Consider the following 490,436-nt stretch of genomic DNA (forward strand, 5'->3'; position numbering starts at 1 on the left):
CAATTTTACTCTGTCTAGAAATTGGAGTATTGATAAAATACAAGGAACTCTTATTCCAATTAATCAATTGACTAGAAGTAGAAGAATAGAGATTAAGGGCCTTTTTAAGATTCCTAGCTTCCCTAACCTTAGCTTTACCCATAAAAATAGTATCATCCACAAATTTCTCATGGGAAAAAATAAGAGGATGAGAAGAGGGTTGTTAGATTATGGTGATTGATTAGGAAAGTACTGTACATACTTCATAAATTCTTTGGGTAACCCTAAACTGACATATGGCCAACATGTTGTAACCCTAAAATGACATAAAAATTCTTGCATAAAAGGGCTTAGGGTTAGGTATTTTCATTAAGTTGTGATGTGAAATTGGTTCTTGCAGTAGTATTGAGCTATGAGGGATTACGGATTGTAATCAGGTTGTAATCACTGGATCGTAATAATATTGGACTTGTTGTTTGGTGGACATAGCCCAGGGATTGGGTGAACCATGTTAAATCTTGGTGCCTTGTGTTTTTTTTTGTGTTATCTATTATTTTCTGTTATTGGTTATATTTGCATGTAATTGTTATTTTTGTCTATGGTTTAATCCTAACAAGTGGTATCAGAGCTTTACAGAATAAGTGGGTTTACAGGTTAAAAGAAGAGGATCAAGATTTAAAGCCAAGTTAGTTGTAAAAGGATTTACACAAAAAAAGGGAATTGATTTTGATGAGATATTTTCTCTTGTGGATATTGAAGATTTGCATTTAGAGTAGTTGGATGTTAAAACAACCTTCCTTCATGGTGATTTAGATGAAGAGATATATATGGCTCAGCCACAGGGATTTGCAGTCAAAGGTAAGGAGAACTTAGTGTGCAAATTGAAGAAAAATTTATATGGCTTGAAGCAAGCACCTCGGCAATGGTATCTGAAATTTGATAGTTTCATGCATGAGCATGGTTACAGTAGGTGTCATTCAGATCATTGTGTCTACTTTAAGAGGTTGGATGATGATAGCTACATTATTTTATGTTTATATGTTGATGATATGCTTGTAGCTGGGTCTAACATGGATCACATTAAGGGGCTAAAAATCCAATTAGCACATGCATTTTCTATGAAAGATTTCGGGGCAACAAAACAAATGCTTGGTATGAAGATTTGCAGAGATAGGAAGAACATAACATTGGCACTATCTCAGGCTGATTATGTGGGGAAGGTGTTGCAACATTTCTCTATGGAGAATGCTAAAGCTGTCAGCACACCTTTACCTGGTCATTTGAAGTTGACTAAGGAGATGTGTCCTAAGACATAGGAAGAGGAGGATAAGATGTCCAAAGTACCCTATGCTTTAGTTGTAGGAAGCTTGATGTATGCTATGGTATGTACTAGGCTAGATATTGCACATGTAGTGGGAGTTGTTAGTAGGTATATGAGTCATCTAGGAATTAAGCATTCGAACGCAATCAAATGGATTCTCAGATATTTGAGAGGAACATCCAATAAGTGTTTACACTTTGGGGGCTCTACTACTAATTTATAGGGCTATGTTGACTCAGATTTGGCAGGGGATATTGATACCAGGAAGAGTACTACAGGTTATGTATTTACTGTTGGTGGGGCAGTCGTGAGCTGGGTTTCTAGGTTACAGAAGATTGATGCTCTATCCACTACAGAGGCTAAGTATGTTGCTGCTATAGAGGCAGCCAAGGAGATGATATGGCTTCAGTTCTTCTTGGAAGAATTAGGACACCCTTAGAGCGATAATTATTTATTTACAGATAGTCAAAGTGGCATTCATCTTGCAAAGAATTTAGCTTTGCATTCTAAGACCAAACACATACAGTTGCAGTACCATTTCATTGGGTTAGTTTTGGAGGATGGATAGTTAAAGTTGGAGAAGATACATACAAATGACAATCCAACAAATATGTTGACAAAGGTAGTAACAAGGGAGAAGTTGAACTCCTCTTCAGCTTCGATTAGTCTTCTGGACTAAATATGAATAAAAGAACAATAGAGTCCAGGGTGGTTTGATCTAATGGGAGCCCCATGTGATAGTGATATTGCTATAGGATCAGTCTCCAAGTGGGAAATTGTTGTTTAGTGTGGAGCCTGATCAATCCCCAAGTGAGAGATTGTTAGATTGTGGTGACTGATCAGGAAAGTACTGTACATACTTCTAGTCGACGTTGGTTCGTGGTCGACGTTGTAGTGACATATGGTTGACATATGGCCAACATGTTGTAACTCTAAAATGGCATAAAAAATCTTGTATAAAAGGGCTTAGGGTTAGGTATTTTCATTAAGTTGTGATGCGAAATTGGTTCTTGCAATAGTATTAAGCTATGAGGGATTACAGATTGTAATCAGGTTGTAATCACTGGATCGTAATAATATCAGACTTGTTTTTTGGTGGACGTAGCCCAAGGATTGGGTGAACCATGTTAAATCTTGGTACCTTGTGTTCTTTTTTGTGTGATCTATTATTTTCTGTTATTGGTTATATTTGCATGTAATTGTTATTTTTATCTGTGGTTTAATCCTAACAAGGGTTGCAATACTTTGATTTCCCCTAAGGAAACCAATTTCCCAATATATATGCTCAAACAATCAGCCATAATAGTGAAAATGATAGGAGATAAAGGATCTCCCTATCTCAACCCCCTAGAAGGTTTAAAGAACTCTGAGGAACAACCATTAACTAGGACAACTATCGAAGTAGTAGATATCATCTATAAGATAAGCTTCACTACATTGATACTAAAACCAAAAGTTGATAAAATCTTCTGAAGAAAGGCCCATTCAGCTCTATCATAAGCTTTAGCAATATCAACTTTGATAATAAAGCCCTGATTATTAGAAAGAGATAAAGAATGGATATTCTCGTGCATAGAAATAATAGAATTGAGGATTTGTCTACCAAGAAAAAACCCATTTTGTTGCTCAAAAATAAGTGACAGTAGCATAAGAAACAACCTCGAAGTGAAGACTTTTCAAATAATTTTATAAAGAGTTGCATAAACTAATAGGCCTGAATTGATCCAAAGAGTTAGCCCCAACTTTTTTGGGAATAAGGCATAGGAAAGTAGAATTAATTTTCTTCAATATTCTTTTAGCCCCAAAAAATTCTTTAACAGCATCACACACATCTTTCCCAACTAGTTTCCATTCCTTCTAAAAAAAGAACATAGGAAAACCATCCAGTCCTAGAGATTTATCCGATCCTAAAGAGAAAACAACCTTATAAATTTCCTCTTTGTTAGAAATAGAGCACAACATTCTATTTTTCTCTTCAATAACCAAAGAAGGGACAACATCTAACAACTCAGCCTGATGAGTCAAGTCAATGTTAGGATCTGAAGTCATCAAAGAAGAAAAAAAGGAGACCATCTCCTCCATGATATCCTTTTCCTTAGTAATCTTCATACTACCTTTATTAAGATTTGAAATACGAGTTTTAGCTCTATGTTTCAAGGTAGATAAATGAAAAAAATTAGTATTTCTGTCACCTTTAGCCAGCCATACAGATATAGATCTTTGCCTCCAATAAGTTTCTTCTTTAGTAACAATATCATGATACTCCACCATTTTCTCATTTTCTTCCCTTACTAAATTCAAAGAATATCCTTCCCTCTAAATCCTATCTTGGATTAATTGCAGATCCTCTTTGATAATAGATTTGTTGTCAAAAATGTTACCAAAACATCTTTTATTCCAGATTTTAACTTTCTCTTTAACATTTATGAGTTTAGAAGCCACCCAGAAAAGAGCAGTAACATCAATGTTAATGTTCCACCATTCAACCAACTGGTCTTCAAATTGTGGGTGCTACAACCATATTTTTTCAAATCTAAAAGGAAAATTCTTTCTGATATGGATATTCTCAAAAGTGAAAATTAGAGGAAAGTGGTCTGAACCAATCTTCTAAATGTAATCACCTAAAAATGGTCATCTAGACTATTAGCCCCCTTCTCAGCATTTTGGCTAATTTAATTTAATCACTTACTTAGGCCTAATTGCTAATAATCAATTAATTTGACTATAACCTATAGTTTGACTATGCTATCCCAAGTTCATTATTTGATTAAAAGAACATGTCCCCTTTTAATTAAATAAAAGACCCCATTCTTCTAACCCACTTAAAGTACACACATAAAGTCCTTTTTCTATTTTACAATTAAAAGAAAAGGCTTGTGAGACTTTTGTCTTATGTAACAAGTCAACTTATATTCTATTGGTTGACTTGTGTGTGCACATGGATCACTCCTCTTTTCGAATTCCATCGTTGATCATCCACCATCTTCATCTTGATCTCTACCGTCCGTATGACTTTAAAAGGGAGAGAGCTTTCCCCCTCAAAGGATCCATCCTCATTTTGAATATTGTTATGTTGTAGGTTTTCTAATAGGTTTCTTTGGAGCTTTGTGGAGAACTTCTCATTTCTTGTCTCATTCTCTCATTACCATTGCACACTAGTTTAGATTCATACTTACATGCTAGTTTAGTTATTTTCTTGCAATAATCTATCTCACATAGTTTAAATAATGGTATTGTAACACTCTCATTCATATTTTAGTATAGCTGCATCTTGCATCTCCATTCTAGTTTAATCTTCCATCTTGCATTGCATACTTGAGGGATTCCTTGAGATATTTGCACTCTTGCTCTTGTCTCAAAGAACCTCTCGTTGCATGGTTTACTAGTAAGAAGCACATTTCTAAGGCTTAGCTAAGAGCCTTCATGCTTGAATACTAGCCTCTTGCAATCTGTGGATAGGGAGCTCTAAGTCGACATTCGAACATTCCAACTCATGGAATCGTTGGGATAGAATGGTTTAGAGTGTGACACATTTCTAGTGTACACTAAATAGCCTTAAGATTACACACAAAGTCTTTAGTCTAGTCTAGAGAAATAAGAACTCTATCCAAGCGAGCTTGGATACACTCATCACCTATCCTTTTATTACTCCATGTGAACTCAATACCTTGTAGATCTAAATCGATTAAGCCTTCCTTGTTAATAAAATCCATGAAATCCAGCCTCCCATCCAACTAATTGGCATTTCCCCCTTTTTTTCATGCTCATAAAGAGGAACATTAAAATCCCCCAAAAAATCCATCTTCCATAGTAATATTTACTTTTTATGTTAGAAAGAGTCTCCCACACCTTTTTTCTAGCATTCTTGATGTTAGGTGCATACACATTGACAATATACTAATCATTATTCAGGTCAATATTTTTAATTTTAATCACCATAAAATGTTTGTTAGCATTCAACAAGGTATCTAAGAACAAAGATCTCTTCCACAAAATCATTGTTCCCCCTTGAAGCTCCTTCTGAACTACTAGCCATTATATAGTAATTGTTAAAGGACTTGATCTTCTCAGCCTTTTCATTATCCATTTTGGTTTCTTGGAGCAATAAAATATCTAGTTTATGCTCCCTAACAAAATTTTGAACAATATCTAGTTTATGGATACTGTTCAATCCCCTAATATTCCAAGTGATAATATTCATCATAATTTTTTAGGGGTAAATGTTTCATTGATTGTTGGAAATAACCTAGTGCATGATTGTATGGTGGATAGTGTGGCTACTTACTCTACAATGCCTAAGCAAGTGGCTAATCAATTGGGTTTTAAACATGAACTTGTAGAGAAAGGAGTAGTTCAATTAGATGGCTCATCCATTGATTCCATTGGTCTTATTAGGATACTTGTTTGACCTTACATGCTTGTCCCAACTTCTTTATTTCCCAAGATATTTATGTAATTGATTTACCCCCATCTTTTGGTCTATGTTAGTCACAATATTTCACTGTAAAGATAGTGGGATATCTTTCATCTAATTGGTCCCATATGTTGTTATGTACCAAATATGGTACCAAAGTCACTATTAAGTGTGAATTGCTTGCAGAAGATAACATTGAGCCATATGTTACTTGTGCAATCAATGCAAATTGTATTGTTTTAGAAGGTGATATCCTTTCTATCTCTGAAGCTAAAACCCAAACTAAAGATATTCCTGATATCCTATTAGATGAGTGAGTAGCAAAGAATGCCTTAGAAATTGAATGTAATTTTTTCCTAGATGTTGATATGGGAATTTATATGTTTCAAGAAGATGGTTTAATGATGCCTAACTTAGTGAAAAGGACAAATGTTGATTCTAAATAGCAAAGTGTGGCTACTTACTCTATGATGCCTAAGCAAGTGGCTAATCAATTGGGTTTTAAGTATGAACCTATAGAGAAAGGAGTAGTTTAGGTAGATGGCTCATCCGTTGATTCCATTGGTCTTATTAAGGATACTTGTTTGACCTTACATGCTTGTCCCAACTTCTCTATTTCCCAAGATATTTATGTAATTGATTTACCCACATATTTTGGTCTATATCTATCACGATATTTCACTATAAAGATAGTGGGATACCTTTCATCTTATTGGTCCCATATGTTGTTATGTACCCAAAGTCACCATTAAGTGTGAATTGCTTACAAAAGATAACATTGAGCCATATGTTACTTGTGCAATCAATACAAATTGTCTTGTTTTAGAAGGTGATATCCTCTCTACCTTTGAAGCTAAAACCCAAATTAAAGTTATTCCTGATATCCTATTAGATGAGTGAGTAGCAAAGAATGCCTTAGAAACTGAATGTAATTTTTTCCTAGATGTTGGTATGGGAATTTATATGTTTCAAGAAGCTGGTTTAAAGATGCCTAACTTAGTGAAAAGGACAGATGTTGATTCAGAATATCAAAAGGAGGTTTTGGATATATTTTTTGATGGCTCTAAGAGTGAGCATGATGCTGCTAGAGGTGCAATGTTAGTGTCTCCTAATGGAGGTAAGTACTACGTAGCCTTTAGGTTTGGTTTTTCTTGCACTAGAAATACAATAGAGTATGAAGGTCTAGTTAATGGCTAGATTGGGCAAGGAAGATAGGTATTAAGGCTTTGAAGGTGCATGGTCATAGAAAAGTGGTGGTTAATCAGGCAAGGGAATTTATTTCTATCAAGAATGACTCTTTGAAAGCCTACAAACATAGAGTATGGGATCCTACAGAAGATTTTATGCTTTCAATATTTTTGCAATTCCTAAAAAGTTGAATTAGCATATTGATAGGTTGGCTGCAATAGGAGCTCAGTTTGGTATTCCTAACAATGTTAAAAAAGGGTGTGATAAACAAAATATTAAAATCATTGTTAGGCCTTCAATCCCTGATAAAAGTGTGAATTGGCAAGTTTTTGAAATTGACGAACGAATTTTGCAATTTCTACTAGAGGAAGATATTTTTGCAGCTTCTAATCAGTATAAGCTTAAACAAAACTATGAAGATCAAGTAGTGCAACTTATATCTAATAAGTTTCCTAAAGGACTTATAACCTTGGAGAAAATATTGAATGCATATGATTAGGCTAAAAAATGCAAAACTATTCTATTGATCCAACAAGAGCACTATGTAGATTTGGAGGTTGAACTAGGTAAGATTTTAAAGTTTGGAAAGGAAGTTTTAGATTTAAAAAAAAAGGTCCTATGTTGAGTTAATTCATGAGTTTAGTGATATATTTACTTGGAAATATGAATATTTGAAAGGTTTTAACCCAACACATGCACATCATAATATTGAGGTAGAGTCTAGTTCCAAATCAATAAGACAAAAGCAAAGACCAGTAAATCCCAAAATAGAGCCTCTTATGCATACAGAAGTCATGAAACTAATTGAGAGTTGCATTATACACCCTATTAAGTATACAAGTTTGGTGTCTAACCTTGTCCCAATTAGGGATAAGAATGGGGAGTTGAGATTATGTGTGGATTTTAGAGATCTTAATAGGGCCTCTTGGAAGGACTAACGTCCCTTTCCCTCCATGGAGCAAATCCTACAATATGTTTTTGGTTCAAAATGTTATTCATTATTAGATGACTATTCAAGGTATAATCAAATCCTAGTTAAAGAGGACAAACAATTCGAAATTGCCTTTAAAACCAAATGGGGAACCATGGCCTACTAAAAGATGCCTTTCAACCTATCTAATATATAGGTGCACCATTCTTCAGCAACCTTATGTATAATTTTGTCTTAGTATACTTAGATGGCATTATAGTTTATTCAAAGAAGGTAGAAAATCATCTTAGTCATCTAAGGCAGATTCTTTAACGTTGTAAGGAGTTTAAGATATCTTTGAATCCTTAAAAATGTATTTGTAGTGCATGAAGGAAATTTTTTAGGTTATATTGTTTCCAAACAAGGTGTCATAGTGGATCTTAAAAGAGTTGCAACCATTCTAGAGTTGCTTTTACCTCATCACAAAAAAGAGTTGTAGTCTTTCATTGGAAGAATAAACTTTGTGAGGCATTTTTTGCCCAATAGTGTTGATTTATTGAAACCATTAATAACTATGTTGAAGGAAAATATTGTTTTTAGTTGGACTAAGAAAGAAAAAAATAGTTTTCAAATAATTAAAGAAGCCTTAGCCACAACTCCTTCTTTAATGAATCTCGATTTCAACAAGGGCTTCATTTTATATACATATGGTGGAAGTGAATTTATCTCAGCTATGCTAGTTCAAAAAAAATTAGAAGGATTAGAATAGCCAATCACTTTCTTTAGCAAAGGCCTGGAAGGATATGAGCAAATGTACAACTTTGTTGAGAAGCATGTCCTTGTTGTTGTAAAAAGTCTGAAGAAATTTAGGCACTTGTTGTCTAACAATAAAGTACATATCTGAGTAATTCATCCCAGCATCAAGAAATTTCTTCTTAGTAAGACTTAAATGAGAAAAGGGTAGCTTGGATAACAAGAGTCATGGAGTATGATGTGAGTATCAAAAAAGGGACTTGTGAGAATTTGAGTGGTGAAGGAATTTCAAAGGTTGAGGAACAAATAAATACAACTCTAGTGTTATAGATGGTGGAAGACATTGATGGAACAACAAGTTGGCTAAAGGACATGGTTCATTTCCTCAAGTTAATGCCCGTCAGGTTTGGATAAAGCAAAATGAAGGTACTATAGGTTACAATTTGTCTCATATGTGTTAATCAATGATGTCCTCTATTATCATAGTGGTATTCTTCTTAGGTGCATTGATTCAGATTTGATTGAAGAAGTGTTGCATGAGTTCCATGATGGATATTCTAGAGGTCACTTCTAAACTAGGACTATTGCATTTGAGATCGTGAGGGCTAGTTGTTATTGGTCTGATATCTTTAAGGACAACCATGCATATGTTAGAAAGTGTATGAAATGCATTTTTTTTAGGAAAAGAAAGGCCGGCAACTTTACCATTGCAACCTATAAAAATAGAACAACCATTTGTAAAATGGGGAGTTGACTTTATAGGACCTATCAACCCACCATCTAGTGCGGGGCATAAGTGGATGATAGCTACAACAAATTATTTTACTTGTTGGACATAAGAAACAACATGAAAGAATGCTAATGAAACTATTTTACTGAATTTTTCTAATGATATTATTCATAGGTTTGGAATTCATGATTCCATATTCTCTAATGATGCACTTACTTTCATTGGTTTAAGGGTGATTGAGTGGGAAATTAAACACGGTCTTTACCTCAGTAATAGTTCAAACTATTATCCTCAAGGAAACAATTAGTAGAATCCATGAACAAGAATCTAATCAAATTCATAAAAAGGAATCTATAGGAGAATCAACATGATTGGCACTCTAAGTTGAAGGTTTCCCTATGCAGTGATAGGATAACCTCAAAGAAGATCATTAAAAACTCTCCTTACATGATAGCCTATGGAAAAGAGGTTAAGCCATCTATTTCAACAAAGTTGTCAGACCTTGATCTTGCTATTCATTTGGTTTTATTTGAGCAAGGAGATCCTATGCATGTACATTATTCCTAGTTGATGGAGTTGGAGAAAAAAAGATCAAGAGAAATATAGGCTATGGAGTTTCAGTAGATACAAGTAAAGAGAAGATTTGACAGAAAAGAAAGAGCAAGGAATTTTAATGAGGGAGACATTGTTCTTTAGTGGGATGAACTTAAGAGAAGGCTGAATGAAGATACTAAGTTTGATTCTTTTTGGGGAGGCCTATTTTTAATTACAGAATGTAAGGAGCACCATGCATATCAACTGTCAACTATGGAAGGAGATGTGCTACTTATACCAGTCATTGACATTTACCTTAAACATTGTTTTGAGATATGATATGTGAGGCTCTTTGTACATATTATAATATATTGCAAATAAAGTGTTTTTGCACTCTTGTTTTGAAGTTTTTGTTTTCCCTAAGTGTTGCTACACACAATTTTCCTAGGTTTTCCTAGTTTTTTCTAGTTTTCAATAAGAGTTCTCGAGTTATCTACAGAAGTTGAGCAAAATATAATAATATCACAGTATGTACCTACCTTGGCCACCTACTCATACTCATACATATGCTCACAAGATAGTGTTTTCAAGAAAGATCACAGTTTCCTATGCAACATGCATACCAGCATGGTCACCTAACCAAGATACCTACACACATTCAAGACTACTCTATTTTTCCCATGCATGATGTTTATGTGTATCAAATATGCAAAAATTCACCATCATTCTCTTTAGCCCAATGCCATAAACACAACTCATCATTATGAGCGGAAGCTTATCTCATCATCACAAGCTATGCTAATCACATCAATTTGAAAATAATCATCGCATATTCTTGTATACCTAAATTGACTCCTATCCCAATGAACTGTTTAAGGCTACTAGTCTTTTATGTTTAGCAGGCAGACATACAACAGATGTCACCAAAATTGTTACCCATTTTTTACCTACTGGGTCAAAATTGGTTGAGCTAATGATTGCTAGATTGATTGCTGATTTGAATGTTTTATGATCATGCATTTAGTTATGAAAAAACTTATTTGTTTCCATGCATATAAGTTACATTTTACGAGAAAAAGTAAAACCATCACATAGCTTGTCAAAAGACATCTGAAAGAGGAGATTTTGAGGGAAAAAATGTTTCTAAAACCCCAAGCTTGTCATTTCTTTTCTCATTTCTAGAAAATGTGAATGAGAAAATGAAAGATAGATATTTTTGTTTTAGGGTTATCTTCATAGACACTTGGAGCAAAAGTAGCCTTGTTGCTCTTTCCTAGCCAAGTGGTATTTTCTCTTTTTTATTTTTGCCTTGTGATATTTCATTTGAAAAAACATGTGAGAATGTGTTGAGGTTCATGTCTAATGTGATTTTTGTTTTTAGCATCTTACATAGGTTTTGTCACTTGTATTAATATTTATTGTAAACTAATATTACCAAGGTGAGGATATTATAATAATCTTGTTTTAATATTGTTATTGATAAGATACAAATGTAAATAGTCTTTCCTCTTGACTTCTTACATATTATTTCAAGAATGTGACCTTTGTCATAAAGATAGAGCCTTAAGGATAAGGTTGTTATTTTGTTTTGACTAAGATTAGAGTTAGTTGCAAACATGAGGAGGGTATGTAGGGGAATTTTTCAAATCTATTGAGTGTTTCTTAGAGAGATAAGGGTAGATTAAAGGAGTTAATTTTTTGTTTGAAGACTAAGAGCAAATCTAGGAGAATGGAGAAGATTTAGGGTGTAACTTGGATGGAAACTTTTTCTAAGTAATTGAGGAGCTTTTAAGAGTGTTTTGAGTGTTTTGAGGGCATGTTAGGCCAAGTGTCAGGTTCCTTTTGGGATTGGAAGGTGTTTTCCAACCTATTTTCCTTATTTCTTGGCTTCTTGACTTCATTTCTAGGTCCTATTTTTGTGCATCTGACCCAAGTGGTTGTGAGATGGTACTTAGGCAGTTTTGGAGCTTATTATTCTTCAATTTTGATTTTGTAGAGGAGGCTTTTATGGCATTTCATCTCCTTGGTGTATTTTTGCATTTTTTTGTAACTTGACTTCTATACTTAATATACTTTGACTGAATCACTTTAAGTAGGCCTTATCAAGATTTAGCCTTCTTTTCTTTCTACATCTTTGTGTAAATATTTGATTGATAGGGATAATTCATGAATCTTATAATTCATTTTGTCTTGTTTCAACTCTTACCAAAAGTGTATGTTTGTTTGTAGGCTATAGTTTGTGTTTTTAAATTGTTTGGGTTGCTAAGTGATTATTCCTCTTTTCCTTAGTTATCTTATTCAAGACCTTATTGTGAAACATTTATGTTATCCTATACAGAGTGGAAGTGTTTACTCATAAAATAAAATCATGTGAACTAAAATCAGTTGTAGTTTCTATGTCTACATCTTTGGTAAATCAACCATTACTTAGTTTTTAGTTATAAGTTTGTGATTTTTCTACATATATCTTTTATTGTTTTCCCTATCAAGTTTTAGAGTTGTCTTGAAGAACAAAATAGGTGATTATCAAATAGGAACCAACCTAGAATCCAAAGGTCTCAATTTCAAGGTTGTGAATCCCACATATAGGATATGAGTTCCATGTTATGCCAGATTACTAAGCTTTAGAGTCATAGCAGGGTGCATATTTGGTGTATAACAAGTGATTAATGGATAAATGGTGTGAGTGGTAGAAATTGTGAATACCAAACTTTGTTTTGGATTGATGATTTGAGATGTTCTTTGTGACACTTTGTATTAGCATAAGAACCATTTTTACATTTGAATTTAATGTTATGTTTTCACCTTTTTATGAAAATAGGATAATATTTCTATATAAATCAACTATATTAAAAATTATTAAAGTTTTTATTTGTGAATACCTCATGGATATGATTTTATGTTAAGCCTTTTCTTCTTTTTGGTTAAAAATATACCCCTTAGCTGGTAAGATAAATATAAATTGACTTAGATATTCATACAAGGGAGATTTACCTTCCAATTCAAAGAGGAACTAGTATAGTTTATGCAAAGTTTTGTGTAGGAGAGAGGTTTGAAGGGGAATAGTCAAGATCAAATAGGAAGCCAATCTACTAATAAACATGTCAAGGAACATTCACCTTCTTAAAAGTCATTATATCCAACTCCAGATATCATGAGCCAAATAAGAGTTATCCTTTTAGATTAGGGGCCCAAGTAAAAATATTTTCACATTCTTCTTCCTAATATCCTACCATGGTCCTTTCTATCCTTTAATGATCCTCTAGGTTTTCACTCACGTGATTCCTTCCATCTAGATACTTTTCCTTTCTAAAAATTAAGATTAATTTCAAAATAATAAACTCTACTACATCCAAGAGGTAGAAAACTATTTTAATGAGCCTAGAAATGATAAAAAAGAGAAAGAAAAGGAGGAAATCCACCCCATGAACCTTGCCAAAATAGAGCTCCAACACCATTATTGAAAATCCAAAAAAGTCCCCACTTTACTAACTACGCTCCGCACTTAAGAGTATTCTAGATCATGGAACCACTACCTACCAAATTATATCATGGAGCGTCATTTCCATCCTCTTCTCCTAGGTAGTTAAGACTAATAATTCTAGCTCATCCTTGATATTGATTTTTGCACTATCTCTAAAAATACTTAACAACTAGGATATGACCTTTCAAGATTTCTTGATCCAACACAGTAACACCATCATCCATTGGCCTATTAAAGGAATCCCATTTATTCAAACTCCATTTTAGAGAAACTAAATTTGTTATATACAATAATTTCCAAGAATGGGAATCAAATTACTTGACAAATCTTGTAGAGATGTATGTACCAAACATCTGTAAAAAGGAAGAACCATAATCATAACCTTTAGAAGTGTCACTCTACCCATAGTTGAAATCAATCTATTAGTTTAGAGACCAACCTTTTAACAAAGCTTATCCAAAATATTTTTCCAAAGCTCACCAAGAAAATAAAAAGTTGAAATAGAGATCCAAAGATAGAGAAAAGGAAGAGTACCAATATGAAACCTCAAAATCCTAGTGATCCTAACTTGAATAAGGACAAGGGTATTAATGAAGAAAACTAAATATTTCTCTTCATTAATATTTTTTACAAAATATTTCAAATAATTATCTAGAGAATTTTCAAAATTATATGCCTCGTTGATTCTGACAGTACCCAACAAGGCAATGTTATCAACAATTTAGATACAAGGATGAAGATTGTGACCCCAATTCCAACCTTAAATCAATAATGACCTAACTAAAGACTTAATGAATCTACCAAAACCTTTCATTGATAGAATGAAAAGGTATGGAGAGATGAGATCACCTCGATAGAGTCCTCTAGAAGCACTAAACAATTTTGTGGGCTCAAAATTGATAGGCATTACAAAAGAAGAGGAAGCGACACAACTCGTCACCTAAAGGGATTAAACACTTTATACAAGAAGTTCCATTTGACTCTATCATAGGCCTTAGCCATATCCAATTTAATGAAAATAGCCCTCTCCTTATATACCTCCATAGAATGAATGAGTTTTAAACTTATAATAATCCCATATGAAATTTGTCTTCCATCCAAACAAATTATATGGAGATAAATTTATTTAATAATGAATTGAGTCTTTTAGTAGTTCGCTTTGTGATTATTTTATAAACCACATTACACTTGGATATAAGATGAAAGTAATTATATGGATTGGCTCCTTTCTTTGTAGGTATGAGAGAAAGGAATGTAACATTCATAGCCTAGAGCAACCGTTTATTTTTAAAATATTCTTGGTTTACTTCCAAGACACCCAACTTAATTATTTACCAAATTTATTCATAAAATTCTATAGGGAACCTATCTAGGCCAATATCTTTACCCTTCTTTGTACCAAACACACTCTTTCAATATCAAGCAAAGAGATATGTCTATGGAGATATTCATCATTTTCATTTCTAAAAATGACATGAATACTGCCTAGAACAAGCTCTTCCTCTACATTGGTGGGTGTGAAATCCTCAAAAAATAAGTTTTCAAAGAATCTAGTGGCTTCTTAAGTATTCTCACCATAAGAAGCTAGAAAAAATCCCTATGACGATAGCAAGGAAACAATGGAACTCCCATGTTGCATGTCCATAATTGTGTTGTGAGAAAAAGCTAATTATATCAGCCTTCCAAAGAAAAATAACCTTTGACTTTTATTTCCAATAGGTCTCTTAATAGAGCTTCTATTCCTCCAACTCTTTCATCACAAAAAAAAATTCATTACGATAATTCTTAGATAAGCCTAAATATCTAATTTTGCAAGTGGTAGCACCAACTCAAGATTAATCTTTCTTTTCACCAAGAAGATATTACCAAAACACATCCTATTCCATCTCTTAAACTTATACTTTATGTATTACAACTATTTGACAAAAAATACATAATGAAGCCAAGAGAAGGTTTCCGCTCACTCTACCAATCTAAGATAAGATCATGTAGACAAGGAGCATGATGTATTATATTTTTTAATTGAAGGAAGGGTTCTTAGAAACATGGAAAATTGAAGCTAGAAATTTAATTGGACAATCGTCAAATCCTCTATACTCTAAGATCTCCAAGGTTGACTGATAGGACTAGGCCATGGTAATGTAGTTTATGTATAAACCCTACTAGATATCCCTTACTACACAAGGTGTCCTTACTTCACTAGGAACAAGTTTTCTCATATCCTAACCTATCTTTCAAGGCTTTCTCATGAACTTGGCACTTCATTTTGGCCTCCTAACTAGTGAATATGTTCTTGCAAGGGATGGAAGCATTCCCTAGGGTGTTTTGGATTCCTTTCTATCCAAATTCATTCACTAGGTTTCAATACGATCTCTTAGAATTCTTCACAATCTCCTATTAGGACTATTAGCCCTCGATTAGCCCTCCAAACTGACTAAGATGGATTTTGTGCAAAACTTTCTTTAAGAAGTCTCCCAAAGAACTTCAGTTCCTGATACCTTTTTCAATACCTTTAAGATTCCTAAGGCTTCAAACTCCCAACTCCTATTGGATGCCCCAACCCTATTTTTAAGGATTTGCTGGGGTTTAATGGCCTTCTATACCAGTCAAGAAATAAAACACTCTTGCTCCCTTCCCAATGAACTTGGAGACTTTCCCTTCCAAATGTAGTGGCTCCACTCAATGCCTTACCAGATCCTAACACCCATTCATCTCAAAAAGTACTGCCCTTGCAAGATTTACTCTCTTCTTGGCTTAGTTTCTAGCCGAATACCTCATGGTTTCGCCTAGGGATTCCAAGGAATTAGCTTGGCCCTTCGGTGTTGATTCCATTCTTCTTCCCACATATGCTACAAGATGTATACTAGCATTCCTCAAGGTTTCATGAGGTTTCAACCATGGGGAATGCTGGTAGACATCTTTTTGTCCAAACTGCCCAGACAAGCCAACAAGCAACCTGATTACAAAAACATTTCTTTCTCACACAAAATGGATTGAATCAAAGTCCTACCAAAACCAAAAAATTATTAAACACACAGTAGCAAATAAAATGTAACAAAATTCTATACTCCAATCACATAACCATCAAAAATTCAATTTCTCATTCAAATTGTTATGCATTTGTTGATCTACTATAGGATGTTGTACAATATCAAAACCCTCAATCGTACAAAATGCTTCAGAGGACTTCATATACCTATTTCACACATAACTCAACCAAATCCCAAGCATTGATAACCTCCCAATAACCATTTTAACCAATCTTGCAATTTTGCAAGAAAAGTTGCACTTTTTGCAAAATTGTCAATATGCAATTTTTGTAAAATTGACATTTTTTGCATTTTAGCAAATTTTGAATTGGTGAGACCCCACCATATGAATTAAAAACATGTACGAAAGACATATAGGTCATATCTTGGCCATTCCCATTTCTACCTATCCAACTTTTCTTATTTGGCCCTCTAAAGCAACTTTTGCTCTTTTCCCAACTATTTGACCACAAATGCAACATACCTTAAGTATTTCTTGTTTCCATACAAAATCATGACTCCTTATTCCTACCTACTAGGTCCATGTCCCATCTAGGCTCTTAGACCCTTATTTTCTTCTTAGGCTTCTTGGACCTAACCTAGGTGCTATGGCACCATACTCCCCCAATGAGCTGAAAAGTCCTTCTAGGACTTTAAGAGGGAATGAGAGAAAGGTCTATGCCCTTCTTCTTGAAATATCCTTTTACACCCCAAGTAGCGTCACTATCCGGGTTGCCCTGCCACTTGACAAGATGCTTCATATAGGTCTTGTTCCTAGTCACCTTGTGCACTTTGGAACTTAGAATCTTCTTAGCTTGCAACATGTTGGTAGATGGATTGGGCAGAGTTGCTACAATGTTCTACAGGTTTGTATCCTTGGTTGGAGTGGAAGATGGAGTGGGACCCTTGTATGCTACTAGATCTACCACATTGAAAGTAGTAGAGGTCCCCATATCTGCTGGTAGATCAACTTGATTTGCATTTTCCCCATACTTGGCCAGAATTTTGCATGGCCCAACCTTCCTCATTTGATGTTTATGTGATTCACCTTTAGAGAGTTTGTTCTTATTGAGATGGACCATAACATAATCCCCAACTTGAAACTACACATATCTCTTCTTGGCATCTGCCCTTTGTTTCATGGTTGTCGTATTCTACTCCAAACTTTGCTTGACCATGTCATGAACATCTTTCTTTGAAAGAGCGAAGTCCTCAGCTACTCCACTGACCTCTGCACCTACCCTCATATCCCTAAGCTCAAGAATGCCTCTAAGATGCACTCAATACACCACTTCAAAGGGACTCTTCCAAGTGGATATGTTGATAGTATAAGCATTTTCTGCTTGTGCAATGATGTGGTCCCAACTCTAACCATACCCTTTGGTCAAACACCTCAAGAGGTTTCCTAAGCTTTTGTTGACCACTTTTGTCTACCTATCCATTTGAGGATGATATGCAGATCCAAATGATAGATTAGTGCCCAATTTATGCCACAGAGTCTTCCAAAAATCACTCCTAAATTTAGTATCCCTATTAGACACTATGCTCAAAGGAAAGCCATGTATCCTTACTACCTCTCTAAAAAATAGATTAGCAATGACATATGCATCATGTGTGGTCTTGCATGGCACAAAATGAGCCATCTTGTTGAACTTGTCTACAATGACATAGACACTGTCATAACCCTACTTTGTCTTAGGTAACCCCACCACAAAATTCATGCTCAAACATTCCCAAGGCTTTTGAGGAATGGGAAATGGTTGGTAGAACCCTACATTAGTGAAAACTTTGTTAGCTTTTGGACAAACAATGTAGCACTCCACATATTTCTTCACATCCCTGCTCAAGGTAGGCTAGTAATAGAATCTTTGCACCAAATCTATTGTTTTATGAATACTAAAATGTCCACTCGAAGCACCATTATGTTTCTCTTGTATGTGGTTTTCCCTAATAGAGCCCCTAGGCAAGAGGCCCTCTTGAAAAGTAAAATTAGAGTATTCATGATGAAAATGGTTAGCATAATCCATACACACCTTATAAGGTTGAGCAAAGTTTGGATCATCAGGGTACATGTCCTTAAAATTCTCAAATCCCACACTCCTAATCTACACTTCTTGTATAGTCAACAACCTATGGCTAAGTGCATCTACAACCCTATTTGCAATGCCCTTTTTATGTTTAATGGTGAATGTATAGGCTTGAATGCACTCCACCCACTTCATGTGCTTGTGACTTAACTTGTCTTGAGAATTGAGAAAGCTTAAGGCTTGATTATCAGAAAAGACCACAAATTCTTTAGGGAAAAGGTAATGCCTATATTTCCTTAAGACTTGGACCGAGGCATGCAACTCAAGGTCATAGGAAGAATACTTCCTCTTGGCTTCATTCAAATTTTTACTATGAAAAGCAACTGGGTTACCCTCCTAGCCAAGTACTACTCCGATAGCAAGGTTACTGGCATCACATTCAACTATGAACAACTTCTCAAAGCTAGGGAGAACTAAAATAGGTTGGGTTGTAATCTAGTGTTTTAACTCCTCAAAGTTCTAGTAGCTTCATTAGTCCATTTAAACTTAGCTTTAATCCCACCTTTTATAGTCTCTAGCAATGGGGCACAAACATGACTAAAATATTTAATGAACTTCACATAGAATTGGGCCAATCCACGAAAGCTCCTTACCTCTAATGCAGGTTTGGGTGTTGGCCAACTAAGTATAGCCTCCACCTTGCTAGAATCCATCTTGAGATGCCCTTGTGAGATGACAAAGCCCAAGTAGACCAACTCCTCCTTCATGAAATCACACTTTTCCAAGTTGATGGTGAGTTGAGCATCATATAACCTTTTCAAAACTAGACTTAGGTGCCTTAAATGTTCTTCCTTTGTACTACTAAAAATTAAGATATCATCAAGGTAAATTACAACAAATTTACCCAAGTAATCAACAAACACTTCATTCACGAGCCTTGTGAATGTAGAGGGGGCATTTGACAAACCAAAGGGCATCACTAGCCACTCATATAACCCTTCAATAGTCTTAAAAATTTTCTTCCACTCATCTCCCTCCTTAATCCTTATTTGATGATACCCACTCTTTAAGTCAATTTTAGTGAAGTACTTTGCATTGCCCAAACAATCTAATAAGTCTTCAATTCTTGGGATTGGAAATATGTACCTGATAGTTATTTCGTTGATTTCTCTTGAATTTTTACACATCCTCCAAGTACCTCCCTTCTTTGGCACCAAAATAATTGGTACTACACATGGACTTACACTTTTCCTTATTAAGCCATAGTCCAACAACTCTTGTACTTGCTTGGAAATTTCCTCATGTTGGCTAGGTGTCATTTTATAAGCTTCTTTTTTAGGTAACGCTGCTCTAGGGATGAAGTCTATATGATGACTAATGCTTCTCTTAGGTGGCAATGTGTGCTCCCCACTACCTATAATGTCCTCAAACTAATTCAACAATTCTTGCACTTCCCTACGTAATTGTGATCTGATTGTGCTCTTGGAATTGTGGGACTTGACAATAATAGCATACCCTGTGCCTTTCCCTTCTCTCATAGTGTTAAGAAACTCCTTCTCACCTACCATGAGTACATTAAGTTCCAACTTTGTGTTTCTCTCCCCTTCCAACAAGGATTGAATAGTGTGCGATTCTTCCCCTTTCTTAAACTTGTAAATATTCTTCTTGCCACCATATTGTGCACCTTTGTCATATTGTCATGGCCTCCCTAAAAGGAGATGACATGCATCCATGGGAAGTATATCACAAAGCACTCTATCCTTATACCTTCGAATATTAAAGTCTACCCATGCTTGTTCTTTCACCTCTACATGTTGACCCTTAATTAGCCATGTGACCCTATAAGGATTATTAAGAGATAGTTTCTTAAGTTTTAGCTTATCTACTACCTCTTCTGACACTATATTATCGGTAGAACCAGAGTCAATGATAACCTTACATACCTTGTTCTGTACCTTTCATTTGACTCTAAAAAAGTTTTTCCTTTGATTAGGCTCCTCCTTCATGGGCTCTCTAATAAGTGTCCTCCTAAACATCATATTTTCTCCTTTTTTTGAATCCAATGAGACATTTGTTGCCTTCTTACCACCAACATCTTCTTGTGCATAGGCCACCTTCCTTTCCCTTGATGAGGAAGTCTTTGACGGACACCTATAAGAGGTATGTACAAGTTGGTTGTAGTTGTAACATTTCATGGTGGCAAAATATGAAGGTCCCCTACCTTAACTATTAATTTTGCCCCTAAAATTATTACTTCCTCTACCTCTTTAATGAATCCTCCCCTTGGGTTGTTTGAACCACTAGCTTCACTTGTCTTACTATCCCCTTGGGGTCTAGTTGCTTAGCCTTTGCCACCACCAGAGTTCCCCCTTTGGCTACTATGTTACCTGCCTTTACCTCTACTTTTGTTACCGAAGTCTTTCTTCTTCTTTAGTTTTTCCTCAACCTTGAGTGCTAATTGGTAACACTTTTGTACTATATTAGGAGTCCACAATTGAATCTCCTCTTGAATATTCCACCTTAGACCATTGAAATACCTTGCTAATTTGATGCTTTCAGCTTCTTGTACTTTAAATCTAAGGCATAACTCATGGAATTGTTTAGTATAGCTTGCCACATCATTCTCTCTTTGCTTGAGGTTTTGTCTCTTAGTATGCATCTGCACTTTAAAGTCTTCTGGAAGGTAAGTTTGTTGTATTTTGTGGACCATACTCTTCCAATTGTCATAGGGATTTTTACCCTCTTTCTCCCTTTCATCTTGAATAAACTTCCACCATTTGAGAGCTTCTCCTCTCATCCTTTCCTTTGCTACTTTCACTTTTTGGGCTTATGTGACATTCTCACTTTCAGAGTAATTTTCCATGCCCTCCAACCATTCTAGGACATGATTTGTGTCCAACTTTCCACTAAAAAAGTGGCACTCCTTCCAATGCTTTCTAATTCAATGCTTTTATGGCTCTAAGAAATGGTTCCTCTGCTATGGTAAGATTAGGTGTGGGTATCTCTTCTTCATCAGACACCTATTGGTTTTTTTTGTTGTATTCCTCCTTTTTTTGACCTTATTGGTCATTGCTTCAATCTTGAGAGTTTCTCTCTCAAGAGTTGTCTCCAAGGTTGTTATCTTAGCCTTCAACTCTACATTCTCTTCATCATGTTCTTGAACCTTCTTAGCCAACTCGGCATTTGTCATCATGGTGGATCCTATGGAGGTTTCTCCCTCATTGTCAGATGTGCACTGTTATTCCCAAAATCAAATTTACTCTGATACCAGTTGATAGGACTAGGCTAGATTAATGTAGTTGATGGATAAACCCTACTAGATATCCCTTACTAAACAAGCTATCCCTACTTCAGTAGGAACCACTTTTCCCATATCCTAACCTATCTTTCAAGGCTTGCTCATGAACTTGGAACTTCATTTTGGCCTCCTATTTGGTGAATATGTTCTTGCAAGGGATGGAGGCTTTCCCTAGGGTGTTTTGGATTCCTTTCCATCTATTTTCCACAGTTCATTCATGAGGTTTCAATACGATCTCTTAGAATTCTTCACAACCTCCTATTAGGACTATTAGCCCTCAATTAGCCCTCCAAACTGACTAAAATGGATTTTGTGCAAAAATTTATTTAAGAAGTCTCCCAAAGAACTTTGGTTCCCAATACCCCTTTTCAAGAACTTTGAGATTCCTAAGGTTTCAAACTCCCAACTCCTATTGGATGCCCTAACTCTATTTTTAAGGGTTTGCTAGGGTTTAATGGCCTTCTAGACCAATCAACAAACAAAACACTCTTCCTTCCTTCCCAATGAACTTGGAGACTTTCCCTTCCACATGTAGTGGCTCCACTCAATGCCTTACTAGGTCCTAGCACCCATTCATCTCAAAAAGTACTACTACTCTCTCCTTGGCTTAGTTTCTAGCCGAATATCTCATGGTTTCGCCTAGGGCTTCCAAAGAATTGGCTTGGCCCTTCGGTGTTGATTCCATGCTTCTTCCCACATATGCTACAGGATGTCTACTAGCATTCCTCAAGGTTTCATGAGGTTTCAACCATGGGGAATGCTAGTATACATCTTTTTGTCTAGACTACCCAAGATAAGCCAACAAGCAACCTAATTACAAAAACATTTCTTTTTCACACAAAATTGATTGAATGAAACTCCTACCAAAATTAAAAACTTAGTAAACACATAGTAGCAACTAAAATGCAAACAAAATTCTATACTCCAATAACATAGCCATCAAAAAATTCAATTTCTCATTTAAATTGTTATGCATTTGTTGATCTACTACATGATGTTGTACAATATCAAAACCCTTAACCACACAAAATGCTTTAGAGGGCTTCATATACCTATTTCACACCTAACTCAACCAACTCCCAAGCATTGGTAACCTCCCAATAACCTTTTTAATAAATCTTTCAATTTTGCAAGAAAAGTTGCACTTTTTGTAAAGTTGTCAATATGCAATTTTTGCAATATTGACAATGCATTATAGCAATATTGACTTGGATGAGACCCTACCATATGACTCAAAAACATGTATGAAAGACATATATGTCATATCTTGACCATTCCCATGTCTACCTATCCAACTTTTCTTATTTGGCCCTCTAAAGCAACTTTTGCACTTTTCCCACCTATTTGACCACAAATGCAACATACCTTAAGTATTTGTTGTTTCCATACAAACTCATGACTCCTCATTCTTACCTACTAGGTCTATGTCTATAATGTCCCATTTTTGGATGTCCTTCAATCACTCTTGGTTTCCAATTTAAAATCTTATGAATGACTCCAAAATATTTGCTCTATACTTGAATATATATATCATTTGTATTTATTTTCAAAGATCTCCAATTTCTTGAATTGTATATATACAATAACAGTTTGTATATAAGATAGAATATATATTTAAATTTAAGATTCTCCCAATATATTTAAAATTAGAAACCTCTCTTATTATATCCCACTCTTACTTCCCCTCTTTAATTATTACTTATCAACATATTCCTTTCTTAATATTCATAGGCCTATACTTTTACTACATTCCAACTTACAACTTACTTTAATACTCAACTCCTCTTCAAACCTCCATATAATATTGGGCTTTATCCTCAATATTTGTTCCTAAGGAATGTGGCTTGTGAAAACCCCTTAGCAATGTTTGGTTATTCTTGTACAATGTCCGCAACCTTTTTCCACTTTAATTAACCTTGAATATGCTTCGGTATTTAAATTTGACTCCGCTTCCAATGTGGATGTGATACTTATGTGCTCCAACCATGTTTGATACGCTCTTGCTATTGTGATCTTTCTCTCCAAATATTGAAGGAAGGAGAGAAAGATCAATGACTGGAAGATCAGAAGCCATTATCAGTCTTCTTTTTTCTTCTCACTATGTTTGCACATTCAATGACCAGGGAAGCTTGTGCTTAAATAGAGTACATTTTGGAAACTGTCACCAACTTTAGGTGAAGATTGTCAGATAAAATATCATACGGGGCCCTCTCATTTATATTGCCACCGTCTAGTTATCATTAATGACAATTGAAGAAATACTTGTTTATTTAGTTGATCGTGACTGCAATTACAACCGAAGACTTACATTTGTATAAGGGAATTGAATGAATAAGAGATGTTTGAAAGAGAAGTTTGGCACTAGGTATGTTCTGCGGTTTCCTCCACATCCGTCCCAATGTGAAACCCGATGACGTCCTTCGTACCTCGTTCCACACTTGTTTCTTGACTTGAATTCCAATTGTTGTCCTCCTCAGTCCTTTTCACTCCTTAAAAATACTGCTAACCCAACTTGAGTGGACATGTCTCAATGATGTGGGGGTTAAGTTATGTAGTGCTCAACAATTATTAATTATATATGTTAGATTATGTATTGGTTTGTATTATGTTTATTAGTATGTTTTTTACTATGTTTATTAGATTTATATTAAAATATCTATAATATAAATGTCATCGGCTAGGGCTATTAATGTATGTATATTACATAGTCATAATTATTTATTAATGTATGTTACTAATAATAATTATTACTAGGAATAATATAAATTTATAATATTATGAATGATATAAATAATCAGGTAGAATAAATGGACTATAGATATTTATCTATATAGTTGTCAATAATGTTTCTTGTGTGAATAATCAATATATATTTTATTCATATAATAAAACTATTATTATATAATTTTGTTCAGTTATAATTTGTAGGATTCCCTTTTAGGAGGGGTCATGACAGTCTCCCCTTCTCAAAATTGCTTGTCCTTGAGCAATATCATTCGTACACAAGCTCCTTTATGATATGTACAAAAGGTCTAGAAGATTTATGAGATATACATCTTTAATTAATGAAAACATGAAGCTGACAAAAGTAGTCATATGAATGCATGAAGGCACGAAGCATACACAATGTAGATAGAAGAAAATGCGAAGCAAACACGATGCAGACACATCATATACTCTTTATTGATTATTTATAATTTATTTCTCACAATGAAATAGAGAAAAGGGAATGATTTACAAAATATACTTCCCTAGTACGTTTTATTGATCATGAATCCTGCAAGAACAAGTAATCGTTAGCATGTAAATATCTCTGAAGAAAAGAATAGTTCTAAACCAATATCCCACCAAGCCCAAGAGCAAAACTCTAGCCCCCTTGGCCTCAATGGAAGACATCAATCATCCAATGAGGTGGTCTACTTGGCAGATTCTTAATTGAATTAAGTTGACATGATGTCAAATTTTTCTTAACTTGACCAATCTAAGCCCAAGAGTGAAACTTTGGCCCCCTTGGCCCTGATGGAAATATTCTATCATTCCATCAAGGTGGTCTACTTAGATGTCCATATTTAACATTCTTTTCCCAATCTAAGCTCAAGAGCAAAACTTTGACCCTCTTAGCCTTGACGACAACACTTTGGCATCCATCAAGGTGATTTACTTAGATGAAAATTCTTTTCCTTCTTAGATATCCTACCTAAGCCCAAGAGCGAAACTTTGGCCCTCTCGGTCTTGATGGCAACACTTGACCTCCATCAAGGTGGTCTACTTAGGAGGTAATTTGATTCACTAATTATTATAATCCTTTTTATCACACACACACACACTTTTTAAGTTTACTTTTTTTCCATTGAATCACCACTAAAATTTTAGCTCGTCTAGTTCTTTTTGGTCCTTTGCATCTTCATTACTCTCTTGATTATATTTAGGTCTCTTGTTCATCTTTCCCTTTACGTCCTCATCAAGTGCAACATCCATTTTTCGAATTTGGATTCTCTTTCCACATATGTATCTTGGTTCCCAACTTTCCTTGCAATGAAAGTATATTTTTTTTCTTTATAGTTTGTCATGATAGCTTTTGAGCTCTCTTCTGCATTTATGGCCACATTCCCATGGTTCCTTGCAATGGTAACATAACTCATTTTTCTAGAATTCCTTGGAGTGATTTCTTTCTTTTTCATAATGTCTGGAATGTGTGCTCAGTGCATGGTTCTTGGACCTATCCTTCGTTTGGTGCATATCAAATTTTAATGCCTTTTGGATTGCATCTTCTAATTTTTTTGGTTCATGTGCTCGCACTGCGCTCTTGATTGATTCCTTTAGGCCATCTATAAATAAATAAGCGAGTCTCTTTTGTGATATTTCAAGTACCATGGCTGATAACCTTTCAAATTCCCTAGAAAATCCCATCACTGATCCTTCTTGTCTAAATTGAGTTAATCTTTTGAAGTACCATTTTGAGTCTATTCGATCAAATCGCTTTATGAGTTTTTGGGTGAATCCATCATAACGCTTAATTTGTTTATGTTCATGGTTGCTAAGGCCATGTTGCCACCAATCTTGTGCTACTCCTCTTAAATGAAGGAGAACAAATTGAATAACACCTTTTTCTGTCATAGGATTTAAGGAAAGATATGTATCCAAGATTTGTACCCATGAGTGTGTTGTAGTTCTTTCCAATCTATCAAACTTTGGAAGACTCACTTTATTTATCTCTTATGTTAGTCCCTTCTCTTGGTGTATCTGTCTCTTTCTATTAGATAGTGACTTCATTTGAGCATCACAATAATCTTTAAATGGTATCTCCCTTCTAAGTTCAAGATCAATTTTAGAGTACTCATTTATATTATTTACTTCATTTAACTCGTCCTCATCTTCTTGTTCTCCTCTAGGTAGAAAAGGGGGTCTTATGGGTCTACGTTGTGATCCTAGTGTATGCAACTGATTATTATCATTTTCAGATTGGTGGGAATTTTTATCTCTCCCATTTTTATTTTTATTATGAATAGCTTCTAAGAGAAGTTGATTTGTTTCACTTTGGTCAGTTATAGCTCAAACGTTTCTTTCAATTTGTTCCATGAGTGCTTGAGTAGTTCAATTTGTTTTTCCATGAAAGCTTTCACTTCATTACTTATTTGGTTGTTCATGTTGGTGGACTTTTTCCTTCCTCCCCTTTCTAACGCTCTTTGATCTCTTTTGTGTTTTTGCATTAACTACTTTCCATAGGCTGGCAAGAAAGATGCTCTAATACCACTTGTAATGTCTCATTTTTGGATGTCCTTTAATTGCTCTTGGTTTCCAATTTAAAATCTTATGAATGACTCCAAATATTTTTTCTATACTTGGAAATATATATAATTTGTATTTATTTTCAAAGATCTCCAATTTCTTGAATTGTATATATAAAATAACAATTTGTATATAAGATAGAATATATATTTAAATTTAGGATTCTCCCAATATATTTAAAATTAGAAACCTCTCTTATTATGTCCCACTCTTACTTTCGCTCTTTAATTATTACTTATCAAAATATTCCTTTCTTAATATTCATAGACCTATACTTTTACTACATTCCAACTTACAACTTACTTTAATACTCAACTCCTCTTCAAACCTCCTTATAATATTGGGCTTTATCCTCAATATTTGTTCCTAAGGAATGTGGCCCGTGAAAACCCCTTGGCAATGTTTGGTTATTCTTATACAATGTCTGCAACCTTTTTCCACTTTGATTAACCTTGAATATGCTTCAATATTTACATTTGACTCCGCTTCCAATGCAAATGTGATACTTATGTGCTTTGACCATGTTTGATATGCTCTTGTACGTCATTTCGTCCATCCTCGATATGTTCGGCACCAGCTACGGTGCAACATATTTGCATTGGTCGGGCCCCCCCTCCATCCTCTGACTCCATCCTGACTCTGTAGGCGCAGGTGCAAATGGGCAGGCACAAGTACAAACATCTCTTCATTCAGACTATCGTATTCTACACTGCCGTATGTTATCCGACGCTGCCCTCCGCCATCCCCTTCGCCATCCAGCTTGTCCAACAAGCAATATATCCTGCCAGCTTTTTGCAATTAATATCCACCAAACTCATAAATGCTCGTCCCGCCATTTTTCTCGTGGAGTCTGTATCAATGGAGCCGGAGTCATTTTCATATCATATTTGTTGGGTGAATTTTCATCTATCTCACTGTTGCTGAGTTTTGGGGTCATCGTTCTCATCGCTGGGTGAATTTTATCGCTTGTTGCTGGGTTCTTTGCATTCATAGGTAAGTCTTTGTTCATTTAAATTTTCATTCGCCTTTATTCGTCTGAATTTGGTACATGGAAGTTCTACATTTAGTGTGAAAGGTGAAAGAAATTTCAAACTTTTCCTTATTACCAAGTGTTACGACTCGAATTTTTGCAACTACAATTTTAGTTGAAAGTTTTCTAATTCATATAAATTGTTAATATTATTATATACATATATGTTTTGAGACTTTGGATTTCATTGTTTTATAGATAAAAAGTAAAAAGGTCTGCGAATCATTTATCATATACGGTTACCTCGTATTGTGCTGAATGTTGTTTAGGAAATTGGAAAAAAGGGTATTTTTGTATTAAAGAAATGAAGAAAACATTACATTTCAAAGAAAAACATCATAGTTTATTAACATCTATCATGTGAAACAAAAATAAAATAGAAATATTTGTACATAAAAAATACAATAAATTATTATAAAGTAATATTTGTACATAAAAAATACAATACTCATTAAAAAAATTATCAAGTAAAATCAAATTTTTATAGTACATTTATTTAAACTTTTTTCCTCTTCTCTTATTTGTATAAATAATTATAATTATAAACTTTTTTTTTTTTTAAAGGTAAAAAATATTGTGGAGGATTCTTCTATTTAATTTTGTGAGATGTTATTTTAATTTATTTATTTATTTTTAATATATACATTGTAAATAAGATTAAATAGTTTCTATAATTTTAACTTATATAAATATTAAAAAAGAGAAAATTAATTTATATAATTTTATATCTATTTATTTTATAATTTTTATAAGTGAGATTTCTATAATTAGATTTATTTTCTATAATTGTTACAATTTTGATTTTTAGTCTCTCTCGATGAATTAGAATTAAGTTCTAATATAATTTTTAAACTTAACAAGAAGAAGTGTGAAGAGTGAAGAAAAAGAAGACTATTACAAAATTATTACTATACAATATATGTTTGAAATACATTAAATTAGTAAAACCTTCTTTGTTGAATAATTTATAAAGATAATCTGAAAAATAATAGAATTGATAAAATTACAAAAGATAGCATAAACATTAAATAAATTCACTCAAATAAAAATTATTTTAATTTCAAACAATAAATGCTCATTTTAATTAAACAAAGAAATGTGTTGTTTCTAAATTCCTTTAAAAGAAGACTATTACAAGATTATTAATATACAATATATGTCTAAAATACATTAAAATAGTAAAAATATCTTTGTTGAATAATTTATAGAGATAATGTAGAAAATAATAGAATTGATAAAATAATAAAAGATAGCATAAACATTAAATAAATTCATTTAAATAAAAATTATTTTAATTTCAAACAATAAATGCTCATTTTAATTAAACAAAGAAATGTGTTGTTTCTGAATTCATTTAAATTAAATATAAAAAGATAAAATAGTTCTATCAAATTAGTTTTATCAAATTATGTAAATAAAATAATTAAATTTAATCAAATAATTGTTGTGGATACTTTAGGCATCTTAAATAAAAGTGTCACCTGAATAGTAATATCAAGTCAAAACTTTCTTAACATAATACAACAAGGCTTCGGAGGATTGAGTGAAGATTTAGATGTAATTTTATATATTTAATGGTTATTAATAATTTATGATTGTTGATTTTTATAGTTTTTTTTCTATTTTTCAAATAATAAAATAAATGAACTTTATAAATAAAAGTTCAATTTGCATAATAAAACAGAAATAAAATAATCTTATTTAATATTTATAAATTTAATTTAATATATAACATCATTTTAGTCTTATAAGAAATAATAATTGATTTCATTAGTTTTAGTTTAAAAATAAAATTATTAAATAATATAAATAGCCAAAAAAAATTTATTTTTAGTAAATAAGATATTAAAATTTTTTTGATAGAGTTATAAAAAATTAAAATTATTTAGATTAAAAAAATTAATACATTTATCAAAAATTTAAATTACATATAATATTACTTTAGTATAAAAGAAATAATAATTAATTTTATTAGTTTTGATTTAAAAATATAATTGCAAAATAATATGCTTTTAGCTTAGGTGAATTTTTTTTTTTTTAAATTATGGAACAAACAAATCAGAAAAGCATAGAGAAAGAAAGTTTGGAAAAGATATTAAATATAGATTTTAATTTTCTTTTTAGATGATGAGCGAACGAGGCAGTTTGTCAGTACTTGTTGAACGGACTAAGGAGTGCATACAATAAAGACTGACACTAACACTATTCATGCCCATGGGATGGGATGCCATGCAAATGGTGAAGGTTGCCAGTGCAAATAGGTTGCACCGTAGCCGGAGCCAACTAGAAGTTGTCTTGCCCAATGAAAATTTTAGATTTCAACATTTTCAAGAAAATTTAGTCTTTATTTTCTAGCAGACACCACTAGACATTACAATTTGTGCAAAATATTCACTGTTTTTGAGGCAAAAACAATAGTCTCGCCTATAGATAGGCAAGATGAATAATATGACCTTTTACCTAAACAATAAGATGATGTAATATAGGTCCAGAGATTTCCAAGTGTGAATATTCACCTGCCGAATAAAAGAGCTTCAAATAAAAATTTTGCAGTCTCAAAAACAAAAATTTGCAAAAGTACCCTTACTTTTGCAAAACTAGAAGAAATTATTATTATTACATGGGGACCAAAAACTATTAACGTCTCTTGTTTAAAGCTAAAAACATTAGAAGAAAAATGAAATGTCTCTTTCTTCCTCATTCAATAAGAACTTAGTTTTTCTTAGATATTAATCAAACTATTTTAGATATCGTTTTAGATATTTTTATTATACAATAATTAATATATATAAATAAATATAATATATTTTATTATCATTTATAATTTAATAAGAATGCATATGTAATAAAATAAATTTTATAACTAATAGAATATAATAAAGTTAATTTTTTATCTTCAATATTTTACTTTTTAACTTTCTGAAACATTAAAAATATAATATCCTAATTAAGTATAATTATATTAAAATATATATTTATTAAAGCACTTGATGATAATAAATTGAATTATTTTTTCATTCTTTTTCTTGTTGATAATATTTAATTATGTCCATAATCTAAAGTCTTTCAGCTAATAATAAAACAATTTAAAGAACAAATTGTAATTAAACTAGGTGAAGAGTACCAAGAGCTACTATAGTAATTTTGAATCCTAAGCTACTTAATGATGCAATAGATTTTGACCATTTGCTTAGTCTCATATTTAACTCAAGTTGTTGATAAGTGATCTCTGAACTTATCTATCATGAGATTCTAGCTTGATCTCTAATTCAAAAACTTTAATGTAAATTAGAATGACACGTTTCAAAATTTAAAAATTGTAATGATTTTCTTTGCCATACTTATAGGTACATGACATTCTAAACATAATTCTTTTTTGAGTTACTTATATATATATATATATATATATATATATATATATATATATATATATATATATATATATATATATATATGCACATGATGATTGATTAATTACTAATAACTTTTGATTTGACAACTTTGTATATGACTTTCTATTATCCACTTACTTTGAAGCCAAAATAAGTGGTACAATTGATCCAATACTTACATAAATGTCACATGCTTTATTTTATAAGAAAATAGATTATTTTACATTTACATTAAATAAAAAACCCCTCATCTTATAATTTTTATAGAGTTTTACACCAAGAGTGGGTCACACCTTTTCATTTAATTTTCTCTAATTTGGAAATGCCTCTTGGCTTTGGTATATATATTGCATATCTTGTGTTTCCTTGTTTTGCTTGTTGCTTTGTTCGTTGCGAGCGAGCGTTCAAGCATAAACGAAAGGTACAACAGAAAAAAAATGCATTGCAAGGATTACTAGGTATTTTGTTGGATCTCTATAACATTTTGATTTGGAACTAAAATGAACATCTCATGTGTTTGGCTTGAGTGTTTTTACATGCTTTCATAGATTCACACTTCATTTGTTGCTTTAAAATTGGATCTAGATTTGCTTTCACGCATATATGTTTCACATAGTAATTAGGCCCTATGAACACTATTTGGGAGATCTTGAGAGATTGAGCTTCATTCGTTTGCTTTACATGTAAAGCTCCTCTTGACGACGGATCCCCTTGTAGGTAGGGAAGGATATTTGTCATTGTCTCACTATTCTACTTGGGTTTGTCCTCAACATCCATTAGTACTTTCTCTTTTGAGACTAGTGGTGTTTGTTGTTGAATTTTTCAAAAATTTAGTGAGATGATTTCAAATTAGCGTGTCAAAAAATATTGTTTGCTATGTTTGGGTAAGGTGAAGAGGCTAGAGGAGTATGCTCTGTTCCCTTGTGGGCACATCAGAAACTTGGAACCCTTGAATCCAAACCAAGTCTTCATGTGGTACAACTTTGTGAGTCTTCCTTGATTATATAGGGTTAAACCGTAGTGGACATTCTCTTTATTGGGTCAACCACGTGGATGGTACCTCAAGCGGTAATAGCCATTTTTGACGCGGTAGTAGCAACCGCTATATAAATGTCCTTGTGGGGGAAATCTTTACGGGTGTAGTCTTTTGTTGGGTTGTCGGATCTCCTCAGTATCTTCGATTGATTAAATTCTCGGAATATGTCAAAACCTTGGTACGCCAGGATTGGATTTCGCCCACTCTAGATTGCAAAAGCTGCATAGTTGACCATTACTAAGAACCTTAGTGCTGCCAAATTTTCTTTTCTAAGACTATGTGCGTGATTGAAAAATATTTTGAGAACATACACAATAGTGGTTTTAGGGATTAGATTCATACTACGACACTATTTTTGTTCATGTGCAAGGTTGCTTTGTCCCTTACCCATTGCTTGTAGACGTTTGCTTGAAATCCCTAATTGTTGTTCTATGTGCATGATTATTATTTATAAATCTAAAATTGATCTTAGTTGGTTAAAAAAGGACAATTCATCAATCATCATTTGGACTCTAAGGTAACCGTGTTTTTGTTATTCCTGAGTTTATTTAACCATTGTGGACCTAATCTTGAGTGTCTAAAATTGTTGTCACTTACGATCCTTGCATCATAGCTATCTTTGAGTTAGTAAGTGAAGAAAGTTATCTCATATCAATTTATCTCATATTATTACATTTTATTATAGAACATTATAGCTCTTGGATAGTTCCACAATTGTGAGACCAACAATAGCATATTGTGTTAACCAATCATGAGACTTATATTGACACATTATGTTAACAAGAGTGATAGACAATTACATTATTACACTTTATTAATTGGACAAGTGATTACTTTACTACCCAAGAGTGATACCAACGCTTCTTGGAGTCTTCCTATTTACTAGTGTTTTCCCTCTCATGTCGGTTATGACTAGGTTTCAAGGTAGTCATGGTAAACAACCTCAAGTTAACTTTGGTCAGTTACCCTTAGTTCCAACTTGTCAAAGATGTAAAGGAAAAGAACCTATCATGATCAAACACCTAAGGGAAAAATAGAAATTGAGTTTACTCCTAGAAATCTTCATAAATTGAATATACCTAGGCCCTCCTCACTTTTTAAGCAAGACATGTTATTCACTGGAAGCAAAGATAAAAGCATGGATGAGTTGATAATTGATAGATTATTAAGGCAACATTGGGTTGAAACTTTGAGATCTCACATAACTCATGAAGATATTGATGGAACTACTTTAGCAAATGATTTTTTTGGAAGAAATCAATACTGCTCTCCATTTCTTGCTCCTCCTAGATTATCACCTAAATCCTCTCACCCAATGGATGATAAAATCAGAGAAGATGAATTGGAAAAGATAACATACTTGGAGAAGAAAATATTGTGTAAATTATGTGTACTTCAGAGATTTTTATCACATATTTGGAGATGTCTTGTCATTGATGCCAATACAATTCTTTTCTTTTGTCATTATTCTTGCCTCTCTTGGTCATCTAAAAATTATCCCATTGAGATTACATCCCATGTTAGTTGTACTCAAGTTCATTCAAAATTATTATAAGCTTAAATTAATGTACATACATAACATATTTCTAGTGATCAAAGGAGTACGGTTACACCGAGATTGTCAAATGAATATAAATCTTATATTGAGTCATTGCTATTGATGGGTGTGGGGTTTCCACATTATGTGAGCAACATTATTTGGATCTTGGTTATGAAGTTAATGAATAAGAGGGACACATTTTTGTTAAGAAAAGATGCAATGAACACATTGAAAAGGGTGTGTTCCCTTCGATCACAAAACAATGAAATTGATGCCAAAAGTTTAAGTTTATGGCATGTAGAGGAAAAAGACAACTTCTTCTACTATAAAATACCCAATAGTGGAGAAAACTTTTCATTTATTATAGGTTTTCAAACACCATGGATGCGAGAGATGATGGTGAGATATTCACATAACTCTATTATAGCACTAGATTTCACTTTTTCAACAAATAAATATGTTGTGAGTATACCAATGTCAACTATATTAATATATATTGATATCCAACTATACCAATGCTAACTATATTAATATTAATTTCTAACTTTTGGATCCATGCTTGTGCTGAATCTTTTTTTGTACCATCAAATGTTGCTAGTGTCAACCTAGACATCCTATTCTACAGATCCTTGTTGAAAAAATGGTTCGTTTGACTTCCCATTGATCCATTCTTTAAGTTGTGAAACTGGATAAATGGGAGTTTTTGTCTTAGTTTTGGATCAATCTTCATATAAGCCTCCATGTTGGCATCAAGATCTCCTTTCACAAGCCTTAGTTCTTTGCCTCCATTACTAAGGACTTGTTTGGGTATGAATGAAGGTTGTGTAGGGTGTGTGCCTCCTATCCTTGATAAATTCATTGTTGCCTTCTTTCGTTCTCTTTCAAGAGCGCATTGATCTCTTTGAACTAATTAGCCAAATATTGTACAGAATGAGTAGGGAATTGAAATGGAAATTACTCATTCAATTACATGTTCAAGACATTCCAAAAAAAGGAAATCTTTTTTCAATGAATGATCTTGAATGAATACCTATCGGAAATGAAAATATCTAAGAGCTTGACTTATGTGCTGCTATCCCTCTTGGGAGACTTGTTCACTTTATCAAAGGAGAAGGTATATTGTAGGATGGCATCAGGACAACATTTCTACATAAAGCTCATAGAGAGCCCAAATTGGAAAACCCTACTAACCATAGTACCATAATGTATTCAAAGTATGCTTAACATTTTCCATATAATTAAGCATGCCATATATATATATATATATATATATATATATATATATATATATATATATATATAATGTTGATTAATATATTGTTTTCTACATGTCCTTAAATAGATATAATTGTGCTTTTGGGCTCAAGGATAATAAAAAAAATGTAAAGACATTAAAAAGGTGAAAAAGATATGAAAGTTTATACAAAAAAGGGGTTGCCAAATGAAAATAATTAGAGCATAATAAAACATGACATATGAAAATACATACAAAGTTTATTCCAAATTTTTTTTAACTATTTCATTTTGACACATGTTGGTATATTTACATCCATGTAGAATTACTAAGATACTTAAGATGTATATAAATTTTACATTCATTCTACTTTCATAAATTTGTACTTCCTTGAAGTAAGAAATGGAATTGAATACCTATGTTTTCATAAAGTTTTTGTTTGATTTAGAATCATCTTGGTTTTTTTTTTAGATCTTCAAATTACATTTACTTTTGTGTACTTCAAAAAATTCATGTATTATAATATAGATTTAATGGTACCACTATAAAAACTTTTTTACATATTTAAACAATATTAAGGGTCACTAACAATATTAAAAAAATTCAGGATGGGTAGAAAGAATAAGTGGGAATCACTTATCAAGTTAGATGTGCAAGACATCCCAAATGAAGGAAATCATTTCTCAAGTTGTGAACTTGAATGGACACCTATTGGAGATGATAGTAAACAACAAATAGATTGGTGTGCTGCTATCCCTCTTGAGAGGCTCCCTCACTTTGTCAAAGGGAAAGGTTTATTAGATAGTACTGAAACAACATTTGTGCGTAAAAGGATTTTGGAGAGTAATTTGATAGAACCTACTAATCATGCCACAAAGATGTATTCAAGGTTTGTCTGCTTTAATAAATTGATTAAGCATGTCACTTTTTTTTATATCCATTAACTTATATTTTTTCACATGTTTAAACAGTTATCATTGTGCTTTTGGGCCACTAGATAAAAGAAATGCACCAACAAGCGAGGAAAGAAGTCACAATTTTATTCAAAAAAGGGGTTGTCAAACTCATTTTAATGTTAGGGTTATGTATGGTAGACCAAATGTTGCAATAATTACATATAATGAATTTAGTCATCAAGATGCCAATGGTGAATTTTGTCATGGAAAAAATGACCCTTCTGGTGATCCAAGGAGTAGTTTTGCACCAAAGTTATCAACTGAATGTAAATCATATATTGAATCCTTACTATTGATGGGCGTAGGGATTGAAACAATATGTCAACAACATTACCTAGATTCTAGTCTAACAAAGTTGATGAATAAGAGGGATACTTGTTTGCTAAGAAAGGATGTGTTAAATGCATGGAAAAGAGTGCGTTCCCTACATTCACAGAAAAATGAGGATGATGCAAAAAGTGTATGTTTGTGGCATATAGAGGAGAAAGATAACTTCTTTTTTTATAAAACGCCAAAAAATAAAGAAAATATTCCATTTATCATAGGCATCCAAACACCATGGATGCAAGAGATGATGGTGAAACTTTCACATGATTCAATTATTGTGATGGACTCCACATTCTCAACAAACAAATACTGTGTGAGTAGAACAATTTTAATTTTTTTTTATGGATTTTAATTTAGCTATTAGTTTTATTTGTCTAAAAAATTAATATATTGTTGTTTTTTTCATGTGTAGTATCAACTTTATACTTTCCTTGTATTTGATGAATAAGAAGCTGGTGTACTGGTTGCATGGGCCATATCCTCAAGAAATAAAGTTGAGGATATAAATGAATGGCTAATGGAGATTTATAAAAGAGGGAAACAATATAGAGAAGATTGGCATGTCAACGCATTCATGACAGATGATGCTAGCGCCGAGATTGAAGCAATAAGGTTTTCTCCAACCTTAGTTTATAGTTAGAAGAATGCAAATTTTTAATGTTTAGTTTATACAGATATATGTTTTCCAATTTTTAGCATAAACAAGTTTCAATTTAAGAATTTTTTTTTTAGAATACTACTTATGAACTTTGATAATTAATTATCTTGTAGATTATCCTTTAAGTGTTGAGTGTTGTTATGCATCTAGCATGTGTGTAGGGCGTGGCTGAAGAATGTGTACAAGTAAGTTAATATTTTATTAGAATATATGAAAAATCACATACATAACATCATAACTCTATATTGTTGTATATAATTCAGATTTGTTAAAAATAAAGATGTTGGAACAAGAATATTTGATAGACTGGGTGAGATAATGTATGCAATGCATGAAAATGAAGATGCCATTACTGATTTGATAATGAAGTTCATAGAGGAATTCAAAGAAGAGAAGGAATTCATTAATTACTTTCAGAATTATTGGTGCCATGATGAGAGTCGCATTGGTACGACCATCAAGATTATCTTTTATATTTTATTATGAATTTATATAATTTAAATTAATTATTCTATATGCTAAGATGTCATGTTTGTTTTTCTAGCGATGTGGGCAAAAAGCTTTCGGAGCTTCCCTCATGCAAATCAAGAAACTAATGCTTCGATAGAGTCATATCACTCTCACATCAAGAGTCAACATCTAAGTGATTGTTCTAGGAAATGCACAAGAAGAATGGATTCGCTCATCTATACACTTCTTCATAGGGTAGAGCCATTCTGTAAAAATAAAAGATATTTGCAACAATCTGGATTTTTAACCAACTTCAAAAAGGAAAGATATTACATAACTGCATTAGAAAGATCAAAATTAATACCAGATATTGATTGCTATCAAGATGACCAGCTACCAAACACATATAAAGTTAGAAGTCAAACTATTCTAGCAAAATGGTATTTCGTAAGGAAATTTGGACCAAATTTGCATGTGTGTGATTGTGAATGGGCAAAAAAAGGTAACACATGCAAGCATGTGTTGAAGATCTTATATATTATAAAGAGAAACACACACGATAAAGTTGTTGGTAAGTATCATTTAAAATTTAGCATTAATTTATTTACATTTTATTAAAAAAAATCTATGTTAACTATATTAGTCTCATTTAAAATTACAGAAGCTTCTACTCCATTGGTCGTTGATGATGAGGAAGTCATAGGAAGATCGAGTCATGACATTAATGTCATTGGTAATGATCAATATGATCTCTATAGTTAAATATTAAATGATTTTATAATTCTCAACATTAATTACGTAATATTTCAATTGTAGATGATTGTATACTTTCTGGAAATAAGATGTGCTTGAGGTTAACGTTGGTGAAGGTGACAAAACTGGTAAATTTCATAACTATCATTTTCAATGAAATTTCAATATTTATCAGTAATTTTGACTTTGTCATTACATTTGTATTGCAGATAGTTGGAATTTATCTACTACTATCAATGATAAGTTTCAAAAATCTATTGATTATTTAAATTCATTGCTCGAAAATTTACCAACTAGTGATTATGACAAAGACATCTTTAGTCAATCTGTTGACAAATTTAGAGAAATTCATGCATCTCTTGCTTCATCTTCCAAATTTAAACCAATCCCTGGCTCAGATAACATATCTATGAGACAAATAGCACCATGGTTTAGTCCAAGTAAAATGAAAAAAAGTCATTCCATTCACAAAAAGCGTAAATCCCTCTCTAGAAACTTAAATAGTAGAGTTGAGGAGAATGAAAATTTCTAGTTCCCCTCTATAGGATGCAAAAAGAAAAAGAAAAAGAAAAAGGTCATAAATCGCTCAAATATAGCTATTCAAGAAGAAAGAGATATTATCAGGCAACAAGGTGAGTGTATTTTTAAGAAAAAGTATTTTTATAATTACATAACAATAATTCTTATTTTCATTTCATGTATTAATCATATTTCATTGTAGGTTTGGGTGATCGAGAAAGTATTCCACAGCGTCAATTACCTTTCTCCATTGATCTAAACCATACAACAATTGGTGAAGTGAAGTTTCCAAATGGTAAGCTTTAAGCTATTAAGTGTCTTTGTTACTTTTATAATAAAATACTTGGTTCATAGTTCTAACCACTTCTGTATGTACAAGATACAATTATTAGAGATCAATTGTCAATGATCAATACTATCCCTATCCATACCTTTGAACAAGTTATTGTAGGTAGATAGTAATTTTAATATTGTTTAGATTATTTACATAAATTAATTTTATACTTGAACATTTTATATAAGTTAAAATGTTAAATATAAATTTTTTATGTAGATTTGGATGATCAACAAGATGCTCAACAACTTACGTTGCCCTTCTCTATTGATCTTAACCAAACATTAACAACAATGGATGTGATAGATACTAGACAAGGTAATGACATTATATAAATCAATGAATTATGAGTCTTTAGTTTGTAAATTTATTTTGCCAAAGTTTACATACTAAATGTTCATATTATTGCAGGATTAGATGATGAACAGAAAAATCAAGAATACATGCAACCAAATTCCATTGAATCTAATCAGGCATCAACAAAAAATGATGCAATAGAAGCTAGATATGGTAATGAAGTTATGAAATAAACATAATTATGAGTATTAAATTGACAACTATATTTTAAATTTATTGATGATATATATTAAATGTTAATGCTTTTTTTGAATTAGATGATCAACAAAAATTCAAAAAAGCATGCAACCATATTTTATTGATCTTAATCAAACAATAGCAAGAACGAACACAATGCAAAGTAGAGATGGTAAGGAAAATACGAAATGAACTTCAATCAATTGTGTCTTTAGTTTGAAAATGAATTTTATTATTAACACAATATATTTGCAGGTGTTGATGATGTTTATATGGAGGATGGTGATCAACACTTTTTTGTAAATTTATCGAAGTGATAAAATGGTTCCAATTAGAAGAGAGGTCAATTTAAGTCAAGACTAAGAGCTTCACTATGAAAGATTTTCAAAACATATTGTATTATTTTATCATCCAAATATTACATCCTTGATTTTGTGCTTTTACAAGGGATTTGATTTCGTCTCGTAGTGAAAGCATTATGATGCTTTGAGTTATATTTTGGTAAAATAGTTGTTCATCATCTTCATATATTTATGTTGTCTTGAACTTTCCATGTGTTATTTGATTAAAGTTAGCATGTAACGTTTGATCCAACTTTAGTATTGCAATAACACAAATGTTGAAATAAAATATGTGTATGGTTATGAATAACATGGTCAAATTAAGCAATTTTTTTTGTAACATTTTATGTGGTTAAGAATCACGTAATTTTTCTCATTCTTACTTAGAAGAAAATAAGATGACAAGATATAAAATAAATAAAATGAAACGATTAAGTAGGTTAACTATCTAAGAAATTATATTCAACATGGTTGTCTTATGAATTATTTTGTACAAAAAATTGATACTTGATAAGTAGGAGATCATTTCCATGGATGAAACTCCATAATTAAGTGCACTCAAGCTGGAGTAGTACTAGGATGGGTGACCTCTCAGAAAGTCTTGGTGCTTCACCCTTGTGAGCATCACCTAGATCCAATGAGTGCTAAGTGTTACATTTATACTCATGAGAGATGGATTCATGTTGAATCACTACTCATGAAACATGGGTCAATGAGTTTGACTCAAAATCACACACTTAAATCTTGAGAGGAATATCACAAATTGATACTTGCTTAGTTTGTTGTCATTAAATAAGTTTAATAAATAAATGAGGAACTATTAATGTTACATGACAATGGAGACAACACATAAACATCTATGTTAAAAAATAAACAAGTTTGAAAACATATGTATTTTTATGTTGTATTTATAAAAGAAATAAAATATTGTTAAATTTAATTAATTAATTTATTATAATTATTAATTTTAAACTATTTCATTTCAATTTTAAAAATTATTTTCTTTTTCAAAATCAATTAGAAATCTTAAATATGTTAAATATAACTATGCAAAAATATTATTTTATTTTTTAATGTACTAAATTATTAATTGAATTTCATAATATAATTAATATAATAATCAATTGATTTAATCTTATCTTTCAAGCAACTAATTTTTCTTTAAAAAACTTATTACTTCTATAAAATAAACAACATTTATTTTATTTCTATATTACTATATATTTAAAACAAAAAAATTAACAATATAATTATTATAATAAAAATATATAAATTCTATTTACTTATTTAAAATAACTAATATTTATTATGGAATGAGCTCTAAGACTCCACGAGAAAAATGGCAGGACGAGCATTTATGGGTTTGGTTGATATTAATTGCAAAAAGTTTGGCGGGAAATATTGCTTGTTGGACAAGCTGGATGGCGGAGGGGATGGCGAAGGGCAGCATCGGATAACATATGGCACAGTGGAATACGACAGTCAGAATGAAGAGACGCTTGTACTTGCGCCTGCCCATTTGTACCTGCGCCTACAAAGTCAGGATGGAGTCGGATGATGGAGGAGGGGCCCGGCCGGTGCAAATATGTTGCACCGTAGCCGGTGCCGATATGTTCTATAGTTTCCTCCATGTTTGTCCCCACGTGAAACCCGATGACATCCTTCATACCTCATTCCATGCTTGTTTCTTGACTTGAATTCCAATTGTTGTCCTCCTCGGTCCTTTTCACTCCTCATAAATACCACTGACCCAACTTGAGTGGACATGTCTCAATGATGTGGTAGTTAAATTATGTAGTGCTTAGCGGTTATTAATTATATATATTAGATTATGTATTGGTTTGTATTATGTTTATTAGATTTATATTAAAATATCTATAATATAAATGCCATCGGCTAGGTCTATTAATGTATGTATATTACATAATAATAATAATTTATTATTGTATATTACTAATAATAATAATTATTAGGAATAATATAAATTTATAATATTATGAATGATATAAATAATCACGTAGAATAAATGGACTATAGATATTTATCTATACAGTTGTCAATAATGTTTCTTGTGTGAATAATCGATATATATTTTATTCATATAATAGACTATTATTATAATTTTGTTTAGTTATAATTTGTAGGATTCCCTTTTAGGAGGGTTCATGACAATGTCCCATCCATGCTCTTAGACCCTTATTTGCTTCTTAGGCTTCTTGGACCTAACCTAGGTGCTCCTACACCATGGATACCCAATTATTCTTGAACCAATAGAAAGAAACCACAAATGTATCTAATCTCTCAATTATTTGCCTCCTCACCACATCTATTATTCCAAGTAAACACTTGATTAGTGTTTGGTTTAAAATTTACCACCCTCAGAAACTCAAATTATCCCTCATAAGACCTATTGAAGGATTAAGCTTGATGTTACCTCCCCTCTTCTCAAATAAACTTAAGATAACATTAAAACTCCTATCCAAAATCCAAGGGAATAAATGTGAAAATGAGCGAACATATCTTATATGTGATAAAAGTAATTTTTTTATAAGAAGATAAAAAAGAGAAGAAACATTAGTAAAAAAAGACTCTCACAAGGATTCATGACTTGTAGCTAACATAGAGCTATAATATATGCTAGAGATCCACCAAATTGGAACAAGCTTATGCAACTTCCACATACAAGTCATACCTCCTAAATTGTCTTAAGGCCCAATGCATTGACCAAAACATCTAGCCCAATTTTTTGAGGCTTAACTTAGTTTCTTGAATAAAAACCATATTAGGAGAATTAGAAGCAATAAAATCTTGAATTGACTTTTGTATAGGGATTCTATTCAAACCTCTTACATTCTATGAGAGGACAATCACCTTGGAAATTGGCAAAAGTGGTCCAGTCAATGGTCTTATGGAGATAGATTCCACTAAATTCTCACATGCTAGCTTCACCTTTTCTTGATCTCTCTTGTTCCCACCTTAAGACTTTTCTCCAAACTACCCCTTTTTAGGTCTTTTTGTTAACCTCTTAATACAAGTGGAGTACCCTTACCTTTATTATCCTCTTGCAAATCCTTCTTCACATGTATTACGACACAAGTAAGATCAAACTATGTTTCATGCCTTTACATCTACTTGTTCCCATCTCACCCAAAAACACCAAGTGTGTATCTGTGTCCATTTGTACCCCTGCTCCTTACTCCCATGTTCACTTGCTTCCAAAGGATCTTTCTCAATAAGCATATTTGCAATAGATCCATCAAATTGATATAAATCCTCTAAATCATCAAATCTATTAAACACTTCATCCAGTTGCCAATCCTCGAGGGTCCTCTTTAGGCCTCATCCCTTATTTTGGGATCAAATGGGAATGAAGCCCTCCTTATCCTCCACCATATGAATTTTTCTTTTATCATGTTTGGAGGGTGAACTAGCCAACACAACCTAAGAATCCCTCGTAGGTTGGCACACATCCTCTACAAATGCCCATATCCATGAAAAATTTGAGAACAAAAAGGTAAAGTTTCATAATCAAGTTGTTGAATCCATGAGCTTATTCCCAACTAGAATTCCATAAAATTAGGTAAAGACTTACTCAAATCAATTTCAACACAAACATGAGCACAAGTAATTACCTTCTTTCTCGTAATTCTTCATGAAGACCCAACTAGCTTTCCAAGTTGTAGTGCAACTAAATTGAGGATGTCCTCTCTCCAAAATTTCAAGGGAAAATATATAAGCCTCACCCTTATAGCAGCCCTAAGTAAGCTCTTTTGTAGGAATGAGTCTGGAACATGTAGAGGCTTTTGATAAAAATATTGACTTAATTGTAGAAATAGCCCCCTTTCAAATGACTTGTGTTTGTCAAACATGCACAAAAAAATTACCAGAAAAAAAATCACTAATTGTCAAAATCACTTCCATTTCCCCCTTTAGGTTCTGTGTGCATTTATCCCAAGACTCTGAGATGGGAAAAGATACCCAAATACCCATAAATTTGCAATTCTAGATATGGTTACATAGAACATTAATATATTTCTTATAGACTCCAGATGAATTACATGAATAAGCCTATTCTCACTCCTCACAAAGTATCCCAAGTACCACTATACACCAAATATAAGATTCTCATGCACGATCAGAGATGGGTTATTTCCAATCATCACATCCTTGAAATGCATGCTTGACCCTCTAGAAAGGCCTCCTTGCTTAGCCATGCAAGGCCAAGTCTAAAACCAAGAAAAAACCCTTATCCAAATAAAGTCTCAAATGGATCCAAACTCCTAATCTCAAAGTCACTAATTTACAAGAAAACAAAAGGATGATAACTTCCACACAAAAGATAATCTACCTCACACTTTATAAAACAAAGGCTCACACAACTATAGATCTTACTCCCAAACTCCTCAAACAAACCCCAATGACACCACTAACTACCAAGAATCACCTTCAAAATGCCCCTTAGCTCAACCTCACTCACAAACACAACAATCACTCCTATAAATACCTGTCGTTGAATCCTAATCTACATTCGCACACATCAACACATAAGTAAACCACAACTAGGGCCTCACACTTGTAGCGTGCACAAAAATCACCTCGACACATACTTATCTCTCTTTCCATTTTTCTAAACTTGGCAACATTTCTTCCCTCCACACAAAATTAAATCCCTGTCCTATTTTAAAAAAAAAGCTTTTACACATTGCCAAAAGAAAGCTTTTATACATTAGTTAGTATTTAGCTTAATTCCAAAGTTAATTGCTTAGCTTTGAATTATTAGGCATAGACTTATGCTTTTGCCTCTCCTTTTAAGTATTTGTTTGTTGCGTTAAAAATAAAAATATAATAATATGTTTATTTTTATTTTTTATTTTTAACGATTATTTCTTTTTTCTAATTGGCATTTTCTATTATTACGAAAGATTTTTGTATTTTTCTATAATAAAATTTAAAATATTATTTGTCTGGCAAAATAAAAAATAAACATTAATTTTTTTAAAAAATATATAAAAGACCACGAGGCCCAAGATTGTGTTTATATTTAAAAAACCATCTCAATTGGGTACCAAAGATTAGAGATGGATATGTATCCTTGGTGTAGCTTAACATAAATATCTCGCAAAGATTTATCCAATTTTAACACTTTGTTCTTGATTGATAAGTAGGATATATTTTCCAAAGCAAGTCAAATTGTGATATTGCTATTAGGATTTAACTGTGTAGTTTTTCAGTCAAACTCATTGACCCATTTATCATGAGTAGTGATTCACACATGAATCCATCTCTCACGAGAATAGATGGAACACTTAACACTCATTGGATCTAGGTGATGCTCATAGAGGTGAAGCACTGAGACTTCCTGGGAGGTCACCCATCCTAGTACTACTTCAACTCAATTTTGACAAAGTTCCCTCCATGGTTAAACCCACTCTGCTTGCAACCCCATTTGGAAAACTTCCAATGGGGTTGTAAGCATAGTGGGTTTAACCATGGAGGAAACTTCGTAGTTAAGTGCGCTCAAGCTGGAGTAGTACTGGGATGGGTGACCTCCCAAGAAGTCCTGATGCTTCACCTCTACGAGCATCACCTAGATCCAATGAGTCTTAAGTGTTCCATTTATTCTCATGAGAGATGGATTCATGTGTAAATCACTACTCATGATATATGGGTCAATGAGTTTGACTAAAAAATTACACTATTAAATCCTAATAGCAATACCACAACTTGTTTTTGATTTCTGAATTTATAATTTTGTTGTTGATACTTTATTGTGAATACAACCTTGGCTATGGTAAAATTGTTAGAACAAAAAAAAGTAAACTTATCTTCTATTAACTTTAATTTTAATATCAACTAGTATATAAGGAAAAGTTTTCAAAAACCGAAAATTTGTTGCTTATTAATAAAAAATTAGTCATTGCTTCAGGGAAGCCAACGAATTTGTTGATTGCTTAGCCAACTTGGGGATGGGCCTAGAGTTTGGATCCAATGTATTTGACAAAGATAATATCTATGGGTTATTTCAGGGTTGTCACCTTTCAACAAATTTGGCTAAAGAGCTTGCAACCTCAATGGTTTGACATCCCTTTCAGACTGATTTGGCCCATGTGGTATTGTTTGGGGGTGCATATCAATTGTAATTTGGCAAGGAAATGAGGTTCCACTGGTTTTGCCTCCTTGAGCCCTCAAACCAGTTTTACACATTAATAAATTTAGTATGGTGACTTGTCACCTTTACTTTAAAATTATATTTATTAAAAAAAATAAAATAAAAAAATCCCATATTAAACTTCTACGATATCAACTAATTTTAAGCGAAAAAATAAATTTGAAATTTTCCCTCTTTTAAAATATTTTGATAAAATACCTAAATTCTTAAACCATTCGATTATATATAATGTTTCTACTAATAGGCTATTTTATTCGTAATACAAATAGATCATACACCAAACCTTTCTCAAAAGTTTAAAGTTTATTTTTCTTAAAATTACTTTCAAGTCAATGAGTCCTTGATCTACTGGTGAAGTTGAAATGCTCACAAAGAGCCCACCACAATCAAGTCTTGTTGAGTGCAAGATTCCGACACGATTAGGGATGAGGTCGAGATTGTGTTTTGGGTGATTTTGATGGCATGGATGCCCCTCAGTGCTTGGCCCTAAGTCAAAGAGGTTTTAAGCACGAATGAGCCCATATTAGGTTCCAAAATTGTTTCTATGATGGCCTTTGCTGATTGGTAGCTCATAGATCTCGAGTTGGCTCAAAGTAAGAACCCTCCATTCAAAAAAAAATAAAAATAAAAAATTGTATTTTCTATTTATCATTACCTCTTATCTAGGGCAGTGCGTAGCCACACCTTTTAGGATTTATTGGTCAATCTGACCGTTGCTGCTGGGCAAAATTTTGGCGCTATGGTTTCAGCAGGAACGGAAAATTTTCGCTGTAACGGTTGAAGAGAGCACCCGGTCATATTTCAGATAGATTGCCGCATTGGCTCAACGAGCGGCTTTCATCGCTTTCCAGGCGAACAACTGTACGCACTATATTCCTTTCGACTTTAGTTAAACTCACTTTGTAGTGCAAAGCTGTTATTTGTATATTCGTGATTTAATTTTGCTCTGCCCAGATTGCAATAGTAAATATATTTGCGCTGCTTGCCAATTTAAGATTACATACGTTATTGTGTAATCTACAGATTAAGGATGATCATCATCGTTGTTATGAAAAGAAAAGCAGAAACTGGAGAGTAATACAGGCTTCTTTACTTTATAAATCAAATGGCAGTTCATCTTAACGAGATTAATGACAGAGCATATGGTTTTCCATTGGACATCAATCATATCTTGAAACAATGCATTTGATGTTTCGTCATTTCCTTTATACATGGCATTTCCTAAATGTTTTTTACGGTTAGGGTTTGGAAACAAACTTTTGGGATGGAAGAAAACATCCGTTAAGGAAAGTCATTATTGATATGTACTTGGACAGAGTCATCCCGCAGCCATTTCAAATCAGAGTACAGAAGTAATTGAACGAGGGATATTGCTACATTTTTTATGGAATAATCACCAGAACATGTGGGTATGGAGTCAATTATGGTCCACATACTTCAGTTTTGTGTTGAATATGACAATGAGCTATTCTGCTTAATCGATAAATTGGCAAGAACGGGTTTGTTCAGGAGGTAGGTTATGATATCAAAATCTGAGGAGTACAGAAACTGAACAGCATGTAAAATATAAAGTGAAAAAACCATCCTCTTGTAAGGTGAGCTCAAATAGTGTTATATGTCTTAGACTTGTCTTGGACATGGCAAGCTGATTTATAACTTGGACTCGAACTTGGTATCTATAGTCTGTGACTCTGCAGGGACTTGACAAATTTAAAAAAATCATAAATACGGTCTTTTAAGGATTTAAAACTTTTTTTATAAAATCTTGATTTTTGTTACAATAAACTAATTGAATAGAAACTGCCTTGATCACATACAGAAGTATACACTGATCATACAAGTATAAAAGCAGATTTTACCTAAAGGAAACTATATATATATCTTGTGAAACGTTTAAGGTGTACAAAGCTCATAGATTATGGTATCCGTGGCATTAAAAACAAAAATCTCAGTTTGGAATCGTGGACTGTAGCAAAAAGGAGCTTATATCCCTCAGGCAACTGTAATCCCCAATAATTCACCACAAGGAAACCCTTTTTTTGACAAGCAATATAGCATTTGTATCTCCTTAGGTGAGCCCTTCTTTGATTTGCATACAAACTTGACTAGGACTAATGTTGACATGATGGCCATTCATCACAATGTTCCCCATATAGTATGCCAAGAAAATAATACACCTGACGTGGAGTTTATTTATGATTAGTAATACGATTTGATACAATTGCATTTATATTTGTCTATAATAATAAAATGTGAACTGATAGAAACTTTTTAAATGTAAATTTTCAAAACAAATTATTCATGGACCTAAACATGATTATAACAGTTGGGGGGCTAAGGGGCTTCCATATCAACCCAATTACGAGGTGATATTTGGCTTTCCGTTCAATAATCTTATATAATTATTGGTGTGTATGTCATAGGGCATTACACCAGAATTACTAGCTTGTTGTGGAGTCATTTGCTTGTATCTTAGATATGTTTGTAAATGTTGCTATGATTTTAGGAGAACTAGTTAGGATTGGGTTTGAACTAGCAAACTAGAAGTATAAATGCAATTTAATTACTAGGAATTTAATTGGGATAAAGTAAGAAGAAAAAACAATGTTACTCTTTCATCCAACTTGGCCTAGAAGATTTTTATTTTATTAAAATTTTTTGGTCGGTAATCTAAGTATTTTTCTAATATATATAGTAAAAATTACATCAAAAGGCCACATAATTAATAAGGCCCAATCAAACATCTAACCCCTACAATCGACCCCTCTTAACAAATAAACATTACAAAGCAAGGGGTCATTACATCCACCTAAACCACCTAATAGAAACCTTACTATGTTAACCATTGTATTCAAACATTCACCTGCGATACCGCCTTTCAAAACCAGCCTTCCAAAACCATCATTCAACTCCATCCCTGCTTCAATCTCTACAAACAATGCCAAGCTCGAAACATCCCTTTAAAAGCTCTTACAAACATTCTTGCCATTAGCTAAGCTTCTGCATCAGATTAATCTTCCTCTAATCCAAATTTGCTTCAAAAAAACCAACTTCACCTTGCTTTTGGCTATCAACTTCTGTGACACAATCCGCTGTTTCATCTATCAGCCTGCCTTGCTTCCCTCATCCTTCTTCTATGTTCGTTAATCGTCCATAAGCCAAAAAAATTCTGCTTACTTCTTCCATCTCGGGAATCCTTGACCAATTACCAAAAAACAAAATTTCACCCACGACAAATCCACCCAGTCACACCCTTAGAGGAAAAACCACCCTCACCACCATTCTACACATGTGATGGCCAACTATGCGACGACGACGGGGAAGAGTAACATTAAACCCCCTTACCCGTTTGCCATCCCTTTCCTGGAAAGACTGAATTCCATCCACCAATTTGAGCCATTCCTTCATAATTTTCTCTTTGTAAGCCTCTCTATCCACACGACTTGGCCACCATAGGAAACCAAATTTACCAATTTCCCCCCCTTCTACTTCATCTTCAAAACACTTGATATAGTCAAAACTATGCCCAAGTCATGCCCATTTTAGCAATGAATCCAAATCCACAATCATGTCTTTCAGAAACAAAGAGTTCATAACCCACTTCACCTCTTCTTCCGTGAAATCCAACTCTAGACCCCATGCCATGATCATCGCTACAATGTCTACATTGATCTTCCAACGATGGTTGGAGATTTGAAACAAATCCCCTAGAGTTCCTTTCATTGCCGCACTCACCTTTGGCGTTGGACAAAGGAGCAGTAGACAAAGGCGTTGATCTTGCACCGATCTGTAGAGAGTTTTCTGTTGTCTGCCTATCCTAAATGTAAAGGTAACCTCCATCACTTTAACTTGCTATCGCTTTCCTTTCTGACTTTCCTAAACTAGTTTGCATGACAAAATTGAAATCAATATTGTTCTATAGAAAATCTCACCCAACTACTCACACAAAACACCCGCTTGAAACCGACATCATCTCTTGTCAAGCCATCATGATCCTGCCATGCCTTTCCCGAAGCATCCCTCTTTTTTAAAATATAAATCTTTCTCAAGATTCTCTACAACTATTCATCAATGACATTGTCTGACATTCCACATAAGTAACCGTCTCATCAACTTTTCCAAAGGTTGTTATCTATTTTTTAAAAACAAAACTTTAAATATTAAATTAATAAAAAATCTCATCCCAATGCCTACACCATTCAAAAAAACATTTCCCCTGCTCAAGAGAATTGGCCATCCATTTAGAAAGCCGATTTGCCTTTGCATTCGCTTCCTTAAACACATGACAGATTTTAAAATCTAGTAGAATTTTCTAACTCCTTATTTATTGCTATCACAAAATTTTCTAAATACCATGCAAAGATATTATTCCTTTTGATAGCCTCCACCACTAAGAGCGAATCTCCCTCCAGATGCACTATTTGTCCACTAGCTCGCTTAGCACACTGAATAGCCAGTAAAGCTACTTGAAACTCAGCCTCATCATTTGTTCCATCTGGTAAGCGAATACCCCCCAACGCCAAAGTTTCCCCAACATGATTTCTAATAATAAAGCCAACCCTTGACCTCCCAGGATTCCCAATAGCTGCACCATCAAAGTTTGCCTTTGCCCATCCTTCCTCCGATGGTGTCCAATTTGAATTCAATCTCTTGATAACGTTCTTTTAATCCTTAGCCAAAACTCCAACTCTTCTAATCTTAATCCTTGGTCGTACCCTTTGAATAGCTCTATCTTCCTTCTTAAAGAAACCCTACTTCAGCTCTTTCCTAAAAACAACAGCACTTACAGCCTCCTCTATAGAATGATCAATCCTCCATAGCAGTCTATCCAAACGCTCAACTTTCTCCTGAAAAATCCTCCTGTTTCTTTCCTTCCATAACTCGCAAATAACTATTGATGGACAAACCACCCACACACTAGCCAACATGTTCCTCCTCAACCACGACCATGAAGAGAAGAAGTCTTTTAAAGTGTGCCTGCAGGGTCCTTGCCAACCCAATTTTAGCCAACCCAATTTTACTTGCACATGCCTCTAGCAAGTAGAAGCCATCTCACAATTTAGCAGTAGATGATCCACCGATTCTTCCTCCTCAAAATACATCACACATCTCAAGGGGCCTTGAAACCCTAGCCTTTTCCTTCTTTCTCCTGTCATAATATGCCCCTGAACAACCAACCATGCAAATGACCCTTCTTTTGGCAATACATCCTTATGCCAACATAAATCCCCATATTCAAAGACAGTGGCAGCTCTCTAGGATAATAATTCATAACCTAGCTTTACTGAAAACTCCCTCAAAGTAGAAGCACACCACTTTATTTTGTTAGCTTTCTCTATTAAAAAAACTTTCCTCCTAGAGAAAATACCCTTTAAAGTTTGTTGTTGTTGATGAGATAAACCTTCCACTCGCCAGTCCTTCCAAATCCAAACCTTACCCAATGCACCTTTAGACTCTTGCATATAGTCTCTGACCTTATAACCCCATAAACCTCTCAAAACTCGTTTTAGCTCCCCATCTTGACACTCGTTAAGAACCTTATACCCACTCCATGAGTCATCCCAAAAGTTTGCTTGTCTTCCATCTCCAACCCTCCAAGAAACATGATCAGTAATAACACGCCTACTAGAAACTATGAAATTCCAAATTGCCTATCCTTTAATTGGATTTTGAACTGTCAAATCCTCTCTACATTGTTAGAATCCAAATACTTGGCCCGTAAAATTCTAGTCCATAACTGTTCCAAGTCATTAAAAATTTGCCACACTAATTTCGCCCCTAAAGCCAAATTCATTAGGTTCCAGTCTCCCAAACCAACACTTCCAAACCTCTTTGGCTAACATATATTGTCCCATCCCAACAAAGGGATTTTATGATTCTTCATAGGCCCCCTCCAAAATAACCTCCTTATCTGTTGTTCCACAATTTTTACCACCTTTTTAGGAATTTTTAGACACATCATAAAAAATATAGGAACAACACCTTCCTTTCCATCCTTCCATTTTCTTTAAACACTTTTCTACTAAGCTTTTCCAAACATCCCCTTTATTTCTCCCTTGAAAAAGAGGGATTCCAAGATACTGACTAGGTAAAGTCCCTTGATTTGTGTTCAAAATCCTACAAATAGAAAGCTGTTTACTAATAGGAGTGTTAAAAAAGAAAATCTTAGATTTGTGCCAATTAATATTCTGCCCAAACACCATTCCATACAATTGTAAAGTCTGTTTCATTACCCTAGCTTCCCTTTTCGAGGCATCCCTTGCTAGAAAATTGTCAACCGCAAACTGTAAGTGTGCTACAACAACAATCCCCTCTGCCATCTTAACACCTCTCCAGAGCCCTTCTCTCCTTTTCACCTCAATAAGCCTTCCCAAAACCTCAGTCAAGATTATAAAAAGAAACGGGGATAATGGATCCCCTTGTCTTAGACCTTTCTCTAATTCAAAAAAAACCTTGAGGGCTTCCATTTACTAAGACATAGAAGCAGAAGATATACATCTTGGCACCTAACCTATCCATCTAGGCTCAAAGCCAAATTTTGCTAGGACTTTGATTAGAAAATCCCTATTAACTTCATCATATGCTCTCTTGATATCCAATTTAACCATAATTTTACTTAGTTTTTTAACCTAATAGAATGGATCATTTCATGAGCAATAATAGCACCTTCAAAAATGGATCTTCTAGGAGAAAAACTACTCTGTTCCATAGAGATAACCGAATTCAAAACCCCTCTCAACCTGTTTGCAATGACTTTGGAAATTATCTTATATAAAGTATTGCACAATGAGATAGGTCGAAACTCCTCAAAATTCCTACATGAATCTTTTTTTGGCACCAAGGCAATTAAAGTATTGTTTAAGTCTTTCAGCACAAACCCCCCTATCCTTGATTCTTCCACCACTTCCCAAACCTCTGTTTCCAAACAATCCTAGAAAGATCTAAAAAACTGGGCCGTAAACACATCAGGTCCAGGACTTTTGTTCCTTCCTAGCCCCTTTAGTGCAAGCAACACTTCCTCTTTTGACACTTTTGCTAACAACATTCTGTTCTGGTCTTCTGTCACACAATCCATAATGCAATCTAAAACTAGGGTCAAGTTCACAAACACATCTTGTTTGATCGTACCCTTGTTTTGAAAAAAGGAAACAACTTTCTCCTTAATCAGCCCTGGATCCTCCAGTAAAACACCCTCCCTATTCTCAATGGAAAAAATCTTGTTATGAGCCCTTCTCACTGTGATTGAATAATGATTTTTTTTGTGTGTTTCTCTCACTTTTATTCAACCAAGTTTCTCTGGATTTTTGGCGCTAAAAAACCTCCTCTCTAGCCAAGACCTCCTCATATTCTTTCTTTGACCTTTTTTTCATTAAGAAATCTTCCTCCACCATCCCTTGCAAAATCACTTTATCATTTAACTGCTTTAAAGATTCTTCTAACTCCAGTTGTTTCCTGAAAAATATTCTAAAAAGATTCCCGATTCCAAACTTTCAACTTCTCCTTTATGAATTGTAATTTTTGAAGAAAACAAATGCCTTGTTTCCTTTGAAGGGAGGAGCATTTTCCACCAATGCTCTGCTAGCTCTTTACAACCATACACCCTTAACCACATTGCTTCAAATTTATAAGGCAACCTATCCGGAGAGGAATCTTCTTGTAGCCTTAGGACAACAGGGAAGTGATTTGACCCATGAATAGGCAAAATTTCAATCTCCATCCAATTAAACACTATACTAGTCCCCCCCAACATGAATCTATCCAATTTTTCTGCAATATTAACAAACCTTGGTCTCCTATTTATCCATGTAAACTCACCTTGTTTAAAGGGAATGTCCACAAGGCCACTTCTAGTCACAAAGGCAGATAAGTCTTCCTCATTAATCGATTTCCATCCTTTCCCTCCTCGCTTCTCTTTAGAAAAGAGAATAGCATTAAAATTCCCTCCTAATACAACCATCTCATCTTGCAGAGCCTCCATCACTGCTGTCAAAGTTTGCCATAACACTTTCTTATCACTACTCCGTGTTGGGCCTTAGACATTAAACACATAAAATTCCGCATCTAATTGTTTTGATCTTATCTTTATCCATTGCCAGTTACTTCCTTGTTGCATGACAACAACAACAATCAACTCCTCCTTCCATAACACATCAACAATCCTTGATGCTCTTGCAGCCTCAACCCATTCACTACTCCACCTTCCAAACTTTCTTTTTACAACTAGTAAGTCCTCCCCATTGATCTTAGTTTCCTAAAAAAGAACAACATCTAGTCTCCCTTGATCAAGGCCCCCCTTGATCAAGTGCAATTTGTCAGGGGCATAGCAGCCCTTGACATTCCACGAAAGGAGCTTCATCCTCTTCGGGAAGGGGTCTTCCCCCTTCCTGATTTCAATTTGCTTTGACCTTTCGCATTACCAACTATCTGGATTAGAGCATATAAAGTCCTTCAGCCCCTTTTTTTGGCTTTCCCCCACCTGTATTTTATTGTTTTCCCTTTCAGTTTGAGATAAAGTTTTGTTTTCCTTTAAAGCCATAACATCAGAGAGCCCAAAAAAGTCGTCCTCCCCTATTGGTGGATCATCCTTTGCATAGTCCTCCTCCTCCGAGCTAGTCTCCTTATTAAAGGATCCTTCCAAGTTCCTAATCGGGGAAATCTCCATGTCTTTAATTCTTTCCACTTCTAGGTCTACTCCTCCATCCTCTTGTAACACATTGTTATCTAATTCCTTCAAACAAGACAAAGCCCCCAACCCACCCAACCCCCCCCCCCACAACTGGTTTCCCCAATCTTTCTTCAAAACACTCCTCCATCCTCTGATCAAGAGTCCCATTCTTTATTCCTTGCTGGGGATCCCCCCTCCCATGATCATTTCCTTCCCAGCATTCTAACTCTCTCGTTGACATTTTGTGGCCTCTTCCATTGCTTACACTCTTTTTCCAAAATTGAGAGTCGACTCTTTCCTCCAATTTACCATGTTGACGATCCCTATCGCCAAGGGTTTCCACCCCAATTGCCCATCCTTTTGCCTCTTTTAGAATGTCTTCACTACAACTGTGATGCTCCTCATGCAAATTGTTCCATCTTGCTCTCAAACAAATCACTTTCCTTATCAGCCGCACCATATAGGATATTTTTCCCCTTACTTTCTTGCTTCTCCTGCAATAGGTTTGACATCACTATTGCCCTATTCAATTCAATAATCTATCATCTTCCTTCTCCTTCAGATGCCCTTCAAGCATATAGTTCTCCGAATCATGATCTTCGCTAAGACAAAACTCACATGCTTTCTCTTAGTGCTTTATTAAGCTTAGAGTGTTACCAAATTGTATCTATTCTATCAAGTTAGCATTAGACATGTCGACATTAAGCACAATCTCTTTAACATGGGGAGCATGCATGAAGGGACTTGAGCTCAGATCATCATCATGACACCTACTCTACTCAACTAGAAGATCATAGTACACTTGACTTGTTAGGTAAATTGCTTTTTCTTTATGACATATTAGTAAAAATTTGGGGTTTCCACTGTGATTTAAACCTAGGGGAGAATCCAAAATACTTCTTAACATTAATCCTGAAATGATAGCCTAGGATAACAATCTTATCACATAGTGATATCTTGGTTAGGTTGTCATGTCAATGAATGAAATCACATAAAATATGATCGCAACTGCCAAAATTCGGGTGATAACATTAAGACCAACTTAGAAACTAAAAATGAAAATAATAGTGTTTCAATATAAGAGGTCAACTAGGATCAAAGGAAATCAAAATGGCAGCTATTTGGTTAAGTGTTTCAACTGAGATAAATTGGGGCAGTGATTATCAAATATTTTACTAAATAAATCAAACAACACTCAAAGGGTGTAACTCTTGTAACAACAAGGGTCTTATGAAGAAGTGTGATGGTCCACAACTAGAGATTTTAAAGGAAGGAAGATTTAATTTGGAAGGGCATCAATCAGCATTGAGCAATTGGATCATTGGATATAAATCAAGAGTTTGTTCATTAAAAGAGCAGATCAACCGTTAAAATTATTGGTCAATTGATCATTAAACCATCTAGTTCAAAATATAATCAGCAATATACATGTCTATATAATTCTATTAAGTTGCTCAAGAATTAATTGATTAGATTATTCAAAGATTTATTGCCAATCCATTAAGAGGTATTTAATTGAAATTAATATAGAAAATTCTCTTAGTAATTTATTTTGAGTTAATAGTCATGTCTTGCAAATAAGAGGAACGGTCAACCTTACGAGTTCACAAGATATCGAGCATGCCATCTCGAGATGAATGGACCAGAATTCCACCTTTGCTCTCACAATACAAGGACACTATCCTCTTGCAATACAAGGACAACTAGCCATGAGATTGCAGTTTGCAAATATTCTTAATGAGTTCTAGATGGCGATTGACGATAGAAATATGCCATGATCAAAATTGTACTTATGTATATGTTGCATCAATGAATTAATATAAATGTTATTATGGATTCTTAATATTTTATGATTAATGGTGTGTATTCCCTTAACCCAAAATATTTCAAAATGGGGCCTTAAAGTTGGCACTTTTATATAAGTTTATGTTAATAAAGATAATGCGATTCTGTCTTAAGTTGGAATTGCTTGTTTTAGGACTAAATTCAAGTAAATTTCAAAAAGGGACATTACAATTAGTATTAGAGTTTTGATCCTACCAAATCGTGGATCAAAAAGATAATATATTCAATTAAGCCAAAGAGCTCAAAAAACTTTAGAAAGAGAAAGAAGGCAACTTGCAGCAAGCAACGACCGAGTTTTGAATTGATGATGTGGTGGGCAACTAGGAAACAAATAGAGGGCCTTAATGGAACTATACAAGAAGAATACTTGATTACTTCTCTAGACCATATAAAAAATAACACGATCAACACGCTCAAACTCAACCAAACTAATGGGAGGAATGACAATTCTAACCACTAGGAGAATGACAATAGAACACCTCTAGGGTCAATACCTTGGATAACAAGACTCTCATTCCTACCTAGAGAAGGGAGAAGAAGAAACAATCTATAATCAATGGCATCAATTATATGTTGAAGCCTAATAAAAAATTGACCTTGTATTCCATTTAAGGAATGTGATGCGAGGTTGAATTACCTTAAGAAAGGAAAGAGGGCAACATAATAAACACTTTTGTTGAAGGGTGAGTAAAATGACTCCCCAATTTTGAGGGACTAGCATTGCACAATCAACACTCTCAAACCCAACCAAACTAATGGGAGGAATGGCAATTCTAACCACTCTGAGAATAACAATAAAACGTCACTAGGGCCAATACTTAGGATAACAAGACTCTCATTCTTACCTAGAGAAGTGAGAATAAGAAACCAATCTAGTAATTAATGACATTAACGATGTGTTGAAGCCTACTAAAACATCGACTTTGTATTCTACTTAAGGAATGAGATGCTAGGTCAAAAATTATCCGTAGAAAGGAAAGAGGGCAACATAAAACATTTGCATTGAGGGTGAGTAAAATGACTCTCCCCAATTTTGAGGGAGTAGTAGAAGTCATTGCACATTCATGAATCTGAAAAGTGAATGCTTATTTATCACATTAGAAGAAGATGCCATCACGTTTGCCATTTTACACTTGGAAGGGATTGAACATGATTTGTGGCATCACGTTATTGTTACACAAGGCACCAAAATTCTAACAAGCTACACTAAATTTGCACAAAATCTTATGGATTGATTTGATCAAAAGCATCTTGAATGCCATTTTGAATAACTACCTCAATTAAATCAGCAAGAATCAATGGAAGATTGTGGTTGAATTCAAGAAAATCTCAGTCATGGTGCTTGAGATTACCAAGAAAAAGGTTGACATATTGTAATGTAAAAAGTTGGAGGCACCAATATGTGAGATAGGAATTATGATGTGTAAGATAAGAGATATTGAGGTGCCTATTGATTACCCCTAATTTTAAATGTCACATTAGGGATAACAGAAGAGGGACCTTTAAGCATAACCTTTCAAAAGGCCTCAAGTTAGATCAACACTATCCAAGGAAACAAATGCTAGTGCTGAATCTAGTTCCTTTTCCAAGATGTAAACTCAGGGAATGTCTTTCTATAGGATGTTCTTCCCCTTTATTGTTGTGCTTTTGGTTGATTTGATTATGTATGTGTAAAATGCAAGTAGATTGACCAATTGAAATGCAAGAGAGGAAAGAGTATGAATGAAAGCTAATCACATGTACTAATTATATTTGAGACATAAAGATAAATGATATGAAATGACAAATGAAGCACAAAACTCACCTTGAAGGCTGATGAGGGAGGTCAGCTTGGATCTATGACGCAGTGCAAGGCAGGAGAATACCTAAAGGAGATGTCCTAGCCCCTAACACAACAACACATATATATAAATCCAAAACAACATCAATTCGTATAATAGAATCATAAGATTTACATCTAACATGCCCGACTGTAAGGCCTTCCGAGTTACGGCCAAATACATAAGCAATTACAATAGTAATTCTGCAAGACCTCGCAAGATCCAAACTCTAGCTAGCCCAGATCCTCACTCTGGTAGAAAACCTCAAGAAGATTCTAAACTTGTGCTCGCAAGCCACCAAGCAACCTTCTTGTTTCCCAAGCCCACACTTAGCTACTGACTCTACTCAAACTTTGCTCCTCTCAACCACTCCATGCTGAATGAATCCACTCCATGTTGAACTGAATGACTCTAGACATCACAAGACCCTCTACTTATACTAAACCAAGCCACAGGTTGGCCTAGTAGAATACATTAAATAAATACACCCACATTAAATACACCCTCAAGCCACAAGTTGGCTTGGCAACAAACATTAAATACATAAAATTACTAAATACTTAGGACAATGATGCAGGAGTACTTGGGTCTTGGAGCAATTTTGCATCAACCAAAAAGAAATTCTTGTTTATTGTACTAGTTTGATGTTTGTGAAGTAGCCGTTGTTGCTTGTAGTTTCGTGGCATGCAAAGTTGACATTTTGTCGAGGACCTGTTTGGGATCTTCATCCGAAGGGCGCTGGCCCAGATAATTTTATATGGCCGTAACCCAGAAGGCCTCACAACTGGTCGCATTGCTTGATTCCTTCTAATAATTACAACAGTGTGGGGAGCCAGATGCTGAGCCTTATGTTCAATGTGTGACTTACTAATTACACCCAAGTAAAAGTTTGGATTCTTGCCTTATGAACATTGATTTGTATGTTTCTTCCATGTGTAACTCTGAGCAGGGGATGTTTGTAGACCTAATCTGTAATGTCCCCTTTTTTAGCAGGTTCTTGCAATTGGCCAAGTTAGTTCACCATAGCAACCCTCGTGAGCTAGGAGGGCGTTTTGGGGGTTTTAGTTATGGATTTACTATTTTTAGTAAGTCCATTTTTAGTAGTTGCTATTCTTGGCAGTGCAGTGGGTGGCTTGGCAGTTGGTCGTCACCTGCGATTGATCAGGTTAATAATTGCATGAGCTCTTATTTATTTATTATTCATTGAGTTACATTATTATAAAATGCTTATATTATTATAATAATGACTTTTAGAGATTTTTTAAAAAGCAAGTTGGAAAGTTTCTAGTGTTGAGTTCTTTTGGGAAATTTCCACGTTTTCTGAAGTGGAGTTTTATGGAAACTTTTGCCAATGAAAGTTTATAAATGAGAGCTCATTTCATTGGGAAAGACACACTTGATTATATATTTGATTTTGTGCCTTAGTGGCTTTTTCCTGGGTTCTTAACTGTATGCCCTTGTTGATGTATAAGGGTTTGAAAATTCTGAGAATTATACTTGCAATTTAGCTGCTGAGGCATAGCTAAGATTGCCTAACTTCTCTACTGTTCATCATTGTATCTAGAAGTGTTTTCATTCTACTGCTGAAGTATAGTGGATCTGATATTTGCTAGATAAACTCCAGCTATGATTCACTGTGGCTAAGGAGACGAACATCCTGGAGGTTAATCAATTTGCTACTGTTTGGCAATTGAGGAGTGATCGATTTAGTTATTATGACAGCTGAAAGTTTATTCTGGAAGTGTGGAGTTTATCGTTTTTGTTGAGAACTTGTATTGGAGATCGAACTTGATATTAGGAGTTTACATATTCATTAATGCTAGCGGCCAAGTGTGAAACAAAGTTGATTACTCGCAAGAGGTTAGGCGTCAACATTTCTTAGAAACTGTATATCATTCACAGTCCGTGCTTGAAATGAAACAACTGTCAAGCAAGCCGTGAGGCATTACAATTGGAGTTGGCGTCAAAGTTTGCAATCATACCAAGGAATTTGGGAAGGCACGTGGATAATCCAGCTCCCTTGCTTGCCACCTTCTACACAACATTTTGCATTACGGTGAGCAACCCAAGGACAACTATCATCTGTAGTGGGTTGGGCATTATGGAGTCACTGTGGATTATAAGGGAGCTGCTGGGTTTCACGGCTTGACACAATTAATTGTAGTACAGGTGCCATGTTCATTTTATATGATTCACATTTATGTTCTTCAAAGAAACTTGCATAAATAAGAGTTTTTGCATAAATAATAGTTAAGGGAGTTATCCGTTTGTCATTTGTTATCCTTTCAAACTTCTTGAACTTGTTGATTCTAGTTTTCATAGAAGATTAAGCAAATACATTATAAAATTGTTAAAGTTGCAAAAACAAGACGTTGTGATCAATATCCAAGTTGGAAGACAAGTTGGGGTTTTTACATAATCAGAGCTGATTTTGCTTAAGTCTATCTTACTCCTTGTGTCAGGTGGTATTAGAGCGAGTTCTTTCTTGTGGATTGGTTCGTGGAGAACCTGATTAGATTGGTTGTAGTGTGGCAGATCTGAAATTTGACCTATAACTTGCAGAAGGTTACGATCTTGCAGGAACTATTGTCAAAATGGTTCATGGTAGAGAAAATGTAGACAATGCTATAATGGACATGTTGAGGCAGATTGGAACTGGGCTTGAAGTTGTAGAGACAACCCAAAGAAGAGGTGTACATCTTGAAGATGTTAGTGATGAAGAAGAGGCAACACCTAACCCCATTCCTGAACCTAAAGTTGAACAAGATGAGGAAAGGCTTCTGAGAGTTTTGTCTAGAGCAAATGCTAGAACTGCTGTTGAAGTTGCTTGCTATGATGGAAGACTTGAAATTGATGTCGTATTAGATTGGATTTATGAAATGGAAAAACATTTTGAGTATGAAGGTACTCCTGATAATAAAAAGGTTAAGATGGCAGCTACAAAATTGAAAGGTCATGCATCTCTTTAGTGGGATCATTTGCAAACTTATAGACATAAGAAAGGAAAAGAAAAGATCAAGACATGGATGATGATGCTTGGAAAGATGAAAAAGAAGTTTCTCCCTATAGATTACCAAGTTAGCTTGTTGAGGAAGATGCAAAATTTAAGGTAAAAGGACACGAGTGTGAAGGAATATACCAAGGAATTCCACAAATTGGATATCAGATTTGGACATGTGGATGATGAAGTGGAGAAGGTGGCTAGATATCTGAATGACTTGAGGACATCAATTCAAGATGAGATCAGCTATGTTATGATGGATAACGTGGAAGAAGCATATCAATTCACTTTGAAGGATGAAGAAAAATTGGCAAAGAAACTTGATCAAAGGCAAAGAAGAAGAGGTGGCAGATTTCAGAGAAGCAGAGGCAAAGCTTTTGGAGAAAGTAGCAGATCTGACAATACAGTGCAAGATAAAGGATGACCTGCTGGTAAAAGAGTTAACTACTCTAGAGGTAGCCGTACTGGCTACTGTAGGAATAACAATAATGGAAAAAGGGAAGAAAGATCTTGGTTTAAGGGTACTTGTTACAAATGTGGAGAAAAAGGTCACAGAGCTTTTGAATGTACTAACTCTAGAAAGAAGACTGGAGGTAATAGTAGAAATACTTTGGCTTGTGAAGAAGATGAAACATTTAATGAACCTGAGAATGGTGAGAATTTGATGGTGAGAAGGGCCTTGTGGAATGAAAAAACTAATGGGGAACATGTTCTAAGGAGAAGTTTATCAAAACTAGATGTAAGATCGTTGGAAAATGTTGCAAAGTAATCATTCGTAGTGGATGTTCTGATAATTTGGCATTTGAAGAATTAGTTAACAATTTACAGTTGTAGAGATTGAGACATCCTAAGCCTTACCATGTTGGTTGGATCAAGAAGGAGCATAAATTACTTGTAAGTGAATGATGCCTTGTCAAATTTAAAATTGAGAATTATCATGATGAAGTCTTGTGTGATATTATGCCTATGGATTGTTGTTATATTCTTTTGGGTAGACCTTGGCAGTATGATTGTCAAGCTTTGCATGATGGTAGATTGAATTGGTATACTATTTGGGTGAATGGGAAGAAACAAATATTGTTGCCTTCGGTAGAGAAGTTGGATGAAAGTCACTATACTATTGTTAGAATATGCTTGGTTGAGGCTAATAAGTTCGCAAGAGAAATGAACGAAAATAATGTTTGCTATGCTTTAATTCCAAGAAAAATTGAGAAACAAGATGAGTTAGAACATGCACTTGAGATTGAACCTTTGTTTACAAAATTTCATAACATCATTACTGATAATGTACCTGATGATTTGCCTCCTATGAGAAGTATTAGTCATTGTATGGATTTGGTGCCTAGAGCTAGTTTGCCTAATAAAGCACCATATAGGTTAATGTCTGATGAGAAGATTGAGTTGAATCGACAAGTACATGGATTGCTTGAGGAATGTTTGATTAGGGAAAGTTTGAGTCCTTGTGTAGTACCTCCTATGTTGGCACCTAAGAAAAATGGAGAATGGAGAATGTGCACCAATTCTAGAGCTATAAATAAGATAACAGTGAAGTACAAATTTCCTTTGCCTAGGATAGTTTGAGTGGAGCAAAGTATTTACAAAGATTTATGTGAAAAGTGGATATCGTCAGATTAAGATTAGAGAGGGAGATAAATGGAAATCTTCTTTTAAGACTAATGTGAGATTGTATGAGTGGTTGGTTATGCCTTTTGATTTAACTAATGCACCTAGTACTTTTATGAGGCTGATGAATGAAGATTTGAAAAGATTCTTGAGTAAGTTTGTGATTGTATACCTTGATGACATTTTGATATTCAGTAAGAGTAAAGAAGAACACCTTGAACATATCAGACAAGTATTGCAAAGATTGGAGGAGGAAAAGTTGTTGATTAACCTAAATAAATGCTCGTTTATGAAAGAGGAGATTGTGTACTTTGGTTTTGTAATTTCAGGTGATGGTTTCAAGATGGACCTTGAAAAGTTGAGAGTAATTCTTGATTGGTCGACACTTGAAAATGTTGGAGAGGTAAGATCATTTCATGGATTGGCAAATTTTTATAGAAAGTCTATCAGAAATTTCAGTTCTATTTGTAATGCTAGGACTAAGACTATGAGAGGAGATAAAAGGGATTTCAAATGAACACATGGAGCACAAAAGATTACAGAATTACCTACACTGGCCTTGCATGATTTCAGTAAAGTTTTTCAAGTTGAATGTGATGTTAGTGGAAGTGCAGTTGGAGCTGTTTTGAGTCAAGAAGGAAGACCTGTAGCTTTCTTTAGTGAGAAATTGAATTATGCTAAGAGAAAATATTCAGTTTATGATAAGGAATTCTATGCTACCATTTAAGCTTTGACAAAGTGGAGACATTATTTCATGCCTAAGGATTTTGTATTGTACATTGACCATAAAGCTTTTCAGTATTTGAGAAGTTAGAATAAGTTGAATTAGAGACATATGAAGTGGGTTGAGTTCTTACAGAATCTTTCCTTTTTATTGAAGCATAAAAGTGGATAGTTAAACAAAGTTGTTGATGCCTTGAGCCAAAGAAGAAATTTGTTGATAAAGATGAGAGTTGAGGTACTTGGTTTTGATGATTTGAAGTGTTTGTATGAATCTAATTTGGATTTTGTAGAACCTTGGAAAATTTGTAAGGAACAAGCAATGAGTGATAAGTTGACTGATTACTTCATTCAAGAGGACATGTTGTTCAAAGGAATTCAGCTATGCATACCTAGAGGATCTATGAGAGAGAACATAATGAAGGAGAAACATAGTGGTGGACTTGTTGGATATTTTGGGATTGATAAGACTGTGAAACTGATTTTTGAGAGATACTTTTGGCCACAGATTTTCAAAGATGTGTAGAGAATGGTAAGAGATTTCAAAATTTGTCGAGTAGCAAAAGAAACTAGTCAGAATGTGGGACTATATTCACCTTTACCCGCACCTAATAGACCTTGGGAAGATGTGAGTATGGATTTTGTTCTTGGATTGCCTAGAACTCAGAGAGGTAATGATTTTATTTTGGTAGTGGCTGACCGATTTTCAAAGATGGCTCATTTCATACCTTGTAAGAAGACCTATGATTCATTACATGTAGTTGAGCTATTTTTCAAGGAAGTGGTAAGATTGCATGGTTTGCATAAGATTATTGTTTTAGATAGAGATACTAAGTTTACTGGTTACTTTTGGAGAACACTTTGGAAAAAGATGAATACATAGTTAAAGTTTAGTTCTACATTTGACCCTCAAACAGATGGACAAATTGAAGTAGTGAACAAAAGCTTGGGTAATCTATTGAGATGTTTAGTTAGAGATAAGCCTCCTAATTGGGATTTAGTTTTGGCATAGGCAGAGTTTGCATACAATAATTCTGTGAATAGAAGCACTAAGAGAACACCTTTTGAGATTGTTCTTGGATTTCATCCTAAAGGAACCACTGAGTTGAGAGATTTACCTACTGAGACAAGTAGAAGTATCGAAGGTGAAGATTTTGCAATTTTCATGAGGACTTTACATGAGGAAGTTAAAAGGAATTTGGAAGACAGTAATCAAAAGCATAAACAAAGAGCTGATAAAAGAAAGAGACATAAACCTTTTGAAGTTGGTGATGAAGTTATGATTCACTTGAAGAAGAATAGATTTCCAATTGGTACCTACGGTAAGTTAAAAATGAAGAAGTTTGGACCTTGTAAGATTCTGAAGAAATTTGACAATGGAGATGCCTATGAAGTAGAATTACCAGAAGATATGGATATATCACCTATATTCAACATTGCAAATATCTTTGAGTACTATGAGTCTGATGATAAGAATGATAATAACCTAGATTATCCTAGGAAGCTGAAAGACAACATTAAGAAGATTCAAATAGCAGAGTAAACAAGAGTATCAGAGGAAAAGACTACATAGATTGCCTAGTTTAGTGGACAACCATACCAGCTGAAGATAGTTCATGGATTACACAAGCTAAGTTGGATCCTTATGATTCAGGTCAGAATATGAATAGTGCCTGATGTGGACATCAGTTCTCTTTATTAACCCTAGGTGTCTGATGCAGGAGCATCTTGGGTCGTGTTGCAACCTTGCATAAACCAATTTTATTTTTCTTGTTTTCCGTACCAGTTTGCTTTTCATGACGTAGCCATTGCTGCTTGTAGTTTCGTGGCATGCGAGGTTAACATCTTGTCGAGGACCTATTTGGGATCTTCATCCTAAGTGCGAAAGCCTTGATCGTTCGTATGTCTTGAGTTGTGTGCCATTCTTTGTGGTCTATCTTTCCCGTGTTTGTCTTCTAGCGAGGTGTATTATTTCTTTTGGAGCGCGATTTGCTAAGTCAGATTGGCGTGTTGCGAAGTTAGGAGCCAACTCCTTAGACACATGTGGATCCGCCTTCAAGTGCACGTCGCTTCATGTTTATATTTGCTTTGGTTTGGTTTACCCTTCCAAGGTTGGACCTATAATGTAATTAAATGCCTGACTAGCTGACTTGTGGCTTACCTGCTATATATGAAGCTTGGTTAAAGGTAGTTCAAGATGGGTAGAAAGCAGTGGCAATAGGAGAATATTGAAGAAGAAGATAGGAATGCGAGTTTGGATTCTTACTCCATAATTTAATATGGTCGTAACCCGGAAGGCCTCACAACCGGGCATGTTTCTTGATTCCTTCTAATAATTACAGTAGTGTAGTGGCCAGTTGCCGAGCCTTATGTTCAATGTGTGACTTACTAGTTACACCCGAGTAAAAGTCTAGAATCTTGCCTTGTAAACATTGATTTATATGTTTCTTCTGTGTGTAACTCTGAGCAAGGGATGCTTGTAGACTTAATTAGAGCTGATTCTGCTTCAGCCTATCTTACACCTCGCGTCAGACAAGCCCTAGACAAGCCCCGAGTTTACAATGCATAACCAACTCATATGACAACATAAGAGTATGTGCCCTTAGGCATAGGTCCACGTGCCATCCAACAATCCAAATCCAAGAGCGCACACACTGACTCCCTCGAATTGAAGCTCGCAAATATAATCTCCAAAGTCTGCCAGTTAAGCAGGAACACACGACCAACAATCACCAAACGGCTCTAACTTGAAGACAATTACTTCAATCATTATGCATACTTAGGACAAGGTTGCTCAATGTGCCTCAAACACACCCCCAACTACACAAACCATGACTCCACAAATCTGAGCTTGATGCTCCTGCATCAATTTGGAAATACCATCAAAATCTGTCAGAAAAAGAACTATTCCGGATTTGGGACTTGAGAATTGATGTTTTTTAGATCTGAAAATTTGGGAGACATTGAACACAGATGACTTAGAGGTCAAGGATGATGTAAAGAGGTCAAAGACGACCTAAAAGGTCAAGAAGGAGGTCATTCTTGACCTGTTGTACACAAATTTATGAGATTGGAATCTTTGGTTGCACTTGAAGCCCTAGTTACGAGATTCGAACTTCGCTGCTCTGAAAACCTGTAGATCTACACCTATACGCAAGGGAAATAGATTTTGTTGGGCCGGGGGGGGGGGGTAATTGAAATGAAAGTAAAAGAAGGAATGCTAACATGTAGTAGAAGTAAATCGAACAATGGAATCATAACAATGTAGATGTAGTTGTCTTTGATATGTGATCAAATATGTTAATGCGATTGCCTTGACTCAACATAAAAACCAATAGGAAATCATGTAAGACAAAACTTCATGTGTATAGATGCTTACAATATGCCTCAATGATAGATGGAAGAGCTTGAATGCTTGAATGGATGCCTTGATTGCTCACTTCCTTGAGAATTCCTTGAATGCACCTTGAGAGCTTGAGCATGAATAGCTTGCATGTGTGTGATGTAGTGGATATAGAATGAATGCCCAAATGAAGAGAGGACTTCGTTTATAGCGATTTCAGAATAAACCCTACGAAGGGCCGACTCAACAAAGTGAAAAAAGCAATATTTAACATGGGGCCCAAGATTTCTTTAGGAAAATCATCTGGGTAAGGGACAAGGTCATCCCCAATCACCTAGGTAAGGGACCACCTCATCCTTTACCCTAGGTGAGGGATGAGGTTGACCCTAACCTTGAGGTGAAAGGGCCCAAAAATGGCTCTAAATTTGAGAAATGTTGTGGTATGGAGGAAAAATGGTGACATATGCAAAGAAAATATAATGTCCCTTGTTTGGACCGACCTTAGTTTAACTTAAATTTCTCAATTAAACTTTTGTAGACCAATTGTATATATCTAATTTTCCCTTCCACATCTCTTTGGGTGATTTAATATTCCTTTATATACCTTGATATGAGAAAAGGTGTGACTTTTCATTTAATTAACTATTTTATTCATTAACATTAATATTGTTGTCATATTATTATTTATTATTAATATATATATATATATATATATATATATATATATATATATATATATATAATGCATAATCTATATACTTCACTTCATATATTATGATATTAATCTAAATATTATATTTTATCATTTTTACATAATAATATTTAATTCTCATACTTTAATATTAATATATTATGTAATATTATAATATGATTATAAAAAAATATAACTAGACCAATTTGCATTGTACAAGAGGTAAAGAAGGGTTTTGGAGAGTCCACAAATGGACATGTCTCCTACGTGGGAGACATCCATTTGTGGACATGACTCTCCCTACCACTAATCGCAACTAATGGTTGCAGTCTTCCAATACACAGTGTATCACGAGACCAACATTAATCTCGGGTGGTACTTTGTCAGTCAACACATATTTGATATTTAAAGTTGAAAAAGCCTCCAAGGTTGATAAAAGGATTAATATTTGTTATTTATAAAATACATACGTATACATATACATGTACATATTATATATTTGATTTCCACAAATATCAACTTCTTAAACAACATACAAATATACAACCAAGAGTTAATCCTTATTATATCTCATTTGCATTTACACTTAATGTTTATCTAACTGAAGCTATAAATAGCATTAACACTCCCTCTTAGTTAGGGAGGATAGACACATGAACAAATATTACCTCAATGTAATATTAGAAATGGCAATTTTGTGGATATCTTTGATCAGAAGATATCCACCATTTAGATATCATCTCATGATATCAAGAGTAATGACCTCCTGGATGTCAAATCACATAACATTCACCAAGTACTCTTTGAGTAATGGCCTCGTGAATGTCAAGTTGCAAGATATTCACCAAGTACTCTAAGTAATGGCCTCTTGAACATCAAGTCGCATGATATTCACCAAGAGTAATGGCCTCCTCAACATCAAGTTGCATAACATTCGCCAAGTACTCAAAATGTTCATGAGGTATGTGCACATGTATCCTTAATAATACTTACCATATGAACAATCATGGTCTATTTAGGGAACTTAACCCACCATGCAAGATATAATCTGTCATGACCTGCTTGGACATCATATGATATCCATCATAATAGAAGATCAAGTTATTGTAAGATCGTTACCTTCCAATAACTTTAACAAATACAAGTGATAATCATTTGAAAGTCGTCACTTTCTCATGATGTATACTGGGCCCAGGATGCCATTCATGATCAATAATTAGTTTCATTAGCACAATCCACAATTATGCTTAAACTCATTCTCAATAATTATAATCATACCAAGTTTACCTTGGAAGTGATTTACCTTCATTTTGCAAGAGGCTTGTTGTGGATGGTACAGAATCATGAACTCCCCCTTAATCCAAAATTTCACAAAAAATTTAGATATAATTTAGAATACAAGTTTCTTTGAATCAAAATTTGAATTACTAACTTCAATGAAGGAAGCTTGATGTTTGAGTGTGTCTAGACATCTTGTTGCAGTGTGACCATAGTTGTTGCATCTATAACATTGTATTTTAGAATAATCTTTCTGTTTCTTGAACGACTGTTTATCGTTTTTGCCCTTTTTCCTTTTCAAATTAGTGGTGTGAATCTGAATATCTTCATTTGTGGATTCCATGCTGATTTCTCTAGATATTAGATTACACTCTTCTTGGATGCAATCATCTTTTAGTCGACCAAACTTGGGGAGTTTGGAATGAGCACTTATTTCTTGTCTAAAGTTTTCCCATGAGATAGGGAGTCCAATTGACGTTACCATAGTTAACTCTTTACTATCAAATATGTGACCACTTGTTGAGAGTTGGCTGCTTAATTCTGTTATCCTCATAAAGTGTGAGGTGATGGTCTCGCTTTTATTTATTTTAATATTAGAGAGTTGATTTCTAAAAGTAAGAATGCTGCTAGTGTTGATCTCAAACATGTTGTCCAGGGCTTTGAACATATCATATGCAGAGTCTAACTTTGTTATAATAGGCAGAAAATGATCTTTTACTTCGTCTACTAATAATTCCATTGCTCTAGTGTTTTCCTTTTCCCATTGGCCTTTTCATCATTCTCATTATATTTCGGTTTAGGATTTTCTATGATTGTTTTTAACTCATGCTTTCTTAGTATTAGCATCATTCGCAGTTTTCAAGCTTCAAAATTTGAAGCACCTTCAAGTCTGATTCCATTCACCATTTTGATTTTGATAAGTAAATAATTTCAAAAATATGTAAGTATATCTTATCGCAAAACTTGATCTGATTGTCTCTTAAAACTGCTCTGATACCATGTTAAAATATTTTGATCAGATTTGAATTCAAAATTCAGTCTTGTTTATGGAATTATATGATAATGTGATGCATAGGTTCTATATGTATTTATTGCTCTTGAAACAACTTGTATTTAATACACACACACACACACACACACACACATGCATATATGTATACATATGTAGATATACATATATATGTATATATGTATATATACACATATACATATATATGTGTATATATATATATGTATGTATGTATGTATGTATATATATATATATATATACATATATTTGTGCAAACTTATCACAGGGTAGAAAATTGTATTTTGTCGGAGATTGGCAATTTATACTCCACTTAGAAGACTTATATTATTATGTGTTCGTTGGTAGTATTCACTCCACCCAATCTGCATTCTATAGGAGGTAAAGAAGGGTTTTGGAGACATATCCACAAACGAACATGTCTCCTACAAAATGCAGAGTGGGTGGAGTGAATACTACCAATGAACACATAATAATATAAGTCTTCTAAGTGGAGTATAAATTGCCAATCTCTGACAAAATACAATTTTCTACCCTGTGATAAGTTCACACAAATATATGTATATGTACATATGTATACATATATATGTATATGTATACATATATACATATATGTGTGTGTGTGTGTGTGTGTGTATATATATTAAATACAAGTTGTTTCAAGAGCAATAAATACATATAGAACCTATGCATCACATTATCATATAATTCAGTAAACAAGACTGAATTTTGAATTCCTGGACGTGACTCTCCCTACCACTAATCGCAACTAATGATCGCAGTCTTCCACTGCATGGTGTAACACGAGACCAACATTAATCGTGGGTGGTACTTTGTTGGTCACAACATATTTGATATTTAATAATTGAGAAAGCCACCAAGGTTGATAAAAGGATTAATATTTGTTATATATATATACATATATATGCATATATTATATATTTGATTTCTATAAATATCAACTTTTTAAACAACATACAAATATATAACAAAGAGTTCCTTATTATATCTTATTTGCATTTACACTTTATGTTTATTTTGAATCTTTGGTGTAGCTTCAAGAGAGATCTTCTCTCTGTTCATTCCTGTTGTATCAACAGGTAAAGTCACCTGTAGTTATAAGCTTCAAGCATTTTTGGGTCTGCTCTGCTGAAGGCAATTATTGGTTATCAGTTATTCACTGACAGCTATGATGTTTGTCATCCAAGTATTTTTATTTATTTTTATTGTGTGCTGTCTATTGCCAACCACTTTTTGACATTCAACGTGGATGTGTTTTCTGGGAGAAATCATTTTTAGATCGTGCGTTCCTTCTATGACATCTGTTATGTCTATGCAAGCGGCTCCTATGTAACTGACTATTCCTCTTCTTGTGTTTGCATGTCAAAGTTTCAGTTATGTCTTTTATTCTTCCTTGAGACCGTTCGCATTATGAAGGGAATTCGATATCTTTGGTGGTACCATTCATTATAATCATCGTGCGTGTGTTCTTGCATTTTGCGGATGAGTGTTTGGAGGATATTTGTGCTATTAGAAGTGTTTTATTCTTATCAACGTGTTCTTTCTTTCTGAGAGCAGATGTGTTCAGTTTCATTTTTCGTTGCTCGATTCTAGAGTTGAATTCATTCCGTGCAGTTAAGAATTTTTTGCTTCTCTCTGCCTGATATCGGGTGATCTTTCTGAGTATTTCCGTCATTTTTGTAGCATCATATTTTCATACTCTCATTCCTCTGACAGAAGTCGTAAGGAGTTTGTGCTGCTTTTAAATTGAGCAGATTAGTATTTCAGTTTGTGGAGTTTTTGCTAGAGAAATCTAGACTTCCAGTCTTTATTGTTTTTGTCAGTATATTTTCAGTTAATCTCTGTAAAGACTTTATCTTGGATATTTCAGTATTTGACATAAATGTCATTTAGGCTGATTCCGAAATTGTGAAATACTTTGGAGATTCTTCTTTATTCATAATAAAAACATCATTTTGTGGGACTGGGTTGTTTCCCTCGGAGAGGAGGGTTTTTCCCACGATAAAAGGTTCTCTGTGTGTTTTTGTTTTGTTATCTTTTGTTTATCTGGTTCAAATTTAACACGGTATCAGAGTGAGGTTGCTGAAGATCTGATTTGAACCAGGTTGCTCTGCCTTTTTATCCTTATTTCTCTTAGCATTTAAAGATGGTGAACAGACTTAAAGTTGAGGATAGATTGGAAGGTTCCTCAAACTTTGATCTTGGAAACCTAGAATCCTAGTTGTTCTTGAACAAAATGATTAACTGGATTATGTTAACTTTGTTGTTTCCGAACCTTCTGATGAGGCTGCTAAGCCTCAGTGGAATAAAGTAAAGTTTTGGCCAAAAAAATCATGATAGATTCTGTGAAAGATAATCTGATTCCAGTTATCTTCAAATTAGAATCAGCTGGAGAGATGTTTGATACCTTGAAGTAGTTATATGAAATCAACAACACCGACAGGGCACTTGCCTTGAGAAGTCAACTGCTGCATCAAAAGATGTCTAAAGGAGAATCTGCGGTTTCTTACTTCATGAAAATTACAGTTCTAAAAGATCAACTTGCTGCCATAGGTTAATCTTTTAGTGACAAAGATTTGGTAATGGTTGCTATGAATGGACTTCCTCGCTCATGAGAATGATTCGTTCAAGGCATCTGTGGTAGAGGTGAACTTCCTAAGTTTGATCAGTTGAGGGGAGATTGTGTTCAAGAGGAATGCAAGCTGGAAGTAAGAGGTATTAATTGAAAGCCCTTTGCTAAAGACGATCATGTACTCTCTGCTTATACATCCAAAGGAAAACGAAAGTAAGGGAATTTTAAAAAATTCAGAGAGAAAGGTCTTGATTCCTCTCCTGATCTCAAGAAAAAGAAAAAGAATCTCTCTCACATTCAGTGCTTCAGATGTGATAAGTTTGGCCACTATGCTAGAGACTGTCATGTGAAACCAAAACCTTCTCATGGGGCTGCTGTTGCAGATGTGGAGAAAGAAAGAATCTTGCAAAAATTCTGAAGGTTTTTTTTAAAATTTCTGCTCTGTCCAGCGATATTCTCTCTAACAGTAATACTTGGCTGATTGATAGTGGAGCCTCTCATCACATTACTGGTTTTAAAGAACACTTATCAGACTTGAACGTAAAAGACTCATTTGAATGTCATTATTGGTGACAATGCTAGCTATTTTGTTAAAGGTGCTGGTTCTGCTTCTTTTCAATTGGATTCTGGTATTCCTCTTTATCTAAGTGATGTTCTTTATGTTCCAGGTATTAGGAGAATTTTGATTTTCGTTTCTGCATTAGAAGATAAGGGATTCTATATAGCATTTACTGATGGGAACGTTTTGGCTTGGAAAAACTATTCTTATTTTAATACATCTTGTGTGATTGGTGTTCGTTATGATAGTCTTTATCATTTCTCAGCTCATCCTCTTCAAGCTTTTTCTCTGAATTCATGTGATTCCTGTGAATTATGGCACATGAGATCTGGTCACTTGAATTTCAGGACTCTATCTTCCATGAAGAATGCTGTTATTGGTCTTTCTCATCTTAATCAGGATCATGAAGAAGTTTGCAAAGGTTGTGCCTTAGGTAAGAACATCTAGAGTCCTTTTCATAGTAGTGAGCCTAGATCTAAGGAAATTTTAGAAACCATTCATTCAGATTTATGTGGTCCTATGTTTGTTGCTTCTCTTAGTAGATTCTGGTATTATATTTCATTTATTAATGATTTTTCTCGTAAGGGCTGGATCTACTTTCTTAAATCTAAAGAATTAGATGAAGTGCTGTCTCGGTTCAAAGATTTTAAGGCTTTGGTTGAAAACTTGTCTAAGAAAAGTATTAAGACATTGAGATCAGACAATGGTGAAGAATATGTCTCAGGAATCTTTCAGAATGGTGTGGCTGAAAGAAAGAATAGGACTGTTATTAAAGCATCCAAGGCAATGATTCATGATCAAGGCCTTCCTATTTCTTATGGGCTGAGCCTGTAGAACAACAGTTCATATAGAATCATTGTCCCCACCAAATTCTTGGCAACTTGACTCCAGAAGAAGCTTTCTCAGGTATTAAACCAGATATAAGTTATTTCAGAATTTTTGGTTGTTTGGTTTTTTTTCATATTACCAAGGAGAAAAGATCTAAGCTTGAACCTTCAGGTAAGAGAGGCATCTTTGTTGGATATAGTGACTCATCGGAGGCTTATAGGATCTACATCCCAGGTCAAAAACATATTGAAATTAGCAGGAATGTTACCTTTGATGAATTTAAAGCTTGTAAACTTCCAAAAGACTCAAGTTCTGAAAATATTGAAGAAGATATTGATAATTTTGATGTCCCCTTCATATCTGATCCAGTTTCCCCTGTAGAGATTTTAGAGTGAGTCTCCTAAGGCAGATTTAAGTTTTGGTTCTCCTGAACCTGTAGATATTTCAGCAGGTCCTAGCTGTTCTTCATCTAGCAAGAAACGTCCTTTGTGGGCTAGGAATCTCATGGAAGAAAGTGAGCCCTTTGCTGCACCTTGTGGCACATTTAGAGAAAGTAAGAGGCCTCATAAGTTTGCTGGTTATGTTGCTCTAATGAATCACATTATCACTTCAGAACCTTCTAGTGTTGAAGAAGCTTTTAAATGGAAAGTATGGAAAGATGCAATGATGAAAGAATATCAATCTATGCTTAAAAATGACATTTGGGATATTGTTCCAAGACCGAAAGGTAAGTCTGTAGTTTCTTCAAAATGGTTGTTTAAAATTGAGCATTCTGCTGATGGTAGTATAGAGAAGTATATGGCTAGATTTGTTGCTAGAGGTTTCTCTCAAAAGGAGGGCATAGATCATGAGGAAAATTTTGCTCCTGTAGTTCACTATTCCTCTATTAGATCTATCTTTAGTATTGCAGCAATGGAGGGCTGGAAACTTCATCAAATGGATGTTGAAACGACATTTCTAAATGGTGTTATTGAAGAGGAAGTCTTTATTGAACAGCCTGAAGGGTTCATTATTCATGACAAAGATTCCTATGTATGCAAACTGAAAAAAGGCCTTATATGGCCTTAAGCAAGCCTCTCGTGCTTGGTACGAAAGGGTTGATAATTATCTTCTTAGCTTGGGATTTGTTAAAAATGATGCTTATCCAAATTTATATTTTTAAAAGAGTGATAGCAATTTTCTGATTCTTGTGCTTAATGTGGATGATTTATTTCTTACTAGTGATGATGGTTTGATTGTGAAATGTAAAGAGTACCTTGCATCAGAATTTGAAATGAAAGACCTCGGTTACGTGCATTATTTCCTTGGTCTTGAGGTATGACAATCATTTGAAGGTATTCTGCTAAGCCAAGGTAAATATGCAAAGTTGCATGGATACGGATACAGATACAAATACAAATACGGTATTGGGTACAGATACGACCATTTTTTAAGACCCCCAATATGGATATGGCTGGACACGACATTAATAAATAACACATATACATATATTTAGCATAGTTTTCAAAGTTACTGTAGGAGATTTTCATTATTTCAAAAGTAACATTGACACATAAATGCTACATATATATCTATAAGTTAATTTAACGCTTAACAATATGTAAACATAGTAGAGTTGCATTAGAAGATAACCCAAAAATGGGTTGTTGAGATAGAAAAATGTTTAACTTGTCTTTCTCATTCGGTGAGTGTTTTGTTTATACTTTTTGTTTAAATTTTTTTGCTTTAATATAGTTTATTTTACATTAAAGGGAAGATCTATGTCAAATCTTAGGAAAAAAACAAATCCCATAGTATTTGGTATGGTTCAAAAATCAATTTTATCAGGCAGACATGGGTACAATATTCAATGTGTATCTGAGTAGTATTGGATATGTTTCCAAATTGGATACGGGGATACGCGCGCCCAAGGAGGGACAGAGGAGTTTCCGGCAACTCTGTAAATATGTTATAGATATTCTAAAGAGGTTTGGTATGCTGAATTGTGAATTCATGGCCACTCCAATGGAAATAAATCTTAAGAAATTCTATGAGGATCCTGCTGGTTCAGATTTGATTGATCCTACCATGTATACACGGCTCATTGGTTCCCTCATGTACTTAGTTAACACAAGGCTTGATATTTTTTTATGTTGTTAATACTTTGAGTCAATTCATGTGTGAACCAAGGCATATACATTTAGTTGCAGCCAAACATATTTTAAGATATGTTCCTGGTACATTGGGATTTGATTTTTTTTTTTGATTCAAAAGCTGATTTAACATTGACAGGCTTTTCTGATTCAGATTGGGCAGGATGTGCTTCTGATAGAAAGAGTACTTCAGGATATTGTTTCAGCCTAGGTTTGGCCGTGACTTCTTGGTGTAGCAGGAAGTAACCTTGTGTGGCTCAAAGCACTCCTAAAGCAGAGTATCTAGTAGTGTGTATGGCTGCAAAAGAAGTTGCGTGGCTTTGCAAATTACTCACTGGTCTTTTGGCCAAATGGCTGAACCTACTGATTATGTGTGATAATCAAAGCTGTGTAAAGCTTTTTGTTAATCCTGTTTTTATTGACAAATCTAAACATGTAGAAATCAAATATCATTAGCTTAGGGATATGGTTAAAAGGAAAGTTATTAAACTCAAGTATGTTTCTACTGAAGAACAAGTTACTAATATTCTCACCAAGCCTCTTCATAGAACGAAGTTTAACTACTTTGAAAAGAAGCTTGTCCTTGTGGAGAATGATATGGTCGTTGAGAAATATTCTCAGCTTTAGAAACTATTTCATGGTGAGTACTTCTTTGGGAGGGAAGTCATATAATGATGCTCCTTGTTTCATCCTTTACAAGTAGGCATGATGAAGGCACTTCACCCACTGCAAGTAGGCATGGTGAACTTACCCTTTGCAAGTAGGTATAGTGTAAATACAATCTTCTCAGGGAGAAGATTGAGGTGAAAGTCCTCATTCAAATACCCACTGCAAGCACACCCACTGCAAGTAGGCATGGTGTATCCCATCCTCTGCGAGTAGGCATGATGGAAATATGATGCATTAATTACTTATTTTTGTCTTGTAGGAGTAGTTATGATGAAATATGTTTTGATGAGATGACATTAGTTGTTGTGATAACAATTGTTGTAGTTTGATATTGTTGTGATGAGATAACAATAATACTTTGTGATTGCAATTGTTATGTTTTGATTCTGTTATGTTGAGATAACATTAGTCTATTGTTATAATATGATGACAATAGTATAAATTTGTGAACATTGAATTAACCACTTGACTGATTGCAGCCTATTGCTCGTCTCATAAAGATAAATCGAAGATCTCTCTCTTGTTAAGAGGGAGTGTTGGAAATCTGGTGTAGCTTCAAGAGAGGTCTCTATGTTCATTCCTGTTGTATCAACAGGTAAAGTTACCTGTAGTTATAAGCTTCAAGCATTTTTGGGTGTGCTCTGCTGAAGGCAATTATTGGTTATCAGTTATTCACCGACAGCTATGATGTTTGTTGTTTTAAGTATTTATATTTATTCTTATTGTGTGCTTTCTATTGCCAACCACTTTTTGGCATTCAACGTGGATGTGTTTGCTGGGAGAAATCATTTTTGGATCACACATTCCTTCTATGACATCTGTTATGTCTATGCAAGCGGCTCCTACGTAACTGACTATTCCTCTTGCATTCGCATGTCAAAGTTTCAGTTATGTCTTTCATTCTTCCTTCAGACCATTTGCATCATGAAGGGTATTAGATATCTTTGGTCGCAACAATTATTATTATCATCGTGTGTGTGTTCTTGCATTACACGGATGAGTGTGTGGAGGATATTTGTGCTATCAGAAGTGTTTTATTCTTATCAGCATGTTCTTTCTTTTGGAGAGAGGATGTGTTCAGTTTCATTCTTCCTTGTTCGATTCTGGAGTTGAATTCATTTCTTGCAGTTAAGAAGTTTTGCTTATCTCAGCCTGATATTGGGTGATCTTTCTGAGTATTGCCGTCTCTTTTGTAGCATCATATTTTCATACTCTCATTCCTCTGAGAGAAGTCATAAGGAATTTGTGCTGCTTCTAAATCGAGTAGATCACTATTTCAGTTTGTGGAGCATTTGCTAGAGAAATTCAAACTTTCAGTCTTTATTGTTTTTTCTGTAAAGACTTTATCTTGGATATTTCAGTATTTGACATAAATGTCATTTAGGCTGATTCTGAAATTGTGAAAGACTTTGGAGATTCTTCTTTTTTCATAATAAAGATATCATTTTGTGGGGCTGGGTTGTTTCCCTTGAAGAGGAGGGTTTTTCCTAGGATAAAAGGTTCTTTGTGTGTATTTGTTTTGCTATCTTTTGTTTATCTGGTTCAATTTTAGCATGTTTAGCTGATTGAAGCTATAAATAACATTAACAGAGTGAATCAACAATATGTACTCTATTGTAGATATTTTTAAATGTCAGGGTTAGGTATTATCAAATTTATTATATGATCACGCTTGGTAATTCAACAAACTGTGATGAATTACGATTACTGCCTCAAACTGCAATGTTGTTACTTAGTGTGGATTTAACCATATCAAAAGATGTAAAATTTAAATCATAGTTGTTGATTTTATAGCTGGTGATCGATAATTAATAATTGTCATAAGATTCTATAATCATGACAATCTTTGAATCAATATTTCTATCACTATTAGAGTGTGTATTCAATGCTTCTAGCACTGCATAATGTTTTTCCTAAATTATACAATAATTTCATAAGTCTACGACTATGTGGGGTCTGACTCTGATGTTTTCAATAACATGGATGGCTGAATGAGGGATGTTGACGTGTCTTGATCACTGACTGTAAGCAACGGCCTGTATGCTAAGTAGTTTACTGTTTCTATCTTACGCTTATATTAATGTGTCTGTTAGTATTGTTTATTGTGTCTTTTAAAAGGTTTATTTGATATATATATCATCATTGACTTTTTCTTGATGACTTTGCTTTTATATTTCTTGTCATTGATCACTGAAAAATAGTATTCCTAAACTGTATATCTTGGTAAGGATTTGGCACATGTCAGAATGCTTAACACCTATTTGATTGTTAATTTTTGAGTATTTTATAACTTCGTGGATCAATTGCCTTCCTTCATTAATAATATCATACTGATTGCATGTATGATTGCCTCTCATAAGGTCGCCATCAAATGTATATAGTTAGTTATTTTCTGTCACCTTTGCAATCTTGTAAATCTTAGCACTTGTTTTTAAGTAATAGTTCGGAAGGACTCCTAATTATCATTTCTTGATTCCTCGTCTTTTTGTTGATCACTGCCATCACCCTAACGTGGTTTGCTCAGCTTGGCTTATTATTGATCAATTTTCTCTCTGTGTTATGTCACGTTAATTTATCTTTTCCTGGTTGAGAGATTGAGACACTGAATTCCAGTTATAATATATATCTCCTTCCTCATATTCCTGATGATATATCCCATTTGCGCATGTACTCTAACCGCTCTCTAAAACTATCTTTAGAGATTTGAATTTTGACATTTGTATCCTAATGCTGTCAAGAGAAAGCCCTGCAATCTCCTCCTTAAAACTCTTGTAGCTGAAATCCTAAGGTCATTTATATCAGCTTCTACTTGGCTAACTTCATTATAAACTTTTAGATACAAATTTCATAACATTGGGTGTTTCCTCAGGTAGTAATAAATAAATTCAGGTCGAGGATCTAAAATTTTATTGTCTTTATAATCGTTTTCAAAGCCATATTTATCTTTCCATTCTCCTTTGTTTTATTAATGCATGAATTTAGTTGTTTGTTGAATGATCTATTTTGATTGATGAGCGATTTTATTTATGAATGAATCACTTGAATACCTTATATTGTCTTTCACCCTATAGGATGATAGGATCACACTATGATACCATTTGTAATCAGGACCTTACATATTTTAACTTAAATTTCTGAATTAAACTTTTGAAAGACCAATTCTATATATCTGATTTTCTCTTCTATATCGTTTTGGTTGATTTAATATTACCTTATATACGCTGATATGAGAAAAGGTGTACCTTTTCATTTAATTAATTATTTTATTTATTAACATTAGTATTGTTGTTATGTTGTTATATATATAAAACATGTTGTCCCCATTCCAAGCATGCAGCAGGACTGGCACTATTGAAATACTGGTGCTCGGCACATACTGTGTTACTCGGCATCAACCAGGCGACATTATAATATAGTTATTGCATGAAATTTATCTTGAGGAGTAAATAGAATAAGTTGGGCACAAGCATCCAAGTTGTTCTAGTAGTAATTGAGTATCAGAAAATCCTTATTTGATCAGGTTCATTCTCAACCTATTGTGACCTTAACCCTCAATTATTTTAACTTGCTCGCAATGATGCAATGATCGTTGATTTCAAAGTATATATATATAAAATCTATATACTTCACTTTATATATTATGATTATTAATCTAAATATCATATTTTAGTGTTTTATATAATAATGTTTAATTCTCATACTTTAGTATTAATTTATTATGCAACATTATAATATGATTATAATAAATTATAACTAGACCATTATTAATATTATATTATTATTATTGTATTTATTTATTATTTATGAATTCATTTATATTTCAATTATTTTGGCAGGGATGTTATAGAAAGAGGTTAGAAATGCATTTAAAACATGATTTATGTGGTTGGGGGAATAAATGGGAAGTCATGGATAGAGGTTGGTGCCAACATAGAGTTTGAGCAAGGTTGGAAGAAGGGATCATTACAAAAGTAATTGGTAAAATACTTGCTTGTTATTAACAGAGACCGAAAGGTCAATATATACAAAAAAATAAAACAATGTTTCCTTAGGAAACGATCGTAAAGAATCGAAACATTCTATTTTAACAAAGAAAGCTAAAAAAGCAAAAGCTAACTTAAAGCTAACTAGATATCTACAATAGATTACCATTAACTAATAATAGATAGTTATCTATTATCGTAATACCTTCCCTTAATGGTTAATCTATCTAAAACACCAAGCTGTCCTCTGAATTTGACAAACTTATCAAGACCAAGAGGCATGGTGAGAACAAACTTATCAGGACCAAGAGGCATGGCGAGAATGTTTGCAGTCTGATCTATGGTAGGAACATACTACAAATCTATAGTCCCGTCTTCAACCAGCTGTCGTATGTAATGACAGTGAACATCCACATGCTTGGTTCGTTCATGGAAGACTGAATTTCGTGCTAACTTGATAACGCCATCATTATCAACAAATGTAGTAGTCGAACCTACTGGTGACATCTGCATATCCCTAAGCATCCGATGAAGCTAAACAGCTTCACATCCTGCCTTAACAGTTCCTCTGTATTCGGCCTCTGTAGAGGAGATGAAACTGCTTGCCCAATCTGAATCTGTGAACCCATTGAGTTTAGGATTAGAACTTTGAGAGTATAGAAGTCCATAATTTGAAGTGCCTTTAACATAACGAAGCACACACTTTACTACCATCCAATGATCAGCCTTAAGAGCAGTCATAAAGCGTGAAATATAGCTGATTGCGAAGTTGATATCAGGCCTAGTAGTAGAGAGGTAGATGAGGCTGCCTACTAGTTGCCTGTATGTAGTATCATCAACGAAAGGAGAATTAGACTTTGTAGATAACTTGAGACCTTTCTCCATAGGTGTAGATATAAGCTTGCAATCTTGCATACGAAATTTGTCTAATAGGGCCCTGGCATATTTGGACTGAGAGATGAATATACTAAAAGACTGTTGCCAAACTTCAACACCTAGGCAATAATGCATGAGCCCCAAGTTTAGTCATATCAAAAGACTGGCATAAATTTTGTTTGATTCCCTGAATCAAAGATGTCGAATTGCCAGTGACGATCAGATCATCCACATAAATAACTAGAAGGATGATGTCACTATCAGTAGTCTTGATGTACAAATTTGAGTGTGAAGAACTCCTCTTGAAGCTTTGATCATTGAAGTACTTATCAATTTTGATGTACCATGCCCGAGGGGCCTGCTTCAAGTCATAGAGAGCTTTTAACAATTTGAGAACCTGATGGTCTTTATCAACAACCTTGAAACCAGGAGGCTGTGTCATGTAGACCTCTTCATGGAGATCACCATTCAAGAAAGCATTGTTGACGTCCATCTGATGGACCTTCTAGACAAATTGTGCTGCCATGGCTAGGACTAATTTGATGGTGCTCATCTTTGCAATAGGAGCAAAAGTCTCCTCATAATCAATGCGCTGACGCTGAGAAAAGCCCTTTGCCACTAAATGAGCTTTGTACTTATCCAAAGTACCATCCGATTTGTATTTGATTTTGTAGACCCATTTGCAGCCAATGGGTTTTTTCCCTGGTGGAAGATTAGAAAGGACCCAAGTGTTGTTCTTCAGCAGGCTCTAGTGTTCAGATTGCATGGTTTGTTCCCACTCTAGAATTCCTTTAGCCTCGGAGTATGTTTGAGGTTCAAACACACTATGAATGTTGGCCATGAGAGCAAAGTTAATAGAATCTGTATTTTTGCTCTTTTTCCGAGCAATTCTCCCATGAATGAGCTCATCATCACGAAGATCAACAAGTGTCTTAGTCCACCACTTTGGCCAGGTAGGAGAATGACCAACATGAGTATCAGGAGATTCATGATGATCAGGTTCCTCATCAGAAGAATCTGGATCAAACTCAGGTGAAGCATCTACAAAGTGAGGTGATCTTGCAGGAGAAGCCGAAGGTGTCTGTACAGGTATCACTGGTATAATTGGAGTTGAAAGAGCTTTTGGAGCCCTCTCATCAGGTGGACCTAATGGAAGTCGAACTCCCAAATAATGAGCCTTCATAGGCTGGTTTGCTGTATCAAGAACATGAGAAACATGCATGAATCCTCGTTGCTCATCAAAGACTACATCTCGACTGTAGATGAGACGAGATGTCTCAACATTGATTAGGCGATAGGCTTTGTGAAGACTGTTGTATCCAACAAGCATGAGTTTCTAACTCTTTGCATCAAACTTGGTGCGTGCGCAATAGGGATCTAAACAAAAGCAAGGGAGCCAAAAACCTTCAAGTGACTGATTCTGGGCTTGCAACCTGACTAGGCCTCTTCCGGAGTTTTACCTTTGACTGCCACTGTGGGTGACTGGTTCAACAGATAAATTGCAGTGTTAACTGCTTCTGCCCAAAACTTCTTCGGAACATGTTTGTGTTCGAGCATGGATCGAGTCATCTCGGTGATTGTCCTGTTCCGATGTTCAACTACACTATTTTGTTGTGGCGTGTGGGGCGTGGTTAACTGGCATTTGATGCCATGAGTATCCAAGAAGCTAGAGAAAACATTAGAACAAAAGTCCCTCCCATTGTCTGATCTAAGAGTAATAATAGATTTCCCAGACTCTTTTTCAACTAAAGGTTTAAACTTCTGAGATACAGGAAATGCCTCTGATTAGTTTTTAAGGAAATACACCCAAGTTTTTCTACTAAAATCATCAACAAACAACAGAAAACACTTGGACCCAAGAACAGAAGGAGTGGCCATAGGCCCACAAATATTGACATGAACAAGCTGAAGTACCTGAGAAGCTTGCCATGAATCGCCACTGGTGAAAGGTGTGCGATGTTGCTTCTCAGCCTAGCATGCATCACAAACTCCAAGCTGTTGAGTCTAAATCTCTAGCAATCCAAGGACAAGCTCATCCCGAGCAAGCTGTGAGAGATAATGCACATTTAAGTGTCCATGTTGCTGATGCCAAAGTGTGCTGACAGAAGACCGCTGAGCAGCCATAGCTAAGTCCTGAGAATCACCAGAATCAGTAAGTAGACTTAGTCGCTCGATCAGTGCTGGTGCACTGATGTGAACTGAAGGTGACTGCCAAGTGTGGACAATGTCGTAGCAACCGACTGATTGAGAGTAGATTTAGTTCCATCCTGGAACGTAGTACACATCGAGGAATTCGAGATTCCTCCCAGGAGACTGAATCTGAATGTTGCCTTCGCCGACAATCGTGTACTCTTCTCCGCCACCAAAAATAACAGTTTGAATAAGGCTGGTAGTTAGTAAACCAGTCTCTACGGTGAGTGAAATGACGAGAGACACCTGAATCAATGTACCAAGTAGATGACTTCACATGATCTGTAGGTCTTTTAGCCATGAAGGTGTAAAAGGCAGACTCCGCTTGCTCAGTGTGCTCTACACTGTTCGATTTGGCTTGCGAACTTGATTGCTTAGACTATGCAACTAAGCATTTCCGACATTCAACCTTCATGTGTCCAAACTTGTGGCAGTAGTTGCATTGAATGTTCTTCTTTCTGGAACCATCTGATGTTGGAGCAGAAGACTTTTGCTGAGATGGCTGTTGAAACTTGCCTTTATCCTTCTGAAAGAATTTCACTGCAAAGGCTTGCTTTGTGGAGGTGGAACTAGAGTTGCTACCGAACTATTGTTTCCATCGATCTTGCTGAAGTAGTAGGGTGTAGAGATTAGTGAACTTTAAATCAACACTAGAAGATGTGATGTTGAATTAGTAGGGTGTAGAGATTAGTGAACTTTAAATCAACACCAGAAGATGTGATGTTGAGAGTCTCGATAAAATGCTCATAGGACTTTGGTGAACTCCGAAGAGTGATAACCACAATATCCTCTTCCTCCATCTTGCGACCGATGGCAAGTAACTGATCATGGATTTCCTAAATTCGATTCAGGTGTGCCTGGAGCGAGGTGCGCTCATCTGTGACAATAGAAAACATTGTTTTCCAGAAAGAAAGCTCTACTTTTTTCATTTCATGAAGACCTTTGAATGTGTCCAGATCTCGGCAGCTATCTTGCCGGATGGAATCTGAGAAAGCTGATCATCAACCACAGATAATTTGAGAAGCATCACTGTCTCTCGATTATTCAGATCCCATGTATCTTGATTAGAACCAGGAGCAGTCAGACATTTCGTAACACCTAGTACAAGTTGATCAGTGTTCCGATATTCAAAAATTGCGATGATCTGCTGCTTCCAAGTGCCATAATTTTGACCATTGAATTTAGAGTTCTGCTCAAGCAGAATGTTTTGTCAGGGATCCCATGGCACGTTTTTCAATGAAAAATTGTGAAAATCTGTGAAGGCACATTCTTCAAGGAAAAATGGAAGACCCAGAAAAATCAGAGTGGCTTAGAAGAGAGCTCGAAAAATCTAGAAGGAAAATAATGTTGTTTTAAGGATTTGCTGGCTCAAAAATTGAGACATGAAAATCGAGGCACCTAGAAAAATCTGACAATGACCCAATTGAGCTCTCGAAAAACTCACCAAGGATCTAAAATCAAAATATCTTTTCAAGCTTAGAAATTAGGGTTTGGAAAAAATACAGTAGGTAGCCATAAATGGTTGAAATGGCAAAAAAATGGTGTTTACAGGCAAAAAAACTGACGATTTTGAAGGCAAAAATCGTTGGTTTGAGTTCTAGATTGTAGCTACAGAGATGAACGCAAAGAATGGTGCTTCTTTTAGTAGAAAACGTGGCCAAAAGAAAAACGGTAACTTGAAGAAACGAGGGCACCAGTTGTGCCGCGAGTTGCAGTCATGGATTGAGCAGGAAATCGCGTGGGTTATAGTTTGGAAACGAACATGTTCTAGTTGTGATTTGCAAAGGGTAAAACACCAAAAACAAAAAAACACTAAACCCTGTTCTAGTTGTGATTTTGGAGCTCGCGAGTTGCAGAAAAAAAAACCTCTGGATTTGCGATTTTCAGCAGACGTTTTTATTCTGAAATAAGCCCTAAAAAAGATAGTGTACACACGAATTCTTCACAAAAATAGAAAACCCTAGATGGGTTTTTGACAAATCGCAGAAATAATTTTGAAAATTTTGAAGCAAATAATTTCAAAAAGAAATTATAGAATTGTCAAAAAAAATTGAAGTATAAGCTCTGATACCATATTACAAAAGTAATTGGTAAAATACTTGCTTGTTATTAACAGAGACTGAAAGGTCAATATATACAAAAGAATAAAACAATGTTTCCTTAGGAAATGATCGTAAAGAATAGAAACATTCTATTTTAACAGAGAAAGCTAAAAAAGTGAAAGCTAACTTAAAGCTAACTAGATATTTACAATAGATTACCATTAACTAATAATAGACGATTATCTATTATTGTATTAGGGATTGCTTCTAGTTTAAGATGGTACACATATTTATTGATACTTGATACTTGAAAATCATACAACAAACGTGCCAAGGATGTATGAGCAATTCCTCAAAATTGTGCACAAGCATATCTTAAATTAGTAAGAGAACTCTTTAATTTAAGAGATTCACTACTCATAGTCATCGATGTTAATTTTTTATGATTAGAAATGAGACAAAGTAGAAATAATAGATACAACAATGGACACAATGGATTATCTTGGGAAAACCCTCCAACTTGAGGAAGAAAAACTCAATAGCAAATATATTGCTTATATTTAATGAAGGAGCAGAACTATGAATTATAATTTGCTCAAACACTAGGTTGAACTGAAGCTATAATGATAGCATCAAATAAGAATAGATGATAGGGAATTCTCTTTTATGTCAAATCATCCACCACAAAGAATGTCAAATTAGATATATATGAATATGAATTCCTCCCTTATGTATAAACTTGTCTTGATCATGAAGAGTTAGACTCTTCATTGTCTTGACATTACAAATTTAAGAACCTTCATTGTCTTGACTCTTTATAGTCTGGACGTTATGAAGTGAGGATCTTTCCTTGTTTTAACTCTTCATAGTCTTGACATTACAAAGTGTTGTGACTATAAAAGGGAAAGATAACTCCTGCCACTATAACATCAACACTCCCTCTTAGTTAGGGAGGTATCCTTTTAGATATCCATGTCATAAGGTCTCTCAACACGACACCCAAAATGGCTACACCCATTTGTGGAAAAGAGTTTATTACAGAATTTGTCAATGTGAAAAGTTCGTGGAGTCACTCAACATGTTATGCATAATGGGTACAGCCATTATGGAAAAGAGTTTATCACAAAATCTCTCAATGTGCTAATGTCATGGAGTCACTCAACATGACATCCACAGTAGACACACTCATTTGTGGAAAAGAGTTTATCACAAAATCTCCCAACGTGATAATGTCATGGAGTCACTCAATGTGACGTTCCCCATGGCTACCCCATTGCGTGGAAAGAAGCTTGTGTACATGAGCTTATCACATAGTCACTCAACGTGATGTTCACCATGGCTACTCCATTGTGTGGAAAGAAGCTTGTGCACATGAGCTTATCACATAGTCACTCAATGTGATGTCATCATGGAGCCTCTCAACATGACGTTTACCATGGCTACTCCCATGAGTGGAAATAACATCTCTCAAGGGGTTTTCATCTTATACTCCTTTGTCTTAGAGAAATATGCATTTTAGCAAGTAGCAAGGATCACTGATGCTGAGAGTCCCTCTCAACCAGGGTATCAAACTCGAATGGTACATCAAATTCCCTCTAAATGTTAGAGGTATCATTAAGAGATATGTGCATATCCTGAGGATAAATGTCTTCGAGAATCACCAAATTGTTTTCCTTTATTCCACCTGCTACCTCGAGGCTCACCAAAAGAAAACACAAGATTACAAGTATCCATAGCTTCTTTGGTGATTACTTCTCAACAACCCTCCCTCTGGGAATTTCATTTTCAATCAAATTTGCTTTATATGTAACAACGTGAAATGCCTCTTTCGTTGCCCTTCATCATCTTGCACCACTTTTCTCCCTTGGATCACATGCATATCATGTGCCTTCGATATGGAAAAGCCTTTCTCCAACGCAAAATTCTCAACTCGCTGATCCTTTGCAAAGGTCTTGGCACTCTCTATCTGCTGCCCAAGTTCCCTCTTCTTATACCCTTGAATCTTCTTGAGCCTGAAGACATCCTCCCTCTCCAACTCATTAAGCTCTCCCGTTATGTAATTAATAATATTCTTCGATCTTGACTTCACCACATTCTTCAACGCATTGACCCTTTGATTGGTGACGATGATGGCCTCATCTAGCATAATTAACGAAGTATGGAGCGATGCCAATTCCACAATAACCTCAATAGCCTTGATATTATGGGCCAACCCTTCCAAGTCATTCTTCATCGCTTCTTCTCTAAAATACTCGAATTTAGGGAATTTGACACTCGCGACATTTTCTTGACAGGTGCTGACCTTGACAGTTGTGGATTCTACATTTTCTAGGACAACATGTTTGATGTTTTCCCCTACCCTATAATTGGCTTCACTTAGGGGAAAGGCATATGCTTTCATGGTTTCTTTCATTGAAATGATGCACTTCAAGATTTGTTGGAACTGAATGGTAAGGGCATTGCTTTTCTTCTTGAACAAAGGGTACCCTCACGTAGCACCTACCAGTTGGGCTATCATGACGCCCAACTGCCCTTGACCAGACATATTTACTGCTTCTGTTTGATCAGAGTTCAAATTCCTTGGAGTTGCATGTAAATTTTTTGGTGCCCCCTGATGGCTCTAGTTTGAATCGCTTCCTCTACTCTGCACTCAGATATTTCCTAGGCTCTGATACCATGTTAATTTTTTATGATCAGAAATGAGACAAATCAGAAATACCAAATATAACAATGGACACAACGGATTATCCTGGGAAAACCCTCCAACTTGAGGGAGACAAATTTAACTACAAATATTTCTCTTATATTTTATGAAACAGCAGAACACTGAATTACAGTTTGGCCAAACACTAGGCTGAACTGAAGCTATAATGATAGCACCAAATAATAATAGATGATATTGAATTCTCCTTCATGTCAAGTTACCCACCACAAAGAACATTAAATCAGATGCATATAAATATCAACTCCTTCTTGATGTATAAACTTGTCATGATCACGAAGAGTCGGATTCTTCATTGTCTTGACGGTACGAATTGAAGATCCTTCATTGTCTCAACTCTTCATAGTCTTGACATTACAAAATGAGTACTCTTCATCGTCTTGACTCTTCGTAGTCTTGATGTTACAAAGTGAGGTGAATAAAGGAGGGATATATAACTCTTGCTGCTAATGACATCAATGATCAAGGCCAAGGGAGTTATAAACAAACTCACTTCCCAAAAAAAGAATTGCTAGGGATTCTCCATGGTTGGGTGCCCAAAGTAAACTGCATTGCAAAAAATGTAAACAAATAATATAAAAGCATCTAAATTGCAAACTAATGGCAATATCTAGTAAATTAACAAGATTGTTTTGGTTCTAAAGTTTTTCCCTTAGTGCTTCCTTAAGTCTTTGCATGAATCCTCACAATTATTGGTGTTTCTAAGACAACTCTCACTTCAAATTTTCAGGAAGCAGGATAGATTTAGTGCAAAAGAACTAAGAACAAAGCAAATACACAAAATCTCAAAAGGAAGAATGATAATGGAACGTATTAAAGGAAACAGCTGAAAAGTATTGCTTTCTGTTTAGTTCAGTCTCTTTTAGTTTCTTTAGTGTACTTGTTAAAAGTAGGATTTTAAAGGTATTTGTGGTATATCATTGAATTCTACTTAGTTTCATATTTTCAAGGACACACTGTGGTATGTAGTTATGCTGATGAACATATGCTTGTTTCATGCTTCAGAACAACTGTTTTTCAAATTTTCTGAGAGTAGTTATTGTTCTTTTGAAAAGTACCATATTATGTGCAGTGCTATTAGATTGTCTTCAACTCTAACGCACAAGGCGTGCTTTTTGTTCCATTTTTCCATGTTTCTTTTTGTGGCAAAGATGTGATTACAATTTCTGAAATTGCTATTCATCTTTCATATGCTTAATGGAAAACAGACTAATATTAATGTGTCTAAGACATCATGCAGGAACTTCTATTACGTTGTAAAATGTAATGTTGTGAATTGCATTTAACCTTCTTTCTTTTTTACTTATCTTTGTTGTTTTGATGATTAGGTTTCTAGAGCATTGCAAACGCTTGACAGCATGATAAGTTTTTTATCATATCGTTCCCCATGCTCAACTTCTTTGGCCTTTCATTACATGCTTTTAGCCAATGATGGCAGGAAGGCTTCTTCTATTGTTCCTCGTCAATTATCAAGCTCTGCTTCCATATCATATTGCCACTTTTTCCCAACTAAATTCATTTCTGCTACAGTTAGATGTCTGTCAAGGCTATTAAAATTTACTGTAAGGGCTGATGGCAGCAAAACATGTCTTGCTCCTTTGTTCAGGTAAGATACATTTAAGGTTGAGTTTTAGCTTTGAGAATCAATTTTGATTTTTAAGGAGAGTTAAAGTGTTAGTTTTGAGAATATACTTATTGCATCTGAAATTTTCTTAATTGAGGTGCTGTATTTTGCAGTGTGGCTCCAATGATGGACTGGACTGATAATCATTATAGGACCCTTGCACGTCTCATCTCTCAGCATGCTTGGCTTTACACTGAAATGATTGTGGCAGAAACTATTATTTATCAGAAGGACAACTTGGTATTTGTTTGTGTCATGCTTTCTGTCAGACATTTCTAGGAAAAGTGGAAAACTCTATGAAAGCCCAAATATCTTACAATTAATTAGACAACTAGAAAGTATGGTATGTGTTGTAGTTTTTCTGTACCTTTCTGTCCATTTAAAAAACACTATAAAGTACTAAGGAACAGATTATACCCACGGTGGTCACAAGGATACACTTTTCAGTAATCTCGGATGGCTAGTGGATCAACAAAAGTAAGAGCGACACAAAATGACATTAAGGCCTTTATAAAGGACCATCTAAAAAAACACGTCAATTAGACCACCGGATCACACGATAGACCTTTAATGTTTTAAATTAGACACCCTTCAAAAAGGACAATGCTAATGCAGTACTAATTCTAAATTGACAAGCCATGTCAGCAGTCAAATAAACAACCATCTAGATGGCAGATTTTATCTCAAGCCTATGATCATCATTTGTTGGGCCTCTACCACCCGTGGTGCCATCATCATCATGCCCACAATGGCTGTTGCTGCAAAAAGGACCTTTTGCACCTGTAATTTTGTCGAGTCCTAGACGATTTCCTCCGAGCATTTCATCAACCCTGACCAATTCACCAATATACAATGGACCACTGATGTAACCGATATCAGGAGCTGGACCTGATGAGTCAAATTGCAAATACAAGGACCCTAGGTCTCAGTCCACTGAACTAACCAAGCAAACAGGCTCTGCATATAGAAGAGAGTGCTTTGGGAAAATCATTTCCTTCATACTCAGTACATGCCTTCGAGAAGTTATAAATCTAGAGTTGAATGCAAATATTCATCTAAGAAGTGGCAGACATGATTAATTCCTATTGTAAGAAGCTACATGTCAAAGACATGGGAAACATCGTAGGTGAATAGATTAATTGAACTGGTGGTCTGGTGTTGCTGTTCTAGTTCTCTTTGCCATGAAAGAATCATTTTTGCTTAGTTGATAAGGAAAGAGGTGTATTTGAGGTTCAGGAGTGGTCTTCATCCATGCAACAGTTAACTGTGGAGGATCATATGTTTTGTGATATGGACTGGAAAGTGAACTAATTGCAAAAAGAAGCGCTCTGGAAGCTTTTCCTTAACCACGATGAAGGGCTAACCCTATCAACTGATAATTAGCAGCAAACCAAGGAATCGAGTTTTCCTACACGTTGATCACTGAAGAGTTGAAGTTGCATTTGGGTCGAGAGTATAAGTTGAGAACAGAACCAAGAGTAACTTTTGGTACTATCAAAAACATAAGTGGTAAATTTGAAACATTTTTAAAGTGGGCTATACTCGCATTTGTTGGTCGAGAGTCACTATCTGCATGCTGTGAACGCTAGTAGGTTCCTGTGGATCAAACATTGATATTTGTAGTGATAACCATTAAAAATGGCTAAATTTTTGATTGAGGCTTGATAAAGAATTTGGCTTCATTCTGTATGTTGGCGGCCAAGTTGGGAGTGTGTTAACTTTCCTTGTTGTGAACACCATTGGATTTAGTTGCTACAATTATTGTGGTCCTTTATTTGAGCAGTTTGGAATCTTCATTCAGCCATAGCTTATCTAGAAACAGATAGTAGAAACTTGTTGTTTCTATATTGTAAATTTGGTTCTTCTCATAAATGTTTCAATGTTTGCAGTATTTGTTTGATTCAAACTATTAATTCTACCTTTAAAATAAAAGAGCTTGTTAAAATTGGGGCAGAATTGGGGTAGCATCTTCTAATGGCATCAAAAGAAATCCAATGGAAAATCTGGAATGCAAGGTATCCTCAAAAGATCTTAATGAGACATTTAATGGTTAACAGCTATGAGACCTGCAGAAGGAAGAAGAAATCGGGAATGGGCTTTATATAATGGTTTTGCAATTGGAGTCTATGAAATCTTTGAATGGATTTCCTTCTAAACTGGAGGAATTGGATTGGGCTTTGCAGCCCTCCATGGTTACCTTAGTCCAACGCACGTTAATGAAGCATTCATGTGAAGATGCAAGACTAATGGTTGCTTGTTGTCTCAATGAAATAATCAGAATAACAACTCCTATTGCACCTTATACTGGTAGCATCTTGAAGAAGGTTCTACAACTAATCATGGACAGCTTAGATGGATTTCATGATGTCAAAAGCCCTACCTTTGGTAAGAGGGCTAAGACTTTGGAAGTCATGGCAAAGGTCATAATTTTTGTCATCATGTCGGATCTTGGTTGTGAAGGAATGATACTACAAATGTTTCAATGTTTTTAAAGTGGATTTCAGAAGCATCATTCAGAGCAAAGAACCAAAAATCGGAATCAGATCGGAATTGGCAAGGTTTACTCAAATCGTGAATCGCCTATGAATTGCATGAATTGCTGCTATGAATCGATAAAGTGAAAAAACCCTTGAAATTCAAAGATTTTAACGATTTAAAACTTGTTTCATGCATCCTTTACTGAATATAACTAAAAGCCACTATAACATGATCAAATAGAAGTTAACATACATAAACAAGAAGCCTAATTGATAAATCCATCACATATGTAAAATGTAATGTAGCTTAAGTAAATAAAAATCATAGGATCATAATGAGTCATGACATAGATATATAGAATTATAAATGTTGTCAAATCATAAATGTGTGTAAGACGAAGATCCATAATGATAATCATAAAACCAAATCAAAATGACATTAAATCATAATGTATGTAAGATGAAGATCCATGATGATGAATCAGGAAACACATGTCTATCTGTAAAGTCAAAATTTAAACAAAATGAAAAAAAACATCCTCAAGATCAGCTGCAGCCTTAGGGTCAGACTAAGCCTCTGAATGCCTTCTACAAAGGCGTCTAAGGTAGGTCCTAGAGGACCGCTGAGCCATAGCCCCTGCATGTGAGATGGGTGCACAAACATCATTAGGGTCTGTATCTGTGGCGTGCTCTATGCGTGCATGTGTGCGTTTGGCAATGCTTGAACGTGCTCTAGCCTCCTCTGCCATGGCCATAGCCTTCGCCTCTATATCTACCTGGTCAACCCACTCATGGTCTTCCTGATTGAAGATTGTTGCATCAGTAGCCTTAGTGAGCCACTCCGACTTTGGATCAATCTCCTCTAGAATTGTTGATATTTTGTAGCTTCTCTCGGATAAACTGTAGCAAAGATATATATATATATATATATATATATATATATATAACTATAAGATTGTGATTATAATAATGAATAGACATGTCCCATGAAGGGATATGTGTACTCTTTACTCACTCTTATATATAAATACGAGATTGCCGCAAATTGAAAAACACAGACCACAACATGGCAGTGCCATTACATTTGCGGCATCTGTGGAATTTAACATGGTACTAGAGTAGGTCCCCCTCCTAGACCTATGAGACAATGATAAATTTATGTAGACGTCATTGATGTAAGATTTGAAAAAGTCATAGATTATGGAGTGAAACAATGGAGATGTTTTCGACGCTCTTGAAGCTTTTAGAAGCAGATTTTTCTTCTCCTTGCCAACAACAGAGAAAGACATGGAAACCTAGATTTTAATGCGAAGAGTTCAGGTGTAAATTTTGGTCAACCAAACAGAGCATGAGTAATGCCACTGGTGAAGACAATCTGGAATCTATGATTCTTGATTTCATTGAGAGCTATGGTACGGAGCAGGGTACAGGATTTGCACTGTCATGAGCTTGATAATGAAGAACTAAGCTTCGCCGAAAGTAATTTAAAGGTTTTGGTGGCACAAATCTTCGAAGAGAAAAATATCTATCTTGCAACGGATTCCATAATATCCATATTCAATGTCTCCTCTATTGATCTACCTGGCCACAAGAGTGGCGACAACACCTACATATGCATCTGATCATAGTTTGACCCACCAAACTTGTACTTATAATAAACCAGTTTTGGGAGAGCGACGTATATAGTCACACTTAGATTCAGCTAGATCATACCATTTTTTGGATCTAATTCTGGGGTGTCAAGTATACTATGTGGATACATGAATGGGAGGTTTGCCACTTGGGTTAGACAAGAACATATGATAATGTATTCATGACCAGAATTCGTGATCAAGCAATTACTATAATCATCAAATCGTTGAACACTGTGCCGAGAGCAATAAGCTTCTACGTTGATCTCAAGTTGTACATGCACAATATGGACGACAACTTGAGAAACATACTTGGCAATATGAGAACCTAAATATGCAACAATGCATTCATTCTAATTGAGTTGCAGTTTACAATACTCCCACAACAATATGCCTTTAACAATTACATTGGTGATTGCAAATGATAACTCCTAAGAAAAAAGGTGAATCTTTCATTGCGAGCAAGGTAAGTAGAAATAAGGTAAGCATGTATGTTATATTAATACTAGCATGCTTATCTATTAATATTGATCTGTTAACATATTTTATTATTATGAATAGTGAATATTCAAATACCTATGACCTATGGTCATATTGGAGAGTTACGTAAAACATTAATTAATTTCATGTTAATGTGCAAAGTGGGTATAAGGTATTTCTCATTTCTAACATTTATTTCATAAATGTGTTTATATATTTTTATATATACAAATGTATATATTTTTTATATTATGAAATTCTTATTATCATTATTGAAAATATAAAATAAAGAGTTATTTTATAATTATGTCGTTAGTAATAGGCATGACTCAAATTACTAACATTCTGATTAATATTATTAAGTGATTTTATTACTATAAGAGCTATGTGCCTTGATCTTTTCCTTCGAGAATGTTCTTGCAGGAAAAAAGAGGGAGATTGAGATTTAGAGGGAGCTTGACATTTTGTTATAGGCAACCTTGAAAGAAAGGGAGCGAGATAAAGGATATGTCAAACTTTGGTGATTTTGATCATTGATTCAAAGGGAGTAAACCATGATGAGATGGATTCTCCTGCAATCAATAAATTGTCGCAGTCAAGAGGACCATGTTTCATACATAGTGACCATGTGATTTTAATGGGCCTACCCCCTGTGTACATCACGAGGAAGTGAAGACTTCCAAATGATTGCCACTTGTATTTGGAGAAGTTGTTGTAAGGTGACGATCTTACAGTAACTTGTATTATGAGATCAAACAATGAGTATATGGTGAATGTCTTGCATCTCAACATTCTGGGAGGCCATTACTCAAAGAGTATTTGGTGAATATCATTGATGTTCTGGGAGGCCAATACTCTTGATATCAAATGTGATGTCAAACTTTATTTTGAGTACTTGGTGAATATCATTGATATTTTGGGAGGCCAATACTCTTGATATCAGATGTGATATCAAAACCTTCTGAGTACTTGGTGAATATCGAATGTTGATATTCTGGGAGACCAATACTCTTGATATCAAATGTGATATCAAAATGTTGAATATCTTTTGATCAAAGATATCCTTTAAATCTATCATTCCTGATATTACCAATGGCGTAATATATGTCATGTGTTTATCCTCTCTAGCTAAGAGGGAGTGTTGATGTTTTGTAGCTTTTCTTGGATAAACTGTAGCAAAGATATATATGTATATATGAGATGGATATATATATATATAAAACATAACTATAAGATTGTGATTAGAATAATGAATAGACATGTCCCATGAAGGGACATGTGTACTCTTTACTTACTCTTATATATAAATAAAAGATTGCTGCAAATTGAAAAATATATACCACAACATGGCAGTGCCATTACATTTGCAGCATCTATGGAATTTAACGAGAATGATTGGAGAGGAGTCAATGGCCAAAATTTGTCTAGTCCTAAGGCGGAGGTTATAATAAACAAATACAAGATCATTCAACCTATACACAGAGAACCTGTTTCGCCTCTTTGAGTGGATATGCTTGAACATGGACCAACTGCGCTCACATCCAGAAGTGTTGCTAAGCTGACTCAAAATATAGATGGCAATCATATGAAGATTTGGGGTTGATTGCCCAAACATTTGCCACCATCTAGCTGAAATGAGGGAAAAGAAAAACAATTAGTCTCATTTACAAGCATAACTTTAAGGCTAAATTACAAAATCAGAAACTAAAATGCATAAGTTGTAACAATTATGAATTAACTTTAATAATATATTGTTTTTACCTGGCTGTAATGATGTGTGAGCCTCTATGGCCATCCTACTAGAGAAAAGCGACCCCTCATTATTGAATTTGTGCAACTCAATGGTTGCAGTTGTGGCACTACCATCGAGACTCAACTTCTGCATGACTGTGTATAGGCTGGTAAGAACCTCTTCATCCGTCTTGAAGTTAGGAAGGAAATGATATGCTGGATTAAGGCAATAGGCAGCTACATGGATGGGCCTATGGAGCTGATTCTGCCATCTCCTATCAATAATGTCCCAAATGGGGCTATACTTCTTCGACACTCCTGTATACTGGGCGCTAATGGCCTCCTTGGCCCTATCCATGCCCTCATATATGTACCCTATAGAGGGCTTCTCCCCATCGACAGTTCGTAGGAGAGATACAAGGGGCTCACTAATCTGCATATAACGTAAAAAAAACGAGAGTCAAAACTAAATTATAAAGCTAAATCATTTAGTAATTAAAATTATTAAATAATAAATAACAATACTAAATGTTAAATTGTAAAAACTTTACCTTGATTATTTCTTGAGTAGGTGCCCAAAAACCATCCTCATCAAAGACGATATTCCCCACATATATACCCAGAGTGGTCTTAGCATAGGAAGAAGAAACAAACTCCTCCCCAACAATCATGCGCCTCAGTTCTTCTCTTGATGTCATCAAGGATTTCAGTGTGATGAAATTCGAGGCAAACCTTGTGATCCTCGGAGGAGCTAACTCCCTATTTTTCGTGTATTTCCTCATTGTGGCGAGGACAAATGCATGATTGTATATAAACTTGCATATACTTTTTGCCCTTTCGACACATGATTTTACCCACTCAATCTTACCAATGTCCTCCAAAATGAGGTCAAGGCAATGTGCGGCACAAAGAGTCCAAAATATAGTGGGTTGCCTCTCCATCAATAGTTCGCCTGTAGCAATTTTAAAATTAATTAGAATTTTAGTATTTACACATGTTGAGAAAAAAGTTCAAAATTTGATAAGTTAAAACTTAAAGTGTTACACTTAAAACTCAAAAGTTTACCTGCAGCAACATAATTTGCTGCATTATCCGTCACCACCTGCATCACATGTTCTTTCCTCACCTTTGCTATGACTTCCTCAATAACCTCACACAAGTATGGGGTTTTTTTAACTTGAGAGGAAGCATCAATAGATTTGATGAACATTGTGGATCCTACAAAATTGAAATAGAGCGAAACATTTAATTATCATGATTATGATTCATGGAACATCAACAAATTAACAATCAACAAATTAACAATTAACAAATCAAAATTTAAATTACCATGTAGGAAAGTAGAATGATCAATCACCTCCATAGGAAACAAGAAAATTGAGGAGTGTTCTTTTGCTCCTATCTGTCCAACCATTAGTCATGATGGTGCAACCCTTTATGGTCCATTCCTTTTGTGGTCGCTTAGCTCAAACTTCATGTCCTCTACCATTTCATCTAAGAGGTAGCCATTCAACTTAGCCTCTGGGGGGGCTTTAAAGTCCGAACCACAAATAGCTACGGCATCTATCATGCTTTGCCAATAAAGAGTCCTGTCACAAATAGATTATGATTAGAAATTTAGATAACAAATCATTATGTAATATCAAATATGAATCTACGATTACACAAGTAGAAATATTAAACAATTAAAAAAAGAGCAAATAAAAAAGAAATAATTACCTCTTTGTCATAAATGGAATTTTGCAAAAGTACCAAAACTTGCAAATTTGTTTTCTGGCAGCATCATGAATCTCCTTGTTCAAACTACCCATGCTCTCAAGCGAGGGTTGTGAGCCAGGAGTAGTGCGTGGCACAAAGTAACTATCCAATCTGGACTTCCGCACTCTAGGCTGAAATATAATAGGCCCAAGCTTTGTATAAGAATGACTAGCAGTAGGACTAGCAGTAGCACTAGCAGTAGCACTAGGACGAAAGGGAGGCTTAGAAGAACCCTCTCCAACACAACCTATGGATGCGGATGAGGGCGCATGGGAGCCAATAGCACCTAATTGTTCAAGTTGTCTTTTCTTATTTAACTTCTCTTGTTCCAAAGCCTCTAATGCCATATAACATTTTCTTTTTGCCTCAATGGTTTGTTTAGTGCACGGGGTAATACCATGTCTAGGTATGCTTGCAATATGATATTTGAATCTATAGATGCCACTTGAGTTTATTTCTTTAGAAAAGAAACATTTTGTTTTATATTTTGTTCTTCTAGGAAATTCTTTAGTATAGATCCAAGCCTCATCCTTTTTAGGCATTATGGAAAATGAAAGCTAAGGTTGTTGCAACAAGAAAAATCCATTGCAAACTGAAACTACAAAAAAAAACAGCAAATCCTACATTATTTTTGAGCAAATTGTACAATGTAAAATCAAATAAATGTTTGCATTTTGTTAAAAAAACCAATTGTAAGGTTTGCAAGATTGCACCTTGAATTTAGTAAAAAAACATGTAGAAACCAAAAGACATTCATGATTTATGAATGAAAACTTAAAGAGTTTGACAAAAGAATGAAAAATACACTAACATACAAAAAACAATCAATGCTTACCTATTGCAAATGAGTTGAGGAGTGTTGCTATTGGCTCCTTAAAGCTCCCAATGCAATCTTATGGCCTCCCCAAACTAATTCTTGATCTCTTTGATGCTCTTCTTTCTTGTTGTTTGCAACCCTATGGTTTCTCTTTTCTTTTTTTCTCTCTCACTTTTCCTCTCTTCTTCTCATACTAAACAATTAGAAGGCCCTTTAAGGTTAGAGGAAAGACATAATAAAACATTAAAAAGGTGTTTTAATTTTTATGTTTTTAAATGACAAATTCATGCTTGCCGTGGCCGATTTTTTGTGCTGATTCAAGGCAATTTTTGGTGAATCGCCATGAATCGCGATTTTGGTGATTTTTGGGTCAAAACTCGGCGAGCCAATTCACCAAATCAATGTTACTCTGATTCAGACAATGTGAGAGCTTAAATGTGAACTATCATGTCCTTAATCTTTGATGTGGATAATGACATATGTCCTCATTTGTTACTTGGTCCATGTGAGGAAGATTGTATAAATGAAAAATTACTGTTGTAAATTCTGAAATTTGAGAGTAATAGTTGTGTAAAATATGTGATAAAAGTCTATAAAAGGGTTCCTTGTTGTTACTTAGAATACAACTTATTTTGTGATTTCCTCATAGAGTGATGTTATGACTGTTATGTATTAGTGTATGAGAATTGGTGTGTAACTTGTTGGTGTTTATGTGATGGGAAAGAGGAATCGCTATATTCCGTTTTACATTTTGAAGAAAATTGTATTAGTTAAGATTTCTGATTTTGTTCCGCAAATGAATGTAAGGAGTTGCTATATATGTTATGACTGTTATGTATTAGTGTATGAGAATTGGTATGTAACTTGTTGGTCTTTATGTGATGGGAAAGCAGAATTGCTATATTTCGTTTTGCATTTTGAAGTAAATTGTATTAGTTAAGAATTCTGATTTTGTTCCTCAAATGCATGTAAGGAATTGCTATATTCTTTGTTACATTCTAAAAGAAGATGAAGTGAAAAGAATATGTAAATTGTAGGACATGTGACTAATTCTATTTTGCTTTAAGAAAACTTGCAAATAAAATTTATAAGATAACTCTTGGTCAAAAGGGTGAATATAAGACTTATTTAACAACTACCAATAACATGGGCATTACCATGACTTCCTTAGCTCTGTGGTGTCTCTTGTGGTTGCGAGCCTCCATCGAGTCCATCACAGGGCTGATTCCCGTCGGACCTGTCCAAGTTAATCACCTCCACGCTCTCACCTTTCTTTCTCTACTTTCCATTTCTTAGCCTTCTCTTTCTCTTTATCCTTTTCCTCCTCCTCAGTTGATCTTACGTTTGGCACAGAGCTGCCTCCGCAAGTGGGCTGAATTGGAATGTTCTTTTTTGGAGGCTGATCTCCTTCACCAATGGTCTTCGAGGGTCTGAATGCGATAGAAGTGGTGGTGAAAGAGCTTGTAGTCGTAGGAGGGGAAGCCTGTGTTGGATTGGAGGCCAAGGGTGAGGCATTTGTTCTTTTCTGCCTTGCCTTAGTCCATTCCACCCATTTATCTGTCTTCTTTATGATGTCAGCCATCAATTCATCCAAGATCTGCATCATAGGTCCCATAGGTGGCGTGGAATCAATAGGGGTGCCCTTAATCTCCTTCAGATATGTGGATGGTTAAATATGCAAATATCATGCTCGATACTGTCCACATCAATGTTCACATTGTACAACTTGATCTAATGTACACAAAATCTCGAGTAGAATCTCTCTCTAATCTTAATTTCATCGACACAATCCTCCCAATACTTTTCTATCATGGGGACATGCTTCAAGCTCAAACTCAACTGTAGATGATCTTTAATATAGTTCACTGGGTTGAATTTCAACCTTATTACCTATAAGTGTCCAGTTTGCACCTCTTGTCGAACACCTTCAACATATTTTTCCGTTAGCGAAGCACAAAAGTAAGCCCCAAATGTGATGGGGAAAGGGATACCCACCTTTCGTGCATCTGCACACAAAGTGTTTACCTATAGAATTTGGGGATAGAGCTCAATCAAAATTATCTTGTTGTCTAGGTATCTTGGAAGCTTCTTGGGGAAGTGATTAAAGGCAACTATCCTGCTATAGGTAAATGAAGGGAATTGAATAAAATAGTTGCCAAATTGGGTTACAATAGAGACAACTTTTGGAGATAACCTCCTCTCTGGGCATCTTGGAGTTCTCTACACAGCCTCATGGTGAAGGCATCATTCACTTTATTGAACTCCGCATAACTGTGATGCAATTGGAGGTAGGGGTAGCAGTAATAAACCTGAATGTCTTCATCAAACTCTTCTACGTGAGGGAGCCCGAGCCATGGCTAAACAATAGCTAGGGCATAAATCAAATACGAGGACATAAAGAATCGCCTCTGAGTCTTTGTTGTCTGCAACCATCTAGACAATTGCTCATTCAGGATCTGAGTCCAATCTACATATTCTCTTGCACATACTACTTGCATCATAAAATAGTAGTGCTCTATGAAGTTTAGGGCATCCTCATCTCCCTTCAATTTGTGTAGGAGCACCAAAATGTCAACCATTTCCCTTTTTAGGTTCGTGCCAGAGAGCATTTGGGGTAACTTGCTTTCGCTATTCTTGGGCACTTGGAACCATGTAGCTAGTAGGTCACCCTAGTTGACATTCTTCTTCTCATTGCAGCGTGCTGCTGAGTTCCAGAAAGTCATCTCTAGCAGGCAAGTGGAAACAATTCTGCATGGTGTTTCCGTCAATGGTAGGCATCACTTTGTTGTTAGGCATTTTGATCTACTACATGTCAGCATCGCAGTGAGCTACGCACTCTAGGATCAGCTCGGGGGGCTTGAACATCCATTAGAAAACCCATTGCTTCTACTAAGCCACTCTCCTTCAGCTTCTGAGTGACGGAATGAATAGGATTAGACCCTAGTCTTATGTGTAGATCACCCAAATCATAGAACTTGAGTTGGGTGTCCCTAATATTCTTCTACTCATAATCGATCGCGTTCAAATTTACATAACCAGAAAACTTCATTGCTATGGTTGATATCTTATATTAGGTTGTAAGGGCTCTACTTTGCTGCAGAAATAAAAATTGCCTGTTTGGAAATTATGATGAAAACCTTTCTGAAATCCATTTTTGTGGATTTGTTGTGTGATCTTAGGCCTTGGATTTTCATGCCACATGAATGAAGGATGTTGCATTTAATTAAGAATCACCTTCTTTTGCTAATGATCGAATTTGAAATAAATGCCCTATTGTTAACAGTTGGAAATGATGTTATCATGTCCTGTCGCCTTTACTTTATCTTTCGAAACATTAGATTTCCCATTAATCTTCATTTTAAAACTTGGAGCCGTGATTATCACTTTTATAACATGAGTGTGTGATCCCTCTTGTTAGTGGGAAAGCCGAGCATGTGCTGCAATTACCCTTTAAGTGAGCCGTCTAAACTTTGGGTAGGCATTTTTCCATTTTCTGTGAGCTTTTGTTTCATCGTTTTTCTCTTTTGCAGAGATGCAAAGAGGAAGCTTCTCCTCCGAGTAATATATTAGAGGAATCCCCAAGGGAATATTCCCAATCTTTTGTCTTGGCTTTGTTGAAGGTACTATATTGCTCTTATCCACGGAGTAGAAGCCACCTTACTGCTTTCCTAAACGGAATAGTAGCGCAAATGGGGAAACTCCGAAACCACGAGAACTTGTGAGGTTTGCCAGACTTGGACTAGTTTCTCATTAGGGGAACATTCTATGACTTGTCCTTGTAGTCAAGGGAACTACTTGATATCACCTACGTGCACTAGTTTTCCCAAAACCTGCATAAGGCAATTGGGGGAGAAGCATGAGAAGAGAAATCTCGGAAACGCGCATAGCTAGAGGAAAAACTCGATGAGAAGCAACTTGATTCATACTCCAACTTTGGACTTGATTTTTTTAGATTGGACTCGAAATTTAGCATATTATTGTATGGAAGAGGATAGGGGACCAAAATGGGGTCAACAATAATGTAGGATCGATAATATAAATTCTAATTGTAGCACCGTTGATAAATATTAGTTTCTTGTCTGTCATACTATCTATTTCCATCAACAATTGGTTAAGAATTCTCCTTGCATCATAACCGTTTCTCAACTCTTCAAGTTCTTCTGTGGTGCCAAGTTGGCAATTTAGCAGTCCTTTAGAATTGGGCAAAATCCATTGTAGATAACCATCAATTTCCTCAACCCTTCCCTTAGTTTCGTCTCTGTGCAATTATTATTACACTCTCTACAAGCAATGTCCTTTTAGTGGTAAAAATTACTAGATTTTACTTTCAAACTCATTATACATACTCTTGAAAAAATCCCAATAGGACGGAAATGCTCAGTGAGCAAGAAGAACTTTATCTCTGTATTTAATCTCTACTCATTATTTTGCAATCGTCCCATGCGTAATATCCTTCACAAGCAAAGATTTGTGTAAATGTGTCACATGCAAATTGCAATAATGTTTGACAAATACGAGTTTACAAAAATGTACAAGTATTCCTTTCTCCAATTCTGCCTTTTGCTTCATAGGCTTCCTAAATGTTTTGTCTCACTTCTCCATCACACAAAAGAATACTTGTAAATATTATCAAATTCACTCCCCTAGAAAAAAAAATAGAAACGCAAATTTTGAGACCTCACAAAATTCAATTCCATTTTCACTTCCCTTTCTGACTTTGTAGTCTCTTCTTTATTGTCCATCACACCAACACCTTGCTCACAACTTCTTCTAGGGTTATCGACTATGTCAACTCCTCATATTCATCATCGACAAACTCAACTGTGTTTACCTCCAGAAAAGCATGCCAATCTATCATGACCATTTGCATCTTCTCTTGCTCAATTTCATCCTTTGCCTTTTGCCGTCGTTGTTCTTGTGACTGCTCCTACACAAGCCATTGTCAGGGGAAAAACCATCTCCTAAAGCTTCATGTAATGAACCCAAATTGGGGGTCCATCATTTTGTCTACGTCTTTTCTCTTCTATAATTATTCTTGCCATATTTTCCTTCGGATCTTTTTGATAATTTCTATCTGATTCCGTATCATGCTTATATCTGAGACTCGAAACCTATTGATCCAGTCAGTGCTGAATTAGATTTCACCTACTATATCATTCATTGATCTGTGCATGGTCCATTATAGCCAACTATTGATCTTCGTTACCATGAGATTTAGATTCTCAATTAATATTACCACAATTCTTCATTACGGTTGACTGTGTGATATATTTGATAGCCATTCGACCTTTATACATTGTTGTTATGCTTGTGCGATATTCTCATAACGCCTACTCCAACTATTCTCATAACGCCTACTCCCACAATGTCTTTGGATCTGCAATCACCGTCAACCTTGTATTGATCGCTTATCATTAGTTTTTGGTCACTATGCTTCATGACTTTATTGTGAATAGTATATTCCATGTCTTCTCTTACCAAAATAGAACTCCATCATATATACTGCTATATTTTGATTTGAATGGGCGTGTCTCCAAGATGTGATGGGTTGATATAGTACTCATCGGTGCTTAATTATGTATTGTATTATGTTTATTAGATTTATATTAAAATATTTATAATGCCATTGGTTAGGCCTATTAATGTACGTATATTACTAAATATTTATTACTATTATTATTATGAATAATATTAATTTATATTATTATGAATGATATAAATAATTAAGTAGAATAAATAGATTATAAACATTTATCTATATAGTTTATTAATTAAAAGGGGTTCGGTTCTAGACTTGAATAATATCATATATTATAATATATGATAATATTATAATATTAGACTTGATCATGTATCATAATATTAGTAATATCATTATTTCTAATATTGTAGTATATTCACTTTATATAATATTTAAGTAATATGTTATTTGTTTATTTATTTATATTTGTATTATAAATGATATCATAATATTAGTCTTGAGCATGTTCATCTCATTATGAAATTATTATTGTTATTTGATATTACCTATAATTAATAATATATATATTCTTATAGATTATTTTATTATCATATTATATTAAATATATCAAAATATACGTACTTATATAATATATTTATCTATCTTATAATATATATTATAAAATTATTATCTATTTGATATTATTTATAATTAATATCTTTGTAATTATTATATGCTATTATAACATATTAAATATGTGTTATGTAAATATAATATCATATTGTGTTATCACTTGAATTAATTCTTGTATTATTATTTATATATATAATATTATATTGATTAGTTCATTAATCAATTATCAATATTATATTTTCAAATGTGATAATTATAATCTTCATTATAATATTTATTATTATTCTTAATTATTATCATTATATAATATGTTATTCAAATATGCATATATCCTTAAATGTGGGGTCATGACACTTGACCATCATTCTTTCCTTTTGTTCTTTATACTTGGGATCTATCAATGAAATCCACGTGTGCTCAACCATCTCATTGATGGGAACTAGTTCTTTGATAATTGGAGAAACAACAAACTTAGTTGGATCCTTTTCAGCTGATATTCTATCCTCAAGCCTCTTTTAGTTTCTAACAATTTTCATAGGTGGGGTCTATTTCATTTGGAGAGAGGGAGTAAGTGCTTATTTCTGTGCTTTTTCTTGCACTTTGGTGCCGTTTTCTTTAGTGCTATTAGACACGTGCAAGCTCTCTTTGACTAAATGCACTCCCTTGTCATACCTAGTTTTAGCTTGGCTCTCCAACTTCTTACTAGTTTCCATAACTCTCTATTTTGCCGCCACACTTGTTCTTTCTGGATCTTTTGGGGCTCTGATACCAATTGTAAAATTATTAGACAAATTGGATGCCACAAATTAGAGACAAAAAGAGACAATATTTAATGTGGTTCACCAATTTGGCTACATCCACCAGAGTTTAACACGTTATCTTATCCAGTCATTACAGCTTATTACATAAACATGGCTTTGCCCTCATATGTATATAGGAATCTTGAATGGAAGATGAAGAGACAAAAACGAGAACATGAATTAAACAGGTAGGGAAGAAGAAATAAACATCCAAACTTCACATCCAACTTGAGGAAGTTATTTGATATAGTTGGATTTTGTATAATTTCTCTCTAAGAAGCTTGAGAGCTTTCACTTTAATTTTCAAGAAATCTAAAGACGAAAAACCTTGGAGTTTGTTGATTGTATGAATGAAAACCCATTTAGCCTACTAGGTGGATTCATTCAATATTCACATTGAGCCTATTGCAGATATTTGGTATTGAGGAGTTGGAATTATCATTTATTTGCAGGTCTACAATTGCTAGGGTTTGTTATTCGCTGGTCTTGATTTGGATTGAGATTTGGAAGCCATTGGAGGTGGATAAGATAAGATAAGAGAATAATATTAATGTCCACGAGAAACCAACAAGGTTTATGGGACAGAGCATACAAACAGAAGAGCTGGGCAAGCAGAAGCACCAAATGGTGACTGAAAAGAACAAAAGCAAGAAACAAAACAAGAGAGAAGGTAAGGTAAAGACTAAGGGTCTTTCCTTGTCACAAACAAATCAGCAATAGAGGGGTAAACTCTTGAACGATCCATAGTCTTAGAATGCCGTGTAGAGCCACTGTAGGACTGTTGCTGCTTGGAGAGACTGGTGCAGTGTCTAATCGATCTGGAATGAGAAGTATTGGAAGGCCTTTTCAGACCCCGTGGAGGAGACAAGGGAGAGAAAAAGGCAGTAATGAGTTGGTGTGAAGTACGCCCCTAAGGTATAAAAGGCTGTAGGGTAATCTCCCGAAGGTGGGTGGCCTCCTGAAGATAAAGTGCAAGACATCGCTGATCAATATAGTTGAAGAACATCGAAAGAGAAGAACAGTCTTTGAAAAGGTAGTAAAATCTCCCTTTGATCTCATAGTATAGAGGACATCGAAAAATGAAGTGGATCTTAGTCTCAACCTCTACCAAAGCACACAACTGACATATCTGATCAGCCCAATCCATATGGTGATCAGTCCAGGCCCTGAGGTGGTGAGAACTAACTTTGAAAGAGCTGAAAGGAAACTGTAAAGCATGATTCCAGCGCTGATATAGATAAGCAGGGTGAACAATAATACCATCTTGTATCTCAAGAAAATGCTCAGCATAAAAGGCCATCTTAGGTCGCAGACCTCTCGGGGGATTACTCCAAGTAGTGGTAATGTACTGTCTATAAATGTCCTGTCTGACATACTCGTTCAATTCCTGACATGAGGGAAGAAGATAAGCAGGAGCTTCAAGTGAAACCTGGTAAGGAGGAAGACAATCTATCTCAATACCAATCGAACCCAACAAAGAGGTGGTTTGGGCATACCAACAACGAGACCTAGTAGAAGTATCGGATCTCATAATATCAACAGAAGAACAGTATGCCAGATAAGAGTATCTGTGCTAGTCAACACTAGACTTCAGAAAACCACGAAGCCGATGAAGAAACCAAATCAAGTAAAAAATGGTGGCAAGTTTTGAGAGGATGAACTCCAAACTCAACTAAGACAATGCTATGAGGGGTGAGTCTGTGACATCTTATGATACACCATAACATCAACGTCTGAACCTGCTCAATAGATGCCCAATCGGAAGCAATAAGAGAAGGCCCCCAAACAACCGAGCCATAGAGAACTGTCGGACGAAACAAGGAGTCAAAAAGGGACAACTTGGACAAAGTATCTTGGAAATGATGCTTGGAGCATTGTCTTTCTAGCAAAGCCAGGGAATCCATGTCCTTACTAACTCTAGACTGAATAGCTTGTCTGAAGCTGAAACGCGGCCTCGAGAACCTCACACCGAGATACATATAAGAGGGAGTAATCTCAACCTCCTAACCCTGAAAGAAGTGAAGATGAGAGGTCTTTAAATAGTTAAAGAACATAACTCGAGTCTCAGACAAATTGACCACAAGCTGTCGCTGATCACAAAAAGAAGCCAAACCATCTAGGAGTCTTTGCAAGCTGTTGGGAGAAGAGGCCAAGAGAACCACATCATCAACAAACAGGAGAATGGAGATCAAAACTTGATGCAAATATCACCCATCACCCGGTTGAGAGTTCACAAGGAAATCCTCCAACTCATCAATAAAATAAACCAAATAGAGTAGGAGAAAGAGGACAGCCCTGTTTCACCCCAATGGTATTCTGAATCGGAACAGAAAAGCCTTCCTGAGTCTTGAGCCTACCGGTTACCTTCTCATAAAGCCTCATAATAGTAGTCTGCAACATATCTGAGATCCCAATCTCCTGAAGTCTCCGAAATAAGGCCAACCTAGTCACAGAATCGAAAGCCTTATGGAAGTCCACAAAACTATAATAGACCTTCTGAGAGTGGTGCTTAGCCTCCTCGATGATAGCCCGCAGCGTGAATACATGATACATAGTCTAATAGTTTGCTCGAAAACCAGCGTGCCCTTTAGCTCTATAGCCTCTTCTATCAAGCTCACTAGATAACACGGTGTTTAGAGTAGTGGCATAAAGTTTGGCAAAAGTATGTCCGATCATAATAGTCCTATAGTTATCCGTATTGAAAGCTGGCCCAGACTTGTGAATAGGGTAAACCACATGTCTAGACCAGGCCTCAGGAAACCCAATGCAAACTACTCTATTAAAGAGTATAGGAAGGTAACATCCAAGAACCGAAGCACCAAGCTTGAAAAATTCTGCCTAAAAGCCATCTTCATCTACTGCTCTGTTGCATCTCAAAGATCTAATGACCTCAATAATATTGGAGTAGGTGAACAAATGGCAAAATGGAGGTGGAGTAGAGTGAAGAGGTGGCTGCCCAGGAATGTCGTAAAGTGTAATTATATGGGAGGTTAGAGAGTGGTAGTTGAGAGTGGAGGACGGGGGGATCATCGAGGGAAAAGGGTATGCCAAAAGATCTGGGGATCCTAAATAAGCGTGGAGCAAAGGGTTCTGCACTGAAAAGGGGCAAAAGAATGTTTCTTGTGGCGAAGAAAACAGAGGTACGAAAGGCGCAGATGGGTGAAGGCAGGAGACTGAGTCTCAAAGGTGGCGCGAACAGAGCGATGGAAAGATTTATAGTTAGTATCAAACCATTTATTCATAGGACAAGTATTTTAACGCTTAGCTCTGAGAGAGGGAGGGGAATGATGAGGAATAGAAAGAAAAGCATAATCCCAGATGGCAGTGGCAAGTGAATCAAACATGTAAGAGGCCGCAAGCAACTCACTAGCTAGCAAGTGACAAAAGTCTCGTAAGGTGGAAAGTAAAGAGCTCACCATCGCTCTCGGGGTAATGAAAGCGAGTAGGAAAGGAGATGGTATCAAGCGGGCCATGAGAAGATTGGAAAGAGTGTGACGGTTGGGGTGAAACGCAAGTAGAAATGCTAAGAAGAGCATGATCAGCCAAGGGCAAATGCGAAACGGTGAAACTACAGATGGAAGAAATGAAGGAATGAGAGGAAATGACATAGTCAACAACACTCGCACCTCCACAGTGCGGCCAACAGGTAAAGAGGTCCGTTCTAAGAAAGAAGGATAAACCATTCAAGATCAACAACCCAGAAGACTCATAGAGCTGGAGGAGGTGGTGGCCATAACCTGAGAGCGGTCCAAGAATATCCTCCGAGATGCGGTGAAGTCCCATACTGGTTGGGTCTAACTTAGAAGTGCAGTTTGAGAATTATTTTTATTGCAGCTGGAATATTCCATGAGATTTTGGCATAAGGGTTGCATATTTTGGAAGGATTGAATAAGGTACCACTAGGATTTGAAGGACAATAGTTTACATCAGAACTTCTGAAGATATTTGTTGATGTTATCAGCCATTATGGCCATTCTTTGAGGCAACCATGCCATCTGCGTGTTGTTGGGCTTCCATCCTCGCTTTCTCGTATGTGAGGGTTCATAGTGATTTGTAAAAATCCTCAAATTTGAAGTAATCATTTTGCTGTTGTAATTCTATCGGACTTATATCAGAGCTGATTTTAGGCTAATAAAGTGATCTTTTATTGAGAAATTTGTTTTTGTGCATTTCTTGCTATTTCATTTATATTTGTTCTCTCATCCTTAGATATTCAAAACAAACATCAATATAACAAAACAACAACTCAGAAACAAGAAATCAGACCTTGCATACAAAGTGCTTGATAAAATGTCAAACAATCAAAATTGGAAAAGCAAATCAGATTGAGCAGGGGTTCTTACAGTGGTATCAGAGCTTGGATTCTGCATTCTGTTGGGTGAAATTGGTAGATCGTATTTGTGGACAATGAGTTAGTCCATAACAGGAATGATGTCAACTATGGAAAAGATCATGAAGGATCTTGATCAAACACAACAAAGGCTAGCTAAGAATTCAAATTCTAGCAACTCATTCACATCTATCAGTAAGGGTTCCACACAGCAAGATAAAAGGGAAGAAATAGTTAGTATGTTTGAGGAGTTTGATATTCTCCCTAATTATGTCAAGAGATATCTACCTTTTATTGATATCATGGACTCACGCACAAGGTTGCATTAGAAGACTGATTTGCCAAAGCAACAATACCATATGATAGGTCATGATCTGTTTGCACAAGAATTTGCAAATTTTTTTATGGGGAGTTTTGAGCAGTCATTGATCAACGTACAAGTGAACAAAGTTTCAAACCTGTTATTAAAGAAAATCATGTTGAACATGTCATTGAAGCAGGTGAAACAAATATTGAACCGGCACTTGAGAGGGAAATTTGAAAAGGAGGCAGCGACTGTAGAGAAACTAAATTCATTGAGTTTGCAGGTAATAGATTGTTCTGAAAAGAACAAGAATCAAATGAGAAGAGAGAAGATTTGTTTCACATGTCAGAAGACTTGGACACCTCATCACAATTGTTGGGTTAGCGACGAAGATGGTCCAGTTAGGAATGAGAATCAAGAACAAATTACTTCAGGCGAGTACATAATTTTTTTGCTGGTGATCTTGAGATTGGATAAGTCGGAATAAGTTAGACTTACAAGATACTTCTATTGAGGAGCATGCATCTTCCTGTGACAAAGAATTCATTAAAAATGGTGTCATAACAGCAGCTTTAACCTTGCAATCAGACTGATGCAATAAAGATTATGAGGCATACAACGACACTTATAACTCTATTGAAAGGGACGATGAATCATGTAGCAACTGTTCACTAATGCACAATTGCTTTATGGAGACTAAATAGTGAGTTGGATAAGGAAGTGAATGCAAATGATGATGTTTTTGTGTTTGGAACTAATGCTGAACTAGTTCCAAACCAACAAGTGTGTAAGGTAGGTGACATACAAGATAGTCAAGTTCTTCAAGGACAACCAACCACTTCATCATGTGAATCTGTTTTTTTCTCATATATTTATTAGCTCACATATTTTGGAGGCACATGATTATGAAGACAAAGCAGAAATTTTGCATGGAGGAGTTGACTCTCATAAGCTACATTCTTTGGAAGGTCAGATAAGGGTAAATGAAGGTATGGTTGTGGTAGGTCTAAACCATTTCAATCATATTCATAAGATGATTGCAGACTTGTGTTGGCATACTTCAGGGAATTATGATTGTTTTGAGGGAAGTCCATCTCTTGCTGACTTACATGATCTTAAGGAGGCCATTGTAGTAGTAAAATCGAACTACCTAGAGTTCCTTGGACATATTCTTTGATGCATTGAGAAGAAAAGGAGATGGCGTGGGTAAGCGTGGTGAGGAGTTGGGCATAGCACAGCCTTCATTAACAACAGAAAAAGATGCTGACTCTATCGGCGAGTCCCTATGTCAACAGGCATAGACTCCATTGCATTCCATTCTACCTCAGCCCCCATAGGTTGTTTGTCCTTTCAACTCCAAGGTGTCTTACTTAATGAGACCTCAAGCCCAAGGACACTCTGAGCCCCTTCGCACACAAGCATAACATTCATCTTAGAGTAGCACACTGGGGTCTCATGAACTAAGAAAGTTGGTAAACCTTTGTTATTGCAATATGTTTCTCTAAAATCAAAATAGATTATTAAATGAATCACTTATCTCATATTTACAATAAAGATAAGAATTGAAATAATGTAAGAAGCCATGCTCCATCTAATTTGTTTTTTCAATACTGGATGTTTCACATTTTCCACACTAAAATGATTTAACATGGTGATAGTGATGGGTAAGTGCTTCAAGAGTATGAACTCTTGAGATTGGAGGAGAAATGTTCACAGGCTTGTGCAGTTTGCAGATCTGGGGTAAAGGTCTTGATAGGCAATGCATATAATTTTAGCATGTTATACCTCTTTGATTGATACTTGCGAGTATCCAATTGAAATATCCTAAGTACTAAAAACACAAAAATGCAGTGATAAGAAAGGGAATGGAAGCAAAAATCAGAGATCAATTATTGATTCATATGTTATAAAAAACAATACAATCCAATTGCTAGGAGTATGATGAGCCTCCTAACGATGTGCAACTACGTTGGAGTCACATATGTAGCGATATGTTGTTGACGTAGAAATGTGATCCGAATATTGTGTATATCTGATCAAATGTATATGCGTCAAGGTTATGAGTTTGATTGTTGACTATTAATGATAATTCACTGGTTTGAAAAAGCACAATGAGGCCCGAGTGGATATCGTTGTTCATTATTGATGAATACACACACACACACACACACACACAAATCTTCCAATCTATTGCTACCCTATTTGAGATATGCTTGGATTCAATATCTGAGATTGTGTGTTTGGATGTTTTGTTGTGATGTGACATGCAATCTAAATCAGATGTCGTGAGTGGTAGTGTCCCAATGTTTGTGCGCTATTACCTACTTCAAATTTTTTATGATTAAGTATGCACAACATATGAATGATCATATCGATTGGACTCGCTATGGTTAGCTTCTCCTTGAGTCGTCACAGTTAAGTTTATTAACTGAAAACAAATGCTTGCATATGCTGGTTTGTAGCATTCTTGTGTGTTGATAGTTTCTGTCAGATAAACATATATATAATTATATGAGATATAATTGAGATATAAATATATGAGATATAAATATATGGGAAATTAATATTATGTATATATATATATAAATGATTAAATATATTGTTATATTAATTATCTGATCAACAAATAGACATGTCCCATAAAGGGGCATGTCTATTCATGGCTTATACTCAATATAAATGTAAGCGATTGTTGCATTTGGAAAATACATACCTAACAAGGCAGTGCTTAGTACATTTGCAGCAGATCCAAAACTCAACATGGTATCAGAGCTTGGCTGCAAATGTGAGAAAATCAGAGATACAATAATGTGGAATGCACATAATTATTTGTAGAGGAATAAATAAGAAATTATAGAGTTTGAAGTAGAGAAATGACACTCCCAAAACTGGTTTCTTTGTTTCCTTCTACAATCTGATAGACATAGTTACAATATATCGTGGCGTCTTTATACAAAAATCATATGACTCGTCTAGATGAAGTTAATCAAGTCATCCAATTGTTGAACTTCAAACCTGGATTGATCAAATTGCACACATTATGCTTTGTTGTTTTGTCTACAACGTTTTGCAACTCCAATTCATTAGTTTTGTCCAAGTCAATGCTCAACATCACATTTTTGCATATGAACTGAAACTATGGCGCCCAGTTGTGGAAGCCGGTAACTCTTAGCACATCTCCTATCTTGTACCGATACAATCCTGTATCGTAACAAAGAAAATAAATATGTTGATGATTAAGGCACAATGATGACTAGTTATGAATCATTTAGGGCACAGAGCTTGTCTAGAAAGTTATTTCTATTTAGTTTGTTTTTTGATATCATACTTGCGTATGTGGTTACGATTAGTTCATATTCTTCACCCACTTTGGTGTCCACGAGTTTAGGATGTTCAAAAGCATGTGGCTGATTATTAATGTTTTCGTTGTAATTGTTGCAGCGAAGGGGAATAAACTCGAAGTATACCTTGTTGGCTAGGATGGTGTAAGACACTTTTGATCGTTTTTTGTGACTGGATAGAGATTTAGGTTGAAGTAGCACTCGAAGGAGGCATACATTGTACACAACTGAGACACTTCGACACTGTAGTAATCTAGGGTTGGAATATACTGTGCCATGGCGCCTGTCACAATCACTTCCAAGTACTATGTATTAGGCCAGAGCCGTTTGATTATTCCCTCCCATGACTCCTTTGAGCACACATTCTCCATGAGGTTTGCCTTCTCAAGATTGAGAGTCAACATGTTCATCACAACCTCTCTTAATGGAGGATCCCTCACATGTTCCTCTGCTTAGGCTTCCCATTTGAATGTCATGGCAAAGTGATCGCCAATGTTGTTTGAGGAAACAAATTGCTCTGAGCAAGACTGAGGCAAAGACGACTCCTGCTCTTAGAACTTGCTTGTGTTGGGCAAGGCCATAGAGGAGTTAAGCGTACATGCTTTAGTGAGAATCAAGGCACAAGATGACCTCTATAGGGCATGGCAAGAGAAAACTTGAACATACTCCAATCATATTGTATCGCATGTCGAGTACAGTATGAAGAGGGGTGATTAAAAGGAAGGCATCTCTTAAGTTTGGACAAGACTGTACGCTATACTATGTGAAAATTATTACGATAATAGACAAGCTTCTATTATTAGTGAATGGTTTTTTGTTTATTATCTATTTGTAAATATTAGAAAGTTTCTAATATATTGTTAGTTTGTAGATAACTGTAAGTTTGCTTTTAGCTAGAATAAAAAGTTTCTCTTCTTTATGATCGTTTCCTAAGGAAACATCGTTTCATTCATTTGTATATATAGACCTCTTGGTCTTTGTTAATAATAAGCAAGTATTTTACCAATTACTTCGTAATATGGTATAAGAGCCTAGTTGCTTTTTTTCGAAAATAATAATTTCTTAGTGGAATTTTTGGTTTTTTATTTTTGAAATTAATCTTCTCCTAGTTTTACCTGCTTTCTAATTCCTAGTTTTGGCTAGGGTTTTAGAGACGAATATCTGCAAATTTGTTTGCAAAATTTGTGTTTTTCTCTTGGGTGTTCTTTTCTTCTAAAATTTGCGATCTTCATATTCGTCTTTTCTTGGGCATTGATCTCCCTCTCTGAACTTAAGATCTCCATGGTCGTTTCTACCCCAAGCTCTTGTGCTCGTGACCTAATACTCAAGAAAAACAGGTCATTTTTGACATTTTCTCTACAGATGGCTTTGCTATTTTCAAATGCCTGTGACTGTCAAATCTGCCATTGTTTGGAGTTCAACCTCTAATCTTCAAGGCTGTCTCTGCTCGTAGTTGCGCTCTATGACAAAATCAAAATTTTTCTCCAAGAAATCGCCATTTCTTTTGCAAATCTGACCTTACATGGCTATGGGGTAGGGTTTTGCTTCAAACCCTAAATTTTGAGCTCATAATATTTTTTTGATTTTGGATACCTGCCGGGTTTTTCAAGAGCTCAATTGTGTTGTCAGATTTATCTGGGTGCCTTGATTTTCGAGCTAGCGGATCCAAAAATTAGCAACATATTCTTTTTGGGTTTTTCGAGCTCTCTTTTGGGTACCCCTTGAATTTTTTTGGGTCTTCCCTTTTTTTGCCTCGAAGTACGCACCTTCACAATTTTTCATGCCTTTTCATTGAAAAACGTGTTACAAATGTAAATGGCGGAGTACTTGATTTTAAACAGAGATTAAAACGATCAATATATACAAAAGGAGAATCAAATAGAATAGAAACATTTTATTCTAGACTACACCTAAATATTAGAAACATTCTAATATTTACAATAAGCTACAAGAGTGAGCATTAAAGATTATTCTAATACCCCCCCTTAATGCTCAATCTATTTACTACACCAATAGATCCCCTGAATTTAACAAACTTGTCAAGACCAAGGGGTTTTGTGAAAATATCTGCTGGTTGCTCTGAGGTAGGGACATAGAGTAACTGAATAGATCCATCTTCTACTAACTGTCGGATATAATGGCAATGAAGCTCGATGTGCTTGGTTTGTTCATGAAACACCGGGTTTTTGGCAAGTTTGAGTACTGCCTGATTGTCTATAAACAAAGAAGTTGGACCTGCTTGAGAAATATGCATATTTGCAAGCATTTGGCAGAGCCAAAGTGCTTCACAAGCTGCCTTGACAGCTCCTCTATATTCTGCTTCTGTAGAGGAGAGTGCATGTGCCTGTTGGTTCTTATTGGTCCAGGTAATTGCTGTAGATCCGATACTAAACACATAACCAGATGTAGATTTCCTGTCATCAACTGAGCCGGCCCAATCGGAATCGATGAATCCACTGAGCTGAGGAGTAGTACTCCTTGTGTAAAGAAGACCATAATTTGAAGTACCATGTACATAGCGTAACACACATTTCGTTGCAATCCAATGATCAGTCTTGGGGTTTGTCATGAACCGTGATATGTAGCTGACTGCAAAACTGAGATCAGGTCTAGTAGTAGTGAGGTAGATGAGACTACCTATTAGCTGCCTGAAGAGTGTTTCATCTACAGGAGGAGAATCAGATTGTGCGAACAATTTCTGACCAGTCTCCATAGGAGTGGAGGCAGGTTTGCAATCTTGCATTTGAAACCTGTCAAGCAAATTTTTGGCATACTTGGACTGAGACAAAAAAATATTGTTGTCAGTCTGCCAAACCTCAATACCTAAACAATAATGAAGCAATCCAAGATCGATCATATCAAAAGTTCTACATAGATCCTATTTGATATCTGAAATCAAATGTTCTGAACTCCCAATAATGATCAGATCATCCACATAGACAACAAGCAAAAGAATATCATTACCAGAGTGTTTAATATACAGATTACAATCTGACGGGCTGCGTAGAAATCCCTGATTAACCAAGTACTGATCAATCTTTATGTACCAAGCCCTAGGAGCCTGTTTAAGACCATAGATGACCTTTTGGAGTCTACATACTTTTGGTTCTGAACCGGCAACCTTAAAACCTGGGGGTTGCGTCATGTCGACTTCTTCTTGTAATTCACAATTGAGAAAGGCACTCTTCACATCCATCTGATGAACTTTCCAACCATACTGAGCTGCAATGGAAAGAAGAATGCGAATAGTGCTCATCTTGGCTATCGGAGAAAATGTCTCCTCATAGTCAATGCCTTCGCGTTGGGTGAATCCTCGAGCAACAAGTCTGGCTTTTTATTTGTCCAAGGTACCATCTGCATGGTACTTGACCTTATAGACCCATTTATAGCTAAATGGTTTCTTCCCAAGAGGGAGATTTGAAAGAACCCAGGTGTGGTTCTTTTGAAGACTCTGAAGCTCAGCATCCATTGCTTGTTCCCATTCTGGAATTCCTTTGGCCTCTGCATATGTCTGGGGCTTAGGGATAATGTGAATGTTGGCCATAAGAGCTATATTAACTGTGTTGTGCTGAATGCTCTTATTTTTGGAGGTTCTATCCTCAATGAGTTCATTAGGACGAAGATCACTAATCGTTTAAGCCCACCATTTTGGCCGAAGAGTCGAGGAGCCAATATCAGATGTAGTCGGAATAGTTGGATGAGGAGCAGGAGCAGTAGCTGTATTATCTGGAAGTGGCTGAGGTGGTGTATCAGTAGCATCAGATGACTCATATAAAATAGAAGAACCCAAGTCAGAGATTGCTGAAGACTGAATCTCAAAATGCAGTGGGTAGTGAGAGAGCAGAAATGGTTCGAGTTCCTCATCAAACACAACATCACGACTGAAGATTAAACGATCAGTATTTACATCAATTAGTCTGTAGGCCTTATGTGTGTGATTGTATCTTGTAAACATAAGTTTTTGGCTTTTGGAATCCAACTTAGTGCGTTTGGCATCAGGAATCCATACATATGCCAGAGAGCCAAAAACTTTCAAATGGTTGATCCTAGGTTTGCGACCAGAGCAGGCTTCCTCAGGAGTCTTATGATTAATTGCAAGGGTGGGTGATCAATTAAGGAGGTAGATAGTTGTGGATACTGCTTCTGCCCAATATTTTCTGGGAACATTTCTATGTTCTAGCATAGCCCTAGCCATTTCTGTGATGGTACGGTTTCGACGCTCTACAACACCGTTTTGCTGAGGGGTGTGAGGTGTGGTGAACTGACGTCTAATGCCATGAGTAGTACAGAAGGCAGAGAAAGCAGAAGAACAGAATTCCCTCCCATTATCGGTCCTAAGAGTATGGATGGAGGAACCAGACTCTTTTTCTACTAGAGCTTTAAACTGCTGAAATATAGGAAAAGCATTTGATTTTTGCTTAAGAAAATATACCCACATTTTGCGACTGAAATCATCCACAAAGAGTAAAAAATACCTGTTCCCAGTAATAGGAGTATTCATAGGACCACATACATCAGCGTGGACCAGTTGGAGCACTCTAGATGCCCACCATGATTCACCATTCTTAAATGGTGTCCTATGTTGCTTCCTTGCTTGACAAGCTCCGCAAACGCGATGGTTCTGGGTCTGAATATTAGGTAGGCCATGGACTAAATTATCCCGAGCAAGTTGTGCTAGATACTAAATGTTCAGATGACCGTATCGCTGATGCCAGAGACTGCTGAGACTGGATGATTCGGCAATGAAAGCATGCTCAAGGGAATCTCTTGAATCTACAAGCCTATAAATACCATGATCCTCAAGACCGACAGCAAGGGTAGTGCGAGAAGCACGATCAATAATCAAACACTTATTTCCACTGAAAATGACATCCAACTGAGGAGAGTGCTTCATAATCTAACTAACAGATAGAAGATTATGTTTCATGCCAGGAACATAACATACATTGAGGAACATGAGTTTTCTTCCTCTAGACTGAATCTGAATATTTCCCTTGTCGACAATATTGTATTCTTCGCTGCCTCCAAAGATTACTGAGTCAGAATAGGGAGTGAATTCAACAAACCAATCACGCCTATGAGTGAAATGTCGGGAGGCACCAGAATCGATGTACCAGGCAAAAGATTTCACATGATTTGCAGGTATGCTGGCCATAAAGGCATTGTGGATAGATTCTTTCTGCTCTGAGTGTTGGGCAGCATGGGCTTGCTGTTTAATTGAGTTTGACTTTTGATGTTGTTGATACAAATTCTCAAATGGCACAAACTTCGAGGTGAGAAAATGAAAGACCTAGATAAATTGGAGAAGTACCCAGAAAAGAGCTCGAAAAACCCAGAAATAAAATATTGTCAGAATCCAGATCCACTGGCTCAAAAATCGAAGCACAAAAAACGAGGCACCCACAAAAATTTGATGAAGACCCATTTGAGATTTCGAAAAACCCACTAAAATTAATGTGATTAGAAAATTTTTAACCCCAAAAGTTACGGCTTCAGGCAAAACCCTATCTGACAATAAAACGAGCTCCAAATAATGGTAGTTTGGGCATAAAGGTTGCAGAAACTGGGTCAAAAAAATAGCAGTTTTAATAGGAGACCAAAGCTGGAAGGAGATCACGGCAGTATGGAGGTAGCAAAAAAATGCATATAAACTCAGAAAACCGACGCCTAGAGGTCACGTGAACAGAGGAAAAAGAGCATGAAAAATGACTTTTGTTGTTGCGATTTGCAGAGCAGTTATTAGGCGCGCGACCAGGAGGAAAAACGACTGTAAAACCCGTCGCTTGACCCTGTAAAATGGTCCAAAGAATGGCGTACATTTTGTAGTATAAAAAGTCTGAGAAATCGCGATTTGGCGCTTTAAATCACGACTTGCAGGAAAAAATCGTGATTTGGAGCTCCAGAATTTTCAGACGCGATTTGCATAGAGGATTCAAACCCTAGTTCATGATTTTAGGTAGATTCAAATTTCTTTAGGCAGATAATTAATTGAAATAATTTTGAAAAAATTTAAACAGATAATTTCAAAGAAGAAATTATTAATTTTTCCGAAAAAATTTAAGTATTAGCTCTGATACCATTTTACAAATGTAAATGGCAGAGTACTTGATATTAAACAGAGATTAAAATGATCAATATATACAAAAGGAGACTCGAATAGAATAGAAACATTCTATTCTAGACTACACCTAAATATTAGAAACATTCTAATATTTACAATAAGCTACAAGAGTGAGCATTAAAGATTATTCTAATAAAACGTGCTATGGCATCTTTGACTAATATTTTGCTTGAAAGCAATTCCAAATTCAATGGTCGAAGTTATGGGACTTGTAGGAATAATAGCAATTTTTGAATATCAGAATACTGATCTGATTGTTTTGGGTGTTACAAAGCATCCGACTGCCCCTTGTATTGGTAAGGATATGTGGGATCTGAATAATCGAGAGGCGGTGATGTTTCTCAAATTATCCGTAGCTGATGATTAGCTCTCTCAGATTCCATCCGACAAGACAACTACCAAGATATGGGCACATCTCAAGAATCTACATGAGACTTCTGACAAATGTAGAGCTTTCTTTTTGAAGAACACTCTGTGTTCTATTATCATGGATGAGAGAACATTGCTCCAAGCTAAGCTGAATAGGATTTAGGAAATCCGTGATCAATGGCTTGTCATTGATGGCAAGATGAGGAAGAGGACATTGTGGTTATCACTCTCTGAAGCTTACCCAAGTCATATGAGCGTTTTATCGAGACTCAACATCACGTCTTCCAATGTTGATATGAAGTTCAAAGTTTATGCTTCAACAAGACCAGTGAAAACAACAGTTCGGTAGCAGTTCCATCTCCACCTCCACAGAGAAAGCTTTTGCTGCTAAATCCTTTCAGAAAGATAAAGACAAGTCTCAACAATGTTCTTAGCAAAAGTTCTTTGCTCTAGCTTCAAAAGGCTCCCAAAAGAAGAACATTCAATGCAACTATTGCCACAAGTTTGGTCACATGAAGGTTGAATGTCTAAAATGCTTAGTTGCCCAATCTAAGCAATCGGGTTCACAACCCAATGCGAACAATGCAAAGCACTGTAAGCAAATGAAATTTGCCTTTTACGCCTTCATGGCTAAAAGATCTGTGGATCATGTGAAGTCGTCTGCTTGGTATATTGACTCAAGTGTCTCTTGTCATTTCACCCACCACAGAGATTGGTTCACTGACTACTAGCCTTATTCAAATTTTGTTATTTTTGGTCGCGGAGAAGAGTACACCATTGTCAACAAAGACAACATTTAGATTCAATCTGCTTAAAGGAATCTCATTTTCCTTGATTTGTACTACGTTCTAGGGATGGAACTAAATCTACTCTTAGTTAGTTAGTTGTTGCGACATTCTCCATAGTTGGATGTCACCTTCAATTCATATCTGTGTACCTTCACTGATAGGACAACTCAGTCTATTGTTGTAGTGGGTCTTGAGGATCATGGTCTTTTCCAACTTACTAATTCTGGTGATTCTCAGGACCTAGCTATGGCTGCTCCGCAATCTTCTATTAGCACACTTTGACATCAATGATATGGGCACTTAAATGTGCATTATCTCTCTCAGCTTGCTTGAGAAGAGCTTGTCCTTGGTTTGCTAGGGATTGAGACTCAACAATTTCGAGTTTGTGATGCATGCCAGGTTGGGAAGCAACATCACACACCTTTCACTAGTGTCGATTCATGGCGAGCTTCTCTGGTACTTCAGCTTGTTCATGTTGATATTTGCGACCACTCCTTCTGTTCTTGGGTCTAAGTATTTTCTATTGTTTGTTGATGATTTCAGTAGAAAAATGTAGGTATATTTTCTTAAAAAGAAATTAGATGCATTTACTCTATTGCAAAAGTTTAAACCTTTAATTGAAAGAGTCTGAAAAATCTATTATTACTCTTAGATCATACAATTGGGGGGGGGGGAGAATTTGTTCTAATGAATTCTCTAGCTTCTTGGATACTCATGGCATCAAACGCTAGTGAATTACACCCCATACACCACAATAGAACAATGTAGTTGAACATTGGAACAGAACAATCACTGAGATGGCTTGCTCCATTCTCGAACATAGAGATGTTTCGAAAAAGTTTTGGGTAGAAGCAGTTAACACTGTAGTTTATCTTTTGAACCGGTCACTCACAATGGTGGTCAAAGGTAAAACTCCAGAAGAGGCCTGGTCAGGTTGTAAGCCAGAATCAATCACCTAAAGGTTTTGGCTCTTTTGTGTTCGTTTGAATCCCTAATGCGTCATGCATCAAGTTGGATGCCAAGAGTAAGAAACTTATGCTTGCTAGATACAATAGTCTTCACAAAACCTATCACTTGATTTGTTACAAGATTCAAGCATTGGCAGATTAACAAATTTTTGGATAATTGATTGATTAACAGAGGAACAAATGTGTTCCTTATAAAGAATTACAAAGATGTTGTTTCTAAAAGAAACAACGTAGACTAAAGACGGAATTATAAACAAAACTGAAGACAGGATAGGAAACATTCCTATCTGGACTGAAGACAAAAGAGACAGGATAGGAAACTTTCTTATCTAGACTGAAAGACGGACTATAGACAAGTAGTTGACCATTATAGAAAGTATTTAACTAAGGAGATAATATCTTAATAAAGATATTAAAGATATTATCTTAATACCCTCCCTTAATGGTCAACGCACGGATGTCGGAACATTCTGTAATAACTGACACCCTCCCTGGATCTACAAAATGCTGAAACCAAGAAGCTTTGCCAGAAGAGTGCTATGACTCAAAATAGATTGCAGTTACAAAACTTTGTTTTTGTGGAAAAAACAGTAAAACCCAGAATCTCATGTAACCTTGCGTATTAGAGACAACATGAAATGATTTTTAAGGAGAAAATCAACAAAGCTAGAAAAAACCAGAAAGAGATTCAGAAGGCGAAAAATGTAGCTTCGCCTTGATCAGGAAGCTCGACAACTTGTGTTGTTGGTTGGGAAGCATTTTGCCTTGCTTGGGCAGCAAAATGTTTTTGGCACTCGAACTTCATATGGCTAAACTTGTGACAGTTTTTACACTATACATTTTGCTTCCTAGAGCCATCCAGGGATTGAGCAGAAGGTTGATGCTGGAAAGGCTAAGAAGACTGATGGTTGCCGATGTTCTGTTGAAAGGATTTTGTAGCAAATGCCTGCTTTGAGGAGGCTGTAGAAGCACTATTGCCAAACTGTAGCTTCCAACGATCTTGCTGCAGAAGTTTGGTGCATAATTCTGGAAACTTCAGATCAACATTAGTTGACGTAATGTTGAGTGTTTCTATGAAGTGCTCATAGGACGATGGTAGACTTTTCAGAGTGATGACTACCATATCCTCTTCCTCCATTTTCCGACCAATAGCTTCGAGCTAATCGTGGATGTCCTTAATCTTTGTCAGATGCTCTTGCAAGGACATATGTTCATCCATCATAATGGAGAACAGCTGATTCTTCAGAAAGAATGCTTGACTCTTGTCAGATGTTTCATGCAGCTCCTTTAGATATTTCCGGATTTCTGCAGCTAACTTGCCGGAAGGAATCTGTGGTAGTCGATCATCGATAAAGCCTCTCAATTACGATCATCAAACTTGTCTTGTTCTACTTGGTTGGAGGTCAAATGAGTCTTTGTGCCTAGAACAAGCTCATCCAAACGACCATACATGAAGATGGTTAACATGCGCTGCTTCTAGTGGTTATGATTGCGGCCATTGAATCATAGACTGCCCTCCAACATTAGATTAGTCAAAGATGCCATTTTGAAGAATTCAGGTACAAACTTCAAGACTGAAATTCAATAGGCACAAATTTCAAGGAAAATTCTAGAAGACCCAGAAGAATCAGAGAGTGACCTAGAAGAGCTTGAAAATCCTAGATTGAATCTACTGTTAGTTTCTAGATCCGCTAGCATGAATATCGAGGCACAAAAAACGAGGCACCCATGAAAACAGACAACCCAGTTGGTCTCTCAAAAAACCCACCAAGAATTTGCAATCAAAAAAATTTTCCGACCACAAAAAATTAGGGTTTCGAGCTAAAAAACTAGTCGGCGGCCATAGAGATTGAGTTTGCAAGAAATGGCGGATTTTTTGGAAAAATGGTCGAAAAAAGGCAGTATGAACAAACGACCAGTGCTGGAAGGAGGTTATGACAATATGGAGAAGGAAGATTGATGCCCAAAAATCACGTGATCAGAAAAAAATGACATGTTTTCTTCTTAAAAAAATGACCTGCGTGTTTGGTTTCTTCGATTTGCAGAGCAATGATTTGAAGATAACCGCCAAACTCGTTATTGAACCTTGCAAAAAAATGCGTGGGGAAGACGCCGAGTTCCTCAGCCACAAACATGAGTTCATAAACACGGGAGCAGGAAAAAAATGCAAGTGCAAAAAGATCATGATTTTGAGGGCAGAGATGCTTTAATCTTCAGACGAATCTGATGATTTGTTGATGATTCTCCAAAAATCTGAATAGAAATCCTAGCCGGGTTTTTTCAAACACGAAAAGACTCTGAAAAAATTTAAATGTGATTTGCAGATGGAACGAGCACCAAGAAATGCACAGAATAATTTCAAAAAAATTATGCATTGATAATTTCAAAAGAAATTATAAATTTTTGAAATAATAACGTATTAGGCTCTGATACCATATTACAAGATTCAAGAATTGGCAGATTAACGGATTTCCGGATGATTGATTGATTAACAGAGGAACAAATGTGTTCCTTATAAAGAATTACAAGGATGTTGTTTCTAAAAGAAACAACATAAACTAAAGACGAAATTAGAAACAAAATTGAAGACAGGATAGGAAACATTCCTATCTAGACTAAAGACAAAAGACACAGGATAAGAAACATTCCTATCTAGACTAAAAGACAGACTATAGACAAGTAGTTGATCATTATAAAAAGTATTTAACTAAGGAGATAATATCTTAATAAAGATATTATCTTAATATGATTGACATTGAGACATCTTGTCTCCTCTGAAGTCCTGATGTAGTCTTTGATGTAGAGCAGCGCGAGTCGCTATGATTCAGGCGATTTGGCGATCCGACTAAGGCTGAGTGATTCATGATGAGTTGGTGAATCAGCTCGTCGATTTTTGGCACAAAAATCACGAAAATCGCGATTCATGGAGATTCACCAAAAATCACCAAAAAATGCATTGAATCGGCATGAGAAATCAACCACGTCAAGCATGAATTTTTCACTTAAAAACATAAAAATTAAAATACCTTTTTAATGTTTTATTGTGTCTTTTCTCTTTCTTATAACCCTAAAGGGCCTTCTAATTGTTTAGTATGAGAAGAAGAGAGGAAAAGTGAGAGAAGAAGAGAAGAGAAACCATAGGGTTGCAATCAACAAGAAAGAAGAGCATAAGGAGATGAAGAATTAGTTTGGGGAGGCCATAAGATTGCATTGGGAGCTTTAAGGAGCCAATAGAAACACTCCTCAACTCATTTGCAAGAGGTAAGTGTTGATTGTTTTTTGTGTGTTAGTGTATTTTTCATTCTTTTGTCAATTTTTTAAAGTTTTCATTTATAAATCTTGAATGTCTTTTAGTTTTCACATTTTTTTAAACTAAATTGCAAGGTGCAATCTTGCAAACTCTACAATTGTTTTTTATAACAAATTGCAAACATCTATTTGATTTTACATTGTACAATTTGCTCAAAAATAATGTAGGGTTTTCTGTTTTCTATAGTACAAGTTTGTAATAGATTTTTCTTATTGCAACAACCTTAGTTTTCATTTTCCGTAATGCCTAAAAAGGATGAGGCTTGGATCTATACTGAAGAGTTTCCTGGAAGAACAAAATATCAAACAAAATGTTTCTTTTGTTAAGAAATAAACTTGGTTGGCATCTATAGATTCAAATATCATGTTGCAAGCATACCTGGACATGATATTACCCCGTGCACTAAACAAACCGCTGAGGCAAAAAGAAAATGTTATATGGCATTAGAGGCTTTGGAACAAGAGAAGTTAAATAAGAAAAGACAACTTGAACAGTTAGGTGCTATTGGCTCCCATGTGCCCTCATCCGCATCCGCATCCGCATCCGTAGGTTGCGTTGGAGAGGGTTCTTCTATGCCTCCCTCTCGTCCTTGTGCTAGTGTTAGTGCTAGTTCTAGTGCTAGTTGTTCTTATACTGAGCCTGAGCCAGCCTAGAGTGTGGAAGTCGAGATTGGATAGTTACTTTGTGCTGCGCACTACTCCTAGCTCACAACCCTCGCTTGAGAGCAGCATAGGTAGTTTGAACAAGGAGATTCATGATGCTGCCAGAAAACAAATTTGAAAGTTTTGGTACTTTTGCAACATTCCATTTATTGTAGCGAGGTTATTATTTCTTTTTTATTTGCTCTCTTTTTTAATTATTTAATATTTCTACTTGTGTAATCGTAGATTCATATTTGATAGTACATAATGATTTGTTATCTAATTTCTAATCATAATCTATTTGTGAGAGGACTCTTTATTGGCAAGGCATGATAGATGCCGTAACTATTTGTGGTCCGGGCTTTAAAGCCCCTATTAAGGCTGAGTTGAGTGGCTACCTCTTAGATGAAATGCAAGAGGACATGAAGTTTGAGCTAGCCGACCACCGTAAGGAATGGACCATAAAGGGTTCCACCATCATGATTGATGGTTGGACAGATAGGAGGGGAAGAACACTCCTCAATTTCCTTGTTTCTTGTGGAGGTGATTGATCATTCTACTTTCCTGCATGCTAGCTTAAATTTTGATTTATTGATTGTTAATTTGTTGATGGTCCATGTTTCATAATCATGATAATTAAATGTTTCGCTTTATTTCAATTTTGTAGAGGATCCACCATGTTCATCAAATCTATTGATGCTTCCTCTCAAGTCAAAAACACCACATACTTTTGTGAGGTTATTGAGGAAGTCATAACAGAGGTGGGGGAAGAACATGTGATGCAGGTGGTGACGGATAATGCAACAAGTTATGTTGCTGTAGGTAAACTTTTAAATTTTAAGTTTAACAGTTTTAAGTTTTCACTTATCAAATTTTCTAATTCTAAGTTTCTTAGCATGTGTAAATACTAGAATTCTAATTAATTTTAAAATTGCTACAGGCAAACTATTGATGGAGAGACACCCCACTATATTTTGAACTCCTTGTGCCGCACATTGCCTTGACCTCATGCTGGAGGACATTGGTAAGATTGAATGACAAGAATCATGTGTCGAAAGGGTAAAAAGTATATGCAAGTTTATATACAATCATGCATTTGTCCTCGGCACAATGAGGAAATACATGAAAAATAGGGAGTTAGCTCGTCCGAGCATCACGAGGTTTGCCTCGAATTTCATCACACTGAAGTCCTTGATGACATCAAAGGAAGAACTCAGGGGCATGATTGTTGGGGAGGAGTTTGTTTCTTCTTCCTATGCTAAGACCATCGTGGATATAGATGTGGGGAATATCCTCTTTGATGAGGATGGTTTTTGGGTACCTACTGAAGAAATAATCAAGGTAAATTTTTTACAATTTAACATTTAGTATTGTTATATATTATTTAAATTTTTTAATTATTTAATGATTTAGGTTTATAATTTTAGTTTTGACTCATTTTTTTTTACATTATATGCAACTCAATGAGCCCTCTCCTACGAACTGTTGATGGGGAGAAGTCCTTTATAGGCTACATATATGAGGGCATGGATAGGGCCAAGGAGGCCATTAGAGCCCAGTATGCAGGAGTTCTAGAGAAGTATGGCCCCATTTGGGACATTATTGATAGGAGATGGCAGAATCAACTCCATAGGCCCATCTATGCAGCTGCCTATTAACTTAATCCAACATATCGTTTCCTTCCTAACTTCAGGGCGGATGAGGAGGTTCTTACCGACCTATACACAGTCATGTAGAGGTTGAGTCCTGATGGGAGTGCCACAACTACAACCATTGAGCTGGACAAATTCAATAATGAGGGGTTGCTTTTATCTAGTAGGATGGCCATAGAGGCTCACACATCATTACAACCAGGTAAAAACAATTTATTCTTAAAGTTAATTCATAATTGTTATGACTTATGTATTTTAGTTTTTGATTTTGTAATTTAGCCATAAAAATGTGTTTGTAAATGAGATTAATTGTTTTTCTTTTCCCTCATTTCAGATAGGTGGTGGCAAATGTTTGGGCAATCAACCCGAAATCTTTAGAAGATTGCCATTTGTATTTTGAATCAGCCTAGCAACGCTTCTAGATGTGAGCACAGTTGGTCTATGTTCAAGCATATCCACTCGAAGAGGCGAAACAGGTTGTTTGTGTAGAGGTTGGATAATCTTGTATTTTTTCATTACAACCTTCGCCTTTGGACTAAACAGATTTTGGCGATTGACTTTTCTCCGATTATTCTAGAGGATATTGCTCTAGAGTCAAAGTGGCTCATTGAGGCTACAGATGCAGTAGTCTTCACTAAGGAAGACCATGAGTGGGTTGACTAGGTAGATATAGAGGCAGAGGCTATGGCCACGATAGAGGAGGCTAGAGCACGTTCAGGCACTGGCAGACACACACGTACACGCACAGAGCACGCCATAGATACAAGCTCTAGTGATGTTCGTGCACCCATCTCAGATGTGGGTGCTATGACTCAACGGTCCTCTAGGACCTACCTTAGATGCCTTTGTAGAAGGCATCTAGACGCTGATTCTGACCCTAAAGTTGCAGCTGATCTTGAGGATGTTTTTTCATTTTGTTTACACTTTGACTTTACAGATAGACATGTGTTTCGTGATTCATCATCATGGATCTTCATCTTACATACATTATGATTTGATTTCATTTTGATTTGGTTTTATGATTATCATTATGGATCTTCGTCTTACACACATTAATGATTTGACAACATTTATAATTCTATACTCTAGATTCTATATTATCTATGTCATGACTCATTATGATCCTATGATTTTTATTTACTTAAGCGACAATTTACATTTTATATATGTGATGGATTTATCAATTAGGTTTCTTGTTTATGTATGCTAACTTCTATTTGATGATGTTATAGTGTTTGTTAGTTATATTCAGTAAAGGGTGCATGAAATAAGTTTTAAATTGTTAAAATCTTTAAATTTCAAGGGTTTGTTCGGTTTGCCAATTAATAGTGGTGATTTATAGGCAATTCACGATTCGAATAATCCTTGCCGATTTCGGTTTTTGGTTCTTTGCTTTGATGAACAACGAGGACCATTCATGCCTGTTTCTCCTATTCTTGATCTAGTAGACCGACCTATGGATGCTTGTGAATTGTGAGTTAGGATTCCATTAGGTCCACTCGATGGGAGGGCTTTAGTAGCTCTTGGAACTCCACTCATTCCAGTGATCCCTGTGTGGACACCTCCAACTTCTCTTGCATGATCACCCAAATTTGTAGATGCTTCACCTGATTTTGATCCAGATTTTGTAGATAAGGAACCTGATCATAGAGCATGTCCTGATACTGATGTTGGTCATTCTCCTCTCCGGCCTAAGTGGTGGGTTAAGACACTTTTTGATCTTCGTGATGATGAGCTCATTGATGGGAGAATTGCTTGTTAAAAGAGCAAACTACATAGTCTATTAACTTTGCTCTCATGGCCAACATTCACATTGTGTTTGAACCTCAAACATATTCTGAGGCTAAAGGAATTCCTAAGTGGGAACAAACCATGACATCTGAACACCAGAGCCTGTTGAAGAATAACACCTGGGTCCTTTCTAATGTTCCTCCAGGGAAGAAATTGATTGATTACAAATGAGTTTACAAATCAAATGCAAATTTGATGGTACTTTGGATAAGTACAAAGCTCGTTTAGTTGCAAAGGGATTTTCTTAGCATTGGGGCATTGATTATGAGGAGACCCTTGTTCGTACTGCAAAGATGAGCACAATCAGATTAGTCCTAGCCATGGTAGGACAATTTGGCTGGAAGGTCCATCGGATGGACGTCAAGAGTGCTTTTGTGAATGGTAACCTACAAGAAAAGGTCTACATGATGTAGCCTCTTGGTTTCAAGGTTGTTGGTAAAGAACATCGGGTTCTCAGATTGGTGATAACTTTGTATGGCTTGAAGCAGGCCCCTAGGGCATGGTACATGAAAATTTATAAATAGCTCGGTGGTCAAGGTTTCTGGAGCAGTTCTTTAGACTCAAATTTGTACATCAAGACTACTGACAGTGACATCATCCTTCTGGTTATATATGTGGATGATTTGATCAACACTAACAATTTGACATCTTTGATTCAGGGAATCAAACAAAATTTTTGCCAGTCTTTTGATATGACTGACCTTGGGCTCATGCATTATTGCCTAGGTGTTGAGGTTTGGCAACAATCTTCAGGTATATTCATCTCTCAGTCGAAATATGTCAGGGCTCTATTAGACAAATTTCATATGCAGTATTGTAAGCCTACATCTACACCCATAGAGAAAGGTCTCAAGTTATCAGCCAAGTTTGGTTCTCCTCCCGTTGATGATACTACATACAGTCAACTAGTTGGCAACTTCATTAACCTCTCTGCTACTAAGCTTGATATCAACTTTGCAATCAATTATATCTCACGGTTTATGATAGCTCCCAAGGATATTCATTGGATGACAGCAAAGCATGTGCTTCATTATGTGAAGGGCACTTCAGATTATGGACTCTTACTCTTGGTGTTCTAATCCTAGACTCAATAGGTTCATAGATTTAGATTGGGTAGGCTTTGTTGATAATAACAAGTCAACTTCTGGATATGTGTTCAGTTTGGGATCTGGTGCTATCACATGGACCAGTTTGGAGCAGAAGGTACTTTCTTTCTCCTTCACAGAGGCTGAATATAGAGGGACTGTTAAGGTAGGATGTGAAGGTGTTTGGCTTTGTTGGATGCTTGGAGATATGTAGATGTTACTAACAAGACAACTACTTTGTTTGTTGATAATGAAGGTGTTATTAAGTTAGCACACAATCCAGTCTTCCATGGACACATTAAGCATATGGATGTTCACTGTCACTACATATGACAACTGGTTGAAGACGAGACAATAGACTTGCTCTATGCTCTTACGACGGATCAGACTGCAAACATTCTCATGAAGCCTCTTGGTCTTGATAAGTTTGTCAAATTTAGAGGACAACTTGGTGTTGTGGATAGATTAACCACTAATGGAGGGTATTACAATAATAGATAAGCTTCTATCATTAGTTAATAGTTATTTGTTTGTAATCTATTGTAAATATTAAATGTTTCTAATATTTAGTTAGTCTGTAGATAACTGTAAGTTTACTTTTAGCTAGAATATGAAGTTTCTATTTTTTATGTCCATTTCTTAAGGAAACATTGTTTTATTCTTTTGTATATATAGACCTCTTGGTCTCTGTTAATATTAAGCAAGTATTTTACCAATTACTTCGTAATAAAATTAAGATAAAAAAATTATCCTTTTAACAACCAAGACACATTCTAAGCGTCATAAAGAGGCTTTATATTCCTCAATATTGGAAGGAAAAGAGTTAAAGTTCACATGGAAGGATATAAGAGGTAAGCTTATGAATTTTTTCATTTTTGTATGAATTTATGTTCATTGACATATAGTGATATAAATGTTCATACATATTAAAGGTGATTTTTACTATAAGAGTTATGTACCTTGATCATTTCCTCCGAGAATGTTCGTGCAAGAAAATGAGGGAACTTGAGATTGAGAGGGAGGCTGACATTTCAGGCAACCTTGAAAGAGAGGGAGTAGATAGAGGATATGATCCAATCAACCTTCGGTGATCACGTTCATATTGATTCAGAGGGAGTAAAACATGTTGGGATGGATTCTCCCATGATCAATAAATCATAGCAGTCAAGAGGATTGAGATTCATGAATATACCTCGTGACTGTGTGATTTTAATGGGCCTATCTCCCGTGTACATCATGAGGAAGTGACAGCTTCCAAATGATGTCACTTGTATTTGCAAAAGTTATTAAAAGGTGATGGTCTTACAATAACTTAAGTTTCTATTATGATGGATATCTTATGATGTCTATGGAGATCACTATAGATTATTTTTTGCATAGTGGATATTTATATGGTAAGCATTATGAGAATGCTTGTGCACATACCTTATAAATAGTTTTTGACTACATGGTCAATGTTATGCATATTGATATTCTGGAAGGCCATTACTCACAGAGTACTTGGTGAATATCACGTGACTTGATGTTCTAGTAGACCATTACTCACAATATTTGATGAATATCTTGCATCTCAATATTCTAGAAGGCTTGTTATTCAAAGAGTATTTGGTGAATATAATTGATATTTTGGGAGGCCAATACTCATGATATCATATGTGATATCAAACATTTTTGAGTAATTGGTGAATATTATGTATTCTGGGAGACCAATACTCATGATGTCGGATGTGATATCAAACCTTATTGAGTATTTGGTGAATATCATATGCTGATATTCTGGGAGACCAATACTCTTGATATCAAAATGATGGGTATCTTTTGAAGATATCCTTAATCTTGCTAACTTGATATTACTTTGAGGTAATATGTTTGTTTATCCTCCCTAGCTAAGAGGGACTGTTAATGTTTGATAGCTTCTGTTAGATAAACATATATAATTATATGAGATAAATATATAAGAGAAATAAATTATATATATATATATATATATATATGATTAAATATATTATTATATTAATTATTTGATTAATGAATAGATGGCTTATACCTATATAAATGTAAGTGATTGTTGCATTTGGAAAATCCATACCTAACAAGGCAGTGCTCAGTACATTTGCAGGAGACCCAAAACTCAACATTGTGACTTGTTCATTTATACCCAAGCATAAAAAATGATGCATCTATTGGAGGAATGAGGTGCTGCAAAAGAAGAAACAACTGGGGAGACATTTTAATCACCTTATTTGACATTTTGAAATGAACTGAAGGTTCTAAAAATGGGCAAGTAGTGTGGGACGTGCTGCAATCTTAAATGTCCTAATGGCTGTGTTGGAGACTGAGAAAACCAATGCTAGATGTACAGGTGAATATCGCTGTTTTTGAAACTAGCCAACAGGCAACAGTATATGACCCACGATGGTTGAAATCACATATTTTGGAACATTGGTTTTATCTTCTATTGAAGGTCAGATATCTCTATGCTTATTATTTGTAATTTTCTGTTAATGAAAACAGAGCAGTAGTTAGACTTTTTGGTTGAAATAATGCAAGTAATATTGGTTCATTTTTTAGTGCTTGATGAATGTAAGGCTATTCTCAATGTGTACTTTCAATTATGATTTGCCTTAAACATTATCTTGTGGGATCTTTTTCCAAGCATGATATTTGACAAAAATACCCATTAAGAACAAATTAAAAATTTGGGTGGAATCCTTAAGGGTTCTTACAACTCTCTACCAAGTCCAATGTGTTCAAGATGCATGAGGCAAGAAACACTTGATCACAAACTTCCTAAAGCTAAGAGAATTGATACAAGTAAATAACAACAATGACAGTCTTTTAATGGTCTATTTTGCTACCAACAACATATATTTGTTATTTTTACGAACTTTGACATTTCTTTTTAATTTTCCACCGTGCAAAACAAGGATGGATCATATATTTGACTGATGTGAAATTTTGGTGAAAAACTAATGCTCTAAATAATATTTTCTCCTTCACTGTTATATTACTACTTTGTTTTATTGGTACTGATCCATTTACCTCTTTGCTCAGGATAGATTTTTGGAGTTTCCCAAGACACAACATCCTATAGTTCTTCAAATTGGAGGGAGCAATGTGGAAAACTTGGCAAAAGCAGTGGAACTTGCAAATATTTATGGCTATGATGAAATTAATCTAAAGTGGGCTTCTTTAATTCTCTTTATGAGATTACATTGAAACTATTCTTCTAAGGCACCTTATTATTGATTTCTATATCTTAATTGTTACCAGCTGTGGCTGTCCCAGTCAAAAAGTAGCTGGTCATGGATGCTTTGGTGCCCAACTCATGCTAAATCCTAAGGCATGTAATTTAAGATGATTAACTACGTCAGAAAATTATCATTAGTTGATACTACAAATAGTCAATTGACACTCATTTTTTTTTTTGCTTCAAGACAGCTAGTAGGAGAAGCAATGGCAGCAATCTCTAGAAATTCTGATGTCCCTGTTAGTGTAAAATGTCGCATTGGAGTTGATGATCATGATACATATGACAAACTTTGTAAGTTTTTGCAGGAATTTTAAAAAGCTTTGTGATAATTAAATTTTATTATAGCAGCGTGGAATTGGATTATCTTTGCTAAATAACTATTACAGATCAAGAAGTTGCAAATAATATGATTGGAAATGTAAGAACCCTGCTGGTTTAACTTCTGACAAACACTGAATTTGTCTCCATTTTGGATGTTTGACAAATTTGACATTTTGTCAAACACTTTCTATGAAACCTCTAGCTCGCTGTTCTTTATTTTTAGATTGTATTTACTTGCTTGAAATGGTTCAGAATGATGTTCAAATGCTTGTAAATTAGCACTACAATGACTTAGTGAGAGTTAGGTGCAAATACAACTTCTTTTGGTCCTTTCAAATCCATATATAAGAAATTCTACATGTAAAATGTTCACCTACAGCCAAGAGTCATTTTCACAAAGACTTAGCATACAAGCTATCTACTTTATCATTTTTAGCATTACAACAACATGAGGTATGAAACTTATAACTCCATTAAATGAATGCAATAATCACAATGTCAGTATCAAGATGCAACATATATATAAGACTTGGATGATGCAAATGGTGTTGGCTGCCTTAGATATAATGAATGAGCCTCCCTGTGTCAAATGCCATCTTCACAAATAATGGTCACAGCATCTAGAGGAGGAATGCTGCTACTGTAAATCCCTTACAACAGCCTTTTAACTTCAGATGCAGCTTGTTATGTGATTGCTGCCCCTCCTAGACTCCAACGTGACCTTCATAGACATCTGAATCTGCTGTAGAATATGCTAACGCTGCCTCAGTAAATGGCAGCAATTGAGAATGCAAACCCAAACGTCCAGCACTAACAAATTTCAGATTTCTTCCTTGATCGTTTCTCTCAGAAATATTGTTCAATTCTCAGCAACAAATTAAGCACAATTCATTGGCATGATTAAACCAATTCAAAGTGCAAAAATCTGAAAGAATTTTACAATTATCTCAGCATCAAACTTCTCAAAACCCTTGAAGAACTCCAAACTCACGAAATATATAATCAAGTAGGATGAATAAATCAAATCTAGAGGCTTTCTTTTATAACAATCATGGCCAAAATCTTCTTCAACACACCAACAGCTAATAGCTTCTTCCGTACACTTTTCACTTAAATGCAAACTTTTCTTTATGCTTGCATATTTGAAATATAATTAATCCATGGACCTTTTAATTAATACCTTGGCATAGGCATCCATGAATTAATTAATTAAACAACCCCTTCCAATGATGACTCAACCCTCAAATTAAGTATAATTATGAAGTTAAATAATAACTTTATCATAAGCCATTTAATGATTTGATAATAATTTGGCCACTAAATAATAATAACTCCCAAAATACTTAAATTTTTTAACATATCGTTTGAAGTATGAGACACCTATTATTTCCCCATTCGACTAAATGCACTATAAAAAAATACAAAGGGTCCCTTTCAATCATCAGAAAACTTGCCGTAAATGGTAAGTATAAGAAATTGAGCACAAATGAAGCTCAATCTGAGCCAAACAAAGACCAAACCGGAACATCCTAAATTGTGAAGAAGACAAGACCCTCCCTGTAATGTCCCCTTCTCCACACTAGGCTTTCTGGCACCTTGTTGGTCTATCTTTCCATTCGGATAGGCTAACGACATTTATTTTGAGGATGCCAGCCAGTCACAGGATTCTATTTGGTTTCATTGGGGAGATATTTAAGTCGTGGAGCTTTCTATAGTTAAGTCACATTATTTTATAAAGTTACTTGATGACTTAAAGTCATTTTATAACAAAAGTAACTTAAGTGACCAAAGATGAAAATGGCTTTTATCCCACTTTGACTAGTTGTTTGCATTTCACCTCATAACGAGGTTATAAAAGCAAGGAGCTACATTGGGATTTATGCCATGAAATGTGATTATTCAAAATACAAGAAGGTTTGCTTAAATGTGATTGACTCTCTTAAGGACAAAAAGCCCCCTAAGAAGTTTGGAAGGCTGGACATAGCCCCAGTATTCTTCTTGAGATTACACCAGGTTCAGGTATGGAACGTGCAGAATAATAGTGTTCCATCAGTTGCGACATTCAATAATAGTCGATTGGCAGTATTGGTGCATTATTTCTATAGCAGTCGGTTGGCAGTATTTGTGCATTATTTCTATATAATAGCTGGTAGGGCAATATGATCAAGGAAGGCAGTATGTTCAAGGGTCTGCTATAAACAAAGGGAGGGTGAGAAGTTGGGCAGCAACAAGAGTGGTAAACACTACATATTGATACGTGAGTAGGATAGACTTATTTGGGCCATTCCTAAGGTAGACAATGGATTATACGACGGGTCCCATGGCAAGTGTGATAGTAGTGGGAGGCATGTCCAATAACAATCACACAATGGTGGCATTCACAGCCGTGAATAGCAGTCACGCCCAGGCTGGAGGTCTTGACATGAAGGTGACAGGAATTAGCTTAGTGTCTCAATGATGGAAAGGTAAGCTGCAAGCTCTACCAAATACCAGGTGCATATGGTTAGCTACCGCAAGGGTTAGAGGAAGTCACGGGTCAGACACTTCAACTTTTGACATCACTTCTAGTAGTAGAGTCGGGTTCTATAGTGGTCATCACCGTAGGCCATACAAGTTCGACTAACTGGGTTGGCAAGTAAAGCTCGACCATTACCTTGCTCGTGTGAAGGAACAGAATACTCATGGCAATAATCAGGTGCCAGTGTTATTTAACTTGTATTCATTTATGTAAACACCTGGGTTGTGAATTCAGATCAGCATTGACATTTCCTAATTTTTGTTAAAAATCCATTCTGGATTAAATTCTAGAAAACTGAATAATGGATTGAATGTGTTTGAAAACATACTGTAACATGCAAGTTTCTTGAATATCTACGCCATTGCATTATTGTGTGGTCTCTACGAGTTAAATAGAATTTTGAGTTTAATTGTTTGTCTTAACTTCGAATGATAAATTAAGTTGGGTGAGTTCATGCTATTGCTGTCCGGGTGTGGATTATTACAGTGGTATTAGAGCCACAAGATGCCGATTTGTGGGTAAGTTATTAAGTTGCAGGCTAGTTTAAACAAGAAAAATGTTAGATAGGCATGAATAGGAAACCTTATAAATGTAACATCCTATTTTCCTGGTTCTTAATTAACAATTAAGATGCTCAATGAAATACAACTATTACTTCAATTTCATAGTAGGACAAATATATCAGTCATTTTCATGTGAATGAGATTTACCATTAAAATCAGTTAGACAAAATTTTCTTAACTAGAACTTAAAACACCATCAAGAAATTTACTATAGAAAATTAAATCCACATACAAGGGAATTCGAACCGATAAAACATTGTAAGAAGACTTCTGCAATCACCCAGATTAGTCCACAAATACAACTATAACAAAATCATATAACGACTACCATTCAATACTGCTATTTCAAAGTCAAATGGCGATTACTATTAAAAACCACTATATAAAATTAGGGCATCACAAACCACTGATTCAATTAGGGCTTCAATATCACTGTATCATTTAGGGTTCCAGTTACCACTGAATCAATTAGGGCTTCAGATACCACTGTATCTTTCCTTTCCTTCGTTTATTTAACTGTGGCAATAACTCAAGATTAGAAAATATGCTCATATTCAATATTCATATAAATGAAAAAAATCCATAAATCTTTCTCTCGCATCTAGGTTTAAAATATTTGTAATGATGAAATAACTCAATTAATCTTACCTTCATCTTGCATATACATCATAAAAGTAAAAATACCTGTTTCTAGTAACCAATTGAATGTATAGCTTATCTGTGTCTGCTGTACGTTTGACAATTTGGGGAAAGGTGAAACATTGTCAGGGGCTTAACCACCCAACCTCGAACCATAACTTTATCCCCACACAATCTCTAACGAGAAAGGCCCTCCCTACCTAGAATAGACAGGGAACATCTATTATCTATTGAGCATTCTGGTATCACACCATTCGTCTTGATAGCAAGAGGTTACAATTAACAAGATCATGCATGAGCTATTAAGTGTTTCATTATTGAAATCTGATTTCATTGTTGATTCTTGTAGGTTAATTCCACCTCTTCACCCTTCCATGGCTTCTATGCCTAGGTGAATGCTAGGTGTCTGAAAGATTATGATCACCTTGTTATTATATACACCTCTTCACCATTCCATGGGTTCTTTGCCGATGAATTCCTCGGTGTTACAAGTACTTTGAATGTGGTTGGAAAATTGTGATAACATGTGCATTGATGATGATTCATATATTTCAATCAAGCTTTCTATAGCTGTCATTTGAATTCATAAATGTTGATACTTGATGACAATCTGAAAGAATCTAAATATAATACAGGGAACCATCAGCAGGATAAAAATACACCTCTTCACCCTTCCATGGCTTCTACGCCTAGGTGAATCCTAGGTGTCTGAAAGATTATGATCACCTTGTTATTATATACACCTCTTCACCATTCCATGGGTTCTTTGCCGTTGAATTCCTCAGTGTTACAAGTACTCTGAATGTGGTTGGAAAATTGTGATAACATGTGCATTGATGATGATTCATATATTTCAATCAAGCTTTCTATAGCTGTCATTTGAATTCATAAATGTTGATACTTGATGACAATCTGAAAGAATCTAAATATAATACAGGGAACCATCAGTAGGGTAAAGACGACTATGGGTGGATATGGATTTGAAGAGAGTTATGCTCTTGAAAATGCATTTAATCTTAGCCTATTTATTTATGCTGTCTAGCAACAAACATTTAATCAGTGAAATCAAACTATGAACAACATTGCTTCTTTGATATACCATTCAGCATTTAAAAAGGAAAAAGCTGACTATAGTCGGGATTAGACTTAACAAGGATAATAAAAGACACATGACCTGTGATACGACTTCCTCCCGCGGCCTAAACTCCTATACACCAGCTGAAGATATTTTCCTTAGACTTCCTAATGCCGGTGAAGTTAAGGAAAGAGTGGAAAATCGGGATTATGAAATAATGGTTGGTTATTCTCTTGAGAATGTCCAACTCGACCTAGTATAATTCGTAGTAGATAGAAGATGAAAGAAAGAGTGGAGAAAGGATTGCTTCTCCAAATCGATTCATGGCATTTTTAATGGTTGGCCGAGACTCCTCGGCTACCATCAGTTATCAAGAAAACTATTTGAATACATCATAAATTCAAATTTGAAAAGGAGAGAAGTAAAGAAGGAAAGGAAATAAGGAGGAGTTGAAGAGTTTAACTTTATTTTATTATTATAATATGCTCTTATATACGCTCACATAAGTATATCGATGAGGTGACATCATTAAATTATATTATTATAATTTATTGGTGCCATTTCATTTTTATATTTATGTGTTTATTATAATGATAAAATAGGGAAATTCAATAATAAATCTCTAAAGATATGTATTATATTTTAACTCAATTATTTTATGTTTCTCAATTTATTTATTTAAATAGCTCACGTGGGTCCCACAGATGTATCCTGTTTCAAGTCACCAGGTCCTCAACCCATCTGCCCAGTGATGGTGATGCTCCTTGCCTAATTTTTTTTGACAATGCTTCCACCCTTTCGACGTGTTTCCTGTAAGGAAATTCCTCGCAGTTACATTATATTATCATCGTAATTAATCATAACGATTAACCATCTTCTCAATTCCATGAATTCATGACAAATGATCAATTAGCTTGTTATCTTCATTTTGAAATTATAACGACTAACCATCACAAGATTATAACCAAATTAACTGCCAACTAACTTCATGTGAACCTTAACGGCTATATTTTAAATTAGGTCAAAAATTGGGATGTAACAATAAATCTAGTCACATCCGACCTGAACAGGCAAGATCTTCAGATCAGATTGACATTGAGGACAGTTATACAGTTGATGAGGAGTTAACCTTTGGGACAAGCTTACAGGTTGAACAGGTACAAATCATTCAAATGGCACACGAGGGGAATGAATAGGAACGGGAAATGAGGGAAACCTTGCGGGCTATTAGAGATGGATAGAATAATATCGCCACTGCACTTAATCAGCTTACAGGTGCTATGCAACAGCTAGCTCCAACCCACAGGAGACCATCGAGTCATCACAATGGAGGTGGTAGTGTGGCAAGATCACCTCGAGCTACTAGGGCCCCCACACGGAACACTGGCAAGCCACTAATGCCTATTTTTGCTGAAAATAACAGCGAGGAAGAAGAAGCACAACCCACGGCACCATGCTTACTTCCGGATAATGTTATGGCTATGTAAGATGAATGGGATTTGTTCCCTGATAAGATTAAACAGAATTTGATCTTTGTTCAATACATGAATAAAAAAAAGGAGACAAAGACCTTAGCAGGATAGGAGGCCTATTGCATATAATAGGGACTTGAAGCACGCCATGAACAAGTTATCCCTTCCCACTTTTGATGGCAGCAGTAAGACATTTGCTAGAGCTTGGACTCACAAGCTAGACACCTACTTGACACTTAAGCCCATGTTGAAGACACAAGCCATTAGATTCGCCACAATGCATTTAGAGGGAGAAGCATATGATTGGTGGCATCATGGGTTGGTCACCCAGGATCATGGTCTCATTACATCTTATGAGACTTTCAACTCTAAGCTGATCACCCATTTTGACAGGAAGGACATTGAGGTCTACTATAGGGACTTGGTACAATTGTGATAGGGTGGATCTCTAGATGACTTCATTGATGAGTTTCAACGGATCTCGATTATGGTTCTGGATATGAAAAAACATCGTAAGGTAATGTTGCTCACAAAGGGCTTACAGGACAGATTTAGAGGTTTGGTCAAGATCCTTAAACCAAACACATTGGCTGATGCTATTAAGATCACACATGATCTAGACTCACCTTCTTTGATGCTACAACCTTCCAAGAAACCTTATAAGGGGTCTACTTCGTTCCAGAAGAACAAGAATCGGCATAAGACTTCCCCTCCCAGATTGGACTTTGAGACAGAATGAACTACGGAGGAAGAAGCTATGCTTCACTTGTAGGGAGCCATGGACACCAGATCACAAATGCCTTGATAAAGGTAAAATACATTATGTCGAAGTTCTTTCGGAAGAGGAGGATGAGTAGTAGGGGGTAGCGATGTTGATGACAACGATGAGGAAGAAAGTGAGGAGCAACCTCATAAGGAAAGGAAGAAGGAATCTACTCCAGGATAGCCCCCTATCATAGCTTCTCTTTCCAACGATCCCACAGGTCACCCCTTTCGCTTGAAAGGTGTAGTTAGAGGACAACTTATTGTGTGCCTTTTAGATACAGGTGCATCACAAACTTCATAAGGATGCGCTGGGTTTCAAAGAGAAAGTTACAGGTTAATGACATACTTGAGTTCGAAGTTAGAGTGGCAGGAGGCGATAGATTGAGGTGAATAGGGAAAGTGGTGGGGCTTTCGATTTACTCTGATGACATTCTTATAGAGGCAGATTTTTATGTTGTTGATTTGGATGGATTAGACGCCATTTTGGGAAGACAGTGGTTGCAGACTATTGATAGGTACATAGTTGATCATCATACGATGCAACTAGAATTTTTATAGGACAGCCAATAGGTGATTCTCAAGGCCATGCCAGAGGGTGAACACGGAGTGATTTTAGCTCACATGATGGAGGCTATTATGAGGCATGATGACATAGAGTGGGCAACCCACTATTTCATTTCCTCTCAGGCTACATTAGGTTTAGGACGACAACTTCATGTTAACATTCAGCTGGTGCTTGATAAGCACAAGAGGGTTTTTGAGGACATACCCTTGGGTATTCCACCAGATAGAGGGTTTGAACATATCATTGAGTTAGAGGAGGGCGCCAAACCCGTCATTTCCACTCCTTATCATTATCCCATGCACTATAAAGAGGAAATAGAAAGTATGATTAAGGAACTCTTGGAAATGGGACACGTGATTGGTGCAGATGGGGTGAAGGTACACCAAGAACAGATACAAGCAATCTTGGACTGGCCACCTCCGAGGAACGTATCAGATTTGAGGGGCTTGCTTGGCCTTTGCTCTTATTATAGGAGGTTCGCTAGAGGCTTCTCTTAGACGACATCTCTCCTCACCGATATCACATGAGAAGGGGTATTCAGGTGGATAGACGATGCAGAGGTGACCTTTGATAAGCTCAAGAAGGTGATGAGCACATGCCCAGTTTTGGCACTTCTCGAATTCTCTCGCCCTTTTGTCTTAGAGTGTGATGCTTTAGGGAGTGGAAATAGGCATAGTTTTGATGCAAGATAGGCATCCGATAGCTTACGAGTCGGAAGCTCAGGGACAATGAGAGATTGTAATCCACCTATGGCAAGGACATGCTAGCCATTATGCATGCTTTAGCCAAGTTTAGGCAATACTTGGTGGGTGGCAATTCATGGTTAAGACAGACCACAACAACTTGTGATATTTCTTAGAACAAAAGGATCTCAATGAAAGAGAACAAAAGTGGGTCAGCAAGATTCAGGCCTATGATTTTGACATCGAGTATGTCAAGGGTAAGAAAAATATAGTTGCTGATGCACTTTTCAAGAGGCCTTCAGTAGTAGAGTGATTTGCCATTTACGAGATATCAGTAGATTGGAAGTCCCAGTTACTGGTTGAGTATTCTAAGAATACTCAAGCTTGTCAGATTATGGATGGGCAGCTCCAGGATAGTAGGTACATGGTAATGGATGATGTGATTAATAATAAGGATAGGATCTATCTCGTGCCAAAGTTTAAGCTCAAGGAAAAAATTATGGAGACTCTTCATGATGCAGCATCGATCGGACACCCAAGTTACTTTAAAACCTATAGGCAGGTCAGAGAAAGGTTTTCATGTAAGGGCCTCAAGGACGATGTTCTTCAACATGTCAGAGAATGCCGGACTTATCAGTAGAACAAGTCGGAGCACGAGTTTCTAGCTGGATTATTACAACCTCTTCCTATTCCAGCATAGAAATGGGAGAGTATCTCCATGGACTTCATTACAGGATTATTGAGAGTGCAAGGGAGAGATTCAATTTTTTGGTTGTGGATAGATTGACTAAGTTTGCTCACTTTTATGCTATTGCGGCAAATTGGTCGGCCTCTCAGGCAGCGGAGTTATTTTTTTGAGAGGTTCTTTGTCTACATGGTCTCCCTCAGACCATTGTGAGCGACAGAGATAGTAAATTTCTCAGCACTTTTTGGCAGGAACTATTCAGTTTGGCAGGTACGAAATTGACACCCAACACAAGTTACCACTCACAAATGGATGGGCAGACTAAGATAGTAAACATATGGGTGGAGGGTTATCTCTGGAACTATGTAGCGGGGCAACACACAGCTTGGGCTAAATGGGTATATCTATGGGAGTACTGCTACAACTCCTACCACATGTCCATCCGGATGACACCGTTTCAAGCTATCTACGGCAACGAACCTCTGCTGTTTTGGCTTTGTAGGACGGTAGAGCACCGCTAGCTGGAGATTGGATACAAAATCAGCAGGACATTCTCAGATTTCTTTAGGAGAACGTTCTACAAGCTCAGAATTAGCATAAGATGTATGCTGATCGCCGTAAGACAGAGTGAAGTTTTGAGTTAGGTGACATGGTTTACCTTTGTTTCCAACCTTACAGGCAGAGCTCCTTGAAAAAGAGTGGGTCTAAAAACTTCAGCCTATATTTTATGGTCCCTATCGAATTACTCAAAGGGTTGGAGAGGTTTCTTATGAACTGGACTTGCCAGATGATAGTAGAATTCATAACGTTTTCCACGTATCTTGCCTCAAGAAGATGATTGGTCAGCATGTAGTGCCTTCCATTGTGTTGCCCCCACTTGATGTGGAAGGGAAGCTGGTTTTGGTTCCAGCAGAGGTGATTTAGATCATAGAAAGTAAGCTGCATAACAGGTCCATCAGGGAGTATCTAATTCGCTGGAAATATTTGCCATTTGGAGATGTCACTTGGGAGACAAATCAATCTTGCAACATTTGGCACTGAGATTGCTCGAGGGCAAGCAATCTCGGGAAGGGAGGATGGTAATGTCCGCCTCTTTGCGCTAGGCTTTCTGGTGCCTTGTTGGTCTATCTTTTCATCTGGATAGATAACGACATTTATTTTGAGGATGCCAGCCAGTCACAGGATATTATTTGGTTTCGTTGGGGAGATATTTAAGTTGTGGAGCTTTCTATAGTTAAGTCACTTTATTTTATAAAGTTGATTTATAAAGTTACTTTATGACTTAAAGTCATTTTATAACAAAAGCAACTTAAGTGATTAAAAGACAAAAATGGCTTTTATCCCACTTTGCCTAGTTGTTTGTATTTCCCACCATATTGAGGTTATAAAAGCAAGGAGCTACATTGGGATTCACACCACGAAATATTATATTATTAATAATACAAGAAGGTTGCTTAAATGTGACTGGTTCTCTTAAGGGCAAAACCCCCTAAGAAGTTTGGAAGGTTGGACATAGCCTTAGTATTCCTCGTGAGATTACACCAAGTTTAGGTATGGAAAGTGCAGAATAATAGTGTTCCATCAGTTGCGACATTTAGTAATAGTCGATTGGCAGTATTGGTGCATTATTTCTATAGTAGTCAGTTGGTAGTATTTGTGCATTATTTCTATATAATAGCTGGTAGGGCAGTATGATCAAGGAAGGTAGTATGATCAAGGATCTGCTATAAACGAAGGGAGGGTGAGAAGTTGGGCAGCGACAAGAGTGGTAAACACTACATATTGATATGTGAGCAAGGCAAACTTAGTTGGGTCCTTCCTGAGGTAGACGGTGGATTATACGGTAGGTCCCATGAGAAGTGTGACAGTAGTGGGAGGCATGTGCAATAACAATCATAGTGCAGTGGCACTCACAAATGTCGCCCAGGCTAGAGGTCTTAACGTGAAGGTGACAGGAATTAGCAAAGTCTCTCGATGATGGAAAGGTAAGCCGCAAGCTCTACCAAATAACAGGTGCACATAGTTAGCTGCCACAAGGGTTACAGGAGGTCACAGGTCAGACACTTCAACTTCCGACATCACTTTCAGCATTAGAGTTGGGTGCCACAGTGGTCATCACCGCATGCTATACAAGTCCGACTAATTGGATTGGCAAGTAGAGCTCGACCATTACCTTGCTTGTGTGAAGGAGTAGAATACTCATGGCAATAACCAGGTGCCAATGTTATTTTAATTGTATTCATTTATGTAAACACTTGGGTTGTGTATTCATTTCCTAATTTTTGTTAAAAATCCATTCTGGAGTAAATTCTAGAAAACTGAAAAATCGATTGAATGTGTTTGAAAACATATTGTAACGTGTAAGTTTCTTGAATATCTACGTCGTTGCATTATTGTGTGGTCTCTATGGGTGAAATATAATTCTGAGTTTAATCATTTGTCTTAACTTCTAATGATAAATTAAGTTGGGTGAGTTCATGCTATTGTTGTCCAGGTGTGGATTATTACAATAACCAAGCCTTTGCCTTGGAAGACCCTCTATCCACAATAGTTAGCCTACAAGTATCACACTAATAGCCAAATCCTTCAAACTCCAATGCTAGCAAAAATAGAGACATTAGAGGAAACCTTTTAGAATTGTAACATAAATTCTATTTAGAATATACTATGTACAATAGCAGCACACAATACCTATCAGGTATAATATGTACAATAGTGACACATAATACCTATCAGGTGAACAAAAAACACTATATTCACCTATGCATGAAGTTACACAAATCTGCTAAGTAGCCAAGGGATAAAACCTAGCAAGATTTCTAATCACAGCTGAAAAACTTGGACTCAAACCAAAATTGGTATATTTGAAAAATGATAGAATGCAAGTGGGTATACAAAAAGTAATATTGTTATTAATTTAAGGAAGTTTTATACATGAAAAATGTACATTTATAAATTGATTGACCAACAACCAAACACCACTTGGTAAATGTATTAAACAGTGAGAATGTTTAATTGTTACTGTTTATTACTACCCACATATATGATCTTGCAATTTATTCTAGTAATCCTCCCTAAATATATTTCTTCTCCAATTTTCAATTAATTTTTTTTGTTGTTGGAGAAAGTGTCCATTCCAATAATTTCCACAAGCTTCGAGAAGGAGAAATGTAAATAATTTTCTTCAATTTTCAACTATTTTAGAACCACGAGATTAATTTTATATTTGTTTGGCAAAATCGAATATTAAATATTTTTGAATTGTTGGTGCTGGCATCTTAAAATTGGTTGTCGGATTTCTTAGAAGAAGATATGTAACCTCTAGGATCATGTGACAACCTATATTATTGGAAGTTTCTTTAAAAAAATTTATGACAACTGTCATACGGGAAGTTAGTGACTAATTGTAGTGAGGAATCTAACAGTCATGAAAGGTAAGCATTATTTTTTGGTCTAAGATTCTAGTCGCAGCTTGGATTCAGATTCAGCTTTGTGGATTCAATTAAACTTTTCTTAGAGTGGGTACAAATTCATTTTGGGTTTTCTCGTACAAAAACATAGAAAATCATACACACATACATACATACATAAGCATCAATTAAGTTTATAATGTACCATTGTGCTAATAAATAAGTAATATAGCAAAATGCACCACCGTATATATATATATATATATATATATATATATATATATATATATATAAAATTGTTTTAATCCAAATAACATAGCAAAATGCTAAAATACATCACCATATCAATGTTCTAGGTAAAAATTAAGGTATGTCAATTTTAACAATCAACCATCATTGATCAAATATCAGCAAAAGCCATAACGCATATCATGATCCTTCTATCTCAGCCTCAAGTTCAGTGTCATGATCACTATGTAGCTTATGGTCATCAACTCAAAGTGCACCAAGACAGAGAATTAAAACATCCAATGTTGGATGCTTTGATTCAATGTCCCACTTCCTTGCCTCCCCTTTTTTGATATTTTCCTTTTGTGCTACGACATTGAGAACCTCAAGTTTGAATGCAATAGACCAAGTCTTCTGCCATCTTGGATTGCAGTTTATTGCATTTTATTGAGTGAATGAAGGAGTATGTACTCATACTACTCTCAAATGACAATTAAATGGCAACCTATAAAGATTTTCAATTTTGAAACTAGAGAGTTAATAGCTATGAGTAAACATCTTAAAAATATATTCAACGTTCATCAACAAGAATTTAGAAATTAGAATCTAAAGAGTTAAAAATTTGTGCTAAAATTTTGATGGCAATGGGTTGTAGATGCTGGTATATTTGTCCATGGAAGTTGTAATGTCCCCATTTTTAGCAAGTTCTTGCAGTTAGCTTGGTCAGTTCACCATCACGACCCTCATGAGCTGACAGTAGGATTTGAGGGTCTCATTTGTAGGGTTATAGGCTTTCCAGGATCCTATGGTTTGTTTTGGCTCTGTTTTAGGGACTTACTATTTATAGTAACTCAAACTGATGGTTTTGATGGGCTTATTTGAGTTAGAGGAGTGGAGTGATGCTCTTAGTTTTTATTTTGGGCTTCTGGTTTGTGCTTGAAGAATCTTGGAGGGAGTGTCTATTTATAGTAAGTCACCCCATCAGGTTCATTCATTGTCTTTCTTCGTTAGGATCACTTCGGTGTTGTCAGATTGTAGTTTTGATGCTTCAATTGCTTTCGCAAGATGGACGAATCATTATTTTTATGCTGAGGTTGTGATGCAGAGTACACAACCAGGAATGTGAAAATGGGCTCTAACAACAACTCAACAAGATACCAAATCTCCAACCTTGTCACAAGGTCATAACAAGTTTAGACCCTCCAAATGTTGAAGAAAACAAAGATTCCAACTCCTTCAAACATTCATGGTCTAGAGACCAAGTTCATCCAAAATATGTGCTTAGGACCTGATTCCCACAACTAGGCCAACATTAGAAAAAACTCAATAATGGTTTACTTCAATGGATCTTAAGGCAAGAAATAGACTTAGGGCATTCACATAACACAAAATAGGCCTTTGGTTTGATCCCCACACTTCTACCATGCATCAATCCCTTAGTGACTGGATTTGCGTATTAGACCCCAGATCCAGATTTGGGTCCGGTCCAATCTAGGTCCAGATCCACACGTGGATTTGTGAGGATCCGGGCAAGGTCCAGCGATCCTGCCCGTGGATCTGTTAGGATCAACGGCCCAAGGATCCTGACAGATCCACAGGCAGAATCAAGGATCCTACTCGGGTCCTCAAGGATCCAAGCACTAATCCTGAGGATCCAAGCATGAATCCGTGGCAATAGAAGGCACAAAAACATAAAATCATGAATGTGAATGTTCTGATTTTCTTTATAATCATGAAAATAGATCAATTATCAAGTATACTAGATTCATAGATGCATACTAGAATCATAGATTCATACTATGAAATGATTTCTCTTTTATTTTAGTATATATAAATATATATAAATATATACACAAATCCTCCACAAATCATTATTGGAAAAAAAAAAATCCCGAATCCACGGATCCGAATCGGATTCATTTCACAAATTTGCAACTAAGATCAAACCCAATTTCACCTACTAGCCCCTATTAGGTCTCCTAAGAGGTTTTTGGGGTCTAGCTTTCTAAAGTGCCAAACAAGCCTCTAAACGAATCAGGGTTCTAGACACCCTTGTCAAAGTTATGTCTAATCCCAAAGCTACAGGTCTCAACTCCACTCCAACACTCCCTTTCCTTTTCAATGCAACTCAGTCCGAATAAACCTAATTAGGCTTGGTTTACAAAGCAACTATGGGGAAATGGGGTCATGGAATCACACCCAATACTCAGGAACGTCTCTTCACTTTATTCTAACTTAAATCCAAACAATCAGCCCTCCAACAGATCTCCTTTTCCTATTATAACACAAACAACACGTTCACAATGTCAAATCCACTTAGGTACTTGACCTAGGGCTGGTTAGCAAAAATAATAAAACATGTCCAGCCTTGAAACCCTGGAATCACTAAGAGGACCCATCTAATTGTCATTCCTCAAGAGGTCACTGAAAACCAATTGTGGGAGTCACAGTTAGAGGTCCATCTTTGAAATTTGCTCAAAATTGCTATACTACATACCCTCCTATACAAAAAGTAATATAACTTGAACAATACTCAACACAAAGAGACGAAACCAAAAGCAATGGAAAGGTAAAACAAAAATCCTACTCAACCAATCCTCTAATCATGCTTGCCAATCCATACAATACGGACGAAGTACATAAAACTAGTAAATTGGCTTCAAAGTTGAAAATTTCTTATTGCAACTTCTCCCAATCCGTACAATCTGCCCTTTGTGACCTCACAATTGAGGTATATATATCCTTCCTACATCCATCCCAACGGTAATAACCATTGTTTGAATAGTTAGAACCCCTTTTCAACTAAGTTGCATTTTTAAGCAACTTTTACAATATTGCAATTTAGCAATTTTGCATAAAAAGTGCAACTTTTGCAATTTTCACAATTTTGAATTCCTAGGACTTGAAAAGGTCCCAACTTATTCAAAAACATTAAAAATAACTAAAAACACCTAATCCTAGGCTATATTAAGCAAAAAATCCCGAAAGACCCAATTTTACCAAGCTATCAACTTTGGCTTATAACTTACCAATAGTGATCTAGGCATACATGAAGGTGTCTTTTCATTACAAACATGGATTTTTATCCAAGACTTATTTATCCTAGCATGATTAGGTGAGAAAACAAAACATTAAACAAAATGCCACAATAGTGCCTTGGTGCTATGCACCAGGTTGCTATTTTTGTTGGTGTTGTATGTTGGTCACCTTAGTATCATAGCTCATTGGCACTAGGATGAAATTTTTAAAATCGTGGGCACAAGAAACAGTGGCCTTGTGTGTCAAAATATTATATTATGGTGGAAAGGGTCATTTTTGGAGCCAAAAGCAATTAATAAATTATTATTAGGCCTTGTGTGTCAGAATATTATGTTATGGTGGAAAATGTCATTTTTGGAGCCAAAAGCAATTAATAAATTATTAAAAAATTTCATCCTAGTTCCAACGAGTTATGATACTAAGGTTACCAACATACAAGACCAACAAAAATAGCAACCTAGTGTGGAGCACCAAGGCACTATTGTGGCATTTTGTTTAATGTTTTGTTTTTTCACCTAATCATGCAATCTATGATTTGTTTTTCCAAATGAACTTCACCATAGGCTGCATGTCATACCTCACCATAGGCTGCATGTCACTGGGAAAGAGTCTAGGAAAGGTTGCCTTGTACCCACGAGCAACTTTAGGAACTCTTGGTGGGGCAACTCTAGCTATTATTATAATAACTAGCTATTATTATAATAATAATTTATTAATTGCTATTATAATAATAATAATTTATTAATTGCTTTTGGCTCCAAAAATGACCTTTTCCACCATAACATAATATTCTAACACACAAGGCCACTGTTTCTTGTGCTCACAATTTAAAAATTTTCATCCTAGTTCGAACGAGCTATGATACTAAGGTGACCAACATACAACACCAACAAAAATAGCAACTTGGTGCAAAGCACCAAGGCACTATTGTGGCATTTTGTTTAATGTTTTGTTTTCTCACCTAATCATGCAGCCTATGTTTTGTTTTCCCAAATAAACTTCACCATAGGCTGCATGTCATACCTCACCATAGGCTGCATGTCACTGGGAAAGAGTCTAGGAAAGGTTGCCTTGTACCCATGAGCAACTTTAGGAACTCTAGGTGGGGCAACTCTAGTGCTCCTCTCATTAAGGCCCACCGAACTATATTACCTAGGGCTGAATGCAAAGGCAAGGAGATTTAAGGTAGGCATTTTGTTCCATCTTTCCACCATGATTTTCTGCAGTTCTTTGGAGAATGTTTCTTTAGGATCTTGATCTTTCTATTTATGATTTTTTTTGACATCCTCAATCATGGAGTCAATGCCTCATATACCTTACCCAAGCAACGCCTATCCATGCTAGTGTATTGAATCATGCTCAATATAGGCTTAGCAAATCTCAAGGATGTAATTAGCACGATCCCACTAAGAGTCATCTAGTGCAAGTGCCTGAATGGAAATTGCCTTTGTACTACTAGGTTGCTTCCATATCCTCTAGTTAGCATTGATTACCATTCTAGACAATGCCTCACAAACCTTCACAAGGTGTCTCAAAACAATTGTGTTGGAGGCAAAATTTGTCTCAACAACCTATTTCAAATTTCAAAATAAAATAAATTAAAATGAAAATGAAAGTTGAACTTAGAAAGTTTACTAAACTAAAACAAATATAGATTTTAAATAATTTAACTTACCTTTTAAGGGCCCCAATTTTGAATACATCAAAGTACCCAATATACTGAAATATAATGCTTATTTGCTCAACAGCTGCCACAAAATAGGAAAAATGAATGTCCATGCATAGGTTTGCACTTGTAATCAAGAAGACCGAAAATTAAATAGTGTAAATATTATTTTTGACCCAATTATAAGTGATATTTCCTCATAAATCAGTGAGATTCATGCTTAATTTATTACTTAAGTTGTGCATATACATGTTTTCCAACCCATTTTCATGTTTACATGTAAATACCTCTAGACAATGCAATTTTGCACTAGAGAGTCTTTTTGGAATACAAAAACATGTAAATGCATGTAATTTAAAAGATGCAATGGGCCTCTTTCTCTAGTGCATTATCGTGACATCTTATGGAGAGGGAAAACATTGTCAGGGGCTTAACCTCTTAACTGCAGAACCTTAAAATATCCCCACATAATCTCATTCGAGAAAGGCCCTCCTTATTCGAAATAGACATGGAGCACCTTGCCCAGCCGCTAAGCATCTTGGTACTCAATTCCACCACTCGACTTGACAACAGGGTACATTTTGGACAAACATGAGCTTACTTGGAAGTCTGTAAAAATTAATTACAAATTTATCATCTATGATTGTTTTGATTTCTGTTCTTACTTTTGCAGGGATTTTCTTTACCACCTCACCCTCTTTCATTAGCCATTCCGGCCAGGGTGAGTCCTTGGTGTTTGTTCAACTTGTAAATCATGGAATTCTTTCCATTAGTGGGTACACCACTGGCATTCAATTGATGCAAAGATGAAAATTCAATTTTGGCAATAAGCCATTCTTATGAATCAGAACCACACTTGTTTAATGAAAATACAATTCATAGGCATAACAAAAGAAGGAAAGGTTTATTCTTTATGAGAACCACACATTGTGTATATCGGTTCCAAATATGATAATAATAGTCTGTATTTGATCTTGAAGGATATTAAAGAAAATTGGCATAACATGATGTAATGTTTCCGTTATAAAATAAATCATTTATCAAATTATTGTAATGGGCCGATTGATTTTATGTATCTCGGACTCATTCTTATTTTGTTTTTGTAGTTTGTGTTGTTGTCGGCTATCTTTGTACACCCTCGGAAAGTTTTTCTCGACGGGTATTTAAGCACGACTTAGAGGTAGTCTTTAGGAGGCAATTTGGATTATTCTCTCTGTATTGCGAATTCATGTTGGGGGTTCTCTGCTATTCGCCATTTTGGAAGTGAAAGATCTTCCCTACTTGGCTTATTCAGTTTCAGTGATTCAACACTCACCCTATTCCGTTGTTGCATGTAATTCTTCGCTCAGATCTGGCAAATCGGAGCACCATCGTTCGACAATTATTATTTGCATTCAAGCCTCTATTATTGTGTGGATTTTTGTGTTTTGTGTATGAACAAGATTGTATTTCGTGCTAGGCTCAGGTACCTAACCGTGTGACCTCTTGTCATTTCCCGTACTGATCACTCCTTGTCCGTACGACCCCTCAATCCTCCTTCCTTCCATATTATCCATCCTTCTTTGTATGGCTTATGTTTTTCTCTATCGTATGGCCTCCTAGTTTAGCCGTATGGGCTTCATACACCACCGTACGACCTCCTAGTCCAGCTGTACAACCTCCTTACACACCGTACTACAACAGCCATGTTTGTGTGCCATACACAGGCTGTCTTTACCCAACTGTACGGTCCTCATAGTCACCGTACAGACCTCTATTTGCTAATTGTGTGGCCATCTAGCTGAGATACCCTCATTGTAGCCGTACATCCCTTCCGCCTTTCGTACAGCCTAGTTACCTCCAATGTACGACTAGTTTGGTCATTTCCACATACCGTACGGACTCCCAGCTACCATATGGCCTTCCCTATGGCACGTGGTAAATCGGATTTGAACTTTCTTTAGGCATACGCTCTTGTTACTAAGGGTCAGAGGTCATTGGAACACTACAGTGGTATTAGAGCGCTTTGATCCTGCTAGCCCGTGGACAGTGAATGAAAGTTTATAGCCGGAAGAGAAGAATCACACATTCCGTTGATCAAATGGCTGCTGAATCGAAACCGACAGCTGTCGAACTAGTGGCACTACTGAGGGAACTTGCCAAGAATCAGGCATAGATCACTGATACTCAACGACTCATAGAAGAGACTTTGAAGATGTTGGTGGATAATAAAATATTCGGAGAACAAAATGGTCATAGGGCGGACTTAGTGTTAGGTAAATCAAATCCTCATCTAACACGCTCTTGGCCTTCCATGTCGTCTTTTCCCCCACGGACAAAGGCACCACCTGGAGGGAAACAACCAACCTTTAAAGAGATGCAAGAACAACTGAGAGAAGACTGGAAGAATGCAAATCTCGAGGAAAATATATCCTACAAAGATTACGCGGATCTAAGAATGAGATATTCGGGAGGCAGAAACAAAGGATATTTCAACGATGATCTTAGAAGAAAGTTGAGTAAAGTAAATCTGTCTCCATTTGACGGATCCGGTTCCATATCTGCACAAGCATGGGTAATGAAGGCCGATACTTACTTCCAGCTAAATCCTATGCTAGAAGAAGAAGCAATCAAATTTGTGGCGTTGCACTTGGAGGGAGTTGCGCATGAATGGTGGCATCACAAAACCATCACTTTAGGGCATGATCAAATAAATACTTATGCAAAATTCACGGAGAGATTGATAGAGTGATTTGATGGTAAAGATACGGAACTCAATTTCAAAAATTTGGCACAACTGAGACAAATTGGATCGGTCGGTCAGTTCTTTGCGGAATTTCAGAAACTCTTTGTTTTGGTCACGGACATTTCCGAAAGAAGACAGGTAGTGCTCTTCATGGACGAACTAACAGAACTTCTGAAAGGTTGGGTAAAGGGGTTCAATCCTGCCACCCTATCGGAAGCAATCAATAAAGCATGGAGTATGGCATCGTCATTGACATCATCCTCTCGAAGTTACTCACATTCCAAACCGCCGACGTTTCTATGGGACAAACCTTCGCCCAAGAAGCCGTCGTTGGACGAAGCTACTAGACAGGAACTCCGAAGGAAGAAACTGTGTTTCAATTGCAAGGGACCTTGGGAGCCTGGCAATAGATGCCTCGAAATAGGGAAGATCCATTACATTGAGGTCGTATCCGATGATGAGGACGAACAAGAAGAAATGCCGGCCGAAGAAAACCAACCTCACAATGACACCAACTTGGCCAGTTTAAACCCTTACGAAGAGAATTGTAGCTTTGGTACAACGCGGAGGAACTATTGCCCTAGCCGGTAGCTCAAGGTGCACAGTTTTTTGTGTACGGGGAAACCTTCAAGGACAAAGGGTTATGGTGATGCTTGACAGCGGAGCCACTCTAAATTTCATTAACTCATCTTTGGTGAAGCGAAGAGGCCTACCTACGGAGACGCATGTAGGCTTTCAGGTCAAGGTTGCTGGAGGGACTCTTCTGCCCTGCATGCACCTTGTTCCTTAGCTAAGTATCACAATGGCGAATCACACGGTGATTGAGGATTTCTTCAATAGTGGACCTTGATGACATGGAGGTTATTCTTGGCATACAGTAGATGGAGACACTTGATGAATACACTCAGAGTTTCAAACGGATGGACTTCACTTTTGTTGTCGACAGAAAGAAGATTGTCTTCCGCAGAATGGAAAATAAAAGTCCAAAGGAAGTTTGTGTGCAACGAATGGAGGCAATTTTTTGGCGTGATGATGTTGCGTGGGGGGCACATTATTTTATCTCGGTGGAACCTATAAAAGGACAACAGACACCACAAAATGATGAACTCTAGGATATTTTAAGTAAACATGATAAATTTTTATGGACATTCCTCTTGGCATACGGCCTCATCGAGGGTTTGAACAGACTATCGAGTTGGAAGTAGGAGCCAAGCCAGTCATAACCAAACCGTACTGCCATCCCAAGAAATTCAAAGATGAGATCAAAAAGACGACTCAGTTGCTAGAGAAAGGATGGATCCGTCTCAGTTCTAACCCTTTCGCGTCATCTGTGGTATTGGTCAAAAATGACGGGACGATGCAGATGTGTGTGGACTACCGTGTGTTGAACAAGAAAACAATAAAGAATAGATATCTCATTCCAAGGATAGATGAGTTACTGGATGAATTGCATGGCGCAGTCTATTTTTCAAAAATAGATCTCCGTTCCGGATATCATTAGATCCGCATGAGGGAGGAAGATGTAGAAAAGACGGCCTTCTATTGTCACTACAGACATTATGAGTTTCTAGTCATGCCGTTCGGATTGACAAATGCACCTGCTACATTCCAATCATGCATGAATTGCATCTTCAACAAGCAATTGCATAAGTACTTATTGATATTCTTTGATGATCTTATTTATAGCAGGACGTGGGAGGAGCACTTGAAGCATCTGAATGAAGTCTTAAGTATTATGGAGGAGCAGTTTTTGTTTGCCAAGCAATCCAAGTGTAGTCCAAGTTCATCAGGAGAAGATTCAGGCTATCCTTGATTGGCCTCCCCCAAAATCACTCACGGATTTGCAAGGATTTTTCGGACTGTGTAGTTACTACTAGAAATTCGTTAAAGGATTCTCTCAGCTTAGCACACCTTTAACAGATCTGACATGAAAGGGGTCTTTCCAATGGAATGAAAAGGCACAAATCATTTTTAATAAATTGAAAGAGGCAATGAGCACTTGTCCCGTACTTGCATTGCCCGATTTCACTCGACCGTTCATTTTGGAGTGTGACGCGTCCGGGGAAGGCATTGGCGCGGTACTGATGTAGAATAGGCACCCCATAGCTTATGAGAGCAGGAAGCTTACACAAGTGGGACGCTTATATTCCATCTACGAGAAAGAAATGCTAGCCATTGTACATGGACTAACCAAGTTTCGACAGTATCTAGTGGGTGCCAAGTTTGTCGTCCGTACGGATCACAACAGTTTGAGATATTTTCTGGAGCAATGGGATTTGAACGAAAGGCAACAAAAATGGGTAAGCAAGGTTTAGGCTTTTGATTTTGACATTGAATATGTAAAAGGGAAGAACAATGTGGTTGCAGATGCCTTGTCCAGGAAACCCGCCATTTGCTCACTAAACCAGATTTTAGCTGATTGGAAGGCACATATGTTGGTAGAATACTCCAAAAACACATTTGCCTGTGAACTAATGGATGGCAACACTCAGGATGATTGGTACAGAGTGGTGGATGACATCATCTACTATAAGAATCAAATATTTTTGGTGCCTGAATCCAAATTGAAGCAAAAATTTTTGAAGTACATGACTCACCCTTGGTAGGACACCCAGGTTTCCTCAAAACTTACAGAAGTCTCTAGGAGAGGTTTTCATGGAAAGGACTCAAAGGGGATGTGTTGCAGTATGTAAGAGAGTGTGCGGTTTGCCAGCAAAACAAATCCGAACATACTCTACCTGTCGGGTTACTGCAACCTCTGCCGATTCCAGAACATAAGTGGGAAAATATCTCAATGGATTTCATAATAGGGCTTTCCAAGGTGAACTGAAAGGATTGTATTTTCGTGGTGGTTGACAGATTGACAAAGTACGCACACTTCTTTGCCATCCCCTTAGTTTTCAGGCCGCACAAGTTGCTGATCTATTTTCTAGAGAAGTTTTTTGTTTGCATGGGTTACCCCAAAACATTGTTAGTGATTGGGACGGGCGATTCATCAATATCTTCTGGACAAAACTATTTTGATTGGCAGGGACAAAATTGTCACCAAGTACTAGTTACCACCCTTAGACAGACGGACAAACGGAGATTGTGAACAAGTGGCTCAAAGGTTACCTTCGGAACTACGTCTCGGCACAACAACGAGCATGGGTCAAATGGTTACATTTAGGGGAATATTGCTACAATACCACGTACCACATGTCCATCGGAATGACAAGCTCTATACGGATACGAACCCCTCTCCTTTATCGACATAGTTTTGGGTGACAGCTATGGACCAAGGGCAAGGGACTGGCTTTAGGAGGGACAGGACATTCTAAGATGCTTGAAGGAAAACCTACAACGGACGTAAAATCAACAGAAGATGTATGTTGACAGACACAGAATGGAGAGGAGTTTCAAAGTAGAGGATTTGGTCTATCTTCGGCTCCAGCGATATCGACAATCTTCATTGAAGGAAAAGGGAAAGGAAAAATTGAAGCCACGATTTTATGGCCCCTATCGTGTAGTTCGTTGCGTTGGTCAAGTCGCGTACGAGCTGGAACTTTTGGAGGGAAGCTGTATTCATAACGTTTTCCCTGTTTCATGCCTGAAGAAGGTTGTAGGGCAGAATGTCACAGTAGCCACAGACCTTCCATCGCTCAATGAAGAAGGAAAGCTCATATTGGAACCAATCGAGATCATCGAAGTACGTGAGAAGATTGCGGAACCGCACGGTGAAGGAATATTTGGTGCGTTGGAAACACTTGCCATTGGACAACACGACATGAGAAGGCGAGCACATTCTCCAGCACCTGACATTACATTTGCTTGAGGACAAGCAAAGTTTGGGATGAGAGGATTGTAGTGTTCCTGTTATACAATAAATCATTTAGCAAACTATTGTAATGGGCCGATTGATTTTATGTATCTCGAACCCATTCTTATTTTGTTTTCGTAGTTTGTGTCGCCATCGGCTATATTTGTACACCTACGGAAAGTTTTCCTCGACGAGTATTTAAGCACGGCTTAGAGGTAGTCTTTAGGAGGCAATTTGGATTATTCTCTTTGTACTGCGAATTCCTGTTGGGGGTTCTTTGCTATTTGCCATTTTGGAAGTGAAAGATTTTCCACACCTGGCTTATTTGGTTTCGGTGGGATTCAACCCTCACCCTATTCCGTTGTTGCATGTAATTCTTCGCTCGGATCTGGCAAATCGGAGCACCATCTTTCGACAATTATTATTCACATTCAAGTCTCGACTATTGTGTGGATTTTTATGTTTTGTGTATGAACAAGATCGTATTCTATATTGGGCTCAGGTACCTAACCGTGTGACCTCTTGTCATTTCCTGTACTGATACGACCCCTCAACCCTCCGTCCATCCATATTATCCATCATTCATTGTAGGGCTTGTGTTTTTGTCTACAGTATGGCCTCCCAATTCAGCCGTATGGCCTTTATACACCACTATACGACCTCCTAGTCTAGCCGTATGGCCTCCTTACACACTGTACAGTAGCAGGCATGTTTGTGTACTATATATAGGCTGTCTTTACCCAACCGTACGACCCTCATAGTCACCACATGGGCTTCCATCTTCCAACCGTGCGACCATCTAGCTGAGGTACCCTCATTGCTGCCGTACATCCCTTCTGCCTGCCGTACAACCCAGTTACCTCCAACATACGGCCAATTTGGTCATTTCCACATACCGTACGAACTCCTAGCTATTGTATGGCCTTCCCTGTGGCATGTAGTAAATCAGATTCGAACTTTCTTTAGGCATACACTCCTACTACTAAGGGTCAGAGGTCATTGGAACACTACACATGAGCTGAGAACATATAATTCAAATGTACAGTTGATACATAATTGAAAGTGGGACGAATGCACGATTTATCTATCAAGAAAAATACTTGCATCGATTATGAGCATGAAGAAGAATGTAAGTAACATCAACATAACCTCAAATAATGCTTGGTGAGATTCAGGAAGTCTTTGCTGAGTGGCTCAAGTTGTTTGAACTGTGAAAGAAAAATGGTATTCTCTGGTATGGAGAAACCCGTAAAGAAAAATGGAGTATGATGCTCAGTGCATAGGTAACAATTAGAGCCGAGAGAAAGGAAGGAGAAGAATGTCGTTCAAAATGTGAAATGTTTTTAAATCTTGAATAGGCTCAAGCAATCCGCGACTTAAGGTGGCAGTTTCGATTCAAGTGCATTGGTTTCTTAAGTTCACCGAATCAAAAAGAAAGGAGGCGCCAAGTGTACACGGTCACCTCTTATGGAAAGATACAAGTTTGATTATTAAAGAGCTCCATTGAAAAACATTTATATATATACATACACACACACACACACACACACACACACACACACATATATATAAATTTTTTAAATGATTCCATCATGCTATTATTGTATCTAAAGTCGTAGTCATTAAAAATACGTGTAACTATATACATGCATAGTTCGGAGATTATGGTTTATTAAAACATCATATCCCTTTGATGTATGCACATGTGTATATATATACATATATTAATAACTACGGACTATAGATATTACTTTAATATCATGATGGCATCATACGCACACACACATATAGGTGATGATAAAAGAAATATGGAGACAACATCACCAAACAACAAAGGTAATGTTTCTAAACATGAATTTTGATAATGATAGCTATATATTTTTTAATATTTTTGACCAAGTAGCTCATGGTATTGCCCAACGTACACTCTTGCTTGCCTAGTCGTTTACCCTTAGCCATGGTGATTCAAGAATCATACTTATTTGCCCAATAATGATGGTGGCCCTGTGACTAATTCGTTTCTGACACTGCTTCCACCTGTTTGACGTGCTCCCTAGAAGGAATTTCTCCTTAGTTAAATCATATTACCATGACAAGTTATTAATCATAAACAATCATAACGGCTAACCATCTTTCCAATTCCCACGAATTCATGATAAATAACCAACTTTCCAAAATAGCATTAAAATATCATCATAATGGTTAACTAGCATGCCAACTTCGTATAAGATTATAACGATTAACCAACTTACCATTTCACATGATTATAACTAATTTTACTAGTCAACAGACTTCACATGATCCCTCAACGGTTATGTGAGCATTTCAAATGAAGCCAAAAATTCAGATGTAATAGTTTCCATGGACATTGATCCATGGGAGTTGGCTCATGCGCTCGTGGATTTGGATCGTTGGATGGCACATAGACCAATGCCTAAGTGTGCATACTTTTATGTTATCATATGAGTTAACTATGCATTGTAAACTTGGGGCTTGTCCTAAGTATTTAGTCATTTCATGTATTTAATATCTAATGCCAAGCCGACTTGTGGCTTGAGGGTTTATTTAATGTAAGTTGCTAGGCCAACCTATGACTTGGTTTAGTATAAGTAGAGGGTCTTGTAAAGTCTAGAGATATTCATTCAACATTTAGTGTAGTATGGAGTAGCTGAGAGGGGCAAAGTTTAGCAGAGGTAGTAGCTAAGTGTGGGCTTGGGAAACAAGAAGGTTGCTTGGTGGCTTGTGAGCACAAGTTTAGATTCTTCTTTGTGTTTTCTACCAGATTGTGGGTTTGGGCTAGCTAGAGGTTGGATTTTGCGAGGTCTTGCAGAACTGTTATTGTAATTGCTGATGTATTTGGCTATAACCCAGAAGGCTTTATAGATGGGAATGTAGGATGTAAATCTTATGATTCTATTATGAGAATTGGCATTGTTTTGGATTTAAATCCCTATGTTATTGTTTACATTTCGTTGCGCGGTTATTTGTTGGGGGCTAGGTCATCTCCTTTGGGGATAGACTTGCCTTGCATTGCATCAAGTGATATCAGAGCTGGTTTATCTTGTGGATTTGTTGCTTTGGGTTTGTGAAGATCTTGGAAGATGCCTTCGAGAAGATTGGACTCTAGGGCAATTGTAGATATCTGTGATGTTGTAGAGACTAAGGGTTCAGAGAAGGTTAAATTAGATTTCAGATCTGAGATGGAGTTGATGAAGAATGATATGGTCCTTGAGATCATGAGGGCTATAGATGGTGTACTTAGGAATGTGGGTACTGAATATGGCAATGAGGAAGCTCCTGAAGACTTTAATGTTGGTAGATCTAGCGGAGAGGATAGAGTTGATCACATGGAGAGACCTGTTGAAGGCAGAAGTTGTCGATTGGATAGATCTGGAGCTCAGTTGAAATTGAAGCATAAGATGGATGTTTCTAATTTCTCAGGTACTTTGAATCCTGAAGACTTGATTGATTGTATTAGTGAATTGGAAGACTACTTTGAGTTAGAGGATATTGGTGATCCACTCAGAGTAAGGTTGGCATAAACTAAACTGAAAGGACATGTTGCTTTATGGTGGAGAGAATTGCAAAGAGATAGAGAAGAAGAAGGTGAAATGAAGATCACTCGGTGGAGATTGATGGTTACAAAGTTGAAGACTAAGTTCATTCCTGCTGATTATGAACTTGAGTTGTTTACCAGATTGCAAAATCTGAATTTGAAGGATATGCCTGTGAAGGATTATGCTGAGGAGTTATATACGCTAACATTCCGGTCTGGACATAGAGATTTGTCTAAAGGAAAGGTGGCTAGATATATTAATGGCCTAAGATTAAACATTTAGGATAAGATTGGTATGCTTTATATTGCTTTGATTTAGGAATTTATTAGTATGCTTTGAGGGCAGGAGAAAAGTTCAAGAGAAAATATCAAGGTAATTCGAGGGAAGGAGAAGCAGGTGAAGGATAAAACGATTGTTGAGGATGAACCCAAACTTGTTGAACATTGGAAGAAAACATGTAGAGGTGCATTTAAGGGTACATGTTTCAAGTGTGGTGAAGGACATAGTGCTTTTGAATGTCCCAATACTGATAAGGTTGGTGATAGAAGAGCTACTATTGTACATGAGAATGTGGATTCAATGAATGAGCTTGAGGTGGAGGAGAACTTGCTGGTTCAGTGAGTATTGTTTGGTAACAAGGTTTTGTAACTTTGTCAAAGGAGGAATTTGTTCAAGACTCATTGTAAGGTTGAAGGTGAATGTTGGAATGTGATTGTGGGTGGTGGTAGTAATGATTACCTAGTTATTGAGGAGATGGTGCAGATACTTGGTTTGAAAAGAGTGAGACATCCTTGTCCTTATAGGATTAGTTGGGTGCAAGATGAACATGTCTTGTTAATTTTCACATTAGGCAACATGTTGATTAAGTGTTGTGAGATATTGTGGACACGAGTAATTGTCACATATTACTTGGTAGACCTTGGCAGTATGATTGCAGGGCAGTGCATGATTGTGTCGAGAATGTGTTTACTATTGAGAAGGGTGGCTGGAAGTTTTCATTGATTCCTTTGCAGAATGTAGAGCTTGGTAGGAGGAACTTGAGTTTTGGTATGCAAGTTTAGTTGAAGGATTCTCAAGGGGTTGGAGATCACCGTGGAAAATAGACCTGTACCACACCAAAGATAGATGTAAAGATGACAATTGCAGGAAAGGAGTTGCAGAAGTGGAACAAAGACAAGAGCATACAAGTTGATAACTTGGAGGGCATGTATGTAAAGAACCGATTTAGGGTTTATATGTTATTTCTTGAAAGTTGTTCTTGTAGCTGTTAAGAACATTTTTTCTTCACACTTGCAGTGTCTGATGCAGGAGCATCGAGCTCAAATTTGTGGACTTATGGTTTGCATTGTTGGGGATGTGTTTGAGGCACATTGGGGAACCTTGTTCTAAGTGCACATAAAGTTTGGGGTAATCGTGTTGGTGTTAGAGCCGTTTTGGTGGCTGTTGATATCATGTTCTTGATTTCGTGAGTATTCTTTGGCGATTGTTTTTGCGAGCTTTGATCCATTGGAGTTGGCTTATGCGCTCTTGGATTTGGATTGTTGGATGACACATGGATGCCTAAGGGCACGTACTTTTATGTTGTCATATGAGTTAATTATGCATTGTAAGCTTGGGGCTTGTCTTAAGTATATAGTTATTTCATGTATTTAATATCCATTGCCAAGCCGACTTGTGGCTTAAGGGTTTATTTAATGTATGTGTTTATTTAACATAACTTGCTAGGCCACCCTGTGGCTTGGTTTAATATAGGTAGATGGTCTTGTGAAGTCTAGAGATATTCATTCAGTATTCAGTTCAACATGGAGTAGCTGAGAGGAGAAAAGTTTAGTATTGCTAGTAGCTAAGTATGAGCTTGGGAAACAAGAATGTTGCTTGGTGGCTTGCGAGCACAAGTTTAGATTCTTCTTGGTGTTTTCTACTAGATTGTGGGTCTGGGCTAGCTAGAGGTTGGATCTTGTGATCTTGCAGAACTGTTATCTTAATTGCTGATGTATTTAGCCATAACTCGGAAGGCCTTACAGCTGGACATGCTAAATGTAAATCTTATGATTTTTTTAATGAGAATTGGCGTTGTTTTGGATCTAAATCCCTATGTTATTGTTTATATTTTGTTGCGTAGTTATTTGCTGGGGCCTAGGTCATCTCCTTTGGGGATACACCTGCCTTGCACTGCATCATGGAGGGATGCTTTTCTTTTTGATGAATGACTCATTGTGCACTATATGATTATGAGGTCCACCATGATTATCCCATACAAACTCTGCTATATTGGTTGCTCTTAAAACTATCACTGCTACTTTAATATTAATTGCTGCATGTTTGAGGTCTTGTGAATTATCACTGCTACTTCTATAGTGTTGGGAGAACATCGATATTAATTATTTCAATACAGATTCTTTGATTTCGTGAACGATGATTGCTGCTTCTAAAATCTGAAACTTGTTCATCATGTTGGCTTTATCATCCATCCATGTGAGCGTAACACTCTCCAATCTTGTCCATACATCAAAGACCCTTCTATACATGTCTTAGGCACCAATAACAACCACGGTTGACCTGAATGACATTATGTGATTTCACTTTTGACATCAATGACAACATTTCTAACAGAGTTTACATGAGATGGTGAGCTTACTTGTATTAAGTGGCATATATGTGTAAGATATTGCACCATTTCATCCAATTCATCTGAAGTCCATTTTGTCTATTACAATTATGTTGCTTTTCTTTGGTGATTTTCATAACTTCTAGACTTTGGTATTCTTTCTTTTCAGTCGTGGAGTTTTTACTTTTCATACTTTTATTCAATAGCAACATGTGGTATAATCTGAACACTTCATTACATTAAAAATCCTTGCGCTAAACAATTTGATCTTTTATACGGTACATTAAGCCCAAAATATCTGCTGCAGAGGTGTACTTCAATGAAAAAATGAGTTTTTGGTATTGAATTTGGCTCAACCTATCTGTTGACAGTTTGACTTCTCATGACAAATTCATTATCAGGATGGTGTTCATGACCTTGGTATATTACACTGTAGCGAAACCTTTATCCAATTTTTATCTTTTTTCATTATCAATAAGATTTCTATAAGTGTGCTTCTGGATTTGTGCAACTAAAGTACATAAGAGGCTGTTTGAAAAGGCCACCATTTTTGTAGTTTCAGGCCTCATCTTGTGTCCATTAGAGATATTTCTTCTGTTCAAATTTTAAGTTCAAAATGCATTAGTCATTTTGGATATAGATGTAGGGCATTTTCTTCTATTTTCTTGTAAATCTGGACATAATTGATAAAATTAATTCATAAAAGGGTTATGTCAAATACCTGCATTGCAAATAGCCAATGGTGCTGTAAGGATTTTGTGGGAAAATACAAATTCTTATAAATCCTGGAGCTTGCTTCATAGAAAATAGATGAAAACAAGTCCATTCATTTTCTTTTTTTGGAGGGTAATGTTAAAGATTTGATCATATTGAATATCCTGGCTAGAGTGTACGTTAAGTTTATGACATTCTCTTTAATTTGTTGCCCAGGTGCATTCATTGATACTGTTTCATCTCTTTCACCAACCAGACATTTCATCATACATGCTCGCAAAGCTTTGTTGAACGGTCTTTCTCCAAATGAGAATCGGACCATTCCTCCTCTAAAGTATGGACTTTAAACTGCAACGATTTAGCTGTTAATCTTTATATATACTCATATTTTTATCCTAACATAACAGATGGAAATAGACCTACTTGTTGTTGATATGAATATTCTTAAGGATGTCCTATGTTGTAGAATGGAAAACATTTCTATATGCTTAAATTTTTATGTGCCCAGTCGATGAGATTTTGGCTCTCTAACTTCATAACAGAAATATCGTTCTCTGGTTTTGATTGAACTTAAGTACAAGTGGAGTGGTGTAAGTATCGAGTCTCTGGCAATCTCCAATTGATGAATTTTATTCTTTTATTGCACATTTCTAACTTTGACAAATTATATTTCAGGTACATAATTTTACTTTTCAATTACCAATTTGTGTTCATATTCCTTCTGCTTTTCTGGCAATTCAATTTGTTCAGCTGCTTGTCTGACATTGTCACTTTTTCTTTGCCTCAATTTTTCTGTGCTATAATGCTGTTGTGTTTCTACTTAATAATACTTCAGCAACCAACTACTGAACATAATTCTCAATTATTGAGTGGTCAAGTACACTTGGGCTCTTGTAATAACCCTGCTGGTTCTACCTCCAACAAACACTGAATTTGTTTCAATTTTGGATGTTTGCCATTTCATCAAACACTTCGCATGAAAACTCTTTCTTTCTGTATTTTATTTTCAGATTGTATTTTCTTCCCTGGAATGGTCTCAAGTGAAGTTAGAATGTTTTGCAAAAGATTATTTGGAAGTCCATGTAAAGAACTGAAATACAAATGCAATCTTTTTTGACTATTCAAATGCATAAATAAGATTTCTACATGTTAAATGTGCATCTACAAGCAGTAGACATGTTCACAAACACTTGGCATGCAATCTAATTCATTGACTAAGAGTAGCTCAGTTATGACATTACATCAAACACTTGGAGTGCATTCTTAGTTCTCCACATCTAATCCAAACAATCTACAATGACAACATAGGAGTTTTTTTAATAATTGATAGAAAGGAACTTGTAGCTGTTTGCCTACATCATTTGATATCCAAGCTGTAACACAGCCCTTATTAATTATTGCTACTCCCATAAGCATAAGTGCTGCCCGGAAATATGGTATGCAACACTATAATAAACTGATAAGTAGGAGATAATTTCCACAGCAAGTGAAATTGTGATATTGCTATCAGGATCTAACTGTGTGATTTTGAGTCAAACTCATTGACCCATGTTTCATGAGTAGTGATTCAATATGAACCCATCTCTCATGACAATAAATGGAAGACTTAGCACTCAATGGATCTAGGGGATGCTAACGGGGTGAAGCACCGGGACTTCCCGGGAGGGAATTCAACATGAATCCATTTCTCATGACAATAAATGGAACACTTAGCACTCATTGGATCTAGGTGATGCTCACAGGGGTGAAGCACACTACTCATGAAACATGGGTTAATGAGTTTGACTCAAAATCACACAGTTAAATCCTGATAGCAATATCACAACTATAATAAACTACCGCTGCCTGAAATGAAGGACGGCTTCCCAAACTCCTAAATGCAGGCCTCTAAAATAAGCAATCTGCACTAGAAGATATTCCCAGCATTCTTCAATTTAAGACTGATGTGAAACACTAGATTTTCTTCACCATTTGAAGTACTAATGGATGGCTTTGAATTATGCCATCTCCAAGCACAATCTCACTACATAGTTTCACTAGTTCAAAGTGCATTATTTGGACAAAATTCACAATTCAATCAGATAAAACTATCTGGAAACATTTGGCTTTCACCAAAATTATAAAATATCAAAAGCAATAGAATGAATAATTCATCCAAAATGGCTGCAACAATAGAAAAACTACTTGCTTAATCCATACAACAACATCTAGCTTTTTTGGTGCACCTTTTAAACTTGAAATAGTATAGAATAATAACTCGTTTACTCCAATACCTTAATAATTCCTTGGCAGAGGCTTCCATGAATTAATTGAATAAATGACCCCTTCCAATGATGACTCAACCCTTAAGTTAACTTATAACTATATAATAAGCGATTTAATGACTTATCTTAGTTACCTTGGTTCACCTTAACCCCCTCTGGACCAAGCCTTAGTTCGAACTGGTACCTAGTGTGGGTATAGTTTACTCAGTAGCTCGGTCAGGGTTCAAAAATTGGGCTCCTAGTTCAAACTTGTGAATCTGATGTTCGAACTCGGGCGAATTTGGCTCGCCTGGATCAAACTAAGGTCAAACTTGATTGAATTGGGCCCCACAAACTGCCAAAAAGTGTATTTTATTGTAAATTTATAATTATTTCACATCCTTAACCCTAAAAAGTGTAAGTGAAAGGCTTATGTTGGCTTCTAACTCTCATCTGTGGTGTGCAAATGGTTTATTTTGAATGAAATGAAACCTAATACAATGGAAAATTAATTCCTTGTTCTCACATCCTCAAACATGTGCAAAACATTACATGAAACAGTCTGTACAAAAGAAAGAAATCAGACTGCAATATCTGTGGAAAACACAGTGATAAGATGCCTAACCAGCTACTTCTTCCTTCTCCAACCTTTCCATTCAAGTTTGGCTACATATTTATGCATTTACAAGAATTTCCAAGTGCTCAACTTACTACCAACTTCCCATAACCAAAAATGCAACTTTAACATGACAGCATTGAGCACATTGCAATTTTTAATCCATTAGTTGAACTTGAATCAATGGTACGTGAACTTGCCATTATGATTTAATTTTAATGTTTTTAATCTTTGACGTTAAACTTGACATATATGATGGTACGATCACGATTCATGATGCTGTGGTTACAAGTTTTAAAGTTTATGCTGTTTTTGTTGTTTAAATCATATGAGTTTATGATACTATGTGACAATCTAATTTTAACTCACGTTTCTAAGCTTTATATATATATATTGTAATTTTTACATGATTTTGTATAAACAAATCCACACAAACCTAAATCCCTTTCCAAAATTTTGCCGTATTGGCAAGCTGGTCATCGAACTCAAACTTCAAATCAAAGTCGAATTGGTAACTTAGGATTTAATAATAATTTGGCCATTAAAAATATAATAACTCCCAAAATACTTATCCTTTTAATATAATGTTCGAAACATGACTCACATCTATTTTTTCTCCATATGACCAATGCACTTCTTTCTTAATCATCACTGGATTTACCATAAATAGTAAGTACATGAAACTAAGCCTAAATGAAGTTCATCCTGAGCCAAACAAAGACTAAACTTGAACATACTGAACTGTGGAGAAGACAAGACCCTCCCACAACCGAGCATGTACCTCAGAAGTCCCTCTATCCATAATAATTAGCCTACGAGGGTCAATTATAGGCTAATCCCTCAAACTCCAATGCTCATAAAAATGGCGACATTACAACTCTTCTATTGTAATGTCTCTAGTTTTGGTCACTCCAGATTTGTAGTTCTTTGTAGCTTTCTTGACAACCCCTAGCCCTGTCAGAAGGGATGCTTTATGTTTGATGTTATCAATTAGCTCAATTGCACTTGAGGACCTCTATGACATTTTCTAAATTATAGAGGAAATCAAATAATCTAATTGATCAAAATAAGCTTTATGTTTGATGTTATCAATTAGCTCAATTGCACTTGAGGACCTCTATGCATTCTTAGTTCTCAAGAACAATTGAGAACTAATTAATTCTACTTTGATTCTGTTCACCATCTTGATTTGGATAGAGTTTGATTTCTATAAGGCAAAGAACAAATCTGAATTCTGTTTTTTCTCTAGTGAAGCTTTGGTACCATGTTAAATGTGGATCTTTTCGAGAGAATAAATCTGAACATCTGAAGAACAGTTAGCAATGTCTTTTTCGTGATTGCTCTTAACACCTTTCTCTTTGCTGATAATGTAGATCAGACGTTTGTCTGATTTCTGTGCTATTTATCAAGGACTGCTGCAGGACAGAGTGAATGTCTTTGGGATTGATGACTGCTGGAAGAGATACAGTGCCTTTATAATTGATTGTATTCTTCCACAGCCATTAGAGAGATAAGTATTACTGCTGGGGGTCACGATCATGGATGGTTATGACTCCCATGGGGAGTCACACCCATTCATGATCGTGATTCATTTTAATCACAAACAATATGAATACCGATGCACTAAATTGGCAGATTCAGATTAGTTAAGAATATATATATATATATATTTGTATGTGACAACATCATATTTATATATGTGTTCATACATCATATCTCAAGTTCATAATACAAATGCTTCAATCCGATGAAGCTATATTCTTAACATTAGGCAATGGGCAAAAGGCTAACTTTTGGAGTGACTCCTGAGATGGTTTACCAGTCTTGGAGCAAGGTGCCTCTCAAAATATTGTGGCTATGACTACTATAAATTGGGGAATCAAGGTACATGACTTTGATGATATGAATCATTTTGAGGTTGGACATGTTGTCAAATGGAAGGACTCGGGTGCCTTTGGCTTACCTGAAGTGGATCGTATCATTTTGGAGGCCATCCTAAATAATAAATCGGTCATTGGGTCTCGGGTTCAAGATGAGGTTAAGTAGTGTGGTGCCAGTAATGGGTAACATTCAATTAAGCTTGAGTACACACTACTTGAACATGCTTGAACATGAATTTAGACAAGTGGGATGGGACCAGTGGATGCCCGCTCAAGGTTGGAGCTTTTTTGTGGCTTGCAAGGAATGGCAAAATTTAAATAAGTGATAGGCTCATGAGGATGGGTTTTGTGGGCCCCTTTAGTTGTGTGTTGTGCCTAAAGGTGGAGGAGGCTCTAGATCATCTTCTTTTTGACATGTGATTTTGTCCAAGAGGCATGGCGATTTGGATTGGCCCCTTATCAGTAAGTTTGATGGTTTGGTTGGAATCATGGTTTATTTTGAAAGGTTCTTCCACCTTCATGACGATCTAATATGTCCTCTCATCCATAACTTTTTGGGAGATTTGGAAGGATTGTAATCCTCCGTTGCACCGCTTCGCCTTTACTCCCCGCTTACCTTTCAACATCTTTGCCTCAATATAATAATAGGGCTCTTCCTTCACTATAGCTGGTCAGGGAGTAGCATTCCCAAAAGATAGGAGAGGGAGAGTAGTGCTAAGTTGAAGGCCTGCCTTCCCCAAAAAGCTAAAGAAGCCATCCTTGGGTAAGGTTTGCTCGAGCATTGGTCTAAATAATTAGCAACACCGGGCCCGGGCCTGACGTGAGTTGGCCGTTATTCTAGTTGAACTATAGAGAAGGCTATGGCCCTGCCCTATTCTAAAGGGGGTGTTAGCTAGAGCTAGAGCCCCGTGGGTGGGGGTGTCATTATCGACGAGCTCCGCTAAAATGTCTTATGCTTTGATGTCGAGGAAGTGCATAGTTATATAATATCCCAATAGCATAAGCCTAGCTAACTATAGAATATTGGATAGGATAGTTTCCTTATGATCCAGTGAAGGGAGAGGGACTTCTTAAGGTGATTGTCAGTTGAGTAGGTGCCCTACAATTCTATGGGCAACCATTCTTCCAAAATCAAGAAGAAACTTGTCTCGATATATAGATAGGGGCAACTCCTCTATTGGGTTGGGCTAACCTGAACTCATCCATATAGATAGTCTGCTTATCTAAGTATCCTGAATTGAGAGAAAAGAGGGGCGGAAACAATGTTGGCAGGCTTGTTAGGCCAATCCAACTAGGCCCCTACTATTCTAACGGGTAGGGAAGAAAGTGAGGATGGCCCACCCACCCGCCTATAGAATGGTAGGGGGCTAGTCAGCTACCCGGGGCCTTAATAACCCACTCGAGCAATTTGCCATTATCCCATCGATTCCTGTGAAGATAGTTGAAGTTAACTCATTGGTAGAAGGCAAAGGACAGATAGACATGGGCAACATCCCTATTAGCTCGAGATCCATAACCACCTATAAAATTGTAGGGCGTTGCCGATAGGTCGAGTCAAGGAGGAGGGATGGACAGAGGGATTAAACTTATTATTGGGGGGGCTTATTCCCTATAAAATTGTAGGGGGTCCGATACCATAAAATTCTAGGGTAGGGGCCGCCTATAATGTTGTGGGGGCTGCCTATAATATTGTGATTAATTAGCCTCTAATATTCTTTCTTTCCTGCAATGCCCCCTACTATTCTCTAAGCTGTGCAAACCCTTGCACGATTGATCCTTACCACTTTAATCGAAGGATCTTTAAAGACAATGCAAAACCTTTTGCCAAATATTGTTTGAGACATGAAAAGTAGTGTTTGAATTGGTATCGAATGCGGCTTCTCAAACTAATGTGCTAAATGTTGGAAATTTGTTCAGTTGTTACATCCCAATTTTTGACCTAGTTTGAAATATAGACGTTGAAGTTCACATGAAGTTAGTTGGCAGTTTAATTTGATATAATCTGGCGAAATGGTAAGATAGTTAGTCGTTAGGATTTCAAGTGAAGATGACATGCTAGTTATTCATTAATCGCAAATTCATGGAATTTTAACTGATGTGATTATTTATAATTTATAATTTAATTATAGAGGAATTCCTTGCAAGGAGCTTGTCGAAGGGGTGGAAGCATTGTCAGAAAAGAATTAGGCAGGGCATCACCATCACTGGGTAGACGAGTAAAAGACCTAGCTAGAATACATCTGTGGGACTTGCATGAGTTATTTAATAATTTAATTAATAAATTAGGCTTAAATATAAAACGTACCTTAAAGGATTTTTTATTTTTTTCGTCATATTATTTTAATAATAATTTATATTTGTGCATTTAATAAATAAAATGATTTTTGGTACATTATAATTTAATAATTAATAAAATAATTGTTGCTTGTACTTATAAGATTTTAATAACGTTAGAATTATAATAAAATTATTATAATTGTCAAAGTATAACTTTCCAACTCTATTCTTCCAATTTTATATTATTTGTTTTTAAATGAAAACACTTGACATTATTGATCGATTTAAACATTTGGCAATTTGAGTTTTAATCTTTCCAACTTCTTTGGCAATGTGACTCTCGGCATTCATCTCTAAAGAAGGAACTGAGTATACTTCCAGATTTTTTTATTTCTTTACATTCGGCTAACAATACTGTTGGCACACTTTCATAACCACGACCCTAAGTCAGGAGTGGAGTCTTACTTTCTGCCATGAGAGATTAGGAGCAGATGGAGTGTCACCCGCGGAAAACCAGAATAGGAAGAGGAGTCCATTTTACCCACTCAGAACATTTTGGATTATCTCGCAAAGGTGTCATGCCAGACTATTATTGAATCATGATATCCTTTTATGCTAGTTTGTTTTGATTCATGAAGATTGGAAACTTGTGTACCGCAGGGTCTTCTTTATATTTATTTCTGTCCACATTTTTGCATCAGTTGTAAGTCTTTTGGTGTTACTGTTGCATAGAAATTTATAACTCTGATGCTCTTAAATTTTGATCGTGGTTTCTCCTAGTGATAACGTGTGAATTATGATGCCAAACTATACATTAAGTTTGTCAACTTGTCCTTCTATATATATCTGATTATGTGAGTAATACTCTGAAACGTTTTTGAGCAATAACAAGGAAGAATTTATTTTAGATTGAACCAAATGTATTTTGAAAATAAATTTGCATATATATATATAAAACTAATCAACCCTGAGTCGATTTTGTTTTGCCTTAAAACCAATTTAGTATTAACATTTGTAGGTCACATAGCAAGCTAGGCGATTTTTTCTAAGCACATGACTCTCCGCAAAGTTTGGTGACAGAGTCATGTAATCTCTTAAAAAAATCCATATAATCCTTATTTTATATTATTGAAGAGATGAATGCATGTGGAATTGACCACCGAACTGTTCTTCAAGACTGCTGTGACCCTTGCAAGTAGTCATTTATCATTTGTGATAGTCTAGCAATAACTAATGCACATGCCTGTCGAATATCTTGTAAAAATAGTCAATTTCCTTGGTAATTTTGTTACTCAGATTTATACATAAGATTGGCATTTTTTTTTATTCATATAAACATCCAAATATGTGGTTTCTTTCAGAATCATATAAGGTGAATGGCCAAAAAGTTATTATTTCCATTGGTAAACAACTACATCTTGATATAGTACAAATAACTGATATTGAGATATAGAAAACAATACACTAAGGAATTCACCTGGTGTAAATGCCAGTATAGGGTGACGAGGTGATTAAGAGGAATCTGTACTATTTGAATCCGTATTAGTTATGACATTTCAATATTTATCATTTAATAAGAATTAATTAATAGCTCATGCATATTCCTGTTATGGTGATTTCTTGCTGCCAAGTCGTATGGCATGTTATATATTATGATGCCCAGTGGATGGTATGTTGTTCCCTGTCAATTCTGGGTAGGGAGGGCCTTTCTTGTTAGAGATTGTGTGGGAATATGTTGTGGTCCAAGGTTGGGTGGTTAAAGCCCCTGACAATGTTTCACCTCTCTCAAGATGTCGGATATGCATCAGAGAGAGATAAGCCGTGCATTCAATTGTTTGTCAGAAACAGGTATTATCATTTTTGTTTATGAGAAGGTAAGATTTAATTGAAGTATTTCATTATTATCATCATTTTACTTTCATATAAATGAATATTGAATATAAGTATTTATCTAATCTTGAGAAACTTCACAGATAAGCAATCGAAGAAAAAGAAATCCGAGGCCCAAATTGATTGTGTGACAGCTGGAACCTTAATTGATATAGTGGTATTGGAAGCTCTAATTGAATCCGTGGTATCGAAAGCCCTAAATTGAATCTGTCATCGTGGAAACCCTAGATGGTAAAGCAGTATCAAAAGCCCTAAATAAACTGATGGTAATTGATGCCCTAATTGATAAGATGATATGTGATACCTTAATTTAAATTATAGTTGTAATCATCAAATGAATTTTGAGATAGTAGTTGATTTGAGAAATTTTTATAGTGTATTTGTGGACTAACCCGAATGGTTGCAGAAGCATACTTAGATGATTTTCAGTCTCAGTTTTCCGAGGTATGTGATTTCAATTTCTGAAGTAATTTCATTAAAAGGTTTTTCAAGTATTTAGTTAAGAAATTATGTTTAACTGACTTTAACGGTAATCTTCTTCACATGAACATGAATGTTGTAACTGCCTTCTTATGAAATCGAAGTTATAACTGTATGATAGATGTTAATTTAGACCCGTAAAATCTGGATGTTTCATTAGTGCTCCCCACGAGATTCGTGACAAGGGCTTAACCGCCTCTTGTGTACTATAAGTTGAGTGGTTGTATCGAGCATTGACAGATCAGTCTTTTGGTGCAACGACAACCCCACTCTAACAAGTGGTATCAGAGCTTGGTCACAAGTTCGAATCCTTAGAACCTTGGGGAACGATGAGGGGAAGATTGTTGGAAATTTTTTCAACACTCCCCTCGGGATTCGTGACAAGGGCTTAACCGCCTCCTGTGTACTATAAGTTGAGTGGTTGTATCGAGCATTGATAGATCGGTTTTTTGGTGCAACAACAACCCCACTCTAACACTAAAAACCCCCTTTAGTCAGTTCAGTTGTTTGGTTCAGCACAATTGGTCCCTTGTGAAATTTAGGGTTGTTAAAGGGCCTTAAAGGGCTAAACCTCTACTGAGGGAGGATTGTAGGTGTTGCTAGAAACTGCCTGAGTAGAGTTGGAAAGATTAACTTTGACAGGGCCTTTAGAGGTAACTTGAGCACTTCAAGGGCTTGATATGTGGTGTAATGTCCCCACATTTCCACTTATGTTCGAATGTTGTAACCTGCAACCATTTGTCAGTACAATATCAAAAATTGTATGTAAAACACATTAACAATATTGTATTTAAGTAAATGCTAGTCTAAACACTACCCAACTTACCCTTCCTAATCCTTTGAGAGAAATCCTTTCTCCAATCACCTAACCCTTTGGTGAGAATTATATCTCGATTAGGTAATTGTCATAGAAAGAGCTTCTCCCTTAGGCCTCTTTGGGATCTCTGATAACACTACTTGGTAGAGATCCCAGCTCTACCAAGTCTCTATCTTTGACATATGCATATGTTTGATCACTACAATAAATATTCTCTAAGAGATTTTCTAAAAATATGAATGCCCTCTAATCTCTAAGTTCTTTTCTGGAGAAACTCAACAATCAAATGGATGCCCTCTACCAAGTTATTACTTGGTCTCTAGTTATAACATCCCTAATATATCCCCATCCATTGGTAACAACTCTTAGTAGCATTCTTATACTATTAATAACAAATTCTCAAATTGATCTTATCTTTGACATCTCTTTTACTATCTGAAGGGAAAGACTCTATATTGTCTAGACATATATATCTCTTATCATCTGTTAAATGCACTGTTATTCACTATGTAAATATATACGTCTTCTGAGTACAATTTGTTGAAATCCTCTCATTGCCAAGGACGTCTATGTAAGATGTATCAGATTTGTTTCTTGCACCTCACTAGTGATTCTGTGGCCCCATTTGTTTGTCTTCTATAACAATCACGTCATCCTACCAAGATTCATAGCCTTGTGGATTATAAGAATATATGAACTTGTTTGTTTATGTTGAGAGGACAAAGAAGTATCGTTCTGGAGACTATGTGTGTACTAATCAAATCAAGTTTTATTATAACCTAAGCATGTTCACTAGGATCAAATTCTTTGCATGCTATTGGTATCTTAGTATGATTTTATTTGTCTTGTTCCATGTATTCTGTTCCTAGTTGTTGAACTTACTATAATGCTTATTGGTCTGCCATTTTATTCTCTTTTTATTGATTGCTTATGTTTGTCGGGTGATAGTCTTTATTTCTTGTTATCATCCAAGTTAAGAAATGATGGTATTATGTATTTGACGTGGCTTCTCATTTCTTCTTCCTTGATCGTTAACCAATGTCTTGGTGACCTGTGCGTTCATTCAAATTAATTCGAGTTGCAGTATATAAGGTCGTACTTCCCATCCTTTACTGATTGGAAATAACCAAGTCAATCTGTCATCATGCAAGGGAGGTGCAACGTCTTACTCAAGCCTCTTCCGTAAGCATCCAACTTTATAGTCAATGTGCCTAGCTTGGCTGTATATTCCTTTGTGATGATGTGCTGTTTATATCGGTGGATTTTTGTCTTATTACTTCTTCGCAATATGTGGGTGTGTGTTTTTTCCTCCGTCCGCTTCTTTCTTATTGTCTTCCCCATGATTTCCCCTTGAAGAGACGATATAGGTACCATCATATACTTGCGTGAGAGTTGTTCGAAATGGGTTACATCCCTTTGACTAGTTATCATTAATGACATCATTTGTAAGTTGTAATTGATGTTATATAGATGATTACTTAGAGAGTGGTTCTTTAATCAATTAATGTTTTAATCAAATTGTCATTCTTGATAAGTTGATAACTCTTACTATTTTTATTATTATTATTTATTATTATTTCTTCTCAATTATCCAAAATAAAATCTAATATTTATATACATATTTCATATTACAAATGTCAAGCAATTTTTTTTTTTTTTGATCGGTAAACGGTCGTAGCCATGATTAATTTTATTAAATTAAAACTAGAAATACAAGCAGTACCCTGTTTTGACGGGCACTGGTAGGAAAGAACGGGGAAAGAAAACCTCCAGTCTTGCTTGGGACCGAAGTCCTATATTATACATCAGTAAAAGGGGCATACCCCAGTAATTACATCATAATGGTGTCAAAAAACGATATCTTTATCTTTCCTGAGAAGCTCCGAAAAATTGGAGAGAATGACTATCAAATTTCTGCCTACAAGTTATCACATCCAACAACATGTTAGGGGTTAAACAAAATCCTCAAAACCTCTACAAGAGAACAGGAGGAGCCCATTCCATAAAATGTCTAGAAATAAGAAATTTAAAGGAATTGAATAATTAATTAATTAACATATTTCAATATATTTATTAATCACGTTGAAATCAGGTAAATTATAATTACAGATTGTGAAAATTAATGATTAAATTAAGAGTTTGGGTTTAGAAATCATTATAGCTTAATATGTATAATATTGATGATAACTTTAAAGATGATAGTTATTAGTGCGAAAATAAATGATTTTAAAACTAAATCTAGGGGGAGCAAACCGAAAACAGGGGCACAAGTTAAATGAGAAGAACACCCAAGCCATAATGTAGGAGTGATAAGAGAGCCAAAACGAAGGGTGGGATAAAATTGATACTCATACTCTATTCACTGATTTAAGTAAATGTTCGAAATGTAGTGCATGAATATACAAAACCCAGAAAATTTAAAGATTTGGGATAAATCATAAATAATCTAGGAGCTTAACTAGAAGAGCCGAAATGATATCAAGATCCAAAATTGAAACCAAAACCAGATAATGAGGCTAAATTGTAGCTATAAAACGATTTTCATTAATATGTAGATCGATATATATAGAAACAAAAGTATCACTGGTTAATACTGAAAGGGACATTGTATTAAAATGTGCCCTGTATACTGATTTTGACCGAAAGTAAAGGTGGAAACGCTATCAACAAGGGTACCTATACTTATGACATAGCGCTAAAAACCAAAATTTTGGGTCGCAGTTTCATACAAAATGACCCAACTTACATATATTTATCAAGTTTTCTTAAAAACCATAATGATTTCCGAAGCTTCATGCAGAGAGGTGGCGTTAGATCCTGGGGGAAACTCGAATGTTGATCTTCCCCTACTAGTCTTGTCATAATTCGGCAAGCAGAATCAATGTCCTCCAAGTTGTTAAGGTCTACATTTGGATGAATGTAAGCATCAAATGCCCTCAGGTAGTTGGTGAGCCAGTCCTTGCTTGGGTCTTCGACGGATTCCCCTCCATCTTAACAGAAAGTTGATACTCGACTCCATTTGCAGCCATTCACTGAAGAACTGAACATTGTCCCTAATTACCAGGCATGGGCGTCTTGGACTTCTGCCAATCTCAGGGCTATCCACTTCAAATTCCATGTAAGCTTCAGGGAGAGGGATACGAAGCCTAGCATCAATATTTGCAACTGCAATTTCTAGCCCAACTAACCAACAGGGATCGAAAATGTTATGGGTAAGCTTGATGATATCCCGTTTTTCTACTCCATCCCTAGCCAAACAACCTACCCAAAGCCCTACAATGTTGCTATTGGTCCTCCATGAGTAATCATAACTAAAAGTACCCTCTCCTAAACCCTGACTAACTGCAACAGGACTCATATCATCTATGGGCCAAAGGAGCCGATTCCATCTCTTCTGTTTAATCGGCCCAGAGAAAGCCATGGTATGATTTTTGTAAGCATGGAATAGACTTATATTGGAATCCATAAAACCTAGACCAGATCGCTCCCTATCTCTCAGGTGATATCAATTGCCAAGCTAAGATGAAATGCGAGTGAGTCCCAATTTCACTTATAAATAAGTGAAGGCGAAAATTCTGGATGCATAATAATGATGATGGCGTTCAAATGATTAATACGATTCCTCCCAAATTCATCATGTGAAAGATTATATTACTCAAGTGAAAGATTTTCCTCAAAATTGGTACTCTGCCCAATATGTATGAAATCAATTCACACGCAAGAAATAAAGGGAAAAGAATTATTTTAGAATCAATGTATGATTAAAGATATGATTAAATGTTAAGATTTTAAAACCATCGCGGCCATTCACTAAAGAACTGAACATTGTCCCTAATTACCAGGCATGGGCATCTTGGACTTCTGCCAATCTCAGGGCTATCCACTTCAAATTCCATGTAAGCTTCAGGGAGAGGGATACGAAGCCTAGCATCAATATTTGCAACTGCAATTTGCAGCCCAACTAACCAACAGGGATCGAAAATTTTATGGGTAAGCCTGATGATATCCCATTTTTCTACTCCATCCCTAGCCAAACAACCTACCCAGAGCCCTACAATGTCGCTGTTGGTCCTCCATGAGTAATCATAACTAAAAGTACCCTCTCCTAATGCCTGACTAACTGCAACACGACTCATATCATCTATGAACCAAAGGAGCCGATTCCATCTCTTCTGTTTAATCGGCCCACAGAAAGCCATGGTACAATTTTCGTAAGCATGGAATAGACTTATATTGGAATCCATAAAACCTAGACCAGACTGGTCCCTATCTCTCGGGTGATATCAATTTGCAAGCTAAGATGAAATGCGAGTGAGTCCCAATTTCACTTGTAAATAAGTGAAGGCGAAAATTCTGGATGCATAATAATGATGATGGCGTTCAAATGATTAATACGATTCCTCCCAAATTCATCATGTGAAAGATTATATTACTCAAGTGAAAGATTTTCCTCAAAATTGGTACTCTGCCCAATATGTATGAAGTCAATTCACACGCAGGAAATAAAGGGAAAAGAATTATTCCGGAATCAATGTATGATTAAAGATATGATTAAATGTTAAGGTGTTACAACCATCTATGTTTAAATTGGCTAATTTATCAGCCTCCTTGTTGCCTTCTCTGTAAATATGCGCATATCTTACTTCTTCAAATATTGATAGGGATTTGATGATAGCTTCTAATTTGGAATTTAAGATCCAATTTGGGGTTACTCCTTTTCTGAGAGCGTTAATGATGATTTAGGAATCCCCTTCTATTATAAGTTTTTTAATTTTAAGTTTAATACATAGTTTGATTCCTTCTTCTATTGCTTCGAGTTTGGCAATATTATTCGATGCCTTATCTAATGACTTAGATCTTTTAACAATCCACTCACCTGATTCATCCCTTAAGATACATCCAATTCCAGCTTTACTTGGATTTCCTCTTGATGCCCCATTGAAATTCAACTTCTTCCATCCTGGCGGAGGGGGTTCCCATTTACACATTTGTCTAGCTAAGTCGTTTTTCTTTTTGTAATAAAGGGGAGGGTTGATTAATAGTGGCCATCGTTTTTTGATTTCTGCATCCCATTCAAAGAAGCATCCTTCTTCTCTTGGTCTCTTCCTGAGATCACTATTCATGACTTCCGAAATTGCCACTTCTATTTTCTCATAAAGAGCTTGCTCAGATAGACATTGATTTAAGAAAATTCGGCGATTTCGTTCTTTCCAAATTTCCCATGAAGCAATTGCTGGGATGATATTCTAAAGCTTACCATAGATTTTCTTTGGATCATCTTTAGGCCAGCCCAATAAGTGATCTACCCATTTGCCTGCTAACGGGGAGGACCAAATTAATTTACTTTGATGCCACCTCCAATTTTCCTAAAAAAATTTGCATGCATATAAGAGGTGTTCTACATTTTCTTCTTCTTCTTTGCAAAGAATACACCTTGAGGGCCCTTCAAATCCCATTTTTTTAATTCTATCTACTGTTAATATTCTCTTTTGCTGGCTGCCCAAAGGAACTTTCCTACTTTAGGAAGACCTACAAGATCCTAGCATAAGTACATGGGGAGGGTACTAACTTCCCATTTTTGCAAGTTTGTGATCATTCTATATCCTTCTTTAACATTATATGTCCCATCCTTTGATGCAGCCCAAATTAACTTATCCTCCCTATCTTAAAATGTAATAGTTCGATTCTTTAGAATGTTTTCCAATTTCTCTTTATCCTCCTGGTTAATGCCACAGGCTGATAACAATTTCTATTTCCATATCTTACCCATGTCTGAGTTGGATTCCTCTATGTAATCTTTCACCTTTGTTCCCCATGAAGATTTTAGGAGAGATATTGCTTCTGAAGAAAAGTCTGAACTAATCAGAGGGGGATTTCCATTCCAAGAATCTTCCCAAAACAAAACTTCATCTCCATTCTCTATGTCCCAAGTAGGGTATTTGGAAATCAAACTACGGTTATTCATAAGGAAATTCCACCTGCAGATCCTTTGGGGGGGGATTTAATTTTGAATAGTGAAGTTTTGTCTAAAGGGTTAAGATATTTATTAAATAAGATTTTAGCCCATTTCCTATCCCTTTCTTGATAAAGTCTCCAAACTTGTTTGGCACCTAGCGCTTCGTTCTGCCATTCTAGATTTTTTATTCCTAATCCTCCAAATTCTTTCGGCTTGCAAATTTTACTCCAGCTGATTAAGGCTGCTTTTTTCTTGTCCTCCAATCCTTTCCAGAAGAAGTTGTGTAGTTTGCTTTCCAATTTAGAGTTGATATTTTTGGGCAGATGAGAGCAAGAAACTTGGGAAGATGGGATAGCTGCTAGGACTACTTTGATCTTTGTTGTTCTCCCCGCTTTTGTTAACCATCTTCCTTTCCAAGATTCTGTTTGATTATCAATTTTCCTGAGAATATGTTCCCATCCCGGGTTAGTATGATTACTCTTATCGAGATATATCCCTAGGTATCTGAATGGTAATTTGCCTTTTTTGAATCTTAGTTTCTGACAGATTTGATCTTCAACTTCTATATCAGTATTTAGAAAGAAGATTTCTGATTTGTCAGCATTGATCATTTGCCTGGATGCTTTTGTATATGTCTCCAGGATGTGTTGCATATGGTCTGCCTCTTGTAAGGTGCTGATTCTAGCAAGTATAGTGTCATCAGCAAATTGTTGGTGGGTAGTGTTGTCAACTCCATTCGTGACTTTCACCCCTTTGATTTTACTTTCCTCTTGCACTGCCTTAATTGCCCTTTTGAATGCCTTTGCCATTATGATGAACCAGAATGGGGAGATCGGGTCTCCTTGTCTGATGCCCCTTGAGATATTAAAGAAACCTTCCAGGGTTCCGTTGATGAGAATTGAAATTTTGGGAGTTGAGATACATTGAAAAATAATGTTGATCCATTGTTTAGAGAAGCCAAAGGCCTCTAGGGTTTTACAGAGAAATCTCCAATCTCCCTTATCGTATGCTTTCTGAATATCTAGCTTAAGCAACATACAGGCTTCCTTATTTCTAATTGTCGAATGAATAGTTTCTTGTATAATCAAGATGCCATCTAATATAGATCTGCTAGGGACAAAGTCCATTTGTTCTTCCAAAATGAGTTTAGGGAGGAAACTTTTGAGACAATTAGCTAGAATTTTTGAGAACACTTTATAAATAGTGTTACATAAAGCAATAGGCCTGAAATCCCTAGACACTACAGTTTCATTTTTGTTAGGAATGAGAGAAGAAACGTATGATTGATTTTAGTTAAAATTGATCCTCCATTACGTGTGGCTTCTAAGGCTTTCCACAACTCCACTCCTAGAATGTCCCAACATTGTTGAAAAAAGAAGGCTTGGAAGCCATCTGGACCCGGTGATTTATCCGGGTTCATACTGAAGAGTGCAGATTTGACCTCTAAAAGGGTAAATGGTTCATTAAGGAATTTATTATCCTCCTCTGAGATCAACTTAGGAATGTGTTTTAACATCTCATCTTGGGCAGATTTGTTTGATGAGTCAAAATTATTGAGTGTATCATTAAAATACTTGATGAATGTATCAACAATTTCTTTTGGATTTTCAGTTTGCTCCCCCTTTGAATTCCTGATTTTGGAAATGTTAATATAATTTTTGTTATTAATAGTACTATTGTGAAATTTTTTTGTATTACGATCCCCTTCTAGGAGCCATTTTTCTCTAGATTTCTGTCTCCAGAATATTTCTTCTTTAACTAGGACTTCTTCATGTTTTAAGAGGTACTCTTTTTCTAATTGGTAAGATTCATTATTCATTCCTTTCATGAGGATCTCTTTATTTAATTTACTCATTTTTTCTTCAATTTCTAGTTTTTCTTTAAAAATATTTTTAAAATTTAGGTTATTCTATTTTAAAATCTTTTGTTTTATACTTTTCAGTTTGGAGACCAGGCAAAACATCTTTGAACCCTCGAATTGTTCTTCCTACCATCAATCTCTAATCTAGTCCATAAAAGCTTTATCCATAAATCACATTTTCTCAGATTTAAAGGGGTTTCTACTAGGTTTTATCTGCTTTTTAATTTCCATTTTCATTGGGAAATGGTTTGAACCGGCCATTGGTAATATTTCCGCATTAATCGGATTGTCCATACTGTGTTCTCCTTTTAGAAGAAATCTATCCAGTCTTTCTGCTATATAACATAATCGTTTCCTTCGGTTGTTCCAAGTATAGATGCCATTCTTTGTTTTGATATCCATAAGAGAGTCTTTTTGAATCCACTTTTTTAAATCTTCCATCGCTCTGCTTACTTGATTACTCCCTTCCTATTTTTCTTCCTTGCTTAAGACCGCATTAAAGTCTCCTACAATGACTGTTTCTTGGGGCATAGAATTAATAAAGGTACTGATCTCATTCCAGACTACAAGCTTATCTTCTGTTGGTGTCGATCCATAAACATTTATTATAACTGTCTGCAAATTAGATTTTGTACTGATAACTCTAACTCCCATCCAATTTATTTGTGAGGAGAGTACTTCAACATTGATTTGCCGAGGATTCCATATTATACCAAGTCCTCTTGAGGCACCCTGTGACTGCTGAAATTCTGATTTCCATTTTCCCAATTCTTGACTCAGCTTTACTCCTCCTTTGTTTAGTTTAGTTTCTTGTAATAGTGAAATATCTGAATCAAATAAAGTGAGATTACGCTTTAACAAGCGTTTTTGCTAGGGGCGTTAAGGCCCCTAGCGTTCCAGGTTGTGATTTTCATTGCTCCTTGGAAATGAACTTCCCCTTCCCACTGTAAAGTATATCAAAAATCTTTGTTTGATCCTTGACCTGCCCTGCAGCCTCTCTGAGTTCTTTTAGTGATTTCCTGCCACGTTTCTGTTTTGATTTTCCACAAATTGGTGTTTTCATTCCCTCCTGATTCACTGTTATACCTATTCTTTCCAGATTTTTCTCTTCTAATACCTTTTCTGCAATAGCAGAATCCTCACCCTCCTGGATTTCTTCTGAGATGATTTCCTTGATTAACATTTTGCTGATTTGCAAGTCCTTGCCTATTATGGTTTGGATAGGCTTTAATACTTCGGCCTCTTTGTAGTCATCTTTTTTGTTAGGACTGTTCATTGATTCATTTTCCCAATTTTGTTCTATGTCCACTGAATGTAATGATTCTCTTGAAGCTGATCTAGTATTCTTTGTTTCTACTGCAAACATATCTTTTCCATTACTAGGTGTTTGCCAGAACTTGTAGCTTTTCTTTTTCCCTTTCTTCCTGATAGTTATATTGCTCCATTGGGCAGAGTCTGCTGGTGGAATGATAAGCTCTTGCTCTGTGTCTCCCTCTTGATTAGCCTCTTCTTGCAGTATTTCTGAATCTTGCTCTACTCTTCTTTCTGACCTTTGCTCCTTTTGTCTAGGTTTAGTTGGTCCAATGTGGGCAAATTTGTCCTCCTGCCTCTGATCCTTATTGTGATTTGCACAAATTCTTGATATCTCCCCTATTTCTATGACTTGAATCCTCTTCCCTTTATGTTCCTTATGTATTTCTTCTGCTATTAGACTTTGATCAATTAAGTCATTTTGAATCAAGAGGGTTTCATGAAGGAGCTTGTTTAATTTGATGATATTCAAGTCCATTTCTTCAATGACCTCTTTTTCCAACTGGTAGTCCTTACATTTCTTGAATTTATTAAGTGAATGCTAGTAGCTAATGTTATCCTTCCACTCTGTTTCCTTTGATCTATCCAAATCCTTTCCATTATTCATTGGTTCTGTTCTGCTATCTGTAGATCATTTTTCAGGAATGTTTGTTGCTATTTCTTCATTCAGATCTTCTTTGAGGATTGTAGTTTTTATGATAGCCTCATCCTTCCTTTCTGATTTTTTGCCTGTACTCCTTTTTTTGATTATTTGATCTTTGATGTTATTTTTAATACAAGATTTTGAGAAGTTTGCATCTAATATTTTAAGAGTATCTCTTGAATATTCTTTGAAGGTTAAATTGTATATAGATCTATTTGTAATGATCTTCCTGCTGACTGGATGGTTTTGATCAGTTTTAACCAAAACCCTGATTTTGTTAGTTTTATTTAGATTATCTTCAAATCCAATTACAGTTCCTAATGAGTTGCCAATTTTTTTAATAGTGGTCTCCATTAATTCTCATGGAATTTCTATGCTCTCCATCCATTTGATAGTTTCCGTATTTTTAATATTATTTTTGTTAAAGTTTGGTTGCCATGTTAGAAATTTAATATGATGTCCTTTATAGAAGAGAAGATCTGATTTCAGAATTTCCTCTTTATCCTGTGCATTTCAACATAAAATGAACCAAAATTTATCTGCAAATGAGTTAAGAGTACTTACCTTGTCGCCTCAAATCATAGAAATGATGCGTACCAGCCTAGATCTTTTCCTTGTCGGTCCATTCCAATACATGTAGATGCCCTTATCCTCACAGTCCATCTACTTTCTTTCACTATGTGAATTGCTGATGATTATTTCGGCGCAGTTTGTGCTTTTATTGGAGAAACTTTGCTTTGACCTTCCTGTCATTCATCCCTTGGATGTGGTTTGATCTATCTTCCAATGCGGCGGGGTATAAATTGATTTTCCTTTATCGGAGTTTTTAATTTGCGGATTGCTGTCATGAGATTGCTTCTTTGGAACCATGGTGTTTTTGGAGAAATTTTCCAGAGCCCGCTCTAAAGGGATAGCATTAGCTTCAGAAATCCACCATGGTCTTTCAGGTTGCTTCTTCTGACCTGAAGCTAGGGTTAGTCTCTGGTTCTGGCGCGTATTTGGTTTGACAATAGAAGGCTTTTTGTTTTTGGATTTTTTCTCCCATTCCTTCTTGTTCATGCCGGATTTGGGACCGCTTTCTTCTTCCATGCACAGATTGCCAACCATCTTCTTTTTTGTGGATTTGATTGTCATGAATTTCCATGTTTCGTCTGGTGTGTTGCCTGATGAATGATTCAAAATTGTTTTTGTTTGCATTGTGGGTTTCTCCTTGATCAAAGTTTCATTGTGAGAGGGCTTCATATTTGTTTTTAATCGCCAAAGGAGGCTGTGGATATGTCTTCTGCTGGTATGCAACGGATCTCGAAATGGGGCGACTGGATTTAGGTTGAAATTTCGCTTTTTTTGCCATTTTAGCAGAGAGATTCATGGTATAAATGTCAAGAAATTTTATTTAAACAATATAATATAACTATTTAAGTTAACTTATAATTAAAACAGTCTTTAATCAATTTCTTATAAATGTTGACTCGTATACAGTTATCCAAGGCTTAATATATTTTGTCACTTATCATGACTAGTTCGGGGTTATTGAGATTGCCATTCATGAAACATATTGGCAGTCCATTTGACATGGCTCCTTGTATTGTTACATTGATTATTTTGCCACATATGAAATCATTGGTTTAATTGGCACCAATTCAATCCCTCACATGCATATGATGCATAGGCCACAAGGGTGAGGTTTGATGCCCCTTACTTTGCTAGGTGTAACATCATTGCTAACAATTAGCGAGAAAAAAGGAAAACATAGACTGAAGTTTTAAGCATTAAATTTTTTACTCCCCCGACTCAATTATACAAAGAGAGCAAGCAGTTTATCTGGACAAAGTCCTAACTAGTTAACAAATATTGAAATATAGAACATATATAAGACATACCATGTTATACATGAAACTTTGGTGTATTTGTCTTATAAAATATTATTCACATACATTCATAATATCCCTATGTCTCCTGATTACACTATCTATCCATTTTATATAACATATTGTACAGTTTTTTATGTTTCATATCTGCCTTATGCCTCCTCTTTTTCTATCGCATTACATCTTCTGTTATACAAGTTTCCATTTGACCGGATGTGACTTATCTGTACTACTAATCTTCATGGTGCCTTGTCAATTTGGGGCTGCATAAGCTCTTTGCAGTAAAGTGGGGTGGATTCTTCTGACTGCAGTTGCACTGCTGCTTTCCAGTCAACAACTGTTAGGGTAATATGAAAGAAGGAAGAAATATTGAAGGGTAAGTAATATGTTTCAAGGTTGGATGTTACGGGTATGCTTGTTGGACTGATGGCATCTCAATGAAGCCAAGAGGGAAGTTGGGGAGGGATCTATTGGTGATGTTGCTCCATAAGATCAGCACACAACCATCTATTATTACCAAATATCTTGTGTTCTATTATATCCCCCCTAACAAACAAAGACTCTTTTGAGATGAAGGTGCAAATAATTCTTTTCAAACCATTTATATTTTTGGGCCTCACATTGGGGCTTTCATTGCCATTTTGGAGGAGAAGAGGAGATGGATTAAGATAATCACACCCCAAATGATGCAATTTATGATGTCAGTGAGTTTAAACACAAAAGTATTCAAGATTGATTTGTTTTGAGAAACAGATCCATGAAGAAGAGAGATATCTGGTTTTCAGAATGGGTTTGGTGGGGCTATTTTGATGTATGTTTGGGCGTGAATGACTAGAGAATTCTTATCACTTGCTTTTGCAGAGTAAATGAATAAACTGCAGTGTTTTATGAGAATCCTTTTTTGAATTCTGTACAGAGATCAAATGGTCTTTATTAGTTCATGTTGGAATACTTTAGAATAACTGAGAGGGGGGGTGAATTAGTTATCCAAGGTCCAAATGTATAACTAAAACTTTTCACTCCTTAGTGCACCCATAAAACATTGTTCATCATGCATGTATCCATAAGATTATGCAATCACTTAAAACTTGTAGGTTACTGTCAAATCAACTTGCAAAAATGTAAACATGGAGCATAACAGATTCATCAACACACTTGACACAATGATTTACGTGGAAACCCAATTTGAGAAAAACCACCAGTAACATGCTACTCTTTTCACTCTTCTGAAGTGATGCCCTGTGAAAGGCCAACCCTATTAAAGGTTACAATACACACTATTAAATGTGACCTTGTTAAAGGATTTCAATCACCTTGTTAGGAGTGAGCCTTGTTAGAGGACTTTAGACCATTCACTTGGAATGTCACCCGGTTAAAAGATTTACAAATAACTGTTAGGTCAGCCTTAATCCAAAGGATTTATCCTAGACTGATGCAATTGTTAGAGAGTAACAGTAAGGTTTGATCTGATAACAACTTACAACTTCATAGATTACTGATCACTATTCAGTCCTCCATTTGGCTTGGCCTTCATACATTGTAGCTCTGATAGCTTGTTCACCCTTCAAGCATATTCATATCTTTAAGCCTCCTTGCTTAACATGCCATTGCAGATTCTTCTCTAGGTCACTTGATGAAGCAAAACTCTTGTATCCTTCTCTTCCTCAGATTCTCGCATATGACAATGTTGCTTCATGACCAGCCATTCCTATAAATAGGAAATTAAGATCTTTTGCTGCTCATTCTCCATCCTCCAATTTAGGATTTGGATGGATTAGGTAGGATACAATGAATCTATCCCACATTCCATATCTCTTCTAGAAACTTCTCCTAGAATCCTCTTTGAATTCGCCTAAAAACGGTTTACCTTGAATTCTGTGCCTCTAGCTCATCAATCTTATCTTCCACTTGGTTCACATAATCCAAGAAAACAAACTTGTCGGCTTAGATCCATCGAATTCACGATCTTTCAAATAATGCAGCAGCTCAGCATTATCTTGCTTCTGATGCTCAGCACATATTGCGTTGCTTGGCATCCTCTAAAAAATCACTCGGCACAAAGTAAAGTTTACTGGTGCTCAGCATCAACTAAACTTTACTTGACATCCACTGTTCTGCTTGGCATACACTAGAATGAAGTTTTATTTGGCTCCTACTAATTTTCTGCTTGGCTTGCACTGACTTTGCTCGGCACCTACTATCCACTTGGTCAAGCCTGGCAGACAAACTTTATGTAACTTGTTCTTCTAAATCTTCTTAGTGTAACCAGCCTTTGTAACCTTAAGTAGATTATCAATTCATCATGTTATCACTGTCTTAACTGATTCTCGTACTGTTTTACATAATCATAATTCAACCTTTCCTCTAGGTGCTACTGTTATATCTTTTGATCAAATCCTCTTTATCAATCAAATAAGTGACAGTACTTAAATCTTATAGGCAGTTGTCTTACCAGCAAATAGCAGGTTTGACATCAATGACAAAACAATGATTGAAGCATGTTAGTCATACTTGTATGTTCTCAACAATCTCTCTCTTTGATTAGCTTCTTCAATCTATTCTCAACAGTTCAGGGTTGAATTCAGTCTGTCTATATGGAGGTATGGAGGCTGGAAATAGAGGAAGACCCACATTTTTTATATACCTTTGTCTCAACAGAAAAATTTGTTGTGCCCCACCTTGTTACTGTATGTGATGAGAGAGCAAATTGTGTCAAATCATGTAACTTTTCTACTATATTATTTTTTATGTTTTCTTTGGCATATCTTCTTACATTTTGTTTGTAATTACCTTTTGGAGAAGGATTGGATTGACATTGACTATATATAGAATTAAATTTAGCAACAGTTTTCAAGAAATCCCACCTCAAAAATGTAGTTTACGATCAACATGGTAGACTATATATTTTGGACTGTAGTGAATTCATTGTTCTTAGTCTATGTTTCGTGGTGTCTAGTGGACAAGGATGGTTGGGCACAGTGGTGTGCATTTAGGGGATGACATTTTAGGGGGCTATTTATGCTATAGCAAAAAATAAAGGAGACAAAAATGTAAGATTACTAACTGCAGCGCTCAAAATTGAAGCATAAACATGGCATGCCTATTTGGTACTCTAGAAAATAAAACAATTGAGATACTACCAGTCAATCCAAATTGTTATTTGATGAACATATGAGCTCTATATTTCCAAGTTTAAAACACAGTAAGAATAAAAGTGTGTTAGGATGTGATTCCAATGTCACATTATCTGGAGAGTGCCAAAACATCTCAAGCAACTTCTGGTATCCATGTTTACCGAGGTGCTTTTAGTAGAAATTTAACATATTTGGCATCTAATAAAGGTGTGTTTCAAGTTCATTCCTTCGAGCCATGAGCTTCATTTGTGTGAGTAGATTTCAAGGGTCACAAGTTTTAGACTTTGAACATTGTCTCTTCAAGTTTGCAGCTACAAGTACAAATATGACCACGATAACTGTGACACTTGTGGGTTGCATTAAATGTTTTCTTAGGGATTCATAAGGCCTGTGGGAGGGCTTCTGAACTATTATTTTTTTTTGAAGTGAGGAAATTAGCTCTTTTGCTTAAAAATTTCAAATTAAGAAAAAGGGGTGCATTCCTGATTTTCCTTGACAGCCAGGTGATATTCCCTGCTGCCCTCATGTAGTGGTGGGGATGAGAGCATGGGGCTGGGGGTTGAGTTTGTGTCCCCATGTATCCTTCTTCGTAATTAATTTTCTAATTTTTATTGGCAAAGGAAAGTCAAAAAGTGAAAATGAGATATGGTATTCTCTAGTGTAGAAATTATAGTCATTTACTCAAATGGATTAGTGTTTATTTTTCCTACAAGGATTCTTTTCCACTCAATTCTTTCGAGTGAGACATACTTATTCTATGCATTTTATTTATAAGGTCCACTATTTATTTCATCTTAGATTCTCTCATTTATTTATTTTTTTCACTTTTTTGGCATGACAATAGCTTTAGTGGTTGTTTTTACAATGGTATAACGAAAACATGGAAACCATTGGTTAATGTTTCTCGTTTTATCTTTTGTAATTCCTGCATACTTTATATTGTAGCTTTTCAGATATCTCAGTGGTCATTTAGACGATAGTATGATGTGCCATTTCTACGTGTATATTTCTCATTTTTATCTATATTAAGTCAAAAATGTTTTTATCTAATGTACAGGTATGAATATGTCTTTGGTCTGATACGTGATTTTCCTCATTTGCACTTCACTCTGAATGGAGGCATTACACAAATTCCCCAGGTTTAAGTGAACTTTGTTTGTTTGTTTGTATTATTGTCATCTTCGTTATAACCGTCTGATTTGATTGTTCATGTTTTTCTTCTGGAATAAATTATGATTTCTTGAGTAAAGGAAATATTTTTATGTTATGAGGAACTACAAAACAAAATCTACTTTAGTAAATTTCACTTTTGTGTAAATGAAATATTTTTGGAGAATGAAAGAATCTCTAGCTTTAGTGTCATTACCCCCATTCATATGAATTATCAAATAAATAAAACTTCATGAAGTTTTTATTCCTAGGTTAAGGCATAGTAGCGAAAAGTTTTCTTAGAATAACTTGGCAAGACTAATCATCAATATTTTTTATTTATCTGGGATATAATAGGAAAAGTTTAAAGTCACGATAAGCGAAAATTTGAGCTAAGATTAGGGTAAGGAAAAAACTAGAAAAAAATACCCCAAGCTCAGATAAAAGTCCAGCCCCTGAATTTATTTGACCAAAAAAAAAAATGTAAAAAATCGTGGGAAATCACAAATCAATCATAGGTTATGATTAATCAGGTCAAAAAACTTACTGAAGCCAATTTGTGTTTTAAATGTACTTTTTTGAATGCAAAAATCAGCTTGTGTGCCAAGCTGTAATTTATCATGATAAATTTGCAACTTCTACTTTACCAAGAGATTGTACTTGACTTTGTACACCCATTTGCTACTAGTGGGTTTTTTCCCTGGTGGAAGATCTAAAAGAACCCAAGTCTTATTCTTTAGAAAGCTTTGATATTTGATGTTCATGTCCTTTTCTCATTCTAGTTTACCTTTTGCCACTCCAAAATCCCATGGTTCATATACACACCATAAGAGAAAAGTACATCCAAATCGACATGATCATCATGACTTGAGATACTTGGTAGTATATCATCTTGATGCTAATCTAGGTTCATTTAAATAAAATCTTCGGGCATGGATACTAGTACTTTCTTTGGAGATTCCACTTGTTTATAATCATTAGATTCTCCTCCTTAAGAGTAGCTAATGGAAGTTGGACACCTAAATATTCAGCCTTGAAGGTTAATTTTAAAAACTCTTGATGTTTGAAGAGAGTTGAAACGAATAAACTTCTTCATCAATCATCACATTCCTACTGAATGTCAAATCGGTAGTGTCCACATCAATCAACTTATAGGTTTTACGATTGGCATTGTACCCTCCAAGTTTGAACTTCTAACTCTTGGACATCTAGAATCAACACATACACAACAGAACCAAAAACCTTAAGATGGCTCACCCTTGGTTTCCTCTTAGACCATGCATCCTTTGGGGTCTTCTTGACTTTGTGAATTAGACATATCTTGATAGTGTGAATTGCCTTGTCAAAAACTTCTTGGGAACGTTTGAGTTCTCCAACATGCATTGACAATCTCTGCAATTGTGTGGCTCAAACAAATTGGAACCATGGAAGAATTTGCTTGCAAATTCTCAGATCTTTCCCAAAAGAGGTTTAGTTATCTGTTAATAGGAATTAAAGATTCACCTAAAAGCTTTGTAAAACCATTTGAACCTCAAAACTTGGGAGAAGCCATAAAAAAAGCAAGGTTGAATCAAATCCGTTAAAAGAAATATCTAAGAACTTATCAACCAAGACACAACACATGCATGAAGATTCGAGAAAATATTATAAAGAAAAAGAGTGCTATCTTCCAAAGGACAATGGAGTAGGGGATGCCAATGCCAAAGCAAGGAAGCCCTAGAACAAAAAGAGGACGAATTGAAGAAAGGTGTATGTTTCAGATGCAGAGGCCCTTAGGAACTAGGACATAAGCGTGAAAAGAAGAGTCAGGTCCATAGACTAAAAGCAACACCCGAAACAGACGAGGAAGAAACTCCACATAAGAAAGCGAAGTTTGATCAAGGGAGTTTTAACAACATTCAATCAAAGAATAAGGGAATATGAGGCCATTGGAACTTCAAGGAAGTTCAACCATAGTCATACTCCAATCAATAAATAATAAATATTAAAATATATTTATGTAAATTTTTCTTATGATTATTAATAAACATATAAGGTATAGTTTAAATGAAGGGAACGAGTGGCAATTAATAGAGAACTACTAGGGAATCGTATTGTAGTAGCAGTAAGGAAAAATACAGTAATAAGGGAACTCTATTGCAGTGTAATTCAAATTCAAGGAGAACCACTAAGGGCACCCTATTGCTGGCACCTTCTCAAGGCCACAATTAGGGGAGAGTTTCAAGGGCACCCTATTGTAGTAGCATGTTAGGGAGAATCGCTACAAGAGCACCTTATTGCTCTATAATTAAGGGTGGATTGGTAGGGCATCCTATTGCAGAATAGGCCCAGGCTGCTGGAGAATTGTGAAGGGAACCCTGTTATAGCAATAGTTAAGGGAGAAGCACTAAGGGCACCCTTTTGCAGAAGAAGTTGAGGGAGAATTGCCAAGTGCATCCTATTATGGCAATGATTAAGGGAGAACCACTAATAGGGCACCCTACTGCACTTAGATTATAGGAAAACTGTAGGGCACCTCACTACAAGATATATCTCTAAAGGCCTAGGAGAGATAGATCTATCTTATATGAAGGAGGGATATGCCAAATTTTGGGTATCCATAAAGCCTTGGGACGAGATAGTTGTAATGAGATGGTGACATAGCTTGAGGACCGTTCTAGAATAGCTATATTGCAGCTAGAGTGCTAGGAGGTCCTCCCTAGAGGGCTTCAAACCTCATTACAAACTCTCCCTAAGGGTTATTTAACAAGGCTCATCATGAAACAAGTGAGAAGGAAAGTACTATTGTACATCAAGATAAGCTCCATCTTTAGAATAATTCTTAGTATTTTCAATTTCGTATTATAATCTTCTAATTTGATATTTGTAAATATATTGTGATTCTAATCTCAAAATGAAATTAATTTTCCAGGGTCTTTGAAATAAATATCAAGAAGCATGATATAAACCAATCACATTAAATTGAAATTGTTTGGGGGCAAGTAATGTTTGGGAAGGGTGGTCTATAATGTCCCCATTCCTGAAATATAATTTATTGATAATAAATAGTTAAATAATAATTGAATATAAGTAAAAAGATAAATAATTAAAATTAGTTAATAAAATGATAATAGTCGAATAAATTGTAATAATAATAAAAAAAATATTTGAATAATAAAGTATAAATAAATCTTCCGTCGAAAATTATCTTTATAATTTGAAAGTACGTGGTTTCATCATCCTCACTTTCTACCACTCCTACGTCAATGGTGGGTTAGTTCACCGAGATGTGGTGGTACTGATTTGCATCAATTCCATCAAAAAATGCTATTTGTCAAGAAGGACAAAGTATTGGAATAAGCACCTGTTCAGCAATATTTTTCAATAGAAGGAGATTGTGGAAAATCAACTTAAAGAGATCAGTGAGCAGATTATACTACATGTACTAGCTCCGGACACTCATAAAACACAAAAAGCTTTGTAGGCTGATTGGGAAGAATTATGTGATCGAGAGGAAGAATTTTGGTGACAGAGGTCAAGGAGTTATGGCTTAAAGAAGGGGACAAGAATGCAGAATTTTACCATATGTTAGTTAAAGAAAGAAGAGCTGCCAATTCAATTTTCAAAATAGAAGAGGCTTCCACTGGAAGTTAATAAAAGATAAACAAAGCATCCAATCAGAGGCAGTAAACTTTTATGAAACCTTATTGGCCGCTTCTACTAGTCCAATTATAAATTTGGACAAGGAGCAAGAATTGTTGGATGCCATTCCCCATTTGGTAACTAATGAAGATAATAAAAATTTGTTAGCTTTGTTCACTTTGAAGGAGATCCAAAAGGTGACAAAGAATCATCTCTGCTCTCACTGCATGTCAAGGAGAATGGAGTTCTCAGAGAAAAACACTTCCGAATTTCTGTTAGGCTCCAATATTCCTTCCACTAATTCACTGGTATAATTTCAGAGGAAGCTCTCAATGTCTTGTTTTGTATGGATTGTGAAAAATGTGCAAAAAATATTAGGCTTTTTTTGGGTGATGAAAATTTATTTCTAGATGTTTGTGGGCTCATGTATCTGCATCAATTGGTTTCTATTTTTTCTGTCAAATGCTATGGATTTGTTACAATTTGATATCGAGCTTATGATCTTGGTACAAAAAGTCTTGAGAGAGGGTGTGCTTGATGAATTTGCTCTAGTCTCTGCCATGCAAAATTACGGTCTTGGGTCAAGCTCTACTTGTATTGGGGTATATTATCACTTGATAAGCTTCGTCATGGACATCCTTTTGATTCTTTCTTTGATGCCATGAGATTCACTTTGAAGATGTTGGATTTCAGGTTTCTCAATAGGGTTTTTTTGGCTCATGGTGATGAACTTGGCCGTCCACTAATTAAGTATGCCAGATCAAAAGTTTGTGCTCTATTTATCCTCATTAAACATGAGCATGGTGGCAGAGTTGCTCCTCGTGTTGGGTCATACTCTTCCCGTGGTCTTCATGGTCATCATTGATGTCATGCCTCGGCTTCCGGTGGTCATAGACACAGAAATTTGCCTCAACACCAGGATGGCATGGAGGAATAAGCATGTGTTAAGGTGTTTAAAGTTTTGGTTTTCACAAGTTGTGGTTTTATGAGCTGGTTAATGGCAGATTATGCTGCATATTTTGGTAGCTCACATGTAGCCCCGTTGTATGTTAAGGGGATTTGGTTATTTCCGTCTTTGTAACGTCCCCAAACTATCCGACTTGAAATATAGGGGCAATATTCTAAAAGCTTCAACTGTAGGTGATTTCTTGCTACTTTTTATTGGAAACAAATCTTTATCTCTATATTGATTGGTATCGTGCAAAGACCAATCTAAAGAAGTTTATCAATAAGATACCAATTGATGGCTATCATTTTTGATGTTGTGCTTGATTTAAATCTTCAACCTCTATAATCTTGAGACGATTAATAACATGGGCTCTGCTATTTCTTTTCATATATCAATTCCTCTTAGCGAGAGACGATGGCTAAATAAATAGTCAAATTTATAATTCTTATATATATATTTTTAGTTGATGTCTTTGTATTTGATGATTCAATATTTTTGAATTATGCCATATTTTATCATGGTCATCACCTATTATTCTTCCTCAACGAGTCAATTATCGCGCCTCTATGTCACAACATGTCTTATCCTATTTATTATCCTTTCGACAATGGCTATAACTGACACGACAATATCTTTATTAAGGAAAGCTTAGCAATGTATGAGTAACTTACCACATAATAGATTCTGATTGATATGAACTTCAATCAAGCATTGTCTTTCTCCAATTTCCTTTATTACCACATAATCCATCATGGGGGTTGTGTCAACTCCTCTCCATACCATTTTCTTGCAATAACGATGGGCTATATTAGATGAGCTCATATATAATGTTGTTTGTAATTTCCATAGACGGGCCAGAGTCTATTTGACTAATTCCTGAGATCATATTGTTAAATGGATTTACTGGCGTAATTAAAACTATGTTGGACTACATATCTATTTCTTTATCCTCGAGAGTTCTTTTTCCCCATTCTATGGTTGAGTTCGATATATCTCCAGGCAATTATTAAACTTGTTGAGTATGCTGAGTGTGATATATCTCCAAGTAATTATTGGAAGCTAAATTGATTATGGTCCCTTGTCTTTGGTCGTGTTATGAAAAATATGTTTTTCATGTTCCTTCTTTGATGCCCTTTCCTTGCTTGTATATGACCTCTATTTGCGTGAATACTCCCCTCTCCCTTTTCTTTGTATACTTTGTCATAATTTTCATGGCAGATAATTTGTCATGTCCTATCTTCGGTATGTCACTCTGATTTGATGAAGCCGCTGATGGTGATTGTGTTGGACTTCCTGTGCCTGTTGTGGCTAGGTAAGTATTCATTTATAATAGTTCTCTCAAATTATATATGCTCACTTGGAGTTTCATCCTTAATGTTCTTTGATTTTTATTCTTGACTGTTGTGCCTCTTATTTTGTGTTCCCCTTTGTACCTCACCTAAACACTGCCTTAGTTAATTCGTTTTTATATTCGCTTCCTAGATTCAAATGATTGAGACTCCTTAAGAGTCATGTCACTTGTCTTATGATTGAGACTCCTTAAGAATCGCGTCACTTGTCTTAGTTGCACCACTTCGTGGTATTGATGATTGCCAATTAACCACTCATGCACTATTCATTGTCCCTGTATGAATATCTTCATGGTGGAAGTAATGCAATTGCTTGCGTTGGATGCCTTAGCAGCAATATTATTGGGGTCTTCAATGGATTATATGGTGCTCAATGTCAAAGACCTACCCACTTAGATTCAATCCTTATCGTTACTTGTGTTTGTTTGAGATTATACTTGTCTTCAAGATACTCCTATTTGTTTGGTATTCCATCCTTCTCAATCATTTCAAGATCACTGTACACATTATTCTTTTATTATTATTCATTATTTATTATCAATTCTTATTTCAGAAAAATATCTTCTTGTTCATGGCATTATATTTATATATTATATTATTGTATTAATCATACATTATATTATATTCCTTAGGTGTTACATCATTCCATGAATTATGTATCATTAATATGATTTATTATATATCATATTAATAATAGTTGTGTTACTAATCTATTTATGTATATATTTAATTTCTTGTTATTATTAATATTGTAAGTCTTTTAATATCATTTTGTATCAATGATATTATTAATCTATTTATTAAATCTGAATTATTATTTTTGTCGATTATTATTTATTATTATTTATCATCTACTTGTTGAATCTTTCTTTTAGAGGAGAATGTCAAAATGGGGGACATGACAGTCTTACTTCCTCTAGTCTTTTGTCTAGGCTTAGTCTATATTTTCTTCTATCATTTATGAGCTACATGCTCTGATACTCTATATAGTTCTTTTTACTATTTATCAGTATTTTCACTATGATGTATAACTCTTTATTTTTATATAAATCTATATATAAGCATAGTTGCCTTTTGTTAAAAAATAAATAAATAGTGCAGCAATATGAGGAGAGGACTCTAGGGAAGGGGAGCGTGATGAGAACCATCAATGACAGTGCTTCCTCAGTTTCTACGAAGGAGTCAATTGATGTAATTGATGCCACTAACTCTGTACAAGGTTAGAAATCGTATTATGAAGGGGCAAGAAGATTAGGACAAAGCTCTCCAAAAAGAAATAAGATTGGAAGAGGAAGCAAAATGGAGAGGACAATGATGGAAAATTTCCGAAGGATTGCTTGAATGGGATGGTAACACAAAGGGGTTACTAGAAGGGAGCCAAGAGAGCGTCAAAGGGTACAAAGTAGACCAAGGTGTTGAAGGGGAATTAATGGGAGGTGACAAAGTAATCCAAGGGATTGAAAATACCTGGCATCATCCGGGACACTTGATCCTCACACCGCAAAGAAGTAGGGATTGTCGAGGGGTTGAACAAAAAATTTGTATTGAAGGGAGTCAAGGGGATCAATGATTGGAAGGACATTAAGTGTGGAGTACACAAAAGAAAGACACAGAGGATAAGCGCATTGCCGAGAGTATTGGGATGACGCAAGGGCGCAATAGTCAAAACAATCCGTTTCAGTGGAGTGCACCGAACTTGGGAGCAATTCCAATCAGGCCTATTACTCAAATTGGTACACGACACGGGTCACATGGAGCCACTACAACTTCTAAAAATCAGAAATTGTCGAAGTTTATGGGTGATGGACTGAAGGATCCCATATGCCATCGTGAGACGTGTGATACAATTTGGTCAACCAATGTGGGAAGACCAGCCAAGATGACTACATGGTATGATTCCTAACCATCCTACGGGGGGTGACAATAGATTGGTTCCTGGAAGTCAAACAAACCAAAGTGAGCACATGGTCGAACTTGTAGAAGTTATTCCAAGCCGAGTTTAATCTGCTTTGGGATGATAATGAGATTTTTGCTGAGATATATAACACAAACCCGACCAAACATGAAGTGTGAGAATGTACAATTGGCCGCTCAAGGAGTTGGGGAAAATGGAGAATCAACCAATGGATGGACTAAACAAATGAAGATAAAGGTTGTCCCCTCAATGTCACATGTTGATGCTCACAATAGAGCTAAGGATATAGAAAGCGAGGATAAGACTTTATAGAAGAAGAATAATTGGTCAAGTGATGATGTCTTGTCCGAAGGGAGAAATGGCAATGAGTAATCACGTAAGGTGCACGACTTACAAAAGGACATGTGTCAAATAATATAAGAATTCAAAGCTATGAAGGGGAGTAGTGACAAGAGAGAAGGGGAATTGTGTTTCACAAACTGTAAGGAAAGTCACATAAAAGGAAAGTATCCCAAAAATGCATTCTGACATTTCTCAAGTGTTGGGACACTCCTCTAAAGAGTGCCCGTACAATATGAAAACTAGAAGTGCCCAAGTGCTCTTTACGTAAGAGCAATCATTGATGATTGTAGTCGAAGTGACTACCCCTAATAGTCGACTAATACAACTACATCATTTAGTAGCCACAATAACAATCAAAGAGGTGGAAAGACCAATACTAATTGAAACCAAAGCTAAACATAGTACAACGCCAAAAATTCAATATTAGGCCTATAACCAAGGGAGAAACTTTTCTCAAGATTGCTAGAAGAAGAGCCTCCAAAATCTATGAAGATGGCGTGGTCCTAATGACTATGAGGATTCAAATTACTTGAAAATTGAGCGAACATATTGAATATCGAGGAGTCATGTGAGCAAGGGTTTTTGGCACTCATAAGGGCACTGTGACAAGCTAGGGTTGTCATTGCATGAAAAGATCAACCTATCAATGCCTGATACAACTACTAGACTTATAGCACATAGGAGGTCTTTAAGCCATGTCACGAATCTCAAAGGGAAACATTGGCGATTAGTCCAACAATCCTCCCCTTAGCATTACTTGAGGAGATTCAAACCTGTGACCAAGCTCTAATACCACTTGTTACAACTTAGAGTTGTCATTGCACCAAAAGATCGACCTGTCAATGTCGGATACAAACACTAGACTTATAGAACACATGAGGTGGTTAAGCCATGTCACGACTCTTGAAAGGGACCGTTTACAATTAGTCCAATAGGCACAAGTGAAGATAGCCACATACCCAAGTCTTACATTGAAAAGGAGATGTTACCTAAGGCTAAGGCCAACATTGAAGGGAAGATGATGAAGTGACGAGAAACAAATGACACAACTAATACCTCTTTGACACCAAAGTATGAGAAAAATATCTTAAGAAAAGTGTTGCAGATTGAAGTGCCAATAAAGATCAAAAACCTTCTGGACACTATGCCTTGACTTAGATTGGTTATCATGAAAATCATAGATGTGCCTACTTGTACGATGCCAACCCACACAGAGATTCTAGTAAGCTATTTAGCAAACCAAATGCTCCTAGTGCTGATCAACAAAAGGCACCTTGTCGTAGTGATGGATATATTGGGTACCATCTTCACCAACACCAATGTGGATGGAAGTTCAGGGGTCAATGTGTTACCAAAGGAGATGTTGAAGAAACTAGGGAAGTCGATGTTGTGGCCAGTGACATTCAATTTGATCGGTGTTAACTAACACCGTATCAAGCCCATTGGAATCCTGATGGTATGAAGGATAATTATTAGTACACAACCCTCAATTCTAAATTTTGTGGTGATTTACTTGAAGAAGAAAGGCTAAGAATGCAATCCTCGTGAAAGGGTGGCTCATCACAACCAAAGTAAACCACAATTGGAAACAAAATACACTATCCATTGAGAGCAGATGGTGGAAATTTGTCATTGACTTGAGAACACAAGTGGTGAGAGAGGAGTTGGCATCCCCCTCTTTGAAAAATTCTTTGTTTCTAGTGACTTCTTTGTTTTTTGGTTGGCCCGTTATAGGTCTCTCACCATGTTATACCCATATCATCACTTCGGTTAATCCATTCCCAAAGTTGTTTAGTCGACGACGTCAAATTATTGGTAATTTTCAAAACATATTAGGATGTGAGTAAAATTTAGCAATAAGAATATAGACAATGTAATGAGAGAATTCACAACTGTATATTGATTGATCACAAAGCTATTACAATGTATCTCCAAAGACCATACAACATTCCAACATAGCATAATCCCTTCCCGAAGGTAAGTACAACACTATACAAAGATGTTGAGGGAGTGCCGATTGTCGGTAACAAATGGCCTACTGGTGACCCCTCGACAACAACCCATTGACAACACTAGCAATTGCGAATTAACCCAACAAACAAGCACAAATTACCCATTAGTGTTGCTACCAAACTACTTCCATCTTCTATTTGTGTTGTTGTAAGTGTTTGTTGCACAAAATATTATGCTTCAGGTCAACATTGGTAGACATGATGTTGAGTGTTTTTATGAAATGTTCATATGACTAGAGTAAGCTATTCAACGTTATAACCACCATGCCTTCTTCCATCGTGCAACTAATAGCTAACTAGTTGATCATGAATGTCTTTGATCTTTATGAGCTGATTATTCAAAAACATTTTGTTGTCTATCATGATTGAGAATAGCATAATTTTGAAAAAGGGTCTCTTTTTATTGACGTCTTGTGCAAAACTTAGAGGCTTGCAAAATCTTCATAGAAGATTTGTCTAAGGAATCTTGGGAAGCATTTCGTTTATGACTAATAATTTAGTGAGCATTATGGCTTCACAGTTATGGTCATCAAACATAAGCTAGTTTTTAACCCAACCATTGGTCAATTCTTACTCGTGAGGACGATCTGATCAAGGCATCAATATTCATAGATAGTGATCATCCTCTATTTCTAGGTGGTATAATATTTGGTAGTGAATCTTTTGCTGCCTTCTAACACGGTGTTGGTCAATGAAGCTATCCTTCTCATAATCCAAAAACACGGAAAACAACAAACTTATTGCTGTTTGAAAACAATTGAACTTTTTGGGTAAAATTTGCAAGATCTAAATAGCAAACCAAACCTACAATTTTTATAAAAAATCTGTAGTAAGGAATCTTAGAATTTATCGAAGTATTGAAATAAACTAGACCTTCCAAAAATAATCCATGATCTTATCTAAAGCAACCAAATCCTAACCTGAAAACATGAATGAACACTCATTGTTCAAGTGGTGTCCAAGTGTATAGACAAGATCCTATGGATTTATGGAAGTCAAAAGAATTCAAGGTAGTTGTCCAAGTGTAACTGCAATGAGGAACTTTTGTTTATCCTAGTTTAGGTATGGTCAACTGTGATTTTTTAATTTGAGGGATTGAGTGAAGAATTCTGAAGCAAATTCAAGGTAGTTGTTGTATAAATATCAATCTAATATAGGGTTTTCCAAGGTTGTATTGATGGGGATAAATCCTGATAGGATCTTAAGGTTTATATGGTTGTAATTAAATATATTCAATCGTGTGAAAATTATTTTCCAGATATCTTTCATAGAACATTATATGATTCCTCTCATGGTGCGGCTCTAGGTTCACAGTGTCCCCCATTGTGGGTTGTGCATAGTAGGAACCTTGTAGGAAAATGTGAGTGAAGAAGAGCATTAATTATCTTAAGCTTGGGTTAGGTATGATAGATTCTAGTGGCATCTTTTGGATGCTCCCTTTGGTAGATGAAAGTTTGGATGATGGCAAAGATTAAGGTAGCATAGTCCCTTTGCTACCATTGTTTGTGGAGTTATATGCATTTTCCCTGTCCTTGCGGTCTAGGATAATTTTATATGCATTTTTCTTGTCCTTGCAGTCTATGAGAATTTTTCTATTTTATCAGTTGAGGCAACTTTGTCTTAGGCTCTTTTTTATTGGAGTATATAAATATTGTGTTCTTACTAGAACACATGAATGCAATCTTCCCTTTTAAAATAAAAAGACTAACCCGGATTATAAACCTAACAGTAATTACATCTCTCTCTCTCTCTCTCTCTGAATTGTCATCTCAATGGCTATTTGTCATATATTGCAATATATCCACCAAACTCTCTCTGAATTGTTATCTCAATGGCTGTTTGTGCGATATCCCCAATCTCAGAGGTCATATTAATTAAATGACACAATATTTAAATAATAAATATAATATCTAAATAATTAATAAATAGTAATAATATGATATAATATAATATAATAATATATTATTAGTGTAACAATAATATTTATATCTTAATAACTAAATAAATAAAATATATTTTTGTGACCAACTATTAATAATATGTTGCTAAGACAAAATTAGCATATAACAATGATAATGTCTAACATTAATTCATTATATACATTATAGATGAACAGATACTTATACTAAAATCATTAATAGTAGAATAAAAATTAATTTAATAAAAGGAAAACCTAAGATGACCATATCTAAGGGATTATCACATATTGAAACATTATAATTCCAGACATTGATCAAGAAATGTAAATACAAATATTGCTTCCTAGTTGAATCTTCACGTCAGAGACCAATCAAAGAAACCAGTGAAGACTCTCAATCACAAATTCAAGGACATGCCCACATCTTCTCCCTGTTGTATATTGCTTGGAAAAGCAACTATTGAACTATTCAAAGCATTTGGTAGGTTTCGATAAGTCGTGTCCCTTCAAATCCACTCCTATTGCACATATATATTGGAGATACGGACAAGAATAGGGACATCTGTTGCATCCCAATTTTTGCCCTAAAATTTTTAAGCTGATTATAGCCGTTGAACCAAATTAATTTTTCATGTTCATGTGAAATCGAGTTAGTTCATTCATGTTAGTTATAGTCGTTATTTATTTCATCATATTCATGTGAAATTGAATCAATTAATTATAGCTGTTGCATCGACTTGATTATCAAATGAAACTAGTCATTTAAATCTAGTCGTTGTATTCATGTGAAATGGAATTAGTTAATTATAGCGGTTGCATTGACTTGATTATCAAATGAAACTAGTCAGTTAAGTCTAGTAGTTGTGATCATGTGAAATGGAATTAGTTAATTATAGCCGTTGTACATTTATGATGAATGAGTTAGTTATTATAGTGAAATTTCCTAACGATGACTTGATGATTTTGTTTAACAAATTATGAATCTTGAATTGATGTTTTAGCAAGAATGTTGTTTTAAATGTTTATAGGATGAAGACCGGAGAGAGAGGGGAAGCATTACGAAACGAGGTCATTGGAAGGGGATGGTCATAAGATTCAGTCATCAGTAATGACAGGTTTGACCTAAAAATCGCCTTGGCAAGGTTATTAGGACTTGACAATAAATTTCTTGGTGGAACCGCATGAGCTATAAATAAAAATAATAAAAAAAAAAAAAAAAAAACAAAGTTCTTACATTTATTAAATAATAATATCACTTAATATTATTTTACTCTCTCGATTAAGATCATAGATAAATATATACAAAGTGGCACCATTACATTAGAAACGTTAATCCAATAATGCCACCTTGCAAATACATACCTATAAACTTAACCTAGATAATAAGATAATATAAAATGATATTAATAAATAAACTCTTCATTTTCTTTTTTTTCCCTTTTCATTTTATCTTCCCTCTTTCTTTATGTTTCTTTCCAATTTGATCGAATTAAAGAATTCGAATATGAATCATGTAACGGCAGGAAGCCATAAGGTCGACTCTAAATTAATATATATGATAGCCTTGCACTGTATCGACATCTCACACAGACATCCGACTTCTTCTTCTTTGCAAACTTTCATTGAGTTTTCCCTGCTCTGTTACGGTGCCAACAACACCCATATTTTTTTATCGATTTTGCACTCCACAATCAGTTGCACTTTCGTGGAAATCTGAGAAGGAGGCATTGAGACAATCATAGCAAATACAACTGCAGAACAAGTGTGTCACGTAAGATGGCGTCTTGTATTTTCTTTCCTTTTCCTTTTACCTTGCTTAGCTGAGTCGGCTTTTTATTGAATCGTTTCCATGTGTCCAAACTATGTTATAATATGCTGTCCTCAATATGATATAGAATATACGTAATCTTCTTTTAAAGTCTGAATTTACACTCACGTGAACTGAAACAAGCAAGTACCTTAGTTAAGTGTAATCATTTGTCCAAAGCAATTCCTTTCAGTTGAACATCTTGAAAGAACAGAATACAATTAAGTATACCAATCTTTATGAGTAATGTCTGAAGATTCTTCATTTAAAAACTTTACTTTTAATCTCTGAAAATGTGATACAATATCTGATAAACAGTATTGAGAGCACCAAGGATATCACCCGTCTAATGCCAGAATGAGGTGATGAAGGTGCAAGCTATACAAATAAAGACAAATGTTCAGGCACCAAGGAGTCACCGGCCTAATGGCTTGACGATGGTGAGGAGGTGTAGATGAACCTGTAAAAGAAATACATGAATGAAATCAGTAACCATTATTATATAAATAAAGTCTAATGAAATTAGCTCATGCAAATTCCACTTTCGAAATTAGTTGTCAAGCTGAGTGGTAGAGATCGGGTTATAAACCCACATTTCAAGTTTACTAATTTCTTCAGCTTGACAACTGATTTCGAAAGTGGAATTTGCATGAGCTAATTTCATTAGACTTTATTTATATAATAATGGTTATTGATTTCATTTATGTATTTCTTTTACAGGTTCATCTATAGCGCCTCACCATAATTAGGCCATCAGGCCAGTGACTCCTTGGTGCCTGAACATTTGTCTTTATTTGTATAGCTTGCACCTTCATCACCTCATTCTGGCATTAGCTAGGTGATATCCTTGGTGCTCTCAATACTGTATATCAGATATTGTATCACATTTTCTGAGATTAAATCTAGAGTTTTAAAATGAAGAATCTTCAGACATTACTCATAAAGATTGGTATACTTAATTGTATTTTGTTCTTTCAAGACATTCGATTGAAAGGAATTGCTTTGGACAAACGATTACACTTAACTAAGGTACTTGCTTGTTTCAGTTCACGTGAGTGTAAATTCAGACTTTAAAAGAAGATTATGTATATTCTATATCATATTGAGGATGGCATATTATAACATAGTTTGGAAACATGGAAAAGATTCAATAAAAAGACGACTCAGCTAAGCAAGGTAAAAGGAAAAGGAAAGAAAATACAAGACGCCATCTTACATGACACGCTTGTTCTGCAGTTGTATTTGCTATGACTGTCTCAACGCCTCCTCAGATTTCCACGGAAGTGCAACTGATTGTGGAATGCAAAATCGATAAAAAAATCTGGGTGCTATTGGCACCATAACAGAGCAGGGAAAACTCAATGAAAGTTTGTAAAGAAGAAGAAGTCGGATGTCTGTGTGAGATGTCGATACAGTGCAAGGCTATCATATATATTAATTTAGAGTCGACCTTACGGCTTCCTGTCATTACATGATTCATATTCGAATTCTTTAATTTGATCAATTTGGAAAGAAACGTAAAGAAAGAGGGAAGATAAAATGAAAAGGGAAAAAAAAGAAAATGAAGAGTTTATTTATTAATATCATTTTATATTATCTTATTATCTAGGTTAAGTTTATAGGTATGTATTTGCAAGGTGGCATTATTGGATTAACGTTTCTAATGTAATGGTGCCACTTTGTATATATTTATCTATGATCTTAATCGAGGGAGTAAAATAATATTAAGTGATATTATTATTTAATAAAGGGAAGAACTTTGTTTTTTTTTATTTAAATATTTTTATTATTTTTATTTATAGCTCATGAGGTTCCACCAAGAAATTTATTGTCAAGTCCTAATAACCTTGCCAGGGTGATTTTTAGGTCAAACCTGTCATTACTGGTGACTGAATCTTATGACCATCCCCTTCTAATGACCTCGTTTCGTAATGCTTCCCCTCTCTCTCCGGTCTTCATCCTATAAACATTTAAAACAACATTCTTGCCAAAACATCAATTCAAGATTTTTAATTTATTAAACAAAATCATCAAGTCATCATTAGGAAATTTCACTATAATAACTAACTCATTCATCATAAATGTACAACGGCTATAATTAACTAATTCCATTTCACATGATCACAATGACTAGACTTAACTGACTAGTTTCATTTGATAATCAAGTCGATGCAACGGCTATAATTAACTAATTCCATTTCACATGAATACAACGACTAGATTTAATTGACTAGTTTCATTTGATAATCAAGTCGATGCAACGGCTATAATTAACTGATTCAATTTCACATGAACATGAAGAAATAAATAACGACTATAACTAAAATGAATGAACTAACTCGATTTCACATGAACATGAAAAATTAATTTGGTTCAACGGCTATAATCAGCTTAAAAATTTTAGGGCAAAAATTGGGATGTAACAACATCGAAGAAGATTATTCAGATCTGGAATTCAATAAAATTCCCAGAGCATATTTGTGCACGTATTAGACCAAGATTGTAAGAGTTCCAACAGTCGGCGAACAGTCCAGTTCCACATCATACATCATACCAAGACAAACATCATAGCGGAAACATCCTTGCCATGGTAACACCCACAATATCAGGTCCAAGCCATCAAAGACAGTATTCAAATGTCCGTATAACAGAAGCAATAGGAACAACATTCAAACAGCAGTACAACAAATACGGGGTAGCTGTATTGAAGGGAAAATAAGTTATCGACTCTTCTATATCTATTCTTTGCATTTTCATTAGACAACAGAGATATGAGGATTACTTAACACTTCTCTTTATTTTATTTAAAACCTGTTCATGGAGTATTCATCATCGGTTATTAATTGGTTGCATACATATTAAAGAAAATCAATGACACAGCTGTAGGGAGTAATCTATCATATTATATTTAGCACCTTATTTGAAATTTTAGAAGCAGGCTGACATATAGGCATGAGAAGTATTGCTGTAGAAAGTATTTTTGTGATTGAGAAGTTTGTCATTAAAGATAGCAATCCAGTAGCTATACGTGATTATAAAATAATATTGTAACACATCTCTAATTGTCAGATCAGAGGACGGTATCAAGACTGTATTATATATTCAAACAATCATATCAAACACAACTGAAATTTTGTAACACTAAGTGTAAATATAGAAGATCAATACACTTAGCATATGTCTAATTGGCCAAGCAAGGATAGCACCACCATTGATATTAGCTACATAAGAATCATCATAAATTAAAATTCATAGCAAAGTAAAGAATTGGAAGAAATTATTTCCAAATTTTTCAGATATCCTAGAGGGAACATTACAGTTTGTCATTACATTGCAATATATCCACCAAAATAAAACACAGCAAGTTAAACAAAAAATGATTAAAATTTATAATTAAATACAGGTTTAATTAGCAATAAAAAATTAAAACACATTAAAACCTTGACTACCTAATATAAAATAATGTACTATAAACATCTGACAATCAACTTAAATTTAAATGATCTTATGGAAGAAGCGTGGACTAAAAAAGTGGCGCAGTTGATGAAATGGAAAAGCTGCAACTACTATTTGACTGCATGCTTCCTGCAATCAAACACCAGAAAACAATTGGTGCTATGATGACTGTGCTGAAACATCGGCAAACAATTACCACAACCAGTGACTGAATAGCAGAAAACAAACAATGGCCCTGATCTGTGTGCCCTTTAACTTGGATGAAGTCTTTGAAGTAGGGATCAAGCCAATGGCAGAAAATGTGTCTTTTATTTGGCATAACCATATAGAGGCATAATTTGAGCAAACAGGAAAACAGATAGCTAGTAGATGTCTTGCAAAGAGTGATTGTAATTGGCATCAAAACAAGACAAAATATCTTAGTGTATTGGAATTTAGATTTTAAAATTAAATTTCAGAGGACTAGCAATTATAAAAACTGTACAAGTCACAAGGTGATTTTGAACATTTAAAAAAAAAATATAAGTGCCAAATTTTGGATTATTACAAAGTTGTGACTCTAGTCTGAAGGGAAATTCTTTTTGTGCAAGGAGATTCTGAAGACTTTTAGATTTTTTGTTATGTTACTACCGTAGAAACATGAATGCAATGCAACTTTCAAGGCAAACCTTAAGATCTTTTGTAATGTCCCTTCCTTGGATGGCTTCAAACACAGGGACAATAACTTCGAATTCTTGTACTTACCCTCTCTAAATTTACACTTGGCTTAAATAGTGTGGATTTAGTTAAGCACTATATTTAATTCAACTAATATATCTAATTAATATGTCAATATGGGAACGTTTATGAGGAACAATCTTTTATCACTTAGGGATAGAGATTTGTAGCTCTCTCTATATATAATCAGGAACAGTAATGCTGTATACATATAGATAATAGGCTCAGATTTCTTGCAGCGATTAGTCCCTTTATGTCTGGTATAGAAATATAAACAATTGGATAGAGCAGTGTTACTTTAAGTATTATATAGCTATTGCAGATATGTACTTGTAGGTCTGCTAATTTAATTATGCACTGGCTGTAAGTTGCCTATTTCATAAATCTCAAATATATTTCTGATCTGGAGTGTACTTTGTAAACAGTAGGCAATTCTTTTTCCTTTGCACCGGTTTCTAAGGATGGAATAAGAATCTGTTATTTCTCTCCATATTCTTTTGGTCAGAGGCTTGGTTCTTGTAATGTTGAAAGTATCATATGTGATGTAGTCCTCACAATATTGAATGACTAACAACGCTGTGGCTTCTAGTTTATGATCACTATTTTTGATTATTACCATTTTATTCTTGCAATAACGTTCTCTGGTAGTGCACTTCACTCCCTTCAGATGGTACCGTCTTTGATTGGGCAGTGTATGCAGCCCATGCAGCTACTGCTCGATAGGAGTGGTTCTAACCAAAATATAATAAGAAGTCTTCAATTGCAATGTTGTGTAATTCTAATTGCCGTTCCCTTTTCTTTTCTCCCCCCCCCCCCCCCGCCTTCCTCGTTATTATTGATAGGCTCTCTTATCTGATATGGATTGATGAGTCATGTCTCAAGTGCCATGTCTTATGGCTAATTATGACAGTCCAGCTTAACTAATCATAATCCCATTAATTTAATCTCTTAATTTTATCTTATCTGCATATGCATATGCTGCGTTAACTTAATCACTTAATCACATTAAGAGTGTATTGTCTTGATTGACATATCCTGCATTACTCCTTGATCATCCCTATCAGACCTGATTCTATTTGGTGGCAAGTCCATTAATTTCAACGTGTTTGATGTCATGTCCCCATTTTGGCTGACATCGTTTAGTGTGCCGGATCAGTCTATCACAGGCTCTTGTAGAGAGTCGACCATTAATTTCAACGTGTTTGATGTCATGTCCCCATTTTGGCTGACATCGTTTAGTGTGCCGGATCAATCTATCACAAGCTCTTGGACTGGTGGTGATGTAGAGAGAGTCGACCAACGACTATTTGGCAGTATTTTGTCCTTACAATTGATTAGTGATTTGGGCCTACATTTGTTATAAAGTTACTTTATTTGGGCCTAGTTTTATAATTTGATGTTGAGATGCACTTTTTATTATAAAGTAATATTTTATAAAAGTGCACTTTATTTCATAAGAATATTTGGGTGCTTCTAGAATGTTTAAGTGATTTCTAGAGGAAGCTACTGAAAAGTGAATAAATAGAGCCTATGGGTCTTGCATTGGATCATCCAGTTTGTATTTTCTCGTTTGACATCAGATTGTGATTCAGTCACATAGTCTATTATGGAGCCAAGTGGTTTCAGATAGTCACTAGGTCTTTAGGAACAGAGTCTCCTAAGGATTTTGCATAATTGAAGAGGTGAATTATCCTTTGAAGGGTTGCACATTTGGAGGTGATACTACAATCACTTCAGCTAGGGCATCATTGGGCCTAAGGCCATTTTCAGCATTTCAGCATTTCAGGAGGCATTTTTAGCAGGGCCGAAATTATAGGAGGCCGTTTTTAGTAGGGCCGAAATTATAGGAGGCTGTTTTTAGCAGGTCCGAAATTATAGGAAGTTATTTTTAGTAGATCCGAAATTTTAGGAGGCTTTTTTCAGCAGACTCGAAATTATAGAAGGAGGGCATTTGCTGAGGACTATACATTTTCAGTCATGGATTGATTGCAGGACATCTTTAGAAGGCTTTATTGTGGTGGAGGAAAGATTTATAGCCGCTGGTTTGTTTTTGCTACAAGTCTGATCCAATTTTTAGAATTTTAGAATAGGGCTTGGAACCACATTTTAGTTCATATCTTCCTCATTACTCAACATATCATTCTGGGTATTTTTGCATCGGATTTCTAGCGTCAAGGAGATATAGATAGGTGCATTTTGGAGTTCCATAATGCCATGATTTATTTTTAAGGAATTTTTCAAAACTCCTAGACATTTTCGAAAATTTTCAAGGAAGTACATTTTCAGATTTGGGGTGACTTTGGCTTGGGTGTTGGCATCTTCAGCATTGGTAAAAATTATTATAGCCATCTACAATCATGTTCTTCATTTCTCATTTGGCATTTGGCATATTTTCTGAGAAATGTATGTTTTCAGCTGAGTACAAAATATAGCTTCAGCACTTTATTATTTTACATTGCACTTGTCTTTGTTTGCCATTTGGCATTATTGGAATCAAAGGAAGGCTAGGATTTTGCAAGTGAAAGAGTATTGTAATTTTTAGATTATCTATATTGCCAACCTAGGGTTTGATGATCATATTATTGACTGAAATATGTATGGCATTGTTGCAAATTATTGATAAATGAATGGCATATGGTTTTGAGCAATTCAATATCATGTATTATCAGCTAGTTAGTTTGCATACCAAGAGTTTGTAAAAATGAAAATTGGCTGTAGGTGTTCATTTCTCATGCTTAGATCATATATATGCATTGAATATTGCCAAAATTAGTTGCACATTCATGTTAGGTCATTGTTTAGACAATCTGGAGTCTTCTTGCAAGAATTCTTATTGATGCAAATTGAAGAAAAGAGTCATTTTAGCAAACTGAAAAGTTATATCAGTCATATGACCCTTGTGTGCAAAGTGTTTGACAAAATTTCTTGAGCCTTCAATCAGAAGTTTTCAATCAAATTTGAGCAGGGTCATTACATTTGATATTCTATGCAAATTCTATATGTCACACGAGTAATTTGTAGAGACTTATTATGAATTGTGCTTAAGTTTTCCATGTTATTGAAGATCGTATCTCAGCGATCGTCTTCATATGTGTCTCGCTCATGTACAAAGACATTCTCAAAATGTTGCTACCATCTTGTTTAATTTGCTCGTATGATAATAGTTCATCCCTCAATGATATGGCAAATGCCGTGTACAATTCTTCTTAAGGTTCTCTTAGTGGATGTTTAGAGAGCTTTGACTTATAACCATAGGCTCTATCTTTTTTCAGACTATAATTGCTAATTCTCATACTAGATTATGTTTAACCTATGTTTGTCACTTAATCGATATCTACCACTTATTAGTGGTCTCCGTATAATCATCTTGATTTTTCTGAAAATATCGTTCTTAATTAGGGTGTTGTCTCATTATTCAGAATAATCAACTCTCCTCAATTTGATTATTTATTTATTATTTAGTTAAATTGTATTGTATATTAAATAATACTTTAATTATAATGTTATATCATTATTTTATTATTATATTTTATAATTTATTAATATTATTTATTGTTATTTATTATTATATTAATAATAAAAATATTAGTACATTATTATCATTAATTATTATATTAATGATAATTCATATTATGTTACTATTTTACTTGTTCATTATTTTTAATATTAATTATTGAATTATATTTCTAGGAGTGGGGACATAACATATTTGTATAGAAACTGTCTTTTAAAATTTAATTAACAGCCCATGTGGTTTCTTGAATGAAAATATTGAATAAAGATTCCAGTTTTCTATATTTGAAGCCAAAGCTGATATCTCAGTACTCTTTTCTTATGTAAAATTGTCTCTTGATTTGTGAATTGTTTTTGAATTCTGTACTTGGAGTGAATTCTGCTTCAAGTGAAAAGCAAAGCAAACCTAGTGTGAGAAGGGGGTGTTCTTTACAAGCTGAGAAAGTACTTGGATATTTATGATGGCTATTTTATGATGTCATAGATAGGTTTCCTTCTTTGTAAACTTAAATTCTAGTTAACATAATCCATCATTTTGGTGCATTTTTAATATGGAGAACACTTTAATGTTTATCTATTATAAAACAAGTGTTGATCAAAGCTTAAAGTTGCACAAGCTGTTGTTAAATGGATATGGTAGGTAGCTGTTACTTTAGTTTTTATTTTAAAAGTGTCTTTTCTCCCTTCTTAATCATATCTATCTTTTTGCATAGGTTCTCTTAGCTTAGTTTAAACTTTTAAATCTGTACTTTTTCCTTCTAAATCATATTTTCCTTTTTGCGTGATTGCTCTAATTTTAGTTTAAATTTTTAAATCTGTTATTCATTCTTTGTAAATCATATATTTCTCTTTGCATAGGTGAAGTCAGCATTGCATAAGGGAGTATATGGAGTGATGATAGGGCGTGCTGCATACAACATGTATGATCCTTTTCTCTAGTGAATCAAGATAGTTCTCTCTTGTAATTTCTTTTTCTTTTTTTTTTTAAAATTGCTTTCTTTGTTACGAAAATGAATAAGAAATTTACATTAATCAAGCAAGATAGGTACAAGGAATGTCCTTATGTATAAGAGAAAAGAAGGTACTTGAGCATGTGCCCTAATGGACAAAGGAACAACGTCTCCATTGCATGTTAGCTTTAGCAATCAAATCTTGTTCTTGCCTCAAGTGTCTTGACCATAGTAATGAGACTTGTTGCGAGTCGTGCGAGTTGTCCAGGTCAGCGAGTCAAGTTACCTCAGCCGGGTCAAAATGACACGTAACCTAGCTCGGTGGGTCAACTCGCCTGACTCGCCTGACTCATTTGTTACGTATGTGATCAAATTACCATCTATTTTATGATGTTATTGTGTCTTTAATCTTTATTCAAGAATGGGTGCATGGAATTAATTTAAATCCAAAAAAATCTCTAAATTTCAAGGGTTTTATCACTTTGCCGAGTCACTACCGAGTCACAGGCGAGTCCGAGCCGGGTCATGAGTCAAGTTACCCTTGCCAAGTACGAGCCGGGTCCGAGTCTCGTTACTTTGATCTTGACTTCACTATGGTGACTACAGAAGAAACACCTTGAAACTATATTTATATTTTTTTTTCCAAGAATCTCATAGAATCTATAAGCACTTTTGGTGTTGCTCTTAATCATCTGATGTAGTCATGGAGTTTACCCAAAAGAGATGGTCCAAGCCATGCAGCTTTAGTCAACATAGGGGAGGCAATTAACTCAAATACAAGACTATCAACATGCTACACCAGATCTCTGCGTTATCATAGAATCAAATAATTAAATCAAGTTGGCCTGCAACATGCAACTTACCTACTTTCAGCATGCATGCCCTATTATGACAGAAAAACAGATCCAATACCCTATACCTAACCTTAGAGAAGTTATTATTACAATCCTGCTATTGCCTCCCTAAAACAAAGATCAAATGCCCAAATATATAGAGCCTTCACAAGATATAAGTCAGCCAATATCAATTGATTATCCAAGAATAAGAAAATGTAATATGGAAACATAGTTCTGGTCCCATATCACAAGAATCTCCTTTAACTCGACAAGATAAGAATAGCGATCAATAAGAGACGTCAGCCAAAGATCCAGGATCATTGAGATATGAGCCATTAAGCTTATCCAATCAAGAAACAACTTCGGTAGATCGGAAAACTCAACTAACCATTGAAACAATGAAGAATATATGGAACCGAAGAAAATCCAGAATATCTCTCTCGTTTGAAGTATCTAATTGAAGTGTGATCCCAAACATAGATAAACAATAGTTTCTAGATTATACCTTTAGGTTCACGACAACAAATGATCCAAATTGAATGTTCGCTACTCAAACCACAGAGACTAGAAAATAGGAACAAAACTGAAAGAAAATATTTTTGGGTGATGCAAGAGTGCCAATGACCCAATGCAACAGTAGCCATTCAAACAGCCGTGAATAACTATAGATCATAAATGGCATAACATGAACAATCAGTGTTTGAGTAACAGAGTGCAACAGATGGTAGAATGATATATATTTCATAGCATAGTGTTCTCGTACAATAAACAACACCATAACTTGTTTTAGTCTAACTACAAATAGACTCGATGGTTGGTAAAGTCTGCCCATTGTCAAACTAATACCCCTTCGAAACAAGGTTTTATTGTACTTCTAATTTAAACTAATAGAAGTGTATTTAACTACTATTGGCATAATTGTAATAATGACCTTTGCCAATTTAAAACTTTTATCCAAACAATTGACTTACAAACTTCAAACACTGAAATTAATAATTATGCACATGAAAACAATAACACAAAATTTACATGGAAACCCAATGCGGGAGAAAACCACGACAATAAATGCTTTTATATAAACTTTGTTATTTTACAATGTATTGTAGCCTTTTCGACCTACTAGAGGCTCCAACCACTATGTTTATGACCACCGACTCATTGGAAGCTCTAACTCCCACTCTTCGTAGGCTCCGACCTACAAGATGCTCCAACTCCCGCTTTTGTCTTCGTGAGCACCAACCCACTGCACATAAACTGCTGTCCACCTTGACAATGTTGCTATCTTCAACTAATGATGGACTATTTCTCTCTACAATTTGAATATGTTTTGTTTCTCAATCTGATATTTTTGTACAAACAATTCTCTTAACTCCTTTTCAAAATCTGCATATGATCTTCTCATAAATAGTCTTCAGTCTGGTGAATATATCTTATTTATTCCCCCACTTTATTTAACTTCTCATATATCCTCTGGTGAAAATATTAAATCTTCTTTCTTTGCTTAACACCACACTTCTATATATCTTTTCTAAATCTGGTACAATAGCTTCATCTACAGTCTTCCCATTATCTGATATAGAAAATGATAGTCTTCATATACACAGCTACTTGTTCTTCACTGCACTTCATTCACATTTTTTGTTTTTTATTCTTTTTTCTCACAATATTTTCAAAATATACTCCTCTGATATATACATCATTTACTCTATCCAAAAGACATCTCTTTTAGATGTTCGCAACCATACATTATCTTTGCTAACTTTATATTAGTTAATCCCCTTTTTAATATCATTGCTGACTATGCATATTTTCCAAATGTCGCACACCACAATCTTTGAACAAAGTTATTGCTGGGATATTATCTTTATTTGCCTGTCATTTTTTATATATCGATCAATAAAATAATCCATTCTCCGCCTCTTGCAATACTCTATGATTGTCTGCGTATGTTTGCTTTACAGAAAACTCCTTGGTGTTTCAACCCGGATAGCTCTCGTGCACGCACTTATTAATTTAGAAGGATTGGTTGATATTTTGAACCTGATGCTGCTTGTAATTCTTTATCAATATTTTAATACTATCATAAATTTTAACACTTGGTGCACACACTATCCAAGTCGATGTCTTTTGAATTACCGGTGACCTCTTGAAACACATCTGATGACACATATTGCTGCATAGATATATTTGTTCCAAAATGAGTGGCTTGTTAAATGATATTCATTTTTAATCAGAGGATTATTTGTTGAGTGCCCAACCATGTCTGAAAATATACAAACCTTGTTCGGTGTGTTCAAACTTCGATCACTCACCCTGAAAAATATTAATAGTCATCAAAGGTGAGTCCATTGCCATTACCGTGTACATCTGGTAATATTGCATACACACATATCTCTTATCTCTGTAACGCAATATAAGTATCGTAGACCCTGATTAGTTCAAAATGAATGATTATTATTGATTTACTGAAAACTCCTGAAACATCCAGCAATGAGGCATTGTCTTTCTAATATGGTTGACCATGTTTGTGCTGTGCTTGCTCTTGTGTTGTAAGCATTGACTTCAAAAATCTGTAGCTTTCATCATTACATAAACTTTTACGTTTGATTTGCTGTGTCATATCATAAAATTACACACATATATTTCTGTGTTGCAATCATTGTTTTCGTTTCATTCTGTTTGTTGACCATATATTATAATCACTGTTAATGATAGTCTTTCTTTGACTGATGTCATAACTTTCATTCTTTCAAATGCTGTAATTGATATAACTCCTGAGTTTGCTATTGTGATTCTGCTCATGTCTATTCGAGACTGCTTTTAGTGATCCCTATGCTTAACACTGTCTTAATCTACATGCTTATCTCTGTCTTTTATAATGGCTTTTGTAGTTCTATGCACATTCAGATCTTCACAGTGAGAGACTCTAACCTTTCATCGAGCTTGTTCTTTGTGGTGAACATGTCTCCATACCGTCTAACATATGTTGTTTGCTTTTGGCGTTAGACACAATCTATAACACTACTCAACATATTTTCATTTATTTCTCTGTTCAGTATATTCATAGATATTTTATTATTTCATATGCATATTTTTACTTGTATCTATCTTGTATCAAGGTATAAGCACTGCTGGTATCTTTTATTAGTTTGCCAATAGCTATTTCACTTTGTTATCAAAACCTTTTCTTCACTTTTGAGGTCAGTGACAATATCGCTTTCTTTCCTTTGACATCAATGACAATACTTTCATCAATCTCCCCCTTTGTCATTGATGGCAATAAATCCTCATTTCTTCCAGCTCTCCTCCTTTTAATATCTCTTTCCCTTTGACATCAATGGAAAAGGAATGGATTTTAAGCTTTTATCTATATACCAGTCATTCAATACTCCCCCTGAGAATGATTCTCCAATGGTCTTGCAAGTTTTAGTGTTGCTTTCAATGCAATCACCTTTTCAATCTGTTGAATTTAATCAACCATCTCACTCTTTGCTTCAAAGGTCTAATGAATTACTCTCATATGTATCTCCCCCTGAGTTCATGTTTCTTCTTTCATCTAGGAAGTGTGTGAACTGCAAGTAGTACTTGCACTTGTTTCTCCTTCTTCTTTTGTTATCTTTTTTCTCCAAGCTTTTACAGTTTTCCCCTTATGATCATCTTTGGCTTCCTGTCTTTTGTATCTCTATCAAGCCTGCAATGTTTTTCTATATGCCCATTATTATTGCATTTATAACATACACTGTTATGGTTCAAATATGAATCATAATTTTTACGTTTCCGTCCAAGAGGATTTCTTATTTGAGTTTGGCATTCTCTTGTCCTGTGATGAAAATAGCTGCATGAATAGCAATATGCATAGAAGCTAGATTTACATCCTTGCTTTACAAAGCCTTTAAATGTATGCTCTTGATCTTTTGACTTTCCTTCATAACCTGCTCCTTTCTTGGTTGAGGATGGTCTTTGACTATCAATTATATCGAATAGAATTTCAGAGCTCTTTTCAAATTTGAGACTATTATTCAATTTGATATTGCTTTCCTCTAGGTGCTTTTTCTAGTTTCAATTTCTAGACTTAGTTTGATACAATCCTCTTTTTTTTGCATTTAGATTGTTTTTCACATCATTCTCAGCTTGTTTGTATCCTTCTAGTCGAGTCTTTAATTCTTTAATAGTCATCTTGTACTTAGTGACTTTCTCTTTCAATTTCTTTTTCTTCTTTTATGCATAGTGTAACTCTTCCATGCCATTGACATCTTCTTCCTCACTAGATGACTCATCATTTTCTTCTTCTTAACTACTTGCCTCGTCAACATATTCATCCTCGTTGCATGCCTCGTCTGCATCATCCTCTTATTGGTCACTGGTGATGGCCAAAAAGAGTATCTCATCTTCGATATCATCTCTTTGGTATTCATCATTGCTCTCTTCTAATGAGCTGTTTTCTTTCTTGGAGTTAAGACTCTTTTTGTGTTTGTGGAACTTCTTATGATTGTGCTTAGCATGCTTGTTTTGTTTTTTCTTTACGAATTTTTCTTCTTCATCACTACCAGAGTCACTAATGTTTAGAGGGCATCTTGATGCATAATGTTCTGGTCTTCCGCAATTGAAATGTCAGAATTTTTTTCTTTGTTCTTTCCATTACTCTTTTTCAGCTTTCTTTCAAAATAAACATGTGATTCATCTGATTCACTATTTGAGCTTTGACTAGAAAGTTTCTTTTTTCTTTTACCCTTTTTAGATGCCTTGAATGTTGTTTCCTTCTTTGATTCATTTCCTCCAACTTGCATTTCATAAGCACTAAGAATCCCTTGTAATTCATCTTTTGTCAGTGTATCTAAAATTCTAAATCTCTCCTTTCTTCGATTGCAGATACCTTAGATTTAAATTTCATAGGCAGTGATCTTAGAATCTTTTCTACAACAAGTTCCTAGATTTCTTCACCAAGGGCTTTCATAGAGTTGACAACATCGTCCATACGATCAAGAAAAGTGGCAACATTTTCATCCTCCTTTATTTTTGAGGCTTTCAAATACACTTCGATGGGTTTGCAGTTTCCTTTTCTTTACATTATCTGCTCCGTAAACATTGTTCAACTTGTCCCAAATGGCCTTGGTAGATTTATAATGCATAACTTTTGCAAATTCTGATTCAGCAAGATTGTATAAAATTGCATGTTTCGCTTTTGCATTATTTTCACATTTTTTCTTTCCAGCTGTATCTGTTGGCGGGTTTTGTGGCAGTGTGTAACCTGTACAGTTCTGCAGATTCTGAGGTATAAATCAGACTTCAAGATCAGAACTTAGTTGGGCTTATAATGAACCTTGATTCAAATTCTATGTTCAGATATATATGGGCAGATATAGATGACAACTACAGATCCGAATTGTAATCACAAACTTGAATGATATAAACTTCTTCTAGGAGCCTGTGGGAATACAACTGCTTGGAGATCAGACTATATGTTTGCTGTGTGTCTCCAAACTGCAATCATAACCCGCCTATATATCCTCTTTAGAGGGTATGTCCCTTAAGGGACATAACCCTTGGCATATAACAAGTAATTAAATATCCCTAAGTCAGCGACCATAAGACAATTGTTAGTTAGATCTAACTAAAGTTAGTTAAGGACAAACTAAATCAATTACTTCTAGATCACCGGCACCTATAGAGCATGTATAAATAATTACAAATGCCATTCAGTGAGTTTATATAGGGAGAAGAGTCAAGTACGATCTGCACCATTAGACCTGAGGATTATCAAGGTTAAATTCTTAACACTCCCTCTTAACTTGATAATCCTACAGAGAGATCATATCTAGCAACATCAGTTTAAGCAAGAATTAATACTCTATATTTGTCTATCTCTTCTTATTATGTAGTATCATAGAACACATGATACAAAATTATATTACTAAGCCTGTGATATGACAAATCACTACTACTAGTGATAAGACACATGTTGTGACTCATAGAAACGGGTATTTCTAAATCACAACTAGATCCTGAATTTAAGATCTACCAGAATATAGGATAAACCTGAAGAATTTCTAGAATTCTTCCTTTATCCAATTTGTGACCCATGAACATAGCAATGTCAAAGTCACAAGATGATCTAAAATTCACCTGGATCTTACAGTAAAATTTACTGTTAGGACATTATCTAAGAGATCGTCACCTCTTAAATAATGATTACATATGGGGGAGCCCATAACAGTCAATAGCCTGACAAAATAAAATTTATTATCTTATTAATAATCAAAGAGTACAAATGAATTACAACTCAACTATACCAAGTCTCTTTCTGAAATGTTCTATCTTTACTCTAGATAGAGGTTTGGTGAGTATATTTGCTATCTGATCTGTAGTACAAATGTATTCCAACTTAATAGAATTCTTGTCTACCATATCTCTTACATAATGGTAAGGAATTTCAATATGCTTGGATTTGTCATGGAAAACTGGATTCATTGAGAGCTTGATGGAACTCTGATTATCACAATGAATGATCGTAGGATTCATGGCTTGCCCAAATAACCCCACAAGTAACTTCCTTAGCCATACTGCTTCTCGAGAGGCCATTGCTGCTGCAATGGATTTAGCTTCTGTGGAGCTTTGAGCTACTAAAGACTGCTTTCTGCATATCCATGAAATCATAACTGATCCTAAACTGAAACAGCATCAGGAAGTGCTTTTCTTGTATTTAACATTTCCACCCCAATTTGAATCGGTGAATCCATGCAAATCTAAAGCAACTCTCTCATATTTGAGTCCATAATTAAGAGTGCCTTGTAACTATCTCAAAATGTGTTTAACAACAACTAGGTGAATCTCCTTAGGTTCACACATAAACTGACTTAAGGCATGAACAACATAGCAAATATCAGGTCTTGTATTTATTAGGTACATCAGAGACCCAATCATCTGCCTGTAGAGAGTGGAATCTATTGGAAGTGATTCTGCAGTTGATTCTTTAAGTTTATGCAAATTGGTCTCCATTGGAGAAGACATGGACTTGCAGTTCCACATTCCAAATTTCTTCAAGATATCTAAAGTGTACTTCCCTTGATTCAATATGATACTATTAACATTCTGTCGCACTTCCAATCCTAGGAAGTAATGGAGAAGACCCAAGTCTTTCATCTCGAATTCTCTGGTAAGATCTTTCTTGCACTGATCTATAAGATGATCATCACCTGTGGTTAATAAATCATCGACATACAATATCAATATTACCATACCATCTTTATCTCTGTTATAATATAAGTTTGGCTCGACTTTATTCTTAGAGAATCCTAAGCCGGTGAGATATTTATCAATCCTTTCGTACTAGGGCCTGGGAGTCTGTTTAAGCCCATAAAGAGCTTTCTTGAGTTTGTAGACAAAGGCATTAGAATCATGGGTTTCAAATCCTTCTGGTTGCTCTATATAGACTTCTTCTGAAATCTTTCCATTGAGAAATGCTATCTTTACATCCATCTGATGTACCTTCCATCCCCTAGATGTGGCAATTGCTAAGACAGCTCTAACGGTAGTATATCTGGCAACAAGAGCAAAGGTTTCTTCATAATCAATTCCTTCTTTCTGAGAAAAACCTCTGGCTACAAATCTGGCTTTATATTTCTCAATACTTCCATCAGCAGCATGCTTTATTTTGAATATCCATTTTGAAGAAACAATGGATTTTCGTTTTGACCTTGGAACTATTTCCCAAACATCATTTTTCATAATAGATTGATATTCTTCTATCATGGCTTCTTTCCAGGCTGGATGTTTAATAGCATCAGAAGAATTGGTTGGCTCTGTTTTGGATAAATCAATCATATTTGTTGTATAACTAGAGAATCTTTTAGGTCTTTTACTTTCTCTGACTAATCCTGAAGGTGTAGCAAAATCTTGAGCTACTTCAACTGTTTTATGGCCCAAAGTGGCCTTTTCTTTGAACTTTCCTCAAGGCTTACTTCATCTTCGACCTCTTCTAAGTTCTCCCTTTGGGATTCAGATTCACTTATTCTTTCAGAATTTGATAAAGGAGAGGGTTCATTGGAACTTATTGCTCTTTTGAATGCAAGATCTTCCTCAAATATTACATCTCTGCCAAGTTCAATAGTTTTTTGTCCAGGTATAAAAATTCTATATGCTTTAGAAGTTTCACTATACCCTACAAAGATACCCTTTCTCCCAGATGGTTCTAATTTGGTTCTCTTTTCTTTTGGCACATGAATGTATATAGGACATCTAAAAATTCTGAGATGACTTATATTAGGTTTTATTTTAGTGAATACTTCAAGGGTCTTATCTTTAAGATAGGAGTGAGGGCTTTTGTTTTGAATGTGTACAATAGTACAAGAGGCTTTTGCCCAAAGATAGTATTCTAGATTTTGATCAGAAATCATAGCCCTAGCAGCTTCTATAATTGTCTTATTTTTCCTTTCAGCTACCCCATTTTGTTCAGGGTTATAAGGAACAGTATACTCCCGCTTGATCCCTGATTCTTTACAAAAATTTTTAAACAAGTCTAAGGTATATTCTCCTCCATTATCTGTTCTAAGGATTTTAATTTTATTTCCTGAAAAATTTTCAGTTAATGCTTTGAATTCTTTAAATCTTTGTAAGATTTCTTCTGATTCTTTGCATTTTAAGAAATACATCCATGTTTTCCTAGAGAAGTCATCTATGAACAAGACATAATACCAGAATCCTCCAAGGGAGGGAATGAACATGGGTCCACATAAATCTGAATGAATTAATTCTAGTACATTATTTGTTTTTCTAGTACTATCATGAAAAGGACTTCTAGTGCTTTTACCCAGGGCACACCCTTTGCAAATACTAGGGTGATCTTTGTTTAATTTAGGTAATCCGGTAACCATTTTTTCCATTGTTGCTAAGGTTTTAAAGTTTAGATGCCCTAATCTTCTGTGCCATATTTCATTTGAATCTTCTGCTTTGTGAACAAGGGCTTGAATGAGTTCTATATTCAGTTCATACAAATATCCCTTTCTTTGACCAATTACTTTAGCTTTCTTGATGGAAGAGTTCTTAGTCCAAGTTAGTACTTTGCCATCCATGAATGCAACATTGTGTCCATCATCTTCTAACACTGTAATTGATATTAGGTTCCTTTTAATCCCTGGTACATATAGTACATCTTTAAGAAGAAGAGTATTTCCTGTCTTTAGCTTCAAAGTGCAGCTACCAATTCCTTCAACTGAATGTGTTGTGTTATCACCAATAGTAACTTCACCGTTAACTTTCTCTGACAAGAAATCTAGAGTTTCTTTGTATCCAGTTATTTGCTTGGAAGATCCACTATCTATTACCCATGCCTTATTTGAGATTTCATTTAATAAAGAGGAATCTAAGTTGTCGATTCGGGTTCGGGGATGGGTTCGAGGTTCGGGTTTGTGGGTTCGGGCAATTTTTTTTTTCCCCATTTGGGTTCGTGGGTGGGTTCGTGAGTGTATATATATAGACACACACACAGAAGAGAAACATGCATAGTTGCAAAACAAAGTCATTTCACAATATGAACAATTGTTGCTTGATCATTGATCAATGCCAAATGCCAAAGCGTTTCGGGTCCCTTCAATACCTATTTTTACTTGAATCTAAAAACATTAAATACTCGCTCATTAATCTATCTTCATGATTGTAAAGAAAATTATACATTGAATTGCTAAATTGTAAAACATAGACTAGTTCATCAAATAATACATTGAATTACTAAATTGCAAAACAAAGACTAGCTCATCAAATAATAAAGTTTGAAAAATGATGATAGATGACAAAAATTATTATTAGTTTATCAATAATCATAGTGTCAAATGCCCTTCAAGGGTCAAATGGATCATCATAAAATGAGGGATCAATGGCTTCATCCCCAACTGCAACTATATCTAGATCTTCATCATTGGAACCCAAACTGGTTCCACTAGTCCCATATGCTGCTATATCATCGTCCTCCTCTTTGACATAAGGGATTAGATGAGTGAAATGTTTTTTAGTAGGTTCCTTTGAGAGTTACATAAGAAAACAATTAAAAAAACACTCTTTAAAGTTGTTTTAGCCCTGGGTTCACTGTGGGTTTGTCTAGGTTCGCTCTAGCAAGGGCCCAGATGAATCCACAGTCAAAGACTCAAAACTAAGGACCTTGCCCGGACCCGCAGCGAACCTAGGGACGAATTTGGACCCGTGCGGACCCGGACCTGAATCCGGGCAGCAGGGGACGAATCCGGCAACATAGAGAGGAATACAACACACGATTCTCCGAATCATAAGTTTCTTCTTCTCTAACGACATTTGTGCAATTTGCCTGTTGTTTGGAGTTTTCTGGACAATTAGATCTATAGTATCCAAATTTTTCACATTTGAAACACTTTATTTTTGATAGGTCTTTCTAGGGCTTTCCATTCTTCTGATTTCCTTAATTCTTCTTAAAGTGCTTTTTCTTGCCTTTATAAGAGTTGGCATTAAGAACGTGAAGTTCTTCATCTTCCATTTTAGGTTTTCCACCTTTCTTTAGTTTTCTTGACTCTTCCTGAAGACAATCATTCTTAAGTCTAGTAAAATCCGGAAGCTGATCTCTAGCACTTATTCCTTGCGCAAATGTTTCCCATGATTCTGGCAATCCACCTATGACCATGAGCGTTAGTTCGGTGTCATTAATGATTGTTCCTATGCTTGACAATTCATCTCTAATACCAACAACTCTTAGGAAATAAGAGTTTATTGATTCTCCTTTCTTTATTTGGATGTGATTCAATTGTCTTTTTAATGCAAGGACCCTAGTTGCATTGTTTATTTCAAATGCATTCCATAATAAGTTCATCATATCGTAGGCAGTTTGGTGTTTCGTAAGCATAGGTACAATATCATTCTTAACCCCATCCAAGATGATTTGAATGGCTTTCCTGTTTCCATTGGTCCATATGGATTTGTGCAACAGGTGGCTGTTTGGATGCTCTATCAACAAACTATCTAACATTATTTTCTTCAAGAATCATCAAGATTTTGAATTTCCATGCTTCAAAGTGTTCCTTTCCATCGAATCTGTCCTCAAGCCTAATTGTATATGCCATTGGAAATGGAAGACAACTTCTGAATATAAACAGGTCTGATAATTGAAAATCTGCAAAGCCCTAGATCTGATAATAGGGCTCTGATACCATGTAAAGTTCTGCAGATTTTGAGATATAAATCAGACTTCAAGATCAGAACTTAGTTGGGCTTATAATGAACCTTGATTTAAATTCTATGTTCAAATATATATGGGTAGATATAGATGACAACTACAGATCCGAATTGTAATCACAAACTTGAATGATATAAACTTCTTCTAGGAACCCGTGGGAATACAACTGCTTGGAGATCAGACTATATGTTTGCTGTGTGTCTCCAAACGGCAATCATAACCCGCCTATATATCCTCTTTAGAGGGTATGCCCCTTAAGGGACATAACCCTTGGCATATAACAAGTAATTAAATATCCCTAAGTTGGCGACCATAAGACAATTGTTAGTTAGATCTAACTAAAGTTAGTTAAGGACAAACTAAATCAATTACTTCCAGATCGTCAGCACCTATAGAGCATGTATAAATAATTACAAATGCCATTCATTGAGTTTATATAGGGAGAAGAGTTTATCATTGCTGACTATGCATATTTTCCAAATGTCGCACACCACAATCTTTGAACAAAGTTATCGCTGTTTGGATATTATCTTTATTTGCAATCCATTTTTTATATATCGATCAAGAAAATAATCCATTCTCAGGCTCCTGTAATACTCTATGATTTTTTGCATATTTTTTCTTTACGGAAAACTCCTTGGTGTTTCAACCCAAATAGCTCTCGTGCACTCCCTTATTAATTTAGAAAGATTGGTTGATATTTTGATCCCAATGCTGCTTGTAATTCTTTATCAATATTTTAATACTATCATAAATTTTAACAGTGGGTGCAAACAATAGCCATGTTGATGTGTTTTGAATTACCAATGACTTCTTGAAACACATCAGATGGCACGTATTGCTGCATAGATATATTTGTTCCAAAACGGATGGCTTATACAATATTTATTTTAACCTGAGGATTATTTGTTGTGTGCCCAATTGTGTATGAAAATATACAAACTTTGTTCGTTGTGTTCAAACTTCCATCACTCACCTTGAAAAATATTAATAGTGATCAAGGTAATATCTCATAGGCTCTCATATGTCTGTAACGCAATATAAGTATCATAGACCTTGATTAGTTCAAAATGAATGATTATTATTCATTTACTGAAAACTTTTAAAACATCTGACAATGAGGTCATTGTCTTTCTAATATGTTCGACCATGTTTGTGCTATGCTCGCTTTCATGTTGTAAGTGTTGACTTCAAAAATCTGTAGCTTTCATCGTTGCATAAACTTTTACATTTGATTTGCTGCATCATATGATATAACTGTGGACATATATTTTTGTGTTGCAATCGTTGTTTTTGTATCATTCTATTTGTTGACCATATATTATAATCACCATTAATGATAGTCTGTCTTTGACTGATGTCATAACTTTCATTCTTTCAAACGTTGTAATTAATGCAATTCCTGAGTTTGCTATTGCGATTTTGCTCTAGTCATTCGATACTTATTTTAGTGATTTCTATTCTTAACACTATCTTAATCTACATGCTTATCTCTGTCTTTTATAATGGTTGTAGTTCTATGCACATTCAACTCTTCACAGGGAGAGACTTCAACCTTTCATCAAGTCTGTCACTTGTGTAGCCTAGAATTCGATGGAGATGGCAAAGAAATGTGCATACTTTATCAGTCAGTCGATGACAAAAAAATTGCGATCTCTGCCATGTACCTTCGAAAGTTTAGTGATGATGTCCATGGCAATGCTATCCCACTTATGCTTTGGTATTGGCAATTGTTGCAATAGGCCCGCTGGTAATGTTTGTTCAGATTTGTTCTATCGACATGTCACACATTCCCTAATGTATTTCAAGACATCATTCCTTAAGGAAGCCCGAGTATCCGACCAACGATGAGGCATGGATTTCTTTTCAAAAAAATTGTTTCATTGTGGATTTAGGCACCAAGTAGATTCTGTCCTTGTAGTAGATGATGTCGTCGACTACCATGTATCGATCATCCTGAATGTCTCCATCCATTAGCTTATATGCAAAAGTGTTTGAGGATTATTCCACCAAGTATACCCTCCAATTGGTTGAAATCTAGGATAATGAATAGATGGTAGGTTTTCTTGACAAAGAATCTGCCATGACATTATTCTTTCCTTTCACATATTCAATATCAAAGTTAAAGGCCTAAATCTTACTTACCCATTTCTATTGTCTCTCATTCAGATCCCTCTGTTCCAGAAACTATCTTGCGTTGTTGTGATTGGTATGGACGAAAAGCTTGGCACCCATCTAGTATTGTCCAAACTTGGTCAAGGCAAGGACGACAACCATCATCTCTTTATCATAGATGGAATATAAATGCTCACCCTGTGTGAGTTTTTGACTCTCCTAAGCTATTGGGTGACGATCCTGCATTAACACTGCATCGATACCCTCACTCGAGGCATCGCACTCCTAGATGAAAGGTTGAGTAAAATCTCGTAATGCAAGAACTAGACAAGTGCTCATTAGTTTTTTCAATTTATCGAAGGTGTGTTGTGCTTATTCATTTCACTGACAAAGGCCCTTCTTAGTCAAATTCGTCAGTGGTGTATTGAGATAAGAGAATCTTTTTATAAATCTTTTATAGCCTGAAATTTTATCTTGGTAAAACCGAACTCCATACCTACTGATGACATGCCCTAGGTATGATATCTTTGTCATCCCAAACTCATATTTGGACCATTTGTCGAACAATGACTGCACTTCCATAATTTGGAGGACTTCGTCAAAATGCTTCAAATGTTTTCCCCATGTTTTACTGTGAATGAGGATGTTATCAAAAAATACCAATAGGAACTTACGTTGTTTGTTGAATGTGTGGTTCATGCAGGAATGGAATGTGTTTAACACATTCCTTAACCCAAATGGCATGACCAAAAACTGATAATGTCCATAGTGACATCAAGAAGCCATAGTTTTCACATCTTTTTTCTCTCATGTGAAGTTTGTGATAGTTGGAAAAGAGGTCTATTTTGGAAAAATACTCTGGCCTTGCACCTCGTCTAGTAGTTCATCAATCCTTGGAATGGGGTATCCGTTTTTAATGGTCTTGTTATTCAATCCACGATAGTCAACACACATGTATAATGTCTTATCCTTTTTTACTAGTACCACTAATAATGCAAAAGGGCTAGAATTGGGTTGGATCCATCCTTTTTCGAAAAGCTTCAGAATTGTCTTTTCAATCTCATCTTTAAACTTCTTGGGATGGCAATATGGTATGGTGATGTTAGGATTGGTGCCAACCTCCAATTTGATAGTATGCTCAAAACCCTAGTGTGGAGCTATGCTAGATGGAATGTCGACAAAAATGATACTTTATTTATCTAAAATGACCTCAAGCTCATCATCTTGGTAGTACGCTTGTTGCCTCTTTATAGGTTTTGTCTAAACGAAGCAATGTGTTGCCCAGGCAAGTTCGCCATGTCGGAAGATGGCCTTGATCCTTTTGTGTTGAAACGTCCTTTGGTCTATCAACTTCAAAGAAGAGCTCCATTCTATTGAAACTTTGTGTGTACTCATCCAGAGTCTCCATCTACTGGATGCCTAGAATGACTTCCATGTCATCTAGATCCACTATAAAGAAGTCGTCTGTCACTATGTTGTTTCCCCTGGAAATGCTCAATTTTGGAACCTGATGACTGCATGATAAGTGAGTTCCTCTTGACACCTTGACTTGGAATCCCACATGTTTTCCACAAGTAATCCTCTTCGCTTTAGGAGTGATGAGTTTATGAAATTAAGTGTACCCCATTGTCCACCATCACTATGACCCTTTGTCCCTGGAGGGTTCCTCATACCTTGAAAACCACGCACCTTAGGCTGCCAACAAGAGCGATGGTGCCTCCTTGCCATCCAAATGCGACAATCCTTTTTGTGTAGTTCAAGCTAACCTCTTTGGAAACTTGTCATCTATCCCCTTCGAGTACCAGGTCTCGTTCTTCCTCACCTTCTGACATGACCTCAATATAGTTTATTTTTCCTTTTCCTAAGCATCTATGTCCAGGTTCCTATGGTACCTTACAGGTGAAACATAGTTTTCTCCTCCTAAGGTCCTTCTGGTAGCCACATCCAACAATGGCTTCTTTGGAGGGGGTTTGTTGTCTGTTTCCTTTAGAGCCAACAATGGTTTGGTGTATGAATAACTTTGAGAAGATGAGGCTGATGATAACACCATGCTTCAAGCCTTGATTGCTATAGAGAGGGTGTTGGGACTAAACCCTTTTACCCATCCCTTCAGTGGTCCTGTTAGACCATCCATGAATAGTACGATCTGCCATCTCTCTGAGATGTCTATAACCAGTAAAGAGAGTCTCTAAAACTTAGTGATGTAATTCTCAACCGACCCAGTTTGCCTCTGCTGTGCCAATTCTTTAAAATTGAGTTCAGGATCTTTGCCATCAAACTGAATAGTAGGTCTTTTGGTAAATTCAACATAAGTATTTACTTGGTCATGTCCAAGAGTAACCATATCGTGATGCCACCATTCATACGCTACTCCTAGATGAAGTGCGGCTAATTTAATTACTTCCTCGTCGAGCATCAAATTGAGTTGGAAGTAGGCGTTGGCTTTCATTACCCATGCTTGCATAGAGATTGATCTAGATCCATCAAACATAGAAAAGTTTACCTTGCTTAGCTTCCTTTTGAGGTTGTTATTGAAGTAACTACAATTGCCACCATCGGATATCTAATTCTTAACTCGACACAATCTTTGTAAGGTATATTCCCTTCCATATTTGTATTCCTCCAATCTTCCCAACTTTGTTCTTGCATTTCTTGAAAAGTTGGTTCTCGTCCTTTATGAGGTAACTTGGTTCGTGGAGGGAAAGTCGACATGGAGGGTGTGTAAGATGAGAATTTTCCTTTCCTGTAACTAAGTCATCACCGTGTCGATTGTGTTCTTCGGATATTTTGCCTTCGACCAATTTTTGTAACATTTCCTCCATGAGTCACCGAGTGTCATTAATTTGAACTTGATTCTTGGTCATCTCTCTCAACAACGACATTACATCAGTAGTGGGATCTTACAAATCACCCATTCTATCGAGTGGTACAACCTTTTTTTCCAGGTATAAACTTGCGTTCATCGTCCAAAGGCTGATAGGATGACTGGCTCTAATATCATTGCAATGTTCCTCACCCCAAGTGAAACTACGAAAATGGAGATATTTCTTGTTATTGTTTGAGGGTCATAACCTTGGTTGTACGAAGTTCAAGTTCTAATGTATGACGTAGGGGATTGGTCAAATGGTTTGCTAAGTGCTTAGTGTATAGGATTGAGAAGTTGCCATACGTTGTAGATTAATGATCGTACAATCTAAGGATGTCATGCGGTTGTGATGATGGCATGTAGTGGTTTTGACGGTCCATACGGTAGCATAGTGTTAAGAAAGATGTGGGATTTTGTACGGTGGAAGTGAGTTGCCAGGTGGAGGGGGAGAATGATGTAGGGGGTCTTTTTGGGTTGTATGGACAATCGGAAGTACTAGGAGTAAACAAAGAGTGCGCAATATAAACAACCTTTGATGTTGAGTAAGTTGTTGATCCATTGAGACACAGTATGTAACATGAATTTCAAATGCCCAAACTTCTATATACAGACACACACATTCACAGAGATTCTTTCACATTCTAACATTTCGAACAGAGATGGGGTTCTAGACTTGCCAGATCCGAAATACAGTAATACGAGCAAAGTAGGGTGAGGGTGAATTCTACTGAAATTGCAAAGCCAAAAAGGGAGGATCTTTCACTTCGAAATGGCAAACAATGACCCCAACTAGAATTCACAAATACAATTAAAATAATTGAAGTGATATACCTACAACAACCAACCCGACAAACATAAATACCCTGTTGGAAGAAAACTCTTAAGGGTCTGGAGGGAGCAACAATGGGCCAACACATGACACAACAAACACCTAAAATAGAAATGAAATAAAATGGGCCCCCAGATATAGTAAATCAATTGGTCCCACAAACAAAATTTGTAAAATCTCATTTTATTTTATTTTATGACAAGGATATAACACCAAGCACCAATTACCACCTGCAGACAAATGGATAAACAGAGATAGTAAACAAATGGGTGGAGGGATACCCAAGACAGTAGAAGGCTTGGGTGGAATAAATTTACTTATGTGAGTATTGTTATAATGGAGGTGTTAATATTTATTTGGCTAAAATAAATATGAACTGTTTTGAGCTTATATTATTAAGTTATAATATAATTTATATTGTAACTTAAGTCAATTAAATGAAGGATCAAGTTATCATAGATGGGGTCAAGTAAGCAATTAATTTTAAAAGAGTTATTTGTGCACTAACTATAGAGTTTTATGTAAAAAATTTAAAGTAGGAATATATCCTTTATCCCACATTGGCCAGGAAAGTGTTTGAGCTCTCACACGAATATAATAAAAGGGACTTAAGTGCTCATTCTTATTATTATGATGTTGATTATTGCATTGGTGTTTTCTTCTTTGAAACACAAGATTTTTTGAGGGACCAAGGGTTTCTGCAGAGTTTTGAGCTTATTGGCATTGGAGAGCATTGTTTCTTTGTAGCAGTCAAAGGGTATGAAATATTCACCCGATATTTCTTATTAGGTGGCTTCATACAAAGCTCAGCATTGCATTGATTGGAGAAAAATATCTCAGTATTTGTTGATAGATTGAAGGTATATTTTATGGAAGATTGAGGGCATTGGGTTGTGAAGCCATTGGTTGTTTATAGTGGTTTGAAATCATTTCTTTTTGCTGTTTCTCCATCTACCCTACCTACTCTTCTATATACGGTTTGGTTTTGGTGAAAGAGGCACAAAATGTTCAATAAAAATAATAAAAATTGTAAAGTTTGTTACCAGATTTCAATTCGATGGCGGACTGATCCACTGTTTTGTTGCAAGTATGAACACTAATGCCAATGGAATGATTCGCTTCTAGAATTTGTAGAAGATAGTGCAGAGATAACAGAGATAAAACAATATTATTGAACTTAGAATATCCTTTGATCCTTTGATGTGCTTGCATTAATTGATTTCAATGCCTTGTTTACTTTGGGCAGATTGGTATATATATCAAGTGGAAAGGGTGTGGGGATGAATGGTCATGTCTCCGAATGGAGACATGGACATTCATCCTCACAAATCTTCACGATTTGTCACGGACTTTAACCAAAGTAATCAATGTATTACCAATCATTAAGATCTGTGGTCCGATATAAAGGATAGATCAATAATGATCTAAATATCAAAGGAATCAAAATTAGTTTCGATCATGCCTTAATGATCTCATAAAATATATGTCATCGGTTTCAAACTATGAATTGTTCACATACAACAAGTACGTATGCATATATGTATATACGTATAACAGTATGTGCATCATACTGTTGTACATATATACATATGTATATGCTGATCACAGTAATGTCGGACTGAAGCTACATGCATTAACACTCCCTCTTAGCTAGGGAAGACAAAGTGCATATATATAAGTTCTCCTTATTTGAAAACTAATATTCTCTAGATATATTTAAGAAAATCAAGTCTCATGATATTCTTTCCAGTTATGTTGTGTACACAGATATCAAGTCTCATGATATACACCATAAAAGATCATGGTATATCCATAGATATTATGTCACATAATATTCACCACGAGTTTAAACATATTGATCTTTAACAAATACCAGGTCACATGATATCCATCAACATGCTCTTTTAACTGTCACGATTTTCCATGAATATCAAGTCACATGATATTCATCACGATAGTAATCTAATAATTATAAATTCGTCACCTTATATTATTAGAATCAACATTTCATTATAAAGATTGTCACCTTTTAAATAATGAACATAGGGTAGGTGCATGAGTCATAGAGTCACACATATGACAAAAGAGTTTACACTTTAAATATCTTTTTTAAAATAACACAAATTTACAAAGTTGAGACTCAATCTCATAAACGTACATTTCAACCAAGCCAAGTTTCTTTCTGAAATGATCAACCTTCACTTTAGGAAGAGCTTTGGTGAGAATGTCAAGCTGTTTGATCACATGTACTAATATATTCCAACTGAATAGCTCTTCTTTCCACCATGTCTCTTATGTAGTGGTGAGCAATTTCTATGTGCTTGGATCTATCATGAAATACTGGATTCACAGATAACTTGATACAACTTTGGTTATTATAGTGAATAGTGGTAGGTTTCATAGGCTCACAAAACAAGTTAGAAAGCAACTTTTGAAGCCACATTGCTTCTTTGGCTCCTATTGCTACAGCAATATACTCTGCCTCAGTAGAACTCTGAGCAATTGAAGCTTGCTTTCTCTAGATCCAAGAGATCATAGCTGATCCTAAGTTGAAACAACATCCTAATGTGCTTTTCCAGTCTTTTACACTTTCAGCCCAATCTGAATTAGTATATTCATGTAACTCCAAGCTAGTATTCTCATGTTTAAGTTCATACCCAAGAGTACCTTGGAGATACCTTAAAATATGCTTCAAAGCAACAAGATGAATCTCACGAGGTTCACACATGAACTAACTTAATACATTCACAACATAGTAGATATCAGGTTGAGTATTTACAAGATACATCAGAGACCCAATTATGTGTTTGTATAAAGTGGGATCAACTAGTCTGGATTCAACACTTGCTTCCTTTAGCTTGTGTAAGTTGGTTTCCATAGGTGTAGACATAGGTCAATAGTCCCACATTCCAAATCTTTTTAGAATATCAACAATATAGTTTTTTTAACGTAGAAAGATATTCCCAAACTTCTGACGCACTTCCAAACCAAGAAAGTAATGAAGAATTCCTAAGTCCTTCATTTCAAATTCAAAAGCCAAATCTTTCTTACACTAATTAATGAGATGTTCTTCCCCTATAATTAGAAGGTCATCAACATAAAGAATTATAATCAACATATCACCTTTGGTTACCTTAAAGGAAAGATCTGGATAAGCAACATTCTTGGTGAATCCAAGATTTAGAAGGTATTTATCAATCCTTTCATACCAGGCTCGGGGAGCCTGTTTGAGTCCATATAGAGCCCTCTTCAATTTACATACATAAGAGGCAACATCATGAGTCACAAATCCTTTAGGTTGTTCCAAGTATACTTCTTCCTCAGTAGTTTTTACATCCATTTGATGGATTTTCTAACATTTGGCTATTGCAATGGCTATTACAACTCTAACTGAGGTATACCTGGCAATTGGTTCAAAAGTTTCTTCAAAATCGATTCCTTCCTTTTGAGAAAAACCTCTAGTCACAAAATGAGCATTATGTTTGTCAATGCTACCATCTGCAGCATACTTAACTTTAAAGAGCCATTTTGAAGACAACAGATTTTCCCTTAGGTCTAGGAACCATATCCCAAACATCATTTTTTAGTATTGACTGATACTCTTCCACTATTGCATCTTGCCAAGCTTGATGTTTAAGTGCTTCTGAAGCACTTGAAGGTTCATCGTTTGGACTTTCACACATGAAAGCATTGCATGTCAATGTTCTAGGTCTTTTGCTTTCTCGGAAAGTTCCTGAAGGTGTTGCAAATCCATCTCCTTGTATAATTTTCCTTGCCCGAAGTGGCCTTTTTAGAATGATGAAGACTGTCTTCCTGAGTCTCAGGAAGGATCTCAGTTTCATTTGAAGTCTCTTCAAGGTACTCCCTCTAAATCTCAGGAGCAAGAGCCTCTTCTTGGGATAAGTCAATTGTCTCTAGTTCATCAGAAGTTTTGGCTCTTCTGAGAGCAATATTTTCTTCAAAAATGACATCTCTACTGAGTTCTCTTTGTTTTTGTCCAGGTATGTGTTGATGTCAGTTTTTGTACCGCTACATAACATATTAGCAATTGAATATCTGATACGGAGTATTAGACACACAATTCCTCTCTTGAAAAGTTAATACTTATGCAAACATAAGCAAGAACTCCAATGTTCCTTACACCTGTGGATACTAACTCAGTATATCGATGTGATTTGTTGGTAATCCCGTAGGCGGCTTTAGACTATTTGTTTGAGGATGATTTGGACTTTGGTGGAATGATGATGATGGTGATTCGGTGTGAATGCCAGATGATGTTGATGGTGATGGTGATGGTGATGGTGATGGTGATGGAGGGTGAATGTTCTTATGACTTATGCCTTTCTAACTTTCGTCTTGAAAACTTAAACTCCTAACCACTGGCTATTCTACTCCTACTCCTATTAATGGAAAGATTAGCAAATGGATGGGGATTGAATCTAATGAAAGTTTACTAGCGGCTCCACCTCCATAGATGCAATGATTCAAAGGAAAATGAACTAGTTTACCACACAAGGCTTCCCAACAAGCCGCTAGGATGCTAGTGGTCTAGTTATTGATCCCTATCAAACATCCACTAATGCTACCATGCAACTATCCATCTACTTTACTCTTACTTAGCAACTTGAAATGAAATTTACTTTAACAACTTCAAAATGAAATGTAGTTCTAACTATTGTAAGTAGAAACTATGCAACAGCACCAAAAGCTCTTAATCACCATGCAAGTCACAACAATGAGAAAGAAAAGCGATTTTTTGGCATTATCTTTGCAACAATTTTCTCCGACCATTACAAATGAGAGCAAATGGCCTTATATAGAGGCCAAAATTTACAACCGACGGTAGAGATAAAGAGGCAAAACCAACGATCCAGATTGGATCCTAGAAACCCTAATTAGGGTTGCCACCCCATTGGCCAATGAGAAGAAGCCACACTATCAATGGAACAATGAGAAAAAAGAAAAGTGACAACCAATGAGAAGGCACTGAAATGGTTGCCAATCAAAATTAGACACTTGTCCTACCCTAGAAGAAAGAGAAATTGCCACTTAGGCTTACATCAAATGAGCTAATATAAATCTCCCTTTTTCCTTCATTCTTTTAGCTAAGGCAATGAACTTAGCTAGCCTTTCATTGACTTCTTCCATGGGAGGGCAAGGTGTATGCTTTATCTTGAGTTCAACCAATTTCATTATGTTGTTGGCTACTTGTAGTGTCTTCTCGTGGTCCTTCTCATACTCTTTTGCGTATCCGATAAAGGCATTGAGGGAGGAAAGGGTGCCCAAATGTTTCTTCTTGATAGCAACCTTTCTTAACTTGTCCAATCTCGATCCAAGCCCTGTCTCATTGATGTCTTCCTCTCTAATATCTTTAAAATCAAGTGCCACCCCAACATTGCTCATCATGGTTGAAATGGAAGTGTCGACGCTTGGGCAGTGTTGTGCAATTGCATTCTGTATCTCTTCGAGTGTTCTCAATCTAGTAGTCAAGGAAACAAACCAAGACTCAACTGTATGCAATCCTCCTTCATCAACCAACTTGGCCCTCTCCAAATATGTCTCTGGTAGCCCAATGAATGCCTGTAGCCTGGGAATAGCTAAATCCTTGACTGGAAGGAAATCCTTCCACTCTTAAAATACTCTGAATTTGTTTCTAATAGTCACTAATGATCGAAATTTCGAGATAAAGGAAGGCAAGAAATTTTGCCCATTTTGGATTGTATCATGGATCCAATCCTTGACTTCATGTAGCTGAGTTGCTATCTCTTCTATATTGCTCCCGCTGTCTTGAGGAAGGGCTGCCTGGTGCCGTTGTTGGATAGGCTGACAATCCCTTCAATATTTGTTCTCGGCCTCCAACTTTATGATCTTTTCATTTGCTTTCCTCAATCTTTCTCTTATTGAAACTATGCCCTCCTGGATCTCCTCACACTCCATGCCATTTGTATTCCTTCCCAAGTTATGCTCCACTATCTCATATTCTTGGGGCTGTAATCTCATCCAATGCCTTGTCAAGTGTCAGTATAACGATTTGGACCTTTCGATGACCATCATTGTCGCTCCTAATCATCTTTGCCACTGTCTTTGCAATCTGTTTCTGGTTCTCGCTATCACCCCTTCCCATTAATCTTTGGATGTCTTCAACTGTTCAGGTAGTTACTGCCTCACCTCTTGGCATAAGCATTTGTCTTAACCATAATGGTGCAATGCATCTCCCCAAATCTGGATTTGGTTCAGTTAGCCGATCATCAACAACGGCGTCGGACGCTTGACTTATTTCCTCACTATCAATCGGTCCATCTTCTCCACTAGTAACTGCCATGTCATCTCCTTGTTGGTTTTCTGAGAGAGGAGAGTACTCGGTGCTATTGCTATAACCACTTGACTTTGAATCAGAGCTCACTTCTACCACGGTCCTTTGTTCACTTGTGTTATCTTCTTGGCCTCTAGCCTCAATTATACTTTCCTGTGACGGTGTTGCGTGATGTCTCTTTGCTAGAGGTTCCGGATGTTCTTTGCTTTTCTCAACCTCCAAAGCTCTCTTCTTGCTTCTAATTGTTTCTTGTTGCCGGCTACTTCCTTCACCCTTTTGTCCGATTGATTCCACTGGACCTTCTTTTGGCTTCATCTTCTCATAAGTAAGGTGTATCTTTTGACTTTGTAGTTTCCTTAACTTTCTATTATACCATGACTCGGTATGCAAATCTACTGTTCTTGTGACTGCTTCCAAGGAAGGATCCTGATGATCATCCCAGTCTACTGGATTCAACTCTGTTCCCTCTACTATATCATAATCTTCTCTCAACATATTTTCATCATCTTCCAGTTGATCGGGAATATCAAGGCCTCTCCATCTGATATCTCTCATCATATTCACCGACAATCTTGAGAAAGCTAGCTTTCTCACATGAAAGTCATCCTTGGCATTGGCCCATAAATCCTCTATAGTGGCGACATGTTTAAATGCATTTCCGTGAGACGCCTTGATGAGACCATTAGAATCTAATCGTTGCCTTGCTCTGTACCATCCTATTTGATACCATTCTAATTCCTTCTCTGTAGTTGCAAAGGTGACGCAATTGGGGCAACTATCATTGCCAATTCCAAATGAGAAGGTAATCCCTGTCTTACCTTCGAGTCTCATTATTCTGTCATAATGCTCAAGTTCCCTAGCCAATTCCATCAAAACTACCTTGTCGGGTGGGTATCTTGGAATCCACTTGGGACAAAATGTGCTTCCTGCTACTCTAATGTATGTGAATTACGGAAATTGGATGAACTAACTCCTATATTTCTTAATCTTTACTTCTGCTTCTGATGAAAGTCTCGTAGCAGGTGTCCCTTGTAATACCCTTATTGCCTTCATGGCAAAGGTGTCACAAAATATTTTGTAATCTTTGTTGTTGTGCAAATGAAGCTGAGGGTAGCATTCATGCACCAAATATTGCCCCGACCCACTGCCAATTTCTCCTAAGGCCTTAAGTCCCGGATTTTTATACAATCTAGCAATTAAGTAAAACATATAGGATGCCATGTAGAATTGTTTTTGGTTTTGTATGGTTCTAAGTTGCAACTCTAGATTCTTGCTTATGATCCTAGCCCAATCAAATCTTCTTTTTCCTTTTTCAATTTCATCAATAAAGAAGTACATCCAGTTTTCGAATTGCATACCTTGAGCTAAGCCCATTATTCGGCTAAGGAGCACGATGGGGTCGCCATATTCTGATTTGAAGTCTGCCGCTGTGAGCCTCATTGATCTGGTTACTCCTTTCTTTCCCTTGTGTAGCCAATCCTATTTTAAATGCATGAAATAAGTTTCCTGGTTATCCTGAAATGACTTGGTGACCTGGTCCATCATCACCACTATCATGCTTTTGTACTGGGGAATGTTAAATGTTTCTTCAATAGCCTGTCTGCCAATGTTGGCCAACACCCTCTTCCCTTCATAACAAATGATGGATTTATAGATCAGATCGAACTTGGATGCACACTCCATAACCAATTCTGGACAAGGCAAGGTAGGAGGAAAAGTTGTTGCATGTACAATTCCACTTCTGTATATCTTCTTTGCCATGGGGGATTGTCCTTCCTTTACCTATATCATATTTACTGTACTGACATTGGTATCGGTTATTCGCCTCATTTTCGAGAAGAAAGTTGTTTACGACATCATATCCTCTTTGTCTTTCTTAGTGTTTGTTCCCTTAGGGTTCTTGCTTGCACTAACATCTACCATCCTAAACACTTATTTCTGCCCCTTCGTTCTAAGTGATATGAACTACCCTTATCGATCTCCAACCTTCTTTCTATCGATGGATTCTAACTTATTTTTGCCTCGCCAAGTCCTATCACTACACTTATCAATTTCCAATCTTCAACCTAGGGGTGGGACTACCACTTATTTCTGCCTCTTCGTTACTTTAGGATGGACTACACTTATATCTCCCAACTTCAACCTAGGGTGGTCTAGCTTATTTCTATGTTTTCAAATGTCCTATCATGGATTCTACACTTATCAATCTCCAATCTTCAACCTAGGATGGGACGATGAAGTGGTGGATGATGAATGCAAGAAGAACCAAGAGAAACAAAACTAGACAAGAACAAGGAGCGAAATCTGCTTAAGGACCACTTTCAACTCTAAATGAATTGAACTTACCTTTACCAACGGCCGGGTCCTCTTTTGAATTTCAAATTAGACCTTAGAAAGTGCAAGCCCCTTGCCAATATTGATGCCCTAGCTGAAGAAATCAAAATTCTGTCCACTTGAAATTGCCCATGCATGTGCCAAAAAAAATCAGACTTTATCATTTATTTTCTTCACCAACAAAAATTGTCCAATCTCTAAGAGAAAAATCGCAGCCTCTAGAGGAAATCGGACCTCAACCAAGAATCATCTGGGGCAAAGAAAATCAAATCTGCCTTTGCAAAAATTTCACAAGACCCTGAAATCTTCTTTTAGCACACAAATCTGCCCTAGAAACAATTTGCCAAGCATGGAAAAGTGCAGATTTGCCTTATAAAAAATCGCCAAGGAAGAAGAGCTACTCCTTGAAACAACATTGCCAAACATGGAAATCTGCCCCTTGTCAAAAAAATTGTCCAAGCATGGAAGAGGAGGATGGAGTGAATGAGGAGATAAGGGGAAGGAGATCCCTCTTATACTCAATCCACATGCCTTCCCTAGCTGGCCAACTTGCACCTAGAAGAGGAAAAAACATTAATTAGTGCACAATTTTGGTCCCAATTAAATGATAAGCCAAAAATTAATTTTGCTGCAATGAAATATGCATTTTTAAATTGCCAGTTAGAGCAAAATTGCAAAAATAAAGATAATAAAGCCTTGGAGATGCTAAACATTTTCATTTAGTGACAATTTAGTAATTAATATATCATTAAAAATCGGATTTGGCAAGCCAAAATCAATTTTTTCAATTTTAAATTACTAATTTCTTTAAATATTTTAAAATCTTCAAGAAAAATTTAACCCATTTAATGTCAATTTTTGCAATTTAATCTAAATCAATTTTGCTATGCAATTTTAATTTTTTTTAACAGAAATAAATCATTTCTCTAGAATTTAAAATTGATTTTCCAATTTGATTCCACTATCGCAAAATTAATTTTTTCACCGGAAAAATTCAAGATTTTCCAAAAAAAACCCGAATCTAACAACAATTTCATTTTTTGAAAATTGCTCAAGTTTATACAATTATATCCAAATTTTCAAAAAAAATTGTCTAAGTAAAAAATTCACAATTTTATCTTGCCAAGTGTTGTCTTTGAAATTTGTTCGGCCTAAGGATAAAATTAGTCGTTCTGGAAAATCAAGTTAAAACCAGGTGAAAACAAACCTAAACCTTTCTCTCTCCGGGCCCGAAAACATCCAAGGAGTAAAATTTTCTAAGATCAGAAATTTTTGGACAACTTCAAAAATTATTTGCCAAGGCGATCAAAAAATGGGGGTCCCCAAAATTTGGGGCGATGGTGTGAAAACCTCACAACAATATGTAGAATTTGTATCCTTTTACTATTTCACTAAAACCAATAAGAATTCTTTTTCTTCCATTAGGTTCTAACTTTGTCCTTTTCTGCTTGGGCACATGAACATACACAAGACTTCCAAATATCCTTAAGTGACTAAGATCATGTTTCTTTCTTGAAAATGCTTCTTCAAGGGTCTTATTGTCCAAATATGAGTGAGGACATCTATTCTGAATAGAGACTGCTATATTAGATGCTTCAACCCAAAATGACATGCTTAAATTTTGATAAAAAATCATAGCCCTAGCAGCTTCTACAATAGTTCTATTTTTCCTTTCAACAAAACCATTTTGTTGAGGATTGTAGGGGACTGTGAACTCCCTCTTAATCCCAACAAGTTTCCAGAACTCTTTAAATATTTCAGAAGTGTACTCTTTCCCATTATCTGTTCGCAAAACTTTAATTTTCTTTCCTAAGGAGTTTTCAGTGATTGTTTTGAATTCTTTAAACTTAGAAAGAATCTCTTCAAATTCTTTGCACTTAAGGAAGTATATCCATGTCTTCCTTGAAAAATCATCAACAAATATCACATAGTATAGGAACCCTCCTATAGATGGTAAAGACATGGGTCCACATAGATCAGAGTGCACTAGTTCCAACACATCTTTAGTTTTGCTCAAACTACGAGGGAATGAATTTTTAGTGTTTTTCCCTAAGGCACAACCTTTGCATGATTCATTGTGAATATGGCTTAATTTGGGCATTTTGGTAACTAACTTCTCCATAGGTGTTAGGGTACGAAAGTTGATATGACCTAATCTTCTATGCCATATTTCATTTGAATCTAAAGTCTCATGCACAAGTGCAAAGTTTGTCTTAGTGCATAGCTCATATAATAGTCCTTGTCGTACTCCTATTGTTAGAGCCTTCTTTATGATTGAATTCTTAGGCCAAGCTAGTACCTTACCTTCCATGAATGCAATTCTATAACCATCATCTTTAAGTGCAGATATGGATATTAAATTCCTTTTAATACCTGATACATAAAGAACTCCGGAAAACTGATTAGAATTCCCAGATATCAATTTGATGGTGCAGGTCCCAATTCCTTTTACGGAATGTGCAGAATCATCACCTATTGTAACTTCTTCATCTGTTTCTATTTGCGTGCTTTCTAGGTTATCCTAATATCCAGTGATGTGTCTTGAAGATCTAGTGTCAACTATCCAAGTGTTAGATTTGGTTGAAATTTGACTGGACAATGCTGAATAAAAGACATGTTTCTCAAATTTATGTCTTTCATTTGATTTATCAGATTTGGCAAATGATGCTTGCTCTAAGGTTTAGATTGATCAGGACAATTTATTGCATAATGTCCATATAGATCACATTTGAAACATCGAATTTCGGACAAGTCTTTCTTCTGTTTAGACTGTCCTTTTCCATGAAAGTTTCTTTTCCTTTTGTTGTTTTTCTTCTTTCCCTTATGAGAGTTTTATCTAAGGTTTTATGTTTTCCCTTGATCATTAATCTCGATTCTTCTTGAAGACAATCAAATCTTAATCAATCTAGTTTTAGGATTTTAGATCTAGCACTTATACCTCGTACAAAAGATTCCCAAGAATTTGGAAGTCCTCCTAACGCTATTAGGGATAATTCTTGGTTGTCAATCTCATAACTAACTGTAGATAATTAATCTCTCAAATTTGTGATCCTCATGAAGGCGGCATTTTATAGTTTCTCCTTTATTTATGCTGATGTTATTCATTTGTCTTTTAAGAGCAAGTTTTCTGCTAGTGTTATTTATTATGAATGCATTTTCAAGAGCTCAAAACATGTGATATGCCACATTAGGCACTATGTGGTCTCGAACAACATCCATGATTATCTTCATGGCCTTCTCATTATTCTCGATCCATAATGTTTTCTCTGGATCATTTGAAGGTTCTTCCTTATCTTCTCTTACAAAAGATTCCAATTTGTTTTCTTCTAATAACATCATTATACAAAGTTCCCAGGATTCAAAGTTATCAACACTTGCAAGGTGGTGTTTGAATCTTAACATGTTTGTCATCTTGTAGAGAAAAGATAGACCACAATTTATTGTGAAATCTGATGTCGTAAACTTAATGAGATCTCTCCTTAACAAAGCTCTCTTAAACTTAATGAGATCTCTCCTTAACAAAGCTCTAATATCATGTAAAGTTTGTTACCAGATTTCAATTCGATGGCAGACTGATCCACTGTTTTGTTGCAAGTATGAACACTAATGCCAATGGAATGATTCGCTTCCAGAATCTGTAGAAGTTAGTGCAGAGATTACAGAGATAAACCAATATTATTGAACTTAGATATCCTTCTATCCTTTGATGTGCTTGCATTAATCGTTTTTGTTGCCTTGTTTACTTTGGGCAGATTGGTATATATATCAAGTGGAAAGGGTGTGGGGATGAATGGTCATGTTTCCGATTGGAGACATGAACATTCTTCCTCACACCTATTCGGAGGTAACTAATCTTTACGATTTGTTACAAACTTTAACCAAAGTAATCAATATATTACCTATCATTAAGATCTACGACCTGATATAAAGGATAGATCAATAATGATCTAAATATCAAAGGAATCAAAATTATTTTCAATCATGCTTTAATGATCTCAGAAAATATATATGTCATCGGTTTCAAACTGTGACTTGTTTACATACAACGAGTACGTACGCATATATGTAGAACAATATGTGCTTCATATTGTTGTACATATATACATATGTATATGCTGACCACAATAATGTCAGACCAAAGCTACATGCATTAACAAAAATGAACACCAATGACTACAATAGGGTTTGGCATCATCTCTTGAAGTTTTTGCTGTTGACTGGTGAAGATTTTTATATTCTTGACTTGCTTTTTTGGCTAGCACTTGTTAAAAGTGCTTCTTCCACTATCCGGGTATGCCATTTGATTGTAACAAGTTTTTTCTCTATGAAATAATGAAGTAGAATAATTGGTATCTTTTATTTCATTCCCTAGCATTTGGTTTACAAATTTCAGAAGATTTATTTTAACATGTGTATTGCTTTTTATGTCAAACCATCTCAAAACACAAAAAAATTGGAAAACAATAAAAATGAAAAAGCAAGCATAGTCAGTTCAGCTATTGGAGTCTTTAAGGATTCTTACAAAGAGCACTTGAGTTCTCCTAGCCTTTAGCTTATATGGGCTCTCCTTAATGGAGTGTCCCAGTACTTGGCAGATGTTGCTGATATATTTCTTGGGACAATTGCCCTTGGTATACCCTTCATTTTTACATTTGGTGTGCGCCACAATTCATTGCCCTCCTTTGTTTCTTTCTCTGCTAGCATCTCCTTCATCATCCTCTTCATATCCTTTTGAAGTGCCTCTATTGTCCAAGATTCCCCCTCACTGTCACCATTTCGAGTATCATCATTGATCTTTTTCATCCATCTAGGTGTCTTATTCTCGCTCTCAATATCCATTGCCTAATCATATACCTCTGTGTAAGAGGATGGGGATACCACCACCATTTTTTTTGAATGGACGGAGTTAATCCCTCGATGAACCATCTTTTCTTCAAGCCATCTGCTTGGTGGTTGTCTAACTTTCCAGTGAGTTCCTTTAACCTACAAAAGTAGGCCCATATTGTCTCAATTTTCCCTTGGCACATACTATAAATTTATGCTATCACTTCGTCATTACCACAAAGCAATTTGAACTATGCTTGAAAGGCTTGCTTCAAATTATTCCAAGTTGTTTTGGAGAGGGGGGTTGTTGACAGTTTTGTGTACTAGTTAATTACTACTCGTAAGGTAGCTATGAAGACCTTTAAACAATAGTCATGATCATCTTGATCGTTCTTCCCACACTTATGTTTTACAGTGCAAGGTTGGGTCCTTTGACCTATGTGCACTAAATTTGGGAAGTTTTTGCTTCTCTAGGGTGTTAATGATTTTTCTCCTAAGACTATCATTTTGTGCATTGTTAGACTTAGGTTGGTCGGTTACTCCATGTCCTCGGGCTTCTTTGGCACCTTTGAGTATCCACAAGTTATCTTCCCGTCCTCCTCTATCATACACACCTCGATAACTTTCCTCATAGTACCAACACTTCCACCTCCTTGAAGTTTTCGGTTTTGCTCCCCCTATTCTCAACTATTATGATATTGCGAGATTCCCGATGACTCGCAAAGTATTTTCAAACAAAATCGCTACCTCTCCTTCAAGATTTCTTTCCTCGCTATTGTTTTCCTCAGAGTGTACAGATGGTTTGGTTGGTACCGAGTCACCATCCCAACTATCTAGTCGGACCCTTTTTGTACCTAGGAAGTGCTCATCAGTGGTAGTCCTCTTGCAACATCTTCCTACTCCTAACTCATGGGGTTTCTTCCACTTTTAGTGTAAATATGAGTGCCACTCAAGTTGTTGGGACTGAGGGATTTCTCTAGTAGTTGCAATCGTTGCCATCTCTTAATCTATTCTTGAATCCTCAGAGCCCTTCTTACTACAAACTCTACTTCCTTTTTCATTTATCTCTTTCCTTGTACGTTGCCTTTTGTCCATTTTGGCAAAAGAGCCATTAGTTATTGGTGTTGTCAAAGGTTTGACATGTACTTCTGTCGCGTGTTTTCTCCTCCCTCTAGTTCCTTGCCTCCTACTGTTGTAGTATTTGTTGTCTACGATGTTCTCTCGCTCTTGGTTTATGTTGTTCTTGGACTCCCAACAATGTGCAAACAAGCAATTTTGGAAGGCTAATTAGAGGATCGTATACAGGAGCACTCACCATGAGTTCAACACTTATAGTACCAGTCAGGATGCTCTCTCTCAAGGCTCTCATTGCATGTGCTAGTCAACCGACACATTCCATGCCTGAACCAAATCTTATGTCACTTGGTCTTCTCTGTTCTTAGTGTCTCGATAAGTTACTACTAATTGCTGGTCAAAGGTGCGACCCATTATGCCTTCATCCTATCTATTCTCACTTCCTTCGACCTCCATATTCGAACTTAGGCAATAGAGCCAAAATGTTAGCTGCCTATTGTAATTTGGTCCATACAGTGCAACCGTAACCATTCAAACAGCCTTGAATAACTATAGATCATAAATGATATAACATTGGCAATCAGAAATATTATAGGATAGCACAATGCAACAGATGGTAGAGTGACATAGCTTTCATAGCATATTGTTCTCGTACAATCAACAAAACCAAAACTTTCTCCAGTTTGACCACAAATAGACTCGATGGTTGGTTAAGTCTGCCAGCTGTTAGCAACTGACACCCCTTCGGAATCAGGTTTTATTATACTTCCGATTTAAACTAATGAAAGTGTATTTAATTACCATTGGCATAATTGTTGTCTACAGATGCTCTTGCATCATTATCCAATAGCCTCTTAATATGGCTTCACACCGACATACAATCACGAGGACATAAATTTCAGTGTGAAGCTAAACCCAAAATAATTTAGTTAGATCATCTCCAAAGGTTGTGATATATTACTCTTCTCTCCCACATAAGATGCACACGTAGTCTTCTGTGTGCACTTTATCTTGCTTTAAGCCTAGTCCTTGGTAACTCATAATGCAGACCAAATGTTTGTGCTTTAAAGTCTTTGGATTGGCACTGCCCATTCAAACACAAAACAAGAGCTGTACTGTGCTTGATTTAACTATACAGAGATTTTGTCTCATAGTTTTAGTTACTAGAAACCTTTTCATTGTTCCACTTCCATATCTCCAGTAAGGAGCTGACACTTGTATTTGCAGCTTGAAAGAACAGTTTTCAAGAACAATTTTGGAATGTTGTTGTCTCAGTTAACTTTTAGCCCTGTTGGAATGTTTTGCATATAATTTCAGTTCCTGTCTTAGGATTGTAAAATTGTTTGATAATTACATTCGGTCAATAAACTTTTGGGTCTTCAGTGGCTTGGTATTTTGCCTTATTCATTTTTTTTGTTCCCAATTATGTGGCCACTATATAAATTGTTTGAAATAGTCAAGGGACTTAACATTGCAATGTAGCCCATGGGCTACCTTAGGTCATGTTGATACTGCAATATATGGTGTTCCAAGCAGAGTACTTTCTCGCAGACAGGTATGTTTGGTAGAATATGAAAGTGGACTTTGATTTTCAGTGCTATTAATGATCAGCAGACAAATTTGAACTCTTTGCATTTCTCTAATGTTAGACATTGTTTATAGATTTTACAGGAATATCAGAAATACGCAGATTCAGTCATTGGAAAATATGGAATCAATAGACCTAGTATCAGAAATGTAGTCAAGGTGAAAGGCTCCATGCTGTTTTAACTGTATTTAGTGAAAAGCATAGTGTGGTTTTGTAGTTACTCCAATACTCTTTGTTGATAAATATAATTTAATCCTTATCTGATCATATCACTCAGTCGCATTTGTCAAATATTCAAAAGTTTCCTTCAAAAAAATACTTCTTTATGTGCTCTTGTTATGTGTCCTTTATATATTTTGCGCAATAAAGAAATGTAATTATTCAAGTAACATATTTTATAGAGGCCTTTTACATATTTATCTTGTTTAAGTTCCCAAACATCTCCATTATTCTCTCAGATAGAAGTGCACAATCAGCTGTAAGACTACTAGAAAATGGGCTACTTATTCTAAATCAATGCGTGATGTTGTGGTCAGTTTGAAAAGAATATTTGTGCATTCTTCTACATTCAATGCATAAACAATGAACTGAAGTTTTGGGAATATTTAAGTAGAAACCTCTCTTTAATTATATGAGTCTGTCCACTTTCACTATTGTTCTGTGGTATTTTTTTAAAATGATCTAGAACATTTCCACCAGAATCTTCCAGTTACCCTAAATGGCTTCATGCTGTATGAGATTCAATTATTGTCTGTCTTTGCCAATAATATATTTTTGTTTTGGCCGACCTTATGAATATGTGCTTGTATGACATGCATAGCACACTAGGTTTAATCAATATTGTCTCATGTCGCCTTTTTTATATATTGATAATACTGTACAAAAAAGATTACAATATACGGTACATCTGCTCCATCAGATCAGCAATATCTCCAAAGATGCTAAAACCCTGTACATATTTTCTTTCTAACCTCTAAAATAGGATACAACATCAGTATTATGATTAGTTACGTATGAACAAAAGGAGATATATTGCTATGACTATCCATCCACATGAGAGAAGGCAGGCCATCTGGGTCATGCTAGTCCCATGCCCCAATAAATATTGTTACCGCATTCCGCCTTGTCACACTCAAATGCCTGTAAGGGGGTCTCAATCTGGGGATCAGCAGAGACATCTAATTTCTGTGTAACATGCTCCCTTGGTGCACTTTTCACTGCCTCAATGTGTTCTTTTGAAACATCCTTTTCCTCTATAAAACAATTCCACTTGTCCAATTCCTCTTGCTTCAGCTTGTCTTTCCCTCAGGGAAAGAAGTGAGCGGATTCGATATCAGAGTTTTATACCAGCATTACTCCTCCATGAAGCAGTAGCATAAATCTTGTTTACCATACAGGGTAAAAGGATACTTATCACATGTAGTATAACTAGCTTATATATATATTTATATATATAAAATAAGCCGAGAGATATGCCTATTTTCATAATCCCATAATTTTTATCATCCCATATTTATGTGAGTCTAAGAGGTGTGAGGAAATGATTCGAGACTCTTGATCTGCTTCATTTTTACTTTTATTTCTTCTCTGTAATTTTTACGATTTTAATTATAATTATATTTAGTTTATTTCTATTTTATTTTTCTGACATGTAAATGAACATCAAATTTTTTTCAAAATAGAAAATGTTTACATTGAAGATTGCTGCCATTGTAGAAAGCCTATCGGCTTAATAAGATATAACACAAAACATATACTTTATTCATATACACAATATGCACTCCAAGTACAATGCTTACAATGATAATTATGATGATGTCTCAATAGTTCTTTTCAGACAGTGTACATATACTTTCCCGAAGGGGTGACTCAACCATTACATGCCCTTTCGGATGCAATTCTACCCATTGGCTACAATATAGAATTTACCGACAACATCATCCCCCCCAAAAAGTAAAGTCATCTCCGGATGACAAATTAGAGACAACCCTTACAACAAAACTCAAATTACAACCAAAAGAAATAATTACATCAATATTTAGACACTAAGAAGAGGGATGCGTTTCTAGTGTAGTAGTCATCCGTGCTCTAAGCTTGTTCAGCTCTGCTCGTAGCTTATACACTTGTTCTTTCCGTACTTTCAATTCTACTTCAGCCTCCATTTGAATCTCCACAGCTGATTGCATCATTTCAACAATCTCTCCAAACTCTCTCGCTTTCTCTTCTACCACCCACTCCTTTGTTGCTAATTGTTCCTTCTCTATTGCTCACTGTTCCCTCTCTGCTGCCACCTTCTGTAGCTGACTCTGCCGAGCTAATAATGCTGTCCTCGTGGATTCCTAGGCTGCCCTCTCCATAGCTAATCTAGTAGCTGACTCCTCCCGAGCCCTCTCTGCTGCTACTTGGTTTGCTTGGCTCCTCCGAAGGGTATAATATGCATCCATGTGTATCTTGACTATCTCCTAAGTCAGAGCCTCTATGCGGGTCTCCATACTTGTCTCTCTTGTAAAGGCCCAATCCTCGCGCATCTCGGCAGTCTCTATACTTGGCCATTCGTGTTCCTCAAAACATAATATAAAGGTTGCTGGACATCCCACTCTCATGAAAGATATAATGTTTTCCAACTCCTTCACTATTGAATCCAAGGCCTGTATCTTTGCAGAAGCCACCACTTGGCGAGCTCGAGTTGCTAGAGTTGCTACATCAACAAAGAATGTCTCCATAACCTCTCTCGTCGCTGTTTCTAACACCACTATAGGCTGCTACTGGGCACCCATAACTGTCTCTACTACTTCCGCCATCTACTTAACAACACTATGTGGTATCCTATCAATCTATGTCGGGTGACTCTCCTTCACTTGTGTCTATAGAGGATCTTCTTCTGGAGCTACTTCTTGTGTAGGTGTGAGAAGGCATGTCACCCGAGGTGCGGGTATACGGCAAAACCTCGTACTCAAGTACGTGCTTAACTTCTGAGCTCTACTCTCTGTCTGGTTCCTTAGGCGATGCTAACAATGTTGTATCTACCGTAACCACTGCATTTGAACCTACCACATCCAAGTAGACACCCAGCGTCCTCAAACCCTCGCCTGTCGGTATCTCCATCACTCCCTCCTGAGTGTCCATCTCCTCCTTTGGAATAATTATATCAGCCCTTGCTTTTGGTACGGTTGGCAGGCCCTCTTTGCCAACTCTTTCAGGTAATTCCATGGCTACCTTCGATACGGCTGTATTAGGTACTGCGATTGAAGGCTCAGTATTCCTTGAAGGTGCTAATATTGTTGGCCGTACTGCTGGCTGTGGTGCTGGCCATGCTGCTAGTTTGGCTGCTATGGTGACTAGTGTCATTACAACAGGTTGCCTAAATTGTCTAAACCCAAGAATGTGAACGCCTACAGGAACTAAGTGTGAATGGGAGGTAGCTGTGAGGGTCCTCGGAAATAGTAGGGGCGGTGCTGTAATAACTTCGACTTTCTCATCATGATCCTCATCCTCCACTTCCTCGTCATTGTCCTTGGAAGATGTGTCTTGTCTCCCACTATCCATGTTCTTGTGCTCAGAACTTTCTACCTCCTGTCGCATCTTTTTTTGTCCAATGGCCTTCTACCTTCCAGGAGTATCAAGGTGCCTCCACCGCATAATAAGTGACTCCCTCGGTTTTGTCGGACCACACTTCTTTGCTTGTTGTGGCCGTACAGATGTAATGCTTCTCTCCTCCAAAGGTTGTACAGTTGCTCTTCCCTTCTACCAAATCATTTCCTATAGAGTTATAACTTCTTTAACTTTTTCTTGGAAATCCCTACTGTACGGTGTGATGCCAATCCTCTATTGCAAAGTCGTATTGTTGTGCGACACTGCACTATCCCACGTGAGAAGTTTGTATGGTAAGCTCTCTTCCCCTTGTGCTTTGATCTTGTGACCGTACAATATTAGAAAATACTTTGCCTTCTATAGTTTCTTATGTCTGTTTCATACGGTTGGCAAACATCTGTTTTGTAATCCATATGGTTACCAGTACGGTTCACCCTTCATTTGCAATGTGTTCTTAGTGCCATACGATGGTGATTAATATCTCCTGTTACTATCATGCAGCTTGCAGTGATGTTCTATACCTCTCTGTCAATACCATACGGTGTTGTAATATGCAATTTCCTGTCTCCAAAAGGGTTGTACGGTATATAGTCTTTTCTCTTGAAGTATCCTCTATCCTCTGTCTTGAATGCTCGATCCTTACTCCCAGACCGTATGGTGGGCTCTCTCTGTCTCTTTGTTTGTGTGAAGGTCGTATAATGGCCAAGTTCTTATTGATGGTTCCCTCTACCTTCCTTGTATGGACCATACAATTGGATCATTTATGCTTCCTTGTACGGTGTGAAATTGTCTGCTCTTCTTTTACTTTATTGTATAGTGCACTTGTTAGTCTGTATTGTCTTTCCTAAGATCGTACAATATTCACCATTTCTCTTTGTGGTCGTACGGTATTCTTCGTACGGTGCTCTCTTTAATAGCCGTACAATACCTATTTTTGTTGCCATATGGTGACCTCCAGGCACTCCTTTTGACTATACGGTGCATCTCTTCCTTTTGTTTAACTACCGTGCGGTATTAATTACTCTATTCTAGTTTTGTCCTTTCATACGGTGTTTTGTATGGTTTCTCCTGTAGATTGTACGGTGGCTACAATCTCCTATAGACAGGTCCATCGTAACCATACGATACCTTATATAGCCTTCAGCTTATTTATATTTTATCGTTGCTCCAATACATATTATAATTTTCTCTTTTAACTTCTTATTATGTACATATTTATTTATTACACCTATTTACTTATTTACATATATACATTACTACTTTTTATTCCTTCTTATATTCTCTCTGAATTGTTCGTCTGTACAGACACGTTTCTTTCATGATAGATTTTTAGCTTCGACCCATTCACTGCATCGACCACTTTCTTTCCGTCGAGCGTCCATAATTTGATTGCTCCATTATCGCCAACTTCGTAGATCTTGTATGGTCCGACCCATTTAACTTTAAATTTGTCTGGTTTGATCTCGTTATGGCCATTATATTTTAAAACAAATTGGCCTGGTTGAAATTTATTCATTTTAAATGCTTGTCATGCCATACCTTTAGCTTGTCTTATGTAACCTCCGTGGCTCATTGTGCTTGCAATTGTCGCTCATCAAGTTTATTTAAGTTACACAGTCTTTTCCTCAGGCTTTCCATATCTCTGAGTTTTTTTTTCGATCGCAACCTTAAACTTGGTACTATGAATTCCGTCGGTACCACTGTCTCGTCCAATCATCAACTGGAATAGAGTGTGTCCCGTGGTTACCTTGTATGAAGTACGGTACGTCCATAATGTTGATGGTAACTTTTCTTCTCAAATCCTCTCCATCGATTGCGCATGATTTATAAATCACTCTGACTAGGATCTTATTAGTAGCTTCTGGTTGTTCGTTGGCTCTCGGGTTGTACGAGCTCGATAGAGAATGGTATATCTTGAATTCTGTGGTAAGCAAACGGATGACATGATTCACGAAGTGTCCCCCATGGTCGCTTGTCAACTGTAGCGGGATCTCGTACCTTGTGATTATTTGCTCATAGATAAATTTCGCTGTGCTTATTGCAGAGTTGTCAGGCAAGGCCCGCGCCTCTACCCACTTGGTAAGGTACTCCGTCGCTACCACGATGTACCTGCATCTTCTAGTTTTACTTACCTTGAGGGGTCCAACAAAGTCCAACTCCTATCTCTAAAATAACTCCTGTGCGTTTGAAGGATTCAAAGGCATGAAGTCTCTCTTCAGTGGTTTTCCGGCTCTCTGACATGCATTGCAGGGAATGACCCACTCCTTGGCATCATTATGCACGGTTGGCCACCATAACTCTGCCAGAAGTATCTTTCGCATAGCTGTATCCGGCCTCATGTGTCCTCCGACTGGTCCTTCATGCGCTTCTTTCAACACCTTTTGTATTTCCTCCTCTAGAACACACTGCTGTAGAATCTGGTTGAGTCCCATTTTATACAATAACCCATTGATCAATTGAAATGTTCGACTCCTTAGCACTAGTTTCCTCCTCTCATTCTGCGACATCTTGCTAGGAAACTGTCCTGTTGAGAGATACTCTCGGATACGTGTGTACCAGGATGGCAGTACGACAATCTGAAATAGCTGCGCATCAATGAAATCATCGTTGACCCCCTCCGGTGGCTCTCCCGATTTTATCCTCGAGAAGTGATCAGCGCTTACATGACTCTTTCCCGACTATACCACAATCTTGAAAGTAAACTCCTGCAATTGTAATAGCCATCTACTTATCCTTCCTTGAATGATTGGCTTGTTTACGAGATATAGCAGTGCCCAATGATCTACATAAAAAACAAGTGGTGTCGCCAGTAAATAATGTCTAAATTTTTGTACTGCATACACCATCCCGAGTGCTTACTGCTCTATTGCATTGTAATTTTTCTCTGCTTTAGATAACAGTCTACTCGCAAAGTATACTGGATGATCCAATCCCTGGTCACCTGTCTGCGCCAATGTTGCTTCAATCGTGTAGTTCGATGCATCAACTTGAACATGAAATTCCTTATCCTAGTTCGGATAAGCCAGGATAGGTGTTGTAGCTAATCTCGTTTTCAGCCCATCGAAAGCTTCATTTTGCTCCGCTTCCCATTTGTAAGGTTCGCCTTTGTAGGTGAGTTTTTCTAGTGGGTAGGATATTTTTGCAAAGTTCTTGATGAACCTCCGATAATATCTAATATGTCTGAGGAATGATTTTACCTCTGTCACATCCATCGACGGTGGCATTTCCAAGATTACCCAAACTTTGTCGGGATCTGTCTTCAACCCTTCTTTGCATACTATGTGCCCTAATAGCTTTCCCTACAGTACCATGAATTTGCACTTCTTCAGATTCAGTACCAATCTTGCCCACTTGCATCTTTCCATGCATTCTTCGAGTGCAGTTATATGCTTGTCTCCATGCTAAAAATTGACCAATCGTCTAGAAATACCTTAAAATTCCCTACTGACATTTTATTAAATGTGCAATATAATTCTCTAGAATGTTGCCAGAGCATTACACAGTCCGAACGACATCCTATTGTAGGCATATACTCCATCTTCAACGATGAATGTTGTTTTAAGCCTATCTTCTTCAGCGATGGATACTTGGTTGTATCCAAAGAATCCATCCATAAATGAATAAATTCTGTGCCTCGCAACTTCTTCCAGAATGCTATCTATGAATGGTATCGAGAATGGATCTTTGATCATTACAACATTTAGGCATCGAAAGTCCACACATATTCTTATCCGAGTGGTGTCCTTCAAAGATATCACAATCGGTGATACACACTCACTTGACTACACCCTAAAAATAATTCTTGCTTCTAGCATTTGGTCAATCTCATCAATGACCCGTGCAGCATAATTTTTGTTCATCTGGTACAGCCAATTTCGTACGAGTACTTTATCTTCTATCAATGGTATCCAGTGGACACATAACTCCGGCAGTACTGCTTTCAAATCCTTATACGTACATGCAAACACGTCCTTATACTCCATAAATATTTTGAATGCTACCGCTTTCAGGACTGGGTTCTAGTCATCTCCCACAAAGATATTCTTCAGATTGGCTTCATCTCCTAAGTTCATTGTCTTTACAGTAGGCTCATCGTACTTTATAGGTTTGCCTTCACTAAACATATGCGCAGGCATTTCATCTATATGTGCTTCTCCCTCTTTCACTTCGCTATACTCCTTCCGAAACTCATTCCCTTCTTTTCTCTCTTTGACCCCTAACATGTTATAGCTTGGAAAGTTCTCGTAGTCCTCCATCTACCAATGGAGTAAGCCGTTCATTAAGTCCAGGTCGTCATCGCTCAACCCTCCTAATCTCAATATTCCCTCTTCATCAGGTTTCATTCTTTTCTTCCCCTCGTCATCACCATCGCCTTCGCCTTTGGAGTCCGACGACATTGTCGCCTCACCTACCATTTGTGTGTGTAAGTCGATTATGAATCTTTGACCTCCGCCTTCCATGGACAGGTATTCTGCTTCAACTCATGTTTCACCTTCGCCTGCACCAGCCTTGTCTAAGGATGGCATTACACCCTTTTCTTTTTAACGGGATCACCACGAAATCCAATAAGAATGGTTGTGTTCTGGTGGTTATAGGTTGCATCATTAGGGTCCCTAAACGCTTGATTCCATGCTGATCGACAGTGAGTAGTTGAATTATAGGTGGCCACAAAGTAGGTTGTCGCAACTTCTTCCATACATCTTCTGGTAATACATTCACTCTTGACCCTCCATTGACAATTGTGTTTGTAAGTACAGTTCCAAAGATACCCATCTCTACTACTACAGGATGTCTTCTCGTTGTGAGTGCAGTAGCATTGGGTCTGCTGCAATTGCCCCGCTGTCATCCTTTCCTGTCTCTTCCGTTACTTTCAGGAGTGGTGTTATGTTCAGTATTGCTGTTCGTAACTGAGGCATTGTAAGAAGGTCATTCAATTTCATAGGAACTTCCATTTGCATTACCCACCTTATAATATTTTGTTCTGCTAGGTTCGTCTTCGAGGTGCCGGTAGTATCTTTTGTTTGTAATTTTTCCGTTTCCATTTGTTTTTCCAACTCCATTCTTGCTTGCTGCAACCTCTTCTTTTTTTCCTCTACATCTGGGTACATTGCCTTCTTTGCTTGTTGGCAAGTGATGACTAGTATCTCCTCGTCACATGTTTCGATGCTTAACAAGTTCACCCTTTGCTTAGGGCATTTTGAATCCTCGTGGTCTTCCGGACCGCACCATCTGCACAATAGCTATGGTGTGCCCAGAGGTTGTATACACGACATTGTATCATCGGCCGTCCACTCGAGTCGTACCATATCCAACTTTGGCCCCCATTATTGTTATTATTATTGTTGCCACCTCATCCGCCGGTTATTGTTATGGTATCCTCCTGGGGTTGCGTCATTGTTCGTGTTCGTTCCTACTCCTGTGGTGGACATTTCCTGCATCAATAATAGGGTGCATTATAGGATGTGGTGGACACTTCCTATGACATGGCAATAAGTGCATTATTTATTGGTCGCGATCATGTAATAGGGACTATCGGCCAAACACAAATCCATTTTACATTTTGTGAGTTCTAAATTGTTGTTTGGGGAAAAGAAAGGTAATTTGTAGAGATCTAGAGAATCTTAAAATCAAGAAAATAGTCTACGCCTTGGAGTTATGTCTAGTTCTCAAGGTGCCAAGTTGGTCTTTGCCAATGGTGGTGCTACCCCTAGGCCCCTGCAAGGGGCACTGTCCTTTTGATTCCATTATGAACACTGCCCCCAAATCCCTACAAGGGGTGTTGCCCCTTGGTATTGCCCCCATATATCCATTTTCTTTTTGGACTATAATACGACTTGGAGTTTGTGTGGTACAGGTCATTATCTACACTCTTGTCATTAGCATTCTTCGATATTGCTTGATGTATACTTGTTTTTTGAAAGATGACTTTTTCTTTTTTGCGGGGGATTAGTGGAGTCAGAGGGGCAGGTGGGGGATGATGTAGTCAATATAAATTCCTATTGTTGTCTCTGATGATATAAGTCAAGTCACACCTGTGAATTCTAGGACTAGAACCCCTATGTAATAACCACCCCTTTTTATTTTTTTGAGGAGACTTGCAGAGTACTAAGTATTATCAATTAGAGTGTTATTTTCAATGTGGTATTTTGACAAACACTTAGCAACATACAACAATAAATATGCAAAGTCTAGAACCTCTGTATTTGTTGATAAAATATTGATTTTGCAATAGAAATGTTTACATACAATTGCCTTATAGGCTGCAACAAACATTCAAACTGGTATTTAACAATTACAATGCCTAAAATGAACATTATGATGGAAGGAACTTGGAAGTAGTGATTTGCAGATGAAATGACAGCATCCCAACTTTTAATCAGCAAGAGTGGGCAGGAAAACTCAATTCAACATTGTTTATGCATTGTAGCAACACTATTCACGACACTGTAGCATTTCCACTATTCATGCGCACTGTAGCAAAAACACTTTTCATGCGCACTGTAGCAAAGTCACTATTCATAGGCACTGTAGCAAAAACACTATTCATGCGCACTTCAACAAAATTACTATTCATGGGCACTATAGCAAAACACTATTCACGCATACTGTAGCAAAATTACTATTCACGGGCACTGTAGCAAACACTATTCATGGCTTCATAACCTGAACTTTAGAGCTCTTAAATCATGTGTAAAATCACCAATAAATCCCACTCTGTTTCCTGAATGAAAACACTCGATAATCCTCCTGACTGTGTCTTTCAACAGCGAAGAGAATGCTAGCAGAGAGGGGTTTCGTCCAATAGCATAATAGTAATATCATCCAAGCATGCCCCTACTCATTCCAACTAAGAGAATATAAAGTCCCCCAAGAAGTCGACTTCATTTGCATAACCAATGTGGGATAAATGGAAAATACCTTTTCAAAACAACTTTATAATAAAGTGACTTAATTGATAAGTCTTTTATTTAATTATCACTTTATAATAAAGTAAATTAACTTCGGCATTAAAATCACATAAGAGTCAAACTTAGAATACCATGTATGATAGTTCATCGAAAAGAGCTAAACCAAATCTACCAAGCCAAACACTTGAAATTTCCATATCACTTGACTCCCATTGACTTACTAAAGTTAGTAACTCTTGAAAATATTGTCAAATGAGCACCCTAACCACTTCATTAGCCTACGAAAGCTCCTGTCATAGGCTAATCTATTGACCCTGATGGTCACATTAAGTAGGGGACATTACAGTCCGCCCCACTTAAAATTGCTTGCCCTCAAGCAATCTCATAGGCTAATCTATTGACCCTGATGGTCACATTAAGTAGGGGACATTACAGTCCGCCCCACTTAAAATTGCTTGCCCTCAAGCAATCTCAGTTCTAGATGCTACAATACTTGCTATTTTTCTGAAGTAGCATCCTCCCCTGGTAGGTTTCTGCACTTAACCAAGTATTCCTTAACTACCCTGTTCCTAAGAGTCGTCTCTCGAGTATTCAGAATAGCTTCAGAGACCAACACAAGCTTCCCCTTCTCATCCAACAATGACAGATTTGCAGAAGGCACTATTCGTTAACCAATGGCTTTCTTAGGTCTTGACACATGAAACATATTATGTACTCGACTGCCCTTCGGAAGCTCAATCTCATAGGTGACCTCACCCACTCTGTGAATTACTTTGTAGGGGTCATAAAACCTAGGCTTCAGCTTCTCGGCTCCACTTTTCTTGAGCGTTGACTGTCTATATGATTGTAGCCTCAAGTAAACAATATCCCCTACCTCAAAACTATGCTCTACCCTGTGTTGATATCCTAACTATCCTAACTATCTTGCAATAAGTCTTTAGCTTTGGGCACTCTGCTATCCCCCAAAACTAAATCTATGAAGCCAAGTGCTTCATAACTATACAGTGCCATGAAAGGAGTTATCTTGATGGACATCTGATACGTGGTATTATAACAGTACTCTTCCATATGCAACCATTTGACCCAGGTTCTCTATTGAGTACTCTCCCTCCACCCATTTATTCACAATTTCTGTCTACCCATCTGTTTGTGGATGGTAACTAGTGCTGGGTGTAAGATCTGTACCACACAACCTAAACAATTCTTGCCAAAAAACACTCAAAAATTTACTATCCCGATCACTGACAATGAATCTAGGCAGCCCATGTAACCTAAATATCTCTTTGAAGAAAAGATCTACCACCCGTGCTGTTGTGTAAGTAGATGGAATAGCAAAGAAGTGAGCAAATTTCGTCAAGCGGTCTACCACCACATAGATGCAATCTTTCCCTTGCACTTGTGGTAAACTAGTGATGAAGTCTATAGAAATGCTTTCCCATTTCCCATCCAAAATGGGCAGGGGCTGTAATAAACTTGTAGGAAACGTGTGCTCTCCCTTATTCTGCTGACAAACAACACACTCCTTGACATACCTCTGAACATCATCCTTGAGCCCTCTCCATGAGAACCACTCTCAGATCTCCCTATAGGTCTTGAAGACGCTTGGATGCCTAGCTGTAGGTGCATCATGAAATGCGCTCAAAATCTCCTCTCTAAACTGTGATGTAGGGATCAAATAAACTCTATCTCGAAATCTAATGAACCCATCCAACACTGCATACCTATCATCCTGAATGGTCCTCGCAACTATCCCAAAAGCCCAATCATCTCCTACATACCTCGCTGTAATCCGATCTCTCCAATCTCCTGAAACCTCTGCCAGAGCATATAAGTGAGGTCTCCGAGATAAAGCATCAACCACTACATTTTTCTTACCTTTGACAAACTCTATTTCAAAGTCATAAGCTTGCAATTTGGTAACCCATTTCTGCTGCTGGTCATTAAGATCACGCTAGGCCATGAAGTACTTAATACTATTGTGATCAGTCTTGATCGCAAAACGCCCACCTACCAAATAAGATTGGAATTTGGCCAATGCATGCATTATGGCCAACATTTCCTTGTCATAGATAGAATAGCTCCTCTCAACTCCTAGGAGCTTCCAACTCTCGAAAGCAATGGGGGGCCTCTCCTACATCAATACTGCCCCTATCCCATCTACTGAAGCATCACACTGAAGCTCAAATGGTTTCGTAAAATTAGGTAGAGCTAGAACCAAACAAGATGACATTACCTGTTTGAAGTGGTCAAAACATTTTTGCACTGCCTCTGTCCATGTGAAGGCCTCCTTCTTGGTGTGATTCATCAAAGGTGCAGCAATCTGTGAGAATCCCTTAACAAACCTCATGTAAAAACCACATAAACCAAAGAATCCCTTGAGTTGTGTGAGATTTGTGGGAGTAGGCCAATCCACAATAGCTCTAATCTTTTCAGGATCAACCCGAACACCATCTCCACTAATGATATGCCCAAGGTAAAGGAGCTCGGTCATGCCAAATTCGCATTTAGATTCCTTGGCATACGACGACTCTCTCTCCAGAATAGATAACACCTCCTCTAGATGTTGTAAGTGCTCCTCCCAAGTCTTACTAAAGACCAAGATGTCATCAAAGAAGATCGAGACGAATCTTCTCAACTGCCTCCTAAATACCTGGTTCATGCAACTCTAAAATGTAGCGGGTGCATTGTGTTGTGAGGTTCACACCATCACCCCAAAACTTTGGGGACCCCCTTTTTTTAATCGCCTTGGCAAATTTTTGAGTTGTCCAAAAAATTTTGATTTTAAAAAATTTTACGTCTTGGTCAACGCCTTCAGGCTAGTGGGGAGAAGGTTAGACTTATTTTCACCCGATTTCAACTTGATTTTCTAGAGTGACCAATTTCATCCTTAGGCCGGACAAATTTCAAAGAACAACACTTGGCAGGATAAAATTGTAAAATTTGTATTTAGACGATTTCTTTTGAAAATTTATATATAATTGTGTAAACTTGGATAATTTTCAAAAAAATGAAATTTTGTTAGATTTAAAGTTTTTTTTGGAAAATATCGAATTTCTTTGGTGAGAAAAATTTTTTTTTTGTGAAGATGAAATCAAATTGCAAAATCGATTTTAGACTCTAGAAATGATTTAATTTATGTAAAAACTAAAATTACTTGGCAAAATCGATTTGAATTGAATTGCAAAAATTGGCATTAAATGGATTAATATTGTCTTGAAAATTTTTAAGCCTCTACTGAAATTGGCAATTAATATTGAAAAATGGCTTTTGGCTAGCCAAAATCCGATGTTAATGACATATTAATTGCTAAATCATCATTAAATGGAAACATTTAGCATTTCCAAGGCATTATTTACTTTCTTTTTGCAATTTTGGTCTGATTGGCAATTTAAAAGAGTAAATTTCATCTTGGCAAAGTTAATTTTGGGTTAAGCATTTAATTTGGGGCCATGTCTTGTGTTCTAATTAATTTGTTTTTGCTCCCAGGGTCCCAGTTGGCCAGCTTGGGAGGATGAGCAAGTAGGGTATAAGAGGAAACTCTTTCCACTCATTTCCTCATTCATCACTCCTCTTGGGTGCTTGGGTGATTTTTAACTTGGAGCAGTTTTCTTCTCCTTTAAGCGATTTTGAAAGGGCAGATTGGCATTCTTTTTTGGTGATTTTTCTTCATGGTAGAGATCTCCTATGCTTGGCGATTTTCTTTGTGGAGCAGATCTGCACTTTATATTGGCGATTTTCATAATTAAAGGGCAAAGTTCTCATGCATGGTGGCTTCTCAACTTTCCATTGCTAGGTGATTTTTTTTGCGAAATCTGATTTTGCTAAGGAGCTGCTATTTCTGCCCTAATTTGGGTGATTTTATTTGGAGGAGGTTATTGTGATCAAAGGTCTGGTTTTTTTTTGGGCAAATGGTGGACAATTCTGAGAGCACTAAATTCTGATTTTTTTAGCTAGGGCCTCAAGATTTGCAAGGGGTTTGAAATTCTCGAAGTCTGATCCTAAATTCCAAAAGAAGACCCAGCCATTGGTAAAGGTAATTTCAAATCATTTAGAGTTGAAAGGGGTCCTTAAGCGGATTTCTCTCTTTCGTTCTTGTTTAGACGTTGTCTCCCTTGGTTCTTTTCGCATTCACCATCCACCACTTCACTATCCCATCATAGGTTGATAAGATGGTAGATGTTAGTGCAAACAAAAACCCTAAGGGAACAAACACTAAGAAAGACAAAGAGGATATGATGCCCAAAACAACTTTCTTCTAAAAAATGAGGCGAATAACCGATACCAATGTAGGAATATAAATATGTTACAGATAAAGGATAGACTAAAGGAAGGACAATCCCCCTTGGCAAAGAAGATATACAGGAGCGAAATTGTACATGCAATAGCTTTTCCTCCTACATTGCCCTATCCAGAGTTGGTTATGGAATGTGCATCCAGGTTTGATCTGATTGGTAAATCTATCATTTTTGATGAAGGAAGAGAGTGTTGGCCAATATTGGTGGACAAGCAATTGAAGAAGCATTTAACATTCCCTAGTACAAGATCATGACAGTAGTGATGATGGATCAGGCAGCTAAATCATTTCAGGATAACCAAGAGGCCTATTTCACACACTTAAAGCAGGATTGGCTACACAAGGGAAAGAAGGGCATAACTATGTCATCAAAGCTTACATTGGCGGACTTCAAATCAGAATATGGAGATCTGATTGTGCTTCTTAACCAAATTATGGGCCTAGCTCAAGGTATGCAATTTGAAAATTGGATGTACTTCTTTATTGATGAAATTGAAAAGGAACTAGAAGATTTGATTGGGCTAGGATCGTAAGCGAGAACCTAGAGTTGCAACTTAGAACCGTACAAAACCAAAAGCAATTCTCTATGGGATCCTATTTGTTTTACCTAATTGCAAGATTGAATAAAAATCCGGGGCTTAAGGCTTAAGGAGAAGTTGGCAATAGGCCAGGGCAATATTTGGTGCATGAATACTACCCACAGCTTCATTTGCATAACAACAAAGACTAAGATATTTTGTGATGCCTTTGCCATGAAGACAATAAGGGTATTACAAGGGACACCTTCTAAGAGACTTTCAATGGAAGCAGAAGCTAAAATAAAGAAATATGGAAGTTGGTTCATTTAATTTCCACAATTCACCTACATTAGAGTAGCAGGAAGCACAGTTTGCCCCAAGTGGCTTCCAAGATACTCACCCGACAAGGTAGTTTTGACAGAATTGGCTAGGCAACTTGAGCACTATGATAGAATAATGAGAAATGAAGGTAAAACAGGGATTACCTTCTCATTCGGAATTGGCAATGATAGTTGCCCCAATCGTCCCGCCTTTGCATCTGCGAAGAAGGAATTGGAATGGTATCATCTAGGATGGTACAAAGCAAGGCAAGGATTCGATCCTAAAGGTCTTATCAAGGCATCTCAAGGAATTACATTCAAATGTGTTCCCACTATAGAAGACTTTTGGGCCAATGCCAAAGATGACTTCCGTGTGAGAAAGCTAGCTTTCTCAAGATTATCGGTGAACATGATGAGAGAAATCAGATGGAGAGGCCTTGATATTCCCGATCAACTAGAAGATGATGGGGATGTGTTGAGAGAAGATTATAATACAATAGAAGGAACAGAATTGAATCCAGTAGATTGGGATGATCATCAGGATCCTTCCTTGGAGGTAGTCACAAGGACAGTAGATTTGCATACCTAGTCATGGTATAATGGAAAGTTAAGGAAACTACAAAGTCAAAGGATCTGCCTTACTTATGAGAAGATGAAGCCAAAAGAAGGTCCAATAGAATCAATCGGACAGAAGGGTGAAGGAAGTAGTCAGCAATAGGAAATAGTTAAAGGCAAGAAGAGAACTTTGGAGGTTGAGAAGAGTAAAGAACACCTAGAACCTTCAGCCAAGAGACAACATACAGCTCCATCAAGAGAAAGTATAATTGAGGCTAGAAGCCAAGAGGTCAATTCAAGTGATAAAGGGGTCACGGTAGAGGTGAGCTCTGATTCAGAATCAAGTGGTTACAGTGAGAGCACCGAGTACTCCCCTCTCTCAGAAAACCAACAAGGAGATGATATGGCAGTGACTAGTGGAGAAGAAGATGGGCCGATTGACATTGAGGCAATAAGTCAGGCACTTGAGGCCGTTGGTGATGCTTTGTCGAACCAAATCCAGGTTTGGGGAGATGCACCGCACCACTATGGTTAAGGCAAATGCTTATGCCAAGAGGTGAGGTAGTAACTGCCCGAATGGTGGAAGATATCCGAGGATTAATAGAAAAGGGTAATAGTGAGAATTAGAAACAAATGGCAAAGACGGTGGCAAAGGTAATCAATAGTGACAATGATGGTCACCGAAAAGTTCAAATTGCTATACCAACAGTCGACAAGGCAGTGGATGAGATTGCGGCCCAAGAATATGAGATCTAGGAGGGTATATTTTCAATTAGAGAAAGGTTGAGGAAGGCAAATAAAAGGATTGTCAAGTTGGGGGCTGAGAACAAATATTGGAGAGATTGCCAACCTATCCAACAGTTACACTAGGCAGCCCTTCCTCAAGACAGCGGGAGCAACCCTAGAAGAAATATCAGCTCAGCTACATGAAGTCAAGGATTGGATCCATGATACAATCCAAGATGGGCGAAATTTTTTGCCTTCCTTCATCTCGACATTCCAGTCATTAGTGACTGTTAGAAACAAGTTTAGAATATTTGAAGAGGAGTGGAAGGAGTTCCTTCTAGTCAAAGATCTAGCTATTCTCAGGTTACAGGCGTTCATTGGGCTACCAAAGGCATATTTGGAAAGGGCCAAGTTGGTTGATGAAAGAGGATTGAGTACGTTAGAGTCTTGGTTTGTTGCCTTGATTACTAGATTGAGAACATTTGAGGAGATACAGAAGACAGTTGCACAACACGGCCCGAGCGTCAACACTTCCATTTCAACCATGTTGGGCGATGTTGGGGTGGCACTTGATTTTGAAGACATCAGAGAAGAGGATATCAATGAGAGAAGACTTGGATCAAGATTGGATGAGTTAGGAAAGGTTGCCATCAAGAAGAAACATTTGGGCACCCTTTCCTCCTTCAATGCTTTTATTGGATTTGCAAAAGAGTACGAGAAGGACCATGAGAAGATACTACAGGCAGTAAGCAGCATGATGAAATTCGCTGAGCTCAAGATAAAGCATACACCTTGTCCTCCCATGGAATAAATCAATGAAAGGCTAGCTAAGTTCATTGCCTTAGCTAAAAGAATGAAAGAAAAGGGGAGAGTTATATTAGAAGATCATTTGATGTAAGCCCAAGTGGCAATTTCCCTTTCTTCTAGGATAGGACAAGTGTCTAATTCTGATTGGCCACCATTTTGGTGCCTTCTAATTTTTTGCTACTTTTCCACTTTTTTCATTGGTCCATTGACGAGGTGGCATCTTCTCATTGGCCGATGTGGTTGCAACCCTAGTTAAGGTTTCTAGGATTCAATCTGGATTGTCGGTTTTGCCTCTTTATCTCTACCATCGATTGTACATTTTGGTCTCTATATAAGGCCATTTTCTCTCATTTGTAATGGTCGGAGAAAATTGTTGCAAAGATAATGCCAAAATTCATTATTTCTTTCTCATTGTTGTGATTTGCATGGTGATTAAGAGCCTTTGGTATTATTGCATGGTTTCTACTTCTAAATAGTTAGAGTAAAATTTCCTTTCAACTTGTTAAAGTTGGTTGCATTTCAAGTTGTTAAGAGTAAAGTAGATGGATAGTTGTATGGTAGCATTAGTAGATGTTTGATAGGGATCAATACTAGAGCACTAACATCCTAGCAGCTTGTTGGGAAGCCTTGTGTGGCAAACTAGTTTTTTTTTTCCTTTGAATCATTGCATCTATGGAGGTGGAGCCGCTGGTTAACTTTCATTAGATTCGATCCCAGTCTATTTGCTAATCTTCCATCCGTAGGAGTATGAGTAGGATAGCAAGTAGTTTAGGACTTAGAATTTTGAAGAAGAGAATTAGAAGGATACCAGTCATAAGAACCATTCACTCTCCACCACCATCACTTTCCCCACCAACATCATCTAGTGTTCACACCGAACCACCATCTCCATCATCTCACCAAAGTCCAAGTCATCCTCAACAATTAGCGCAAGGCTGCCTACGTGATTACCAGCAAATCACATCGATAAAATTGAGCGAGTATCCACAAGTGTAAGGAACATTGGAGTTATTCTCATATCCCATGAGCATTAACTTTTCAAGAGAGGAATTGTGTGTTTGATACTCCGTATCAGATATTCAATTGCTAATATGTTATGTAGTGGTAAAAAAATCACATCAACATTATTTGGTGCTAGGAGGGCTGAATTTAAATTCATTCTTGAGAAAATTAGAGCATTGGTGGGCATACCCTCCATCGTCGTGCCATCAACATTATCTGGCACTAGAAAGAGAGTTTGAAAATCTATTTTGAGGATTTGTTGGCATTCAACTATGAAGAAGAATGGTGCTTCCTAGATCAGATCAGCCTAGAGCAACTTGGAGAACACTTCAAGACCATATTGTAGCAAGTTTGTGCTCAACTGCTTGGGAGGAAAGTGAGAACGCTAGAGAGTATGTAGACACCGTTGACGTGTTGAATCAAGAAGAAAGGAAAGCACGAGCTATTGAAAGGAGAATTCAAAAGAGGTTGGAACGTCAAAGAGAATTGGAAAGGAAGCTTGAGAGAGAAAGGAAAGCACAAAGACAAGCTCAAGCTATTGTTGAAGAAAACTCGAATTAGAGACTCAGTCGAGTTGTGATTATTTTCAAGCTGGGTAAAAAGATTGGGTCTTTTACCCCCGAAAGGTTTGAGAAACTGAAAGCTAATAAGAGACAGAGGATACTGAGAAATACACCACACCAAGAAGAAGACTTACTTGTGTTAGAATTCCACAAGAAATCAAGGAATCGTTGGGTAGCTGATATCTCAAACTTAGCTAGCCCCTCAAGTAGTCAACCAATTCAAGCTCAAGTCAATCAACCAACAATGGCTCAGCCACCATGGACTCAAAACAAAAAAATCACCCATTTCATTCCAACAATACCATGATCTACTGAAGAATTTGGTGGTATTCTGCTCCAAGTTCTTTGTTGATGACCCCAACCGCATCGCAAAGGAGTATATCAAAGTGTTTGAAGATGCATTGTGCAATAGAAGAATTCAATATGAAGATGTAGTGAGCAATCTTTTCCCTTATTCATTAGGTGAGGAACCTTATTATTGGTTTGTCAATCTGCCAGCATCATCTATAACGAGATGGGTTCAGCTCAGAGAAGCCTTTGTTGCGAAGTTTGGCATGCCCACCACACTGCTGGAGTTACATAGAATGTTTGTGGACAAAAGGAGACATGATAGGGAGTCTATAAGTTCCTTCAACAATCGTTTCCATAAGGCTTACACAAGATTGCAAGCCCCTCACACAATGATGGAAGCAGGTGCATTGGAAGCATATTATAGTGCCTTGGACAACCAGACGACTATGTTCACTAGGATGGTGAATCCTACTCCCACAACGTTGACTAAGGCCTACACTAAAGCAATTGAGATAGGGAAGCAATTGTGCCAACAAGGAATGGAACCCCAAGGTGCTAGGTATCCGAACAATCCAGTTTCGTAGCTTGCATACCAGGCACCTACAAATCAATTGGTGGTACATTCGGGGCCCCCATTATCTCAAGCACCACCATCAGTGCCAATTTATCTGCAAAGGGCAAATTCCTCCACAAGAACGCAAGAAGAAAAAGATGAGATGAAAGAGTTGATTGACCAGGTCAAGAAGTTGTCTATGGAAGTCACCTATTTGAGAAACCAGAACAATCAACTCCAAAGTTCCCATAGAAATAGTCAAGGAAATAATTACCAGAATCAAAGTGGAGGTTATCAAGAAAGGTACCAAAGAAATTATCAAGAAGGTGGATACCAGAGGAACTATCAAGACAGAGACTACCAAAGAAATAACCAAGGTGGCAGTTATCAAAGGAACTATCAAGGTAACAACCAATCACAAGACCAAGGACACAACAATCAGTCTAACCAGAAGAGGACTTGGAACACAGGCCCGAACAATGGAAATGTGGTGTCGGCACTTGATAATCAAGCTTCAGCGGATAGTAGACCAATGGACAGAATATTCTTAGCTAAGTCCACCATGTCTAAATATTGTAGATTCCATGAGACTGATCAACATTCGGAGTTAGGATGTGCAGAATTCAAGAGAGCATTTAACTTGTTTCAAAACATAATAGATGAGTCAAATAATCAAGAAGATGTTAAGGTTACAGGGTATGAGATTGTCCCAACCCCAGGATATGATCAATGTTTGACTTTTGAGGAGTTCTCATTGTCCCTCCTGCTCTAGGCATGTGTCTCATCCTTACGTCCATGTAATCTCTAATGGAAATATCTGCCTGAAACTCCGGTCCACTAGCCTCCCAGTCCCTCCTAAACTGATCCTGTAGCTTGGTAATCTGCAGTTCGTTTACTGGTTGAACCGGATCTCTCGGTGGGAAGGTGGGTAGAAGAGGTCTCGAGCTCACTGTCTGAGTTGGGCGTGCAACATGTCTAAAGTTATCAGCTTCATTCCCATTGTTGCCATGTCCATTATTATTACCATTAATGTTATTTTCAAGACCATTGTTGTTGCCTCGGCCTCCATTATTATCATTGCCCCCATTTCCATTGTTTGCATCACCTAGATTAATATTGACGCCTATCTGTCTAGCCATAAGTTATAACATCATATCCATTGACCTATTCTGCTCTTGTTGCACATCTTGCCCCTCCTCTAACGTACCCAATAATCGTCTGAACATTACCTCCTCTTGATTTGGACCAGCATTCTTGCCTCCTCCTAGTCTTGTATTCTTGTCATCTCAGTCACCCATACTATTGTTTTGTTCAAAGAATATCTCCTCTGTGTTTATATGATTGGATTCTATGTCCACCTGCACCGATGAAACTAGACTGCTCACTCTGTGAGTTTGAATCTTTGTTGTCTTGCTCTGGTATGGCGAAAGTTAATGGTCTTTGTTGCATGCTCAAACATACATTCTAAACCTGTTTTATTTCTGACTTTAGTGTTTTGACATTTCGTCAAACACTTTTCCCTTTATCCAGCTGTTCCAAATTCCCTATAAGGCTTCCACAAGATGGCAGGACTTAAAGCTTTGATACCACTGTAATAACCACCCCTTTTTATTTTTTTGAGGAGACTTGCAGACTACTAAGTATTATCAATTAGAGTGTTATTTTCAATGTGGCATTTTGACAGAGACTTAGCAACATACAACAATAAATATGCAAAGTCTAGAACCTCCATATTTGCTGACAAAATATTGATTTTGCAATAGAAATGTTTACATACAATTGCCTTATATGTTGTAGCAAATATTCAAACTGATATTTAACAATTACAATGCCTAAAATGAACAGTATGATGGAAGGAACTTGGAAATAGTGATCTGCAAATGAAATAACAACGTTCCAACTTTTAACTGGAAAGAGTGGGCAAGAAAACTCATTGCAACACTGTTCATGCATTGTAGCAGCACTATTCATGACACTGAAGCAATTCCACTATTCATGCGCACTGTAGCAAAACATTGTTCACACGCATTGTAGCAAAAACACTATTCACGCACTAGCAAAATTACTATTCACAGGCACTGTAGCAAAAGCACTATTCACATGCACTATAGCAAAATTACTATTCACAGGCACTATAGAAAACACTATTCATGGCTGCATAACTTGAACTTCAAAGCTCTTAAATCATGTGTAAAATCACTAATAAATCCCACTGTGTTTCTTGAATGAAAACACTTGATAATCCTCCCGACTGTGTCTTTCAACAGCTAAGAGAATGCTAGCAAAGAGGGGTTTCGTCCTCCAAGCCCAACAATTAGATTTCCCATAAATCCAATAGCGTAATAGTAATATCATCCAAGCATACCCCAACTCATTCTAGCCAAGAGAATATAAAGTCCACTGAGAAGTCGACTTCATTTGCATAAGCAATGTGGGATAAATGGGAAACACCTTTTTAAAACAACTTTATAATAAAGTAAATTAATTTTGGCATTTAAATCACATAAGAGTCGAACTTAGAATACCATGTATGATAGTTCATCAAAAAGAGCTCAACCAAATCTACCAAGCCAAACACTTGAAATTTCCATATCACTTGACTCCCATTGACTTACTAAAATTAGTAACTCCTGAAAATATTGCCAAATGAGCTCCCTAACCACTTCATTAGCCTACGGAAGCTCCTGTCATAGGCTAATCTATTGACCCTAATGGTCACATTAAGTAGGGGACATTACACCCTACCCCTCCAATAGTTTTCACTAGAGCTGCTAAGAAGGGGAAGAGGAAGATGTAGACCATGTTGATGGTGTACTTGTATTTACTTAATAGTTTTAAGAAGACAATTTTCTATTTTTAGTTTGCTTCAGAGTTTAGACTATTAGGCTATGGCTTGCAGACATCAACATTCCATATGAGGATCCATTTCTTACCCTATTTGCATTTAAATATATCTACACTTGGCTTGTTTGTTTTGTTTAATCATTAGATGCATCTCTGCATTGAATTTTGTTAAAAAAAATGCATTTCTGATCAAATTCAAGCAAAATTATAAGTTGCCGATTAATCTTCAATTTTTTGGCAATTTTTTATAGTTTCTTGGCCCGTGGTGATAAATTGATGATAACAATATTTTCAATTGTGATCTGTAGTATGCACAAATGTTGTTTTGTTCAGACCCGAAAATGAGTATCTTATTGCTATCTCTGGAATGAGCTCTGTCCAAAGTTGGAATCACCTCCAACGCCCAAGACACACAAACAGTCACCCCTGTTCTGTACCATTTTTTTTGCGCTTCCCTTTTAGAGTCCAAATTTCAGACATTATAGAAAACACTTATCAATTATAACTTTGAAGAGTTTCCAATTGTTATGGTACTAACTGTGTTTGGAGCAGATTTGATGCATTATATTGAGATAAGCTGTCTTATGATATTCAAATCAGAATTCACCAATGTTTCAAACAGCTTTAATAAGAGTGACAATAATTCAAAGTTGCTTTCAAATCTCACAATGAGTAATTATAGCATAAGGTATTACAAGGGATCCAACAACCATCATCAAATTGTAAACAGTTTCCATAAGCAGATTACATAGGCAATCAACCTATTTCCCACTACAAGGTTTAGAAGAGAGACTTATAACTTCTGTTTGTAAGCTTCAATGAACAGCTACAAGAACTGACTTAGTTTCCATCATTTTTCAGTCTCTGCCTTCTGCTAGCATTCTTCATTCAGATACTAGATATCAATTTGTAAAACTGTCTATGGAGAATCTTTGCTATGTACTGAAACCAGGCCTCTGAACAGCGCAAATACCTTCCAACTCATTCACATACCCAGACAAGATCTTTGGTATTATCCTAATTGCAATCCCAGAATGATTTGAAGAACGGTGAATAATTATATTTTAGCTCAGATGATAACAGCAACAAAAAACTACTTCCTTTGTCATGAAATAGTCCTTCAAGGGGCAACAAGAGGATGAATGAGCACTCAAAGAATTGAAACAACCCTCTAGAATACTTCAGACCTGAACACTAACTCTTTAATTGCAGTTTTATCAGATGAGTGATGGCAAAAGAATAGTTATAATGCCATGCTTTCCTTGATGCTGAACTCAGGGTGCTCTGGTGTTCAAAAATTGAAGAGTCCCCCAAATATTTAATCGAACTTAGTACACTAGTTCTTTGCACTGTAAAGCATACCCAATATTTATATACTATGCGATTTTCAAAGGTGATAGTGACCATTTTCATGAACATACTACTATCTATGGCTTTAGCAGAATGTGAATGGTTACTTATTCTTTACCCATTTCTTTAAATTACCTCTCACGACATGATGGCTTTGAATGAATGAAGGTTCAACATTTACCTCACAGCACATAATCATGCAACCAATACTATGCTCTGAGCCATGATGGGAGTCTGTCAACGGCTAGACAAATTTCTTGGTCTCTTGGCACATAAGAGACCAAATACCAAGTTTGTCGTGCGGGTAATTAAGCCCAGATCACGTGAATGTACAGATGGGGTTTTTACAGTTGTGATAAACAGTTGTATGTTCTCGCAAATGAGATAAGCTTAATAGCAAGTCTCCAGATACAATACATCAATCAGTCCGAAGATATGATGTAAGAGATGAAATAACTGCATACAACACTGTATGCATTCACAGAAAACAATCACCATCGAGCACGGGATGTAATTTAGGGTTTCAACATATAATGTAAGCTGATTTATAGCCATAAACTCAAAACCATGGATTTAAACTTAAAATACCACATATAAAAAATGTGGCAACTCCGCAATTATATGAAATTATGAATGCCTGATAATTCCCGTCCAGCTATAGCTCGGCCGAAACTATAATGCTTGAATATTTTAATTGATCCAGTCTCACTTCAATTTCTTGACCAAATAAATATCTAGGATAAACCTTGGCAAATTAAATCAACAACAATGCCCAACTAAAGACATTGCTTAAGATGTCCCATAGTGAAGATTCAAATAATGAGCCTGCTGAACTTCATCAACAGCATATGTAATTATCAGATTAAAATTGATAGGGGAGTCATTGGTTGAATTTGGTGTGATCAAGACATTATATTCACTTCAACCCTCCACAGAAATGATTGTTATTTCTTGGAATGCTATGTTGTCGGGTAGTGTTCTCCATCAAAAGGCTGCAAGGAATTTGATTCGTGTACATGCTCCTAAAATGGTTTTATTTTCCAGAAACAAAACTCAGTGGAAGAAATGACTAATATCTCCTCTAAAGGTCTGGAACACATGCCAGCGCCAATGCATAGGGTCACAAGGAATGGCTGGTGGTATTCATATTTATGGGATCTGTGCAAACTTATTCCAAGATGGGGGATTATGAGTGAAAGTTCTCTTTTTTGGTGGAGACAGGCTTTGCTTCTGGGGAAGCAATTTTACTCTCCAATGTGCATGGCCCTTTAGACTTGCCAAGTAAGGTTTTATTTTGGTCTTAGTGTAGAAATGTAAAGTTTACTTACAGATTTCTTTTACAGTACTGAAGTATGTATGTTTTTGTTTCAGGTACAGTCACTGTAAATGAAGGATTCAATGTGCTGCACAATATATATAATTTCAATGCAAATATGATATAATAGTTCCTTCAAGTTGGATGTCTGTACTGCCTCCAATCTGCCCGTATTAATCAATTTCTATGCAAACAATATCGGGTGGCATACAATGTTTATACAAGGCTGGTTGGGTATATGGGTGAATAGGCATGTCTCCAAAAGGAGACATGACCATTCACCGATACACCCAATCGGTGGTATGGTCACACCCAATTGATTAGTCATAACAAAACTAATGAATTCAAGACTTAACTAAGTCCATTGCAATTAATCATGATCAGTTTAAATACGATCATTACTGAGATCATTCTCAGATATAACAGAATCATTATATGCACAGTTGGTTCTGAATGTTGTGATCATCATAAATAATGCAGATTATATTCATGCATATATACATATCGATATTCAAAACATATCAACATGTATATATACATGAGTATATTCTCATATGATCAGTGCAATTGTCTGAACCGAAGCTACATGTTTCAACAAGAAAGATGTGCCCTTCAGCTCCTTTGACTTTGATCAGTGTTGGAGAGTTCAATGATATTGGTAGCTTATATGAAAACTAGGAGTTACAGTTAAACTTGTTTCTTCTATGTTTAAGGATAACATTTCCTTCCTCAATCTGGTGGATATAAAGCCAAGCGATGGTCTCTTCTCTTATAATGAATGAATGAATGAAAGATTTTAATAACGTCTGCAAGGCCAAAGCAGCCTATGGGACCAACTAGAAAAGTACACCCCCTAAGAAGGGCGAGAGAACATTAAGCCTTTTGAAACTGCATCTTTAGGTCCGTCTTCAACAATTAATGTTGATCATTAAATTTGCTGTCCTATCTAGCTGTGTTTCCTCAAAAGTAATATCCAAATTGCCGGTTGTTAGGATATCCCTGTAGTTGGAGTGGATGTCAATGTATGGTGGGCAATCCACGATACAAGGTCGCTTTGTCTCCACCACTCCCATGTTGCAAAATAAACACATTCTTCCTTTGGTAGTGTACATCTACCTGTTTCACACCACAAATTATGAGAACCTCCTCTAATTTGTGCTATGAACATTTTCGCTTTCCAATTGATATTTGCTCCTATGTATGCTTTCTCCACATGATCACTTCATAGGTTAAATTCTTTGATATAATATTCTTTTTTGCACCCTTTTTGTTTTGACCATATAAGACTCCTGAACTTTTTATTCCCTCATTTTCATCTTGACATTCTTGCCTACTAATATTCTATTTTTCCATCCGTTTGACATTTTGTTCATCCACTTGTGTTTTCTTCTGTCAAGTCTTTCCTCTATGATCAATTTAGGCTGTCATTGATTCTCCATTCTTTGAGCTTTCTTTAAATAACATAATAACCGAACCATGGTTGCTGCCTCTAAAGGAAATATGCCCGTTTCCGCTAATAAGATCTCGTAAGGAACTGTGGTTATGATCTTGAGATTGCAGATGATTAAATGCTTTTGGATTCTTTTTGTTTGTCTCCGTTTCTGATCTGACATGTTGCTGCCCAAGATCTCACATCCATAAAGAATCACTGGGGTAACCAACAAACCAAAGAGCATCTTTTTAGTAAAGAATATAATGCTTTCCACACCCCCCCCTCTCCCCCCCTCCCCAAAGTTTTTTTGCTCTACAAGTTTCCCAACTAAGTTTGTTATGGGAGTTGATTCTGAGATACTTGTACTCCACAATCTCCAATGGGCTGCCATAAAAAAGGACATTGTTTTGTTGCTTCTTGTTTCTTTTCAAAGAGAAAATCATTACTTTGGTTTTGTTAGTGTTTACTTGCATCCCAGCCAAATGACAGAAAGTATCAAGTGCCTTCAAGTGTTCCTTCAGACCCTCAGCAGTTTTAGCAATTAAAATGAGGTCATCCACATATAGGAGTAACTTTATCACATAATTAGCTAGTTGAACCCCATCCCCATTGTTCTTGTATAAACATTCTTCTAACTTATCGATGTATAACCCAAACAGGGTTGGGGAGAGGGGACATCCCTATTTGACACCCTATAGCGCTGCCAAAGCACTCTGTTTTCCTGTCCATAGTTCTGATTTTAGCCATGACCTGGCCATAAAGTCTATGTGTCGCAGCTCTAAATTCAACAGGAATTCTCAGAAAGATTAGATGGATGTAAAGCCAAACAATGCTCCAGTCACAATACTCTAGATAGAAGGTGGAAGATTCCTATAAATAGATCTAATTGGCTAAAATAACTCGATCATCGATTATTTTAAGCCCACAAACAGTCTGAATAGATCAAACCTTTGGTGGCCTATTAGTGAAGATATGAGAGTCATCAGTGACACTGGCACTGCTTTTTCTCAACTGTAGTGTTGATAAGGTGAAATCTTGCACTAGCATAATTTTTCTCATTTCTGTCATCTCTCTCATATAGAGAATGTAAGCTTTTGTTGTTTTGGTTGTCTTATTAAGTTTATGCTCATGTTTTTATTTTGCTATCCCTTCTATAGTTTCTATTTGTGTTGAAGATGTATTATTTAGTCCCTTCAATTTATTTGGTGCTTGGACAGTTTTAATGTCCCATTAACCTCTTAAGTCATTTTTTTATATAAGTAATGTCTCCTCCTCAACTTGATATGACCCTTCGATCTCACAAGAAGGGAAGTAAAAGAAAAACAGGTTTGTTGGTTGGAGGATTTATTTATCCCTCTCGGACAGTTTGGACTCAATGTTTATCTTTTATAACTGTCTTTGTATGTTGGTCTTGGATTGAGCTATCCTTGGCTATCTTTTGTTGATCTATTTTGGGGTGCTAGACATGTAATGATTTTCAGTGGCAGTTTTTGACTTGTGTAAAGGGCTTTGGGGTCCATTCAAAATCTGTTTTTGCCATTCATTGGAAACATAAGTAATTCCATTTTATCTTCGAATTTTAGACAATTGTGAAATCCATCTCAGTTGCAGACCAAATCGTAAGTTTTCATTTCATACAGTTGAACTGTTAATAAGTTTGTGAATGTATGTTTTCTAAATAAGAATTCTTCTCATAAAAAATGTTTTTGGTCAGTCCATGATCCATCATAAAATATAGCTAAATAAATAGACAAGGGGAGGCAGGTGACATGGAAAACAAGAGCATAGAAGAGAATTCAATAAAGAATAAATAGACAAGAAATGAAAAGAAACATACTGTGAATGAAATGAAAATAGAGATATAAAATATAAACAGGTTAAATATTTAATAAAATAAGTAGGCGTAAGAATTAAAGTGTTACATAGTTAAATAGTAAATACACACAATTACAACATTATGGACTCTGGAAATCTGATATGTTTATTCAAGTAGAGGTTTGTTTATCTGATCTCCAAAAGGAAGATTCAAACAGTTATATATTGTTTGCTTGGTATGTGTTACAGCCTTTACTCAATCTGTTTCACTCAGAGCCTGGAGCTCGAGTTTGGAAACGCAAAGTAGATGAAGCACTTCGCCATTGTCAGGTAAGTGATATTTGTTACATTTATGCCTGTTTGCAATATCAAGTCTCAAGCAATGTCTATGCAACACAGCAAAGTTTGTAAATGAAATAATAACTAGCAGCAATTTTGCAGGATGTCCATTCGCTGCTGGAGGAGACACTTGAAGTAATTCCCGATTCTGTTCTGGATACTTCTCCCCCTATCCAGATTTCTGATGAGGAATCATTTTCTCAAAAAGAAATGTCATTGCCTGAGATTTGGACTGCAACCCCATCACGTCTAGAAGTGGAAGATTTACATTCTTACAGAAAAGTGATACAGAATGTCCAGTAATTCTCACATATTCAATGCTATAGACAAGTAAACTCATCATCCGACAACACATTAACCAATCAGATATATATACACGCAAGCCTCCAATGGAAGTAATAGTGATCTCCAGGTTAAGATTACAGAAAATAATATAGTCAAAGAACATGACCCCATAATTATGCAAGGAGAATAATCATCAAGTAAAGGAAATGCCTATATCATCCAGTGGGATTTTATCAACCAGATTAATGTAACATATAAATGAAGTTGGTCCATATATTCTTTCTTCATTCATTCTTGCTCAAATGAAACGAGCATAATGTTGGTGCAAACGTGACCAAGTGTAAACCAGGTAAATCAATATTTTGCTACCAAATGTTGGTCTCTAAAGGTACCTTCCTTAATTGCTAGATTTGACAGCTCTGCTGTGCTATTTTGAAACTTTTTTAAACATTCAAGACAGATCAGAAACTTTTTCTTTGTTTAGGAATAATAATGGAGCTACGTGAATTTATGTATGCTTCTAGACAATCGCAACATCAGGTGCTAGGATTCAGGCTATTTAAGAGCACAAATACACCTATGCTCATCCTGATACAACCTGCTCCCTTTCATCACTAGACCTGTTTAGACAAACATGAGCTTGCAGCAGTAAATATAAACAAAAATGCAGTGGAGTACCATGACAAGTAGCAGTAGCACCACTGTTTTGGAAGCACATAAAAAGCTTCAGCTATTGAACTGATAACATAGGTACATAAACAAAACTAATGGAAAACTGAACATTCTATCTCCTATCTCCTACTAGAAATATGTCAACATGAACACAATCTGTAACATAAACTGCTTTCTCAATGGCTTTTGGTCGTATGTCTGAATCGCATATACAAATAAATTATAGGGTAAGCAACACGCTCAAAAAATATCCTAGCATCCTCACAATCAAGAGATACAATGCTTTTCTGTATTGAGAAGAATGACTTTTTTCTATTAAACGAAAGAATTTAGATAACTGAATAAAAGTCTCTGATCTGAGATAGTATTTCAAAGCTAAATTTTTTGGGGCTTGAAAGCTTTGAGACAGAATAAAGCAATTTTCCTAGCTAAGAGTCTGAAGTCCATTTTCACGGCAGAGGAAGCTTTTATCATTGTGGTAATTTACCACTAAATTTCGAAAGGTTCTATTGCCTTGATTTAATAATGCAGGCATTGTATATCCTTGGATCTTTATTTTTGAATGGCTTTGGGGCTTGTTACATCCTATTACATTTATCTTATGAATGAATGGATCCATTTTTTTAAAATGACGCCCACAAGACTAGAGCAGTCTAAGGACCGAAGATCAACAGTACTAGGTAATTTCTGAATTCATTTATGAGAACTAAACAATATTTGAAAAAAATAGCTATTTTTAATATTATTTTCTAGTTGCGACAATTCTAATACAAACTAATTTTGGATTTTTTTGGTGTATAAATTGAAAATAAGATTTATTTAGTAAGGTATTGAATGCCAATGTAAGTCTATTGTTATTGTAATTGGTAAAAAATGTGTACCTTTTTTAACTTCTACCTAGTGATGATTAAAAAATTATTTTCTCAATATATGATGCAAAGTCTTTATGCTAAAATCCTATTATCTTATTTCCAATGCTTTTGTGTGTTTTTTTTCGACATTTATTAAGTCCTATTATTGATGTGTTGATCATATAAACTGTGTTAGAAGTCACATGTATCTTGGCCCAATGGTGACCAACACAATCATAGGCATCCCTTGTATCATAGATCTCTTTGTTAATTGCAATCACATTTTGCAGTATGTGAGTCCCTTTTTATCTCCATGTCATCAATGTTGAATTCACAATAGCCCATGTTGCTCATGACTCATATGGTTGGCATTATTTTTTATTAATAGGTAAAAATGGGTTTTGAAAAGACTTGATACCCCTTACTCATTACTAAAAGCACATCATTACTCATGCTAGTGTCAAAATACCAAAGGTGGAGATTTTTCGTGTCAAAAACACATGATTTTGTCATTCAAAAGAACGCCTTTACTTTTAAAACATTTATCTCTAACCAAAATCACTTAAGGTGGGGAATTTTAACCGAAAAGCATGTTCTTTTTGTTAGAAAGTAAAGTCCACAAAGATAACTGAGAGGGTAGGGGGGGATCAGTTTTGTGCTTATACTTTTTTTTAATAACTTTATCAAATTTGAAACATGTAATCAAAAGATGTGACAACCATAGAAAGATAACCATGCACAGTAACACCAAATTTGTTTACTAGGGAAACCCTTGATTAGAGGGAAAACCCTAGTGGGAATGATGCCCACAAAGTGATGTACTGATATAGAAAGTTCCTTGTGAAAGGATGTGACCTTGTTAGGAATCAAATGAAATAAAATTAGTACATATGAGTCCCTATTAGAAAACTTTGAATCACTGTGAGTAGATTCCAACCTTGTTAAGAGTTGTGTCAACCTTGTTAGGAGTTGAAAGGAAGACAATTGAACCCACTATACAAATTGCTTCAAGACTGTCTAATCTTAGCCAAATTCGCATTCAAGCTCTCATAAACAGTAAACATCCAAACTAGACACCGAACCACAAGGAAAACATCTTTCCTTTATACCAAGTCCTAAAACAAGGTTTGAGTTGGCATTGAGGCTTTCTCAATTTACAATGAAAGGTATACGACCACACTAAGATTTTACATTACACATTACATTACAAATAACACTTTCCATAATGATATTAATAATAGTCGGCCTTTTGGGAACAACACACTTAAAAGTCTCCACAAAACTTTATTGAATGAACATCTGATTCTGCCATGTTAACCATAGCATCATGAACATGTCTTCTACCATGATCCAAGCCCATTGAACGAGATTCAATCGTACCAAAAATATACAACAGAATTACAAGTACTTGCTTTTCAAGAACTCACTCTAAGAACAATCTCCACAAAATCCTCTTTAACTCACGCAAATTTGCATCTCTTTTTATGAAAATAGACACGACATCAACATATGTTCTTGAATTCTTCTCTAAGTGGGAAGAACATAACTCTTTGACCATGAACCTCGTTGAACGAATCTTCCTTTGCAACTCTAACTGAACTATCTAGAAAACTAATATGTTGACGTCAATGACAAACAAAGTCATTAATGCAACACATAAGCACTCAAACATCTCTCTAAGATACTGTTAATCTCCCTTAGACAACAACCTCAAGCATTTATGCTTAACAATATCCCCCTTTGGCATTGATGGCAACATATTAATAAAAACATCAAAGTTCCATGAATACCAAAATATAAGAATACCTCTCTCTTACATACAAGTTATAAAGAGTTTTTTATTTATTACTCTCCCTCATTGATCAACACTCAAATGTTTTTCATGTATACTTATCTCCATTAACCTCAATGACAAAGATGTCATTATGACAACTCAATCATTTCCAAAACAATCTGTAAAAGCTAAAGTGTCCAAAAAACACTATTGAATACCATTATCAAGAGTCCTTAATGACTCATCTCAAACACAAATACTGCCCCATATGAGAAGCATCAAGCATCCAGTCCAGACAAAAGAATAGTGCTCTAATTCATATTGAACAATGCATTCTCTATATCAACTACTTTGAAGAAGGTTAGGACATGACCCCTAGCATTCCTCTCAAATACTCAAATGTATCCTTAGCCAAAGGTTTTGTAAATATGTCTGATATGTACTCGTTTGTGCTAACACATTCCAATCTGATATCTTTCTCTTCCACCTTTTCTCTTTAAAAGTGATATTTAATTGAAATGTGCCTTGTCTTTGAATGTAACATTGGATTCTTTGAAATGCTAATTGTACTTGTTTTATCACAATGTATAATGACTGTTAGAAATAGGGAATACTAAGGGGGGTGGCAGTGAATCAGTGTTCCAAAAACATTTTCCCAATTATGGAGATCATTAACAATCTTTAAACATGCATATATGATCAATCTAAAAACTAAACATAACCATAATACAATGCAACTCATAACACTGTTATTTTCTAACTAGGTAAACTCTGCCCAAGGGAAAACCCTAGTGGAGATGGTACCAACAAAATGATCCACTAATCAAAAGTATCTTGTGAAAGATATCGGCCCTATTAAGAGTCTATTACATCTACATAGTGTATATGTCTTTGTTAGAAGTCCCATCCCTCTTAGGAGTTGGTATTAAAATACAAAAAATATGCTAGAAGAGCCCATTGCTCAAACAAGAAATTATATCTTTATAATGCTATCAAAAGAGATAGATACAAAAAACCTTTGCATAGTGTTGATATCTTCAATATCTGATCTATCCTTGTAGCTTTGTCTTTAAAACTGATCATGCATTCATAGTACTCCGTACTAGCATTAAATTTGCATTAATATCGATCACAGATAATGCACATTCAAACATTATATCATTACAATACAATGCCACACATCGTAAAACAAAAGGTTCTTCCTTTATACCAAAACGTTTCCTCTTTTCAACCTTGCATTTTGCTTGACACTTTCCACGTGTGGGTTAATATATAGGATGCCATCCCAACGTTGTCAAGTCAATATTTTGGTGAACCAAAATAATTCCTTAACCAAAATGTCTTTACTCTACCTTTACCTATGTTTTGTTTGTTCAGTCATGTACCTAGTGAATTTTCCATAACTTTGTATGCACAACTCCAAAACTTTAGCACTTTTAGACACATGATTTATATTGTCTGTGCTATTTCTATCTAAGAGCATATGTGCTCAAGTCCCTCCAGTGAAGTATGCTAAACAAAATAAGATGATTGTTCATTGTTCCTCTTCATGACACTCAGACAAATTTATAAGTCTTAGCTCATGGATCTTCATAATATTTGTTTTCCTCTTCATACAAGGTATATGTTTCCATAAATGACAACTCTTAGAAAAAACCTCCTTATCCAAATTTTGAACAATCTCCCTCTCTAGCATTGATGGAAACATATGGAAAATTTGATTATGTCCAAAATTACAAAACTTTGCAAAATTGTGAAGTAAATCACATGGCCATCAACATTAAAAATGTGGATCATTTATATATTCATTGCCATCTTCTACATACGTATGATTCCCCTTAGACTATACTTATATTCTTCCTTATAACTCCCTTTACAATATGCAATTTCATACAATTTTCCTGGCTACTACTCCCTCTTTGACATCAATGACAAAGGTGAGTCAAAATTGTGAATCTACATTGCTTCCTTTAAGTTGATTAACTGGATAGAAGGGTGATGTGGTCTGCAAAATGTTTCTTTAGGTTGGCATATTCATAGTTCTGTGCATCTTTTACTACATCAATTATGCTCAGTAAGGCACACAATCCATAAAATGCTACTGTTGTTGCTAGAAGATATGAGAAAGAAAATTTTACATTTGATTGTTTTTCTTCTAGAAAAGTATCCAAGTGTTTCTTCACAATGTCAATTTTCAATGTGATATGTTCTCTAAATAATGAGAATCTTTTTACGATTCTTTCTTTTTCTATCTCAAGAGTTCACATTTCATCATTTATCTTATTGGTCTTTTGTTCAACATCTAAGATAATTTTCCTTAGGATCTCTGAGCTCATCAAAAACTTCTCAAATTCATCAGTTTTGTCTTTAATGTTCTTGGATATTTCTTTTGAATGCTTGTGTGCAAGAGCACACTTATCACATAGAACATTTACTTTTGATTGTGCACTCCATAAATCTTTTATCTATATGTCTAATGTAGTAAGATCATTTCTGATATTACTACATACTCTGATTAATAAGTTTGCATCATGTTCAATCTTTTCTATAAGATTTGTTTCCTCTTCAAGTGTATAAAAGTGACTATTAAATGCCTCTATGACCTTCTTAGTTCTCATCTCAATATTTGGCTCATTTATTTGTGCTAATGAAGGAAAAGTTCTTAGAAATTTCTCAATAGAAATCTCTAAAAGCATTTGTACATTCTTTCTTAGCTTTTTTGATTCTTCAACAATCTTTCCAATTGAGAATGTTTTTAATTGAATATATTTTTGAATGTCCATACTTCCCTAAAATATTCTTGATACATCTTGTGGAAAACTAGTGAGAAGTGCTTCAAAAAGTGATTTTGAAGTACTTGCAGGTGTAATTTAGCTCCCCTATGAGGGTCTACAATACTTTTCTTTTCTTTTCTTTATCGGTTTCAACCTCCTGTTGAGTTCTTCGCTAAATTGGTAGATGTGATGGATGTGTATCCATCTAGTCTTTCCTCTTCTAATTATTTTCTTTCATTTCTTCTTCCACCTCTTCCTTTTTCAATGATATGGTATTTGTCGTGGCCTCTTTTACTATGTTGTGCCATTGTGGTTGAGAATGAAATTATGCACTTACAAATGTAGGTGCCAAGGAAATCACTTTAGGTGATTCTTCACTGCACACAATTGTAGGGTCCTAATTCTTCTTCATATCATCTTTTTCTTCTTCTAAACTAGAATAATCAATGATGTTTCCATAGACCAAATTACCTATATCAAAGTCATGATGAATTGTAAATGGATTTTATGATATTTTAACAAAGGGGTCCTCATTTGTGTCAATTGTGATTGTGGCTCCCCTTTATCACCATATTGTAATCGTGTTGAATGATATTATCTTCTACTTCCATGGTGTTGTCCTGTGGTTAATCTACTGCAGGAGGATCATTCATCACCTAATACAATGCCTTCTCGGTTTCTCCTTTGATCTCTTCATATATAACTCCCATGATTTTGATTTCTCTTATTTAATCTCTTAACAAGGGATTAAACTTCCATTTTATTTCCTCCATTTACTCATTATTTCCTAATATACAACATTTCTAAATGCATATTCTCTCAATTTCTTTTATTGCTCTACTTCCCTTAATCTAGATTTATTCAATCTCTCAGGTAGTTGTCCATGCAAACTAATGAGGGGTGTCTTGAATTTTATAATGTATTTAATTACTGGTGTATCCAAAAAAAAATTCTAATTTGCATCATAGTTATCATAGAAATGCTTCAAATTTTTCAAATTTCCATCCGTCATAATCATTTCATTCTTTTTTTCCTATCTATGGTTTCCACTTGCTTCTATGAGTTTGTTGTGGTTTTTCTTGTGCATTCTCCTGTGGTTTTTCTTGTGGAGGTGAGACTTGATCTCTCATCCTCTTTGTAGGTGTCTCTTTCTCTTCCTCTACTTGTGTGTTCTTTCCAACATAAGTCATTGACACTACGAGTTTCTTCTTAGGTACAAGCCCACTAACCATCTCTTTAATTTCTTTTGATGTTTTAGGAGTCTGTTCCTCCTCTTTATCTTTCTTTATAGGTGACTAATGGAGAGGTTTGTGTTGACCTCCTAGTAGTTGTTGCAATTGTGCTCTATTCACGTATTATTGTAACTTTGTCTTATTCTTTGACACACTTGTTTTTTTGTATCTAATGGTGTTGTAGGTGTGGTTGCCATTGGTGGAATAGTTACAGGTGGTGGTGAACTTATGGAATTTGCTACTAGCAATGGTTGAACTAGAAAAATGTTAGATTGTCTACTCGCTCTCATTTATACTTTTGTTTGCTTGGATTCAACATACTCTTCGTTGGTCATGTCAATATCCTTAAGAATTTTTTTTGACTAGATTAACTACCTTCCTCTTGGCTACTTTAGAAATTTGTAGTTGTTGCACCTTTGCCAATATTTCTTCTACAGTTCCCCATCATTCACTCATGTCATCCAAATCAAATTTCAATATCTCCTTTGTATATTAATTAATCACTTCTTGTATTTCTTCATAACCCAAAGGATCCACAAACATTACTCTTGGTTCAATATCTTCCATGCAAGTCTTGTATGTTTCCATCATAAAGCATATTTCTTCCTTGTACTTTTCTACTATTGATTTAGGAACTCTCATTCTCTTTTTCATCTCAGATTGAAAATTTCTCATCAAGCTATTTATGTTGCTAGTCATATAGTGTAATGATCTCTGTTGGGTTAATGTTAAAATATTGAATTTTAAGTGACAAGAATTTCATCAAACAGTTATAATGAAGGCAATTCCTTAAACAATTTACTACAGTTATGCTAGGTGATTTGATAATGATAAGAAAAGGTTTGCAAGTCTTGTATGCTTCCATCATAAAGCATATTTCATCCTTGTACTTTTCTACAATTGATTTAGGAACTCTCATTCTCTTTTTCATCTTAGATTGAAAATTTCTCATCAAGCTATTTATGTTGCTAGTCATATAGTGTAATGATCTCTATCGGGTTGATGTTAAAATATTGAACTTTAAGTGACAAGAATTTTGTCAAATAGCTATCATGAAGGCAATTCCTCAAACAATTTACTACAGTTATGCTGGGTGATTCAATAATGATAAGAAAAGGTTATCATAAGCTTATGAAAACATGCATGTATTCATTAGTTCTAGATGGTGTCTGCAAAATTCAACATGAAAACCAGACACTTTATTTAATTCAATGACAAACTACCAATTACAAAATGCTAAGACACAATTCTAAATTTTATATATATATATATATATATATATATATATATAGAAGAACAATTAAAACCTAGTGGAAATATGATGCATCAATATGGAAATATAAATCTCTTGAATGTCCATCGAGTTGTCCACAAACAATGACCCATGCTTAGGAGCAATCAATATTAGTTTCGCCATATGTTTGCATTTATTCCAACTACCAGCTACATGACGTATGATGCGTGACCCAATAAAATGGTAGTAGTCTCTGGTATTTTGTAAATGTGTCTACCTCCCTGCACATACACATGTGGACCTCAACAAACAATCCATGTTACGCTAGTAAATACCACCTTGATCTTCGTCCTGCAGTTACAGATGGACTAGTCCCGCGATGAAGGTTCTGTCACAGGGTCCAAAAGCAGTCCAATCTACCCAGTTACCATGCCCAACACTGTCACAACTGTTCTCTTGCACTGTCATGTAACAAAATAAAGGAGATGAGTCTTTCCTCCTTTTCGTATAGAATGTTATTCAATTCCTATTGTCTTAAACCGCAAACCGAATGTCCTCTAGAATCGACAATCTATAAAGTTCACTCTTCACTGACTCAAATGTGGTCCCCAATTGTAATTTGAAAATGCCAATCTGACTTCCAAACTATGTAGATATCACAAGAAGACTGGGGCTATGTCCAGCAGCAACCAAAGTTTCTAGAATTTTAGTTCATAAAATTTTGTGTTCAAATCCCAAGGTAGAGTCTCTTGTTTATGACCTCGGAGTGAGGGAAAAGTGTTGGAATAAGAGATGTGGGATAAATCAACAATTTCGTCATGTAGTCACTTAAGTCACTTTATAAAGTAAATGACTTTTAAAACAAAAGTAACTTTATCAAAGAACTTTTAATTTATTAAAAGATGAACTCAAGATAAATCTCCCATGTGATTGGTAAGCATCTTGACCGTTGATGTCGTTAATCTATCCAGATGTGGAGATAGATTAACCCGACACCATAGAACTAGTGCGGGGAAAGGGAGATGACATATAGTCCTCGGATATTTTTATGTAATAATTTCTCATCAGTTCCATCATACATTTGTCAGATTTTCATTCTAATTTAAGCATATTGGGAAATCTCTTCAAAACATGAAAGAATAGGTAGGTAATCAATGACTCAAATTTGAATGTAGAATATATGTTCTTCTTAATCCTTTCCACATTATCAACTAGTTGTTTTCTTAGAATCTCACATAGATTTATTTCCTCTCTACACGCATCTTATATGTTGTATTGATAATCCAACTGACACTTCATCTTCCCTAGAATTGGAATTCATTTTGTATGCCAAAATCTTGCTAATAAAGCTTACATCATTTTTTAAAATTTTACTCGATATCATTCCTCTTCCATTTACCTCTATTTTAGTATTTTGTTGTACAATATTCGTTACATTCTTCTCATTTATGGGAATTATGCCATTTTTTCTTAAATCATTAACTTTATGGATTAGGTTACTTGAAATTTGTATGGGTTCACTACCAATCCAGAATTTGTTATCCCGAATTCTACTTAAGATGATTCTTGTACACTCCTCAATTTCAAACTCATGAAAAAATATAAGTTGCAAAAAATTGAGTTGCCCTAGGTTCTCAAAGCCTTCTTTAAAAGTCATATCTTAATTGCAAACTTTGTCAAATTCACTCATGATATTAAAAAAACTCCTATTATTTCAAATTTATAGTGAATGTAAGCTCTAACATCTTCCATAATCAACACTTCATCTGGAATTTGTGAAAATGCCTCTACAAGGTCATCTTCCAAATTTTCTATAGGGTTTTTCCTAAACTTTTACCTTGGTTTTTCTATGATATCATGCAGAAATAAAGGGTCCATTCCTAATTTCAAACTTCACAGATTAACCTCAATGATGTGAATAAATACCTCATATAATAAATTTAGAACTTGAGATAAATTTATTGAAAACTTTCTCCAAGTACTTCAATTCACCTTCACAATTACTTGTGATCTATAAGTGATAAAATAGTGTGAAAAATGATTGATCTCATTACTTAAATCCTTACAAAATCTCATGCGCATTAATTGTTCATGTACGCACAACTCAAAAAGATGATTCTGTGTCCAGTAAGTTAAATTTCTCTCTCATACTCACATATGATCTCAGTTCTTTATGTGCTCTTAAACATAATTTCTAGACACTATTTTCATGCTTCTCCTAAGTATGCAAAACTTGATGTTAACATTTCAAGGTCTAATGAATTTATAGTATATTATCCCTTGTTTCCCTTTTAAATATGATTGCTTAAGTTGATAAGGGGTTTTCATCTACTATAGTCGATTTCAACATTTTTAAAAGTGTGTCATTTGTCTTCTCAACTCATACTTGAGTGCTCGCAGGAGTTATTTCTTTAGTCAAGAATCTCAACTTTTTTTCCTTTAACTTTTTCATTTCTTCTCACATTGTTGTTCACACTCCTTCTAAAGTTCATATTTTGTGATCTCATATTAGGTGTTCTTATGTTGTCTATTTTAGAAAACCTTGTTGTATATCCCAAATTATTGTAAATCTAACATGCTATAACATTGTTTCCATATCTAGGTCCAAATTGGTCTTTAATCTGCAATCTCTAGCAATATGTCCAAATTTTTTGTACTTATAACACATAACTCCATTTTTTATGAAATTTTTTCTCTCTCAATGGTCTACTAGTTGTAGGGTTAGTACTTTCATACATTCCATTATTATTATTGTATCTAGGTTTCCTACATTCATTAAATTTATGTCCATAAGTAAAGTAATTATAACAACTAGAAAAGGGTTTAGTATACTTACCTATACAACCCTTCTTCATTTGTCCAATTTGATTGCATATAAAGCATCTTCCATTAAATTGTTTTTTTACTTCTACAGATTGTTTAGGTTGGTTAGGTACTTCTTTGTTCAAATCTTCTTGCTGGTTAGGTTGTTGTTTCATTAGATCTTGTTCCTCATGATTTCTGATCCTTTAGATGATTCTCCTTTAGCATATCCAATTCTTTTTTTGTCTCCAATATGTCTTTGTGCCATGATCTTCTCATCAATCTTCTTAGTGCTTGAATATAACTTCTCAAGATGTTGCTTTGTTTGTGGAAGTTCTCCATTCACACTAGTATTGTACTTCCCAGGTTTTGTACACTATATATTTACAATTTCAAATTCATATGTCACCTTGGTAAGTTTTGATTTGAGATCTACATTCTTAGATCTCAAATATAATTGTCTTTTCTTTTCATCTTTCATCGTGCTCATCTTCTTGAATTTGTAATCACAAGCTCAAGCTTCATAATCTCATTTTCCTTCTTAAGGTTAGAAGTTGTTTCACAATCCTTAATTTGATTATGTGATTCTTTCTTCTTGTATTTTGATGAATCAATCTTCTCTTTCAATTTTTGAATGAAGTATTGTGAATCTCTAAGTGTGATCTTCAATTTATTTCTATAATTTGTAACTATATCAAGATCCTTAAGAGCTTGCTTTAGATTCTTCTATAGTTGATCCATATCCATAGAGATATGTTGGAAATTTGGCTAGGTAGATGAGTTGTAGTCATTTATGGAAACATATATATTGTGCAAAGAAAGCATAATGTGAAGTTGAAGATACAACACTCATACTTAGAAAATTGTCCAAGTATCAGTTAGTTTATCTGGCAGAGCAGATATAGTTTTTATATGTGCACTTGACAAAGGCATTGTTGGCACATGCACACTTAAGTATAGGAAGATCAAAGTGTCATGGTGACATATGTATGAGCACAAGCTAGTACGATCAGTATGGAAGAAGATATGTCATGCCCAAAATATAAGGGGCAGAAAAAAAAATGCAATTTTTTTTTTAAATATATAAGAACTATGATTAATTAATATAATATGGTCGACAAAGGTTTAGATGTTTAACTAAAATGGAGTTAATTGTCTGAGGGGTTTAAGATTCAGATAGCCATAGGTACTATGAAGCTAGATGCAAGGTCACGATTGATAAATAATAGGGTTACGACTCAGTTTGATCATTTTCGTAAAAAGGGTTATTTGGGTGAACTGAAAAAGGGTTATTCGGGTAAATCAATTAATTAAGTCAAACAACTAATCCATTTTAACCAAAGTCCTACTCCATCAATTTGATTTAATGATTCATTAATTTATTACCCCCTAAGGAAGACACTAGATTATCACGACACTTATTCGATACGTTTAAACTAACATGTTAACTGAAAGACATCTATCTCTTAATTACATAATCTTGTTTTAGATACAATTTAATTGCGAGTAATATACCACTAACCCTAAAAATGATCTAATTAACTAGACCCTTTCATTAACTTGATAACTTGAACGTCATTATGATTTTAATCATTTAATAGTAAGAGAATTTGAAACTCTAGAAGATCAATAAAATTTAACTATTTAATGCATGCTAACTATGTTTAAAACTTTAATCCAAAATCTAATCTAACTTTAGGTGTATGCATACAATAGAGGCAAACTTGTTATCGGTTATACTATCTATATTTTAATTTATAATTTCTTCCAACATATCTATAACAATCTTATTTATTAATTTATCCTTTACAATTAAACTTGAAGACTAGAATCAATTCAATAATCTATAAGTTAATCCAAACTTTATTTAAAACTATTATAAATGTAAATCCACATTAATAATGCCAATATTTAAGTTAATCTAACTATCTCACAATTAAATGAAACTAATTAATAACATAAAATAAAATACATCTATATCAAAAAGGTAACAAAAAAAAAAAAAACTGACCACTATAAAGCTATCTCAAATAACACTAACTACTTACTAATGACATAGAACTTAACTACTTATCTAAATATTAAATATGTTAATCATGATTTTAAATATCAATAACTACTATCTAATACTATCATATCCTATACTAACCTAGTCTACCCACTAACCATCATTCCTAATACTATCCTAACATACCTGCTAGCTACAAGAAGGCTACCTTATAGCCTGTCTCATGCTATCCCATGGTACTGACATGTGGACATAGGTATGTCAGCGCAGTACCTTCCCTCTATATGTGTGGGTGATGGGCAAGAAAGCAAGCACATGGGGAGAGTTTCTTTTATCTTTGAGGAGTAAAGTTAATAAGGTAATGTTTTTAAGAGACTTTCTTTGTACATCTTTTTTGACAAGACATGGTCATCAAGTGACCTTGGTACAATGGTAGGTGGTTGGTTTGTCCACGCCTAGCCTTAAAAGGAAAGTGGAGAAAAATGGTAAGAGATGGGGAGGAAAAAATTAAGTGGGTGAGCCTTTAATTTTTTTTTTCAATTTATTAAAAAATGGACATGAAGTCCTAGGCAGGTACCTTGCCTTAAACTACATGGAGTTAAATGCTAAAGTTTTGTTGTTGAGAGATGTCAACATGATGTCCATTTAAATATTTTAATTTTAAATGCATTTAATTTATAATCCTTTTAAAAAGATTTAACATTGATTTTTGGTTGCAATACAAAAGAATAATTCAGAGAATATTCTCTGTGACTTTGGGGGGGAAGTAAAATTTTTCCCATACATTTTCTAGAGAGGTTTTCAACTCCTGGAGGTGCACTCTTTTTTTTTTGAAGCCAATTTTGTCTAAGTGATGATATATCTTGTTTCTTGCCATATAATTTTTTTTTTCTTGAGGGTGAATTCTAACCCAATGACAACATAGATTTTCCTATGAACAATATACTAATAAAAGGATTTGAATAGGGTTATTTCTTTCTTTTCTCCTACCATTCATGTTTTATCAATCATCCTACAACAAGGTGCATGTTTCTTTTATTCAGAGTTCAAGTGATGCATAATTCTTAATCAAATTTGATTGTGTCAATTATGAAATTTAACAAGGAGAGAGTTAAATTTGTGACCACAATGTAGGATTTTTATTTCCTCTTGATACATAAACCTTGAGTTGGAAACTTCCTCATATCAAATTAATTTTCATTACATAATTGAAAACTTGAGAATTCATAATTTGAAGACATAATCTATTAACCTACTTTCTCACATACATATGCAAAACTTGAAATCACATAAAAGCAATGCAAGGAGATTTTCATAATCTTTTTCTTTCTCTATTATTCATCCTAGTTCAAGCCTCCATTGGGAAAGAACCAGTAAGAAAACTCGATGTCTTTACCAATACATCAAAATTCAAATACATTTTACATAATATTACAATTTAAATAAAATCTCTTCTAAATCCTTCACAAGTGCTTTCTTCTAATATCTTCAATTTTTCAAGGAAAACAAGGAGAAGACAAGAGCTGACCTGGGGTGAAACATCATGACATCAAGAACAATTCAAGCATGCACCCCAATCTGGTTTTGCACAATAGGTCCAAGCATAGAACCTAACTAGGGGGGAGGTGGATTTTCTCAATGGGAGATGTCAATCACCATACCATAACATAGCCCTTTCAGGGCTAAAACTTCAAGAACTTTCATTCTTCTACAAGGCTCTTTCAAGGCTATTACCACAAGGATTTTCATTCCTTTCCATATTCAAGAATTCACAATATCAACAAGGTATGTGATGACACGTAGGGGCCCATACACCCTACCCTCTTTCCCTCCTCTCACCATGAAAGGAGACTCTTCACCATTGAGGTCCAACTAAGGCCCTACCCCCATACATGGCCACTTCTTTCCTATCCAAGGGTGAGTAATGCCAAAAAAATCCCCATGAAATTCCCTCAAAGACAAAACATCAAGACAAGCATAAGAATACATCAAGAAACAAGTTAAAATCTCTCCAAATCAATCCCAACACACAAGCAAGCAAAAACAAAGAACAGCCCAATGCCTTATGCAAGATTCAAGCATGAACAACATGAACAACAATTCCAATAGAGTGAAGAACTCTTACCTTCACAAAATGTTATGATAAAATGGTAAGTTGAGAAGAGCTTTTCCCTTTTCTTCCTTCAATCTTCAAACTTTCTCTAAAACTAGAGATTGGGTGACAACTCCAAAACTACTCCAAAATGCCTCTAAGTATGATCCTTAACTCAACTAGGCTTCAAGTAACCTCAAGATGAAGTTTTGAGTCCAACTCAAGTAGAAGACAATCAATTTTTGCAATCAACCAAAAGTAGGGTTTTTGAGTGACCCTAAAAGTCAACCAAAGAGGCTAAAGGGGTGGAAAGTACTCCCAACCCATACCCTTACCCCTAGGGTACTTAAATTTAATTTTTTAAAGCCTTAAAGACTTAATAGGAACAAATAAAAGCTAGGGGGATAATAAGACCAAATAACAACCTTTAAAGAAAGACAATGCAAAGATAGCACAAATTAACAAGGGGTTTAGTTCCATCTTTCCTTTGAGTTTTTTCGGCTAAATTTCTTGCACACTCATTGCACACATCAGTAGTTCAAGAAACACATGTATATATGTAAAAATAATTATCAAGAAATTTATGTAAATTAAAACATTCATTTTCTACAATCAATTTTTCATCTCATTCTATTCATTAAAATTGGAAAAATCAAAGTGTTAGTTTTGCATTCATTCACTTCATCATCATACATGTTTATAAAGCATTAAATGACGAAAAAAAATATCTAAAAGTAAAGCATCGCACATCATAAATAGCATGATAATGTTCAGTGCATCAAATAATATTTTTACATATCGAGTCACCAGTATCAAAATAATAATGTATCATCGATGCTAATATGGGTCAGGGTGAGGCCTCACATCCTCCCCCACTAGGCATGAACTTCCTCTTGGAGTTCATCAAAAAGATATGGGTACTGAGATCGCATCCATGCCACATCCTCCCATGAAGCCGTAACCTCATCATAGCAGTCCCATTGGACCCTAACCTGGTCCAACTCTTGACCTCGAAGTGCTAGGGTCCATCGAGCAATAATACGGATAGGCTCCAGCGCTAACCGACTGTCTAACTCCACCTGCAAAGCATCCCAATCTATAATATGAGACTCATCATAAATATATCCTCTAAGTACTGAAATGTGAAACACATCGTGGATGCGTGACAAGCTAGGTGGCAAGGCTAAACAGTAGGAAACTAGTCCTATCCTCTCTAGGATCTCGAATGGACCAATGAACCAAGGTGCCAACTTAGAGCCCTTTTCGAATCGAATCAGACTCTTGTGCGATTGCACCCTCAAGAAAACTCTATCCCTAACCTGATACTCTCAATCTATGCTCTTCGCATCAGCATACTTCTTCTGTCGATCCTGTGCCCCTCTCAGGTGTTGTCGAATCAGAGTCACCTGTTGCTCCATCTCCTTAACTAACTGAGGGCCAATAGATACTTGATCATTAATCCTATCCCAACTCAAAGGCGTCCTGCAACGTCTTCCATACAAGGCCTCATAAGGTGGCTTACCTATGGAGGAATGGTGTCCATAGTTATAGGAAAACTCGACAAGGTGTAGGTATTCCTCCCACTTGACCTGATGGTCCATCATGTACATACGCAACATGTCCTCCAAAACCTTATTCACTTGCTCGGTCTGCCCGTCGGTTTGAGGATGGTATATTGTACTAAAATTGAGCCTAGTGCCCAATGTTGTCTGCAACTCTCTCCAAAATGATGAGGTGAACAGTGAGTCCCTATTGGAGATGATCTTACAGGGAATGTCATGAAGTCTGACAATATCCTAAAGAAATACCTAAGCTATGTTTTGTGTTGTGTATGTAGTATGCATGCGAGAGAAGTGGGCAACCTTGGTCAACATGTCAACTATCACCAAAATGGCATCATGGCAATGAGACGACAAGGGGAGACCAACAATAAAGTCCATAAATATAACATCCCACTTCCACTCTGCAATCTCATGAGGTTGAAGGAGCCCACCAGGATGACGATGCTCTGCCTTCACCCTCTAACACTCGAGGCATCTCACAACTATGTTAGCAATCTATACTCTCATGCCTGGCCAATGATATAACTGTCTCAAATCTGTATGTAACTTCTTAACACTAGGGTGCACTGCATAAGGTGCTATGTGAGCCTCAAGTATAATAAAATCACACAAACCCCCAATGGAAGGTACATACATACGTCCTCTATGATGCAAGAGTCCATCGAAATCCAAGGAATACTCTGAATACTTCCCTTCTAAGGGCCTTTGAGCATGCACCACTTGACTAACCTCTGCATAAAGTCCATCCGCTAGCAAGTGCTGTAGAATTCGCTCTCTCAAATCGATACTAGTAGTCATAGATGAAAGCTCATGGTGTCTTCTACTAAGGGCATCAGCAACTACATTCTCCTTTCCCTTGATATAATGAACATCAAAATCATACTCACAAAGGAACTACATCCACCTTCTCTATCTAGCATTAAGGTTCGGCTACGTGAATATGTACTGCAAGCTCTGGTAATTGGAATGAAGCTCAAATCTATGACCTAGTAGGAAGTGTCGCCATCTCACTAAAGCATGAACCATTGCTACAAGCTCTAGGTCATGAGTAGGATAATTAAGTTCACGAGTCTTCAACTTCCTAGACTCGAAGGAAATAGGTCGGCCATCCTGCATAAGAACTGCCCCTATACCATCCAAAGATGCATCAGTGCACACCACAAAATCCATAGATGGATCTGGTACTACGAGAATCGGTGCACTCATGAGGGCTCTGTTGAGCTCTCGGAAGGCTCTATCGCACTTCTCTATCCACTCATGCTTCTTTCCCTTCTTCTGAAGAGATGTGATGGGGTGATCCAATCTAGAGAATCCAATAATGAAGCGTCGATAATAGCCTACTAGTCCCATAAAGCTCCTCACCTCAGTGACACTGGTGGGTGCTGGCCAATCCATGATGGCCCTAATCTTCGATGGGTCTACTGAGACACCATCACCTGATATGACATGACCCAAATAACGTATCTTAGGTCTAAAGAATACACACTTCAACAAGCTACCAAACAACTGATTCTCCCTCAACTTCTACAATACCTGTCTCAAGTGCTCTTCGTGCTCCTTCTCATCATGAGAATATGTCAAGATGTCATCCAAGAAGACAACCACAAACTTATCCAAAAAGGTATGAATTAATCCATTCATGAGGCTCATGAATATAGTAGGAGCATTCATGAGGCCAAATGATACCACTGTGAACTTGTAGTGACCATACTTGGTACAAAATACAGTCTTATGGATATCACTATCCACAATCCTTAATTGATGATAACCCGACTTGAGATCAATCTTTAAAAATACTCAAGCACCTTGCAATTGGTTGAAGAGGTCATCAATCCTAGGAAGGGGGTATCAGTTCTTGATAGTTACTTTGTTCAATTGTCAATAATCAATACACAACCTAAGTTATCCGTCCTTCTTCTTTACAAAGATCACTGGTGCACTCCAATGTGACACACTAGGTCGAATATGCCCCTTCTCTAAGAGTTCCTCCAACTGAATCTTTAGTTCACTAATCTCATGAGTAGTCATCCTGTAAGGTGCTCTCGACACTAGCTCCGCTCTTGGCACAAGATCAATATGAAAATCCACTGCTCTAGGTGGAGGCCTACCAGGGAGCTCTGAAGGAAAAACATCTGAAAACTCCTGCAATATAGAAAAATCATCGAGGGATGGCTCCCCCTCTAAATCTTCCTCCCTATCACTGATGGTGATAGTGAACAACTGACATCCCTTTCGCATGCACCGTCTAAGCTGCATAGCGAAAATCATACAAAGGGATATGGGTCTATAAACCCCAAAGATCACTCTAGAGATACCATCCACATCCACACATTCCACCCTCTTCTGTCGACAATCCATCTTGGCGCTATGGGCATAAAGCCAATCCATGCCAAGAACAACATCATAAGAACTTAGAGGGGTAATGCATAGATCAGACTTCGTGGACATGTCTCCAATCTGAATCAAAAAAACTATGCACCATGGAACTAACTGACACTTTGGCTCCTAAGGCTAACTCTACCTCCCAACTGATATCCTGTCTAACTGCCACTAGCCCGCATCGCTCCACAACAAAAGGAGAAATAAATGAGTCAATAGCTCCAGAATCAAATAAAACAGTAACCATGCTACCCTGTATACTACATGTAGCCTCAATAACTATAGACTAATGCTTGGCTTGGCGGTTATCAACCACTGCAAAAACTCTATGGGATCTGCCTACATCGCCAACTGTTGTCTCTGAAAATGACCCTCTCTGACCAATGGAGGACTATCCCTGAGGACACTCTCTAGCAATATGCCCCATGCCACCACAAGTATAACATGGTCCTCATGTATAAGATCATGCACCCTGAGATCCAGACTGTTGTGGGCCTCCTGACCTGCTAGATTCACTGAAACCACCTCTAGAAGACTGTTGAGTCTTCACTGACTGTGATTGCAGGGTCTGTACTTTCTGATCCTACCTTAGACCCTGTGAATGCCACTACTTGGGCTTGGAGCCTTGATAACCCTGTGAGGGTTTCTGCTACTAAGACTGTTGGCCCTTAAAGGACCCTGTTGTGTAGTTCCAATTCCCTTTCCAAGGGGGTCTCTGTTGGGTATAGTTTCAATTCTGAGACCGATCCCATGAGTCCTATCTACTCTGAGTATCCTTTGCAACTAGTGCAACCTCAACTACCTGTCCCATACGAACTGGACCCTGAAGGGAGAAATTTAGGCCCATGATAAATCAATGCACTCATAGTTTCTTGTCCTTCATGTACTCGACATATGGAAAGAGCTCGAGAAACCTACTCTCATACTGAGTTGCGGTGAGACCCCTCTAATGTAGAGAGTGAAACTCCTCAATCTGCTTCTGTCTAAAGTGCTTAGACAAGTACCTCTCCCTGAATCTCTCTAAGAATGACTCCCATGTAAGGGTATCCATGCTCACTCCTCCTATGAAAGGAGACTCTTCACCATTGAGGTCCAACTAAGGCCCTACCCCCGTACATGGCCACTTCTTCCCTATCCAAGGGTGAGTAATGCCAATACAATCCCCATGAAATCCCCTCAAAGACAAAACATCAAGACAAGCATAAGAATACATCAAGAAACAAGTTAAAATCTCTCCAAATCAATCCCAACACACAAGCAAGCAAAAACAAAGAACAACCCAATGCCTTATGCAAGATTCAAGCATGAATAATATGAATAACAATTCCAATTGAGTGAAGAACTCCTACCTTTACAAAATGTTATGGTAAAATGGTAAGTTGAGAAGAGCTTTTCCCTTTTCTTCCTTCAATCTTCAAACTTCCTCTAAAACTAGAGATTGGGTGACAACCCCAAAACTACTCCAAAATGCCTCTAAGTATGATCCTTAACTCAACTAGGCTTCAAGTAACCTCAAGATGGAGTTTTGAGTCCAACTCAAGTAGAAGACAATCAATTTTCGCAATCAACCAAAATTAGGGTTTTTGAGTGACCCTAAAAGTTAATCAAAAAGGCTAAAGGGTTGGAAAGTACTCCCAACCCATAACTTTACCCCTAGGGTACTTAAATTCAATGTTTTTAAGCCTTAAAGACTTAATAGGAACAAATAAAAACTAGGGGGATAATAAGACCAAATAACAACCTTTAAAGAAAGACAATGCAAAGATAGCACAAATTAACAAGGGGTTTAGTTTCGTCTCTCCTTTGAGTTTTCCCGGCTAAATTTCTTGCACACTCATTGCACACATTAGTAGTTCAAGAAATACATGTATATATGTAAAAATACTTATCAAGAAATTCATGTAAATTAAAACATTCATTTTCTACAATCAATTGTTCATCTCATTATATTCATTAAAATTGGAAAATCAAAGTGTTAGTTCTGCATTCATTCACTTCATCATCATACATGTTTATAAAGCATTAAATGACAAAAAAAAATATTTGAAAGTAAAGCATCACACATCATAAATAGCATAATAATGTTCAGTGCATCAAATAATGTTCTGACATATCGAGTCATGAGTATCAAAATAATAATGTATCATTGATGCTAATACGGGTCGGGGCGAGGCCTCACAAGATATAACAGTTCTACCAGTCATAACAGAGAAAAAGCATAACATGGCATGATAGGAAATGAGTAATTATAAGTTAAGGAATTGTTTTGTTTACAAAATAATTACTTGACTAATTAGGGACAACATCATAGATGTTAAATCTAATTTAGCAAGAATTGACCTTGCATTTTATCAAAGCATAAAGGTTGAATGGGCAAGAATATTATAATTGTAAAGGTATAAAGATAGAATGTAAAGTGTGAAGTTATGTGTGATTCTAAGAAAGACTATGTGAAACTATATTCTGATGTATGATTAGAGGAATGTGAATTTTGTGAAGAGTAGCTAGAGCTATATCAGGTATTGAAGATATTAGGAGCAAGGAAAGAGGTTTTTGTATAAGGAACTAAATTGTATATTGCATATTTAGGTAGTGGGATCTTCTTGCATTCATTTTGTATCTATATAAAACAACTCCTAATAGGGTTGAGGCTTCTTGTAGTGCCTCTCATGTTTGTAGTTTGTACCTTGATATTTTGATATGAGATATACTTGATACTCTTATTATATGTACTTTGAGATGACGTAAGGGTTGGATGTTATACTTCGATTTCAATAGCATAGATGCTTTACTACTATGTTGTCCAGTTTATCATATTTGCATGTTGATGCCACTTTGAGATGATAGTAGGTCTATGATGATATCTGATTATCTAGTATTTGAATATATCTCTGATTCTATTATGTGATGGATTTTATGCTATGATTATTTACTTCATTCTTGTCTCTTTATGCTTTATGCGAACGTGAGTGATGTAAATGGATTATTTAGGTATAACTGAATAAATGTAAAATTAGTTATTTAATGCGTTGATTGCTTCGACTATGTTATTATATGCAATTGCACTTGATCATGTGTTTTAGTGTGCAAGATTTATATCCCTGGCAGCGGCACATGGAGTTAATGATTCAGCTATTCATATTTTACCAATGTCATCCCTATATGGTCGACATATCCTTAATTAATTGTTTAAATTAAACCTTTCAGTGATTATTAAATCCAAACTCATTCGCATTATGTGATTTGACTAGTGAATATGTCTATGCATTTAGAGGTTCACATTATCAGAAAAGTTGTAAAGGAAAATTCTGTGATTTTGTGTTTTTGGGCTTTAATTTTTATTGAATTTAATTTTTGGCAGCTTTGCCATAAATGAATTCCTATTTCTAAGAATAACCTATTTTGTTTGGATTGATTTGGAGTTTAGCTAGGCTAATTGTCTATTTGCCCTAATTGATTATTCACTTGAAAAGTGAATATGGAAAGAGGAATTTAATTCCTCACTTTTCAATTTTGCAATTTAGAAATTGGGGAGCTTTTTCTGAAATCCTTTTTTGAAGGAATGGTCTTCTATTCGTTGTGAGAGCTATGGGCATGGGATCTTTGTGAGGAAAAACTCATTGGATCCAGCTCAGGAAGGCCTTGCTTTGTCATCATTTTTGGTAGTATTTGTGGGTTATTTATTTTACTTGGCTATTTTCCATTTTAGCCTTTTTAGCTGTTAGATAAGACTTTTCCATTTTATTGTTTTTTCTTTGTTTCAGTTTGTATTTCTGGTAGCAATTTGTTATGAGGATGAGAACTAATGTTCCCCTCTATTTATGTTTACTGGTTTTGCCTGATTGGTCGAGTATGAACATTCTCCCTATTTTTGGGATGGGAGTTTGAGGTTTCACACTGTTATGCTGGCCTTTTTTGCATACATTGTCTGAACCCAAATTTTATTGGGTTTTTGACAGTTTGGTACCCAAAGACAAAATGGGTTTTAATTTTGAAATTTTCTAGTTTTGGGGGTTTTTACCTCATTTTGCGTATCACCCTATTTTCTCAGGTTTTCTTGGCATGATGTTGGTCATGGACTTGGATCATCTGTTTGGATCTCAGTCAGACCATTGTTGCACTTTTATGTTGCATTGGGATGCATGCCACATTTTTCCTTTCGATTCTATTTTCAGTTGAGTGTATTTTTGCATTGTGTTTTCATCCTGTCCTTGTGTTATGATCTTCATGATGGTGGTGCACCACACAGAAGTATGTGCACGTACATTTGTCAAGTGACCTACAAGTCCCAATCTTTCGTGGTATTTTCAAAACTTATGATCATTGGGGTTACGTTGAGAATATGCATGCTTATGGGCACTCATCATTGAATTGGCATGGGTAGGGTAGGGTAGCACAGGGAGGGGCCTTCTATTTCTGTAGCCTAGTATTTATGCCCAAAAATTTACATGGGAAGTCTTAAGTAAGTGATAACTAAATAAAAATATTGGGTGGTAATAAACTTAAGATAATTAAAATTGGCTTGTGCACCTTCTATTGGGAAGATTAGCTACCAATAATGACTTGGGCTTTTGGATGCCAAGAAACTCTCCATGATGTCAGCCCCTACATAGTAGCCTAGTCTAACCAGGACCTGTAGTTTATGCATTGTCTGTGTTCTTGGTTTCAGTCATCATATTGTCTAGCATGAGTGTTAGCGATAGACGTTTTCTTTGTGTGTTTCTGATTGGATCATTATCTCCATCAACATGATGGGTGTGGACCTATGGGTTTCATGTGGTTGGAAGGCATAGCTACCTTCATCACTATTGAGGACCAATGTACAGAGATGGTCTATTGTTCCAGTATGACCGTTGTTGGATGTATTCACTTGGTACTTTAGGTTCTGGAGTATGTTATCCTATGATTTATGCTTTCATTGTAATGCTTGGATATCATGTTAGATGATGCTAGTTTAATTGTCACATTCTTGTATTATAATATTTAGGATATGTTAGATGATGAGTTTGATTTGTAGGATTATCTTAAGCTTTACTCCTAGCATGTTAGATTTTCTTATTCTTATGTTGTAGCATGTTTTAGTAGTGATGTCCTCATAAGATAGCTTTGACGATCTAGTCGGTGGTTTGAGATGTTATGCGTAGGGGATGGCTAGGACCCACAATGGTCTCATGATGTTATTACGGTTGGGAGGAACCACGTACTTAGTTTGGTTGTTCAGTTATTATGATGTTATTTCAGTACATTGCAATGTTGGTTTCAATTCTTTTCCTTACTATGATAGATGGTTAGTTGCAATTCATGTCTTGTAGCTTATGTTTCGAGTGTCTTTGCCTTGACTGTGGATCCAATACTCCCTAGTGTAGAGGTTTGATTTCTTATTTTATCCCTTTTTTTGGTCCTTAGAGTAATTCTTTCTTTCACTGGGTGACCATGCATCAACATTGGGCAATACATTAAAGTATCACATGCTCAAAGGAGAATAATTGTGTGATACTGAAAAGTATCATACACCCATGTAAACTCTATCATGCGATACTCTATTGTATTGCATGCCTCTTGGAGAAAGGTCATACAATACTTGTAAAGTATCGAACACCTTCTTGAGAAGTGTCGCCCAATCCCTGATTGTATCACACACCTTCATTAGAAAGGTTGTATGATACTAGAAAGTATCGTACTATGTTGATTTAAAGTATCACTTGGATTTTGGAAAAACCTATCCAAGCGAACAACAAGCACGTTTCAATTTGTCCAGAAGTTTTTTAGAGGTGTTCTAGATATCATTTACAGTGTTCTTGAATATCTTGCAGTTGCATTTTGAATTTAGTATATTTTTGGATTTGTATTTGTTTGTGACCTTTCATGGTTAGTCGTTTTGGTTAGTAGTAGCATTTGGAGATCCATTGGCATTTGGATGTTTTTTTAATCTTCCATTGTGATCTTTTTGATCCTCATAAGTTGTATGTCATGTGCATCCTTGTTCAATTTTTTTTTATCTTGGCTTATATTTATCCTTGTTTCCAAGGATCTTCGGGTGAGGCATTACACTTCTAACAAGGCCTAAGTCCTCTAACAAGGAACAAGACACTATACACATGTAATAGACTCCTAATAGGCTAAATATCTTTAACCAGATACTTTTGATTAGTGGATCATTTTGTGAGTACCATCCCCACTGGGGTTTTCCATTGGTCGAGGTTTCCCTAATTATCAGAATATGGTTTTATGAGTTCTTTTATTGCATGGTTATGTTTTCTTTCATATGCAAGTTATAAGGTAATTAATAATATCCATTTTTGGGCTAAAGTTTGTAGATTACTAATTCACCCCCCCCCCCCCCCCCCCCACCCCACCCCCTCTTAGTATTCCCTATTTCTAACAATCGGTATTAGGGCGTAGTTACTCAAAAGAAGCTTAACAACTTGAGTAAGATCCATATGGATACGGAACAGTTATAGAAGAACCTAGAAGAAGCTCTTGAGAAGATTGACATTCTAACTAAAGAAAGAGATAACCTAAAAGAAATATATGAAGATGCAAAAGTCTACATTGGTAAGCTAAAAGACAAGATTGATCATCTCAAATACATAAAGGAACCTAAAGATCAAATTAAGGATAATGATGAAGTTTCAAGATTGAAGAAAGAAAATGAGATCCTGAAACATGAATTGAAGATCATTGAATTGAAGTTGAGTTTAAAGAAAGATGATGGAATAATTGAGTGAGATTTGAAATCTAAGAATGCACATCTAAGGTTCCATCTTACAAAAGTTACATCTAAACTTGAATCCACCAAGTTAGAGTATCTAGAACTTGAGAAGTACAACACTATTGTGAAAGGAGAGTTGACTAAGCAACAAATATAAAAGTTATAATCCAATAGTCAAAAAATTGATGAGCAATTATGTTTTTAGAAACCTTCCTATGAAAAGACTAGTCTTGGGTATTTTATTGAAGAAAAATCAGCCAAAAAAATGAAACGAGAAAGGAACCTAATTTTGAAATTCATCAGCCTACACAAGAGAGAAGAACTGAAAAAAGTTGAGCCAAATCAATTATATAATTCATGTAAGGAAATTGAAAAAGTTGACCAACATAAAAAAATTGACGAACCTAAGCAACTTGAGTAGACTATATCACCCAAGGAAGTAAGGTATGAATTTAAAGGTAGATCTTTTTCATGTAATAAAATTGATCATATGAAAAGGGAATGCATAGGTAAACCATTTAAACATGTTATTGATTTGTATTATTATAATTGTCATGGTTTTGGTCATAAAAAAGTTGATTTAAGAAACCTAAATTTGATAATAATAGTAGCAATAGTAGAATTTTTAGAGGTACTAACCCTGGAGGAGAAAGAAGGAGATCTAATGAATGAACTAATGGAGAAAGGAACAACATTGTGTGTTATAAATGCAACAACTTTGAACACATAGCCAAAAATCATAGAGCACCTGTAAACTAGCCTAGACCTAAATTTGGAAATAATGCACCAGTATGTAAGTTATGCAATAACTTTGGTCATGTAGTAAGATTTTGTAGAATGGATATGAGGAACATCAATAAGAACCCAAATTTCACAAGGAATAGAAATATAAATGTCAAAAGGAATGATGATAGCAATAATAGTTAGAAGATGATTTGAGAGAGCATATAGAAGAATTCAAAGAAGTGTTTTTCAAAGCCAAAGATCCATCCAGTTCACAAGTAGTATTAGAAGAAAAACCATTGATGCACCTGAAGGAATACTGAAGTCATAAATTGTATGTGATTCATTCTATTTGAATTAAGCATCTTTTATACCTAAAATAAGCATCAGAAACATAGAAAAGGTAGCAGATGGTGAATTAAGACTTACATAGTTAATACGAGGTATTTCATGATGAGTTGAAGTTATAGTTAAGAGTGTATATGATTTAAAGGTCATCTGTGAGTGCATGAAAGGAATCAAAGTCTACTGGTATTTAGAAATGGCTTTTTATAAATTGTGTACTTACATAATTAATGTAGTGATCAATGTAATGGGATTTAAACATTGTAAATGAAATTTTGTGTACCATTTGAGCATGTGAAGAGTTAAGGATCTGTAAAGAGTGAATTGAAGGAGAGTTGAAAGATCTTTCAAGAATGAAGTACATAAAGCCCTAGTTACATATAATCAAGGTATTTATCATCCGCACAATTAAAATTCTAAAGTTGTAATCTAAAAAATGACTATACCAATAGTTTTTGATGTAAATAAATGCCCTAGATACAAATTTAAGAAATACCCTTATGTGTCTTTGGAAGATGACCCATTAGGAGCATTTTTGCAAGTGAAGATATTAGCACCTACATTTATCGTAAGTTTGAAAGCATTGGTGATAGTGACATTCATAAGGAGAACCTATCCCTAAAACAAGGATTTGAGCACCTGGATGAGCTAAACATCATTAGACATATGTTTTATACTGAATTTGAAAACCATGAGTGAACTAGGATAATTTTGAGCAAAATACAGAAGGACATTTTTTGGGTAGGAGATATTCTTGTGATGATAAACAATAATATGATTCATAATCTAGCAAGTCTAAGCAATGAGGGATGTAGCCCTATTAATGAGAAAAATGTCAAGAAGATAGTAGAGACCACCCTAAAAACTAAATCAAACAATAGGAACATGAGATTAGATCTTATTAAGGAAATAAATTTTAGATTGTTAAGTAAATTCACTGGATACAAAATGAATTATTGTTTTAGGATAAAGTATGTGCCTGCTAGATTTATATATGCAACGATCTTATGCCTATGAAGAAAGAGAAAGTGAACATGTGTGAGATTCTAAAGAAGAGGATTTTGGATAACATTGAGAGGATTAAGAAGAACAAAAATACAGTTTTCAAATTTGAATCCCTTATTACACATTTATTTTTCCAAGTTATAAGAAAATTTTTAGGAATGCCTAATTATGAATGGAATGGAAACAAGTGCACAATGAACTTGATCACACATTATTACAAAAGACATCCTGAAGAAAGAATAATTGAGGATATTACTAGAATGATGAAAATTTTCCAATCTTAGATGAAGCAAAGATATAGAATCTCACCCTCTTTAGTGGAAAAGTACTAAGATGATATTTGTTTTATGGTAGAAACTAATGTAACATGTATGGAGGCAATAGATCCTAGATTTGAATTCATTGAACCTATGGGCTATGAGATGACAGTGGAACTAATAGAAGGATATGTAAAGATAATACTTGAATCTAAAAGAGATGAAGAGTGTCCTAGATGGGGGACATGTGAAGAAAAGATGAAAGAAGTGTGGAGTGAGTTGTATTGTAAGGACATTAAGAAGAGAGTTGATTAGAAAATTGAAAACATTCTAAGAGAAACTAGTATGACAAAATAGGAATTTAGAAGAGCTATGGAGATTTCTTGAGAACTAAAGGAAACTAGCCAATCTAACATTTTGGTTGCCACACCATTAGCAGTAGTAGGAGCAACAAGATTAATAGTGGCAAGACCCTCATCATAGATCCCTAGTGCACCATATGTCATAGTTAACAAGTATAATCTATTGTTGTAAATAAAGCACAAAAGAAGGATGATGAAGAGGATGTGAGGATTGTAAAAGTGTAGTCAGCCACTCCTAGCACCAGAAGGTCTATAAGACTTACAAGGGTTAAGAAGGAGAAAATATAACCTCCTAAAAAACAAAAGAGAGTCAAACAGATGGCTACATGTCCTAAAAAGAAAAGAAAAAATCTTACTCCCAGAAGGAAGACACATATAGTGGAGTCTAAATCAAAGCCATCAGATGAGGAAACAAAAGTGAAGGAAGCTAAAGAGAAAAAGCTAGAAACCAAGCCACCTACAAAATAGAAAGGTATGGATGCCAAGAATCAAGACCCTGAATGATGTCATCATCAACAAAGGGAATTTTGTACAACTTAATAAGTTTTATGGTTTGAATAGAAATTTTGAAAGATTTGAGTTAGAGAATGTTGTAATAAGACATTTGATTCTTAATGATAAGAAATTTGCAGCTATACAAGGTTTTATTCCAATAGACTTGTATAAAAGACTTGTAAATATAAAATAGAGAGTTGTAGAGGAAGACAAAAAGATAAAAGAGAAACACCTTAGAAAACTTTGCAAATTGAAAGATGAAGATCAATTACAAGATTTGTTGAGTAAACTTGAACATTACTTGAAAAATAAGATAAGGCCTATACTCATCATGGGAGGAAATTATGAAGAGGTGAACAAGGAAAGAAAGGTAGCAATTGTAAAAATGATGATAGATCAAGAGAAAGCTAGTCAGCAAGAAGAGAAGAAGGATATAGAGGAACCTACAACAAAGGATACAATCATGTCAGAGCTATCTCTTACTCTACAGCTAACAATTTCTAGATATACAATGCAAATTAATAGTACAAAGATAATTGTTGATGACAAAGAAGACCCCTTTAAATATTTTGGACAGAACATTGTTGACAATTTGGTCAACTATTTGAGCTCTAGCAAGGAAGAGGAGAAGGAGAAGGAGGAAGAGGACGTGAGGAGAGAAGAAGAATAAAAAGAAAAAGAAGTTGAAAAGAGGAAATCAGAGGAAGAAGAAAGGGAATTAGAAGAAGAAAAGAAAAGAGTAGAGGAGGAAAATAAGAAGACAGATTAAAGGTAGAGAGAAAGAAATTAGGAGAAAAGGATAATAAAAGAAAGGAAAAAGAACAAAGAGAAGAAGAAGAGGAAAGGAAGAAGGAAGAATATAAATAGAGAAAAGAAGAAGAAGAGAAACATAGGAAAGAAGAATAGAAGAAGAGGAAGAAAAGAAAGGAAAGGAAAAAAGAAATAGCAATATCAGTAGATGATGATGATGATCAAAAAGGACTCATGCCATCATTAAGAAAACTATTGTAGAAAAATAAGAGAGTGCAAAATATGGAGAAGACTTTAGTATAAGTATTTGAAAAGATGTAGAGCATAGTGATAGTTAAAGTGACAAAGTAAGATTTGCAGTTGAGAGCCAAGGAATTAGTGAAATCCTTTCATGTAGAGTTCACTAAGATATTATACATTGCACCTATACAAGCTCAAGAAAAGCATAATATGGAAATGTTTGACATTGTTTGTCAAAACATTAAAATGATTTGGGAGCTCTTTATGCATGTATAAAAGAGATAAGGACATGTGAATAGGAAGGAATTGCACTGTATGCAAAGTGCACATTTTCATTCATGTTCACCAAGGATAGTGATGAAGAGTTGAGGAAGAAGCATGAAGAAATCCAAGAATTGGTAAATCAGCTTCACCAGCTTGATCAAAGGGTAGAAGATATTGAACCAAAGATTGGGAAGACTTATGATAAAATAAGTCTTATTGAGATGAACAAGGAGAGAATTGCAAAAAGATTCTCACTTTTAAGAGAGTGCCTATCTTTATAGATAACAACCCTTGAGTAGAAAGTAGAGGAATGTCTGGAAGAAAAGACATCATTTGAGAAATTTGTCCATTCAGACTCAAATGCAATAGAGATTGCATCCTATGAGCTATGTGCTCTTCTCAGTATATCAGAGGGAGTCAAAGACTAATGGAAAAATAACTTTGAGAGCCTGAAGAAAAGTTTTTTTAATTGCATTAGATAGATATCCACCTGATGTAGAGGTACAAACCCAAACTCTTGAACTGTATATAAGTTTTGACACCTTTGTCCTTTATGTCAAAGGGGGAGTAATATAGGAAAATTATATGATGTATGTAGAAAAGGGGAGCAGTAGTGAGTATTAGTAGCATAAACAACTATAATGAAAATGAAAAAGGGGAGCTCTAATGTATTTAAGAGATATAAGGAAAGATGGTAAATTATAAGATCCACAAGTTTTGTTAAGGCCAATATTTTGAAAAGTTTTTTATCAACATTTTGGGACTTAGCCAATTTTCCATATGTTGCCATCACTACCAAAGGGGGAGATTATGTGAAATTTGGCTAGGTATATGAGTTATAGTATTCATTTATGGAAGCATATATATTGTGTACAGAGAGCATAATGTGAATTTGAAGGCACAACGGTTATACTTAGAAAATTATCTAAGTATATGTTAGTTTATCTCATAGAGCATATATAGTTTTGATATGCACATTTGATAGAGGCATTATTGGTACATGTGCACTTAAGTACAAGAAGATCAAAGTGTCATGATGACATATGCATGATCATGAGATAGTACAATAAGCATGGAAGAAGATATAATAATTTGATCAGTCATAGCAGAGATCAGGCGTAATAGAACATGATAAGAAATGAGTAATTATGAATTAATGAATTATTTTGTTTACAAAAGAATTATTTTGTATTTTGTTAAAGCATGAAGGTTGACTGAGAAAGAATATTATAATTGTAAAGGTATAAAGATAGAATGTAAAGTGTGAAGTTATGTGTGCTTCTAAGGAAGACTATGAAAACTATACACTATGTAGATTATGATGTATGATCACAAGAATGTGAATTTTGTGAAGAGTAGCTAGAGCTATATCATATATTGAAGATATTAGCATCAAGGAAAGAGGTTTTTGTATATATCTTTTTGTATCAAGGAACTACAGTGTACATTACATGTTTGGGTAGTGTTCTCTTCTTGCATACATTTTGTATCTATATATAACAACTCTGAACTAGGTTGAGGCTTCTTACAAGGCCTAAGTCCTCTAACAAGGACTGAGACACTAAACACATGTAATAGACTCCTAACAGGGTCAAAGTATTTAACCATATACTTTTGATTAGTGGATTATTTTGTGGGTACCATCCCCACCAAGGTTTTATCTTGGCCAAGGTTTCCTTAGTTTAAAAAATAAGGTTTTATGAGTTCTCTTATTTCATGGTTATGTTTATTATTTAGCATAATTAGTTTTCTTTCATATGCAAGTTATAAGGTAATTAATAATATCTAGTTTTGGGCTAAAGTTTGTAGAATATTGTTTCACACCCCCTCTCAGTATTCCCTATTTCCTACAAGATCTTACTCAAGCTATTAGGCCTCTTCTGAGTAATTTTTCTCTGGTACCAATTTTTAGAAATAAGGAATATTGAGAGGGTGGGGGGTGAATCAATGTTCCACAAACTTTTATCCAATTATGGATATCATTAACAATATTTAAACTTGAAATATGATAAAAATGAAAATTAAACATAACCATAGCACAATGCAACTCATAACACCATTGTTTGTTAACTAGGGAAACCTTAAACAAGGAAAAACCTCAATGGGGATGGTATCCATAAAATGTTCCACTAATAAAAAGTATCTTGTGAAAGATATTGACCCTATTAGGGGTCTATTACATATGTATAGTGTATTTGTCCTTGTTAGAGGACTAGGCCTTGTTAGAAGCCTCAACCCTATTGAGACTTGGTATTACAATTAAAAAGTATACAAGAAGAGTCCACTAGTCAAGCAAGTAATTATATCTTTACAATGCTATCAAAAGAGATAGATACAAAAAAATCTGTACACAGTGTTGATATCTTCAATATATGATACATCCTTGTAGCTTTGTCTTCAAAATAGATCATACATTCACACTGATTTGTACTAGAATCAAATTTTCACCAATACTGATCATAGATAAAGCACATTAAAATATTATATCATTACAATACAATGTCACATGTCACTAAACAAAATGGTATTCCTTTATACCAAAATGTTTCATACTATTAACCTTGTTGCTTGATACTTTGCTAAATATTTTGAATTAAGTTTTGTCATGTGTGGGTTAACATCTAGGATTTCATCCCAATATTTTTAAGTCATTTGGGTGAACCAAAACAATCCCTTAACTAATATACATTTACTCTATCTTTACCTATGTTTTGTCTATTCAGTTTTGTACTTGGGTAAATCTACCATTACTATGTCTATACAACTCCAAAATGTTAGCACTTTTAAACATATTCTCTATACTATATATACTATCTCCACCTAAGAGAACATGTTCTCAAGTGCCTTTGGTGAGGTGTGTTGAACAAAACAAGATGATTGTTTACAATTTCCCTTCATGACACTTAGACAATTTTCTAAGTCTTAGCTCACAAATCTTCATATTAAGATTTTTCATCTTCATGCAAGGTATATGTTTCCATAAATGACAACCCTAAAAAACCTCCTTAGCCAAATTTCCAACAATGATAGGCTTAGTAAACTCAATTCTAATATCCTTCAACATTTGCTTCATCCAAATTATCTAATTATAATTATTTGCAACTGCTACATATTCTATCTTTGTTGTATTTTTTGAAATGCAATCATGTTTCTTTTTTAGCCAAGAAACCAATATTCCTCCCAAGAAAATACTCCACAACTGGTATTTATTTTCCATCTACACTTCCTACCTAATCTGCATCAATGTATGCACATATTGTGAAATCATGTGATCTATCATACCATAGTCCATAATCTAAAGTTCCTTTCAAATATCTGAAAATTATTTTTATTGTTGCAATATGTGTCTCTTTAGGATCTACTTGAGATCATTTCATAATTCCAACTGTATTAGCAATATAAGATTTGGTATGTGTCAAATATTGCAATCCACCATCCATTGATCTATAGTTTGATTGTAATGCACTAGGAGATTCATCTTTTCTTGATAACTTACATCTTGTCACCATAGGTGTTCCAATAGGATTATTATTTTCCAATCTAAATCTTGTTAAAAAATTCTGAAGATTTTGGTTTTTGATATGAAAATTCCATTCTTATTCTAGACAATCTATAATCTCAAGAAATATTTCATCTCACCAATCATACTCATTTAAAATTCTTTCTTCATGTCTTCTAAAAATGTATTTCTAGCTTCATCATGCCTTCAAAAATAATGTCATCCAAAAATATTATAATAATAAATAAACCATCTTCATTCTTCCTCAAATATAAATTACTATTCACATTACCTTCAAAAATTCCCAAAATGATCAAATGTTTGTCCAACCTCACATACTAAACTCTAGGTGCTTGCTTTAATCCATATAATTCTTTCTTCAATCTATAACCATATCCTTTTCTTTCATGAAAGGAAAGCCACCAGGTTGTTCAATGTATACCTCTTCTTCAAATTCTCCATTAAGAAAAGATGAATTAACATCCATTTGATAAACCTTAAAATTCTTGTTAGCTACATATGCCAAAATTATTCTAACTAACTCCAATCTAGCAACAAGTGCAAAAGTTCCCTCAAAGTCAATTTGTTCTTATTGTAAATGACCTTTGCATACCAATCTTGCTTTTTTCCTCACTCCTTCGTCTTTCTCATTCATCATATTTATAAATACCCACTTAGTTCCAATAACATTCTTGTACTTAGGTCTAGTAATTAATTCCCAAGTTTTGTTCTTTATTATCTGCTCAAGTTCTTCTTTCATAACTTTTATCAAATAATCATCTTTACAAGCTTCATCAACACTTTTAGTTTCAACTTGTGATATTAAACATAATCTTTCACTTACCCTATTTCTTGTCATAACCCCTTTGTTTACAGTCCCAATGATTTGGTTCATAGGGTGATTGTTTGCAACATTTTCTTTAGGTGTTCCCTTCTCAAATTTTGATTTATGCTCTTGGTTCAGTTCTTGGTTCAGTTCTTGGTTCTTCTCTTTGTTCTTCCCTTTGTAATTCAGTCTACAAATCAATATCACACTACTACATTTGGTTGTATTTTATGACATTAATTGCTGATGGAGGGGACACATTTTGTGAAATTGGTATTTTAAAAAAAATTGCACCCTAATGTTGTCAAAATTATGACTACCTAGGTTGATACCATTAGATTTCAGATGGTAATGAGAAATTCAAAAAAGGACAAAAACCAAATCATTTTCACACTCGACCACATGCATAAGGCACTATGCGAATGTGAGGTTTGAATACAAAATTTTCCTACCAGTGACTCAATGCTACAAGCTAACATATCATAGACATTACTTGGGTAAGAACATGTACTACCTCAATTTTATGTGATTTGAAAATGAAATTGTTTGAAACCTTATCTAGGTGATTTGAAAATGAAATTTCCTAGCTTGAAATTTTATTTTTTTTCAATATGGAATTTATTGAAACCACAAAACAATTGTGCAAAAACATCATCAATTATGCCATAAGAACATTGTAACCCTTGATGAATTTGAGTAGCCCAATTTGTGACACCAATATTTTTAGGATGACTTCCTAACAACACTAAGTTGCGGCATAAACATAACCCCCTATCCCAACTATACAACATGTCTATTCCCATGGCATTCATATATTCATTTAATATCCACTCTCCCTAATTATGGTTTTTTTATTCTAGTTTGTGTGGTTTTGATTTATAAAGCTAGGTGGGATTCGATGAGAAATAGCTAGGATTTTTTGAAGGTGGGTAGTAATATAAAATAGTCATGAATGGCTAGTCACTAAATAGCATAGTTTCTTGTTGTACACAAATTGAATGTGGTGTTCTTAATCTAGGCTCTTCTCTCTCTCCTCCTTACATATACACAAATCAATGATAAAGAGAAACTAGGGGCTACACAATGGAATCTTTTGTTGAGTTGGGTAAATGGAAGGGAAACTAAATGTAATGTATTATAACTTATGCCTAGTTTTTCCATTCATTTGTTCATTTAGGACTCAAGAGTGAATATATATTTTGTCTCTTGGTGTGCCCTTCTGATCTATATCTCTATAGTGATCTTTTTTAGTGGAGAAGAAGAAAGGGAAAAGGAAAAGGAAGGGTATTATATACACAATGTAGTACAAGTGGCTTACATATAACTACATTTGTGGCAAACAAGAGTAGTAGGAGGATAGGTCAGTCAATAGTAGTGATAGTAGTAGTAATATTACTAACTATACCATACTATATTGTACAAAGGCAGCTTATACTATGATTGTAAATATAAACTAGGCCTAGGCATATTTGTGCCCATAATATTATGATCATGTAGTAGGCAATCCAAATAATCCTTTATCAGTCTTAGCTATAGACCCACAAACTCCTTTATGTTCCCTTGACCTAATTTTGCATTCACTTATGTTCTACCATTAATGACAACACATACTCATGCACACACGCATTCTCTATTAGGATTTTGAGATATATCATGGGAGGATCTTTTACTACCACCCCCCAAAGAAAAAAAAAATTTAATTTAAAAAAAAAAAAAAAAACAAAACAAAACCTCCCCCCCTCCCCCCCCCTTTTTGATAATGATATATACACATACTCTTCTGACACCAAGAAATTTTGTCTATGGTGATGCTTTTCTTACACATGGACACACCATGTTGAGGGAACCTATATTCATCTTTGATCTATGCCTCTTAACACATCCCATCTTTTCCCATTTTCCCACCTCTCCTAACACCAATATAAGAAGTCAACACAACATATCCCCACAACACACATATCAGATTTTGCAAAAGGTTAAGTGGGCACTTGGAAAATTGGGTAGGGCTTGCTTAGCTTATATAGTGGAGGATAGTTGAAACAAACCATTTTTTTCTTGTGTTTTTATGAGTAGATTGGGAAGAGAATTTAATAATGGATTCACTTAACTATGGTTAGAACAATGATAAGGACGATATACAATTACCTCTTGGATTCAGGTTCTATCCCACTGATGAAGAGATCATAATGCATCATTTCATGAGAAAGGTTTTAGACAACAGTTTCACAAGAAGGGATATTTATGAAGTGACATACTCATTGCATCATAAGGTGTTTGAATATATTTTTAGCATCAATAAATCATGGCCTTTTATTGAGAAGATATAATGCCCATGTCAGAAAAATCTTATCATCAAGGTTAAAGTGTGACCATGTGCATATCATATCAATAACTTACAGGTTTAGTATCTTTACTATTGATAGAACTATAAAAAACTAGGGTTGAACTAATAGTGCACCCTATCAATATCATTAGTTTTTCCTCTTGTACTAATTGTCTTCCTCTTTTTCAAATCATTTTTCTTATTTCCATATCAACATCCTTTTTAATTTCTTGTAGAAATTGCAGCTTATTGGATAAAGTGACCTCTGTAATACAATTTTTTTGTAGTACTTCATGATTCTCAAGTGGATTTTTCTTCAATGGTATCCTATTTTTTGATGTTTTTCATTGATAAATGTGTGTGCATTGTTGATTTATGTTTGTGAGTTCATGATTCTTCAAGTTCTTGGTTTACAATTAGTTATTAAAAGCAAGATAGAATGATATCAAAGGAAGAATTGGTTTCCCCAAAATACACTCTTATTCTACCAACTTTTCTTGACCAAACACTAGTCTTCTTTGTCTTGGAATATACCCTAATTGACATAACTCCTCTTCTCAAATACAAAACCCTTTAAAACTCAATAATGCACAATTACTCTTGATAAAATGGTCAACATTCCTTATACTAAAAATTTCAATTCATAATTAATATTTCAAGTTCCATTTATGACTAGATCTAAGACAATTAGTGTACTTGTGACATCATTTTGCTTAGTTTGTGATGGTTATAGAATGAAGTTTTGATACCTCAATTGTATTTTCTTGTGTCTCGTCAAATCATGTTAGATAATAAAAGAGAAGAACAAAATAGGAAGACACTTGTTGGATTGTGGTCTAATTTCAAATGAAGAGGTGATAGAAAATCTTAAACTTGCTAGATTATGGTCTTACTCACAAAAATTACAAGGGCTTAAAGATTAGAAGAGTTAACATCAAAATAGTTAAGAGAAATTGTAGCAACCATGGTCACATTGTAGTATAAGTATCATGTAATTTTTAGGTAACATAAAATACTTGCATTACATATGCAAGAACCTTATCCTTTTTCCCAAGCATCCCTCATAATTTCATGGATCAATAGGTATAAGTCAATATATCATATAGAGATAGTTTTTTTAATACAATTATGAATAGTAAGATTAATGTCTTGTAAGATATCTATCAAATTTACAAAATATCTCTCTAGATCTTTACCAACTATCTATCTTGTTTGATGGAGTGTGGGTACTAGTAAACAATTATCTTTCAGATGTGTCTTCTTTGAGTGAGGGAAATATAGGAATAGAACATGAAATTGAGACATGTGGTGGGTCTCTAATCAAGAGATCAACTAGAGGTCAATATACCAAAAATAAATTCAATAAATGCATGAAATTTTCCCTTTCTCAAGGGGGTCATGTTCTTATGATGATGAGACCAAAGGGGAATTTGAGGTGCCCTTTAGGTACTAACATCTACAAAAGAAATGGGTACCCAAGGAACTTCCTCCAATAAACACTAATTTTTGTGTTAATGAGAGATATATCACATAACACCATCATCATTACATAGTTTCGGTCTATTTTCCATAGATGACATAAAGGCCTCTTACAAAAAAGTTTTCTAATTGATAGAGTATGTTGGACCTTGTTATGATTGCAAAGTTTGGATAGTGATTGTTCGATATAAAAAGAGTATGTGTAGGTATGCATTCTTTGTAAATTATATACAACAAAAATCAAATGATCAAAGTAAAACATTGATGGAAGGCCAAAAGAAATAGAGAATATCACATGCTTTATATAAAATATGTCACTTGGGTCAACTATGTGCTATCCTTGACCTTTGAGTAATTTAATAATATGAACATCAAAATTGAATTCTTGAATCCTATCTATCCACCTACAACTCCTACCTGAGACTTCTTGTTGAAAAAATATGTCCTTGATAGTAGCACTTAGGATAAAGTCTACTACTATTGCTCCCATCAAGTAGCATCTAAAAACCTTGACAACTTTCACTAGAGCAGATGTTTTTTTTTCACTTATATCATATTTTATCTCTTTTTCCTGAAGGGACTTAATGAAAAAAGATATAGGTTGTTCAAAAAATTCCTCATTTTTCTAAAGCAACATTGTTTCCATTGTATGAATGATGCAAAAGAGAATATATGGATGGGTTTTCCATAATCAAGCTTCTTCAATACAACTACATCTTTGATTGCTTCCTTAATTTCTTGAATGCAACTAAGGGCTTTGCATCCCATCTAATCTCTGCTCTTTTCTTAAGCAATTTGGATATGGGTTTACTAATCTTTGTAAAATTAGTTACAAATATTCTTAGAAAGTTGACTTTTCTGAAAATGGATTGAATTCCTTTTACATTATTGGGTTTGGGATTTTTTTTCTATTGTAGGTACCCTCTTCAGATCTATCCTAACCCTCTTTTTGGATTCCAAATGATCCAGAAGCTTTCCTTCAGTCACTCCAAATGTACATTCCCTAGGGTTGAGAGAAACACAATTTTCCAAAGCCTTAAAAAAAATTAAAGGTTTTTGCAGTGATCTTCTTCATTCTTAGAGTAAGCACTCAAATCATCCTCATACACCACCATGAATTTCTCTATAAAATCATAAAAACCCACATCCATGGCCCTTTGGAAAGTTCCCCCAGCATTGGTGATGTTATTTTGTGGTGACTGATCATGGAATTATTGTACATACTTCATAATTCTTTAGGGTTAAAAAAAAAATTTGGGCTCTATTTTATGAAGATTTTGGGCTGACATGTAATAATTAATTCTAACCCTATAGTGGCAAAAATACTTGTATAAAAGAGCTTAGGGTTAGGAATTTTTCCATAAGGTGTGATGAAAAAATTGCTTCTTGCAGTGGTATTGAGTTCTAAGGGATTATAGATTGTAATTAGGTTGTAATCATTGGATCATAATAATATTGGAATCATTGTTTGGTGGACATAGCCCAAGGATTGAGTGAACCACATCAAATCTTGGTGTCTTGTGTTCTCTTCTGTGTGATTTATTATTTTCTAATATTGGTTATATTTGCATGTGATTATTATTTTTGCCCGTGGTTTTATCCTAACAAGTGGTATCAAAGCAGGGTTTTTTTTTCGATTATCCTTTGTAGAAAAGCTGATATTGACCCTATTAGGAGTCTATAAAGCATGTATAGTGTCTCGAGTCTCTGTTAGGAGACTAGGCTTTATTAGAAGCCTCAACCCTATTAGGAGTTGGTGGATTACATACAAATGTGTGCAAGTAAACTGCACTACCCTAACATGCAACTATACAATAAATTCTTCAAGAAATAGGTATACATACAATACTGAGTAGTTTGTTGTACTTCAAAAATATTTTGATTGATGATTCTTCACACAAGAGTGACTGACATATTAGACTACATCATATCTTCACATCATATAGTAAAGTATGGCATTCACTTGTTACTTGCATTTCACAAGATCATATCGACTTCACATTTACTGATCACTAAATCATCATTCACTTTCACACATACTTTTTTCACACATTTACTTCACAAACAAAATTCTTTACTTATAAAAAAGCTTTTAGTAAATTCTTCCTTAGTTGGCTCATATGATATTATCAGAGTTAGCTCAACAAGAAATTATAGCTCAAAACAATAAATCAAATAGTTAAACGCATTCTATTGATATGCTATGTTCTGCACCGTGTCATTACTGCATCACAAATTTCTTCATAACTTGAACTCAGTTGACTGTAAGGACATGCACACTAGTATATGGCATCATTATGATGTCATGCATCTCTGATCAACTGTGCAAGAGAATATTCTAAGGGAATATTTTGTTATCATCAAAATTGTCCTACTATTGTAACACTATCTGATACTTGAACAATTTTCTTTTGCAACTGAATAAGGCTAATTTGCAAAAAAAATATGTTGCCATGAATGAAAACCATAACTTACCTTATCTAATTGTTTGGACATATTTCCAATAAAGGACTATCTCTATCAAAAGGATTTATGGAAGCCATTGGAAGGAAAAACTAAGAACCAGGGAACTGTGGCAAATGAGGATTGGGATATTTTAGACAGAAAGGCACTTGGAAGCATTTGATTATGTTTGGCACCATTGGTAACATTTAATGTTACAAAATTGAAGACGATGGAAAAGCTAATGGAAACCCTAGTGAAATTATATGAAAAGCCCTTTGCTTCAAATAAGGTATTTCTTATGAAGTGTTTATTTCATATGAACATAGCAGAAGGTGGATTTGTTGTAGATCATTTAAATGAGTTTAATACTGTTACTAGTCGGTTATCTTTTTTGAGTATTAATTTTGATGAAGAAATTAGGGCTCCCTTGATTTTGTGTTCTTTTCTTGAAAGATGGAATGGATTGGTAATGGCTATGAATAATTCCATTTTTGGATCTAATACCCTAAAATATGATGATGTGATCAGTGTTATTTTGAGTGAGGAAACTTGTAGGAAAACCTCAAGTGGATCTACATTAGGAAGTGCTTTGAACACACAAAGTAGAGGTAGAATGACTAAGAGATGAAATAATTTTGAAAATTGTGAGAAATCAAGAGGAAAGTCAAAGGGGAAGAGGTCTCAATCCAGATGATGGAGAGATTGTTGGTATTGTGGGAAACTAGGGCATAAGAAGAAATATTGTTGGACTTGAAAGAAAAATGAAGGAGATAAACCATAAGGTAACAAGGAGAAAAATGTGGTAAGTAACAAATCTTAAGAGGATGCTTTGCTTCTATCTCTAGAAAGTGTTGATGATTCATGGGTTTTAGATTCTAGTGCTTCATTTCATGCTACACCCCATGAAGGTTAGTTTATTGATTGTGTCCAAGGAAATTTTGAGCTTGTTTATTTGGGGGATAATGAACCCTATCAAATTTTTGGAAAGGGTGAGTTAAGATTAAGTTTCAGAATGGGAATCATTAGATACTACATGAGGTAAGATATGTTCCAAGGTTGAGTAGAAATTCAATTTCAGTAGGACAACTCGATAATGAGGTTATGTAGTTGCTTTTAATGATAAAAATTGGAAGGTTTCAAAAAGTTTCCTTGTAGTAGCAAAAGGTGTGAAAGTAGGCACCTTATATCTTTGTACAAGTCATACCATTCCTTCTACTTTGATTGTTCCAGAGAAAAATGAATTTTTAGGAACAATTGTTGTGGTTGAGTAGGGAGAACAAATAGTTGTAGATTCTGATACAATGTTGTGACCCAATAGAATTGTGCACATGAGTGAGAAAGGTATGAAATTACTTCATTCAAAGAAAATTTTACTAGGTCTAAAATGTGTTAATATAGATTTCCATTTGTGTGTATGGAAAACAAAAGAGAGTGAGTTTTATGAAGAGTGGGAAGGAAAATAAAAGTGAGAGATTAGAGCTTGTGCATACAGATGTATGGGGACTGGCTCAAGTATCTTCCCTTGGTGGCTTTCATTATTATGTTACATTTATTGATGATGCAACTAGAAAAGTATGAGTTTATTTCCTTAGACAAGAATCTGATGTATTTTAAAATTTTAAGAAATGAAAATTCTTGGTTGAAAATGAGATTGGTAAAAATGTCTCAGATTTGATAATGGTGGTGAGTATTGGATTCATGAATTTGAAGATTATTGCTCCACTAATGGTATTCATAGATACAAAACTATTCCAAGGACTCCATAGGAAAATGGAGTGGCTAAATGCATGAATAGCATAATAATGGAGCATGGAAGGAGCATTAGGTTACATGTTGGGTTGCCCTTAAACATGTGGGCAGAGGCTATCAATACTACTATATATTTGATTAATGGAGGTCCCTCTACTTCTTTGGGTTGTGGTGTTCCATAGAAAGCATGGATTGGTAAGAAGGTGAGTTATTATTTTCTCTAAACCTTCAGTTGTGAAGAATTTTCACATTTTGATTTTGAAAATAGAACCAAGTTAGAAGCTAAGTCAAAGAAATGTACTTTTTTTGGATATGGCATTGATGAATTTGGTTATAGGCTTTTGGATTTTAAAAATCATAAAATTTTAAGAAGCAGGGATGTCATATTCAATGAGAAAGTGTTGTACAAAGATTTGTTGCAGCAACATGAGAAGAAAAAAGGTGATTATGCAGTGTTGGATGATACTCCAAAAGATGATGTTCCAACAATTCCTCATAATGTAAAGCAACCGCAATAACAAATACCACACACCCCAGTGAATGTTAGATGGTCAACAAGGCTAAGTAGACCTCAAAAAGATTTTCTCCTTCTTTGTACTCTATTTTACTAATAGATGTTGGTGAACTTGAATGTTATGATGAAGTTGTGCAGGTGGATACTAGGATTCAGTGGGAGTTTGCAGTGAAAGATGAAATGGACTCTTTGCTGAAAAATAAGACATGGGGTTTATGCAAGTTGCCTGCAGGTAAAAGGGTTTTACAGAATAAATGGGTTTACAAGTTGAAAGAATAGGATGGAGGTAAGAAAATATTTAAAGCCAAGTTAGTTGTAAAAGGATTTTCATAGAAAAAAGGCATTGATTTTAATGAGATATTCTCTCCTATTGTCAAAATGACTTCTATTCACATTGTTTTAAGTATTGTAGCTACTAAACATTTTCATTTGGAGCATCTTGATGTTAAAATGACATTTCTTCATGGTGATTTGGATGAAGAGATATATATGGCCCAAAAATAGGGATTTGAGGTCAAAGGTAAGGAGAACATAGTGTGTAGATTGAAGAAAAGTTTATATGGCTTGAAGCAAGCATCTCGGCAATGGTATCTAAAATTTTGACAATTTTATGCATGAGCATGGATACAGTAGGTGTCATTCAGATCATTGTGTTTATTTTAAAAGGTTTGATGATGACATATACATATTTTATATTTATATGTTAAAGATATGCTTGTAGTTGGGTTTAACATGGATCATACTAAGGGGCTAAAACGCCAGTTAGCACATGCATTTTCTATGAAGGATTTAGGGGTAGAAAAATAAATCCTTAGTATGAGGATTTGTAGAGATAGGAAGAACAAGAAATTGACATCATCTCAGGTTGATTATATTGCAAAGGTGTTGCAATGTTTCTCTATGGAGAATGCTAAAGTTGTTTGCACACCTTTACTTGGTCATTTGAAGTTGACTAATGAGATGTGTCCAAAGACACAATAAGAGGAGGATAAGATGTCCAAGGTACCTTACACTTCATCTCTAGGAAGCTTGATGTATGTTGTGGTATGTACAAGGCAAAATATTGCACATGCAGTGGGAGTCGTTAGTAAGTATATGAGTCATCCAAGAATTGAGCATTGGAGTGCAGTCAAATACATTCTTAGATATTTGAGAGGAACATCCAATAAGTATTTACACTTTGGGGGCTCTACTATTGATTTAGATGGCTATGTTGACTTGGATTTTGGAGGGGATATTGATACTAGGAAAAGTACTACATATTATGTATTAACTATTGGTGGGGCAACAATGAGCTAGGTTTTTTGATTGTAGAAGGTTAATGATTTATCCACTTCAGAGGCAGAGTATGTTTCTACTATAGAGGTAGCTAAGGAGATGATATGGCTTCAGTTCTTCTTGGAAGAACTGGGACACCCTTAGAGGGATAATTATTTGTTTATAGATAGCTAGAGTGTCATTCATCTTGCAAAGAATTTTCTCTACATTCAAAGACAAAACACATTCAGTTGTGATACCATTTTATTCGATTAGTTTTGGATGATGGATAGTTAAATGTGGACAAAATACATACAAATGACAATCTAGTAGATATGTTTACAAAGATAGTGATAAGAGAGAATTTGAATGCCTCTTCAACTTTGGTTGGTCTTCTGACTAAATAGAATAAAAGAACAACTAAGTCCAGGGTAGTTTGATCCAGTGGGAGCCCCATGTGGTAGCAGTATTGCTACAGGATCAGTCTCCAAGTGGGAGATTGTTGTCTAGTGTAGAGCCTGATTAGTCCTCAAGTGGGTGAATGTTAGTTTATGGTGACTGATCAGGGAAGTATTGTACACACTTCATGATTCTTTGGGGTAAAAAAATTTTGGGCTGACATGTAAAAATTAATTATAACCCTAAAGTGGTGAAAATACTTGTATAAAAGATCTTAGGGTTAGGGATTTTTCCATAAGGTGTGATGTGAAAATTGCTTCTTGTTGTAGTAGTGAGCTATAAGGGATTACAGATTGTAATCATGTTGTAATCACTGGATTGTAATAATATTGGACTCATGTGGTAGACATAGCCCAGGGATTGGGTGAACCACATTAAATCTTGGTGTCTTGTGTTCTCTTATGTGTGATTTATTATTTTCTGATATTGGTTATATTTGCATGTAATTGTTATTTCTCTTCATGGTTTTATCCTAATAGGTGAGTCCAAATTGTGTCCTCACATATCCATATGTACCCTATGGAGTGGTAAAAGAAGTTGTATATTTCTCAGCCTCACCTACCAAAACTTGCCTATAATAGGAGAATCTATCCATCATAGACATCAGCTTAGATCTAGTTACTCTCTAAAACATAGCTTCCATGTTTGGCATCCCATAGCTATCCTTCAAGGATGAAATATTCAAATTCATAAAGTCCACCCATAGTCTACTATCTTCGTTCTTTTTTCTGACAATCACCAAATTTGAGACCCATGTGGAATGTCTGATTCATTTTATAATTCCCCCATCCCTAAGTTTCATTTATTCTTCTTTCATATTAGGGGCTACAGTGAGATTTATTGGTATTTTCTTTTGCCTAAATGGTTTTTCATTTTCTTTAAGGGGAATGGCATTTTTAAATAGATCTTCCATATACTATTTATGTCGATCCCTAAGTCATGTTGCCTATTAGTGTCCAACACTTAGTCATATATTTGGAAGGGCTTGTTGATTATCACTATTATCAAGCCATCCTATATAGGCCAAGCCTTTTAATTATACATTGAATTAAAAATTGATTAGAAAAGAATGAATTTGACAAGGGATTGGATTAAGAATCATGAGGATGAGTCATTGAATGATGGAATTGGATCTTGATGTGGATTATGAACCATGATTAGGATGAAGATTAGGGATTTGATTGAATGATTAAGAGAATGAGGAAATGGTTTGGATGAATAGAGATGATTAAGATTTTGAGGAAAGATTTGAATGATTAAGAAGGTGATTAAGACAAGAGATACATAATGATGATGAGATGGATGGATAGAAGAAGTGATGGAGAAAATGAGAGCTTCTTTTTGTTTTTTTTGTTTTTTTTGAAATTGTTTTGATTTTTTTGGATTTTTGAAGTTTTATGATTTTTATGGGTTTTTATGTGTTACGATGTTTTTGGATTTTTATGTTTAAGATGCAAAATCAAACAAGGAAAGTGTGTTTCAAACACTCAAGAACGTAAAACACACCAACAAATTTATAAGGTTGCAACTAGGATGTACAAGGATCAACTAGAGGGCGTCCTTGATATACGCAAGGTACGTGAGGCCCAAATCTGTAGATGAAAGAAAATACTACCACACAGTCGGGGGGAGATGGTAACCCAAATCTCCTCCTTCACTTCCCAAAGGTATAAAGTTCTTTGGGGCTTAGCCAAGAGTGACAATATTTTACTTCTAAGAGAGGTGTCTTTCGATTCACCTCCCGGTTGTTAGACTCCGCTAGAACACTGGAGTTGAGGTCATCCCAAGGGGTGATGAAATCCCCAAGCAGGCCTCCTAAAAAAGAAAAAACAAGACCACTTATTTCTTGTGCACCCAAGATCACCCAAAGGCACGAGGGGAGAGAATAGTAAGTGGCCTTGGGGTTTTATAAAAAAAAATGCGTTCTTTCCCAATGAAACTTTAGGTTTTCTATCTACTTGAAGACACTCGTGATTATAGCATACAATGTTCTTTCCAACTTGAAATCGTGGTCAACGTAAATGAAAAGTGTGGATTCATCAACAAGAAATTAAATTGAGCATGTGCATAAGCAAAATGCTGAAAATGAAATTAATTTTCCTTAAGGCATTCAAGATTGTGTGAGTTCGTTTTAAGCACTAATTTGGAATATTTGCTAGCCTAAGCATACATGTTAATTTTAAGCACCAGTTCCAAATGTGTGTTAGCCTAAACATTCATGTCAATTTTAAACACCAAGTCCAAATTTTTTCTATGCTAAGATTCATCCATTCAAATGAAAGTGATTAAGCCATACAAGTTTATTAACTTTTGAGTCCAAGTGATAAAAATCACTACAAATTCCCTTAGTGATGAATATCACTATTGTTTGTTTTAAGTCTTTCAAACTTAATTTCCAAGAGTAATAAACATTAAGAAAAACCTACAAGAAAATATGGTTAGGTGTTTAAAATACTCCCATCTACAATGCTACAATAAACAAGTTAATTAACTTCAACAAAATCTCAAAAATGAAGGCTAACTATGAGAAAATTTCATTTTAACATTTTTTGTTATTTTTTCAATACATGAATAGGCTCAAAATGACCTCAATGTAGGTAGAGATGACAAACTGCACAGATGACAAACTACATAGACGACAAAATAGCGCAGACGACAGAATAGAAGGTCGCCGAAAAATTGCAGATGATAGAATAGGTCGTCAAAAAATGGAGATGACAGAATGCAGGCACAGATGCTAAAACATGTAGATGTTGAAATGCAGAGATGACAATATGGACTTCGGAGATGCGTCGCCAAAACACAGATGACAGACTAAGTTCGCGAAGATGCACCGCCAAAACAGAGACGACAGACTAGGTTTACAGAGATGCGTTGCCAAAATGCAACCGACAGAATAGAAGTGTAGATGACAGTATACAAGTGCAGATGACAAAATTACAAAAGCGAAGACGCCAATATGCGAAGACGACAGAATAATTTTTTTTTTAAATCAAAAATAATAAAATAGGCAGAGACGCCAATTTGCAGAGATGCCAATCTACATAGATGCCAATATGCACAAACATCAATCTGCGGAGATGACAAAATGCAGACGACATTGTGTTTAATGCAGATGACAAAGTGAGGTTTTTGTGATAGATTATGGATTTTTTGACAGATTTTTAAGATTGTACTTGAAATTGTATAAGGTTGTACTTGAAATTGTGATGAAGAGAGACTCTATGGGTACCTTATCATCAAGTTCACCTAAGGTTATAATGATACATGATGTATGATATTTTATGTGTGAAATCGATGAAGTGGGAGATTATGAGATAAGAATGGCTTATGAGAAGTTGTGCAAAGAAGGAATTTGGAAGGAAGAATTCAAAATCATTACCAAGAAAGGGTTAAATTGTGCCCTATATTTCCCAAGGAACTTCAAAATTAAATGGATTAAAGTCGTTCATAGCTGAATTCATGATATGTAGTTGTGGTTGGAGATCATACCAATCAAAATTACAAAGGAAATCATTCATGTTGTGACTAGATGCCCTATGTGTGATCGAACAAAGAAAATGTGATGTCAAAGAAAAGAGGTAATTGAGGAAAACATAAAGGTAGTATGGAATAGAAGAGGATTGACTATTACAATGATCAAAGACCCTCTTATTGAGTTTTCTACTCGAGTAACTATGCACAAGTTTTATCAGTCAAGATTACTAAATAGTGTGCCTTGTGTAGCTGTTGACCAAGCATGGAAGATTGTTAAGAAGGACCATGAATATGACCTTGTTGAGCTACAATGGACACAATTGGATAAGAATTTGGTTTCTATTTGCAAGGAAAAGAATTCTATGTGTAATTTTGGATCACTTATTGTATATCTATTCTTTTATGTTTAGAATTATTTCCCTACAATTGTTGATGTGGTATGGGAACAAGGAAAACCTATGACCAAGAATATTATTGATTTCATTCAAGAAATTGGTGAGAATTTTGAGAATGTAATGGACTATTATTTTGAAGGTTTCAAACTAAAGATGAAAAAAAGGACAAGGATCCCCAAGTCACTAGTTGACAAGCATTATGATGATAGATACTTACTAGTTGATATTGATAACACATATGTTCAAATAATAATATCTATGATAGCATGGTTGAGACCAATTCCCTATGAGATTAATATAGATAAAGTAACTACTGCCATCACTTCATTGTTGGCTGAAAAAGTTGATTCAAAGGTTGAGCCATTTGGAAAATATGAGGTTGCAAAGGCAAATATCACATTGGAAGTAAAGGTTTCTCCTATGAATAAGAGTAGAAAAAATATGATTGAGGATTTAGAAGAAAAATTAGGTGAAGAAGATGAAAATGATGCACCCTTACAAATCACTCAAGGTCTATAAGAAGATAGAAGTAGTGATGAGGATAAAGAGGAGGATGAAGGAGATGTCGAGAAGAGAGGGAAACATATTTGTTGGACCTAAGGTGAGGAAGGGTAAACAAGTCATTGTTGTTGAGCCAAAGGTTAATAAAATCTTTAAGAAGACTATGCTTAGACTCACACCTTCACCTACCCCTCCCAACTAGTCTAGAACAAGGACTAGAGTTGTTACCAAAACAACTAAAAAAAAGCCTGTAAGGAAAGGACTAGTGAAAATCACAAGGCAAGTTAAGGGAAAAAGTATAAAGAAGATAATATTAGAGGCTGAGAAAGGTCAGGAGTAGAAGAGACCTAGAAGAAAATTAGTTTTTGAGCCAGATGATGAAGAAGACGATGAGGTTGAGATGACCAAGTCAGATGACTTGAGCCGGTTTCAAGTAGTACCAAGGAGATTGCCTCAAGGAATTGAAAATGTAAGTGAAAATATAAGGACTTTAGCCAACTTAATTGGTTATAAGTGTATAAAATATGAAACTTTTGATAAAGTTGATAAATAGAAAGTAGAGCAAGTAGTAGTAGATATGATGGTGAATTTTAAGTATATTCCAATAGAGTTAGGTAAAGAATTATTAGATAAATTATACAATAAAATTGATGCAAAGTAGAAATGGGTTGTGACAACTAAAAGGAAAATAAGGGAAGCTACATTGGCTCAAACAATGCATGATTTAGGCAAAACACATATGACTATAGCTTTGAGGGATTACACAAAGAAATGTGTGCCAAAGACAAGGGCATATAAAATTTTGAAGAACAAAATTGAATATGTTATACAGGAGAGTAAGTTAATTTGGAAGAAAGTTTTTTGATTGATGACTAATATAGAAGAGGAAGAAGAAAAGGAAGTTGAAAGAATTTAACTGGATAATACACAAGATATCTACTCTAACATTGAGAAGCTTGAGGAAACTATGCATAAAATGGTACAACATATTGTGAAACTGACTAAGAAAATTATAATTGAAGATGAGTCACCAAAAGATAGAGTGAAAAATGTGACTACTTTTGAAGAAGAGTTGGAAAAGACTAGGAAGAATGAAAAAGAGAAAGAGCAAGCTTCAAAATATATCAAGGATATGTTGACTAGGATTGATCCAGTAATTGTGAAAATAAAAGAATATCCTACCAATAGAGACAAAGATCAAACTCAATGGGTAACGGGTTCAATTGTTGCAAAATCCATAGTTGTTGTTGATTCTAGTGTCCAAGTCTCTCAAGAGGGTAAAGTGATGTTGCTACTATCAAGTAATAGAGAAAAATGGAACATGAGGAGAAAATTCAATAAGTGGAGAGAAAGGAAGAAGAAAATCAAAAGGATACAATAGAGAAATCTACTATATGAAGTGAGAGGCCACATGTCTCAGGACCTCTGAGTGAGGGAGAAAAGGAGACAGGGATACAAAGTTCAACTGGTGAACTCCAAACAATTGCTATCATAGATCAATCAGGTGGAACAAAACCATATCTAAGTGTAGAGAAGATAGGAGGAGTAGAGACACATAGTGATGTGATGCAAGGATCACAAATTGTGAATCTAGTAGTTCAAACAGAAGGTTTCCAACTGACATTGTTGAGCTCTAGCACTCTAGATCCAAAGACCAAAAGGTTGAAGAAGAAGGTTAAATACTCACCCCAAGGAATCAAAGGTAAGCCAATTACTTTAGATGGGGATATTTTCATTCCTAACTAGGACAAGTCCACTTTAATAGAGGAGAAAATGATAATTTTAAGCAAATTGTTTGCACAAAAAGATAAGCAAGTCGAGTTCAAGAGGGAACATCAAAAGAAAAAAAACTAGTTTGAAATAAAATATCTACTTTTGAATACAATTTTTATTAATGATTTAGATGAACAAGCATCCATTCTTGATCAATTGGTACATATTGTAGATAAAATAAATGAGCCAAGTATTGATGCTCAACAAAAGTTGATGGAGAGAATTGAGAAGATATATGATAATAAAGTAGAACAAAAAGTGTCAGTTGAGATAGCTGTAAATATGGTTGAGTTATCAAATAAAGCTAACAATGTCAAGAAAACAACAACTGACATTAATTCTTTATTTGGAAAACTTTTTTATGTACCGATATTTACAAAGGAGGTAAGAGGACAAATGGATAAGATTGATGTAAAAATGTAGCAGAGTGCAAGTACCTTGATCTTCGATGCTAGTATCAATTCTTTTCATTTCTCCAAGATAATATTTTTGCAAACATATTAGTCTAAATTGTTACATGAAGAGGGAAAGATAGGAGTCGAGCTACTAACAATACAAGATTTTTTGACTTCGTACTTAGTAGTCATGCAAAAGAACATTAAGATTGCTAAATATATAATTCAAAGTAATTAGCAATTATCTATTGGAGAGAATATGACTCATCTTGTAGACACATTAGAGAGTCACATTCTTGATGAATTGAAGAAGAATTAGGAGAATACAATGGTTATGATTCTTAACTTCCATAAACTATTTTTGGAGAAATATAGAGTAATTTTTTGACCCAATCTACACATCAAAAAAACTATGACAAAAACAAGGGGAAATTAGTGAAATTCATTATCAAAGGTATGATGATGTAAAATTTTGTATAAACATCTGATCATGTTAGTAAATTTTGAGATTTTGTTGTTGTGTATATTAGTTTTGGAGTCATAAGAAGTCATAACTATGAAAGTTTTTCTAGATTACAGTCTAAGGGGGACTACTTTTGTATTGATATGTAATGTTTGATTATGACAAAGTGTTTTTTCCACTAATGTCAAAGGGGGAGATTGTTGATCCCTAAGTCATGTTTCCTATTAGTGTCCAACACTTGGTCATATATTTGGCAGGGTTGGTTGGTCATCCTTATGACTAAGCCATCCTATATAGGTTGAGCCTTATAATTTCACTTGTATATATTTTATGTAATAATTGAGCAGTAATAACTTCTAATAAAGTCTATAGTCACTAAGTGCTCCAATACATGCCAAGTCATCCAAGAGATAATTCATGTTGAGTGTACAAATGTCTTGTCACATAGTATAAGTCGAGCAAGTGAATGTTGAGTACCAACATGCATAATAGTTATGACTGAGCATCTGAATGTTCAAGTTCCAAGTAAACCAATTTTGACATAATTGTTTGAAATGACACAAACACCTAGGTAAACCATTTTCTGATCTAGAGATATATATTTTTGTTCAAGGAGTGCATTATGGAGGTGATTACACATTTTGTTATGGATCTTTAATCCCTATGCAAGGTGATCATCCAATTTGAAAAATGGAAGGACTAATCAACAAAAGAGATACATCTGGATCATTGATTTTGATCTAGAAACTTCTATAGATGTTTATAAGAAGAGGATCCAAACCCTAATTTCATTATGTGTGTGAGAGAGGTTGAAATTTTGGATGCTAGAGGCGAAGTTTAAAGGGAGACTAGGTAAGGAAATTGAGTAGAGAAGTGAAGGAAAGAATAAAAATATACCATATTAGAGATCAAATTAGATATTTTAAAGAGGAGATCTACTATTAGCATTTGAAGTACAAACTAAAGGATCAATTACTGATACATTCTAGCAAGTGTTTCAGGGTAAATATCACATCAGATTGGTTCTAACAAACCTTTGTAAATATCCTAACAGAGTGCTTACTTAGTTGTAAGTTTTAAATCCTTTAATCAAGGTGGATTGTATAAGTATTATAATATCTTAATAGGGAAGATCATCAAAAGTGATCAATTATAAAATGTATTGCTCCAGTAGTGAAGATTTGTGGGTGTCATCCCCACCCCAATTTTACGTTCATCTTAAAGGGTTTCTAGGTAACCAAAATCTTTTTCTTATGTTATGATCATTTTCTTACATGTTTCATGGACATGATCTAGTTGTTAGATCATTGCAGTAAATGTTTATGTGATTTATGATATTGTTGAGATAAGGATTTGTGGTGAAGTTATCAGATTTGATATTTTCTTGAAAGGGTAAAAATTTTATAGATCCTAATTCACACCCCCCCCCCCCCCTCTCTGTATCTTACTTTCCTATCAAACTTCCAACACTTTCAAGTCATCATATGACCATGCAAATACATGTCTTAATTTTTTTAACAAATTAATTAAAAATTTCCTTACAGAAGGAGACAAATTCTTGCTTACATATACCTTCCTTGGAGATTCAGTTGTACCCAAATTTATATCCTCCATCTCCTCTAGTTTTTTGTCTTTAACATCTTCTTTTACCTTGTCCTAGTTATCAAAAATATTCTCCAAAATAACTAGACCTCTAGGGGCTTTGTTAGTCTTAAGATTAATGACCTCATTTCCAAAAATAATATCCTTTCCATTTACAGTTTCTACAAGAGCACTACAATCTAACTCCTATCCACAAAATTTATCTTCACAATTAAGGAATTTCAAAATATCTAAATCATTTTCAAATACTTGTTAACTTTCTACATTATCCATAATTGAATGTCTAGTTTGTACTTCAATTTTAGATACTCCTATAAAAGATATATCATCAGGTTTAATGACCACATTAGCTAACAAATCTTTCATCTTATTATTGGTTATTTCCATCCAAGTTCTTCTAAAGGCATCGAAGGCTTCAACTTCATCCCATACAACATCTATGTACTACTTTGGCCTCTCTCTTTTTACACATATGATTTCTTAATATGCGATACTCCTAACTCAAAGTCACCAATTAAATACAAATACCTTATACCCATGTTTTGAAGCTAATCTCAAACCTAACAGGAGTGCTTCATATTCTACAATATTATTTGTGCATGTTAAATTCAGAGTAAAAGAATATATGAAAATTTTCTTCTCTTGTGAGATAAGTATTACTCTAGCACTAGCTCCTTCCTTAGAATTTGCACTATCAAAATACATTGTCCACAAATCTCCCTTTTCACAGCAATATTTTACTTCTTGTGTCATTAGTGAAGGTGCAGTTTCTTTCTCTAAGATAATCACTTCTACCCTAAAGGCATATATATATATATATATATATATATATATATATATATATATATATATATATATATATATATATATATATATATATATATATATATATATATATATATATATATATATATATATAAGAAGCATGTTGCATCATTGTCTATATTTTCTCAATCATGTGTGTGACACTTGGCTCTCTATCCACCTTCATAGCTTGGTCATCTATGTGAAAAGTGGAAAATGATAGGTCACATTTTAAACTACCCCTCATTATAATACTCCACTTTCTAAACAATATGATCCCATATTAAGGAGGAATGTTCACTACTAGCACACTCATGGTGAGGTCACTATCTGGGTATGCAACTAGCTTATAGGGAAAAGAACTTATGGTGCCTATGAAAAGAACATCCCTAGAATCAAGAGCACAACACCTTTCTTTTTTTGTGTCAACTTTTAAACCAAGAGACTCCATTATTTTGAAAGGTATGATAGTGTTTGAAGCTATAGAATCTATCATAGAATTCTTAACTATCTTCCCATGAATAATGAGGCTTAAAAAAAAGGGTCAATGTTTCAAATATAAGAAGCATTAGAATTATCTAGGCACATGGGAGGAATTTGAGACACTAACCCTTCATCTTCCCTAACTGTATGTGACACTTCTTTCTTATTTCTTAAAATCCTTTTATTTTAATGGCATCAACCTTCCCAATATCTCCAAACCATGCTAAGGCTTTTCCCTTGTGTTCTTCTGTCCTAAAAATTTCATACAGATGGACCTTTATAGTAATTTTTGAAAGCATAGACAACATATCTACAAGAGTATGGGAAGGGATTTCAACAAGCATATATTTTCCCTCTTTAGCTAGTGCTTCAATATTCTCATTTTAATCTCAAGGGGCTTTACCCCCATGATCTCTTTCTATTTTTCAATATTCTGAGGTACTGCAACCTTTTTAGGTTTCCATATTGTTATCTTTACATCTTTCACCTTCATCATCAATGGGTCATTGTCTTTATTTGTATCAAGAATCGTATGAGTTATGTCCTTTATAAATATCCTTGATCACTTATTTGAGTCACTATTTACAACTCTATTTCTTAAGTTGTAAGCTCTTTGCAACTGATCTGCCATGTTTAATGTTATTCTATCAATCTCTTCCTTTGAAGGTTTTCTAAGATTTATATATCCCACATCAGACACCATATTACATGCTCTATTTTTTGGATACAATTGCTCAATTGTGTGTTGTCTTTGATGTTACACAAATGTCATATTAGTTATCAGTCAGAGTCTACCAAGCTCAGTTGGTCAGCAAGGGAAAAGACAGAGTCTATCGAGCTTAGAAGGTTAGCAAAGAAGATTTACAGTGTCTACTGAGCATTCTTAGACTTTACCTTTTGCAGACAGTTGTTACTGAGCTTTCAAGGTTAGCAAAGGAAATTCAATGTCTACTGAGCTCACTCGGTCATCAAAGGAAAAAGTGGTAAAAAATAGTTCTTACCGAGCTCTCATGGTCAACGAAGAAAAAAATTCTTAGTGAGCTCTCATGGTTAGTGAAGGAAATTTAGTTCTTACTGAGTTCACTCGATAGCCAAAGGATTTCATAGAATTTGTAGTATTAACCGAGTTGAGATGGTAAACTCAAGAAATTGTTTCTGTAGCAGTGTTTATCAAGCAGGGTCGGCCAATGAAGGATTTTATTATTTTGGGAAATAAAGTTTATTTGTTTAATGTAATATTTGTAGTCGACTAATGTATGGTTTATTGGTAAATGTAACTTGTAATTGAGCTTACTTGACAACTTGTAATGTATAAATAAAAGGTCAAGTTGTGGATTCTAATTGAAAATAATGAGTATGCAATGAGCCAATTGTGTGAAGAGGCAGTGCAAGCAAATTTTGAAGAAGGATTAGATATTCTTGAGGAGAAGCAAAGTTGTATTTGATCAGCAAGGATCTATTGAAGAAAAGCAGAGATCTGTATCAGCAAAGTTTAGTTGCATCTCATTCAAGTCACATATTGTTACTTTCTCACCATTGTAACAATATTTCCTAAATCTCTTAATAAAGTTGGTTTAACAGCCATTTTGTAAATCCTCTAACAAGGTGGACAGTTCAGTTGAATTATTCTAAAGACCTCTAGCAAGGCTACTCCTAGCAGGGTGATTAAATCCTCTAATAGGATCACACCTAACAGTGTGTTTTGTAACCTTTAATAGGGTTGGCTCCTAACAGGACTCACTTTAGAAGAGTGAAAATTGATAGCTAGTTACTTGGTGGTTTTTCCCATATTGGGTTTCCACGTTAAATCTAGTGTCTCTTGTGTTCATGTTATTTACTTTTGCATGCATATTAATAATTGTGAATTCTTAACAAGTTAATCTACCAAGTTACAACATTTTTGTGAATGTTTACCGAGTGACAGCAGTAAGTAACTTGTTTGACATCTAAGGGATCTGTGGATTTTTTTTTGTGGTAACTGATTCACCCCCCCTCTTAGTTACCCCATCTGCAATTCCAACAGTTGGTATCAAAGCTTTTGGTGCTTGCAAGAAAAAATTTCAAGGATCTAAGCTAAAGATCAAGATGTCTTACAAGAGGTAAATTCCAAGACTTAATAGGGAAAACTCCTCAACATGGCAGGGATTGATGAGACTTCATCTAGCTTCCATTGGAGATACAGGACTGAAATATCTGGATGAAGCATATGTAGAACCTATTGGCACATTATCTGTCAATGATATTACTGAAAAGAAGACTCACAACAACATGATGATAGATATTGCATCTACGCTAAGTTATGAAGAATTTGATGATATCAAGAATTGCAAAATTGCTTTTGAAATGTGAAACAAAGCTAGATTAGTATGCAAATGATACTCTCAAGAAGAAGGTATAGACTATGGAAAAAGTTTTGCTCCTATTGCAAGATTGGAAGGTGTCAGAACCTTACTTGCATATGCTACATACAAAGGATTCAAAGTTTATTAGATGGATGTCATATCAACATTTCTCAATGATATACTAGATGAAGAGGTTTACATTGAACAGCCTGAAGGTTTTGTTGATCCAGATAAGAAGGACATGGTCTGCAAATTACATAAAGCATTATATGGTCTGAAACAAGCCCCTAGAGCATGGTATGAGAGATTGCATAACTATCTTAGTTAGATTGGTTTTCAAAGAACTTGTATGTGATAATGCATATTGGGTAGAAGGACTAAAACACAATCTATTGATTGTGGCATAGCTACTCAATAATGGATTCGAAGTGGAATTCATGCATGGGAAAACAAGACTGTTGGATGGCAAAGGAAAGCTAATTGGATCAGGCACTCAAACAAAAGGTAACTTATTTTATCTTGAACTTGGTGAATGTTCATGCTTTATTTCTCAAGTTGAAGAAAGTTGGTTATGGCATAGGAGGTTGTGTCATGTGAACTTTGATAACTTGGAGAAAATAAGTAAATTCAGGAAAGTAAGAAGCATTCCTAACATAAAGAAACCTGAGGTTGGTCTATGCAAGAACTGTCAAATTGGCAAGATGGGAAAGACTAGCTTTAAAAGTAAGAACTATTAGTTTGAAGAAGTTTTAGAAATTGTGAATACTAATTTGTGTGGACCTATTGGAATTGAAAGTTATACTGGTGAAAAATTCTTTATTCTTTCTGTTGATAATTACTCAAGAATGATGATTGTCATGTACCTAATAGAGAAATCATAAGCATTTGAGAAGTTCAAATGGTATTTGGCCAGAGTAGAGAAGGAAACAGGCAAAAGATTGAAATTCTTGAGGTCAGACAGAGGTGGTGAATTCATTTCACATGAGTTCAATAACTTTTGCATTGAAAGGAGAATCAAAAGGCAAGTTTCAGCACCTGGAACTCCTGAACAAAATGGAATAGCTGAAAGAAGGAACAGATCTATCATGGATTGTGCAAGAACCTTAATAATTGAAAAGAGCATTGCTATCAAATACTAGAAGGAAGCTATCAGCACTGCAATTCATACCTTGAACTAAGTATAGCTAAAGAAGGACTCATTCAAAACCCCCTATGAGTTATGGTATGGCTACAAACCCAATGTAAGTTACCTAAAAGTATTTGGAAGAAAATGTTACATTTTGAAAGAATCTAGAAAAGGTAAGTTTGATGTCAAGGATGATGAATCAAATGAAGTGGATCAGACATTGTATAGATCTGTGATTGGAAATTTGCAGTATGTAGTGCATACAAGACCTGATATTGCCCTTGCAGTTGGTATTGTAGCAAGATTTTCAGAAAAACCAAGAGAAAATCACATGATGGCAATCAAAAGGATCATGAGATATTTGAAAGGCACTGAAGATTATGGATTATGGTATAAAATTGGAGGAAATTTAGATTTAAAAGTATTTACTGATGCAAATTGGGTAGGAAATATTGATGATAGAAAGAGTACAAGTGGAGAAGATTTCTTTCTTGGAAAAAGGTTGGTTTCTTGGACAAGTAAAAAGCAAAATTGTGGATTCTAGTCCACAACAAAGGCAAAATATGTTGCAATAGTAGTAAACTATTCAAACATTATTTGGTTTAAACAATTATTGGAAGGCATGAAGGTAGAGATTAAAGAACTAGTTTTCATGTTTTGTGACAATACAAGTGCAATTAACATATCCAAAAATTTAGTGATGCATTCCAAAACCAAGTATATTTCTATAAAGTATCACTTTGTCAAAGAATTGGTGTAGGATAAGGAGATCAGATTGGAATATGTCCATACAAAGGAACAAATTGCTGGCATATTCACAAAGTCTTTACCTAAGGATGCATTCTTGTATCTAAGAGGTAAGTTAGGGGTCATTCCCCTATCAAAAGCTCACTAAAATACAAGTTTTAGTGATGCATCAATAGGAACAAAATTGAAGATCTATCAGTTGATGCAGAAAAGTAATGAAGACATTGCATATGAATCAATACTTAAGGTACATTGAAATTCATTTTGAGTTGTGTTGTCTTTGGCATGTGAGGTCAAAGAGGGAGAGTTTACTGTCATATCTTTCTAAAATTTGCAAGAAAAAGAGAGTGTATGCAAGAGGGAGAGATTACTATGAAAGAGGGAGATTACTGTATTTGAAGAGTTTTGTGGAATGAAATGTAAGAGGGAGAAGCATTCTTTCAGAAAAGACTTGTTTTCAAATTTCATTTTGCTATGACATGTTGTGTTGCCATCAATGCCAAAGAGGGAGATTGTTGGATACAATTGTTCAATTGTGTGTTGTCTTTGATGTTAAATAAATGTCATATCAGTTATCAATCAAAGTCTACCAAGCTCAGTTGGTTAGCAAGGCAAAAGATAGAGTCTACCAAACTCAAAAGGTTAGCAAAGAAGATTTACAACGTTTATCGAGCATTCTCAGACTTTACCTTTTGTAGATAGTTGTTACTAAGCTTTTAAGGTTAGCAAAGGAAATTCAATGTCTATCGAGCTCACTTGGTCATCAAAGAAAAATGTGGCAAAAAATAGTTCTTACCAAGCTCTCATGGTCAGCGAGGAAAACAGTTCTTACAGAGCTCTCATGGTTAGCAAAGGAAATTTAGTTCTTACTAAGTTCACTCGGTAGCCAAAGGATTTCACAGAATTTTTAGTATTAACCGAGTTGAGGTGGTTAACTTAGGAAATTTTTTTTGGAGCAATTTTTACCAAGCAGGGTCAGCCAATGAAGGATTTCATTATTTTCAGAAATAAAGTTTATTTGTTTAATGTAATATTTGTAGCCGGCTGATGTATGGTTTATTAGTAAATGTAACTTGTAATTGAGCTTACTTGAAAACTTGTAATGTATAAATAAAAGGTCAAGTTGTGGATTCTAATTGCAAGTAACGAGTATGCAATGAGCTGATTGTGTGAAGAGGCAGTGCAAGCAAATTTTGAAGAAGGATCAGATATCCTTGAGGAGAAGTAGAGTTGTATATGATCAGCAATGATCTATTGAAGCAAAGAAGAGATCTGTATCAGAAAAGTTCAGTTGCATCTCATTCAAGTCACTTATTGTTACTTTCTCACCATTGTAACAATATTTCCTAAATCTCTTAACAGAGTTGGTTTGACAACCATTTTGTAAATCCTCTAACAAGGTGGATAGTTTAGTTGAATTTTTCTAAAGACCTCTAGTAATGCCACTCCTAGCAGGGTGATTAAATCCTCTAACAAGGTCACACCTAATAGTGTGTTTTGTAACCTTTAACAGGTTTGGCTCCTAACAAGGCTCACTTTAGAAGAGTGAAAATTGATAGCTAGTTACTTGGTGGTTTTTCCCATATTGGGTTTCAACTTTAAATCTGGTGTCTCTTGTGTTCATGTTATTTACTTTTGCATGCATGTTAATAATTGTGAATGATTAAAGATCAATAACAAGTTAATCTACCGAGTTACAACATTTTTTGTGAATGTTTACCGAGTGACAACAGTAAGTAACTTGTTTGACATCTAAGGGATCTGTGGATTTGTTTTTGTGGTAATTGATTCACCCCCCCTCTTAGTTACTCCATCTATAATTCCAGCACTATTTAATTCTTCATCCATGTCAGTTAATACTTGCTAAAGTAGAGCTTAATAATTATTTCTTTGATTATTTGCATCCACCTCTAACTCGTCTTGATCATAATATTTCTCATTTACATAATAATAACCAACTAAATTATAGGTTGGATTGTCTAGGTTTTCCTCATCAACAACTTCCTCAGATTCAAGTTCTTGTGATGCAACAATTAATTGAGAAAGTGCATAATATTCTAGAAGATGTGGTGATTGACAAGCCATACACCAAGGAGTATCTTCCACTACATTTACAATGTTTCTCTACAATGATCTAGGGTAAACTTTCTCATTGTTACCCTTAGTGTTATTGGTAATAGGTTTCCCATCCTTCCATTAAGTATTATAGGTGGAATTTTGTAACCTAGTTTTTGTATTGAAATTTTGTCCAAACTATGGTCTCTCATCTACAACCCCTTTATTTGAATTACTCATGGTCATCTTCATGTCTTTCAACATGCTAAGGACCTCATCCATTTTGTCTTCCTCGGGCTTCTTTTTTCCCATAAGCTTGCCATTATCTCTTTTATTATTTATTTCACCAAACAACTTAGGATCATCTGTTCTTCCTAACTTCCCTAATGCTCTTCTATTATTTTCAATTTTTACTACAATTTTAAAAGCATCTCTTATGGTTTTAGGATCCTTATCTCTTAGAATGTATACCATCTTACTATCAAATGCATTGAAATGGGTCATAAGACACACATTCTCATCCAACTTTATTACATGGAACAATTTATACATCCCCTTCTAAAATCTTACATTAAAATCAAAATTGGATTTATTCTAGTTTTTCTTGATGTTATTAAATTCATTTAGTATAAACAAACATTAGTGTTATCATCATATTGTTCCTTGAAACATATTTTCAAATCATGTCAAGAAGAAATACTTTTATTAGCGAGTCTCCTTAACCAATCTCTAGCATCTTCAGTAAGTGAATTCACAAATAACTTCATAGCGACATCTTCATATTCTACATCATAATCATTCAACGTGTCTATAAAATTCCTAAGATGTTTCTCCCCACTGATTGCATTATTTCTAGTGAACTTGGTTACCTTTTCTCTTAACTCATTTAGAATTGGGTTAGGGTATCCATAGCTACTGATAAAGCATATTGGTTTATATATTTCCTAATAAATAGGTTCCTTTTCAAAAACAACCCCCCACTACAACTAGGCCAACATTTATAGCAATATTTCCCATACTTATAGTCATTGATTGTCCAAATATAACATTACTAGTCCTAGTAGAAGATATCATAGGATTAGCCTGAGAATTTCCCATATTACTAGTTGTAGGACCATGAATGGGACCATAAGGCATATCTTGAGAACATAGGGCAGGACCAACACCAAACCATGAGGTAGATTTAAGGAATTGAATCTTCCTTCTCATTTTTGTTGTCTGCACTTCATTTTCAACTATCTCTGATTCTTTAGAAAGAACATCACATTCCTTCCTATCTCTCTATAGCTCTATGTCAATTTTTGACATAGTAGGAACATCTTTTGAGAATTTTTTAGGTTCATTTATGTAAATACTAGTTGTATTCTTCTTGCCTTTGTCTGCAACCCTAATTGTAGGATTAGAGGCACTCACAGTAACCTTTGCCTTCTTAATAGGCTCATACTAATAGATATGACAAATGACTTGCCCTTATTTTTTAGACTCAAACTTATCATGTAAAGATTTTTCTCTTGTCATACATTTAGATCTCAAGTTTCCTATATCCTCAAAAACATTTGCGTTTAAAGATCTTAGTCTCTCTTCTAATCTCTTTTTTTCTCTTGCAACAAAGATATTCTCTAGAGAAAATTATCTCGCTCCATGAGAGCATTCATGGTTTCTACCTCCTTTTCTTTCTTTGAATGCTTGCACTTGGTATATTCTTCAATGGCTTTTCTCCTAAGGGCTTCTAAATAAACATATAAGTCATCAATGTTTACTATAGTTGCTTTAGATCCAGTATTTTCACTAAGATCTATAAGGTTTCTTTCAATAAATAGAATATGCCATGGTTTTGGAAACTATGTATTCACTAAATTTCCACACTTACTCATATTTCCTAAGTCATTTAGCATAGATTTGGTACATCCTATGAATGAGATACCTTTATCTTGGTATATTCCCTCTTCTTGTAAAGGGGTATTGAAAATCCCTTCTAGAAACCTAGTATTCTCAGACTTAGAAATCAAAGTGGGAAATTCCTTTACTTCTACAATTTGGGGTTGCAAGTTATCCCTTGCATTATTCTTATCTTTCCAATTGTGATTATGGTTAGGCTCCCCTTTCTTCTTATGCCTGTTCTATTTGTTTCTTGTGGTAATTATGTTTACAATGGGACATCAAGATGTAGCCTTGTGTAGGCCCTTTTATTTTTTCTTTGATCATCCATTTATATATTGCTAAATGAAAACTTAAAAAATGGTTTAAGAAACCTTGACCAAGCCACCACCCACTAAGGGAATATTTTTTTCTTAGTGACAAACCTTGAGAATCTATAATAGGTTGAACCAATCATAGCAGAGTGAGTGTTCTAACCCCATGTAGAATTTGAAGACTTAACTAGCCCACTTATCTCATAAGATAATGTAAACTATTATAGGAAACATACCTAAGATATCAATTGAGCATTTGTTTTTTCTTTGTCAATATACTTAACTCTATGACACAAGAAAGGAGACTAATCTAACATATGTTGTATATGCTTATACAAAATTAATGTAGCATATCCCCAAAAAAGTCATAATTTTTTTGGCTCCTAATTTGACAAGATTTAAATTACCTTTCTAGAAAGTGAAAGACACCTAGGAGTTAGCTACAAACCATGATAAATATATCCACTCAAACCAAAAGGACCAACTAGCAAGACTATACACTCTTCTCCCCTTTGAATTCTACAAGATTCAAGCGGGTATACCTATGATTAATCAATATTTTCTCTCCATAAATTTTAATCATTGATCCTCATTAAAATAGAAGGTGACCTTTGAATCTTTTAACTTAGAGACAACAAAAGAAACATAGGATAGATAATCTTTCCTCCCAAATATTTAAGTATAGGCCAAATCTTTTAGATCTATAAAATAACATGAAATAAAAGTTTTGATTAAAATATTTTATCATTGTGTACCTTTTCATGTACATTCAAAGTTTAATGTGACTAGTTATTTATCCATTGGGTTCCAATATTACAAATATGATTCCATATCCCATGATCTAATTCCCTTACCTTATAAGTGAAATTAATATACCATTTAAATCTCATACTTATCATAATATTTTTGTAAAATCCTATGACCTTCTCATTCCATATCAAACAATTAATTAACCCATCAGATTAATAGAAAGATACAATATGATATGTAATTCAGGATTAAATGCAACTAAAAGCTCACATAAAATTTATGTCAAATTTAGAAGATCAAAGAAAAAACCACAAAGAGACAAGATACATATAGTATAACTCTATTGATCCTTCAATTTGTATTAACTTTTCTTGAAATTTACACACACACACGTGCGTGCACACACACACACATATTCATATCTATAACTCTAGAATACCAAAAGACTTAGACAACTACGATGTATTTTCTTTAATTCATTGACAACATAGAATTGAATACACATATTTGGACCAACTTAGAATGAAATTACATTTCTCAAATCAAAATTCAAATCCCATTTCGAGTCTTGGGAACTCATTTATAGATATGAGTTGCAACAAGCTTTAGACTTGAAATGGAAAAGACACTTGTCTCAACAATATTGCACACAAGAATTTTTTACATAAAAGACAAAATATCAACATCCATTTATTTGCAAATGGGGAAGAAAAGAGAAAAGATAGTTAGAAAAATTATAGTTGGCAACCTGATTTTCAAGATCAATTTCTTATTTTTCATGTAGGTGTATCCATACTGGGTGAATTAAAAAATTAAGATACACTATTTAAATAACTTTCTTCCCTCTTGGGAATTTTCTTCTCTTTTCCAATGTGTTGTCTAACTATCTTTGATTGTTGGTGGTGCAACATCTTTAGGTGGTGGTGTAACACCTTATGATTTATCCAACTCTTGAGCATCAACTACCACCTATGGATTATCCTCTTTAGAACTATAATTTTTTATCCACTCATTGTAAATAGTATCATCAGGATAATTAAAATCAATAATCTCCTTTTCCTTTACAACAATATCCTTCCAACTCATCTTCAACTATATTATTTCAAAAGTGAAGGAATTAAAAATATCTTGTCTCTCACAATCTCCTCCATATTTATTGTGAATAGAAATTTGTCCTTATTATTTACTATGTCATTCATCCTAACATTAAGGACAACACTCAATTCTCCTTCCCATTCTCCATAAGCTTTTATGTATTTTCATGTTTTACGACCAAAGGGAAAAGGTCAAAACCTTTATTTTTATACTTAGATATAACTTTACCCTTGTCTACAAAAACTCCCTATTGACATTAAATTCTAACAAATTTTCCACTAGATTCTATGTTTTTTTAATTAACTCCTTATCCTATGATCTATCTTTGGTTATTGCATAAATCTTACTTAACTCTTGTTCCTTATTGACCCCCTTATCTAAGATCTATCTCAACATAGTCTCATTCTTATTAAAATAATTCCTAATATCCATGATCTTTGACATCCAATAGTGGAGAGGTCTAGTGTCAAAAGTATATGCTAGATGTAATATTGTGTTTCACACTTTCTCTTCATACATTTGTACCACCTCTATTTGTGCAGCTTTAATCTTAGCTTTTTCTGTTGGAATTCTTTAGAATAATTTAGAGGGGTGGGGTGACTCAGTTATTCAAGGTCTAGATGTCCAAATAAAACTTTTTCACAAATCAGTGAACCCATAAAACTTTCTTAACCATGCATGCATGCATAAAACACAACACATCCATCAGTACACATGACACAATGATTTAACGTGAAAATCCAATTTGAGAAAAACAACTAGTAACATGCTACTCCTTTCTCACTCTTTTGAAATGATGCCTTGTTAAAGGCCAACCTTGTTTTTGGTTACAACACACCCTATTAAATGTGACCCAGTTAAGGGATTTCAATCACCCTATTAAAAGTGAGCCTTGTTAGAGGACTTTAGGTCATTCACTTAGAATGCCACCCTATAAGGATTTTCCAATGACTATTAAGTCAACCTTTCTCCAAAGGATTTACCCTAATCTGATACAATTGTTAGAGAGTAATAGTAGAGTTTGACCTGATACAACTTATAACCTTACTTTTAGATTATAGATCAATATTCAATCCTCATCTCTGCTTGGCTTCCAATCTTTGCAGTTCTGACAGCTTTTTCACCCTTCAAGCATTCATCTTCACTAAGCCTTCTTGCTTAGCTCACCATTGCAGACTTCTCCTCTTGGGTCACTTGATGAAGCAAAACCCTCTTCCTTCATTTTGTCAAATTTTTTGCATCCAAAAACTTGATGACCTCTTACCAACCTTGCTTCATGACCAAGCATCCATAGATATAGGGAATTAGAACTCTTTTTCCCACTCATTATCCATCTCAAAAATTAGGGTTTTAGATGTATTAGGTAGGATACAATGTATCTACCCCATATCTTGTCTTCTCTAGAAAATTCTCCTAGAATCTATTTGAATTTGCCTCCAAAATGGTTTACATAAGATTTTGTGCTTCTAGCTCATCAATCTTATCTTCCTTCTTATTCACAAGTTCCAAGAAAACAAACTTGTTGGCTTTTATTTGGTGATTCTTTGATCTTTTTCATAATGTAGTAGCTCGACATTATCAATTTATTGATGCTTGACACATATTGTGTAACTCAACATCTACTATAAAATTACTCGGCACAACTGGATTTTAGTGGTGCTCGACACATACTAAAATTCACTCAACATCTACTAACTTACTCGACACCTATTAGTTTTCTTAGCATCTACTAGAAAACACTTTCACTAAGCTCCCATTGACTTTTTGCTCGGCTTGCACTAACTTTACTTAGCACTTTCTATCAACTTGGTCAAGCTTAACAAATGAACTTTGTCCAACCTTTTTCATCTAAACTTTCTAAGTGTAGCCAATCATTTTGTAACCCCAAGTAGATCATCAATACATTATGTTATCACTATCTTAATTGATTCTTGTAGTTCAATACATAATCATAACTCAACCTTTCCTCTAGGTACTTTTGTTACATCTTGTTGATCAAGTCCTCTCATCAATCAACTAAGTGATAGTGCTTGAAACATATAAGCAATTGTCTTACCAACATATAACAAGTTTGACATCAGTGACAAAATAATGATTGAAAACACTTCTTACAACAATTTTCTAACTCAAATGATCTTTTCAATCATATATCAACAATCTCCCTCTTTGGCATTGATGGCAAACCAAACTGATCAACCAGTCAAACCTCAAACTAACTAGGTTAAAATAGTAAGGCAATACCAAAAAGAAAGTTTGTGAATAAAGCTTCTCCCTCTATTAGCAACTCCTTCTTAGTTTACAAAATCTCACTTATATGATTCTCGATTGTCATTAATCAGTAGAATATTAGAATATCTCCCTCCTTTGATCTTCTGCTTTCACCCTTTTCTTAATTTTTTGCTTTGATCATCTCCCTCTTGATCAATGTGCACTTGATCAGTTTCGTGAGCATTCTCCCTCTTTGACAACAATGCCAAAGACATGTACTCAAAACTTAGCATCTTTGCATACATAGATATAAACTTTTGCAGGCTTTTCAATTTTCTCCCTCTATCACCTTGCTTATGACTATTTTGAAATTCCAACACTATAATTACTTTAGACAACTTGCTAAAGTAAGATCCATTGCATCAATTTGTATGAAATGAATGTCAGTTTGTTTGATGCAGGATACTCCCTCTATCTTTTATATAGCCTTTGATAGGGGTATCACCCCTAGTTTACCTCTCAAATGGTCATAAGCATCCTTAGGTAATGCTTTGGTGAAGATATCAACAATTTTATCCTTTGTGTTGATATATTCCATTTTCACCTCTTTGTCTTGAACGAATTCCCTTACATAATGATACTTTATTGCAATGGGCTTTATCTTTGTATGCATAACAAGATTCTTTGATATATTTATAAAACTTGTATTATCACAATAAAGTGCGACTAGTTCAATGATTTCTTCCTTCATTCCTTTTAGCAGTTCTTTGATCCATACAATGTTTGTGCAATTGATAGCAACAACAACATACTCTGCTTCAATAGTAGATTTTGAAGTACAACTCTACTTCTTGCTTGTCCATGTAACAAGTCTTTTGCCTAAGAAAAATGCTTTTCCACTGGTGCTCTTTCTATCATCAATATTTCCAGCCCAATCAGCATTAGTTTAGGCTTTCAATTCAAACTTTTCATTCTTCTTATAGTATAAACCATACTCTTCTCTTCCTTTCAGGTATCTCATTATCCTTTTCATTACCATCAAGTGATTCTCTCTAGGGTTAGCAGAGAATTTAGCAACTATTCCCATAGCTAATGCAATATCAGGTCTACTATGTACTACATATTTCAACTTGCCAATCATGGATATGTATAATGTTTGATTGACCTTAGTTGACTCATCATTCTTTGATAGTTTGAGTGCTATTACCGCAGGTGTACTTGCTAGTTTTGAGTCCTCAAGTCCAAAAGTCTTCAATATCTCCTTGATATATTTTGATTGAGTGATAGATACACCATACTTCATTTGATATACTTGTAATCCCATAAAAAATTTGATCTCACTGTATATGAGCAATGTTAGTATGCTAATAGAAACCAAATTTAAATAAAGCTTCTACAAACTAAACAAAATTCATAAACTTCAAGATAGACTAAGATGAGATCTCAATTGAGAATATGAGCCATTAATGGGCTCTCTCAATGAGAAGCTCTCTTGTTGAGTGGCTTTGTCTAAATAGATAGGATGTATGCTCAAGCTTATGCTTCAAAAAGGGCTTCAAATGGAGTTGGAATTTGGGTGTGAGTGTATGGTTTTGATGTAAAATGGCTTCTTAAAATGGAATTATGACTTTACTTCATGGATTGTGTTCTTTTGCAAAGGGGAAGGATCCAATTTATAGGCAAGAGGCTTGAGGGATTGAGGGCTAAGATGCAAGGATGGGAAAAAGCTCATGGAGGGCTCAGATTGCATGAGGAGAGCACATGGATTGTGCTTCCTTACATCCAATCAGGGAGTGACACATGTCACAGGGTGAGAGGATGGAGGAAAGGGGAAGGATAAGTCAACAAAGGAGGCTCAAGGGATAAAATCTTCATAAAGACCCTCATAATGGCTTGTAAGAGCAATGAAAGGGCTTGGAAGAGTCATTTATGGCCTAGTGGACTTCATAAAGTTTTATGGTTGAGATATTTTGAGGAGATGAGAGGAATTTTGACTTGGGCTTGATTAGGAAGGTTTTAAGCTTGCTTAGGATTGTGCAAATGATTAGAGGATGGATTAGAATGGTTTAGGATTAGCTTAGGGATAGGCAAGTGGATGGCATTTAATGAGGGTGGGTGAAGGAGGAGATATTTGTTAACTTTGGCTTGGGTTAGTAAGTCTTAACCCATTTTCAGGGAATGTGACAAGGTTAGGAGGGGATTAGAATTAGGTTTAAAGACATATTCTAGAAGAGTCTAGACTTTGGATGAGGATAAAGACTTTCTAGAATAGTCTAGAACTTCCTAGGATGAGGATGAAGACTTTCTAGAAGAGTCTAGAACTTCTTAGGATGAGGATAAATTAGATTTTTAGGAAATAAATAAAGTTTTATTTATTTCAAGGGTTTAGGTTGAGGAGATATTTATTAAAACTTTTTTAATAAACATTAGGATTAATATTTAATCTTAATTAAATATTTTGAGTTGGGATTAGGGGTAGGAAATGATGGGATTAGCCTTTAATCAAAATTAAAGAAGGATTAGAAGATTTTGGAAGAGGTTAGTGGTCTTAAGGAAATTGGCCAAGTTTTGGGCAAAAAATAAATTATTTATTTATTTTGGGATTTTTGGTCAATTTATTAATTAAATAATTAATAAATAAGAAAATAATGTTTAAATAAGATTTAAACATTTTTGGGAGAGATTCCTTAATTAAATATTTTTAATTAAGATAAAGGGATTTAATGGCATAAAAATAAATTAATTAATTAATAAATGACGATGTCATTAGGGACTTTTTCAAAAAATAAAAATACTTTATTTTGTAAAGGATTTAGGTGTCTACATTTTTCCCCTCTTTGACATAGTGTTGAGATAACACTATTTCAAAGAAGTTTGAATATAAATTACATGAGGAAGATGTTTTAGCAACAAAGTTGCCCTAGTCTTGGATAAGAAGGAGAGACTAGACTATGAGATGCTCCCTCAAGAAGGCGGCGAGGAGAGAAAGTGAGGTTCGACGATTTCTTAAAAAATACAAGAATTCGGGATGAGCAAGGAGACTCAGATTGGCAAAGAGAAGTGGTTGAATTAGCTCAAACTCTCACTATAGGAGAATGAGAAAGGGAGAATCAGAGGCACAAGAGTAAATAAGCTTAAGACTTCAGGGGAGATGGAGGATGAAGGAGCGGAGCACCATAAAAAGGAATCGAGGATAAGGGAAGGGATGATGGGTTGAGATAAAGCTAAGGCAACAGGATTTCAAAGAGTCAGATTGATGGAAGATGGGTGTCAGAGATCCCTATGACTAGGATTGTGGATCTCGAAAGATGAGGCTTGGTGGATTGATTTGATGGGTGGATCCCTAAGACTAGAATTGTGGATCCCTAAAGCTAAAAGTGAAGATTGATTCAAAGAGATACTAATGCATAAGCTAGGATAGGAGAGATGGATGCTGAATATGGATGGGGGATAATGAAGATGAAGGGAATCCATTGAAGCTTTTTGAATAGGGGGACACTTCAAAGAGAAGTACCACTATGTAGTTGAGCACTAGATTTGTTATAGGACTATTGGTTAATTGCCAAGGTTACCAAGAACATCAAGGCCTTTTCACCAACTGTCCAAAGGACTGACGAACTGACTCAAAACAAACACGCAAGGATTGCCCCAGCATCACACATGAATCTCAAAAGAATTAGAGTGGAACCGACACTAGGTAACCCACAAGCAGAAAAGAAAAACAAACAAAAGACTTGATCAAGACCTTATGCCGAGATTGTCCCATTCGTAGTATACCATGATATGGAAGATCGTGGCAACCTTGAGGAGGGAACAAAAAGATTGTTTGGAAAAGATACTTCAAGACCCAAAAGGGAAGATTCCAAATCAAAAGAAAGTGAAAATCCAAAAGAGAACCGTTTGCCAATGAGATGGGTGGGACGAGGTACTTAACGGACCAAGATCAGACATGAGGAAAGCTATATCCTACAAGGATCTATCGGAGAGCACCTAAGCTGATGGATCTAGATGAGTGATGTGTCTGGCAAGCTGAACTAAGAAGGATAACACTTTGGTGACAGGAGATATAGCTAAAAGATGCATTGGAATAGCTAACCAAGGGTTGTGCGATGTGTGCAAGATGTTGATCAAGGAGGAACTAACATGAAAGCTGGATAGATACAATGGTACTAAGCTAAAGAGGATGTACAAGCTAATAGACCAAGATATGTTACAAATGTATAAGTTGTTTATGTTTTGGTTTTTGTGAGATGGAAATGTTCGTGAAGGGTGGGATGTCTGCAATAGTTGATAGGAAGATAGGTAGATGGTTTGCGAAAAGCTTAAGGAAAATGGGATTCTTTGTGTGCATGTGATAGGATACAAGCTAGGATATAAGATTTGGCATATAATACAAGCTAGAATATGGTACAAGCTTTGGACAAGATTTGGATATACAAGCTATGATACAAGGGATGATACAAGATTTACAAGCTGGGGTACAAGATTTACAAGCTGAGCTACAAGATTTACAAGCTGTACAGGAGGTATTTACAAGCTTCATTAGATTTTGAATATTTGGTTGGAACACCAAGGGAACAAGCAGGTATTTTATGGGATGGTGGATGGATGGATGAGGGATAGGATAGTGATAGATAATGGATTAGTCTTAGTACACAAGGTGCCTAAATTACCAGGTTTTCACCAAGGTACCTATCCAAGGTGCTTGAATTGCCAAGTTTTCACCATTGGACGCTTATTTCTCTTTACTATTTTTTTTTTTTTTTGTATTTTCAAAAGCTGGGTATACCAAGGATCTTCAAGCATAGAACTTCTTGAGATGAATGATGTTAGTAGGATCATTCAAGATTTCTCCTTCTGGTGTAGATAGTTGATAGGCTCCGGAGCCAAAGGAGGCAGTGACAACATAAGGACCAAGCCATGTAGGTTCAAACTTACCTTTCTTTTCTCGATCTGCTCGAACTTTCATGTTTTCTTTGAGGACCATGTCACCCGACTGAAAGTGTCGTGGAAGTACCTTCTTGTTGAAATTCTTTTTGAGACAAGTTTGGTAGACTGTGAGATGATCATAGGCTTGTTGTCGCTTCTCATCTAAGAGATCTTGTTGGGTGAGTCTGGCTACTCTGTATTCTTCATTTGATATTTGCCCTTGCAAAGATATGCGCAAGGAGGGAAGTTCAACCTCTATAGGTAGTACTACTTTGGCACCATAGACTAGGGAGTATGGAGTTTTGCCTATGGATGTACGGAAGGAAGTTTGATAAGCCCATAGGGTAGGATTAATCTGTAGGTGCCAATCATGACCGAAATCATTGAAAACTTTCTTTAGAATTTTGAGGAGGGTTTTGTTAGTTGCCTCTGTCTGGCCATTACCTTGTGGGAAATATGGGCTAGAAAAGTGATGATGGATGCGAAGGGAAGTGCATAATTCTTCCATGATGAGATTTTCAAAGTTACCTCTGTGGTCGGTGAAGATGGTGGATGGGATGCCGAAGCGACAAACAATGTGGTACAAGATGAACTTAGAGACCTGAACTCCTGTAGCTGAGACTAGGGGGACTACTTCCACCCATTTAGTGAAATAGTCTATAGCTATTATTATCTATTTATGTCCATTAAATGAGAGAGGTGTGATAGTTCCAACTAGATCAAGGCCCCAACAAGCGAAAGGCCAAGGTGGTGCAATAGGCTGTAGATCCTGTGCTGGAGAGTGCACAAGATTTGCACGTTGCTGACATGGGAGACACTTTCTGACAAAGTCACAGGAGTCTTCTTCAATGGTAGGCCAATAGTAGCCTGCTCTAAGGATTCGTCGCACGAGGATAATACCACTCATTTGGACACCGCAAAGTCCAAAGTGTACTTCTTTTAATGCCATTGTGGCCTCATTTTTATCTAAACATCGAGAGAGAGTATCATGATAACCTCGATGATATAGGGTATTGGCTATGATAACATAGCGGGATGATTTTCAGATGAGGTTTTGGCGTTCGGTATGCGTGAGGTGAGGGGAGATGATACCATCTTTAAGGTAAGCATGAATCTCATGGAACCAAGGGGATTGGGGACCAACCAAGATACAAACACGGTTTGAGTCATCATTCGCATAGGCAAGTGTGAGGAGCTACTCAACTAAAAAACTCATACTGTGTAACCGCTTGGGGAATTTCCAAGAGCGAGCCGATAGTAGCCATAGCGTCAGCTGCTTTGTTCTACATTCGAGGCACTTGTGTAAACTGAAGCTTTGTAAAATTTTGGGTTAGCTGATCAACTAGCTCTTTGTAGGGTAATAAATTTTCATCTTTGGTTTGATATTCATTTAGGGCTTGCTTGATGATGAGCTGAGAATGGCCAAAGATTTGTAACACAGTGATGTTCCATTCTGTAGCTATCTTTAATTCTGCTATGAGAGCCTCATATTCAACTATATTGTTGGTGCTAGGGAATTGTAGCTTGAAGGATTTTGGAATGTAATCTCCTTGAGGTGTGACCAACAATATTCCTACCCCTGATCCATGAGATGTATATGAGCCATCAAAATAAAGTTTCCATGGGGGCAGTTCTTCAATTAGACAGATATGCTCATCTAGAAATTCTGTGATCAAAGGATATGTATCTACTAGAGGCACATCAGCTAGGTGATCTGCTATAGCTTGCCCTTTGATTTCCTTTCTGTCCACATATTGGATGTCAAATTCTCTAAGGAGCATAACCCATTTGGCCAAACGGCCTGTAAGTGTTGTTCTAGAGAGCATATACTTGAGAGGGTCGATCTTGGAGACTAGTTGTATGGTATGACTTAGCATGTAGTGGTAAAGCTTTTGAGTTGAGAAAACAACTGCCAAACAAGCTTTTTCCATAGGCGTGTAATTGAGTTCATAACCAACTAGGGTTCTACTGATGTAGTAGATGGCTCTTTCTCTACCGTAGTCATCAAGCTGTGCTAGAAGTGCCCCTAGAGCAGTAGGCATTGTTGATATGTACAAGATCAAGGGACGGCCAAGAACTGGTGGAACCAAGATAGGGGGATTGATGAGATACTGCTTGAGATGATCGAAGCTACGTTGACATAAAGGATCCCACTTGAAGTTTTCATCCTTCTTTAGTAAATGTGCAAATGGAGTACACTTATCTGCAAGCTGGGAGATGAAGCGTCGAACGGATTGAAGCTTTCCCTGAAGAGTGTGAAGTTGTCACAGTGTTTGGGGAGGAGGCATGTCTAAAATAGCCTTGACCTTCTTGGGGTCGATCTCTATACCTTGTTTAGAAACTATAAAGCCTAGAAGCTTGCCAAATGTGACCCCAAAGACACATTTCTTGGGATTCAGCATGAGATGATATTTGGCTAACCTATCAAAGACTTTCTCCAGGTCAACAAGATGATCCATGAAGGTGTGAGATTTAACCAAGATATCATCCACATAATCCTCTAAAATTTTATGGATAAGATCATGGAAAATGATTGTCATAGCTCTTTGATAGGTAGCCCCAGCATTCTTTAGGCCAAAAGGCATCATGTTGTAGCAAAAGGTTCCCCAAGGGGTAGTGAATGTTGTCTTATGCTGATCCTCTTCTGCAATCTTGATTTGATTATACCTAGAAAATTCATCCATGAGGGACAAAATTTCATGTCCAGCTGTAAGGTCTACAATCATATCTATGTTGGGTAAGGGAAAATCATCTTTTGGACAAGCTTTGTTAAGATCTCTGAAATCAGTGCAGATTCTGATGTCACCGGAAGGCTTAGTGATGGGGACCATGTTGGAGATCCATTCTGAGTAGTCAATAGGTCAGATAACCTTAGTAGCTAACATTCTTTCTAATTCAACTTTCACCAATAATGCCACCTTGGGGTTCATTTTTCTAAGCTTTTGTCTAACGGGCTTGATCTTTCGATCGACTGCAAGATGATGCACTACAAGTTTTGGATCAAGTCCTGGCATGTCCTGATATGACCATGCAAATCGGCCAATGTTCTCTCTTAAGACCTCAAAGAGGAGGTCAGCTTGGTCTTTTGATAGGGATGCAACAATGTGAACAAGTCTGGGGATCTCTGAAGAATCGGTGTTGACTTCTCTAGTATCCTTAATTAGAATAGAAGACACCTCTGGTCGATTATCTTGAGGAGGTAATGCTAAATCCTCATGTTCTACTTGTGACTCTAGATTTTCTTGCTGAGAGGCCATCTTTGCTACTTTAGCTAGTCCCAGATTCACCTTAGTTCCAGTTTTGGGTATATTAGAACTAGGTTGGGGATTTTCTCCAAAATACCCCTTGGGATCTAGCTTATAGATATAGGCAGAATTTGGCTTTGTTTTCTTGTGAGGAGTTTTGGATCCCATGAATCTTAGAAGTGCTTCCTTTGATGTGAATTCATTAATGTGTATGACACTTGGTTGGTCCCAATCTATGAGTTATGGATGGGCGAGTGGTGGGTCAATGAAATGGATGGATAGTTCTTGGAGAACAGAGTCTCCCAGGGAGATTTGGTCTGGGATATCATCGTAGGCTCTCTTTTCAACTTCCTCAGGAATGTCTTCAATTTCGACAAGGTTGTGGTGAATGTTCAAAAAAGCATGACTATCCATATTGGTGCCCCCAGTTGTGGGTATGCCAAAGCCAAGACCTGACTTCGTTTCCCACTTATGTGCTTCGATGGGGCACTACATGCTTCTTTCCTCTGGCCCTAGACCACCACCTTGATATTTCTATTTGTTAGTGATGAGCTTATTTTCTTAGGAATACTTTTGGCTGAAGTGATCGAGGCATGCTTGATTTCTTGGAGGTGCATCCTTATGTAACCAATTGTTGATATCTAGAGTGAGCTCCTCATGAAGAGAGACTTTCGAGGATACAAAGGTTGTTGGGCCAAACTGTTTGTATCGAGGAGGTTGAATCTCCTTAGCTTTGTGATATGTTAGTCATCCATGGGCATGTGGATCAAGTGGGAGTGCCTCAACAACGAATGCATCTAATAGACTATACTCTCCACAGCCTTTGTTATTGATCTTCACGATAGATAGGGTGGAGGCGAGGATGGTTTCTGGGTCATTACAAGTGTGGGATGAGCTGGCGATGGCTGTGCCAATATCAATTCCAGGGCAATGGTTTGTATATGAAGCTTCAATCACATTGCATTAAGCAAACGGTTCTGGATCGGCATGGATGGTTACCTCAATGCCTTGATGCGGAAATTTGATGCACTGATGGTAAGTGGATGGAATGGCTTTCATGGCATGAATCCATGGGCGAATGAGGAGGATGTTAAATGGTAGGTTTAGATCAATAACATGGTAGAGTGTTTCTTGGATGACTAGCCCAACCTTGATTGGCAGCAAAATAGTTCCTTCTATGGTTCTTTCCAAGTTGTTGTAAGCTTTGATGGTGATAACCTCACTGATGATATTTGCCTCAGTATACCCAGCTTTTTTTATGAATTTTAGGGTGCAAATATTCAAGGCTGATCCATTATCTATCATTACTCTTTTTATGAAAAATTGGATACCATAATGGCTATGCGGAGTAGAAGGGTGTGATCTAGCTTGACCACAGGTATGTCGGTGGGTTTGAATGATAGGGCACATGAGGAGGATAGGTGTCCAACAAGATTAAGAAAATTAGTAGCGTTGATATCTGAAGGGACACGGGATTCTATGAGAGCACTGTCAAGGATGTTTTTGTACACAGGACTAGTGTGGAGAAGGTCTAAAATGGAGATTTGGGCTGGCATGTTCCCAAGGTGTTCCAAGATATTGTACTGGCTTTTTGATCGAGCTGATGGTGTTGGTGAAACTGGTGGGCCTATGATGTTAAATTGCGCTCTTCGAGTGGTGACTGCACACTCATTGTTTGGTCCTTGGATATTGATAACATTGACAAAAGGCTCTTTCTCAGATATACAACCTATGAGGCTACCATAATCTATATAGGATGAAGTGTGGTCATTGTTCTTCCCATGTTGTTGGTTTGGATAGGTGCTTTTCCAAGATTTTGGTTGTTGTGAGGGGGAAAAGCATTTTGATAGATTTGTAAGCCTGCATTGGGAGAGGTTTGGGCACCAACGGTAATTTCTTTCCGATCAATGAGGTCCTGCACATAATCTTTCAATTTCATGCATCTGAGGGTGGTGTGACCTTTTACGCTATGAAATTTGCAGTACTCATTGTCTTTGTACCATGCAACTTTGGATTGGCTTGGGTCAATTTGCTGGGTAGGAGGAAATTTGATGAGGTTTTCCTTAGTCAATTTCTCAAAAATGACATCCAATGGCTCACCAAGGGGTGTATAATTTCTAGGTGCAGGTTGGAACTTGGGCTTTGGTCCTGCATCTACATTGATGGCATTAGCTTGATTGCTAGACCCTTGAAAGTTGGGTCTTGGATTATGGCCTTGATAGCTTTGGTGATTCTGGTGTTGGTAGTTGATAGTTTGTTGATTGTTTGGTTGATAAGGTGGGTTGGAATGATTTTGGGAAGGACCAACAATATTCACATGTCTGGTGTCAGTGACACCGTCTATTGCAACGTGCTTGTTTTTGTTCCAATACCTAGACTTGTCATTGGAATGTGATTGATTTTGGTTGGCTTCCTTGTAAATCTTGACCACACCATCTTTAATGAGTCCTTGCTCAAGGATCATTCCTTTTTCTTTGATATCTTTGTAGGTCTGCAAATAGTTCATGGTCATGCGGTGAGCCAAGCTGAGATGGGCATTATCAATAAACATTTTCACCAAATGGCATTCTGGCAAGGTGCAAGATATGCGGGTGGTAAGGGTTTGCCATATTTGCAGATATTTGAGAAGGCTTTCTCCACCTTTTTTCTTAGTGTGGACAAGATCAACTATTGAGAGCTCTGTTTCAACAAAATGGGCATATTGGGCTACAAATGCCTTAGACAATTCAGCAAATTTTTTAATTGTGCCATATGGGATTCTATAAAACCATTCAAGAGCTGGTCCGACCAAGCTTTTGGGAAAGAGACGAAAGAGGAAGACGTCACTGTATGCCACTTCTTGGCAGTGCATGTAAAATTCTTTGATATGTGTGACAGGGTCTCCTTTTCCTCTAAATTTGTCAAACTTGGGTATCTCAAAGTGTTTGTGAAATGGTGTCATGGTAATGGCTCTGTCAAATGGGTAAGGACACACATTCTCAAACTTGAAGGTTTTTGGATCATTTCCCTCCTGGATGTTCTTCAAAGCTGTCTTCATGGCTTCCCATTCTAAATTAATGGGTGATGGTTGGGGTGCACCCAATGTAAGAGTGCCCTGAGGTAGGTATGTGCTAGATGGGGCAATGGAACATGGATGGCTTCGAGGTATGGGCTGGTAGGGATTGTACATGGCTTGGGCAACTGAATGGTGGATGATGGGTTGCTAAGATGGAGGAGGCACATATTTTTGCATGTGTTGCAAGGCTTGCTGCTGATATGGGATTTGGGATAGGGATTAAGGGGCATAGGCTGGCTGTGGGATAAATGGATTGCTTTGTGGAGGTAAGGTATAAGATGGTTGTTAAGCTTGGAGAAAGGATCGGGGAGCTTGTGAAACTTGACTTGGGATTTGAGGAGTTTGACCAATATATGTGGGTTGTGCCCCCATTTGGGAGGGTATCATGGAAAAGGAGGCCAAGTAATTGGTGGTTGGTGGTGGTGGATTTCCTCCTAGAAGTGGCATAGAAAAATAGTTAGTAATAGGAGGTAATGGATTAGTTGGTGGTGGAGGTGGTGGGAATTCAAAGCCTGGGAATGGAACTGATGGGGTTTGATAGCTTGGTGGCTGGATTTGAAAGCTTGGTAGAGTGGTGGTAGGAGCTTGGGTCACTTGAGAGCTTGGCAGAACATTGGTAGTAGCTTGTGGGGTTTGATAGCTTTGTGGAGTGAGGGTAGTAGCTTGTGGATTTGTGGCTGATGGCACTGAGCTCCAAGGACCTAGTGGAAATGATGGAATTGTGTTTTGAGCTGAGGTAAACAAGCTGGGGGTGATGAAAGGTTGATTACTTGACCCCATGGGTGGCATCCCGGTTGTATATTGTTGAGGTTGACCAAAGATGCTAGCACTGATTTGGGAGATGGGTGGATTTGGAAGGCTGGTTTGGAGAGCAGCAGCAGCAATAGTGAAGGGAGTGAATGATGAGGTTTTTTGGGTGAAGGTGGTTTGGGATGGAGTGGTATGGACCAATGGTGGAGTGGTCGTGGCTGGATTGGCTTGCGGAAGGGAGATTTCAACTTGAGTGGAGGCTAGTATGTTTGGGTCTATTGGATCATAAGGATTGGCTTGAGGCTCTTCTTTTGGCACATATTGAGGATAATCTAAATCATAAGAGCCTATTGGGAGTGGTAGTTGTCCAAACAATGGGTGAGATGGATTTGATAAGGGAGGAGGTCTTCCAAATTTGAAGGCTCCTATATTGTCCCTTCGAAAGTTAGCCATGATTGTTTCTTTGTTCTTGTCTATAATGGCATTCACCAATACTGCATAACCCGGTTGGTTCATGAAAGCTTCAATGTCAGTAGGTGATGGTATAGTGTTCTCTAGGCTGAAGGATGGTTGAGTGCTCAAGGGGAGTGATGTTGTTTGATCCAAATGATAGAGCTCCATTGTTTCCTTCTTCTTCTTGGCTAAGCGAGTGACGGGTGGCATGAAAATGTTCCGAGGGATGAGATGCAACAATGCTGATGGATGCAAAGGGGGAAGGCTTTTCTATGCAAATGATTTCCTAGGTTGAGGCAAAGCTATATGACAAACGTAAGGAGGATTGGGTTAGGGATTATAACTTCAAAGATATGTCGCCAAATCATGAAAGGTCTTCTTTCCTATGTGCAAGCTTGGTGGTGATTGTGTTAACTTAAGGATAGACTAATGATCCTTTAGAAAAAACACAAGATTGACCACTTGTGGATCCCAACCTTTAGCTCAAGGTGATGAGGGATAACAAGTGACAAAGCTAGATTACCCTAGATAAAGCTCTGTCAAAGGGATAACATTGGTGAGATTGGTGGATTTGCAAGACTGTAGGAATGGCAGACTTTGGCAAGGTGACAACAATTTTGAAGGCTTGGATGTGAAGTTTAGGCTTTTGGGATGCTAGCTAGGTTTGAGGGGATTGGTTTGGTTCTAAGGCAAAGATCTAAGTGAGATGGGTGAGCTAAAATTCTTAAGGGGATGACTAAGGGTGGCTGGCTTACCTACAAGGATGACTCTAAAGTGGAGCTTATGCAAGAAGATGTGGAGGAACAAGGGGGCCTACTCATAGAAATCATGCCTAGTTGGTAAGGCATAAGCAGGGCTAACTCTTGGATTCTTGCTAAATTTGATAGTGTGATCTAACCAGGCATCTTCAAGGGATAAAATCTTCATAAAGACCCTCATAATGGCTTGTAAGAGAAATGAAAGGGCTTGGAAGAGTCATTTATGACCTAGTGGGCTTCATAAAGTTTTATGGTTGGGATATTTTGAGGGAGATGAGAGGAATTTCAACTTGGGCTTGATTAGGAAGGTTTTAAGCTTGCTTAGGATTGTGCAAATGATTAGAGGATGGATTAGGATGGTTTAGTATTAGCTTAGGGATAGGCAAGTGGATGGCATTTAATGAGGGTGGGTGAAGGAGGAGATATTTGTTATTTGTTAACTTTGGCTTGGGTTAGGAAGTCTTAACCCATTTTTAGGGAATGTGACAAGGTTAGGAAGAGATTAGGATTAGGTTTAAAGACATCTTCTAGAAGAGTCTAGACTTTGGATGAGGATAAAGATTTTCTAGAATAGTCTAGAACTTCCTAGGATGAGGATGAAGACTTTCTAGAAGAGTCTAGAACTTCTTAGGATGAGGATAAATTAGATTTTTAGGAAATAAATAAAGTTTTATTTATTTCAAGGGTTTGGGTTGAGGAGATATTTATTAAAACCTTTTTAATAAACATGAGGATTATTATTTAATCTTAATTAAATATTTTGAGTTGGGATTAGGGGTAGGAAATGATGGGATTAGCCTTTAATCAAAATTAAAGAAGGATTAGAAGATTTTGGAAGAGGTTAGTGGTCTTAAGAAAATTGGCCAAGTTTTGGGCAAAAAATAAACTAATTATTTATTTTGGGATTTTTGGTCAATTTATTAATTAAATAATTAATAAATAAGAAAATAATGTTTAAATAAGATTTAAACATTTTTGGGAGAGATTCCTTAATTAAATATTTTTAATTAAGATAAAGGGATTTAATGGCATAAAAAAATTAATTAATTAATTAATTAATTAATGATGATGTCATCAGGGACTTTTTCAGAAAATAAAAATACTTTACTTTCTAAAGGATTTAGGTGTCTACATTCACCAAACATTGACATTTCAAACTCTTACTTCATCTGATTTGCAAAAGCATCACACAAAGCATCTTGTCTTCCAAATATTATGTCATCAAAAATTATCTCAGATAACAATATACCTTGTTCTTTATCTATCTTCATGTACAAATTGATGTTATCATCTATCTTTTTAAATCCAATCTTAACAAGATAAGTATGAAGTCTCTCATACCATGCTCTTCGTGCTTGTTTCAATCCATATAGGGCTTTGTGCAGTTTTCATACCATGTTTTTATTGTTTTTTTCCACAAATCCTTGTAGTTGTTCTATGTAGACCTCTTCTTCTAATATTCCAGTTAGAAATGTAGACTTGACATCCATCTAGTAAGCTTTGAAACCTTTGTAAGTAGCATAAGCAAGTAGAATTCTTACTATTCTTGCAGTAGGAGAAAATGTTTTACCATAGTCAATTCCTTCTTCTTGTGCATACCCTTTGCAAACTAGTCTTGCTTTATTTCTTGTTACTTCACCATTCTCATCTAGCTTGTTCCTAAATACCCATTTTGTGCCAATCACATTCTTGTCTTCTGGTCTAGGAACTAGGCTCCAAGTCTTGTTCTTTTCTATCTATTGAATTTCTTCTTCCATAGCCTTGTACCAATCATCATCTTCCAATGCATCTCTCATTGTCTTAGGTTCTTTCATGCTCAAAAAACATGATTCTCCTCTTAACCTATTTCTCATCATTGGCCTTGCATCTTTGTCTCCAATGATTTGATCTATAGGATGGTGTCTTTTAACATATTTGGATAGTCCAGGCCTAGTTCTTGTGGTTGCATTCTATCTCTCAGCTTTAGTATCACTATGTGCATCTTTGTTAGGTATATTAGCATCTCTTTCATGTATGCTAATCTCAGAGTCTAATTGTGCATTCTCCTCATTTTGTAACTCGACATCTGAATGCAATTTGGCATTCATAGGATGTGACTCAGCAGTTGTTGAAACTTGCTATTGATTTGTTGCATGATTTGTGACATCTTCTTGAGTAGGCATTCCTTCATAGTAGTATGTAAATGTCTTGTAATCTTCTCGTTCTTTTGTAGGTTCAGTTTCATATGCTTCTATAAATTCATCAAAATTCACATTTGCACTTTCAACAATTTTGTTAGTGTTAGTAATTAAACACTTCTAAGCTTTACTTCTTGTGGAGTAACAAAGGAGTATACCTTCTTCGCTCTTTACATCAAACTTTCCACTTCTAACATCTTTGAAAATATAGCATTTTCTTCCAAATACCTTAAAATATTTCACATTAGGTGGATGACCATACCATAGTTCAAAAGGTGTTGAGTGAGTACCTTTCTTTACTTACACATGGTTCAGAGTGTATACTACAGTACTTAAAGCTTCTCTCCAGTATTTCGGGGCAACATTTTTCTCCATCATTAGTGTTTTGGCACAGTCCATTACAGATCTGTATCTTCTTTCAGCAATTCCAATTTGTCGAGGAGTCCTTGGTGCTGATGTCTATCTCTAGATTCCTTTGTCATTGCAAAACACTTCAAATTCATGTGAAGTGAATTCACCTCCTCTATTTGATCTCAAGCATTTCAAGCTCTTACCTATTTCTTTCTCAACTTTTGCCAAGTACTATTTAAATATTTGAAAAGCATATGATTTTTTTCTTAGAAACATGACAGTCATCATCGTAGAGTAATCATCAACAAGTAGCATTATATACCTATCTCCTTTGTAGCTTTGCACTTCAATAGGTCCACACAAGTCAGTATGAACAATTTCAAGTATTTTCTTAGAGGTATAAGCTTTACTTTTAAAGCTTGAATTTGTCATCTTGCCTAGCTGACATTGTTTGCACATTATGTTTTTTGCTTTCTTTAAGTTAGGAAAACCTCTAACTCTTTTCATATTACTTATACTAATAAGATTATCAAAGTTAAAATGACATAATCTCTTGTGCCAAAGTCATACATCATCAAATTTTGCAATAAGACAAGTAGCATATTCTATATCCAAATAGAATAAATTACTCCTAGTTTAATCACCTTTTCCAATTAGGTTTCTATTTGTATCATATATCTTGGCTAAATTATTTTCAAACTCAACTTTACACCCCAAATTTTTCAATTGTGACACACTTAATAAATTAAAATTTCAATCCTTCAACATAATAAGAATTGTCACATGAGATCTTGTTTGTAAGCTTAATAGACCCTTTTCCTTTTAATGAACATGGTGCATCATTACCAAATCTTATAGTATTTTCATCATGACATGTTAAGGTAATGAACTTACTTTTGTCTCTAGTCATGTGATGTGAGCATCCACTATTAATGATCCATTTTTCATTCTTGTTCACACAAGTCATAAGTGCAATAGCCTCATCCTCATCTAGTTCATCCTTCGTTGCAACATATACCACTTCATCATCATTTTCATTAGAGTGGTTTTCATTAGAAATGTAACATGACTTCTTGCCTTTATCTCTGTAGTCTCTTCCATCATCTTCTCTTCTATTTTTGTACTTGTTCCCTTCTCTAGAGTTCTTCTTCTATGTACATCTTGCTGCAATATGACCAACTTCGTTGCAATTAAAACAAATGATAGACAGCTTACCTTTGAATTTACCTTTTCCTTTGTGGAATCTTCTGGCCAACAATGTTTCCAATTTTTCAATGTCTTCTTCATCAATACTACTATCACTAGATGCATAATTTATCTTTCTTTTCTTCTTCTTTGGCTTCGCCTCCTTAGAATCCTTTAGTAAAAATTTGGCTTTGAAAACTGATTCAATACACTCTGGTCTATAGTTGTCAAAATTAGATAACTCAAATGCCATGAGTCTACCAACTATACCTTCAAGGGTTAGATCATTTCCTGGTATATATCTTAACTCTTGAATTGTAGACATTCTAAGGGCATATATAGGCAAAAATGTTCTCAAGACTTTACTTATCATAGTTTCATCATATATTTTACCAGTTGCACCTTTTATAGCACTAACAACCTCTTTTATTCTAGCACCATATTGAGCAATGTTTTCACCTTCTTCCATTCTCATGTCATCAAAATTACCTCTAAGGCTCTCTAACTTAGTTCTTTGAACATTTTTGTCTCCTCCATAGATGGTATTTAGGGAATCCCACATCTACTTCACACTTGTAAGATCTTTTATATCATCAAACTTAGCATAGCTCAAGGTAGAGGAAATCTCCAACATCACCTGATTGTGCTCTTTCTTTTTCTTCAAATCTTCAACAATTAGAGCTCCTCTTGGATCAACATGTTCTACTATAATTCAAGCTTGTGCATAGTCTCCAAGTCCTCCAAGGTGTAGCTTCATCAAACTTTGCCATCCAGGAAAGTTATCTCAATTCAGCTTAGGTACCTCTCTCTTTGACATCTTGATCTTTATGCTTTTAGTACCTTGAAACTAATCCTCTTAAGAAACTATGATCTTATTCTAATTGTTGGAATTCTTTAGAATAACTAAGAGGGTGGGGTGAATTATTTATTCAAGGTCCAAATGTCCAAATAAAACTTTTTCACAAATTAGTGAACCCATAAAACTTTCTTAACCATGCATGCATTCATTGTGTGTAAACCAAAACTAATATATTACTGTCAAACTAACATGCAAAAATGTAAAGCATAAAACACAACACATCCATCAGTACACATGACACAATGATTTAACATGGAAACTCAATTTGGGAAAATCTACCAATAACATGCTACTCCTTTCTCACTATTCTGAAGTGATGCCCTGTTAAAGGCCAACCTTATTAAAGGTTACAACACACACTGTTAAATGTGACCCGGTAAAGGGATTTCAATCACCCTGTTAAAAGTGAGTCTTTTTAGAGGACTTTAGGTCATTCACTTGGAATGCCACCTTGTTAAAGGATTTCCCAATGACTACTAAGTCAACCTTTCTACAAAGGATTTACCACAATCTGATACAGTTGTTAGAGAGTAATAGTAGAGTTTGACCTGATACAACTTACAACCTTACTTGTAGATTACATATTACTATTCAGTCCCCATCTCTACTTGGCTTCCAATATTTGTAGTTCTAACAGCTTGTTCATCCTTCAAGTATTCATATTTAGTAATCCTTTTTTCTTAGCTTTCTATTATAGTCTTCTCCTCTTGGGTCACTTGATGAAGCAAAACCCTCTTCCTTCACTTTGTCAGATTTTTCGCATCCAAAAACTTTCTAACCTCTTACCAACCTTGCTTCATGACCAGGCATCCCTAGATATAGGGAATTAGAACACTTTTTCCTGCTCATTATCCATCTCAAAAATTAGGGTTTTCAATGGATTAGGTAGGATATAATGTATCTACCCCATATCTTGTCTTCTCTAGAAAATTCTCCTAGAATCCATTTGAATTCACCTCCAAAATTATTTACATAAGATTTTGTGCTTCCAGTTCATCAATCTTATCTTCCTCCTGATTCACAAGTTCCAAGAAAATAAACTTGTTGGCTTTTATTTGGCGATTCTTTGATCTTTTTCATAATGCAATAACTTGACATTATCAATTTATTGATGCTCGACACATACTATGTTACTCAACATCTACTGTAAAATCACTCAACATCAACTGGATTTTAGTGGTGTTCGACACATACTAAAAATCACTCAGCATCTACTAACTTGCTCAGCACCTATTAGTTTTCTTGGCATCTACTAGAAAACACTTTCACTCAGTTCCAATCAACTTTTTGCTCATCTTGCACTAACTTTACTCGGCACTTTCTATCAACTTGGTCAAGCTTAGCAAATGAATTTGTCCATTTTTTTTCATCTGAACTTTCTAAGTGTAGCCAATCATTTTGTAACCCCAAGTAGATCATCAATACACTATGTTATCATTGTCTTAATTGATTCTTGCACTTCAATACATAATCATAACTCAACCTTCCCTCTAGGTACTTTTGTTACATCTTGTTGATCAAGTCCTCCTCACCAATCAACCAAGTGATAGTGCTTAAAGCATATAAGCAATTGTCTTACCAACATATAGCAAGTTTGACATCAGTGACAAAATAATGATTGAAAACACTTCTTACAACAATTTTCTAACTCAAATGATCTTTTCAATCATATATCAACATTTTCATCCTCAATTTCTTCATAAAACTATTCTTCAAGATTCTAAGGATTCTAAGGGATCTCAATTATAGGACCAGCAGGAGGTGATGGAGCTAGTGATAATACAATCATTCTCTAAGAGGATTCTCCCACCTCCACTTGTCTCACCTATTGCCTTTCATACATATCCATTATTTTCAATAACTTGATGTTATTTTTCTTTATGCATCATAATCTTGCAAGACCTCCACATACATTAGACTTAATTAATTCAATTTGTGTATTTCTTCCATAGTAGAGGCTAGTGAAAAATCTATATTCTCTTTTCTCATTAGTGAAGCTTTAACTCCTAAAGTTTTTCACCTACTCTTCTCATTATCATGCCTCTCACTTGATCAATATCAAATGATTCATGTTGTCTATATTTGTTTCTCTTTCGTAAAGACCATATGACCAATGTAGCATGATCATCACTATAATTTACCCCTTGGGATGCTAACATTCCTTCTTCTTTAATTCCAAACTTGGTATTTTTTTCTTTCCTAATTGTATCAAAAACCATTGCATCTACAATGTCCCATTTAGGAAGAATCAGTACTATTTCTTCCTTTATCATCACCCTTCCTTCTCTTGGAGTAATATTGATAAACTATTCCATCATTTCCTATTTTACCTCATCTTTTATGATAGAGTCATCTTCGTTGGGACTCTCTACCTGCCTCTTCCTACATCTAGCCTCAAAATTGGATATGCTTAATCTCTAGGAAAACTAAAATCTCTAGATTTAACAAAATAATCATTAAACAAAAATGTCTTAAAAGTTTGTTCTACAGTAGGGTCTAACTCCTTTCCTCTAAAATCCTCTTTAGTGAGGTCCATGAGTGGCATTAGGGGCTCTTTTGGCATCCCTTCTTCCAATTTAGTCATTGTAACAAAAATGTTACCCTAGCTACCTATTTGTATTAACTTCTTAGTTATTCCTTGTTCATTTTCAAAATGCATTAGGGATTGGGATGGTGAATATACCTATTTTCCTGATGAAGTGGCCTCTTCCACTCTTTGCTTCTTTAAAGAAGATTCTATAGGAGGACTTTTTGACAAAGCTCTTTTATATGTTGAAGAAGAAGGGACATTTGTTGGATGTGGTGGAAAAGGTCTATTTTCTACTTCTTTACCTCTCTCAACAATATCTTCATGTGACCTGACAATAGTATACCCTATCTTCTTTTGGATAGTGTATTGTTCAAGATTAATGGTAGGGGTAAGTGAAAGTATTTTCATTACTTCTCTTGACCTATTAGGGTATGCATTAAACAATGCATCTCTTTTCTCATTTAAAACTTCAATAATTTTAGAGAAATGTGTCACCAATTTATGTAACTTGTCACTCCATATAGTAACATCCTTCAAAGGGTCATAATATTTATCAAAAGAATTTATAAAATCTAGGGTCTTCCTGTAAACCCCTCCAGTTATCTATCTTGACCTCTTTCTCTTGCAAGGAAAAATTATTCCTAATTATGTCCCTAGGGTAGTAGAATTGGTGTACATACCTTTTAACCTTAGTTCTATTTTGAAACATTTCATAGAATCCCTCTGCATCTAAAAAAATGGCATGATACAAGACCATCTTGTAGGGGTCTAATAATTTATTGAAATTTATCCATCCTTTATTTATGATTCCAAATTGATGTAAAATAGTGTAAGAAGGAAAAATTGTACCTCTTGATCTATTTTCTAACTCTTTCTCCTCCAATCCCCAAAGTTTCCATAGAACCTATGAAATACCAATCTTAAGGGGAACTTGATAAGGAAACACATGGGGAGTCCCTTGAAAACCATACACTTTGAAAATTATAGAAACTGGGTATGGGATGATATCTCCCCAATTATGGAAGAACTTCAAATCTATAGGAAATTCCTTTGGTCTAATTAGCTCCAACAATGCCTTGGGAGTCCTAGGGTTATCAGGAGACAATAATACTCTCAACTTGGAGGAAAAAGATCTATCAAATCTTACAAAACTAGCATCACCCCTATCCCATAACATATATGTACTCCATAATTGGATAGACAACACTTCTCCATATTGTTACATTTTCAATTTCATCTCTTTTTCAAATGAAAAAGCTCCCTTAAATAGGCACATGTGCATAAGCATGGAATATCATCCAAAATGCTTGTCGACATTTCCTTTCTGAATTCCAATTAGGCCATTATGAATCTCTTCAACAATGTAAGAAGAAAAATCAGATATCAATTAATGTCATAATAGGGGATCTAAACCATTATGTACATGAAGTCTACAGGCATAGAATTGTGTTTGTTGTCACCAAAAACTCTACACAATGACATATACACTGCTAAGGCATAAGAATTGAAATAAGTCTTCAAGAAAGATTCAAGAGTTGATGGTGCAACTAGAGACAAATTTCCAACAACTAAAAAATGGTCCTCTAAAGGACCATTTCTCATATAAACCCTTTGAGCTTCATACACCTCCTGTAACTTCTGAAAATTAATGGTCTCAATAAAATCAGAAGGTGGGTCTAGCATGGAAACCTCACAAATTTATTTTTCTATGATTTTAACCAGAAAAACTTTATTTCTATTTTGTGCTAATCAAAGCATTAGATCATATCTTTTTGCAATTAGGTTTAAAAGGTCTGTATTGATAAAATCCTCAAGTACAACCAATTTTCCTAAATTAATATTCCAAACATTACTGTGTAAGACACCTAGATTTCTCTGAGAAAAAATAGTCTTTAAATAACTTCCAACCAATCATTTTTTTTTTGGCATCCTACACTCGATTCTTCTTGCCATACAAACCCTCAACAATATGAAGACGTAGTGACTTTGGAACAAGTTTTTTACCTTTTGAATATTCATTTGTGGACCTATCTAATTGGTCTAAAAGATCATCACATACATTTCTATCATGGTGGTTTGTCTTTCTTGTGAAATTTCTTCTAGGTAACATTTCTAAGGTTTACAATAATACTTCACTCATAGGCAATCAATCACAATTGCTTCCCAAAAACAAATTTTTGTGACCTAGACAAGGGTACTTACTAGTAATTTTCTCCCACTCCCATTATTTATTTCTCAAAAAACCCTAGTTTTTTTGCATCTTATTTGGCACTATATGCTTGCTTCTTTTGCACTTGCATCAAAATTCAACTGCTCTTCAATAGGATAATTTTTTATGACAAAAAAAATCTTATTAATTGTTGTACAAATTTTGAATTAATTTTCCATTAATTCTATAGGCAATAGGTCAACAAATCCATGAATTAATTTTTGAACCTACACCATAGATTGGGAATTCACAGAGATAGGGATCAACGACTCAAATTTGATCCATGAATGTTGAGTCATTTTTCTTGGTATGACGCAGAAGTCAAACAAATAAAAAATTGACAACTATACTCCAATTGGTATTGTGGGCCATCCCCTAACCTTTGAATTACTTTGGACATGTTTCAATGTGTCACTATGTCATAATGGGTAAAGAACATGCAGCTTCCCACAGTGACATCACACCAACTATTATATCTGATAAATCAGATGCTCAAGAACAAAACACCTTGTATATCTTTCATGGCTTTTCTATTTTCCATGTATGCAACATGTGTTGATTTGTTATTCACTACAAGTCTCACCTTCCCTTTGTTACCATCAGGCCCTACTCTAGACACGTATTGCAAGGATGCATAATCACATTGAGTAAGAAGTGTGTAACTTTTCATAGAAACAAAGAAACCACTATAGATCACCTTTCATCTAATGGCTCTAAAATGAGAAGAGTACCTCACTAGAGGGACCATATGGACAAGTGGAACATGAATTTCCTACAAGTGAAGTTCCTTTATCAAATAAAGTGGACAGTTGTTATTTTCTTAAATAAAAATTAATTACAATTAGTATTTTTTATTAACATAACCTTTTTTATTTCATCTCTAGAGGGTGTTCAACAAGATGAGGTTATCAAATTAAGAATAAATGGTTTAATTTTTTAAGGGTTATTATGGAGTATGTTACTTTAGATGGTAGGTTCACAAGAGTTTGAAACTATCACTTTGTTTTTCTTATTCACTTCAAGCATGGGGAAAAAGTTTCCTTTCCATTCTATCTTTATAATTCTCTAGTTAAAGGTATTGAAAAGCATTGCAAGAATCTAACTAACCCTATTCTTCATGAGGGTTTAATGAGCATGATTGCTAAGTATTATGGAAAGCACAAAGTTGAGGAACCACTAGTGGTCAAAGACCGAACAAAGTTAAAAGGGGAGATTCATAGGAAGAGGAAGAGGGAGGGAAAATGTGCTAAAGATAACAAGAAAAGAAAATCTATTAAGTTAGAATTTGAAGATTCCTCTTATGACCCTTCCGAGTTGAATAAGGACACAAAGAAAAAGATAAAATTTAAGGTGTCTCAGTTAGAAGGGAGTGCTTTGTTGAATTCTACATGTATCTTAGAGGAGAACACAAACCATTATGAGTATGATATGGAGCAGGATTCTGAGAAAGGTGAAAGTATTGAAGAGGAGGAGGAAAGTGCCAAGGATTAGGATGAACAGGTTGACTATGAGAGAGAGGAGAAAGAAAAATTGAAGAGGGTAGTGGGTTTGGTAGTGAATAACTTGAAAATGGTGTCAAAAGGGCTCTTAAGAAGGCACTCACTAAAGAAAACCTAGAGGATAAACAAGATAGTACCCTAGAGTGCATATTAGATGATATCAAGAAGAAAGAGGAGCATTCTGAGGCCAAAAATTCTATGAGAGAAGAGAAAGAGGAGGAATATAATGAGGAAGTTAATGTGATGTCTTTGGGATCTCAGGATAAGGAGAGGGTAAGCCAGGATCTTAACCCAAAAGAAATTGCGGCGAAACCCCTAAATGATATTAATGATAACAAGGAAGAAGGGAAAACTAGTTTTGATCAGTGTTTTAAGATATTTTCCTTGGAGAGAAAAGGGGATTTGGAGGATAAAGAGGACACATATGTCTAGGGAACCTCTATGCTTGATTTTCCCCAGATGAGAAATATTGAAAATGATTAGGCTAATCTAAAAGTTTTGGATATTGCCAAGGCCAGGTGTTCCAATTCCCTCCAATTTGACAATTCGATCATCAATGAAATTCATATTATAAAAAATGATATTCAAGATTCTAGGAAGGATTTGGGTAGTAAGTAAAAATTTTATAACACTAGTAATATGAGTAGTCAGATTGAGGAAATGGAGGGCAAACTGAAGAAGATGACTAAGAGAATTGAGAAGAATGAAGCAATGTTGGTTACCATTCTACTCCAAAATCATGAACAACCTAAGACATCCAAGTTGAATCACAAAAAAAATTATGAGATGTTGCAAAACTAGAAGATCATTGATTTGGAAAAGGAGGAGGGTGTGCCTAAAGATACCATGGGTCCTAGTAAAAGATGGAGGACATCAAAGTGGAGGAGCCCAAGGAGGACTCCATTCTTCAGAACATGCAAAAACTGGAGCAATTGGAAAATGAAATAGAGTGTTTTCTCCTGCACTTGGTCTAGGGTCCTTGTCTTCTATGTTTTATTTTGTGGTCTATGCTAGGATGTCTCTTTTGTTATATTTTCTATTGTTTCATTTTTTTGTTGGTCGCTGTTACCTTTCATATTGGTAACTATTTTATGAATGATACTTTATCATTTATCTATCTTTAAGAGGTTGCTATTGTAAAGAGTTTTGGATCCCTTCAAAACCTTTTCTTTCCATTAATTCAAAACAATATGAGGTCAAGGGGAGAGAAAATGATGTGGAAGATGATGTTTCCCCTTCAGGTAAAGAGAAACAAAGTTATGTTCGTTAAATTATTCACACTTATAAGAATAATAAAAGTTTCTCATGAATTTAAACCATTTCTTTCCTATTGAAGTTACTCTCCTTTACAAAAGTGGCCTCATCCTTGAACTAGGCTTACAATGAGGACAGTAGAAGAGGAACATGATGAAGAAAGGGAGGAACCACTTGTTTCTTTCAACAAGATTAGAAGGAAGAATGAAAAAAAACATTATTTTAATGAATTTTATTTGACAATGACTAAATATTTTATGTGCTAATGAATGATCATGAATTGTATGTACTAATAAATATTGATGAATTTTGTGTGGTGATAAAATAGTAATGAATTTTATGTGTTACTAAGTTCCATGTGTTAATGAATGAATGTTAGATGTTAGCTTTGGCTATTATGAGATTATTTCATGGATGCTCATAATTGTTTTTACTTCATGTGATAATGAATGAATGTTAGATGTTAACAAGGAATTTAGAGTTATGTTGGGTAGGGGAGTTAAGATTCCACCTTCACATGGTTGGCCCTATTAAATAGAGAATAGTAAACAATTCTTGAAACAAAGGGAAGCTCAATACCCAATCACCTTCTCAAAAATTGAACTAGTGCTAAAGAAATGTGGGACAAGTTGGCATTTGTGCATGGTGGAGATGAAAATTTATTGAGAGAGAAAAGTAGAGATTTTGAGAGGCAAATGTGATGACATGAGGATGAAAGAAGGTGAGAACATAGTCTAGTATGTGAGCTGAATAAAAGAAGTGGAAAGTGATATCAAAGTTGTATAAGGTTCCATCATCAATTAAGAAGTTGTTAAAGTTCTTAGAACTCTCTAACCCATTTATGCTATTAGAGTATCTGCAATTCAAGAATTCAGAGCTATGCTTGGTAGTGATCTTACTGTTGGAAATGTAACATGAGCAACTAGGGTGGGGGGGGGGTCGGGGTGTGGTGTGGTGAATTAGTTACCACTAAAATAATTCAAAATCCCTTAGATGTCAATACAAACTTCTTTTGAAACTTATAGCTCTGTTAGAACTAGATATTCACTATAACTTAGTTAACAAAGCAATCTCATGTATTAATGTATATTAACCTTTAGTAACTCGGTTGTAGAAAGAAAAAGTAGTAAAAAAACAACATTAACACATGAAACACTAAGATTTAATGTGGAAACTCAATTTGGGAAAACCACCAATACAACTTTTTACTCTTCTGAAGTGAGCCTTGTTAGGAGCCAACCTTGTTAAAGGTTACAAAACACATTGTTAAGTGTGACCCTGTTAAAAGATTTAAATCACCCTATAAGGAGTGGACTTGTTAGAGGTATTAAGACACTTCAATCTAGAAATGCCACCTAGTTAGAGGATTTACAAAATGATTGTTAAGTCAACTCTATTAAGAGATTTCTTCACTGCTACAATTATTAGAGAGTAACAATGATTGACTTGATTTATGAAGCAATTGGATTGTAGATTGAAATCATTATTCAGGCTTATCCTTTGGATCCTCCTTGATCATAATATTCTTTGCAGCTCCTTGGATACTCCACTCTAAATTAGATATCCTTCTCTATTTTCATATTATCTTCTTTTCATCTTCCTACTTATTCAATCCACATATTGACCTTTCACATATATGAAATCCAATGTCAAGTCAGCTCTAATATCCTTACAAAAAGACAAATAACATCCACTAAGTCATCTTGCATAACCAACTAAAGAATAAAATTAATCTATGGAAGGCTGGCTTAAACTGAAAAATTGGGTTACTTGGTTACCACTGAGTTCCTTGGTAACTGACTTGGCTTAGTTTACATTAAACTCCTTTAGTAATCGACATGACTTAGTTTACATACGAATTCTTGAACTTGGCTTCTTCTAAACTTTTTCTCAGTGAATACTAGAGTCTTTTGAACTTGTTCCAACTTTTAGCGCTTGGTAAGAGTATAACATTTGTGTAACATCAATGAAAATATACAATTGATTAATTGTTTATCAACAATCTCCCTCTTTGGAATTGATGGCAACACAACATGTCATTAAGAAAAGAAAAATTAGATAAATCAAATTATTTATAAGATTTTATAATATCCTTAGTTTCATTTTGATTCTCTATCCATCCATGAGAACTCCCTCTAAGATTCTCCCTCTACCATCTTATGTTCAAACTCCACCAAATCAAGTTCTCCCTCTTGCAGATTGTTGCCATTGATTCTTCTTTGATTACATTAATCTCTTTCAATGAATATATGACATGATTCTCTCCCTCTTTGACATCAAATGCAAAAGACTTGACATAGTGATTTTACAATGTACCTAATGTACTGATTCATATGCGATGAGCTCTGACTTCTTGCATCAATTTGATAGTTCTTCAATGAAGCTCAATTAATGCATCAATAATCTGTACTCTAGTGAGCATCAGATAGGGGAATGGCCCCTATCTTTCCTCTTAGATACAAAAATGCATCCTTAGGTAATGGTTTGGTAAATATGTCAGCAACCTACTCCTTTGTGTTAACATATTCCAATCTAACCTCTTTATCTTGAACTAATTCTCTTAGAAAATGATACTTGATTGCAATGTGTTTTGTCTTGGTGTGCATCACTATATATATATATATTGAACTTGTGTTGTCACAATAGATAACCACTAGATCCTTGATTTCTTCCTTCATTCCTGAAAATAGTTGCTTGAACCAAATCATGTTGGAGTAATTAACTATTGTAGCAACATATTCTACCTCTATTGTAGACTAAGAGATGAAATTATTCTTCTTACTTATCCAAGATACTAACCTCTTCCTAAGAAAGAATTCTCCTCCATTGGTGTTTTTCCTTTCATCAATGTTTCCAACCCAATCAGCATTAGTAAAGGATTTCAACTCAAAGTTCCCTCCTTTCTTATACCATAGACCATAGTCTTTAGTACCTTATAGATATCTCAAAATTCTTTTGATTGCCATGATATGATTTTCTCTTGGATTTGTAGATAACCTTACAACTATACCAACTACTAGTGCAATATCAGGTCTTGTATGAACAACATATTGAATTTTTCCAATCATATATCTATAGGTAGTCTGATTTACCTCTTTTGAATCATCATCGTTGGACAACTTATGTCTAGTATACATAGGTGTTCTAACTGGTTTGGAATTTTCCATTCCAAAGGTCTTCAATATCTCCTTGATATTTTTTGACTAAGTAATGTAAATTCCATCCTTCATTTGATGAACTTGTAAATCAACAAAGAATTTTATTTCTCCAAACATTGACATTTCAAACTCTTTCCTCATTTATTCATAGAATGACTTGCATAAATCATCATGACCTATAAATTGGATATCATCCACAAATATTTTTGCTAGAAAAATCTTGTTTTGTGGTCCCACTTTGATATATAGACTGTTATTATCATTGGTTCTTTGAAAACTAATCTTTACCAGATATCCATGAAGCCTCTCATACCATGCTCTAGGAGCTTGCTTCAGACCATATAGAGCTTTGTGTAACTTAAAAACCATGTTTCTTTGGTTTGGGTCATTGAAACCTTCAGGCTGATCAATGTAGATTTCTTCTTCTAGAATTCCATTCAACGAAGATGATTTTACATCCATTTGATACACTTTGAATCCGTTAAATGTAGCATATGCAAGTAGTGTTCTAACTCGTTCATGTCTAGCAATAGGATAAAATGTTTCTCTATAGTCTATGCCTTTTTCTTAAGTGTATCCTTTGCACACTAGTCATGCCTTATTCCTTGATACTTCATCATTCTCATTCAATTTGTTTCTAAATACTCACTTTGTACCAATTACATTTTTATCCTTGGGTCTAGGGACAAAAGTCCAAGTATTGATTCTTTCAATTTTCTCAATATCTTCATTCATTGCCTCAATCCAACTTTCATTTTTCAATGCATCATTAACAGTTCTAGGTTCAAATTCAATAATAAAACATGTACCTTTTAGTTTGTTCCTTGTAATTGTGTCTTTTGTTTGATCTCTAATTATTTTCTCAAATGCATGATGCCTTTTGACATATCTAGCAAGTACAAGTATATCACGTCTAGATTCTAAACTGGATTCACTCGGTTCACCATGCTTAGAGGTTCTATGAATTTCAATTTTTTTCTTTTTTTCTATTGTCTTAGACTTAGTTCCCATAGACTATGACTCAAGTTCCTTTGTCTGAGACTCAATTCAAACTATTTCCAACTCAGGTTACACTAGCTACAACTCAGTTGACACTCTAGACTTGGGTGACTCGGGTGGGGTAATCTGTTGAATGCTAGGTAATGTATCAGGTTCAAAGTAGACAAAGTTTCTATAATCTTTAGGTTCTTTGTTATTTTATTCTTCATTATTGTCTTTCTTTAGTTGAACACAGTTCAAGGTATGAATTGTTATGCTAATTGCTTCCTTCCAATATTTGACTACAACATTTTTCTCTATCATCAGTGTTCTTGCACAATCCATGATGGATCTATTTCTTCTATCTACTATGTCATTCTACTAAGGTTCACTAGGTGTAGATACCTATCTTTTGATTCCTCTTTCATTGCAAAATTCATTGAATTCATTAGAGATGAATTCTCCTCCTCTATCTGATCTTAAGTTTTTTAACTTATTACATGTTTCTTTCTCAACTCTAGCCAGATATCACTTGAATTTTTGAAAAGCTTCAAATTTATCCTTCAAGTACATTACTATCATCATCCTAGAATAATCATTAAAAAAATGAAGAATTTATCTCCAATGTAGCTCTTTGTACCTATTGTTCCACAAAGATCTGTATGAACTAATTCCAGGACTTCTTCAATATTATAATTCTTATTTTTGAAGCTAGTTTTACCCATCTTTCCAATCTAACATTTTTTGCATATGGCCATTTTAGGTTTCTTCATATTTGGAATACCTCTTACTCTTCTATTTTTTCTTATAGTAACCAAATTATCAAATTTTACATGACACATCCTTTTATGCCATAACCAACTTTCCTCTATAAGTGCCAAGAAGCATGGACAATCAGAGAGATCAAGATATAATAGATTACCTTTTGTTTGATTGCCAATTCCAACTAGGTTTCCTTTACCATCCAGAAGCCTAGCCTTCCCATTCATGAATTCTACCTTGAATCCAATGTTTTTTAGTTGTGCCAAACTTAGAAGATTGCATCTCAAACCTTCAACCTAATAAGCATTATCACATCTGATTGCATCAGTCAATGCAATGCAGCCTTTTCCCTTCACATAACATGGTTCATTCCAAATTTGACACTTCCACCATCATAGTGCTCTAAGTGTTCAAACTTTATTTTATCACTATTCATGTGATGAGAACAACCACTATCTATTATACATGTGTCATTCTTACTTATATGAGAAATAAGTGCCATATTTTAATTATCCTAATCATTTGATTCATCATTAATAGCAATATATACCATTTCATCTTCATTATCATTGTTAGAATCTTTAGCAATCTAACAAGATTTCTTACCTTTGTCTTTCTAGTCTTTATAGCTTTTGAAATATTTCTTGCCTTTGGACTTGCTAGATTTTCTGTCATCTTTATTTTCCTTTTTTGGACACATTGTAGCAATGTGACCAACTTCTTCACAAGAAAAATAAATCAATGGAATTTTTTTCTTTATATTTACTTTTTCCTTTTGGTAAACTCCTCGCAAGTAGGGCTTCAATGGCTTCAAGATCATCGTTATATTCTTCATCTTCTTCACTATTAGACTATTTTCCTTTTGAGTTTCCTCACTTTCTATCAAGGGCTAGTTTTACTTGGAATTTTGATTCAATGTTGCAAGATCCAAGAAGATAGTAATCAAAGTTATCCAACTCAAAATTTGTTAACCTTCTCACTAGTGCATCCAAAGTTATATCATTTTTGGGATCACATCTCATATCTTGAATAACTAAAACTCTAATTGTATAAATAGGAAGAAGAGTTTTTAATACCTTTTTGACTACTGTTGCATCTTCAATTTTTCCTCATAAGGCTTTGATTGCACTCACACTTGCTTTGATTCTCTCACTATAGTTTGCAATGTTTTCATCTTCTCTCATCTTTATCTAATCAAATTGACCTCTTAAAATTTCTACTTTGGCTCTCCTCACATTGTCATCTCCTCCATAGATCTTTTGTATCTTGTCCCACATTTCATGAGTAGTAGGATATTCTTTGAATTTATCAAATTTAGCATAGTTGAGAGTAAAAGAAATGTCAATCATCCTTGTGTTTTGATTCTTCTTTTCTAACATTTGATACATAGTCAAAGGATCAAGAGATGACACATACTTGTTGTCTAGGAATTTTAGGCTTGTTTCTCCAATAGTTTCCAAATGCATCTTCATGAGGTCTTGTCATGCTTTGAAGTTACCTTTGTTCAACTTAGGAATCTCTCTTCTATAAGACATCTTGATCTTTAGCATAGGTCCTTGAAACCTTTTCTGCAAGCACCAACTGCTCTGATATCAATTGTTGGAAATATAAGAGGAGTAACTGAGAGGGGAGGGGTGAATCAATTACCACTAAAACAATTCCAAATCCCTTAGATTTCAATACAAACTTCCTTTGAAACTCACAGCTCAGTTAGAACTAGATATTCATTGTAACTCAATTAACAAAGAAATCTGATATATTAATGTGTATTAGCCTTTAGTAACTTAGTTTTAAAAAGATAAAGTAGCAATAGAATAACATGAATACATGAGACACCAATATTTAATGTGGAAACCCAATTTGGGAAAACCACCAATGCAACTAGTTATAACTTTTCACTCTTCTGAATTGAACCTTGTTAGGAGCCAACCATGTTAAAGCTTACAAAACACATTGTTAAGTGTGACCCTACTAACGAATTTAAATAACCCTATTAGGAGTGGCCTTGTTAGAGGTCTTAAGACACTTCAATCTAGAAATGTCACCTGGTTAGAGGATTTGAAAAATGATTATTAATTCAACTCTGTTAAGATATTTCTTCACTACTACAATTGTTAGAGAGTAAGAATGATTGACCTAATTTATGAAACAACTAGATTGTAGATTTAGATCATTTTTATGGCTTATCCTTTGGATCCTCTTTGATCTTCTTTGCAGCTCCCTTGATACTCTACTCTAAATCAGATGTCCCTATCTATTTGCATCTTATCTTCTTTTATTTTTCCTTCATATTCAATCCACATATTGGCTTTTCATCTATATGAAATCCAATGTCAAGTCGGCTTGAATACCCTTTGAAAAAAGCAAATAAGATCCACTAAGTTAGCTTGCATAAACCAACTAATGAATAAAATTAATCTACTAAAGGTTGGCTCTGAAAAATTGGGTCGCTCAGTTACCATTGAGTTCCTTGGTAATCAAACTGACTTAGTTTACATTAAACTCCTTTGGTAACCAATCTGACTTGGTTTACACAAGAATTCTTGAACTTGAATTCTTCTAAACTTTTTCTTTGTGAATACTAAAGTCGTCTATCCTTAGTTCCAACTGGTAGTTCATGGTAAGAGTATAACATTTATGTAACATCAATGACAATAGACAATTGAATATTTTTTTATCAACACTCACACTTGATGGTTTAGTTGGTCATTTGAATTAAGTAATTTTGGTAATAGTGTTACAATTGGGAATGCTTTCAAGACTTCACTAACCATTAGTAGTTTAAAGAAAGAAAAGAGCAATAAGGATGAAAATGAGTGAGAAAAATAAGATGATATAGATGAAATTGAGGTATTGATTGCAAGGAGGTTACTAAGAGGTAAAGTTAAATTACCTTTGATATATTTTAAAATTAAAGAGGTAGGTTGTATTACGACTAGATGTCCTAACAAGAGAAAGAGTGATTGAAATGATAAGAAGGACTATAAGGACAAAGGGAATAAATCATGTTATATTGTTGAAGAATAGCACACTGAGTCACAAGGTGAAGATGAGAAACAAGAAGTAGAAGTGGTGTATGTTGTTTTTAAAGAAGATCCTAATGAGGAAATATATGAGGATGGAAAATATCTTAACTCTCATGTTAGTAAAAATGATACATGGATCATTGATAGTGGATTTTCACATCACGTGACTTGAGACATTAGTAATTTTCATTAACTTAAGGATTATGATGGTGGAACTATCAAATTTGAGAATGATATTCCATCTCCATTGAAAGGCATAGGTTTACTGATATTAAATGATAAAATTGAATGTGGTAATGCATATTGGGTCCAAGGACTAAAATATAATCTATTGAGTGTTTCTTAGTTGAATAGTATAGGTCACAAGATGGAGTTTTAGAATAGGAAATTCAAGATCTATAATGATGATCATTGAAATATAATTAGAACTAGAGAGAAAACTAGAGGTAATCTATTTTACCTAGATCCTATAGTTCATGTATGTTTTTTTGTAAAAGTTGAAGATGTGTGGTTGTGGCATAAGAGGCTATGTCATGTCAATTTGGAGAATGCGATCAAAGTCAGTAGGAAGAAAATAGTTAGAGGCTTACCAAATTTGCATAAGCCTAAGAATGTTATGTGCAAACAACATCAACTCGGTAAGATGACCAAGTCAAGTTTTTTAAGAAAGACATGTACTTCTATTGACATTTTGGAATAAGTGCATACATATTTATATGTACTAATGAGACTAAAAGTGTATTATGGTGATAGATATTTTATATTGTTTGTTGATGATTATTCTAGGATGATGACTATCATGCTTATGAAGCTAAAGTCACATGCTTTTGATATGTTCAGATGGTATAAAGATATAGTTGAAAAAGAAATTGGTAAACAATTAAAATGTTTGAGATCTAATAAAGGTGGTGAGTTTATGTCTATTGAATTCACTAACTTTTATGTTGAGCATGAAATTAAGAGATAGTTATCAACACTGAGGAATCCACCATAGAATGGGATTGCTAAGAGAAGGAATGTATTATAAATGGATTGTGCAAGGACACTACTAATTGAAAAGGGAATTGCTCAAGTATTTTAGAGAGAAGCCATTAGCACTATAGTCTACACTCTCAAATGAGTTCAACTAAAGAAAGGAACAAACAAAAAACCTTATGAACTATGGTATGGTTATACACCTAATGTGAGTTATTTCAAGATATTTTGGAGTAGATGTTACATTGATAAAAATAGAAGGAATGGAAAATTTTATTCTAATGGTTATGAAGGTATTTTCCTTAGCTATTCCACTAAGAGTAAGACTTACAAATGTTTGAGAAAAGAAACTGACAAAATGATTGAAAGTGTAAATATAAGATTTTTGCACAAAAGAACAAGGAGAAAAGTAAAAAAGAACCTGATGATTACAAAAATATTGTTTATGTATATCAATATTTTTCTAGAATAATGCATGAGCAATGGTAGAGAGCTATTAAGTGGTAGCTTGCATTACCTAAACCATAGACAGAACAACCTGAGCATGATGTTAAGCCCTAATCGAGTGAAGATAATCTTGGAAGTCAAAGAATAGAACTAGACCTAGAAATGTATGTGAGAAGAAATGATTCACTTGAAAAAATCATTAGAGATAGAAACATTGGAATCATGACAAGAAGTAAGTTGAAGGATAATACTTGTTTAATTATTGAGTTTGAGCCAAGAATCATGATATTTACACTTGAAAATGAATATTGGATAAGTGTTATATATAAGAGATTGATCAGATTGAGAAAAACAACACATGGACACATGTATCAACACCTGCTAACAAGAATGTTATTGGAACAAAGTGGATTTTCATAAACAAACTAAATGATAATGGTGAAGTTGTAAGCAACAAGACCATATTAGTTTGTGATGGTTATACCCAATAAGAAGGAATTGACTATGATGAGACCTTTGAATCTGTAGAAGGACTAGAAGGAGTTAAAATTCGTTGGAATATGCAACCTAAATAAATTCAAGGTATGTCAAATGGATGTAAGGTCTAAATTTATAAATTGAATACTTGAAGAAGTATACATTGAACAACTAGAAGGATTTGTTGAGCTAGATCAGAAGCACCTGGTTTGAAAGATGAACAAAGCATTATATGGACTGAAGCAAGCATGAAGAGCATGGTATGAAAGGCTACATCCATACTTGATTACGATTTCATTTGTGATGATAAGAAAAAATAATAATCGATATTTGAAAATTGAAGCTGAAAACATCGTATTGATTACTAAAATATTTTTCGATGATATCATATATGGTGGGAATGATTTGTTGTGTAATTTATTTGTTGATCAAATGAACAAAGAATTTGAAATGTCTATGTTCGGTGAGATTGAATTTTTCATTGGACTACAATTTTATCAAATAAAAGATGGTATATATGTGACTCAATCTATTACTGTAAGAATTTGGTATAGCTATGATACCATGAATAATTTGCCTTAGGGCAAAATAATGCCAAGATCAAGAAGCACAAGACTAGCAACGTATGAACCAAATAATGGATGATCATAACAATATAAGAATGAATAACTAATTATCTTTAAATATCAAATTATTCAATAATTGATAATTGATGTTATATTTATGTATAAGTACACTAGGCGTGCCTGCATATAAAGGCCTCTAGAATGCTTCTAGAATGTCTAGGAGTTAGCAATATGATAAGCCTCAAAACTAAGCACATGTCTACCAAGGGTGGATTATCCTCCATTGAGCACAAAAGTTAGTACGATGATGAGAGGATAAGCTTACATAGGTGTGTCACGTAAAATTATGTTGTAGACACCATGTGCTTAAATAGAGTTGCTAACTCTTGTGTTGTCAACATGAAAATTCATATGAGTACGCATATTCCTAGGTGTATAACCCAATAAATAATAAAATAATGCATTTATCCTAAGTAAACTTAAGTAAAGTGTAAATGATAATTATTTACACTAACACCCCCCCTTAAGTGCAAATTAGGGGAATGCACTTAAGCTCACAAAAGCTATGATGAAATGCATAATGGGTCCCAGCTACTAGGCCATGTTAGGTACCCAAGTACAAATGCAATGTTGTATACATGTAATGCAATCTCTCTGAAAATGGACAAAGAGGGAAAACCTTGTGGGAAAAACCCTCCCCCCAAAAGAGAGATAAGTACAATAAAGAAAGATGCATGTATGGATGGGGTAATCAAGAGCCCCCCGTTATAACATGCATCATGCATATACAATAGAGAATCCCTCCATGAAATCCCCCCCTTAGTGAAGGATCTCCTGATGATAAGTGCTTGAAGAAAAAAGAAAATCCAATGCCGACAAACAACATTTCTCCCTTTAGGAAGAAGATACACCAAGCATAGGTACAAGTATGCTTCCCATTATGGATAGGAAGATGAAAGAGGGATCCAGATGTAGTATGGTGTGTGGATATTGCCTCTTAAGTATGCTCATATGTCGACAAGTCCTTGATGAATATAGATGCCATGAACTAATTTGGTGGAGAAGGTGGCAAACAAGGTAACATGTCCATGCATGAAACTGTATCAAACTCCAAAGATAATGAAGCATCATAATAGGAAGATATGGGAAGAGAAGCAATGTAGCCTCCCCTCAATGATGAATGTACACCCATGATAGAAGGTCCTTGATGATTGAAGAAGCCACACCATGAAAGCTGAATAAGGTTCCTCCTTGTAGGAAGAAATGGTGCCATAGGTGTAGTAGAGAATGCTCCCCAATTGCTAAGAAGAATCCTTAGAAGATATGATGTTTGAGGGAACCAGAATACAATCTCCAAAGATTGATCTATCTCCTCTAAAGTAAAAAATTTCTCCTCCAACTACTGTAAAGAAATGTCCATAATCAAGTCAGACTCAAAAGAAAGCTCAAGTGGTTGAGGGTCAAAGTGTGCCCTCGCAACAAGTGAAGAAGTCTCCTCAACAAAGAGAAGATTGATTTCATCAATTATGTCTCCCACATCTTCAATGTGAGACTCCACAAAAAATTTTGAAATTTTTGGAAGGAAGTCATCCCATGAAGCTAAAATAGCAAGACATGGTATGTCCTATTGCACTAAATCAGGAGCATTTATGGCTGGAACTAGATCAATAGAAGCAACAAGAACATCAGGAGATGGGATCTCATCTGGAGGTGAAGGTACTATAACTGGAGTGACTGAAGATAGAATGTCCTCTAGAAGTGGAGGAACTTTTGGATCTCCATATGCTTTCCAAAGTCCCATCCAAATGTCATAAGGTTCAATTACCTTTCTAATGATAGCTAAACCATCAGCATTCAGACTGAAAAAATGACATCTAAAATAATTTTAACATGTGGCAGATCAATGGAAGAAAGCAATTCTTTGGAACATAGATAAGGAAATACTTCCTTATGCTCTCTTCTTAGATGATCAATTATGAAGGCACTCCATTTTTTATAGTTCCTTTTTGTCAACCTCAGTCTAACACCAAACTGACATGTGAAACAAAACTCCATGAGATCAATAAATATTTGCACCCCAAAAATGCAAAAATAATCAATAAACTCCCCCCCCCCCCCACAATGTATGATTTGGTACTTTATACTTAGTGTGATTACAATAGGTCACTTGCTAAAATGGACAAATGTGGACTTCTAATTTTGCAATTTACAACCTCCTCTTGTAGTTCAAATCTAGAACTTTACAATGTAGCTTAGAAATACAATAATTTTGAAGCAATACAATGCAAAGAAGGACCTATTTCTAAAAGTGGTATTTCTATCCACACAAAACTATAATCTGATTGCAGATCTGAAAAGTAGACAAAAAATTATGCACTTTAAAAAAAATGGAACCTGATTATGTATCCAAATGAGCTTTAAGTAAGCCTTTAAGGTTGCAAAAATTGGGATTTCCAATTTGCAAAAAAAATTAGGAATAGAGATCTCAAACATCCTGCACCAATGTGGAGATCACAAAATTTTACCCCAAAACAAAACAAAAATTGCTCAAAAAAAGGAGTTCGTATGAGGGAGATATCGTTGCTTGAAAATCACATCTGTAAATTTTTTTCCTGAATCACCACTATCAAACCTCCAAAAATCAATTGACTCTATAGTTCACCTCAAATTTTTTATTTTGATGAAACAAAAGTTGATTTTGGAGTTTTTTGACCTTCTAAATATGATGCCAATATCTAATTTGCTCCAGCAAGCTCCAATCTTCAACTACAAAAATCTCTCCCACTAGCCTAATGGCCAAAACTTTTCCACAAAATAATTCAGATCCAAAAAAAATTGCAAAGATACAAATAAAAAATGAAGATCTAAAATTAATTGAATAGATCTGATTAGATCATACCAATTTTGCAAATCGGGCCTTCAAGTGCCAGTTTACAAAAAAAATTTGCCTCAATTTTAACTATTGCCCAACATAGGCAAATTTATAGTCAAAATTCACTAAATTGGCACTCTGGATGCAATGGTGAGGTCTGCTTTGGCTCTAGACACTCCCAATGATTGCAGATTCACTAGATCTGAATCAGTGGCCCTCTAAGAGGTGAAGCAAGAATGGTCTTCAATGACTATGAAATGAGACTTCTATGGCTCTAATACCATGTAAGAATTTGGTATAGCTATGATACCATGAAGAATTTTCCTTAGGGAAAAATAATGCCCAGATCAAGAAGCACAAGACTAGTACAATATGGACCAAATAATGTATGATCATAATAATATGAATGAATAACTGATTATCTTTGGATATTAGATTATTCAATAATTGATAATCGATGTTGTATTGATGTAAAAGTACACTACGAATGCTTGTATATAAAGGCCTCTCAAATGCTTGTAGAATGTCTAGGAGTTAGCAATATGATAAGCCTCACAACTAAGCACATGTCCACCAAGAGTGGATTATCCTCCATTGAGCATAGAAGTTAGTGCGATGATGAGAGGATAAGCTTACATAGGTGTGTCACATAAAATTATGTTGTAGACACCATGTGCTTAATTAGAGTGTGAACAAATGTGTTATCTACATGACAACTTAGTTGATTATGTAAACTCCAATGTTGTAGACACCATGTGCTTAAATAGAGTTACTAGCTCTTATGTTGTCAACATGACAACTCATATAAGTACACATACTCCTAGGTGTCTAACCTAATAAATAATAAAATAATACATTTATCCTAAGTAAACTTAAGTAAAGTGTAAATAATAATTATTTACACTAACAATTACATTAAGGAGGTCTTGAAGATTTTTGGTATAGATGAGTCGAGACTAGCCGATACACCTATGGTGATTAGATGAAAACTATCTAAGGAGGATACTAATCCTAAAGTGAATGAGACATAATATAGATCAATGATTAGAAACTTATGGTGTATTGTCCATAGTAGACCTGATATTATTAGCATGAATGCTGATGATATTCCTATCAGGGAGTATCCTAACATTACTGAAGAATTTGGGAGATTGTTAGCATGATTGTGTTTTGCATTCATGATTATGTTTGTCATTGATGTCAACATACTAATGATTTTGTGAAGACTGATAGAGCAAAAGCCAGTGGTTGATATCATGAGGTTTGAGGATTGAATATGAGGTATGAACAATTGAGGACATGTTATATAGAATTTTATGATTATGTGGTTAAGTGCACATGAGGAAATATGAAAATGGTTGATAGTTATTCAAATTTATCAAAGACTATGTTTTGGCAGAGTTCTCGAGAAGTGGTTATTGTTATTTTGATTATATCTTCTAATAAATATAGAATATGGTTAAGTGAAGTTATATAGATGAAGAAGACATGATGAAGATGGTGTGGTTGATTGTGCCAAGTCTGAGGTTTCATGTGTGAAGGATTGTGAAGACTATAAGACAACAGTGTCATGTAATTATGAAAATATGTATTGTAACATGTATTGCATTATCTTAATGTGGTCCTATTTTAATGATAAATTGAGAAAGCCTCAATGCTGACTCAATTAATTAGTTTGAGGACTTGGTATAAAGGAATTTTGTTTTCCTTGTGTTTAAGTGTAATTGTGAAAAGTAAAAAGTGATTGTGTAAGTGAAATATGTGTAATGTGAGTGACCATACTTGGATGTAAGATCTAGTGAAACTGATATTGAATATCTTGATATTGGAGAAGTGTTTGGTGTAGATAAGGTACAATGAGCTATTAGAGAGATTGTATTTGGCAAAGAGATTGCAGTGGACAATTTTTTATTGGTATTATTTTTGAATGATAGTGTTGGTATTTTAAAACATTACCCTTCAAATTATCCAGATGAGAATAGAATACATCTAGGGGAAACTACTTCCCATCTTCAACATACCCTTTAGACACTGGGCCAACTATAAGGCTAGACCCTTCTTCTACTTTAGGCTCTGCAAAACCTAGGCAGATATACCTCAGATTCATTTATATGGTACCAATTGTTCAAAAGCATACACTTGAATCTAACAAAGCAAATAAAACCCTTATTTCTACTATACTCATGCAATGACAAAGATGTGTAGTAGAAAATTGAAAATCCTATGAAATCCACAAGTTGAGTGAGAGCATCCTTTCAGCTTTTAAACGAAAGGGGAAATGGATGATTATAAATTTGGTTTCAAAAAATCCCCAAATATGCAATGGTAAGAACAAGTTAATCTTGTGGTTGATCAGTGCCTTATCTATTGGGAAGTTCCATAAGTCACACACATACATCTATAATACTAGTGACATGTTCCATACATCAAGATATCAAAACTATCCTATCACTTTGTGAATCAAACATCAATGTTAGATGAATAAAGACCTCATTCTCATGAAATATCCTTCTCAAATAACCAACAACCCTATTAAAAACATCAAGCATTTACTTAGATCTTTGTTCCAAAATCAAAACATATGAGACATACAACCTTAAAGGGATGCAAATGGGTCTAAGTTCTTTGTCCCTAAACCACAGGACATTGCAAATTATAGAGATAGGAGACAAGAACTAGAATGAAACTAAGAAGTTTTTTGCTGATTGTATTCATTTCTTTGAAACTATACATTCAAGATGCATGTAAATAACTTTTGAAACCACTAAATAGATTAGAACTATCTATATTATCTTTATTTATGCTATTCATAATAAAGAAATATGCTAAATATAATGGTATCACAGTCATGACATAAATTTCAACCTAATTGGAACCATCCTTCTTGTATCACAACAATGAAAAACATCCAAGAAACTAGAACGCTTACTATGAGAGAGAAAGAGAAAGATATAGGAAAGGGATGAAATCCTAGATCTGATCTAGAAGTGACACATGTCCACTTGAATCTTCATTCACTAGTGTTGCAAAGAATCTCTCATCTTTCTACAATAGAAATCAGAAAAGAATCACATCATTGTGTGAAACAAACTCAAAATATCTCTTCCTTAATGATGAAAAACCCTATTCTAATAAAACCATTAGATATGCATCTAAAATTCTAATAAATCATTCATTAAACTAACTTAGAGGTGAGAAAATCTATTCCTAACTACATTTTTACTCTTTTGGCATCCACTCAGTTCACCATTTCATCAGATACCAAATCTAAACTACCTTAATTGAATGAGGTTGAAAAATGATCATCTAGTACAAAACCATGAACAACTTGAACCAATTGATTCTTGTGCAAAAATAAACCTCAAATATGGAAAATTCATTTTCCCCTAGTTTTGATAGTATATGATAGTGTTATATCTACATATTAGGAATGCCAAGAATCTCTATTTGAAAATTAGGCCCCTAGGAGACTCATAGATCTACATCTTTATGACATATTTAAATTTATCCTAAAGATTAGACTTTACAATATGAATCAAAAGATTTAAAATGGCCATTCAGAACCAAAAGAATAATAAAAATTATTAGTTTCTAAATTTTAACTTTTCCCTCCAAAATTTGATTCGGGTCAAACTAGTTTGATTGGTTGTGACACATGTCAACACACCATCGGTCAAATTCTATACTACCACTTGCCACCTAGGTGCCACATGGCAGCCTCTAATTGGACCTTCAAAATTCCATGTGTCACCTGACACACTTCCTTGTGTCACCATTGCACTGGCTCATCCATGCTTGGTCATTGTGCCATGTCACAATCTACTAGGTGCCCCACCACATCACTGCCATATGGTACCACCTGATTGGTCGAACCTATCACACCTCTAAAGTGGGATTGCCTCCACATGTCATCATGTCACTATGTCACCATGCTTATCTTCCTTGTAACTTTCCTTGGTAACATAATGACAACCATCGATTTCATGCCACATGGAAAAATCCTATGTATCTGAGTGAAACTACCATGTCATCAGCCCTACCATGTGGCAAGTTGTCACTATGTTACTATTCAAGTCATCTAGTCACCATGTCATTGTGACAGTGACATAGTGACACGTTTCTTTCTTAGCCATATCACCACATCAAAATCTGTGCCAAGCTAGAGGACCCTTTCCATGTGTCATCTTGTTATTTGCCCACATGATGCCACTTGTTGCCTTATGATTTATCTGGGAATCGACATCATCTGTCCACCTGTTTAGGTCAACATTTGACTTTTTACATCCATCGTCTGACCATGGACCCCATGTGAGAAGTCTTTGGCTCAAAATCCTTGTGTCTTGAAGATACTTGGGTATTGAGTGTTTAGATATTTAAACAATAAAAGGTGCCTCTACCCACTCAATGTGGTATTAATGCTTTGGCCTATAACTCAAAATATAACTACTATACACTCCTTGTGTTGATCAATCTCAATAGAAAAATCTTCAAACCTCGGCTTCTTTCTGTATGATCCATCGTTTGCTCTCTTTTGTCGTGTTCTCACTTCCCTCTATGATTTGCAATGTTTCATGTGCTACATTGAGCATATTCATGTGCTTGTGTGCCTAGAGAAGATATTTTTCCTAAAAGCAATAAATTCCTTTAACAAAAATCCTCTATGATTAGAGGGATGCTTTTATCATCTTAGGTGCATTGGGCTATTAAATCATGATTTTCAATATACTTGATATATGGAGGGGATTTGGAAAGCTACCTATGTACTTTTTTGGGGGTAATTTTTTTTTTTGGAGGGTGGGGGGGAGGGGGGGGGGGGCTACCAGATGCACAACAATAGGGTTGTTGTTCATTCTGAATACCAATCTACTAGTGATACCTAGCTGGTTATGGAATAAGTGGAACTAGAACCATGGCTACTAGGTCAAATGCACTTGACACTTATGAAAGGAAGGCCTACCAGGTCACTCAAATTTATCAAGATGGCTACGCATCCACCCAATCTTAATATGGGACTTCTCACCAAAAGTGGGTTATGGCTATTGGAATGGTTGGAAAGCTACTCCAATGAACACCTCAACCCTAGCCAATAGTAGGTGCCACTCCCACTTGGAGGATACAATATAGCAGAGAAAGTAATTTCAATTACTTTGGTGAGAAGATTTGCAAAGAAAGTCACCATTGGGAGTTCTATTTAAATACATTTCATCAATCTCCCTCACTTTTGAATTCCACCTTTCCTATGGTTAAGCTTGGAGGAAGTCACAATCACCCCCAAATTGGTGAGTTATTTTTCCTACTAATAGTTCTTAAGTCATAGATCTCAAATGCAAACACACCCAATTTTTGCAACATAATGAATTAGTCAAAATGGATTAGGCTTAGAGTGTTAAGCATGCCTCTCTTCCACCACCATGTGAAGAGGTAGCACAAATTATTATTCAATATATTACTTGTGAAGGTTGTGAAAATTATATTCATGCTCATCATTTTTGTCTCATGTTTCATTTACAGGTTTCTCAGCTTGTTAATTTGCCTAGCTATCTATATTATTGTTCAATTTATACATGTATTCAATATCAAAAAGGCCATAAAATATGTTTGGCTCAGAATGGACTAATAAAAATCTTTGTTATCCATGGTCTTCCAACTATAAAGCCCCATATTGATTGGCATACCTTTGTAGATTCTAGTTTAGGAATTGAAAATCACCAAACTGAAACCCTCGATAGCCTTAAAAAGATTTCTCATGAAGAATCTTCCTAAAAAAAAAAATTCTTAAAAATATCCATACAAATAAAACCTTAAAATAACCAAAGAAGAAAAGCCTTGCTATCTTTTCTAGTCCACGAGAGAATCTTAACATCTCCTCTATCTATAAAAACCCTAAATGGACCTCTACCCAGTTGGAAATCCTTGCTAATATCATCCAAGAAGCCATAAATGCCACAGTGAAAGTGTTAGCTAGAACTTCCTTTAAATAGTGAAAAGAAAAAGTGGATAGGGAAATTTGAAGTCAAAATTGGTAGAGAAAGAAATAGAGGAATTTTCAATCTACTATGGATGACGTTGAAAATCCTAATGAGGGTATGGAGAATTTTAATGAAGGCCTAGACAATCCTAATGTGGACATATAAAATATGAATGAAAACCCTTGTAGGGCTACTAAATTTTCCAATGAGAACATTGAAACTCTTAGTTAGGATGATGAGAATATTGAAATCCCTAATGAAGAAATTGCCAATCCTAAAGAGGATACTAGAAATATTAGCATGTACCAAGTAGGATTCTCTAGTGAAGAGAACAATAGTCAATAGATGCTTAATATAGAGTAGGATGTTGATATTAAAACTATATGGAAAGATGAGAGGTTGCAAGGCAATATTGAGAGGGCATGTCAATGGCGAGGAGACCATACTCATAATGAAAAGGAAAAGGAAAGTAATAAGAAACCATCTTGTGAAGACAATATCTGCTCTATTTCCCCTAAACATCTTCTAGAAAAAAGGAAAGAATGAAAGATGGGAAAGCTCCTGTCATCCAGAGCCAGAGCAAGATGTTGGCACTATGGAAAAGGAAACAAAGAATGAAAATGAAGAAGCGGGCACTAAAGAACCTCCCTATGATGATAATATTTCCACTACTTTTCCCTAGCATTTTCTTGAACAAGAGGGGTCTACTGAAAAACCATAATTTTTTTGTCACCCAGAACTAGGGCCAAATGTTAGAATTACCATAGAAAAGGTTTTACCTCAGGCTAGCGTATCTCCTAGATAATCCTCCACACAGCTCATCAGTAGTAATAGTGCTCTTGTTGTCATTTTAGTCATAATGGCAACATTTGGTGCTTTCCCCTCTATCTCCATTAATGAATTATTTCAAATGGTTTCTCAATTGTGATAAGAAAACCTTCAGCTTAGAGAACAAAAGTCTAGGTCATTGGAGGAAAATGATAGAGGTAAACAGACAATAGATGGTCATTCAAAAGATTCAACATAGTTGTTGCTAGACCAATCAATTATTTCTTGCTTAAAACTTGGTTTGTATATGTAGTCTGCATGAGGAAATACAGATTCCTTTAGTTACTGGTGTAGACACCTAAAAATCCTTTAGAAAATAAAATATTTTTATTTTCTGAAAAAGTCACTGATGACATCATCATTTATTAATTAATTAATTATTTAATTTATTTATTTATTTTTATGCCATTAAATCCCTTTATCTTAATTAAAAATATTTAATTAAGGAATCCCTCCCAAAAATGTTTAAATCTTATTTAAACATTATTTCCTTATTTATTAATTATTTAATTAATAAATTGACCAAAAGTCTCAAAATAAATAATTTATTTATTTTTTGCCCAAAACTTGGCCAATTTCCTTAAGACCACTAACCTCTTCCAAAATCTTCTAATCCTTCTTTAATTTTGATTAAAGGCTAATCCCATCATTTTCTACCCCTAATCCCAACTCAAAATATTTAATTAAGATTAAATATTAATCCTCATGTTTATTAAAAATATTTTAATAAATATCTCCTCAACCCAAACCCTTGAAATAAATAAAACTTTATTTATTTCCTAAAAATCTTATTTATCCTCATCCTAGGAAGTTCTAGACTCTTCTAGAAAGTCTTCATCCTCATCCAAAGCCTAGACTCTTCTAGAAGATGTCAATCCTTATCTTTAACCCTAATCTTAATCCCCCCCCTAACCTTGTCACATTCCCTAAACATGGGTTAAGACTTGCTAACCCAAGCCAAAGCCAAAAAATATCTCCTCCTTCACCCACCCTCATTAAATGCCATCCACTTGCCCATCTCTAACATCCCTAATCTAATCTAATCCTAAGCCATCTCTAATCCAAGCTTTAATCATTTGCACATTCCTAAGTCAAGCTTAAGATTTTTTTAATCCAACCCAAGTCAAAATATCTCAACTCTCTCACAAATATCCCAACCATAAAACTTTATGAAGCCCACAAAGCCATAAATGACTCTTACAAGCCCATTCATTGCTCTTACAAGCCATTATGAGGGTCTTTATGAGCCTTGATCCTCCTTTGTTGACCCCTCAACCCCTCTTGCTCTAACCAATGACCCTGTGACATGTGTCACTCGCTGATTGGTTGTAAGGAAGCACAATCTATGTTCTCTCCTCTCATTCAATCTAAACCTTCCATAAGCTTTCTCCCATCCTTGCATCCTAGCCCTTGATCCCTCAAGCCCTTTGCCTATTTAAGGAATCCTCTCCCAAGCCATTTTAACACAATCTAAAAAGTAAAGCCATAATGTCATTTTGAGAAGCCATTTTTACATCAAATCCATTCACCAAAATCTATCAAAAATCCTCCATTGAAGTCCATTTGAGCATTTGAGCATACATATATAATCAAGCCATCTTAGCTATTAGACACACCTCTACATCAAGTGATCATCTTCATTGAAAGAGCCTATCCATGGCTCATATTCTCATTTGAGGACTTCACTTTGTCTCTCATGAAGTTATATTAAATTAGTATGCAAATGTTTTTTTATTGTTTTAATTTAGTGTTTCTAACATACTAAAGAAGCATATACAAGGGGGAATGTTGGGAGTCAAATTTGTCTTGCCTTTTATTACCTTTTCTTGTATTTTCTTTTAAATTCCAATCTTAAAGTTCTTTTTTGTTAATTAGTTAATAGAAAAATGAGGTATATTTGGTACATCTTGAGGAAATGGAAAGATGTCTCCTAATGAGTTAATTATTTAAGAGAAATGGTGTATTTTGATTAATTATTTTCTACAAGAATTGAATTTAAGAAAATTAATTAGTGGGCACAAGATCAATGGAGAAGAAGAGTTAGATGTTTTAAAGAATCAAAGTTTTGTTTTTGATATCCAAGTTTAGGCATTATTCAGCCATTTAAATTTTAAGTATTAAAGCCTGGAATAGAATTAGGCCAATAACTTATACCATAATAGTCTCATTTGTTATATGGTTAAAAACTTGTGGCATATGGCCAAAATAGAACTGTACAATTTAGGATAATTTCTTGCAACCTTAACAACTTGATCTAACTCGTGTTTTTGAGACTATATAAGCATGTATATGTTCATAATACATCAATTTGATATAGACATATGAAAAAAATTTGTCATTAAATCATTTTATGTGTTGGTATTTGTTAGAATTTGATCAATTACAGTAGTTATGTGAGTAAGTTATTCACTCACCATGAACCAAAGGCAAGGCCCCCTCTTGGGGATCTTGGTGAGCTTGTTTATTAGTTGTATATTTTATTTTTATTATTTCCTTTGTACGTTATTTTCATATTTACATATGATTAAAAGTTAACGGTTTTACTTATCTTATTTGGTTCCATTGCTCTGGTTTAAATAATGATCCTATTTTAATGCATATCAGATAATGGATGAATGTTAGGAATATAATATGTATAATTTTTGCAAAGGGAAGAAAGTATTTTATGAACTAAACTAAACTCCAAACCCTGGATTATATCCAATATTGATCATTTTATTATATTACTGTAAGTACATGTCATCCTTCCTTTATAGCATTCTAAAATTCCTGACGCAATTTGTTATGTTCCACTTCCTATACCAAAACTTCATGCTTCTTGTTATTTCCTTATCTACCAATTTTTACTAGAGAGTTCCTATCACAACTAAACTTCCTATCACAAATAGAGTCCATCCTAGTCCTTATTATTAAACATACATTTTAGAGTAGCAAGAATGTAGTTTGAAATATAATCTTTAGTCTTGTTATTTGATTTGTAATTAATTAACCAAAGTTTGATTATGTTATGTGATTTAATTAAGAATTTAATATTTGGTGATTAATGTAACAAAATTATATCGAAAGTGTGAAGGTAGATTTCATCATGCAAGTGTGAAAACCTTCACGAAGAAGGTTTGATTCTTTGGAGTGTGTAATTCAATTAATTAATTATAAAGCTTTCAATTTGATTCATTAGTGTGTGAACTAGATTGTATCCATAACCACTTGACCTGTTATCTTCATCCCTTGAGAATATAGCCAAAAGATAGCCACTATATCTCTCATCATCTTACGAGTCTCGGATTGACGCTCTTAGGGTATTTTAGTCCAAATTATATCTCAAAATAACTCATCAAAATAGACCCCAACTTTACCCTATAAGAACCTTGAGATAAATTAATTCTCCTTATTGATTAATTAGAGTATTTTCATTTATTAAAGAAGTACTTAATTTGTTGATGCTTAACAACTTATTAGAATAGTAGTTAATATGTTAAGTGATTAATTTTTCTTGCATCTCTGTTGTTAAATTTGGTCCTTAAGATGCACAATTGATATAAATATTTCTAACTTTATCGTTAAATTTGGTCATTTAGATGCACAATTGATTTCATAGCTATTTAATAGAAGTAAGATTCCACTATTGTGTTTAGACAATATTCTCACAACCACTACTACACTAACTTGTTTGCTACCCAAAACTAGTAATATGCACACAAAAATCCTCTATTAAGATTATATCTACATTAATTGATTTTATTTGTAATTAATTTTTCATATTAATTAGTATGTGAACTAGTAATCCCTCTATTTCACATAGATAAACAAACATGATCCAAATATACTTGTCCCTATATAATAGTTAAATGATCATCCCTAGAAGATACTTATTGCTTAATTAAGAATTAGTTATCTTGTTAGAAATGTGCACTACACTTTTTGCACTAACTAATTATGTACACCAAAGGTCAATCAATTTTTGAACAATTAATGGGGATGGTATTGAAGATTAATATTCCTAGGAAATATTTTATTTCTTAGTGTTTTCTAACATTAGCATAAATGTTTTTTTAGCATCAAGCCCAATATACTATAATTTCAGTTTAAAACCATTCATTGGAAAGTTTAGGAAGGAAAATCATTAGATTTTAATTTTTATTGCATATGGTTGTAGAGATATGCTCTAGGAAAATTTCTTCTTTACATGAAGAGTTTAGAATACATACAAGTTACAATCACAAGATCAATGGACTTGTTTGAGATGACAAGAATAGTATAGTACACCATAGGTAAAATAAGAGGTGGATAAAATCCTTTTGAGGAAATTTTTCAAACAAAACCTTCTAAATTAATACAAGAAAAACCCTGAACAATAGTTTACAAAGTGGAAGAACTTATAGAACTAACTACCTTTGAGTTCCTTTTTGCAAACCAAAAAATAATTTCTACCCTAAAAATAACAACCCTATCAACCTTGTCCAACTTTATGGTTTGATTAGAGAAGATCCAAATACCTTTTTGTTTGAGTCAATGTATTATTCCACATATGTGATTATACAACTAATTCCCATAGACTTAAACTATTTGTATCTATCGTCAAGGATGTCTCCTTGAGATGGTGCACATGACTGGGTAGAACTACTATCACTAGATAAGATGAAATAAAATATAAGTTGTTGAATAAATATTAGGACTATTATAAGGGTAAGGATATGAAGATGGAATACACCCTTAATATTTATCAAAGAGAAGATGGACCCCCTAAAGAATATGTGGAAAGGATTATATTGTTTTTGAATAAATTAAAATTAAAAAAACTCTCTCTTCAATATATTAATATGCTAGTCTTGGGATGATTTAATGAAGAATCTATCACTTCATTAAATAGGATGGGACAAGGAGACATCTCATGAACTATTTTTGATGAGATATGTAAGGTTTTGATGACCTATTCTAGATTTACATTGGCAAAGAATAGAATCCATGGGATTCTGTCTACTTCTAAGACATCCAATTATGTCTTTGGAACAATTTTCAACAATATTATATATGATATGAAGGAAAATATTATTATCTCCCTTGATACACAAATATGTAAATTGTATTTTTTTTAAATTATTAAAGACAAAATAAAATTATCCAAGAAGGAGAAGGATGGAAACATGAACATCAAGATGATAAACATAGAAACACATGGGGGGTTGAGAAAAAAATGTGTAAGTTTCAACATAAAACTAAATATAAACATAAAAATAAAAGAATTATGGAGGAACAAAGAGTCTCTACAAGGCATTCTTATCATCTTTGGGGGAAAGGTCAAACATCATGAACAAAGAAATATTCTCTACTTTGATGAAATAAATTTAGAAAGATAAAGTTGGTTTAGGGATAGAAAATATCTTGGGAAATAATTTAAATAGAAAGAACCAAAAGAGGATAATTTTGGTTTAGGCTGACCTATAGGAGAAGATAATATAAAATTACAAGATAATTCAACATTAAGCATGGTATAGATAATCTTTGAATGACATTATACTATGGTAATCCTTGACTCTCACTCTTTATCACTTGGTTATTCTCTAACCTCACTCTATATATAACATTAGAAACCATGAACATCTTATCCAAAGTGTTTTCTCCATTATTATATCAACCAATGAATAAAAAATAAAATATTCAATAAAATTTGCAACATGAATAATGAAAATTGGAACCAAAACATGCATGTATGTAAACAATCTTACAAAATCAAGTCAGGAACCAAAATATTGACCATAATTGGAAGACATATTTTTTTATTGTATGTAACCTCCTTTATCCATGTGACACTATATTGATATAGCTTCCAAGGAAACTTGACATAAAAAAATTTCCAAAAGACACTAATTGTCAAAAGGACAAGACATGAAAGGATTTTGAATTTCTAATGCCTCAATTAGGGGAGATATTTAGTTTAAGTATCCTTGGAAGGAAAATAAAATTTACAACTTAACCAATTCATCAAATTTAATATTATTTTAAGAACTAATAATGGATCTTGATCTTCTATTTAATAGTATTTGGACTTATAATCTATATAAATACTTGAAAACAACCATGATGAGATAGATAACAATAAGAAGGCATAATACACAAAAAGCTTGGCATTGTGGATAGACGGGATAATTAGAAATGAGTGTATAGGTTTCTCAACATATGATTTGGTTTATGGAAAAATGACCAAACTACGAATGGACTATTTGCTTCCTGTGTGTAGGTTAATTACAAAAGAATAATTGGATGATATAAATTTCATGGAAGATAGAATGCACCAATTGGTTCAATTGGATGAAATCAAAAGGGGTTCTCAAGAAGAAGAAAAAAATATTAAGAAAAAAAAAAATTTAATTTATAACATGACAAAAGGGCATGCAATATGACCTTCAAAGTTGGTGAATTGGATTCTCAAGTGGAATGCAAAGGATCGGGAGAAAGGAAAACATTGGAAGTTTGAGGCATTATAGCTCGACCCATGCATCACCATTGATTCTTGCAATATACTAAAGGAGACATTCAAGAATTTCCAATACAAACCCAATACCTTGAGGATTTCTTCCATTAAGAAGTAACAGGGAGTATCTATTAAGTAGGACTTTTAACATAGTCCTTTTTTTGTATTCCATTTTCTCATTTAGAGTTGTTGGTCTTCTTTCTAAGGACATATAGGATCTCACTATGTCCATACATGAGAAAGTGTCACCAAAATGAGCCTTTGTTAGCACACAAATTTTTAATTGATTTTTCTTTATTGTTTATGGTATAAGCTTAGCCTATTTTGGAATACTTATGATATTCTTGGTATTTTCCTAGTTGAATTGATGTTATAAGAATAGTTACTATATTTTTTATCTATCTATAGGAATGTAATATGAATAATTAACAAGACATTAGCTCTATATGTGGTGAAGCCCTAAGATTTCATCCCACGTGGCTAATATCTAGGCATTGCAATAGAACCTGGGCATTGGAGTAAGCATCTTTGGTCTCTGAAATAGAATAAGGGGATTTATTTATAGTTATATAAATGAAGTTTCTAATATCAAATAAACTTACTCTGATAACATATAGATGAACTATGCTAGGAGACCAATCAAAATAGCATACTCTAATAAGTTACACAAGAGAAAAAATACAAGATATCAGAAGAATATACACTAAAAGTAGAATGAATAAACAAAATATTTACATAGGGATAATATTCCTTTATAGACTCATTAGAGTAGCACAACACTATCAGATAAATAAATTTGGATTCATACTAACACCTAACGGGTTAGTTAGAATAACTTAGATCAATGATTATCTCAAATGATAAAGTAAGATTATTGGAGAAACTCTCTCTCATACTAGCTATTAGAATAACAAAGTCGGCTAGACAATGTAAATATTTATTTGATACTCAATAGGCTGATTGGAATAACCTATGGTGACATAATACCATATAAACAATAAATCTATAATGGAACATCTCTTGGCAGTGATCATAATAGCTTTACACTATGGAGAGACAAAATTAAACATACTTTGACACCTGATAAAATTGTCAAAATAAGTCATGCGAATAAGTGGAGAAAAGGAACAATAAGTTATCTAATAATGATGGCAATAATGACCATAGATGCTAAAGATCATTGGGAGAACACATGTTGATTTTACATATTGAAAATTGGAATAATATATACCAATACAAGAGCATATAAGGAAGATTACACGAGTGGGATAGTAATTAAAATATTATACCAACACCTGATGAGGATATTGCCTTGACCTATATAGATGAACATACCAAAATATTTCTTAGAAATGTTATAATGACAGAACCAAAAGGAGTAACATTTTGGGGAGTCTCTATGTTGATGTATCAATAATGTTGCAATAAATACACAAAGGGAAGACATGTTGGTTTATATGAATCCTTGGTTAGTCTATACATGACATCACTTCATTTCATAATCAATTTGTTTTCTAGAGTTGCACTTACCAATAATTTAATTAACAAAGGACATATCACAAGAAAGACTAGCAGCCCATTTTTTAAGGCACCTGAAATGAATGGCTAATGGAAAAGATAACTTCCAAGGGATAGTTACTTGTATACATCCTCAATTTCATGAGTCCCTATAAAAACATCCAATGACTATGAGAAATAAATCCCATGGAATGAATTATGAGTAGATCCACTTGTACATTCTAAAGAAAGTAGACATTTTCTAAGGGTTGAAATGCATTTAAGATAGTTTTTGTAGAGAGCCTATTGTATATAAAATTTAGGGTAAACTTGTATCATAATTTAGATAAAATTAACACAGGCACAACAGTAATCATAGGTTTACTAGTATAGAATGAATTATGGAACGAGAATTTACAACCTTTGAGACAAGTTGATTTGAATGGAGAAGAAGAAGGATTTTTGGACACAACGTCTAGTTTATATTTGGTTGCTTGGGATTTATGCAAAAGTTATGTAGGATACAAAAGTGATATTTTTGAGATTGTAGAACAAGAAGACAAGGTTAAACTAAAGGATATGATAGCTGAATTATAGTTGGATGACCATGAGATCGAGATGAGAAGATTTTTTTTCGATGATACATACTAACTAGGTACCAATTGTTTCATGAAGCCAAAACTATTTTCTTTCTTTGCCAAGGTAGTTATTCTTTGAAAATTTGAGCTAGATGTCTCCATGGGAATGAATTTTGAGGGATATGTCACGAGTACAAGGAGCTTTATTGAGAAAACCATGATATCAACCAGTTAGTATTAGGATTCTTGGAGTTAATCTAAAGTTTATCAAAACTAAATATTGTTAGGAGTCAGTTATACGTAATTAAGGAAGTGGTTATTAGTTGGGAATAGTTGATTCTGAAAGGGTATGTGTTGGAAATAATTGATTAATTGTGTATTGTCTTTGATGTTACACAAAATGTCATATCATTTCTAGTCAGTGTATGTCAAGCTCATTCCGGCATTGAAGACATTTTCCTATGTCTGTCGAGCATTTTAGAGTTTGCCTAGTTTAGAAGATAGTGTCTATCAATTTCACTCGAGCGATAGAAGAAATTTTGCATAAGTTTAGTGTTAATCGATCTTACTCGATTAATGAAGAAAATTTTGGATGGAACCAATGTTAATTAAGCTCACTCAGTTACCAAAGGAACTTTGTGAACATGCAGTGTTAACCAAGTTCACTTGGTTAACACAGGAAAATTGCTTTGAGTTAGTATCTACCGAGCAGGTTCGGCCAACAAAGGATTTTCTTGTTTTGGCATATTGAGTTCAACTGAGTTGTCTGTTGGTTCTAGCCTACTGAGAAGATGAATATTAATTATTCTAAGTTATACTCAAGTTGACTTGACAATGTGTAAGATATAAATATAAGGTCAAGATGATGATTGAATGTGTTGAACAAAATTAAAGATTTGATGACACTAAGAGGAAGCAAATTAAAAGTATAAACAGAATATTCTTGTTGAGATGTAAAGATACATTCAATCTAGAAGGATCAAGTATACAAGCCATAATTGATATCTATAATCAATAATTCAGTTGCATCAAAAATCAGGCCATCTCATTGTTACTCTCTAACCATTGTAGTACATATCTAAATCTCTTAACAGAGTTGGCTTAACAACTATTTGCAAATCCTCTAACAAGGTGGCATTTCTATTGAATTATCTAAATACCTCGATCAAGGTCACTCTAAACAAGGTGATTAAATCCTCTAACAAGGTTACACCTAATAGTGTGTTTTGTAACCTTTAACAGGGTTGGCTCCTACCAGGGCTCACTTCAGAAGAGTGAAAATCAGTAGCTATTTGTAATTGGTGGTTTTTCTCAAATTGGATTTCCATGTTAAATCTTGGTGTCAATTGTGTTCATGCTATTTCTTTTATGTGTATGCAACTAAGTTAAAGTAATATCTATCACAGATAATATCTTAAGATTTTCATGCTAAGCATTTGCCAAGTCATTTTAGTGTTTACCAAGTTATAGTATTTTGTTTGTGTGTTTACTGAGTTTCACTAGAGTTCAGTTTTTGTAGAGTTTTATTTATATTGACATCTAAGGGATATGGGATTTGTTTTTGTGGTAATTGATTCACCCCTCCACCCTTAGTTACTCCTCTTATATTTCCAACAATTGGTATTAGAGCTTTTGGTGCTTGCAAAGAAGGTTTTAAGGACCAAAGTTGAAGATCGAAATGTCTTTTAGAAGAGAGATTCCCAAATTGAACCGAGACAACTTTGCAGGATGGCAAGGACTTATGAGGTTATGTTTGGAAACTATCAGTGGTCCAGGTTATAAATATCTTGATAATGAATACAAGACTCGTACTGAAACATTATCAATTGAAGATATTGTTGAAAATAAAAATCATAACATCATGATGATTTACATTGCTTCTGCTCTTAATTATGTTGAATTTGATGAAGTCAAAAGTTGCACTATAGCTTATGATATGTGAATCAAATTGAAATCCATGTATGGAGGAGATGATAATGTAAGAAGAGCTAAAGCTAAAAGTTTCAGAGGACAATTTGATCAGATGAAGATGAGAGAAGATGAAAACATTGAAAAGAATGTTGAGAGAATTAAAGCAAGTGTGATCACAATCAAAGCATCTGGAGGAGACATTGATGACAAAATTGTTGTCAGCAAGGTACTCAAAACCCTTCTTCCTATCTATGCAATTAGAGTATCTATTATTCAAGAGATGAGATGTGATCCAAATAGAAATATAACTTTGGATACTCTAGTTGGAAGATTGAAAACTTTTGAGTTGGATAACTATGATAACTATGTCCCTAGTTCCAAAGGTATTGAGTCTGCATTTGAAGCAACCCTTTCACTCAAGAAAAAGGGTAAGAAATCAAAAGCCAATCAGTCACAAAGTGAAGAAGAAGAAGAAATTTTAGACAACAATCTTGAATTTGTTGAAGCCCTACTTGCAAGGAAATATTCCAAAGGTAGAGGAAAGTACAAAGGTAAGATTCCTATATATTTTTCTTATGAAGAACTTGGTCACATTGTTGCAAGGTGCCCAAATAAAGAAGACCAAGATGAAAAGAAAAGCAATAAGTACAAAGGAAAGAAGGAATTCAAAAACTACAAGGACTACAAGGACAAAGGTAATAAATCTTGTTTTGTGGCTAAAGATCCTAATAACAGTGAAGATGAAATGGTATATATTGTTGTAAAAGATGAATATGATGATGAAGGAGAAAAAATGGCACTTATCTCTCACGTTAGTAGAAATGATACATGGATTATTGATAGTGGTTGTTCAAATCATATCACTAGAGATAAAATAAATTTTTAGCACATGGAACATTATGATGGTGGTAGTGTGAGATTTGAAAACAATGAACCTTGTTGTATAAAGGGAAAAGGGTGTTTCTCATTAACCAATGAACTTAGATGTGATAATGCTTATTGGGTTGAAGGACTAAAGTATAATCTTTTGAGTGTGGCATAGTTGAATAACATTGGATTCAAGGTAGAATTCATGAATGTGAAGGCCAAACTATTAGATGGAGAAGGAAATCCAATTGGATCTTGCAAACAAACCAAAGGTAATCTATTCTATCTAGATCTCAGTGAAAGTTCATGTTTTATTGCTCAAGTCAAAGAAAGTTGGTTATGGCATAAAAGATTAGGTCATGTAAACTTTGATAACTTGGTCAAGATAAGAAAAAATAGAAGAGTTAGAGGTATTCCTAGCTTGAGGAAACCTAATATGGGTCTATGTAAAAATTGTCAGATTGGTAAGATGGAAAAAACTAGTTTCAAAAGCAAGAACTATCATTCTGAAGAAGTCTTAGAACTTGTAAATATAGACTTATGTGGACCTATTGGAATAGAAAGTTATAATGGAGTTAAGTTTTTCATTCTATTTGTTGAAGATTATTCTAGAATGATGACTGTAATGTATCTAAAAGAAAAAATTGAAGCTTTTCAAAAATTTAAGTGTTATGTGGCAAGAGAAGAAAAAGAAATTGAAAAGAAGCTGAAATGTTTGAGATCAAATAGAGGTGGTGAATTCATTTACAATGAGTTCAATGAATTCTACATTGAAAAAGGAATTAAGAGATAGGTGTCAGCCCTGGTACACCTCAACAAAATGGTATAGCTGAAAGAATGAATAGATCCATCATGGATTGTGTAAGAACATTGATGATAAAAAAGAATGTTGAAATCAAATATTGGCAGGAAGCAATCAATATTGCAGTGCATACCTTGAACAAAGTAAAGTTGAAGAAAGACTCAAATCAAACTCCTTATGAACTATGGTATGGCTAAAAACCTAATATAAGTTACTTGAAAGTATTTGGCAGCAAATGTTATATCTTTAAAGAATCTAGAAAAGAAAAATTTGATGTCAAAGGTGATGAAGGAATATTCCTAGGATACTCCTATATAAGCAAAGCATAAACATGTTTGAATTTGTCTACTTATAAAATCATAGAAAATGCACATGTGAGAATTGATGAGTTTGAAGAAAAGAGTGAAGAAGAAAGCAAAAAAGAACTTGAGGATTACAAAAGATTTGTTTACTAGGAACCTAATACTCTGCCAAATATATCTATTAATTAGAGGCCTCAACTCCCTAGCCCTCAAAATCTCCAAAAGCTACCAAGTTGCAATCAGTGCAACTTGAGTCACGGTCTGAAGGACCCAAGTCACAGTCAAAAGCTACTGAGTTGTTGCTAGAGTGAATTGAGTTTGATGCACCTGAGTCACAGACAGTGGGACCTGAGCTTAATACAAAAGATTATGAAGAAATAAGTGAAACAAACTCCAAATCCAAGGTACCTATGTTAGTAAGATATGTCAAAAGGTATCATACACCTGATCAAATCATTGGAGACAAGTCAAATGGAACAATGACAAGAAACAAATTGAAAGGTACATGTTTACTTGTTGAATTTGAACTTAGAAATGTTAAAGATGCTTTGGATAATGAAAGTTGGATTGAAGCAATGAATGAGGAAATAGAGAAGATAGAGAAGAAAAAACTTGGACCCTTGTTCCTAGACCTAAGGATAGAAATGTAATTGGCACAAAGTGGGTATTCATAAATAAGCTAAATGAAGATGGAGAAGTTTCCAAAAACAAAGCAAGGTCAGTATGTAAAGGTTATTCTCAAGAAGAAGGGATTGATTATGGTGAAACATTTGTTCCTGTTGCAAGATTAGAAGGTTTTAGAATGTTATTAGAATATGCAGCTCACAAAAGATTTAAAGTTTATCAAATGGATGTAAAATCTACATTCTTGGATGGAATTCTTGATGAGGAAGTCTACATAGAACAACCTAAAGGTTTTGTAGATCCTAGCAAAATAGATATGGTCTGCAAATTACACAAAGCATTATATGGTCTCAAGCAAGCTCCCAAAGCTTGGTATGATAGACTTCATAACTACTTGATACAAATTTATTTTCAAAGAACAAATGATAATAGCAATATGTATATCAAAGAAGGACCAAACAAGAAGATTATGTTGGCAAAAAAATTCATGGATGACACTTTATTTATAGGAAATGATGACTTGTGCAAAGCATTTTGGAGGAAATGAGTAAAGAATTTGAGATGTCTATGTTTGGAGAGATTAAAAAAATGTTGGATTGTAGATCCAACAGAAGAAAGATGGTATCTACATTACACAATCTAAATATATCAAGGAAATACTAAAGAAATTTGGAATGGAAGATTCAAGACTAGTTGGAACTCCTATGTCTACTGGACATAAGCTTTCCAAAAATGATGATTCCAAGGAAGTAGATCAGGCCACATAGGGATCAATGATTGGAAAATTGCAGTATGTAGTGCATACAAGGCCTGATATTGCATTAACAGTCTATATGGTGGCAAGATTCTCAACGAATCCCAAAGAAAATCACATGATGGCAATCAAAAGAATCATGGGATATATGAAAAGTATTGAAGACTATTGTTTATGGTACAAAAAAGGAGGCAATTTGGATTTAATAGTATTTACAAATGTTGATTGGGTAGGAAGTATCGAAGATAGAAAGAGCACCAGTGGCGGAGCATTCTTTCTTGATAAAAGACTAGTGTCTTGGACAAGCAAGAAATAGTATTGTATTTCTCAGTCCACAGTGGAGGCAGAATATGTGGCAACAATAGTTAATTATTCTAATATTGTTTGGTTCAAACAACCATTTGTAGGTATGAAGATAGAGATCAAGGATCCAATGGTTATATACTGTGATAACACTAGTGCAATTAATATATCAAAGCATCTAGTGATGCATACGAAAACAAAATACATTGCTATAAAATATCATTTTTTGATAGAATTGGTACAAGATAAAGAGGTAAGATTAGAATATATGAATATTAAAGAACAAATTGCAGATATATTCATTAAGTCATTACCTAAGGATGAATTTTTGTATCTAAGAGGTAAGTTAGGGGTCATTCCCTTATTTGAAGCTCACTAAATGAAGTTTAGTGATGCATCAACCAGAGCATGTTGAAGATCATCTATTGATGCAGTATTGACAAAGGCATATTGAAAATGAATCAATACATGAGGTACATTGATATATACTAAATATTGTCTTTGGCATGAGATGTCAAAGAGGGAGAAGTTTATTGTCATATCTCACAAAAAATTTATCACTTATAGAAATAACAAAGAGGGAAATATCAAAGGCAGAAAATTGATGACAAAAGGAGAAATTGAAGGTAGAGGGAGTTCACAATGATAGAGGGAGTTCTCATGGATGAGAATCATAATGAAACTAAGGATATGTTACTTACTTTATTCTTTCTCTAAAATTTCATTGCATTATGACATGTTGTGTTACCATCAATGCCAAAGAGGGAGATTGTTGGAAATAATTGATTAATTGGCTTTGATGTTACAAAAAATGGCATATCATTGCTAGTCAGTCTATGTCGAGCTCACTCAAGAATTGAAAACAATTTCCTGTGTCTATCAAGCATTCTGGAGTTTTCCTAGTTCAAAAGACAGTGTCTACCAAGACAACTCAGGTGAAAAAGGAAAGTTTGCGAAAGTTGAGTGTTAACCGAGCTCATTCGGCTAATGAAGGAAATGTTGGATGGAACTAGTGTTAACTGAGATCACTTGGTTACCAAAGGAATTTTTTGAATATGCAATGTTAACCAATTTCACTTGGTTAACACAGGAAAAAAAAATTTAGTTAGTATCTACCAAGCAGGGTTAGCTAACGAAGGATTTTTTTGTTTTAGCATATTTAGTTCAATTGAGTTATTTGTTGGTTCTAGCTAACTGAGAAGATGAATATTAATTCTTCTAAGTTGTATTCAAGCTGACTTGACAATGTGTAAGATATAAATATAAGGTCAAGATGATGATTGAATGTGTTAAATAGAATTGAAGATTTGGTGATGCTCAAAGGAAGTGAATAAGAAGGATATGCCGAATATCCTTGTTGAGATGCAAAGATACATTTGATCAAGAAAGATCAAGCATACAAGCCATAATTGATATCTATAATCAAAAATTTGGTTGCATCATAAATTGGGTCATCTCATTGTTACTCTCTAACCACTATAGTATTGATCTAAATCTCTTAACAGAGTTGGCTTAAAAACTATTTGTAAATCCTCTAACAAGGTGGCATTTCTATTGAATTGTCTAAATACCTCTATCAAAGCCACTCTTAATAGGGTGATTAGATTTTCTAACACCTAACAGTTTGTTTTGTAACCCTTAACAGGGTTGGCTCCTAATAGGGCTCACTTCAGAAGAGTGAAAATCAATAATTAGTTACAGTTGGTGATTTTTCCCAAATTGGATTTCCATGTTAAATCTTGGTGTCAATTGTGTCTATGCTATTTATTTTATGTGTATGCAACTAAGTTAAAGTAATATCTAACATAGATAATATCTTAAGATTTTCATGTTAAGTATTTGTTGAGTTATTTCAGTGTTTACCAAGTTACAACATTTTGTTTGTGTGTTTGCTGAGTTTCAGCAGAGTTCAGTTTTCGTAAAGTTTGATTTATATTGACATCTAAGGGATCTGGGATTTATTTTTTGGGTAACTGATTCACCCCTCCCCTCTCAGTTACTCCTCTTATATTTCCAACATTAGGATTGAGTTATATGTAATTAGGGAAGTAGTTATTAGTTGGGAATAGTTGATTTTGAAAGGGTATGTCCTTTAATTTTGTGACTAGATCCATGTATATAAGTATAGGATCATTTTGTCAAAAATAAAAAATAAACACAGTCATATCTTTTTGTATAAAATAATTGATTATTGTCTCTCAGGAATACAAGATTGTTGAAGGTATTATAGTTTGTAATTAATTGATTAGATTATACTTATTTCAATACAAGAACCAGGTGTTATTCAATTTCTAATGGTGTTTTATCTCCTAATGGTTTGATTAGCTATCTATGATAAATATGTTTGATTTCATAATGCTTCAATGTGCTATCTTATGTTATTTTATTTTTAATTTATTTCCATTTTGAATATTAGTTTGAAGGATTGATTGTCAAACTCCAATATCTCTTCTTGGTCTTTCAAAAGGGAACTTGAATTTAGTAAGACTAACTATAATTATAGATTTGAATTAATAATACATATATATGTCTTTGAGGTGATGGTCCTATTTTAAGAGAAAGTTATTAAATTTTTCTCATAGGGTTATACATAGAATTATTCGATTGAATTTGTAAAGAACACTAAGAATAGAAGGAATTGGTCTAGAATTGAATTAAGATTTCGTTATTAGGTAGTCCTAAAGAAACCTCAATTGACTGAATTCATACTCAAATTTCAAATTTACAACAAAGTAATCTCCATTGTAATAAAAAATCTCTTCATAAAATTTATAAGTTTTTACAATTGATAAATATTTGAGAATAATTATCCTCTCAAAGAGATCATCGAAGATTTAGATTCACTATATAAAACCCTCCAACTAGTGGCTTGAGATAAGAGGTAAAGGTTCACCCACCTAGGTCTAAAAAAGCTTTAAGTGTACAGTAATTTTATAATTCTTGTTCATTGGTGAGAGATGATTGAGAATTCCATAAGACAGATGGAAATATTCTTGGATTCCCTATCTATGGTTAAGAAAACCAACAGATTGGTGACTCTATTGGGGAGTTATTTTTAAAAAATTATTATTTACCCAGAAGCTCTGGTGTTAATTTATAAAGATTGGATAGTTCAAGTTCTCTCCATCCAAGTCACACAATTGTTTGGGAACTCTAATATGAATTCAAGTTCTTTGTGAGGAAAAACTCTATTGGAGAAAAAAATTCAATTTTTTTATCAAATTTCAATCCTTTGACAAGAGGATGGAATCTCTACAATAAGTTTTATACCTTTTATGAACAATTTTGACATGTATTAGGAAATATAAATGCACCAAGAATTTTTTACTAAGAGTCATGTGGGGAAGAAGATCATTACATAAAGGAGACAACAACTACATATAATTAAGTCTGAAAAGAAAGTTGAGAAGAATCAAGTGCTCAACAAATAATTTTTTCATTGGATATAAAAGGTTTTTTGATAGGGAGATGGATATATGCATTGAAGATGATATCCAAGTTGGTAATCAAAACCATAAGAGTAATGATGAGAATAAAATTTAAAAAAATGGACTGATGAAGTGAATGACACCTCACATCAAGAAAACCATCAAGTGGAAGAAGAAGAGATGGAAGAGGATAACAATGAAGAGGACCAAAAGTTGGATGTCATTTTTAAAAATCTATTTAACCATTCTAGTAGGAAAGGAACTTGAGCTCTTAGAAGAGTCCCTAATGAAATTTTAGAAAATCTTGGTATTAATAGAAATTAATTTGTCACCCCTAGAGGAAATAGGGTGAACAAGGAGGACAGGACAATCAATTCATCCAAATACAACCCTCCTCTTAGAAAGAACAATAAGCATGTGTTTAACACCTAGCATAACAATTCAACTTTTAAAAATTGTGTTAGGGGAATAAATGGAGGCAATAATGACTATTGGAGACAAAATGGAAATGGTGAGAAAATAGGGAATCAATATCCAATAATAGCAACCAACATTTTCAAAATGAAAATTGGCACAATAAGAAGAATTATGGAAATCATCAAAGAGGATAAAATCTCAACCAACAAAAATTGGGGAAAAGAATGAGAGAATCTATGGACGTCACAGGGATAGTTGGGTACCCCAATCTCATCTCAAATTAATTAAGGACTACAATTCCTAAGTCTAATGGTAAGGGATTTGATTCTGCATAACAATATGTGATAAACCTAAAGAATACCATTGAAGAGCTAGAAGATAATCATGTCGATGTATTTGTGAATTTTTTGTTTAATCTCTAATTACATATGCAATAGAATGGTACAAAATCTTGGAAAATGCATTAATTATGAGTTGCTAATATTTTGTTTCATAATTCTTGGAGTAATTTGGGAACCATAATGACACATCTTTTGCTTCTCGTGAATAACTAGTATTAGGAAGAATTTCAATGAATCATTTTTGGAATTTAATAAAAGGTTTATTAAAGTACTAAAAAGGATTCCAAGAGACATAAGGCTAGTTGATTCACTTCTCATTTACTTATATCTAAGTTCTTTTGATATCAAAATATATTATGAAATCTAATCACACATGCCTACTACTTTGAAGTGATCTTAAGGAAGAAAAAACTATTAAGAACAATAGAAAACCATCATGGAGATTGAAAAAAAGAGAAGCACCTAAATCATACAAATCCAAAGTTCCTAAATGAAACAAAGATGATAAAATTGATAATATTATGGTAATAATTAGGGACTTGAAATTAAAATAGAGCAGGGGGGATAAATTTAATATTCCTAGTTACATGTAATTGTTGGAAGTCTTAATTGGGAAACAAAGATACTGAGAGGGGGGGTGAATTAGGATCTATAACACTTTAAACCTTTTTCATCTTTTAACACAACTTTAGTTCATTCACCATACTACCATCTCATATCCAAATGCATGGATAACATAACTTGTAAATTCAAATCGTAGTAACATGTAGATCTAATCTATCAATCACATGCATGAAATTTAAACACATAACACAAAGATTTAGTTACCTAGAAACCCTCCAAGGTGAAAGTAAAACTAGGGTGGGGATGAAACCAAGAAATCTTCACTACTATGGTAATAAAGTTAACCTATTCAGGTTAAAATGTTGATCACATCAAATGATCTACCCTATGAGGGGTTTTCCCTATTAAAGGTTGTTAAGACTATTAGATCTTACCTTGTGAGAGGATTTTACACTTACAAAAAAGTAAGGACTTAGTTAAGAGATTTACAAAGATATTTTAAGACCACTCTATTAAGAGATTATCGCTTACTCAATCTATTAAAACTAATTTAATACCTGATCCTCAGTCTAGTCTGAAAAGATGGTTTTGGATCTCCTCTCTTCAATCTGATCTAATCTCTGATCTGATATAGCTTTACTATCCTTCACTTATTGACAAGGTCACTTCCTATAATTTTCAATAACAAAACTCTTTTGTCTCCTTGACAATGTTTTCACTATCACACTTGATTTTCTCTATTATTGCATGAATATCTTGTTGACTTCTTCTCACCTTCATCATGATATCAAATAGGATTTTGGTCTACTCTTGACATGGTGCAAGGTAGGAGAATCCCCAAAGGAGATGTCCTAGCCCCCAACTATATAACCACACAACAAAAATACAACAACAATAAGCAACAACGCAAGATCTAATACCAATTTACAATAATTTTTTCATAAAACATAATTGATTACATGCAATATGCCCAGCTATAAGGCCTTCTGGGTTAGGGCCAAATACAAAAAAAAAATTACAAAATCAGTTCTACAAGATCCAACTTACAAAATCAATCTAAGCTAGTCTAGATACACAATTGGATAATAACACCAAGAAGAATCCACACTTGTACCCTCAAGTCCACCAAGAGATCCTCTAGTTCCTAAACTACAGATCTAGCTCTTCAAATTCGCATATATCCTTCATTTCATCCCAACTCAATGACTAAAAGACTCCAAGAGACCCCTACTTATACCAATCTAAGAAAAAAGTTGGCCGAGCAATTATAAATTAAATAAAACTTAACATTAAATACTTGAAGAGCCACAAGTCAGCCTACAATAGCAATTAAATGTCCAAAAATTGATATTCGAGAAAAATTGTGTTATCTCCTAGCTCTGATTGAATTAGAACTTGTGCTTTGAACAGAAGGTTTAAAATTAGGTCCTCTACAACCCATTAAATTTGAAAAGTCTGATTCCTTAAGGATAAGTGTGCATTCATCTTGAAAGTCAAGCATAGAAAACTATCATGCAAAACCACCAAAAATTGATACTCTGGGAGAATTTCCACATCTCCCAACTTATGAGGAATTAGAACTTTTTCCTTTCACACAAGGAATTAATTTAGGCGCTCTTTAATCCCTAAAATTTTCAGCCTCTCATTCATTTTTTAAGATTAGTTATACAACCTACAATAGGCACCCAAACACCAGAAAAAACACAATTTCAGTAGCAAGGTTCAAACAGCTCAAACTTCAACTCAATCCATCCAATCTCTATTAAATCATGAGAAAAGGTTCCCAAATATGTCTCCAACACATCCATAACCATTCAATCATAACTCCACCAAAATCAAAGCTCTATGCTCCTCAACACTTAACCAAAATCCCTCCAAATAAGAAGGATTGTAGGAAAGCCTAGGATGCTCCTGCATCAGACACCCCAATTTTGAAAAGATGTTCTAGTAACTAGAAGAACATCTTCTAGGATTCAGTACATAAATCCCAAAATAGTTCTTCACATACACATCCTCCAAGTCTTCAACTTGCACACTCTTTCCCCTTTTTTTCTTCTTATTCTTCACATCCACCACAAGTGTTCCATAAGTCTACTTTCCATGTTGATCTCCAACCTTCTCAAAATTTGCCAACTCAACTTGGCTTCCAATACTCAAATTCCTCCTATTGAGCCCTTCATTCTACAAAGGAATTAGGGAAAAATTCCTACCACCTTTCTCAATAAAAATTCCTAACACAATCATGCACAACCTTGCAATCATACTGCCAAGGTCTAGCAAGTAACACATGACAACTGTTCGTATCCACTATATCACACAACACTCGATCCTTATACTGCCCAATTGGGAAATCAACAAGGCATTACTCCCTCACTTCCAAAGCATGCTCACCTTGCAACCAACCAATCCTATAAGGATAAGGATGTCTCATTCTCTTTAAACTAAGTTTCTGAACCATCTCCTCTACAACAAGGTTGTCAGTACTACCACCATCCACAATCACCTTACAGACTTTACCACCAAACTTACAACAAGTCCTGAACAAACTAGTTCTTTGACAATAATCCAATGTCCTCTCACCAACTAGTACTCTTTGAGCTAGCAAACTCTCTCCTTGCTCAGGCTGACTATTTTGGACTGCAACCTTATTCACAACAGTAGTTGTCCTTCTAATCGAACATTCAAAAGATCTATGCCCTTCTTGACCACACTTGAAACAATTGGCTCTGAACCCACCTCCACCTATCCTCCTTTTCTATTCAATAGGTTTTGGTTCACCTTCTACTTTTGGTTTAGCTTGTGCTGAACTATCCTGCTTCTCCTTCCCTCGAGAACTACCTTGATTCTTCCTCTTTAGCTTCTCCTTTGCTCTCAAAGCATATTGATAAGCATCCTCAACTGAAGAAATATTTATCATACCAGCCTCATCCTAAATATTTAATCTCAAACCATTAATAAACCAAGCTACCTTCTCTTTTGAAAATTCTCTATGCCCAGACCAAATAGTCAACTTGTAGAACTCCTCTGTATAATCTTTCACAATCATATCCTTTTGCTTCAGATTTTGCAACCTTTTAAACAACTCAAGTTCATAATCAATAGGAATTAACTTAGCCTTCAACTTAGTCATCATCAATTTCCATCTAGTGATCTTCATTTTACCTTCCTCTTCTCTATGTCTTTGTAGTTCTTTCCACCAAAGAGTAGCATGTCCCTTCAGCTTAGTTTGTGCCAACCTTACTCTAAGAGGATCCTCAATATCCTCAAGCTCAAAGTAGTCTTCCAATTCACCAATACAATCAATCAAGTCTTCAAGATTCAAAGTACCCAAAAAATTAAAAACCTCCATCTTATGCTTCAACTTCAACTAAGATCCAAGTGGAGCAAACTAATCAACCCTATTTCCTATAGGTCTCTCCATACGATCAATTATGGCCTCACCACTTGATTTAGAAAATTCAATGTCTTCAATAGCTTCCTCATAACCATCTTCAGTACCCACATGTCTAGATACACCACCTAAAGCACTTACAATTTTAGCAATCATGTCACTCTTCATCAATCCAATCTTAGATCTGAATTATGCTCTCATCTTCTATAAGATCCATTCTTCTACAGCATCACTAAGATCATCAATCACCCTAGGGTCCAATATTTATGGAGGCATCTTCCAAAATTTTAGCAAACCCTACGCAAAAAATCCACCAATAGATCAAGATCAACATAGATCTACTTCTTCAACCCAAGTCTTGGTACAAACTGCCTCAACTTCGGTGATCTGTCTATACACTCAGGAACAATCTTCACTCTAATACCACCTAATGTAGTGTAAGGTAGGAGAATCCCCAAAGGAGATGTCCTAGCCCCTAGATATATAACCACACAATGGAAACACAACAACAAGAAGCAAAAATGCAAGATTTGATACTAATTTACAATAATTTGTTCATATAACATAACTGATTACATGTAATATACTTGGTTGTAAGGCCTTCCTAATTAGGGCCAAATACAAACAGAAAATTAAAAAATTAGTTCTACAAGATCTAATAAGATCCAACTTACAAAACCAATCTCAACTAGTTTAGATACACAACTGGATAAGAACACCAAGAAGAATCCACACTTGTACCCTTAGGTTCACCAAGAGATCCTCTAGTTCCTAAGTCGCAGCTCTAGCTCTTCAAATTTGCATCTATTCTTTATTTCATCCCAACTCAATGACTAAAAGACTCCACATGACCCCTAATTATACCAATCTAAGCCACAAGTTAGCCTAGCAATTACAAATTAAATAAAACTTAACATTAAATACTTGAAGAGCCACAAGTTGGCTTGCAACGGCAATTAAATGTCCAGAAATCAATATCTGAGAAAAATCACGATATCTCCTAGCTCCAATTAAATTAGAACTCATGCTTTGAATCAAAGGTAGAACTTGGGTCCTCTCCCCTTAAATGCACAAATTCTAATTCCTTAAGGATAAGTGTGCATCCATCCCGAAAGTCAAGCACAGAAAACTATCACACAAAACTGCAAGAAATTGATACTCCATGGGAATTTCCATATCTCCCAACTTATGAGGAATTAGAACTTGTGCCTTTGATAAAAGGAATTAATTTAGGCCCTATTCAATCCCTAAAGTGTGTAGCCTCTCATTTATTGTGTAAAATTAGTTATACAGCTTGCAATGGGCACCCAAAACCAAAAAAATGCAATTTCCGCAGCAAGGTTCAAACAGCTCAAACTTCAACTCAATGAATCCAATCTCTATGCTATCATGAGGAAAGGTTCCCCAATGTGTCTCTAATACATCCCTAACCATGAAAAGCATAACTCCACCAAAATCCAAGCTTGATGCTCTTCAACACTTAACCAAAATCCCTCCAAACAAGCAGGATTACAGGAAAGCCTAGGATGCTCCTACATCAGCTCTATTTAAAGACTTCTTAGAGATTTTTCTTGATGCTTCCTTATTTCACATCCTCATCTAATTAATTGATCATAGTGCATATGGATTTGTGATCCACATTATAAAACATGTAATAAATTCTATAACAACCTCTACAAGTATTAAATATCATGCCAATGTCATCTTGAGACAATTTACATCAAAGTTTGTATCAATCCTGATTTGAATGTCAATTTTGCATTACTCAGCACTAATTGTCTTTGATACTTGGCATTCACTGTACACATTTTTTATGCTTGATCTCTATTGAGCTCAACACCTTCTGTGTAACTCGGCATCAATGTGTTTGAATTGTTTGGCAATCATTAGGCTTGGCTTATACTGGAAATACTTGGTGACCAAAGGCTTGCTCAACTCCTATAGAACTTGGCATATACATGTTTATATACAAGTCTTTATATGACTCGGCATGTATAGAGTAGCTCGATCACAATGATGACCTTCTAATTCTGCCTAGTATATGACTAAGTGTTTGACACTAATAGACAATAATATTTAGAGATACCAACAGTACCAACTCACTAGGGGCATCGTTAGGAAAGAGATGGGAGGAGAAAACATCTGGCTTTTCTCTAAAAATATAAAGTCAGTTAACAAATTATAAAGAAATATAATTAAGGTAATTATTTATGAGAACTTTGAGTTACTTATTTATTTGTAAGAGTTTATATATCCTTTTTTCTCAATTTTTCTTCATCACTTTTAATCCTTTGTGTCCCTATGCCCCTCACATCACTTTCTTTTTGCTAAGATCATTATCTATAGTTTCATGAATAACTATATAATATTCTACAAAGTTAGTTTTCACAAAATTAGTAAGGTATATAGCAACATTTTCACTTGATATTCCATCTTGTGATTTTTTTTGTAATAATATGATGTGATATCTATTTCCTAATAATGAATTAATAACAATTCTTAACCTTTGAGAAGGAAATAGTCTGGCTAATTACTTAGCTAATTATGGTTGTGATGGCTTTCACCATGAAGTGAACCACCCTATTGGCATCATTAATATTGATGAGGAATTACAAAATTTGATTGAAATAGAGAAAAATTTGTGTAGGAAAGAGAATTGATTTCAAAGGTACAAGTTATATTTATTTCATAGGGGTTGTCGTTGACTATAGTATTTATGTGATGCAAGCTTACATTATACAATGTGATATTTGGTGTAATTATAATTATATATTCTCTCATTCGGCGGCTACTCCTTCCTCTCTCATGCATTGGCACTTTTGTTCATTTGTAATTTCCTTCATAAATTATAGACTACCATGTGATTCTCAATGTGCAAAGTATACAATGGCCTGGGTGTAATTTATTATATGTGGGTTGTGGTTGTGATATGATGTGAGTATTTTGTTGGGATTTTTGGTTTTTTGGGTTATCTGGAAATGTTGATTTCTATGAGAATTTAAGCTCCTTTGCATCTATTGGTGTGTGTTTCAATTACAAAATGGATTCCCTATATACCTTGTGTCTGTGATGTAATTCTTGCAACTTTCTCCATCAGGATTCAATGCCACAAAATTTTAGAGTCTTCCTATTGCTTGAGGACTCAAAGCTCCTGTTACCTACTCATGTGGATGATACTTTGATATATGTTGCCTTCATTTTCCATTCTCTGGTGATTAGTAGGGCTACAAGGATATTATTTGGTGAGCATGTTCTCTCTCCAAGATCAAAACTTATTCTCTCCCCTTCGCAAATGGTTTACATTTTTCTATCCAATACTCTGGATTGGCTGCAATTTGTGGAATTGCTTTTCTTAATTGCTAATAAGGTGATTCAACCAAAGTTTATTGAGGATAGCAAGTTAATATTAGCCATTCATATGTGGCAGGGTGATACATTTGTGGGGGGCTTGTTTCCTCATTATCTACTTCTTAAGAAACACAAATTCATGATGATTTACAATTGTATCAAGAGGGCACTAGAGCGACATAAATATAGGATTTTCATAACCATCTTGCAGGTTGTGGCTAAAGCTTTGGGTAGGGAACTTGAGGACTCCATCAAAAGGATAGCTAATGTCATTTTTAACTTGTTGGTCACTCCCAACATTCCTTTGTGTCTCCCTTTGCAGTTACTATTTCCTACGATTTGTCCAAACAAACTACTTTACATGTCACTAGTTCCAATTCTTAATCTTCCCACATCGGTGGGTAATTCTCTGAATGAAATTGTTGTGTTGACAATGGTATCATGTTCTCTTTCTCGTATTTCCTTGCATGTTGACTGTGATGATTGGTTTACCTATATTCTAACTGCCCCTTCTAAAGGCTGGAAATATTTGTGGTTTTTTCTCCTAATGGTCATATTGGCAATCAACACTCTGAATAGGTGGATATGGAGGAACTATTTGTAGTTGTTTCCCTCTACTTCTTGGATTTCTCTAGGGTATTTTGATCGATTATTCAAAGGCACATTTGGTGTTCTATATTGTATAGGTCTAAGACTATAGTTTTGAGTGGTATTTTATTTTGTTTTTCAGATGCTCATGTTGTTTTGCTATTAACCAAAATTATAATAGGAGGATTTACTCTAACTCTATATATGTAACGACAATGATATTAGGTTTTCTTCCCTGATTCTTTCCTGATTGAGTATTTGAATCAAGTTTTTAATGAAATATATATACAGTGGCTGCCCCACTTTTATTTTAAAAAAACAAAACAATTCTTAACCTAAGAGAGAGATTTAATGATTTCCTTTTTTCCTTTTCCCTTTTTATTTACTTACTTTCTATCTTTATTTCCTTAATTATCCTTACATTCTTTCTTTAATTGATATTTCACTTGATAATATTCTTTCTTTAAATGTTATCTCCATATATGTGTGTATTAACTATGAACTAATTTTGTCAAAAAGGAAATTTGAGTTGTGAATTCAGCCTTGTCTTTCTTAATTACCAATGTATATTGAAGACATTGCACATAGAACATTGACAAAACATTCAAAATATCCTTGTTTTAATCAAGCGTATAGAAAATTCATTATAAAATGAAAGGAGAAAGAGAATACTTATATAAACTATATTTATATTATCTTGCACAAATTTGAGCTACATCTTTCAATCCGTTGGCATATTTTATAGAGAATGAATTCCTTCATGCTCTTGGGTATCCCCTGGTAGAATGATGACTGGATCCAATATTTCTAAATTTATCTCTATTTAATTTTCCTACATCCCTACCCTATCCTCCATAATGAATTTATCTATCCAATATACTAGATGGGGAGATCTAACATGCATAAAGTAGAATAAGAAATACAAATTTCTTTTGATAATAGGTAACCAATCTATAAACTTGATCAGTCCATGGTTGTAAGAATTGAATATTGTGGAATAGGTTGACCACTAATCACATGAGTATCATAATGACAAGGTCTAAGAATGGTAATGTCATCTTTAATCTTGGTGATAATATCTTCCAAAACCCATAAATAATCAAGCTTAAAAATTTGTCTATGGATAATTCTAATGCTAAACTTTTCCACCTTTGCAAGGTTCTCCATGACAATGAACATTGAGAGTATTTCATTATTTACCTTATATTTTTCAGTGTTGATGATGATCTCCTTTCCTAATATTTTGTATAAAGATTTAATCATAACCAGAAAGTTAGTAATAAAAATAACTTCTTTCAATATTTCCCTTGTGATGGGTCCACCAAAGGATATTTTGGATTTTCTTCCTCTTAACTTGATTAGAGTGTTCATTTTGAGGACCTCACTAGATTTTTGTATAATTTTACTCTATTTATATAAATTTTTGAGACTTATAAGTATCTAAATATTCAAGGGGGGTATAACCATTTCATATTCTATTAGGACATTGGGGTAACATCGTAAATGGAAGGATAACATTCATGCAATGTTGAAATATTGTTTTTGAGGAGTGGGATTCCAAAGGTCGGTAAAGGGGTACTCAAGAGAGGTAGTTATAATGAAACTTAGAAGGTAATAAGAAGAATATGATAAATGAGGGAGAGAAGATAAGATGAACATATGGGGGAGGGGATGGGATGAAACATGATGAAAGGAACTAAGGGACGAACTCAAAAATAGAAAAATCTAAGGATGGCAAGGGGGTGGAGATGAAGCCTATAGAAGATAAGGTTTTAAAACCTAAAATATAAATCATTGCTTCTCTCATATGAATGATAAAATTTGTTGTCTCAAATTATGAAGAAATAATATGGGGATAATCTCATAAATAATTGAGAGGGTAATAGAAAATTAAAAGTCTTACTTGTAAGGGTTTGAATACTAGAGTGAACAACCAAGATTAGTGAGACCACGGATGAGATAATTTTGCAAAATATTCATAAGACAAATACTGAGGAGCCATAACCAACACATATTAGAAAAAGAAAAAAAGGGTAAGAAAGGAATGTGAGTAGCGTCATGAAAATAAAAAGAGAGGCAAAAGGGAAGGGAGAAGAGGCAAATAATGGACAGAGGAAAGCATAAAAGAGAATCTCTAGAGTTTAGGAAGAAAAACAAATGGGATGAGATATCACTTGTGTGTGAAGCCTTATTCCCTAAATTATCCTTATGCTAACTGCTCAGAAAAGAACAAATTAAGAGATCCCATGCCACAATCACAAGTTTGAGGGTCTAGGTTATGACAGGAAGGGGATATTTTTGGAAATATTATGATAGGCTAAGTTACTAAGAGGGGAGGGGTGAATTAGTAACTTATAAAACTTAATCCATAATTAGAAATTAATCCTTCATGTATATTCTAATTTAGTTGCATGCATGAGAAACTAAAAAAATTAAAGCATACATAACACTTTTGACACACAATTTGGTGACCCAAAAACCTTCCAAATAGAAAGTAAAATTGGGGTGGAGATGATACCCACAAGCTTTAGTACTTATAAAGTTGGCTTGTTAAGGCTTACAATGATCATTGCCCTGTTAGGAGCAATAAGGACTGCTAGGTCCACCTTGCAAAAAGATTTACAAACATACAATGAAGTCGGCCACAATAAAAGTTTCAATAAATATTACAAAGTTAGCCAAAGTGTAGAAACTCGAGTTTTGAAGATTGACTTGATGAGGTTCTGATACTCAGCATCCATTGTTAATGCTCGGCATCGTCATGCACTCAATAGACATAGAAGCTCGGTTGTAATGCCCCTCGCTTGGAGATCCTTGGAACAAGGATTCAATACAAGCCAAGATATTATTTTTTTTACAAGTATGAATGCACATGTCAACATCATACAAGGATTACACAGATTGCAATGGAAGACTTCACCAACAATTCAAGCAACCAACGAATCTTCAAATGCCACTATCGAACAAAATGACTGACAATGGGAGATGCATAACTAAATCTGAATCAGAACATTACAAATTCAAAATGCAACTCCAAAGGATTAAAGAACACCTAAGAGGGTACCCAAAACACTTCTTGAAAAGTCCAGATCTTACCGAAAAGTGCCTGTTGTCTGCCCGCATAGGTTTTTTTGCAAAAGTCGGGCAATACTTTAAATCAGCACTAAGTGATACTTTATAGTATCGTGCGATATTACTCAAAAAAGAGGGTGATACTTTCAAGGATTGGGTGATAGATCTCTTAAGGTTGTACAATACAATACAAGTATCATACAATACTTCTTCAAAGGGGGTGCAATACCAAAAAGTATCACACGATATTTCTTTAAGAGACATGTAATATAATTAGGGATTATACGACATATCTCCATGGGGTGTGCAACACAAAATTCTATTGCCCCATGCTGACACATGTTCACCCAAGAAAAGAGAGAACACTACTAAGGAAGAACAATAGGAAGAAACTGAGTTTAAAACCTCCACACCGAGGAGTACCGAATCCACAAAAATTGAGGAACGAACACTCGAGTGCATAATCAAAAATATGCCATGAAACATGAAAGAGGAACATCTATCCATCTAAATCATAGAAATAAAAGAATATATTGAAAGAAACATCACAGTATACAAAAGCAACATCGTAATGTACAGAAATACATCTTAGTAACTAAACAACCAAACTAAGTACGCAGTTCCTCCCAACCATCAATAGCATCATAAGACCATCATGGATCCTAGCCATCCCTCGTGCATAACATCCCAAGCCACTGATCAGATCATCAATACTATCATAATAGGGACACCACTACTAAAACATTATACAACATAAGCATAAGGAAATCTAACATGCTAGAAGCAAAGCATAAGATAATCCTACAAAGTAGATAACATCACCTATCACATGCTAAACATCAATAAGCAATAGATACACCAACAAAGCAATTCAAATCATCTAATCATATGCTAAACATCATAATATAGGAATGCATCAAATAAACTAACATCATCTTAACATGATATCCAAGCATTCCAATGAAAGCATAAATCACAAGAAAGCATACTCTGAAACCCAAAGTACCAAGTGAAAACATCCAGCAATGGTCGCACTAAGATAAAAGACCATCTTTGTACACTAGTCTCTAGCAGTGGTGAAGGTAGCTATGCCTCCCAACCATGTGGCACCCATAGGTCCACAGGGCACCCATAGGTCCACACTCACCGTGTTGATGGAGATAATGATCCAACCACAAACACACAAAAATAACATCCATGGCTAACACTCATGCCAGACAGTATGATGGATGTAACCAAGAACCTAAGACAATGCAAGGAGTACAGGTCCTAGTCAGACACTCAATAGGCTACTAAGTAGGGGCTTACATCATGGAGAGTCGCTTGGCATCAACAAACCCAAGCTAATATTGGCAGCTACTCTTCTCAACAGAAGGTGCGCAACCTAGGCAGCAACTCTTCTCAACGGAAGGCGCACAAACCAATCATTTTATTATCTTAAGTTTTGTTACCACTCACATTTTTATTTAGTTATCACTTATTTGAAACTTCCTCTGGCAACTAGGAAATGGACACCAAGCTGTGAGATAGAATCCCCTCCATATGCTACGCTACCCTACCCATGCTCATCCTACAACAAGTGCCCGTGGGCATGCATATTCCCAACCCAACCCCAATGATCATAACTTCTGGAAGTACCATGGAAGATCGAGAACTGCAAATCCTTCGACAAATGTACACACATATACTCGTGTGTGGTGCACCACCATCACGAAGATCATAACACAAAGACTAGATCAGAACACAATGCAAAATATCACTCAATCAAAAAATAACTTGAGAGGATGGATTCTACATGAATCCCAAAGCCAATAAAACCATACATCATGAAATCCCTCAACCAGCCTCGATTCGAGAGCATGGATTTTACACAAATCCCAATGATGCAACAAGACCAAACATCATGAACTCACTCAACTAACCTCAATCTAGGAGCATGGATTCTACACGAATCCTAGTGTCCACAAAACAATAAAAAAGGTCCAAAAGAAACCATAACACCAGGTATAAAATCACTCAACTGAACACAAAGTCAGAAGTATGGGTGTGACATACATCCCAATGTAACATAAAAGTGCAATAGTGGTCTAACTGATATCCAAATAGATCATCCAAGTCCATGACCCACATTATGCCAAGAAAACTTGAGAAAACAGGGTGGCATACAAAACGAGGTAAAAACCCCAAAATTTGAAAAACTTTGAAATTAAAACCCATTTGACCTTTGGATACAAAAACTCCAAAAATCCAAAAATAATCAAGTTCAAACATTGTATGCAAAAACGGCCAGCATAACTATGCAAAACCCCAAACCCTTAACCTAAAAAATAGGGAAATGCTAATACCTGCCCAACTAGGTAGAGCTAGCATACAAAAATGGAGGGGAACACTAGTTCTCAGCCTCCAAACAAACGGCTACCAAAAATAGAAGCAGAAATGGAGCCCAAACAATAAAATAGGAAAGCCCTATCTCCCAGCCAAAAGGGCAAAATGGAAATCTGAACCATAAAATAAATAGCCTACAGAAGTAGTTGAGAATCACAGCAGTCCAAAGTTTCCCTAAGCTGGATCCAATGAGCTCAACCTCGTGACAATCCCACACCCATAGCTCCCACAACAAACAAAACAATAAATCCTCATGAAGAGGATTTTGAGTTTTTACTCTCCAACTTTCTAATTCAAACATGAGAAGTGAGGAATTAAATTCCTTTTTGGATACTTATTCACTTTTTGAGTGAATAATCAATTAGGGAAAATAACCAGCCAACCTAGTTAAACCTTGAATTGGCCCAAATGAAAACAAGCTATTCTTATAAATAGGAATTCATATATGGAAAAGCTACCAAAAATTAAAATAAATTAATTAAAAAGCTCGAAAACCTAAAAGCACATAAATTTTCTTAACTTTCACGATAATGCAAATCTCTAAATACACAGACACACTCACTGGTCTAATCACATAATGTAAATGAGTTCAGCTTTAATAATCACTGAAAGGATTAATTTATCAATTAAAATAAGGATACGTCGACCATACAGGGATGACATTGGTAAAATATGAATAGTTGAATCACTAACTCCATGTGCCACTGCCAGGGATATAAATCATGCACACTAAACAACATGATCAAGTGAAATTGCATATAATAACATAGTTGAAGCAATAAATGCATTAAATCACCTAATTTAACCATTTATTTAATTATATCAAAATAATATATTTGCATTACTCACATTTGCATAAAGCATAACAACACAGGAATGAAGTAAATAACCATAGCATTAAATCCATTACATAACAAAATCAAAGATATGTCTAAACACTAGATAACCAGATATCATCATAAAACACACTGTCATCTCAAAATGACATCATCATGCAATATGATTAACTAAATAGCATAGTAGTTTAACCTTTATGATACTAAAATCAAGGTATAACATCCGACCCTCGAGTCATCTCAAATGTAAACATAACATGAGTAACAAATATCTCTCAGATTAGAATATAACAAGGTAAATATCCATAGCACATAACCAATGAATCCAACATGGACAATCCATTTCTAACTATTTAAGCATTTAATAATGGTTGTTTAAACAACATAAAAAAGCACTTAAAATACATAAGTGAACACAATCATAAACATGACTAGCCACTGCTATAGGAACCCAGTCCAGTGTAGCATGGTAATAGCACACAGTGCAATCTCTGCACACATCTCAAGGTAATCATGGAACAACCTCATGATACCACATTGATCCTAGTAAACACTAGCACAAACCTCAGTGAACCATAAATCACATCATAAACTCATAAATCAGCGAAAGCATAATCAAAGCAACTGATACAATAACATAAATCTAATCACCTCAACAATGTAGACCACTCATGGTCCCAATCATGATCCATCACAACCAAAAGATCAACAAGGTTGCATCCATCAAGATGGCTTACAAAAGTCAAATGGGAGAGGCACTACATCGGTCAATACTGATCACTTTCAAGTAGTCTTGAACTTGGTCTGCACTGGTGACTGGATGAATATTATGAAACTCGGAATATAAATTGAATCACTCGATTCACACTGCATAGCTCAATCAATGCTATCACTGCAAGCTTGGTATAAACTTAGTCACTTGGTTAACACTAAGTAGCTCAGATAACACTAGACTTGCATCACATCAACTGTGAACTCAGTAAGCACTGCATAACTCGATTTGCACTAGTAAACTCGGCATACACTGAGATGCTTAGTTTACATTGTTGATCATCACCATAGTAGTAACTACTTGGTGCAAACTGAAATCTCTCCAAAGTACTCGGTAGCAACTATAGAACTCGGTAGCAACTGAAATGCTTCGTTAATACTATTAACTGTACAATATGCTTGGTAGATACTTACAATCTAAATAAATGTATGTCACTAATAACAAGCATGACTAGAATGTCAACAATCTCCCCCTTTGGCATTAGTGACAAAAACACTTATCAGTCAAAACTAAATTCAAGAATGTTCAAGAACATCTTAATCCATCACCTTATGTCTCCAACTCGGTAAGGTATACTATTTTTGAGATTTTTCAAAATTGGTTTTGTAAGAGATGTATTTTTGTACATGAGCAATATGGTATTGCTCCCCCATACATAATATATAGTATAATTTACATCTTTTCATAGTACATCTAAACACATCAACTCCCCTTTATACAATATACATTTTCTCTACAATCTACAATTTTCTTCTTTCAATCTTTTCTCAATCTTCTCCCCCTTTCATCTTTCATCTTCTCCTTCTTTTTGACATTAATTCCAAATATTTATGCAATATATATTGTACATTAATGCCAAAATGTGACAAGAAATCAAAATGTACCTTCAAGATAAGCGACAAAGTCATGTCCCAATTCTCTGACAACATCTTGGATGTGTGCAATGCAACCTGCACTTCTGTTGACAATGTTATCATATGATTTTCAATGGACAAGTTGTTGTCATGGATGAGTGTTTTTGCATGTGCAATGTGCTTCTATAGTGCATCCATGTTTGGGAGAATCATGTTCTAAATATCTATCAATGTTGATCTTATTCTAGCCTCTTCTTTTAGAAATTCTACATACATATCTGTCAAAAATCTAATCTTGTTGAAGTAGGTAGAGCTTGAACTTGGGTCAAGTTACAACTGTTGTGCACTTGCCTTTAAATCCTCCTTAATCTTTGACAATTTATCTCTTATTTCCTTAGTGAAGATTGATGTATCACAAAGTTTACCAAAAAGTAAAGATACATTGATGCAGGAGGTCTCTAGAGAGCCTAGAATAGTAGATAATTCTACTTGATAAATAGCAATTTGTTGAGCAATAAGTTCTAAAACTTTATTCTCAAACTTTTTCTCGGCTTTCTGCAATAACTTATCCTATCCATCCAAATCTTCATTATATTTATAGACTACCTTTGCTAACTGATACAAAATTGGTTGAGAAGTATCAACCTCTATGCCAAGAGCCTCTTCTAGAATATTCTTAGCATCCTCAATTATCTTAAATTCCTTGTTTATTTCCTCTCTAACCCTTTTCTATTTAGATTTCTTTTGAATAATTTCTCAAAAACATGCATTTGATCAAGATTTAGATTTGAGATGTCCCATTTAGCAATGACAATCTCCTCATCGAGATCTATATATTCTTCCTTCTCTTTGCATTTTCCCAAAAAAATTGTGCTCAGTTGAGTTTTGGTCTCAACTATCCTTGCACTTATTACTTCCATGGTAGGAATGGAAATAATTGTAGAAATGGTGGAACTTGCTGAAAAAGTTGATATTGCACTCATTGTAATACCAGTGGTAGAAATACCTAATGTAGCCAAAATTGATGTAGAGGGAAGAGTTTACTGCTCGGTAGATAAAGTGCTTTCCACTTCTATCAATCAAGTACTAAGCTAGACAAGTGCAAAGGTTGATTGAGTGCTTTTTCTTTTAGTGCTGGTCACAATCAATCTTGCTGAAGTTGTCTTTGAGCTTGGTGTTTTCAATGTTTTTCTTGGAGAATGAGGAAGTGAGGCTATGACCACTGCAACAATATTTACTAGGTCATTTTCCTCAATATCTTGTGCATCTTCCTTGATAGCTTCCTACCCCTATTCCTCTTCATCATCTACATTATCAAAATGAGTCAGCTCTTCATTATCAATCTCTTCATCTTTCTCCTAATCATCACCATCCATATCACTTACACTAACTATAAAATCACTTGGCTTGTGAAGAAGATAGAAATTCTTCCATGTGTTTGTAGCATTATTCACAACATGCTCAATGTCTTTCAATAGTATAAGACAAGTGTTGAATCTCAAAGTTAACTTTTCTTCATTTTTCTTCAGAGATTCCTTCCCCTCCTTGTCATCCAAATTTGGCATGAGTTTCCTAAGGGTCTGCTCATATATATCTTTTGCATTTTTCATGGCATGCTCCCATCTTGGCTTAATCTTTTCCATCAAAGCATTAGGAATCTATTGAGCTAGCTGGTCAGGTGAGTGCTTCCACTTACCCATCTTGGATACTAATATATCTTCTATTTGCTTCCACTCCTCTATAGTCTTGGACTCATATTTCAATGCCTCGAAGTTTGTAATGCTAGATCCTTATTCTAACTCTTTCATCCTTTCCTCAAAGGTGGGTGGAGACCTCTTGAAGATTATTTCTCCTCTTTCTTTATCTACTTTCTTTCTAGATGATCTCCTTGTGAACACAGTAGTAGATGTCTTGAAAGGTTTGGTAATGATTACCTTATCTTTCTTCTTCAGTGGCTTTTCTTCCTCTAACTTTTCTTCATCTTCTACTTCTTTATCCTCTCCTTTTCCTTCAGTTAACAGAAGAGTGGAATTGGTTTTTAGTTTGGCAATCCTCTTCTTACCTTTGTTAACTGCCTAAGGGAGTTAGATTTCTAGCTCTATCCTAGCCTTTTCCTCATCATAAGTGCCAAAATAAGTATCTTTAGGGTCAACAAGCTCATTTATCAATGCCTCAATTATGTCTTTGGTTTCATCAATGTTAACCTCATATCCAAGAGGTTTTACCATACTATTCTTGGCCTAATTGCTTGAATGTATACTTTGTCACTATCAACCATGAAATAAACATCATCTTTGTAATCCTCAACTAACTTCTTTGGAATCCTAAATCTATTATTTATCTTCTCTTTAAATGCATTGAAGTAGTTGTCCATAATTCTTGCATAGTTCTCTCCCATTTCAGCAATGTACTCATTAATTTGATAAAGAATTAGTACATCTTTTCTCCAAACTACAGTACATTTTGATGAGAAGAACTTCTAAACATAGAAAAATAAACAATTCAAGAGTGAACCAAACTTACATGGATTATTCTTGGAAGTTTTGATGCTCTCCATGTTCTTGTTGAACTGGTTCAGCAGTAACTCGGCAAGGTCAAGAGAAAAGTTTTTCTTGACCACCTTATACGCTAAATCAACTGCTTCACAAGATACATTATTCAGCCTACTCAAACTATAGATTTTGTTAGCTATGACATGTATGCCAAACTTTAATTCCATGTCGATAACACAATTTATCTTCATTCCCCTTCCATCCCACTCAGCAAGGGTTTTCTTCTTCAGTTGAACCCGACCTAGGGTTTTAGTCATTTTGCTTTTGCCAACATTGGAAGACTAGTGATTTTGTGGATCATCTTCTTGGTTATCAAAACTATTTGTTCCAACCACAACTGACCATTGTGCACACAACTAAGGATAAATGTTATCCATATTACTTGGAAATCCTGTGGCATATGAGGAATGTGAGTTAAAAAATTTGTCTCAAGATGTTGATGCTCAGGTTTCAACACACCATCAACACAACTCCTTTAAACATTCATCCATCTCTAATGTTATGATATCTTGAATAGCACATTTGAAATGTGAACGAATATCATTGATTAATAGTACCTTAGGTGGGATTTACAACTGCGCTCCACTTGGAGCTAGGGTTTCTGCAACTATAGGAGTTAACTTGAAATCTAGTGCCTTCCATTCCACACCTTGAACCAACATGTCTGAACCTCTTTTTGTTTTTCTATTGGTGGATTTCACCTTCACTTGGTAGGGTTTGAGAGAATACAAAAACTTTTAGTAACAATTTGCTCAAATTGCTTGAATGCTCTGAAGATCACTCTACACAGATAGCTCTTAAAAATTCACAATAAGAAATGACTTCATTTTCACCCTTTTTATCAAATTTCACCATAAATGCCTAGTATGATTGTTCGCTCAATTTTTCAAAGTGTCATCCACTTCACTTGCATTGAATACTTGGCAGTCTTTCATGACTTGATAACCATACAAAACTTAGTTCCTCCCGACCTTTCTTGATAGAGTCTACAACCCAACCTTGCTCAATAAGGATAGTAACTCTGTAGTGACTTCCATCTCTTACTCGGTGATCCCTTTACATATTGAATATTGATATGGATCTTTCATCCTATCAACTGGAACTGATATTAGATATCTTCTTTAGCATCCTAGTTCCAGTTCTCCTTTGAGAAATCAAGTGGAAATGGTGGAGTCACCCAATTCTTGAGTGACTTGATCATCATTGCTCAAACTTGCATTCTTAGTAGACTTTGGAACCCATTTTTATCTTATCTACTTTCTGATGTTATCATCTTTTGTCTTCTTTTTATCTTCAATTCTTCTAATATTCATACAATTCTTGGCAAGATGACCAAGTTCTATACAAGTGAAACATCTTCTCGTAGTATCTCTTTTCCTCATGTGATGTTTCTCACAATTCATTCCAATGTGTCCAAATTCTCCACAGTAATGACATCTGCACCAAGTGTTGTAGTCCCAACTAAATATATCTTTTACAATCTATTCTGCTAGATTCAATATCTTAGTTTTGCATTCTGATGACTTGTGCCCATGCTTCTTACATTTGTGACATTTGCCTTTAAATTTTGGTTTCTCTTTGCATTCATTTGCTCTATGTCCATGCTAATTACAATTGTAGCATTTTCCATTGAATTTTGTTTAACCATTGCTCCAACATTTGTTTGATGTATGACCTATCTTACCACTGTGACTGCAAGTAGGTTTTTATTCTTTTGAGCTCCTTGCTTGGACGATTCACCTCCTTATGTATCGAATTCCTACTTTTCCTTTTTATTAGTGAGGACTTTGCTCATTCAACTGATTCATGTCTGCTTGAGATTTTATCATCCTTTAATTGGTTTTCCTTTTAGTGTTTAGGTCATTCTTTGATCTTGGATTCATGATTTCTTCATTTGCATTGGTGAGTTGATCAATGAAGTATGTCTACTGAAGGGATAGATGTTGAATTTCATTTATTTTTCTTTCTATCTCTTATCTTATCTTGTTTTTCTCTTCAATGACTTCACACAATCTTACTAACTAAATTTCTTGCTCTCTTCTTAGTTTTCTTACTTCTTCTTGAAGAGTACTATTCTTTTTAAATAGTTCTTTGATTGCTTCATCAACTTCATCTAAATTGCTTGAATAGATGTCTTCAATTCTTTCTTTAATGTAGAGTTGATCATTCATCTTGATTGCAAGATATTTTCTTCTTTTTAGGGATCGAGAGAGTTGCTCTTTTGCTTTCTTGAGTTTTCCAATTGCCAATTCCAAATCTAGCTTCTCATTGTCAATATCCTTGTCAAGTCTAAATACCTCCATTGCCTTTGATCTTTGCTCAAGTTGTTAAACATTTTTCTGAGAACCACAAAGCTCTGATACCAATTGTTGAAAATATTATGATAGGCTAAGTTACTGAGAGGGGAGGGGTGAATCAATAACTTATAAAACTTAATCCATAATTAGCAATTAATCCTTCATGTATATTCTGATCTAGTTGCATGCATGAGAAACTGAAAACATTAAAGCATACATAACACTTTTGACACACAATTTGGTGACCCAAAAACCCTCCAAACAGAAAGTTAGTACTTCTAGAGATATGTATTCTACTAGTTTGGATTGGTTGCTATAATTTTAGCTTACTGGTTGGTCTTTGGTGTTTAGATGAGAAGAACCCAAAAAGAATATAACCTAGATCTTGATTTGGACTTAGATCTGTCAAAATTTAAAGTGAACTAACACTTATATTGAAATCATGTGATTAATTTTTCAAAGGAAGGATACTATCTTTATTTCTTTTGCTTTACCTTACTATATATGAATTAAATATAATTTTATTTTCGTTGTCTTTTATTTCTTGTATATTATGTGAATTTTAAAATTTTGTGTTTATCTAACTATAGTAAGTTTGTTTCTTTGATGTGTTTTCTATTTTCTCCTTTATTTTATAGGTTATCAATCATGGTGTTTCCTTCTCTATATATATGTGAGTCAATTCATAGTCTTTGGAACTGTTGAGAAGGTTGTATGCTCATTTTAGGAGTGAGTTCAACATCTAGTTAGGTGTATTTTTTGATCTTAGTGAATTTAAACCTGTGTACAAGTCTCCCTCAATCTCTAATTTCTTGATGTGTAGTTCTTTACATAGTTTTAGGCCTTCAATGACTGCTTTGCACTCTACCACATTATTTATGTTATCTAGGATTGGTTTGGGAATTCTATATAGTTCTTTACCATCCCAGGAGTGGATAATAGATCTAATTCCTTCTTTTCTAGGGTTTCTTTGAGAAGTCCCATCAAAATTAAGTTTAAACCAGTATGTTATGGGACAAATCTATTTGTAGTTTTTGTGAGCCTCACTACTAGCTTTACCCCTTTTCCAAATTGAGGGGGGATGATAAAGTTATCCCAATTATTTCTCATGACTCCATCTTATAGGGTGAATGAGCCTTTTATTTGATGTTTCTTCCTAAGTCTATTGTTTATTACATCCACTATGTTAGATTCAAGTTTGATGCTAAGAGATAAAGGTTCTATCTTTTCATCTTGAAAGTGTATGTGTTAGAAACTAATTTGCTAAGAACACAAAGACTTAGCTAAGAATTCAAAAACTAAGATTGAAAGCTATAAATAAATTAATCAAAAGGAAACAAAAAACAATAGAATGAAAACATTTTATCTCTATGTATAGCCTCCTTGATGTGTAGATGCGGTCATGATTGTGGATGTGTGCTCAATCATGTGCTCAATGCTTCAAAAATGGATGGATCATGGATGAATGTATGGAAATCTGAGTATAGTTATAATACTTTAATATTATTTAGCTCTCAAAATGGTATAATAATTCTACTATAAAGGTAGATGATTTGTGAAGGGTTGAGGGTTCAATTTATAGGCCATTGGGTGAACAAGAGATAAGAATTAACGATGGATAGTTAACTGAGTGAGGTGTGAGATAGGCTTTAGTTGACTTGAATCAGTGTAGGATGTGGACTTCTATGTTTGGAGGTGGAAGAGGGAGATGTGGCAGGAGAGTGGATGTGGGCTTGAATTAGGATGAGTAAATTGTGCCTTGATTTGTGGAAGTGACCTGAAAAAGGGTTATAGACATGGATGAGGGGGTGATGTGTTCTAGTTAAGGTGGATGAGGTGGCTCATTGTTAGGATTAACCACAGATAGAAATATCAATTACATGCAAATATAACCAATATCAAAAAATAATAGATCACACAGAAGAGAACACAAGACACCAAGATTTAACGTGGTTCACCCAAACTCTAGGCTACATGTACCAAATAGCAAGTCCAATATTATCATGATCCAGTGATTACAACTTGATTACAATCTGTAATCCCTTACAGCTCAATACCATCACAAGAAGAAATTATCACATCACACCTTATGGAAAAATCCCCAACCCTAAGCCCTTTTTATACAACTATTTTTGTTATTTTAGTGTTATAGTTAATTACAATTTGCCAGCCCAAAATTACCGATAAAATATTAGAAATAAAATAAGCCCTGATAAAATACAACCCAAAATAAATTTTTCCACAAACTAACATCAGTTGATTGGATGATGTGGTTGGTGGATGGATTTGTTAGAAAAAAGATTGATCAATGATTTTAATTAAATAAACGAATTATTTAATTTAAAAGGGAATTATTGGTGCATGGGTTCAGTTTGGTTAACTGTTAATTTAGAGAGTGAGTTTATGGTTGGAGGGATTCAATTAATTAAATGGGGGGAGGTATTTTGGGATTAAATTAAATGGGTTATGCATTTATTTAATTTAATATAGGAAGGGGATTTGATTAATGAATTAAACTATTGGTTGTCCTTTAATTTATTAATTAGGCTATAATTAATTAATTTAATTAATTAATTAGGGGATAGCACTAAAATTATTTAATATTTAATATTTAATTAAAATATGTCTTAGAAGATGACTAAATGTGATTACGAACTTATGTGATCAAATTTAGGTGTCTACATTTTGCCCCTCTTTGACATTGTGTTGGCACAACACTATATCGAGGACATTTTTAAATAATAGATGACATGAAGAAGATATTTAAAGAAACTAAGTTACCCTAGTCTTGAAAAGGTTGTACTATGGGATGCCCCCTCAAGAAGGCAATGGGGAGAGAAAATGAAGCTAGAAAGCATCTCAACATGTGTGAAGGTGTGGCTAGACGAAGGATGTGAAAGGGTTATAAAAGCATCAATTTTGTATACATGATACAAAATGATGTAAAATAGTGTGATAAATGGTTAGTGGTGGGAAAAATAGAGAAAAGGGGCTCAGAAGGGGTCCTATATGAGGGCTTGGAGTGGCTATAATGGATCATTTGTTGTCATTTGACTTATGGAGACCTTGACTCTTTTGCTTTGGATTTTGTTAGCAAGATGGTTGATCAAGGATGACTTTCTCAATGATTGTATATGGTGTCACACATATGAGTATGAGGAGTTCTAGACATATTAGTACGCTCTTAACCCTCTTTGTGATCTTGGTATTTTCATGCATTATCATGTTCATGGTAGGGAGGGAAATGAATAAATGTTCCAGGCTACATATCAGTTTGGACCAAGTGAGTAGGCTAGAGTGGAGGTGATCGGACTAAGGTATCTAGCACATATGCCCCATCAGTGGACCTATATGGTGATGGTTGACTTCAATGTGTGAGAGGTGGCATTCTCATACTGTGACCTTCCATCTCCCAACAATGGAAATAAAGTGACACTAGAGGATGTGTCAAGATTTTTATATTTCTTCTATAGGGGACTAAGGTGTTGGCTATGTGAGATGTGACATCTAAGCAGGTAATGTGATTACTATTGGATCTAGGTGTTCCTTTTAGGATTTGGCAAGGATAGTTTTCCTTAAATTAGTATTTTTATGTGACACCACTATCTAGGCATGTGTAGTTATATGTTTGTGGATTAGTGTTTGTGTATGTTTCCCTAGACACAAGAGGTATGAGTGTGACACTAGGATTGATCTCCACTATAGTGAGGATTATGGATGCAGGAGTACCAGCAACATGGGGGTCATTGATGTTGGTAGAGTTATACAGGGATTTGCACCAAATAGTGTATCATGGTGATACATTGACTATGGGGAGGAATATCAATTTTATGATGCTTCTTCAAGTTTGGGCATTGAAACACATTGTTGCGATCAAGCTCATTAGATGGCAAGAGTGGCAAGTAGATGAGTTGGTGGTGTATAGTTGGGTTGAACCTCTTAGATATCATCATATGGATGACTTGGATTACTAGTGTAGAATATTTTATGAAATTATAGTGGTTACATGGAGGCCATTTATGGAATTAGGTCCCTGGGCAAAAGATCAGGCACAATTACCTTGCACCGCTACACCAAGGTTCATATTTCACAGATGAGACTATATTGTGGAGCAATTTTGAGAGGACAATGTACAATGATAGTTTGGATGGCCTTAAGGCATACTAGTAGAGTCAATATGGTATCATTGGGTTATACATGATCCTATCACCACTTTTGGGTTGAGGATACACAAATATGGATTGTTGGGGGCATGGAGGGACATGCAGCTAGAGGATTGGGATTGGTTTGGTGATGTTGTAGATGTTGGGATGACACAAGATTATATGGTATAGTGATGAGCACCCTAACAAGTTGGAAAATCCTGAGTAGTACCAACTATGAGGAGGGAGATAGGCATGAGTGGCAAGTGGCAAAGAGGGGGCAGTATGAGGCCCTAGTAGCTAGATAGGCGGAGGGCTCAACTTTGGGTCAATAGAGGCAAAGGGAGGTTGGAGGAGATGAGAAGGGGAGAGAAGATGAGGAGAGTTGGATGGGTGGGGATGATGGAGGTACATAGCATATGGATGAGGATGGATGAAAAGGGTTGCATGTACCACCTACTATACAGGTTCCTAGGAAGGGATTAGGAGGATAGTATTTTGTAGGGGAGAGGATAGTATATTGGCTACAAGATATACCTCATCAAAGTAGTCACATAGGGTGACTAGTCAATTTCTTAGGGATACACAGAGGGAGAGAGATGGATTGTTGGTTGGGCATGGTTAGTTCTAGAATGAACAAGACATTCTTTAGGGTTTTGATAGATTACCGGTAGGGAGAGATGGACTATTGGTAGAGAGGAATGGGCTTCAGATGGAGTAGGGTGGGCTACAAGGTACACTAGAGGTTGCAGAGGCAGACATGAGGAAACTAAAGGATATAGTGGACACTCTATAGGGAGAGTGTGATCAGTTATTTATGGAGGTAGTCATAGTGAGGGCATAAGTAATAATTGGGGGAGGTCAGGCACATACTAATATTGATGAGATACGATGGCTACAATTTGAGATGGAGGACCTAAGGGAGAGGGTCAGTTTCTACCGAGGGAGATATCATGTCACTATCCTAGCTAATAAGATAGAGCACTATTAATGGTTGTAATTGTTAGGGACATCAAGGATATAGACAAGGATGGGTGGTGGTGTGAGAAGTAGCATTTTTGGGATTAAAGGTTCTTATCAAATAGATGGTGGGTCATAGAGGTCAAGCCAAAGACATTGGCATATGCATGGGGATGAGCTTCAGAGTTATTAAATATAGGCCAGAGCAATAGGGAATACTTGAGGTGGAGAGGAGGTGAGGAGAGCACTAGCACCAACAATGTTACTACCTCATCTAGATCCTTTTCGAGTGATATCTGATCCAAATCTAGATGCGGATGATTTGCCTCCATCAAACAATGAGTGATATGTCACAATTTTGGAAGCATTTTTATGATATGATGTATATGTATGTTTTTAGAGCATAGACCCTGATGTATTGTATGATGGACTTTATGGACCTTAGATGGACTCTTTATTCTTTCATGGGTGGGTTATATTCTTTCATTATTTATGGGATGGTGTTATGTGTGTGTGTGTGTGTGCGTGCGCGTGCGTGTGTGTGTGTGTGTTTGTGTGTGTGTGTGTGTGTGTGTGTGTGTGTGTGTGTGTGTGTGTGTGTGTGTGTGTGTGTGTGTGTGTGTGTGTGTGTGTGTGTGTGTGTGTGTGTGTGTGTGTGTGTGTGTGTGTGTGTGTGTGTGTGTGTGTGTGAGAGAGAGAGAGAGAGAGAGCTTTGGGTAGGATGAGATTTTTATTTTATTGTTATGTGATGCAAATATGATACCTATATATGATGTAGTTGACATTTTTTATGTAGGATATGATGCTTTATTCTATTATGTTTTGTATGATGTATTTATGATACTAACATATTTATGGATGATGCAATGCAATGATGTACCTATATGTGATGTTGCTTATATAATGCAAAAAAGTGATGTAATGATAAATGACATGTATGCTATGTTTTTTTTTTCATATGGATGAGATGCAGTGTATGTATCTTATTGATGATATGCAGATGATTTTATGTCTATATGATTTATGCTTGTGTATGAGATGCAAATATTTATGATTTATATGGTTTATGCTTATGTATGAGATGCAAATATTTATGATTTATATGCAATGGAATGTGGAATGTAATGGTATACTTATGGACCTAAAATGAACCATAAGATAATAAAATAAATGAACTAATGAAATGTTAATGCACTTAATGGAATAAACATTATATGAAATGTACACTGGATGAAATTGTTATTAAAGATTTTAACTAAATGAATTGAATGCAATGGAATGATTCTAAAAAGAATCAACATAAATGGATAATGCAATGAATGGATTATTATGACATGACCCTGATGAAAATTAATGAAGTGATACTAAAAGAAAAATGTTTCTAATTTGATAATGCATTAAAATGGATTGTAATAAAATGGCACTAAAGAATGTGAATGATAATGGATGATAATGAAATGATACTAAAAGAAACAATGTAAATGAAATAAAATGAATGTAATGAATACAATGATATGACACTAAAAGAACCAATGTAAAATAGGATGGATGAATTCAATGGAATGACACTAAAAGAACCAATGTAAAATAGAATGCAATGATATGACACTAAAAGAACCAATGTAAAATGGAATGGAATTACATGACACTAAATATTGTGAATTTAACAAAGATGAAAGCATAATAAATGTGAGTTAGAAATAAAGTTAATGGGAAATGTTATGACCAGAAATGGGTGTACTGTAACATATCATTGACCCTATGTTTTCTCCTAGGTAAGGATAGATCACTTGTGCAATTTAGATAGATTTGTGAGATAGGATGGAGGAAAAATGGGATGAATGGTTTCTTTTAAATTGAACCCTTAATGTGGGAGTGTGTGAATGGGTAAAATTTTGGAAACTTTGTAGGATCTTTCTGGGATTTTTGGATAGGATTCAAGATAGAATATAGATGTAGGATAGATGTTGATAGGATTATTTTGATAAGTTTAATAAAACTTTTTTTGTTCTTCCCTTACTATGAATGGGGGGATGAGATGAAATCCATTCGAAGCTTTAGTGTGGGATTCTCCGTCTAGAGAACCATCATGTAGTTGAGTACTTAATTTAATATAAAAATGTTGATGACCTTCTCAGATTACCAAGAACATCAAAGCCTCATCATCATCATTGCATAAGACTGACTCAAAACAAACACACAAGATAGTTTCCCCAACATCACACATGAATCCTAATGGGAGTCAAAGTGGAAATGCTATTGGGTAAGCCACAAACAAGTGATATTTCCAAAGTGTGTGATATAACCATAAATGATCGCATGTTTGGATATGCAAGACTTATACTTGATTGACTCACAAGCAAAAAAGATAAATAAATGAAAGAAAGATGAAGGCCTTGCTCTCTGAATACCCCATTCACAACACACCATGATATGAATGATCATGGCAACCTTGAGGAGGGAACAACCAAATTTCTTGAAAAAGATAATTAGGAACCCAAATTGAAATCCAACATTGAAAGAAAGAGTAGATTGACAAAAAAATAACCTTTTTCCAGAGAGATATGTAGGACTAGATACTGACAGACCAAATCTTGATGAGAGGAAAGTTTATCCTATAAGGACATTTTGGTATCATCTACCACCTAGATTAAATAGCAACTAAAAACCTTAATAACAACACTTTAATTACACAGGATCTCACATAAGGACTTTCTGGAGTGTAGAGTGATGAGAACTAAAGGACTTGATCTGGTGTAAGCTAACATGAGACTAGGATATGTATAATGGGACTTGGCTGACGACTAATGATGGATGACTAATGATTGATTGTTGATGACTGATGACTAACAATTGATAATGAAGGATGCTATGTAGAATGGAACTGACTAAGATATTTACATGGATTATACTGTATGGGAGCTATTTATATGGGGTGGAAGATTATGTGGGATATTTTGTATAGTACATATTTGAGAGCATAGGATAGTGGGATAGTGAGTTGTTGATATAGTGCAGGATATAATACATTTGGATTTGGATATATTACATGGGAAAAATTAGGATGATGTCATACACTATGGAGCTATAGGACATTGATATCATGATAATATGGATTTTCTGCAAGGATGGTGATTGATTCAAGTGCTCTAATCATGCAATTTTGGAACATCTTGGGGTTGTGGGGGTATGGGTTGTTGGAAATCTAATAGCAAAAGTGAGATACTTAGAGGGGGATGAAACAGGATCTATAAAACTTTTCACACATTAAACATTAAACATATTTGATATCTTCACATAAACTCTCATTTGAAAATTAACCTCACATCAATGTAATCATTTGCATCAACATAATATCATATATAACTTATAATTGCATGAATGAAAACTCATAAACACATAACACATTAACACATAGATTTGGTAATGTAGAAACCCTCCAAGGTGAGGTAAAACTATGGTGGGGATGACACCAACAAAATCTTCACTACTATAGCAATAAAGTTGTGCCTATTAAGGCTACAATGTTTGATCACTTCCAATGATCTACCCTGTTAGGGGTCTGCCCTATCAAAGGCTAAAAGAACTGCTAGGTTCTACCTTGATTAAAGGATTTATACATCACAACTAAGTGAGTACTCTATTAGGAGATTTACAAAATCCTATTAATGCTACTTTGTTAAGATATTTAAACCATCAAACACCTGTTAGAATGTTCAGTATTTGATCCTTTGGTATGCACTTACAATGTTAATATTCAGATCTCCTCTATGCAATGTAATATCACCTTACTGTGATTGATCTTTTGTATCTCTTCACAAAATTATTCACTACACTTCTCAGTCACTTCTATCCCATTCACCTCCAAAAATTTGCATGTAAACAAACTCTTCATCACATATACTCCATATACACTCACACACACAAACTAGTTTATAAACCCTCCTTAAATAGTTGTTTGGGTGAACCTTCTAGATCCCAATTGACGATCCAAATTCATATTTTTTTTGCTTAGTCCTTGCAATTTTTAGATTGGTGTATTTCCTCACATAGGGATTAATCATTTTCATTTGACATGTAATCAGCTCCTTGATTACCTCCTCAATCTGTAAAACATGCTTCCATCTTGATAAAAATGATTTACATAAGATTATGTGTCATTCCAAAGAAATATGCAACACTATGTTACTCAACACTTATACCATACTGACACTTGGCATAAACTATTTCATCATGTTGTCCCTCGACTTTAATTGTGCTCAACATAAATTGAACTACTCGGTCTCTATAAAACTCAACTTTAACTACTATCCTTGATAAACTCGACAATCACTGGAGTACTCGAAAAACTTTGGCTTGCTTGGTAATAACTATTGCTCAGCATATAACTTGAAATATAGTCTTCAATATATGACTTAGCCTATATAGGATAGCTCGATCACAATGATGACCGAACAACCCTACCTTGTAAATAACTAAGTGTTTGACACTAATAGACAACATGACTTAGGGATCAACAATCTCCCCCTTTAACATTAGTGGAAAAAATACTCTGTTATGATCAAAAATTTACATTTGCAAAACTAATACATAAGTACTCCCCCTTAGAATATAATCCATACCTTAACTCAATAAACTCTGTATATGTTCTAACTCTGCACTCAGTATATACATTATCATCTTTTGATCATTATCATTTTCCCCCTTGTTTTTGTCACTCATGGATGCTGGGGTGGAGGAATCAAACCAAAATTATCCAAAAATGGTTTGTGAATTTGCAAAATGTTACCTAATGTGTTATCCTAGTTAGTCCTTATGGATTTGGTAGCATGAATCTCTATCTCCAATTTTTCTACATGATTCACTATGCTATCAAAAAATGATGGATTTTGGTCTACTTGGACTAACTCTTGGGAATTCTTCAAATGTATCTACATAACCTCAAGATTAGGTGTTATCATGGCTTGAATTGAAATCAATTTTTCTCTTATTCTAATGTACTCTATAGTTAACTCTATGAGCCTTACTTATTGAAAATTAAGCTTGGATAAGTGGACTGCACTCAAATTGGCATCCATAGTTAGTGCATAGCACTATACCATAAATAAGCTTCTAACTTATACATCCTCTCTTTGATGTCTTTTGTGTAGGTGGAGCTATCACACAACTTCCTAAACATGATAGGTACATTATTAGAAACTTACTCCAAATTACTCAAAAAATTTGACAACTCTACCCATCTGACAAAAATCTTAGTTGCTACCTTCTCCATTACTCTCTTCTCAAATTTATTTTCTAACCATTGCATTAATCTTTCATTTGCATCTATATCTTGGTAATTTATTCTCTCTACAATATTAATCAATTTCTCAACAATGGGAGTATTCTCATCTAAATTATCAATAACAAAAGAATCAATGAATATATCCTTTATGTCTTGTAGCGCCTATTTTTTTGCTTGCTTCTACTAATGTTCCCTTCTCATCTCGGTCTACTTTTCCATTTTAGAAAATAATTCACATAGAATTGTCATTTTCTCCTCTGTCAAGTTGGATTTATCCCAATTAGGGATGGCTATATCCTCATCAAGCGTAACATGCTTAGCTTGGAATGTAATTGGGAACTGGACTCTCTTCTTCTTAATATTCTTTCCAAGAGTGTTGGAGCTCTGCATTGGTATTTACAAGCTTTTCATAAGTAGCTCCATAATTGATCTTAGAATATCAACTCTTATTTCCTTAGTCTTCTTGGCTCTTCATCAGATTTCTTCTCTTATGTGGGTTTGAGTTCAATTATAGAATATTATTATCTTGCCTCCTTTGTTCCCTCAATCTGAGGTCCTGAGGCTTGTGGCCTTTCCTCACTAGTAGTATATTTCTCTACTTGATCATTTTGACCTTCAGCAATTTGTTCTTCTTTAACATTTCCCTATGTGGTTGCATCTGTCTTTGTAGTTTCTTCTATAGTGACCGACCCACTCTGTTGCTCAAAAAAATAGCCTATACATCACCTTGGTTGTCATCTTGGCTTTGTATAGAAGTAGGGCCAGTTGCAAGTTCAACCAATTATGTTTCCACCTATGTCTCAATCTTAGGATAACCTTTTATTTGTACCAATATAGGATTAGAGTCCAATAGATATATAGGGATTGGCAATTGTACATACTTTGTTTGAATTTGGATTTCAGTTTTTTGGGTTGGCTCAATCATTACCTTAATAGGACTAGTGTTTGATTCATCATTAATTGTTACAGTCTCTGTCCTACCTTCACTCAGCTGCACTAGGTCATTGAATGTGTCACCTAGGTTTACCTATTTATCAACACATTTTGTATTGTCGAGATCAACTTGACCAGCCTTTTTTTCTTCCTTGTTCTTGTCATATTAATCATTAGGTATTAAGCCATAGATCTTTTTCCACATGACTTTAATGTCTTCCACAACATTTTCAATTTTTTTTTGCAATACCAAATAAGCTCTTCTCTTTGGCACAAATTTGTTGGTATACTCTCTCAATGCTAAACTAATCTATCCTTTTGTGAATTCAAGCATTATTTGAGCCAATGTGGCCTCCCTTATGTTTATTTCAATGGTTACATAATGCTTCCACTTATTATATAATTCCTTAGGAATTAGCTTTCCTAGCTCTATATGTGTGTATTTGAAGTTTATCATAATATCTATCACTATCTCTTCCATTTTCACCTTATTTTCTTTACCCAATTCATCATACTTAATGAAATGAAATCTTGATAAACCTATATTATTTATAAGGTTATCACATACCTTGTCAATGATTTGAGGTTTCTTATGAACTACAACCTTAAATTGACTCGAGTCATTAGACTCAGTCCTTTCTGCTTCTTCTTCTTCATCATCTTTCTTCACCACGAGCCTTCTTTTTGGTTTTTTTCTTTCTTTTCTTTGATCTTCTTCTTTAGATGGTGCCTTTCTCTTTTTTTAGTCACTTCACATAGCCTTACTTCTTGTATCGCATGCTATCTTTTCAATGCTCTTACTTCTTTTTTGTTGCATCAGATTCACTGGAACTTCTTTCATCAAATAGTTCTCTAGTAGTCTCTTCTTTATATTGGGTGTCATTTTGTTGAATTGTCATCTCTTTCCTTCTTTCCAAGGATTGACTTAATGTATCCTTTGTAGTCTTGACTTATTTAAATGCAAGTTTAACATCAATCTTCTAGTTCTTAATGATCTTTCCCAATTTGTAGGCTTCCATATTCAATATCTTTGACTACCAAGTGGTAAGACTTCTTCCAAGAGTACATTTCTCTAATACCAATTGTTGGAAATCTAATAGGGAAAGTGAGATACTAAGAGGGGGTGACTCAGGATCTATAAAAAATTTCACACTTCAAATATTAAACATATTTGATATCTTAACATAAACCCTCATTTGAATATTAACCTTGCATCAATGTAATCATTCACATCAACATAATATCAGATATAACTTCTAATTGCATGAATGGAAACTCATAAACATATAACACATTAACACACTCCAAGGTGAAGGTAAAATTGTGGTGGGGATGACACCCATAAAATCTTCACTACTACAGCAATACAGTTGTGTCTGTTAAGGCTACAACATTTGATCACTTCTGATAATCTATCCTGTGAGGGGTTTTCCCTATAAAAGGCTAAAAGAATTGTTAGTTTCTACCTTAATTAAAGGATTTATACATCACAACTAAGTGAGTACTTTGCTAGGATATTTACAAAATTCTATTAAAGATACTATGTTAAGAGATTTAAACCCTAAAACATATGTTAGAATGTTCAGTACATGATCCTTTGGTATGCACTTACGATGTTGATATCAGATCTCCTCTATGCAATGTAATATCACCTTACTATGATTGATCTTCTATATCTCTGCATAAAATTATTCACAATATTTCTTGGTCTCTTATGTCTGATTCACCTCCAAGACTTCACATGCAAACAAACTCTTCATCACATATACTCCATATACACTCGTGCACATGAACTAGGTCATAGACCCTTTTTTAAATAGTTGTTTGGGTGAACCTTCTAGATTCCAATCAACAATCCATATTCATTTCTTTTGTCACTTAGTCTTTGTAATTTTTTGATTGGGGGATTGCCTCACACAGGGATTAATGATCTTTCATTTGACATGTAATCAACTCCTAGATTACCTCCATGGTCTATAAAACATGCTTCCAGCTCAATAAAAATGGTTTACATAAGATTTTGTGTCATTCCAAACAAATATGCAAAATTTTGTTACTTGGCACTTATACCATACTAACACTCGACATAAACTATTTCACAATGTTCTCCCTCAATCGTAACTATGCTCACAATAAACTGAATTACTTAGCCTTTGTAACACTCAGCTTCAACTACTATCCCTAATAAACTCAGCAATCACTAGAGTACTCGAAAACCTCTAGCTTTCTGGACATATAACTTAAAATGTATACAAGTCTTCAATACATAACTCAGCCTATATAGGATGGCTTGGTTGCAATGATGACCAAACAACCCTACCTTATGAATGACTACGTGTTTGACACTAACAAAAAAAATGACTTAGGGATCAACATGGGTAAGTGGATGGAGGAATGTTGTGGGGATTGGGGATGAGTTTGGATAGATAATAGGAAGGTCCAAGTACGCATGGTGCCTATTGCTAGGTTTTCACCAAGTGACCTATCCAAGATGCTTGAATTGCCAAGTTTGCACTGTTGGAAGCTTGTTTTGTGCTTTTCTCTTTCTACTTTCTTCTTCTTCTTTATTGATATTTTGATATTTTGTACTTTTTTCGGGACTAGGAGGGTACACTAAGTAGGTCAAGTATAGAACTTCTTGAGGTGAATGTGTTAGTGAGATCATTCAGAAGTTCACCTTCTAGAGTAGATAGTTGATATTCTCATGAACCAAAAGATATTGTGATAACATATGGACCTAGCCATGTAGGCTCAAATTTCCCTTTCTTCTCTATGTCTCTTTAGACCTTCATGTTCTCTTTTAGGACCATGTCACCCACTTGAAACTGACAAGTGTGAACCTTTTTATTGAAGTTCCTCTTGAGTATGTTTTGATAAACCACAAGGTGATCGTAGGCCTATTTCCTTTTCTCATCAAGTAGATATAGTTGGGCGAGTCTAGCAACTTTTTAGTCATCATTAAATATTTATCCTTGCAAAGCTATATGCAAGGATGAAAGTTCAACCTCTATGGGTAAGACCACTTTGGCACCATAAACTAGGAAGTATGGGATTATGCCAGTGGATGTATGGAATGAAGTGTAATATGCCCATAAGGCAAGGTTGATTTGTAGATGTCAATCATGGTCAAAATCATTGACAACCTTCTTTAGGATTTTGAATAGGGTTTTATTACATGCCTCTACCTGACTATTTCCTTGTGGGAAGTATGGGCTAGAAAAGTGATGATGGATGTGTAAATAGGAACACAATTCCTCCATATTAAGATTTTCAAATTTTCCCCTGTGATCTGTGAAGATAGTGGTTAGGATACCGAAGTGGCAAAGAATGTGGTAGAGGATGAATTTAGAAACTTGGACTCTTGTGGTGTTGACAAATAGTACTGCCTCAACCCACTTGGTGAAATAATATGTACCAATGATGATCTATTCATGTCTGTCAAAAGATGGTAGTGTGATCACCCAACAAGGTCAAACCCCCAACATGCAAAGGGCCATGGTGGTGTGATGGGTTGCAAATCTTGTGCTGGTACATGTATTAGATTATCATGTTGTTGACACTATAGACACTTCTTGACAAACTCAAAAGCATCGTGTTCTAATGTGGGTCAATAAAAATCCATCCTTAAGATTTTCCTAGCTAGGACTATTCCACTTGTGTGAGCACCAAAAAGTATGGTGTATACTTCCTCTAAAGACATAGAAGCCTCATTTGAGTATAGACATTGAGAAAGTGTATCGTGATAACCCTGATGATATAAGGCATTTGCCACAATAGTCTAGTGGGAATATTTGCAAATGAGGTTGAGGCATTGATCTTTTGTAAGATGGAGGAGATGATACCATCTTTGAGGAAGTGTGAATTTCATAGAATCAAGGGGATTAAGGACCAAATAGAATGCAAACCATCATTGATTTATTATTTTCATAAGTGAGATTGTGTAATTTCTCAACTAAGAATTGATATTGTGAAACTTCATGTGGAATATCCAAGAGAAAGTTGATAGTAGCCATAGCATTGGTAGTCTTGTTCTAAAGTTGTGGGATTTATGTGAACTAGATCTTGGTAAAGTGTTATTTCATCTTGTCAACCATCTATTTATATGGCAGCAACTTATTACCATTTTTCTAATACTCATCCAGGACTTGTTTGGTGATGAGTTGGGAATCACCAAAAACTTGTAATTTTGTGATATTTCATTCAATGTTTGTTCTAAGTCCTACAATGAGAACCTCATATTTTGATATATTATTGGTGCATAGAAATATTAACTTGAAGGATTTGGGGATGTAATCACCTTGAGGGGTGACCAAAATTTCCCCTTCTCCTAATCCATTAGATGTGTAAGATATGTAAAAGTAAAGTTTATATCAAGGTTGTTCTTCTATCATACATCGGTACTTGTCAAGAGATTTTGTAATCAAAGGATGGTTGTCTTCTAAATGTGCATCTTCCAACTAATCTATAATGACTTTCCCTTTCACTGATTTCAGATCTACATACCAAATAATAAACTCACAAAGAAGCATGACCCACTTTTCTAGATGCCCTATGAGAGTTGTCCATGAAAGCATGTATTTCAATTGGTTAATTTTTGAGATAAGCTTTATTATGTGGCTAAGCATGTAATGGTGAAGTTTTTGAGTGGCAAAGACCACTACCAAGCATGCTTTTTCAATAGGTGAATAGTTAAGTTTGTAGCCAACAAGAGTGCAAATTATCTAGTATATGGATCTCTCTTTTCCATCATCATCCAATTGGGCTAAGTGAGCCACTAGTTTTGTTGGTGTAGTTGTTATGTACAAGACCAGTGATCTACCTACAACTGGTGGCACTAGGATCGGTGGACTTTCGAGATACTTCTTGAATGTTTCAAAGCTACATTGATAGATAGGATCTCATTTAAAGCTTTGGTCCTTTTTCAAAAAATGTGTGAATGGGTGACATTTATCGACAAGTTGTGAGCTAAATTTGCACATTGATTGTAACTTATGTTGTAGGCTTCTAAGTTGTCTTAGTGTCCTGGGTCCATTATAGCTTTGAACTTCTTGGGGTTGATCTCTATTCCTCTCCTTGAAATGATGTATCCTAGAAGTTTCCCTGATGTGACACCAAAGACATGCTTTTTTGGATTCACCATGAGCTGATATTTTTCCAAACAATCAAAGGCCTCTTCTAAGTGTTGTAGATGGTCCAAGTTGTGCAATTATTTGACTAGGATACCATCAACATAATCCTCAAGAGTTTTGTGGATTAGGTCATAGAAGATATATTTCATTTCTCTTTGGTATGTGGCTCATGTGATCATTAATCCAAATGGAAACAAGTTATAATAGAAGGTCCCCCATGGGGTTTTGGATATTGTCTTATGCTAATCTTCTTTTGCAATATGGATCTAGTTATATTGTAAAAAATGTATCCATGAGTGGTAATATCTCATGCCCAACTGTGAGTTCTACAATCATGTCTATGTTTGGTAAAGGAAAGTCATCTTTAGGACAAGATTTGTTGAGATCCCTGAAGTCAGTGTAGATTATAATATCACCTAATGGTTTGGTAACATGTACTAGGAGATCCATTTTGAATAATCAATAGGTCTAATGACTTTTATGGTGAGTATTTTCTCCAACTCTTCTTTTACTAACAAAGCCACCTTAGGATGTATCTTTCACAACTTTTGTTTGACTGGTTTTATCATTGGATCTACTACCAAATGATGTACAACTAGCTCTTCATCTAATCATGGCATGTCTTGATATGACCGTGCAAATCAGCCAATGTTTTCCTTAATTACTTCAGCAAGTTATTTCGCTTGGGGTACTAGTAAAGATGTCAAGAAATGAACAAGCTTTGGGAGCTCTATTGTACGAATGTTAATTGGCTTTCTTTATTTAGTGATAATAGATAATACTTCTAGTCTATTATCTTAAAAGAGAAGGATTTAATATCAATCGTTAGGTGCCTCTGGGGTTTTCGCTGTCATATCTATCCTTTATCTCTATTTCTTTTTTGATTGGTTATAATGGTGCTCCCAAGGAGTTTTCACCAAGAGACCCTTTGTTTTTCTTATTTTACTAATTTTTTATTTTCTTCTCATTTTTGCAACTAGAGATTTCCTACTTCCCAAAGTAGTATTTGGATCTAGTTTGTAGACATATGTTGATGGTAGTTTGACCTTCTTATGTGGTGTTTCCACTCCCATGAATCTTAGGAGTGTGGTTTCACTTGGAAATCTGTCAATATGGAGCATGCTTGGTTGGTCCCAATATATGAGTTTAAGTGATAGTTAATGGAGTAAAAATTCTCCTAGGTAGATGTTATTAGGGGTATCATTATAGGCTCTCTTTTCTACTTCTTCTAGGATGTCTTTAACTTCTACGAGTTCATTTTGGATATTGAGGAATGTTTGGCCATTTTATTAATGCCCCCAATTGTGGGTAGTCCAAAACCAAGACCTCTCTTCTGTATATTTTTATATGTTTCTATATGTTTTTTATTCCTATTTCTTTTTTTTCCTAATCCACCTCATTGATAGTCCCATTACTCTCTCACAGGTTTATGTGAACCGAGATATTTGTCTTTTATATAGTTTAGAAGGCCTTGTTCCTTTGGAGGTGGTTCCTTATATAACCAGGTGCTTATGTTTGGTGTCATTTCTTTCCCTTTCAATATGCCATTGGAGAAAAATGTGCACTTTCCAACATGTTTGAGCTTAGGGGTGGTGTTCTTATTTTTGCCTTGATGGGATGAGCACCCTTGCGTATGTGGATTAGGTGGTAAGGCACAAATTACAATTACATTTGTAAGGCTATATTCACCACATCCCTGGTGGTTGATCTTAACGATAGATAAGGTGGGGGCATGGATGGTGTGTGGATCATTGTGAGTGGTAGAAGACTTGGTGATAGAAGTGTCGATGTTAATGTTGGGAAATAATTGTTATAAAATGCTCCAACTACATTGTAGAATGAAAATGGTTCTAGATCAGTATGGATGGTTACCTCAATGCCCAAATGTGGAAATTTGATGCACCAATGATATGTAGATGGAAAAAACTTCATTAGATGAATCCAATGTTAGCTAAGGAGGATGATAAATGGTAGGTTTAGATCAACCACATGGCACATTGTCTCTTGAATAACAAGACCAACTTTGATAGGCAATAAGATAGTGCCCTCTGATGTTCTTTCAAGGTTATCATATTCCTTGATTGTGATTACCTCATCCATGATGTCTTTCTCAATGTACCCTACCTATTTGATCAATTTTAGAGTGCATAAGTTCAAGGTTGAACCATTATCTATCATGACTCTTTTGACAACAAAGTTGGAAACCATGACAGCTGTACAAAGTGGGAGGATATGATCTGGCTCAACTATGGGAATATCATATGGTTTGAAAGATAGTGGACATGGTACATATAGGTGTCCCACAAGGTTTTTGAATTTGATGGTATTTATGTCTGTAGGGACACGAGATTCATGGAGAGTGTTATTCAAGATTTCCTAATCAAGTGGGCTTGTGTGAAGGAGATCTACAATGGATATTTGGGTTGGTGTGTTCCCAAGGTGCTCCAATAAATTGTATTGGGTTCCTGAAGTAGCATTCATAGATGGTGCTACAACTTTTATTTGACCACACCAAGTTGTAACAACATATTGGTGCTCAATGACTTTGACATGTATGACATCGACTAAAGGTCCTTTGGATATGCACCCAATTATATTGTCATAGTTGATGTAACATGTGGTATAATCCTTCTTGTCTTGAAATTCACCTTCTTTGTGCTTGTCGTTGTCATTATCATTGTTATTGTTTAGGTTGTTGTTGTTGTTGTTGTTGTTGTTTTTGTTGTTGTTGTTATTCTTGCCAAGTGCCTTTCCCATGTTGTTGGTGTGGGATGGGAAAGCATTTAGGTAGATCTGTAGTTTTACATTTGGGGAGGTTTGTGCATTCCCTCCTACTTTGATTTATTTGTGATCAATTAGCTCTTGTATGTAGTCTTTGAGTTTCATGCACTTAAGAAATGTGTGCCCTTACTCAATGATAAGCACCAATTTTTTTCCTTGTACCAAGGTAACTTGGGTGTGCTATCATGCATTTGTTGTGTACGTGGGAAGATAACTAAGTCATTTTTTACCATTATGTCAAATACAACATCTAGAGGTTCAGCAAGAATAAAAACTCATTTAGGGTCATTCTAGATGTCTTGTCTTTGGTCGGGTGCAACAAATATGGTGTTTATTTGATTTGTGTGGGTCTATTATTGGTATTTTTGTGTATTTTATTGGTACCCCTCTTATTAATATGGTTGTTGTTGATATTGTTTTTGTTACTAACAAGGTTGTTGTTGTTGGTAGGATTGTTGTTGTTAATGCAATAGTTGCTACTAGTAGGATTTTTGTTGGTACGACTAGTGTTGTTGATAAGTGGTGTTTGGTTGATTCTAATTGACACCTACCACATGAATGTTCTTTGTATTAGTAGCATTGTTAATTACCAAATTCTTGTTTTTGTTCTAGTATCAAGATTTGTCATTGAGATGACCACAATCATGGGTCTTTTCTTTGTATAGTTTTATGTCCCCATCTTTGATGAGCCCTTGCTCTAGTTCCATACCTTTTTCTCTAGCATCCTTATATGTTTGCAGGCATTTCATGTGTGTGTGATGTGCAATTTTAGGATGTGTATTGTTGATGAATATTTTAACAACTTTTTTTTCAAACAGATTGCACGATAGTCTGTTTGTGAGGGTTTTCCATCTTTGTAAGAAGTCAAAAAGGCTTTTGTCCCCCTTCTATTTGATATGGACTAGGTCCACCATTCATAGCTTTGTCTCAAGTAGGTGAGAATATTGTGTGACAAATGTCTCAAAAAATTTAGAAAAGGTATTCAAAGTCTCATAAGGTACATGGTAGAACCATTCTAGAGAATGAGCCCCAAGACTTTTAGGGAATAGATGCATGAGGAACACGTCACTATATGTCACTTCTTGAGCATGCATGTAGAATTCTTTGACATGTTTTATAGGATTTCCCTTCCTCGTAAATTTGTCAAACTTGGGTATCTCAAAATGATTTGGGAAGGGTATAGTTGTAATAGATCTATCAAATGGATAGGGGCATACAATCTCAAATTTGAAATTTCTGGGTTCAATACCCTCTTTGAGTTTCTTAAAGGCTTTTCTCATTTATTCCCACTCTAGATTTACAGATGGTGTGGGAAGTAGCCCAATGTATTATATCGATCTGATAGAGTAGGTGAATATGGTGGGTTTTTTGTATGTATTATGGTGGCTGAGATGAAGATTTCCCTACTGCTTAGAAAATATTTGTTGTTTCTCATGGCTACATTAGGATGTACTACTATTGTGAGGGTGGATTTATGCATATTGTGGTACTAAGGAGATGGGTGAGCGTTGTGTAGATGGATAAGTTTGTGTTGACACATATGGCATGTATTATTATTGTGGGGGTTGTTGAGGTGAAGTAGGTTGCACATTGGCTTGAGAAGCCACAGTTTTTCACTCTATCATAGTTGTGTGTATGGGTTAGTAGATACATGGGTGGTAGGTGGTGAAAAGTAGTTGATAGTGGGGGTTAATCTCATATGCTACTAGTGTGGTGGGAGAGTGGTGCAACTACTTCCAAGTGGTGGCATAGAGAAGTAGTTTGTAATAGGTGGAAGTACATTTTTAGGTGGCGGTGATGGTTAGAGGTTTATTTGTAGTGGAGTTGGCACAATGCAAGTGAAAGTAGGGATTCATACAATTTTCATTTGTAATTGGCCTAATCCCCATGATGTGAATGGAAATGATGTGGACATGCTCAATTTTTTTGCGAGTGGATTGGTGGTAGTAGTAGATGGTGGGGTGGTTTGAGTAATGGGCCCTATAGATGGAATCCATGTAGTGTATTGGGATGTTGATTGTGAGCCTTGTTGAGATGTGGTGGTGGTGTTATTGCTAGTAGGTGGAATGGTGGATGTAGATGTGGTTGGTTGGATGACAGTATTTTGGCCAAGTATCTGGGTAATGGTAGGCCGTCTAATGTTCAGCAACATGGATATGGGTTGTGTGACTGGAATAGTAGTGACATGGATACGTAACTTGTGGTGTGGAGGTTTGTTGTGGCATGATTACAGACTATGTGATAAGAGATGAATTGTTTTGGGAAATGCAGACACCGATTTGGGTAGATGTGACAACAAGGTCTATAATTGGTTGTATCAATGGTTGACTTTTTTATCTAGGTTGTTATGGATTTATGGGTTCCTATGGTGTTGGTATTCTAAAAAGTGGGTGATTGGGATATGTGATAGTGTTGGATGGTGGCATTCTCCCAAAGTCAAATCCTCTAATGTTTTCTCTTTGTGAATATAGTGTATTTATTCTTCTCAATGATGACACTAAAAAATATTGCATTCTCGGGGTAGTCTATGAATGCATCTATGGAAGATATCGTAGGTTGTGAGATCGTGACATTTTTAGTGTTAGCTTTTGGATGTTGATATATTGGTTCCTACATGTTTGTGGTATTCTTAGGATTGATTTGTGTGTTGGTTCTTGTGTTGAGAGGATATGGAGCAATTTCCCTATTCTTCCTTTTTCTTTTCCTGAGACATGTGGTTGGTGAAATGAAATGACACTATAGCCTAGACATGGACTACAAAAAGATGATATGATGGTGGATGTAAGTTGTGAGGTGAAGTCTATGATCTCCCTAAGATGCACATTTTTTTAAGGATCTAAGGATGGTGACCAAAGTGAAAAGATAGGCTAATGGTAGAGGATTAGTTCTAAGAATGTGATGCCTATAGGACCATGGGGATAATCTTGGTATCAAAGATGGATGTGATGTGATCTACGTGGAAGTTGTAGAATGATGACAGATATCAAGTGTGGAGCCCAAGCTATAGAGCAGGGTGATGAAGGACACAAATGATGAGTTAAACTACCTTGGAAAAGTATGTTAACAAAGGGATATTCATAGTGATATGATGAATGAAAGATGTAGGATATGTAGCCACTGGGATAATGATACCAAAGACAGGATGTGATAGAGGACGTAGATCAAGATGTAACTGGATGAGGATTTGGGATATATGTCTAAAGAATGGTGAATCTAAAAATACTTAAGAGGATAACCTATATGATGATTCTGAATGAGGACTCTAGGGTAAACAAAGGTGCAAAGTGTGTGAGAAAGAAGTTAGACCTAATCATAATAGTCATAAGTAGTGTTTTTGATAAGGGTATGATTAACTCTAGGTTTTCATCTCAAGTTATCGATCTTGCACTCCCACTCTTCTTGCAGTACATTTTCAATGTCCTCTTTCTCAATTTGGTCTAATCTAGAAATTCTTGGATTGATTGTTGCTTTCTTGTATTAGGTTTATATTTCTCTGTATACTCGAGATGACTTAAGATTAACCTTTTTGAACTTGGATTTTGATTGTTTTGAAATGAAGGCTCAACTTCATTATTTTTCTCAATATAAAAACCTTTTAGATTAGGTAGTGACTATGGTAAGTATACTCTGGATTTGGTTGGCTGAATAGTTTCTCTGGAACAAACATAGGGTTGTTGTGAATGGACTGGCTAACAATCTTTCGGTACTCAGTGACAAAAATCTAAGTAACAAATTGCAAGGAGTGTGATGAAGATAAAAGGAATTGTGATGGTTGACGTATGGGTGGTCAATATGCTTGCAGTTTACTCCTTTCCTAAGGGTTAGGTTGTTGACTTTGCTATCCCACTTAGCTTATAATGTTGTTTTGATGCCTTCTTTCTCAATTTATAGTTCTTTTGCAAGTCTATGATTTGAGGATGCTAGTTTTCAATGTGATGAATCTCTTTCTCTGTATGCTAAGGATGGCTTAAGCTTAACCTTGGTAAACTTTGTCTTAGGTTGGCTGGACATGAGGACTCAACTTCATTGTGCACAAATAAACAGTCTCAATAACAAATAGGACAAATAATCTCTCAAATAGATAAAATAATGATATGGTTTGACTAATAGTTTTACTCAAAAAAATCCAAGGGTTGTTGTGAATGAAATTTCTAACAACCTTGTAATACTTGAAGGTAAATTTATTAAAAATAAATAAGATAGGTGAACAAATAATCTCTCAAAGAAAATAACAACTCTGAGAGAGATAAGCAAGTGAGCTCTTCTAGCAAAATATTTTAGAAAATAGAACCAAGGATTGTATATGTTTTACAAATATTTTCATGAGGTTGAATCACAATGTAGACACTTCAGAAACACATTATATCTAAGGTTATATTGGAATCTTAGAATATGGTTGAATAGGTGCCTACTAAGTTGGTTCATAACAAGATCCACAGAATCCTCCAAAAGGGTTGTTACGCACATGACTTGCTTAAGAGATTATTCTAACCATGTTGAAATTGTAGGAAAGTGTTCCTACCTCATAATTCCATCAAAATGCATTGCATGAACTTGCATGGATATAAAGTGACTTTTTGCAATGCCTTGTTTATATATCGACTGGGGAATTTTATTGGCATGAGGTTATTAACTGATGGGGATGCACTTCCCAAAGGATAGGCCTCTCTAGAAGTGTTCCTATGGTTGCTTTGAATGATCTTTCTAACAATTTTTTAGTACACATATTGCTTAATTAACTAGATTCTAAGATGCAAGAAAATAAATGAGCTCATAGAATTGTTGTAATAGAAACACTCCTAGAAATATACTAATTAGTTTATTCTTTCCAATTTTGAAATTTTAAGTTTTCCTATCTATGACATAAGACACACATGATTAAGATGCAATATTCATTTTCCCAAATTGAAATGTGCATGGTCAACTTAAGAAGTCATTTGGTCAACTTAATAAATTGATCGTGGTCAGCTTAATAAATTGCTTGAGGAAAGCTTGAAGGAGAAGGGAATGAGAATATTTTAACCTCAGTCATTCAAGAATTGTGCATTCATTTTAAGCCCTAAAGCCAAGTATTCAATTTGCAATGTTCTTTAAAAACTTATGCATTTGATATTGTGTGACTCTTTTTGAACCCAAAATGAAGTGTTCATTGTTTTGTTCATTTTTCCTTATCGCACAAGACTGAATTTGATGATGACATGCACTTTTCTTTTTATATCTACCAAAATGAAATGTGGAATTAGTTTTAAATTAAGCTAATCTAAATGAAAATAGAAGACAACATCTTACACACTGAATAAATTGGTTAGAAATTAAAAATGTGCTTTCTTGCCGGTCATAAATGTGTTCTCGCTATCACAAGTTTGTATTCCTGCAACCTTGAGAATCATGTCGACAAATAGAAAAATAAAATTAATGAAAAAGAATAAATATTTGTGAACAAATTAGTCATAGAGTGTTCTCACAAGAATTCATTCCTCTAGGCCAAAAATGCATTCCTGTAGACAAAACTCTCATTCTTGTAAAGGCAGGAATGCGAAAAAATGTCAGATGTCATACCAAATAAGAATTAACACGTGATTAAAAAATTAAGGTTCTTTCATCATTCCTGCAAGTGTAGAATCATGTTCCCATAGGTTCATATGATCCTTCTTGTGACTATGGAATTATGAATATCATACAATGTTTTTTGTTATTTTTTTGAAATCGAATCTATGTGTTACCACTATCTAATCTCCTTCCAATGCATCTAACCTAAAAAAATATGACAACAAACTTCCAAAAACATTGAAACACAACTACCAGATATGTTAGTTTATTAGCAAAAAATAAAAATAAAAGAACTAACAAAGATGAAGGAATGATCCGTCAAGTGGGCTCCCACTGGGCATGCCAAAATGTATGTGATAAAACTAGTATGCAACAAATATAAAGAAAAATTTAAACATTTGCAAACTAAGATCGAAAGCAACAAATAGATTAACTTGAAGGAAACCAAAAATAAAAAATGCAACCCTTGTATATTTGTGTAGCCTCCTTGATGTGCAAATGTTGCCATGGTTGTGGATTTGTTCTCAATATTGTGCTTGACGCTTCAACAATAGATGGGTCGTGGATGAATGTATAAAAAAATGAGTATAGAAATAGCGCTTTGATAATATTTAGCTCTCAAAATGGTATAATAATTCTACTCAAAAGGTTGACAATTTGTGAAGGATTTAGGGGATCAATTTATAGGCAACTGAGTGAAGAGGAGATAAAAACTCCTTATGGATAGTTAAATGAGTGAAGTGTGAGATAGGCTTTAGTTGACTGGGATAGGTGTAGGAGATAAAATTTTGTGCTTCGAGGTGGAAGAGAGAGATGTGGCAAGAGAGTGGACATGGGCTTGAATCAGGATGAGTAAACCATGCCTTGATTTGTACAAGTGATCTGAAGAGGGATTTTAGACATGGATGAGGGGGTGATGTGTTCCAATTAAGGTGGGTAAGGTGGCTCAGTTAACTAGATGATGTGGCCAGTGGATAGATTTGTTAGAAAAAAGTTTGGTAGGTGAGTTTAATTAAATAAATAAATTATTTAATTAAAAAGGGAATTATTGGTGCATAGGTTGAGTTTGGCTAACCGTTGGTTTAGAAGGTGAGGTTGTGGTTGGAGGGATTAAATTAATTAAATGGAGAGGGTGTTTTGGGATTTAAATAAATGGGTTATGTATTTATTTAATTTAATAGAGGAAGGGGGATTTGATTAATAAATTAGACAATTGATTGTCCTTTAATTTATTAACCAAAGTATAATTAATTAATTAGGGGATAACGCTAAAATAATATAATATTTAATACTTAATTGAAATATACCTTGGAAGATGACTAAATGTGATTATGAATTTATGTAATTAGATTTAGGTGTCTATAGAAATATCCTTTGATTTATCTATTTCCATAACTTCCACGTAAGATTGAGGGTGCTATCACCCATAGGCTATGATAACTAATTTAATATTTAATATTTAATTAAAATATGCCTTGCAAGATGACTAAATGTGATTATGAATTTATGTGATCAGATTTAGGTGTCTATAGAAATATCCTTTAATTTATGTATTTCCATAACTCCCATATAAGATTAAGGTTGCTATCACCCATATGCTATGATATAGATTCTTTGTTCCAAATTTCAATAAGCTTCTAAACATTCTTTGAGATATTGTGGAAATGCAAATGACCAGTTAAGTTTATTGCTTATATTATCCCAATACTTTTGAGCATAAGGATAGTATGATAATATGCGATCTATGATTTCCTCTTGTGACTCACAAAGGGAACATCTAAAGGGTTCTAAGTAGCCTAGTCTCTTGAACCATTCTGATGTGAGAATTTCCCAAAGGATAAAATTATCTTTGGGGAGAGACTCATTGTTCCAACATAATTGGAGAGGGAGGTCAACCATGATTATGATTATCTACCATATTGCCATAGCCATCTTTAAATTTATGTGTTCCATCATTAGATCCTATCCATATTGGTTTGTCTTCTACATTACTAACTACAAATTTTATTTCCTTTAATGTTTTCTTTATTCCCTTTTTCTTTTGGGGTGAGGGTAGTAACATATAGATTCCTCTATTGCTAATCTATTATTGAATTATTGAAGACTATCTCAATGTAATCTTTAAGTTTACATCCCCATTTTTGCTTTAATAAGATAATGATATTATTGTTGATACCACATTGATAATGGTGTGTAACCACCCCAAGAGTCTTCCCCACATGGGGCTTGATCTCCATTTCCTATATCCTAGGAAAGCCTAGTATTAATCATGTCTCTACAACTTCTAATGAAGTTCCAAATTTTGGATCCTCTTGTGAGGGTTCTTGACCGAAATATATTAATAGGGTCAGCCCATAATATATATTTATTCAAGATAATTGCAACCCATTTGCTATTTGGGGTTTTGAATAAGTTTCCACACTCTTTTGGCACTGAGAGCCTTGTTTTCCAAAATAGGTTTTTGGTGCCAAGACCTCCTTCCATTATTGGTTTAGAAATATTATCCCATTTAATAAGAGCCAATTTTTTGTTTTCCAAAGGTTATTTGTAACTTTGTTTGGTAAAGGGAGGATAGATAGATGGTATGTTGGAATTGTCAATAGAATTGATTATTATTATAGTGGTCTTGCATACGTTGGAAGGTTATCGTCCCTTCCAATATTCCTTTTTATTATTGATTTTGGAGAAAATTAGATCCCAAATATTATTGGTGTGTGTGCCCTTATTAATGGGGATCCCTAGGTACTTACATGGAAAATAACCTTTCCAAAATCTCATAATATTGCAGATGATTTATTTGGTGTGAGGATCGGTATTTATAAAGAAGAATTCAGATTTATCTAGGTTAACTTTTTTCCCTAATGTGTCTACATAAAGGCTTGGTATATATTTGAATTTTTTAGCTTCACGGGGAGAACTCTCTCCAGGAAGAATAGTGTCATCTACAAATTGTTGATGAGTTATATTGGGAACATTTTCAGTGACCTTGATACCTTTAATTAATTTTTGATGATGCAATTTGGCGATTTTCCTCCGTAAAGCTTCTATCATAATCATGAATAAAGAGGGGAATAATAAGTCTCCTTGTTGGATTCCAATAGATATCTCGAAGAAACCTTTGGGAGAGCCATTTATTAATAATGAGAACGGGGTTGATATAAAACTAAAAGTTGTATTTATTTATCTTTCTGAGCATCCAAATGCCTCAAGACATTTACACGGGAATCTCCAGTCTACTTTGTTAGAGGCTTTTTAAATGTCTAGTTTAACTATCATGCAGACGTAGTTATTAATTTGAGTTGAGTGTATGATTTCTTGTGCAATAGTGATGTCATCTAGTATTGACCTATTTGGAAAAAAATCCAGATTGTTCTTTTGAAATGATTTGAGGAAGCACCAATTTGATTTTTTTGGCTATAGCTTTAGAGTAGATCTTATAAATCATATTGTAGAGAGTAATTGGTCTGAAATCTCCTAATGATTCATAATTGCTCTTTTTGGGAATAAGGGCTAGGAAATTATTATTGATTTTTGACAATAGGGTTCCCAAGTTGTAGGAACCATTTATAGCCTCTCATAATGCATTTTTAAGAAAATGCCAATATTTCTATAAGAAAGAGACATATTAAAATCATTTGGGCCTAGGAATTCATCTAGATTGAGTTGGAAAAGAGCCTTCTTTAATCTCTTCCTTAAAAAAACTATTATTTAGCATTTTGTTTTATATTTTTTTAACTAGTTTAGGGATGGATTTAAGTATCTCTTTTTGAGCTCTAAGGTTAGAATGAATAGATTTGTTAAATATATTAATAAAAAAACTCACTATGTTATCTTTAATCTCTTTTGGATCTTCAGTAATGCCCCTCTTTTATTTTTAATTTTGGTGATTCTATAAATGTTTCTTCTATTCTTAGTATTATTATGAAAAAAAAAATTGTATCCCCCTCTCAGAGCCACAACTCCCTAGATTTTTGTTTCCAATATATTTCATCCTTTGAAAACACATCTTTGTAATTTTCTAAAAGTTATTTTTCTTTAATTCCTTATCTTATTATTGTCTTGTTAATCTTACCTAAGTCTTGCTCTATTTTGACGTTATCTTCAAAAATGTTGCAAAATTTTTCCTCATTCCAATGAAGTGTTTTATTTTTAAGGCATTTCAATTTTGAGATAAAATAGAACATCTTTGAACCTCTAATTGTTTCCTCACTCCACCACTTTTCTAAGAAGTTTATAAAATCCATATTCTGGAACCAAATATTTTCAAATTTAAAGGCTATTTTATGTTCTTTCCTATCTTCCATTAAATTCAGTCTGACTAGGTAATCATCTAAAATTATATAGTGAGGATTTCAGTATTGATAAGTAATTAAAATTTCTTATATCCCCTTTGAGAAGGAAACTATCTAATATTTCTACTACATAACTAAACCTTTTCTCTTATTATTATATGTAGATATTATATTTTCAATTTTTATATCTAAGAGGTTAAGTTTGTTGATCCAATTTGTAAAGTCTTTTGTGTGTGTGATATCCATTATGAACCTCCATATTTTTCACTAATGTATGAAATCACATTAAAATATCCTCCTATAAAGTATATATGTTTATTTATGTTATTTAAATGATTGTCTATTTCCTTCGAGACTCTAATTTTATTCAAAGTATTAATCGGACCATAAATATTAACTAGAATGAATCAGCTAGTTGTGAATACTTTTGACCTTACGTATCATCCACTAGTGATTATATAAGATCAATTCATATTCTACTTTTCTAAGGTCCCAAAGTACTACTAAACCTGACAATGCCCCAATAGATTTGGTCCATTGAGATTTCCATGATCCTATCCTATTGTTGAAGGATAACCCTTCTTCTCTAGTTAATTTAGTTTCTTGCAACATTATTATTTATGAGTCTATTGTTGAATATATTTCTTATTAATATTCTATGTTTGTTAGGGTCATTTACTCCCTTAACATTCCACGTGGTGATCTTCATTTTTCCTTGGGAAGGTACTTACCCTTCCCTACATAAATAGCATTGTTTAACTTGATTCAATTGTAGGCCTAACCATCTTGGTTTGTAACCTTTGCTCAGTTGATTTTATGCCTCTCATTTTTAGATTTTTTTGTTGTGTTTGGAATCTTCATGCCTTCTATGTTAGTTTTTATGCCTAGCTGGTTACCTGGATCTAATGGAATAGCAAAGCATTATTTAGTGTCAGAATTAGGCACTTCTTCGTTAACAAGTTCAAGAGTTTCTCTTTCTTTATTCATAAGGCAAAGGTCTCTATATCAAAAGAGTCTTCTTTGGGACTCTTAGGCTAGTTCAAAATATTTTCTAAATTGTGATCTCCCATAGGATCTAAGACATCTTTATTGTACTCTTCTATGGTGTTTAGGCCTTCATGTTGAATTCTATTTTCTTCATAGACATTATTTCATTCTATTGACCATATAATATTAATATTTCCTAAGGGTTGGGATTGATAATCTAAATATTATCGGTGATACAATTCTAATAAAGGTTTTTACTGCTAAAGGTTACCATATTTAGGTTTGAAATGGAATGTTTGAGGAGTTTATTAGAGAAGGATGATATACCATCATTATTTTTAATGGTTTCTAATTCTTTGTTATCACAATCTTTAGGATTGTTGTCATATATTTAAATTTCTAGGTTATGTCAGTCTTGAAGTTGAGATCTAATGTCATTATGAATTGAAATTATTTCACTCATTGTCTCCTCTAAGTATTCAATATTGGCTTCTAATTTTTCCACTAATAAAGTTTGAGCACCATGATTATCTCTATCTCTATTACTTAATTCATAAGGGGTATCTAATCATGCCTTTATAGAATCTGAAAGTGTTAAATGAATTCTTATCAAAGTATTTTCAGTATTGAAAGGGAAATATTCTTCTTCTCCATTCAATTTTTCCATGCTCAGTGTCATACCCATGTTTTCACTCCTGGGGCTATTTTCAATTAATAAATCATTCTAAAGATATTATGATATTTCACCTTCCTCTAAGTCATTAACCAACAGTGTTTCTTTTTTAATATCAAGATTAGAGTTTTTATTTTTTATTATACTTTGTTCCCAATCATCCTTCTTTAGATCAAATTTTGTTTTAATTATGGGAGATCAATTTTTTTTTACTTGATTGGACACTATCAAGATCTTGAGGTTGAATATCATTGTAGTAAGAGTTGGCTTGAAAAGTGCAATATCTTTGATTTGTCCTTTGTATATCTCTAGTGTAAAATTATATAGAAATTTATTTGTAATTATTTTTATTGGTTTTTTTTTAATGATTTATAAATCTAATTTGATTAATAATTTGATTGAATATTCATCCAAAAGGGATTTTTCTATTTCTTTGGTTCTTCCTATTGTTTCAACTATTTTCCTTACTATATTGTGATGCATTAGTTGTATTGGATTATTTTTTATGCAAACCCATCTTAAATATGTTGTATCTATTAATGTGTTGGGATCAAAATAGAAGTCAAAAATAGCCTTTGTAAATAAGAAAATCACCATATAGTAATTTGATGTAATGAAAGATCTAATACCAATTACAACATTTTATTCATAAAATAACTATTTACATGTAATGTGCCCAAGATGTAAGGCCTTCCAATTTTTGGCCAAATATAATAACAATTTAAAAAAAACAATTCTGCAAGATCTCTCAAGATCCAACCCAAACCCAAGCTAGTCCAGATTCACACTCTGGTAGAAACCTCCAAGGAAGATCTAAACTTGTGCTCGCAAGCCCACCAAGAAATCTCCTTCTCTCCCAAGCCTCATCTACTAGCCCTTCTCAAACTTTACCCAAGATCCATGTGTAAATAGCCTCACTTTTGGTGCTTTGTCCAAGCACACTTAAGAGAACTTTGCTCACTTAGCTACTCCATCTTCTCCATGCTAGATGCCACACTAAATAATCATGACTAGAGACTCCACAATACCCCCTACTTATACCCAACTAAGCCACAAGTTGGCCTAGAAACATTGCAAATTAAATAAACCCTTATATTAAATACACATTTAAGCCACAAGTTAGCTTACAATAGAAATTAAATACATCTGAATTAAATGTCAAGGTTGACTCACATTAGAAAGTAAATGCAAACAACTCGGGCAAAGCTAGAACCAAGACATGACCGAGTATCACAAAACCTCTTTTGAGTATCAGCAACTCCACCAAGCATAATCGAGCCCCTTCATAGATTGAGCTACTTGGTCAACATAGCAACCAAGCCATGCATTGTAAGTCAAGCTCCCTAGTGTATGTCAATTTATACTCCTTTGGTGATCAAGTCACTTCATTGACTGAGCTACTCAATCAGCACTGCAACCAAGCATCACCGAGCTCTTAGTGTATGTGAAGTGCCTTCGATGATCAAGCACCTCTAGGATCGTCGAGCACCTCTTCTTTGACTAAGTGACACTCTAAGTACTCTCCAAAGAAACTACCGAGCATTTCTCCAAGACCTCCAAAGTAGTCACTGAAAAACCCATGATGTTCATGCATCAGACTCCCCGAGTAAATAGAAAATTGTGTCCCACACTTTGATGCTTAAAGAAAGTTTTGCAAACATCTTCATCTTTACCAAAGGTTTCCACTCCATCAAGGACAATAAAACCAATCTGTAAATCACCCACATCTACTTTATTTAGTCAAATGCCAAAATTGCCCGAATCTCAACCACCCAATCAACATGCTCAATCTTAGGAACAGATTGAACATAATGCTTCACAGGTAAATCCATGTCAGCAAAATTAGCAACATACATATCTACAATAACATGTAGATCTTCAGCCACATCAACAACTAGTGAATCCACACTAACAACATCAAACTCTGCATTAGCAATAATATGAAATCCATCACCAACACATGTCAAACTCTCACCACCAGCAATATGATTGCTCACAATAAGATTCTATACAAAATATAACTCATTACCAACAACAACCTAATTATCCACAACCAAGTGCTCTAAAATTTCCATGTTAAGTCCATCCAATTGGTCATTAAAACCAATCTCCATCCAAGCATTGACAAGATTAGGAACCTCTTCAATAACAACCACAAGTTGTTGTACAAGCTTCGCATCAGACTCCTCAAACTAATCAACAAAACCAACCTCTTCCTTGACCTTGTCGTGCCCTTTTCTCTCTCGAACAAGTCTTATAACCATCCAAACAACTCTCTTCCAGATCAATAGACTCCAACTCCATAAACATTTATGGAACTCGACCATCCCTTCCTTAACTTGATTGGTCAATGTAGCTTCCAACTGAGCCTCTAACCAACCTAACATCTCTAAAAGCCTCTTATCTACCACATCACAGAGATTTGCAATCATTCCAAGGTCAAGTCTTCTCATAGGCATCTTCCAAGGTCTTCACAAACCCTCTACAACAAATCTTTCCCACATATAGTATGACAAAACCAAATTGTTTGTAAGTTAGATCGCAACCTACCACCTTGCACGAACAACCAGAAACAAATCACAAGTCCAAGAACATGGATCTACAATACACATCATACAAACTCTTTTTGATCATGCTCTAATAAGATAAACCTTCTATCTTTGCATCCATTGATCCATCTATAAATCCTCTGCAATTGTAAGTCAAAACCACAATTTGCCACCTCACAACCAATATATCTAGGAATCTAGAAAGAACAATCCACCACAATATTAACTAGATCAAGATCTTCTCAAATCAACTTCTCCAACCTAAGGTCCTAGTGCAAACTGCCTCAATTTCAACAATCTGTCTACACACTCAAGAATAACTATGCTTTGATACCATCTGATATAGTGGAAGATCTAATACCAATTACAACACTTTATTCATAAAATAATTGTTTACATGTAATGTGCCCGGCTGTAAGGCCTTCCAAATTTTTGCCAAATACAATAGTAATTAAAAAAAATAGTTCTACAACATCCTCAAGATCCAACCCAAACCTTAGCTAGTCCATATCCACACTCTAGTAGAAACCTCCAAGGAAGATTTAAACTTTTTCTCACAAGCCCACTAAGAAATCTCCTTGTTTCCCAAGCCTCAACTACTAGCCATTCTCAAAATTTATCCAAGATCCAGGTGTAAACTGCCTCACATTTGGCACTCTATCCACACACTCAGGAGAACTTCACTCAATCAGATACTCCATCTTATCTATGTTGGATCCCACACTGAATAATCATGACTCAAGACTCCACAAGACCCCCTACTTATACCCAACTAAGCCACAAGTTAGCCTAGCAAGATTACAAATTAAATAAACCCTTACATTAAATGCACATTTAAGCCACAAGTTGGCTTACAAAAAAAATTTAAATACATCCAAATTAAATGCCAAGATCGGCTCACATTAGAAACCAAACATAGTCAACTCGGGCAAAGCCAAAACCAAGACATGACTGTGTATCAGAAAACCACTTCCGAGCATCAGCAACTCCACCAAGCATAATTGAGCCCCTTCAATGATCGAGCTACTTAGTCAATACAACAACTGAACCATGTAGTATAAGCTGAGCTCCCTAGTATATGTCAAGTTCTGCTCCTTTACTGACCGAGTCCCTTTATTGACCGAGCTACTCAGTCAACACTACGACCAAGCATCACCGAGCTCCCAATGCATGTCAAGTGCCTTCGACGATTGAGCACCTCCAGGATCGTCGAGCACCTCTTCTTTGATTGAGTGATACTCCAAGTACTCTCCAAAGAAACTATCAAGCATTCCTCCAAGACCTCCAAAGTAGTCACTGAGAAAACCCATGATGCTCTTGCATCATAATTCTTCCATGGTATCTATATCCTCACAATCTAGCCACAAATAGTTATTTTCTTAGATAGAAATACTTACTCGAGTCTCTAGATTCTTTTTTAACCATTTGGCAATAATAGAGCTTGGAGTCCTGGATCCTTCCTAGTAAACAAAGAGGCCATGTTGTGTACATCAACAACACAGCTTCCAATATCTCATTATTGATGATCCCTATTTTTGTAACAAGGGGTTCCTTTTCCTAAATTATTATTTGGGTTGATTTTGATCTAGCTTATGTTCCCTAGTTTGGCATGGATATAGCCCTTTATTTTTTGAGCCAAGGAAAGGATTTTTCCCATATCAATTTTTTTAAATTTCTACATAATCATTTTGGCATCAATAGCTAAAAATTTTTATTTGAAAATCCTTGGCTTCCTTATTACAATTTCTCAGGCCCTTTACATTAAGGTTTAAAATTTCCTTCTGTAGCTCTTGAAGTAACTTGAGATGGTTGGGAGCCTTGGTTGAATCTGATGGAATTTCATTCATAGACAAAGAGTTTGGATTGATCTTATTTTCTTTCCCTAATCTGCTACCATATTTTGTTTTACGAAATAATTATTTTTATTTTTCCAAATCCCCTTTCGATGGATATTTATAATCTACAATTCTATTTAAAACCTTACTCCCTTGTTGATATCTTTCAGTCCTATTCAAGTTAGCATGACTTTTTTTCTTTTTTCCTATTAACCAAAGTCTAATCATTCTCAATTGATGGTTCTCTTGATTGTGAGGGTAGTACATCCTTAAATATGGAGTCAATCGATGAGGGTATCGATGGATTCAGAGGATGATGTTGTTTTTCCTTCAAGCTTGGATCGTTGTTCAATGGTTAGTTCTTAGGTTGCTGAGAGGAATAGTCAAAATCAAGAGATGAAAGATTTTAAAAGTGATTGAGGATAGTCAAGTCAAATTCTATCTTGCATTTTGAATATTTTGTTTTATTAAAGAAATCCACTTATTTTTTTAGTAAGTAAAATCAATAATTAGTTCATAGTGCCATTTTAAAGAAAAATATCTCCTCATTTCATATCTATGGCTTCATATTCATTCATCCATATTGCCATCTCCTTATATAACACTTCATATTTATATTTACCATGCACATGCTCTCTCTCTCTCTCTCTCTCTCTCTCTCTCTCTCTCTCTCTCTCTCTCTCTCTCTCTCTCTCTCTCTCTCTCTCTCTCTCTCTCTCTCTCTCTCTCTCTCTCTCTCTCTCTCTCTCTCTCTCTCTCACACACACACACACACACACACACACGCACACATGCATGCATGCACACGCATACACATACACATACACATATGTGTGTATATGGTAGATATAAATATATAAAGAATGAGAGAGATAAATATAGAGATAGCTAGTGTTATACAAAGTGAGGGAGAGATAGAGGAAAAGATATGAAGGCATACATATGAAAAGAGTAGATAGTGATATAGAGATAAGTAGAAAGGGAACATAGGAAGAGTGGTATAAAGATAGGTCTAGAGGTTAGATAGAATATAGAGTGTAGGATAGATATAGTGAGATAATATTGATAGGAGTCTTATAATTAAAATAATTTTATCACTTCTAAAAATTTATAAGATCCTCTAAAACCTAGAATATACATCATAAATTGTAAATTGTAGAGGTTTAAAACCCTTACATAAACATCTTGCCAATATATACATTAAATACAACTTGAAGTATAAAAAAGGGAAATACATATATTTTATATATATATATATATATATATATATATATATATATATATATATATATATAGAGAGAGAGAGAGAGAGAGAGAGAGAGAGAGAGAGATATATATTATTATTAGGATATTGAACTTTAATTAAAGACAAAGATGGAGAGTTAGAAATATTGCCACTTCTCCAAAACATTTAATTGGGGAGAGAGAGAGAGAGAGAGAGAGAGAGAGAGAGAGAGAGAGAGAGAGAGAGAGAGAGAGAGAGAGAGAGAGAGAGAGAGAGAGAGAGAGAGAGAGAGAGAGAGAGAGATGTGACTAAATAGTATTCTCAAAATACATTTCCTTTTGGATATTTTTATTTGGAACTTGCCAAATTGTTAAATTAACCAAGACTAGGGATTAGTCATTCTAAGTCAATTGGAAAAAGAGCGTTGAATTCTCGAACAGGGCTCAAAATTTGAAGTTGTATCTTTTTGGTCTCCCATCTCGATGAACTAGCCCATTAATTAGGTTATAATTATAGATTAACTAACTTTAGTTTGACAATCATAATTTAAATTTGTCACCAATCATGCATGTATGTAAGAGATAAAAGGGACTTAATATAATATGCACATTAAATGGTTGTATGCTTGGAAAACAATGGCTCTCCTCTTGATATCTACAAATTCACAGTTGAAGGACAAAACAACTTCATACTTTGAAAAAACAAAATATGCAATGATAATCTCATTGCCTACTTTAGATTGCTTTGCAATCTTGTAAATTTTTGAGGCCTCAATTCTAGCAGGCAAGGGTTTCTCCAAGGTTCGGTAGCAGACGATTGATAACAATACCATGTCAAACAAGACCCCATTGGTTCTATCTTCCATGGAATGTCAAGATTATTTTTCAAAGATAAAATATGCAATGAAAGAATGACAAAATTCAATCAATCATCAAGATTCTAAAGATATTTACCATTCTGAAGGGCAAAGGAAACACCTATGTTCCCAACACAAGAAAAAGGAACATTAAAATATGAAAGACCCTAATTGCTATGTTCATGATCGTGAACAAAATAACAAATAATGGATTATTGTTTCCAATAAAAATATCAATCAAAGATCTTTTAAACCCTATCTAGATCCTATAATATCAACATTCAGTGCCTGATCAAAATTTTGGAATCAAATGGGCAAAGCCAACAAAACATCCTCATGGGAACATGCAAATATAAAAATCCTCCATTCAATATAGGAGGTATAACCAAATCAAGTGGAAAGGAAGGCATATATTCCACTGCATAGATTACCCACAAATCCTAAATAGGGGATTACATTTTACAATGATTGAAGCCCTAAATCAAGACAAATGACATACTTTGCATGATCTAGAGTTTTTGGGCCTCAAGAAGTAAAACCCCAATATGTGGTAAGGAAAATTAAAGAAATCAATGGCAAAAACCCCAGTACAATTATTATAAGGAATAAGTTAAGTGAAAATTAGTAGAATGAATGCTTCAACCTAGGAGTCTTCATCTATTAGAATTGCCCAAAAACAAAGGATCCCAAATTGGTCAAATGGTTGCATGATTTTTGTGATGAACAGATAAGTATGTCTCTCATATTGAATCATCTAACTTATTTACATTGTAAGTGTAAGGAAATCAACAAAAATCTTATCTCTGGTTCAGTATGTTTTTTTAAAGGATATAGTGTAAATTTTTTTAACTTGAGGCCCAACTTTAATTAAGATATGGCAAAGACTTGAAAAATGCCCTCACGAATTGTGATTAAGGATATTTCACTAGAACTCATCAATTTCTAGATATTGAAATGAATAGGTTCATCTATAAGTGAAAGTAAGAAGGGTTTAAAGACTCAAAAAATTAAATATAGGGATAGTTTCTTAGAATTAAGAAAGATATTCCCATGGCTCACTAAGTGGACCAAGAATAAGATGATAAAACAACCAACAAAGGCCAAGGATCATTCACATAAACTAATTAAAAATTCTTTAAAACATGCTAATTATAGCAGACAAAGACAGTGCTTGGAAAGTATGATTTGTAGATCGAATGAGGAGATTGAGGAAGGAGAAATTATAGACGAGGAGTTGGTTATCAAAGGATGCCCTAGCAGAAATTTAAACCCCAATTAAGGAAACAATCAAGTCTAGAATATAGAACATTGAATAAATATAGATAATAATTAGGATGAAGTGGAGAAGGAAATTATAAATATTAAGTAAGTTGACGACAATATGAATAGGCTTAACCAATGCGAACAATGTACGATCAATAACTTATGTTTTGAAGACATCAAAGAAAACTTGACTAGATATAGAAAGTTAGCACATGAAACTTTATTATTTAAGAATTGTTTATGTGATCAATTAGTATTATGGGATAAAGATCAAAATGGTCATCAACATTTAGAAGCAGTTGAGAACCAAATGCATAGAGTTGAAAACAACATTAACCAAAAAAATAGATCTCACCAAATAACATCTCACCAAAAGGGGAAATGAGAAATGATAAAGAACATATAAGTAAGAATGAAGGCAATGAAAACCAAGAAAATGATGAGAGTTTCATTGTCAGGATAAAGGCTTAACAAGGAGATATCAACCAATTTAGGTTAGGAAATAATAGCACAAGAAAAACACACATATGCAAGTCACAACTCCACAAAGAATAATGAGGTAATGAACAAAGATGATTATTTTTCTTTAGACATAGCATAATTGGAGCTTGAGACAAATATTTTTGAGAGAGACAATAATGTTTCAACTAAACTCAAAAAAGGTGTGATCTAGAAAGTGTTATAAAATAAATAGAATTAGAATATAAGGAGGGGATTGATAAACATTTCAAAAGCAATCCAAAATAGGTAAAAGAAGGAATGGAAATCCCTAAATTCACTCCTTCTAAAAGTGACAATGAATTAAGAGAGAACGCGAAAGAGGTTGGGAGCAACTCAATTCTTCCTGTATCATTAGAACAATGAGGAAACATTACAATAAGGAAAACAAAAAAGAGAGGATAAAACTTAGAAAACCTATAAATTCTAGCAAAGCCCTCTAGATGAAAAATATCCATTTGAAAATAATAATGTACAATAGAAGGATCAAAATAGGAAGCTCATATCGATTGAGATTGAGACCTTTATGTGCAAACTTAAGGCAACTAGTCAAGATGATATAGCCAAAAGCAGGGATATAGATAATATAGACAAAAATGGGATAGTTTCAAACAATTTCTAGGAGTTTGGAATACTAACCCAATCAAAGAAAAATAAGGTGAATACGAAGGAAAATGGGAAGGGAAAACATAAAGAAACAATGGAAGAAACAAAGAATGAGAAAATAGACATCAAAGAGCACATAGTTCAATAACTAAGAGAAGACAATGAGGAGGCAGAAGATGACTCAATTACAAACAATACTCAAAATGAAAATGAAAATATTGATAAAATAGGCTTAGCTATGACAATGGAAGGTACAGAGGCACAAAGATGTGGAAAGAAAAACAAAAAATGAGGGAGGAAGTCATTGGCTAAACTAAGAATTGCTACAAGTAATGTAGGTAATAAAAAAAGATACTTGATGTTCTTAAGGCTATGAAGGGGATGAGCCTTCCAATAGCACTATGAGGCTAACTACATGGAATGTTAAGGGGTTAAACACCCCTAACAAGAAGCACATGTTGAAGCACAACTTAACCCTCTTTGAATATGAAATTATTCTAATTCAAGAAACTAAGCTAAATAAGTATGAGGGAGAAATTCTAAGTTAAAAACTTGGGTTATGGAAAACTAACATGATAAAAGAAATAGGGGCTTCATGAGGCATTGGCATTGTTTGGGTCCCTAAAAATATTAACTTAAATAGAATGATATCAATTAACAACTAGATGGTAGGAAGAATTAAAAGTGTTAGAAATGATATTCATTTTATACTAATAAATGTATATGGTTTGACCCCAACAGCAAATGAGAGGGCATTATGGAATGAAAGTCACACCTTTATGGAAAATCATCCTACAAAAAAAATTTAGTATGGGGGGGGGGGGGGACATGGAGGATCACAGATTATAACAAGTGATGACAAATTTCAGAGAATCATTGCAAGAAACAACCTAATAGATATCCCATCGTTTAATCGTGACCTAAATAAATCTCTGGATCCATATGGTTTTCAAGCCTTTTCTTCCAAAAATGTTGGGATGTCTTAAGTCACAATTTATGGAAAGCCATTGAGGCTACTATGAACTTGGGATCACTATTAACTGAGATCAATAATACATTTATAGCATTAATACTTAAAAAATCTAATCATGATGGACCTAGGGACTTTCGTCCTATTGCATTATGTAATACTATCTATAAAATACTAACAAAAGCTTTAGCTAATAGAATTAAAAAAATGTTACCTAAAATCAACTCAAAAGAACAAATAGGCTTTGCTTTGAAAAAACCAATTCTCGATGGAATAATTATAATTCAAGAAAATATCCACATAACACAAATAAATAAGAAACCTAACATGTTAATGAAACTAGATATACAAAAAGTATATGATAAAGTAGATTGGAGATTCCTAAGTAAGATAATGGAATCCTTTGGATTTTGATGTCAATGGATAAATCTTATTTTTAATTGTATATCAATGTACCTAAAATATCACTACTCGTTAATGGAATACTAGAAGGATTCTTCAACATAACAAGAGGGATAAGACAAGATTTGATATCACCTTTCCTATTCATCATCATGGTAGAGGCCTTTGATAGAGCTATAAAGAGGCATAGGTAGAAGATAAAATCAAAGGTTTTATAGCAATAGAAGGACTTCCTAAAATAACATATCAAACATTTTCCTATTATCCTTGGAGAGAGTTCAATGGAACAAGCAAGAAACTTCAAACAAACAATCATCTCATATATGGAAGCCTCAGGGCAAAAACTAAATGCTGAAAAACTAAAGATTTTCTTTTTAAACACTCTTCCAAACATAGAAAGGAGCATCTACAATTTTATGGGATACAAAAAAAGTACCTTCATGTGCAAATATTTAGGCATTCAACTAGAAAAAGGAGAAAGGGAAAATAAATTATGGAAGCAAATATCAGAAAAACTAGATAAAAAATAGAAAGTTGTAAAGGTAAAAGGCTTATGAAGGGTGGATGAGCAACTATGATGAAATCAATACTATCTGCCATACCAATCTGTCAAATATCATGTTTACCACTCCGAATAGGAGTAAAATGAAATCTAGACAATAAATTAAGGAATTTCTTTTGGAAACAAACAAAAGACAAAAATAAACAAGCAATGATTAATGGGACAAAATTTGTAGACCAAAGGATTTTGGGGGATTTCAAATTAAGAACTTGAACTGGCAAAATGAAGCATTGGGAGCCAAATTAGTTTGGAGAATGTATCAGTAACATGAAAATAAATGCGCTAAAATTCTATATCACAAATATCTAAATCATTTTAATCCCTTGTCCTTATTCCATGCCAAAAACCCACCTAAAGGTTGAAAACATGAAACTTTATGATGCAATTTCGTCCCTTAATTAGTAATAATTTAACATAGGATATTGGATAAGGTGTAGAAGCATTATTTTGGAAAGATTCATAGGATGGCCTTCTAGACCCGAGTGCTTATAATCTATCTAATAACATCAAAACTACACTAATAAATACTTGGGGAAAACACATTAGTGACTATAAACAAGTTATAAATAAAGACCATATGGGAGAATGAAAATGGAGATCGGTAAAAGAAACAAATTTGTGAGAATAGGAAAAACAAATCTTCAAGCAAACTCTGAAGCAAAGGCTAGTCAACCATAATGAAAGATGGGATAGATTAATTTGGGGAGCTTCCAAAAGTAATAAATATAGTGTTAAAAGGGGATACAAATTGATCATTAGCTCTCAAAGATGGGAAAATATTGATATCCCTCTTAGTTTATGGTGGGATACATCATGCTTTCCCAAAGTAGGTAGCTTCCTTTGCATTGCATTGCAAAACATAATCCTTACAATGGACAAATTCACCAAGATGAGATTTTAGGGGCCTTCCACATGCCCACTATGTGAAAATAACTTTGAGACTATGGATCATATATTGTTTCAATGTTTTTTTTCCAATAAATGTTGGAACTAGCTTTGTCAAAAACTCAACTGGTCAACAACTCTACCAAACAATCTATCGAGTCATCAAAGTAGTTGGCCCAAACATAAGAAATCTAAGAGTTGTAGTAAAATTAAAAAAATTTCCCCTTCTATTATCTTATGGGAAATATGGAAGGAAAAAAATTGATTAAAAAAATGACTATAACATCCTTTCTTAACAAAGTAGAAGTCAACATAATAAAGTTCTTAATAATAATCTAAGAAACACAATTGTAGAGGAAGGATCCTTCTTAGATTGGAATGCAAACATGCACAAAAATTGGAAGAATATTATCAACTCTCCAATGAAAACAAATAAAAAAAGCAAGAGAAGAATGTAAATGGAACCCCCACCCCCCGCTCCACCAAGATGGACAAAGCTAAATTTTGATGGAACATCACAAGGCAACCCCCTAGAGAAATAGGAATAAGATGTATCATTCATCTAGAAGATGGAAGTTGGAAACTAAAATGAGAAAAGTATCTAGGTATAACAACAAATAACCTAGTAGAGTTAGACACATTTATTGAAGGACTTCAAATTAGTTTGGGCTAGGGCATTAAAAAATTAATTATAGAAGGAGATCCCCAAAAAATACTAAATGTAGTGAGAAACAAAAGTACTCCAAACTAGAATATGCATCAATCTTAATATAAAAATTTAAGGAAACTTGAATCCAACATATCTTCTGAGAAGAAAACAAAGAAGCAGATAAATTAGCGAATAAAGGGGCAGACGGGGAAGACTTTGTCATCAGAAATGATCTAGTTAACCATAATTAAATAGATATTAGAACATATACAAACTTTGGTATTATAATAAACTAGAAAAAAGCATTTCCAATATGTCTTAGTATTTTTGCTACTCAATAAGGGGCCATCTTCCCCTTGTTAAGCATATTGGTTTGTTTCATCATGCATCCCATGTTTGTTTTTATGTCTTCCTTAGACATATAAGGTTCCTCTTTTCATTCTTTCTTCCCTTTATTTCCCTATTTTTATATCACATGGATGACCATAATCATCCTTTTTGCTAGTTTAAGTAGAACTCAAAGTATCTATCCAAATATGGAAAAACATGACACTTTAATGTATTACCATATGTCAGATTATCTCTATTTTTTCATCTTTTAGATTGTATTAATACACAAAGATGATTAGTAGTAGGTTTCTTAGATGACATTTTTGTCCTCTTTTATCATTAGCTTTTTATGTTTGTTAGGTTGACAATTTAATGATCTTGTTTAGAGTAATGCTTAGTTTAGTCATCATCAGTCCTTCTCCCATTCGAGAAGCTTTAGAATTTTTCTGGCCTCTTCCAACATCTCAGTGTGCTATGTTTTAATCCTTTTTATCCCTTGTTTCTTTTGCTCAGGCTTTGTGTTTCTCCTCCCTCTATTTAGTATCATGGAATCAACTGTGGTTTTGTATCATGAATATGAAGATAGAACTATGGAGTTTAGGGGTCCTATCAAACCTAAAAGGTGGAATCATATGCTAAGATATTTTGATGATATGTCAAGGTTGGTTGTCATTAGGGCTCTATGTGAAAATCACTTAAGCAATGAATTCACTTGGAAGACTAATAGTTACGTGATAGGTTCGTTCATTGCTTATCTGGTCAAAGTGCAAGCCACCCATTAGGAGATTATTAGGTTATGTGTTAATCTCTTAGACAAGACTTGGATAGGGGGTTTGTACCATGTAGTAGTTAGTATGAATTGGAGACTTGAAATTCTTTACCCTGAAGTCTATATGAATTATCCATTGGAAAGTCTTCTTTACACAAATGTCAATCATAGGCCCATCCTACACATCAAGGACTTGTCTCATTTTGAACATGTTTGTCCTAAGATGAATGTTAGCATTCAATTCCTCCTATGTTGTTAGGGCATTGTGAGGGATATTAACCAAAATTGGCTCTTTGATTACCTTTATCTTTATGGACATCAATCATCTCCAAGTATAAATTATAGTGATTTAAACAATTGGAGTTCATTATGTCGAACATGAACAAGTCAAGTAGGAGAAAAAGGGGCATTTGTGTATGCATCGGGAGAAGGTGTTTGAGAGAATGACAAAGATGCATAAGAAGTAATACTAGTCTTCGAGCACATGGAAGAATCCACTTATGATGAATCAGGCCTTTAATCTATATATTTTGCGTAAACTAAGGTTGTACATTTTATTCTATTGTTTTGAAGCATGGTTTTGACTCGTATATAAACATAGAGTATGTAAAATTCCTTTATTTTCTAGGGTTAGTTAGTATAAGTAGTCTAGTTAAGAGTATATCTGCTAGTCTCTACTATTTTTTGCATATAAGAGCTTTATTGGTATCCTACATAAGTTTAGGGTTTTTTTTGTTCAAATTAAGGTCAGTGTTTTAGGGTTAGCAGATAGATATTTTGGTCCATGATGTATGATTTAAGGATCTTTTGTACATGGAATCTAAACAAAAATTATTAATAAAATTTTGGTTTGTTGCGTTATTTAGAAACATTTTTTTTGTTTTTTGAATGATGTTTATATGATTGATCCATGTGGTTTTGTGGATTTATCTAATAATGGGTAAGTGGAGCTCCATTTCCTCTCAGTCATTTATGAAATTTCTTGAGTTCCTCCTATTTTGTTTCTTATTCAAAAAGGAAATCAATTAAAGACTTACTTAAAGACTAAGAATAACATATACATTAGGCAAGAGCCTACAACACAATGGTAACTTGTGAGATTCTCATGTGGGAGGTCTTGGGTTCAAATCTAATTGAGCTTAACACATAATAATAATTAATTACAACAAATAATAAAAATTAATCTAGGCTTCGACCCATTATCGATAAAAAGAGGACTAATAGATACATTAGTGATATATGGACATACACAGTAAATAGATCTTTAAGACAACTTAAAGGAATGGAAGGACATTACAAACAATAGAATCAATAATCTCATAAGAAGAATGAGACTAAGAAAAGTTTAGTACAATTAAATAAATTTGGTTATTCTTATCTTTCAAATTGATGTGAATAATAAAATATGGTATAATAGACGAAACTCGAACTATAAACATTCCAAACTAGGAAATTAGCACCTCGACATAATTAATCCTCTAATTCAACTCAATTCAATAGTTCATTGTAAAAATTCAAAAATTTCCAAGAATGGTAGAAAAAAATTTGTGATTGAAAGAAATGCATATTCAATTTAAGATGGGAAGAATATGAAAATCAAATCATCAACATTATCCAAACTACTAAGATTGCTACCATCAACAAGATTGATAGGTAAAGTAACAAACAGAGGATGAACCTCAAACTCTAAATGTTCAAATGACATGACACTTAATAATGATAAGGCTACCAAAAAAAAACTCTAAGATTTAAAGCCCAAGTGAAGATGTTTTTAATCCTACTTTCCAATTAATGAGTCATTTTCTATCGATTCATGAACTCGTTCTATTTGGATATCCTGGTGGACACTCATATACATTAGGAAGATTATTTTTTTTATTTCACCAAGTGAAGTTTAGTATTCCCCTCAATTTATTAATAATAATTTCTCGTGGAAGCTCTTTTTTTTTTCCAAGGTTTGATCTCTAAGGTCAGACCATTTAGTTGGGATTCTAAACTTTCTTTTCTAATAGGTATTTAAGTTGATAAGGCCTAAAGAAAAAAATAGAGCTCCAAAATCAATACCATAATTAAATTGAGAGGACCCCCACTTCAAGTGGCTTTTGATGAACCCATCTTTGAACAACACCTGCACTTGATTCTCCTCAATACACATCATTTGATTACAAGAGAAGTTTCTAGGATACTTGATAAGTATTTATCACCAACTATGATTGGTATAGATTTCAAAGTGATATTACTTCAATGTTCATGGCAATGTATTGTATAATTGAATAAGATAAACTAGGTATTCTTTGACTTTGCAGGAAGATGTTTAAATATGATTATTTAGGGAAACTGGAAAAGGTGATGGCTGATATCCACAATGACTTATACTTGTGTCAACCATGCAATTATGATATTCCTTTACACAATAGGCAGATTGTCCCACTTTATCTTATTGTATCATCCCTTGATCCAAAGATGCTCATCAAATGGTTCCCAATTATGAAAAGAAATCTAAATTTCTTGATGATGCACTCTCATATTTGACAACCAAATGATAATAACTGGATGGAAATATATATGAATGGAGACAAAGTGGAAGCATGGGAAAACAATCCAATTTTGGATACAAAATTAGTGGAACTGCCTAGTTCGGTGGCTGAGGGAGCTACTAAGGAAGCGGAGCTACAATCTCCTCTGATTATGCCAGAAGAATAAAAAATTCTTTCAACTTTGCAGGACCAGGACACCCTTTGACCTTTCTTATGAACCCAAAATTAAATGCCCTTATGTAATTAGACAATGTATGAGATACTTTTCAAAAGTGTATGATGTGATCATGGTCTATTAGAATCGGTTTCACTTATTAATAAAATCCTTTCCAAATACGAGGCGTTGTTGAGTTTAGAAATTTCTTAATCTAAAACCCAAACATTAAAAACTATAGAATGTATTAGAGTAATGAAAGATATGTTGAATATTGTGGCATTTAATCCTAGTATAGAATTGTGTTACTTAAAAGGCCAAATTAAAAATAATTCCACAACTAACTTTATTGTCTCCATGGTGTCATATAATAAATCTTATTACTTAGACTTAAAAGACTAACTCTTAATGGTGAGATGGAAGTATGTTTTAGGTTGCAGGAACTCAAAAAGCAAGAAGATCACAGTAAATCATTATCAAAAGACTGAAGATAAAACATAGCAAAAAGAGGCATTGATCAAAGAATGGTCATTCAAAATAAATAATAAGCTTAAGTGCCAACCTATGTAAGGGATCTTGTGAAATATCAACTTTGTAATAGGAAGGTATGTCTTCCCAAAACCTCAAAATCAAGGGGCAATTCTAATTCTCCTTTTCAAATTAAGGAGGAGAAACATGTAAAGAGGATTTTATCGAAATTAGTGTAAGGGAGGGTATACCCTCTCAAAGACCTTTTAGTACAAAAGGAAAATGTACCAACATGTAAAAAAGTTATAAAATGTCCCAAGCTAAACTGGGTTTTTTTCCCCCTCTTCTTTTCCCCCCAGTGCCTGCACTCTAATCGGGGTATTGTAAAATTAAATTCAAATAATAATATACATAGGGCTTGTTGCTTTCTACTGATATTTTTTTAAAATTTTAAGAGATAAAGTTCATTAATAAAAATTCTTAGGGGAAGGAAGAATTTTAATTTGACATCAAAAATAACATTATAGCCTAACTAAGCACCTATCATGTAGTTTGTGTCAACAATAGAGTCATAGTTTGTTATTGGTAAAAAAAATATTAATTAGCCTTGTTTTGAGTAATCCACAGTATAATATTATCCCAAATGCCTTCATTATTCATATAAATGTATTTTTTATGAATACAAAACGAGTTGATACTTAGTAAATAGGGGTGAGTAGGAAACCATGATGAGTAAACTAGTGACAATAAAGGGGAAAATTAAATAAAGACTTGCCCAAAATCAAAAAACTCTTTCAAGCCTCATATATTTTTTGCAATTATTTGGTTGAATATAAGGCTAAAGGAAACCTATGTTTTATTCCAAAAAAATGGATATGTTTTCAAAATAAATATCCATATATTTCTCATTATAGATTTAATAGGAAAACGTTATTAATTTTGTATGTGCATTCTCCTTGAATCCATCACACACACACACACACACAAATGCCTATTAATTTTAAACAAAAAATATGAAACCCGTTCTAGGCTTCATTTACAACATGTTTAGAACGTGAATTTCTTTATTTTAGGTTGACTTTAATATTTGAAAAGAGTCATAAGTTAGTATTTATCTATAATTTTTTTGAAAATAAAATGTGTCATATATGTTGATGTATCCCTTATATACAACTATTGATAAATATGTTTCTCATACTTAGTCGGCCACAAAATGACGCCTACATATTTATTCTAAAAAAATTGTATGACTCATTGTACATGTCTCATTTTCACAAAATGGTTCATTTATTCAGAAAAAAGTAATTGCCTATTAAATTTTTTATTATTTCTATAACTTTTATTAGTACATATTTTGAAAAATTGTACATAAACCTATTTGATTATTTTACATGAAGTTTCATAAATATATTCTTTATAAGCTTAATTATAAATATAGAGCATTGTTGGACCCATAATTGACTATGTTTATGTGAGTAATTTGTTTACAAATACATATGTACATGTAAATGTTTATATTTATGCATAGGTAGGCACATGTACTTGTATATGTGTGGGTGAGAACAAAATATTGTGACCTACTTTTGGTTTGAATGGTAAAATTGTAGTTAAATATTCAACTACAAAGAATTTGGTTTCAATGCAAGGGAGATTCAGTCAGAATAAAATAATAACTTAATTATTAAGTGATCTCTACTTAACCATTAAGATATGTTTACTTCTCTCTTAAGATATCACTTCATGCGTTTGTGGTATTTAATAATTATATTAATTATTAAATATTTTCTTTTTAGGTTACTCAATCTTCTATATTAGGATTGATTATTATATATTTTATTTTATTCATTTGAGCTGATAATATAATCTTTCATATTCGTAGTGCCCAAACCCTTGTTTTGTTATTATGTTCTTCTCGATGACACGATATCTTTGCATGTAAGTGATCTTGGCTTTATGAAGTTGGATTCACAACTTCTTCATGGTATCTGAGCATTAACCTGCTACAAATTGTTCTAATTTTTCAAAGACTTTTGGGTAATTGGGGTTTGTTTGGACAAATCATAGTGTTTTCATTGGTTTTTGATGAAATAGGGGGTCACTTTTTTTCATGCACTTTGAGCCTTTCTAAAAAGCATGTTCTATTCTACATGAATATCACAATGCTTATTTTTTTTCAAAATATATATAGGCGTGTATATTTTTTCAAAATAATTAATGACGGGTGTTTTTAGTTATGGGTCCTATGGGTAGTTGTACCCTTTGGGCCCTCTAAATTTGTTGACATCATCTATTAGTGCACAACCCTCCTCCTTTGTTGTTGCCTAGGACAACCATCACCACTTCCATCAACTCTCTATCATTAGCCACCTTCACTGACCACTTGTCATTGACCATCTCCTTAGAGTTGCCTACATCAATAAAGCATCACTAGTTCAGCACACTACCACCAATGACCCACCAGTAGTGCCATTGGCCAAACACCTGCATGCCACTAAGGCGTCACCGAGTGGTTTTTCTAGCACATAAAAATTTTCTCAGTGGCCAAATTGTTTTTGGCAACCAAAGAAATTTTCTACTGATATTTTTGAGGCATACCAATTTTTTTAGTGACAGTCATCTGAGTATAAAATTTAAGCCAACAGATTGTGACATCAACATTTCATCAACACCACATCAACAACCCTTGAAGCCCCTTCTGTGCCCTTTTAGAGTATCCTTCAATTTTTTTGTCGTATCTTGGACATACAAAAGTATTTTTTGACAAATAATATATCGTTGGAAAGCTCTTTATGAGTCTATCAATTTCTAGAGGTTTGAGTTTATGATGTTGTATTTTTGATGTTTTAAACTATCAAAGCCAAAAGTTCTATTTTTCACTCTTAGATACATAACTTAATCATCAATACTATGTTTTCAAAAAGTTACATTGTTCGAAAGTTGGTTCTTTGCTCTTTTCATTAATATGGTTATTTTTTCTAGATTCTACTCTAGGTACGTTTGATTCAATTTTTTACATTTTTGCACTCTAGTGAATACCTTGGATGTTTCAGGTCCACGAATAATTTTCATTGAGTGGGATGACTTTTCTTTGGTTGTTCTTTTTGTTTTACTAGAATTTTTTCCTCTTATAATGTTTGTAAACATTTTTTTAAAGCATTTTTATGAAAATGTACTAAGATAAAGTGTCATTGTGCCTTGTATACTTAGGATCTACCACATCTTGTGCCTTATTGTACACATACTTATTTATAAAGTGTCATGGGGGGTTGATGTTCACCTTTTGTTTATCATCTAACTTTCTCGAGCGAGTGTTCCTTCCACAACATTGGCCTCATGATATGTGTCAAGAGAGTGAGCAACTCATGACACTATTATGCACTTCCTTTACATCTTGATGTTACCGGTTCTTTAACATGTAGTTCTTGGTAGTCATCCTTTTAAGTTGGCTATTATCTCTCCTCTGTTTTCATTATGGAGGGTTTCTCCTAATGGTCCTAATGCTTCCTTGGTTTGTTGGAGTGAGCTTTGTATACATTATTTGTTTCTATGTACTAGGTGATGCAGGTTGGGTACTTATGCATTTACCATACAAAAACTCTTTCATTCCTATTTCAGAGGCAACCTTCCATGTTCAATTGATCAACTCTTTTGGGTTTGGTGTTTTATGTTAGATGTATATTTTAGTTCAATTATTTGCCCTTGTTTGCCTCCTAATTTGAATAGTGTCATTTGAGGGAACTTATGCAGATTATAGTCTTCTCTACCTAGTCATGTACTATATTAGTGGAGGTTCTTTAGATCAATAATTAATCTTCAACAATGTTCATAGCTTATTCATGCTTCAATGGTGCTCTTCATGATCATTCCTTTGTTCCTATTTTCCGGGACATTCTCTAGTTTGGAGGCTTCTTCAAACCTTCACTAGTCTTCATATTCTTTTTCCACCATTCTTTCCATCTCTTTTTGGAGTAGAGTTTTTCCCATGTGGTTTTCTCTATTTCTCCACTTTACATAGTATTGGTGTGATTAGGTACCTCATCAGGCCATGTTATTGGGACCTAAGTTTACTTTCAACATTATAGTTTCCTTGCTTTTCTTGCATTATTTGTAGCTATATTGTTGCTCATTTTAAGGGGGATGTTAGAATAAAACAATAATTTAACTATTAAGTCATCTTGACTTAATCATTTAGTTGCCTTTACTTCTCCCTTAAGCTATCACTTTATGCATTGGTAAGATTTAATAATTATATTAATTATTAAATATTTTATTTGTAGGGTTTCTTATTTTAGGTTACTTGATTTCCTATATTAGGATTGATCATTGTATATTTTATTCATTCATTTGATATGGTAACATAAGGTTTTATATTTTTAGAGCCTAAACTCTTGCTTTGTTATTCCATTCTCCATAGTATTTGCATCCAAGTGATCTTGGCTTTATGAAGTTGGATTCACAACTTCTCCAAATTCAATATAATCTCTCTAGATATAATCCAATTGGTAGCTATGTGACATGCAACATTTCTCCTATGTTGATGGGATCATTTACCCAATAAGATCAAAATAAAGACCAAAATACCCAAATTAAATGACACTCAATCTATTCCTATGGACAACCTAGTTGTGTTGTATCATTAAATTTATAAGCAAAGGCCTATTTATGTTAAGATGTTTTAGTAGCCAAATGAGGATGGTGATGTTCTCTTAAGAAATGATTCACAATTAAGGTTTTTCTACAACACCAATCAAACATTATAGAGCTTGTTACAACATGCAAAAAAAAGGCACCAGTGTTTTGCATCATCTATGAATATTTGCTTGGAGGTTTATTGAGAGCATATCTTTACAAGAAAGATTCATACTCACTTTTAGTGAAACTTATTTTGTGGATGACACTTGATATCACTTAATAAGTGCAATATCTTCATTCTCAAGGTATAATCCATAAAGATCTAAAATCAAAGGATCTTCTTTTAGGTGACAATGTTAATAAGTTAGGGGATACTTGAAAAGGATACAAGTTGAGTTCATGCAAAGTCTAAATAATTTTATAATACTTATGATTAACTTATTGAGGTGGATATTCCTACCTTTTAGAATATCAATAACTAGGGACATGATCATGGTGTAGACTAAGCCTTACTTGGTGCATCTAGTACAAATATTTGCCAAGTCAAGTTTTAGTGGATGAATTGGGAAGTTGACACTCAAAGAGGGCATACATAATGTATCTTGTGTGGTATTTCATGCACAAACATTATTATCTCAATCCAAAAGACATAATGGTAAAAAGATTCAAGTCTCAAAATTCATTAGAGGCATCCTTGGATGAAGAGCAAAAATATTAGAACTTGAGCTTCAAAGGGAGCAACTAGAGGATATACTTCATTTGATTTCAAAGAATCTTGGTCATACTGGTCCCGAGGGACTAGAGCATGTTGAGATGGCTTCTCTTGTGATTACAAAATTGTACTAGAGGACTATGATTCATAGGACAAATTCTTGTATGTGTTGTTTGGAGAGGCTAACCCCTAGATATTCCTAAATAGATGGATACTTAATATTTCATGACATGTCAACGTGTGTGAAGATCATATTAGAGATATGGTGTAAAGGAATGGTATTCAATTGAGGTATATTAACATTTATGGTCAAAAAATAAATTTTCTCACCAAGCCTCTTGCTCAAGTGAAGTTTGTGTACTTTTAAGAATAACTTGGAATTGTCAAGGTTGATAGGAAGTCAAACAATTCATCAGAGGAAACTTTGAATGAGGAGGTTAGAAGGTTGCCATTATATTCAAAGAGATTCCAACAGTTGATTATACATAACCTTAGATGAGGAGCTCAAAAGGTTGATATATCCTTAATGAGATCTTCTCTGTGAGAAAAAAGTTTGAGGTCAAAGCCCTTAATCCACCCCTTGACATCATTCATAGTGAATTCTATGTTGTAATACCATGATAACACTACATGAGACATTTTTTGGTGATTTTTCTTTTACATGTTATATGAATATGCTTGTGAGGTGATGGTCTCACAATGATAAGATGGTTATACATTGTTGCCTTCTTTGTGAAGTGACAATCTCACAATGATGGTTGAGAAATCCATTATGGTGGGTAGTGCATGTAGTGGTACCCAAGGGCATGCCATAATGATAGATATTATAAATCCATTATGAAGAGTAATGCATAAAGTTGTATTCAAGAACATAATGGTAGATATCTTATGTTGGAATTACAATAGGAAAGGTAAACTTATAAGGTGGGGGGGTGAATCAGTAGTTTGAACTTTGACCCATAAAACATTCACCCCACATCCATCTCATACATTCAATAAATAAACTGAAATACCATGTAAAGCATGTACATATAAATCATGTAAACAAGTAAGCATTCACACATATATGACACCATATATGATTACCCAAAAACTCTTTAATGAGAAGGTAAAATTGGGGTGGGGATGACACCCACAAATCTTCACTACTTCAGTAATAAAGTGTATCTAATGAAGGTTACAGTGTTTGATCATGAAACATGATCTACCCTGTGAAAGGTCTACCCTGTTATAAGCTTACAAAGACTATTAGGTCTTATCCTATTAAAGGATTTCAACACCTTGTTAGAAGTGTGCCTTGTTAAAGGACTTCAAATTACAATTAAGTAAGCATCCTATTAAAGGATTTCAATACAGCCTGTTAGGACTACTTTGTTAAGGGATTTAACTGATTCACTTGTTAGAATGACTCAGCATTGATCATGCAGTTCACGCTTTGTTGCTTGATGATGGATCACCTCTAAACTTATGTATTCTTGATCCTTCTTGATCAGATGTCTCTCTATTGTATGTTATTCCCTTCTTTTGTTCTCCTTTAACTGATTATGCAATTCAATTTCAATTCATAATTCCTTAGCCACCATGAATGCTCTACTTGCACATGCAAACTTTTCTCTTCACTCCTTCCACACACATACGAAGTTTAGGGTTTGTCCTTCTTAAGAAGACTTAGGTGACTTAGGATTAAGTATGAATCAACAACTATGATTCATCCATTTTGCCGCTTAAACCTTCTCTTTTTATGATTGGATGCATGTAATGCATAGAGATTCCAACTTAATATTCATCCTTATCTCCAAAATATTGTAATTCAATCTTTAAGTTGGCTAAAAAATAGTTTACATAGTAGTTTGTGCCATTACAAATAACTCTGACAAAACTGTCTTTCTCAGCATTTGAAGTCTTTGATGCTCGGCATTTACTATTTTCTATATTGTGACTCAACATCTGAATGACTCGGCATCCACTGCTTACTCACGTCCTGTATCACTCAGCATACACTGTCTGCTCGACACGTGAGTGACTCGACACTCACTGCATACTCAGCATGCTCTATCTTATACGTGTTGTGCTCGACATATACTACTTGTTCGATGTGAACTAGGTAAATGACTTAAGTGTATAGACACTCAATTGTCAAAACCAATTTGAGATCAACAATCTCCCCCTTTGACATGAGTGTCCAAAACACTTGGTCATACATTGATATCCCTATTCTTACGAGCATACCACATCTCTTATTCAGCTTATGTACAAAACTTCAAATTTCCAAAAAAAATTAATAACTTATACCTCAAAATCTTATACTCCCCCTGAGTTATTAGATATGGTTCTATAGTCAAAATCATCTTACTCCTACTAGGTAGATACATCTCAACTAATACTTTGTACTCAAAATCTTTCACTTCATGCTGTTTGAGTTGTTCTTTGCTCGCTCCCCCATGCTCTTACTCTGTTTTAGCTTAACTTTCTTTCTATTTACTTTCTCCCCCTTAGCTAACTCTTATACTCCCCCTTTTTGACACTGATGCCAATGGGCTATACACTGATAGTGTGTTTGTCCAAGAAAGATTTATGGACCTCTAGTATAATCTTAAGAGTTGCATCCCAATTTTCACATGCTACATCCAAAGACTTAATTTGGATAGCTAGCTCGGCAACAAGGTGGACTGGGCCATCTAATGTAGAAAGATTGGGGTCTTTCATCATAAGAGTTTTTGCATAGCCTAACTCCTTGTGAAAAATCTCCATGTGTGGAGTCAACATGGTTTGGATGCTAATCAGTTTGGCCCTTATGTCGGCTTCTTCGATAGATAATGCTACTAACTAACTTTGGATTTGCAATAAATTTCTAAAATGCTTCTCACTTTGAGCTAGAGTCATAGGCAATTTTGCACCTGATGCATTGATTTGACTTTCCAAGCTCAAAATACGACTTCTTGTCTCTTGTGTGAAGAGTGTGGGGTTGCACAGTTTGGTGTACAATGAGAAAATGTTCTCAAGTACCTTCTTCACACTTTCTACCTTAGTTGTCAATGCAACTTGTGTAAATGTTATATCACTTGATATTTTCTCATTGACTTTACTTTGAAATTTCTTTTCGGACCATTCTAATAATTTTGCATTTGTATCAAGGTCTGTGTCACTTACCTTTTCCACTGTATTTGTCATTTGTTCTATAAGTGGCTTGGTTTCGTCTGGAGTAGGCAAATTAAATGCATCTAGGAAGATGTCTTTAATATCCAACAAAGCTTGCTTCTACCTATGCTCCCTTCTAAACAGTTCTTGATGCTTCTTTCTATCTAGGTCTTCTTGTAGTATACCCATCTACTCTATCGTCATTGTGGCATAATCATATTTTGGTAAAATAATTTCTTCATCAAGGCTTACATCTCCATAATGTATTACCTCTTCTGCCTTTGATGAATTATGACTCAACATTGAGAATTCCAAGGGTGTTGCATCTGTGCTCGACTTTTGAAGAGTGTGACTGGAAGGAGTGCCAAATTTTGATAAAGTTACCAGGGCTTGAATGGTTGCTTGCTCCTTCAGCTTGGGTGTCAACTCAGTCTCTTCAGGCTTGTCCTTTTCTACCATAATGCCTTGAATTGCACCTTGAACTTGTGTTGGAGGTGCAGATAGGTCTATCTGGCCTGTTTGACTCTGTGCTTCAGTAGTGCCTTGGGTTTCCACTATATCCTTTCCAATTATATCAACCTTTATTGGTGTAACTTATGGTACTTTATCTAAAGGTTGTACATGAGTGACTTGAGGGGTGATAGTAGGTGGTTCTTGTGTTTTGACCTCTTCCCTTGGAGTGTCAGTCACTAATTTCTAAATTTCATCTACACTCACTAATATAGGATTATCACATAGTTTAGCATGTAGCGTAGATTTATCAAGTATCTTTTTCATATCTTCCTCTATTAGGGGATTGATGTTTTGAGCAATGAGATCAGGAACATCTATTATTGTAACTGTTTCAATGTTTACACTTGTTATTTGTTGAGGGCTGACATTAGACAATTGTGTATCTTGTACACTTTGTTCTTCTTGCTGCTCTTTCATTTGTTGTTGCTCTTCCTCAGATGTTGCCTTGTCATCTATATTCGTTTATGTACCTCCCTCAACTGTGTTTTCATCTTCTTCATCATCTTTAATGTCTATAGGCTCCTGTTCACCTGCTTTTACTGTAGCTAATCCATATGTGACCTTCCATATCTGTGTGGACTTCTTCACAACATCTTCAATATTGTTTTGCAATATGTTGAAGGCTCTATGTCTGGGTACAAATCTAACAACATATTTCTTCATGGCTTTAGCAATTTGTGCCTTACTGATTTTAGGCATAACTTGTGCAAGTGATGTCTCCCTTATTTGCCTTTCTAAGTTCAAACAATAATGCCATTTTTGCTCAACTCTTTCATATAAAATTTTAGGCATGGAGTTAGCAATCTCTAGTGGGGCTTTCTTAAAATTTTCCATCATGCCATATATTGCCTCCTCCACTTGATTCTTTTCAACTTTTCCAAGATTATCAAAATCAATGTGAGAAAATCCTGATAAATCTACGCTATTTCTAACATTCTCACATAGGTTTTCTAGATGTAAGGCTAGATTATGACTCACCACTTGGAATTGGCTATTGTCATCAGATTTTGTTCTTTCCTCATCTGATTCAAATTCTGCAATGTGTTTCCTCCTTGGTCTTTTCTAAGTTCCTCCTTCCTGCTTTGTAGGTTTGGTCTTCTCTTTTGCCTTTTGTGCAGTGACACATGCACTAGCCCTCGTGGTAGGTGTAGTAGGTTTGGGCTGGCTTGGTTTAGTCATCTTCTTGGACCTTGTCACTGGTTGAGCCTTAGCCTTTCTCTTCTTTTAATTAGTAGGAGCGGGTGCTTCCTCAACTTCTTCTTCCTTGGCACCTTCTGCGATTTCTACTTCTTCCTCTTGTTGATCTTCTCTCATTCCCCGTGTTAATGCAAGTGGTGCTTGGATCTAGGTGTCTTCTTCCTCTTCATCCTCTTCCTGCTCGGCACCTTCACCAAATTTACCTTTCAATTTCTTTACTAATTTCTCCTTCTTCTTTATGACAGAGGCAGACTTTAGTTCCATGGTAATCTTAGATTTAGCCATCTCATTATTACCAAATGCTTTGGAATCCTTGTCTATATCTTCTACAAGTAATGTAGTAATTATTGTAGAGGCCTCATCTACATTAATTTCATAGCCTAATGGCCTTAGCCATCTTACCCTTGGAGTTGCTACTTGAACAAATGTATAATCAACATCAACTAGGAAACAAACATCATCATAATGTTTTTCCACTAGTGATACTGGAATCCTCAAATCTCTTTTTCATAGATTGCTTGAAGCCCTCAAAGTAACTTGCCATTACTAGCTCAAAATTCTCACCTAGTTGTTCAATAAACTCTCCTATTTGTACTGCCATAGACCTATTTGTCTTCCATGCCACAGTGCCAAATGTAGGAAATGTGTTTTGAACATAGAAGAAGATACATATCAAGATAGATCCAAATTTGCATTGTGCACTCTTTGTTTTCCTTTTTGCTCCTAGGTTTTCAATCAATTACTATATTTGTAGCTCGAAAAGATCATATGTGTGATCCTTCTTGACAATCTTGTAACCCACATCTACTGCAATACGAGACACACTGTTCAATATGCTTGATTGGTAAAACTTATCTGCAATTATCCTTACTGCAAAGTCTATCAATGGATCTGTGATGGTATCAATTGTCATTCCCCTCTTATTCCACATAGCTCTTGTATTATTTTCAATAACCTCTTTTGAATCACTCCTCGAAGTCTTAGGCTGATCTAGGGTTGGATACCATGTTACCTTATGGATTATTCTTTTAGTGATTTTGATAGGCCCATTGTCTAACCACAGTGAAGTATCACGAATCCTGCTCAATAAAATCCTAATCCATTTGGTTTTGAAAACATTCGGGAAATCCAGGGCACAAGTTAACCCTTTCTTTTCTACAATTTTAAATTCTTCCCTTAGTACCCCATTTTCACAAAGTCTATCATATGCTTGTCTGATCTCCATGTCTCCAATACTCGCAATCTTACAATTGTAACATTTTCTAACATCTTGAACCATTAAAACTTTCGGTGGTATCATGGATAACACATTGAAGGGGTCTTATTTATAAGCAATGTCTAGTATGGCTTTGAAAATTGGTTGTTTAACCTCATTGCTAACTATTTGAACATTCAAAACCTCTTTACCCTCTACACCCTTTGACCTAGATGCCATTTTATAAAACTAGGGTTTACGAAATTTTCAAATAGCATAGATTGACACACGATAAATACCTTGCAAAATCATTGTTCAAATCTTCTACAATCACTTTGGATGAATTTCCATATCGCCTCTTGCTCTTCTTACTCTTTCTCTATTTTGAAATGATGTAAAATGAGTTGAAATCGATCAAATACCCCTTTGAAGTACTGCAATTAATGTTGAATGCTTACACAATTGTAAGCTTGACATTAACTAATTTTAGGCTTACTCAACATCCATTTGTCTTTTCATTCATTCGACAACCATTACGAGCTCGACATCAACTAGCCAGTCTGTTAGCTTGACATCATCTAGTATTTCACTCAACACTCATAGAAAACTTTTCATGCTTGACAGTAAGATGAAAAACTTTAAGATTTTTTTAAAAAATCCTAATAACATCTTGCATCTTTGTTCATGTTTATGTAATATTTTCATTACTAGATTCTTTGGAATTGATGTATGATATAACCTTTGAATATCAGTCCCAGATACCTCTTGATTACTTAATTTGATGAGGTGTGATCAATTGACCCATTGGGTAAAGTGATCCCTTCTCCACTTGATGTGTTGTAATCCTCTTTCTTCTTCCATGTCTTGCTCATTTCATTTCTGACATTTTTAACATCTTCCTTGCCTTTACCTTTATTGAACTCACAACTCGGTGCCTTTGACCTTGTTGGACAATATCGACTATTGTGACCAATCTTCAAATGGCTAAAACATGTGGTTTGATTTAACCACCTTTTGTAGTCACTTCTGAAGTGTGTCCTAATACAATTCTCAAGAACATGTCCATATTCTTGACAATAGTGACAACTATACCTTGTATTAGAATCCTAGTTATAAGAGTTACCATAGTTCTTTACCATTGTTTGCCTGTTTAATGACCACATGGGTTTGGATCTGCACTCAAAAGCTCTATGTCCATACTTTTAACAATTATAACAATATCCTTCAAGTTTGTAAGTATTCATGGTCTTTGTTCTGCATTCATGTGTTTAATGACCTTGTTTGTTGCACTTATGACAGTGAATCATGTTCTTATGCTTGACATTTTGATCTATAGTCTTGCTCCTGCACACATTAGTAGTATGTCCTTTAAGACCATAATTATGACAAATAGGTTTGGAATTCTTCCCTTTGTTGCTCCTTTCTTCATCACTTATTGATGACTCTCCTTCTTGAGTACTTGTGTATCCCAATCCAGATGTATCAGTGTTAGGTCTTGGGGATCTGATTAATTGCTCAAAGTATTTGATGACTTCACTTGGTGTATTGAAACTTTTAGCAAATTCCTTTTCCCTTTTCAGGTCATTATGCAATTGCTCATTCTACAACTTCAATGTTGTTATCTCAATGTCCTTGACATTCAACTCATAGTTTGCATTCAACTCAAAGTATCCAATTGCATGTTAGAAATCTTAGTTAGCTCTGATGATTTCTCTTCCAGTCTGTTGATCAAAACTCTTTTGTCATCTTCAATCATGGCTTTGTCTTCCATAGCTTTCTTTTTTCGTTCAGTCACCTCACATAGTAGTATGGCTTGTGATGTAGGAGTTGATGAAATCCAACTCCACAGCTTGCCAGAATCACCTGCATGCAAATAACCTATCGAAGGGAAACCAAGAAGGAAGAGGTGGAGCTTGGAAAAACCCTAAACAAACTTGAGAGAGAATATATTGCAAAATAATGAAAATGTATTTACAATGAAAATGGGATGAGAAAATACAATGAGAGAGCCCGAATATAAAGGCCTCATGGAAGCTTGTAGAACAAGCTGGAAAGAGGTAGAAGATAAGGTTGACAACTAAGCACACTTCTACAAAAAGGTGGAACATGCTAGAAGGGAACAAACTCCCGTTTTGTCAACAACTCATCACTAGAACTAATAAATGTATGCATTAACCTAAGTAAACTTAAGCAATAAAATAAATAATAAATAATTATTTATTTACTCTAACACCCCCCCTTAAGTGCAACTTAGGCGAATGCCTTAAGCTCACAAAAACTAAGATGAAATGCAGAATGGGTCCTGACAATGAGGCCATGTTAGGTACCTATGTACAATGCAAAGAGATGCAACCTCTAAAAATGAGGAAAGAGAGAAAACCACGTGGGAAAAACCCTCCCCCAAAAAGAGGTAAGAACCTAGTGAAGAACTGAAGAAGTCTCCAACTAGAGAAGTGTCCCATAAAATAGGAACACAAAGCGATCATGAAGAGCATCATTGAAACATGAAGAAGCTACAAAGTCTACCATTAGAAAGAAACTACTAATTTGGAGAACCTCCATGGAAGAAGAAGGCACAAACCAAGCGTGTCTATATGGTAGATGATCCATCTCACC

At 35.2% G+C, this 490,436-nt stretch overlaps 1 protein-coding gene and 2 pseudogenes across 3 annotated transcripts; 1 reads left to right on the plus strand and 2 right to left on the minus strand.

The window, feature by feature from the left end:
* The first annotated feature begins 46,907 nt into the window (after positions 1–46,907).
* Positions 46,908–277,900, plus strand: LOC149562646 (uncharacterized). Of its 3 annotated transcripts, none has more exons than XM_089826110.1 (14): positions 46,908–47,090; positions 77,503–77,618; positions 90,165–90,442; positions 90,574–90,700; positions 134,003–134,130; positions 134,222–134,291; positions 134,390–134,492; positions 165,450–165,567; positions 191,267–191,348; positions 213,816–213,877; positions 247,772–247,844; positions 247,961–248,035; positions 277,011–277,091; positions 277,203–277,900. In XM_089826110.1, the coding sequence occupies exons 3-14, from the start codon at positions 90,195–90,197 to the stop codon at positions 277,401–277,403; spliced, it is 1,368 nt and encodes a 455-aa protein (XP_089682236.1). In that variant the 5' UTR covers positions 46,908–47,090; positions 77,503–77,618; positions 90,165–90,194; the 3' UTR covers positions 277,404–277,900. The 3 variants fall into 3 exon arrangements, with proteins under 3 accessions (XP_089682236.1, XP_089682234.1, XP_089682235.1); XM_089826108.1 differs by having other exon boundaries at positions 46,921–47,090; positions 247,952–248,035; XM_089826109.1 differs by lacking the exon at positions 77,503–77,618 and having other exon boundaries at positions 46,953–47,090; positions 247,952–248,035.
* Positions 87,904–88,659, minus strand: LOC149562647 (V-type proton ATPase subunit D pseudogene; annotated as a pseudogene).
* LOC149562648 (indole-3-acetic acid-amido synthetase GH3.5 pseudogene) lies at positions 113,869–114,910 on the minus strand (annotated as a pseudogene).
* Positions 277,901–490,436: the final 212,536 nt, after the last annotated feature.

This window comes from Cupressus sempervirens, chromosome 4 (genome assembly GCF_028749045.1).
Source record: "Cupressus sempervirens isolate cs-2001-9-10 chromosome 4, ASM2874904v1, whole genome shotgun sequence".
NCBI lineage: Eukaryota > Viridiplantae > Streptophyta > Pinopsida > Cupressales > Cupressaceae > Cupressus > Cupressus sempervirens.

What these genes read in the sequence shown, in the direction of transcription:
- LOC149562646 (XM_089826108.1), top strand. Translation starts at nt 90,195, where the DNA reads ATGATAAGTTTTTTATCATATCGTTCCCCATGCTCAACTTCTTTGGCC. An exon ending in TATGATGAAATTAATCTAAA is followed by an intron (nt 134,131 to 134,221) that starts GTGGGCTTCTTT and finishes AATTGTTACCAG; the next exon opens with CTGTGGCTGTCCCAGTCAAA. An exon ending in CGGACCATTCCTCCTCTAAA is followed by an intron (nt 165,568 to 191,266) that starts GTATGGACTTTA and finishes TCTAATGTACAG; the next exon opens with GTATGAATATGTCTTTGGTC.